This window comes from Tubulanus polymorphus, chromosome 8 (assembly GCF_964204645.1).
Source record: "Tubulanus polymorphus chromosome 8, tnTubPoly1.2, whole genome shotgun sequence".
In the NCBI taxonomy this organism is placed as follows: domain Eukaryota; kingdom Metazoa; phylum Nemertea; class Palaeonemertea; order Tubulaniformes; family Tubulanidae; genus Tubulanus; species Tubulanus polymorphus.
In genome coordinates, this window is record NC_134032.1 from 11,399,437 (window position 1) to 11,964,664 (window position 565,228).

The following is a 565,228-nucleotide window of genomic DNA, read 5'->3' on the forward strand; positions in this document are numbered from 1 at the left end:
GCTTACGCGGCTTTTTACCGGTTATTACAGAATCTACAACAGAATTGGAACATCAAGAATCAACTAGATTTGGTAAAAACCTATACAGTAGTACAAAATTCCCAACTCCACATTTCCGGACTCCAACTCCAATTCCCAACTCCACATTACTCCACATCATCCGATTTTCAAATGACGCCCAGGGCCCAGTTTTGTGCGGTCGTGACTTGAGACCAGAATTGAGCACGAAAAGGTAAAACCCTTGTGATTAGAGATTCATCAACAACTCCTTTCTCGTATAAATCTTTCTCTTTTCATTCTTCAAATTGGCTAAATTTCTAGGCAATGCAAATGACAAAACATAAATATTCTTACGTAAGCTTTATTGACAAAATGGTTTATTTTCAAGCCGTTTTACTAAGACATGCTCCCCATGATATATACAATGAACAAAAATACATACATGTACATATAGAAAATAAAACTTCCATAGATATAACTAGCGCTTGGGACCCGGTCTTGCATTTGGACATTAGGTATAAACAATATCTTAAAAGGGTTCAAAGGCCGTTATAAATTGATCTGACATCGGTCCAAATCGAAGTTCGGATGCGCCCGTTTGATATGATTGGTTAAACTATACCTTCTGACTATAAGACTTCGGGCAGACGACGCATCTAAACGGTCGTTCTCCGGTGTGGACGACGAGATGTCGATTCAACTTCGACGGGGTTCGGAAACTTTTGAAGCAGAACTGACACGAATAGCCGTTGGGCAAATGCGGAGCGGTCTCGAGGAGTCGAGCTCTGGGTCGCTGCTCTACATGTCCTGCTGGTTGGTAGGAACTCCGATGCAGCACCTTAACGGAGTCTTGGCGGCGAGATTTGCAGCGGCCTGCACGTTGCAAAATAGTAACACCGTCGCAAATATACTATACGATGTTACATATCCTACGTCGGAACAAAGAGCATGTTTTTGTCTGACTGGCAATGTGTACACGATGTGTGCTGGTACGCACACTGATTGCATATGAATCAGTTTCCAAGGTGGGAGTTTGCGAGAAAGACGGAAGAGCATTTAGTTGCTATATTTAAAATAAAAGGATTTTTAAGGGATGGTTAGCGTAGTCCGGGAGGTAGTAGAATGGTAGTAGCAGGGATTGAACATACCAAATAGGGTAAGGTTAGAAGCGGGTGAGGTCATGGTTTAGGAATTTGAAAAAAATGTACAAATTCCCATATAAGTCTAAGGTTTTTGCGTTAGAGGAAGAGAAATCAGAAAGAAATGTAACAACAAGAAAAGAAAATAAGGAAATCATTCCAGATAGAAGTGCTAGTATTTAATAATCTACTCTTGAGGAAGAGGCAGATCAGCGAAAAGAACCAGGTACATAGAAGATCCAGCGGTACAACATTAGTGAGAACAACGATAGATGACACAACGAGTGGTGGAGGTCTTCGTGAGACCAACAACTGGAGGAGAATTGAATAACAATTGGTTTTTTTTACAGATTGTTAAGTGCCATTACAGTGGAGATTGTATAGTCGCATTACAGTAGGAGCTACGGATAAATGACGACGTAAACTTGACGTACAAAATACAAAATACAATTTACAAAATCAGAAACATTTTTCTTCTGAACAGACATCTTTCCGATGAATCATCAAAAATGAAAGTTGTTACCCGTGAACACCATTTGAATCGCTGCTCTGTCGTCTTGAACAGCGACACTTACTCCAAAAATTTTTGAATATTCTTATCGCTTCGGCCCTAAATCTGTCGTTAGTCCCGCAATATACGAAATAATTGACGCTCGAATCTAACGGGGTCATCACGTCAGACCCAAAAGATGATATACGGATTAGTGTATTCCGAACTTCATTGCCAACCGGCTTCGGTACACCTAAGTCAAATAGCATAACTCCATAAACCCAAAGCGAAGAAGGAAACTCTAAAATGATGAATAAAATGACAATAGCGAGCGCCATTTTAGTCGCTTTTCGGTCGAGATTGCTTAACTTCGAATCTTGGGTGCCAAGATTTTGTCTATTTTTACCAATTCGTTTCAGCAAATATATTAGAACGACATTGAGGGTTATAAGCAATAGAATCGGTATCAGACTCGTCAAAAGTGTCGTTAAAATCAGTTCTCCCCAATAATGAAGACCGAACTGAATATCTGTTAATCCCCTTCGGGCCAGTATTGGAACGTAAAATTTTGTACATGTATCAAACCAATAGAGTAAATGGCTTATATTCACAAAATAAGGAAGACCGAAGAAAGCGAAGAAAATGTATTGCAAGCAAACGCATATCAATAAGCGTCGTTTGGTGATGTGAGCCTGCGCGAACAGCGGGAAACTAAGACTTATAACCCGCTCCGTCGCTATCATAACCGTTATCCAGTTCCTCGTCAATTTCGTAGACCGGTTTAGGATAAACATACCAAAATACATCCAATAAAACCCGATAAAACTTGAATCATAATGAACCTCGGCGCGTTGAATTGAAACCCCGTAAACTAATATATTCAGCCACGGACGCAGGACGTCGCGAAAGAATTTGACAGTGAGATAAGAAATATCAGCGACGGCCAAAGCTTCGAGCAGAAAGAGCGACCGGTGCTGCGACGATTGTCGTTTCAGGATCACGATACTGAGACTGTTGAAGAAAATACCGAACGTTATCGACATGGGTAGAAATGTGACTTGCTGTATGAATACACTTGTAAACTCGAAGTTTTTCGCCGCACTTTGATTCATTTTTCGACATTGCGTATCAGGTGCCGCATTAGAAAATATGCATTACCGTTACGAATTTGATATATACCACGAATCAGCGGTTCGGTTAGTCTGAACACCAGACCCTGTACGAGTTCTCCTACACGTTAGGAACAACTGCTGTGGATACTATACAGTTCGGATCTTCGATTGAAAAACTGATTATCTAAACGCGCGTCTAAAATTCCGATGCATTATCCGTTTCTCTAATGCTGTTTTTTTTAAATATTAAGTTAGTACATTATTTTTGATGTACCGGACTGCCTGAAAAGTAAATATATACATATACATACGCACCACGCGTCATGTGTATTCAAGCCGGAAACATGAATAGATATGAACGTGCGTATCTAACAGGTTATAATTAGCGAGACTAAAAACTTTCCGCATATGTAATTCAAATATGTCATTCAATCAGTTGAAGCCGTTCAGTTTTTGTGATTTGATTGATGTTTTTGCGTATTCTGTCTTTGTTTAGTTGAACCGGAGAACCGAAACTTCCGATTTTATGTACTTCGATTTCAACGACTGCTGTGGATACTATACAGTTCGGATCTTAGATTGAAAAACTGATTATCTAAACGCGCGTCTAAAATTCCGATGCATTATCCGTTCCCCTACTGCTGTTTTTAATATTAAGTTAGTACATTATTGTTGATGTACCGGACTGTCTGAAAAGTAAATATATACATATACATACGCACCACGCGTCATGTGTATTCAAGCCGGAAACATGAATAGATATGAACGTGCGTATCTAACAGGTTATAATTGCCAGGACTCAAAAAAACTTTTTCCGCACATTATTAATGCATTCATTATTAAAATATGTCATTCAATCAGTTGAAACCCGTTTGTCGACCTTCCTTTCATAAAACCATGTTAACCGTTGAACAGGATTCTAAATTCCCCTCATTTTCATAGCATGGTGGGGATGTTATAGCAGACGTACATTCGATCGTGGTCGACACAGACAAGATCAAGAATACGAACAAGACTGTGCAGAAAACCCGTTATCGCTGCTTTGCAGCTATATTAAAAATCTATTTTTCAATCAGTTGAAACCGTTCAGTATTGTGATTTGATTGATTGATGTCAGTAGGGCCTACGTACGTTTTTGCGTCTTCTGTCTTTGTTTACATGAACCAATTATGTACTTAGATTTCATTTGCATGAACTGTTTAAAGACAAACACGAACAACTTGGTTTTCAATCTTATTTATTACATAAATCTTACATCTTTTACTTGCAGGAGAAACAAACGAACAGATCGCTGTTGTATACAATGCCATTAGTCGTCTTCGTAGAAAACTGATATAATGTCAGTTTTCGCAAAAGGTTAGTGCCGCAAGGCTTCGTCGGCAAACCTGCGCTGAACTTGCGCACCCGGGCGAGTGTCTAGTGTGGCAGGGCTTCGTGCCGTGGCTGAGTTTAGTGATGCCATCAGGTTCGAATCCCGAGGACGGAGGATGGTCTGGGTATGATCTGCGGGGTGAAAAAAAAACTTTATTGAAAAATAAATTCTGATGATATCGATGATGATCCGTGTCAACTAACATCGAATCTAGAAATCAAATGTGTTTGGGTCGACGTTATGAATGCGCTTCATGTGCTGTTTGCAGTTATATTTCAGATTAAAACGTTGCTCGCACATCGGACATTTAATCGGTTTTTCGCCGGTGTGAATTCGCTCGTGTATCGCCAAATTTACGCTAGTTTTCATCCTTTTACCGCAAAACTGACATTTAAACGGTCGTTCATCTAAATGAACTAGATTCATGTGCTGTTTACAATGTGATTTCAGCGCGAAACATTTCTCACAAGTCGGGCATTTAAATGGTCGTTCATCGGTATGAACCAGTTTCATGTGCCGTTTACGGTTCGATTTCTGAGTAAAACATTGCTCGCACATTAAACATTTAAACGGTTTATCCCCGGTGTGAATTCGCTCGTGTTGTTTACATAATGCGGGAATATTAAACCATTTATCACAAAACTGACATTTGTATTTTTTACTATTGCCAGCCTTGAATTTCTCAGATGATACATGGCTATTCGGGCAAACATTGTGAACCTGCTTCATGTGCCGGTCACAGCTCGACTTCACCATGAAACATTGCTCGCACGTCAGACATTTAAACGGTTTTTTGCCGGTACTACCAGGCTCAATGTTACCCCCTTTACATCCTGTTGCTATTTTCAATCGACCTTGAGCATTGACCTTACCAGCGGGAAGACGACTCAGTTCAACAGACGGCAGTAATTCATTCGGCACGTCGTATCCGACACCTACAAAGAAACATTAGAATCAAATTTAAGCCTCATCTTCACAATTCCGCCTCTGAATCCATTGAGAATTGAACAACTGGTGGAATAATAAAGGGTAACAGAGATTGAAGACAAATATCATCCTGAAGAAACTAATTCGTTCCTTACGAAGTTATGATGGACTGTGGCAATCGAGGATTCCACTTGTGGCAAGCGAAGATCCACCTGTTCGCTAGTGCGCATTCAGACAATTCCCAAATTTCTCCTCAGATTCAATTAAAATCTATCCATAATTTCTCATATTCTATGAATGGTGATTAATAAAATTCACGCTATATATCAACCTAAAGATCATCTGAGTTTATCAAGAGTAATGATTTGCCAAATTTCTGATGAGGGATGCTAAATATCTAGATAAAAGTTCATTCATCGAAAATGAACTAGACTTTGACGGGGTTGTCGCACTGATACACACGTCATCCTGGTGGGATGTCTAGCTGGTGGCACAGGAGTCCTCATTAACGGTTTTCTTTCTGATTAAAATATTGCTCAGAAATCGACTAGTGAATCGGTTTTTCATATGCACGAACTATCAAAAGACTAACACGAAAAACTTGGTTTTCAATCTTATTTATTTGGATAAATCTTACATCTTATACTCGAAGGAATAACATATGAACAGATCGCTGTTGCATTAGTCATCTTCGTAGAAAAGTGATATAATGTCAGTTTTCTTTCCAGCTAAAATGTTCCCCATTCCAACAAACTAACGAATTCGCGACAAAAATCTGTGCGAAAAATACATTTAAAAAAATTAAATTTTGGAAGCATTTTTTTCATCAAAAGGAAGGACTAAGAGTAAAAATAAAGACGATGTTTGTCCAAACTGATTGCAAAAGAAGCCCGACACTAGCACGAGTGCGTAGCTAATGACGTCATCTACGAGATTATGTCATTATTAGCCAATCAGAAATCCCGTTTTATATTTGCCAGGCTTTCTCCGTTATCCGTGAAATTGTGCAATCATAATAATAATCAGCGCGACTATACAACAGGCAATCTGGATTGGTGCCGCATGTACTTGCGCACCCGGTCTAGTGTGGCAGAGCTTCGTGCCGTGGCTGAGTTATAAGCGATGCCATCAGGTTCGAATCCCTGCTGATGGTGTTGAGTATGATCTGCAAGGTATAAAAACCTTTACTGAAAAATCAAATCTGATGATAACAATGATGATCCGTTTTAAGTAACATCAAATTTAGAAATCAAACGTGTTTGGGTCGACGTCATGAATGCGTTTCATGTGCTGTTTACGGTTATATTTCACATTAAAACACTCCTCGCACATCGGACATTTAAACGGTTTTTCGCCGGTGTGAATTCGCTCGTGTACCTCCAAATTTACCCTAGTTTTCATCCTTTTACCGCAAAACTGACATTTAAACGGTCGTTCATCTGAATGAACCAGTTTCACGTGCTGTTTACACTGTGATTTCAGCGCGAAACATTTCCCACACACCTCACATTTAAACGGTTTTTCATCGGTATGAACCAGTTTCATGTGCACTTTACAGTTAGATTTCCACGTAAAACACGACTCGCACATTGGACATTTGAACGGTTTTTCGCCGGTGTGAATTCGCTCGTGTCGTTTAATGTCTGAGAGAAAAGTAAACCCTTGATCGCAAAAACGGCATTTAAACGGTCGTTCATCGGTATGAACCAGTCTCATGTGCGTTTTACGGTTTGATTTCTGAGTAAAACGTTGCTCGCACATCTGACATTTAAACGGTTTATCACCGGTGTGAATTCGCTCGTGTGTTTTACGTGATGCGGGAAAACTAAACCACTTATCGCAAAACCGACATTTGTACTTTTTACTATAGCGAGCCTTGACCTTCTCAGATGAAACATGGCTATTCGGGCAAACATTATGAACCTGTTTCATGTGCCGGTCACAGCTTGATTTTACCATAAAACGTTTCTGACATGTCGGACATTTGAATGGTTTTTTGCAGTTACTTCCAGGGTCAATGTTACCCCCTTTACATCTTGTTGCTATTTTCAATCGACCTTGAGCATCAAACTTTCCAGCGGGCAGACGACTCAGTTCAACAGACGGCAGTAATTCATATGGCACGACGTATCCGACACCTACAAAGAGTCATTAGAATCAAATTTAAGGTTCATCTTCACAATTCCGCGTCTGAATCCAGTGAGAATTGAACGACTGGTGAAATAATAAACAGAGCTTGAAGACAAATATCATCCTGAAGAAACTAATTCGTTCCTTACGAAGTTATGATGGTGTTTCACGTGCAATGAGGACTCGTTCGACTGTGGCAATCGAGGATTCCACTTGTGGCAAGCAAACATCCACCTGTTCGTTAGTGTGCATTCAGACAACAATTCCCGAATTTCTCCTCAGATTCAATTAACTCTATCCATAATTTCTCATATTCTATGAATGGTGATTAATAAAATTCATGCTATATATGAACCTAAAGATCATCTGAGTTTATCGAGAAGAGTGATTTGCCTAATTTCGGATGGAGGCTAAAAATCTAGATAAAAGTTCATTCACTGAAAATGAACTAGATTTTGACAGGTTGTGACACTGATACACACGTTATCAAGTGGGAGAGCTGGTGGCACGGAGTCCTCATTAACGGTTTTCATTCTGATTGAAATATTGCTCACACTTCGAATGTTAAAATGGTTTTTCATTTGCGTGAACTATCAAAGACAAACCCGGAGGTAATTTTGGTTTTCAATTAATTTATTTCTTATTCATTTCTTATTTATTTGATTAATCTTACATCTTATATTCGCTTTTGTGACATATTAACAATTAACCATCTTCATAGAAAAACGATAAGTTTATATAAGTATAATTACAAAATATGATATCTTGATATAAGTTTCCATGAGTATATACATGACCGGATATACTGGTAGCCCGATGTGGCTGAAACCCTAAAATAGGGCAGTGTAACCGTTAAAAAAGGAGTAGATGATAAAAAGAATAAGGTGATAGATGACGAAATGAAGCTTACACTTATGCTGAATGATAGCAAGTCTGCGTATATGGCCAAAATAACAGAAATTTATAAGAAATTAATGTAAAATAATGTGTTATTAATGATTATAGGGAATCAGCTTGATTGGATGTATCGGCATAGAAATAAGTTAACACGAATGGAAGGTTAATTTTCTAAACTGTTATCTGGGTTGGGGAGTTCTTTATGTCATCACAGCTGTTCTACCAGACTGTTGGTATTTTACCTAAGAAGGATCCGGAAAGAGGTATGAGGTGCAAGTCTAGGGTGATTTTTACATCGGGTATTGTAATCATGATAGGCTGCATTTTTCTCAAAGATGTTCAGGATGGGGGATGGGAGGTCTGTCTTACAAAATTTGTATCCAGATTAAATCAATTCAGGGTTTACAAGATCATCGAAAAAAATCTTACATCTCATACTGGCTTTTGTAACGTACTATCAATTAATCATCTCCATAGAAAAATTATTTGAAAAAAGTTTTCCAGCCACTTCTTTTGAATCCAATACTGAAATACTAAAATTTCTCTAAAACTTTGCGGAAAGAAAACAATAGTGTTTCAGATCTATAAAATTACTCATGAACCCTGTATATAATACATTGTATCAACTTTATAAGTTAACTGAATTATTTTCCGATCTATAGAATCCAAGTCTGTTTAAACTTAAACCTAACTTGAACCGAACATTCTACAAAACCTCACATAGGCTAACTAAAACTCCTTTTGACATTCAATCAACTTTTCAAAAATCTGATGCCTTCCGGTCGGAATCATGAATCCATTTGAACCACAGTCAACCCCCGATATACCGACACCCCGCCTACCGCCAGGTTTTCCCAATGTTCATCTCTATACAAATTCATAGTATAACACCCTTACCGCCGAAATCGTTCAGTACCGATGTGGGCGGTATATCGGGGGTCGACTGTAGTTTCAAGCGTTCTTCTGTTACAGTTTCCTTACAGTCAGAACTGTTTTTGGTTTTTCATTGGTTTGTATCAGCATGTGTTAGGTGTGATCTGATATATAAGGAAAAACCTTTCACTAAAATTCAACTTCGATGATAACTAACGACGATGATCAACTTCAACTAACATTAAATTAAGAAATCGAATGTTTGGCTCATGAATGCTTTTCATGTGTTGTTTACAGTTATATTTTCGATTGAATTGATCGAACATTTAAACGGTTTTTCGCCGGTGTGCACGCGCTCGTGTCGCTTCAAATGGTAACTAGTTTTCATCCATTTATCGCAAACATTTGAACGGTCGTTCATCGGAATGAACTTGTCTAATGTGCACTGTACAGGATCCTTTCCGACTAAAGCGTTGCCCGCACGTCGGACATTTAAACGGTTTTTCACCGGTGTGAATTTGCTCGTGTTGCTTCAATTGGGTGCGATTTTTTATCCGTTTAGTGCAAAATTGACATCTAAACGGTCTTTCATTGGAGTGAACTTCTTTTATGTGCGTTTGACATGTTGATTTCTGCGTAAAACGTTGCTCGCGCGTCGGACATTTAAACGGTTTTTCGCCGGTGTGAATTCGCTCGTGTACCTTCAAACCGTAGCGAGTTTTCATCCATTTATAGCAAAACTGACATTTAAATGGTCTTTCATCGGTATGAACAAGTTTCATGTGCATGTTACAGTTCGATTTCCGAGTGAAAGCTTTCTTGCATATCGGACATTTGAACGGTTTTTTGCCGGAGTGAGTTCGCTCGTGTATATTCAAATAGTTGCGAGTTTTTAACCGTTTATCGCAAAACCGACATTTAAACAGTCTTTCATCCGTATGAACACGTTTAAAATGCACCTCACGGCTTCTTTTGAGCCTAAAACATTTCTCACATGTCGGACATTTAAACGGTTTTTCACTGGTGTGTGTTCGCTCACGCCGTGTACAATCTGCAGTCATCAACGCGTTAGACTTAGATCTATAGGCGGCTTCACTAGAACTAACAGGTTCGATGTTAACCTTTTCACATCCTGTCGCTATTCTAAATCGACCTTGAGCATTGTCCTTTCCAATTGGCAGACGACTCAGTTCAACCGACGGCAATAACTTGCGCGGCACGTCGTATCCGACACCTACAAAGAGTTGTAAGAGAATCCAGATTTTAATTTATGGCGCATCAACATTTCAAACATCGTATTTCGAGGTTGAATGAACAAAGCTGAAACAACGAAATAGATTCATGATCGGAGAATAAAATCAATAGATGCTACTCGTGAAAACCGTCTGCTAGTTTGTGAAATCAGTCTGCTAGTTAGTGAAATCAGTCTGCTAGCTTGTGAAATCAGTCTGCTAGTTTATGAAATCAATCTGCTAGTTTATGAAATCAGTCTGCTAGTTTATGAAATCAGTCTGCTGGTTTGTGAAATCAGCTTGCTAGTTTATGAAATCAGTCTGCTAGTTTGTGAAATCAGTCTGCTAGTTTGTGAAATCAGTCAGCTAGTTTGTGAAATCAGTCTGCTAGTTTGTGGAATCAGTCTGCTAGTTTGTGAAATCAGTCCGCTAGATTGTGAAATCAGTCTGCTAGTTTATGAAATCAATCTGCTAGTTTATGAAATCAGTCTGCTAGTTTATGAAATCAGTCTGCTGGTTTGTGAAATCAGTCTGCTAGTTTGTGAAATCAGTCTGCTAGTTTGTGAAATCAGTCTGCTAGCTTGTGAAATCAGTCTGCTAGTTTATGAAATCAATCTGCTAGTTTATGAAATCAGTCTGCTAGTTTATGAAATCAGTCTGCTGGTTTGTGAAATCAGCTTGCTAGTTTATGAAATCAGTCTGCTAGTTTGTGAAATCAGTCTGCTAGTTTGTGAAATCAGTCAGCTAGTTTGTGAAATCAGTCTGCTAGTTTGTGGAATCAGTCTGCTAGTTTGTGAAATCAGTCTGCTAGTTTATGGAATCAGTCTGCTAGTTTATGGAATCAGCCTGCTAGTTTGTGAAATCAGTCTGCTAGTTCATGGAATCAGCCTGCTAGTTTATGGAATCAGCCTGCTAGTTTGTGAAATCAGCCTGCTAGTTTGTGAAATCAGTCCGCTAGATTGTGAAATCAGTCTACTAGTTTATGGAATCAGTCTGCTAGTTTATGGAATCAGCCTGCTAGATTGTGAAATCAGTCTGCTAGTTTGTGAATCAGTCCGCTAGTTTCCAAGTTCCTGAATCGCGAATGTTTCCATGTTGAAGTTATGACGACATTTTAGGCGACATTTACAATGAGCTTTCTGCGTGAATCTCAAATCGCAATTGGACATTTAAACGGACGTTCGCCGGTGTGCACGCATTCGTGTCGCGTTAAATCAATAAATCCTTTGAACAGCTTCCCACAAAACTGACATCTATGTTTCATGGTTGTGTCACCAGGTGGGGTATTTCCGTACTCAATGTAGAGATATATTTGCCAGTTCCGTCGATTTTGGTTTTTCGTTGTGACGCGGTATTTTTACGGCTGACAGTCAACCATTTAGTACCAGAAATCGTCGGTTCCCTGGGCTCATCGGTGAAAGCGCCACCTGGAAAGAGCCATGAGAACCGATGATATGCGTGCGTTTAGATAATGACGTTACGTACGAAAGGGGGTCAGAACAAATTTCCGAGGACACAAACTAGAGCGGCGTTTAAACGACTTAAACCTAAAAATGTCGGTTTGAAGAGAAAAACTAGATATTCCGCATCCTTGGAAAAACAACAATGACGAGACCTAGAAAAATCCTGTTCCTCGCAGCTGACATCAAATATAATGGAGAGTCATGGAATATTAACAGTTGCTAAAAAGGGTCACCTGAAATACAAACATTTATGGGCCTGGTTCCACAACAGGACTTAAGATCTAAAATTGAGGTTTGAGACTCTTTGAATCAAACTCAATCTTGTTCTGATATCACATCATCACTGTGGAACCAGCTCCGCAGTAAGTTCCTTTATAAAGTATGTTTGTTCTGGTACGCTCACTTTTCCTTAACGCCTGCAAAATTGATTTTTCCCCAGTTCCCGCGCTCTAACATAGCTGAGGTTCATGCATACTTTATTAAACTAGGGTTCCAGGAACTTGGAAAGTGGTTTGACATCAGAAAATGTCAATATTCAACACCCCTCAGTGAACTGACATGCGTGCTGTGTCCGGTTTAAAAGTTGTCGCCGAAATCCAGACTATTGAGGCGAATTTCTAGTTGTAGTCGAACAGGGAGATCGAATTGAAATAAATTTTCAATGATTTCAAATTCAAAATCAAGTGACAACTTTAGAACGATGGCCTTAAATCTATGTCTAATACTGTTAGGTTAGGTAGATGATAAGCCTAGCCTAGTTGCAACCATATATTGTTGATAATGGATCGCTCACATCAAAGTGTATGACAGTGATTGAGAACTAGCTGCTCAAAAGTAGAACAGGGGCAACTGGCTGGAACTGGAGATAGATGGACGTTAACCAGTCGTAACCTAGCTCTCATTGACACATTCAAGCAATTGATTGTATCCAGCCAGTTGCTCTTGTGCGTCAAAAACTGCCCGGCAACAAGTTGTCTCCGACCAATCTCAGTGTTGATGTAGGCTAGGCTTTAAATTAACCGTCTTATATCAATCAGATATTTTTCAAAAATCAAAACGGAATATAACTCTTATTTTTCAGCTCTCAAAAACCACAGAAATTCTTTCTTCAATTAACAAGGCAAAACTGTACGGGTGGCAAAAGATTTGAGACTTTTGTTTTTTGAGTGGAATGCGCAAAATGTGGTGTTTAAAAACTGGACAAGTGAATTGATAGAATGGCTGTTAACACCTACCTGACTGATCAAAATCTCCACTTGTTCCCGGTTGTGGATCGTGCTGTTGTTGTTGCACGATCTGTTGAGTTGAATAATTTTCATCATCGTCGCTTCCTGACGATATTTCAACCGGTTCTATTTTCATCAGTACATTCTTAACATCACCGTTACCTTGGTGATGTGATTGTTCGAATGGAAGCGTATTGATATCAGCGGTATTCGTATCAGTTAATTGTTCACTGTATTTGAGTTCGACTTTTTCAGGATTGGTGGCGCCACTAAAAAGTTCTAATTGTTCAAATGACGGAGAAGAACCTACGATCGATTCTAATTGTTCTAACTTGTAATCGCAGCTAGAGACCGCCGGGGGCGGGGGTATCGATAATCCACTTTCACTCGACTGTTCAACGTTAGTCTCATTTCTAATTGTTGATGCTTTGTCAGCGTTTGAATCATCAGGAATCGTAGAATCATCCGATTCCTCCTCGGCATTTTTAATTCTTTTTAAAGTTGATTCGATTTCGGCGCTCGATAATATTTCACAACTGTTTGAATTAAGAACTGAGAAATTGACGGTTTCTGCCGATGCTGAGCTGACCGGAGCTGTTGCCACCAATGACACAACATTCTCAGATTCATTCAATTGTTGCTGCGATGCAATATCAGTTACCGATGGTTTCAAGCCGATTCCTGATTGTAACGATATTATCGGTGATTCACCACCAGGTGGAGCTGGTTTAACGGGTGTTGTTTGCGTAATAGGCTGGGTTGGTGTTTTCTGTTGTTGAAACTGAATATCAAGATTATGAACACTATTAGCCGGTGATATTTGACGGACTCCGGATTGGTTTCCCATATTCATAGGAGGAATGTTGATAGCCGGTGAAACGTGTTGAGGAGGTAAACCTCGTCCTCTTCCGCGACCTCCTCGATTGGGCGTCATTCTCTGTTGAGCTGGTAACAGACCGATCGGTTGCTGCCCGACAGCCGTCATTGTTTGTGATTGAACTCGTTGCTGTGGTAACGTCCCCTGTATAGCTGCACCTCCTCTCCGACGTTTCACAGCTTTTAAAACGTTCTGAGCGACAGTTTTTGTTCTGCTTTGAACTTCAAATCGTCTTTGTTTTCCGGTTTTTGATTGATTCGTACCGATGTACATAACACCTCCATCTCCGGACATTTGATCTAGGCCAATTTGTCCTCTTTTCTGATCTGAACACAAAAAGTATATATTTACAGGGAATAAACCAATATTTAGACAATTTTAACCCTTTACTATTCCGATAGTGCCTTAGTGAGTTTTATTAGTTAATATAAGATTAAGCCAATCTAATCACTGAATTTGAGGATATAGTTTTTAAAGACGAACCTTTAGTTTGACGTCGAGACATCCATCTAAACCAGGTATTATCATCAGCATCAATAACTAATTCATCTAACCAATCCATGTGTCGACGCAGACATTTTTTAAATGCATCCTCACGTACGTGCACCTCGACACCTTCCAACAGCAACATTTTAACGTCACTTCTCTAACTATCTATCTTACTCCTGAAAAATTAGAAATATTTTTGAGTTCAGTGGCCTAACTGCAGTAACAGTCACTTCTACTGTGTCGTGCTGGTATTATTATATAATAGAGTGAATGTAGTGAATGCGTCTCAGGGTTTTTTCGGGGAGTTCGTTTTTGGGAAGAGAGGGTATCTGAGGGTTCCTCCCCCAGGAAATTTCGCGCAAGCAGGCGCGTTCTAGTGCAATCTGAGGCGGATAGGTAGACTGGTTTTACCATTTACTTTGCATTGTGCGATTTTATTTTGCTAATCTAGCAAATACGGACCAAGTGCCGAAGTGTGAAAATTTGAAGTGGATATTTAACCATTTACTACCGCTATTTTACCGTACATTATTACTATATATATATAGTATTTAACTAATAATAAAAGTAACAATAAAATCATTATATTGGGTTTAGGATCAGGGTTTCGATAGGTTTAGTGTCGAGAGGGCGAGAAGAGAAACCAGAGGGTTCCGTTTTACCCCTAGGGATAGGATTAGGGTAAGATGAGTATCTATAGTTAGATAAAACATTCGATTGGTTTTCAGCGAGCTCGGTGGTCTAATGGTATAACGCTGCGCTAGTAATTTACTGGCCCGGGTTCGAGTCTCGCTCTATCCGCTCTAACTCTGTTCTCCACACTTTCCTAGAATTTTCTAAGTCGTGCACCTCTGTGCGCATGCGCTGCGTAAATAAGCCAATCAGCGACAATGTACAGTAAAATAGCGGAAATACTCAGCTGTATGCGGTAAAATATCCACTGTGTTGAAAACTCAAATCGGATTCGTTCGAACTACCGAACCCCCGCCCTAGGGACGCCCATGTGATGCATAATCATAAGAACACCTTAACTGAACTGCAGTCGCTCGGACACTAAACTAAAGATTAATTAATTGAATTGAATTAGCAATACCAAAATATCGTGGATCGTTAATTCTCCCCTCAGGGAAATATCACTCTGCGTCAGTAATAATACCTACGTACCGATTCCGAGTTATATTCATCAATTCACAGGCTCAATTAAGCGTGAAAACGGCGTTGAAACGAGGCAGACCCTTTGATTTTCGATCTCTCAGCTGTGTTCAGCGGGCACCAGTCTTAGAAGATGGCGCCAACGTACGGTAGAGCGAAGTCGATTCAACTCAAATGTCCTTTATTTTAATCTAAATTTCGATATTTATCTACGGTCCCATGCCCATCTTCACCCGTCAAGGGATTCGAACCCACTACGCTAAAGCTGTTCGCCGAACCCCTTGACCTCACGAGTCGTTGGAGTCGTTACTAGCCGACCAGAATCCGGTCGTACCAATCACAGCGCTTGTTACAAACGACTTTAGGCTTAGTCTATTGGTTTTCCCGTTAAATAGACCAATCAGCGAACGTTTTACTGAACAAGGAAGTATTTCGCAAATCGATATGTGACGTCATGCGCAACAGCGCCAGTAATGAAATCACGCTTCGTGAGGCCAGGGGGCTGGTGGAAGCGAGTTCGGGAGTAATACCTGACCCCTGGCAAGCGAGGATGTCCCATGCCCCACTCGGCCGGCGGGTCTGGAATAAAAACTGATTTAGGTCCGAAGCTGCCAGTAGTCCCTTCTGGTCGTAGTAAAACTTTTATCGGTTATGTACCACCAAAACTGACTGAGCTAGGCCATCTGGTATGCTCTCGAGTCAAGTTGAAATAGATATTAGACATTAGTCGAATGGCCAAATTATGTAACATAACAATCAAGATTCTCGGGAAACTTTTCTTGTAAATCGATATTTCCACGAAACGTGTTCATAGTCATGATTTAGATAGAGAAAAAAGAAGAAGAATCACAGAACGGAACTTGTCCCTGTCAATATTTTCGGCGTCAAGAGAGGAAACCTTGTTAAAACGCCGTAGAAATTCTTACATATCCATCTATTCCAATATATATTGTTTATATATCTCTGAATAACAGGCACACATTGGTGTGGACAAATATCTGGTCTCAGCTGCAAATTTGATTGAAAAAGGTCAGTTTTTTACCGGTCAAAAAGAATGCACAATATGTGTTACTCACGATTACTGTATTAACGACGAACTTAACGATGTATATGTAATTTGTATTTACCCATCTGTATTCGTAGGTAATGTTTCACGGAAAAAAATATGTTTAAAAAAAACTTATTTCACATATGGAAACAAAAAGCGTCGTAAGCATGGGTGTCGATTTTATTTTGCTCATTTAACAAATGCAGACCATGTGTGTCGCCGGTCACCGACGTTTGAAAATTAAAGAACCCCCCCCCCCTCGTTAGGTTAAATGAATAATCCAATAGGGCTGGATTCGGGAAAACAAGATCCAAGCGACGTAAAGCCAAAACAAACAAACAAACAAACAAACAGCATTTGGAGGACTGCTAGACATGATTTTTGTTTTTTCAATCTAATATATTATATTCTACAATAAAAGAATTTAAAATATCGAATTATACAATTTGATTCCAACTCAAGATTTTACCTGATCTTGATTTAGATTATTAACATAAAAGCAGAACATAAGAGAACCGATGAATAATCATTATCAGAGGTACATCAAATTTAGAAATCAAACGTTTGGCTGAAAATCATGAATGTGTTTCATGTTTTTTTTTGCAATTTCCTTTCTGAGTGAAACGTTTCTCGCCATATCGAACATTTAAACAGTTTTGCTGCAAATGGTCGTGAGTTTTCATCAGTTTTTCACAAAACTGACATTTAAACGGTCGTTCCTCGGCATGAAAACGTTTCTCATGCAATGTACAATCTGATATCCGATTAAAACATTTGAACTAGTTTCAAGCACTCATCGATTACAGTTTCCTTACAGTTGGAACTGTTTGAATGGTATGAATAAATGTATATAATACATTTTATCGACTTCATAAGTTAACCCAATTATCTTTTCAACCTATAAATAATTCAAGTCTGTTTGAACTTAAACCTAACCTCAACCTAACATTCTACAAAACAAACCGCACGTAACTCAAACTCCTTTTGACATTCAATCGAGTTTTCAAATATCTGATGCGTTCCGGTCGAGATCATGAATCCATTTGTTTCAAGCACTCATCGATTACAGTTTCCGTACAGTCGGAAGTGTTTGGATGGTTTTTCTCTGGTTTGTATCAGCATGTTATAACCAAGCACGCTAAAATTCAACTTTGGTGACAGCTACCGACGATGATCAACTTCAACTAAAATTTAATCTAGAAGTCGAATGAGTTTCATTGGTGATGTACATATTTCATGTGCTTATTACAGCTTGATGTCTGCGAAAATGTTTCTCCCATATAGAATATTTAAACGGTTTTTCGCATAGTGTGTGAATTCGCTCGGGTTGTTTCAAATGGAAACTAGTTTTCATTCGTTTATCGCAAAACTGACATTTAAACGGTCGTTCAACGGTAAGAACCTGTTTCAAGTGAATGTACCAGCATGATTTCCAATGCAAAACATCGCTCACACTTTGAACCTTTTAACAGTTTTTCGACGGTGTGTTGGGTCAATTCGGCTCGACCACTTAATTTTTTATCGCAAAATTTACACTTAACGGTTGTTCATCGTTATGAACACGTTTCATGTGCGCTTTACAGTTTCCTTTCACCGCAAAACATCGCCCACACTTTGAACACTTAAACGGTTTTTCGCCGGTGTGAATTCGCTCGTGTCGTTTAATGTCTGTGAGAGAAGTAAACCCTTGATCACAAAACTGACATTTAAACGGTCGTTCATCGGTATGAACCATTTTCATGTGGTGTTTACATTTTGATTTATGCCTAAAACATCGCTCACACTTTGAACATTTAAACGGTTTTTCGCCGGTGTGAATTCGCTCATGTAGTTTCAAATTTAAACTAGTTTTCATCCTTTTATCGCAAAACTGACATTTAGATGGTCGTTCATCGGTATGAACCCGTTTCATGTGCGTTTTAAGGTTCGATTTCTGAGTAAAACATTTCTCACACTTTGAACATTTAAACGGTTTTTCGCCGGTGTGAATTCGCTCGTGTATTTTACGTAATGCGGGAATATTAAACCATTTATCGCAAAACTGACATTTGTACTTGACCTTGTACTTGCCAGCCTTGACCTTCTCAGATGACACATGGCTTTTCGGGCAAACATCATGAACCTGTTTCATGTGCCCGTCACAGCTTGATTTTACCGTGAAACATTTCTTGCACGTTAGACGTTTAAACGGTCTTTTGCCGGTACTTCCAGGGCCATTGTTATCCCATTCAAATCCTGTTGCTATTTTCAATCGACCTTCAGCATCAACTTCTCCAGCTGGCAGACGACTCAGTTCAACAGACGGCAACAATTCACGCGGCACGTCGTATCCGACACCTACAAAGAGTCATTAGAATCAAATTTAAGCCTCATCTTCACAATTCCGCCTCTGAATCCTGTGAGAATTGAACAATTGGTGAAATGATAAAAGGTAACAGAGATTGAAGACAAATATCATCCTGAAAGAAACTAATTCGTTCCTTACGAAGTTATGATGGTGTTTCACGTGCAATGAGGACTCGTTCGACTGTGGCAATCGAGGATTCCACTCGTGATAAGCGAAGATCCACCTGTTCGCTAGTGTGCATTCAGACAACAATTCCCGAATTTCTTCTCAATTAAAATCAATTCAATTCAATTAAAATCTACCCATAATTTCTCATATTATGGGTAAATAATATGATTAGTGGTGAAATGAACTAGATTTTGACAGGGTTGTTGCAATGACACCCACGTTATCTAGTGGGAGAGCTGGTGGCACGGAGTCCTTATTAACGGTTTTCTTTCTGACTGAAATATTGCTCACACTTTGAATGTTAAAATGGTTTTTCATTTGCATGAACTGTCAAAGACAAACACAAAGATAATTTTGGTTTTCAATTTATTTCTTGTTTATTTCTTATTATTCTATTTTTTTTTCTTATTTACTTGATAAATCTTACATCTCATCGCTTTTGTAACGTACTATCAATTAATCATCTCCATAGAAAAATTATTTAAAAAAAGTTTTCCAGCCACTTATTTTGAATCCAATACTGAAATACTTAAAATAACTCTCAAACTTTGCAGAAAAAAACTGCGGTGTTTCATATCTATAAATTACAGTGAACCCCAGATAAACCTCATCCCATTTACCGCCACCCCCGCCTACCACCAGGTTTTCCTAAATTGCATTTTTATACAAATACAACATTAAATAAAACACCCCCGATATACCACCATACTCTCTACACAGGTAAAATCATTCTGCACCGATGTGGGCGGTATATCGGGGGCTGACTGTATTCTTAAACCCTGTATATAATAAATTTTATTAACTTCATAAGTTAACCCAATTATCTTTTCAACCTATAAATAATTCAAGTCTGTTTAAACTTAAACCTAACCTCAACCTAACATTCTACAAAACAAACAGCACGTAACTCAAAGTCCTTTTGACATTCGACTTTTCAAAAATCTGATGCGTTCCGGTCGAGATCATAAATCCATTTGTTTCAAGCACTTATCGATTACAGTTTCATTACAGTCCGAAGTGTTTGAATGGTTTTTCACTGGTTTGATGACAACTAACGACGATGATCAACTTCAACTAAAATTTGACCTAGAAATCGAATGAGTTTGGATCGTTATGAATACATTTCATGTGCTGTTAACCATTATATATCCGATTGAATTGATCGGAAATTTGAACGGTCTTTCATTGGTGATGTACATATTTCATGTGCTTTTTACAGTTTGATGTCTGCGAAAAATGTTTCTCGCATATCGGACATTTAAACGGTTTTTCGCCGGTGTGAATTCGCTCGTGCTGCTGCAAAGTAAAGATAGTTTGCATCCGTTTGTCGCAGAACTGACATTTGAATGGTCGTTCATCGGAATGAACAGTTTTCATATGCCGTTCACAGTTCCCTTTCTGATTAAAACGTAGCCCGCACATTAAACATTCAAACGGTGTTTCACCGGTGTGAATTCGCTCGTGTTGTTTACATAATGCGGAATTATTAAACCATCTATCGCAAAAGTGACATTTGTACTTTTTACTATAGCCAGCTTTGACCTTCTCAGATGACACATGGCTATTTGAGCAAACATTATGAACTTGTTTCATATGCCGGTCACAGCTTGATTTCCACGTAAAACATCGCTCACACTTTGAACATTTTAACGGTTTTTCGCTGGTGTGAATTCGCTCGTGTTGTTTCAAATCTAAACTAGTTATCATTCGTTTATCGCAAAACTGGCATTTAAACGGTCGTTCATTGGTATGAACCTGTTTCATGTGAATGTAACGGTTTGATGACTGCGAAAAATGTTTCTCGCATATCGAACATTTAAACGGTTTTTCGCCAGTGTGAGTTCGCTCGTGTGTTTTACGTGATGTGGGAAAACGAAACCATTTATCGCAAAACTGGCATTTAAACGGTCGTTTAAACGGTCGTTTAACGGTATGAACCTGTTTCATGTGAAGGTTACAGCTTGATGACTGCGAAAAATGTTTCTCGCATATTGAACATTTAAACGGTTTTTCGCCGGTGTGAATTCGCTCGTGTGTTTTACGAAATGCGGGAAAACGAAACCATTTATCGCAAAACTGACATTTGTACTTTTTACTATGGCCAGTCTTGAATTTCTCAGATGGAACATGGCTATTCAGGCAAACATTATGAACAAGTTTCATGTGCCAGTCACAGCTTGATTTTACTTGGAAACGTTTCTCGCACGTCAGACATTTAAACGGTTTTTGGCCGGTACTTCCAGGGTCAATGTTACCCCCTTTACACCCTGTTGCTATTTTCAATCGACCTTGAGCATCGACCATTCCAGCGGGCAGACGACTCAGTTCAACAGACGGCAGTAATTCATTCGGCACAACGTATCCGACACCTACAAAGAGTCATTAGAATCAAATTTAAGCCTCATCTTCACAATTCCGCCTCTGAATCCATTGAGAATTGGACAACTGGTGAAATAATAAACAGAGCTTGAAGACAAATATCATCCTGAAGAAACTAGTTCGTTCCTTACGAAGTTATGATGGTGTTTCACGTGCAATGAGGACTCGTTCGACTGTGGCAATCGAGGATTCCACTCGTGGCAAGCGAACATCCACCTGTTCGCTAGTGTGCATTCAGACAACAATTACCGAATTTCTTCTCAATCAAAATCAATTCAATTCAATAAAAATCTACCCATGATTTCTCAAATTATGGGTAGATAATATGATTAGTGGTGATTCTAATATATGGTGATTAGTGAAATTCACGCTATATATGAACCTAAAGATCATCTGAGTTTATCAAGAGGAGTGATTAATTTGCCTAATTTCTGATGATGGGGGCTAAAAATCTAGATAAAAGTTAATTCACCGAAAATGAACTAGATTTTGACAGGGTTGTCGCACTGACACCCACGTCATCTAGTGGGAGAGCTGGCGGCACAGAGTCCTCATTAATGGTTTTCTTTTTGACTGAAATTATGCTCACACTTTGAATGTTAATGGTTTTTCATTTGCATGAACTGTCAAAGACAAACACAGAGATAATTTTAGTTTTCAATTTATTTCTTCATTATTTCTTATTATCTTATTTTTTTCTTATTTATTTGATATATCTTACATCTTATACTCGCTTTTGTAACGTATTATCAATTAATCATCTCCGTAGAAAAATGATTTAAAAAAGTTTTCCAGCCACTTATTTTGAATCCAATTCTGAAATACTTAAAATAACTCTCAGATAAACCGTCATCCCATTTACCGCCACCCCCGCCTACCACCAGGTTTTCTTAATATGCATTTTTATACAAATACAACATAATAAAACACCCCCGATATACCACCATACTCTCTACACAGGTAAAATCATTCTGCACCGATGTGGGCGGTATATCGGGGGCTGACTGTACTTTTAAACCCTGTATATAATACATTTTATCAACTTCATAAGTTAACCCAATTATCTTTTCAACCTATAAATAATTCAAGTCTGTTTAAACTTAACCCTAACCTCAACCTAACATTCTACAAAACAAACCGCACGTAACTCAAACTCCTTTTGACATTCAATCGACTTTTCAAAAATCTGATGCGTTCCGGTCGAGATCATGAATCCACTTGTATCAAGCACTCATCGATTACAGTTTCCTTATAGTCTGAACTGTTTGAATGGTTTTTCACTGGTTTGTATCAGCATGTTATAACCAAGCACGTTAAAATTCAACTTCGATGATAACTAACGACGATGATCAACTTCAAATAGAATTTAATCTAGAAATCGAATGAGTTTTGGTCGTTATGAATACGTTTCATGTGCTGTTAACCATTATATATCCGATGGAATTGATCGGACATTTAAACATTAAACGGTCTTTCATTGGTGATGTACATATTTCATGTGCCTTTTACCGCTTGATGTCCATGTAAAATGTTTCTCGCATATCGAACATTTAGACGGTTTTTCGCCGGTTTGAATTCGCTCGTGTTGTTTCAAATGGAATCTAGTTTTCATTCCTTTATCGCAAAACTGACATTTAAACGGTCGTTCATCTAAATGAACCTGTTTCATGTGTTGTTGACAGCTTGACGTCTGCGTAAAACGTTGCTCGCACATTGGACATTTAAATCGTTTTTACACCGGTGTGAATTCGCTCGTGTTGTTTCAATTGGGAACTAGTTTTCATTCCTTTATCGCAAAACTGACATTTAAACGGTCGTTCATTGGAATGAACCCGTTTCATGTGCGCTTGACAATGTGATTTCAGCACGAAACATTTCTCACACGTCGGGCATTTAAACGGTCGCTCATCGGTATGAGAACGTTTCATGTGAATGTTACGGGTTGAAATCTGCGTAAAATGTTTCTCGCATATTGAACATTTAAACGGTTTTTCGCCTGTGTGAATTCGCTCGTGTTGTTTCAAATAGAAACTAGTTTTCATTCGTTTATCGCAAAACTGACATTTAAACGGTCGTTCATCGGTATGAACCCGTTCAATGTGCCGTTTACAGCTTGTTTTCCACAAAAAACATTTCTCACACTTTGAACATTTAAACGGTTTTTCGCCGGTGTGAATTCGTTCGTGTAGTTTCAAATGGTAACTAGTTTGCATTCCTTTATCGCAAAACTGACATTTAAACGGTCGTTTAAACGGTTGTTTAACGGTATGAACCTGTTTCATGTGAAGGTTACAGTGTGATGACTGCGAAAAATGTTTCTCGCATATTGAACATTTAAACGGGTTTTCGCCGGTGTGAATTCGCTCGTGTATTTTACGTAATGCGGGAAAACGAAACCATTTATCGCAAAACTGACATTTGCACTTTTTACTATTGCCAGCCTTGAATTTCTCAGATGGAACATGGCTATTCAGGCAAACATTATGAACAAGTTTCATGTGCCAGTCACAGCTTGATTTTACTGTGAAACGTTTCTCGCACGTCAGACATTTAAACGGTTTTTGGCCTGTACTTCCAGGACGAATGTTACCCCCTTTACACCCTGTTGCTATTTTCAATCGACCTTGAGCATCGACCCTTCCAGCGGGCAGACGACTCAGTTCAACAGACGGCAGTAATTCATTCGGCACAACGTATCCGACACCTACAAAGAGTCATTAGAATCAAATTTAAGCCTCATCTTCACAATTCCGCCTCTGAATCGATTGAGAATTGAACAACTGGTGAAATAATAAAGGGTAACAGAGATTGAAGACAAATATCATCCTGAAGAAACTAATTCATTCCTTACGAAGTTATGATGGTTTTTCACGTGCAATGAGGACTTGTTCGATTGTGGCAATCGAGGATTCCACCAGGTTCGCAACAATTCCCGGATTTTTTCTCAAGATTCAATAAAATCTACCCATTATTTCTCATATTCTTTGAATGGTGATTAGTAAAATTCACTCTATATATGAACCTAAAGATCATCTGAGTTTATCGAGAGGAGTGATTAATTTGCCTAATTTCTGATGAGGGAGGCTAAAAATCTAGATATCTTGTTCATTTTCAATGAACTAGATTTTAACAGGTTGTGACACTGACGCGGATGGTTGAAATCATTTTCGGCTTAAATTTATCGCCAGTTTTAGGACCTTAATGAATTTCACGAAACCATGATCCTTAAAATGAGTCAATTGGTTAATTCTATTCGTAAATCAATTTACTACATTTGGCTACATTTCCTGAAGATTTCTGGCTCGATTCAACGTAAATATGGACAGAAAACGTATTTTCATACGGAATTTTACTACCGCATTCACTCAACGACTCAGATCAATGACAACGACAGCAGATTATACGTAATTTAAGGTGAGAATCCGTAAACCAGGGAATGTTTCATATGATTTCTTTATAATATTAGTACATGTGGTGGCAAATGAGTACTCGGTGAAGCAATGATCATTGTTGGCTAGCTACTTTACCTAGCTATTTTGGGGGGATACACCTAGAATAGGCACTAAATGTAGTGAATAGAGACAGTGGAAAGCCTAAGTTGTTAGTAAGGGGCTGGTTTACACTTATGTGTACGACTATTTATTTCGATTACTTTCTTTCCAGCTATTATTCGTGGAATGAACTGGTCACTACGGTCCTCAATTCCTTTTCCAACTCTTGCAGCTGGTGGGAAATAAATTTAAACCACAGTGTGCAAGTGTACATTCTAAATCAAGCTTTTTCGTCATTGTCGTAACTTAAGCGCAACTGTCTCAGATGCTGTAAGTACTTGACGTTTTATGCAATTGTTATTTTTTCAGTTGCCATGTTTACAATATTTGGATAAGTAATCAGTTATTTTACTTTCTTTCACTCCTCTATGATATTATATAACCGAGTAATTATTACATTTCATTTCTTGATTACAGGTGGAAAGAGGTCAGATGGCATGAAAATCGACTGTAGCTGACTAATTGGTGCGATTAGATCAGGCGTTGATGTTTCAAAAGGTGTAGCCAAAAAGCTTGTATCATCAGGGGGTAGACAAATATCCGAAGATAAATGAAAACTTCACCTCGTTGATCATCAGTTGATTTTGCTGTAATTTTTTCGCCTGGATAAATCAACATGTCAGTCAGTTCAAAATCTGTGTTCAGTAGAATTCCTTTCAATAAAATGAAAACTTAATTGACTTATTTTTATGTATTCAAGATTGAAATTGAATGGATCTTAAAACCAGAGAAAGCATTTTTCAGAAATTTAAATAAAGGTCCAATGGCCCTGTGGCTCACCATTAAATCATTGAGTGCAAATATTGTCAAAAATATTATACTAAATATGAATCAATTTGGATTAGAAAAGTATGACAATTTATGCGCCTGCAGATGTGTGAGAGTGCTGTGTATACTATAATTGCCTATATATAGACTCGCTCAGGTGCTTACTAACACACCACAAACTGTAACCTATATTCGCACACACACGGCTGACAGCTGACGCGCCGGCTGACAGCTGACTTGCGTATATACAAATGTACTAGCGACGCAGTATTAGATTGACCGCAATTTCACAAGTCAGAATCCATCCATCGACAAAATGTAAATAATACAAACATCAGACTTTTTTCTAGAAATCAAAACAAATACAATAAGATGCGCGCCATTTTGTTTTCGGTTTCACATTAGGCTTTCCCAATGACATCAGAAACGGCAAAATTCCCGGAATGTCCCGTATATCCCACAAACAGCCAATCACATTCATTGTAGCTCGGGTTACAAGGTCAACTCAAATAAATAGAAGCGAGGAAATTTAGGGGGTTTATACAGTGAGGGCCTGTAGGTCGAAAAGTACATTGAGATCAGTCGAACTAAAAACGGCAACACTTCCAGGAAGGATTGAACTTTTACATATTTCAATTGCAAGCATGCAAATTGTCATATGTAAAAACGTGCCATTACTTAGTGCTAAAAAGCAGGGTTTTTGCGTGTTTTTCAAGAATAAGTCCCCTAAAAATAACTCGATCACTATGAAATTTTTGTGGGCTCGAGAACTCATTAAGCCAAACCATGACACCAAAAATATACACTATTGGTTCAACAGCCTATATATGTTTGTGCCTTGTTGACACACCGGTACTCTATTCATTTTCAATGAAAACTGCTTCATCAGACCGTTTGCATAGGCAAACCTACGGTTCGCCAAAAATCCAAGACTTATAATCAAATTCTGTGAAGTCAGTTAAGGTCTTTTGCTTGAATCAAGCCGAGGGCTCAGATGGCTAAAATTCAACTCCTCAATGTCCTAGGACTCCTAAGCAAAAGGACTCCTAAGCAAGATGACCTGCCAAATCAAATGTAAATTAAGAAAGAAAACAACACAATTGATCAGTCAATGACTTGCGTCTTCAAAAAAATTTTCCCGGAAATATTTCTTTTTCTGGCCACCACCTGCCTCGACACGCGACATTCAAGTTGATACAACTGCCGGCACCGGGGGACCATATCTTCGGTATCCTCAAAGCCATTTTGATTAGACTTGGTACATAAGTACTTTTTACATGGTAGCCCTTTTGGATCCACATAATCCAGCATATTGTTGACCCAGGTTGCGCTTCTTGGAAATAGTCCTATGTTACGGACGGATTTGAATAATTTCGATGAAATCTTTTTTACGCTTCCCGTTGCAACATATGAACCAGTTAGGCAGAAACCCGTTATCGATGCTATGCAGCTATATTTTATTTCTTATTATTTTATTACTGGCTTTTGTAACGTACTATCAATTAATCATCTCCATAGAAAAAAATGATTTTAAAAAAGTTTTCCAGCCACTTATTTTGAATCTAATACTGAAATACTAAAATTACTCTCAAACTTTGCGGAAAGAAAACAATGGTGTTTCAGATCTAAAAAATTACTCTTGAACCCTGTGTAGCCTAGTATATTAATTAAGTACGTTAGTTTCAGTAGAGGAAGGACCACTCAGTATTTCGTTTCAGTTATCCCTTGGTGGTTTAAATTAGACTTTCAGGATGTAGTGATACATTTCAAATTCTCATCAGCAGTTCAAAATACTGAGAAATGGATTTGTCATTAGCAATAACCTTATCATTTTTGATAAGCCATGTGCCTCCAGATTGCATCTGCCCACATTTAAAACTTTAAAATATTAAGATTCATCAGACTATAGTAAACTTCAATTATCAACTTTATCAGGTGCAGTTGGTGGGAGTGTTGTAATGTTTATTTTCAATTAAGAATAGTTTTCAAAGGTTTAATTCTATATTTTGGATGGTACTATTTTTCCTGAGTAGTTTCAGGAACGGGGGGGTAATTTAGATTGGAATTTCCTGTTGTTGAATTTTAGTCAGGGAGAAGAAAAAGGGATCTCATGATCGAGAGGAGGGCAGTTATTGTCCTCTCTTTTATAAGTTTATTCTTTATTAAAAACCAACAAGGTTTCTAATTTTATGAAAGCTTTAGCTCTCGCAGTGGATCTGGAAAAAAATTAGCAATTGCTCATCGCTGATTTTTGAGTAATTAAGGAGTTACTGCTGATTTAACTTTTGTGGAAGCGTAATTTTTACGGACGATACAAATATTGAAGTGCAATTTGTTCGATCAGGAACAGAAGTTTTACTATTTGTGAATTACAAATAAAACAGAGTACTGCAGCTTGCGGAACTTTTGTATTAATTTTTTCTTTGCAAGAAGAATATAAAATATAATCGAGAATATAATCGAAAGTATTCAAACGGATTGATTTACCGGAAATTATGGTGACATTCCGGAATTGGATTTAAAGCTACTTTTATTTTGGCGACGTATGTGGATTGGTGAGCGATGTGGTTTGGTTTATTTCATGTGTATTGGCTGTTGAGAATGATTCGGTAACTTTGTAATGCAGATGGAAAATTGGAAAGTGAATTTATTGTGTTAAGTGAAAAAACAAACTGACTGACATTATCGAATAATTTGAATGAAGTGGCTGTAAAGAAACTGTGTAAATTAACACTAATTGGACATTAAGTTATCGTTGATTCGTGTAAGTTCGGAATGGACAACCAAAAAAGCAGGTCGTATGATAAAATCTTTTTAGGAAAACTATTTAATACATATTCAGTTCAGTCCTAGTATTTCTCTCTGACATTTGTTCCAAAACCCACCGTGGCGACTTTGGTTTTCTGGTAATTCAGTGTAGCAAGTGGGTATTTTACACCTGTAATCCATTGTATCAACTTAAGTTAACCGAATTATCTTTTCGATCTATAGAATCCAAGTGTGTAAAAACTCAAACCTAACTCCAAAAAATTCTACAAAACAAACTACACGTAACTAAAACACCTTCTGACATTCAATCGACTTTTCAAAAATCTGATGCGTTCCAGTTGAGATCATGAATCCATTTGAACTACAGTCCACCCCCGATATACCGACACCCCGCCTACCACCAGGTTTTCCCGATGTTCATCTCCATACAAATTCATAGTAAAACACCCTTACCGCCGAAATCGTACTGCACCGATGTGGGCGGTATATCGGGGATCGACTGTAGCTTCAAGATTCTTCTGTTAAAGTTTCCTTACAGTCGGAACTGTTTTGGTTTTTTACTAGTTTGTATCAGCATGTGTTTATCAGATCAGATGCCGGTGGCAATAAATACGAGACTTTGTTTTACGAATGCGCAAAATGAGGTTTTTAAAAATGGAGCCTAAATAAATCGATAATTGAATAAACAAAATGGCTGTTCAAACCAGCATTTTGAATGCGCAAAATGTAGTTTTTAAGACTCGCCAAATGATTAGATGAAATCAGTGTTAATGCCTACCTGACTGAAAAAAATCTCCACTTGTTCCCGGTTGTCGATCGTGTTGTTGTTGTACAATTGGTTGAGTTGAATAATCTTCATCATCGTCGCTTCCTGACGATATTTCAACCGGTTCTATTTTCATCGGTCCATTTTTAACGCTGTCGTAACCTTGGTGATGATGTGATTGTTGGAATGGAAGCGTATTGATATCAGCGGTATTTGTATCAGTTAATTGTTCACTGTTTTCAAGTTCCACTTTTTCGGGATTGGCGGCGCCACTAAATAGTTCTAATTGTTCAAACGACGGAGCGGAATTGACGATCGATTCTAATTGTTCTAACCCGTTATTGCAGTTGGAGACAGCCAGGAGCGGGGTCGTCGATAATCCATCGTTTAATTGTTCACTGTATTTTCGTTCGATGTTTTCGCCAACAGTGGCGCTGCTAGATATTTGTAACTGTTCAAACGACGGAGCGGAATTTACGATTGATTCTAATTGTTCTAATGTGTTATCGCAGCTGGAGACCGCCAGTGGCAGGGGTGTCCATAATCCACTTTCCCTCGGCAGTTCCACGTAAATTTCTTTTTCATTTGCTGACGACACATTGTCCTGTGAATTGGCAGGAATCGTAGAATCATCCGATTCCTCAACAGCATTTTTAATACTTTCTAAAGTTGATTCAATTTCGGCGCTCGATACAATTTCACAACCATTTGAATCTAGAACTGTGAAGTTGACGGTTTCCACCGATGCTGAGCTGACCGGAGCTGTTGCTATGGATGACACAACATTCTCAGATTCATTCAATTGTTGCTGTGATGCAATATCAGTTACCAATGGTTTCAAGCCGATTCCTGATTGTAACGATATTATCGGTGATTCACCACCAGGTGGAGCTGGTTTAACAGGTGTTGTTTGCGTGATAGGCTGGGTTGGCGTTTTCTGTTGTTGAAACTGATTATTAAGATTATGATCACTACCAGCCAGTGATATATGACGGACTCCGGATTGGTTTCCCATATTCATAGGAGGAATGTCGATAGCCATTAAAACGTGACGAGGAGGTAAACCTCGTCCTCTTCCTCTTCCGCGACCTCCTCGATTGGGCGTCATTCTCTGTTGAGCTGGTAACAGACCGATCGGTTGCTGCCCGACAGCCGTCATTGTTTGTGATTGTTGAACTCGTTGCTGCGGTAGCGCCCCCTGTACAGCTGCACCTCCTCTGCTACTTTTCACAGCTTTTAAAACATTCTGAGCGACAGTTTTTGTTCTGCTTTGAACTTCAAATCGTCTTTTTTGTCCGGTTTTTGATTGATTTGTGCCGATGTACATAACATCTCCATCTCCGGACCTTTGATTCATTTGTCCTCCCGTCTGATCTGAATACAAAAAGGGAACAAACCAGACAATTTTAACCCTTTACTATTCTGAAACTGCCTTCAGTGAGTTTTATTAGTTAATATAAGATTTAACCAATTCAATCGCTGAATTTGAGGATTGAGATTTTGAAGACAAACCATTAGTTTGACGTCGAGACATCCATCTAAACCAGGTATTATCATCAGCATCAATAACTAATTCATCTAACCAATCCATGTGTCGACGCAGACAATTTTTAAATGCATCCTCGCGTACGTGCACCTCAACACCTTCCAACAGCAACATTTTAACGTCAGTTCTCTTACTAAACTTCAACTGAAAATAGAAAACATTTTTGAGTTCGGCGGTCTTACTGCAGTTAAGGTCACCTTTCTACAGTGTGGTGCTAGTATCTGGATCAGCACCCGCCCCGAGTTTAAGGGTCGCCCGGAGTTTTTTAAATATTTTATATATAAAATATAAACTACCGCAGTAATTGTAAATATATGTATCTAAATCAAAGGTCGAGAAAAAACAAGGTGCCCATGGGCACGGTCGAGAAAAAACAAGGTGCCCATGGGCATGGTTAGATTCAACGCAGAAATTAGTGAATTGAAGAATTTAATCATATCTCTCATAATAGACCATACATTGGTTTTAGTAAGGCGCTCTATCAGCTTATACTTGATGAGAAGGAAATGCATGTTATAAAAGTGAAAGGTAATTAGATTTTAAATGACAAAGAGTTGTTTATACAAGGAAGAGAAGGTAAATACATAATACATTTTAAGTAGGCCTAATAGATTTTGAAATGAAATACATATAATCAAAATAAATTATAAGCCTCCTGATAAATCATAAGGTTTCGTTAAATCAAAAGCATCTCGGATGTTATATTTATATTTTTGTTGCTGAAGCTGAAATCAGAAGCTGTAGCGGGAGATGAGAAAGTATTCTAAGTTCCATACAGGATTTTCAAGATTCAAAGCCAAGACCTAAGGCAAAAAATTGATACCTTGACCCTCCACTCTTTGCCGAGCTTAATAGTTGACTCAGTCGACCACCTATCTATCCCTGTACATTACTTCTTTAAACTATGATCAACGCATAATCTATGATAATTATTTCAAGTACTAATAAATATAAAGATATATTCTTTATGTACTAGAAGTACTAAAGACATTATGACACAGGAGGGTATTATTTGAAATGTCTTTTATTGATATTGTTTCATAAATTCATATTCATATGGAAATTGAAGTCTCAGAAATAATTTGGAACCTTTATTATCTTTTAATTTATTCATATATTCATCATGAATTCAGTAGGTATAGTTCGATTTGCTTCCAGAGATTTTTGCATAGATTTTTTATCTTCGTTATAAAATAACACTAAAAACCCATATTGTTATTCCAAAATGTCTACCCGACAACATAGCTAGATAACATAATTCTGATTCTCTAATTTTCGAATCATGTAAATTTGCACAATCATCTATAATACAGTGTTTTCAATAAGAGCCAGGTCCCAGGTCCCAGACCTGTCTGTCATTTGTAAAGGACCCGCCTGTTTTTTCAAACCAGCTTTCGTTTCAGGGACAGTGACATATTATGGGACCCCCCTGTTTTTCAAAGGGACCTGGCTTGTTAATTTCTTATTGAAAACACTGTAATATATAATGTATCAGATCCTTTATAAACATCTAGTGCAATATACAATATACAATATACAATATAAAATATACAATATACAATATACATATATATGCACACACATACATATGCTGTTGAAGCCTCAGTATAATAGCTACCAAATTTCAGGACGCCTTGTATGAAATCGCTACAAAGATGTTTCTAACATAAATTTACCTCTCAAACTGAAAACGCCGGATTATATCACGAAATGCGAGTGTTGACTAAAACCTGTGCATGCACGCGTGTATATGAAACTTCCAGTTATTCACTCAACACCATCGTCCATTGTCATGATGGTAACATATGGTTCGATCCTTAATCATTCTAACAATAACTCGATAATTACGTGTAAGCGTGAGTCAGATGTTTTCATGTACAGGCAATATCACAGAGAAATTATCAGGCTGCTGTTGCTGTTATTCTATTCGATAACTTTGTGAATTTTTCAGCTTTTGCTAACTGTTTATCATACAATTTCATATCTAGTTTATTTCCTTTATGTCTATTTTGTAATTCTGATAATGTTTGAATATTTTTCTAATTACATATTGTTTTTATTTCAGTTTCTTCTTTTATTGATGATAACGGAATAACTTGATCCAACTCCCAATATTCTCCACGATTCTCAAATTTCAAGTTATCATCGAACTGATATTCTATCCATGCTTTAAAAAATTCTATTGCGCATCCTAAATATTTCGAAAATAGAGAATGTTTTGTGCGTTTGAAACCCTCGATCATCAAAATCGGTGAAGGATTTCGTGTCGAACTCGAAAACGTTTTAAATTTCGAAATCGGCAAAAACTGGCGTTATAGCATTTTCGACCCAGGCGATTTTGGGCCCTAATTTCACATTCACGAACTATTCATTGGAAGTTAACGGGATTAGTTTGGTTAGAAGCAGGAAGCTATAAGAAGCTTTCATAATCTATCATGCCTGGATGGATTATCGAAATTGAATGAGAAATAACGAGGTAGTAAGGGACTGAAGTTGAGTAGTGTGTGAACGTCGTAAGCCCTCTTGTTATTTTATAGGCATTATTGGATTAACAGATTATCGTTTTTACGATTACCTACAACTCTGATACGAACCCCTGTGTTTTATATGGCCTTACCAGTCCATGAACACTTCAACTGCAGTCGCTCGGACTAGGCCTAAATAAGATTAATTGTCAATTGAATTGAATTAATGCCGAAATGAAATTGGCAAAATATCGTATCGTTAATTCTCCTTAAAGGAGAATATCAGGGAAATCTCACTCTGCATCGTCAATAATACCGACTTACCGGTTACGAGTTATAGTCATCAATTCACAAGCTTAATTAAGCGTGAAAACGGCGTTGAACCGAGACAGTCCAATTCGTTTTTCCACCCTTTCTCAGTTCTGTACGGCACCAGTCTGCAGATGGCGCCAACGTACGGTAGAGCATAGTCAATTCAACTCAAATGCCCTTTATTTCAATTTCAATTTCGATATTTATGGTACGATAACCACACTCAAACGTGGTGAACAGATCAATAAGATGAAAACCCACCATGTACAAATTAAAGCAATTTTAAAATCGAGAATTTATTTATTCAAATAATCTAATATATTAATTACACGACGTTTTGATCTCACCCTAGAGATCACCGACGAACTAAACACAGGGGTGTAGCCCTGTTTTTCTCGGCGTTTTTCTGTATATATATATATACAGATGAGAACCTGTATATCCTCTGTATATATACAGAGGAGAACAGGTTAATTGAGTAGATTAGTGAGTAAGTAATAAGTGTTTGGCAAGGCATGAAGTAATATACTTAGAAAGCGCTTGGACTGGACTGCTAGACTGCAAGAGGTACATCAAATTTAGAAATCAAACGTGGATGAAAATCATGAATGTTTCATGTTTTTTTTTGCAATTTCCTTTCTGAGTGAAGTGTTTCTCGCATATCGCACATTTAAACAGTTTTGCTTCAAATGGTCGTGAGTTTTCATCCGTTTTTCACAAAACTGACATTTAAACGGTCGTTCCTCGGCATGAAAACGTTTCTCATGCAATGAATCTGATATCCGATTAAAACATTTCTCGCACGTCGGACATTTACATGATGCATGAATAGATATGAACGCACGTATCAAACAGGTTATAATTAGCGAGACTCAAAACTGTCAACATATGTAATTAAAATCTGTACTGTCTTTCAATCAGTTGAAGCCGTTCAGTTTTTGTGATTTGATTGATGTTTTTGCATTTTTTGTCTTTGTTTACGTGAACTGGGGAACCGAAACTTCCAATTTTTTTGTACTTCGATTTCAACGAAATCATTCTGTAATTCCGACCGCCGATGATCACACAACTATATCTCTACTTCGACCATTTCCGATTTCAAAACATTACACTCCTTGCTTTCCTCCCGGCAGGTTCAGTGCGCTTGTACGGGAAACCAAATCGAAACGATTCAAACCCAATCTACCAATAAAGAAAAAGAAACAGGGACGGTACCTGTTTTAAGACCAATAAAACCCGAATTTGATAATGATTCTGTTCTATATGAATGACCCTACACTACTGGGCTCCGCTCAATTCGGATCAAATTAACTCGGATCAGTTCAGTTCGTTGAAATATTTTTGCCAAATTGGTGAAACTTTATATGAGATACAGTGTTTATAACATTCAACTCAGATATCATTGAGGTCGGAACAAATTTTTACGTCCATCATGCTCTAATCATCTTAGTGGAGGCTTGCTGAAAAAGCGCATCTATATTAGATACCAATTTTGTTGATAAGTATACAAGTATTACTGCGATAAAGGCATTTTACTCGAGTGCCCGTCCTCCACCCCTAGCCTTATTAAAAGAAAATTCTTCATGAAGATAAAAGGCTAACGCGGCTTCATACCGGTTATTACAGAATCTACAACAGAATTGAAACATCAAGAATCACCTAAATTTGGTATAAACCTATACAGTCGTACAAAATTCCCAACTCCACATTACTGAAAGAACTGAACTAAAATTCATAATCGTTTTTTTAATTCAAATTAATGCTGGAATATCTGTTCTGGTCGGAATTATGAAAACTTTTCACGCACAGATGGCACCACTAGTGCTACCCTGTTGCACGTTAACTCTTTCATATCGGGTTGCTACATTAAATCGACCTTGAGCAGTAATCGTCCCGTTGGACAGCTGACTAATGGCGACTTGAATAGAGAACCTGCAACATGGATAGCGATATTCTGAGAATTCAGATTTTATCACTTTTCATGAATCATTTTCAATGAAATTCTTTCATTTTCAAAGACGATGTTTGTCCAAACTGATTCCAAAAGAAGCTGAACACAAGCCTAAATGCGCAGCTAATGACATCACCTACGATATAATGTCATTATTAGCCAATCAGAAATCCCGTTTTATATTCGCCAGGCTTTCTCCGTTATCCGTGAAATTTTGCAATCATAATAATAATCAGCGCGACTATACAACAGGCAATCTGGATTAGTGCCGCATGTACTTGCGCACCCGGTCCAGCTAGTGTCTAGTCTGGCAGGGCTTCGCGCCGTGGCTGAGTTCAGCGATGCCATCAGGTTCGAATCCCTACTGAGGGACGATGGTGTTGAGTATGATATGCAGGGTAAAAAAAAAACCTTTACTGAAAAATCAAATCTGATGATAACAATGATGATCCGTTTTAACTAACATCAAATTTAGAAATCAAACGTGTTTGGGTCGACGTTATGAATGCGTTTCATGTGCTGTTTACGGTTATATTTCACATTAAAACATCTCGCACATCGGACATTTAAACTGTCGTTCATCGGTATGAACAAGTCAGGGCCGGCGGAAGGTATAAACTATTGGTACGGCCACCCCAAACCGTACCTAATAGGCAGAAGCGAGTAGCGCGCTCTGGTTCGTCGCAATTAATAACTGCGCGGAAAATTTTGAAAAATTTACTTATGATACACATCATGGAGCATTTCAGAATGCATTTTAATAGTCAATTTTGCCGGTTCGTTTCCACCAAGCTCCAATAGCGGTGTCCCGTGCACCGAAAATATTCGAGGTCAAAATTTGCTGGTTCTATAGCCACACACCAAGAAATTGTCATGGCCGCCATCGACATTGTGGCGATTTGTTGGGGAGATACTTGAAGGTAGTTAAAATTAGAAGGTTGCTAAACTGGATTTAGAAATCTATAGACACAAAACCGGTTTTTTAATATCGCGATGAATCAATGTACAAGATTGGGATATGCAAACTTGAAAATATCGTAAACAGGATTATCTTGAGCTGCTATATTATGGAATTACTACATGTTTATAATATCAGAAATATACCAATTAAAACTTGTGAAACTATGAAACACACATTTACTATCAGTCGACGAGAGATAACTGTAAATTACTCAGACTACTGAATGATACCACCAATGACCAAAGTTATTTTCATGTGCGGTTTTAAGTTCGATTTCTGAGTAAAACGTTGCTCGCACATCGGACATTTAAACGGTTTTTCGCCGGTGTGAATTCGCTCGTGTTGTTTACGTAATGCGGGAATATTAACTGTGAAACGTTGCTCACACGTCGGACATATAAACGTATTTTGCCAGTACTTCCAGGGCCAATGTTACCCCCTTTACATCCTATTGCTGTTTTCAATCGACCTTGAGCATCGACTTATCCAGCGGACAGACGACTCAGTTCAACAGATGGTAATAATTCAAACGGCGCGTCGTATCTGACACCTACAGAGTCATTAGAATCAATTTAAGCTACATCTTCACAATTCCGCCTCTGAATCCAGTGAGAATTGAATAATTGGTGAAAAAATTTAGGGAAATAGAGATTAGAAGAAGACAAACATCATCCTTATGAAAGACTGAAGGAACTAATTCATTCCTTAAGTTATGAATGATGGCGTTTCATGCGATTGAAATATTCCCAACGCTTCGAATGTTAAAATGGTTTTTCATTTTACATGAACTGTCAAAGACAAACACAGAGATAATTTTGGTTTTTCAATCTTATTTATTACATAAATCTTACATCTAATACTCGCTTATTTAACGTATTATCAAATTGCAGCTCCTGAACTCCATGAAACGACAGGCAATTATTGCACAGTGCGCACATCTTCACCAAAAAAAAGATTTTTAAATGTTTTGCAGCCTCTTATTTTGAATCCAATACTGAAATACTAAAAATAATTCTCAAACTTTGCGGAAAAAAACTGCGGTGTTTCAGATCTATAAATTACAGTGAACCCCAGATAAACCGTCATCCCATTTACCGCCACCCCCGCCTGCCGCCAGGTTTTCTTAATATGCATTTTTATACATATACAACATAATAAAACACCCCCGATATACCGCCATACTCTCTATACCGCTAAAATCATTCTGCACCGATGTGGGCGGTATATCGGGGGGGGGGGGGGCTGACTGTACTCTTAAACCCTGTATATAATACATTTTATCAACTTCATAAGTTAACCCAATTATCTTTTCAACCTATAAATAATTCAAGTCTGTTTAAACTTAAACCTAACCTCAACCTAACATTCTACAAAACAAACTGCACGTAACTCAAACTCCTTTTGACATTCAATCGAGTTTTCAAATATCTGATGCGTTCCGGTCGAGATCATGAATCCATTTGTTTCAAGCACTCATCGATTACAGTTTCATTACAGTCGGAAGAGTTTTTTGGTTTTTCACTGGTTTGTACCAACATGTTATAACCAAGCACGCGCCAAAAATTTAACTTTGATGATAACTAATGACGATGACATGATCGAATGTGTTTGGGTTGTTATGAATACGTTTCATGTGCTGTTAACCATTATATATCCGATTGAATTGATCGGACATTTAAACTGTCTTTCATTGGTGATGTACATATTTCATGTGCTTTTTACAGTTTGTTGCCTGCGAAAAATGTTTCTCGCATATCGGACATTTAAACGGTTTTTCGCCGGTGTGAATTCGCTCGTGTTGTTTCAAATAGGAACTAGTTTTCATTCGTTTATCGCAAAACTGACATTTAAATGGTCGTTCACCGGTATGAACACGTTTCATGTGAAGGTTACACTGTGATTGCACTGCGAAACATTTCTCACACGTCGGACATTTAAACGGTTTTTCGCCGGTGTGAATTCGCTCGTGCTGCTGCAAAGTAAAGAGAGTTTTCATTCGTTTATCGCAAAACTGACATTTAAACGGTCGTTCATCAGAATGAACCAGTTTCATGTGCCGTTTACACTCTGATTGCACTGCGAAACATTTCTCACACGTCGGGCATTTAAACGGTCGTTCATTGGTATGAACTAATTTCATGTGAAGGTTACAGTGTGATGCCTGCGAAAAATGTTTCTCGCATATTGAACATTTAAACGGTTTTTCGCCGGTGTGAATTCGCTCGTGTCGTTTCAAATCTAAACGAGTTTTCATTCGTTTATCGCAAAACTGACATTTAAATGGTCGTTCATCGGTATGAACCAATTTCATGTGAAGGTTACAGCTTGATGACTGCGAAAAATGTTTCTCGCATATTGAACATTTAAACGGTTTTTTGCCGGTGTGAATTCGCTCGTGTGTTTTACGTGATGTGGGAAAACGAAACCATTTATCGCAAAAATGGCATTTAAACGGTCGTTTAAACGGTCGTTTAACGGTATGAACCTGTTTCATGTGAATGTTACGGTTTGATGACTGCGAAAAATGTTTCTCGCATATTGAACATTTAAACGGTTTTTCGCCGGTGTGAATTCGCTCGTGTGTTTTACGTGATGCGGGAAAACGAAACCATTTATCGCAAAACTGACATTTGTACTTTTTACTATCGCCAGCCTTGAATTTCTCAGATGAAACATGGCTATTCAGGCAAACGTTATGAACAAGTTTCAAGTGCCAGTCACAGCTTGATTTTACTGTGAAACGTTTCTCGCACGTCGGACATTTAAACGGTTTTTGGCTGGTACTTCCAGGGTCAATGTTACCCCCTTTACATCCTGTTGCTATTTTCAATCGACCTTGAGCATCGACCGTTCCAGCGGGCAGACGACTCAGTTCAACAGACGGCAGTAATTCATTCGGTACGACGTATCCGACACCTACAAAGAGTCATTAGAATCAAATTTAAGCCTCATCTTCACAATTCCGCCTCTGAATCGATTGAGAATTGAATGTTAAAATGGTTTTTCATTTGCATGAACTGTCAAAGACAAACACAGAGATAATTTTGGTTTTCAATCTATTTCTTGTTTATTTATTATTTTATTTCTATTCTTATTTATTTGATAAATCTAACATCTCATACTGGCTTTTGTAACGTACTATCAATTAATCATCTCCATAGAAAAATGATTTAAAAAAAGTTTCCCAGCCACTTATTTTGAATCTAATACTAAAATACTAAAATTACTCTCAAACTTTGCGGATAGAAAACAGCTGTGTTTCAGATCTAAAAAATTACTCTTAAAAACTCAATCCTAACTTCAAAAAATTCTACAAAACAAACCTCACGTAACTAAAACACCTTCTGACATTCAATCGACTTTTCAAAAATCTGATGCGTTCCGGTCGAGATCATGAATCCATTTGAACTACAGTCAACCCCCGATATACCGACACCCCGCCTACCGCCAGGTTTTCCCAATGTTCATCTCTATACAAATTCATAGTAAAACACCCTTACCGCCGAAATCGTTCTGCACCGATTTGGGCGGTATGTCGGGGGTCGACTGTAGCTTCAAGCATTCTTCTGTTACAGTTTCCTTACAGTCGGAACTGTTTTGGTTTTTCACTGGTTTGTATCAGCACGCGTTTATCAGATCACATGCTGATTTTAGTAAATTAGATTTTTTTCAATGCTCAGTAAATTAGATTTTAGTAAATTTTAGTAAGTTTTTTTTTTCATACATGAAAAACTCTTGAGGCGAATTTTTAGTTGTAGTCGAACAGCGAGATCAAATTGAAATAAATTTTCAATGATTTCAAATTCAAAATCAAAATCAAGTGACAACTTTAAAACAATGGCCTTGAATCGAAGTTAGATCCTATAATAACCGACTTGTCGCGCATGCGCATTGACTGTCTGGACTTAAAGTGTAATCGTAATGTTTTCACACAGCGCTAGCGTTGCTAGCTTCCGGAACCACAGATTTTATAACTACATGACGTAGCCTTAGCCTAAGCTACCTTATAGAAATGAACCCTAAACCCTACCCTACCGCCAACCCTAAATCATGTTGATGATAATCCTTCTGATCATCATATCTAGTTTCATCGGTTGGAATATCTGCCATTTTGTGTACGACTCGGTTATAGGATCTAACATTTACCGTCTAATATTCATCCAATATTTTTCAAAAATTGAAACGGAATTTAACTAGAATGTCGCTGAAGACGACTGATGCCCCCACATCAGATGAAACGCCTGAGAGTAAAGTACACCTTGAGGATATCCGTATATTGAATTGTATATGAAGCCGCAAAATAGAGTAAAGTAACTCAATAGGAATAGGCGAATAGTGAACGAATAACTGATCAGCAAAAATAGAGTTAAGTAACTCAACAGGAATAGTTTGAATAAGGAAATACTCCCTGAGTTAATGTACAGAGCATTCGTTGTTTGACAATTCTGGAAATATGCAACCATTAAAATTATTGAAGGCATATCATATAGTCACTAACATTAATGCTTGCCTGTAAACTTGATCAGGACTTATATCAGTTACCCACTTCTTCGACCTGTGACATTGAACTTTGACCTACACTACTCAAATTGAATCAGTTAGGCCTACTTATAGTCACATGATTAATTCATTAATTATTTTACATAGTAATCGTAAACATTCAATGAATTAGAGCCCGGAAATGAAAATTCAACTAGGGGTCCAGGGACACCATGCCCATTTGGGAAGTGGTTCCAAATGCTCAACAATCTAACAATTTCAATATTCAACGCCCCCTGGTGACCATATACAGAATCCAATGCCCTTGAAACTCACCACAATCATAGAACATGTCAGCAGCTACGATTTTGTAATTGATTGTGATAACAAAATATGCCTCGTTACCACTTTAATATTGAAATACTAAGTTATTCTACTATTCAACGCCCCCTGGTGACCATATTCAAAACCCAATGACCTTGAAACTCACCACAATCATAGAGCATGAACTATAACTTTGTAATTGATCATGGTAGCAAAATATGCCTAGGTACCAATATAATAAGTGAATACTAAGTTATTCTACTATTCAACACCCCCTGGTGACCATATAGAAAAACTAATGGCCTTAAAACTTGCCATAATCATAGATGACGTCATGAGCTACAACTTTGCAATTGACTGTGGTTACAAAATATGCATTGATACGAATATAATATAGAAATACTAAGATATTGCATTATTCAACGCCCCCTGGTGGCCATATACAAAAACCAATGACCTTGAAACTCACCACAATCATAGAACACGTTATGAGCTACAACTTTCTAAATGATTGTGGTAACAAAATACGCTTAGGTATCAATATAATGTGGAAAAACTTTTTCCCACTTACGAATAAGTACTGCTGACACCAAGATGGCCGCCAATTGCGTCATAATTGGCTGATGAAAAATACCTGTCTCAGGTATAAAACATCCCTATCCAAAGAATACCCATCACAAATTGCAATGAGAAATGATAAACCAGTAAGAAGCTACAGGACTCAGAATTTGGGCCAAAATTTACATTTTTGGGGACTAAAAAAGGTCAAAGGACGGCCATCTTGAGTCCGATCGACCCAATTTTTGTTATGCTGATGGGCCCTGGGGGAATTCACATATATCCGAAAGATAAAGGTAATTGATCAAAGCTTCTTCAAAATTTCCCTCAAAAAGTTAAAAAATGTGTATCTAGGGGTCCAGGGACACCATGCCCACTTGGGAAGTGGTTTCAAATGCTCAAAAATCTAACAATTTCAACATTCAACGTCCCCTGGTGACCATTTACAAAAACCAATGACCTTGAAACTCGTCACAATCATAGAACATGTCAGCAGCTACGATTTTGTAATTGATTGTGATAACAAAATATGCCTCGTTACCAATTTGATATGGAAATACTAAGTCATTCTACTATTCAACGCCCCCTGGTGACCATATTCAAAACCCAATGACCTCAAAACTCACCACAATCATAGAACATGTCATGAACTACAACTTTGCAATTGATCATGGTAACAAAATATGCCTAGGTACCAATATAATAAGGAAATACTAAGTTATTCTACTATTCAACGCCCCCTGGTGACCATAAAGAAAAACTTATGTCCTTAAAACTCGAAACAATCATACATGATGCCATGAGCTACAACTTTCCAATTGATTGTGGTTACAAAATATGCATAGGTACGAATATAATAAAGAAATGCTGAGATATTGTATTATTCAACGCCCCCTGATGGCCATATACGAAATCCAATTACCTTGAAACTCACCACAATCATAGAACACGTTATGAGCTACAACTTTCTTATTAATTGTGGTAGCAAAATATGCTTAGGTATCAATATAATGTGGAAAAACTTTTTCCCACTTACGAATGAGTACTGGTGACACCAAGATGGCCGCCAATTGCGTCATAATTGGCTGATGAAAAATACCTGTCTCAGGTATAAAACATCCCTTTCCAAAGAGTACCCATCACAAATTGCAATGAGAAATGGTAAACCAGTAGGAAGCTACAGGACTCGTAATTCGGGCCAAAATTAACATTTTTGGGCACTAAAAAGGTCATAGGACGGCCATCTTAAGTCCGATCGACCCAATTTTTGTTATGCTGATGGGCCCTGGGGGGATTCATATATATCCGAAAGATCAAGGTAATTGATCAAAGCGTCAAATTTCCCTCAATAAGTTCAAAAATGTGTAAAAAGTGCTGATTTTGGCGAACAACAATGGCTGCCAGTCGGCCATCTTGATTCTGATAGGGCCAGTTTTTGGGCTGAAGATATGTCTAGGGTAGATACATGTGTAACCCAAATATCAAGACATTACCTTGAAGCGTCTTCAAAACTTCCCAAAATAACTGGATTCCGTCTACGGACGGACGAACGACGGACGAAAAGTGAACGCAATAGCCCGCTGGGACTAAGGTCCCAAGTGGGCTAAAAACAACTTCTGTTGACCTTGACCTTTGACCTACAGGACCCAACATCTAATCAGTTATCTATTTGCTCTAGGACAATCCATCAATTTAATTTCACCAAGTTATCTTAAACCATTTATGAGTTATAGCCCGAAAATGAAAATAGCAAAATAACTTCTGGTGACCTTGACCTTAGACCTACAGGACCCGATATGTAAGCAGTCACTGAAGGTCTCTAGGGTAACCCATCCATAAAATTTCAGCAAGTTATCTTAAATCGTTCATGAGTTAGAGCCCTGAAATTAGACGGACTGATGACGAAATGAATATAGTATGCCCCTCTCCCACAACGTGTTGTGGGGGCAAATTTATTTTTCAGCTTTCAAAAACCCCAGAAATTCTTTATTCAATTAACAAGGGAAAACTGAACGGATGGCAATAAATGCGAGACTTAGTTTTACGAATGCGCAAAATGAGGTTTTTAAAACTGGAGCCTAAATAAATCGATAATTGAATAAACAAAATGGCTGTTCAAACCAGCATTTTGAATGCGCAAAATGTAGTTTTTAAGACTCGTCAAATGAACAGATGAAATCAGTGTTAACGCCTACCTGACTGATCAAAATCTCCACTTGTTCCCGGTTGTCGATCATGTTGTTGTTGTTGTTGTACAATTGGTTGAGTTGAATAATCTTCATCATCGTCGCTTCCTGACGATATTTCAACCGGTTCTATTTTCGTAAGTTTATTTTTAACACCTTCTCCATAACCTTGGTGATGATGCGATTGTTGGAACGGAAGCGTATTGATATCAGCAGTATTCGTATCAGTTAATTGTTCACTGTATTTTAGTTCCACTTTTTCGGGATTGACGACGCCACTTAAAAGTTCAAATTGTTCAAACGACGGAGCTGAATTTACGATCGATTCTAATTGTTCTAACCCGTTATTGCAGCTGGAGACCGCCGGGGGCGGGGGTGTGGATAATCCACTTTCACTCGGCTGTTCCACGTAAGTTTCATTTGTCGATGTCGCATCAACGTTTAATTGTTCATTGTATTTTAGTTCGATGTTTTCGCCAACAGTGGCGCTGCTAGATATTTCTAATTGTTCGGACGTCGGAGCGGAATTTACGATCGATTCTAATCGTTCTAAGGTGTTATCGCAGCTGGAGACTGCCAGGGGCAGGGGTGTCCGTAATCCACTTTCACTCGGCAGTTCCACGTAAATTTCATTTTCATTTGCTGACGACACGTTGTCCTTTGAATTGTCAGGAATCGTAGAATCATCCGATTCCTCAGCAGCATTTTTAATACTTTCTAAAGTTGATTCGATTTCAGCGCTCGATAAAATTTCACAACCATTTGAATCTAGAACTGTGAAATTGACGGTTTCCACCGATGCTGAGCTGACCGGAGCTGTTGCTATGGACGACACAACATTCTCAGATTCATTCAATTGTTGCTGCGATGCAACATTAGTTACCAATGGTTTCAAGCCGATTCCTGATTGTAACGATATTATCGTTGACTCACCACCAGGTGGAGCTGGTTTAACAGGTGTTATTTGTTTAATAGGCTGGGTTGGCGTTTTCTGTTGTTGAAACTGATTAAGATTACGATCACTACCAGCCGGTGATATATGACGGACTCCAGATTGGTTTCCCATATTCATAGGAGGAATGTCGATAGCCATTAAAACATGACGAGGAGGTAAACCTCGTCCTCTTCCTCTTCCGCGACCTCCTCGATTGAGCGTCATTCTCTGTTGAGTTGGTAACAGACCGATTGGTTGCTGCCCGACAGCCGTCATTGTTTGTGATTGAACTCGTTGCTGCGGTAACGTCCCCTGTACAGCTGCACCTGTTCTGCTACTTTGCACAGCTTTTAAAACATTCTGAGGGACGGTTCTAGTTCTTTGAACTTCAAATCGTCTTTTTTGTCCGGTTTTTGATTGATTCGTGCCGATGTACATAACATCTCCATCTCCGGACATTTGATTCATTTGTCCTCCCGTCTGACCTGAATACAAAAAGTATATATTTACAGAGAATAAACCAATATTTAGAAAATTTTAACCCTTTACTATTCCGAAACCGGCTTAGTGAGTTTGATTAGTTAATATAAGATTTAATCAATTCAATCGCTGAATTTGAGGGTTGAGATTTTAAAAAGAAACCTTTAGTTTGGCGTCGAGACATCCATCTAAACCAGGTATTATCATCAGCATCAATAACTAATTCATCTAAGCAATCCATGTGTCGACGCAGACAACTTTTAAATGCATCCTCGCGTACGTGCACCTCGACACCTTCCAACAGCAACATTTTAACGTCAGTTCTTATACTAAACTTCAACGGAAAATAGAAAACATTTTTGAGTTCGGTGGTCTTACTGCAGTTAAGGTCACCTTTCTACAGTGTGGTGCTAGTATCTGGATCAGCACCCGCCCCGAGTTTAACGGGCGCCTGGTGTTTTTTAAATATTTTATATATAAAATATAAACGTATCTAAATCAAAGGTCGAGAAATCACAAGGTGCCCATGGGCACTGTTAGATTCAGCGCAGAAGTTGGTGAATTGAAGGAGTTAATCATATCCCTCATAATAGACCATACATTGGTTTTAGTAAGGCGTTCTATCAGCTTTTACTTGACGAGAAGGAAATGCATGTTATAAAAGTAAAAGGTAATTAGTTTTTAAGTGACAAACAGTTGTTTATACAAGGAAGAGGAGGTAAATACGTAACACATTTTAAGTAGGCCTAATAGATTTTGAAATGAAATACATATAATCAAAATAAATTATAAGCCTCCTAATAAATCATAAGGTTTTGTTAAATCAAAAGCATCTCGGATGTTATATTTATATTTTTGTTGCTGAAGCTGAAATCAAATCTAGCTGTATCGGGAGATGAGAAAGTATTCTAAGTTCCATACAGGATTTTCAAGATTCAAAGCCATGACCTAAGGCAAAAAATTGATACCTTGACCCTCCATTCTTTGCCGATCTTAATAGTTGACTCAGTCGTCCACCTATCTATCCCTGTACATTACTTATTTAAACCATGATCAATGATGTATCAAAAACGTTTTATTTGACGCATAATCTATGATACGGTAATAATTTCAAGTACTAATAAATATAAAGATATATTCTTTATTTTACTAGAAGTACTAAAGACATAAAGACACAGGAGGGTATTATTTGAAATATCTTTTATTGATATTGTTTCATAAATTCATATTCATATGGAAATTGAAGTCTCAGAAATAATTTGGAACCTTTATTATCTTTTAATTTATTCATATATTCATCATGAATTCAGTAGGTATAGTTTGATTTTCTTCCAGAGATTTTTGCATAGATTTTTTATCTTCGTTATAAAATAACACTAAAAACCCATATTGTTATTCCAAAATGTCTACCCGACAACATAGCTAGATAACATAATTCTGATTCTCTAATTTTCGAATCATGTAAATTTGCACAATCATCTATAATACAGTGTTTTCAATAAGAGCCAGGTCCCAGGTCCCAGACCTGTCTGTCATTTGTAAAGGACCCGCCTGTTTTTTCAAACCAGCTTTCGTTTCAGGGACAGTGACATATTATGGGACCCTCCTGTTTTTCAAAGGGACCTGGCTTGTTAATTTCTTATTGAAAACACTGTAATATATAATGTATCAGATCCTTTATAAATATCTAGTGCAATATACAATATACAATATACATATACATATATATGCACACACATACATATGCTGTTGAAGCCTCAGTATAATAGCTACCAAATTTCAGGACGCCTTGTATGAAATCGCTACAAAGATGTTTCTAACATAAATTTACCTCTCAAACTGAAAAAGCTGAATTATATCACGAAATGCGAGTGTTGACTAAATCCTGTGCATGCACGCGTGTATATGAAACTTCCAGTTATTCACTCAACACCATCGTCCATTGTCATGATGGTAACATATGGTTCGATCCTTAATCATTCTAACAATAACTCGATAATTACGTGTAAGCGTGAGTCAGATGTTTTCATGTACAGGCAATATCACAGAGAAATTATCAGGCTGCTGTTGCTGTTATTCTATTCGATAACTTTGTGAATTTTTCAGCTTTTGCTAACTGTTTATCATACAATTTCATATCTAGTTTATTTCCTTTATGTCTATTTTGTAATTCTGATAATGTTTGAATATTTTTCTAATTACATATTGTTTTTATTTCAGTTTCTTCTTTTATTGATGATAACGGAATAACTTGATCCAACTCCCAATATTCTCCACGATTCTCAAATTTCAAGTTATCATCGAACTGATATTCATGCTTTAAAAAATTCTATTGCGCATCCTAAATATTTCGAAAATAGAGAATGTTTTGTGCGTTTGAAACCCTCGATCATCAAAATCGGTGAAGGATTTCGTGTCGAACTCGAAAACGTTTTAAATTTCGAAATCGGCAAAAACTGGCGTTATAGCATTTTCGACCCAGGCGATTTTGGGCCCTAATTTCACATTCACGAACTATTCATTGGAAGTTAACGGGATTAGTTTGGTTAGAAGCAGGAAGCTATAAGAAGCTTTCATAATCTATCATGCCTGGATGGATTATCGAAATTGAATGAGAAATAACGAGGTAGTAAGCGACTGAAGTTGAGTAGTGTGTGAACGTCGTAAGCCCTCTTGTTATTTTATAGGCATTGGATTAACAGATTATCGTTTTTACGATTACCTACAACTCTGATACGAACCCCTGTGTTTTATATGGCCTTACCAGTCCATGAACACTTCAACTGCAGTCGCTCGGACTAGGCCTAAATAAGATTAATTGTCAATTGAATTGAATTAATGCCGAAATGAAATTGGCAAAATATCGTATCGTTAATTCTCCTTAAAGGAGAATATCAGGGAAATCTCACTCTGCATCGTCAATAATACCGACTTACCGGTTACGAGTTATAGTCATCAACTCACAAGCTTAATTAAGCGTGAAAACGGCGTTGAACCGAGACAGTCCAATTCGTTTTTCCACCCTTTCTCAGTTCTGTACGGCACCAGTCTGCAGATGGCGCCAACGTACGGTAGAGCATAGTCAATTCAACTCAAATGCCCTTTATTTCAATTTCAATTTCGATATTTATGGTACGATAACCACACTCAAACGTGGTGAACAGATCAATAAGATGAAAACCCACTATGTACAAATTAAAGCAATTTTAAAATCGAGAATTTATTTATTCAAATAATCTAATATATTAATTACACGACGTTTTGATCTCACCCTAGAGATCACCGACGAACTAAACACAGGGGTGTAGCCCTGTTTTTCTCGGCGTTTTTCTGTATATATATACAGATGAGAACCTGTATATCCTCTGTATATATACAGAGGAGAACAGGTTAATTGAGTAGATTAGTGAGTAAGTAATAAGTGTTTGGCAAGGCATGAAGTAATATACTTAGAAAGCGCTTGGACTGGACTGCTAGACTGCAAGAGGTACATCAAATTTAGAAATCAAACGTGTTTGGCTGAAAATCATGAATGTTTCATGTTTTTTTTGCAATTTCCTTTCTGAGTGAAGTGTTTCTCGCATATCGCACATTTAAACAGTTTTGCTTCAAATGGTCGTGAGTTTTCATCCGTTTTTCACAAAACTGACATTTAAACGGTCGTTCTTCGGCATGAAAACGTTTCTCATGCAATGAATCTGATATCCGATTAAAACATTTCTCGCACGTCGGACATTTACATGATGCATGAATAGATATGAACGCACGTATCAAACAGGTTATAATTAGCGAGACTCAAAACTGTCAACATATGTAATTAAAATCTGTACTGTCTTTCAATCAGTTGAAGCCGTTCAGTTTTTGTGATTTGATTGATGTTTTTGCATTTTTTGTCTTTGTTTACGTGAACTGGGGAAGCGAAACTTCCAATTTTTTTGTACTTCGATTTCAACGAAATCATTCTGTAATTCCGACCGCCGATGATCACACAACTATATCTCTACTTCGACCATTTCCGATTTCAAAACATTACACTCCTTGCTTTCCTCCCGGCAGGTTCAGTGCGCTTGTACGGGAAACCAAATCTAAACGATTCAAACCCATTCTACCAATAAAGAAAAAGAAACAGGGACGGTACCTGTTTTAAGACCAATAAAACCCGAATTTGATAATGATTCTGTTCTATATGAATGACCCTACACTACTGGGCTCCGCTCAATTCGGATCAAATTAACTCGGATCAGTTCAGTTCGTTGAAATATTTTTGCCAAATTGGTGACACTTTATATGAGATACAGTGTTAATAACATTCAACTCAGATATCATTGAGGTCGGAACAAATTTTTACGTCCATCATGCTCTAATCATCTTAGTGGAGGCTTGCTGAAAAAGCGCATCTATATTAGATACCAATTTTGTTGATAAGTATACAAGTATTACTGCGATAAAGGCATTTTACTCGAGTGCCCGTCCTCCACCCCTAGCCTTAGAAAATTCTTCATGAAGATAAAAGGCTAACGCGGCTTCATACCGGTTATTACAGAATCTACAACAGAATTGAAACATCAAGAATCACCTAAATTTGGTATAAACCTATACAGTCGTACAAAATTCCCAACTCCACATTACTGAAAGAACTGAACTAAAATTCATAATCGTTTTTTTAATTCAAATTAATGCTGGAATATCTGTTCTGGTCGGAATTATGAAAACTTTTCACGCACAGATGGCACCACTAGTGCTACCCTGTTGCACGTTAACTCTTTCATATCGGGTTGCTACATTAAATCGACCTTGAGCAGTAATCGTCCCGTTGGACAGCTGACTAATGGCAACTTGAATAGAGAACCTGCAACATGGATAGCGATATTCTGAGGATTCAGATTTTATCACTTTTCATGAATCATTTTCAATGAAATTCTTTCATTTTCAAAGACGATGTTTGTCCAAACTGATTCCAAAAGAAGCTGAACACAAGCCTAAATGCGCAGCTAATGACATCACCTACGATATAATGTCATTATTAGCCAATCAGAAATCCCGTTTTATATTCGCCAGGCTTTCTCCGTTATCCGTGAAATTTTGCAATCATAATAATAATCAGCGCGACTATACAACAGGCAATCTGGATTAGTGCCGCATGTACTTGCGCACCCGGTCTAGCTAGTGTCTAGTCTGGCAGGGCTTCGCGCCGTGGCTGAGTTCAGCGATGCCATCAGGTTCGAATCCCTACTGAGGGACGATGGTGTTGAGTATGATATGCAGGGTAAAAAAAAACCTTTACTGAAAAATCAAATCTGATGATAACAATGATGATCCGTTTTAACTAACATCAAATTTAGAAATCAAACGTGTTTGGGTCGACGTTATGAATGCGTTTCATGTGCTGTTTACGGTTATATTTCACATTAAAACATCTCGCACATCGGACATTTAAACTGTCGTTCATCGGTATGAACAAGTCAGGGCCGGCGGAAGGTATAAACTATTGGTACGGCCACCCCAAACCGTACCTAATAGGCAGAAGCGAGTAGCGCACTCTGGTTCGTCGCAATTAATAACTGCGCGGAAAATTTTGAAAAATTTACTTATGATACACATCATGGAGCATTTCAGAATGCATTTTAATAGTCAATTTTGCCGGTTCGTTTCCACCAAGCTCCAATAGCGGTGTCCCGTGCACCGAAAATATTCGAGGTCAAAATTTGCTGGTTCTTTAGCCACACATCAAAGAATTGTCATGGCCGCCATCGACATTGTGGCGATTTGTTGGGGAGATACTTGAAGGTAGTTAAAATTGGAAGGTTGCTAAACTGGATTTAGAAATCTATAGACACAAAACCGGTTTTTTAATATCGCGATGAATCAATGTACAAGACTGGGATATGCAAACTTGAAAATATCGTAAACAGGATTATCTTGAGCTGCTATATTATGGAATTACTACATGTTTATAATATCAGAAATACACCAATTAAAACTTGTGAAACTATGAAACACACATTTACTATCAGTCGACGAGAGATAACTGTAAATTACTCAGACTACTGAATGATACCACCAATGACCTAAGTTATTTTCATGTGCGGTTTTAAGTTCGATTTCTGAGTAAAACGTTGCTCGCACATCGGACATTTAAACGGTTTTTCGCCGGTGTGAATTCGCTCGTGTTGTTTACGTAATGCGGGAATATTAAACCATTTATCGCAAAACTGACATTTGTAATTTTTACTATGGCCAGCATTGACCTTCTCAGATGAAACATGGCTATTCGGGCAAACTTTATGAACCTGTTTCATGTGCCAGTCACAGCTTGATTTTACTGTATAACGTTGCTCACACGTCGGACATATAAACGTATTTTGCCAGTACTTCCAGGGCCAATGTTACCCCCTTTACATCCTATTGCTGTTTTCAATCGACCTTGAGCATCGACTTATCCAGCGGACAGACGACTCAGTTCAACAGATGGTAATAATTCAAACGGCGCGTCGTATCTGACACCTACAGAGTCATTAGAATCAAATTTAAGCTACATCTTCACAATTCCGCCTCTGAATCCAGTGAGAATTGAACAATTGGTGAAAAAATTTAGGGAAATAGAGATTAGAAGAAGACAAACATCATCCTTATGAAAGACTGAAGGAACTAATTCATTCCTTAAGTTATGAATGATGGCGTTTCATGCGATTGAAATATTCCCAACGCTTCGAATGTTAAAATGGTTTTTCATTTTACATGAACTGTCAAAGACAAACACAGAGATAATTTTGGTTTTTCAATCTTATTTATTACATAAATCTTACATCTAATACTCGCTTATTTAACGTATTATCAAATTGCAGCTCCTGAACTCCATGAAACGACAGGCAATTATTGCACAGTGCGCACATCTTCACAGAAAAAAAGATTTTTAAATGTTTTGCAGCCTCTTATTTTGAATCCAATACTGAAATACTTAAAATAATTCTCAAACTTTGCGGAAAAAAACTGCAGTGTTTCAGATCTATAAATTACAGAGAACCCCAGATAAACCGTCATCCCATTTACCGCCACCCCCGCCTGCCACCAGGTTTTCTTAGTATGCATTTTTATACATATACAACATAATAAAACACCCCCGATATACCGCCATACTCTCTATACCGCTAAAATCATTCTGCACCGATGTGGGCGGTATATCGGGGGGGGGGGGGGCTGACTGTACTCTTAAACCCTGTATATAATACATTGTATCAACTTCATAAGTTAACCCAATTATCTTTTCAACCTATAAATAATTCAAGTCTGTTTAAACTTAAACCTAACCTCAACCTAACATTCTACAAAACAAACTGCACGTAACTCAAACTCCTTTAGACATTCAATCGAGTTTTCAAATATCTGATGCGTTCCGGTCGAGATCATGAATCCATTTGTTTCAAGCACTCATCGATTACAGTTTCATTACAGTCGGAAGAGTTTTTTGGTTTTTCACTGGTTTGTATCAACATGTTATAACCAAGCACGCGCCAAAAATTTAACTTAGATGATAACTAATGACGATGACATGATCGAATGTGTTTGGGTTGTTATGAATACGTTTCATGTGCTGTTAACCATTATATATCCGATTGAATCTATTGGACATTTAAACGTTAAACTGTCTTTCATTGGTGATGTACATATTTCATGTGCTTTTTACAGCCTGATGTCTGCGTAAAATGTTTCTCGCATATCGGACATTTAAACGGTTTTCGCCGGTGTGAATTCGCTCATGTTGTTTCAAAAGGTAATTAGTTTTCATTCGTTTATCGCAAAACTGACATTTAAACGGTCGTTCACCGGTATGAACACGTTTCATGTGAAGGTTACACTGTGATTGCACTGCGAAACATTTCTCACACGTCGGACATTTAAACGGTTTTTCGCCAGTGTGAATTCGCTCGTGTTGTTTTAAATAGGAACTAGTTTTCATTCGTTTATCGCAAAACCGACATTTAAACGGTCGTTCATCGGAATGAACCAGTTTCATGTGCGCTTGACAACGTGATTTCAGCACGAAACATTTCTCACAAGTCGGGCATTTAAACGGTCGTTCATCGGTATGAACCCGTTTCATGTGCTGTTTACAGCTTGTTTTCCACGAAAAACATTTCTCGCACATCGGACATTTAAACAGTTTTTCACCGGTGTGAATTCGCTCGTGTTGTTTCAAATAGGAACTAGTTTTCATTCGTTTATCGCAAAACCGACATTTAAACGGTCGTTCATCGGTATGAACCCGTTTCATGTGCTTTTTACAGCTTGTTTTCCACGTAAAACATTTCTCGCACATCGGACATTTAAACGGTTTTTCACCGGTGTGCATGTGCTCGTGTAGTTTCAAATAGAAACTAGTTTTCATTCCTTTATCGCAGAACTGACATTTAAACGGTCGTTCATCGGAATGAACCTGTTTCATGTGAACGTCACGGTGTGACGTCTGCTTAAAATGTTTCTCGCAAATCGAACATTTAAATCGTTTTTCGCCGGTGTGAATTCGCTCGTGTTGTTTCAATTGGGAACTAGTTTTCATTCCATTATCGCAAAACTGACATTTAAACGGTCGTTCATCGGTATGAACCCGTTTCATGTGCGCTTGACAATGTGATTTCAGCGCAAAACATTTCTCACACGTCGGGCATTTAAATGGTCGTTCATTGGTATGAACCAATTTCATGTGATTTTTACAGGTTGATGACTGCGAAAAATGTTTCTCGCATATTGAACATTTAAACGGTTTTTCGCCGGTGTGAATTCGCTCGTGTAGTTTCAAATGGGACCTAGTTATCATTCGTTTATCGCAAAACTGGCATTTAAACGGTCGTTCATCGGAATGAACCAGTTTCACGTGCTGTTTACAATGTGCTTTCAGCACGAAACATTTCTCACACGTCGGGCATTTAAATGGTCGTTCCTCTGTATGAACCAGTTTCATGTGAAGGTTACAGCTTGCTGACCTCGAAAAATGTTTCTCGCATATTGAACATTTAAACGGTTTTTCGCCTGTGTGAATTCGCTCGTGTAGTTTCAAATGGGACCTAGTTATCATTCGTTTATCGCAAAACTGGCATTTAAACGGTCGTTCGTCGGAATGAACCAGTTTCACGTGCTGTTTACATTGTGCTTTCAGCACGAAACATTTCTCACACGTCGGGCATTTAAATGGTCGTTCCTCTGTATGAACCAGTTTCATGTGAAGGTTACAGCTTGCTGACCTCGAAAAATGTTTCTCGCATATTGAACATTTAAACGGTTTTTCGCCGGTGTGAATTCGCTCGTGTCGGGTCATATCATTGTGATATTTCATTCGTTTATCGCAAAACTGGCATTTAAACGGTCGTTCATCGGAATGAACCAGTTTCACGTGCTGTTTACAATGTGCTTTCAGCACGAAACATTTCTCACACGTCGGGCATTTAAATGGTCGTTCCTCTGTATGAACCAGTTTGATGTGAAGGTTACAGCTTGCTGACCTCGAAAAATGTTTCTCGCATATTGAACATTTAAACGGTTTTTCGCCGGTGTGAATTCGCTCGTGTCGTTTAATGTCTGAGAGAAAATTAAACCCTTGATCGCAAAACTGGCATTTAAACGGTCGTTCATCGGTATGAACCTGTTTCATGTGAATGTTACGGTTTGATGACCTCGAAAAATGTTTCTCGCATATTGAACATTTAAACGGTTTTTCGCCGGTGTGAATTCGCTCGTGTAGTTTCAAATGGGACCTAGTTATCATTCGTTTATCGCAAAACTGGCATTTAAACGGTCGTTCATCGGTATGAACCTGTTTCATGTGAATGTTACGGTTTGATGACCTCGAAAAATGTTTCTCGCATATTGAACATTTAAACGGTTTTTCGCTGGTGTGAATTCGCTCGTGTGTTTTACGTAATGTGGGAAAACGAAACCATTTATCGCAAAACTGACATTTGTACTTTTTACTATTGCCAGCCTTGAATTTCTCAGATGAAACATGGCTATTCAGGCAAACATTATGAACAAGTTTCATGTGCCAGTCACAGCTTGATTTTACTGTGAAACGTTTCTCGCACGTCGGACATTTAAACGGTTTTTGGCCGGTACTTCCAGGGTCAATATTACCCCCTTTACATCCTGTTGCTATTTTCAATCGACCTTGAGCATCGACCGTTCCAGCGGGCAGACGACTCAGTTCAACAGACAGCAGTAATTCATTCGGTACGACGTATCCGACACCTACAAAGAGTCATTAGAATCAAATTTAAGCCTCATCTTCACAATTCCGCCTCTGAATCGATTGAGAATTGAATGTTAAAATGGTTTTTCATTTGCATGAACTGTCAAATACAAACACAGAGATAATTTTGGTTTTCAATCTATTTCTTGTTTATTTATTATTTTATTTCTATTCTTATTTATTTGATAAATCTAACATCTCATACTGGCTTTTGTAACGTACTATCAATTAATCATCTCCATAGAAAAATTATTTTAAAAAAAGTTTCCCAGCCACTTATTTTGAATCTAATACTAAAAAACTAAAATTACTCTCAAACTCTGCGGATAGAAAACAGCTGTGTTTCAGATCTAAAAAATTACTCTTAAAAACTCAAACCTAACTTCAAACTAGAAAGAAACTTTAAAAGAGGACGTTCATTTGTGAAACGCATGTAGACCCAGACATCTCCCACATTGATAGGAAAATTTGAATACCAGCTATTCAAGTGTCATCCTACTGTGTAATTCAAAAATTATTCTTTGGGATTCAAAAATCGAGGAATCAACCATAAATTCTGCCATAAGTTTTACATTTATTCAAAAAATTGAGTAGGAGGCCGGTGAAGGTTTTAACGTTGAGACTGAATGCAAGTGGATTTAGGGGTTGGACTAGTCCTAGCCTTCAGAATTTGAATGTGCCCGCCAAAAAGTATTAGAATAGATTTTCTAAGCAAAAATAAATCCAAATGGCATAAAATACCCCTTTTGGTCCTATATATTCGGAGGGCCAAAGGAACCCCACCAATGTTTGCCTTGCACTTAGATAACCATAAAATAAAAGTAGTCAGGAAGTATTAATGGCAAGAAAACTTATGAGTAAAATATTTATTAAACACATTTTATAACAGGATATGATCTGTAGTCAAATGTGTGTCTGCCAGATGATGTTTCTTCTAGGCTGTTTATATCCTAAAAATAAAAAAAACCAAAAACAACGATAATAGATATTTCAATACATGTCCCCTGGACAAGAATTATTTCAGAGAGAGTCTATAACACGTAAATACTTGATTGTACAATCTAATGGCATAGCAGTTGGCTCCAGTTGAAAAATCATCGGACAAAAGAAAAAATCAAAAAAGTTTTGGCGCCAAAAAATCTAATTTGTTGTCAGGTTTGTTTACACATGTGCGCGATGCACGTGGTTATATCATTGTTTACATCTGACGTCATCGGCAGATCGCAAGCCCCGCCCCACGTGTCAATCAAATGGCTCATAGGCAAAATGTTAAAAGAACCCTACTAAAAAAACTATGCAGTGTAACAATCCGGGATTTTGGTACAGAATCCGACGCCAAATACCTTTCTCTTAAAGGTTTTTTGGTGTATATCGGATAAATAATGATTATGATATTCACTTCATAAAATTTGAAGTGGATTGCTTCTGATTCATGGCAGCTGTATTTAGTCACGTAGGTCAAACTGACAGCATGTGTGTGCGTGTCGAGCGGACCATTGCGTTATTTTCAATGCTGCGAACGTCTCTAGATTCTCACTGGGCCTCTGTGCGCTCACAAAGAATTAAGTTAAGTCACCATATGTTGACACTCACCTTTAAAGAGACTTCGTACGGTCCTCTAAAGTTAACATCCACGATACAACGATTTTAAAAATGGCACTTCTGTCGATCACTATATTCTCTACGTCATAAGCAACACGTGATGTGTGATGTCACATAAACGGCGTGAAGAGCATTTTTTCAAGAGGGCACAGCAAAAACTAACCAACTATTTTCAACCAAATTCAATCCCAACTTGAAGACACCATTTCTGATGCGGAATTTGAGGAAATCTCTAACTAACTGACTTTAAAACGACCTTAAACGTCTGTCAACCAAATCGGAAGTGCGTCATCAACCGGCAAACTGATCACATAAGGACGTTCGTCTAACGAACGTCCTAAAAATTCTACAAAACAAACCTCACGTAACTAAAACACCTTCTGACATTCAATCGACTTTTCAAAAATCTGATGCGTTCCGGTTGAGATCATGAATCCATTTGAACTACAGTCAACCCCCGATATACCGACGCCCCGCCTACCACCAGGTTTTCCCAATGTTCATCTCTATACAAATTCATAGTTAAACACCCTTACCGCCGAAATCGTTCTGCACCGATGTGGGAACTGTTGTCGGAACTGTTTTTTGTGTTTATCAGATCACATGCTGATTTTAGTAAATAAGATTTTTTTCGATGCTCAGTAAATTAGATTTTAGTAAATTTTAGTAAGTTTTTTTTTCATATATGAAAAACTCTTGAGGCGAATTTTTAGTTGTAGTCGAACAGCGAGATCAAATTGAGATAAATTTTCAATGATTTCAAATTCAAAATCAAAATCAAGTGACAACTTTAAAACAATGGCCTTGAATCGAAGTTAGATCCTATAATAACCGACTTGTCGCGCATGCGCATTGACTGTCTGGACTTAAAGTGTAATCGTAATGTTTTCACACAGCGCTAGCGTTGCTAGCTTCCGGAACCACAGATTTTATAACTACATGACGTAGCCTTAGCCTAAGCTACCTTATAGGCCTAGTAATGAACCCTAAACCCTACCCTACCACCAACCCTAAATCATGTTGATGCTAATCCTTCTGATCATCATATCTAGTTTCATCGGTTGGAGAATCTGCCATTTTGTGTACGACTCGGTTATAGGATCTAACATTTACCGTCTAATATTCATCCAATATTTTTCAAAAATTGAAACGGAATTTGACGCTTAACTAGAATGTCGCTGAACACGACTGATGCCCCCACATCAGGTGAAACGCCTGAGAGTAAAGTACACCTTGAGGATATCCGTATATTGAATTGTATATGAAGCCACAAAAATAGAGTAAAGTAACTCAATAGGAATAGGCGAATAGTGAACGAATATTTGATCAGCAAAAATAGAGTTAAGTTACTCAACAGGAATAGTTTGAATAAGGAAATACTCCCTGAGTTAATGTACAGAGCATTCGTTGTTTGACAATTCTGGAAATATGCAACCATTAAGATTATTGAAGGCATATCATATAGTCACTAACATTAATGCTTGCCTGTAAACTCGATCAGGACTTATATCAGTTACCCACTTCTTCGACCTGTGACATTAAACTTTGACCTACTCTACTCAAAATTGAATCAGTTAGGCCTACTTATAGTCACATGATTAATTCATTAATTATTTTACATAGTAATCGTAAACAATCAATGAATTAGAGCCCGGAAATGACAATTCAAAAACAACTTCTGTTGACCTTGACCTTTGACCTACAGGACCCAACATCTAATCAGTTATCTATTTGCTCTAGGACAATCCATCAATTTAATTTCACCAAGTTATCTTAAACCATTCATGAGTTATAGCCCGAAAATGAAAATAGCAAAATAACTTCTGGTGACCTTGACCTTAGATCTACAGGACCCGATATGTAAGCAGTCACTGAAGGTCTCTAGGGTAACCCATCCATAAAATTTCAGCAAGTTATCTTAAATCGTTCATGAGTTAGAGCCCGGAAATTAAAAACAGACAGACTGACGACGAAGTGAATATAGTATGCCCGTCTCCCACAACGCGTTGTGGGGGCATAAAAATTCAGGGAGGAAAGTCACCATAGAAGAAAAATCCGGAAAATGAACATTTATTCATCTGCCCCACCTTGCGAGCGCCGAAGGCGCGAAGCAACCCTTAAGCCGCGGACACACTGGGCGATTTCGTCGGCCGACGAAATCGCCCAGGCCGCCGATTTTATGACCGATTTGATCGCCGACAGACCCAGACACACTGGGCGATTTCGTCGGCTGACGAAATCGGCGAACAGCGCCGCTTATTTTGAAACGACCAGCTGCTAGCGCCACCTTTAATAAATCAAGAGCCGTGATTGGCTGGTTAATACGGCGCTCGAGGCGACTGATCGTCGTACCCGGACACACAGGGCGATTCTGTCGCCGGCGACGAAATCGCCGGCGACAGAATCCAACATATTGGATTCAGGCCATTTCGTCGGCCGACTAAATCGCCGAAGGCGATTGCCCGGACACACTGGGCGATTTCGTCGCTTCTTCGGGCGACGAAATCGGGCGACGAAATTTCCCAGTGTGTCCAGGCCTTTAGGGGGTTTGGGGGGCCTCCCCTAAGAAAACTTTTGAAATTACAAGCGTTTTCCGAGCACTAGAGCGATCTTGAACCCATGAACGATCACCATATTTTGAAAGTAATGTCCATTTCCAATGCGGCACATCCACATTTCACTAACAATCAGCATCTCAAGCAGTAGAGGTCGAACCCCTAAATAAGAGAACATTGTGCATTGCGCACCGCGCTTCCCGAATGACTGTATTGAGTATAGACACTCGAGACACGACGACCCTTTGTTTTCTCACTATACATACTCATAATAGTGGCTATAAATAGACGTAGCCTACACGTCGTACAAATGAGGTCACGTCACATAGGTGCACGGCTATCACCGAAAGATCGATAATCGTAACAGAAGGAAATTATACACTTGTTAAACGTCAGTAATAGAATCTAACTGTAAAACGAAATAAATGTTGTCCGATCTGCGGCGCTTTTACAGCCACCGGTACCAACAAACTTTCGAATAAACCCTAACACCCCCCTCACATTTTCCCATCGTTTTTAAGCTTTTCAGAAAAATGACCCTGGACTTAAAAAATCCGAAATTCTGGATAAATCCGGAAAACTTTCCTCCCTGTAAATTTATTTTTCAGCTTTCAAAAACCTCAGAAATTCTTTATTCAATTAACAAGGGAAAACTGAACGGATGGCAATAAACGCGAGACTTTGTTTTACGAATGCGCAAAATGAGGTTTTAAAAAATGGAGCCTAAATAAATCGATAATTGAATAAACAAAATGGCTGTTCAAACCAGCATTTTGAATGCGCAAAATGTAGTTTTTAAGACTCGCCAAATGAATAGATGAAATCAGTGTTAACGCCTACCTGACTGATCAAAATCTCCACTTGTTCCCGGTTGTCGATCATGTTGTTGTTGTTGTTGTTGTTGTTGTTGTACAATTGGTTGAGTTGAATAATCTTCATCATCGTCGCTTCCAGAAGATATTTCAACCAGTTCTATTTTCGTAAGTTTATTTCTAACACCTTCTCTGCAACCTTGGTGATGATGCGATTGTTTGAATGGAAGCGTATTGATATCAGCAGTAATTGAATCAATTAATTGTTCACGGTATTCAAGTTCCACTTTTTCGGGATTGGCGGCGCCACTAAAAAGTTCAAATTGTTCAAACAACGGAGAGGAACTTACGATCAATTCTAATTGTTCTAACGCGTTATCGCAGCTGGAGACCGCTGGGGGCGGGGCCGTCGATAATCCACTTTCACTCGGCTGTTCCACGTAAGTTTCATTTTTATTTGTCGATGTCGCGTCAACGTTTAATTGTTCACTGCATTTTAGTTCCATTTTTTCATAACTGATGGCGCCATTAAATAGTTCTAATTGTTCAAACGACGGAGATGAACCTACAATTGGTTCTAATTGTTCTAACTTATCGCAGCTAGAGACCGCCGGGGGCAGGGGTGTCGATAATCCACTTTCGCTCGACTGTTCCACGTAAGTTTCATTTTTATTTGTTGATGTAGCGTCAACGTTCAATTGTTCACTGTATTTTAGTTCGATGTTTTCGCCACCAGTGGCACTGCTAGACATTTGTAACTGTTCAGACGGAGCTGAATTTACGATCGATTCTAATTGTTCTAAGGCGTTATCGCAGCTGGAGACTGCCGGGGGCGGGGCCGTCGATAATCCACTTTCACTCAACTGTTCCACGCAAGTTTCATTTTTATTCGTCGATGTCGCGTCAACGTTTAATTGTTCACTGTATTTTAGTTCAATTTTTTCATAACTGGTGGCGCCACTAAATAGTTCTAATTGTTCAAACGACAGAGATGAACCTACAATTGGTTCTAATTGTTCTAACTTGATATTGCAGCTATTTAATTGTTGCTGCAATGCAACATTAGTTACCAATGGTTTCAAGCCGATTCCCGATTGTAACGATATTATCGGTGATTCACCACCAGGTGGAGCTGGTTTAACGGGTGTTGTTTGTGTAATAGGACGCTGTGATGTCCTCTGTTGTTGAAACTGCATATTAAGATTACGAACACTATTAGCCCGTGATATTTGACGGATTCCGGATTGGTTTCCCATATTCATAGGAGGAATGTTCATAGCCGGTGAAACGTGTTGAGGAGGTAAACCTCGTCCTCTTCCGCGACCTCCTCGATTGGGCGTCATTCTCTGTTGAGCTGGTAACAGACCGATCGGTTGCTGCCCGACAGTCGTCATTGTTTGTGATTGAACTCGTTGCTGCGGTAGCGCCCCCTGTACAGCTGCACTTCCTCTCCGACGTCTCACAGCTTTTAAAACATTCTGAGCGACAGTTTTTGTTCTACTTTGAACTTCAAATCGTCTTTTTTGTCTGGTTTTTGATTGATTCGTGCCGATGTACATAACATCTCCATCTCCGGACATTTGATTCATTTGTCCTCCCGTCTGACCTGAATACAAAAAGTATATATTTACAGAGAATAAACCAATATTTAGACAATTTTAACCCTTTACTATTCCGAAACTGCCTTAGTGATTAGATAATATCAGATTTAACCAATTCAATCGCTGAATTTGAGAATTGAGATTTTAAAGACGAACCTTTAGTTTGACGTTGAAACATCCATCTAAACCAGGTATTATCATCAGCATCAATAACTAATTCATCTAACCAATCCATGTGTCGACGCAGACAACTTTTGAATGCATCCTCGTGTACGTGCACCTTCCAGCACTTTCCAGCAGCAACATTTTAACATCAATTCTCTTAATAAACTACAACTGTAAATAGAAAATATTTTTGAGTTTGGTGGTCTTACTGCAGCTGAGGTCACCTTTCTACAGTGTGGTGCTAGTATCTGCATCATAGGGAAATAATGTCTATGTTAGGTTAGGTAGGGGCACACGAGCGTATTTTTTCGCCCGATCGCGGCGAATTTGTAAATCGCCCGAAAAAAATGCTCGTGTGGCCACTCACGGTGACTACGATTTTGTCAATGATTTTGACGATTTTGAAATGAAAAACATATAATCAAAATAAATTATAAGCCTCCTAATAAATCATAACGTTTTGTTTAATCAAAAGCATCTCGGATCATATCTATATTTTTGTTGCTGAAGCTGAAATCTAATCAAGCTGTATCGGGAGATGAGAAAGTATTCTAAGTTCCATACAAACTCTGTCAGAATTTTCAGGATTCAAAGCCACGACCTAAGGCAAAAAAATTGATACCTTGACCCTCCACTCTTTGCCGAGCTTAAAAGTTGACTCAGTTGACCACCTATCTATCCCTGTACATTACTTCTTTAAACCATGATCAATGAAATTTTACCATAACAGACCCGGCAAGTATAGAAATGAACCGATTACAAAGTTTATAACATTTTACAACTCGAAAGTTTCTGTGCGGTCGGGTTAGCAACAAGTTCGACATTTAAATGAATTATCTATCTATTCTTACACTATGGTAGATCAGTTCGATATTAAAATTCTAATTGAATCTATTCAAATTCTATTCACTCAAATGTTTAATAAGGATCAAATAGATTCAACAATAAAATTAATCATCTAACTAGCTAGTATCATTCTAGTATTATTTTACTAGAATATATATAGACCTAGATATAATATTAACAATATATTTATAAAATTTTCTAAAATATATTGTTAATATTATGTGTATTAATTTCAAATGATACGTATTATGATAAGTATCAAAAACGTATTATTTAATGCATAATCTATGATAATTATTTCAAGTACTAATAAATATAAAGATATATTCTTTATGTACTAGAAGTACTAAAGACATAAAGACACAGGAGGGTATTATTTGAAATATTTTATATTGATATTATTTCATAAATTCATATTCATATGGAAATTGAAGTCTCAGAAATAATTTGGAACCTTTATTTTCTTTTAATTTATTCATATATTCATCATGAATTCAGTAGGTATAGTTTGATTTTCTTCCAGAGATTTTTGCATAGATTTTTTATCCTTGTTATATAATAAATAAAAATCCTATATTCTCTCTAAAATCTTTCATAATTGAATTATATTTTTGATTTAAAAGCCGTACTGTTGTTCCAAAATGTCTACCCGACAACGTATATGTATATTGTACATGTATATGTACATGTATATATGTGTGTATGTATGTGTATACATACGTACATATCTTGTTGAAGCCACAGTATAATAGCTACCAAATTTCAGGACGTCATGTATGAAATCGCTACCAAGATGTTTATAAAATAAATTTACCTCTCAAACTGACAAAGCTGAATTATATCACGAAATGCGAGTGTTGACTAAATCCTGTGCATGCACGCGTGTATATGAAACTTCCAGTTATTCACTCAACACCATCGTCCATTGTCATGATGGTAACATATGGTTCGATCCTTAATCATTCTAACAATAACTCGATAATTACGTGTAAGCGTGAGTCAGATGTTTTCATGTACAGGCAATATCACAGAGAAATTATCAGGCTGCTGTTGCTGTTATTCTATTCGATAACTCAGTGAATTTTTCAGCTTTTGCTAACTGTTTATCACATACAATTTCATATCTTGGACATCCTAAATATTTCGAAAAAAAAGAGAATGTTTTGCGCGTTTGAAACCCTCGATCAACAAAATCGGTGAAGGATTTCCCGTCAAACTCGACAACGTTTTAAATTTCGAAATCGGCAAAAACCGGCGTTATAGCATTTTCGGTCCAGGCGATTTTGGCCCTAATTTCGCGTTCAAACACATATAATATAATTCACGAACTATTCAACGCAACTATTCATTGGAAGTTAACGGGATTAGTTTCGTTAGAAGCAGGAAGCTATAAGTAGCTTCCATAATCTACCATGCCTGGATGGATTATCGAAATTGGATGAGAAATAACGAGGTAGTAAGCGACCGAAGTTGAGTAGTGTGTGAACGTCATTAGCTCCGTTCTTGTTAGGGTTTTCTGTTACATCACAGAAAACCCTATTGAGATTCGCATGTTTCTTATTAGGGTTTCTGCTGCCTTCGCAGAAACCCTATTGTATTCCTATATTCGTTAGCTCCCTTGTTGTTATTTTAGGCTATATAAACTATAGTCTGAATACCAGTCGTTGATGTATCACATAGAGGTTAACTCCTGTTAATTGCAATGCAACAACTGATTTTAATGTCATATCATACCTTTGTACTAAAATAAATTAATTAGTTACCTTGTTGACTTTGAAAACGTGTTTTATAATAGCATTTTTGTTGATTTAAATCGCGAATGAGTGAATTTATTGATTTGAATTGATTGCCACAATCGGGATTTCCAATACAGACTTAATTAATAAAATGTGCAAATTCAATATGTCTCTCAAAAATTACTCTAAATGTTAATTGTTGTTGATAAACGCATAAATTTTGGTCAATTTTAACCTTAAGAATTTGAAACAAGAATAATATCTGCATTGGCATCAATGTCAGTCCAAGTTCAAGTCCGAATCCGTAATTTACACTCCCCTGATGCACCACGAAAAACCGCCATATTTGTTATGTTGCTTCACTTCAACTATTTTTTGAGGCGACTAGTCAAAAGTTTGAGCTACTACGATCGTCAAAAGCTACATAGGATTACCAATTTATGCACAAACAATAGTTAACTTCCGTCTGATTACAGAAAAGTCAGTTTGAGGTAAGTTGATGGTGTTTTAAGGGGTGAAATAGACGCTCTAAATCTCGTCCCTCAAAATGAGGGACGAAAATTAACCTTATATGAGCACCTTATATGAGCACTTGCCCTAGACGTTGTTTGGGAACAACGCGGGGCTAGGTACTAGACTATATAAACTAGTGGATATTTTGCCAATGCGGCATATTTTAGTAAAAACGCTAATTTGCCAATGGCTTTATACAATAGGATATAGTAATAAAATAAGACAATAAAATCATTATATTGGGTGTAGGGTTAGGGTTTCGATAGGGTTAGGGTCTAGAGGGTCCAGAGGGTTAGGTTTAGGGTGAGGATTAGGGTCTGTTTTTATCCCTAGGGATAGGGTTAGGTAAAGGTGAGGCTATATGTGTAGTGAAAATTACATGTGGTTTTGAGTGAGCCTGGTGGTCTAGTGGGAATATGTTACGCTAGTAATCTGCTGGTCCGGGTTCGAATCCTCTGTTCTCCACACTTTCCTTGAATTTTCGCACCTCTGTACGCATGCGCGGCGTCAATTAGCCAATCAAAACCCACCACTGGCAAAATAGCGTTAACAGGAATAATACCGCATTGGCAAAATATCTACTGCCTAAAAACTATAGACATTGGATTAACGGATTATCGTTTTTACGATTACCTACTACAACTCTGGGTTAAGTGCAGATCCGCACCTCTCGTGATTGACACAATCTGCTGAATGACAGAATCCAGGCTAAAATCTTTCTAGTGAAGATATCTTAAATTAACCAATGGCAATGTACTGAATTGCTGAATTTTGAATCTGAAACATCCAATCCAATTGACCAATTAATGTAATTGGAATTGAATTTGCAATGCCGATATCGTAGATCGTTAAGTCTCCTAACGGGAGAATATCAGTAATACCGACGTACCTGGTACCAATTACGAGTTATATTCATCAATTCAAAAGCTTAATTAAGCATGAAAACGGCGTTGAAACGTGGCAGCCTCATTCGATTTTCGCTTTCTCAATTGTGCACAGCACCAGTCTTTGTAGATGGCGCCAACGTACGGTAGAGCACAGTCCATTCAAGTCAAATGTCCTTTATTCAATTTTGATATATATAAATATCGAAATTGAAATAATTATTTCACGAAAGAGCAGCCGAAGCAAATTACATAAGACAACTACGGAAAGTTGATTCTTACGCACGATCTAGCAATCTCATCAAATTTCCCCGACTTTTCCCTGAATTTCTTTCACAAAATTCCGTGACAATTCAAGGAAAAGACTCATTATCCCTCACTTTTAGTTACTGATAAGTCACCGCGCTGGGCACCGTGCGATTTTATCAAAATACAACAATACATGTTATAAAAATCGAATGTGTTCAGGTCAAAATTATGAACCGTTTTCATGTGCCGTTAGCCTTTAATTTTCTGCTAAAACGTTGGTGTTCACCCATGACTGGGAATTTTAGATGCGCAACTCGGATGACTCCAAGGTTCAACCGACATCGCCACAGCGCATCCAATAGTCGATTTGGAGATACCACACTGGTTCGATTACAGTGAAATTGCCATCAGAATCCGGATTCTAATTATCATTTTATGATAACAGAATCGAGCATCGTTTACGTACCACATTCAAAAGACAGAACAAGACTCCGTCAGAATCCCACTTGAAAGAGTGCAAGACTCGGTTAAAAACACATGAAAATCTCTCAGTTTTTATTTCAATATACATGTACAGTAGTTATTTAGACTTATGAGTTCCAATCATTTTGAATCGAATATAATCATAGGATATAATATTTCACGATAAGAAAATTGATGACATCAAATTTATGCATTTCGAGTACAATTCAGTTTTTCGCCGGTGTGAATTCGCTCGTGATACTCACGACTAGCAGGATAAGGAAACCATTTATCACAAAACCGACATTTGTACTTCTTAGAAACAACAGCCTTGACCTTCCCAATGTTATGAATCAGTCTTTCATGCCGACTAATGCTTGATTTCAGCGTAAAACGTTTCTCGCACATCGGACATTTGAACGGTTCTACACCAGTGTGAACTCGCCCGTGTTCCTTCAAATGGAGACGAGTTTTCATCCGCTCATCACGAAACCGACATTCAAGGTCGTTCATTGTAATGAGCCCGTTTCATGTGCAAGTTACAGGATCCTCTCCTGAGTGAAACGTTGATCACACATTTGAACGGTTTTTCAAACGGTGTGAATTCGCTCATGGACCTTCAAATCTGAGCGATATTTCCTTCGTTTATCGCAAAACTGACAATGAAACGGTCGTTCATTTGTACATCGAAGAACACGTTTCATATGCCGATCAAGGTTCAGCGAGAAATGTATCCCGCACGTCGGTTTTTCGCCGATGTGAATTCGCTCGTGTTGTTTAACATCTGCAGCTGAATTGAACCTGTCATCGCAAAACTGATATCTAAAAAGGTTTTTCATCGATATGAACGCGTTTCATGCGCACATCACATTGTGAAGTGAAACGACGCTCGCAAATCGGACATTTGAACGGTTTTCACTGGTGTAAGTTCGCTCATGGCGTTTGAAACATTTAGATATTTCATTCTCGTTTATCGCAAAACTGATATTTATCGTTCATCGGTATGAACCAGTTTCATGTGCGTTTTTCGGGTCGATTCCGAGCAAAACATTTCTCACACATCGGACATTTCTCATGTGCTCTTTACAATGTGATTTCCTTTCGAAGCCTCGTCCGCACGTTGGACATTTAAACGGTTTTTCGCCGGTGTGAATTTGCTCGTGTCGGGTCAAATGTTGGCGACATTTCAATCGTTGATCGCAAAAATGACATTTCAAAAGTCGTTCAGGATGAACCCGTTTCATGTGCAGCGTTAAGTTCGATTTTAGCACAAAACACGATTCACACTTCAGACATTTAAACGGTCGTTCATCAGAATGAACGTGTTTCTCGTGGCGTTTACAGGCTTCTTTCAGCGTGAAACATTTCTTGCACATTGGACATTCAAACGGTTTTTCATTGTTATGAATCAGTTTCATGTGCCGATTACAGTTTCCTTTTTGATTGAAACACAACTCGCACCTCAGACATTTAAACGGTTTTTGGCCGGTGTGAATTTGCTCGTGTTGTTTCAAATGGCGACTAGTTTTCAAACGTTTATCGCAAAATTGGCATTTAAACGGTCGTTCATCGGTATGAACCAGTCTCATGTGCCCTATACACTGTTTTTTCAGTGTGAAACCTCTCTTGCACATCGGACATTTAAACGATTTTTCACCGGTGTGCTCATGTTCCTTAAGATTGGCGCTAGTTTTGAAACGTTTATCGCAAAACTGACACTGAAATGGTCGTATATTTGTATGAACACGTTTCATATGCCGATTACAGGTCGCTTTCTGCATGAAACGTTTCTCGCACGTCGGGCATTTAAACGGTTTTTCACTGGTGTGTGTTCGCTCATGTTGTGTATGATCTGCGGTCATCGTCGAGTCAGACCCAGATCGATAGATGACTCCACTAGTACTAACAGGGTTGATGTCAACCCCTTTACACCCTGTAGCTACTTTCATTCGACCTTGAGCATTGACCTTTCCAGCGGGCAGATGACTCAGGTCAACAGACGGCAGTAATTCACACGGCACATCGTATACGACACCTACAAAAGAAGGGAGAGAATCCAGATTTTAATTAATGATGGCACATCAACATTTCCGTCACCACAGTTCGGACCAGTTAGAATTCAACAAATGGCAAAATTAAGGGTATCCGATTTAGGATTCGGACACTGTCCCTTCAAAAGGTTGAAGAAATTACAATATTCCAACCAATAGTTGAACTTGAATATATCGCATTTGCGATTTTATCCTCAAAATACAACAATAAAGTTCTAAAAATGTGTCTAGGTAAAAAAACGAACCATTTTCATGGTTTACTTCCTGCGTTAACATTGTTCGGCCGCACACCGGACATTTAACGGTTTTCACGAGCACTCATGTCGTATAACAATCTCTACGGTTTTTGTCCATGCAACCTCGACGTAATCAGTCTCCAAAGCTACGAAGTCACCATCCCCGACATATTCCGCTTATTTTCGATCTGTGTCACCATCAATTTCAGGTTGCCACGTCAGTCCAATTAAAAAAAAACCATTGAAATAGCCACCAGAATCTGGATTTCAATTTTCCATCTACTGATCACAGAATTAAGCATCGTTTACATGCCGCATTTAAAAGGCAGAAATAAGACTCCAGATATCTCTGTCAGTGTAAGCATTCCGCTTGGAGGAGTGCAAGAGTCAGTTAAAAACACAAGAAAATCTTTTAGTTTTCAATTTAATATATAATATTCTACAAGAATTTAAAACATCGAATTATACATTTTGATCCCAAGTAGAGACTTTACCTTATCTTAATTTGATAATTAACAAAAGAGCAGAACGTAAGATAACCGATGACCAATCATTATCCGAGGTACATCAAATTTACAAATCAAATGTATTTGGCTGAAAATAATGAATGCGTTTCATGTGCTGTTTGCAATTTCCTTTCTTATTGAAACGTCGCTTGCACATCGGACATTTGAACGGTTTTTCGCCGGTGTGAATTCGCTCGTGTTGTTTCAAATGGTCGTGAGTTTTCGTCTGTTTCTCGCAAAACTGACATTTAAACGGTCGTTCAATGAGATGAATCCGTTTCATGCGCAGCATTTCAGATTGGTTAAGATTGGTTTCAGCGCGAAACATGATTCATGCATCGGAAATTTAAATGGTCGGACGTTCATTTGTATGAACACCTTTTATATGCCGATTACAGTTCTATGACTGCGTGAAACATTTCTCGCATGTCGGACATATAAACGGTTTTTCACCGGTGCACACTTGCTCCGTGTCGTTTAATATCTGCAGCGGTAATGAACCTGTCATCGTGAAACGGACATTTAAACGGTTTTCATTGATATGAACCAGTTTCATGGGCGCGTCACTTTGTGATTTAACTGTGAAACAATGCTTGCACATCGGACATTTGAATGGTTTTGGTGTGTATGTGCTCGTGACGTTTCAAATCTTTAACGGTCGTTCATCGGCATTAATCGGTCTCATGTGCTGTTTACAGTTCTTTTTCAGCGTGAAACCTCTCTTGCGCGTCAGACATTTAAACGGTTTTTCACCGGTGCGAATTTTCGCTCATGTTCCTTAAGATGGGCGCGAGTTTTCAAACGTTTATCGCAAAACTGGCATTTAAACGGTCGTTCATCGGGATGAACATGTTTCAAGTGCGCGTAACTGTGTGATTTCTGTTTGAAATGTAGCTCGCACATCGGACATTTAAACGGTTTTTTCGCCGGTGTGAATTCGCTCATGTTCCTTAAGATGGGCGCGAGTTTTGAAACGTTTATCGCAAAACTGGTATTTAAACGGTCGTACATCGGTATGAAACAGTCTCATGTGCTGTTTACAGTACCTTTTCAGCGTGAAACCTTTCTTGCATGTCAGACATTTAAACGATTTTTCACTGGTGTGTATTAGCTCGTGTCCCTTGAGATTGGCGCGAGTTTTAAAACGTTTATCGCAAAACTGACACTGTAATGGTCGTATATTTGTATGAAAACGTTTCATATGCCGATTACAGTTCACTTTGTGCATGAAACGTTTCTCACACGTCGGACATTTAAACGGTTTTTCACTTGTTAGTATTCTGTTGTGTTCAGCGCGATCCGTATTCATCAACTGTTTAGACTTATGTTTATAGGTGGCTCCACTAGCACTACCAGGCTCGATGTCAACCCCTTCAAATCCTGTTGTGATATTAAATCGACCTTGACCATTGAACTTTCCAGGGGGCAGACGACTCAGTTCAACAGACGGTTGTAGCTCACGCGTTAGTTGTATCCGACACCTACAAAGAGTTGTGAGAGAATCCAAATTTTAATTTAGCTTACCATCATTTCATATATTTCCACCACCGCAATTCGGACTAGTTACATTACAATTCAACAACTTGCAAAATTTCGGGTTGGACACTGTCCCTACTACTCAATAGAAACTAAATTCAGTGTAAACTAGAATTTATTTCTTGTTCCTTTTATCATCAAAATAGAAAACACCGTTCCAAAAATAAAATATGTCCAGGACAAAATTATGAACTGTTTACACAAAATCGGCATCTCATTTTTGTGGATTTGTCTCCATGGATTTGTCATTATTGGACGCAGTGATATTTGCCTGTTACGCCGCTATTGGTTTTTCCTTGCGACACAGTATTTTTACGTTTGATGACCAGACACCGCATCTAAGAAGTGGTCAGTTCCCATGGTCCATCGGTGAAAGCACCACCTGCAAAGACCCACAAGAACTGACGATGTCGACGATTCGACGAAGGGGGCGTTTCATCAACTTGAACACGAAATGCCGGTTCGATGAGAAAAACAAGATATTTCGCATCCTTGGAAAAAACGATGAGACCTAGAAAACTCATATAAAGTAATCGGTTGCACAGGAAGGTTATAAAGTGCGTTTGTTCTAGTACTCAACTTTCCTTGACGAGAACAAAAAACTGGGTAACGAAAATTCCACAACATTTATCAAATATCGAGACGATAAGTCAATATTTTTCTCAAAAACCATTTTCTATCTACAAACGAAGACCGATGACACTGAGATGACTGCTGATTGCATCACGCCGCTTGACTGATGGAAAAACCTCTTCCCAAAGTATACCCATCAGAAATTTCAATGAAAAATGGCATACTATTTGGAAGCTGCAGCTCTCGGAATTCAGGGCAAGAATTACCTTTTCAGGCACAAAATAGGTCACCCACAGCTCTTGTGTGTCTAATCGACCCAATTGTACTCATGCTGATGTGCTATAGGGGTTTAAAAACATACGTGAAAGATCAAAATATTGATTGAAGCGTCTTAAAAATCAAAACTTCAAGAATACGTAAAAACATTGAAACCATTCTTCGAAACTTCCAGATATAACTGGATTCCATATACTGATGAAAAGTGAACGCAATTGCCGGCAGCTACTAAAAGTCCCAAGTGGGCTAAAAACCCTAAATTCTTCATACAATGAACAAACTGGACCAGGGGCAAACTTATTAAGATGCTTGCTTTTTCAACAAATTTGGTCTTTAAAACTCAACCATATATGAATAGGTAAGATCACTGTTCTCACCTACCTGTACGAATAACACTGTCAGCGGTTCCCGGTTGTGTATCATGTTGTTGTTGTTGTACGATCTGTTGAGTTGAATAATCTACGTCATCGTCGCTTCCTGAAGATATTTCAATCGGTTCAATCATAACGCCTACGACTTTTCTGTTACCTCGGTAACGATGCGATCGTTTGAACGGATGCGTATTGGTATCTGCGGTATTTGTATCAGTTAATTGCTCACTGTATTTTAGTACGACTTTTTCGCCACCGGTGGCGCCGCTGAACAGTTCTAATCGTTTGAATGACACAGATGAACTTACGATCGATTCTAATTGTTCTAACGCGTTATTGCAGCTGGAGACCGCCGGGGGCGGGGGTGTCGATAATCCACTTTCACTCGGCTGTTCGATATAAGTCTTGATTCGTCGATGCTTCGTCAACATTTGAATCGTCGGGAATCGTAGAATCGTTCGATTCGTCCTCGGCATTTTTAATACTTTCTAAAGTTGATTTGCTTTCGGCGCTCAATAAAATTTCACAACCATTTGAATCTAGAACTGAGAAATTGACGGTTTCCGCCGATGCTGAGCTGACCGGAGCTGTTGCCGTCGACGACACAACATTCTCCGATTCATTCAATTGTTGCTGCGATACATCGGTAACCGATGGTTTCAAGTCGATTCCTGAGAGTAACGAAATTTTAAATTCACCACCAAGTGGAGCTAATTCAACAGGTGTTGTACCGCTTTGAACTTCAAATTGTCTTTTTTGTCTGGTTTTTGGTTGATTCGCATCGGGCGTTTCGCTTCCATCTCCGGACATTTGTATTTGTCCATGTCTCTGACCTGATTACAAAAAATGTATATTCACAGGGAATTTACCAATATTTAGACAACTTTAGCCCTTTACTTTTCCTAAAGTCGCTTATCAATGAGTGTTTACACCGGAAGATGTCTTTCCATAAGTTAATTAGTAAATATAAGATTTAACTAATTTTCAATTGCCTAAGGCTCCTCAAATTAGTATTACCACCAGATGTTGTATTCCAATACCACCTGTACCCCATTTTTCTATTTATGAATCAATTTGTTTTTGTTACGAATCCCTTTCATCCTGACTTCTATTTGAAGCCCAAAACCAATGAATTTGAGGTAAGATTTTTTTAAGGACAAACCTTTAGTTTGACGTCGAGACATCCATCTAAACCAGGTATTATCATCGGCATCAATAACTAATTCATCTAACCAATCCATGTGTCGACGCAGACAACTTTTGAAAGCATCGTCACGTACGTGCACCTCGACACCTTCCAACAGCAACATTTCAACGTCACTTCCCTAGCTCAATCTATCTTCTCGGTTTCAGAAATTGAAAGTAGGGCACCTAAAAACGTCTGGCATTCACATTTGACTATAGCTAGTTACCTAATCGTTGGTGGTAAGCTTTTAATGTGGTTTGTGAAAATATCCGATCGTGAAACTAAACCACAGACAGGTTACTGACTAATTTAACTACTACCATTGTATCGCCACATCTTTGTTTGTTTGTAGAACAAAATTGTAGAGTTGAGTAGCAAGTGATGTATTTTGTAGGTAGGGGAAGCCTAAATAAATATGCTATATTTCATTTCATCTCGGTTCATCTCGGCAAAATACGTCATCTCGGTAATAAGGATGACCCCTGATATGAGCCACAGGGACTTGTCACAGTTGATATTGAATGAATAAAACCAATATCAATGACCAGATCCACTATCCCTGTATAATATAAAAATGTTATCTTATTATACAGTTGCAGGAATACTGGTACCCCCATCGGCCCATCATTCGTCTTATCCATATTATCAATATCAATCGTGACAAGTCCCTGTGATACGAGCCCCTGTGGTTTAAATCAAATTCTTCATACATTAGGTGGGTAAAAGTGCATATCCGCACCTCTACGCGTAAACGGTTCAATCAATTACGTTCAATATCATTGTTTCAGATTCAAAATGTCATCAGCAATTCAGTACATTGCCAGGCATTCCTTTACTTTCGCACCGCACTATGTTCCACTCTGTCTACGTCCTTCAAACTTATGTCACTGGTGTATTTTTGTATGAGGAATCTTATGGTGAAGTCCGTTTTTTAATATCTCCAACAGAAAATAAAATTCGCTTTTTTATAAAAAATTTAGATTTTTAATCGAGGTCGAATCCTAGCCGTGCTCGTGCAGGTCTCAGAAATCACCGGTCCCCAGAATTACGAGCTCAGCGGAGTTGACTGTAATGCCAAACCAAACTATCATTATTCCGGATGCTGGAGATGTAATTAGTCGGTTATTCGTTATAGTTTAGCGTTCCAATAAAGGCCCCACACTAAACCAGATAGGCCTATCAAACCTGGCCAAAACTACTGAAATTCATTTGTTGTGTTTTTATTGTTTGTGGAATAGCTACAGAATTCTGGTGCATACGATGCTCGCTTTCCTATATAGAACATACAAAAGTGCCCTTTTTATAATTTAAGAACACCCGTTTCAAAAATCCTGGCTACGGGCTTGTTTATGAAGGGTTAATTAAGATTTCAATAGAAAATAATAGTAATAATAAATAGTACTTGAATTCAATTTTCCCACCCTTCAGGACCCAGAATGCCATGGGACAAAGATTAACATTTCTAATGAGCAGTTCCAAGATGCATGGAATCGACTTCGGTCGGGCACCGGCGGCGTGCATTATGGGAGGGTATGTGCAGCTGAAAAATAGCGCTATTTTTCAGATTTCCGCTATGATTATCAGGTTCCCACTGTAGCACGTATTCACTCTTCGTTTAATGAAAAAAGAGAAATACCTTTCGGACCTAAGAAGGACCTTGATTACAGGACCTTGTGGGTGCTGATTATTTCTACGAGCATGTGCTGCTAGAAGGGTTTTCTAAATCAGGGAAAATCTTCCAGTCCAAAAACAACGAATTGATATCCAGGGAGGTTAAAAATGGAACTGGTTCCCGATTAATTACGAGATTATTTACAAACGTTTATCACCATTGTTCAAGTAGGTTTTGCTTCCAGACGGGATCCGCATGATAACAACGAAAACTAAATTTGATTAAATTAATTCACGATTTTATTTCAAACGAAAAAAATATATCCTTAGAAGTGAATGAAAATACGAAAAAACACGGGATAATAATTTTTTAGCAAATGTGAATCGAGTTTTTAGATAGATTTGAATCGAGTGTTGCCGAATCCAGTGATTACTTCATGGTGGTCAGGTCAGGTTTTTCAGAATGTTGTTTTCAAAATAATGATAGAATAGAATTACGTATTTTCAATGAGGTTACCTCTATTTTAGAGAGTCCATGCTGGAATTAACTATCTTTAAATAGAATGAATACAACGAGACAAATACAACTGTCTCGTTGTATTTATTCTACACCGGGGTCCGGTCCAGTTCCACAGTTCTGATTTAAGATTTCACTCCGAGTTAGCTCATCGAAAATGAGCTAACTTTAACTCAGAGCTCAATCTCACTCACAATTACAGTGGAACTGGGTCCAGCTGGTTAACACGGCTACTCTACGAAAGTTTGAGGCCATCATCAAAGTCCAAAGTTGACCTCTTCGATATCTTTTTTTAATCAAAACATATTCTTTTATACAAGAAAATACCCATGTTTTCCGACCATGTGAGTTTTCAATTCCACTTTCTGTTTGTATCGTTTGGGGCAGAGATGACAGGCGTACGGGCGCTCGCCAGTATGTACGCGGATGTGAGTTTGACAAGCGCTTCTCGATGGGAATCCTTTGTTACATAAGCTACACTTGTAAGGTCTGGGCGGACGCGGATACAGATGCGATAATGTATTATCCCAAATAACTTCTGGTCTGTTGCCTTCACCTGCAAAATTCCGGAAAAAAATGTTTCAATTCTTTTCATATTTCATCAATGGAAATCCAGTTCGTTCTGTTCATACATATCGAGTATTGTACCTTCAAAGAAAGTCGGGGAATAAAGTTGCGCACTTACGTAAGAATTTTAAGTTATAGACTCATCAAAACATATATACGTGCAGAAACTATATAAGGGGTGGGGGTGGTACCCTCGGGTGCCAACTGAAGCCTGCCTCTTTTCGCCAAAATCCCAGTGTCAAAAATAAGATATGAAATGTTCCTTTGATCCTCAACCTCAACAACATGAGAGAATCCTCATTCCAGCAGCCAAAAATTAGTAGAACAACCCATCAACAATTTATGATTTTTTCATAGGAAAAATATCTTTATTTTCAAATATTACACTAAAATACATGTACAATTCATTTACACGTGTCATTTACAACGAACCACATAAATAGGTATTGATTTCTTAAGTTCCATGATTCCAAGTGTTAAAAGTCAAAAATATTTGACAATCACTGGCAAAGATTCTGAAACCATTTGAAATCTCACATTAAATCACAGAAACTGGAAAATGATGATAAAGAATCGAATGTCTGAAATAGGGGGAGGGTGCAGGTCCAGGTCCAGGCTTAAGAACGATACCTGCATAGGTTTTGTTTCCATTACAACCCTTATAACAAAAGCGTATGAATGATTCTAACATTTCTTCGCCACAAGGAACATTTACCAATTGATATTCATTAACATGTATGTATAAATCCCATACAGGGATCAGTTGCTCAAAATATCATAGTTTCAATGATTTTTTTCATTGTCACTACGTTAACTATCCACTGGTTAAATCTAACCAACTTTTGAGCAATTGGCCCCAGGTTATTACAATTTTTACGTGAAAATAAACTAATGAAATACATCTATTATCAACTAAATAGCATCAATTCAGGTACGCACATACAAATTAAAGCTTAAAGTAGTTCTAGAATCTAAAAATGAAATTTATGTCACATCATGGCTAAGGGTTTCTTAAGATGATTGGAAAAAAATAAGCGAAAAAAAACATATTTTTAAAGAGTTAGAGAGCTTTTTCTACTATAGCCTGAATCAAAACAAGAATGAGAAATGACATACACGAAAACACGTAACAGTTGGAATGAAAAGCCAAAAACCCTTGGGCCATTTATCGAAGAATCTTCTCGTTTAAGAAAAACTTATCTTAAAAATAATTCTAATCTAAAATCGTTAAATCTAACAGTAGACAAATCTAAAAAATAAATTGCTTGTCATTGATTTTTTATAACAAATGTCTGGAATACAACTGGCAAACGTTGGAACATCTTTATAGCTTTAAAGTTCGAGATACAACACGAAGATTCTAATCAATCGGGACGCAACTCGCGATGTTGTGTTTAGCTTTCAGATGTCGATTTAAGCTACCCTTTTGCGAGAACGCAATCTGACAAATCGGGCAGGCGTGAGGCTTCCGTCCGGTGTGAACATTCAAATGAATCTTCAGAGCAGACGGATTTTGACAATCTTTCAAACAAACTTGACACGTTCGCGACCAATCGTCTTTTTGCGGCGTCGCTCTCAATTTCGGAGACGCGGCCGTTTTCAAGCCTGCGCTTGTATAGTGAGCTCGTTGCCGCGGGGACCAGTTCACACCTGGAAAACCCGAATAACATGAACATTTATTTCGAAAATCATATTTCTATCATGCCATGCTCCATATTTCCATTCGGTTAGGTAAAGTAATTTTGGGAAAACATCTAAAAAGCTTAACCATTGAAACAGTTTTCACAGTTTTGGTACACCTATCTTAGCTATTTTAGTTGTGGTAGTCAATTCATAATTTGGTATAGAACTAGGTCTCTAGGTACACCTAGCTCACTTGGAAAGTGGTCTGAAATGTTCAACAATCTGACAATTCCAAAATTGAATGCTCCTGGTGAACACGACTTTGAAACTCGCCAAAATCATAGAACATCATTAGCTTCAACTTTGCAATGAAATGTGGTGAAAATATGCATAGATCTCGAATATATATATATTAGGTAAAATGATCATTCAACACCCCCTAGTGAGCATATGCAGAAGCCAATAACCGTGAAAACAACTCATACTCTGGGTAATCCAAATGCCATGTTAGATGTGTCCGATGACAGTGCTAACAATATCATCAAATATCAAGACTTTAAGGTGGACATTCTTATTTCCAACAGACCCAATTTTTCTTGTGATACTAGGTGGACATATACCGAGCAATTGATGAAAATGTCTCTAAATTTCCTCCTGCAAAATATGCATAAGTGCATCTCAAAACGTATCAAAAACTTCCCAAGAAAACTAGATTTTCAGACAGGAGCCGCACGATAGACTAAGAGTAAACGCAATCGCCTGCTGGGACTGAAGTACTAAGTGGGCTGACCATTTGTCAATTATTTCCAGTAATCTCTTGTTGCTAGAAAGAAAAATCTAGATTCACATGAAAGGTGACATAAACCCAAAACGGTAGCTTAGAATCAAAGAACGACAGCAAATGTTCCCTCTACTGAATGTTGTGAACTTTTTTCATGTGAATGTTCAAATGTCCGGATTGTGTAAAACGTTTTTTGCACACGGTGCAAATGTAAGGTTTTAACCCGATGTGAACGGTTTTCACATGACTGTTTAAATTTCCGAGTTGCGTAAAACTTCTCTTGCAGACGTTACAAACGTGAGGTTTCAATCCCATGTGAACGGTTTCCAGGTGAACTTTTAAATGTCCGATTCGCTGAAAACCCTTTTTGCACATGGTACAAACGTGAGGTTTTAAGCCGGCGCGGATGTTCAAATGCACATCATGGTTGAATCTGTCATGAAGAAGCTGCTCCGATTGATAACTTTCAGCAGATTTTCCAGGAGGTGTAAACTCCTCTGCAGTCGGAGTTGCTCCTATGTCTAAACTGATTTCGTCCTGCTCTTGAAACCGCGGTGACCATTTCACACCTGGAAAATCCGAATTACGTCAAAATTATAGTGAATTGTGTTGATGAATTTATTTTCACTGCGTCACCTTCACCAAAATTCTTATAGTCAGATTTATAAAGTCATTGAAGTGAACAAATACGTTCGATACTTAGGCTATATGCTGATTTTGGTCTGCATGTTTTTATCAACCTAGATCCCAAAAGATGGTGCCATTAAAGTATCCGGCCGAGTGACTGAAAGTCCAGTACACTCAAAATCTACTGGAATAATGGAATCAATAGCTAAACTCAAACTTTTGTGATATTGAAACATTGTATACATTGTAAATCCAGGTTGAATTGTTGAACAGGATTCATGTGCGCAATTTAAGGTTAGCTCTCAGATTAAAACATTGCTCGCACATCGGACCTTTAAAAGGTTTAATGTTTTGATCCTGTGTAATTATTAGCCTGTGATGCCTACAATCAATGGAGACGAAAATGCGTTATCACCAAACCTACATTTATGTTTTCTGCTATCACCACCGGTGATGCCGCAAGTCATCAGAGTAGATTATAGGTGTCACCACCAATACTAGGAAATCAACACCTTATATCTGGTCGCTATTCTAAATCGACCGTTCCAGATGACTTCGTACAAAAAGCGGCTGTAGTTCAAACAGTATGTCGTATCCAACACCACAGAGTTACATGAGAGAATCCAGTTTTTTAATCAGTCAGTACTTTCGAATTTGTTATCCAACGACCAGCGACATTTACGGTAACCAAGATGAAGACACATACTATCACCTAAAAAGGTTGAAGAAATTAATATTCCATTCCAGACTTAAATTATGATATTTCCATCTGAAAATGGAATATATTCGGGTCAATATTATGAATGCGTTTCATGTGCTTTACACAGTTTGATTTCAGATTACATCGCAGCCCACATATCGGACATTTAAACGGTTTTTCGCCGGTGTGAATTCGTTCGTGTCGCGTCAATTCGGCACGAAAATGAAATCCTTTATCGCAAAACTGACATTTATGCGTTTTACTATCGCTGCTGTTGGCGCCAGTGGCTAACTTGAATCGACCTTGGCCATCGACCATCCCGGATGGCAGGCGGAGTCCACCAGCCAACAGTGGTTCAAATGGTAACTTGTCTCGGAAACCTGCAAAGAATCCAGATTTTACAATTTTCAATATATGATAATGAAATCAAGCAGATGGTTGTAACCTGTCACTGTCAGTATTCCTGGTGGAGAACATAAAGGAAATTAAAAAAAACACAAAGAAAATCTTCATTTTCAATCTTTTATTCTATGTCTAAAACATGAAAATGAAATTAACACATTGCTACTGACAAAAACAGTAGAGCTTAAATAAAAAATCTTCCTTTGCATTTTACGAATCGAACTACCGAGATTACTCTCCAACTTTGTACATGCATTTGTTCCAAAATTTAAGATTTAACAAGATCCTGATTTTGATTTGTTTCTTACAATTCAATATCTTCAGAAAATGAAACTACTATGAATACAGTACATCGACAAAAAATAACGTTTTAGGAAACTTTTTTCCATCCGATGAACTAACGAACCATTGAAACATCAAAACAAGAAATGTGTTCATGTTAAAGTTATGATTAAAGTTGTAAAAGTTTCATATACAATAATACAATCATCGTTCCCACTTAAGACATTTGAATGATTTTAGCCCATGTGAAGTTGCATTTTGAATGTGCAGATTACAAAAAAAAACAATATTTGCAAAGACTGAACTGATGCTTACGATGCTTATTGTAATCGCCATCTACCTTATCCTGGCCAACTGATTTTGCCATCTCTGATGAGTTCTGTCAAATGTCAAAACCAGGATTTCACACACACACACACACACACACACAAGTCCGGTCAGATTTTAGAACTATTTATGAATCTTTTAACGTAAACATTTCCGTATCGATATTGTGAATGCGCTGTAAATGTAGTTTACGATTTGATTTCCGATTGAAACGTCGCTCGCACATCGGACATTTAAACGGTTGTTCGCCAGTATGTACAAGTATGTGCCGATTCAAATCTCTGGACGACATAAAACGTTTTTCGCAATAACCGCACGGGTGTTTCCGACGCTTTTCGTTATCTACGGGTTTTCCCCCCGGGATCGATAGATTCTGCCGATAATTGATCGCATTGTAAGTGTGGTATTCAGGATTCCACGACAGTCCGGACCCAACACCTGCAAGTAGCCATCAGAATTCAAATTTTATAATTACATATTACCATATTATGGAGACCGTTGCAGAGCCGTTCATGATCCAAAACTGAACCAACAACATCACTCTCAAACCTTGAACCTTGTCACAATTTTGCCCATGCCCTCTTGAAAAATAACAGCAATTTTCTCAGGGCAACATTCTTTTCCATTATGTCACTTTAATATCAGAGTCTAGCTTTTGATTTTAATTACATGTTCATTTAGTCTTATGAATTCTAATATTTCCAAATACTTATGATCATCGAATATATAATCTAACGATAAAAGATATCAAAACATCAAATTACACAGTTCAGTTCATCGAATGCTGATATCTTCCTAGTAACAAATGGAGTAAAACATTAGAAAACCAATGATGGTCTATTTTAACTTAACAATCTAGAAACTGAATGGTCGAAATTATCTATGCGTTTGATGTGCCATTTACAATTGGCTTCCAGCGGGAAATATTGGACAATTAAACAGTTTATAGCCCAAATTGTTTGTGGCAATATAAATGTGTAGATGACAAAATGCCCTTTTTTATCAAAACTGAACTGATGCGTACGGCGCTTATTGCGGCCAACTGACATATTGCCATCTCTGATGAATTCCGTCCGATGTCAAATCCAGGATTACACACACAAGTCCGGTCATATTTCAGAACTATCTATGAATCTTTTAACGTAAACATGTCCATGTTGATATTGTGAATGCGCTGTAAATGTAGTTTCCGACTTGATTTCTGATTGAAACGTTTCTCGCACATCGGACATTTAAACGGTTTTTCGCCGGTGTGAATTCGTTCGTGCCGGTTTAAATCTCTGGATGACAAAAAACGTTTTTCGCAATAGCTGCACAGATGTTTCCGACGCTTTTCGTCATCTACGGGTTTAGCCCTCGGAGCTGATAAATTCTGCTGATAATTGATCGCGTTGTAAGTGTGGTATTCGGGATTCCACGACAGTCCAGACCCAACACCTGCAAATAGCCATCAGAATCCTATTTTATAACCACATATTACTACATTATGGAGACCGTTGCAGAGACCGTTCATGAGTCCAAAACTGAACCACCAACATCACTCTCAAACCTTGGACCTTAGGGCCATTTCGGACTTTGACCGAACTCTGGAGAATAACAATATTATTTTCTCATGTCCAACCTTATTCCACACTTAATACAATAGCTTCCAGTCCCAGGGGTCGATCCAAGAGCACAAGGAGCATGCATGCGCCTTGTCAGAATTTTCCCCATGCCCTCACGAAAAATAACAGCAATTTTTTCAGGGCAACATTATTTCTCATTATGAATGTGTCTGGAAATTGCATTATAAAATTCACTGAAATACAAAGCTTTCCAAACGCCCATTTTGGCTTTGCTCACTATGCGTAGATAATTAAGCACTTTTTAAGAGTTTGCCCGTTTTAAACTCTGTCGCTGCGGACCATCAGTTTCTCCTCGAAGGACTCGGTGAAAAATCACAAGACAATCTTAGTTTTCAATTTTACATATATTTATCTAGTCCTTTGAATTCTACTATTTCCAAAGATTTATGACTATCGAATACATTATCTTATGACCAAAGATATCAAAACATCAAATTACACAGTTCAGTTCATCTAATTCCAATATATTCCTAGTAACAGTCGACATTGGAACATTATATAACAAATGATGGTCCATTCTAACGAACATCCAATCTTCTAGAAACTGAATGTGCTGGGGTCGAAATTATAAATGCGTTTCATGTGTCGTTTACAATTTGCTTTCAGCGGGAAACGTAGCTTGCACACCGGGCATTCGAACGGTTTTTCGCCGGTGTGAATTCGCTTGTGACGCTTCAATTCAGCCGGATAATTAAACCCTTTACCACAAAACTGACAACTATATCTCTTACTTTCAGCGCCGGCAGCAACAACGCCAGCCCTGGATCCACAGGTGGCGCCACTCGTGCCGGATTCAGCATTAACCCCTTCATAGCTGGTCGCTACATTGAATCGACCTCGTGCATTGGTCATCCCCGAGGAGAGAACGTCTCGTCCAACTGACGGCAACTTGTGTCTACGACCTGCAAAGAGCCGTGAGAACCCAGGTTTTAGAACTCCGTGTATGTTTGTATGTATGAATAGATATTCCCAAGAAAAACTGTCACTGTCTCAGTGTTCAAACTATCAATTATCGGAGTGGAGTCCCCAAAGAACTGCATGAAGAAACTCTGTCCCTGTCTCAGTATTCAAACTATCAATTGTCGGGGTGGAGTCCTCAAAGAACTGCATAAAGAGAAACTCTGTCACCGTATCAATATTCAAATCATCAGTTAGTTAACTGTGGTGGAGAGTTCGGAGAAGAATCGCAGAAAGAATCTTCATCAAATCACGATTCAAAGTAGGTATGACTTGTTGGAGGAGAGCTTTGAGAAAAACAGTATCAAGACCTCATACTTTGTATAAAAATGCTAGAAAAAACAATTTCGGTTATGAATCTTATATTTATTCATCTATTGTAATATATATCTAAATATCGCTCGAATAACATGAACACAATGCAGTCGATAAATAATTAGAATTTACAACATAACTCCCGAACTTTATGAGCGGTTCTAACTTAAATTCAATCTATAAGTAAAAAAAGTCGTACAAAATTCCTCCAAATTCCATTTCACCAAATAAACTTAACACTCCTTTCTCGATATTCGAAGAAGCGTTTGAATATGAATTTGTTCAATACTGAATTATAAACGTATTTAATGCGATTTGCAATTTATAGTCAAATTAAAGTGGAACCTCGATACAAGGAACTCGGATAGAAATGATTCATCGGATAAAAAAAATATATAGAATTTCGTCCCGAGTAAGAAAATTTAATCAAACATCACTCTCAAACCTTGGACCTTAGGGCCATTTCGGACTTTGACAAAACTCTGGAGAAAAACAATATTATTTTCTCATGTCCAACCTTATTCCACACTTAAATAGAATAGCTTCCAGTCCCAGGGGTCGATCCAAGAGCACAAGGAGCATGCATGCGCCCTTGTCAGAATTTTCCCTATGCCCTCACGAAAAATAACAGCAATTTTTTCAGGGCAACATTATTACTCTTTATGAATGTGTCTGGAAATTGCATCATAAAATTCACTGAAATACAAAGCTTTCCAAATGCCCATTTTGGCTTTGCTCACTATTTGCGTAGATATTAAAGCACTTTTAAGAGTTTGCCCTTTTTAAACTCTGTCACTGCGGACCATCAGTTTCTCCTCAAAGGACTCTGTGAAAACACAAGACAATCTTAGTTTTCAATTTTACATATATTTATCTAGTCCTTTGAATTCTAATATTTCCAAAGATTTATGACTATCGAATACATTATCTTATGACCAAAGATATCAAAACATCAAATTACACAGTTCAGTTCATCTAACTCCGATATATTCCTAGCAACAGTCGACATTGGAACATTAGATAACAAATGATGGTCCATTCTAACGAACATCCAATCTTCTAGAAACTGAATTTGCTGGGGTCTAAATTATGAATGCGTTTCATGTGTCGTTTACAATTTGCTTTCAGCGGGAAACGTAGCTCGCACATCGGACATTTAAACGGTTTTTCGCCGGTGTGAATTCGCTCGTGTCGTTTAATGTCTGAGAGAAAAGTAAACCCTCGATCGCAAAAACGGCATTTAAACGGTCGTTCATTGGTATGAACCATTTTCATGTGCGATTTACGGTTTGATTTCTGAGTAAAACGTAGCTTGCACATCGGACATTTAAACGGTTTTTCGCCGGTGTGAATTCGCTTGTGACGCTTCAATCCGGTCGGATAATTAAACCTTTTACCGCAAAACTGACAACTATGTCTCTTACTTTCACCACCGGCAGCAACGACACCAGCCCTGGATCCACAGATGGTGCCACTCGTGCCGGATTCAGCTTTAACCCCTTCATACCCCGTCGCTACATTGAATCGACCTCGAGTGCTGGTCATCCCCGAGGAGAGAACGCCTCGTCCAACTGACGGCAACTTGTGTCGACGACCTGCAAAGAGTCGTGAGAACCCAGATTTTAGAACTCTGTGTATATATGTATGAATAGATATTCCCAAGGAAAACTGTCACTGTTCTGTCACTGTGTCAGTATTAAAACTATCAATTATCGGAGTGGAGTCCTCAAAGAACTGCATTAAGAGAAACTCTGTCACGGTCCCAGTATTCAAACTATCAATTATCGAAGTGGAGTACTCAAAGAACTGCATAAAGAGAAATTCTGTCACCGTCTCCGTATTCAAATCATCAGTTAGTTAACTGAGGTGGAAAGTTCGGAGAAGAATCGCAGAAAGAATCTCCATCCAATCACGATTCAAAGTAGGTATGACTTGTCGGAGAGCTTCGAGAAAAACAGTATCCAGACCTCATACTTTGTATAAAAATGCTAGAAAAAACAATTTCGGTTATGAATCTTATATTCATCTAGTCTAATATAAATCTAAATATCGCTTGAATAACATGAACACAATGCAGCCGATAAATAATTAGAATTTACAACATAACTCCCGAACTCTACGAGCGGTTCTAACTTAAATTCAATCTAAAAGTAAAAACAGTCGTACAAAATTCCTCCAAATTCCATTTCACCAAATAAACTTAACACTCCTTTCTCGATATTCAAACAAGCGTTTAAATATGAATGTGTTCTGTTCTGAATTATAAACGTATTTAATGCGATGTGCAATTCATGGTCAAATTAACCTCGATACAAGGAACTCGGATAGAAATGATTCATCGGATAAAACAAATATAGAATTTCGTCCCGAGTAAGAAAATTTAATCAATTTCATACTGGATATAAACGAACTATCGGCGAGAACGAACAGATTTTCTGGTCCGGTGAAGTTCGTTGTAACGAGATTTAACTGCATAACAAAACCGACATTCAAAAGGATTTTCGTTGTCATGAACCTGTGTGAAATTGAAATTTATTTTCATTAAAATGTTACATCATTAGACGATATAACTAGTATGATTAAACGAAGAAAAATGTAACAGGATAATGGGGTTTCATGTATTGTTTTAGATATATGTCTGTGTAAAACATTGCTCGTGTACATTTAAATGGTTTTTCACAAGTTCGTATACGCTCATGTTCCATATAATATATTCCATATAATATGTATCATTCTACATAATTTGATGTATCATTCTGCATAATTTGATGTATCATTCTACATAATTTGATGTATCATTCTACATAATTTGATGTATCATTCTACATAATTTGATGTATCATTCTATATAATTTGATGTATCATTCTATATAATTTGATGTATCATTCTATATAATTTGATGTATCATGTTCCTACCGCAGGAAATAAGTACCGGTAAGTAAATAACCACCAATACTTAAGTAAATAACGAATGACAATCCATTTCAAACCTAGAAGTCGAAAGTGTTTGGGTCGAAGTTATGAACGCGTTTCATGTGGCCTTTACGGTTTGATTTCTGCGTGAAACGTAACTCGCACATCGGACATTTGAACGGTTTTTCGCCGGTGTGCACGCGTTCGTGACGCTTCAATTCGGTGGGCGAATTAAACCTTTTGTCGCAAAACTGACATTTATATTTCTTGGGACTGCCGCCGGTGGCGCCATCTGCCAGCAGTTTCGGTTTCGATTCATCCGGTTCCATTTTAACCCTTTCGTATCCGGGCGCTACATTGAATCGACCACGAGCGTTGACCTTTGCGCATGGCAGACGGTATCGTCCAACATTCGGCTGCGGTTCCCATGGCGTCCCGCGTCGGAAACCTGCAAAGAGCCACGAGAACCATAACGTTACTAATCGCGACAATGTGGGAAAAAATTTATGAAGATACCGATTGTCGAGGGCGAACGATCTACGGAAAAAATGATTCAAACGATCGAAAAGTATGAAGAATTAAAAAGCCATCAAAAATCTTTGGACAAAACAAAAATTAAGAAAAAAAAAACATTTTGATTTATTTCTATAAAATTTATTTCCAAACCATTAACTAAAATAAATATAAACATGTTTTGACACACGATAAGAACATGAATTAATAATTTATTTATTTTTAGCGTCGCTTACTCCTGCTGTACGAGGGTGGAACATCTCTTTAATTCAATCTGGTTCAATTTTACCGAAACCGTGAACTTTTTCGACGTGCGTTTTCAGGTGAAATTTATGAGAGAACAATCTGTTACAGATGGGACACGCGAACGGACGTTCACCGGTATGTACGCGCTCGTGACGAACCAAACCCGACGGTTTCAAAAACCGTTTATTACAAATCCGACACCGATGTTTATTTTTATTCATCGGGTTCTTCGAACAATAGTCCGGACCGGCCATGCGCGAATCGCGTGAGCGCTCCGCGCGGTTCTTAGAACCCGACGGAGTCATCGTCGGAGTCACCGGTAACCATAGCGCAGTCGTAGCAACCGTCGCCATTGTCGCGTCGTCGAACTGTTCCCATGGCAATAGAGGTGGCACGGCGATTCGGCTACCTGCAAAAAGCCATGAGAACCTTCGTTATAATTTCAATAATGACTAATAGATGGCGTCCGAGTCTCATAACGATCAATCTTTATCTTTCAGCGAGAATAATTCCGTATTGAATTTATGAACTCGTATCAGGTGACGTTTTCGGTCGCATTTCGTTTTGAAGAAATATTCGCACATGGGGCATTTAAACGGTCGGTTACCGGTGTGAACGCGCTCATGTCGCGTCACTTTAGACAAACACGTAAAACGCTTATCGCAAAACTGACACTGGAACGGTTTATCGCCCACGTCGCCGTGGTTATGGTTATTACGCTGATATCCGTATTGATACGCCGATTGTTGCCATGGTAACGATGGCTGTTGAAGCGTGTCATCAGCCATTGTTGTCAATGACGACTGAAGTGGTTGAATCCACAAAGCTGGAAGAATGAAATAGATTTATGATTAGAGAATAAAATTTCGTCTTTTTGTAACCTGCCCCAAAAATTGTCTGAATTGTTTCTATCTACTTAGTTTGTGAAATCAGTCCAATCAGTCTGCTAGTTTATGAAATCAGTCCGCTAGTTTGTGGAATCAGTCTGCTAGTTTATGAAATCAGTCTGCTAGTTTGTGAAATCAGTCGCCTAGTTTGTGAAATCAGTCTGCTAGTTGGTGAAATCAGTATGCTAGTTTATGAAATCAGTCTGCTAGTTTGAGAAATCAGTCTGCTAGTTTGTGGAATCAGTCCGCTAGTTTGTGGAATCAGTCTGCTAGTTTATGAAATCAATCCACTAGTTTGTCCGCTAGTTTCCGAGTTCCTGAATCGCGAATGTTTCCATGTTGAAATTATGACGCCGTTCCAGGTGACCTTTACGATGAGCTTTCTGCGTGAATCTCAAATCACACATGATTTAAACGGACGTTCGCCGGTATGAACACGTTCGTGTCGCGCTAAATCGATAAATCCACGGAACTGCTTCTCGCAAAAACGACAGATCTATATTTCTCGGATTTGTCACCAGGTGGAGCTGCTTTCGCTCGACTCGGAGCAGTGATATTTTCCTGATCCGCTGATGTTCGTTTTTCTTTACAATATCGGGTATTCATTGATTTCAGCGTTGACGATCACCGCCATATTTGAGAAACGGCTCATAGCAATGACGACTCGTAAGAAAGTAAACAAGGGCTGCTTTTGATCTGCTTAAATCTTAAATCCCTCGAAACAACAATGACAACTATTAGACCGGAAAATTGGAGCAAAATTGCAACAAATAGGAACACAGATAATCAAATAATGCAACTAGGGGTCCAGGGAGACCATGCCCACTTTCAAAGTGGCTTGAATTGCCCGACGATTGGACCATTTCAATACTCAACGCCCCCTGGCGAACATTTACTGAAACCAATGACCTTGAAATTCACCATGATTATAGAACACGTGATGAGCTACAATTTTTGCAATTAATCGTTGCAACGATATATGCCTTGGTACCAATACAAAATGGAGTCTGACAGTAATTCCACTATTCAATACCCCGTGGTGACTACATAGAGAAAAACTAATGACCTTGATACTCGCCCCAATTGATCGAAGCGTCTTTAAAATTTCCATGGAAAACTTTTAAAATGTGTGAAAACAATGGCCGCCAGTCAAGGATCTCGATTCTAATCAGCTGGGCTATTGGGCTGAATATGTGTCTAGCGGAAATAAAAACAAAATATCAAGACAATCTATAGAGCTTCTTCAAAACTTCCCAAAATAACCCATCAACGGACAGCCTATGAAAAGTAGACGCAATAGCTTGCAGGAACTCGAGTCCCTGATTTTACTACTAGAACAGTGACACCGACCTATGCACCGACTATTGTTTTGGGACTGCTAGTATCATCAGGGTCACAAGAAATAAATACAGTTGATAAGGCACATCTGAAATATATGATACATAATTGCGGTCTCTGTACCATGATTCATGATCAGAAATCTAGACTTTGGTAGCCACCAGGCAGCCATCTTTGATTTTTCTTGGTGAATATATCATAGGTGCATAACTACAACTGCATGCTCAATGTGCGTCACCAAGTTTCATCAGAATAAAAAAAAAAGAAAATTGACTAAAAAGATGTCAAAATGGCAGCCATCTTTTAATATTTTTCTTTTAAATTATTCGTAGGTGCACAACTAAATGGTTAAGACCAGGCGTACTCTGCACGAGATTAACAACGCATAGGCCTATGGATAGGCAGATGTCTGAATCTAGCATATGCTCTTCCTTCATTGCGGAGGGTATAATAATAATAATTGAACTCAGCTAAACCTGGTCTGATACCAAGTCACGCCTGTGGAGTCACACCAGCTCCTATTAGGTCAGAAGGTATAGAGAAGGTATACACTGGTACAAGGCTCAGTTCGACAGTCCTTCTTTCAGATAGAATTCAAATCCTTTGAGACCAAATGAAGTCCATCATCGACGACTTGCGAGTTTAAACAATATAGGCATATCGAAAACTTTCAGCTGTCGAACTGAAACCTACGATGTAAAGTATGTATTTTCATGCAGTAACAAGGTACGATACTGAATTCTCTATTTCATCTCAAAATCAATTCGAAATAAATTTGTTCACTTAAATCAATTAGAAATGTCTCATTTTTGAAGTCCCAAAAGTATTTATTAAATATCATTATTCAATAGCATATCAGGAAGATCAAATTGTTTGAAAATGCTCATGACCAGTTTAAATGAAATTTCATGAACCTTGTTTACTGCATGGGACGAGCTACAAAAACCACAGATCCGCAAACTTAATCGTCAGATATTCTTATTTCTAAAATCAACAGGAAATTTAATCAGTCAACCTTTTAATAGCCAAAAACCAGAACAGCCTCCAAAAATCTTAATTCAATAATCATCGTTAAACTGGACCAACATAATTCGATTAAGATGCTTGCTTTTTGAATGCGCAAAATGTGTTTTTAAGACTCGCCACTTGAATAAATAGGATCGCTGTTAACACCTACCTGATTGATCAAAAGCTCCACTTGTTCCCGGTTGTGGATCATGTTGTTGTTGAACGATTGGTTGAGTTGAATAATCTTCATCATCTTCGCTTCCTGACGATATTTCAACCGGTTCTATTTTCATCGGTTCATTTTTAATGCTGCCGTAACCTTGGTGATGATGTGATTGTTGAAACGGAAGTGTATCGACATCAGCGGTATTCGTATCAGTTAATTTTTCGCTGTATTTTAGTTCGATGTTTTCACCACTGGTGGCGCCACTAGACATTTCCAATTGTCCGAGGGATGGAGCGGAACTCACTATCGATTCTAATTGTTCTAATGCGTTATCGCAGCTGGAGACCGCCGGGGGCGGGGGTGTCGATAATCCACTTTCACTCGGCTGTTCGACGTTAGTTCTATTTGTTGATGTCGCGTCAACGTTTGAATCGTCAGGAATCGTAGAATTATCTGATTCCTCTTCGGCGTTTTTAATACTTTCTAAAGTTGATTCGATTTCGGCGCTCGATAAAATTTCACATCCGGTCGAATCTAGAACTGAAAAATTGACGGTTTCTGCCGATGCTGAGCTGACCGGAGCTGTTGCCGTCGACGACACAACATTTTCAGATTCATTCAATTGTTGCTGCGATACGACATTGGTAACCGATGGTTTCAAGTCCATTCCCGATTGTAACAATGTTCTCGGTGATTCACCACCAGGTGGAGCTGGTTTAACGGGTGTTGTTTGTCTAAAAGGACGAGGTGGCGTCCTCTGTTGTTGAAACTGCGTATTAAGATTGCGAACACTATTAGCCGGTGATATTTGACGGACTCCGGATTGGTTTCCCATATTCATAGGAGGAATGTTCATAGCCGGTGAAACGTGACGAGGAGGTAAACCTCGTCCTCTTCCTCTTCCGCGACCTCCTCGATTGGGCGTCATCCTCTGTTGAGCTGGTAACAGACCGACCGGTTGCTGCCCGACAGCCATCATTGTCTGTGATTGTTGAACTCGTTGCTGCGGTAGCGCCCCCGGTACGGCTGCACCTCCTCTCCGACGTTTCACAGCTTTTAATACGTTCTGAGCGACAGTTTTTGTTCTGCTCTGAACTTCAAATCGTCTTTTTTGTCCGGTTTTTGATTGATTCGAGCCGATGTACATAACACCTCCATCTCCGGACATTTGGTGTATTTGTCCTCTTCTCTGACCTGCATTGAGACAATTAATTATTTACAGTTACAATCAAATCCCTTTCATCCTACCATTTCTTATCTTTAAAAGGCCCAAAATCGATGAATTAGAGGTAATAATTATAAAGACGAACCTTTAGTTTGACGTCGAGACATCCATCTAAACCAGGTATTATCATCAGCATCAATAACTAATTCATCTAACCAATCCATGTGTCGACGCAGACAACTTTTAAATGCATCCTCGCGTACGTGCACCTCGACTCCTTCCAACAGCAACATTTTAACGTCACTTCTCTAACTATCTAACTTCTAAAATTCAACAAATTAAATTTTTTTGAATTCCACGAAAAATTTTGAATACTGGTATATCATTTTCTAAGGCCATGTTCCAACAGTTCATACAAGCCAAAATACTAGCTGTATAATTTCTTTTTCAGAAGTTACCCAAATCCTGACCCTAACTATTCATCCAAGCTTGCCCTAATGGCAATATCAAGGGGCATTGTTAAGTGTATGCTTTCAATCGCACAGCTTGAATTTGGAGTATTCTTCTATTCTGCTAGGGGCAGCTGATATGTTACAAGTGAGGCTGATTTTCAGAGGGGTGGATGTAAAAATAAAAGGGGACGGCGGCCATCCCTCTTAAACCTGTTGTCGGATTCACTCAAAAACCCTTTTCATCTGTTTCATACTGTATTATTATGATTGGCCAAAGAATGTTCATTTACTCCAGTGGAACCAGAGAAAAGAATCATATGTATTTTTTTTTCAGCTGCAGATTTGCTCTAGCAAAACATTGCATCTGATTGGCTAAAATAAATACACTGGTAGCCGAGTGGCAACCTGTCCGCCCAAGAAATTTGGGCCGTTTTGGAAACCAACGGTGGAAGAGCAACCAGGGTTAGTGTATATTTAAGCTTCGGCAGGAGGACAGTCTAATGGTTCAGAAGAGTAATATTTACAAAACTTAGAAAGTTTATATTGATTAATGATTGATTTTTCAGATCAATTCATCGCATCTAAACCAACAAAATTATTGTTGTGAAATATAGCTCTAAAGCCTCTCTTGACTCAAATTTAGTCTTTAGTTTGGTGTAGGTTAACTGGAGGTACTAAGTACCCCAAAATACAGTAATACAATAGGCCAATACAATAATAATAGGGCCTACATATCGGTCATCCTTATTACCGAGATGACGTATTTTACCGAGATGAAATTAAATATAACATATTTATTTGTTCCATATCGATTTTAACACTTGAAATCATATTATATTAGTAATAAATGCCTGCTGGAGTCATATTTTACATATTTACATATACATGAAATCTGGCATGGCTGATAAAATGGCCAGTCATCCTCTGAAAGGGTTAACCTTTTACTTATATTTGGTTAAAATCAAGCAGTGAAAATCGGTTTGAATGAGTTCTCCTCATAGTGACAACACTGACGTACCGATTACGAGTACTATTCATCAATTTACAAGCTTAATTAAGCGTGCAAACGGCGTTGAAGCGAGGTCTGCCCAACCCGTCGACTTTTCACTTTTCAGGAGCGGCTACCAGTCTATCATATAGATGACGCCACAGTACGGACTAGCGCACCTGTTTTAACGCCGGACTCGCTAGCCGCCGCCGGTCTTCTGCGAAACCTTCAACGACAAAATTGTCTAGCTATAGTTAAAGTTATCAACCCCTAATAACCACATTTGAAAACGATTTCTCCCTGGTCTGTCCACTGCCGCTTCTGCCAGCCAGGCCGGGGAGGTGCCAGTGCTTCCAAGGTTCAAGCAGGGGGCAGTCTCGAGGTGCACACATCCAAATAGGGCGCTCTGGGGGTTCTCCCCAAGAAAATCTTTTAAAATTAGACGTGCGGGGACGCGTTCTGGGCACGATCAGAGTCCGGAACCAGAGTCCATTCCATTCAAAACGACCCGCGGCAAACGCACTGAACCGGCCGGCGATGAACGATACAGGACTGCCGCCGTAAAAATCGCTGGTAATTGTAAACGACGACATAAGCTAACGTATTCTCAGGGATTTTTCACATGCTTATCTTCCGTTCTCACGAAAACGCCAGTCCATAAAAAAAATCAACGAGGACTTTAGAGGGCCCACGTGCCCCCGTGCACCTCCCGGATCCGCCGTTGTCAAGTTCAAGTTCTACGACGATTTGCCGCTGCTTAACCATGACTTGGATCTACGAGCAATAATTGCTCGATCAGCTGGATTATGTAATGGCCGCAGCTGAGCACTCGATTTTTATCGCAATTTCTCTCATTCCACAATGATCAGCTCTTTCTCATATCATTCTCCGGGGCCACTCCTAGACCACACGCAGCTTTTTAGCTACGTAATTCGTTTATCGTTCATTTGACCGCCACAGCCTTGATTATGAATGAATAGAACGTAAATGAACACTTTCTGACGATAAATTTGCTATTTTAGAATCAACTGAAATGCCGGCGGGGATGCGGAAAAAAACTTTTAGCCTAATTTTTGCAATGCTTCATTAAACACAACGACTAGCAGCAAAGTACGTTTTTTGTATAACATTCTCTCATTAGAATAACGTAAACATAGCTAAGTTGCATGCCTCAATCGCCTCGCTGAGTCCAGCTCCTCCTAGTCGCCTGTCGTACCCGCCGAGGCGTTAGTAGGATACACTTAATGACTCTTAATTGTGAACTTCATCCAGACTCTATCGTAGGAGGGCAATAAATCCATATTTATGGGCCATGGGCCGGACAGTGGTCCAATTAGGGCCCAAGCCGTGATAAGTTCACATTCGTAAAAATTTTGACCTTGTGGCCGGGAATAGTCTGGCCGGCCGGCTTGAATCACGCGTCAGGTAGAGGTACTGAACTGTAAAAACACTAATCTGTTAATCTACTAATGTCTATAGTAAATACAAAATAACTTATTTTATATACATTATAGAAATTGGATTAATAGATTATCGTTTTTTCATTAATGTTTTTACATTTATCTAGACTCTGATACGAGCCCGTGACCATGAGATTGTTGTTCCGAACTGATTCCTACTGCGGCAAGTGAGTCTATGAGACTGGTTCCCGGGTAATTATCATAGAGCGTCTCTATCAAGAGTGAAGGGTTGTGGCTTTGTCCTGGGCCGTTTTTCGAGCCTCATTTAACTCGATCTCGAGTAAACTTAGGTAAGTTGATTGCTCAGTCGTCTGTAGAATATTGTCAAGTTTATTCATGTGAGTTTTGGTGATTTAAAAGCGCTTTTCTGACCAGTGTAGAATCATAGATGCGACGGGTGCGAAATCTTCCAGATTCGCAACAAAATGGCGACACTTAGTTCTCCCGACCTAGTTTAAGCTAAATCCAATCGTTTAATTATGGCGTCCAGCCACAGGGGCTTGTAAACTGGATCTCGCGAGGATGGCGCTAAATTTAAACAGCAAATAAATTCAAAATATCACAGAAATACCTTGTGTTGATGTTGTTTATTTATCCAATAAACAATTGGCTGTTATGGATCAGTATTAGGCCAAATAAAAAAAATTAGTTGTTTATAGTCCTCGTCCTTTTTTTCAAAAAGTTGGGTCGGCCGGGAGGGTTTATTTTTTATTTTAGATCGAGTGTTGTAAATGCGACGATTGATAAAATAAAGCATGTTTTCCATCGACTGGAAGTGTGGCGCCACAAGCAATACAAATACAATTCAATTCATAGAACTTTATTAACTTAGATTTTAAAATCGCTCTAAATATGCTCCACAACCGGAAATCCACGCTGTGTACGCTCCATAATCGAATATTGACTTCAATTTGTTATCCAGTGAACGTACTTCGTCGATCAATAAATTGTTTTGTTTGCTGCTATACTGTCCTACAATCGACATGAAACGGTAGCTATGGCAAATATTTTCGATTGGAACCAAAATAGAACACAATAAAAAAAAAAAAATTGGGTCGAGTATTTTTCGTAGGGTCGGGCGGGGACGATAAACAACTAATTTTTTTTATTTGGCCTTAGCGGGCGCGACGCCTTACTTTATTAAAATAACAAGGGATGAAACGGCTTCGCTTTTGCCTGTGACCGTATTGATGCGACGGAAACCACTGTGCATGCGCAGCAACTTTCCGAAAGGTTAAGATCAGTTCAAGTTCAATTGAAATTCTCGAAAACCTCTGTCAAGCCAAGGCAATCACATTTCTGAGGAAAGTATCAATTTTTAAATTGATGTAGAAAAACTATAATGTGTAGTTTGATTGACAGCTCACTAGCACTCGGAAAGTTGCCGCGCATGCGCAGTGGTTTCCGCCGCATCAGGCTTCCATACCGTCAATAACATAAAAAATTTCCTAGTTTTGTAAAATACATGCGTTTGTTGATGGGCTTGGGTTGGGTTTTAACTGCAGTTTAGGTCACTGTGAGGCGCTAGTGTTATTAAAGAATAGTGTTATGGTTAGATTAAATACAAAACCTAAATTATTCTTTATTACCAGTAATCATTTTCCTGATTGACCTTATATAAAATCAATGAACAATATCCAAAACAATTTAAGTGCAAAGGATAAGGACTTAAGAGGTGGTTATGGAGGTTTGTCGAGGAGATCGAAGAGGTTTGGGCGTAGGCTACTGGTAGGGTTGGTCTAAGGCGTGATACAACACTTCAGCCCAGCCCTTTTCAGAACTTCTTGTACAATTTTGAAAAACTACTGAAATTATGAATTTTTTCAATTTTCTGAAGGTAGATCGATAATTGATTGACGTCAAAATGTTGCTGTTGGAAGGTGTCGAGGTGCACGTACGCGAGGATGCATTTAAAAGTTGTCTGCGTCGACACATGGATTGGTTAGATGAATTAGTTATTGATGCTGATGATAATACCTGGTTTAGATGGATGTCTAGACGTCAAACTAAAGGTTCGTCTTTAAAATCTCAATCCTCAAATTCAGTGATTTTTGGCCTTATAGAACTGTCAATGTATTTAGAAATGGAAGGGGTATAAATGGAACTGGTGTACTAAACCAGGTGATAGGATGCTTAGAAAAATTTAAGGGGTAACAATTGGCTTAGTTTAGGTATATATAGACCTATTAGTTATTGAGGGTCAGAAATATGAAATATTAAGTGACTCTAAAGTAGTTTAATCATTGTTAAGTTCCCTGTCAATATTTGTTTTCTTTGTATTCAGGTCAGAGAAGAGGACAAATGAATCAAATGTCCGGAGATGGAGGTGTTATGTACATCGGAACAAATCAATCAAAAACTGGACAAAAAAGACGATTTGAAGTTCAAAGCAGAACAAAAACTGTCGCTCAGAACGTATTAAAAGCCGTGAAACGTCGGAGAGGAGGTGCAGCTGTACCGGGGACGTTACCACAGCAACGAGTTCAATCACAAACAATGACGGCTGTCGGGCAGCAACCGATCGGTCTGTTACCAGCTCAACAGAGAATGACGCCCAATCGAGGAGGTCGCGGAAGAGGAAGAGGACGAGGTTTACCTCCTCGTCATGTTTCACCAGCTATGAACATTCCTCCCATGAATATGGGAAACCAATCCGGAGTCCGTCAAATATCACCGGCTAATAGTGTTCGTAATCTCAATACTCAGTTTCAACAACAGAGGACGCCACCTCGTCCTATTACACAGACAACACCCATTAAACCAGCTCCACCTGGTGGTGAATCACCGAGAATATCGTTACAATCAGGAATAGACTTGAAACCATCGGTTACCAACGTCGTATCGCAGCAACAATTGAATGAATCTGAGAATGTTGTGTCATCGACGGCAACAGCTCCGGTCAGCTCAGCATCGGCAGAAACTGTCAATTTCTCAGTTCTAGATTCGACAGGATGTGAAATATTATCGAGTGCCGAAATTGAATCGACTTTAGAAAGTATTAAAAATGCTGAGGAGGAATCGAATGATTCTACGATTCCCGACGATTCAAATGTTGACGCGGCCTCGACGAATCAAAATGAAACTAACACCGAACAGCCGAGTGAAAGTGGATTATCGACACCCCCGCCCCCGGCGGTCTCCAGCTGCGATAACGCATTAGAACAATTAGAATCAATCGTAAGTTCCGCTCCATCGTTCGATCAATTAGAACTGTCTAGCAGCGCCACCTGTGGCGAAAACATCGAACTAAAATATAGCGAGCAATTAACTGATACAAACACTGCCAATATCAATACGCTTCCATTCCAACAATCGCATCATCACCAAGGTTACGGCAGCGTTAAAAATGAACCGATGAAAATAGAACCGGTTGAAATATCGTCAGGAAGCGACGATGATGAAGATTATTCAACTCAACAAATCATGCAGCAACAACATGATCCACAACCGGGAACGAGTGGCGGCTTTAATCATTCTGGTAGGTGTTAACTGCCATTTTGTTTATTCAATTATTTATTCATTTAGGGTCAAGTTTTAAAAACCACATTTTGCAAATTCAAAAAAACCACTCATTTGCCATCAATCCAGTTTTGCTTGGTTAATTGAACAAAAAATTTAGGCCCTTGTTTTTTTTTCAAGTTTTTTTTTTGGTGCTGAGAAATAGAATTCTAATTCCGTATTGATTTTTAAAAAAGAGGAAATAAAGGTAGCTTTGAGTTACATCGCTAGTTATATTTTGCGGATCTGTGGTTTTTGTAGCTCGTCCCATGCAGTAAACAAGGTCTCATGAAATATGTTAAGTTATCAGGTCGCAGAGTGAATGAATGAGTAACCTTCATCGGAATTATAGCGAATGTCAAATATTAGGAAGATTTAATCCTGTGTATGAACTTAAGGCCCTAGTGTCCGTAGGGTAAATCCCATTACGGTTAAAGTTTAGGATGAATCATAGGGCTTGAACTTTTGTGCTTATAGTTAAGGTCTATAGACTAGATTTGAATTCAGTCTCTTGACTGCGCGAAGTTGGAACCAGATTCACATTGATCTTGAGTATTTTACTAAAATTGTTAGGGTTCAGATTTAGCAGGATTTGATTTCAGACACTAATGGTTGAAGGCACCACACAGCGCGGGTCCAGCTCTCACCCGAGCTTGTGCCAACCATGAAAAAAGATTGTGCGTTTCGCAAACTTCTTAGACAGCAGGCCGGGATTTGCAAATTTATTTATCGTTTAATTCAGGAAGAACAAATTTATTTATCGTTTAATTCTGACAAAAATTTCAAGCATATGATAACGATGCACGATTTTCATATAAAAGAATAACAGCTGTTGTCGATTGTAGATTTATGATACGTAGTCAACGAAAGCCGTCATGCCCTGAGTTCATTGCGCTCCGTGGCGCGTTCGCCGCCTTGCGGTGATACAGTGCTGCCCCCTGGTAGCACGGGGCTATTGAATAGTCGGCGTCATATCATGAATGATAAGCGAGCATTCGGAATGAAGCGGAGTGGGTTGGTACTGTAGAGCTAGTTACATAGTCAGCTTTTGCTTGCAATTTGAACCAACGAGCATTGGGAATGAAACAGAGAGCATGCCGACATTGCCAGCCAATCAGGAACTGTGTCGTTCCCGCGTGCCAGACTTCAAATATCTTAACAGTGAATAAGAGGTATTAGCTTCAAATATACTCATAGTGGCGCTGGCTGAACTACCCAATAACTCCTATAGTAGCCAGCAACTGCGTTAAAACTCATATCATAACATAGTTGGAGGAAATAGGACAAGTCGAGGTTGATACCGCTCTCATTTCTTTGCCGTTAAGAAAGAATTCCCCGTCGCGTGGGAAGAATATCAGAGCGTTAGGAAGAGTAGGAACTAGATGAAATTTAGAAATATCAGTTTGAATACGAACAGTATCGGCCGCTCTACTCTATTACTGCATTGTTTATACTCAAAGATTTGAATCTTATTTGCGGGGGGGGGGGGGGGGTAAGGAGTTTTCTAAGTAAGTAATATCAGACCTTGTTTCTGCATGAAATATTTTACGATTCGAGGAGGCTCGTGTTCGAAAGTTGTCCCTTCCTCCGTGAGTTTTGAATCCAATTTGAAATCGTTGAAAAATTATTTCAATTCGATCTCCCTGTTAAACGACATCTAGAAATTCGCCTCGAGAGTTTGAATTTTTGCGACAGCTTTTGAACCGGACCCAGCACGCATGTCATAGGTTGATTAGTCAGAATTACAGTCGGTACATATCCGGGCTATTGTAGAGACGAAAGATTTGAAAATTAACAAGTTTTACTTAGAAAAAAAAGTAATTTTGCTTGAAATTGATATTGTTGTCTGGTACTCAGCGATTGAGGATGTATCAGAATCTGACGCAGTCTCTGGTAGATGGGTCAGAAGTACAATTGACGACTATTTTGACTTCGAACCTGTGACAAGCGTGCGCGTTATATATGCACTACCTAGTGACTAAATAAGGTTCGCACGGAACCCAGTTCTGCAATAGTGTGAGTTAGAGAATTTTGTTGAATAATTGAAGTGAACTGATTCTAAATTGGGAGTAGTTGCATTCGAACTGGCGATATTGCGGAACTGGGTCCTGATGAGAATCTCTGTACGCATTAGTTTGATGCTTGCTATAATTCCGAAGCGACAGTAGACTCGTTTTGTTTGAGGCTAGTCTCGAGAAATTCTTTCCGGTTTAACGGGGAAAAAACTAGTTTGAGAAATTCTGTCTTTGAGATGAATATGTACATTGTTAATCCGGTGATACCAGTGTACTACCGATCCATCTCTCACTCAATGGAATTCCAATTATTAGGGAAATATGAACTGTTCAATCTGGGCTTCGGAAACGGGTAAAATTATACCTTCGGGGAACTAGGCGACTATAGAGTCTACTGTCAAACCTTGTAGCAAGCTTTTGCGAAATACATGTTCTGTTTATTTCTTGAATGCTATGTTCGCTGAAAATGAGAAACTTTCTGAAACTTGAGTGACTTAAACGCTATCGCGAAATACTTCGCCGATTCTTGAATCGTATCTCTCGCAATTGAAGCGAAAGATGAAAGATCAACATAGATCATTCTTTGAAGACGAGTACTGATTTAGAGAGACTCATTTTGTTGTGAACCGGTATTACGCTCTTTTATGAAGTATGTTTGAACCTCAGATATGTTAGAGGGCGGGGCGGGGGAAATTGGCAGTTCGCAAATTTAGCAAGTCTTGGAAAATTTAGCGTACCGGAACAAACACACTTTATAAAGAGATCTTACTTGCGGAGCTGGTTCTACAGTCATGACTTGTTATCAGACAAAGTTAAGATCGAGTTTGATAAGAGTTTCAAGCCTCAATTTTTAGATCATGAGTCCTGTAGTGGAACCAGGCCCATAAATGTTTGTATTTCAGGCGACCCTTAAGCAACTGTATATATTCCATGACTCACCGTTATATTTGATGTCAGCTGCGAGGAACAGGATTTTTCTAGGTCTCGTCATTTTCCCCAGGATACGGAATCTTATTTTTTTCTTCTGACCGTCATTTCACGTTCAAGTCAATTAAACGCCGCTTAAGTTTTAAGTCCTCGGGAAATTTGTTCTGACCCCCTTTCGTACGTAACGTCATTATTTAAACGCACGCATATCATCGGTTCTCATGGCTCTTTCCAGGTGGCGCTTTCACCGACGAGCCATGGGAACCAACCACTTCCGGAATGCGGTGGCCGATCGTCAACCGTAAAAATACTGCGTCGCAACGAAAACCCAACATCGACGGATCACGGAGATATTACTCTGCGCCCAGTATGTCAATAACAGCTCCACCTGTGGACAAATCCAAGAAATATAAATGTCGTTTTTGCGAAAAGCAGTTCCGAGGATTTATCGATTTAACGCGACACGAACGCGTGCACACCGGCGAACGTCCGTTTAAATGTCCGATGTGCGATTTGAGATTCACGCAGAAAGCTCATCGTAAAGGTCATCTAGAACGTCGTCATAACTTCAACATGGAAACATTCGCGATTCAGGAACTCGGAAACTAGCAGACTGATTCCACAAACTAGCAGACTGATTTCATAAACTAGCAGATTGATTTCACAAGCTAGCAGACTGATTTCACAAACTAGCAAATTGATTTCACAAACTAGCAGACTGATTGAACTGATTTCATAAACTAGCAGACTGATTGGACTGATTTCATAAACTAGCGGACTGATTCCATAAACTAGCGGACTGATTCCATAAACTAGCAGACTGATTTCACAATCTAGCAGAAACATTTTTGACATTTTGGGGTTAAAAACACAATTTTGCTCTCTAATCATAAATCTATTTCGTTCTTCCAGCTTTGTGGATTCAACCACTTCAGTCGTCATTGACAACAATGGCTGATGACACGCTTCAACAGCCATCGTTACCATGGCAACAATCGACGTATCAATACGGATATCAGCGTAATAACCGTAACCACGGCGATGTGGGCGATAAACCGTTTCAGTGTCAGTTTTGCGATAAGCGTTTCACGTGTTTGTCTAAAGTGACGCGACACGAGCGCGTTCACACCGGTAACCGACCGTTTAAATGCCCCATGTGCGAATATTTCTTTAAAACGAAATGCGACCGAAAACGTCACCTGATACGAGTTCATAAATTCAATACGGAATTATTCTCGCTGAAAGATAAAGATTGATCGTTGTTAGACTCGGACGCCATCTATTAGTCATAACTGAAATTATAACGAAGGTTCTCATGGCTTTTTGCAGGTAGCCGAATCGCCGTGCCACATCTATTGCCATGGGAACCGTCTGAGGAGGCGACAATGGCGACGGTTGCTACGACTGCGCTATGGTTACCGGTGATTCCGACGATGACTCCGCCGGGTTCTAAGGACCGCGCGGCGCGTTTAGGCGATTCGCGCACGGCCGGTCCGGACTATTGTTCGAAGAACCCGATGAATAAAAATAAACATCGGTGTCGGATTTGTAATAAACGGTTTTTGAAACCGTCGGGTTTGGTTCGTCACGAGCGCGTACATACCGGTGAACGTCCCTTCGCGTGTCCCATCTGTAACAGATTGTTCTCTCAAAAATTTAACCTGAAAACGCACGTGGAAAAAGTTCACGGTTTCGGTAAAATTTAACCAGATTGAATGAAGAGATGTTTCACCCTCTCATACAACAGGAGTAAGCAACGCTAACAATAAATAGATTATTAATTCAAGTTCTTCGTAATATGCCAAAACTTGTTTATTTATTCTAGTTAATGATTTGGAAATAAATTTTATAGCATGAGTCGAAAATATATCTTTGTTTTACACATATTTATTTTTGTCCAAAGATTTTCGATATTCTTCGACTTTCAATTTCATTATAGATGATCTACTTGATTTTTCTGGTCGCTCGTCTTGGAATGAGTATATACCTATTTTTTGGCGCATTTATTTATTAGTTACTGTAGTAACTCTTGCCGACATTTGTTACTGCTACAGTTAGTAACGCTATGGTTCTCGTGGCTCTTTGCAGGTTTCCGCCGCGAGACGCCATGGGAACCGCAGCCGACCGTCGTCCAACTGGGCGGCTTGACGTACGGACTTCTGACGGGTGGCGCCATCGGCGGGGAAAGTAAGAAATACAGGTGTCAGTTTTGCGATAAAGGATTTTCGTCGCCCGCCGAGTTGACGCGACACGAGCGAATTCACACCGGCGAAAAACCGTTCGAATGCCCAACGTGCAAGCTACGTTTCAACCAGAAAGGAAATTGCAAAAAGCACATGAAACGCGTTCATAACTTCGACCCAAACGCATTCGATTTCTAGATACGATAAATCGCCGATAATCGGACAATCATTGTTTATCCTATTTTCATCCTTGTTATTATCGGAATGGTTTTAAAAATCTCGAGACTGTCGCATTCGAAATGCATGATTCGATGTTATCAGTTTTCTTAATGCAAAATATTGTTATGTCCTATGATTGTATTCACACTGATTAGAATTCACCATTAATTTTACACCAGTTGTTCGAATTCCCGCTGGTTCAAACAGTCGCGTCGGAAACATATATGAAATGTTGTTGACATGCCTTGAATTAATATCTATCATCCATCAAAAACAGACTATAGTTTTCTTATCTTCAATTTTAGGGAGTAATTTTGGTATTTTAGTTTTCGACGCGGAAGAGTGGCCAAAAAGGTTGTTTTCTAAAAATGCCTTTCTACCTAGACGAGCTATGATGACCGAGCCTTTTGTTCAGAAGCTGCGATCTGTTCATATGTTACTCAAGCGGTTGTAAGATTAATCTAATGAACAGGATTAAAAATGAAGATTTCCTTCGCGTTTGTCTTTAAAAAAATTGTACGAATGAGAAACTATTTTTAACATTCAATGTGCGAGTTATATATCAATCAGAAAAGAAACCATTAATGGCATATGAAACACCATCTTCGCTTCCCTGGCCGCAGACTACTTTCTTATACATCGCCCAATATTTTGAGCGGCAACCAGTCTATAAATCTAGCCAATCAGCTGCATTGTTTTTCACGGGCAGATTCGCTGTATCAATGCAACGCATCCGATTGGCTAGATGTATCGACTGGTGGGCGCTGAGCGGCAACCTTTCCGCCCAAGAAATCTATGGCATGGATTCAGAGGCTGAATTGTGTAGATGTAGCTTAAACCGGATTCTCACGACTCTTTGTAGGTGTCGGATACCACGTGCCGTATGGATCACTGCAATTTGTTGAACAGCGCCATCTACCGTCGTGGGATACCGTGCCTCAATATCGATGGCCCGTACACGGCGACGACGTCGCGGGAACGCGTCTAAGCGGCGACACCTATGCAACGCGGTCAAAACCGCCGCCGTCGACCGGTGGCGATGGTGATCAAAAACACCGATGCGAACGCTGCGGCAAAGGGTTTAAGCACCTTTGGCATTTGACGCGACACGCGCTCGTTCACACCGGTGAGAAACCGTTCACGTGTCCGATGTGCGAGCAATGTTTCAATCGCAAGTCGAGTTGTATGAGACACATGAAACACGTTCATAAATTTGACCGAAATCGATTCGATTTATGAAAAGGAGATATTCTAGATTCAACGTCGACGGGAATGCACGCGCGACGCGCGCGTTATTCCAGCCGTTTCGACCGTTCGAATGGACGATGTTTGTCATCTAAATGCGGCATTCATCCTTCGCCGGGTTTTGGTTCTCGATGGCAGGCGGCGCTGAAATGTATGATCGGGGAGATACGATGCGAAAAATGCTGATGTGCCATAAATCTTAACTGGATTCTCTAATGACTCTTTGTAAGTGTCGGATACCATGACATGCCGCCTGAACTGATGCTGTCCGTTGAACTGAGTCTTATGCCCGCTGGAAAGGTCGATAGTCCTAGGAGATCAACGAAGTGACCACCGAGCGAAGTGAAAAAGCATAAATGTCAGTTTTGCAGTAAAGGATTTCTCGCCCAACTTGACCAAATGCTACACGAGCGAAACTCAGTGTTGAGAGTGATATTGTGGTTTATGTTACTACCGATGTCAAGTGAGTTTTTCTATGTGAGGTTTTCTGCCGAGACTGGTTATTGTGTTCATGTTTTTAAAGAGATGTTGACTAATATAATAATTGACGAATAGATAAGATTCATAACCAAATTTGTTTTTATGGTGTTTTTATTTTTCCAATAAGTTTAAAATTTTCCAGTCAGAATCCTGACAGTGACAGAATTTGTTGCTGCAGTTCTCCGAGCTCTCCTAGCCTGACAATTGATAGTTGAAGTCCTGACAGTGATGGGGTTTGTTTTCAGTTGTTTCTCTTAGTTGAGCATTCCTTCCTGATATTCCTGACAGAGACCAACTTGATTCTGTAATTCTTTGACCTCTTCTAGCCTCTTCTCTGGACTGTGACCGAATTTCTTTGAAAAGATACTTCAAAAGTGCTAAAATCTGGACTCTCATGTTTAGGTTTCCTACTCGAGATGCCATTAGTTGGACTAGGCTTTCAGTGCTGTGGGCTTACAGACACAAGTGCGTATATGCCCTTGCCCATATGGAATCAAACCAAAACGCCCTTATTTGGAATCAGCGCCCTGCCCTATTTTAATGCTAGATGAAGCACTGCTTAGATTCCCCTCTTTCAGCCCTTCGCCTCAAAAATTTATAATTTGAATCCTGGCAGGATTTCTTGGGAATTTCCATTCGTAGATAGTTCTAAAATTTCGATTCTCATGTTGCAGGTTCCCTACACAAGACCCCGTTGACCTGGGGACCGAACAATGCAATAACTGAATATGAAGGGGTTTACGTTCAACCGGGTAGTAGTTCTAGCGGCGCCGTCTGGGAAACGAAATCTTTACCGAAGGCTAGTGGCGCCGCCGGTGGTGATAACAAGAAACATAACTGTCGATATTGCGATAAAGGATTCGCCCACCTGTGGCATTTGACGGCGCACGAGCGAATTCACACCGGCGAAAAACCGTTTAAATGTCCCATGTGCGAACAACGTTTCAATCAGAAATCAAGCTGTAATCGTCACATGAAAACCGTTCATAACTTCGACCCTCACGCGTTCAACGTTTTGATGGAGATGTCATAGTTTCGATTACGACCGAAACGTAATTCGTTGTTTCGACGTTTCAGTTTAGTGTATTCGGTAATGCTGAGTTGCGAGGAGTTGCGTACTACTGAACGGGTTCATATTTTTTCGAATTCAGTGGATTCTCAATGTTCGTTACAATCATACAGTTTTAGAGTTACATTGTAGATGTGATCCGGTGAAAACCATGTACAAGAAAGAGCCTCTTTTTTTCATTCATAAGATTTTATGATAAGACTAATTATTTGTGAGTTGCAGCGTGTTTCATGTTATTCAAGCTATGTGAAAATATAGCCTATAAAATTGGTGGAATAAATACAAGATTCGTAACTAAAACTGTTTTTGTAGTGTTTTTACAAAGTCTGGGCTATTGATGCAGTTGATACAATACAGTTCTTCTCAGAATTCCTCACCTGATACTTGGAATCTGGCAATGACTGAGAGTTTCTTTTTGTTGCTCTTCTCCAAGCTCTGCACCCTAGACAATTAATAGTTTGAATCCTGACTGATAAATTTCTGCGGGTCTTCTCTGAGGTCGCCACCCCTGACGATTGATAGTTTGACTCCTGACAGGGACAGAGACTTTTTTATGGGGAGAATCTAATCATAGATAATTATAAAATCTGGATTCTCATGACTCTTTGCAGGTCTCCGACACGAGTTCTCATCAGTTGGACTAAGCCTGCTCTCCGCGGGGATGACCGAAACCGCTCGAAACCGATTCGATGTAGCGAACGGATACGAAGGGGTTAATTTCGAATCGAGTAGTACTAGTGGCGCCATCCGTGGATCAAGGTCGAACGCGATGACCGGTGGTGCCATCAGTGGCGATAACAAGAAACATAAATGTCAGTTTTGCGGTAAAGGGTTTAATTATCCGGCTGAATTGACGCGGCACAAGCGAATTCACACCGGTGAAAAACCGTTCGAATGCCCGGTGTGCAAGCTACGTTTCAATTGGAAGTCGAGTTGCGATAGACACACGAAGCACGTTCATAATTTCGACTCGAATGCGAACAATTTTTAGACGGAAATAATTGAAGATAGTTAAGTTAGTTCGACTTTTCAAAGGGACGGTATTCATCTCCAATCTCTGACGCTATGAACTCATTCTCCGGTCGTTAGATTCCTCGTCGACCCACACCGACCGAACCTATCTCCAGAAAATGAAATGTGTTGATGTGCCATAAATTAAAACCTGGATTCTCATGGCTCTTTGCAGGTGTCCGATGCAAGTTGTCATGGGAACCGGTGCCGATCGTCGGACTAAGCCGTCTACCGTCGTGGAAGGTCAAGGCTAAAGGGCGATCAAAAGACGCGACCGAACGAGAAGGTATGGACGTTGAACCGGATCAGACTAGTAGCGACACGTCCGGGTCGATATCTACGCCGTCGACCGGTGGCGCCACCGGTGCCGAGGGTAAGAAACACCGTTGTCGGTTTTGCGATAAAGCGTTCAGCGAACGCGGGAATATGGTGCAACACGAGCGAATTCACACCGGCGAACGACCGTTCGAATGTCCGATGTGCGAGCTACGTTTCACACAGAAATCGAACCTCAAAACGCACATGAGACGCATCCACAACTTCGACCGGAGCAGTTTGACCGTAACATTGTCAGGGATGGTCGACGCCGGGAACGAAGACGACGCTGACGTGACGCCGCGCGGCCAATCAATCGCTAGCGGTGCTGGCGCCGCCACCGGTGGCGCCGGCAAGAAAAACAAATGTCAGTTCTGCGACAAAGGGTTCAAGTCTCGTTTGGAATTGGCACGACACGAGCGCGTGCACACCGGCGAAAAGCCGTTCCAGTGTCCGATGTGCGAGTTGTGTTTCAACCAGAAAGGAAACTGTCACCGACACATGAAGGTCGTTCATAACTTCGACGTGAACGCATGCGATTTTTAGATGCGTCGTGGAAAAACATCTAGGTGTTCGAAAATTTTTCGACGGAACTGAACGGTTTCTTTAGCCGTTCAAGAGAACGGTCTTCCTCATCTTCTTTGGTCTCTGAAGCCGTTACATTCGTCGGTTTTTTAAATTGTCGCTGAAATCGACGACGGAATATCGTGTAATCATGAACAAAAAATATGAAATGCCCTAATGTGAAATGAGACTTAGATTTTAAACCAGATTCTCTTAACGACTCTTTGCAGGTGTCGGATACGACGTGCCGCGTGAATTGTTGCCGTCCGTTAGATTAAGCCGTCTGCCGACCGCTACGATCGACGCCAGCGTTTGCTTAAACGTCGGGACCGGATACGAAGGGGATGACGCGAAACCGGGCGGTTCTAGCGGAGACCCGGATGGGTCGAAGTCGAAACCGACGACGGAAACCAGCGCCTCGGGTGGCGTAATGAAACAATGCGAATGTCACTTGCGCCGTAACGGATTTAGTCGCGCCGTGTTAAACGCGCGACACAAGCGAAAACGCGCCCGCGAAAAGCTTTTCAAATGTCGGACATGCGAGTTAACTTTTATCGATTTATCGAACCTTAATCGGCACGTGAAACAGATTCATACCGACGAAAAACCGTTTACGTGTCGGTTTTGCGACAAAAGGTTCATCTTTCCCAACCAATTGACGCAACACGAGCTGATGCACTCGGGCAAAAAACCGTTCAAATGTCCGATGTGCGAGAAATATTTCACGCAGACGTCGACGCGTAATCGACACGTGAAACAGATTCACACCGACGACGAACAGCCATTCGCGTGTCGGTTCTGCGATAAAGCGTTCAACGCTCGCGCCGATCGTAATCGACACGAGCGAATTCACACCGTCGAAAAACCGTTGGCGTGTCGGTTCTGCGATAAAGCGTTCAATAATCGCGGCGATTGTAATCGACACGAGCGAATTTACACCGGCGAAAAACCGTTTAAATGTCCGACGTGTGAGAAATGTTTTGTGCTGAAATCACATTGTCAACAGCACGTTAAAATGGTTCATATCAACGAACGAGCGTTCGCGTGTATGTTCTGTGATAAAGCGTTCAATACTCGCGCCGATTGTAATCGACACGAGCGAATTCACACCGGCGAAAAACCGTTCGAATGTCCGACGTGCAAGAAACGTTTCAATCTGAAGGATAACCGTAATCGGCATTTGAAAAGAATTCATAACAGTGAAAACCCGTCTTAATGTTCGACGCGCGAGCTACATTTCACACAGAAATCGAACCTCAAAACGCGCATTAGACGCATCCACAACATCGTCCAGAGCAGTTTGACCGTAACATTGTCCCGGGTGGTCGACGCCGGGCACGAAGACGACGCTGACGTGACGCCGCGCCGCCAATCGATCGCTAGCGGTGTCTCCACCGGTGGTGTCGGCAAGAAAAACAAATGTCAGTTCTGCGACAAAGGGTTCAAGTCTCGTTTGGAATTGGTACGTCACGAGCGCGTGCACACCGGCGAAAAGCCGTTCCAGTGTCCGATGTGCGAGTTGTGTTTCAAACAGAAAGGAAACTGTCACCGACACATGAAGGTCGTTCATAACTTCGACGTGAACGCGTGCGATTTTTAGACGCGTCGTGGAAAAACATCTAGGTGTTCGAATATTTTCGACAGAACTGAACGGTTCTCTCAGCCGTTCAAGGGAACGGTCTTCCTCGTCTTCTTTGGTCTCTGAAGCCGTTACATTCGTCGGTTTTTTAAATTGTCGCTGAAATCGACGACGGAATATCGTGTAATCATGAACAAAAAATGTGAAATGCCCTAATGTGAAATGAGACTTTTATATGAGAATTTTGTATGAGAAAATGAGAATTTTAAACCGGATTCTCTTAACGACTCTTTGCAGGTGTCGGATATGACGTGCCGCGTGAATTGTTGCCGTCCGTTAGATTAAGCCGTCTGCCGTCCGCGACGATCGACGCCCGTGTTTGGTTAAACGTCGGGACCGGATACGAAGGGGATGACGCGAAACCGGGCGGTTCTAGCGGAGACCCGGATGGGTCGAAGTCGAAACCGACGACGGAAACCAGCGCCTCTGGTGGCGTAATGAAACAGCGTGAATGCCAGTTGCGTCGTAAAGGATTTAGTCACGTTGCGTTTAATGTGCGTCACAAGCGAAAACGCGCCCGCGATAAGCTTTTCAAATGTCAGGTATGCGAGTTAACTTTTACCGATTTATCGAACCTTAATCGGCACATGAAACAGATTCATACCAACGAAAAACCGTTTACGTGTCGGTTTTGCGACAAAAGGTTCATCTTTCCCAACCAATTGACGCGACACGAGCTGATGCACTCTGGCGAAAAACCGTTCAAATGTCCGATGTGCGAGAAATATTTCACGCAGACGTCGACGCGTAATCGGCACGTGAAACGGATTCACACCGACGACGAACGACCGTTCGCGTGTCGGTTCTGCGATAAAGCGTTCAACGCTCGCGCCGATCGTAATCGACACGAGCGAATTCACACCGGCGAAAAACCGTTCGAATGTCCGACGTGCGAGAAACGTTTCAATCTGAAGGAGAATCGTAATCGGCATTTGAAAACAGTTCATAACGGTGAAAAACCGTTTTAATGTACGACGCACGAGCTACGTTTTAAGCGGGAATGGAATGGTAAACGGTTCATCAATGAAAGACCGGTTTAATGTCGAGTCGCGTTTCAAGCTCGAATTTCAGGGTAAAAAATACGTGAAAGGCGTTCATAACTTGGACGAGAACAGTTCAGTTATTTCAAAATTGTACGCGTTGGCTAGGTTCGGTAATGTGAAGTTAGGAGGAATTAACATGTACGTGTAATACCTTCTCCTTTTCTTTTCAAAGATAATTGAAATAGTTGTTTTAAGATGGAACTGAATACGATCTTCGAGAGGTGTATATTGTACGTTTGCTAGGACTGCAAAACACCAATTTTTCTTTTTTAAATTTTCTACTTGATTGTCAGCAGCACTGTATTTGTGTTCAAGTGGTGCATATGCATATGCATATGCATATACATATATATATTAGAATAGCTGAATAAATATCCGATCTAAATTGATCATCCTCAATCTCAGATCAAAATTGTTTCAGTGTCTTAATTTTTGATCGAGTCTTTGCGAGACCTCCATCCCCCTCTACGACAGACATCAAGACATGAAGCTGCTTCATTACTTCAAACCCGAACGTAATTGACGAAAATTTCACATATGGAATACGGGAGGAAATGTTCATTACGGCCTTTGATTGGAGAGCATGTGTCATCAATCTTTCTCCTGCTAAAATTGTTACAAAATCAGGACTTAAATCTTGATTCTCTCAAAACTCTTTGCAGGTGTCGGATACGACGTGCCGCGTGAATTATTGCCGTCCGTTAGACTCGATCGTCTGCCATCGGGGAAGGTCGATGCTCAAGGTCGGTCGTATTTAGCTCCTAGTGAAGGGGTTAACGCGAAACCCGGTTGTTCAAGTGGTGACGCAGATGGATCAGAGTCTAAACCGACGACTCGTGGCACCATTCACACCGATGTAAAACCGTTTACATGTCCGATGTGCGAGCAGCGTTTTATGCGTATGTCAAATCGTACCCGGCACATGAAACGGTTTCATAGCAAGGAAAAACCGCACGTGTGCCAGTTTTGCCATAAAGGGTTCATTTTTCTCCGCCAATTGCAGCGGCACGGGCAAATACACGCCGGCGTAAAACTATTCAAATGTCCGATTTGCGATCAGGGTTTCAGTCAGAAAGTAAACCGTAAACGACACATCGAAACAGTTCATAACAACGTAAAACCGTTTAAATGTCCGACGTGCAAGCGGCGATTTACGCAGAAATGGAATTGCGAAGCGCACATGAGTAGAGTTCATTACGACACCAAACCGTTTAAATGTCCGATGTGCAGGTTAGGTTTTAACCAGAAATCCGGCCGTAACTGGCACATGAGGACGTTTCATAAGAATGAAAAACCGTTCGAATGTCCGATTTGCAAGGTATGGTATAAGCTGAAATCGAGCTGTAGACGGCACATGCGAATGGCTCATCAAGGAACGACCCGTTAGATGCGCGATGAGCAGGTTGCGTTTTTAGTCGAGGTCTGACTGACCGTCAGAATCATGAAGAAACGCGTTCATAAATTCCAATGAATATTGTAATATCGAAAAAGGAGTTTAAGTTCGATAAAGTTTATATATGGTAGAATAGATATAGTTTATGTGGTAAAATAGAGTATAACTATAAATAATAAATAAGTAAATTTGAGTAAATTGTTTTTAAGTTGTTACTAGATACACTGTTTGAGAGTATAATCATAGAATTGACCAGTAAAATACTGAGGATTTTTCTTACTGAGGATGTGATCATTACTTGTCAGCCATAATGTGTTCGTGTACAGGCAATATAGAGATATACAGTTACATAGGTGAATAAATTCTCGATTAATGATGAAAATTGTTTTTATGATCATTTAAAGAAGTCCGGGCACTGAATACGGTTCTGAGCTCTCCATTAACTTCTCAATTGCAGCATTCTCCCTCGGCAGGGATTCGAACCTTTGATGGCACACTGGACCGAGTGCCCAGGTCTATCGCGCCGAAAAATTGCGGCGAAAATCAGTTTGCTCGTTGAGACGAATTTCACAGAAGTGCCAATCGACGATTTGAATCCAGGTTGTGACAGATTTTCACATTTAGAAAGATTCGTTGACAATGCTCATGACTATGACTTCTGACGCGCGTTGATGAGGGCTCAACTATTGACGATCTGGTGCCATTTTGGATACAGAGGATGAACGTTAAACTCTGTAGTCTAGCGGTGACACTTATTGAGCAATATCTAAAACTGATGACTGTTTCCACCATCAATGATGACAGTAGAAAACATGTCACTTGTTTAATGATACAGGTCAAATGAGGATGCGGCTATGAAAGAATGACTGGGAGACCATTTAATTGTTGATGCGCGGTGACAGATTTTTGACAGTAATTAACCTGTGATAGACACATGTTTCTGGTTCATCAATTTAAACCCCAAACAGAATTCACCAGAATATCGAATTTTGAGTACTGAAAGGAATATTAGTAAATTCCACCCTTCGAAAAAATGCTGATGTGCCTTAAATGAATTAACTGGATTCTCATGGCTCTTTGCAGGTGTCGGATGCAAGTTGCCATGGGAACCACAGCCCAATGTTGGACGCTGCTTTCAGTCCGCTGATAGGAGCCAGGCTCAAGGTCGATTCATGGTAGCACACGAATATCAAGGGGTTAACGTAGGCATGGGTAGTACTAGCGGCGCCACTGGTCAACCACTATCTCAAGCGATAGCTGGCGGCACGGCGAGTGCCGATATAAAAAAATATAAATGCCAGTTTTGCGGTAAAGGGTTTAGCCAGAACGGAAATCTGAAGCAACACGAGCGAATTCACACCGGCGAAAAACCGTTCAAATGTCCGATGTGCGAGCTACGTTTCACGCAGAAATCGAACCGTAAAGGTCACATGAAACGCGTTCATAACTTCGATCAGAATACATTCGATTTCTGAATATCAGTTTGGACATCCAAAAAGATCGTGAGTTAAAGATTAATGGTTTAGACGACGTTAGGGAATTAGATAGAAAGAATGGAAAGTGTTATACAGTTTTTACATTATTCCTCTTCATATGTGACCAGTATGTTTTATATTTTTTATTCTGTACATTCTAAGAAGCTGAATTGACTACTGGATTTGAGACTAACATTGTTAAGTTCGTTTTGACTGGTAATGTGCGGGTAAAGAGTCGTTCCTAGATTGATTATTTGTCGGCCCTGATGTGTTCATGTTGTTCAAGCATGCGTTCAAGAATTTTAATGATGTGTATCCAAGGTATAAATAGATATAAGATTCATAAACGAAAATTGTCTTAACTTTGTGTCTCAAACAGTTGGAACCTTGACAGTGATAGAGTTTCTTGATGCAGTTCTTTGAGGACTCCACCCCGACTATTGATAGTTTGAATACTGAGACAGTGATAGAGTTTCTTCATGCAGATCTTTTAGGACTCCACTCCGACAATCGATAGTTTGAATCCTGACAGTGACATAGTTTCTTTATGCAGTTCTTTGAGGACTCTGTCGCGACAATTGATAGTTTGAATCCTGACAATGACTGAATTTCTTTCTGCTGTTTTTCCCTGAGTTCTTGAACCCAGGCTTTTTTATGAAGGGACAGTATTCGTCAACTATTGATTGCTTATACCCTAAAATATCACCAGTTGCTATATTCTCGCTAGGATGAATTGTGTAAAGAGAACGACATAAAATGCATGGAAAACATAAAATGAAATTAGAAATTAAAATCTGGATTCTCGCGGCTCTTTGCAGGTCTCTCGTGCGAGGTACCGTGTGCCATGTCTGTTGGACGACGCCGCCAATCGGCTGTTAAGGTCGATGCTCAAGGTCGATTGGAAGTTGAAACGGCTTGTACTAGTGGCGCCGCCGATGCGAAAAGCGATAAATTCAAATGTCGATATTGCGATAGAGGATTTGCGTTTCGCGCGATCTGGATCCGACACGAGCGTACGCACACCGGCGAAAAACCGTTCAAATGCGCGATATGCGATCAACGTTTCAATCTGAAGGGAAACCGTAAATTGCACGTGGAACGCGTTCATTCCGATGAAAAACCGTTCAAGTGTCCGATGTGCGAGAAATGTTTCAATCGTAAAGGCAACCGCAAACGTCACATCGAATGCGTTCATAACTTCAACCCGAATGCGTTCGGTTTTTGAATTCTAGATTGAATATCGACTGGCGTAGACAATATCGTCTTTTAACTCGGTTCTCCAACCCGAATGATGACAGTAACAGATTTCCTTTCAGTGGTTCTTCTCAGAGCTCTGAACTGCTTCTCATAGTTTGAAGCTTATAGTCGTAGGATTTTTTGGAATTTGTAGTGGAACATCATTGACCCCACCTTTTCAAGGGGCGTTATTCGTCTTTGCGCACTGGTACCCTAATATTCACCAGTTGTCAAATTGTCACTGAATTATGTTATAAAATGCTCATGTACTCATGTACCATGAATTTAAATCTGGATTCTCACAACTCTTTGTAGGTTCTGAGCGCGAGGTGCCATGGCAACCAGCGCCACCTGTTGAACGCCGCTGTCAATCGACTCGAGGTCGATTGAAAGGGGCCGATGTCGAACCGGTTGGTACTAGTGGCGCCACCGACGTGGACGGCAGATTCAAATGCGAATATTGCGATAGGACGTTTATTTTTCGCGCGATCTGGATCCGTCACGAACGCGTGCACACCGGCGAAAAACCGTTCAAATGCGCGACGTGTGGGCAACGTTTCGCGCAGAAATCCAGCCGCGACCGGCATACGAAATCGGTTCACAACGTCGACCCGAATAGTAACCTGTCATTAAGGAGAGCGGAGGCTCGTCGATGTCGGTTTTGCGATCGAGCGTTCAATTTTCCCGCGGAGCGTAAACGTCACGAGCGAATTCACACCGGCGAAAAACCGTTTAAATGTCCGACGTGCGAACAGCCTTTTTCGCAGAAATCGAGCGTTATAAGACACATGAAAGGCACGCAGAAATGCAACTTGGATACATGCGATGTTTTTGATTATTGATATTTTCTGAAATGGTCGTTTTAAGTTGAGATTATTCTTCAAGTCGAAAGCATTTATGATTGATTATATGTCGGCTGTGTGTTTGTGTTATTCAAGCAATGTAACAATATTAGAATGGATGTTTGGATTAAATGCTGATATCATCACCTTTGTGGTCTTTTAACTCAAAACACCAGTCTTGACAGAGGCCCTTCTCATTCTCAGGTTCTCTGAGCTCTCCAACCCTAACAATTGATACGTTTGAATATTGACAGAGACCAACTTCATTTTGAGGTTCTCCTCTGAGGTCCAACCTTGACAAATTGATATAGTTTGAATCCTGACTGAGACCAACTTCATTCCGTGGTTCTTCTCTGAGCTCTTCAACCCCTGACGATTGATATAGTTTGAATGTTAATGGCGATTCTATAGCTAGCCCCTTGGACTTAGACGACGTGGGCGCTCAATCGTATGATCACAAAAATACTAACTAAAATCTGGATTCTGATGGCTATTTGCAGGTGCTGCGACCGGACTGCTGTGGAATCCCGGATTCGACGCTCACGCCGACGTCATCAGAAGTCGACAACCTTTCCTGGGATTACGCAGAAAGCCGGTCGATCACGATACGCGTCGCAAACACGCGTGCAGCTATTGCGAAAAACGTTTCCTATCGTCGGGCGATTTGAAACGACACGAGCGAATTCACACCGGGGAAAAACCGTTCGAATGTCCGATGTGCGAGCAACGTTTCACGCAGAAAGTCACGCGTAAATTACATCTGCAACGCGTTCATAATATCAACATGGAATTATTCACGCTGAAAGACTTATTCACGCTGAAAGACTCGTGAAAAAAAAACGACGCGAATCAAGTTTTCGATTGATGGCGGATTTGAAAAGGTCTCGAGTCCACAGGTTCCACGCGTAGAAATCAAGATATCCATTGAATGAGTTACTTTTGGGAAATTTTCAATCGAAACAGCATTTAAAACCTTTAGTAGTTAAAACCTATTTTTCCCAGCTTACTATTCATTGACAAAAAATATTTCTATCATCCAGATTTATGACACCAAAAAAAATCTAAAAACAAATTATTTTAGAATTATGACTTGTTGAATTTTTCTATCGACCGACAAGAAACTGTTTTTAATTTTCTGTCGAAAATTTATGTTGATGTGAAATCTTAACCTTCAAGTTTACTGATGATGGTTCTCATGGCTTTTTACAGGTGGGTACTTCCCCGCGCCGACACACGCGTTGCCATGGGAACCAGAATTCTACATCGGCGACGGTAACTACGACGACGGCGGCGACGGTAACTACGGAGCTGCGCAACAATCGACGTCGCCGACGACGATGAGTTTACGTCGGAATTACGAGTGTCAACACTGCCTGCGGCGGTTCATGTGTCGACGCGATCTGACGCGACACGAACGCGTTCACACCGGCGAACGTCCGTTCAAGTGCCCGATCTGTACGAGGTCGTTCGTGCAAAAGGTCCATCGCAAAAGTCACCTGCGTAAAGTTCATCAGTTCGACCTCGATTTACTCAACGATAAATAGATGTCAGGTCGTGACTGTTGTAGGTCGAATATCTCATTGAATGTCAGACGTTTGAGGTCGGATATCTCAATGAATGTCGGACGTTTGAGGTCGGATATCTCAATGAATGTCGGACATTTGAGGTTGGATATCTCAATGGATTCGTAATGATGACTCGATCCTTCGATTCTAGTTGCCGGCTGATTTTTTATTTTGATTGTCGTCAGTCTAGAAATGCTACGTACTCGTGTGCTCGTAGTGATGATATTGTACTTGGGAATATGGTACTCATTTTTGAGAGAAATTCAGTTACTTTTGCCGTTTGACAAAAATCGACTCTCGGAGTAAAACTTATTATTAAGTTATTGTGTTGACAGTTGACACCCCCCTCCCACTTTTAACCCCATAATCAGATTCAATTTTAAGAACAGGTTATACCCTTTCATCCCTGTTGCTATGGTTATAATCTCGTCGTCCTGATCGAGGTCATGTACTCGTCCCGGTTTTGGGTTAAAATCGATTTCGTTAATAGATTATGTAATCATCGTTTTTAGTAATCTAAAATAAAGTCGAATTTTATCGATTAATTCTCAAGCGTTTTCGCCTCGATTATTTGTAGGTTTCGCCGCCGGTGAGCACGTTCATCTACACGAGTTGTTGGCAGCACCGCCTACCGGACAGCGGTCGTCGGACGGCCGGACGACGGGATCGAAGGAGCATCGGTGTCGATTTTGCGGTAAACGGTTCACAGCGCCGTCGTTGCTCACGCGACACGAGAGGACGCACACCGGCGAGAAACGGTTTAAGTGCCCGTTGTGCGCGCGTCCGTTTTCGCAGAAAGCGCATTGTAAAGATCATCTGAGACGCGTGCATCGATTTACGATGAATGTTCTTAGCGATTTAGGAGGATATATGTGAAACGGACTATAAACAGCGGCTTCCGGTGATATTCTGTACCAGACAGTGGACTACGACCCTTAATCAATGCGGTAGACTCTACCTCCCTCGGATTTATGCATTTGCGGACGGAATCTTCGACATTTTCCTCTCAATTCATACAACAGAGACCTAAAGTCACTTCGTCTGCCTGAAAATTCACTTACCTTCTTTGTAAATCTATGTGTAATAATTGGTCCTGCAAAATCCGAAGCAAGCCGTGACTTCTGTGATAAAGTTTACCGAATGTAGTGAATTTAGTAGTCAAGGGCCGGTTCCATAGACGGCTTAGACTTAAGACCAGTATAAGACAAACTTAGTTCTATAGCCAATCTAACAACTTAAGACCAGTCTTAAGGTTTAAGACCAGTTTTGGTCTTAGGTCTTGACTATGGAACTGGCCCCAAGAGTTTGTCGGGTTAATGACCTGATTTCGTCCATGTTATGCTGTGTGGTGCCGGTTGGATTTGATTGGACTGAGAGTACTTGTCCCAGATACACGTTTAAATCCTCACTCATTTTCAAAAAAGGTTGTTCCGTATTCATCAAATGCTGACTGAATAATGCCATATTGAGCCCAGTTAACGGATTCATAAACTTGGTTCGTTCAAACTTCGTATACCTAATTCAGAGTTGCCAACTATTTCTGATTTTCGGTATTTGTTACTGTTTTGAGGAATACTGATTTCATTTATTTGATGTGTACAGAAATATGAAAGATGTTACTGAGGGTCTTACTGTTGATTAGTGATTAATTCAAGCATTTCCCTTCATGTTTCGATGAAATGTTACGGAAAAAGTATCAATTCGTTGCTGATAGCACTTTTCAGAGGTTGGCAGCTCTGCTAATTAAGCAAATACCGAGTCTAACCATTCATAGGTGGATTTACGATAATATATTCTTCAGCGTCAAATAGCATTTGAAATAAGAAAGTGAGATCCCTATATATTCAAGTATGTGCTTACATGGTATGGTGGCATATGTAATTGTTAATTGTAATCACTGTAAATGAAAATTTCAATTCAATTTGAAATAAAGGCATTTTTTCCGATAAATACTCAAGAGTTCTTGCCTCCATTATTTGTAGGTTTTGCCGGTGAGCAGTTGGCAGCGCCACCTACGGGACGACGTCAATTATCGGACAGCCGTACGGGAACGAAGAAACACGCGTGTAGATTTTGTAGCAAATGCTTTCGGGCTCCGTCGCTGCTCGCGCGACACGTCAGGTCGCACACCGGCGAAAAACAGTTTAAATGTCCGTTGTGCGCGCGTCCGTTCGCTCACAAGTCGCACTGTAAAGACCATCTTAAACGCGTGCACGGTTTCGATGTAGACGTCCTTAAAGATCTACGAGGATATCTATAAAAAACAATTCGAAGTTTTCTCGTAGAAATCTACGCCGATTGCCAATAGACCGGTACCTGAATCAGTAAAGAAGTCGCTTTAAGTGTAGGATTTTATACTGAGTTTGAGAAGCAGACTCTGTCTCCTATTTCTTTGATGTCTGTATCCGTAGTTGGGAAAGGAGATGACTATATCAGATCTGTGCTGGAGTAGCAATCTGTTGTTGGAAATAATTGGTAGTCCTAGTTTTTCGAGGTTCTAGCCTGGATTAAGTGAATACATGTACAAAATGAACGGGGCCGAATTGACCCATGCATTTTGATACAATACCGTTTGTACTACTCTGAAGATCTAAGGCAGGTTCTTGCTGTAGTCCCAAAGCATAAGCCTGGCAACTGTAGCCAAGCAACTCTACCAAAGTGATTTCGCCATTGTTATCGGAGATGCCCTGTTCGATATGTTCGCTAATGATTCGTCGCTTATTTTTAGGTGGTGCCCCGGTTACTGGACAACAGCTCTCCGGCGACGGACTTTATCCGACTGTTCGGTCATCGAGGACGACCGCGACGACGACCTCGTTTCGCGTGAAAAAACACGAATGTCGATATTGCCCGAAACGCTTTATGACTCCCTTCTTGGTCAAACGACATGAATGTACCCACACCGGATACCGGCCGTACTATTGCCCTGTTTGTATGCGCGCGTTCACGCAGAAGGTCAGCATCAAACGCCATTTGTTCAATGTGCACGGACTGAACGAGCTGAAACATTTCCACGATTTCGGACTCCGTTGAAAAACGCTTCGCGGCAAAATATGAACAGCGAAAAATGCTTTTTTCGTATAATTGATATGACTTTGAACAATCTTAATTTCACCGTGACAATCTGACATCTGGTTTGTCATCATTTTTTCACTTGATGTATTCAAATGGACTGCGAGTTTTATTCGGTTTCACGAGGATTATGAGAGGCGAGGCTTCACAGATGGTTTTGACGTTATCTTTAGCGACAGTTGCTACTGGAGGCATAACGTTAGGTGCGAATTTTCCTCGATTCAGTTTCAAAATCGTGAGTTAGATTTACCTCTGCGGTGAAATTATTTTGTAAGGAACTCGTCTGAATTATAGATTTTAAGATCTGAACCTACAATTCAGAAACTGGGAGTTGTGAAATTTTGAGAATTCGGGAAATATTTGAACTCCTGAATCTATGATGTTATGATGTAACTATTACTCAAAACTCTTTGTCACAAAAAAAGAATTATTTTTTGTAACCAGTTTCCTAATCGGCATTTTGCAGGTTATCCGACTTACGACCCGCTTGCTGCGCAATTCGGGACTGGTGGCGCCGTCTACGATCATCAGCGACAGTACGTTAACCTGCCGGTGAGCGACGCCGCCAAACGCGTAGATTTCTCGGATTTGCTTCCGTCTGCCGAGAAGAAGCCTCACGTCTGTTCGATTTGCGGCAAGAACTTCGCATATTTGTCGCTGTTGAAGGCTCACTTACGCAGCCACACCGGCGAGAAACCGTTCGAATGTCGCATCTGCACACAGGCATTCTCGATGAAGGGCAATCTGATGGCGCACATGAAAAGCAAACACAATATCGATAAAACGATCATCAAAGAGTTGTTTCGGCAGACGGCGCGTAGTATGGACCCGTAACACGAAAACATCTCGAATAGAAACTGACAATCCAACAGAGTAAGGATTGAGAGACAATGGTAGAGCTGAATGTTTTTGACTTTTTTGAGTTTCTTAAGTAGTTGTTTAAACCGAATGCATGCGAAATGGACCTTTACCGGGAACGAAACTGGAGCGGGAATGAAATAGAAATCGAAGTGGAATTCAAACTTTTCAACGGCAACTTTTCAACGGATTGTTAACCCGCTTCTACTGGCATATCACAGGACCTGGTCGAAGAATTTCCTCATTTTTTTTCTAAATCTTTAGATGCCCTGCGTCAATTCGAAATTAGACTCACTGAATTCAGTTCCACAGTTGTGAATCAAATTTGACTGAAGTTTATTTACGTAAGACCCCCTCCCCAAAATCTATTTTAGAACCCCAGCTATATCTTAAAGCCCTTATTTTAACAAAAGCATATTTGTTGGATTTTGAGGACCACTCATTTCTAACTAGAGTTGAAGTTTTCTAACACAATTTTTGTGCAATTTTGCAGGTTCGCACCGGTTCTTCCCTGGTATGCCAGTAGGTGGCGGTAGCGCGCCGATGTATCATCATCAACAACAACAACAGCAAATGTTTTATCAATCGAAACCGATAACTGCAGGTAGGGGGCGCCCTCGCGGAAGCAGGGGTGGACGAGGTCGACCAGTATCGCGTTCTGTCGGCGAGATGGCGCCGCCGTTTCAGCAGCAGCAGCAGCAGCAGGCGCCTCAACCCAGTGGCGGCGGGAGTCGAATTTTATACGACGAGGAATCGGGCGAGAAACGCTACGTTTGTTCGTCGTGCGGCAAATCGTACGCGTCGAAGTCGGCGTTGGCAATTCACAATCGTACGCACTCCGGCGAGAAACCGTTCAACTGTCGCATCTGTCAACAGGCGTTCCGTCAGAAGGGGCACCTGATGTCGCACCTGAAACGCATTCACAACATCGACCAGTCGTTCATCGACGAGTTGTCTCCGCTTAAATCGAGACCGAAAACCGAACCGGCTGATTAGAGCACCCACGTCGACAGTAATTCCCGATGATTTCATCGATTTTTCCGAAAACATGCGACTTTAATGATTATTGAACGTATTCATCGAATGCGCTTATTGCTGATTTGATTGATTTATCGCGCAGGTCGGGCTTATTACGCGGAGGCCGTCTAGATCTTAGTTCATTATCGAAAAGATCACGGTCAAATCATTTATGTAACGTGTTTCATTAATCAAGATGTCTTGGATCTATTCACCTGTACTTAAATGTTTTAATGTTCGCTGAAATGTTTGTATACTTAACCTGTACATTAGAGGCTACACTTATTTGGATACTGTACGCTACGAGCAATTATCGCAACGTTGAAATAATTGCTCGTAGCTGTATGTTTGGGGCTTCATGTATTTGGCCGTGTACATTACTGTTGATGAATTATGTCAATATCTACGTAAACCATGTATCATGTTTATTTGCGTTGTACGGTCGGATGATTCTTTAGATATTTTAATTTGTGTTGAATTATACTCGAGTTTAACGAACATGTATATAATCAGTGTATGCAGAGTCAAAGCCGCTTAATCCGGATTTTGGTCTTATCCGGGCAATATTTGTACTCCATTTGTTCACTTATATGCAAGAAAATAGCTTAATCGGGATTTACTGTAAACCGGATGAATATTCTAGGTCCCAAATGATCTGAATTAAGCGGATTCTACTGCGTCAGCTTTTTGATTTTTGGGATAGTTAGATAACTACTCCCTCAAAAGTAGTTCTAATTTGAGTCTTAGTTCCGCGGTAATGTGGGTTTAATTTGACTATGGATGCAATTCCGAAGTTGTTCTAGGTTTAAGTTTTCCGGATCCAGTGTCACAGTCCCGTGAATTTGATTCGACTGGACCCAGTTCCACAGTTGTTTACATTTGATAACTTCTGCAACCGGTTCCACAGTTATGTGGGTTTAATCCCAGTATGGATCCAATTCCACAGTTGTGTATGTTTGATTATTGAATTGATTCTTTATCAAGGATATGTTCTGATTGACCAATCTGTCTGCTTACTCATTCTATGTTACTCGCATTTCTATACATAATTGTTTTATGTAATAAAAACAATTTCAAATTGAATTCTCAAAGTCTTTATTGTACTGTTTTGTCGAGGGAGGAAGTTTTTTCGAATTCGTCACGCACTTGTATGTTTCTAAAGGATTTAACCTTCACAATTCAGGAGTCTTCTGGTTCATAGTATCGGAACAGGGAACCTGGACAATACAACGGTTTTGATTTAGAATTCTCGAGGAGCCCCGACTATTTCTACTGAAAATGACAAGACTGACTGAAAGCTATATATGCTTAAGGAACATTTTCAAATCGGAATCCGAGTAGAACTATGAGGGGCCAAATATTTCGTGACATTATTCATCGAATGAAATTTCCAAGATTGATTTTTAAAGTCAGAAAAAAATCGTTTGCAATTTCAGAGCCCGATTGCTGCAAAATTTGCCACAATTTCAGGATTTTCTGTTTTCAGACCGATGAATGTAGGTACCGGATGGAAAAGGGTTAACTTCATTGAAAATAATATTCAGTGTTGTGCATTTTACAGGTGGCGTTTTCCTCAGTGAACTGTACCGCAGAAGCGTTAGCAGAGGCAGTCGGAGCGGCCCTTCCCGTCAGTTAGAAATGGAATATCCACCGGTGGCCCATCAGCAGTTTGCGAGTCAACGACATCGATGCGCCATTTGCGATAAAGGATTCGCGTCCGCTTTGTTGTTGAGGATACATCACCGGTCGCACACCGGCGAAAAACCGCACGTCTGCGCCGTGTGCAAAAAGCGTTTCACGCAAATCGGAAATTTAAACGTTCATTTAAAACGCGTTCATAACATTCGCTACTGCGTCGCGGCGGACGAACCAGAGTGAAACGTCGTTAATATATCGGCTCGAAGGGATTGGTTTTTTTCTTCGTCCGTGTTGATAGTATTTTCGTGATTGTTAGGGGATTTCTGCTGTTATCTTTGCTTCGCTTTTCTCACTAGAAACATCGGACATATCCTCGCTAGAAAAATTGAAATCTGCCTTGTAACGCGGTTTTTTAAACGAATTTTGCGAGGCAACATTTTGCGTTATACCTAACCGAAACATAACATATATATGTAGATAAACACTAACTATAATTTTGACGTAATTCGAAATTTTCCAGATGCGAGGTGGTCACCGTGGCAACAAACGTACGAAAAAACCAGAATGCAAACTGCAGTATCTGCAACTACGAGGAAATCGACGCCCGCCAAAAACGATTGGTCGCGCCAGTGTCAGATTTGTTTGAAAGTTTGTCGCAACCGCTACGATCTGGACGCGCATTTGAACGTGCACACCGGCCGGAAGCCTCACATCTGCCCGATCTGCCGAAACGGTTTCACGCAAGTCGGAAGTTTGAACGTTCACCTGAAGACGGTTCACTCCGGATCTAAGCCTCACGTTTGCCCCGTGTGCCAAAAATCTTTCTCGAAGATCGGAAATTTAAAGGATCACCTGATTCGTCTTCACAACATCTACGAAGACGCAGTCGCCGAAGGACCTGACTGAAAACCAAATCGAACCTGAAATTTGTGTTTTCTTTGAAAATTGTCGATTACTGTTCAATTTTCGGTGTCCTTTTGTTGTCAAGTTTAGTTCATTCAGACATAATTTCTATAGAAACCTTAACGTCGAAATTTTGTTTCGATGCAATTTTCTGAGAGGCGCCATTCTGTTTGAAGTAATCCTGACGTAACTTTTTTATCATGACAATAATTCGAACAATAATTCTGATGTAATTCGGAATTTTCCAGGTGCGAATTGGTCACGATGGCAACAAGCGTACGAGGAAAGCAGCTGCGCGCAGACGGCCGGGTCGCCGAGGAAACGGACAGACGACCAAAATGATTGGTCTCGGCGGTGTCAAATTTGCTTGAAGTATTTCCGTAGCCGCTACGATTTGGACGTTCATTTGAACGTGCACACCGGCCGGCGACCGCACATCTGCCCGATTTGTAATAAAGGTTTCACGCAAGTCGGAAATTTAAACAAGCATTTGAAACGCGTTCATAACGTTCTCTCGTGCGTCGCGGCAGACCGACCGAAATGATCATCCTTTTCCCTAAATGTTGCGGAAATATAACAGGAATATTTTGGGTTTTTTTTTAAATGAAACTATTATTTTTTTGTGTGTTACGCGTTGGAGAAAATATCCAGACTGAAATTAGCATGTACAAGTATATTATCTTTTTAGTGGAAATAAATATAGACTTTTTTCGTGAACGTGGTTTTCTTGAATTTCAGAGTTCTTGTTCGAGGTTTTTGCAAGACTTTATTAACTTACTTGACTATAGGAAATTGGTTGAAAATGACAAATGAGCAGAGACAAGATCAGAAAAAATTAACACAAGCATTAATTTTGACGTTGGTCGGATTTTCCAAAATATGAAATGGTCGCGGCAGCTACTAGTGCGAGAAAATCAACAAGTTATAGACAAAATCTAAAATTCTAGGAAACCTACACCTGTGAGGATAGGTAAATCAACACTTCCAAGGAAATCGAAATCTACATCTACGAGGATGTATGTACACTAGCTGAGACCGATCAGTCGCGCCAGTGCCCTGGACCTCGCATTTCTACCATCTGTAAAAGAGGTTTTTAACGAGTCCCACATTTAAACCTTCACAAGAAAACAGTACATAGCCATCCTCCCCTGGCAGGTTGCCTCGGTAAGGTCGTGCCGTGGTTGAGTCGATGCCATCAGGTTTGAATCCCTACCGTGGGAGGATGTTCATAGCGGATTCCTTGAGCTAGAAGTTTATTCGACATTTCGACTATATTCTAATATTCAGCATTAGAAACACAAAAATGCCGCCGTGTACAACTTCTACTTCTATGTACTTTTAGGCAAAGTTCATAGCGGATTAACACTAATGTTTGTACCACATATAAACACTCACCTGAAAACTGTTCATACTGCAAAACTCACAAGTTTGCAAGAGAAACGTCTTACTCAATCCCCCGAAGTTTTAAAAAGTTCACCGGGACTCGGTTCACATGCGATTAAAACGTGTGTAGCATTTGCAAAAAAGGTTCCGGGCAATCGAACAGTTTAAAAACTCGCGTGGAAACTGTTCTCCACACTATGTGAAAAACCTCATATTTGTACCGTGTGCAAAAAGGTTTTACGCAAGTTGCAAGTTTCAGCATTTAAACAGTCACGTGAAACGATTTCATAGCAGTCGCTTATTTCTCTATCTTCAATTTTGAACACTAGTGCGGTTCTCTAAAAATCTTCAAATGTTTATGATGAACTGATGTGATATAGGACCGGAGTTTTCTTTTGAATCCAGTTTCTTTTCTTCTTTTTATCAACAAGGAGCAATTCCTGGTCCAAATTCACTGCTGACCTGTTTCATTTAGCGCGATGACAAAGGGATTTGAGATGAAGTTTCCGTGAACACTGGATCCGGGAAACTTTAACTAGAACAACTTTGGAACAACTTTTAACTAGAACAACTTAGACCGTTGAGCACACATGTATTGACAATTTTTGTTAATGGTTGTTTTTGTATTTGTTTTATTTGACATTTATAGAAATCATGCCGTGGTTTTCGCATGATTTTATAAATCTGACAATGAAAAGGCAAAAAGGTAGAACGTGACAGAAATAACATAAACATAATTCTTATTCGGATTTTCCAGGTGTCGAATGGTCGTCGGGGCGACAAGCGCAGGATACGAGCGGCGTACAAACGGAGACGCCGTCTTCGTTGCTGAGGAAATCCGCGCGCGCCAAGAAACCTACGTGGAAGTCTACAGCCGCGGCGATAACAACACTGGCGACGACGAGATCATCGCCTCTGAAGAGAGATCGGTCGTTCAAGTGCCCTGCGACGAAATCGACGCCTTTGACGAAAGAGAAGCCGTTCAAGTGTCGGGTTTGCGCGAAAACGTTCGAGCGACGCCGCGATCGCGACGTTCATTTCAACGTTCACACCATCGAGAAACCGCACGTGTGCAACATGTGCAAAAAGCGTTTCATGAGCGTCCCGTGTCTGGAACTTCATCTGGATACCGCGCACAGCCAGTTAAAACCGCACGTTTGCCCCGATTGCAAGAAAAGTTTCACCACGGCTGGAAATCTAAAGGTTCACCGCAAAACGGTGCACACCGGCGAAAAGCCGTTCACCTGCCCCGTGTGCGAGAAGAGTTTCTCACTGGCCGGGAATTTGCACGTCCACGTGGGAACCGTTCACTGCGGGTCGAAAGCTCACGTTTGCCCGGCTTGCCATAATCGTTTTTCGACACAGGGTAATCTGAAAATTCACATGGAGACCGTTCACCTGGGAGTCAAACCTCACGTTTGCGCCGTTTGCACGAAATGTTTTTCGCGAATGGGAGCTTTGAACAACCACCTGAAACGCGTTCACAACATTAAGTAACTCGCGGAAATCGTAAATTTGAACAACGCCCACTTCGAAAACTGCGTTTACTACATTCACTGAAACTATGTCAAGGCAGCTATTTAGACGCTGATACCAGCCGGACGCCGCCGGTTTTCCGTTTGCAAAGCGAACAATTTCAACGAACATTCGCGTCAGAGGGCTTTCACAAAGGATTACTTAAATGCACACATCAAAAAATTTAAAACAACTCCGCGAGCTACATTCTCGATGACTTAAAGCCTCCTAAAAACCAGCGAATACACTTAATAAACTCTACTTTGATCGGAAAAACAGATAAAACAGATCAAAGTGAAATATTCCATTTATGTAGAATTACTGTATATATCAGTTTTTCTTAGATGCATTTAGACATCGTGAATTTAAACACCGAGTCAAATTTAGTGCACTGAGCGTATATATGCTTTGAAAGCTTTGTAAAATGGATCTAAATTTCAAAAGCCTTGGTTTTGAAGATATAGTGGCCGATGAAAAATAGTAGGACGTGACTATTTGATCAGGAAAAAACTATAACTTTGCTGTAATTCGGATTTTCCAGGTTTGAACTGGTCGCCGTGGCAACAGGCGCAGGACGAAAGCATTTCCGAAATGGCGCCAGCGACATCGACGAAAACGCCACGAAAAGAAGACTGGTCGCGTCAGTGTCAGATTTGTGCGAAAGTTTGTCGCAATCGCTACGACCTGAAAGTTCATTTGAACGTTCACACCGGCCGGAAGCCGCACGTTTGCCCGATCTGTCGGATGGGGTTCTCGCAAAAGGGAAACTTGAATCGGCATCTGAGAAATAAACACCATATTGCGAGTTGCGTCCCGATCGATTAGAATCACGATACTAGCGTTATCCCCAAAACTTGTAGGGTTCATGAGCTATGATCAACTAAGAATCTCTAATACGGTTACGAACTGTGGCGCAATTGATCGAAAAACTTTTCCCGCGTATTGCTCTTTTGAAAATAAAAATATTATCAAAGTCAAATTTTGGTAATAACTCGTAAGATTTCAACCAGCGCAATGGAAGTACCTTCAAGTTGAAGGCTCTTTCGTTTCAATTGTTAGGTTTTTTCTCGATTTCAGGAGTCTTGCCCAAAATGATATATCCCCGCCGTAACCCGATGGAAATAGGGAACGGAGCATGGCATGATAAGAAATTTGAATTGAGAAATAATTTTCACGTAATTCGGATTTTCAGGTGTTAACTGGTCCCCGCAGCAACGAGCTGGTGATAATAGCGGCGGGGCAAAGTCGGCGACGCCGCGCAAAGACGATTGGTCGCGAACTTGTCAAGTTTGTTTGAAAGTTTGTAGAACTCCGTCCGCTCTGAAGACTCATTTGAACGTTCACACAGGACGGAGGCCTCACGCCTGCCCCATTTGTCGGATGCCGTTCTCGCAAAAGGGTAGCTTGAATCGACATCTGAAAGCTCAACACCACATCGTCCCATGATTAGAACTCCTCTCACGTCGTACATGTAACTCCTGATCGCTGTTGTAGCCCTGCAAATATTCTAACGCTTGCGAGTCTAGCTTTCTTATCTACGGAAAATGAGAAACGGTCAATTAGATTTTTAGATTCGTCTTTTTCAATCACTTTTTCTTTAACGAGAAGATTCTTCTGTTGGAAGCATGAATTTCTTTATGACATCATAATGTCCACACGTTCTTTGCTTCATTTCAACTGTGGCCAGTTTTTATTAGTTTTTCAGGAACGCATTTATCAATACTATTTTCATATCCTGTATCTTGTGTATAACCTATTTCATACTAACTTCGCTCACTTTTAAGTTACTGTAAATTTGATATGCATGTATTCGGTTTTTGATTCACACATTTATAGTTTTTTTATGTTGAAATCTTTAAAACGTATTTGTGAATTTTTAAAATATTTTAAGAATTGTATTGGAAACTTAAAAAATGCTGGTACAAATCCACAGCCTCGACCGTGCACCCTACTCAGACAGTTGATAGCGCTATTCTTCCATGATCATCCCGACTTCACACTACATAATTTCCAATTCTGAAGGGGCAGGGTCCTGGCTGCAGATTGTCTGAAGGGGTAGTTCCAGGCGGCAGATTGTCTGAAGGAGTAGTTCCAGGCTGCTAGTGTTTGATACCAGCATGAAATTGAGTTTTTTAATTTGAATTTGTACATATTTACCTTCGATGTTGAAGATAAAATTTAGTGAAAAATTCACCCAAAAGAATTCTACTGTGTCTATCTTAGGTGTAGGTGATTGTAATATAATCTTTTGAATCTATTTGATAATGAAATAAACTTGAGTTTGATAAGCGAAAACAATCGAGTTGATGACGTCATTTTTTTGGGAAAGGTCTCTCCATTGGAAATCATTCGCAATTGATAAAATATTGACAAAATATGTGAAGGAATCATCCCTCAGGTCTTGGAAGGTGACAGACTGCAGGTTACAATTGTACGGTATCAGAAGTTAAAAAAATCGATGGTGGTAAGGTTTTATAATCGGATGGGCTTATACCAACCCGATCTTGAAACTAAACCGCAGATAGGTTACTGACTAGTGTAGACGGAGCTTATAAAATGGTGAAATATCAATTTTTAGGGAGAAGGACAATCCCCTTATTGCAGACTAATGCTCCTACCTGGAAAACTTGCGAAGGAATGCTTATTGCGCAATCTCGAGAGTTTTCAATATGGTTTTTTCGTTGATTTTTCAGAATGGATAGCAACTGCGCATATGGGTGTTGGCGGTGGTAACAATAGTGCGATCGATACGGAATCCTACAACACTCGAGACAGTATCGGTGGTATTTTTCCGCAGATGAGATTTTTCGAAGGGAACAATGCCGCAGCAGTAACGGGTACCAAATCTCACGCCAATCACAGCGGCGCGGGTAGTAGTCTGGCGTTACCGCACGTTTGTCAAGTTTGCGCCAAGCGGTTCATAACGCCGAGTAAACTAAAAGTGCACATGCACGTACACACCGGTTCGAAACCGTACGTCTGCCCGACCTGTAACAGACGATTCACACAGACCAGTAATCTGTACAGTCACATGAGAAAGTTTCACCAAAGAGTTTGATAAGACTTCACGTAATAGAGAAAACGACTGCACTTAGCTTTATAGTATGTGGATTTTTATTCTTCGTGGTTTTTGTCTCATTTGAAAGAATGTTTTCCTGTTTCATGCATTCTCCTTTAGAAACACCTTCTTCACAACATTTTACCGAGGGTCTAGCTTTGAAGTACATGGTTTTGAATTTTTCTGAATTTCTTTTGACGGTTTCGGTCCATAACATTTGATGGAATATCTTATTTCGTTATAGGCTTTTCATTTTTCACACACCTCCTTCTCAGCATTTTAACGAGTGTCTAGCATTGTAGTTGGTAGAGATTTTTGTCCATTAATGGAACATCTGTACAGTAGATTCCTGCTAACTTGAGACTGGTAGTTGAACAAAAATTGAACGCGACCGACCAATATTTTTACAAGCGAAAATAATTCGTAGTCCTTAAGATATTTGCACTTAGTAACTTTTCTAGGCTAGAATTCTAACCGTTTTTCCCGTGGATTTTTCCAGGTGCTGCCATCGTCACCCTTGAACACCCCCTGCAGATGTACATGCCGACTACCAGCACCACCAAGTATCAGCGACAACAACAACGATTTAATCATTCGATAACCATGCCAACAACGGCAACAACAGGAGGAGATGTTGCCATTCCGCCGCCTCAAATTTGCTACAAGTGCGAAATTTGCTCGATGTCGTTCGATATGCCGAGTACTTATAAAGTTCACATGCGCGTTCACACAGGACTTAAACCGTTCAGTTGCCAGATTTGTCGCAAGTCGTTTTCGCAGCGAGGAAATTTAAATGTTCATTTGAAAACCGTTCATCGCATGTTACCCGGATGAGATACGTACCATACTTGTTTTCCGTGCCGGACTTATAAGAGGAAGATTTATGCGGGCCATGCCTCTGACCTCGCTCATCAGGATGTATATATTTTAATTTGCTTCATGGCTTCGGTCGCGAGAGCCATCGTATATCTATCTTGTTTCGCTCTCAACCTCTGTAGAACCGTGTCCTGCGAATTTTTAGCCAACTATAAACCCTGAACTCGGCATCCAGCTCCACTGTTCTGACTTATGATTTGACTGGAATTTTGTTGATAATGTTTTTAGCGATATACTCGTAAAGAATCATGGTTTAAAAATGACAATAAAGGATCGTGTTATGATTGTTTGGAAATGTGCTTGGTAAAAATGGACCCAAAAACATCCAGATCCTTTCATTTGACCGACTAATACAATTACACAAACTATTTGGGTCTTTTCAGGTCGGACCCATGGAACGTTTGGATTTAGCGGCAACATGGTAGAATTTCAGAACCCGTTCGACGCGCTGTCCATCGCGAATTCTCAACGGGCGATATCGACGATGCCGAAACCTGGTGGTAAGCGAGCGAAGAAACCACCAACCGAATTCAGACGAGGATCGAATTTCCGAGGTCGCGGAGCCGCTGCCACGGTGGTGACAGGCTCGGCGTCGGGCCCGCCGCAGCCAAAACTGATTACGAAAACGTACCAGTGCCCGTATTGTAATCGGTTGGATAGTAGTAAAGCGATGATGAATCGACACATTCGATGCCACACGGGCGAAAAACCGTTCGCGTGTCCGGACTGCAGCTCCAGATTCAGACAGTCGAGTCATATGTACCAGCATATGAGGCGAATTCACGGATATACGAACCAACCAAAGAATGGATAAACGAAACATATTTAACTTGAACTGTTATTGACTAAATCACCTTGTGAAATTCTATCCTTGATGTTATTTTCCAACCACTGAATTTGGAATCGTAGGACAATAATGAAACCGTCAAGTATTTAGATTCTACTGTTAACTCTTGTTCGAAGTTACGTAGAAGATTATGACAAAGTTATATCTTATCTTCTTGGACATTATTGTTTTAAGTAATTGTGCTACGACAGATTAGTTTCAAAAAACATATTTTGTAATGTTTCCATGTGACGATTTTGGACAGTGGGGAGTGAGTTTCTTTGGTCCTGGATCCCCTGATGTTGAAGAGCATGCGACCGTATCTGACCTTGTATATCCTCATCAAGTTCTCCTTGTCCATGCATCCCTTCCGATCTATCTGAATCATTTCTGACCGCTAGACCTTCCACTTCTGCCTACCCTGAGATTTTCACCCTTGGCTTCTGATTTCATTCATGTTTTCAGTTGTTGTGTTGATGTTAAAGACATTACTGGCCACGGTTCAATAACTTATTTCTCTGAAATCTATTTGCAGATGGCGCCACGGTCGTAAACGCTGCAAATCTCGAATTGCGTCTGCTATCCGAACCTCTCGTCGACGGCACCCACCTATCCGATGTGCCTCATGCTGTCGAATGTGAGGTTTGGAAAAATACCAAACGCTGCCCTATCTGTGGAATATATCTGCAAGCTTACTGCTATTTCGTCGCCCACATGCGAACCCACACGGGCGAGAAACCATTCGCTTGCAACATTTGCTCGAAACGCTTCGCCCGCCTAAGTAATCTATATGCCCACACCCGCCGTGTTCATCATATCGAACCGTTACGCCAAAACACAGGACTCGGTGCCTATAAACCCTGAAGCCCTATACCCAGTGTGTATAGAACCTTAACGATCGGACCCAGTTTTCAAACAGTAACCTCTGAACCTAGCTTAACTCATTTGTCATTTAACAATGTAGCACCCTTCACAAAACTATTGGACCCAGTGTCAGTTTGTAGAACCTGATTGGACCGAGTTGAACCTGGAAATAAAACTATAGACTGTGATGCTTAGATTGGGCTAAGATCTTGTATTGACTGGAGTCGTTTTATTACCGAAGTGAACTCGAAAAACTGGTTTTTGGTGTAAACCAGGGTCTGGATAAAAAGTTGTATTTTCATCAAGTATATAATGTATAGTATGTTTCGATCCCAGATTCTTTGTTTCCAAGATGATTATCATCAATATTTCTTGGCACTGGCCAAGATAGATACGTAGAGGGATAGACTTTTGTTTCCCTGTAAATTTTTGGTTTTCTTTTTGTCGAGCATCTTTATGAGTTACGTGTAATTATGTTAGCCAGTTCAACAGTTGAGTTAAAATGAGTTCAAATATTGTTAACCTTTGACGCAAAATCGTGGAACCGGGTCCTGCGTATATAAACTGATTTTGTGAGTTATGATAGAATTTGAAATTCAATCGAGTTATTGTTCTATTATTTGTGTTGGTCTTATGTGAAAACGTTGATGTACAGTTTGTAATTGTTCAATTCGATGCCTCTAAAAATGGCTTATCGTAAATGACACGAGCGAATGAATTGTTTCTTTGCTAAAGTTTTGAAAATAAAGAGTTTTTCATATGAAAATCATACATTTTCTTTCTTGTTCTATTTATTTCTTGCTGCTAGAATGAGGATTATTTTCTCTCGCTGATATTGAGGCTGAGGATTGAAGGAACAATTATGTCTGACTTTTAACTAGGATTTTGTCGACTAGAGCTTCCATTAGTTCCAGAGGGTACCACCATCTTAAAGGGGTTATGCGTATGTGGCGGCCAGATGACGTGCTGTGACGTCATGTGCATATCATCCATTCCGACTGATGGATTTCCTTCGGCTTCTGAAGAAGGACCAAACGTCCCTTCGCCCGACTTCTTTGAATGTCCAATTATCTATATTTATGTAGCATCTTGTAACAGCGTTTTCTGTTGATGAAAAAGAATTTATACATTTTTCCGCAATTTTGCAGGTGAAGGCTGCAGTCCAGTTGGTAGATGGAGAAATACAGTCAAACGAACGCGTCCGCCCAGACCTTACAAGTGTAGCTTATGTAACAAAGGATTCCCGTCGAGAAGCGCTTGTCAAACTCACATCCGCGTACATACTGGCGAGCGCCCGTACGCCTGTCATCTCTGCCCCAAACGATACAAACAGAAAGTCGATTTGAAAACTCACATGGCCGGAAAACATGATTATTTCCTTCTGTAAAGAGACAAGATTAGAAACTGGCGAGGGATTTATTTGGGACGTTAGTGGCCTCGTGTGAGGCCGGACTTCTTAACTTGAACTTGAACTTGAAGATGTTTAAGGCCCTAACGGGTCTGTTCGTCATTCCGATTTTTGTAGCTTCATTGATTTTATGCGGCATGCGTGGCTCTAAATGTTTGTGGCAAACTTATATAACTAGTGCATAAGTTTAGGTCTGGCAGATTGGAACGTAGACACTTGCCAGGTCCTTCCAATGTATGTCGAATCTAGCCTTGAAGCAAAGTGTATTGCGCTTACGTGAGCTCGTGGCCTCACGCGAAGCTGGATCTAGAGCCAGTTTATTCCTTTTGTCGATTTTCATTCATTTATCTATATAAACAGTTTATGCGTCGCGAGTTTCATCAACGGACCGGTCGTGCCTCTTTCCCCTCTCTAGCTGTGAATCGTTCTCAAACGGCGGATTTTGCTGCGGACCCTGTACTGTTTACTAGGTGGTCTCCAGTTCCATTATCACCAATACATTAACATTAAGCAATATTAACCAGTTTTTACTTTATCGTGTAATTGCAGATATGTTCGGGCCGCTGCAAATCTCACCGCCGAACACCGCTCGACACTTCGACCCCGCACAGATGCTGGATCGGAGTTCATACCAACCAGGAGGACATGTAGAGCGGCGACCCGGAGCTCGGCTCCTCGAGACCGCTCCGCAATTACCCAACGGCTATTCGTGTCAGTTCTGCTTCAAAAGTTTCCGAACTCCGTCGAAGTTGAATCGACATCTCGTCGTCCACACCGGAGAACGACCGTTTAGATGTGTCGTCTGTCCGAAGTCTTATAGTCAGAAGGTTCATTTAACTAATCATATCAAACGGGCGCATCCGAACTTCGATTTGGACCGATGTCAAATCAATTTTTAACGCTTTGGACGAGTTTTTTTTCTTGAATCAGTACATGTATGTCCTTTTGTTCAATTTATATATCATGAAGCATGTCTTAGTAATACGGCTTGAAAATAAACAGTTTTTATAATTAAATCGATCAAATGAATTTTGAATTATTTTGTGGTTTTGCACTGGCTTTAAAAAACATGCACAGGCTACCCAATCTGAGATCTGCGACCTTGTATCTGCCGAACATCCAAGAAAGGAGCCGATGAATCGTTAATACCAAGGAATTTACCTTTTTGTGCCCAATTCTGGTATCCAGTCACGACTGCACAAGTGAGCAGTCATTACAAACAAGTTGGGGTCCGGGGTGAATCGAGATATTTTCATTCAACAATCTTGAAACACTTCATAATTTGTAAATATCCAGTCACCCCCTAAAACCGTTAATTTCAATCGTTATCATTTCAGAAAATGACAGAAATATGTTCTACCGGCACCTCAATATCTCGTCTAAACTGGAACAAAATTCGTCTACACACCTCTTAACAGGTGGTGTCGACGACAGACCGACAGGAAGTGGACCGCCTATGTATTCTTGCGCGGTGTGTGGAAAACAGTTCACCGCCCCGGCTCGAGTCAGACGACACATGGTAGTACACACGGGAGAAAGGGCATTTAAATGTTTGATTTGTCAGAAATCCTACACCCAGAAAGCAACGTTAACTAGTCATATGAGAAGAATACACCAACTTGTAAATTTCCAATTCAGTGATCAAATTTAGTAAATCTCTTTAATCACCTTGATCATCCATTTGATATATTTCCTCAATATTTTTCCTACAGGTGTCCTACGCCATTCTCTCTAGGTTACCACCACTCTGAACGGAATTCCGTATATTATTTCTAAGCTACGTACATAGGTGTTCATTTTAATTGTTTTGAAATTCGATCCTAACGCCAAGATTCTCTCTAGGTTACCACCACTCTGGAACAGAATTCTAACATTTTCAGAAATCTAAAATTTTCGTAGTTGTCATTTAAACAATGTATTTGATGATGTGACGATGTTCTTGGATTTGCATGTAGAATAAATAAATTATAAGTTCAAGCGTTGTAACTTTTTAATTTGTTCGGTTGATGCTGAATGGAGGATGAAGTATGCCTTAGGTTCCAGCCCAGTCCCCGTGCATGCTAAGTGGAGCGAAGGGTATTGATTCTGGGCCAGGGGCGGATCCAGGGGGATGGGTAGACAGTATTGGAAGGAAATTTAAGGGCACCTTTCTGATCTTAGGGCACACCCAGTATCCAGGTCAATGCGAGCGCCGAAGGTGCAAAGTCCTTAGAGGGGGTCTGGAAAATTTTTGAAAATATGGTACCATTTAAAGGCTTTTAGAGGGCTTCTAGAGGCTAACAGAGCAATCCAGAATAAACGAATTCGAGACAAGATTTCAACAGATGTAGATAAAAAATGAAGCTGGCGAACCCATGAAAGAATGGTTGTCGCCAACTTCGCCTAGTGCCCCTATAATCTTTAAAAGTGCTCCTTAACAATTATACAGAATACGGCTAAGTGCCCCTTCATTGTTAACAATCGGCAAAAATTGCCTCGTCTTCACATTTATCTTTATGTCGTGTGCCATTTTCCAAACCAAAAGTGCCCCTAAAATTTTAAAAATTAGGCAAAAAAGTGCACTTTTCTTCAACATTTTCCGCGTATAGTGCCCTCTTCTAAAGTACGAGTGCCCCTTTAGCCCTCCCTGAAAAGGCAAGGACAAGGTGCCCTCATCTAAAGCATGAGTGCCCCTTGCAAAAGGAAAGTGCCCTTTTTAATTTATCATGATTAAAGGCTTTACAAATATGATTATCTCTCCTCACTTTCTCGGCAGCAGTATATACCGATTAATTTTATAATTATGCCCGGATTACGGACACGGAATTAGCGGTTGCTGAAATAATGCCGTCAAAAATATTGCGGGTGAAATTTCGAAGGGCACTTAAAAATTCTAGACCGTATTGTGCAATACGGCTAATACGGTCTGGATCCGCCCCTGTGGGCGGTTTTGGATGCCGATCGGTGGATAAAAAAGGAAGCACCTCAGATTCGAATGACAATGCTGAGGTAGTTATAGAAGTGGTCCGGATCCTGCCTTATACAGGCCCACAGTCATTCTGTGATGACAGTTCTGTCACTCGCGTTGTCCTTTTTTCAAACAAACACTACCCAATGGGGATATTGTTTCCCCCATAGAAAGAGTACTTGCACCGCGATAGTACAAATTTGTTGAGACTTATCTTCCATAGAATTGTTAACACCGGGGCTTTGATTGAATTGCGCAATCCAATCATTTTCTGCTTCATCATTATATTCCATGTACATGTACTTTGGCTGGCAAATTTTTGAAGGCTTAATGCTGGTGAATCACATTATGAAAATTGAATGCGGACCCGTTTAAATGTAGTCGGTAACCTGACTGTGGTTTAGTTTCACGATCGGATATTTTCACAAACCACAAACGATTGCTATAAGCCCATCCGATTATAAAAAGCTTAAACGATTAGGTAACCAGTAACTAGTTTAAATGAAGCCCTCGGGCTTAGCCGACTCTGCTTAGTTTATTTCATCATTGTTTTGTTTCAACCACGAGGATTTCGTCGAATAGTGCGCTTAATAAAGCGTTTTAGTGATTAATTTAGTACGATACGATATTCGCGGCCCTCTCCGCGACGGCCACTGATTCCCCGGCTCGTATCCTCATGGACAGACTGACCCTGTACGCATGATTTGATACCGCCATACTCTGACCAAAATCAAAAATTGGGATAAGTAAATTGGAACATCAAGAAACGAAATTCTAATATGAACTTTCCTAAATTTACATGATGATGTACCGTTTAATCTCCAGTTGAGTATCAAAATTAAAGAAAATAATTTGTTTTTTTTAAATTATGAGTGGTAAGCATGAAGTTTTTGGCAGAATTTCAGAGGATCGGTGCTCCAAGTAATTAAAAATGCCTCATATGTCTCCCCTCAATTGAATCGAGGAGTTTTTTTTAATGAAAATCTGTCTATTGACGGGATTCTGTGATAACAGTATGAATGATGAATAATCGTGAATGCATGGTATTAGTGGGTTTTCCCCCAATGACTCAAATAGACCGCTTTCCTCGTGCATGTGAGGTAGTTATCTCGGGGTGCATGAACTGTCCGTGACTAAAAAAACTAATTTCATTAGTAAATGTTTACGCGGTTTCTATGATAGGAAGACCTGTGTTGGTGTGAATCTTTAACTGGAAGTGCTATCGGTCGGTATAATTTATAAATTATTCTAGAATTTAAGAAAAAAAACAGGCGGATGCTTATAAATTCGGAAGTAGCTGTTGGGAATCAAGTAATTTATTTCATGGCCTTATTAAAGTTCCTCCACTATATTGTTCAGCTGACTACTGGCGCGTATTCAACCCGGCGGTGGAACCTCATAATGTAAATCCATTCAACAATAGAGACACAATTGGGGGTTTTCAGAGTTGTTGATATCATTCTGACACGCGCTATTGAATACGTCACCGGCTGACCACGGTGTACACAAGCATAGACCATTCACCTCAGCTTACTCACACTGTGAACATGCTACCGTGGATTCTCCTCCTGGCGATTTTCGCTGCGCTCCCGCTCCTGCTCCTGTTCCTGCTTCCTGAGGAATGACGTCTTTATGTTTTATGTGTTACTGTTTGTCTCTGTGCTGTCCTGTACTGTTCTGTGTTAATTAATCCGTTCTATTTTTCAGCAATTAACCCGTTTTGTTTTTCAGGGCCGATTTCTCTGTCGAATTTCAACGTTTGGTGGAACAAAACTAATGTCCGAAAGCGTCAGCTCTCCTTCGCCGGTCATGTGTCGAGGATGTCAGACAAAGAGTCGGTCAGGAAATTCTGCCCTCTACACGCCCTCATACGGAACACGAAAACCAGGATGACGAGGCCTCACTGCCCCCACCTATCTACATAGTGTGCTGAGTGATGTCAATGACGGGCATATCTGCGGGATTGCGCGGGATACAAATGGAGCGGTTATACTGGATTGTCACGCCACTAGCATTCATTGGTCCTTGTGACCGCCCGGATGAGGGATGATTCTACTGTCACGCCCTTTGTTTCTGGTATTCTGAGTCGGCTGAGGGATGATTCTACTGTCACGCCCTTTGATTTCTAGTTTGAGTGCTAGTTTTCATTGTGTCCTTGTGACAACCCCGGTCAGTGGATGAAGTCTCTTGTCGGCTTGTGAGTGCTAGTTTCATTGTGTCCTTGTGACAACCTCGGTCAGTGGATGAAGTCTCTTGTCACGCTTTTGAGTGCTAGTTGAGATCCTGAATCTCGCCCGGTCAAGCTGGTTGTACTGCGCTATTTGTGTTTCGAGCAATTTTACAGGTGTGTCAGTTACTGACGTCGCCCAGTACATCCTGCAGTTAGATGGGGAATGTGAGGCGTTGTCATTCTGGTTTTCGCGTTCTGTGTGAGGGCGTGTAGAGGGCAGTATATTCCTGGCTGGCTCATTGTCTGGTGTTCTCGGCATTTGACCGACGACAGAGAGCTGAAAAGCTTTCAGACATTAGTTTTGTTCCGTACCAGGTTTTCATCGCTCTTCTCTTTTTTTCCTTTCAGGACTCCCAAGATGAAGAAGAAGATGCTGAAGGTGACTACAACGAAGACGATGCCAAAAAAGAACACTGAACTCAGCAATATTGAAAGTTAAGTTGATACACATGTAAATTACGATGCGTGATACGGAAAGGATTGTGTAACTACAGAATATCGTTCTTTTACTCATTTCAGGTTAATCCGGAAAGGCCCATCTAAAGTCTGCCCACCAGAAGTGCCCACAAAAGACTCCACCTTGAAGTACCACCAAACACCGAAAGACCTGTCGCAACCAAACCTGGCAGTCTTGCATGGCTCATCCTGCATGGCAACAGGAATACATACATACATAAAGCTAAGTTGATTTTTCATATCTGGGGTAGAATGATTAGGCGCTGGTCAAGCTCATCATCTCCGCTCTACTTTATTGAGGCTCTGTGGCCGGTAGTAAATTGAAATATAGCTAGCCAATGATTGCTTGAATATTTACAATATTAGACGAAATGATTGAGTGAGGTCCCTTAAATATTCTTTGGTCTGATAATTATAATGTAGATTGGTCAGTTATTGATTAAAAGATTTTGTAAGTACGTACAATTAAGGGAAATTCAATATCTTATGTGACATTTGAAATTATTCGAATGTACCGTAGATATTTCAGCCCTCATATGACTATTGTTTAACTGACAATCAAGATCTAGGCAGGACAATTTCTACTAAAAGATATATCAATTAAACTTTATCGTTGGTTGATAGATTTTTCTTTACAAATAATATATTGATAAATTTATTAAGATTGAGGCCATACTTTACAATATATACTGTGTGCTGCCTCACACATAACAGTTATGAATTTCATTAGATAGTGTCTAGGGCTCTACCGAGGTCTGGTGTCATATTGGGAAAACTATGGACTACAGGTCTTTATGAAACAGTGATTTGGTCTCAACACTTTGATAAATCCAGAATAAACCAAAGCTTTAATTGATTTAATTCATTCCTGAAACACTGCGTCTTGTTTTGGGCGACGCATGATAATTGTTGTTTGACTGACAATTAGCATACAGCCAAGAAAAATGGCTTAGATATTCACAATTGAGATGAATTCAATATTTGATGTTAGATCAAAAACTTTTTATATCATAAATATTTATTGAAATATAGCTGAAATATATAATATATTTGAGCACATCTATAAGTGAATCAGTCTCATTGACTGATCAGTTCTGTATCGCCAACTGCCGCGCTTACGACGACTAGCCATGCTTTTCATTATTGGCAAAATTTACTCAAACCTAACTGATTCAATTAATATCTAAAAGCCATACTGTGTGTCAAGTGACGCATATTAGATATAGTTTAATTGAAAATTAGAATCTAAGATGAATTACTCATTAACGTATTACTTAGATCGATTAAGGTTAATTCAATTGTTATGTGAAATTATTTCTAATTCCATGGACATTTAAAATGTAGCTGATACATGTGTATCTGAGCACATTTATTTATCTGTATCTAAGTGAACCTATGGTGTCTTCACACAGCTGTATTAGTTTTGATACATATTGCCAAAATCATTTAACGCAGATTTACTTCCGATCGAATCTGTGCACAAATACATTTCTGGATTTGGAAGGGGGAATATTTCAATTTCACTGTGTATGTCAGATTGAAAGCCTTATTCTGACAGGATATCCTAAACTTAGGTCTTATTCCTCTTGCTAATAGCTCTCTTTTACTAACCCCTCTCCTTCGAACTATTTTGTAGCATCATGACTCGCACCGCACCAGGGTGGTCCGGTCATAACAAGGTCTTTTGGTCCTTATACACAGTGTACTATATAAGGGAAATAAAGATTATATAGCCATTCGGCTAAGGGAATTTCTAATTTACCACTAAAAATATGCTTTTTTATCTTTAATTTCTGATGAATTCAAATAGTAACGAATTCGCCACATCTGAAATTCTACTCATGTAGATTTTCAGGCTCCATATAAATATTGTTCAACTGACAATTAAAATATAGCTAGTATGATTACTAATTAATGGTTCGCTTAGATACCTAGAATTTAATTAAATTTAATTCAATGTAATGAATATAAGTGAAACAAAATTGCACAGTGGATGAGACGACTGTATCGCGCAATGTCATCTGCGTCTAACTGGGCCACATGTGTGTGTGTGGGATCTGTTGAATCAGTTAGGTTCTGGGGGATTCTGGGTTAGTTAAGCTAGGTATCAAAAGCTCTGATGCAAAATTAGCAGTTCAAATAGTGATTAATTCAAATTCGTACCGGATCTGAAATTCTTCTCGTGTAGAAATTTCAAGCCCCATATAAAATATTGTCCGAGACAATTTCAATTATAGCTAGGACATTATCAATTAACTTATAGATTAGGTATCTAATTCAGCATCTTCATATAAGGTAAAAGTGCTCAAATCTAAACCATAGGGGTTGATATGTATAATTCAATATTGGTTGATATATAAAGAATACTGGGTATGTTTTAACTCTGTCTCTTGTGCGTGGGATTTATTGAATCTTTAAGGCTTTGCAGAATTCTGGATTTGTCGAGTTGTGGGAATGATTCGAGGTTTCTTAAATCTGTAGAACCATGTTACTTATAGGATCAGTGTGCACAATGCTGGCAGCGCACTCACTCTTCAGTTAGTTATATTATCATAATTACAAAATCATTGTATATATAAGGAGCAATATTTAGAATTAATGAAATGGATTAGAATACCATTCACTGGGTACAGATGTCGCCATCTGTGGGTAGAAAACATCTCTTAAGTTTATTAACTGACGACGAAGTAAATTTGATAATACGAACATGGTTTAGCTGACAATCGAAATATATATAGGCCAATATTACTAGCAGGTTTGCACTGTATGATGGGCCTGGGTTTCAATAAAAGACACCTCAAGAATTTCAAGAAGATAGAAGAGAAAACAGTTCAAAAACGATTTGATAAGATTGATTATGCATTACTAAATTTGTTTTAACTCTGGTATTCCTAGAGATGACTATAGATGCTTTAGTTGAATTGTTGTTAAACTATAATAATCAACCATTGCTTAGATATTTAGAATATCGATGAATTACTATATGAGTTTCATAAATATCATTTAAGACTATTATTAAAATCTACGTATCGATCCACGTTGCTGATCTTATATATGAATTGACATGATAATTATGATCAGTGATATTCCAAAGGATTTTCTGCTCAAAAGGTTCTGCTCTTTTCTTCAGCTTGCCGTTTCAGACTGATTGGAAGATAGTTTGAATGAACCGGAATCGAATTTCCCAATTATGTACTTCGATTTCAGACATACTCGAGAAAAACTACAATAAACTTTAAAAAATTAGACAAATTTAAACGGTGAAAATGACAAAAAATTAAAGTTAGACAAAATTCTCCCTCCTTGTAAACTTTCGGACTAGTTACATGAAAAAAAGACCAAATATTGTAAAATATAGTTATTTCCAAAGTCTCGATGTATTAAATTAGGCAGAAAAAAATAGATAAAATTATTCAACCTTGTAAACTTTCGGACTAGTTACATGAAAAAAAGACCAAATATTGTAAAATATAGTTATTTCCTAAATCTCGATGTATTAAATTAGGCAGAAAAAATAGATAAAATTATTCAACCTTGTAAACTTTCGGACTAGTTACATGAAAAAAAGACCAAATATTGTGAAATATAGTTATTTCCAAAATCTTGATGTATTAAATAAGGCAGAAAAAAATAGATAAAATTATTCAACCTTGTAAACTTTCGGACTAGTTACATGAAAACAAGACCAAATATTGTAAAATATAGTTATTTCCAAAATCTCGATGTATTAAATTAGGCAGAAAAAAGTTAACCCCAATCAGTCACTTAATATGTGCTTCGACTATTTAAACGGTGAAAACGACCAAAAAAATTGAAGTTAGACAAAATTATTAAACATTGTAAACTTTCGGACTAGTTACATTAAAAAAAGACCAAATATTGTAAAATTATCTTCAACAATATAGTTATTTCCAAAATCAGAATTAGGCAGAATAAAAGATTGTTTGAATGAACCGGAACCGAATTACCAATTATGTTCTTGGACTTTAAAAAAAGATCTGTAAAAACGACCGCCGATCACGCAACTATATCTGTACTTCGATTTCCGATTTTGAAAAAAACCGCCGTATCGCTCCCGCCAGGTGTGGTAGGTTTGTAAGGGACACCAACTCGAAAAGTCAAACGAGAGCTTGAGGTCAACAACTCATCAAAAATCTGCCAATTAGAGAAAACAGTGCACAGAAACCAACCGACTTAGGAGATCCTCGTCGATGATGAAACCAGCATTCATAAAAGGTAACTTGATATACATGGAGTTATTACGATGATTTCTAAATGTCGTGATTACAGGATATATTTATTTACTCATTGCAGCTAAGTTTCAACTATAAGAAAGAGACCAGCTTAAAATCAACTACTCATCTGAAATCTACGGATTTGAACAACCCACAGAAGAATCAAACTCATTAGATGGAAATTACCGGTATATAGAAATTTCAAGCCTCATATGAATATCATTTGATAAGTGATTATCATCGAAATCTATTTACCTGTCCACATGGCTGATCTTAGAACTTTTATCTTTACTAGTCTTGCACCTTGGAGTAATAAATTTTTCAAATGATTACTCCAAGCTTAAACATAAATGAACTAGTCCTACTACTGCAATTATTTATTGGGGTTTAAATCGGCAATTGACGTCAATGAACCTAATTCTGATTTTGAAAATAACTATATTAACTAAGTGAAAAACACGGTGGCTTGTAATTTGAAATGACATGTAAGTTATGATAAATCTGTCTAAAATGTTTTGATTTCTTCACTTTGTTTCAGTCAAACTACGTCCCGGAAATAATGGCCTGAAGAAGACACAAGTAGACAAATACCCATTGACCCATTTGCTGATGAAAACTGCAGAAGCCCAGATGAGAAGTTTAGGAGCCAGCGACGGATTAATCACTCAACGATGGAATCTTCTACAATCGGTGGTTGATTTCTATAAAACATTTTATCAGGAGCAGCAGAGATGATAGTGTATCTTATAAACACTGATTCGCGCAGCAAAGACAATGGATTATCTTATAAAATCTGATTCAGGATAAAAACCGAAGCAGCAAAGACAATGGTTTATCTCATGAACACTGAGATCTAGCAGCGGCAAAGACCTCTGTAGTAAAGTATTGATTTTTTTACTAATATCACCCTTTTTCAGACCAGTCTGATAGGTAACATAGTTTAAAAAATTTACCTGATTGCGTGGAATGGAGTATGAAAATAGTTGTTGAGTCGAATATTGAAAATAGTTAGATAATTAGTTAGATAATTAGGTTCCTTTGGCCTGAGAAAGTATTAAAACTATTTTATAATGAGTTTGTAAAACGATGTGTCATGTGTTTTGCAATGGGACAGAAATATCCTTCTTAGAGTCTAATAAAAGCTAAGCTCCATTAATTCACGATATTGGTCTTCGATCTTAGGTTGATAGATAAGTCGAGTTGGTTAGTCACTAGGAGTAAATGGTCGCGTCGAGCGCCTAGTTTTGAGTCGTTGGTCTGTTGAGTTAACGCCTAAACTGAGATATAGTTTCAACATGATATTGTAAGTTTTATTGTGCTTACCATAGTTAAACAGAGTCAACACAGTGGCTTTGCCTTGTAGATATCACATGGTTAGGAAACATAGAACATAACGTTCTATGTACAAATAAAAAGTATTTGCAGAATTGTAGATGTACTAATTTGACGGCATTGATATTTTCGAAGGCCCGGTTAACCAATTTGAGAAATGAATCATATATGTCGATTTTCACATGGAGTTTTAATTTTGAGCCTCCATCAATCTGTTCGATGCTACGTATTTGAAAGCAAAAGCTTTATCTAAAAAGGAGACCATTATTTACATTTGAGAGGTAAAGTTAAAGTTATAGCTAGGACTAATTTTGAACGTTTTAACATTGTTTATAGCTGTTTGAACTTCTTTTATTGTAATGGTTTATCGAACAACCTTCCCTAAGTATAGCGAAAACCCGATATCTTTTCTGTTGTTGTTTTTAGCATTCTATCAACTCAGTTATTGTAATAAACAAAACAAATAACTATAAACCTTAACTAAATCGAATAACTGATATGATAGAATGCTTTGAATAACTGTGATGAAAGATCGACCCGTCCTTAGAACTAGCTGCGCTCAATCACTGCTGTGACTGTTTATTGTTATACTTGGGTAGACTTACCTAAAATCATGTACATACATTTGACTTTTTAGAAAGAATTTAAAACACCTATAAACTTAAGTTATTGATGTTATCGATTACTTACCGATTGTATAATTATGTTGATGTTTTCGAAACTGGAAGAAAAAACGTCAGAATAGTTAGTATTTAATGCCAAGGTGCTTTAAAATTTTTAAGTCGGGGCAAAGTTGGCAAAATTCTAGTTTTCAAGTGAAAGTAATGTTTACGAAAAAGAAATTAAGAATGATAAATTGATACTCCAAGATTTCTGGAGTGAATCAGTATATTTCATCTCTAGTTTTAACGCTTTATGTTATTGTAATACAGTTCACGTGTTTGTAAATTAGGAACTTACATGATGATTCCTCGATTAAGATATTATTGTTGTGTGAATAAAACAATGTACATTTTCATCATTCATGTTGAACCTTTTCAGTTGTTAAGTTTTATAGCAACAATTTCACTTTGGTGCTTATCAGTCGTTCATAAAATACTGATTTAATTAAGGCCCTGTTGAAAATAGAGGATAACTTGTGGATGCAGTGCTAATTGGTCAATCGTCCAAGCTTTGTTTTGATTATCGGTTTAACCGCGTCTGTGTGGGGCCTGTAATGTCTGGACAAGAAGAATTTCCTTTATAATAGTTTGCAGGGTTTGATCTAAGGAATAAATGCCATTCGACCGCAGGGCAAGCATTTGTAATATCGCTTGCCCCCTCAACGTGCCCTACATGAGCAGTCCGATTGTGACATAATCATCCCTTGCATCGAGTGGGATAAAAGCTTTGAGATATAGAATTACACAAGCCCGGTGGATGAGCGATAATGATAACCTACTTGCCCTAATGAAAATATACATGTCCCGGGCAATTGAACTAGTGCTTAGATCAGACCCTGCTTTATTTCAAATGTAACATTTGTGAAATAAGCTAGTTGATAATGTTTGAAGAAATCTCTTAAAGACAAGGAAAATTTGGCAATGTTTTTAAATAACTCATTAAAAAAAACGACATACATGTTCGTCATTCATGTTAAACTTTTCAATTGTTCAGTTACGTGTATTGCAACTTTTTCACTGTGGTGCTTTTCAGTGGTTCATAAAATACTATTTTTATTAAGGTCCTTATGGAAAATGGAGGAGCAAAATAGAGGAGCATTCTCTTGATTAATGAGGATATATGAACAGTATTAATCAGTAAATTGTGCTAGCTATATATGGACTCTAAAACCATGGCTTAAATATGTCTATATGGGTCCTGAAATATCTGCACGAGAAGCACCTCAAAAAATTATTGAATCTAACTTAATTGTAGATATCTAAGCAATAAGTTATTACATGTAGTAATTGACCTAGCTGTGTTAAAATTGACAGTTGAACAATATTTATAAACTCGACTTATCTTGCTGAATGCATAGAAGAGAATGCCTCCAAAATACTTTGCATTAGGCCTAAATGTAACATTTGAGAAAATAACCAATTTGATCACGTCTGAAAATCTCTTAAAGACAAGGCAAAGGTGGCAAAACTCTAGTTATCTTTTAAAATAATGTTATCGAAAATTAAACCAAAGACTGTTTAAAATCAAAAACGAAATGTTCATGTCAATTGTTCTTAAAACGCTGAATTAAGGTCGTATCGATTCTAGTTGAGCTTTTTCTTGATAATTAAATGTCATTTGAAAAGTTGACACGGTAGATTCATATTTCATGAAATATAACCAAGTGTCGGTTATATTGACCTCATGAATTGTCAAATTCATAATCTTAGACTTTCAGACTAGTCCAATTTTCTGTGTTTTATGGATAAAAGTTTATAATTCTTTGTGTATTTTTGTTATTTTCCTATTGATGCAAATTGTATAAAATCAGTAGTAGTGGAGATGTATTGTATATTAAAACTTCGGAATACTTTACATGTTACTTTTGTGGTATAGAGTTATTACAATTTCATTCATAGTAATAGAAATAAAATTACTATTAAAATTTGAGAAAATAAGCTAAAAGTTAATAATATGATATGTGAAAATAAAATGATGTAAAAATGTAAATCAGATTGATTACTTAATCCTACGCTTTCCAGAGTATTTGGCCAGGTTTATCTCTGGTTTTAGTGCGGGGAGCCATGGACTCGAGATTCCATGGTTGTAGGCCATAGACGTTTCTGTTTTAGAGTCTATGGTTGGACCATGGATGTATAAACTCTAGTTTATAGTTTATACATCCTTGGTTGGACTGTTTTTGAAATACAGTCCACGTGTTTGAGGAGCTTACGTTATAATTCCTCGAGCACAAACCTGGCATTTTGTATGATTGTTGTACACTGTATGAGAATAAATATGATTGAAATTCTTTATCTGTTTAGCTACTCTGTCTGAACTTTGTTAGTTCACCAGTCAGTGGTTTTTTGTTATCTTGCAATCCACCTCTTTTTTCAAACCAATATTCCCACCAACATTGTGCGGAGACGAGGATGTCCGGAAAACATGATAATCGAATATTGGCAATACAGCTTACCACTTCAACCCGGGCACACTAACACTTGTTGACCGGTTAGAAGCGAGTGTTGAGCTGCCGAAGAGTTATTACGAAATTAGCAATCTTTTTGATTGTCACTAAAGCCATCAGGGGCGGATCCAGACCGTATTGCCCAATACATTGTTCGTACGGTCTAAAATTTAAGTGCCCTTCGGCAATATTTTGTGACGGCATATATATTTCACCACCCGCTAATTTGATATTTCCACTGATGATCGGTTTGATTTTTATATACAGAAGCAGAGTCCTGAATAGTTAACTTTGCCTTTAAAAGTGGCACCCAGTATCCTTCTTTTGGTGTTAACATTACATGATTAATTACATGAGATATGTGTTTCTCTTGTAATAATCATTGTTTTTATTTTCTTCATGCTTTCGGTAAATGTAGCCGATGACCTCCTGATCGCCTCTAAGGTTCGAACCCAGTAATTACTGATACTGATTCAGAGTGGTCCTGATGCTGAATGGAGGATGTACATGGGTATCCCGGGTTCGAACCCAGTAATTACTGATACTGATTCAGAGTTGTCCTGATGCTGAATAAAGGATGTACAGGGTGTCCAGACCGTACAGTGCTGCCGCTATGCTCATCGTTAGCGGGATTTTCATACACTAACTAAAGTCAACTCTGGCATTCGACGTGCTGTCCAGTTATACTCCGTGACCTTAGCTTGCCAGAGTTGACTAACGTTAGTGTATAAAAATCCCGCTAACGATGAGCGTAGAGACAGCACCGTACGGTAAAATGTTGATATCTTAACAAAAGTAATTACTGATAACTGATTCAGGACACCCCTGTACATCCTCTATATATTCAGCATCAGGACCACTCTGAATCAGCATCAGTAATTACTGGGTTCGAACCCGGGATACCCATGTACATCCTCCATTCAGCATCAGGACCACTCTGAATCAGTATCAGTAATTACTGGGTTTGAACCTGGGACACCCCTGTACATTCTCTATTCAGCATCAGGACCACTCTGAATCAGTATCAGCAATAATTACTGGGTTTGAACGAGTGGCCCTGATGCTTAATGGAGGATGTACCGGGGTGTCCCGGGTTCGAACCCAGTAATTACTGATGCTGATTCAGAGTGGTCCTGATGCTGAAATAGAGGATGTACACGGGTGTCCTGATGGCGAATCCTTTCTAGTTTGACACCGTAACGTGGTACATGTATATCGTTCTCATATTCGAGAAGCATGAATTGGTCAGTGGTGGTCATTGATGGTCAATTTATGAATTCTCAATATTTATGGCGAATCCTTTCCGAGTTTGACACCATAACGCGGTATATAGTTTTCAAATTCAAGGAGTTTGAATTTGTCAGTGGTGGTCAGTGATGGTCAGTTTAGGAATTTGCAATGATTCTTCAGTAGTTTGAAAACAAACATGACTTGAAAAATTTCCGAAATTCGAAGTCAAGTGGTCAGACTCGGGGATATCTCAATTGGTCAGTTTCTGACCATCATGGTGTCACCATTGTGGTCTATAGCTCAAATGAAACATGTGGAACCGACGAATGGGCCCAAAAGCGTAAGTCATTTCCTGAGTTATGTGATCCAAAAATGCCCTAACTGGGAAAGGCAGTCTCTCAATTGGACGAAACCAAATCGGACAGGACAAGGATTTGGATATTCTCGGAGCTACCCCTGATTGTCAATTCAATTCAATTCAGAGACTATTCCCGCTCTCGAGAACAGCTGTAGTAGAGTTACAGATTTGGGCTGCCTCGTTCAAAGCCGTTTTCACGCTTATTTAAGCGTGCGAATTGATGAATTCGACTCGTAATTGGTATGTCAGTGTTTACGCTTGGAGGGAAACTCATTCAAACCGGTTGTCACTTGTAATTGTAAATTTAACGTTGTGTTTTATACCTACCTGATGCCTGATGATGGCTGCCAAATCTGAAATTTGTTTTCTACATGCCCTAATTGTGATTTTGTCTATAGACTATAGCTCATCAGATTGGTTCCGATATTGCGTGCTGCATTATTGCACAAACGTACTGGACATTACATCTAGAACTAAGCTTACAATCCCTCCAGGCTCCAAACCCTCAAATTCAACTGCGGCGCTTGATCAGTTGATTGACCAACTTCCTCAGTTCCTCAATAATGATCGTGAACACGTAAACTTCAATTAAATTCTCCCATCATGTCAAGTGATACCACATAGCCTTACCAGCTTACTGCTTTATTTTATACATTAGAAATTATCATTAAAGGATTGAACAATATCACTACCCATGATTAATTCAGGAAATGATTGATTGTAAAGGGGTTTCGGGTTTCTAGCATTCTAGCATTATAATCTAGGTACCCGGTATAGGATGGTCTGAATACCAGATGATTGTTGGGAACAATGTCAAGGGACTAGGAATAACGCTAATAGTTAGGATTTTTGTGTACAAGGGGTTTAAGAACTTTTGAAAAGATCGAACTCAAAAATATTTTCAATTTTCAGAAGTTAGATTGATAGAGAAGTGACATTAAAATGTTGCTGTTGGAAGGTGTCGAGGTACACGTACGCGAGGATGCATTTAAAAGTTGTCTGCGTCGACACATGGATTGGTTAGATGAATTAGTTATTGATGCTGATGATAATACCTGGTTTAGATGGATGTCACGACGTCAAACTAAAGGTTTGTCCTTAAAAATCCTACCACAAATTCAGGAAGCAGTTTGATTTGTTAAATCTTGATAAGGTCCCTATGAATATTTGATGGAAAATTCAGATATACTACGATATTACAACATCAGGTGGCTATTCTAATTTTGAGGGAGCCCTGTCTCATCAAATTGTTGTAAAGCTTAAAATTGGATAAATCTTATATTTACTAAAGAAAAGAAACCTAAAGTGATTAAACTCACTGAAGTGACATTCATAAAAGTAAAGAGTTAAAGTTGTCTAAATTTTTGTAAGTTCCTGTAAATATATAACTTTTAATATTCAGATCAAAGAAGAGGACAAATGAATCAAATGTCCGGAGATGGAGGTGTTATGTACATCGGGACGAGTCAATCAAAAACCGGACAAAAAAGACGATTTGAAGTTCAAAGCAGAACCAGAACCATCGCTCAGAATGTTTTAAAAGCTGTGAAACGTCGGAGAGGAAGTGCAGCTGTACAGGGGGCGCTACCGCAGCAACGAGTTCAATCACAAACTATGACAGCTGTCGGGCAGCAACCGATCGGTCTGTTACCGGAAACCATCAATTCTAGACGTAGTTCCACTGCAGTTCTAGACTCGACTGGATGTGAAATTTTATCAAGCGTAGAAATTGAATCAACTTCAGAAAGTATTAAAAAAGCTGACGATGAATCAGATGATTCTACGAATCTCAATGATTCAAATGTTGATGCAGCATCAATGAATCAAAATGAACCTAATGTTGAACAGTCAAGTGAAAGTGGATTATCGACGACCCCGCCCCCGGCAGTCTCCAGCTGGGATAACACGTTAGAACAATTAGAATCGATTATAGGTTCATCTCCGTCGTTCGAACAATTAGAACTGTTTAGCGGCGCCACCAATGGAGAAAAAGTGGATCTGAAATGCATTAAGAATGAATCGATAAAAATAGAACCGGTTGAAATATTGTCAGGAAGCGACGACGATGAAGGTGATTCTTCTCAACCGATCGTACAACGACAACAACATGAACCACAACCGGGAACGAGTAGCAGTGTTAATCATACAGGTAGGTGTTAACAGCCATTTTATTTATTCGATTATCTATTCGTACAGGGTCGACTTTTTAAAAACCACATTTTGGGCATTCAAAAAATATTAGTCTTGATTCATTTGCCAAATAGTCAGTTTGAAGGTTTTAGGTATTTTAAAAGTTATGGCCGCTGAAAAATGAATGGTTAAATTCCGTTTTGATTATATCCGATGATTAGTGGATTTTGCAAGTTGTTTTTGTGGATCTGTGGTTTTTTGAAGCTCGTCGCATGCTGTGTAAACAAGGTCTATGAAATTTCGATTTAAAGCTGTCATTAAGTAAAAGTTTGCGGAGCCGAAAGGAATGAATGACTCATCAGAATTATCGCAAATAGCAAATGTTTTCGAAAATTTTATCCTTCGACTCCCAATTTAGAATAAATTGATTCGGTAGTAGTTAAAACGAGGTTCGACTGTAACTTAGTAAAGCCCTGAACACACTAACGATTTTCGCTGCAAATTTATCGCACAGCACGGACTTGACACACTATGCGATCAGCCATTAGCGACCTCATGCAAATCAACTAAATCAAATAATCTTTATTGATCACTTGATACAAAGCTCATCATTGATTGGTTCGATTTCGAGTCCTTCGTTTCCTTCCAATCGTTAACGTCACAAACGGATCTACACACAAGTTTTTTCTGCCCTGCAGATCATACCCAGCATACGTGGTGAAAAAAACCATTCAAACGGTTTCATCTTTAAGGAAAAAACAAACAGTACATTGGCATGAAATGGGCTCCAATGGATTCATGATTTTGACCATGAGACATCGGACTCCGTAGATTGAATATAAAAAAGGATTTTTAGTCGCATGGGTCGACATGAGTCATAACGGTTGGCTGAATTGTGTAGATGTAGCTTAAACTGGATTCCCTCGACTCTTTGTAGGTGTCGGATATGACGAATACAACGTGCCGTGTGAATTATTGCCGTCCGTTGAACTGAAACGTCTGCCCGCTGGAAAGGTCGATGCCCAAGGTCGATTTAAGATAGCGACGGGATATAAAAGGGGCTAACGTGGACCCTGATGGTACTAGTGGAGCCTCCTATGGCTCTAAGTCTGACTCGTTGATGACCGCAGATCGTACACAACATGAGCGAACACACACCAGTGAAAAACCGTTTAAATGTGTGACGTGCGAGAAACGTTTTACGCAGAAATCAAGCAAGAAGGTCAAGGCTGTTGTTTGTAAGAAGTACAAATGTCGGTTTTGTGATAAATGGTTTCCTTCTACTACTAGTTGTGATTATCACGAGCGAATTCACACCGGCGAAAAACTGTTTAAATGTCCGACGTGCGAGCAACGTTTTACTCAGAAAGCGAACTGTGAACGGCACATGAAACTGATTCATACCGACGAACGACCGTTCAAATGTCAGTTTTGGGGTAAATGTGTTCCTTATCCTGCTATTCGTGAGTATCACGAGCGAATTCACGCCGGCAAAAAACCGTTTAAATGTCGGCTGTGCGGGCGACGATTTACGCTGAAAGCACACTGTAAAAAAAACATGAATCGCTTGCACAACGGTGACCTCGATGCATTTGATTAAATTTCATGTTTTTTTGGAATGTATCATAATCGGAGTTAATTTTCCTGCAGAGGGATCATTCATTTATTACGTACGCATAAAATTTGAATTTTTCAACCCCCCTCCCCCTCTGTACGCAAAATGGCCATTTTTTCATATACAGTAAGCATTACTGTACGCAATTGCACTGACCCCTCCCCCCTCCCTTGATGCGTACGTAATAAATGAATGACCCCAGATCATTCATTCCCCGACACGAGCACCGGTGAGAAACAATTCAAATGGTTCTGAGAAAAGCGAACTGTAGGCCTACATGAAACGGGTTCAAATGGATTAGTGACTTTTATATAGTAGATTGAATATGGAAAATCAGTTTAATTTTTCTTTTTTGTAAAATGAAGTTAGGAGCTATGTAAAACTTCTGAAGAGGGTTTTTTTTTGTTTCGAAGGTAATTGTGTTGACTGTTTAAGTTGGTACTAAATGCAATGTTTGAAAGTAATATTATAGATCTGACGAGTAAAAACACCATTCTCTGTGTTTGTCTATGACGGTTGGTACCGAAGAAAAATTATCTTTTGTCGGAAGTGTGAGCAATGTTTTAATCAATCAGAAAGGAAAAGGTTATTGCATGTGAAACACCATAATAACTTGTTTATCTTTAAACTGAAATATAGAAACCCAAGACAAAATGGCGAACATTTTATTCAATTAGGTATCGTACGTTTGCTTATAATTTGTTCGTTGACACGAATATAAGCGAGTAGGCTATTCAATTCAGTTGCAATTCTGAACTAGCAAGTATGACGATACCAATGACAGGGTTCGTAGTGGGTCTTCTAAGTCGGTATTTAAGAAAAAAATCATAGCCAGTATTTTTTTTTATTTCTAGAAAAAAAGTCCGTATATGTTTGTATATTTTTGACATTTTGTGGATGGAGATATTCTGACTTGTGCAATTACGGCCAATCTAATACTGCGTCGCTAGTACATTTGTATAAACGCGCGTCAGCAGTCAGCCGGGGTAATCCTAAACACCGACCAAAACCGTCCAATACCACCTAAAACCGTCCAATACCGACCAAAACCGCCTGATACCGACCAAAAGCCGTCCAATACCGACCAAAAGCTGCCAAACACCGACCAAAATCCTCCCAACCGAAGATTTTCATTCCCAAAGCCGAATAAATATCAAGAATTAAAACTCGAATCGAATTTTGAAATTTTTATTGACAGCCGATCAAAATACAATCTACAAAATACACAATTAGACTTTATACATTAAGCACATTTGATTTTAGTCTTCTAGCGTCAGTCGATCGTTCTGCATGGGTGTTCCTAGACGGCTCTCAACGGTCCTCAACCTGCTGAAATGACATAAAATGAAACCGAGTTATTTAAGGGTTGTCAAATAATAAACACAGCATTGAATAAACCTTGAACGGTTTAACAAAGTTGTACCTATTCAAAATTGAACTGTGGTCGCTCAGTGATCGAAGTGACACGCATAGCTTTGTTTTGAGAATTATCTGTGCGATTAGTTCAAAATTCTTTTGGTCGGTATCAGACGATGTCGGGTATCATTTTACTCGTCTTAGTTTTGGTCGGTATCATATTCTACTTTTGGTGGTTGTTACAATTTTGGTCGGTACTAATTTTACTTTTGGTCGGTGTTGGACGGCTTTTGGTCGGTATTGGACGGTTTCAGGCGGTATTGGACGGTTTTGGAAAGGTTGATGCTCAAGGTCGATTGAAAATAGCTACTGGAATGCAAAGGGGTTAACATCAAACCTGGTAGTACTATTTGCGCCACCTATGGATATAAGTCTACACAGTTGACTGCAGATTGTACACAACACAAGCGAAAACACACCAATGAAAAACTGTTTGAATGTCTGACATGTGAGAAATGTTTCATGGTGAAGTCAAGCTTTGACCGGCATATGAAACAGGTTCATGACGTTTGCCCGAATAGCCATGTCTCTTCTGAGAAGGTCAAGGCTGGTGATATTAAAAAGTACAAATGTCAGTTTTGTGATAAAAGGTTCAGTTTTTCTGCAACTTGTAAACGTCACGAGCGAATTCACACCGGCGAAAAACCGTTTAAATGTCCGATTTGCAAGCTGCATTTTAATCAGGAATCAAACAGTAAACGGCATATAAAACGGGCCCATTATGTTGGCCCTAACAGCCATTCGTCATCCGAGGCTGGTGATATGAAGCCGTACAAATGTCAGTTTTGCAATAAAGGGTTTTATTACTATAACGATCGTGTAGGACACGAGCGAATTCACACCGGTGAAAAACCGTTTAAATGTCCGGTGTGTGAGAAATGTTTCACACAGAAATCGTACCGTAAACAGCACATGAAACTGGTTCATTTAGATAAACGTTTAGGTGTCAGTTTTGCGATAAACGGTTGAAAACTCTCTTCTGTCCGAAGAAACACGAGCGAATTCACACAGGTGAAAAACCCTTTAAATGTGCGATATGCAATAAACGGATGAATACTCTTTACCATTGTAAACAACACGAGCGATTACACACCGGCCAAAAACCGTTTAAAAGCAGTGAATTTCTAGATTTTATGATTGTCGAAGCGGATCATCATCATCAGGAATTCATTTTTCAGTGAAAGTTTTTGTTCACCCTGCAGATGCCCCAACATGCGCGAATAAACGCCGGTGAAAAACTATTCAAAAAGGGTTTGATTGTGATGAAACTATAAACAAAAAGTACATGAAATGGGTTCAAATGGATTCTTGATTTCGACAGGAAGACATTCGACTTTTATGTACATGTAGTAGATTGAATGCCAAGATGCGGTTTGAGTTATGAGGTTTTTTTTCATAAAACGAAGTTAGGAGCTATGTGCTACTTCAAAAGAGGTTTTTTCTTGTCAAAGTTGATTGAGTTGGTGCTAGCCAAAATACAATTTTTGAGGGTGATATTGTAGATTTGACGGGTGAAACACTATGGTTTTCTTTCTTCAAAGTTTGAGAGTAATTTTGATGTTTCAGTTTTGGACTCGTAAAGTGGCTCCAAAGTATCTCTTAAAAGAAATGCTTTTCTATATGAAGTTTAGCAAAATGACCGGGCCTTTTGTTCAGAAGCTGCAATCTGTTCATATGTTACTTGAGCGCATAAAAGATGTAAGATTTATTCAAAAAGTAAGATTGAAAACCAGGAATTTCTTTGTGTTTGTCTTCGGCAGTTAATACAAAAGAAAAAATATTTATTTTTCGATGTGTTAGAAAGATAGAAACTGTTAATTGCACATGACACACATTCGTATCTTTGAACAGAGTTTGATCTTGAAGCCAAGTCTTCAATCTTTGATACCCTCAGCTTTTTAACCAGTTGTTCAATTCTCACTGGATTTAGAGGCTGAATTGTGTAGATGTAGCTTAAATTTGATTCTTGCAACTTTTGTAGGTGTCGGATTCGACGTGCCGTGTCAACTACTGCCATCTGTTGAACTGAGTCGTCTGCCCGCTGGAAAGGTCGATGCTCAAGGTCGATTGAAAAAAGCTACTGGATGTAAAGGGATTGACTTGGACCCTGGCAGTACTAGCGACGCCACCTATGGATCTAAGTCTAAACAGTTGGCTGATGGATGCACACAAAACAAGCAAAAACACACAAATGAAAAACTGTTTAAATGTCAGACTTGCGAGAAATGTTTCATGGTGAAATCTTGCTATGACCGGCATATGAAACAGGTTCATGACGTTTGCCCGAATAGCCATGTCTCCTCTGGGAAGGTCAAGGCTGGTGATAGTAAAAAGTACAAATGTCAGTTTTGCGATAAAAGGTTTAATTCTCCTGCAGTTGTTAAACAACACGAGCGAATTCACACCGGCGAAAAACCGTTTGAATGTACGATGTGCGAGCAACGTTTTACTCAGAAATCAAACCATAAACGGCATGTAATGCGGGCCCACCATGTTGGCCTGAACAGCCATTTGTCATCCGGAAAGAACGGGGCTGGTGATATTAAGCCGTATAAATGTCAGTTTTGCAAGAAAGGGTTTTATTCTACTAATGATCGTGATCGTCATGAGCGAATTCACACCGGTGAGAGACCGTTTAAATGTCCGACATGCGAGCAACGTTTCAAACAGAAATCACACATTAAACAGCACATGAAACAGGTTCATTCCGATGAACGACCGTTTAAATGTCAGTTTTGCGATAAACGCGCTAAAAACTCCTACAATTTGAAGCAACACGAGCGATTACACACCGGCGATAAACCGTTTAAATGTCCGACGTGCGATAAACGGACGAATACTCTCTCCCATTTGAAGCTACACGAGCGACAGCACACAGGCGAAAAACCATTTGCATGTTCTATGTGCAACCTACGTTTTGCACAGAAATCCAACCACGCAGCACATGTGAAACGCATGCATAACGCCGACCCAAACGCAATGAATTTCTAGATTTGATGTTATTTGAAGCGGATCATCATCAGAAATTAATTTTTCAGGGAAGGTTTTACTCACCCGGCAGATTGCTTAATACAAGCGAATATACGCCGGTGAAAGACAATTCAAAACGGTTCTGATTGTGAGGAAACTATAAACAAACAGTACATGAAACGGGTTCAAATTGATGCTTGATATCGACATCATCAAGGAAGACATCTGACTTCTATGCAGTAGATTGAATGTTAAAATGCAGTCTTAGTTATGAGGTTTTTTCATAAAATGAAGTTAGGAGCTATGCACTACTTCAGAGGAGGTTTTTTCTTGTCAAAGTTGAGTTGATGCTAGCCTAATACAATGTTTGAGGGTAGGCCTAATATAGATTTGATGGGTAAAAACACTTTGGGTTTCTGTCTTCATAGTTAGAGAGTTATTTTAATATTTCAGTTTTGGACTCGAAAATATAGTTAAGTGGCTCGAAAGGTATTTCTAAAAAAATGCTTTGAGTGAAAAGTTGAGTGAAAATGACTGGGCGTTTTGTTCAGAAGCTGCAATCTGTTCATAATGTTACTTGAGTGAGGATAAGATGTAAGATTTCAAAGTTTGAGAGTAATTTTGCTATTTCAGTTTTGGACTCGTAAAGTGGCTTGAAAGTGTTTTCTAAGAATAAAAATTGTTTTTCTATAAAGTTGAGCAAAAGTGACTGGGTGTTTTTTCAGAAGCTACAATGTGTTTTTATGTTACTTGAGCGAGTATCGAAAAGGTACTTTATTGGATTTCGCGGAAGGAATTACAACTTATGGTTGCAGGGCCAATACCCCGGTATGTAACTTTCCCTAGATTTTACAGTGAACAAATGCCAGTAAAATTTATCGTAGTTTACCATTTGTCTTCAGCAGTCTCAAACGAAGATTCCAAATTGTTTTGTTCGTATCTCTGTTGTAAAAAGTTTTTGTGCCTTATACTGGGGTACACAAATCTATCGGCTGATAACCTGTATCATTTGTTCTTTTGTCCCGATTATTTCTGATAGTGGAGATGCCTAACTTAATCAATATTTATGAGTCAATGGTAGGGTCTGAATGACCATCTTAAATTATCTGATTATCAGGTTCCAAAAAGTCTGGCATACAAGCGGTGTGGATTCTGTTTTGAATGGTGAACAGTGAGTTTTTTACTTAAGATTCTCTGCTGAAACTAATCAGTTGTCCTAGGTGGCAGTGTTTTTGTAATTTTAGTTATGTATTAATTGTATTTAGTTATGTATTATAAGAATAGATGAATTCACACATGATTCTCAACCCGAATTGTTTTGTGGTATTCCGAATTGTTTTGTGGTGTATTTACTAAGTACATGTAGTAGGTTTTCCAGCCAAAATCTGGATAGTGACAGATTTCCTTTCTGCGGTTCTTCTTTGACCTCTCTTAGCCTGGCAATTGATTTTTTCGAACCCTGACAGTGAAATAATTTCTTTGTAAAGTTTCATGAGTAGTGTTAAAATCTGGACTCATGTTGCAGGTTCCCTACTTGTGATGCTGTCTCAAATTTATCTATGGTAGCTATTTTAGCCTAGGCTCAAATTCATGGGCTCAAGAGTTCTCCACCCCAACAATTGATAATTTGAATCTTGACAGGATTTTCTCAGAATGTCCAGACTGTAGTTCTAAAATTTTGGTTCTCATGTTGAAGTTAAAAAAGTGCTGATGCGTCGTGAATTAAAAACTGGATTCTCTAATGACTCTTTGTAGGTGTCGGATACGACGACGTGCCGCCTGAACTGATGCCATCCGTTGAACTGAGTCGTCTGCCCTCCGGCAAGGTCGATGGTCGAAGTCGATTTATGAAGCAACTGCCGATCGAAATACAACAGCATAAATGTCAGTTTTGCAGTAAAGGATTTTTTACCCAACGTGATCAGATGCAACACGAGCGAATTCACACCGGCGAAAAACCGTTTAAATGTCCGATGTGCGAGTTGTGTTTCAATCAAAAAGGAAACTGTAATCGGCACATGAAACTGGTTCATAACAATGAAAAACCGTTTAAATGTTCGACGTGTGAGCGATGTTTCAGTCGGAAACATGACTGTAAGCGGCACATGAAACAGGTTCATTCCGACGAATGACCACCGTTTCAATATCGGTTTTACGATAAACGGATGAAATGTCGCGAGGATTTTAAACGCCGACACGAACGAATTCACACTGGAAAAAAACGTTTGAATATCCGATGTAGGAATTACGTTTTAGGCAGAAATTCACGTGTAAAGAGCGCATGAAACGCACTCATAACATGGACCCTAACTCGAGCTTCGATGTAATTTGATATGGATCGTCTTTGCTTGTTGATAATGATAATAATAATAATAATGATAATAATTCTACTCGTCGTTCGATTATCAAGTTAAAAATCGAATGTTTTCAAAGTATTTCGAATATCGAAAATTAGTTTTACACGTATCTAAAAAGTTTTCATGCCATGCCATATACCGGGGTAGTGTCATCTGGATAAATTTCCTCTTCCCATTTTCCAACGACCGCTATGAACCCTGTACTACATCAGGCTGGTTTCTGACTTAACACATCCAACAGTTATCTGTAGAAGTCTGTATAAGTTGTATCAGTGCTGAGGAAGAGTTAAATGGCTCGACAAATCGGAGGGCGGCGCAGGGGCTGATCAAGGATTTTCGGCTCAAGTATAAAATATGGAAAAGTAGTCCAATGGCCTTTTTACGTTACGTATCAATACGCACAATGCTAAGCAAAGATCTGCCAATCTTAACATTCCTGACATACGACAATCCGACATACCGGCAATCTGACACACCGGCACTCCCGACATACCGGCAATCTGACACACTGGCACTCCCGACATTCTGACACTCCCGACACCGGCAATCCGACACTCCCGACAAAGTGGCACTCCGGCAATGCAGCAGACCTACATACAGACATTCCAGTCCAGTTGTTTTGAGAATATATATTTGTAAGGCTGGGGCGTTCGGTTCCTAATAGTCCCCTGTAGAGAGATGCTGGGATCACGGGGCGTTCGGTTCCAATAAATCCCCTGTGTAAAGAGATACTGGGATCGTGGGACGTTTGGTTCCTAATTGCGGTGGAATCCCGCATCTTGAAACTCATCGAAATGTAAATCGAAGTGCCATGACATGTTCGGTCCCTGGAGGGTGAAAATATTAAGATTCAAGTACATTTATTTTCAATTCAAATCTTAAAAGGTCATAAAACATTGAATCTCAGTGACGATGTACTAGAATACCTGAAAGAATAAAGATTATTTGAGTTGAATCGACTGTGCTCTACCGGACGTTGGCGCCATCTACAAAGACTGGTGCCCGTTCTGAGAGGCCTGCTGTGAAAGGAGCAAGCAAGGAAGCGAACGGGGCTGCCTCGGTTCAACGCCGTTTTCACGCTTAATTAAGCTTTTGAATTGACGAATACAGCTCGTAATCGGTACGTCAGTGTTGTCACTATAAGGGGAACTCGTTCAAACCTATTTTCTCTGCATGATTTGTAAATGAAACGATGTTCTATACTTGCAATTGTTGACCCCAATGGCAATTTGTTCTCCCCGCATTACAAAGGAACAGGAAGTGACGATATCGGTCGGGGATATTTCAGATCTCTCAGCTTTACCCTTTCCGGTGATTTCTGGGCCATGTTTTCTAGCCCTTTATTGGCTTATCTAATACTACGCATGCGCACTGAGTTGTGTGACTAAGAAAATTTGAGAATTTGGTAGAAGATCGAGAGAAAATTGAGCGAATATAGACCGAGATTCGAACCCGGGTTAGCAGATTGCTAGCGCAGCATCTATACCACTAGATTACCGTCCATGGACTCACAAACCCGGTGGTAAATTTAAACTACAAATATAAAGCTAACCCTAACCCTATATAATCCTAATCCTAACCCTCTGCTGGACCCTTCTCTCACCCTCTTGAGGCATTTTCTCGCTTTTAAACGGAACATTAACCCTTGATTAGTACAGCATATCGAATATAGAGCGCAGCACAATCGATCAACGCTTGGTTATTGGAAAAATACCTAGCTCCAAAAAGGTGAAACAGAGATCTGAAATATCCTAAACCGACGATATCTTGCCAAATTTTTTTGAATTTTACCAGTTTTTCTTCCCTCTTGTAAGTATAAAGCTGGTTGGTTTTTCGGTCTAACTGCAGCCGATGTGTCCGTAAATGTAGCTTTAGGTCGAGTTTGCGCTGATGGGAATTCACAGCGTAACGCCCCTCCAAGTGTCAATTTTAATCCTGAAATATAAGGAGCGCCCATAATTTTAATTGTAGATGTCTTTTTTGGAAACATTGACACTGTTTTAGCCCCATTAAAGATTTTAACTGGCAATAAAATTGATTTTTGAAAATTCCCGATGCCTCTTCAGGATTGCAGTGACGTCATCTGTTCCGATATTTGCGGTTAGATTTAAGCATTACGGAGATAGGAGCGTTTCCAGCCTTTCTGTATAGCATAGTTAGACGAGGGGTGCGCATTGGATCATGGGTAAAACAGTTGCATCATGGATAATTAAGATGGCAACCCCGTTGTTGTTTTTATCGTAGATTACGATTAATTTTATCATTTTTAACACCAACAAGGTCAAAGCCCATATTCAAGTGCCTGTGAACACAATCACTATTTAAGCGCTACTTGATCTTTTAACTGTATCGCTTCCAAAAATGATTAATTTTGGAAAACGATTTTAAGTGGTCTTTGATAACAGCTACCGGAATGATGATTTTGTTGTTGTTCTAGAATTAGGGATATTAACTCTTACAGTTAGGATTTGTATGTGCAAAAGGGATTTTTTTACTTCCAAAGACTAAACTAAATTTCTTCAATTTTCAGAAGTTAGATAGATAGAGAAGTGACGTTAAAATGTTGCTGTTGGATGGTGTTGAGGTGCACGTACGCGAGGATGTATTTAAAAGTTGTCTGCGTCGACACTTGGATTGGTTAGATGAATTAGTTATTGATGCTGATGATAATACCTGGTTTAGATGGATGTCTCGACGTCGAACTAAAGGTTCGTCTTTAAAAACTCTATCCTCAAATTCATCGATTTTGGGCCTTGAATACAAGTTAGATTTGCTAAATCTTAAAGAATTCCTTATGAATATTGATTTAGAAATAGAAAAATGGGGTATTGGAATATTTCATCAGGTGGCAGTAATCAATTCATGGGAAAAGACATGCAAAAGATTGTAGCGGTTAAAATTGGCTAAATCTTATATTTACTAAGAGAAGAGATAGTAGTTATTCAACTGAGACTTTTGGAAAAGTAATGGATTGAGGTGGGTTATCCAAATTTTTGTAAGGTCACTGTAAATATATAACTTTATGTATTCAGATCAGAGAAGAGGACAAATGAATCAAATGTCCGGAGATGGAGGTGTTATGTACATCGGAACAAATCAATCAAAAACTGGACAAAAAAGACGATTTGAAGTTCAAAGCAGAACGAGAACCGTCGCTCAGAATGTTTTAAAAGCTGTGAAACGTCGGAGAGGAAGTGCAGCTGCACAGGGGACGTTACCGCAGCAACGAGTTCAACAATCGCAAACAATGACGACTGTCGGGCAGCAACCGATCGGTCTGTTACCAGCTCAACAGAGAATGACGCCCAATCGAGGAGGTCGCGGAAGAGGAAGAGGACGAGGTCTACCTCCTCGTCATGTTTCACCGGCTTTGAACATTCCTTCTGCAAATATGGAAAGTCAATCCGGAGTCCGTCAAATATCACCAGCTAATAGTTTTCGCCATCTTGATTCTCAGTTTCAACAACAGAGGACGCCACCACGTTCAAGTACACAGACAACACCCGTTAAACCAGCTCCACCTGGTGGTGAATCGCCAAGAATATCGTTACAATCAGGAATAGACTTGAAACCATCAGTTACAGATGTATCGCAGCAACAATTGAATGAATCTGAGAATGTTGTGTCGTCGATGGCAACAGCTCCGGTCAGCTCGGCGTCGGCGGAAACCGTCAATTTCTCAGTTCTAGATGCGTCTGGATGTGAAATTTTATTGAACTCCGAAATCGAATCAACTTTAGAAAGTATTAAAAATGCGGAGGAGGAATCGGACGATTCTATGATTCCTGATGATTCAAACGTTGATGCATCATCGGCATATAAAAATGAAACTAACGTTGAACAGCCGAGTGAAAGTGGATTATCGACACCCCCGCCCCCGGCGATCTCCAGCTGCGATAACGCATTAGAACAATTAGAATCGATAGTGAGTTCGGCTCCATCCTTCGGACAATTAGAAATATCTAGTAGCGCCATTGGTGGTGAAAACATTGAACTAAAATACAGCGACCAATTAACTGATACAAATACCGCTGATATCAATACGCTTCCGGTCCAACAATCTCATCATCACCAAGGTTACGAAGAAAACGTACGTGTTAAAAATGAACCGATAAAAATAGAACCGGTTGAAATATCCTCAGGAAGCGACGATGATGAAGATTATTCAACTCAACAGATCATACAACAACAACAACATGATCCACAACCGGGAACAAGTGGAGCTTTTGATCAGTCAGGTAGGTGTTAACTGCAATTTTATCTATCCTATCTATACAGGGTCGAGTTTCAAACACCAGATTTTGCGCATCCAAAAAGCTAGTGTAAAAATCGTCTTGATGTCAGTTCAGTTTTGCCATGAGCATTGAATTTCGAAGGTTGTTTGGGTTTTGGACGATAAGAAAATAAGAGATTTGAATTTGCTTTTGGTTTTAGAAGTAAAAATAACTGACGAATATTAAACAGCGAGTTTTTTGATTGCGGAACTGTATTCTTGAGCTCGTCCCATGCAGCACGAATGAGGTCTACGATTCTAAACCAATCATTGATTTATGAGATCAGGAGAAAATTGGCTAACAGTTACTCAGTTCTTTTGTTCTAATAGAAATTCCGTTGTAAACAATTGTAGTTGCCTCTTCAGACATTTTATGCATGAAATTTGCACTTCCTAATTTTGGCCCACTTTGGGCGAAGCACCAGCTGATATTTGCATTTACTTTTCATCCATGTCTCTCTAAACAGAATCGGGTTTGATTTTGAAGTTTTGAAGTTCTACTTCGATGTATACTCTCCTCGATTGACGGTTCGTAGCCTAAAAATTGACCCGAACAGAATGGAAATGATTAACTTGTGGCCCCGTGTCGGTTGTTGCAAAATCTGCGCTATTGCGCGTTAAAGTTTTCATGGGAAATCCTGAAGATTGCAACCCCCTTAAAATCGGATCATCCAGTTTTTCCCCACAATGAGGAGTTCAATGTATTGTATTGAAATAGATTCAATTTGTCCCACAGTTAATTGCAAGATTGTAGCTCATGACAAATGTTTCAATTCTCCTCTGTGCTTGAAGACTTTCGCCGGGGGGGGGGGGGGGGCATTGAAATCGTCAGATTGTCCGGTATTTCACCAGGTGGCATGTTGTCCCTGGGCCCTGGCTTGGAATGGTATTGAAATTGAAGTTTGGCATTCAGTTTCAAACCATTTCCTGCATAGAAATGCTTTGTATTGTAGGATTAGATTTACAGCGAGTTGTCCGTGGTTTGATTTAACTCAATAGTTGGCGATAATTAAACCGAGCTGGTTCCACTCAATGACTCAATATCAGACGCGGCATTTTGATCATGAGTCCTGCAGTGGAACTGGGTCGGCAAATGCTTTTTTTTCAGGCGACCCTTTTACACTGTATTATAACCTCGCTATCCTGATACCTAATTGATCTGCTGCAATTTTCTGGTCTAGTTGATGGGGATATTTTCAGAGGATTCTTGTACTGATACTTCGGATTCGAGCCACATGATGAGTCACGCCACCTCTGTTCGTGACCGTTAGACATTTTTCCGCCCTCGTTATCTAAACGCATGCATGTCATCGGTTCTCGTGGCTCTTTGCAGGTGGCGCTTTCTCAGATGAGCCATCATTGCCATGGGAACCGATGCCTTCGCGAACTAGGCGGCCGAACGTCAGTCGTAAAAATACCGCATCACGACGAAAAACCAACATCAACGGATCAGGGAAATATCCCTCTGCATCCAGTATTACAACAGGAGCCCCACCTGGTGGCAAATTCATGAAATTCACATGCCAATTTTGCGGGAAACCGTTCAAAGGATTTATTGATTTAGCGCGACACGAACGCGTTCATACCGGTGAACGTCCGTTTAAATGTCCGATGTGCGATTTGAGATTCACGCAGAAATCTCATCGTAAACGTCACCTGGAACGGCTTCATAACTTCAACATGGAAACATTCGCGATTCAGGAACTCGGAAACTAGCGGACTGATTCCATAAACTAGCTGACTGATTTTACAAACTAGCAGACTGATTCCATAAACTAGCAGACTGATTCCATAAACTAGCGGACTGATTCCATAAACTAGCAGACTGATTCCATAAACTAGCGGACTGATTCCACAATGACAAAATTATTCTCGCTGAAAGATAAAGATTGATCGTTGTGAGACTCGGACGCCATCTATTAGTCATTACTGAAATTATAACAACGGTTCTCATGGCTTTTTGCAGGTAGCCGAATCGCTGTGCCACCTCTATTGCCATGGGAACCGTTCGACGACGTGACAATGGCGACGGTTGCTACGACTGCGCTATGGTTACCGGTAACTCCGACGATGACTCCGCCGCGTTTTAAGGACCATGCGGCGCGTTCACGCGATTCGCGCACGGCCGGTCCGGACTATTGTTCGAAGAACCCGTTGAATAAAAATAAACATCGGTGTCGGATTTGTAATAAACGGTTTTTGAAACCGTCGGGTTTGGTTCGTCACGAGCGCGTACATACCGGTGAACGTCCGTTCGCGTGTCCCATCTGTAACAGATTGTTCTCTCATAAATTTCACCTGAAAACGCACGTCGAAAAAGTTCACGGTTTCGGTAAAATTGAACCAGATTGAATTAAAGAGACGTTCCACCCTCGTACAGCAGGAGTAAGCAACGTTAACATTTTAATAAATTATTGATTCATGTCTTGTAGTGTGTCAAAACATGTTTATTTTTATTCTAGTTGAGTTGATTTGGAAATGAATTCTATAGAAATTTGTCTAGATGTTTGTGTATTATGTTTAATTCGCAATTCTGTTACTGTATTTGTTATGAGAATTAAGCCCGGGTAGAATCTTGAAACGTTTCGAACCGTGGAATGCATGATTCGATGTTGCAGATTCTCCCGATTGCGAAATGTCATAACTTACAATTATGAATATTTACAATAATTAGACTTGGTATGACTAAATAAAAATATATTTAACTGAATTGTAAGATTGTCTTGTACTTTTTCGCCGAGTCTCGCTGTCCTCAAAGCTGAATACAGGTGGTCGTAGTGACGGAGTTTATTTCTGACTAGAACGCTGCATGTAAATTGGGATAATCGATTCTGTATGAGGAAAATTAAAATGCCGATTCTGATGGCTATTTGCAGGTTTTATGATCGGACCGGCGTGGCACCTCGGAATTGACGCCTACCGTCGGATCGGAAATGGGCGGGCGGCACCGAGAATGTCGATGACGGTCGCGCGCGAAATGGTTAATAACGACGTACGCCGTAGACACGAGTGCGGTTTTTGCGAAAAACGTTTTCTGTCGACCGGCGATTTGAATCGACACAAGCGAATTCACACCGGCGAAAAACCGTTTAATTGTCCGATATGCAAGCGTCGTTTCAAGCTGAAGGGGCACCTTAAAACACACATGAAACGCGTTCATAACATTGAACAGAACAAATTGAATTTTTAAGGTTTTTAATATCCAAAAAAGTGAAGATGGTACCGAGTACTGCTTGTTGATTCGAAGTTTGCGAGAAATGTTTCCGCGTATAGACTTGTTTAGTGGTCGGGATGTCTTGTTCTTAAGAGCGCCTTTCGGTAAGGGCCGTGCATTTTGTCAGTAGCAATGTGTTTATGTGTTACCAGTAAAGCCTTGTGTTAAATAAATACGATTAAAACACAAAAGATTTGCTTTGCGTTTGTTTTTGCCATTCTCCACCTGCAAGACTGTCGGGGGTTTCTTTCCGCCCTTTAGCAGGTTACACATGCATCTGGGGCCGGTTGCTCAAAAGTTGGTTAGAGTTAACCAGTGGATAGTTGATATGGTGACAATTGAAATTTCATTGTTACTATGGTATTTAACGACTTGTTATCATTAACCAACCTTTGAGCAACTGGCCCCTGCTCTTTTTTGCTTGTTTTTGTCGTCGTTATTAAATACTTTGCTTTGTCTTTTTATGTTGTTGTTCTGCATATGGAGTGCTGACTGGGCATGAATCGACTTTAAGGTCTCTGAATAGGTAACCCCGGCTCTAGTTTTGCAATCGTAGAAAATAAAATTCGCATTCCGATGGCTATTTGCAGGATTTGTGATCGGACCGCCGCGGCATATCGGAATCGACGCCTACAGTCAGATCGGAATTGGGCAGAATTTGTCGGGGAGGGCAACGCCAGTTGCCCGGGAAACTGCTGATAAGGATAAGCGTCGAAAGCACGTGTGCAGTTTTTGTGGAAAGCATTTTCGATATACCAGCAATTTGAAGCGCCACGAGCGAATTCACACTGGCGAAAAACCATTCGAATGTCCGACGTGCGCGAAACATTTTCTGTTGACCGGAGATTTGAATCGACACATGCGAATTCATACGGGCGAAAAACCGTTCAAGTGTCCGATATGCAAGCGACGTTTCAAGCTGAAAGGGCACCGTAAAACACACATGAAACACGTTCATAAGGTCAACCAGAATGAATTGAATATTTAGATGCTGGTTTTCGATATCGAAAAAGTTGGTAATTGAGTAAATTGTTAAAGATGGTACTGAGTACAGCTTGATGATACGAACTTTGTGAGAAATGTCTCCGCGTGTAGACTCATTAAGTGGTCTATTCTTATTTTATTCTTTATTCGGTTAAGATAAGTTTTACTGATCGTGCATTTTGTCAGTAGCAATGTGTTTGTGTTACCAGTGTATAAGATTAAAGATTTATGTTAAATAAATACGATTGAAAGACGAAAGATTTGCTTTGCGTTTGTTTTTGCCGTTCTCCACCTGCAAGACTGTTGGGGGGTTTCTTTCCGCCCTTTAGCAGGTAACACATACATCTGCTCTTTTTTGCTTGTTTTTGTCGTCGTTATTAAATACTTTGCTTTGTCTTTTTATGTTGTTGTTCTGCATATGGAGTGCTGACTGGGCATGAATCGGCTTTAAGGTCTCGGAACAGGTAACCCCGGCTCTAGTTTTGCAATCGTAGAAATTAAAATTCGCATTCCGATGGCTATTTGCAGGATTTGTGATCGGACCGGTGCGGCATATCGGAATCGACGTCTACAGTCAGATTGGAAGTGGGCAGAATTTGTCGGGGAGGGCAACTCCAGTTGCCCAGGAAACCGCTGATAAGGATAAGCGTCGAAAACACGCGTGTAGTTTTTGTGGAAAGCGTTTTTCATGGACCAGCAATTTAAATCGGCACGAGCGAATTCACACCGGCGAAAAACCGCATAAATGTCCGATATGCGAGAAACGTTTCACTGTGAAATCACACTGCAACATACACGTAAAGCAGGTTCATAACGAAAAACCGTTTGAATGTCCGTTTTGCGATAATAGGTTTGATACTCCGGCTGATCGTAAACGACACAAGATAATTCACACCGGCGAAAATCCTTGCAAATGTTCTCCTACTTGTGAGAGATGTTTTGCTGAGACAGGACAGCATGATACGAACATGCTTGCGGATCATGGAAAACCGTTTAAATGTCGGTTTTGCGATAAAGGGTTTAATTCTGCTCATGGAGTTAAACGACACGCGCGAATTCACACCAGCGGAAAACCGTTTAAATGTTCGATGTGCGACCAACGTTTCGCACAGAGATCACATTGTAAACAGCATATCAAATATGTTCATACCGATGAACGGCCGTTTGAATGTCAGTTTTGCGATAAAAGGTTTAATACTACCGCTGATTGCGATCGACACGAGCGCGTGCACACCGGCGAAAAACCGTTTAAATGTCCGACGTGCGATCAACGTTTCAGTCAGAGTGGATCCTGTAACTTGCACATTAAACGGGCTCATTACAATGAACGACCTTGAATGTCGGTTTTGCGATGAACGGATGAGAACTCGTGTCCATTAGGAGGAACACGAGTGCGAATTCACACCGGTGTAGAATCGTTTGTGTTTGTGTTATCGGTGAAAAGGCCGGTTTCCATCGACATCTCTTGCAGCATTCTGACGATGTCCCGTGCATGTATCGACGTTCTCAAAATCGAACCAACCGCGCAATGATTTCATCCTCGACTAGCAGGATACCCGTCTCGGATTGGTCGGTTGATAGGGAGACATTAACGTATCAGCGCTACAGCAATAAGAAAAATAGGTCATGAACTTCCTTAATCATAGGATATCTACCGGTAGGCTAGTTCGCTAATTTCCTCACAGAGGGAGATATTTTCCAAAATGGCTGATGATGATTCTCCTTTCTACAAAACATCCACTGCTTTGTTTATGAAATTGTATGAAATTTATCGTAAAAAGGAGATAATAAAAGAAATATTATTATTATTATTATTATTGTATTAGAAGTTGAATCTTTGAATGGCATGAAGGGAGGAGTTTGAATCAGACTAGTTTAGCTTGCATAGCACAATGAACAGTTACTGGTAGTGTCATGTACCATTTAGTGAGTGCTGGATCCAGTTCCACAGTTGTGACTATAGAGTTAACTGTGAGTTAGAATTAGTTAATTTTCAATGTTTTAACTCTGAGTAAATTCTTAACTCAGAACTCATTAATGACCGCAATATTGTCACATCAACACGAAAAACGCCGCACCCGGGAATACTGACTGAGTTTCTTCTTGCGTCATGAACAGGTCACGGCGGGTACCTGCACTATTTTGTAATCATTAAAATGAAAATCTAAAGTCCGGTTTCTGGTGGCTATTTGCAGGTTTTGTGATCGGACCGGTGTGGCATATCGGAATGGACGCTTACAGTCAGATCGGAAATGAGCTGAATTTGTCGGGTACCGCAACGCCTGTTGCCAAGGAAACCGCTGATAAGGATAAGCGTCGAAAACACGCGTGCAGTTTTTGTGGAAAGCATTTTTCTTCGACCGGAGATTTATCTCGGCACAAGCGAATTCACACCGGCGAAAAACTGTATAAATGTCTGACGTGCGAGAAATGTTTTGCCGAGACAGGACAGCGGGATACGCACGTGCAAGAGGATCATATCAGTGAAAAACAGTTTAAATGTCAGTTTTGCAACAAAGGGTTTGATTCTTCGCAAGGAGTTAAACAACACGAGCGAACGCACACCGACGGAAAACCGTTCGAATGTCCGATGTGTGAGGAACGTTTCACACAGATATCACACCGCAATCAGCACATGAGATGGTTTCATACCGATGAACGACCGTTTGAATGTCGGTTTTGCGATAAACGGATGAAAACCCTCCACAATTTGAAGCGACACGAGCGAATTCACACCGGCGAAAAACCGTTTAAATGTCCGATGTGCGATCTGCGTTTCAGTCAGAAAGGATCCTGTACAGTGCATGTACAACTTGTACATACCGATGAACGACCTGTGAATGTCAGTTCTGCGATAAACGAATGAAAACTCTCTACAATTTAAAGGAACACAAGCGAATTAAAAGGGTTTATAAGTCTGATGTGCGAGAAATATTTCATGCTGATATAACACCTTAAGCGGCATGCGTTCATAACATTGACGCGTCATGAACTGTCGTATTTCTATACGACAAAAAGATGTTCATAATGCTTAACTATTAAAACGGGGTTCAATTTGCTAAAATGAAGTTTGAGAGAATATCCGACTTATTTTTCATATGCAGATAATTGAGTTTTGGTCTTTTTTGAAGTTGTTCCTTCTGGAATGATTCTACAAAGATGAGTAAAACTCACCGTGTCACTCTTCGTCGGCATCAATTTGTTCATATATTAAAACTAGTTGAATAAATAAGACCAAAAATTCACTAAAAGACTGATAAGACTTTTGATAAGACTGATAACCAATATTTGCTTCGTGTTTGTTTATGTCGTTCTCCATCAAGAATAATAATAATAATAATTAATAATAATAATAATAATAATTTATTGAGCCTAAAATCCATATAAAATATGCTCATTGGCTTTACAATATAAAGACACAATTTAAACATAAAGATAGAAAAAACAATTTACATCATTAGTTAAAAGCTTTAGTGAACAAATGGGTTTTAAGTTGCGATTTAAAAACATCAGTAGAAGGACTAGATTTACTTGCATCTGGTAAGGAGTTCCAAAGTAGTGGGGCGGAGTAAGAAATGGCCCTGTGACCCGCAGAGACTAGATTGACACGAGGGATGACTAGAAGTGATTGACTGTTTGATCTTAACACTCTAGAGGATGCCTTGTATTGCACTAATGATTTCAAATATTGTGGGGCCTGACCATTCAAGGATTTATAAGTAAGGATCAAGATTTTAGATTGGATGCGGTATTTGATTGGAAGCCAATGCAGATCGTGTAGAATCGGTGTTATGCGACAAAATTTTGAGTTTCGAGTCCGGATCCGGGCTGCAGAATTTTAAACACGTTGTAATTTATCTAAAATGTATGAATACTGACTGACTTGAGTTCTTCCTATCCTTGAACAGGTCACACACATACCGGGTACCTGCTCTATTTTGTAATCATAAAATGAAAACTAAAATCCGGATTCTGATGGCTATTTGCAGGTTTTGAGATCGGACCGGCGTGGCATCTCGGAATGGACGCTTACCGTTACTACGGAAGTGGGCAGAACTTGTCGGCGATGGCGACGTCATTTGCCCCGGAAACCGTAGATCTGGATAAGCGTCGAAAACACGCGTGCAGTTTCTGCGGAAAGCGGTTTTCGAAAGCGGGAGATCTAAATCGCCACAAACGAATTCACACCGGTGAAAAACCGTTTAAATGTCCGATGTGCGAGCAACGTTTCAGTCGGAAATATCACTGTAAAAATCACCTGAAACGTGTTCACAACACGTTCGTCTGAATATAGAGAAAAAGGAGTTTCTTTTGGTGAAGGATGATTCAGTTTATTGTTTATATTGGGACTGAATACAGAATTTTAGAGTAATTATTCGTAGTTTCCTGATGAATTCGAAAGTATTGTTGGTATTTCAGTTTTGGACCTTTTTCCTTAGAAGGCTTTTCTATAAAGACAAGTGAAATTGACGAGGCGTTTTTGACGGTAGCAATATGTGTTCATCTGTTACTGAAGTGATGTAAAAGATATAAGACTTATGATAATATCGCGAAAAACTTGATTTTCCCTTTTAGTGTTATCTTTGTTGTTCCGTATCAGAACTGACAGTAACTCAGTTTCGTCCTGCGTCTTGAACAGGTTACCGTTATGCATACCTGCTCTAATCATGAAATGACGAACTAAAGTCTGGATTCTGATGGCTATTTGCAGGTTTTGTGATCGGACCGGCGCGGCATATCGATATGGACACTTACAGTCAAATCGGAAATGAGCAGAATTTGTCGCGGAAGGCGTCCCTTGTTGCCGTGGAAAACACAGATCGGGATAAGCGTCGAAAATACGCGTGCAGTATTTGTGGACAGCGATTTTTGAAAGCGGAATATTTAAATCGGCACGAGCGAATTCACACCGGCGAAAAACCGTTTAAATGTCCGACGTGCGAGAAATGTTTCCTGACGGAAGTACAGTGTGATAAACACATGATACGCATTCATACCAACAAAGGACGATTCAAATGTCAGTTTTGCGATAAAAGGTTTAAATTTCGTGCAGAAGTTAAAATACACGAGCGAATTCACACCGGCGAAAAACCGTTTAAATGTCCGACGTGCGAGCTGCGTTTTGCGATGAAATCGAACTATAACCGGCACATGAAACGCGTTCATATCAATGAAAAACCGCTGAAATGTCGGTTTTGCGATAAAAGATTTAATATATCTTCAGATTGCAAACAACACGAACGAACACACGCCGGCGCAAAATCTTTCAAATGTCCGACGTGTGAGAAATGTTTCAGGCTGAAATCTTATCTCAACAAGCACATAAACCGCGCTCATAACTATTAACTGAGTAAAAAGTGTTCAATCATCAGTTACGCGGTAATGATTCTAATTTCGAAGGTTGTGTGATTGGCACGAGCGAAAAAACCTTTTAAATATCCGATGTGCGAAGAGTAATTTCATAAGTACTTTTTTCTATTCAAAGATTATTTAGTTAATTGCTCATGTTGGGACTAAATACAGAATTAGTGAGTAATATGTCTATTTTCTTCAAGGTTTTGTTAAAGTTAAGTTTATTGCTCCACATTTAACTCATTGCACAGAGCATAATGTTCTCAGTTTTGGACTTATGGAAGTTTTTCCTTAGAATGCTTATCTATAAAGACAAGTGAAATTGACGAGGCGTTTTTGACGGTAGCAATATGTGTTCATCTGTTACTGGAGTGATGTATAAGGTGTAAGACTTATGATAATATCTGGAACGCATTCATACCAACAAAGAACGATTCAAATGTCAGTTTTGCGATAAAAGGTATAAATTTCGTGCCGAAGTTAAAATACATGAGCGAATTCACACCGGCGAAAAACCGTTTAAATGTTCGATGTGCGAAGAAAACGTTTTGCGCGGACATCAAATCGTAATACGCACATGAAACGCGTTCATATCAATGAAAAAGAGTTTAAATGTCGAGTTTGTGATAAAAGGTTTAATACTCCTGCAGATTGCAAACAACGCGAGCGAATTCACACCGGCTTAAAACCGTATAAATGTCCGACGTGCGAGAAATGTTTCACGCAGAGATGGACTCGTAAAAAGCACATGAAACGCATTCATAATAACTAACTGAGAAAAAAAGTGTTTCAGTGTCGGTTTCGCGATAATGATTTCAATTCCGAAGGGTGTGCAAATAACGCAAAAAAAGCGTTTAATCCTCGATGTGTGAGCGATGTTTCAATCGGAATTATTAACTGCAGGGCACATGAAACAACTTCATAACGCGTTTTAACTTTTAACTACTATTCGTTTGCAATATAGGAAAGGAGTTTCATTTGGTAAATTGGAAGAAAAGGAGTAATTTCATGCTTCTTTCTACTTTTCTATTGAAAGATAATTGATTATACTGTATATGTTGGTACTTTGATGCAGAATTTGAATTTGTATTTGTATTTACTTCAAGGTTTGAGAGTATTATGTTCTCGGGATTTCAGTTTTAGACTTACGAAAGTTTATCATTAGAATACCGGTACGAGTAACAATAAGCCAGTGTTTGGTTTAGAAGATGTCAATCTGTTCATATGTTGCTGGAATGATGTGATTTTTGTGTAAGATATTTTTCAACTTGTTTAAATAAATAACATTTTAATAAAATTTACTTTCTTTGTGTTGGTTTTTGTCGTTCTCCATTAGGAATACTGATTGTGACTTCCTGCATTTTGACATATAGGTACCTGCTCTAATTTTGTAATCATTAAAATAAAAATCTAAAGTCCGGATTCTGGTGGCTATTTGCAGGTTTCGTGATCGGACCGGCGTGGCATCTCTGAATGGACGCCTACCGTCAGATCGGAAATGAGTTGAATTTTTCGGGGAAAGCAACGCCAGTTGCCCCGGAAGCCGTAGATCAGGACAAGCGTCGGAAACACGCGTGCAGTTTTTGCGGAAAGCGGTTTTCGAAAGCGGGGGATTTAAATCGGCACGAGCGAATTCACACCGGCGTAAAACCGTATAAATGTCCGCTGTGTGAGCTATGTTTCATTCGGAGAGATCGCTGTAAAGTCACCTGAAACGTGTTCATAACGCGTTCGTCTGAATATATACATGTGCTAAAGGAGTTTCTTTAGGTGAAGTAATGAGTAATTTCATAGTACGTGCGCACTGCTCCTGGTCTATCCGAAGATAATTCAGTTTATTGTTCATATCGGGACTGAATACAGAACTCGACAGTCAGTATGCGTATTTTCCTCATGAATTTGAAAGTAATGTCGGTATTTCAGTTTTAGACTTTTGGAAGTTTTTCCTTCGAATGCTTTTCTACAAGGATTAGTAAAACTGACCGGGCGTTTTTGACGGTTGCAATGTGTTCATTCATGTTTTACTGGAGCGATTAGACTTGTTATGATAATATCGCGAAAAAATGAGATTTTCGTTGTGTTGTCTTTGTCATTCCCCACCTGGAATAATGACGATAACTGAGATTCTTCCTGCTCTAATCATAAAATGACAAACTAAAGTCTGGATTCTGATGGCTATTTGCAGGTTTTGTGATCGGACCGGCGCGGCATATCGATATGGACACTTACAGTCAAATCGGAAATGAGCAATATTCTGCGGCGAAGGCGATGTCAGAAACCATGGAAACCGTAGATCAGTTTAACCGTCGGAAAAACACGTGCAGTTTTTGTGGAAAGCAGTTTTTAAAAGCAGCACGATTAAATCAGCACAAGCGAATTCACACCGGCGAAAAACCGTTTGAATGTCCAATGTGCGAGAAACGTTTCAGTCGGAAAGGATCCTGCACAGCTCACATGAAACGTGTTCATTCCGATGAACGACCGTTTAAATGTCGGTTTTGTGATAAACGAATGAAAGGTCAGAGTGAACTGACGGTACACGAGCGAATTCACACCGGTGAAAAACCGTTTAAATGTTCGATGTGCGAGAAACGTTTCAATCATGGATCAGACTGTAAACGGCACATGGGAGTGTTTCATACTAATGAAACAACTTTTTAAATGTCCGATTTGCAAAAAAATCTTTCACTGTAAAAGCAGAATGTAATAAACACATGAAACGCATTCACGTCAATCAAAAAATGTTTACATGCCAGTTTTATGATAAAAGGTTCATTTCTCCTGCGGATTACAAACAACACGAGCAAATTCACACCGGCGAAAAACAGTTTAAATGTCCGACGTTCGAGAAACGTTTCACGCTGAAATAATCCTGTTTCTTCCTGTGTCCTGAACAGGACACACATACCAGGTACCTGCGCTAATTTTGTAATCATTAAAATGTTCGGATTCTGATGGCTATTTGCAGGTTTCGTGATCGGATTGGCGTGGCATCTCGGAATGGATGCTTACCGTCCGATCGGAAGTGGGTAGAATTTGTCAGGGATAGTGACATCAGTTGCCCCGGTAACCACTGTAAGGATAAGCGTCGAAAACACGCGTGCGGTTTTTGTGAAAAGCGATTTTCAAAAGTGGGGGATTCGAATCAGCAAATTGGTTGAAAATGATTTTAGCTCTGCATTGGTGTTGATCCCTATAATGCGCCTCTTTTAAAAGAAAAATTACCGTTTTGGGACACCTAAACAGAAAATCAAACGATATCTACCAATCAAATAAATAACAGGGTCAATCCCTATTTTTAAGATAAAAAAAAAGCATCCTCTTTCTCGACGAGACCCCGGATCCGCCTGGTGGTGTATATAGGCTTCATCAGATTCACCTGATTCATCTAGCAGTGGACGCTCGTGTTTCAAATAGAATAGTTAGCCATTAAAGTGCTTTACTCCTCCCGTAGTTTAATTTATTCCTTTGCCTTGAACTGGTCACACAATATTGTATCAAAGGATAACTAAAGTGTAGATTCTGATGGCTATTTGCAGGTTTCGTGGTCGGACCGGCGCGGCGTATCGGAATCGACGCTTTCAGTCAGATCGGAGTCAATTCTGCGGAGATGGCCTCACCTGAAACCACAGATCAGGATAATTTTCAGAAAAACGAGTGTAGAATTCGTGGAGAGCACTTTGTCGAAACGGGAGATCTAAATCGGCATGAACTAAGACCGTTTAAATGTTCGACGTGTGAGCTATGTTTTGTACAGGAATCGCATTATAAACAGCACATGAAACTGGTTCATTCCGACGAACGACCGTTTAAATGTCAGTTTTGCGATAAACGATTGAAAACTAATTACCATTTGAAACAACACGAGCGAATTCACACCGGCGAAAAACCTTTTAAATGTCCGCTGTGCCAGCTACGTTTCAAACAGAAATCACACAGTAACGTGCACATGAAACAGGCTCATTCCGATGAACGACCGTTTAAATGTCGGTTTTGTGATAAAAGAATGAAAGCTAGTTTCCATTTGAAACAACACGAGCGAATTCACACCGGCGAAAAACCGTTTAAATGTCCGATGTGCGAGTTGCGTTTTGCGATCAAACCTCACTATAATCGGCACATGAAACGCGTTCATATCGATGAAAAACCGTTTAAATGTCAGTTTTGCGATAAAAGATTTAATATAACTTCAGATTGCAAACAACACGAGCGAATACATGCCGGGGCAAAATCGTTCAAATGTCCGACGTGTGAGAAAAATTTCACCCTGAAATCTTATCTCAACAAGCACATAAACCGCGCTCATTACTATTAACTGAGTAAAAAGTGTTCAATCATCAGTTTCGCGGTAATGATTCTAATTTCGTAGGTTGTGTGATTGGCACGAGCGAAAAAACCTTTTAAATATCCGATGTGCGAAGAGTAATTTCATAAGTACTTTTTTCTATTCAAAGATAATTTAGTTAATTGCTCATGTTGGGACTAAATACGGAATTAGTGAGTAATATTTGTATTTTCTTCAAGGTTTTGAGCGTAAAGTTTTCAGTATTTCAGCATTGGACTTATGGAAGTTTTTCCTTAGAATGCTTTCCTATAAAGACAAGTGAAATTGACGAGGCGTTTTTGACAGTAGCAATATGTGTTCATCTGTTACTGGAGTGATGTATAAGGTGTAAGACTTATGATAATATTGCGAAAAACTTGATTTTCCCTTTTAGTGTTATCTTTGTTGTTCCGTATCAGAACTGACAGTAACTCAGTTTCGTCCTGCGTCTTGAACAGGTTACCGTTATGCATACCTGCTCTAATCATGAAATGACGAACTAAAGTCTGGATTCTGATGGCTATTTGCAGGTTTTGTGATCGGACCGGCGCGGCATATCGATATGGACACTTACAGTCAAATCGGAAATGAGCAGTATTCTGCGGCGAAGGCGATGTCAGAAACCATGGAAACCGTAGATCAGTTTAACCGTCGGAAAAATACGTGCAGTTTTTGCGGAAAGCAGTTTTTAAAAGCAGCACGATTAAATGAGCACAAGCGAATTCACACCGGCGAAAAACCGTTTGAATGTCCAATGTGCGAGAAACGTTTCAGTCAGAAAGGATATTGCACAGCTCACATGAAACGTGTTCATTCCGATGAACGACCGTTTAAATGTCGGTTTTGTGATAAACGAATGAAAACTAGTTTCCATTTAAAGGAACACGAGCGAATTCACACCGGCGAAAAACCGTTTAAATGTTCGATGTGCGAGAAACGTTTCAATTATAGATCAGACTGTAAACGGCACATGGGAGTGTTTCATACTAATGAAACAACCGTTTAAATGTCCGATTTGCAAAAAAATCTTTCACTGTGAAGGCAAAATGTAATAAACGCATTCACATCAATCAAAAAATGTTTACATGCCAGTTTTATGATAAAAGGTTCATTTCTCCTGCGGATTGCAAACAACACGAGCGAAATCACACCGGCAAAAAACAGTTAAAATGTCCGACGCGCGAGAAACGTTTCACGCTGAAATCAACATGTCAAACGCACATAAAAGAAGTTCATACCGATGAAAGACCGTTTAAATGTCAATTTTGCGCTAAACGAATGAAAACTTGGAACCAATTGAAGGTACATGAGCGAATTCACACCGGCGAAAAACCGTTTAAATGTCCGATGTTCGAGAAACGTTTCACGCTGAAAGGATCCTGTTTCTTCGTGTGTCGTGAACAGGACACACATACCAGGTACCTGCGCTAATTTTGTAATCATTAAAATGTCCGGATTCTGATGGCTATTTGTAGGTTTCGTGATCGGATTGGCGTGGCATCTCGGAATGGATGCTTACCGTCCGATCGGAAGTGGGCAGAATTTGTCAGGGATAGCGACATCAGTTGCCCCGGTAACCACTGTTAAGGATAAGCGTCGAAAACACGCGTGCGGTTTTTGTGAAAAGCGATTTTCAAAAGTGGGGGATTCGAATCAGCAGATTGGTTGAAAATGATATTAGCTCTGCATTGGTGTTGATCCCTATAATGCGCCTATTTTTAAAAAAAAAGTACCCTTTTGGGACACCAAAACAAAATCAAACGAAATCTACCAATCAAATAAATAACAGGGTCAATCCCTATTTTAAGATAAAAAAAAGCATCCTCTTTCTCGACGAGACCCCGGATCCGCCCCGGTGGTGTACATAGGCTTCATCAGATTCACCTGACTCATCTAGCAGTGGACGCTCGTGTTTCAAATAGAATAGTTAACCGTTAAAGTGCTATACTCCTCCCGTAGTTTTATTTATTCCTTTGCCTTGAACTGGTCACACAATATTGTATCAAAGGAAAACTAAAGTGTGGATTCTGATGGCTATTTGCAGGTTTCGTGGTCGGACCGGCGCGGCGTATCGAAATCGACGCTTTCAGTCAGATCGGAGTCAATTCTGCGGAGATGGCCTCACCAGAAGCCACAGATCAGGATAACTTTCAGAAAAAGGAGTGTAGAATTCGTGGAGAGCATTTTGTCGAAACGGGAGATCTAAATCGGCATGAACGAAGACCGTTTAAATGTTCGACGTGTGAGCTATGTTTTGTACAGGAATCGCATTATAAACAGCACATGAAACAGGTTCATTCCGACGAACGACCGTTTAAATGTCAGTTTTGCGATAAAAGCATGCAAGCTCTCTATAATTTGAAACGACACGAGCTAATTCACACCGGCGAAAGACCGTTTGAATGTCCCATGTGCGAGAAACGTTTCGCGCTGAAATCAAATTGCAAACAACACGTGAAACAGGTTCATGCCGATAAACTACTGTTTAAATGTCCGACGTGCGAGGAATGTTTCGCGCTGAAATCACATTGTGACTCGCACGTGAAACGCGTTCATTTCGATAAAAAACCGTACAAATGTCAGTTTTGTGGTTACAGGTTTGATAGCCGTAAAGATTGTGAACGTCACGAGCGAATTCACACCGGCGAAAAACCGTTTAAATGTCCCACATGCGAGAAATGTTTCGCGCTGAAATCACATTGTCAAGCGCACCTGAAACTGGTTCATTCCGACGAACGACCGTTTAAATGTCAGTTCTGCGATAAAGGAATGAAATCTAGTTTCCATTTGAAACAACACGAGCGAATTCACACCGGCGAAAAACCGTTTAAATGTCCGATGTGCGAGCGACGTTCCATGACAAAATCGAATTATAACCGGCACATGAGACTGGTTCATAACGTTGACCCGAATAGCCTCGTGTCATCCGGGAAAGCCGGTGACTGTAAGATTTACAATTAATATCAGTTTTGCGATAAAGGGTTTTAATTCTCATGCTCGTGTTAAATGACATGAGCGAACACACGCCAGTGAAAAACCGTGTGTCCACCGGCGAAAAACCGTTTAAATGTTCGATTTGCGAGAAACATTTTACGCAGACATCAAGCTGTTACCTTCACATGAAACAGGTTCATACCGATGAACGACCGTTTAAATGTCAGTTTTGCACTAAACAGATGAAAACTCGCGACCATTTGAAACAACACGAGCGAATTCACACCGGCGAAAAACCGTTTAAATGTCCGACATGCGAGAAACGTTTTATTCGGAAAGATTACTGTAAAGATCACGTGAAACGCGTTCATAACACGTTCGATTCTTAAATACTAAAGTTTGAATATAGAAATGAAAACTCATTTGGAATTCCCTAGTACTGTTTAGTTATTTTCTACTATCCAAAAAGATAATTCAGTTATTGTTTATGATGGGACCGGATATATTATATTATATTATTATATATAATCAGATGTATTTATATTTTGTCTTATTATGGTACGAGAATAATGTTCTTGGTATTTCAGTTTTGGACTAGGCGTTTTGTTTGGAAGCAGCATATATTACGTTGCTAGAATGATGTGATTTTTGTGTAAGATATGATTATATCTGTTTAATAAATAAGAGTGAAAATGATGACTTTCTTCGTGTTGGTTTTTGTCGTTTCCCGTCAGGAATACTGACAGTGACTTGAGTATCATCCTGCATTTTGAACAGGTCGCACATACCGGGTACCTGCTCTAATTTTGTTATCATAAAATGAAAACTAAAATCCGGATTCTGATGGCTATTTGCAGGTTTCGTGATCGGACCGGCGTGGCATCTGGGAATGGACGCTTACCGTCAGATCGGGAATGAGCGGAATTCGTCGCGGATGAAAACTGTAGGTCGCCGTAAGCGTCGAAAACCCGAGTGCAGTTTTTGTGGAAAGCGATTTTTGAAATCGGGGGATTTGAATCGGCACGAGCGAATTCACACCGGCGAAAAACCGTTTCAATGTCCGACGTGCGGGCAACGTTTCAGTCGGAAATACCACTGTGAACGGCACATGCAAGTGGTTCATTCCGATGAAAAACTATTCAAATGTCAGTTGCGACGAAAGGTTTGATTCTTCGATAAATTGAAACGACACGAGCGAATTCACACCGGCGAAATACCGTTTCAATGTCCGATGTGCGAGCAACGTTTCACGCAGATATCGAGCCGTAAAACGCACATTAAACGCTTTCACACCAACGAAATCAGAAATCACAATGTCAACAGCACATGAAACGCGTTCATAACAAGTTCGGTTTTAAATTCTAGTTTTGATTAAGTAAATAAGTTTCATTTGGTTTCAAATTGAACTTTAAGTGTAATCATAGTAATGTACTTCTTATTTTTCTATCCAAAGATAATTCACTGTATGGTTTATGATGGAACTGAATACAGAATCCGAGAGTTATGTCATATTTTCCAAGTTTGGCTCGACCAAGCCCGAACCAATCTTTAGCACGGCACAAAATATTTCACAGAAAAGCGGTATCCAGTTCCACAGTTGTGAATTAGATAGAGTTAACTTTGAGTTGAAATTAATTCATTTTCAAACTCAGATGCAAATCTTAACTCGGAACTGTGGAGCTGGAGCCTGCACATTAAGATGACAAGAAAGTTTGAATTGCTACTGGTTCCGTGTCAGTTTTGCGACGACGCGGCGTTTATTACTGCTGCAGATTGTAAACAACCCGAGCGAATTCACACCGACGAAAAACCGTTTAAATGTCCGACGTGCGAGTTACGTTTTGGACAGAGATCAAACTGTAACTGCCACATAAAACGCGTTTATAACAAGCTAGATGCTTAGCGCTGTTTTGACCTAAATTCAGCAGAGCTGATGGGTTGGGGAAACGCCCATATTTCATAAATGGCTCTAGTCCTAGTTTTTATCGGATTTACCTAAAACTTGGTACCAATGATCTGAGGGCTAGATCTAAAATACATCTTGATGTTCTATGTTAAACTTGTTTAGATAGAAAAGAAAATTGCTAACACTGTCCATGTTGTGACGATAAAAAGAGAATCCCAAACTGATATAACGAAAGATGAAGTTCGAAAAGTTGCCTTTAAGCTAAATAATGTTTTATTAATTCGACGTTTCGACATTAACCTTCGAATCAATGAATCATTAGCTTTATAAAAACTTTTCGGACTTCAATTTTCGTTATCACTGTGGGGTTCTCTATCTATTTAAAAAAATTGCGTTTAGTATATAATGAAAGGAATGATTTCATAGTGGATGCGTTATATTACTTCTCGTGAGTCATTTGTTTATATGTGGGACTCGGATTCATGATTCGAGAGTAAAATTGTATTTTCTTGAAAATTCACATGAGTAATGTTGCCGTATTTCAGTTTTGGACTCTCGAAAGTTTTTCCTTGTACAGCTTTTCTACGGGTAAAATTGACCGGGCGTTTCGTCGGTATCAATCTGTTCATTATCTTACTCGAGCGATGTACAAGACCTGTTTAATAAATAAGATTGAAAAAGAAGATTTTCTTTATCTGTTGTTTTTGTCGTTCCCCATCAGGAATACTGACGGTAACTGAATTTCTTCCTTTTTTGAACAGATCACGCATACCCGCTCTAATTTTGTAATCATTAAAATGAAAACTAAAATTCGGATTCTGATGGCTATTTGCAGGTTTTGTGATCGGACCGGTGTGGCATCTCGGAATGGACGCGTACAGTCAGATCGGAATCGAGCAGAATTTATCGGCGATGGCGATGGCGACGGCGGTTTCCCTGGAAACATTCGGCGAACAGGATAAACATCGTAAACAGTGCAGTTTTTGTGGCAAGCAATTTATGAAAGTGGGAGATTTAAATCGGCACCGACGAATTCACACCGGCGAAAAACCGTTTAAATGCCCGATGTGCGAGCGGTGTTTTACGCTGAAAGCGCAGTGTAACATGCACATGAAACGCGTTCACATCAACGAAAAACCGTTTAAATGTCAGTTTTGCGACGAAGGTTTCGATTCCCCCGCGGATCTTACGCAACACGAGCGAATTCACACGGGCGAAAAACCGTTCAAATGCCCGATGTGCGATCTGCGTTTCATGCAGATATCGACGCGCAATCGGCACATGAAAAGCGTCCATACCGACGCGAAACCGTTCAAGTGTCCGTTTTGCGAGGAAGGGTTCGCTTCCCCTGCGGATTGTAAACAACACGAACACGTACACACGGGCGAAAAACCGTTTAAATGTCCGATATGCGGGCAACGTTTCAATCGGAAGTATCACTGTCAAAAGCACATGAAACGCGTTCATGACGTGTTCGATTCTAGTTTCGATGTTCAAAAGGATCATTAGGCAAAAATGATACCTTGTTTCTCCGTCTGCTTGCCTTTAAGTTGACCCGGCTGGCTGCACATCTACCCACTGTACATACTTTTTTTAAACTTTTTTAAAATCATGATCAATCTGACCATAACAGGTCTTGCAGCTATAAAAATTAACAGATTACAAATTTTTCGGAGTTTACATAATGCCCAGGGTGCTGCGTTGAAAATAAGGTATCCACCTTGTCATACTTTTTTTCAACATTAGTTTATTGTTTGCTTAGAAGTTTAAGAATCTCTTGTAGTACTGTACTTATTGCTGAAAATATTGAATACAGTGAACCGCCCCTAACTCGGACGAACTGGGACTGGTAAAGTTATTCCGGATTAACTGAAAAATTTGATAGATATCAAATCAGAAAATGGTTTAATTTTTGTCTCTAGTCAGACGAAAGCCTTGAGTTGCCAACCATGTTCGAGTAAGGTGAGGTTTACCTGGCAAGGTTTGGGAGTGACACACGTTTTTGTACCTCAATGAGTTATACTGACCTGACCGATGCCACGATGTGTTCAGATGTGTTCATTTCATTTAAAAGAAAGTATTGATGTTTAGCTAGAGTAGATGAAGAATAAATATGATATCTCAATATCAAGATTGTTTTTGTGGTGTTTTAATTAATTCTCCAGCTCGCGATACTGACTGAGCGTCTTTCTGGGCATGAATAGCATTTTTCGTAGTTGTAAGGAGAATGCCTAGCTCAATGGCAATTAACAAACGGACAACGATGCAGAATATTGAATAACGGCTTTATTCTTAGTCCAAAGTCAGATATCCAAACTCGGTCGCCAATTTCTGTCCGTTCAGAATTACGATACAGATCACACGTACTACACAAGAGCGGATCCAAGGTTCTTTGAAGGGGTGTGACTGGAAATTGAAAAGGAAGATTTGGCAATGCGATGGCCGCCAGCAACGCATCGAAAATCGAAGAACAAAAAATGATTTTTTGGCCATTTGGATTTTGTTCTTTAATGTCTATCAAAAATTTTCTTTACGAAACAAATTTTTCAGACTTTTTTTGGAAGCCACATGATATAATTAATCATTAATGTTTCGATATCTTTGTCTAGTTAGATCCGTCATTCCTATAGTTTTCATTATACTCGATAACGCATGTAATCATAGAATTAAATTTGAATTTAAAATCTGCATTTCTGATGGCTATTTGCAGGTGTTGTGTCCGGACTGACGCGGAATCCTGAATTCGGCGCTTACAACGCAGTCCGTAAGTTATCGGTTCCTAGAGCGAAGAAACCCGTAGATCGCGAAAGGCGTCGGAAACATCTGTGCAGTTATTGCGATAAACGGTTTTTGTCGTGCAGAGATTTAAACCGCCACGAACTGATTCACACCGGCGAAAAACCGTTTAAATGTCCGATGTGCGAGAAACATTTCAATCAGAAATCAAATCGGAAACTACATTTACAGCGCATTCACAATATCAACATGGACATGTTTACGTTAAAAGATTCGTAGACGGTTCTAAATTCTGCTATTTGCATGATCTCTGGCGAGACTGGTGTGGAAGAATCATGAATTCGACATATGGCAGAATTCGTCGTTAGCGCCGGCGACGTCAGTTCGAACCGTAACTCGTGAACACCGGTCCGGTGCGATGAAGACTCGTTCGATTGTGGCAATCGAGGATTTCACTTGTGGCAAGCGAGGATTCACCAGGTTCGCTAGTGTGACAACAACTCCCGGATTTCTTCTCATATTCAATTTAAGTCTATCCATAATTTCTCGAATTCTTTATATGGTGATCAGTAAAAACCACCTTAAATATGCACCTTAAGATCATCTGAGTTTATCAAGAGGAGTGATTTGCCTAATTTCTGATAAGGGAAGCTAAAAATCTAGATGAAAGTTCATTGAAAATGAACTAGATTTTGACGGGGTTGTCGCACTGTTACGCACGCCATCTAGCGGGATAGCTCGAAGTCCTCATAACTGCGAAAAACGCTTTTTACGAGCGATTCGATGCAACACGAGCGAATTCACACCAGCGAAAAACCGTTTAAATGTCAGTTTTGCGATGGAAGGTTTTATTCTATCGGAGATTGTAAGCAGCACGAACGAACGCGCATCGTTGTAGAAATACCGTTTAAGTATCCGATGTGCGAGCAACGTTTCACACTGATATCAAACTGTAACCGGCACGTTAACATGTTTCATGACAAACCGTTTAAATGTTCGATGTGCGAGGAATTAACGTTTTACGCAGAAATCTCACCGTAATCAGCAAATGAAACTTGTTCATCGCGTCAATGAAAAACCATCTAAATGACTCGGATTGTGATGTAAACAGCGCGCGAATACATCACTGAGACGCATCGAAATGCCATTTTGCGATAGAATTTCGCAGATTTTTGCGCCCAATTTACGCGACATGAACGAATATACTGTGGCGAAAAACCGTTCCCCCAAATATCTGATGTGCGAAGTTTCAATCAGAAATCCTACCCGAAACATCATTTACATTCGCATTCGCAATATTAACATGGAAATGTTAATCTTTTGGTGAACCCCACCAGGTACATTAAGAGTGAATAGTTCTAAAATCTGAATTCTGATGGCTATTTGCAGGAGCTGTAACCGGACTGGCGTGGAATCGCAGATTTGCCATTCGGCAGAATTCACCAGATGTGGCGATGGCAGTTGGCCAGAGAACCGTGGACCACGACGACGAAAAACGCCGTAAACATCCGTGCGGTTTTTGCGAAAAACGTTTTTTGTCGCCCGCGCATCGTAATCGGCACGAACGACTTCACACGGGCTTACAACCATTTCAATGTCCGATGTGCGAGCGACGTTTCAATTGTAAATCGAACTATAATCGACACATGAAACAGGTCCATAACTTCGACCTGAACACATTTTATTTCTAGTTTTAAAGTTCGAACGTTTCGTTCAATGGATGGAAAAAAGTTTTCTAAAGGCTAGAAAACTATACATCGTTGCTCCTAATCGGCTGCGTCATTTTCGAATTTGTAATCAGTTAATTTCTATAGTTGCCAGATATGTTATGGTTAGCTTGATCGCGATTTAAAAAAAAGTAATGTACAGGGTAGATCGGCAGCTGGCCGGGTCAACTTTTAAACTCAGCAGTAATGAGAAACAAGGCATGATTTTTTCAACCAGAAGGTTTAATTTATTTCTTCCGCATTCATGGTTTCATTTGATGAATGATATTGGAATCAAATCAGGATTTGGTTAAATCTTCAGTTTGAAACTACAATAATGATGAGTAATTAATGTTTAAAGAAAGTTTTTCTACTGCTGTGAGTTTTTACCGGTTACATTATTTTCTTCTTTTAGACATATTGAATAAAGTATTGATAACTTAAGATTTTCTTGTGTTTTTCCTCGGCGTTCACCATCTGGAACACTTGATAGTGAATGAGATTTCAAGTCTTGAACAGGTCACAAACCACCTGCTTGATTTTGTTTTCATCAGAATGACAATATTAAGGAATCTCATGACAATGTGCAAGATTCCGACACAAGTTGCCGTGGGAAACCACTGGTGGCTGGTGACTGGTGGCTGGAATCCGCCTGCCACCTGGGATGATCAATTGCCAAGGTTAATTCATTTACTGGAGTTAAACAAGATGATATTCGGTTGCAATATACGTATCCGGACTAAAATTTGAATCAGCGACTGCATGGTCACAAACACTGGTGGTGAACCGATCGTAAGAAACGCAAATGTCAGCGTTCGTCACTCTATCCTGAATAATTGACTTCAGTGAGACAAGCTGATGATTCAATTTATTCTTGATATTTTTTTTTAAATGTTTGGGGGATATACAGTATAGGATCTTTTGGCACCTTTACGATTCGTCCAACTCGACGAGTGAAATCCGAGTTTGATCTTATACATGTATATCTCACAAAACGTATTTTTAAAACATCCGCGTTGAGCGGTTATCTGAATTGATCGGATCCAATTTGGGCGGATTCTACTGCGCGTACTGTTTCATTCTCCAGAACGGACACACAATAATTCTGAATTGTTTCATCGTTAAATTTTCGTTTGACGAGCGATTCGTTATGATATGGGTTGGAAAACATCCAGGCGTAGGCCTTTTAGTGTTGACAGTTTTTTTTTAAATGATGGTTGGGTTTCTTACCGCAAATTGCGGTGTACTAGCAAAATCCATCACTGATTTATACACCGTACTTCGGTGTAGACGCACTGAAAGGGTTCATGGGGTTTTTTCGCAAGACTTTATGAACCAGGCTATAATAAATTAATCCTCTATCTGAATACAACAATCAATGAATTGCTTTGTCACATTTTGTTATTTATTAGCGAATTGGAATACAATGAATGTCTTTTCTTTAGAAAACCATTTGCGCATGTTTCAGTCATGTTCCACCTCTTAAGACATTTGTCAGACTAACATGTATGCAGGACTTCGCCTTAGACAATTCTAAATGAATATAAAATACAAAGCAATGAATTTTTCGATGAATTTTTATCAGTTTTAAAAAACTGAAAAATCAAGGTTCGGTAAACATGACGAAGTGGAAGTAAAATTAGATAAATCAACATAAAAACAATCATTTTGACGTAATTCGGATTTTGCAGGTGTGAAATGGTCGCCGCGGTTTCAAGTGCAGGAGGAAATCAGTTTAATCACAAGAGCAACTCTAACTGCTGCGAAATCGACATCCACAAACAAATCAACGCCTGCAAATGAATCTACAATTCAGAGGAAATCCTCACCAGTGAGGACATCTTCACCTGAAAGAAACGATCAGTCACTTCTTCACGACCAATTCAATTGATCATTTGAACATATACAACGGATTAAAACCCTACGTTTGCACCGCGTGTAAAAAAGGCTTTACGCAAATCCAAAGTTTAAATCGTCACCTGAAATCCGTTCACATGGGATTAAAACCTTACGTTTGTACCGTGTGCAAAAAAGGTTTTACACAAGCCGGACATTTAAACACTCACCTGAAAACCGTTCACACCGGTTTAAAACCTCACATTTGTACCGTTTGCAAAAAAGGTTTTACGCAAGTTGCAAGTTTGAATGTTCACGTGAAAACTGTTCACATGGGAATAAAACCTCACGTGTGTACCGTGTGCAAAAAAGGTTTCACGCAGGTCGGAAGTTTAAATCATCACCTGAAAACCGTCCACAACATTTTGTAATACGGACTGAAAATCGATTTCTTGAATATACAGTAAACTTCAAGATTAAAAGATTAAAAATGACTCATTTATTTCTCTATTATCTATATACTGTTGGTCTCATATGGAATTCTTAATTGTTCAATTCGATGCTTGTAAAAATTACCTATTGTAAATGTGACACGTGTGAATGAACTGGATAATCGTGCTAAAGTTTCGGAAACGTGGAACAGATTTTCATACCAAAATCAAACATTGTTGATGCATCGTTATCTAGCAGTTGGAAGGAGAATTGATTTATTCAAAAAGGTAACGGCAAACATAACGCCTATTCATAGGATATAAGCTTCGTAAAACAAATTACGGCAGTTTTATTGTTTCGGTATTGGTAATATTTTAGGTGATGTCCGGCACGCCACCAGTTGTGTTAAATCATAACCATCAAGTGCTGCCCCTATATACGAGATTGACGGTAAACATAGGAACTAACTCGAAATCATATCATTCCTACTGTTGCATGCGAGTAATAAATTAGTTTCGATATTCGCCAACGATATTTTTAGGGGCAGCACTGGACGGTTACGATTTCGCACCTGATGCAAACTGAGAAACGCTGATTGAATCAACTTGAATCTCGGTGCAGCGCCGTTTTCACGCTTGAAAAAGCTTTTGAGTTAGTATGTCAGTATTCTGTCTATGAGGGAAACCTGGCTAATTTCAATTCCCCGATTGTCAGTCAAAAACGACGTCATTTGGCTGACTTTACTCCACCACCAGGCTCTGCCTGGTCCACGTACCACACCACACACGCCATCATGGTACACGTCACACACATGCACTGGGCTGATGAAATTTACCTTAATCACGATAAACAATCACCGGTCCCCATCTTAACATCGATCATGTCCCTGTTTTATACATGATGATCCAACGCTTTGTCCACACAGGGCTTGTATTTGAAGTTTGGCGGGGCCTGGGGCAAGAAATTTTAAAATTTTGAAGCATTTTAGATGCATTTCAAGCCAATGTTGGTGAATATTTCATAAGAAAGTCACTAAGTCATGAAATCTAATTACTTTTCTTCTGAAGTAGTGGAACTCTGGATCTTCAGGGGCGGACCCAGGGGGATGGGTAGACAGTATTGGAAGGAAATTTAAGGGCACCTTTCTGATCTTAGGGCACACCCAGTATCCAGGTCAATGCGAGCGCCGAAGGCGCGAAGTCCTTAGAGGGGGGTCTGGGTTTTCAAAATTTTGAAAATATGGTACCATATAAAGGCTTTTAGAGGGCTTCTAGAGGCTAGCAGAGCAATCCAGAATAAACGAATTCGAGACAAGATTTCAACAGATGCGGATAAAAAATGAAGCTGGCGAACCCATGAAAGAATGGTTGTCGCCAACTTCGCCTAGTGCCCCTATAATCTTTAAAAGTGCCCCTTAACAATTATACAGAATACGGCTAAGTGCCCCTTCATTGTTAACAATCGGCAAAAATTGCCTCGTCTTCACATTTATCCTTATGTCGTGTGCCATCTTCCAAACCAAAAGAGCCCCTAAAATTTTAAAAATTAGGCAAAAAAGTGCCCTTTTCTTCAACATTTTCCGCGTATAGTGCCCTCTTCTAAAGTACGAGTGCCCCTTTAGCCCTCCCTGAAAAGGCAAGGACAAGGTGCCCTCATCTAAAGCATGAGTGCCCCTTGCAAAAGGAAAGTGCCCTTTTTAATTTATCATGATTAAAGGCTTTACAAATATGATTATCTCTCCTCACTTTCTCGGCAGCGGTATATACCGATTAATTTTATAATTATGCCCGGATTACGGACACGGAATTAGCGGTTGCTGAAATAATGCCGTCAAAAATATTGCCGGTGAAATTTCGAAGGGCACTTAAAAATTCTAGACCGTATTGGGCAATACGGCTAATACGGTCTGAATCCGCCCCTGATCTTGTGGGGAGGTGCGCTCGGATCCAACACGCCTCCCCTGGGTACGGGCCAGTTATCAAAGCCCATATTCAAGTGCATGTGTCCACAACATCATGCGGAACCACCTTGTACAGCAGCCGGGCCTGTTTTTATAACTCATCCCTAGATTAAACCTTTGTACATCAGCGCATGCCAGGGTTTCAAGGAATGAAGGAAGTGCAGCCAGGGTTAGGCCTTGTGTAGGGGGAGTCAATGAAACCCTGGCAAATGAGAATGCCTTCAAAATACAGGACCCTAATGCAACTCCATTGAATGTGGGTTTTGTACGCACCCTTGATTAAAAGCCTGGGCCCGGTTTTATAGACTGATATAACCTTTAACCTGGGGGCTAACTCAATTGATAATGAATTGAGTTAGCCCCTGGGTCATAGGTAACACCAGTCTTTAAAACTGGCCCCTGAAGATTAAGGCATTGTTCAAGGAATACAAACCCTAAAAGTAAGGTACCTGTGTGCAAGGGATTCTAAAACTCCCAAAGACTAAACTAAATTTCTTCAATTTTCAGAAGTTATATAGATAGAGAAGTGATGTTAAAATGTTGCTGTTGGAAGGTGTCGAGGTGCACGTATGCGAGGATGCATTTAAAAGTTGTCTGCGTCAACACATGGATTGGTTAGATGAATTAGTTATTGATGCTGATGATAGTACCTGGTTTAGATGGATGTCTCGACGTCAAACTAAAGGTTCGTCTTTAAGAATTAGACCTCAAATTCAACAATTCTGGTCATAAGGGGAAATGGTAGGATGGAAGGGGTTAAATTAGGGAGCGTTCACAGATTAGTACCTCAAAATTGCCCGTTTTTCTGACCCTCCTACCCCCTTGTACCACCTTTGTACCAAATTCACTGACCCCTCTTAAGTACGTACCATGGCAACCGTGACCGCCCCCAATTATATTGATACCAAGCACACAGAACAAAATTCCAATATGAAGAAATGACACAATAAAAGAATTAAGCAAGTATTGTTGTTTATTGATTTTATAGATACCTGGTAGTAAAAGCCGCGATAAAACACCAGTGGTATCGTCTATTTTCATTTGAGTTTGGTGCATAAAGTACATACCAAGATTGATTAATACCCCCTCCCTCAAAGTACGTACCTTTTTTGCTGACCCCCTTCCCCATCTACCACTTTGTACCAAAATTCAGTAACCGCCTCCCCCAATAGAAGTACGTAATTCATGAAGACTCCCTTATGAGGTAGGGCTATTGGGTTACTAAAACAGGTGAACCCTTGAAATGTGGGATAAAAATTGGCTAAATCTTGCATGTTAACTAATGAAATTATACCTTCTGAAACAATAGACCTGAATGATAAAGGACTCTTTGAAATGTAAACTAGGTTGAATTAGTCTAAATATTGATTAGTTCCCTTAAGACATTTTGTTATCTATTGTGTTTGCAGATCAGAGCCTTCAAACTCATCAAACGTCCGGAGATGGAAGCGAAACGCTCGATGCCAATCAACCAAAAACTGGACAAAAAAGACGATTTGAAGTTCAAAGCCGAACAAGAACTGTCGCTCAGAACGTTTTAAAAGCTGTGAAATGTGGCAGAAGAGGTGCAGCTGTACCGGGGGCGTTACCGCAGCAACGAGGTTCAACAATCACAAACGGTGACGGCCAGCAGTGGTAATCTTGATACTCAGTTTCAACAACAGAGGACGCCACTGCGTACTAGCCAATTAACAGGTGTTAAACCAGCTCCACCTGGTGGTGAATCACCCAGAATATGGTTACAATTGGAAATCGACTTGAAACCATCGGTTACCAACGTTGTATCCCAGCGACAATTGAATGAATCAGAGAATGTGTCGTCAACAGCTACGGTCAGCTCGGCATCGGCGGAAACCGTCAATTTCTCAGTTCTAGATTTAAATGGTTATGAAATATCATCAAGCGCCGAAATCGAATCAACTTTAGAAAGTATCAGAAATGCAGGGGAGGAATCAGACGATTCTACGATTCCTGACGATTCAAACGTTCGCGTTGACGTGCCATCGACAAATAGAAATGAAACTATCCCCGAACAGTCGAGTGAAAGTGGATTATCGACACCCCCACCCCCGGCGATCTCCTGCTGCGAATACGCATTAGAAAAAATAAAATTGATCGTAAGTTCAGCTCCGTCGTTCGATCAGTTAGAAATATCTAGCAGCGCCACTGGTGGCGAAAACATCGAACTAAAATATAGTGAACAATTAACTGATACGAATACCGCTGATATCAATACACTTCCGTTCCAACAATCGCATCATCACCTAGGTAACGGAGAAGGTGTTAAAAAAAAACTGATGAAAATTGAAATGGTTGAAATATCGTCAGGAAGCAACGATGATGATGATTATTCAACTCAACAGATCATACGACAACAACATGATCCACAACCGGGAACAAGTGGCAGTTTTAATCAATCAGGTAGGTGTTAACAGTGATTTTATCTATTCACTCATTTTAAAAACTACATTTTTTCAAAAAGCAAACGTCTAAGTTGGCCATCAGTCCAATTTTGTCGTGTGTTAATAAAATTCTGAATTTTGGAGGTTTTTCAAGTTTTTGGTGCTGAAAAGTATGAGTTATATTCCATTTTGATATTTGAAAAAGAAAAAATATCCAATGATTATTCGTCATTGCAGTTCTTATTTTTGCGGATCTCTGGTTTTTGTAGCTCGTCCCATGCGGTTTACGAGTTCTACAAAATTTGATTTAATAAACCAATCATGAATATATTAGAGAAATAGGTATCTTTTCATCAGAGTTATGGCCATATCAAACAATTTTGGCAGCCTGAAATTTAATTTTCTTGCACGCATAGTTGCTCAGTACTAAAATCGTAAATATTTTTCAAAGCTGGGACAACATTCAATATTCTAGCATTAAAAAAGAAAATTTATTAATTTGGTTACAAAGTCAATCATAGTTAATCAGTTTAACCAATAATGTACAGGATTTTTAACAGGACTTTCATTCGGAACTGGGTGGCAGATAAAAGTCGCTTGCCAATTTTGGTTTCTGAGAAAAGTTTTTTTTTGGCGTACCGGTACTGGTGTAACAGTCGTGACTCAATATCAGATGCAACGATTTGATTCTTGAAGCTCATAAACCCGAGAGCTTTGATCATGAGTCCTGCAGTGGAGCTGGGTCCACAATTGTTTTTATTTCAGGCGACTCATGGCACTGTGGTTATAACCTGGCTATCCATTATATGTTTCATCGATGTTGGTTGCAATTTTTTGGTCTAGTTGATGGGTTTTTTCAAGGATGAGGAATATCTCTCTTTCTCACCCTGTAGGTCCATGGTCAGGGTCCCAGATGGCCATTTTGTATTTTTCATTTGTTGGCTACAACTTACGAATAAAGGGCTGAATTCAAACCCAAGAACATGTCTATGACATACTTTTGAGCCCAAATGTACTTTATCAGTTTTGGACAAGGAAGTTTTTTTTATCAAAACGCTTTTCTGTAAAGATTTTTTCTGATCAGTGTTTAGTCAGGAGCAATCTGGTGTTACGCATGTATAAGATTTACATAATATCAAAAATACATGTATTTTTGATAATATTGAAAACCATGATTTTTATATGTATTTTCTTCGTTGTTTTCTAAGGCGGAAGATTGACTGTGATAGAGTCTATTTCTGCATAGAACAGTTCATATGAATGAGGATGTTTAATTCGGTAATCATCAGATGAAAATTAAAATCTTGATTCTGGTGGCTACTTGCAGGTTTTGTGATCGGACCGGCGCGGCATGTCGAAAAGGACCGTGAGATTGAAAACGAGCAGAATTTGTCAGGGATGGTGATGTCAGTTCCTCCGGAAACAGTAGATCACAATGTACATCGAAAACACCAGTGCAGTTTTTGCGAAAAGCGGTTTTTTTCATTCAGAGATTTAAATCGGAACTTATTCACACCGGCGAAAAACCGTTTAAATGTCCGATATGCGAGCAACTTTTTAAAGATAAATCAGACTATCAACGGCACATGAAATGGGTTCATATCTACCCGTGTGTTAGACCGTTTAAATGTCGGTATTGCCAAAATGGGTTTAAATCTCCTGGAGAACTTGGACAACACGAACGAATTCACACCGGTGAAAAGCCGTATAAATGTCCGATGTGCGCGCTACGTTTCAATTGGAAATTACACCGTAATTTGCACGTGGAAGCGGTTCATAACAATAAAAAACCGTTAAAATGTCCGATATGCGAGAAATGTTTCAATCAGAAACATCACTATAGAAATCACATGAAACGCGTTCATAACGCCTGAATATCAAAAAGGAGTTTCGTCTCGTAAGATGTTAGGAGGAATTTCCATAATACTTCTTTTCTGTACAAAGATAATTGAGATATTGTTGATGATGGGACTTAAAAACAGAATTTGAGAGTACATGTACATGTAATATCATATTTTCTTAAAAGTTATGCAATGTTCCATGAAATACGTTCAATTTTTGAAAGTTTTTCCTTAGATTTGTTTAGAAGCAATACGTTTATGTTACCGGAGAGATGTTCACGTATATGATATAAGACGTGTTTAATAAATGAGATTTAAAAAAAACAAGCTTTTATTTGTGTGTTTGTCTTTGTCGTTCCCTGGAATACTGACTGTGACTGAGCTTTCAAGTCTTGAACAGGTCACACGCGCCTGCCATGCTCTTCTATAATCATAAAGAAGAAACTAGAGAATGGATTCTGATGGCTAGTTGCGGGTTTCGGACCGGTGTGGCATCTCGAATTGGACAGTTACTGTCGGATTGGAATCGAGCTGAATTTTTCTGGTATGGCGACTTCGGTTGATAGCATCGAGACCTCTAACCGGCGGGGTACGAATCCTTGCCACACTAGCCCGTTACACGCGCAGATGCCATTATCAGCATATCAAAAATCCCGTTTATTTTAGTCATGGAATTTCCAGTTATAGTTTACCCGTGAAATTTGTCTCGGCGATTATACAACGAGCATTCTAATTGGCTGCTGCCGAGGGATGATGTCTATGTCTATTGAACACTTCATATGGCCAATGGATGGGAAAGAGTTTTTCCAAAATAATTCACCGCACAGAACTCCCGATCTACCGCCCACAGGTGCAGAACGATTTTGGCGCGGTATAGAGAGTATGGCGGTATATTGGGGTGTACCATTTAAATGCGTGAAACTTCATAACAGCTGTTACTAATTTTGTCTTTTGTCTGAGTTATTTATTGCTTAAAATCCTCAGGGTTCAAGTAATTTCGCGCCAAAGTGGTTCTGGAGCAGTGTGCGTTGGTCTGTCGGCAACAGCTGAAGTATTCTTTGAACATGTTATTACCATAACGCGGTTAAACTATGCAATGAATCGCGAGATCGAAAAGTCTTCTGAAATTATCAAAACGCTAAAATTGATTAGAAATCCAAATTTTCGGTCTTTCACTAAAAAGCATAATCGAGAATAACTCAGTACTGGTACAAAATCTCACATGTCACAGTATATATGATTCGTAATTGTGGGAAATATATTTTTACGTGTAATTACCATGTTTTGACCATATGTATACTCTTAGTGTAGATGCGTCGCAGAAAGTAGAACATGTGCGACTCATTGCGACCGAGGTTGCTGGCAGTCGCAACCCGTCGCTGGCAGTCGCAAGGTAGCTTAAGTCGGCGGGTCGTTGTGACGTGATCGTCGCTGGCGGTCGCAGTGAGTCGCAAGCCGACGCCGCAAGGCCGACCTACGCCCGCCTTTAGTTATCCTGCTGAAATAGTAAAGACTTATTCTACGGACGGTCCAAGTTACAACGCAGCCCACACATAGAATAGAATGGTCGCCGCGGTTTCAAGTGCAGGACGAAATCAATTTAAACACAAGAGCAACTCTTGACTGCTGGGAAATCAGATTTGTTGTTTCGGTATCGGTTTCAAGAATTGTTCCGATTGCAAAAACCTCAGGCGGTGTCCGGCCCGCAACCAGTTGTGTTAGATTTTGCCCGTTTAGTGCTGCCCGTGAATACAACATTAGCGGTAAACACCCGAACTAACTCAAATACACACAATCTTTACTGTGGCATGCGAGTAATCAATTAGTTCGGACATTCGCCGTCAACGATATGTATAGGGGCAGCACTTGACGGTTACGATGCGCACAAGTTGCCCGCCATGATGCGAAACTTCTGATGATAGTTTGCAAGTTTGCTTTCCTCTGGATTTGTAACCGAGAAACGTCGAACAAGTGATTGAATCATCTTGAATCTCGGTTCAGCGCTATTTTACGCATAATAAAGCTTTTGACTCGGTATGTCTGTATTCTGACTGCGAGGGAAACCACAGGGGCTTATCACAATAAATAGTTTGATTGATGGAGTATGATGATAAATGATCAGATGTCGATGGTATCATCCATCCTCCATCAAATTGTGACAAGCCCCTGTGACTGTGAGGGAAACTCCTTTAAACACGGCTAATTTTTCTTCATTCCATAGTATCCATAGTAGATCATGTAGATAGCGGATGAGTTATTCTGCCGGCGTAAGTTACTCTCTGTCTGGCCCTGATTAACACCACAGATCCACCTCACACACAGGAGCCTAGCTAGCAATCCCAATAACCCACGGTCCTGAGTTTTGCCTCTTCATAAAACCTCGTTTTCTCCTCGAAGCTTGCCGCCTACGCCGACCTGAGCGGCAACCAACAAAAAAAAATCATGGCCTGTTTAGACTAAAAATGAAGCTGAAGGAGGAAGTGTAGGTTGAACGGGCTAGTATAGAGCCCAACGCACACGCCACCGAAAAAACATTTTTTCCTCGTAAAAAAAAGTTTCCATGTTTTTAGCCCACTTGGGACTTTAGTCCCAGCGGGCTATTGCGTTCACTTTTCGTCCGTCTGTTCGTCTGTCCGTAGATGGAATCCAGTTATTTTGGGAAGTTTTGAAGACACTTCAAGGTAATGTCTTGATATTTGGGTTACACATGTATCTACCCTAGACATATCTTCAGCCCAAAAACTGGCCCTGTCAGAATCAAGATGGCCGACTGGCAGCCATTGTTGTTCAACAAAATCTGCACTTTTTACACATTTTTGAACTTTTTGAGGGACATTTTGAAGACGCTTTGATCAATTACCTTGATCTTTCGGATATATGTGAACCCCCCCAGGGCCCATCAACATAACAAAAATTGGGTCGGTCGGACTCAAGATGGCCGTCCTATGACCTTTTTAGTGCCCAAAAATGTTAATTTTGGCCCAAATTCTGAGTCCTGTAGCTTCCTACTGGTTTGCCATTTCTCATTGCAATTTGTGATGGGTATTCTTTGGAAAGGGATGTTTTATACCTGAGACAGGTATTTTTCATCAGCCATTTATGACGCAATTGGCGGCCATCTTGGTGTCAGCAGTACTCATTCGTAAGTGGGAAAAAGTTTTTCCACATTATATTGATACCTAAGCGTATTTTGCTACCACAATCAATAAGAAAGTTGTAGCTCATAACGTGTTCTATGATTGTGGTGAGTTTCAAGGTAATAGGATTTCGTATGTGGCCAACAGGGGGCGTTGAATTATACAATATCTTAGCATTTCTTTATTATATTCGTATCAATGCATATTTTGTAACCACAATCAAAAGTTGTAGCTCATGACATCATCTATGATTGTTGCGAGTTTTAAGGACATAAGTTTTTCTATATGGTCACCAGGGGGCGTTGAATAGTAGAATAACTTAGTATTTCCTTATTATATTGGTACCTAGGCATATTTTGTTACCATGATCAATTGCAAAGTTGTAGTTCGTGACATATTCTATGATTGTGGTGAGTTTTGAGGTCATTGGGTTTTGAATATGGTCACCAGGGGGCGTTGAATAGTAGAATGGCTTAGTATTTCCATATTAAATTGGTAACGAGGCATATTTTGTTATCACAATCAATTACAAAATCGTAGCTGCTAACATGTTCTATGATTGTGGTGAGTTTCAAGGTCATTGGATTCTGTATATGGTCACCAGGGGGCGTTGAATATTGAAATTGTTAGATTGTTGAGCATTTGAAACCACTTCCCAAGTGGGCATGGTGTCCCTGGACCCCCTAGTTTGTTATGCCGTGTGCGGGGGAGGCAAAACACAAAAGCCAAACTGAAAAAACATTTGCATTGGGCTTAACCAAGGGTTGGAATCAAAATTAAACAAAATAGTCCTAGCGGTCTTTCAGCAGTCCTTCAAATTTAGTGTCCAGAGGCTTAGCGTCAGGTTTATTAGATTTAAAGTTAAGGGTTAAGTTATGCATCATTCATGATAGGGTGCTATAAAGTGAAAAAAGTATGGCGCAAAAGAAGCAGGTTGGCTCAGGTGGTAACTACGCTTGCATGTTCTAGCCCCATAATGGATTATGCACCCGAGTGCGAGAGATTTTAGAACTTCAAAAAGCTTAACTCAATTCTTTCAATTTTCAGAAGTAAGAGAAGTGATGTCAAAATGTTGCTGTTGGAAGGTGTCGAGGTGCACGTACGCGAGGATGCATTTAAAAGTTGTCTGCGTCGACACATGGATTGGTTAGATGAATTAGTTATTGATGCTGATGATAATACCTGGTTTAGATGGATGTCTCAACGTCAAACTAAAGGTTTGTCTTTAGGAACAAGACCTCAAATTCAACAATTTTGGTCGTAAAGGGAAATGGTAGGATGGAAGGGGTTAAATTATGAGGCAGGGCTACTGGGTTACTAAACCAGGTGAACTCTTGAATAAATGTGGGATGAAAATTGGCTAAATCTTGCATATTAACTAATGAAATTATACCTTCTGAAACCATAGAACTGAATGATTAAGGACTTAAAGATGTAAACTAGGTTGAATTAGTCTAAATACTGATAAGTTCCCTTAAGACATTTTGTTATCTATTGTGTTTGCAGATCAGAGCCTTCAAACTCATCAAATGTCCGGAGATGGAAGCGAAACGCTCGATGCCAATCAACCAAAAACGGGACAAAAAAGACGATTTGAAGTTCAAAGCCGAACAAGAACTGTCGCTCAGAACGTTTTAAAAGCTGTGAAATGTGGCAGAAGAGGTGCAGCTGTACCGGGGGCGTTACCGCAGCAACGAGTTCAACAATCGCAAACAGTGACGGCCGGCAGTAGTAATTTTAATACTCAGTTTCAACAACAGAGGACGCCATCACGTACTAGACAATTAACGCGTGTCAAACCAGCTCCATCTGGTGGTGAATCACCCAGAATATTGTTACAATCGGAAATCAACTTGAAACCATCGGTTACCAACGTCGTATCGCAGCAACAATTGAATGAATCGGAGAATGTTGTGTCATCCATAGCAACAGCTCCGGTCAGCTCAGAATCAGCGGAAACCGTCAATTTCACGGTTCTAGATTCAAACGGTTGTGAAATTTTATCAAGCGTTGATATTGAATCAACTTTAGAAAGTATTAAGAATGCAGAGGAGGAATCGGATGATTCTATGATTCCGGATGATTCAAACGATGCAGCATCGACGAATAAAAATGAAACTAACGTCGAACAGCCGAGTGGAAGTGGATTATCGACACCCCCGCTCCCGGCAGTATCCAGCTGCGATTACAAGTTAGAACAATTAGAATCGATCGTAAGTTCATCTCCGTCGTTTGAACAATTTGAACTATTTAGTGGCGCCGCCAATCCCGAAAAAGTGGAACTAAAATACAGTGAACAATTAACTGATACGAATGCCGCTGATATCAATACGCTTCCGGTCCAACAATCACATCATCACCAAGGTTATGGCAGCATTAAAAATGAACCAATGAAAATAGAACCGGTTGAAATATCGTCAGGAAGCGACAATGACGAAGATTATTCAACTCAACAGATCGTACAACAACAACATGATCCACAACCGGGAACAAGTGGAGCTTTTGATCAGTCAGGTAGGTGTTAACAGTGATATTATCTACTCACTTGACTAGTTTTAAAAACCACATTTGTTCAAAAAGCAAGCATCTCGATTAGTTTGCCATCAATCCAGTTTTACTTTGAAAGTTGTTTGCATTTTTTTGGCGAGTTGAATTTCTTTTTGATTTTGAAAAAATATCCATCAATTGTTTGACATTACAAGTTGTTTTTAATTTTTGTGGATCTGTGGTTTTTAGAAGTTCGTCTAGCAGCAGGCAGTAAACAAGATTTAAATTGAATAGATAATTTTGTAATTTTTCATCAGTGTTTTTGTTCGTTGTCAATCAATTTTGGCTGCCTGATTATTAATACTTCAGTCAAAATTGTAAATTGAAACCTTTTTAAATTGAAAAACTAGGCCAAAAAATGTTTTTCAAAGCTGGGACCACTAATGTTTTTATTTCAGGCAACCTTTTAAGTAACTGTATTTATGTTACATGACTATCCTTATATTTGACTCCTGCTGCAAATAACTGGTCTAATTGATGGGTTTTTCGAAGGATTTGGAATATCCTCTTTTTCTCATCAAACTTTTTGTTCAGGTTTTATCCGCTTGAAAGTGTCCCTTGTTCGTGTCTTTGAGGCATTTTTCTGCCTCCCCCTTTCGCACGAAACGTCATTATTTGAACGCTCGCGTATCATCGGTTCTCATGGCTCTTTGCAGGTGGCGCTTTCACCGATAAGCCATGGGAACCGACCGCTTCCAGAATGCGGTGGCCGATCATCAACCGTAAAAATACCGCGTCACAACAAAAAGCCAAGTGGATCGGGAAATATCACCTTGCATTCGGTACTGCAAAAGTAGCTCGGCCTAGTGGCAAATCCAAAAAATATAAATGTCGGTTTTGGGAGATACATTTTTAAGGATTCATCGCTTGCACACCGGTGAACGCCCGTTTAAATGTCTGATGTGCAAGTTGAGATTCACGAAATTATTCTCCTCAAACGAAAAGGATTGATTGTCATGAGACTCGGATGCCATCTATTAATCATTACTGAAATTATAACGAAGGCTCTCGTGGCTCTTTACAGATAGCCGGGTCTCCGCATCACCTCCATGGGAACCGCTGCAATATGAAGGAGTTACAATCGAAGGGAGTCTTTCTCGTAGCAACGGCTTCAGGTCTAAGTCTCAGTCGAAACCGATGACTGGTGGCGCCACCGGTGGTGATAGTATGAAATATAAATGTCAGCTTTGCCGTAAGGGATTTATTCGACCGTCAGATCGTACGCAACACGAGCGAATTCACATCGGTTACAAACCGTTTAAATGTCCTACATGCGAACGAGGATTCAAGCGGAAAGCTCACTGTGACCTGCACATCAAACGCATTCATACCAACGACAGACCGTTTAAATGTCAGTTTTGCGAAAAAGCGTACGCTTCAATCGGAGAAAAAAACCAACACGTGCGAATACACGCTGGTGGCGAAACGCTGTTCTAATGTCCGACGTGCGGGAAATGTTTCAATAAGAAAGGAAACTGTAAATCGCACATGGCACGCGTTCATACTGATAAAAATACGTTTAAATGTTAAGCCTAGTCTACATCGACACTCGATTGGAGACAACTAGTTGCCGGGCAGTTGTCGGCGCATGAGAGGAACTAGCTGGACTCAGTTCCACAGTCGTGAGTTAGAGTTAACTTGGAGTTAAAGTAAGTTCATTTTCAATGAGTTAACCCAGAGTCAAATCTTAACTCAGAACTGTGGAACTGGGCCCTGGATACAATCAGTCGCTTGAATTTATCGACGTATGCTGCTAGCTAACGACCAGTTGCAGCCGGATCAAATTGTAAATGACTCATGAAACGTTTCATATGTTTCATTTGGTTAAATGGAGATGTTCAGTAATTTCGTAGTTCTGCTTCATAGATGAGTTTTTATGCCCTGGTACCAAAACTGTGGAGGTATTTTCTGACATATACAAATAAATGATTGACTACAATTAAACTGTAAGTAAGTGGTTATATTTTGGGTTCTTAAAGCCTAGCCTACATTGACACTGCGATTGGAGACAACTAGTTGCCGGGCAGTTTTCGGCCCATGAGAGCAACTGGCTGGATACAATCAGTTGCTTGAATTTGTCGATGTTAGCGAGCTTATGACTGGTTAGCGTCCATCTATCTCCAGTTCCACCCAGTTGCTCATGTTCTATTTTTTGACGCCTTATAAAACGTTACCATTATGAAACCTAAACAATGCTAACCATTCAGCGTCATTTTACAAACGACAGCCGTAAATCGATGTGCAAAACGTCACAGGTTTATGTGTACACAAACAAGCTATCTGGCAAAATATTATTGACATAGATGTAGGATGGCTTCCTGTGATTATATAATGACCTATATTTGAACGTCGAAATGTTATATTGCATTGAATATCATTAGAAGACGTATTGTAATAGTAAAGGATGTATGATTATATCAGAAGCGGCAGGCATAAATAGAAATGATAAGTAAATCGGATTATTCGGTTAAATGGCGGATGTATACACGATGCGGAAGTCTGATATAAAAGTCAGACCCTGACGTGGGCATGCCGGTGGAATGACGAAGCTATCTACGATGTGTGTAGGGCAAGCGTGAATTTCATCAGCGGCTACAAGCGGTCAATATGAAAATGTGTAAACATATAATTTCAATATTCAAACGTTTTAGAAAATATGTTTGATATTAGGAGTATGCAAGTTTCGTGAAATTAGCATTTTATAATAGCATAGCTGTCATATACGGCTCCGTGTCCTCTGATGGCATGTGTATTAGGTGACAATTCAATTCAATTCTTTATTGATCCTTATTACATTGAAATTCCGGGATAAAATTCCCAAATTCAATAAATACAAATTTTAAAATAAATTAATACAACATACATGACACATGGGTAATTCATACAGAACAACATAAGCATGTTATTTTAAATGACAATGTCTACTTCAACCCACCCAGACTCAAGACTCTAGGATATCGAGTGACAGCCAAACCCGTGGCCCGGGCCGGCTGGCTAGGCCACACGATATGCTCGAAGTCATGATGAAGCAGACATCAGAAGAGCTCTTTCTTCATCCATGGAGGCAATGAAGTTGCAAACCAGCTTAGAGGCATAAGTAAATGAAGTCGGTCGCAAGTTCGCAATCTATTATTGAGAATTTTCAATAAAAAAATTTAAACCACTACTAGAGTCGAAGACCTGTATCATCTACCCAATCGCCAAATCTCATCATTCCCCAAATTTCTTAAAACTTCGATTTCAAATTTGCAATTCCACATTAGCTAAGCCCAGAAATTCTACATTTTTTCCCCAGGCGTCAAATAATTTTCTAAAATTAATTTTCTTGTTTCGATGTGCGCAAGGTACTCGCTCACTAGCAACTAGTTGTCTCCTGTCGCTTTGTCGTTGTATGCTTAGCTTTAAGGTTCACGATCAAGGTCCCTGAGAGCCAGTTTTCTTGGCTGTAACTCGCAAATGGCAGTCTGATTCCAAGAACATCTTTCACACTTATGAGCCGAAATTCATTTCAGTTTTGCAATCGGTAAATGCGTAGGTAGTTTTTACGATGAAAACGCTTTTCGGTAAAGATGAGTTTTTCCGACCAGTGTTTTGTCAGTAGCAATTTGTTACTCGAGAAAATATATTAAGACATCAGAATCTAAGATTGAGAACCAAGACGGACAATACTGACTATAGAGTTTATCTCTGCGTAGAGCGATGCGTATTAATCGGGATGCTCAAATTCTGTATGATAAGATGAAAATTAAAATCTAGACTCTGATGGCTATTTGCAGGTTTTGAGATCGGACCGGCGCGGCATCTCGGAAAGGACGCATACAATCAAATGGGGAATGAGCAGAATATGTCGGGGACGGCGACGTCAGTTCCGGTTCCGGAAACGGTAGATCACCAGCGCAGTACTCGCGAAAGACAGTGTTTGGCATCCAAAGATTTAAATTGGCACAATCGACGAATTCACACCGATGAAAAACCGTTCAAACGTCCGACGTGTGAGCAACGTTTCAATGACGAATCAAGCTGCAGACGACACAGGAAATCATTTCATATCGATGAAAAACTGTTTAAGTGTCAGTTTTGCGATAAAAGCTTCGGTACTCGCGCGCAATTTATAAAACACAAGCGAATTCACACCGGCGAAAAACCGTATAAATGTCGTAAGTGCGAGCTACGATTCACGCAGAAAGGGAACTGTAAACAGCACATGCTGGCGGTTCATAAGAATGAAAAACTGTTCGAATGTTCGACGTGCGGGCGACGTTTCAATCGAAAATATCACTGTAAACAGCATATTGAACGCGTACATAACAACTCAATATCAATATCAAAGAAGACTTTCATTTTGTAAAATAAAGTTAGGGAATAATTCCATGGTACACTTATTTTGCCACGAGCGAATTCCCCTCAGTGGGTATAGCACCTAGCCCCCTCCCCTTCCCCATGGTATAAATACCCCCCGGTAAATGCCCAAAAGGGTAAACGCCGGCCCCAGGTAAAAATCGCCCAAGTTCAGTTCTTCAAACTAAAGTATGAAAACCTAAATGAAAATACCATATTTATTTAGACTGTGATTATGCTTTTCATTGAAATTCGTCTTGTGGTGACATATCATTGAAATATCTGTTTTTTGTTGTAATGGAAGCAAATCGTGCAGGTTCCAATGTATTCACAGTATTTTGGAGCCGGTCCACAAGAACCTTAGTGTCTTATGTACCAAAGTACACTAGGGACCAGTTTTTGAGACTGATATTATCTTTAACCCGGGGATAACTCGATTCATTTTCAATTTAGGTAACCCCTGGGTTAAAGTTGATACCAGTCTATATAACCGGCGCTAGGATCATAGAGCAGTGGAGATCACTGCGGGAACTACCACTTGCAGTACTGAGTGAATTCCACTTTTGAATTGAAATCATTACATTTTCAATATTGTTATTTCTCTATATATCAGCTCCTGTATTGTATGGAATATTTAATGCTTCAATTCGATGGCTGTAAAATTATCGCAAAAAATTACACGTGTGAATGAATTGTTTCTTCGGTGAAGTTTAGAAAATAAAGCTTTTCTGTTTCATGAATAGTTGATGCGTTGTTCCATTCATTTTTGGCAGCTGAAATGACGACGTGATTCAAAAAGGTCCCGGCAACATAGTTAGAAAATATATGGTTTTGTCAAATAAACTTTCACTTTTATTACAACTCGAACCTATGGAAACCCTGAAGTGACGACATCTTGAGTTCATTAGTGAGTTAACAAAATACAAAAAAATTCAACAATGCGGACCCAGCGGGTACCCAAAAAAATGGTGCCTGGAAACTGTAAAACGGCTTATTCACCAAAAACCTTAGTGTCTAATGTACTACAGACTAAACGGATCGTAGAGCGGAGATCACGGCAGGATCAACAACCACTTTCAACAAGACTGAGTCAATTTTGGGATAGATGATTTTATTTTCGCACAGAATTGACGAGACACTATAGTGAACACTAAACATTGTAATCTGAAATAGGAAGCACATGAAACGAATACCAAATATTTTATCCGACTTTTAAACGGAAACATTTTAATCTATGGAACGGAACATGTATTGATTTCAACTTCTTGTAGAATCTCTGATATACCCTAAAATTCGCCATTGAAAATGCTGATGTAGAATTCTCACGACTCTTTGTAGATGTTGGATATGGGGTAGGCCTACCATATGACTTACTGCCGATTGGTACGCCGAGTCGTCGTCTTCCCGGGAACATCGATGCCCATGAACAATCATGTGAAGGTTCTGATATCGAACCAGGTAATGTACTTAGGTCTATTTTAATTTGTCTGGGGTCAATTTTTCTAGGATTTTGCTTAATTTTTTTTTTCTAGGATTTTGCTTAATTTTTTGAATGCGCACCTCAAATTGGTCACGACCAGTAAAACTGCGCATTCCAAATGAACCATTGTGGTATTGAAAAATTTATAAATTTTTCCATTTTTCTGTGAATTTTTTAGATGTCTCGCAGAAGAAATTCAGACCCACGAAGAATTCTACACCTGCAAAAAATGATCCAGCTTTAAGCGACCCAATCAACCGCGATGGTCCAACCCGATTAAAACCACACGTTTGTACCGAGTGCAAAAAAGGTTTTGGGCACTTGGGCAGTTTAAATCGTCACCGAAAAACTGTTCACATGGGAGTTAAACACGTTTGTACCGTGTGCAAAAAAAGTTTTACACAATCTGGATGGTTAAATGTTCACATGAAAACTGTTCACATGGGATTGAAACCTCATGTTTGTACCGTGTGCAAAAAAGGTTTCACACAAACCGGATGTTTAAATGTTCACATGAAAACCATTCACATGGGATTGAAACCTTATGTTTGTGCCTTGTGCAAAAAAAGTTTCAAGCAGGCTGCACATTTAAGAAATCACCTAATTACCATTCACAAGATTTCGAGTGGGTTGTGAATTCAAATGTTCACATGAAAACCCTTCACAATATTCAGCAATAGTGACTTACACGTTGATTCCTTAAGGAGAAAATTGCTGTGATTTTTAGCTGCGCTGTAACTGAAAATAGACAGAGCTGTAAGGTTGGGGGATGAGCCAACGTCGTCCATCCTTCTGCCAGTCGTCCGGCATCAACTTGTCACATTTTTCTGCGTAACCGTATAAAGATTATGCTAGTCAGGGAATATGTTGAAAACTTTCGAATGACTTCTGGAAACTTACTTCGAAATGTTTACATTTGATACTTAAGAGAACTGAGTGCGTTTACATGACCTCATGTTCCTCTTGTTAATCCTATTAATTACAGTGGGACCTTGTCATAATGAACTCGGATACAACGATACATCGCATTAGTATTGAAATTCGTCCAAATGAGAAAATTCGATTAATTTCATACTGGTTAAATGCACTATTGGGTTAACGAACATATTTTCTGGTCCTGTGAAGTTCGCTGTAACGAGGTTCCATTACCTTTCTGTAATTCAAACTTCTGAGAGTAAGACTCTGTCTACTGTCATATCAATAATGGTTATTTGTTGATAGCGTTTATGCGGGTTTTTTAATGAAAAAGTTGTAATAAACTGTATAGTATGTATTGATCTTGAAAAATGTGTCTTGGTAAAGTATCATTGAAGCGTCAGTATCTTTCTGTGTAAAATTTGTAATGGAAAAAATCTCTGCAGTCTGAACCTGCAGCCCGGTCAGAGATTTGATGCTTTATCAAGATTCTTCACTAGTTTCTGTTGCGAGACATAGATAGTTTGTACGTGTAGCTTACTTCCATATTCTAAAGAGGAATATCGTAGTATTGGTAGATCTTAATGAGATACATGTAGCCTATTTAACAGTTGAGTTAAAATCATTTTATTTTCATCAAATATCATTGACTGTTCAACTCACAATGCTGGAACCGGGTACATAGGGTGAGTTTTGATAATACAGAATTCATTTAACCTATTTCTCTATTTTAACTCTGTTAGATGTATTTTTGTAATATATACATTTCTTAATTGTTGAATTCTATGCCTAAAAATGACACATGTAAATGAAATGTTTTTCAACGACGAGCTTTGAAAATATGGTTTTTATGATTCCATCAATTGTTGATGTATTTTTCTATTTATTTCACGCTGCTGGAAATGAGGATCATTGTCTCTAGCTTATGATCAAAGGAATGATTATCTCCAACCAAACATGGGATTTTGATGACAGGCTTTCATTGGTTCCTGAGCGGGGTACCGCCATCCCGGCATTCCATTCCATTCAGGTTGATCTCTGTCAATCAGTTGTCTCTTCTGATCTTTGGAAAATATCTGAAAGATTAACGTTACCGCGATACTAGCTACCCGACCTGTCGAGCTCTTACGTCAATTTCTATTTTAAATGGACGGACATTTGGTAGCGTCAAAGCTTCAATTAAACTCAGAATTTCCCCTATTGGTGTCCAGTCATTGAGTAATTCAAAGAAGGTAGCGGTGAAATATAGCGGGTGTTTCAAAATATCATAAACAAACTGGCATATTTGTACTGTTTGTTTGCAAAAACTATGATTTGCTGTTTCGATATCGGTGTTTCAAGAATTGTTCAATTGAAAAAACCTCAGTCGGTGTCCGGCCCGCTACCAGTTGTGTGAAATATTGCCAGTCAAGTGCTGCCCCTTTATACAACATTAGCGCAAAACATAAGAACTAACTAGAATAAAAAAGTTCCTACTGTGGCATGCGAATAAATAATTAGTTCCTATATTTGCCGTCAACGATATTTTTAGCGGCAGCACTTGACGGTTGATATTTCGACCACGTTGCCCGCGACGCCGAAACTTTTGATTCCATTTAAGCTTCTTGCTTTTCACTGAGGCGAGGAGAAACGCCATACAAGTTATTGAATCAATTTGAATCTTGCTTCAGCAACGTGTTCACGAAATAACCTTTATGTTAATCGGTAAGTCCGACTGGGCTCTATCCATCGGAGGGAAACGGAAAGCCTCTAGGTAATTAATAAACTTTTTTAAAGGTAGCAGCCTCTACTCTAGTCTACTCTAAGTGCTGGAGATAATTTAAAAATTTTGAAAAATTCCACCCTCGTGTGTTGAATAACGGGAATACCACTATACTAGTGCGTCTACTACACTGCGGCGCGGTGTATCATTAGTTACTACTACTGTTTGACAGGTGCTGCCATCTTTCAATAGAGATAAAAACTAATTATATCAATACACCGCAGTGCAATGTACTATCAAAATCCATAATCATCATACACCGCACCGCCGTGTAGACGCACTGAAAGGGTTAAGGGATAATCAATCTAACAGCAAGATTCCTGAATGTAAGGGATTTTAGTTCCAAAGACTGAAATGAATTTCTTCAATTTTCAGAAAGGTAACGTCAAAATGTTGCTGTTGGAAGGTGTCGAGGTGCACGTACGCGAGGATGCATTTAAAAGTTGTCTGCGTCGACACATGGATTGGTTAGATGAATTAGTTATTGATGCTGATGATAATACCTGGTTTAGATGGATGTCTCGACGTCAAACTAAAGGTTTGTCTCCAAAAATATTACCTCAAAATTTATCACTTTTGATCCCTGGAAGGATGATTGGTTAAATCTTAAGAACGCTCTTTAATGGGACTGCGGGGTATCGGGTTACTTTGAAACTACACCAGGTAGAATTATTCATGGAATCCTTAAAAAGGTGGTAGGGGTAGAAACTGGCATAAATCTTGCATGTTAACTATTGAAAGCGTAGCATCGGAAATAATAGAACTAAGTGATAATAATAGATTCATTGAAATGTGAAGGGTTAAAGTTGTCTAGATATTGATACGTTCCCTGTAGAGGTTTTGTTATCTATTGTGTTTGCAGATCAGAGAAGAGAACCTCAAATACATCAAATGTCCGGAGATGGAAACGCGATTCACATCGACGAGAATCAACCAAAAACCCGACAAAAAAGACAATTTGAAGTTCAAAGTAACGTTTTAAAAGCTGCGAAACGTCACAGAGGAGCAGCAGCTGTACTGGGGACGTTACCGCAACAACAACAATCACAAACAATGACCGCCAGCAGTGGTAATCTCGATACTCGGTTTCAACAACAGAGGACGCCACTGTTTACTAGGAAAACATCAACCGTTGAACCAGCTCCATCTGGTGTTGAATCACCGATAATATTGTTACAATCGGCAACGGACTTGAAACCATCGGTTACCAATGTCGTATCGCAGCAACAATTGAATGGATCGGAGAATGTTGTGTCATCGACGGCAACGGCTCCGGTCATTTCCGCTCCACCATTCAAACAATTAGAACTGGCTAACAGCGCCGCCAGTGGTGAAAAAGTGGAAAAATATAGCGAACAATTAAGAGCTACAAATACTGCTACGCTTCCATTTCAACAATCACATGATAACCAAGGTTACGGCAGCGTTAAAAAGGAACCGATAAAAATTGAACCGATTGAAACATCGTCAGGAAGCGACGATGATGAAGATTATTCAACTCAACAGATCGTACAACAACAACAACAACAACAACAACAACAACATGATCCACAACCGGGAACCAGTGGAGCTTTTGATCAATCAGGTAGGTGTAAACAGCCATTTTAACTATTCACTTGTCAAGTTTTCGAAAACCACATGTTCAAAAAAGCATCGGCTTGCCATTAATACAGTTTTGCAATCCAGTTTGACCATGTTCATTGAATTCTGAATTTTGAAGGTTGTTTGAGTTATATTTCCTATTTTTTGAAATAAAAGTATCTGACTTTCATTTAACATCGACGGATAATTTCTTTTGTGGATCTGTGGTTTTCGGGGGCACATCCACGTTGATCACTAGATCCCAGTGTTACGCATGCAGGACAAGCTGCTGTATTGCCAAATGGACTAGTTCTATTGGTTTCCTGGTTAGCACGCTTGCTTTCTACGTACGAGACCCAGGTTCAATCCCCGGTGAGAGTGTGTGTTTTCACTGTCACGTTTCTTAGTTGTTATACTGTATTGGTGAACAGAACATCCTCTGGTAAACACTAATCTCGGCAAACACAAATCTTGAAGATTTTAAGCGTTTTTAAATGTTCCAGCTAATTTTAGCGAATATTTCATATAACTAAGTCACTTGAAATTTTCTTTGACAAAATGTAGTGGAAATAGTCGCTAATCTCGATTTATGAACTGAGGGTTTTTACGTACTGGTAATGGTATGTAGGCCTACCTACTTCGTGCACTGGTTCCACAGGCTAGGCTTTATCAGACTAGGGGATTTTGATTTTTGAAGTCAAGAGTTTTGAGTGCTGCAGTGGAGCTGGGCTGACAAGTGTTTTTATTTTCACCAAATTGTTAAATTCTCTAAAAAATATCCAAATAATCAGAAATATATTTTAAAAAATACTGATGTGCCATGAATTGAAAACTTGGTTCGATTGTATAAGTGCTGAAGGTCAACTTATACTGACGATAAGCAGTGATGCTAGAAAACACAAATGTCGATATTGCGATATGATATTTGACCGGTTTGATCGAAAATTGAAGCGACACGAGCGAATTCACACCGGCGAAGTGGTGTTTAAATGTCCGACGTGCGAGAAATGTTTCGTACAGTTCGCAGGCTGTAAACAGCACATAGAAGCGGTTCATTGCGATGAATCCAATGACAAACCGTTGATATGTTCGATGTGCACGAAACGTTTTTCGAAGAACTCATGCCGCAATCGGCACATAAAATGCGTTCATACCGAGGAACAATTTAAACCGTTTAAATGCGAGTCGTGCGACAGGGAGATAGATTGTCACGAGGAATGGGCGCGACACGAGTTGACGCACTTCCAGGGTGGAAAACCGTTCGAATGCGCGATGTGCAAGGAACGTTTTCCGCATAAATCAATGCGTAAACTCCACATGAAACGCTCTCATAACAGTAAAAAACTGTTGAAATGTCTGATTTGTGGCGAAGACATGAAATCTCGAGATGAATTGAAGAAACACGAGATATTACACTTGCGTGTTAGACTATTCAAATGTTTCACGTGCGAGCAACGTTTTCCGTGTGAACGTGCGCGCCAAGTCCACACGGAAAGCATTCATATAATCGAAACTGAATCAATTCCTAGATTTGATGTTATTTGAAATGGATCATCCTTGGTTATTTAATTTTCTAGGCCTACTTCACATTCCATTTTTAGTTATTTCAGAATCAAACTCGTTCAATTAGTAATTTTGATATAAAAAGGGAGTTTTAGAAAGGAATTTCATAGTACTCCTGTATATAGTAAATATTTTTCTTTTCTAAGATGATTGAGTTTCTTGAATTCTTTTTAGTAGGTACATGTACCAATGACAGTGTTTGAGAGTAATATTGTGGCGAAAATGGACCCTGTTTCTGTTTAATACCTCTGGTTCATTTTTGTTTCTGCACCTCATCCTTTCCTCCGATATCTCCGAGTGGGGCGTATTTATTTGTATATGTATCTGTTTTCGATGGTTTAAATTTGTAGTCTAAAAATTTGGACACTGTAAAGGTTTTCGGGCGTCTCGTTACGGTCTATTCGCGTTCGGGTTGGGGTTTGGATCGGTTTCTGTCGGGAAATAGCACGATCACATCTTTTTATTCAGCTTTTATCGTAAATTCGCGCTATAACATTCAAGTTACTTACCTGTAGTCTATTCTTTTGATATCGTTTTTTACTTTAGAACTGCCGTTTGGTAATGTCATAATCCTATTTTCATCATATTTACATAGTTTGATTTGTTTTCTTCGGTTTCCAGGCGGCTTACTATTCTTGCGCGCGTACATCAAACTCGGGTTTGATATTCGAATTTCGTTTTTATCCTCTTTAATGTATTCTTTTGGTATTTTTTAGCGCGTGTATTGACTATATTTAATTTCTGGGAGCATTAATCTTCCTGTTAACTATTTTATTCGCGTTCTATTTAGTGCGCGCTCTTGGCCTACTTCGCGCGTAGTGATATCACTACTGGCCAATGAGCGCACTCGGATTCCTATAAAAGGCGGGTCGTTCGAGCGTGTCGGGCATTCCGATCTTTAGTATCATTACGCGTCACACGCAGAATTCCGACTTCACTATTGACTTTGCTATCGAGAACATAAATTATATATAAGACGTAAGAGATTGATCCTTCCTATCTCGCCTTCGGGTTGGATATGATCATCTTGTCCAACCCGAAGGAAGCAAATTATTTATTCGCGTTAACTTACGTACGATCGTCTGGCCGAGTTTGATTTTCGGCCGAGTTTGATTTTTCGGCCGAGTTTGATGTCGCCGTTTATGACTATCTTCTAGTTAAACTTTTACCGGCCGACTGAGAGCGTCACCGATCAAGATATTTCGTCGAGCAAGCTTGTGTACATATTCGTTATCTACCCGCCGGGTGCTTCGATTTTTAAATTATTTTCTTGCCGATTTGATTCGCTCTCGGTCGGGTGATTTAAATGTAAATAAATGTATATATATATAACATATTCCGAGCGATGATTTGAGATCGTCGTTAGCACCTTTCGAGTCTCATACTGTACGCCCGAATGAGACATGCATTTTTGACGCGACCACGACGCGAGAATTTTTCGAGACGCGCCGCGAACTAAGAGAATTTAAAGATATGCTGTTAATTTTATTGACTAAGTTACATTAAATTTGAGAGTCCACGGGCTCTTATCTTATGACGATTTATATAAGTCTTATATCTTCGTCTTTTCTGAACGAGGAGAGGAGTTCCGCCGCTATTTTTCACCTCAGTGCCAATCTATTATTATTCGTCTTTATGAGAGGACCAGTTCGATCAGGGACGTGTCAGCAGTAGTTAGATGGAGACCATCAATCGAGGATCTGAACCCTCAGTCCTTTATTGACTGATGGCCTTCATCCGGGGGTAGTCATGACAGAGGGTCATACGTAGAGAACGGTAGATGTTGGGGAGAACTAGGTTCGAACCCGAGCGAAATCCTGGCCAGGTAGTCGCCTACTTGGATGCTGAGCCCTGATCATGGAATGAGAAGGATAGATATTTATTTGACGATAATTTAGATAAGAATTAATATCTTTTCCCTGAGGAGGAATTACTTCCCCCAATATTTTCGTATAACCCGATTATATTGTTTCAGGGCGAACCCTAGTAGCAAACGCCTATTTTACTTATCCAACCCTATAAAGAAACACGCTACCCAGGAGAGAAACGCTACAATATTGTAGATTCTTGTTTTTGACAAGTCAGTATAGAACTGAAATATTTTCTACATATAATCTATTTCCCACAAAGTCTAGTTATATGTTGGCGGCAATGTTTAGTTCATGTTATTTGAGCCGTGTTAATATATGTTTTCGAATATATGAATAGATGTAACATTCATAACCAAAATTGTCTTTGTAGAGTCTCCTTTAACTAAGTCTTTGTGGGTGGTCCTTTTTCTGAGCTCTCTATCCCTGGTTGATGGCTTGAATCGTTAGAAAGAGTTTATTCTTGGAAATGTCGATTGTCATGCTGTAGGTTTCCTCCAGCACTTTAGGATAAAAATTATGAAAGGAATAAGTTTATTATATTGAATTGCTATCGAGGGACATGGAACCTTGACCGACAAATGTTCTTGCGAAAAAAAAAGATTTACGAAATTATTCTCCCCGCAAACGAAAAGGATTGATTGTTGTTGTTAGACTCGGACGCCATCTATTAGTCATTACTGAAATTATAACGAAGGTTCTCATGGCTTTTTGTGGGTGGCCGAATCACCGTGCCACCTCTATTGCCATGGGAACCGCTTCAATATGAAGGAGTTACCATTGAAGCAAGTTGTACTAACAAGTACTGACTTACTGGATCCAAGTGGACCAATGACTGGTGGCGCCACCGTGGTGATAGTTTGAAATATGAATGCCAGTTCTGCCGTAAAGGATTTATTCGACCTTCAGATCGTACGTGACACGAGCGAATTCACACCAGTTACGAACCGTTATAATGTCCGACATGCGAGCAACAATTCAAGCGGAAATCCCCCATTAAACTTCAAGATCCTATTGTTGGCTTAGAAATGTTTCTATCGACTGGCTCCAAAATACCTGCAAGACCTTTTATCACCTTACTCCCCGACTAGAATATTACGTTCAGCAGATGATCTTTTGCTTACTCAACCCCTCAGTCGCTGCTCCACGTTTGTGGAACAACCTTCCTCGCCATGTAAGAGCGGCTTCGAGAATCTCTGTCTTCAAGAGAAGCCTCAAAACACATTTGTTTTCACCACATTAGATTTATTCAGTAATAAAGTGTCATTGATCACTTAAGTGGATTCTGGCACTTAAAATACCATAATGATAATAATAATAATAATAATAATAATAATAATAATAATAATAATAATAATAATAAACTGCACATGAAATTTGTTTGGTAAAGTGGAGCAAATAACAAGAAGATATTTTTCAACCGATGAAACTAGATATGATGATCAGAAGGATTAGCATCAACATGATTTAGGGTTGGTGGTAGGGTAGGGTTTAGGGTTCATTACTATAAGGTAGCTTAGGCTAAGGCTACATGTAGTTAAAAAATCTGTGGTTCCGGAAGCTGTGTGAAAACGTTACGCTTACACTCTTAAGTTCAGACAGTCATTGCGCATGCGCGACAAGTCGGTTATTATAGGATCTAACTTCTACCATATTAGACATCAATTCAAGGCCATTGTTTTAAAGTTGTCTTTTGATTTTGAACTTGAAATCATTGAAAATTTATTTAAATTCGATCCCCCTGTTCGACTACAACTAAAATTCGCCTCTAGAATTTGAATTTCTGCGACAACTTTTGAACCGGAACCAGCAGGCATTTCATCGTCGGATCAGGGAATTATCACTCTGCATCAAGTATGGCAATACCAGCCCCACCTGGTGACACAACCATGAAACATAGATGTCGGTTTTTTAGGATGCAGTTCCGAGGATTATTGATTTAACACAACAGGAACGCGTGCACACCGGCGAACGTCCGTTTAAATGTCCGATTGTGATGTGCGATTCATGCGGAAAGCTCATCGTAAAGGCCATCTGAAACGTCGTCATAATTTCAACATGGAAACATTCGCGATTCAGGAACTCGGAAACTAGCAGACTGATTTCACAAACTAGCATACTGATTCCACAAACTAGCAGACTGATTCCACAAACTAGCAGACTGATTCCACAAACTATCAGACTGATTCCACAAACTAGCATCTACTGATTTTATTCGCCAATCATGTATCTATTTCATTGTTTCAGCTTTGTTGATTTAACCACAAAGTATGATGTTTGAAATGTTGATGTGCCATAAATTAAAATCTGGATTCTCTTACGACTCTTTATAGGTGTCGGATACGACGTGCCGCGCGAATTATTACCTTCTGTTGAACTGAGTCGTCTGCCGATTGGAAAGGCCGACGCTCAAGGTCGATTTAGAGTAATGACAGGATGTGAAAAGTTGAACATCAAACCTGGTAGTACTAGTGGAGCCACCTATAGATCTAAGCCTAACACGTTGATGACTGCAGATTGTACACGGCGTGAGCGAACACACACCAGTGAAAAACCGTTTAAATGTCCGACTTGTGAGAAATGTTTCGCGCTGAAATCACAGTGTAAACAGCACATGAAACTGGTTCATACAGATGAACGACCGTTTAAATGTCAGCTTTGCGATAAAAAGTTTTATTCGGCTACAGATCATAAACGACACGAGCGCGTGCACACCGGCGAAAAACCGTTCCAGTGTCCGATGTGCGAGAAACGTTTTGCACGGACATCAAATCGTAATAAGCACATGAAACGGGTTCATGCCGATGAAAAAGAGTTTAAATGTCAGGTTTGTGATAAAAGGTTCATTACTCCTGCAGATTGCAAACAACACGAGCGAATTCACACCAGCGAAAAACCGTTTAAATGTCCGACGTGCGAGAAATGTTTCACAAGAAAAGATAGCTGTAAAAATCACATGAAACACATTCATAATGACACGTTCGATTCCAGATCTGACGTTCAAAATGATCATTAATCCATTTTACGTTAACTCGGACAAAATCGGACTGGCGAAGTTATTTCGAATGAAGCAAGATTTTTGATAGAAAATTGGAAAATAATTTTGTTTTTGTCAGAGTTGGTCCAAATTAAGAGTAGGTGAGTAAATTGACATGGTTCCCACAGTATAAAAGTACAGGGAATTTTGATATAATGATTCCCAGTTTTGAAATATTTGGGAATTTGAAGAATTTTCCTCAAATCATAGAAATAGTTGGGAAGTTCATTTACATTTCACGTATTGCATTTGCCAAGGGCAACTTTCTTCAGTGATTTCCCTCGAGAATCACCTTTATCAACCAGTCACCATTAAAATGTTTACTGTAGCATAATGTATCTGTTCATTTCCATTTGGGAAAATTGGAAAAATCACCCGTGAAATACTTGGGAAAACCCTGGGAAATTTTAATTCATATTACTGTGGGAACCATAAGTTGAAGTCATCCGTCCATATTTTATTATGACCAGCCTTTGCGCTTTTAATATTTGACTCATTGAAGATACAAATTTGTGGAAGTGGATTCTGATGGTGAAATATGTTCATTTTTTACTCGAATTTACATCAATGAAAAATTAGTATCACATCTTACAAAAAACAAAGCTGAGCTTTACTGAATACAACTCATTGAATAATTATTGTGTAGCAGATCATGGACTTGCTGTTGTGTTATGCTTTCATCCCATATTGCCACTCGAAACAGAATATTTTTATAAGACTAGACAAATATGATACCTCGTTTCTCCTGATAGGCCGGGTCATTTTTGTAAACTGCAATAAAAATGGTAATAAATCAGTTCATTTCTATAATAGCCGGGTGTTAGCTTGATCATGATTTTTTAGAAAGAAGTAATGTACATGTGTGTGGGTTTCAATGTATTTGAGGTTCCAAGAGTCAAATAAATCCTAAATTAAAATCTGGATTCTCACTACTCTTTGTAGGTGTCGGAGACAACGTACCCCGTGAACCACTGCCGTCTGTTAGATTAAGCGGTCTGCCGTCACAGGAGGTCAGCACTGAAGGTCAATTAATACCGATGAAGAGTAGTGGGCACAACTCTGAAAAATTGACGGGTAATGAACCGATACAAACCGGCAAAAAACAGTTTAAATGTCCGAAGTGCGAGCAATGTTTCGGGCAGTCTAAAAGCTGTAAACAGTACTTGGAAGATACTCATGAAAGACCACTTAAATGTTCGATGTGCGAGAGGCGTTTTCTAACCAGCTCAAAGCGTAGTAAGCACATGAAAAGCGATCATAGGAATGAAAAATTTAAATCATTTAAATGTGAGGTTTGCGATGAAGAGATTACAACTCGCACGAATTGGGAGCAACACGAGCGTAAACACGTGGGCATATATCCGTTTAAATGTCTGATGTGCGAGCAATGTTTCACCCAGTGTAAAAGCTATAAACAGCACATGAAAATGGTTCATCCCGATGAAAACTATGAAGAACCATTTAAATGTCCGATGTGCGAGGATTATTTTTCAAAGCGCTCAAGGCGTAATAAGCACATGAAACGCGTTCATACGAATGAAAACTTTAAACCATTTAAATGTAAGTTTTGCGATAAAGAAATAGAATGTTGCGAGAAATGGGAGCCACACGAGCGCAAACACCTGGGTGAAAATCCGTTTAAATGTCCCAGGTGCGAGAAATGTTTTCCGGATAGATCAGCGTGTAAACGACACGTGAAAACTGTTCATATAAAACCATTCAAATGTCAGTTTTGCGAAAAAGAGATAAAATCTCACGAGGAATTGGAGAAACACGAGCGATTGCACGTGCACGCCAAACTGTTCCAATGTTTGATGTGCGAGCAACGTTTTACGCATAAACGTAGCCGCAAATTCCACATGAAAAGCATTCATAAAATCGAACCAAACACAAGCAATGACTAGATTCGATGTTTAGTTGAAATGGCTCATCAGCGATTAACACGACATTCGATTTTAAAGTTATTTCAAAATCGAATGTGTTCAAGTAGTAATTTCGAGGTAATATAAAAAGGGAGTTTAAGTTAGGAATTTCATGTTAACCACTTCTGAAATTTTCTTTTCAAGGATGATTTTTTTAATCGTTGGTACAAAAAAACAATTTTTGAGAGTAATGCGTAGATTCTTGTTTTTGAGCTGTAAAGAACTGAGAAGAGTTTTTTTCTGCATAATAATCTTATTTTTTGTGAATACTTGTTATTTGACGGTAAAATTGTGTTCATGTTATTCAAGAGACGTAACGATAGAATAAATAAATAGATATTAGATTCATAACCAAATTTCGATTGTTTATTTTTTTTGTGAGCTCTCCATTCCTGATTGATACAGTAGACTCCGCCTAACTCGGTTCTATTTGGTCCATAATTTTTTTACCGAGTTAACCGAATACTGACTTAGAGATCGGGGAATTATAGGATTTTTATGTCAGGGATCAGAAAATATGTATGGAATTTCACCGACGCAGCTTGTTTACCAAGTAGGGCGGAATCTACTGTAATTTGAATCCTTAATAGTTTCTTGGGAATGTCTGTGTATCCCTAGAAACCTGTCTATTCCTAGAAGTATATGTATTCCTAGACACCGTGTGTTTTCCTAGAAACCTGTGTCACCTTCCTAGCTGTGCTTTCTAGCTGATAGACATATTTTCCTGCCAGTTTCACTCTAAACATATTTTACGATTAATTAATATGCAACAGATATTTGATTATAATTTCGTAACAATAAAACTTTCCCAGTAAAGCGTGTTAAACACTGGTGTTTATGAAAAATAATAATCATATTTTAATCTAAGTCGAGAACTCATGGCAGCATTAGGCCGGTGCGTTGATTTATTATTCAATTTGAAAGTTACTGAACGTAAACACATTTTCGTGATGTAAAAAGTAATTTTGCGGGCAGATTTTACGAGATTCAACTATTTAAACTGAAGATGGAATTCATCATGTCCCAAATAATTTCCCGTCACTTGCTGCCCCTATATACAACGATAGCGGCGAACAAGGGAACTAAATCGAATCGAGACAATTCCTACTGTGGCATGCGAATAATAAATTAGTTCGCATATTCGTCGTCAACGATAGGAGCAGCACTGGACGGTTAAAATTTCGCACATGTAAGGCCTACACAAGAAATCTTTTTGACGAGTTGCTTGCTTTCCACTGGATTTGTAAAATGTAACCGAGAAACGCGATACGATCGAATCAAATCTCTGTTCAGCTTTTATAGCCACACAGGGGTTCGTATCAGAGTTGTAGGTAATGTAAAAACGATAATCTGTTAATCCAATGTATATAGTATATATTATGTTAAAATAACAAGGGGGCTAACGACGCTCACACTACTCAACTTCAACTATTTTATATATACTATATACATTGGATTAACAGATAATCGTTTTTACATTACCTACAACTCTGATACGAGCCCCTGTGTTTATAGCACGACGATAAGTCTTGAATCCGAGTAAAAACATTCATTAAAAAAGGGACACTATGCAGTCCTACAGTACCAGTACACCGCTACGCTACAAGTACTGTACTGACACTGTACAACCACAGGGACTTGTCACAATTGATAGTGAATGAATAAAACCAATATCAATGACCAGGTCCACTATCCCTGTATAATATAAAAAGTCTTCTAGGTTGTATTAAAGCTTATTTCATGTGAATCGGTTGAGCATTTTTGGAATTACAGTCGATTGAAGTGGAGAAGTCATTGTCAGATTGAAAATTTGTTGCCACCCTTGTTATTTTATTATACAGTTGCAGGGATACTGGTACCCCCATCATTGGTCTCATCCATTATCAATCGTGACAAGTCCCTGTGTGTACAACCCAACCAGTGTTAACATTTTCCTGTCTGGAAGACAGATTGTTATATTTTGAGTAGGCATAATCAGTGCACTCTCCACTCTCAGATGTGCTGGTGAGCAGAGGTTCATTCTCTGTTCATTAACAAAACTATCATTCTCTGCTCTGGTGAATACAAGTTTTTGTTGTCGGACCCTGCTTTAAAGAACAAGTTCATGATTCCAACAAGTATAAAAAATCCGATAAAATAGGAATCTTTTAGGGTAGACTAGAGCATTTGTAATAAAATGATTATTTAGGCCTACTGGGAACAATATATTTTGATAAGTAGGGCTGATTAAAGAGATATCAAAAATGGTCATCGGTATTTAACAGTATTGTTTTCCAAAATAGTTAATAAAGGTTATTGTGGGTTTTAAAGTGATATGTAAGCTTAATCCTTCTGCATCTACCTCGCATCATTCTGAAGATTGACGGTGCAACTGAAGATCTAGGCATTGTACTAGAATTAGAAAGTGAAGATTTATGTGCCAGGGGTGGATCTAGAGGCAGACAATGACAGGAGCACAGAATTAAAAAAAGGGCAATTCATTAGAAAAAGCACTATTCATGACAGGTGAGCGCCGAAGGCGCGAAGCGTTCGCGGGGGGTCTGGGAGACTTCCCCCAGAAAATTTTTGAATTTCAGCCCATTTTAATGCAATTTCCAGGCACCTGAGACACAAAAATGACATTCTGCAACAATGATGGGAATTTATTAATATGGGAACAATGAGGAAAATGAAATTAATATGGAAAAAATTTTTTCGCACTTTTTCAAAAAGGGCACTCAGAATTTGCGACAGGAGCATGGCTCCGCGTGCTCCCGTCTAGATCCGCCCCTGTGTGCAAGGAATTTTATATCTTCCAAAGCCTAAACTAAATTTCTTCAATTTTCAGAAGTTAGATAGGATTGATAGAGAAGTGACATTAAGATGTTGCTGTTGGAAGGTGTTGAGGTGCACGTACCCGAGGATGCATTTAAAAGTTGTTTGCGTCGACACATGGATTGGTTAGATGAATTAGTTATTGATGCTGATGATAATACCTGGTTAAGATGGATGTCTCAACGTCAAACTAAAGGTTCGTCTTCAAAAATATTTCTTCAAAATTTTCATCCATAAAGAGAAATGGTACGGTAGGATGGATGGGGTTAAATTGGCTAAATCGTAATCATTTTGTTTAAGAATGGATGGGGTATAATTGGTTAACTTTGCAACTACAGGTGGTTTGACTTATCCCCTTAAGTAAAACCCTTAAAAAATTGTGGGGTAGAAATTGACTTAATCTTGCATGTTAACTGATGAAAAGATACCTTTGAAATAATCGAATGGAGTGAGTAAAGATTCTTTGAAATGTAACTGGGTACTATAGGCAGTACCGTCGATTAAAAAAGAACATGAAACTGGACCCCTCAAATATTTAAGAATTACCCTTAAATACCCTCAAATTTTGAGATGACTGACCTGTAGGAACCCCGGTAAAAGTTAAAAATATATTGATAAGTTCCCTTTAGTCATTTTGTTATTTGTATATGCAGGTCAGAGAAGAGAACCTCATATACATTTGATGTCTGAAGATGGAAACACAATGTACAAGGACGCTAATCGACAAAAAAGACATTTTGAAGTACAAAGCCAAATGATAACCGTTGATCAGCAAGTTTCTAATGCCGCGAAACGTCACAGAACAGGTGCAGCTGTACCGGGGACGTTACCGCAGCAACGAGTTCAACAATCACTATCAATGACCGCCAGCAGTAGTAATCTCGATACTCAGTTTCAACAACAGAGGACGCCACTGTTTACTAGACAAACATCAACCGTTGAACCAGCTCCATCTGGTTGTGAATCGCTCAGAATATCGGTACCATCAGGAATGGACTTGAAACCATCGGTTACCAACGTCGCATCGCAGCAACATTTGAATGATTCGCAGAATGTTGTGTCGTCAATGGCAACAGCTCCGGTCAGTTGCGTTCCATCGTTCGAACAATTAGAACTGTTCAACAGCGCCACCAGTGGTGCAAATATGGAACTTAAATACAGCGAACAATTATCTGATACAAATACCACTGATATCAATAGACTTCCAATCCAACAATCTCATCATCACCTGGGTAACGGAGAAATCATAGGCGTTAAAAGTGAATCCATTAAAATAGAACCGGTTGAAATATTATCAGGAAGTGACAATGATGAAGATTATTCAACTCAACAGATCATACAACAACAACATGATCCACAACCGGGAACCAGTGACACTGTTAATCATACAGGTAGGTGTGGAAAGCAATTTTTATCAATCTGATTATCATTTTTCAAAAAGCAAGCATCTTAATAAGCGTTCGAGTTTTGCCATATTAATTGAATTCAGAATTTTTGAGGTTTTTGTTTTATTGGTTTTTTGCATCATGAAAGAGTTCGTGTTAAATATCCTTTTTGTTGATTTCGAAAGAAAAATATCTGATGATTATTTGACATCAAAAGATAATTTTTTACCGATCTGAGGTTTTTGTTGCTCGTCCGATGCAGTAAACCACCTCTCAGTCTGATTGGAACACCCCAAAATCGTAGAATGCCCAAACTGAAGCCTTGCCACTGGAGGCAATCTTAGTGTCATACCCATAATATTGTATGATCAGAAATATGTAAAGACTGCCGATGTGCCATAAATTAAAATCTTGATTCTCTCATCACTCTTTGTAGGTGTCCGAGACAACATGCCCTGTGTACAACAGCCGTCTGTTAGATTAAGCGGTCTGCCGTCCCAGGAGGTCAGCACTGAAGATCGATTGATACCGATGAAGAGTAGTGAGTACAACTCTGGAAAATTGGCGGGTAATGAACCAATGCAAACAGGCAAAAGACAGTTTAAATGTCGGGGATACTCATGTATCTCATGATAGATACTCATGAAAAAATTGTGGGGTAGAAATTTGCTTAATCTTGTTAACTGATGAAAAGATACCTTTGAAATAATCAAATGGAGTGAGTAAAGATTCTTTGAAATGTAACTGCGTACTATAGGGAGTACCATGGGTTAAAAAAAACATGAAACTTGACCCCCTCAAATATATAAGAATTACCTTTAAATACCCTCAAATTACCCTCAAATTTTGAGATGACTGACCTGTAGGAATCCCAGTTAAAGTTGAAAATATATTGATAAGTTCCCTTTAGTCATTTTGTTATTTGTATATGCAGGTCAGAGAAGAGAACCTCATATACATTTGATGTCTGAAGATGGAAACACAATGTACAAGGACGCTAATCGACAAAAAAGACATTTTGAAGTACAAAGCCAAATGATAACCGTTGATCAGCAAGTTTCTAATGCCGCGAAACGTCACAGAACAGGTGCAGCTGTACCGGGGACGTTACCGCAGCAACGAGTTCAACAATCACTATCAATGACCGCCAGCAGTAGTAATCTCGATACTCAGTTTCAACAACAGAGGACGCCACTGTTTACTAGACAAACATCAACCGTTGAACCAGCTCCATCTGGTGGTGAATCGCTGAGAATATCGTTACCATCAGGAATGGACTTGAAACCATCGGTTACCAACGTCGCATCGCAGCAACATTTGAATGATTCGCAGAATGTTGTGTCGTCAATGGCCTCAGCTCCGGTCAGTTGTGTTCCATCGTTCGAACAATTAGAACTGTTTAACAGCGCCACCAGTGGTGCAAATATGGAACTTAGATACAGCGAACAATTAACTGATACAAATACCGCTGATATCAATAGACTTCCAATCCAACAATCTCATCATCACCTGGGTAACGGAGAAATCATAGGCGTCAAAGGTGAACCCATAAAAATAGAACCGGTTGAAGTGTTATCAGGAAGCGACGATGATGAAGATTATTCAACTCAGCAGATCATGCAGCAACAACATGATCCACAACCGGGAACGAGTGACACTCTTAATCATTCAGGTAGGTGTGGAAAGCAGTTTTTGGTAAAAGTGCACATCCGCAACTCTCGGCGTAGATGGTTCAATCAATTACATTAAATATCATTGTTTCAGATTCAAAATGTCATCAGCATTTCAGTACATTGCGATTGCTATTGGTTAAGTTTTAAGATATCTTCACTAGAAAGATTTTAGCCTGGATTCTGTCATTCAGTAGATTGTGTCAATCACGAGGTGCAGATCTGCACTTTTACTCAATTGTTATCAATCTAATTATCAATTTTTTAAAAAGCAAGCATCTTAAATAGCGTACGAGTTTTGCCATATTTATTGAATTCAGAACTTTTGGGGTTTTGGTGTCATGAAAGACTTTGTGGTAAATTTCCTTTTTGTCGATTTTGAAAGAAAAATATCTGATGATTATTTGACATCAAATGATAATTTTTTACCGATCTGTGGTTTTTGTTGCTCGTCCAATGCAGTAAACAGCGTCTCAGTCTGATTGGAACACCCCAAAATTGTAGAATGCCCAAACTGAAGCCTTGCCACCGGAGGCAATTTTAGTGTCATGCCCAAAATATTGTATGACCAGAAATATGTAAAGACTGCCGATGTGCCATAAATTAAAATCTGGATTCTCTCACTACTCTTTGTAGATGTCGAAAACGAACCACTGCCGTCGGTTAGATTAAGCGGTCTGCCGTCCCAGGAGGTCAGCGCTGAAGGTCGATTAATACCGATGAAGAGTAGTGAGCACAACTCTGAAAAATTGACAGGTAATGAGCCGATACAAACCGGCAAAAAACAGTTTAAATGTCCGAAGTGCGAGTGATGTTTCGCGCAGTCTAAAAGCTGTAAACAGCACTTAGAATGTACTCATGTATCTGATGATACTCATGGAAGATACTCATGAAAAAATTGTGGGGTAGAAATTGGCTTAATCTTGCAGGTTAACTGATGAAAAGATACCTTTGAAATAATCAAATGGAGTGAGTAAAGATTCTTCGAAATGTAACTGTGTACTATAGGGAGTACCGTGGGTGAAAAAAAAGTGAAACTCGACCCCAATATTTAAGAATTACCCTTAAATACCCTCAAAATTACCCTCAAATTTTGAGATGACTGACCTGTAGGAACCCCGGTTAAAGTTAAAAATATGTTGATAAGTTTCCTTTAGCCATTTTGTTATTTGTATATGCAGGTCAGAAAAAAGAACCTGCAAATATGGAACTTAAATACAGCGAACAATTAACTGATACAAATACCGCTGATATCAATAGACTTCCAATCCAACAATCTCATCATCACCTAGGTAACGGAGAAATCATTGGCGTTAAAAGTGAACCCATAAAAATAGAACCGGTTGAAATATTATCAGGAATTGACGATGGAAGAGATTATTCAACTCAACAGATTGTACAACAACATGATCCACAACCGGGAACGAGTGACACTGTTAATCATACAGGTAGGTGTGGAAAGCAATTTTTATCAATCTAATTATCATTTTTCAAAAAGCAAGCAACTTAATAAGCGTTCGAGTTTTGCCATATTAATTGAATTCAGAATTTGTGAGGTTTTTGTTTTATTGGTTTTTGTGTCATGAAAGATTTTGTGTTAAATTTCCTTTTTGTCGATTTTGAAAGAAAAATTATCTGATGATTATTTGACATCAAAAGATAATTCTCTACCGATCAGGACCCAGTTCCACAGTTGTGAGTTAGAGTTAACTCTGAGTTAAAGTTAGTTCATTTTCAATGTTTTAACCAAGGGTCAAATCTTAACTCATAACTGTGGAACTGAACCCTGTGGTTTTTGTTGCTCGTCCAATGCAGTAAACAGCCTCTCAGTCTGATTGGAACACCCCAAAATTGTAGAATGCCCAAACTGAAGCCTTGCCACTGGAGGCAATTTTGGTGTCATACCCAAAATATTGTATGATCAGAAATATGTAAAGACTGCCGATGTGCCATAAATTAAAATCTGGATTCTCTCACGACTCTTTGTAGGTGTCCGAGACAACATGCCCTGTGAACCACTGCCGTCGGTTAGATTAAGCAGTCTGCCGTCCCAGGAGGTCAGCACTGAAGGTCGATTAATACCGATGAAGAGTAGTGGGCACAACTCTGAAAAATTTACGGGTAATGAGCCGATACAAACCAGCGAAAAACAGTTTAAATGTCCGAAGTGCGAGCGATGTTTTGCGCAGTCTAAAAGCTGTAAACAGCACTTGGAAGATACTCATGAAAAACCATTTAAATGTCCGATGTGCGATCATCATTTTTCAAAGTGCTCAAAGCGTAATAAGCACAGGAAACGTGTTCATACGAATGAAAAATTTAAACCATTTAAATGTAAGTTTTGCGATAAAGTAATAGAATGTTGCGAGAAATGGGAGCCACACGAGCGTAAACATCTGGGCGAAAATCCGTTTAAATGTCGCAGGTGCGAGAAATGTTTTCCGGATGTATGGGCGCGTAAACGACACGTGAAAACCGTTCATAAAAAATCATTCAAATGTCAGTTTTGCGAAAAAGAGATAAAATCTCACGAGGAATTGAAGAAACACGAGCGATTGCACGTGCACGCCAAACTGTTCCAATGTTTGATGTGCGAGCAACGTTTTACGCATAAACGTAGTCGCAAATTCCATATGAAAAGCATTCATAAAATCGATGCAAACACAATCAATGTCTAGATGAATCAATGTGAAATGGCTAGTCAAAATGGCTCGTCGGGGATTAACACAACATTTTCAAGTTATTTCAAAATCGAATGTATTCAAGTAGTAATTTTAAAAAAAGAAGTTTTAGTTAGAAAGTTACCACTTCTGAAATTCTCTTTTCAAGGATAATTTTTTTTCAATCGTACAAAATACGGTATTTGAGAGTAATGTCATATATTCTTGTTTTTGACCTGTAAAGAACTGAGAAGAGTTTTTTTCCGCATGATAACCTTTTTTTTCGTGATGAATAGTTATTTGTCGGCTGCAACGTGTTCATATTATTCAAGAGATGTTAAGATGGGATAAATAGATATTCGATTCATAACCAAATTTTGATTGTTTATTGTTTTTGTGAGCTCTCTATTCCTGATCGATACAGTTGACTCCGTTCGCCTAACTTGGTTCTATTTGGTCCTGGATTGTTTGACTGAGTTAACCGAAAACTGACTCAGAGATCGGGTTATTTTAGGATTTTTACGCCAGGGATCAGAAAGAAGTACGGTATGGAATTTCACCGATGCAGCTGGTTTGCCAAGTAGGGCGGAGTTTACGGTAGTTTGAACACTTGGAGTTTCTGGGAGATTTCTGTGTTCTCACTAGAAACCTGTGAATTCGAAAGTTCCTGAATTTCCAATTCGAAAGTTCCTGAACTTAAACACACTTTCATGATGTAAAAAGTACTATACATTGAGACAAAGATTCAACCATATACTTCTACATTTAAACTAGAGATGGAATTTATCATGTTCCAAATAATTTCCGGTCATGTGCTGCCCCTATATACAACAATAGCGGCGAATACAGAAACTAACTCGAATGGAGACTATTCCTACTGTGGCATGCGAGTAAGATATTAGTTCGCATATTCGCCGTCAACGATATGTATAGGGGCAGCACTGGACGGTTACGATTCGCACAGGTTAGGGCTACAAGATATTTTTGACGAGTTGCTCGCTTTTCACTGGATTTGTAAAACGTAACCGAGAAACGCGATACGAGTGATTGCATCGAATTAAATCTCAGTTCAGCTTTTATCAGCTTATAGCATGATGATATAAGTCTTGAGTCTGAGTAAAAAAGTCCTTGATAGTCATTTAAAAAGAAACACTATCATAGTCACAAAGTCGAAGTCAACACCTATAATATGAACTCTTCCACTGCCGCACTGCCACTGTCAGTCCTCTGTAGCTTAGATCATCCATTATACCTGGTACTAACCAGGGATACTGGATGATCTAAGCTACAGTTCACCCCCAAACTTCAAATGCGAGCCCCTGTGACTGTGTCCTACCTTGCTCCTAATTTTTACTGTCTAGAAGACAGATTGTTATATTGGTTATATTTTGAGTAGGCATAATCAGTGCACTCCCCACTCAGATGTGTTGGTGAGCAGAGGTTCATTAACTCTGTTCATTAACAAAACTCTAGCATTCTCTGATGAATTGAATACAATTTTTTGTCGTCGGACCCATTGCATTGCTATTTAGTTCATAATTCACCAAGAACCTTAGTGTCTGATGTACGACATGTTGGTTACATTAGGATAGAGTGACGGAGATCACTGGTGGAGACAACCGCTGCCAGTGCTGGGTGAAATAATTTCAAGTATGAAAAATCAGCTTGTTAAATAGATCCTTCTGCCTGTGCCTCACTTCATTCTGAGGATTGATGGTGCAACTGAAGATCTAGGCATCGTACTAGAATTAGAAAGATACAGTGAGGATTTGTATGTGGGATTATAGAACTTCTAAAGACTAAACGAAATTTCTTCAATTTTCAGAAGGTAGATTGATAGAGAAGTGAGTGACGTTAAAATGTTGCTGTTGGAAGGTGTCGAGGTGCATGTACGCGAGGATGCATTTAAAAATTGTCTGCGTCGACACATGGATTGGTTAGATGAATTAGTTATTGATGCTGATGATAATACCTGGCTTAGATGGACGTCTCGACGACAAACAAAAGGTTCGTCCCGAAAGAACTCGCCTTAAATTCATTTTTTCTGGGTTTTGGAGAAATGATAGGGTGGCAGGCTAAATTGGCTAAATCTTAAAAAGGTCCTTGAAAATATTTTATCTACAAATGGAAGGATTTGAATACTTTGATAATGCACCAGTTGCTTTGATTCATTTGTCGAAATCTTTGAATAATTGTAGCTGGGTAAAAAATGACTAAATCTTGTTAGTCAACTACCTGGTAATGAAAATATACCTTCTGAAATAATACTGAGTGATTAAGAACAATCAGAAATCAATTTACAAAGTGCACATTAAGAAATAAAGGGTTCAAGTTGTGTCTGAATATTGATAAGTTACCGGTAGATGTGATTATTGTTTATGCAGATCAGAGAACAGAACAAGATATAACAATAGATCAAATGTCTGGAGATGGAAGCGAAACACCCGCTGCAAGTCAACCAAAAACCAGACAAAAAAGACGATTTGAAGTTCAAAGTCGAACAAAAACTGTTGCTCAGAACGTTTTAAAAACTGTGAGACGTCGTAGAGGAGGTGCAGCTGTACCGGGGGCGTTACCGCAGCAACGAGTCCAATCACAAACATTGACGGACAGCAGTGGTAATCTTAATACTCAGTTTCAACAACAGAGGACGCCACTGTGTACTAGACAAACATCACCCACTGAACCAGATCCACCTGGTGGTAAATCACCGAGAATATCGTTACAATCAGAAATAAACTTGATACCATCGGTTACCAACGTTGAATCGCAGCAACAATTGAATGAATCAGAAAATGTTGTCTCGTCGACAGAGACACCTGCGGAACAATTAGATTTGACCGGTCCAGAAATCTTGTCAAGCGCCGAAATTGAATCTACTTTAGACAGTATTAACAACGCACAGGTAGAATCTGACAATCCTACGATTCCCAACAATTCAATTGACTACGGTCAACACCAGACGACATCGCCACGTATTAAACAAAAATCACCCGTAAAACTGGCTCCACCTGTTGCTGAGTTGCCAAAGATATTGTTACGATCTGGAATCAACTTGAAACCGTCGAGTACGTACATCGTATCGCAGAAACAATTGAATAAATCGGAAAGTGTGTCGTCGCCGGCAACAGCTCCGGTCAGCTCAGCATCGGCGGAATCTCTCGATTTCTCAGGTTTTGGTTTGACTGTTTGTGAAATTTTATCGTGCACCGAAATTGAATCAACTTTAAAAAGTATCGAAAATGCTGCGAAGGAATCAGACATTTCTACAGTCCCAAACGATGCAAACGTTGATGCAGCATCGACGAATAAAAATCAGACTAACGTTGAACAGCCCAGTGAAAGTGGATTATCGACACCACCGCCCCCGGCGGTCTCCAGCTGCGATAATACGTTAGAACAATTAGAATCGGTCGTAAATTCCGCTCCGTCGTTCGAACAATTAGAAATGTCTAGCAGCGCCACCGGTGGCGAAAACATCGAACCAAAATATAGCGAACAATTAAATGATACGAATACCGCTGATATCAATACGCTTCCGGTCCAACAATCACGTCATCACCAAGGTCACGGAGAAGTCGGCGACGTTAAAAATGAACCGATGAAAATTGACCCAGTTGAAATATCCTCAGGAAGCGACGATGATGAAGATTATTCAACTCAACAGATCGTACAACAACAACATGATCCACAACCGGGAACAAGTGGCAGTTTTAATCATTCAGGTAGGTGTTCACTGCAATTTTATCCATGAAATATCTCTAAACCAGTAAATTGTTGCTCATTTGGGGATTTTGCATTCGCTCTTCATCAGTTCGTCTGTCCGTGGACAGAAAGCAGTTATTATGGAAAGTTTTGAAGTCGCTTCAAATAGGTTGTCTTATATCATATAATTGATGCTGATATTTATCTTAATGATATTTGGTTTTGACCAGAAAAACCAAAAACTCGAAAAACTGATTGATCGAGGCTAATAGGATTGATGCGAGATTAAGTGATATTACAGCGACAATACATGTATCTTTGATAACAGAATATGAATATGAATTTATTTTCACTACAAATAACAATTATATACAATACAAAGATTACGTTAGATCACATTTACATACACTGTACATTGAATGTGAAGGACACACCAAGAGCCGTAAGGCTGTTTAATATCGTGGATTAGATTTATCCAGTCGCAGCGTGTGTGTCTTAGTCCGTGTCAACGTGTGTGTCTTTTAGTGTGTCCAGTATTAAGTGTGGGTATCTATAGGGCCTACAAAAGGAATTCCATTAGCTATACTAGGTTGTATCTTGAGTGGTGATATTGAAAGGGTTAATGAATTAGTTTTCTAGGTTAAGAATATGTTGGCTAGTGTTCGTATTATACGGCAACAAGATTTCATTTAGTCGATCATCGAAATCTTAAATCGTCGTGTCTCCTGGTTTGTATTTAAAGATTCTAATCGAAAAGAAGATGACGTCGGTGACGCGGTTGAGGATGAAAGTGAGGATGATTACGTTCCCGATGAAGTTAGTGCCAGCGATCGTGAAAACGACACCGACGCCAAAAGCGAAGCGATCCCTGTCGTCAGGAGCCGAGTCAATCGTCGGAATAATAATCGGCGGAATAACACGAATCATAATACAGCGAATATGGAAAATGATGAACAGATGAAGGCCTTTAAGTTGAGACTTAAATTGCAGACACGTAACGGTGAGTTTAGCTTCTTTGTGGCCAACATTTATGTGGCCAATAATTATTGCCCTTCTTGTCGGGTGCTACCCCTCAATATAAGCTCTGGATCCGCCTCTGAACAAACTATGATGTTGCATGCGTAATCTCCATAGAATGAACATGTATTTGTGTTAACATGATTCTATTTCTCTGTTTTCTCTCCTTACTATAGTCACCATACCATTATACCCTCAGTTGGACAACGGCGCCAGGTGTTATAGCAAGTTGGATTACTGCCTTTTCTGTGGCTGGTCGTTCACATCGAAAATATCTGCTCATCTTAGAAATATGCATTTCGATGAGCCACAAGTGCAAAAGGCACTATCGCTTCCTTTCAAAGAGAGGAACCTCGCGTTTCTTAAAATGCAAAATGAGGGAAATTTCATGCACAACGTTAAGGTAAATAAAAACAGTTGAAAAGTAGTCTTGTAGTTCATGGCATATTCTATGTTTGTGGTTATAACTTATAAGGTCATTTGTTTTTGTGAAGAGGTATTGTAAAGTGTAGTTGTCTCTCTTCCTGAACGCTTATGGCAAATATTGGCGTCTCATGTTGGTGCTGAAATGCATGTAGAATTGAAACTAACGCCACAAGACTTGAAAAGTTGTAATAATCATTTTTTGAAAAAAAATAGAATCTCTTGCAAACATTTTTGTTGCTGATTTTAGGTTATCGAAGCCGGAGAAGGGGAACTGGTGATTGCCAGGCGCCCGACCCACGATGAACGCACAGCTGCCGATTATCTCCCGTGTAAATTCTGTATGGCGTTCTACGTAAGAGCCGCCTTGTGCATACACGTGCCGAGGTGTGCCATGAAACCGTCCAACGCCGAATGTTCGAATTATTTGCGTAATGGAATGCGCATGTTGATGCCATATCTAAAAGTCAGTGAAAAGATGCAACGTCAGGACATAGTAGTTTACAGCCGGGAAAAAGGTACACTATCAGTCAAGGAATTGAATACATATAGTATTACTGCAGGGGCGATATAGGAAAATCGAAAGGCCGGATTCCAGAAGATAAGAAAAGGCACATCTCAGATAAAACAGCCATTAATGAGATCACTCCCTCGGTATTAGATATTTCTCGAAAGATATACCCAAAAATATACCCATTTATGGAAGAAACAAGTGCAAAATTTAGAGGTTTTCATGACCTTCGTTGTAACAAAAAGGGCAATTTCTATCGAAAGGCAGGTATCGCGACCCTATGACCTATCCCTTAGTGACCAACCCGAGAGTGACATTTTACCCTCTTCAGGCATAGCGCAAGTGATTAAATTTTCATATCATACTGGTATTTATATAAAATAAGACAAAGCTAATTGCAAACATATATATTTCATTTTATATAAATACCAGTATGATATGAAAATTTAATTACTTGCGCTATGCCTGAAGAGGGGATAATGTAGCTCCTGAAAACGTTTGCTAGAATAAATTGATATACTCATTAGAAAATGAGATTTGTACTGTTTTTGCTTCTATGGATTTTCAACTATTTGAACTCTCTACCAAAGATTTATTCGATATCAATCTCGTGTTTTATCTTTTCAGTAAAATGTGTCCATCGAAAAAAGGTCCGTCACGCGATGTTGAGAAGAAAAATCCTGCGACGAAGATGGACGCAAATGGAAAACGACGCGTTCTGTCGAATTCTCAAAGATAAAATTCAAAATCAAACGATGCCCTCATTCGAAACGTTGAATAGCGTCGCCAAGGCGATCGGTGGTTCTAGGACTATAGCGCAAATTCGAACGAAACTGCACAATGTTATATCCGGGAAGTTAAAACTGTAGTCACAAAAAGGTATAGTAGACAGTATGTTACCAGTAACTGGGTTCGCACTAGTCCTGAATCCAGCAGATGTTTATGGAAATAAGTAACCACAGTTTCGGGACTTTAGTATCTGGTCTAAAGCGATGAAAAAGGTATGGAGTTTCAGAGATGTGGTACCTTTTCAGTATACAGTCAACTGCCGGTTGTCTGCCCTCCATTTATCCACCACTCCCCAGGCGCGTTGGAAGTTATTTTTGATTAGTGTTTATGACTTTGTTAACTACGATATTTTGTTAGTGATTTTATGTTTGTTATTTCAATCATCATGCATTTATTGTCGCGTACGGAATATATAGACGTCCGATGCGCGAGTAATGTTTCAATCTGAAAGAAAGGCGTAGGTTGCGCGCGTGAAACGCGTTCGAACCAAATGAGAAACCGTTGAATCGTTCAAGCTGTTAGTGACCTTTTAATCATGAAGAAAACTGTAAATGGCACAAATCACTGGTTCATAAAGATGATAAACCATGATTATGAAGCCAAGGTATGAGTAAAGTTTCATACTCGAAAGCGAATTATAAACTGTACACTTAACACTTTCGTGATTTTCGATTTTCATTCCAGAGATAATTGAGTTAATTGGTTATGATCCGACTAGATATAGAACTTGAGAGTAATCTTGTAGATTTAGCCAGTAAAACACCAATACCATGAATTGCGAGGCCTGTAAAAGTGGTTAATTGTTAATATGTTATGAAAGGATTGTTTTTGCTGAAGTTTTGAAAATAAAGAATAAAAAGCATTATATTCTATGTTCTAAAGTTCTATTTATTTTCGGCTGCTGAATTTGGGAATAATTTCTCTCGTTGATTTCGAGGATCGGGAAATGTATCTCCTTGACTGATCTTGATCTTGACTCTATCTCGCTGCCGATGCGTTGACAAATTCCTGGACTAAATGATTGTGTTATTTTGTTAAGTGCTGGCAATGTGATCAAAATAAATTTCATTTCAAATCCTAAAACTCCTCATATGACCTTAAAACGTAAGTCTCATTGATAGGGGATGAGCGTGAAAATCGGGTATAACTTTAGAACAACCCGCGTGTAGACGGGGTAAATTTGTTGGAATAAAGGACATTTGAGTTTGGTTGGCGGCACTCAACCGTACCGTGGCGACATCTACGATTAGACTGGTATCGCTCTTCTTGGTTAGAAGCTGAATGGGGCTAGCCCCACTTCAACGCCGTTTTCACGCTCAATTAAGCTTGCGAATTGATGATTTCAACTCGTAATCGGTACGTCAGTGTTGTCACTATAAGATGAACCGATTTAAATCTATTTTCACTGCTTGACTTGTAAATAAAACGATGTCATTAAACCACCCAGGAAGAAATTGAATGTAAAAAACAAGTGCTGCCATCTACCGTTGGCGTTGGCTTACCTTGAATTATTTAAAAATGTAATCTAGTAAAAGAAAGGCAAACTTTCGGTAATCTTGCCCCTTAGTTTAATGCATCGAACATTGATCCCTGCACTGTAGGCCTGTCATTGCATTATTGGTATGATCAATTCCATCAATCCAATGATTGATGGATCAACTATATATAGAAACACTCACAAACATAAACAGCAACAAACAGATGAACCTTTTCTTTATTCAATTACACCACAGTAAGTGCATTATTAGGGAATTGCCTGCTGCACCTGTGACTGGTTGGGCAGGGTCCAACTGGATAAGGGTAACACATTCCTCTGTTGATGTGTGACTTACATGAATCGGGGTGTTAGTAGTAAATTCCAGCGCTGCACCTGGATTTCAACCAAGTCCATGGTTCTAATGCTAATTTACTAATCACTGGCACTAGTGACCAGTTATTGTTTGAAAGTTCTCTAATTGATGCTAATACTGCAATAGATTCTTATTAAACTCATTGCCATGATTTCCAAGTATGGTTATTCCACCAATTCATTCAGTGAATTGAAATAAGATGATTATTTTGTGGGAATTATATCTTAGACAATACGCTCTATTTCACAAATCATAAATTAATGATGTAAAGATATTTTGAAATGATCTTAAGTGTTTTCTATGCTATTGTTTCCAAAAATTGGTAAATTTAGGAAAATGGTTTTTGGGGTAAATAAGGGGTATTGAAATAGTAGGGATCCCCTGGCTATGAGGCATTGTTCTAGAAACATTAGGAAATTAAGTTAGAATTTGTGTTTCTCTTCTGATTTTAGGAACTTTTTATAAAACTGAACTCAAAGTTTCTGAAAGAATATTTTCAAATTCAATTTTTCAGAAGTTAGATAGAGAAGTGACGTCAAAATGTTGCTGTTGGAAGGTGTCGAGGTGCACGTACGCGAGGATGCATTTAAAAGTTGTCTGCGTCGACACATGGATTGGTTAGATGAATTAGTTATTGATGCTGATGATAATACCTGGTTTAGATGGATGTCTCGACGTCAAACTAAAGGTTCGTCCTTAAAAAATCCTTCCTCAAGTTCATATCAATTTCAGGTGCTCTAATGTTGAAAAGTTCTCGGTTACTAAATCATTGTCTTAATGCAGGTCAGAGAAGAGGACAAATACATCAAATGTCAGGAGATGGAAACGCAATGTACATCGGCACAAATCAATCAAAAACCGGACAAAAAAGACGATTTGAAGTTCAAAGCAGAACAAAAACCGTCGCTCAGAATGTATTAAAAGCTGTGAAACGTCGGAGAGGAGGTGCAGCTGTACAGGGGGCGCTACCGCAGCAACGAGTTCAATCACAAACAATGACGGCTGTCGGGCAGCAACCGATCGGTCTGTTACCAGCTCAACAGAGAATGACGCCCAATCGAGGAGGTCGCGGAAGAGGAAGAGGACGAGGTTTACCTCCTCGTCACGTTTCACCGGCTATGAACATTCCTCCTATGAATATGGGAAACCAACCCGGAGTCCATCAAATATCACCGGCTAATAGTGTTCGCAATCTTAATACGCAATTTCACCAACAACAACAGAGGACGCCACCTCGTCTTATTACACAGACAACACCCATTAAACCAGCTCCACCTGGTGGTGAATCGCCGAGAACACCGTTACAGTCGGGAATGGACTTGAAACCATCGGTTACCGACATCGTATCGCAGCAACAGTTAAATGTTGTGTCGTCGACGGCAACAGCTCCGGTCAGCTCGGCGTCAGCGGAAGCCGTCAATTTCTCCATTTTAGATTCGACCGGATGTGAAATTTTATCGAGTGCCGAAATCGAATCAACTTTAGAAAGTATTAAAAACGCCGAAGAGGAATCAGATGATTCTACGATTCCCGATGATTCAAATGTCGATGCAGTATCGACGAATAAAAACGAAACTAACGTTGAACAGCCGAGTGAAAGTGGATTATCGACACCCCCGCCCCCGGCTGTCTCCAGCTGCGATAACACGTTAGAACAATTAGAATCGATTGTAAATTCCGCTCCGTCATTCGAACAATTAGAAATGTCTAGCGGCGCCACCGGTGGCGAAAATATGGAGATTAAATACAATGAACAATTAACTGATTCTGCTGCCGATATCAACATGCTTCCATTACAACTACAACCGTCGCATCACCAAGGTTACGGCAGCGTTAAGAATGAACCGATGAAAATAGAACCGGTTGAAATATCGTCAGGAAGCGACGATGATGAAGATTATTCAACTCAACAAATCATGCAGCAACAACATGATCCACAACCGGGAACGAGTGGCGGCTTTAATCATTCAGGTAGGTGTTAACTGCCATATTATCTTCAATTATGCATTCATCTAGGGTCGATTTTTTTCAAAAACCACTCAGCTCTTTCAAATAAATAGCGCCTTCAATTCTTTAAGCCCTGCCTCCGAGTCTCCAGTTTATTTCGAATTTTGATTTAATGAGGTGTGGGAGCTAATCATATCTACTGACTCAAGTTGCGCTGATGCATTCAGTCTAAGTATGGACTTAGTGGGTTTAGACCAGACTTAAGTAGGCGCTAAGAAAAATTTGGCGCAGTTTTTATAGCCCTCTCAATAATTTCGTTTAAGTTGGTGGGCTGCCCTGTGTAATGATGTGGTTCTTGAAATTTTGACCCCGCGTAGAATCAAGGTCCCGCAAACAACGAAGAAAAATTTTGGAATCATGTAAAAAAGTAATCTTTGCAATTATTGTTCTTTTTCAAAGTTCAACGGTACCTTGATTTTGCGTTGCGTAGTACGATAGATAATCTTGAAAATGTTGAAATTTTCCATGACCGAATGAAAAATTAATTACTTTTGAATGATTGATCGGTATTTCAAGGCCGAATCCAAATAACCAGTTGAAATAAAAAATCCCTGAAAATGTTCCGCTTCATGAAGATTTCAACGTTATTTTTTGAATTCAAGTTTGCTTAAATGTTGACAGTAAGTAGCCTTAGGTAAATATTCATAGGATTGAAAAATACGGCTTTTGATGAAATACGTAATCAGTTCGTGTCCTGAAAGTTCATTGGTCGCTTAGAATAGTTCGAATGTGAGCCAATCAGTACGCGGTTTACGGACGAAAACCGTGTCCGATGGTTACCTAGATTATGGCGTATTATACGGACCAATCAGAGAGCGTTAAACGGAATATTTCGGTTGTTAGTGAAGTCTGATTTTATTGACATGTTGGTTAGACTAGATGCACCGATCACTAGTCAGGTTTTTACGGTAAATGTGTAGAGGCGCGTTGCGGATGAACCAGTCGAGCGTAACATTTAAAGCATTGATCAATGGAGGGAACCAAGATGAACCAATGGTGAACCAATGGCTTATACCGGCGTAGAGAACCTTGAAAAAATCTAATGTAACGGCGAGGACTGCTTTCTAATACTGGATAACTGAACATTGTCAACAATGCGACCTGTTATCTCGCTTGATACCGGATGCGCCGGGTTTATTCTATTCATCGTCAAATTTCAGCTATTTGTCAACGATTTCTCAGTGACTCGCGGTCGATCAACCATTAAACACTGCCTACCCTTCTTTCGAGTTTATCTTAGTTTCGTATCTTACTTTCCCTGTCAACAGCTGCGGGAGGAACGCGCGAAAAGCGTTTTGAATAGGCGTCCTCTCCTCGATCGATGAGCTTCTAGTCATTTTGAAGTAATTTAACTTAAGTCAGGAAGAACTGTAGGAATATTTCTGTGGCCAATATTGTCCCTGACGCGACGAAATTCCTCTTCGAGATTCTTAAATTTAGTTCTCATCGCTTTTTGCAGGTTTGTTTCTCGCGACCGCGTTGTTCAATCCTCCGTCAGCCGAACTCGCGCCCGTCGGACAACATTCTCACAACGTCGATGGCGCCACTGCGTCGTCCCCTACGAGTCGAGGCGGCGTTACGAAATGGAAGCATAAATGTCGTTTTTGCGATCGCGTTTGCGGCAGTAAATCGGATATCGCTCGACACGAGCGTATTCACACCGGCGAGCGACCGTTTCCGTGTCCGATGTGTAGCATGAGTTTTACTCTGAAAGGAAATCGTCGTCAGCACATGGAACGTATTCATAACTATAACAAAGCGTTCTTCAATGATATTTAATGATGTTCCGACGATCCTACCGGTGTCAAAAGCGAGGATCCACCAGGTGTCGTTATATTGTGCTGCATTCGTAGATTACTGCGGTATTTGACGATTCCACTTGTGGCAAGTGATGATCCACCAGGTGTCGCTAGTGTGCAGTAGTCATAGATAACTGCAGCGTTCGGGAATTCCATTTGGGGCAAGTTAACATCCACCAGCAGGTGTGCTAGTGTGCGGTAGGACAATTCAATTACTATGGCAAGTGAACATCCACCAGGTGTTCTATTGTGATATAGGATTACGCAAATGCTGTGGCAAGTGAGGATCCACCAGGTGTCGCTCTGTTGTGCAGGAGTTTATATTTAGCTTGAGGATTAAAGTATGATTAGATGTCACCTCGCTCCCAAACTAGATGTTTTCATTTCGTGTTGGAAAGACTTAAGATTGTTTCTATGTTCAATACGCTATACATTTAGGGGCAGACCTTCTTAAATCGTCGACATCAAACTTTTCTACTTCTAAATGTTGGAATCACTGATCGACATCAGTTAAAAGCAGTTTTTTACCAACTTGACAGTTATTATCGGTTGTGTTTATAGCTTCAAAATTTTAAATACATCGCTTTTTTAATAAACAGTGGTTTTGACATAGAAAACTTACTTTCGTTTATATTTCTGTTTCGACATCAGAATCTCGAGGGTTTGAATTGGGCGCGGAACCCCGTCCGATATCCGACCTATTCTTAAATTCAGTTCTCATCGCTTTTTGCAGGTTTGTTTTACGCCACTGCGTCGTTCGATTATGGCGCGTCTGCCGAACTCGCGACGGGCAGACGACGTTCTCGCGTAAGTGGTGGCGCCGCTGTTGACGACGACACAAGCGAACCGACGAAATGGAAGCATAAATGTCGTTTTTGCGATAAACTCTGCAGCAGTAACGCGGATGTCGTTCGACACGAGCGTATTCACACCGGCGAACGACCGTTTCCCTGTCCGATGTGTAGCATGAGTTTTAATTTGAAAGGAAATCGTCGTCAGCACATGCAACGAATGCATAACTATAACAAAGCTTTATTCAGTGATATTTAACACAGTTCTGAATCGCACGGCGGTGTTCAGCGGTGGTGTGGCGCGGAGGCATCGAAACAGAGGTTTTTTCGTTTTGATTCGTAAATCGGCGCCCAGTTTTCTAAATCAATTATATCATTGGAAATGATCTTATTTCAACCCGGAATTAGATCGTACTGGACTCGGTTTAAAAAAAAAATTTCCAACGGTTGAATGAAAATTTGTCGGTGGTGGTTGAAAAACTGAAATCATTTCTAATCCTCGGTTCTCATGGCTCTTCGTTGTAGGTGGCCTGGATTTCGGACATTGCGGTGATGCGTTGCCATGGGAACGCAGGATTACCGAACACGACGGAGCCGGGATGTTTATATCGCCCGACGACGAAATCCGACCGACGCTGCCGACGAGAACGAGCGCCTGGGCGTCGCGCGCGCGCGATAAGAAGTGTCGATTTTGCGACAAGTGTTTCCCGTCGCCGACGGAGACGCGGCGTCACGAGCGCGTGCACACCGGCGAACGTCCGTTTCGATGCCCGATGTGCGAGAAGTGTTTCAAACATAAGTACGATCGCAAGAAACATCTTCGCGCCCTTCACAACTTCGATGAAAACGCGTGGGACAAAAGCTTAACTCTGATATAGTCTCAGGCAGGGGGCGTGTACGTCGTTCGGAACTGTGTTCGAAAAGTCCGAGATACATTTGAAATATTTCACGGTGGTTAAACATATCAGTTATCGGTTGCAGAATGGATAGTTTATAGAATAGAGGTTTCCGGGTCCTGATTTGACTATGTAGTGCCTTCTTCTGGCTGAATTTTGCAAAAATATGTCGCATTTCTATCTAAACTTTTTGTTTAGTGGTTATTTTCTTATTTTTTTATTAAAGAAAGACTCTCTAAAGAGCATTAATTAATTAATTTAAGGCAGTAATGATTGTTTTTTTGTTTTAGCTGCCTGTTTATGTAAATCAAGGGCAACTTCTGAAAATTCGGGTTTCGTAATGCATTCGCTGCGAAAATCGAGATATCTCGAGTTTCACGGTTCAACCCCTGACAACCCTGCCTCCCTACCTCCACCCCCTACCCCATGTTTACTACTTACAATATTTAACTCTTACTGATATAAGTTTCCCTTGGCATTTTGCAGGTGAACTGAACCTAATGCCGAGGGAAATCTTCCAATACGACCTAAACTACCGACATTTGTTATACTCGGTCAACGCGAGCCTACCGTCGCCACCTGGCGGTAGTTATCATCATCACCATCATCATCACCAGAAAGCGATGACTAGATGGCGCTCTTTGCCGTTGAAATACGACTGTCAGATATGTTTGAAAAAGTTTCGAACGCCGACGTTGTTGAAACGGCACATTCGCGTGCACACGGGCGAAAAGCCTCACCGATGTCAGGTGTGCGGGGAGGGCTTCGCCGAGCCGGCTAATTACAATCGGCACGTACGTAGAAAACATCCGCCATGGGGCAGTTAAAATATCGGTGAGGAGGGATGCACAGTACTGTTCTCCATACGCTGTCTGCAGTTTTTTAAGAAATCTTAATTCAATTCTTATGTTTATGATATGTCGTGGCTGCTGAAGTAGCGAGGCTTTCGATCCCTCGGAAAAAATACTGAAACTTAAGCTTAATTTAAGTGTCATTTTGCACATTAGCTCAATATATTTCAAAGCATTATCAGCATTGATAGAATATTGACATCCACGCCGGACGGGGCAGCAGATATTTCATAAGGGGTGGCTGTGAAAATGAAAGGGCTGGCCGACCTTCTAAAACCTGGAAAACATAGGAAAGGTTTGTGGAATTGTCAGGGGCAGTTGAAAACGTCAATGAATGCAGATTCCATCAGGGTATATGGGAACAGGATATGAAAGGGTTAAAATTCAATAAGCATGCTATTTGAGACACAATCTGTAAATGGTCTATTATATTAATGCAGAATTTAAGAACACTCTTGATATTTTGTCAACTGTCAGTTATTTGTTGTTCGAGGCTGAAAAATGTGATACCTTGTTTCTCCTAATCGGCTGGGCCACTTTTCCATAGTGCAATAAAATTTGTTATCAGTTCATTTCAATAGCTGCCAGGTGTTATGGTTAGATTGGTCATGATTCTTAAAAAGTTATGTACAGGATATATATGCAGCCAGCCGGGTCAACTTTTAAGCTCGGCAGAAATCATGAGAAACAAGGTATCAATTTTGTTATCCTTATATACGTATTATGAATACGTTTATGTTTATCTTAAAGAACAAAGTATAAATGAATAAAGTTATATTTAATAATCATAGAAATTATCGTTGTTGATTATTATTCTTTTTAATGCTCCGTAGACGGATTTAACGACGCAAAATGTTGTTTTTCATCGTAAATTCATGAATTTCAAGAGAACCACGGGATTGTGTGCGGGACTGGCCTGACCGGTGAGAACCATCAAGGGACTGACTGTATGACTAATGCCTCGTAAACCAATTGAACACTGAAATATTTGCCTCAATTCTTGTTGCAACAATATTATCCCAGTTACCATGACTACACATGTAATGGACGAATTGTAATTGAGTTTTCCCATTACAATTTTGTAGGTGAAATCAAGTCCGGTGGCTCCACCTATTGGTCATCGTCTACATACGCGAATCGAGGAGGCTTTCGGTCGCCGCGTCAGAGTAACAGGGAATATCGCCCCGGCCAGGGGGGTGGTGGCGCTAGCGCAGCCGGAGCGGACGATCTGAGACGACATCAGTGCGAAATTTGCGATAAACGATTCGCGTCGGCTTCGTTGTTGAAGATTCATCATCGCGTTCACACCGGCGAAAAACCGTACGTCTGCGCCGTCTGCCAGAAACGATTCACTCAAATCGGCAGCTTAAACGTTCACTTGAGAAAAGTGCACAACATACTGTACTGCGTGTCTGCGGACGGAGCTCGGAAATAGGAACTTAACATCTCAATCAGACGGATCCCAGAAATAGGAACTTAATGTCTCAATCAGACAGAATCTGGAAGTATGAACTTTCCATCTCTATCAGACAGAAACCTGTGATAGGAGGTCGCTGCCCGACTAGCAGCTATCTCCCCATCTAGTCAACAAACCCTTTCAGAAATGATACTCTCTACAGGTCATCGGACATGAGACCCCCTACCAGTATTAATGCGCCCCAACTGGTCGGATGAACGTAGTGCACGTGATAGGAATAATATTCGAAGTGGAGTCGAAGCGCTGTTTCCAATCTGATGAGAATTTAAAAATTGACATGACCATATGTTAGAAAATATCTGAATGAAATGGACTCATGATTTAGGAGATCGCATGACTTCAAATTGATATTCAAATTTATCAAATATTTGAAATAATTTCGAAATGTTATCCCAGTTTCCCATTGCATTTTGCAGGTGCGTCGTGGGAAACTGGAGGTTACCGGAGAATGCCGCCGCGGAATCCGTTGTCTGCCGCGAGGAACGTGCAACAACGACGACCGCCGTACGTCGTCGCCGTCACTAGGCAACCGCAGCCGTTGGCGACGGTGAAAAGCGACGTACCGCGGCCGCATCAGTGCGACGCGTGCTACAAGGCGTTCACGTCGCGAACGAATCTGGAAATACACAAACGCGTTCACACGGGCGTTCGTCCGCACGTCTGCCCGGTGTGCAAGAAACGATTCACGCAGAAAGGAAATTTGAAAACGCATTTGCGCACGGTGCACAACATACTGAACTGTGTAGCCGCGGACGGCTCCGATAATGCGAACGTTCCCTGAAAATCATTTAAAAAAAAAATGGGCAACAGAGAAAACACTTCGATCGATAAACTGAGTGAACAAATCAGAAATTGTTTAACCCTTTCAGTGCGTCTACACCGCAGTGCGGTGTATGAATCGGTGATGTATTTTGCTAGTACACCGCACTGTGGTGTATTGATGTAATTAGTAATTAGTTTATATATCTATTGAAAGATGGCAGTACCTGTCAAACATAGTTAAATACTAGTAACTAATGATACACCGCGCCGCGGTGTAGATGCACTATAGTGGTATTCCCGTTATTCAGCACACTAGGGTGGAATTTTTTTTAATTTTCAAATTATCTCCAGCACTATAGGGTATTGATTAGTCAGCACTGAAGGGGTTAAAAATGTTTTGGATTGTCAAAATTGTACTGAACCAGAAAATGGTTTTTACGAAACTTTTAGTTGAAAAATATTGACCTTTAAGTTATCAGTGTAGCGAATCAGAAAGATTGGTTTCGAAGAGAAATGATCTCATTATTATTATTATCAAAAACATTGATCAAAGATTTTTTTAACTTTTGTTGAAATGTTTTGTCAGAATCAGAAAATGGTTGCAAGAAAACATTTTGTTGAAAGTTCTCTTCTTATTTACCTTTAATGAACAGCCCCAAGGTTTGGAATCGTCAATTAATTTCATCGTTCGAACGCCCTGGTTTCTTGTGCGTTTAATATTAATATCTCTTAATATAATATTAACATAAATATCATTATTTACTTCAAAATTACGAGTCATTTCGGGTACCAGTTAGTTAGGGTACCAGAAGGTGTATGTTTGCATTTATAGCTTTATTTTTACTCAATTGACTAGATACAGAAATTGCATATATGTACTTAATGTTTTGACGCATGCATTAGAGTATACTTGTATATGGTAGTTCTATTAGAATGAAATATATCAACTGTATGTTAAAAACAGAATTAGTTGAAATTTTTGAACGACGCATTATCAGAGCTGCCAACTGTTACTGATTTCAGTTATTTTTTACTATTTTCATCTAGAAACACTGATTTGTTTGTTTGATATCTACAGAAATGTGACAGATGCTGCTACACAGGAGCGTCCTGCCGTCGATTACCGATAAATTTGAACTTTTTTTTCGTATTTCGATGAAATGTTCCTGAAAAGAAAATCAATACATTGTTGAATGCACGTTACTGAGGTTGGCAGCCCTGAATTCTATGAAATTCGATTTGATCGTATCGAATTTATGTGCGGTGGCTATTAGCTAAAGAAAAATGATACCTTATTGCTCCTAATCGGTTGGGTCAGTTTTGTAGACCGCAATAAAATTTGTAATCAGTTCATTTCCTTAGCTGTCAGGTCTGTTATGGTTAGCCGGATTTCTAAAATAAAAAGTAATGTTCGGGGTAGATAGGCTGCCGGCCAGGTCAACTTAAAGGCAAGCAGATGGAGAAACAAGGGACCTATTTTTCTAGCCTTAACACATTCGCCGCTTGCTTGACAATACAGTGGCGCCCCCAAGTGCTGCATGAATTCGCTGTTAGATAGGCTCAAACAGCCATTTTGGCAGCTACAACTTTTAACACGATGACATCTATCAGGACTTAAGATATTTTTCAACAAAATCGGTGATGATTTATACCAAAAATATGCCAACAAATCATTTATTTTGAATCGTCATTATCTTCCAGGTGGCATTTTCAACAATGATGACCTGCCATTAGGCATCAAAGATTTTCCGGGACAGTTCGGTGGAACGTTTCCTTCGACTATGACGTCCGTCGCTAGCGCAAGCGGCCATCAACGACGGAGGAAATCGTCGTATCCGGGAATGGGCAGAAATCGTTCGGCTGGATTCGCTGCGAGTCGTTCCTCTGACGCCGGTGCCGCGGCCGGCGGCAGTTCGATCGAATTGATGGTGAAAGGAATTTGTCCGATTTGTAAGAAAGATTTTCGCTGTCGCTCAGCGCTGGAGAAACATATGCGCGTTCATACCGGCGACAACCCGTTCGCTTGCGACGTTTGCGGCCGCACGTTCAATCAGAAAGGATCGTTGAACAGGCATCGGAAATTCGTTCATCAACTGATCTAGTCACTTCGCAGCCCTAAATGATGTAGTGACTTATCTTAAAACTCTTACTATACAGGACAATTGAACATGACTTTCGATCGATAAGGATAGACTTATACCAAGAATGAGATAGTGACAGCATGCGTTTTTTCGGTGTTTGGTGTGGTGGAAGTTTCATTTATTAACTATTTTATGTCTACGTTGAAAACTGTATGATTTATACCGGTTGTTAGATAATCAATCTGCTGATGGTCGTCACATGTACGCTGATTAGAAATCCGTCTGCTCACGTCGCGATTCTAAACAATTATCAACCAGTTATTTTCAATCGTCGTTATTTTCCAGGTGGCGCACTCGGCAATGTCGACATGGTATTTGGCGCGATGGATCTCCCTGGACAGTTCGGAATGTACACGAATCCAAATCTGGAAATTACCCGTAGCGGTCGTGGTGGTCACCAACGAAGGCAGTCGTCAATGTTGCCGGGGACTGGCAGACGTCGCCAGGCGGTTGTCACGGGAAACAGTCCGCTCGCCGCAGCTGGTGCCAGTTCGATCGATTTGATGGTGAAAGGAATTTGCCCGATCTGTAAAAAAGATTTCGGTTTTCGCTCGGCTCTGGAGAAGCACATGCGGGTCCACACCGGCGACAACCCGTTCGCTTGCGAAGTTTGCGGCCGCACGTTCAATCAGAAGGGGTCGTTGAGACGGCATGAAAAAAATGTCCATCGTATTGTGAATTAGCCTCTAGGTGGCACTACAGCAGTCTGAATACCAGACTATGTACGGATAGATACTAGACTAGCACTGCGGAGATCTACATAGCCACTAGATCGCGATGTGGTTGGCTATTGAGCATTCCATAGGGGCTGGCATGATCCATTTGTTGATCAGTTTTTTATGTGGGCTCTTAACTGAAAAATGAAATTTATGTTGACTTCTCTTTCAATGCCCCAAAGGGTTTCATTGTAAATATTTTAGTGACAATTTATTTGGTGCCATTTTGACTTTTGAACAATAATGCTTGATAGCGATGAAGTTTTAGAGTTTACCCATGTGTATAATGTCTGTCAGTGGTGTAGTAGACTTTATTGCTTGAATTATTTCAAATGAAATAAACCAATTTATGTGTCGAATTATTGCAGGTGTTGATGATGAAAACTTTGTATTGTCTCCAACGACAACACCGGCAATGGCAGACGGACATATGATACCAAACCTGTCCCAAATCGTCGTTAACCGGTCCAATTACAACCCGGCAGTTTGGATGAAGGATTATTCCGTTCCGAAGCGGTCATTTACATCAGCGCTGCAAGTACGACCTCCATGTGGCAGTATAAGAACGGAAGAACCCATTGCGACTGCATCTACACCTCATTCGAAGGTCGTTACATTGCATAAATGTCTCGTTTGCGCGAAGTGTTTCCAGACAAAATCTAAGTATAAACGTCACTCCATGATACACACCGGCGAACAACCGTTTCAATGTCAGTTCTGCCAACGATTGTTCAATCAGAGATCATCGCTCATGCGTCACATGACCAGTATCCACGGTTGTGTGGAATAGAGAGATTTGTCTGCTAGCTGAGCGTGGCTGGATATACAAACGGCATATACAGCATGAAAATCCGTTTTCACATTTATTAGATCATTGGTGGCGTGGAATGAAAGTCCGTCTGCTCATGTTGCATTGTCTGCTCGTGTTTTGAAATATGCGTCGTAGCTCGGAATACGAAGTTGTGGTTTAAAACCACATTCAGTGACAGTTTACGTTTATTTCAGTCTATAGAACCGGGTCCAAATATTTAGGATTATCCCATTGTTACAGCGTCTAAAAAATCCCGACTGTGGTTTGGTTCGCGCTCTCATTATTGGTTTTTCTTTTGAACTTCGCGGGTTTATTGGAATATTCTAATATCGACTATTCTATACCTATTCATTGAAAACTGTCTACGCTGGTGTTAGTCCGTCTGCTGATAATCATCACACATACGTGTACACATGATGAAAATCCGTCAGCACACGTCGACATTTCGTATTAACATATTTCACTAAGTTATTTTAAACCGTAATTATTTTCCAGGTGGCGTCCCCGACAATGATGACCTGGTATTTAACGCAATGGATATCCAAGGACAGTTCGTAATGTACGCTGACCCGAATCTGGAAATATCTGCGAGCGGCCGTGGTGGTCACCAACGAAGGAAATCCTCGTTGCCGGGTGCTGGAAAACGTCGTCGTGCGGGAGTCACGGGAAACAGTCCGCTCGCCGCAGCTGGTGCCAGTTCGATCGATATGATGGTGAAAGGAATTTGCCCGATTTGTAAAAAAGATTTCGGTTTTCGCTCGGCTCTGGAGGTACACATGCGGGTTCACACCGGCGACAACCCGTTCTCCTGTGAAGTGTGCGGTCGCTCGTTCAATCAGAAGAGTTCGTTGAAACGACATAAAAGGAACATCCATCATATGAATTAGAAGCAGGCGCCAATCTGTATTTATAATGAAGCCACTAGATGGCGACGTGGTGGTCTACAGAACCCTGAACCCTGTGGCAAAGCATTTTCATCCGGTTCAGTTGATCTGCGTACTGTGGATTTTTTTACAGAAAGCAGAAATTCATGTCAACTCAACTGAATATGTTTAGAAGATTCTGTTATAACGATGATACCTGATAGCGAAAATGTTTTAGAGTTAGCAAAGTTGTTTTGGGTCGGCGGTGTTGAAGAGTTTCTAGCTGAAATCTCAATTTCCTGAAAATATAATAAACTGTTTTATGTGTCGAATTATTGCAGGTGTTGATGTTGATGAAAACGTTGTATTGTTTCCGACGACAACATCGGCAGTGGCAGACGGACAGATGATACCGAACCAGTCTGAAATCTCCGTTAACCAGTTCGCTTACAACCCTGCCTTTTGGCTGAAGGATTATTCCGTTCCGAAACGGTCATCCACATTGTTGCAACAAGAACGACCTCCGGGTGGCGGCGTTAGAACAGAAGAACGCATTGCAGCACCATCTAAACCTCGGTCGAAGGTTGTTACGTTGCATAAGTGTCTCGTTTGCGCGAAGTGTTTTCAGACGAAATCTTCGTATAAACGTCACTCAATGATACACACAGGCGAACAACCGTTTCAATGTCAATTCTGCCAACGATTATTCAACCAGAGATCGTCGCTCATGCGTCACATGACCAGTATCCACGGTTGCGTGGAATAGAGATCGATGATATTCTGAAGGTACTCGATTTTTTGTTCGGATACTAGAGAAATTGAAATGAAACTATCGCGACAAGTTGCGAGAAATTTCCGATCCCACCATCGGAAGAAGTTTACTTCAATTCTTTCCTGCATTTAGAAACTGAAATCAAGGGCAAACTGGGATACAAAACTAGGACGTAGGACACTGACCATGGAAGATCTATCTAGGGAAGATACACTTAAGAATTGTGTAAATCGAGTCTTGAAGATCCGTCTGCTAGCTACGCGGCTGAATATACTAATGGTCATGCAGTTTAAGAATCCATTTTCAGATTTTCTATATATCGGAAGGTATTTGTGCGGTATTAAAGTCAGTCTGCTTGCGTTGCGTCGTCTGCCGATGTTGTGAAATATGCGTGGTAGTTCAGAATATACATAGTGCTGGATTTAATCGGTTCTGTGACAGGAACACCCAGTCTATGATAACGTTAGGTGGCCCATGTTTAGGATTATCTACGAAAACCAGGCCCTGGTTTGGTTGGCACTCGTTTGTACAATTGTTACTAACTTTCATGACGCAATGATATTTTTCAGGCTTGTTCATTCATCCGACTCCTCAGTGGGATCAAGGGAATATCGGTAGCCACCAGGGGGCGCACGTGTGTCAGATCTGCGGCAAACAATTCCAGAATTCAACGTTGGTAAAACGTCACCAGGTCGTGCACACTGGTGAACGACCTTATCATTGTTTGATCTGTCAGAAAAGTTACTCGTTGAAACACAATTTATCGCGACATATGAAAATGGTTCATAAACTGGCTACTTATAGCTTCATGAATTGAAAAATCAATTATTCGATTAACCCTTTCAGTGCGCCTACATGTCTGTTGAAAGATAGCAGCACCTGTCAAACAGTGCAATGTTAGTAACTATAACTGTAGACCACACGGCAGTGACGACGCAATATAAGTGGAATGTCCAATATTCAACACACGGGTGGAATATTTTAACATTTTCAAGTTGTCTTCAGCACATTTGACAAATAAATTAGTTGGCACTGAAAGGTTTGAGAGTTAAATTGTAATTAGATTAATTTGAATTCTGATTATTAATGAATATGTGTGGAACCTGTAATTAATTAAAATTATATTTAGGATGAATTTGTTAGTTCATTATGATTGAATGGTAGATCAACTTACAAATTCATCCCAGACTAAGATATTGATTTGGGGTTTTTAATTTTTTACCTAAATTATTGAATAACCTGTTAAACTCATAATTAAGAGAGCTCGTACAAGTCTGAAAATTAATTAGTAATTAATTGTATAATGTTCAATTACTCTTAAGCTTGGAATAGTTATGAATTAATGTGGTCAGGAAAATTAGTTTCTTGTGGTTTTAGTATTGTAGGTACTGTAATTGGGCTAGTATTTGTATGGGATCATTCATTTATTACGTAATAAATAAATGATCCCTATACTTTCAATTCTGCTTTTGTGATTATAAGTTCATACCTCATTTGTGGAGATCTGGATATTTGTGCCAGCAGGAAAAACCAATGACTGCAAAAATAGTGCAAACGCTAAATAGAATTTCTACTTATGTACTCTTCAAGTCAAGTAACTAGTCAAGATTTACTTATATTCTGAAAGAAACATGTGTACACTGGCAACTTGAGAATTAGAAATTGCTGGTGTCAAATTAAAGTAAAAGATTGTACCATGTTAGATTCATAAATAATGTTTCATTCAATAAAGTTGTCTCATATTTCTGTAGGAAAAAAAAAGATAAGAAATCTAAGCGAAATAAGAAAGTTTATTATATTTATAGTAATCAGATTAATTTCATCCACGTATGTGCCATCCTACATGTATGTGAATTGAAATAAATGGGAATCTTTGCTCTTAAGTTTCAAGTGTTGTGTCTTTGTATTTTCAAAAAGGTATTGCTTGAAATCTAAACCCCAAAACCCCAGAGGCGGTTTTATCAACTATAATCTGGAGATAAACTCAATTGTAAATACATTTTGAGTTAGCCCCTGGGTTAAAGATTATACCAGTCTATGAAAAAAATTCAGGCCCAGGGTTACGTGGTAAATGGAGGAACCAGTGGAATGGAATGTACTGGCGTTTGAATTATAGAAAAACGGAAAGATGGAGAAAGATAATGAAATTACAGCAATTGACCCGGCCCGCGAATTACCATTAATCGGTTGCAGCACCGTAGCGTGCTGACATCTAGCGACTTTCCGGTGTACTAATCGATACAACTGACCAAAAACAGGATCATTTATACAATAAAAACATACGATTGAATATGAAAATATTAAAAAGAGAAAATTAGATACTTACTATCCAAAACTTCAGATATTAGAGTTACAATAAAGTTTAATTTTCCAATTACAACACAACATACCGTAACGTGCTGCCACACAGCGGCGGTCTATTTACATTATGAAATAAGTACGCCCACATACAGCGATGACGAAATAGATATAAAATCTATTAAAAACCTACCATAATTAAATATAAAACAAAGATATATATCATTGTAAAAAAATAGTTAATATGAAATTAATCTGATAAATTTTAGATCGTTATTAGTTCGGATCTCGTCATTTGAATCGGGGACTATATTGTCTGCGGCGGCTCGTTGACGTCATAGGTATATATAGCCAGGTCGCGGGGTGGTCTGGTCTCTTCGTCGCGTTAAAGCATCAACCTCTAGGTATACACTACACGTGTTGGTTGTGAGAAAGACGTCTGTTCGGTAAACGTCTGCCACCACGCCGCACTCAAAATAAACAAAAAACTAAAAAAAAATCTAAAAAACTTTATTTACAAAAAAAACTAGACGCGAAAACGTGTTCGGTAAAGTAGTAAATTAGGGAATATTCTGTTACGATATAAAAAGCTGAGAACGAGAAAGTCGCCATTTTGTTTTCTGAGATCTACACTTACAAGTAAAAACAAGCTACTACAAGATGAATTCAGCAGCTCCGAGTCACCCGATGGCGTCTCTATACGTCGGAGATCTACACGCCGACGTCACCGAAGCTATGTTGTTCGAAAAGTTCTCGACCGCCGGACCGGTGCTGTCGATTCGCGTATGTCGCGATATCGTAACCCGTCGATCGCTCGGTTACGCCTACGTCAACTTTCAACAGCCCGCCGACGGTAAGTAGCTACCGATTGATTGTATTTTTATGGCTATTTTGACGTAAATTTGAATTTCAGGCGCGTCGTGAATTCGAACATATGTTCACACGATCAGCGGCTTTTATCGCATGCGTTCATGGTTTACGGTTTGTAGGGTTAACTGCTGTTGAGATGTCGTGGAATCTAATTGAATTTATTTTCCCCGCACTTGGCGATCGTGATTGACTTTTTCTGGAGTAAGAAATTTGAATGTCAAGCGAGTTCATCATTACGTTTGTTTACAGACAGCTGGTCAACCCTACATCAAGGATTAATGATCAAATTTTGACATATGCTTACTTGGCGGATTTAACATGTTGTAATCGTAGTTAAAACACTATTTACCCTTCCTAAGTTGGGGGTAGGTCGTCGGGGGTTCTGGTATTGGCATTGGCACCTTAGCTTCTGCTATAAATGCTCCATCATTCTGTTTCGATGCCCGGGGCTCAGTTTCGCAAATAAGTAATAAACTCAGATTTTTGATGTAATTGCCCATTGGTTACTTCGTGTTTTCTATGTGGACAACAAACTTAACCGTTTTGGGCCTAAATTTTTTTGTGAAACTGGGCCCAGTTTTGATAGATAAGGAGGACAGATGATCAACGTGGCTGAGACTTTGCCGAAGTATATATATAAGTCTATAAAAATGGGTCCAGGCCTGGTCTTGAAGGACGAATGTCACCAGTATTCAGTTTTCAATATGGGCGTCGTAACTGTAAATTTCTCATTGATTCTGTATTTACAGCCGAGCGTGCTCTCGACACGATGAACTTCGACCCGATCAAGGGTAAACCGTGCCGTATAATGTGGTCTCAACGTGATCCGTCTCTGCGTAAATCCGGCGTCGGTAATATCTTCATCAAGAACCTTGACCGCAGCATTGATAACAAAGCTTTATACGACACATTCTCTGCATTTGGCAATATCCTCTCTTGTAAGGTATGTACAGAAACGTTTTCGATGCCGAAATACTTTTTTTTTCTCCACAATATTTGTAAAACAAATATTCATAGAATCGGATGGATTATACGCTTTGGGGCATCTCGAGTTTTGCCTTATAACCGGTAAGCTTAATGGCTGCCTAAAACCATCAACTTAGAACCACTAGACTCCAGTGTTTTCGATAAGAAATTAACAAGCCAGGTCCCTTTGAAAAACAGGATGGTCCCATAATATGTCACTCCCTGAAACGAAAGCTGCTTTAGAAACGACAGACGGGTCTTGGACCTTCGACCTGGCTCTAATTGAAAACACTGGACTCTGGAACACTGAATCTCTATATGGATGATAAAATTCCGAGTTGAAAGGTTCGATTCAAAATGTTTTACCTTTGGTTAAGTTCCTTTGGTTAAGTTTCTTTTTAACCAAGATCTTGAGGGATTGCTTCATCCTGTAGAGCGTTTGCTTCTTCGACAGCTGCTGCAATGTTACACTTGAATACAGCTCTTAAAAAAGCCCTGCGTTTGAGAACAATCAGATTCATTCTGCAGCCCTCAACTGATATCTGCCTAAAGTTTGACTTGAGAATGTCAAATGACCCGCTGATTTCTTATTATTTTCAGATTGCATGTGACGAGACGTGTAACCCGAAAGGGTTCGGATTTGTGCATTTCGAAACGGAAGAAGCGTCGCGCAACGCTATCGAGAAAGTGAACGGCATGTTGTTGAACGGCAAGAAGGTCTACGTCGGACACTTCGTGTCGCGTAAAGAACGTCTCGAGATGATCGGCGACAAGGCGAAAAAATTCAACAACGTCTACGTGAAACATTTCCCGGAAGATACGAGCGACGACCAACTCGGCGAGATGTTCTCGAAATACGGAAAGATCACAAGCGCGAAGGTACGACTAACGGCCCTTCCTGATTATCTCCTTTTCGGGGTTGATGTCAATCAGTGGAATTCATACAAATTCCAAAATTCTTACAAATGCAATACAAAGTTAACTATCCTGGAGGTGGGTTAGGTAGATATCAACATCTTAGTTCTTACTTAATACTGAAGTTGGAAAAACGTGTGGTAGTCTCTCCCTTGCAAGGTTTAGCCCCGACCCTGCCCCCAGTAGTGGAATGATGACATGATAGGCCGAGGTTTAGGGTCCTGTTATTCCTGTACCCGTATTATCGGGAGCAGTCGTAGTGACGGGATTCAATGCTCGAAATTCTTGAAGCGATCTTTCTATATCACTGACCACTCGAGAAATTAGTGAATTTCCGCTTGGATATTGGATTGGCAGAACTAAGAGTTGAACATAACGTTGTTAAAAGCTGTTAGAATAGTTGAAATAGATAGAACATTAGTGGCTTTAAATGGGGTCACGAAATTAACATTTTTTCAGATGCAAGTTAGATGCAATGACTATAGGTCAATAGTATTTAATATGCGTTTCATGGATTGAGATGTTTGCATAAATCTGTAATTCACTGTTAAATTACAAGATCCCATAATAATTACTCCTTCACTGATCTGGTTGGTGAGTTGGGTTAAACGATATTGTATTGGATGAAGTACTTTCTTATCAATGAGATTTTCCATTTTGTAGGTAATGCGAGATGGAGACAAATCAAAGTGTTTCGGATTCGTAGCGTTTGAGGACCCGGAGGCAGCAGAGGGCGCCGTCGAGGCGATGCACGGTCAGGACGTCGGCACGGCGAAACCGCTGTATGTGCAGCGGGCGCAGAAGAAAATCGAGCGCATGTCCGAATTGAAAGACCGATTCGAAAAGATTAAAATGGAACGCATCAAATCGTACGAGGGCGTGAATTTATACGTGAAAAATCTGGATGACGGAATCGACGACGAACGATTGAGGAAGGAGTTCCAACCGTACGGAAATATCACCAGCGCCAAGGTAAAGAACCGTCTTACGTACCAAGATTCATTTTTGGGGCGTTATTATGGGGGGAGATTTGATCAGGATGTTCAGGAATTTTCTCAACATTAAAAAAGGTCAGGGAATTTTGTAAAAAGCTAAAAATCAGGTTTTACCAGTGACAGATATATCAAAGTCTGGGTTAACTACGTACATGTCCTGGAATTCAAGAGGTTTCTGTGCTTCCTTAGACACCAATGTACACCCTGGAATTTCTGTGCCATTTATCAGAAAAGTTCCTCCTAAATACATTGGAAAATTAAGTCGTCCGATTCGTAATGGAGTGCGGTTTTACATTGTCTAAAGATCTCAATATTTGACTTCACTCTGAGCATGGATGTACATCCAATTTGTTTCTGGTGTCAAAATTGTCCTTGTGATGCAGCTTGGCTTATATTAATGGATCAAAATCTAAAGTGAAATTACAGGTTAATTTTTAGGGAGTTTCTTAAGCAAACTCTTGGATGAGACATTAGTTGAGTTATTAAAACGTATTTTTGATCGTTTTTATTCAAAGGGAATTGTTGCGTGATTTTTGTAGGTTATGCGTGACGAGAAAGCTGCCTCGAAGGGATTCGGATTCGTGTGTTTCAGTTCTCCGGAGGAAGCGACGAAAGCCGTCACCGAGATGAACGGTCGTATCATCGTAGCGAAACCTCTCTACGTCGCTCTCGCTCAGCGTAAAGAAGCTCGCAAAGCGCAGCTGGCGTCGCAGTATCTGCAGAGATTGGCTAGCATGAGAATGCAGGTATGTGTCTCTTTGATGTTCACTTGTCGGTAAGATTGAATATACAGTTGAGTGCTATGGAATTACCCTGGTATATAATATGGTTGGTCTACGTGACTGATATTGCGGCAAATGCATTGCAAAAACGCGCCCTTATGGGCCTCCATATAGTGGAAAGTACTTCTTTCCGAGTCAAAATGTCCTTCTTTTGGGTCTTAAATTGTCGAAAAGTCCTTCTTTGTACTCCTTTTTACCCTTGCCTTACCACTGGAAACCCTGTTTATTGATATAGCGCGTCCTTCCTAGTTAATTGACTGCTCGGACAATGTTTCTTCCATCCCAGTTCTATGTCTCACTTTAATACTGCCCTTATCTCCTCCCACTCTCTTACCCCTTATTATGGTACGGCTCTTCACCAGCTCCCTTCGCTTTGCACTGTACCCCTGGCCCATGTTATCCTAACTGACCGCGTTTCCCTAATCCGACTTCGATTACTAAGTTTGGTATCGTAAATCATTATGAATGATGATATATTATCGACGGGCGGGCTGAAAAAAACAATGCTGATAGTCGATATCTATCTGACATGAAAAGTGAAAAATACTCATTAATTATTTACGACGAACTATCCCCTTCCTGCCTACACTGTCGGTCACTATCTACTTTCAATGAAATCTTTTAAATTATTGCCTGTCTCCTCAAATTAAATGATGAATGATGATACAATAACGACGGGCGGACTGAAAAACAATGCTGACTGTCGTAATCTAATCTGACATCTTAAAAGACATTAACATCGGGTGATTCTGTTAGTATCAGTCATCAGATGTTTCCGGATCGGAAAGGATTCCGCTAGCTGTCAGATAATTTTAACTCGTAACGACTATAGAACTTGATCGGAAAATGATCTTTGTTAAGAAATCCCATGTTGCAATTATGTTTTCTGAATTGTAGAATCAACAGTTGGGACAGATATTCCAACCAGGCGCCACCGGTTACTTCATGCCGACAGTTCCTCAGGCTCAGAGGGGATATTATACGCCGCAGATGGCTCAGATGAGACCGGCTCAGCCGAGATGGCAGACAGCTACTCAAATGAGACCTCAACAGGCTACAGGTTAGTTCAGATAACTAAATTCACCGTGTCCGAGTACGGCTATTCAAATATTACATCGAATTAATGATTCTTGGTTATTCGCCGGTGTAGGTTTCCAAGCAATGCCCGGAAGTCAAGTTCGTCAGGTCCGACCGACTCAACCATCAGCGATGCAACGCACAGCAGCCAATGCTCGCCCGATCACCGGGCAACAGCCGCAACAGAGATCGGCAATGCCCGGACCAACACAGGTTCGACCTCAGTCTCAGCTCGTACAGCCGAGACCGCCGTTCAAATATACGCAGGCCGTACGCAACCCGCAGGCACCAGGAATGGATCCTAATATCCCGCAGAGGGTAAGTTTTAATCAGTGTAGTGAATTACATATTTATAGCATGATGATACACAATCGACGGGCGGGCTAAGAGTTTCTACTGCTGAATGTCGATTTTCTGACTTGATGTCGAATATTTTCATTGAATTACTGTCCTTTCGGATTTTTTTTTTTGTGGAATCTCATGATTTTTCTGCTATTGCAGGTTTTGCAACAGGCCGTGCACGTACAGGGCCAGGAGCCTCTGACCACCTCGAAACTCGCATCTGCCCCGCCTCAGGAACAAAAACAGATGTTGGGCGAACGTTTGTTCCCGATGATTCAGAAGATGTACCCGGATTTGGCTGGTAAGATCACCGGTATGTTGCTGGAGATCGACAACGCCGAGTTGTTGCACATGTTGGAATCGGAGGTTTCTCTGAAAGCCAAGGTATGTGGGATTTCTTAGTCAGCGTCTTGATTGACCAGAACTTGGGTACCTTTAGGGTGGCCATTGACCTGGAAAATTGGGGAATCAGAAAACTAAAATTTTGTTAAGAATAAGAAAACTGGGAAATGTGGATAATCTCGTGGTGAAAAGTGGCCACCCGGTTATAAATCAGAACATTTCCATATCAAACTCGAACACGCTCCGAGGCCCTCATTCTGAAAAAAGATATTTTGCAAATGTCATGCCACTCCTAATTTTGCATAATGGCCACTACAGCCAAACTATATATTTTAGTCATCACATTTTGAATTAAGTTCCAAATACCTGAGCGTGCAGAATAGTTATTTGTCTTAAAAGAAATGATCTACCCAGTTACGATGACTCTAATATCGGGCATATTTCATTAATTGAATTTTGTTTTGATTTACAGGTCGAAGAAGCCGTTGCCGTGTTGCAGGCTCACCAGGCTAAAGAAGTCCCCGGCGATAAGTAAAAACCGGATTGGCAGCTGTAGACGAGACCATGGACGGCGTATCGTACCTCGGTCTCTTAAAAATCGCCGGAATATTCGCGTTCGAAAAATACTACTTTCCTCTCGGTGTTAGCAATTTTTTTTCTTAAGCGTAAAATTATTAGTTATATCTATTATTATTATTATTACTACTAGTGCAAATACTATGAAAAAAAACCCATAAAAATAGCAAAAAATTATGAAAAAAATGAATAACCTCGACGTTACACAAAAAAAATGAAACAGGAACCCGCGCGTGTCTTAAACGATATCGATGAAAATGATATATATGATAAAATACGCCGCCTACTGGCGGGCGTTCGAACCTAGAAGTTTATATACCGAAAAAAAAATATACCGACAACAGAGCTGCTTTTCAGTGGCTGTAACCATAGCGACGACCTAGTTATCGATGTGTTATGCGCGTTGAATGCGTTCGTCTCGTGAAATTAACGACGAAATTCGTCAGTCCGGCTGATTGGCCGCTGCCGCGAGCGTTCAGCGCTGTAATTGTTATCGATAACGTATTTTAAAATACCGTACTTGAGTGCGTGTCCGATGAATAGTGTATACCGAAAAAAAAAAATGAACATTTATTACCGGCATAAAAACCCCATAAAAATCGTAAAAAATGATATATTTATTAATCCTCAAAAAATCCATCTGCGAACGATATATTATTATGTTCAGCTAAACCTTCTTATAGTTGTTAGTTACGCGATCGGCCGCCAGGTGGCGCGCGCCGACTCGCTTTAGTTGTTTTTAGTCGCCTCCCCGTCGGTTGCGGTCGCAGCGTGAAAAGAAAAAATTATATTACTCGACCGCGGCTGAGGGTGGGCGGTGATTTCTTGTTGAAAAATAATTCTTATAAAACTTTAAAAATAGCGATTTTTATCGGCCGTAACCATGGCGAGGACGGGATGATACTCTCGAGCGGCATTGTTGGAGGTCGCCGTCGGCTTGCGGTCGTTTATTACGAGCGACGTTTAGATGATTTTAGTTTGCGAGGTCGCGTCGCAAGAGATTTTCGCCCCCTGAAATCCCGCCCGCCTGCGCTTCGAAACTGGGAAATATTTTTTATGGAAAAGGAGATCTCGTGCGGGGCCAGGAAAGGGGCGAAAAATCTTGTGCGCGCTTCTCAAAAAAAAAAAAGATTTGATCGACGAACATAGTAATATCGAAAACGACGATTTTCTACCGAATCCGGGCGATATTTTTCATTCGTCGTAAGGAATAAAATTTAGTTATTTTCATTGTTCCGGAGCTCGGGAGTCTACAGTCTATATCCTATATGTACATTAATGAAGGGTCCTTCGAAAACCTGGAAATGCTGAAAAAACGATAATTGAAACTTTTGATTGTAACGAATATCGTCTCCTCGCGCACGCACCGCCCAGCCGGACACGTGCCCGCTGGAATTTATTTAAACGAAGCGGAAGCGTAAATTAAAACGTTTTAACTTCACACGCTGCACGCCCGTGCGCCAAATTTTTGCCACAGATGACGAACTGTTACGACGACAGTGGCTTACAAAGCGGCTGCTGCGTAACTCGACCGTGATGTTCATTAAATCTGATCGCGAATTCGTCGCGCCCGCCTGCCGCCTCGAAACGCTAGCCCGTGTAGCCCGCGGTTGAAATAGGTGTCGGACATGAAACTTGCCTTAGAATATACACATTCTCAACCGGCGCGGCCATTTTAAGAATATCGGGCGGGTGTCGATCGTACTGCGTGTATATCAGAAATCGGCTCATACAGATAATTTTTAAACATTTTTGCAGTCAACGTAACTGATGAATGGGGTTTTACATGTGTATTCTATATAAATATAAACACCGCCGTTTAGAGATACGTGCGATATCTCTGCCTTCGAATAACGGAGACGAAAATATCGACGAGGTCTTCGGTGGTTTGATTTGATCGTTGAAACGGTTTCATTTAAATAGAAAAAAAAGGGACTGTTGTGTTATTTATAACTTGCGAAATGACTGATTTAGAGGGCGCTACCAGTCTTTATCTGTATCGAGGAAGAAATGAGTATTATTTCCTCGTAGGCTAATCTAAAAAAAATTTCTTTCGATCTTCAAAATATTTGGTAAAACGTTTTTTTATATTTAAAAAACACTGGCGTTTGTTAAGTTAGCTTTTTTTTTTTAAAGTAATTTCTCTATTGATACGAATCTGATATATGTGTAATTTTTGTAGTACGCGCCCGTGCACGTATTTTCATAAAAAGCGAAGTGTCATTTTTTGCAACCGAAAAAGGCATTTAACAAAGAAAAAAATCGAAGATTGTTGAATTTATAGTTAAAAAACGAGAAAAATTGTCTTATATATATACGGAAAAAAATCTACGTTAACGAGTACAAAATGTTTATTGATCGAATTTACTAATTGACGAATGACCCGAAGAACTTTTGTAAATGTTTTATTGTAAGATCGACAATTTTATGAATAATATTCTAATTTATGAGGGTTGCCATTTGGCCTTGTATGTGTATTAATATGTCGACTGCATCGCGCACTCCTTTCTCATATTGTGTTATTTTCGGGTATTTTAAATGTTTCCGGAGACGCTAGCAAACTGCCGTTAGTCAGCGCCCTCTTGTCTTTTCTCTTGAGTTATAATCTTATATTCTTCTTTAAATGAATAAAAAAAATCCTGTTTCAATTTAAAAATATGATCCTGAGTCTTTGTTTTGTTATGTATGGCCTCAATTAGGGAATTATACGATTAAGATTGATGCAAAATTACTTCGTTCTTCGAAAAAACGACACTGATTATGCTACGTACAATACTGAAGGCTGACTTCCGACGTGATCGCCATCTATTGGAATTTCCATGAACTAACGACTTCAGCTGGGCTTCACTCGTCCGATTCACAGACACTTAAGGCGGCAATTATCAAATGTCTAATTGGCCTAAGCATTCTTCCTTTCATACCAATACGTTCTCTAGAACCTATCTTTGCTGCCAAATTACATCATTAGCTAGCTGTGTACCAGTCACAGGTGCTCGTATCGGAGAGTAGGTAAGTAAAAGCGATATTCTGTTAATCCAATGTAAAATATTTTATATATACTACAACATTGGATTAACAGATTATCGTTTTTTACGTTACCTGCAACTCTAATTCGAGCCCCCGTGGTACCAGTCTAGCTGTATGTTAAAAAGTAAAATATGAACTCGATGAACTTCACCAATGAAAACGAGAAAGGGGAAAACCCAGCAAGCAGTACGGGGTAGCCTACACGTTTTCCCAGACATAATCGTCGAACTAATTGATGGCTCAAAAGTGGTGAGTGACGAAGGAATCTATTGACGGGTGTAGCACATAGGGTCAAAGGGAGCACCTTTTACAAATACAATGGTTTTTCTGGGTACTTTTTCCACCCACAAGGCACAAGAAGAATATGACAGCCATTCTGCAAGTTCTTTGACTTACGTTACAAGTGTAAGATAATATTTTTGTTAAGTGTCTCTCAAGTGTCTAGAAATTGTATGAAAATGCATTGATGAAATTTCAAAATTTTCCACTGACCCTTTTTTGACTGGGTTACTGGTCATATTCAATACAGTCACTTGACCGTGATCAAATTCGTGCATTAACACCGTACTGACTACCGTGGTTGTCCTCAAATTGCAGAAATATTAAAAACATTTTTTGACTCGCATTTTTTAGCGGAACTCAAGAGATGTTCGGCGACAAGGCGAAAAAATTCAACAACGTCTACGTGAAACATTTCCCGGAAGATACGAGTGACGACCAACTCGGCGAGATGTTCTCGAAATACGGAAAGATCACAAGCGCCAAGGTACGAGTAACGGCCCTTCCTGATTATCTCCTTTTCAGGGTTGATGTCAGTCAGTGGAATTCATACGAATTCCAAAATTCTTACAAATTCAATACAAAGTTAACTATCCTGGAGGTGGGTTAGGTAGATGTCAACCCCAGAATTAGTTAAAATGAGTTGGTTTATATCAACATCTTGGTTCTTACTTACTACTGAAGTTGGAAAAATGGTAGTCTCTCCCTTGCAAGGTTTAGACCCGACCCTGCCCCCAGTAGTGGAATGATGACATGATAGGCCGAGGTTTAGGGTCCTGTTATTCCTGTACCCGTATTATCGGGAGCAGTCATTCAATGCTCGAAATTCTTGAAGCGATTTTTCTATATCACTGACCACTCAAAAAATTAGAAAATTTCCACTTTAAAATCGGATTGGCAGAATTCTTAGATTACTGCTTCAAAGAATTGAATATAACGTTGTTTATAAAAGCTGTTAGAATAGTTGAAATAGATAGAACATTAGTGGCTTAAAATGGGGTCATAAAATTAACTTTTTTTTCATAGTACATGTAATTTGTAATAAAATCCCTGGCTTCATTTAGCATATGTTAGATGCAATGCATATAGGCCCATCAGTAGGTCAATAGTGTATAATATGCGTTTCATAGATTGAAATGTTTTGCATAAATCTGTTATTCATTGTAAAATAACAAGATCCCATAATAATTACCCCTGCTCTGATACTGATCTGATTTATGAGTTGGTTTAAAGGATTTTGTATTGGATGAAGTTCTTTTCAATGAGATTTTCCATTTTGTAGGTAATGCGAGATGGAGACAAATCAAAGTGTTTCGGATTCGTAGAGTTTGAGGACCCAGAGGCAGCAGAGGGCGCCGTCGAGGCGATGCACGGTCAGGACGTCGGCATGGCGAAACCGCTGTACGTGCAGCGAGCGCAGAAGAAAATCGAGCGCATGTCCGAATTGAAAGACCGATTCGAGAAGATTAAAATGGAACGCATCAAATCGTACGAGGGCGTGAATTTATACGTGAAAAATCTGGACGACGGAATCGACGATGAACGATTGAGGAAGGAGTTCCAACCGTACGGAAATATCACCAGCGCCAAGGTAAAGAAGAGTTTTACGAACTGAAATTATCATGAGCGGATGAAAATTTGGTTGGATGAATAACTAAAGCGGGCCGCACACTAGAGCCAAAGCCGCTGCAACAAGTACGCCGCGGCAAGTTATCAGCAGTATTAACGCCGAAAACCTGCACACTAGCAACAACGACACATCTTTAAGTGCTGCATCTGCCACTATAGTAGGTCAAGTGGCCAATTAATCAATATGATCTCGACGCATGCACATTGAAACTGAATCGGGCCGAATCCTGCGGCAATACACTCGGGGGTACTTGCCGTGCCACGTCAAAAACATCAAACATGTTAGATGTCGGCGTCAAAGCCGCAAGCTGCAAAAAAGCCTGAAAATTGCCCTCGCACACTCGGTGATTTTGACGCCGGCGTCGTTGTTGCCGCTAGTGTGCGGGGGGCTTAAAGCCTCGATCGCACCGCCCACCCGATACTAAACAATGGCCAAACAAAGCGAAGTAGGTCATTTCTGGTACCTGCTGCAATTCAAAAGTTCATTTGTCCTGTGCTAAATTTGGCATTTCCAACATTTTTTTCCCGGGCCGAATAGGCTCGGGGCCCATTTGGCACCCGTGTGAACAGTTTTCCTGCGCCAAATTTGGCACGGGCCAAATTTAAACGCTCGTGTGATCGTGACTTATGATATCATACAGTCAAATAGGCTTAATTAATTCGGATCCGTTCGATCAGATTTCACGTACAGTCGACCTATGCTGACATATATGATGTTTTGTTTAAATTTCTCGTAGAATTCCATTGGACCAGAACGATCCGAAGTGACCAGGTTCTACTCAGGGGCGTATCCAGCCTACCGCTTGAGCGGTACTCACATTTCTATGAAGTGCCCTCCAAACTATTTTACAAATTCTGGTCATCCTTCCCCTGGCAGGGATTCGAACCTGATGGCAACAAGATTGCCAGGGTACGAATCCCAATCCTGCTACACTGGACCGAGTGTGTAGCTACATGCACAGCTTAGAAGATGTCATTATTAGCCAATCAGAAATCCTGTTTTATTTTAGCCCGGGTTTTCCCATTTATAGTTCTACCGTGAAATTTACCTCAGCGATTATACAACGAGCAATATGATTGTGCCGCAATTTTTCGTGCAGCAAAGCTGCGCATGTACCTGCGCACCTGGTCTAGTGTGGCAGGGGTTTGTGCCGTGGCTGAGTGTAGCGATGCCATCAGGTTCGAATCCCTGCCGATGGAGGATGGTTGTGGTAAAGGTGATTAAAATGGTAGATTTGAATAATCGGAAATTATAAACCTATTTCTTTTATGAATGATCCTTCATCAAAATGCCATTGGTTCAAAGTTGAACATTTTTGGATGGATGCATAGATGGATTTGTTGCCCCAAATGTGCTCAGAGCGTATCTCCGAGCCCTAAAAATTCTACATTTCTTATGAGATAGTTGCCCTTCCACATTTGAGCAGTACTCAGAAACCTAGGCTAGATCCGCGCCAGCTACTGACCTCGGTTAATCTGTATCGCTCAGAACACCCTACGACATTGTTTTCATCACTTTACAGTTGATTATATTCTTTTTCACTATTTATATATACTCCTACGCGGCAGTTCTGGCTATGAATTCCTTCAATCTATTTTCTGACCTACCCTTTTCAGGAGGAGTGGCATTAGAAAAGTTCACCTTCAATGAAATTCACTTTTGGAAACGTTTAATATGTATCTATTCCACGTTATAATCGTGCAGCATTTCATTCTAAAACAGCCAGTATCAACAACAATTTTAAATCGGAACTGATAAGCATGTGATAAGTCGACCAACTCAAAACATTACTGGCTGGCTTGTTCCCACTACTAGTTACTATAGTTCCATGTAAGAGTGAATAATATTTTCCAAAGTTACTCTTATGAATTGAAGATATTAGCATTGGATATCTTGTTGCACCCAAGAGTGAATATTTTGTCAGGATAATTTACATATGAGCGCTTCCGAAATGCAGGTCATCTTGCAGTCATTCTTCTAGCTCCCGGGCAATCATGAAGATTCTCTTATGCGATGTATGTTGATCATATATAATACTTGTCTTAAAGAATTAAGAGTTTAGATATTTTCACCCCATAGGTCGCAAGAACGCATATCCAGCCTTTTAAATTTTCCAGATTTGTACTGTAAATCCTCCTGAAAACATTGGTAAATCAAATCGTCCAATTTGGAATGTGATGTGGTTTTAGTTTGTCTCATTGCAGTTTTCAAGATAAACTAGGCTTTTTTGGCAAACCGTCGATGCAGTAGAGCTTGTTTGTTTGTCTTTTTTTATTGAAAGGTAATTTTGCAGTTAATTTATATAGGTTATGCGTGACAAGGAAGGTGTCTCGAAAGGATTCGGATTCGTGTGTTTCAGTTCTCCGGAGGAAGCGACGGAAGCGATCACCAAGATGAACGGTCGTATCGTCGTAAGGAAACCTCTCTACGTCGCTCTCGGTCAGCGTAAAGAAGCTCGCAAACCGCAGCTGGCGTCGCAGTATCAACAGAGATTGGCTAGCATGAGAATGCAGGTATGTGTCTCTTGATGATATAGCGCGTCCTTCCTAGTTAGCTAACAACATAGACAGACAGTGCTTGCTTCTTCCTGCCATCTTTTCTCAAGTTAATGTTGTCCTTTTATCCTCTCACCCCCCTCCCCTACCCATTGTGGTTTGCCTCTTCCCCAAACTCACTATGCTTTGCCTCCTAACCTTATCTTGCCCCGTCCCTTCTTGTTTTGTCTCCTTTCCTGTCCCTCTATCTTTCGTCTTTCTTTCCTCACTTCCTCTTGGATTTATTAATTTTTTTATCATGGTTGATTTTGAATGATGATTTAGTTTTAGGGACAGAAAAAATAATTGCTGACTATCAACATTTAATTGGACATCTTAACAAATATTGAGATTTGCAGATTTTTTCACAAAGGATTTGACCCTTGACCCTCGATTGAAAAATGAATTACCTTTTTTTCAAGTCAAATCTAAAAATTTCGAGTCAAATCTAACAACTGCAGAACTGGACCCACCGGGTATAAATCTTTGTTATAAGAAGATCTGATGCTGCAATGTGAATGATTTTTGATTTGTAGAATCAACAGTTGGGACAGATATTCCAACCAGGCGCCACCGGTTACTTCATGCCGACAGTTCCTCAGGCTCAGAGGGGATATTATACGCCGCAGATGGCTCAGATGAGACCGGCTCAGCCGAGATGGCAGACAGCTGCTCAAATGAGACCTCAACAAGCTACAGGTTAGTTCGGATAACTAGATTCATCGTGTCGCAGTACGGCTATTCAACTATTACATAGAATTAATGATTCTTGATTATTCGCCGGTGTAGGTTTCCTAGCGATGCCCGGAAGTCAAATTCGTCAGGCCCGACCGACTCAACCATCAGCGATGCAACGCACGGCGGCCAACGCTCGCCCGATCACCGAGCAACAGCCGAAACAGAGAGATGCCATGATCAGACCGACGCAGGACGAGGAACCGGACGAGGAACTTCTGACGACCTCGAAACTCGCGGCCTGCCCCGCCTCAAAATTTTAGCTCATGGCATGTTCTATGATTGAAGTGAGATTCAAGGTCATTGGTTTCAGTATATGTTCACCAGGGGGGCGTTGAATATTGAAATTGTCAGATTGTTGAGCATTTCAGACCACTTCCCAAGTGGGCATGGCATCCCTCGACCCTAGTTAAGAAATATTAATTTCGGCAAAAAAGTGCGGCCTTGGGGTTCCGACGTCCCTGGGTAACAACATTATATTATAAAACCACAATCAATTGCAATATATTTTCTATGGTTGTGGTGAGTTCCAAGATCATTGATTTGTTTATTCGTTTAAACACTAAAGGGTGTTCAATACTGAACCTGTCAGTTGTCTTTATGTATTTAACCAAGGACCTATAGACATGCTGTTCCTGGACCTCATATAGTGATAGTTCCGATTTGTATTCCAATTCTCTACCAGTAACTCATCCCTGATGGTCCTTGGGATACATAAAATGACTGATGCGAAACTTTGCATTTCCTATTGGTCAATGATTTGAATTTCATTTTGATTTACAGGTTGAGGTAATTCTAACTACGTTGCAAGCTCACCAGGCTAAAGAAACCTCCAGCGATGATTGAAAGCCAGATTGGCGGTTGGAGGCGAGACCGTTCAAGTTCAATCAGTACAGAGGATACGATCAAAATTTAAGTCATGTGATTCATCCCCAAAAACAATTGGAGATCATATCGGATCATATCAAAATCATTTGGAGATAGTAAAATGATATCAGGTTTATCCTAATAGGCCGGGTCACATAAAATGCAATAAAATCAGTTGTAACCAGTTAATTTCTATAGCTGCTGGATCTGTCATGGTTAAATTGATCATGATTTGAAAAATGTTATGTATAGGGTAGATAGGTGGTTGGTTGAATCAAATTTTAGATTTTAAGCTAGTCAGAAATCAGAAACAAGGTATAAACTTTTTTAGCCTAATTATAGAAATAAGCTAGAGGATGTATGATAAAGGATTTATGTGTGTAGATTGTTTGCCTGATGATTATGATATATGATGTTATGAATAAATGAATAAGAAAATCCTCTTTCAATTAAGAAATGATCGTAGTTTTCATTTTTCATGGCATTTGAGGTTTCATTTCACAGGACAGCTCTGTTTCATACCGGTTCTTCTAGGGGTTTGAGGGATCGAACTTTTCCCAAGAAAGTTTTGAAGAAGACCTATTTAGAATGAATTACTAATCTGACTTTGGCCACAATGGAATATACGCTTGTCGGTTTAGCGGGCGACCGTAACAGATGACAACACTTTCACAAAATAGCACTTCGAATGTTGTTGGCAGGGGCGGATCTAGGGAAATTTATGAGACTTGTTAAAGTCCAATATTTCAACAATGACATATACATGTAATTGCGTTTATGGAGATCAAAGTGTCCTTTTTGGACTTGACAAGTTCTCCAAAATAAGTCCCTTTGTATAGGATTACACTTGCCCAATATTCCAAACCGTTGTAACCGGATGCATTAATGATATATCTAATTATAAACTTGATGTTCAAAAAAGCTTTAGCCAATATGCTATGATCGCCATCTATTGGAATTTCGCTGAACTGACTAGTTTGCACTTATTATGTCTCGCATTTCTGTTGAATATGTTGAAATCACGTTCGCCATCTAGTGGGTACATGTTATGCTACCGCGTAGCGTCCTATATCGCCTAGATGGCGAGTGTGTTTTTCAAAAAATGATAAAAAAGAACAGGACAGAGTAAGACCAGTTTAGTTCGTGCAGCGAAATTCCAATAGATGGCGCTAAAATCGGAATATTCATGCACACGGTCAGCATATCAGTTCTACCTACGAGCAATTATCTTAATTACTCGTAGGTTCTACATCATCTGTTTTCACAACATCTAGATCACTGAGACAGTAACTACACGAAAAGAGATATATTTTCCAATAAAACAACTTTTTGTTTGATGTTTTAAAGCCATTCACAAACCATATAACCCATCAGTTTAATAGGTGACGTTTTTATCAGTTTTATAGGTGACAATTTCTGTCTCAAGATCTCAAACCGTACTCCCATCAGTTGACATTTTCGTCACTTGAAACAGATTAGCCCTTTCTCGGTCAAGCTTTCGGACAAGTAAAAGAAAAACATTTCTGAGTTTGAGGGTTTGAATAACTGGAATATATACTGGAATTCCGGATTCCTGAATATAAGGATTATCTGAATGCTGTGCTTATACTTTTTTCTTTTTGCGAAGTTTTTATGATTTAACATGTCCAAATGTGCGCTGGTTAGTCGATTCGCATCGATAATTACATCTGAGAACTCTGACCTTTTTCGCGTAGATGAAAGAAAAATTATAATCAAAGTCTACACTACTATGCGTCTGCGTACTGCGTCTGGTCTAACCACCTGCGACTGGATACTGAAATTTTACGTACCGGTACCAACACTCTCCGATAAGGTTTTTTTTTAATTACTTGGAGCAATAAAACAAGAGGGCTAAGGGGGAAAATAAGAATTTAATTTTGTATAATAGGTGTTTGAAATGGAAGGGAACAGGAAAAATTAGAAATAAAAATCTTTTTATCATTTGAGTATTTTTCACATAACACTTGTGAAGGACTGCAGAAAAAACGAGAGGAATGGAAATAGTGGTGAATTTTATTCAAATGATGGGAGAAATGACAAAAAAACCTAATTTTTTTTGCAAATCATAAGATTGAAAATTGAGATATTTTTTACATTTTTTTTTTACTTTTACAATTAAGATACTAGATTGAAAATCAAGACGGACATAACAAAAATTCTTCATTGAAAATTTGCGATGAAAACACAAATGACTACAAATAAATTATTTTACTTTTTTAATTTGATGATTTTCGCAGTATTCTCGGAGGCGGATTCGTACTAAATGTAATTGAAAAAGGCCTAATACTTGTAGGAAAACTACCTAATGCGACATCCAATAAACGAAGAACGAAACTTTGGACTGGTAAATATAAACAAACACATATTCACAAAAGAGGTTACATCCCTCAATGTTATAACAACATTTGAAACCTTGCTTTGGTGTTCGTACTTCATTAATTTCATCCCCTTCAATGCTATAAGACATCTACTGACAGCATTAGGCGATGTTAATATGAAGACAACACTCACGACCATAGTTATCATCCTCAATGCCTGATTGCTGGATTGCTCTTTCGAGCCCGCGAGTTTTGATTCGTGTTTGCGAGTAACAACTTTGTACAATATCAAGAGAGATAGGGTTATTATGGCAAACAGGGGAATAACGCTATCGAAAGTTAAGGCATGAAACTTTCGTATTTGATTAGTATTTGGTGTATGTTTGAAAACATACCTCGGCTGACCGTACGGGCATGTATATTCACTTTTCACGTAACCCATCTGGAAAAACCGAAAGAAGTTTAGAAGAAAAATTGATAAGCTCAGCAGACATGCCATGATCCATGTTCTACGGATTGTAAGCCACGATAATGAGCTCAGTGGAAAAAATACATTGATCATCCTTATGAATGAAATATAAACCACAGTCCAAATTGAATTCATCTGGATGGATGTAGTAGGAACGATTGTAACTAAAAGCATCAATGGCATTCTTTCTTTAGATTCAACATAAAAAGCTCCATTTCCCATGATAATGTAAGCCACTAAATATCGAATTCCTCCTTTGGTCAGCTTCGCTATCAGCGCAAGACAGTCAATTCCTGTATAGTACCGTAGAGTAACGAGAGAAACTGAATTCGATTTTCTCGCCATTCGAGTGAAAACGATTGTTGATGTAACTCCAGCGATAAGTGACAAAACTAGTAACGGTGTGCGTACATACACCGTCACCCAAAGCGATTCTGTTTGTTTCGCGCACGTTACGTTTCGAACCATCATTTTAGAACTGACAGTGCTGGTCGTCGGATCGAACAGAACTGCAGCAGCGGAATAATAATGATTATAGCTTTATATTCGACTCATGATTCCCCTGAGTTCATAACATGTAGTTATGGAAGTTACATCTGAGTTTGGTTACGGTGTAATAAACGTCATCGGGATGTCAGTCGATAGAACATTTTATCTATTCCTTACCGAGGTTCCCATCTCAGATGTGTGTAAAAGAACGAAAGAGAGCAAGTGATATACACGTCCACTTGATTAAGAGTGACGGATGAGAGGGAGAGTGAAACATAGTACATGTGCGTATATAGTTACTGATAAGACACTGGCCAGTTCGGCACTGATAAAAATTCAAGTACCTAAGGACTGACCAGTGTTCTGTTGAAAATATCAAAGTAATTAGTTACTACACATATATATATATATATATATATATATATATATATATATATATATATATATATATATATATATATATATATATATATATATATATATATATATATATATATATATATATATATATATATATATATATATATATATATATATATATATATATATATATATATATATATATATATATATATATATATATATATATATATATATATATATATATATATATATATATATATATATATATATATATATATATATATATATATATATATATATATATAATAATGATATTAATCATAATAGTAATTGTTATATTCTTCTCTGTATCAGTACTGGGTTCATTATGGTCGAGAGAACACCAAAAACACCGGAAACTGAACACCATAATTCCGGAAAGTTGTCATTTAACAAAACTTCTGTGGGTGTGGATGAACAGGGGTATACCAGGTTGAAATCCAGCCATATTTGGTGTGGATGGCGACCAGGGGTGTTTCAGATCTATTGTAACCGATTCTGAGCGATCTGAATGCTAAAGTTGGTGAGTGATCGACGCTGGGTAGTTTTGAGAAAAGTGAGACAGTCGAATCCTAGCTAGAGAAACGGAATTTGATTTCTTGGCCATTCGAGTGAAAATGACAGTCGATATTACTCCAGAGAGATAATTGAAAATACTTTCAAAATTCAAGAACTTTATATAGAAAATATACGTAAACGCCGCTCGAGATTCGCCACGGTACAACCCTGCCACACACTAGCCCGGTGGGCAGGAATGCGCAGCTTAGATGATGTCATAAATAATGTCTTAGACGATGTCATTATTAACCGAGAAAGTGCCCAGAACGCGTCTCCGCGCATCTAATTTAAAAAAAATTTCTGGGGTTGGACCCGCAGACCCCCCTATTTGGATTTGTGCACCCCCTCCATGGAATCCTGGATCCGCCGCTGCGTCCCGTGCATTTTCATTGATATCACTTTACTCTCGTGCGACAATTCTAACCACGTCGTGTTTTGGGTATGATACGTAAAAGTATACGCCCCTGTAACTGCAGAAAAAAAATAAATGCTGGGTGCCCCATTTACAAAGCGCACTAATTAGGCGGAACAGTTTATTTTGGAAACTCCAGAAAGAAATATTTTCCCGTAACAAGGTTTTTTTTATCCAACACGAATTACATTATTTCGTATATCTCTCGACTTGACCTGTGTGTGATTTCCAGCCTGTCCGATTACTGCAAGATTTCAGATGCTGATTAATGAAAATTTGATGTCCTCAATTTTGACATCCTCCCGAAATGAAAATAAACAGTATGTTAAGTGTATCTATGAATTGAAAACATATTCAAATTAATCGTCAATCGATTGATTTGGCAACGTAATCATTTTCGTAACGTATTTGAACTTATTTAGAAACGGCTGAATCATAAAAATTCCACGCCAGAAATCCGTCAAACTGGTATCAGAGAATATAACAGTCGTTTCTAAATAAGTTCAAATACGTTACGTAAATAATTACGTTGCCTAATTAATTTATTTAAGAGTAATTTGAATATGTTTTGGATTCATAGATCCATTTAACACACTGTATTTTATGATTTCGGGAGGTATTTGTAATTTTCTCTAAGGTCTAAAGGGTATTTCGATGCCCTGCCCCCTCTGTTGGATTTTCACTGAACTAAAATCATAATAGATCCTTTGTAAAGAATTCATATAGATTTTCATATAGTATTATGGAGGTGAGAGTAGAGAATGCTACTGCGGCAGTCGATGGATTCTTTCTCTGGCAGTCGAGGGTTCAGTAAATATGATGTAAATGTGTAATACTTAAATGCTTTTAGAAATATTTGTTAAATAAATTATCGATAAGTAAAAAATTTCGTAATTTTTCTGTCATATGCTAAACAATTAGGAGTGTCCCGAGTTCGAATCTGCAAATTTCCTGCAAATTTCCGTGGATCATTATCAGTAGACCGGGCTATAACCCCAGACACCTCATCATTTATTCAACAGCAGGACTCGCAGAATCAAACCAGGGGCTGTGTATAAATTTCATACCAGGTGTTTTGATACCGATTCAGAGAGTCCCGACATTCAGGGTTCGAACCTGGCCTGTCGATTCAAAACCAACTGCGAATCAGTACTAAAATAGACTGCGTTTGTAGATGAACATATCATCACCTATTCAGCATTCAGGTCACTAAGAATGATTTTAGCTGCAAACGCGGTTTATTCTGATACTGATTCACAGTTGCCCAGATGATGAATAGAGAATTAAGACAGGGATGTTTGGTGCAGAGGTACTGCGTCTGATCTGTGCTGATGCTGAACAGACGTCGAATTCGTCATTTCTTCCGTATGAAAATGTATATAGCATTTACACAAAGGATTTATTGTGAATTTAGTGCAGTGAAAATCCGACAGAGGGAGTAGAGCATCGAAATACACTTTAGACGCCAGATAAAAATACAAAACCTCCCGAAATGAGCATAAACAGTGTTTTAAGTGCATCTATGAATTGAAAACATATTCAAATTACTCTTCAATCAATTAATTTGGCAACGTAATTATTTTTCGTAACGTATTTGAACTTATTTAGAAACGACTGAATTGTAGGAATTCCACGTCAGAAACCCGTCAAACTGATATCAGAGAATATAGCGGTCGTTTCTAAATAAGTTCAAATACGTAACGTAAATAATTACGTTGCCTAATTAATTAATTTAAGAGTAATTTGAATATGTTTTGGATTCATAGATCCATTTAACACACTGTATTTTATGATTTCGGGATTTCGGTTTTTGTAATTTTCTCTCTAAGATCTTTAGTAATTTAGTGTTCTGGGATATTCTTGAATATCATTCTCTGCCCTGAGAATGGATACAAGTATTAACTTGGTAATTTTGAAACTAGATGAAGAAATATTTCTTTAGCATAATTTCTTCATAATTTTCATCCAGCGCATATTTCCTTATTTCATGTGCTAGTTGGTTTGGTGAAAATTAGCTAAGACAAATATATAGATAGTCAGTTGGGGCAGATAAAAAGAGGGCGCAGTATTTGTTTTTTTTTTTGTTGCAAACAAAGCACGCGAGAAAATCAAGATGGTGGAAGAATTAAAGTCAGATTTCAGCAAGAAAAAATATTGTTTTGTATAGTTCTATTCGGATAGTCGGGACATTCATAATAAAAGTTTCCTTTGATAATTAATGATTATTATTATCATCTACCTGTCGCGACCTGCCCGCTTACCTCCCGGCTGAGATGATTCCTAAATTCAAGCCTGTATAATTCCTTGAAACCAATATTTTCTTACAAGCGAAACTGTAGAACCTGGGCAGCAGTACAAAATGTATTTATAAAGCCTAACCAGGCCTACAAATTATTCTAAAGCCTTTACAAACAGATTATTTTAGACACCTTGGGGGACGAACTGAGGGGTCAATCAAAATCAAGACACTTGAACTCTATGTGTATCGGGGTCATGTAAACTCCCAGACAATTTGGCAGAAATCCGAGTTTTATTAGTAATAGTAAACGCCATGATACGTAATAGTAAAACAGTCATACAGTGGAACCTCGTTAAAACGAACTCGGATACAACGATTCATCCGATATAAAAAATAGAGGATTTGATAAATGTCGTACTGGATACAACCTTGGAGTAATCATTGAAGATTACTCCATGATTTAACGAACTATCGGTTATAACGAACATATTTTCTGGTCCCGTGAAGTTCGCTGTAACGAGGTTAGTAACTAAAACTTTCTGCAATAATGGTTTATGGTAAACTGCTTTTTTATAAAGTGCCCCTATTTCAATTTGAACCACTGTAGATTGAAAAGCTCGGCGAACAGCGGTTCGATATTCTTTGTGTCGTTCGTCGCCAAAACGCGCCGATGATGTTCCTTGATACACTGCAGATTACAAAGTTCCATCATTAGATGTGGAAAGAGCACTCTTTGCGATGAATGCTTAGTTTTTACGTATCGATTCAGCAAGCCGGCGTACTTCTCCGCGTAGGCGAATATCGCGTCACTGCAACCTAACGCGTGGATCCCCGGGCACGCCGTAAACAGTGAAATCGTAGCCAAAAGATAAATAACGTTATTGTCTCGCCGTACGAGCCCATTGAGACTTTTTACAAGTTTCGAGTACGCGGCGTACAACGCGAACAGAGGTTGTCCAGATTCGTGAATCGAAGAGTTCTGTTCGAGCCACAGCCACAAGTAACTTCCGCTTCTGGCGCTGAACGACGGAACGGATAATAACACTAAGATCTCGATGACGGAATTTTTGAGCAGTTCGATTTGAACGCGGATTTCAAGGCTCCAAAAATCGTCGATTCCTTTAGTTACTTTGATAAGATTATGCACGGATTTGTCAGCCATGACTGCCAGGGACGCGTTAGTATCTGACTGGTTGTTGTTGTTGTTGTTGTTGTAGATATTTGTATAGGCGGCGTTTAATCCGGTTATCAGCGTCCGGTCCTCATTTGAAAGAACATCAACCGGATCGATATTATTTTTCCAGTAACCTGTATTCAGACGCTGTTGACTCAACAACTTACCACGTTGTCGACCGTTACCTGAAAATTAATTCAGATATTATGTTATACCAGTCAACCTGCAGCAAAGAACCCAGGAGCGGATTAAGTAGGTCCGGACCTGCCTTCCCATTGAGGTTGCCCCTTTCTTTTTTCAAAGATAGTTAAAACCTGCACATTTGACCCTCAGCCTTCGGATTTGCATATTTTCGGATTCATTTCTTAAAAAGTATCTACCACCAAGACCACCATGTTGTCTAACAATATATTCGTCCCAAGAATGTGCAATCACTTTTCGAATATATATCCCTCGTACGAACATCAAGTTTCGTGCATATCCCCATCATTCAACATGGCGGCCATTATTTGATGTGCTTTCGTGGCCGATGACCTCCATTTTCGATAGGAGTGGACATCTTACCTGCCCAAACCTTCAAATTAAGTATCGAAAAAAATACAGTAAGAATTTTGAGAAGCTGTATCGATATCGCGCAAACAAGAAAATTCGATTGGCTGCCATGGTGCCATATGATGAATTTTACAATGCGTTTTTTTGCACAGAGCATCGCCCGGTAGTTCATGCGTTTTACAACTCGTCTCATATCGTCATATAGATGGTTTTTTTTTCGTTCAATACCGCAGCATGTGTGTCAATAAACTCCTACTTCACGCGCACTAATGCGCCATAGTTCTGTTCGAGTTAATGGAAAGCTGAATCTATATGGACGCATTTTCTATCCATAGAATGTAATTCGTCTCTGAGCTAATAGTGCGTAGGCCTGGGTCTGAACGTGGAGTAATCAGACTGAAGATGATTACATGTTCGAAATTATTGCGTTTTCATCTTTGAATGGATGTAATCATTTGACTGGAGAGAACTCCCCTATATTCATTCGCGAATCATTACTTCGAGGTTTCGATCCATATTGTTTTGTGATGGCCTGAACCTGGCACCACGCACACTCGACTCTCGACAATCGACCGGTTTTTGATTGTCCAGTCACTTCACCTTTTTAAGTCGAAATGAATCAGAGTCAAAACACCAAAGGTAGATTTTAATGATCAGCATACGTAGGCCTTACTATCAAGAGGTGATCGCCCTCTACGCGGGCCACCTGCGTTCAGTCACAACAATACAGCGTTGAGCAGTTGCCTGAATAAGGGGACATTCAACCCTTCTTATTGATTTCTATCTAACCCAGACGTAGAGGGGCATCGATCGCGCTTTGAACTGAATTAAAACAACTACGTAGCCGATCGAATAGTTCTTTGTAGGCTAACTAGTTTATTTTGACGCACGAGCTTTCTTTAACTTAAACCATGCGTATATAGGTCAGATCTTTTGGGACGAAGAAAAGTCATCCAACTTAGAAAAAGTCCCGACTTTGAAGAAGTCGGATTTCCGACCTTTTCCGAAAACTACGGCTTGAGAATTAATTTCTGTAAACGGAACAATTGAATCAACATCTATTCAAGAAATGATTTTAAAACGCTTAAATTTCGGGTGTATTTTTCTTTTCGATTCCAAGCCAGGAACTGCTAAGGGCCGAAACAGAAAAGAATTCAAACTGCAACTGTGGAAGAAAATAGCCCTCCGACTTTCGGTGAGGGATTTTAACTGAATTTTTTTTATTAGGGGCCAAAAAGACAACTGCGAGGTAGGCGAGTTTCCGACTCTGAATCCGACTTTGGATTATGAATTTCTTTGAAAAAGAGAAGGAAAAATCGGGGCCATCAGTATTCATCCGATTACGCAAAGTTTACTGCAGCCTCATCATGAAATCGCCATGCCGAATGCTCACTCAAAGCTCATGGCTCAAAAGCTAATAACCAGTGCATGTCATGTAACTGCACATTTAGGGCGCTATTCAGACAGGTTTCGTCATAGGGTTTCGAGCCGTGGCTGAATATAGCGATGCCATCACGTTCGAATCTCTGCCGAGGGAGGATGGGTTTTACTTACGGAATACCAAATTTTTATCCATGCCGGCCCGGAAACATTTCATCAAGCGACATTTTTTGCAGTAGATCCGCGATACCTTGTTCACATCGCAGTGGCCCTTACATCGGCTTTTTAAAACCTGAAAATGTAGCAATGATTTGTACCGTTTAAACACTCTTATACCTAATTCAAAGAGTAATGACCAACAATATGCCGGTCATCATATCAGGTTGGAATCCCATGAAATTTAAAACCTCATGTCTAAAGAGACATATTTCATTCAACCAACTTATAAACTTTAAACATCAGCGTGGTACCAGCACGATTTAACAAAAAAAAGATCACTTAGAGTTTGGCAGTGGTAAGTGTTGAAAGGGTAGAGATGTTACTAGACCGAAGATTTATAGGTCTAGCTTATACTGGTTGAATAGGGTTCTTACGCTAATTCTAGCGGGCAAAATTTAAATTCAAGTTTTATGTTTTAAGATCTATTCATATAGCATGCATGGAACTTAGCGATTACCTATAACATCTATATTTCAATGGCCGGATTTATAAGTTCTGAGATCGAGATTTCCCTTGTACATACGATGTTAATATTTCAAAGAAATAGCATATTTCCCTATTAAAACACCGTCTGCAGCGTCTTAGCGAGAGTCAATGATAATCGAATTCAAATCCCTGCAACGGAGGAACGTGGTGGCAGCAAAGTCTCACGATGTAACGGATTTGCCTATGCGATATGCAAATCAGGCAGAGACCTCCCGTGATAATGAAACTGATTATCATGAATTAAAAAGGCTTACCCTAAACGCCATACGGCGAAAGAATGCTTTGCACGATTCACACGAAACTACTCCAAAATTACAACCAATCGCTTTATCCCCGCATACTCGGCATACTTTTCTGTTGACATCGATTAAGTATGGCATCAATGACCTCACAATGGCAGATGTTCTCGGTACCGATTTCTTTTTCATGTCGTCTGAAATACCATTCCGAAACAGATAGAGCTCTGCCAGGACCAGTTTTTGACGAGAAGTTAGGGAAATTTAATCTATCCGGGTGGATACCATGGCACGGTAACTACTTTGTTAGGGATCCCCACAGATACACCTCATCGGAGATGGCCTGTTTCTTAGGCATCCAGCCACTGACTAAACGCAATAGGGACTGCAGATATTCCACCGAGAGCGATTTCAGAATTAGGAAGAAAATCAGGGTCGGATCCAGGGGAGCCCCTGAGTTGCGATCTCTCTACTTGTAGAACTTTTTAGAGTACCGGTATTTTAGTTATATTTGTGTATAGAATGCTGGGGAGTTTATTAGTTAAGTATACTTTTTATATTCCATGATTCTAGGAGCAGAGGAGACACAATCGGCTAAATCAGAGTTATCGTAGCGATATCGACTAACTAAATCGTTTCAGCCACTCAAGCTTCCAGCCTTGCAAACAGTTGGCTCGGGCTACCCATAAGGGCCGGACCCCTCGTGACGAGTTAAGTCGAAGAGATTTCCTGATAGTAATGTTTGTAGGAAAAAGGCTTATGATACTTCCGGGAACGGAGCGGAACAAAAAGAACATGAGACCGTATACCGCGTATACTTGTCTTAAATGATTCGGTTCATTTCGTTCCTTTTCGTTCCTTTCCATTCCTGGAAGTATGATAAGCCATGAAAAAATGTACACGTACCTTTATTTAAATTCTCTGTAGACATAGAGAAGTCAATCGGCAATTCTTGATTAATACTGTTCATTCTCTATCGCTCATAAGTTATAGAATGTACGTAAATATATATTTCCAATAGTTACATGTCAATCTTCTCCTGGTAACGTCAATTCCACCACTGATAAATATCGCATCCGTTTAGATATTTTGCGACTGTTTTCTGAGCTGAATGATCGATCGGTCAGTGTACCCGGTAGATGTGTTTGTATATTATGCGAGACCCATCATTTGCCAAATGCATGCTGCGAACGGTACCGGTACAGGTCGCGTGAACCGGTGAACGACCGGAAGGAATTTATGTCGCAGTAATAGAGAAAAACACCTGTGGTATCGATCATGAGGGTTTGGTTTGATGTGATTATTAATGCGATTAATCCCTTTTAAAATATATATGCAACGCTGGGATTCTTATTCTCTGAATGAAATAAGTAAATTTATTGGTCATTAGAACAGATGCTACATTTTTATCTTAGCCAGGATAAGCGTTATTATTACGCCATGGTCAGTTTCAGCTGTCGCCAGTCAAACTAAAACTCTGCCTATAGTGTTAAATCGGCCCCAATAAGAGATTAAGAAATTCAAGTAAGATAGAAAATAGGAAAAAACAATTCTATATTTACAAAAATAGTGAATACATACAAAAACACCGGCATTTACATTAAATAAACATAGTGATCACGCGTGGGAGTTTGTACGAACACCCTCGGTATGTTAGATTTCGAACTATAGTCAGATCGGAGTTGAAACGATGATGTTAAAGAATTCAAGCTTATTACATTATATTTGCACCTGAGCATAATTTCAGTAATAGTGTCTCGGCGACATATGATTTCCAGGGGACAAAAAACATCTATCTACTATATTCTGCGAGATCACCATCTTTTTTTATTGTCACACAGCAGCTTGGGTTCTTCATCAAAGCTGCATCGTCCCAAGGGGTGGACACCATCTAATTGCTGTTGGCTGACCGTTGTAGTGGGTATAGTATAATGTTTACGATTTTTCATATGACGGGTATCTAACTATAAATCTCCTTGTTTCTAATTAAAAAAGCTTTAGCCAAATATACTTTGATCGCCATCTATTGGAATTTCACTGAACTGACCAGATCGCTCTCATTATCTCTCTCGCTTTATTATATTCTTTAAAAATGTTGAAATCACATTCGCCATCTAGTAGGAAGATGCAATACTACAGCGCAGCATCTGAAATAACCTTCAGATGGCGAGTGCGTTTTTAACGAATAAAAAAAAGCGCGAAAACACTATGAACATATTAGTAAGTTCAGCGAAATTACAATAGATGGCGTTCGAATCACCGTTATCAGCATCGTCTTAAACCATTGACTAAAAACGATCTAGCAGCATTTCTTTCTATCCTCTGTTCAACAACATCTAGACCGCCGAGACCGTAACAGCACAAAGAACGATACTTTTTCTAATAAATAAAATATTTATTTGATATTTTTAAAGCCATTCACATTATGCACATACGTAGTGTCTGTTAACTATTATAATATTCAATATATACTATTTTACAAGTGTCAATTATTAAGGATTATAATATATATTTATCATACATGCAATGACCCAACTCCGACGCAATATGAGACATACAACAAATAAATGAATCGATAATAAATAAACATGAAGCACAAACGCAATTAAACATTCTTCTGACATAACATTGAAATACAATTTTCACCTGTTTTAAGAAGTCCACCACTAAATCTGCCTTAAGTCTAAAAGTCGGTTAAAGTAGATTAGCTATAAAACGAAAATGGGATCAGTCGGGTCTTAAATCTTATCCTTGATTTGACGCTTATATTTGACCATGGTTTAACATCTGGGGCCAGTTTGACAGTCCAAAAGTGGACTAAAGTCTTTAGACTCATCTTTAATTATGAGGTTGGCGAAGTTAAGGTGGTTTTAGACTGGTCTTAACAGCATAAGAAGTGTGAAACTGGCCCGTCGAACAGTTTAACTTGAAATTTGACTCAGGGGTTGTTAAAATGGTAACTCAGAGTCAAATTTTAACGAGCACTGAGAACTGGGTCCTGACCCTTGCACTACGGTGTTGAAACTAGTTCATTCCTCATTATTCAACCAGCCTAGAATTGATTTTTAATCCTAACAATGGAACCGGGGGTCCTCGATTAGCAAGTAGATAAAATAAATTATTACGTAAAACAAACTGAAGGCAAAGTAAGACAGGGAAATGACAGCAGACACACAGACGAGTGACAGGAGGGAGAACGACCATTAATTGAAAGGGCGGAGCTTGAGAGACAGATGAGTGACAGGCGGAAGGAGCGAAATCATCTACGTAATTTTTTCATCATAGTCATCGTTTTTCTCATCATTGGCGGAACGACTTTCTTTCTAGGTTCCTCTGAAAAACAGTTTAAAAGAAGAGTTCAGATTAATTAAGGACACGTCCAACTGAGGGGGGGGCGGAGCGGGAGCATTCGAAAAGTTATAGAACCATAAATCTCCCATGTTCCTGCCAAATATAAAAACCCCCTCTTACCCAATGTTTAAACGCCCCCAAATATGCAATCTTTTTGGAAAGATCAATTCAATACACCAAATCATTGAAAATGTCATAGGGAGTTTATGGATGCAGCCATGTTATCAGGAAGGATTTGGGCCTATGGATCAAAACATCCAAGAGAGTTCAAAACAGCAGCACTGTTTTCTTCACAGGTCTACTTGATGATAATGTCATAGGGGGTTTATGGAGAGAGCTATTATTGGAAGTGGTTTTAGTTAGTATACCTTGATTTAACTCCTTTTTAACTACAAATGTTTTATAAATACAAAAAAATTAAAATGAGCCAGCCAGGAGGCTGCACTCGAGGAAGTGGAGCCCTGATGTCCCAGAGAAAAAAAAAATGAATTAGAAATGATTCAAGAACGATAATGATGATGATGAGAGTGATGATATTAACAATGAGCAAGTGAAAAGGATGAAGATGATAATAATTACCGCGTATTCTGACCGACCCGCCGGTTACCCCAGACGACGACGCCGATATCGCCGCTCTCATTGATTCCGTCGTGCCCGGTCGTTTAAAACTCGCTAACTCCGGGTTGCCGCCGCGACTCGACAGTTTATTCAACGGGTTCAGTTTATTCGACTGCGCTGGTCCGGCCGTACCGAACTTCATCTGTCGACGACGTACGTCTCGCGGCGCCTTGGCGACCGTATCCACGTACGCAAGTTTCGTTTTACGTTCTGCAACCAGAAAATATACAACGCACAGTAAATCAAGTGTAAATCCCGTCGGTGTTATTCAGAGGGAAACGTTGGGTCCACTTTTATTCTCTTTTTCAAATAAATCTACGTCAGTAAGTCGGATTTCTTTATTTCGTAAACTCACCTAGGCCTACTTAAGTCATAATATTCTTAAGGAACGGTTCAAACAATAAAAGATTTAATCAAGTTATTCAATCATTAGCAATAAAGCCATGAACATGCCATGATATTCCACTAATTATTGACGCAGATCTAAATTGGATCTATGACTTTAGGTCGAAATGCGTGTAGTGCTCACTTCCGAAAGATTGGTGCAAAGATTGAGCGGTTTTTTTAAGCTGTCATTTTCATTCGAAAGATTGATAATCTGACCTTTTCGAAAGTTGGAAAAATCTTCCAAAACATCCAACTTACACATAGGCTTTATTGTATTCGAAAATTGTTTCATTCTTTTTATGAGGGGGGGGGTTTATGTGGACCACCGTTGGTTGAATTTAGTTTTACCTGGTGCCGCTTTTTTGACCATCGCTCTGCTGATATTTGCCGTCAACGATTTTAATTTCGCTTCGCGTTCGTCGTGAAGACGCTGAAAAGTATCGAAACAAAAAATGTTTTTCAAATTAGTCTTTCTACAAAAACGAAACCAGCAGAGGTTGAATTAGTGAAAGCTGGAAAATGAGAAAACCAAACCCCGGGCCTAAGGAAATGTTCAATTTCATTCCGAAGATAGGTTTTTCTTCCAATTCAAGGGTACCAGGGGTCAGTTTTACCCCCATTGGTCTCCAAACCTTCTCTGGTTTGGTGACCTAGCCGTCCAACTCTAATCCTAATCCTGATTAAATGATTTTAATATTTCGAGGCGATACTCACCAGGTAAAGTTCCCGCCAACTTTCCATTTCGTCCGGTTTGTAATTTCGGAAATCGCGTTGACAATGAATTTCCCACAGATCGCTCGATTCAGATATAAAAACCTACACAGAAAATTAACAACATTTCGTAGATAAAATCATCGGCTACACCAGAAAAATGGCTTCAAGTGAAAAAGTCTGGCTGAAGAATTTAATCATCAACCTGGGCCCCCTTCGGTTATCTGAGTTAGTCGACTATAATCGAACTAAACGAAACCGAATGTCCATTAGTCGGAACTATACTCCGGAAATAGTCCGAAAATCAAGCGCATTCGGTTATTAGTCACCGACCACTAGTCGACTAGATACGAAAACCGAATTTGGCCCTGGACTCAAGTTCATAGTTCTTGGTTAAGTTTGATTCAAAGGTCAAGATAAGTTAATTTCCAATATTTTCTATTTGATCTTAAAATAGGGATTGACCCTGTTATCTATTTGATTGGTAGATTTCGTCAGTATCCGTTGCAAACCCACCACACCTACAAGGAGCGAAACGGGGGGTTTGAAACATTTCAACTCAAGCGTCAAATCTTAACTGTAGAACTGGATCCAAACTGAACAACAAATGATTGATACTCACAGGATTATATTCCTCGATATTATACAGTTGTAGAGGAGTACATCTCTCTAACACCGGACACAGAATCTCATAAGGCACTCCACCGACGTAACCTAGCTCTAAAAATATATCAGACACAATCGCAGTTAATCTGGATACATTAAAATACACAGGACTCGAGTTCCATAGATCCGACTCGGCTAAAGTTGAGAGTTTTCAACGTTTTAACTCCGAATTCAAATTCTAACCGACAAGGTGGCCACTCGCCAACAATTTTGCCTGAGATTTCCCCGATTTTCCCATGTATAAAATGGAAAATTCCCTGGGGAATTTCTTGGTTCAAAATGTTACAATTTATTCGTTTTTTTATGAATTGCGCATTTAAAAAGGAATGCTTTGATCCATAACATATCCAAATTTCCGAAGTTTTCCAGGTATTTTTTTTGCAAAATTTGTCAAATTCCCTGATTTATTGATTCCCCAACTTTTCCAGGTCAGTGATCACCCTGACCAAGATCAAGAAACCCAGAGCCCGAATTTTGTGCTTTTTTGGTATCGTATGAAGCTTCTTACCTTCGACGTTGTCAGATAAAACACGGATACAAGCTTGAAACAGCGTGGGTACTTCTGAAAAACGAACGGAAACATTTTCAAATGATTTTCTCTCCAAAATAGAATGATAAAAGAGCTATTTTCGACCGGGGATTTCGTACCGGTTAAATAGACCTGTTTTCTTCCAGCGTAGACTTGAGTGCGGTTGTGCTTCTTCGTTCCGATTGCCATATTCAACGCATGTTCTTCAGCTACAGGACATTAAAACAATTCTTTTAAGAAAATCAAAAATTTACCACACATGCTGGTTTGAGTTTCACAAAAGGTTCAACTCATTTCTTCATTAATTCAGTTCCTATTAAATCAATTGAGGGGTTATACACAATATTTATAGTGACCACTAGGGGGTGATGGTAGTGAGGCACCAAAATTGTCAAGTTGGCAACAATGGTTTTTGAAGACCCCAGATACCCTAGCAACTCAAAATAAGTGTTGCCAAAAATTAACATGAAGTGTAAGTCAAACGGGTTTGGCTATTACCATCATACTTTTTGTAGGGATCCTCAGAAACCGCAGATAATTGTATTTGAATTAATTCGACAATAACTTACCAATTTGATGTTTCGAAGGTCCTTCCATTCCCGGGAATCTGATCGGTTTATAATCCGGACTAGTTACCGGTAGCTCCCCCAATATGTCAGATTCAGAAATATTCAACTGTAACGAAAAATTCGTTTTTTAAAAACTGGGCTCGGGTTTAGGGTTTATCCCGAGGGATAACTTTGCTTACCAGCCTCGAAAACTTGGAGCAAGTCAAAGATTTACCCTTCCCTAACTTTTTTTAAATATTTACAAAACTAGATTCAGGTTAAGCGTTTACATCCCGGGATAACTCTTTTAGCTCCGAAAAAAGGCACGAATTCTATTTCGAAACTGACCTGTTTCGTCGGAGATGGAATACTAAAAGCGGTTAAAGTCGATTTTCGCTTTTTCACTTTATGCTCGCGATCGTTGCTATCACTCGACGCGGCGGCTGCTGATACCGGGGGCGAGGACGATTTCGTCGTTGTAGGCGGCGCCGCGCCCGATTTTTTCTTCTTCGACGAAATTGCCGGCATATCGTAATTGAGAAAATCCATAAAAGTTCGACCGCCGTCGTCGTCGTTATCGGTCGTCGGTTTCAAAAAGTCGGCGCTTTCTTCCAGTTTTCGTTTTTTTCGCTCGCCGTGCGAGTCTTTGGAACTACTTTTCGACTTATCGGTCGATTTATGCTTATCCCTGGAAGACTTATCGGTCGACAGTTTATCGTTGTTACGTTTTTCAGAAGTTTTCGACGAAGATGACAAATGACTAGATGATGACTTTTCTTTGCGACTAGAATTAGACTTATCGGTTTTGTCTTTACTACGATTACTCTTATCCTTATCGGAACTATTTTTTCCCTGACTAGAAGATCTATTACTAACGCTAGGTTTATCCGAATGTTTGTTGATACGGCGTTCGCCGTTGCTAGTCTTTCTATCTCGATCGTCGGTAATTTTCGAGTCCGTTTTATTTTCGCGATGTTTATTGCTGCCGTGCGAAGATTTTTTATTTTCGAGACTTTTCGAGCTCGTCGACGACGAATGTTCGCGACGATCCGACGACGATGAAATCTTTTGTTTTCGATTCTCCGATTCTCGATCGTCGTTCTTCGCCTCCTTTCCGTCGTCCTCCTCGGCGGTAGTCGATTCCTCGGCGCGCGCGATCTCCTTCCATTTTCGTATGATCGACTTCGCTTTAGAGCCGACCTCGCCGGCGTATTTTCGAAACGCGTTCACCGTCAAACCCACTTTCGTACTCTGGCAAAAATAATCAGAATCAATAATCAGCATTTCATCTTAATACATCGAGTCAAGAAGAAAACACAATATCCATGTATGATGTATATAAACATTATTGTAACGGTTTTTACAGCGTCAATAAACTACTGATCAGGCTCTACATGAATGATACACCGAATAAACGCGAGAAATCCCACAATAAATACAGCCAAAACAAGAAACTTGAATAGAAGAGCACTGTTTTCAGTAAGAAATTAACAAGCCAGGTCCCTTCGAAAAACAGGAGGGTCCCATAATATGTCACAGTCCCTGAAACGAAAGCTGGTTTGAAAAAACAGGTGGGTCCTTAAAAAACGACAGACGGGTCTGGGACCTGGCTCTTATTGAAAACACTGAAGAGTATATATATTTGCGCAATGTTACGGCTAAACACTATTAGCCATCATCAGGCCCACATCATCACCATCATCAAATATACACTCTTCTATTCAAGTTTCTTGTTTTGGCTGTATTCATTGTGGGATTTCTAGCGTTTATCCGGTGTATCATTCACGTAGAGCCTGATCAGTAGTTTATTGACGCTGTAAAAACCGTTACAATAATGTTTGTACACATCGATACCTAGTACACGTTATTCAAGGGGGTTCTGTGTGAGTCGATGCACACTATACATCATCAATATTGGCGTTTCAAAATTATGCGATGAATTTTCATTTTATTTTTGATAAATCTAAACAATTGCTTTTTGCGAGGATGAGCACTAGGTCATCAATACGTCGGGCTAGACTGGTTGCCGGTCAATTCAATTCAATTATTGAATCCAAAATAAGTTCATCGATCCTTTATATGACTGATTGATATTTCAGTATTATTCACTGTTGAAAATATAAAGGCGGGCATAGGTCGGCCTTGCGACGGCTTGTGACTCACTACGACCGCCAGCGACGATCGCGTCGCAACGATCAACCGACCAACGATCTACCTTACGACTGCCAGCGACGGGTTGCGACTGCCAGCGACGCCAGTCGCAATGAGTTGCACACGTTCAACTTTCTGCGACGCGACGCGACCGTCGCAACCGACCTGGCAGCAACTAGTCGCACACAGTCGCTGACAACCGCATCGCAACCGACTTGCGCGGCCACTTGTGACACAACGCGGCGATCGCGTCGCATCGCAAGGCCGACCTACGCCCGGCTTTACCCGTAATGTTTCCAATGAATTTCAAGTTACTTTCGTCCTCGAGCCCTCTATCGAAAGATGGCAGCACTGTTCAAACGTGTTGAAATATAAGTTACTATTGATACACCGCAGCGTGGTGTAAACAAGAATATATATATGTCCGTAGACAACTGGATGGAATTTTCCCAAAATTACAAGTCACCGGGAAAGATTCTACGAAAAGTAATACGCACCTGAAGTAGTTCCACACATATCGGTACACGATCTAACTTGCCGAGAACCTTCAACAGCTGAAAAAATTCGAAAACAATTCTTAAGAAAAGCCCAAAAATGTATTGAGGCCTACTCCATAGAAACATTCTTCTCTTTTGGGACAAAGCTTGTTTAGTTGATGTCGAAAGCGATGGAAGAATTGGGGCTGACAGTGTAGAGTAGTCAAACTGAAGAACAGAGCGTCAGAAAAATTACTGAGCTCTTTCTTAAACTCCCCGACTTTCAAAAAAGATTCAGAATTTCGATACCCTGCGACTGTATGTGTATATCGTAGGGCAAAATCAGTCTCTCATAAGGCAGGGACTCGTCACACATAGCCTGTCTGTTGTGTACAGTGCCTATGGACTGGATCATAGGCACTTGAATATGGGCTTTGATAATGGATAAATATTTGATAATTCACCAGCGATACATTAATCCTACTTCGATAGATCCGCCATGTTTTATAATAAATTTACCCATGATGCAACGCGCGACTGTCGTTTAGCTATACTATACAGAAAGGCTGGAAACGATCCTATCTCCGTAATGCTTAAATCTACCCGCAGTTATCGGGACAGATGACGTCACAGCAATCCCGAAGAGGCATCGCGAATTTTCAAAAATCAATTTTGTTGCCATTTAAAATCTTTAATGGAGCTAAAACAGTGTCAATGTTTCCAAAAAAATCATCTGCAATTGAAATTATGGGCGCTCCTTATATATCAGGATTAAAATTGACACTAAGGACTAAATCTGCTCGCTAAATTCGCCTTGGTGTGGTGGTACGGTGGTGGTGAGCATGCAGGGAACTTCAACTGTTCATTCAAGCTCTCTCTCTCGGCTGGACTACAAATACAATACACCACAGGCACAACCAGGACAAAAAAACATTTAAAGTTCGGTACATTCTAAAACGAAAGAGACCTCTTACAATCACGGATACCTGAGACTCGTCCTGTTGCAGCCTTTCATCGGTTAAAAGTTCTATTAGAAACAAAATCTTCTCCTCGGCCGCGTCCATCTTGGCTCGTCATCAGCGAAACGGGATTTCCCAGGATTAACAGTGGACATCACTATGACGTCATTAGCGGGGATTTCGCTTTTATAGAATTTATCGCATACAATTTCAATACATCATTGTTTTTAAGTATAATCGAATGACAAAAATTATTAATTACAAATGAAAGCACAAATTTGTCATGTCTATCGCATTCTATCAACTGCTGTTTTTGATTAATGGGGCAGCACCTGACGGGCTTGCTGTGTGCTGTGAAAACATTCGGCGTTGAATCTCTGGCCTAAATCTATTTTCATCCTGATTAGAAACATCATAAAATTCTAAACCAAAATTACGTCGTTGTGTATCTCGATCCTATAACGTCATTAGCGGAATTGCCATAATAATTCCGATATAAACCGTCTATTTTCATGGTGGCAGCACCTGACGGGATGTTTACGATGTCTGACTGTTGCGGATTGACAAGTAAGATGTTTGTAAATTATAGGCCTCGTATTGAGTGAATCTTCTGTTAATCCTCATCAAAATCTTGTATAAAATAAAAGCAATAAGAAAATCATATTCCTTAATTTCTATATGTTTCTATTTTTTATATACAGGTTCAAACAGAGGAACAGGTAATGGCTCAAGCCCCACCTGCCAGCGTGGAATGGAGTCTATTCGACAGTTCAGGTCCGCAGTTAGCATTTCACGTTGGCGCCGTGATAGCAGGCGCCTTTTACGTACATGGTGGAATCTCAGTTGCGGGCAGTACCCAACCTCTAAATTTGCTCTACAAATTCACGCCGGCTATCACCACTGGCGTTGACGATGCCAACAATGGAAACACGGGCGGAGTCTGGACCGAACTAACGGCAGCGAATTCGCCCCATCTCAGTCATCACGCGTGTCTCGGCATCACCGACCGGTATCTGGTCGTAATCGGAGGCTGGACGGGCAAACAGCGTTGCAGCGACGTTTTCATATTCGACACGCGCGCGAAGGAATGGTCGAAACCGGAATGCACCGGTTTCCCGTCGGGCGCTGGTTTGAGTTCGCACACGGCGACCGAACTCGCGAACGGCGACATTCTAATCATCGGACGCGAAGGTAGTCTACGAACTCAGCGTCGGTCGGGAAACGCATTTATTTTACGCGGCAGCGTCGATTTACGCAGATTTTGCTATACGGATTTCCCGATAGCGGTCGCGTCGCGGTCCGGACACACGACGGTTGCGGTCCGGTCGAAAATCGTCATAATCGGCGGCCGGGACGATCGTCTAATCGAGCAACACGCGGTTAAACCGGTTTACCACAAAACCGAGAGCGTAAAACCCATCCGTTCCGGATCGAACAGCGATCTGGTGACTTCGCTCGTCGCGAAAACGAACGCGTTAAAACCGCTGTCGAAAATACCGTCCGGACGCAAGAATCACATCAGTATCCGCGGCGACGGCGGAATATTAATCCACGGCGGTGAAACATTCAACGGCCGCGCGCGAGAACCGGTCGCACGAATGTACCTCGTGAAACTGTCGCCGCCAACGACGTTTTATGATTTAGGCGCGAGTAAAATCGGGCGCGCCGGTCACGTCGCCGTAACGACCACCGATCCTAACGACGTTTATATCCACGGAGGTTTAGGGCCTCGCAATAAAGTGACTCGGGAAATGTTTAAACTCGCTTCGACTTTTTAATCGATCGTCCGTCGACGAAATTAGTTTTTAATCGATTTCGATTCTATTTTTGTACGAAATAAAGTTTGTAAATTCTTTCTCGGAAAAGCCAACTCGAGCTCAGTTGTCGTTGTGGCGATGCTTTTTCTTGTGTTTGTGTTTGCCGTGGTGGCGATGGCGTCTGCTGCCGCTCGGACTACGCGACCTACGCTCCGAGCGGCGGTCTCGACTACGCGACCTCGAGCGACGACCTCGACTTCGCGACCTCGAGCGACGATCTCGACTACGTGACCTTGACCTTTTACTGAAAACAAACGGAAATGATTTTCACCACTGATCTAAAAATTCCTGAAAAATCGATCTTCCTTAGATAGAAGGAAATTTTGACAATATTTACTTTCTGCTGCTGTGTTTGTGCAACTCTTCACGGTGCCTACGTCTCGCGTCATCCTCCTCTAAGGACTCCGATTTTACTTCTTCTTTTTCATCGGCAGGTGGCGCCAATATCTCCATTTGATTGGCCAACACTTCACGGATAATCTGTCAAATAGAAGTCGACATAATTACCCTAAACCTCAACTACCAATTCGAGATCTTCTTCTTGCTACACACTGGTGGAATCTTGTTAACTTCTTGGGCAAAATATCGATTTCCCTGGTCCCCAACTGCAACATCAAATCCCCATCCCCACCAGTAAAAGCAGTGTTCCCCATATGAGAAGATAAAGAGTAACGCAGAATGTAGAGTTTCTGATCTGGCAAAACCAATAAATTCTCTCCAAAGCACAAGAATGCCAATACCAAGGGAGAAAGAGCAGGATGTTACATAGAACTCAAATCAAAGTTGATTTCTATGGTTATTATTACAATGAACTGCAGCGAAAAAAAATATGCAATATATTGTCGGGGGCACAGGATAATCCGAGGCAATTGTCTCTGGTTGAACAGTCTACTGTTGTTAAGAGAAGGCTTACCTCGGTGTAAGATTTCTGAGTGATGTGAACGTTTTTTGCACGGTAAGTTTGTCGTCGACGTTTCGAATCTCGTTCCATTTGTCGTTTTTCTGATTCCGATTGCGGTTCTGTAACAATTCAATGCGGAGATAAATATAGCAGAATCAAATGATATTGGACCCAGTTGTGACATCCTTGGACAAGAGGTTACTATGCTAGACTACGCCTAAACATCAGGACCCAGTTCCACAGTTGTGAGTTAGAGTTAAAATTAGTTCATTTTCAATGAGTTAACTCAGGGTCAAATCTTAACTCCGAACTGTGGAACTGGACCCAGGGGCCAGTTGCTCAAAAGTTGGTTAAAGATAACCAGTGGATAAATACCATAGTAACGATGAACTTTCAATTGTCACAATGTCAACAATCCACTGGTTAACTCGAACCAACCTTTGAGCAACTGGCCCCCGATACTTAAGTTCTTGGTGAAGGGGGATTGAAAATGAAATACCGTAGATCTCCCCTGCGTACTTTACGACCAAATATTCTTTCAGGATCCAGTTATTACAAAGTTCCAAGTCCAAATCTAACTGCGAGTAAATCGAACACTTGATTCGAACTCCTGGACCCACAGTTATTGGTTAGTGTCAAATACAGTTTATTTCTAATGTTTTAAATTCAAATCTTAACCGAGAACCGCTTTCGGATTTCATTGCGCACCATCAGATTACGTACACTTACCTGTTTGAGTTCGTTTTAAGATCTGTTTCGCCGTCAGCGATAAAGACTCGTCGATTTCAACGCGCGCAATTTTATCCTCGTATAACGATAGAACGTATCCATCGATGATCGACTTTTCGGCAGCCGTCAAATTATTCAAATCTACAGAAGGCTCAGCTAGAGAGAGAGAACATTCAATTTGTCGTCATGAAATATCAGTCAAGGAAGCGACCAGTTTGCAAAAATTGTTAGTTTATCTTGAAAAGTATCCTTTTTAGGACTGCTACATTTAACAACAAAATTTCAAAATTCTTGTTATACTGAACCTGTCAGTCAACATTCTTTTCAAATTTTCAAATGAAAGCAAATTCCATATTTCAATTCTTAAAACGTTTGTCACCGAATTTTAATCTATGTGAATAAAAATTCGCCATTACCTGGAAGTTTTTGATTCTGCCAAGCATCTGATAACAGTTGCCTTATTTTTTCATCATCTGAAAAATGAAAATGACTTTGTCTTATACTAATCCAATTGAACTGTGGACCCCAGAGAGTTCCTACAACAATTGCCCTTTCACAAGTCAAGTGCACATTTTTTCTTCTAAAAAAGATGAAATTTTTTTTGAGAGTGAAATTCAACTCAAAACAGGTACAGAAATGACTCAATCATTTGAAATGATTGAAATGATTGTGAAGTCATTTTCACACTCAATTTCTTAATGAGTTTATTTGGTCAAATCATTTCGTCAACCAATTTTTTCAGTAACATTTCATTGAAATATGAAAGAAAATGTTCAAATTAATCAGTAATCAACAGTAGGACCCTCAGTAACATCTTCCATATTTCTGTACGCATCAAACAAATCAAATCAGTATTTCTCATTATACAATAGTAACAAATACTGAAAATCAGGAACAGTTGGCAGCTTTGATCAACCAGGAACTGTTGAAAGACTTTGTTCTTTAATTCTGATTTTACAAAAAATTCTTACCCAACTTTATGGAATCGTTCTCGTAATATGGCTGAACTTCTAGTAGTTTTTTCTAAAAAGTTGAAGAATGAAATCTTGTGAAGGCGAGAAAAATTTTTTTTAAATTCTTTCTTTTGTGTTTTGTATTTACCGCTTCGTCCCTCGTAATTCGAAATTTTTGAACCAACGAACACATATCCGAATGTCGTTCGACCTTGTCGATCGGTATCCGATTGTGGACGGTTGGATTCACGCGGCAAACCCCCATCTCAACAGCGGGAGTCTGAAAAATAAAACCCACGCAACTCTTCAATATCTTATCAAATTGTGAACCAGTTATCACCAGCCGTCCCTCATTTTTAGGGCCTATCAAACTTGATCCTCAAAATTAAGAACATTTTGTACCACACAGTCACAGTCAGACAAATATATATATATATATTTTTGCGACCAACAAAACTTGCGGGGATTTTCGTTTTGATATTTTGGGCCGTAAATCGTATCTAAAAAGACTTCTTTTTTGACCAGAGAGACTTCGCTTACATTTTCGATCAAATCCTGTGTCAAATTGAGACGTTTAGAAATAGCCTCAAGTTTTTCTCGAGTTGACACAATGAATTCTGACAATTCTGAAATCATTGTTTCCCTTTTCCCGGCGAGATTTCCTGAAATATCAGAGTTTTCTGGCGAACTTGTTTCTTGCATTTTGCTTTTTCGGCCTGGGAGGGACAACCGTTAAATATGGAAAGCTGCTTCAACCCGGCTCGCATGCCACAGTAAGAGTATCAACCTGTGGCATGTGATCAATAGATTAGTTCATTTATTTACCGCCAATGGTTTATATAGGAGCAGCACGTAACGGTTCACTATAAAGGCAGCTGCTACCGCGATAAAAAAACATAATTGATTCACAACTATACTTGATTTTCGAATTTCAGACTCAGAAACCCTTGTTTCGCTCCCGGCAGGTGTGATGGGCTGTAGGGGTCACAAAATTAAAACGAATCAAACGAAATCTACCAATCGAAAATAGATGCGAAAAGGGTAACAACTTACATTTGTGCATCTCGACTCTCATTTGGTCGTCGAATATTCCATAAAAGCCATTTAAACAAACTAAAAGGTTTGAGTAGACCCGGATAGACGTATTATCGAGTTTATACGTCCATGAGCAGACCAAGTAATTCGGTGGTCATTAACTTGTCTGAGGTTTAGTTTCACGAACGGATATTTTCCCCGGGCACAACTCGTTCGATTATGATAGCTTAGCATCAACGAACGATAAGATAACTAACTAGTAATTTGGTTACCTAATTACTTGTTAGTTACTAGTAATTTGGTAGCCCTACAAAAACTAAAAAAAGGACCATTTACAGGTCACACTTTATGTTTATACGGGTGTCCCACTGTCAGTGCGTCCTGGAATAAAGGAATTTCTAGATCGATTTTACCACGTAATGGAAGATGCAACGAATTGAAACAAAAGAAAAACGCTACACGCTTGAAATGACGACATGAGATACAGAGAAACGGAAATACCCAATTAACGAAGCAATGGGGAGTGTAGAGCCACACTCTATAGTGGGAAAATGATTCAAACCGTCTACGCGAACTGAGTGATGATAAAACACCTGCCCGTCGAGAATTTTTGATTCAAATGTTTTTGTCTATGTTGGTCGACTCGAAAATACCCAATTCAAAACAACGGGGGGTAAAATAGCCACATTCAGACGTGGAGAAAAGTGATTAAAACCTACAAATCGAGACAAAACACCTGCCCTTCGTCGTGACTTCTTGATTCATATAATGTGTACGTTTCTCTTCAGAATGTGTTTTTCTGATAGAGGAACAGTTTTAGCAACCCATTCATTCACATTTTCTGTGACTATCTCGCAATGAAATTTCAACAGGATACAGTTCCACGGTTAAATTTGGAATCTTGAGCTAAAACATTGAAAATGAACTGGTTAGAACTCAGGGCGTTAACTCTAACTCACATCTGTGGAACGTCGGGCCCCTGATTTTCGGTATTCTTATTGCGTCGCTCTTTGTCTCTATAGTCTATTCTGTCCAAGAAGCCACAGCAGCCTCACGAAGTTACAAAAATTTCATTCTAACAACGAAAAAGTCATAATTCTAACAAAGAAGAACAAAGCTAATTTTGCCGGTGATCAAAACCGTCTCTCTTTCTCTCTCTAAAACAAACTGGGACAAAGAAAGCTAAATTCGATATCGTCTGCTCCCGGGCTGGATACAAAGAACATCCAACACGCGGGAACATGTAGCATATTGACGCGCGTACACAAACTCTGACTCAAACTTCCAGACCTTTTAAAACAAAGACCTTTGTGCGTGTCCATATTTCACAATAACACAAAGAAAAGTTCACATGTAACTAAACTGTCCGTTCGCCGCCTCCTGTGTAAAAAGTTCATCATCTGTGAAACAAAGAGCGCCGCTTACCTGCGCGGTCTGCAAAAGGATAAATAATTACCGGCTTTTACCTCGATGTTGCCGGAATAAAAAAGTGATCAATTCGCAAGTTGTATATTTAACTATTTTTTCTCACGTTTGGTACGGAAAACAGGCGTAATTAATTACTTTCTCAAATAATCGGTTGAAAGTTAGGAAAGAATGATTTCAACGGTTTCAATTTTTGGGATGGTTTGGGTGACTTTTTTTCGTTTTAGAATTCGTTGGTCCCAGCGAGTTGGTCTGGTTCGAGAGGGCACTCTTCATAAGTGTTTTGATAATCCAGACAACTGGCATGGATACCGTCGTAACAATACCGAACATCATAAAATTGTTATCTAACTGTGAACAAACTTTCAAACTCCGTTTAGAACTGAATAGATAGTTTATAAATAAAATGAAGTTTCTATCTGCGAACTTTGTTTCCATGTCGACATCATCGACACGAATTCGATTTATGTAAAAGAATGCCGGTTAATAACAAAGGCAGACGTTATCACCGGGCGCCTCCATCAGCGTCAACAAAGATGTTCAAGGTACCACGTGTATTTTCCATCCTGTCCTTTGTCCGTGGCGCGACGTCTGACACGTGCATCCGACTCGCGCGCGTGTCCAATTTTTATGAATGAACCACGATTTCCCGCTTCCTACGAAGCCAATAGCAATACGGAGAGTGCTTAAAGCCGATTGGCTGAGCGGGCGGCACTTCATTTGTTTACAATAGCCGTATATGGCACACGCGTGTAATCACTGAGGAATTCCAGTGACGTATATCATGCGTCATCATGTCGGTGGGTAGCTGATAAATTGAAACCCGCACCACTGAAGCGCTGATCCCAATTCAGTGTGTATTTTAGATGACGCAATATAAAAAGCCACCGGTATAGTTTCCTTTTTTTGGAAAATCCAGACTGTTGACAGGATGAATTAGCGTTGCGCAAAAATAATCAATAGTTAAGTAGAGCTTTATATAGAAAATTGAATAACATTGCAGAATGGTTCACACCACCCCAATTGCAAAAATCGTGCCCTGCCCCTAGGCCTGTGCTTTTCACTTCTTATTTCGTTAGTCTTAATTGAATGCGCTGGAATGTGTAACCAATTCCAACTACAGAGTCACGCGCACAGACATATTTTAGTGAACATGCAGAGACAAAAAGCCGTGGGAACCGTGACCTTCCACCGCTGCGACTGGATTAGTACAAGCCTAAAAATTAGTAGTTTGCTCTGGATTTGAGCGACATATTTAATATGGATCGTTAAAAAGCAGAATAATTTATAGCCATATTGTCCGCCATAATTATAAACGACGCAATAACGCGCAGCGCTGCTCAGATCGAAGTCGCGCTGTGAACTCTTCGGCAGATAAGATTAGGGCGAATTGCGCATCTTTTCCAAACGGCGTCCTAGATATATCGAATTTGACCGACTTATTACACGTAACTTCGCATAAAACTTTGAATTTCAGGTACTGGAATTTTATTCTACTAATCCCGTAATTTTTCAGTCTCGTCACGTCCATTGCGTGCTCGAACAACGAATAATCATCGTTTCGCTTGAAAATTTCCCGTTTTACTTCGCGTTCATTCACCGATGACGCAATACCCAAACGGTTTTACGCTCATATTCACGCGCCACGGAAAATATCAACTGAGCACCCAACGAAATGCAAACATAAATTACCAAATGCTTCCAATACTAAAATTCTAGCTTTAATTTCTCGAAAAACTTTCGATGATTAGAGTTTAGATATGTCAGTGAAATCAAAAAATATTTTTAAACGACGAACTGCGAAATTTGTGATTCGCCCGTCGCGTATTAATCTCTCACTGTGGGTAATCCGGAAATGAATTGAATTGAATTGGTTTTTATTGACGACCTAGCTCTCCGCTTACGATTTCACACGTCATAGAAATTACACACGATGATGACGGTGAGTTGGAATGGTTCCGTTGCTAGAGCTGGTGGATTTTAAGAGCAGGGCGGCTAGCTGAGGTGGACAGGAGGCCCTTCCCGGTGAAGTCAGCAGTGTGTGGATAAGCTCGAAACGGTTTTCATTTTTTTTTGTTGGGACAGAGGATTTAGGCGGTCAGTTACTTTGTGTAGCCGTCGACCTGTAGTAAAAACTCTTCAGTTTTTTTCAGGATTAAGTAATTCGTAACTGAAAAATTATTCATCACCTGTGACCTGGTGCAATCGTGTTTCATCATTCGATGTTAATATTTTTGATTTATTAGCCCCGCATTTCATCATTTTCTCCGTGTAGAAAACTAGGAGATTGACTGATTTTTTTGGGCGATTTGAAATCGACAAATTTCTTCGTGGAATTCGCGACTGTTAGAAGAAAAGCTGGGCTTTCTCGTATTAGTATTTTGAAGGAACGATTGAAAAGCTGGAATCCTCGGATTAATCGTTGAGGATATGAGTATTTAGAGGAGCTGAAAAAATCTTTTGTATTTATTTATCTGTGATAACCCTTACTACAAAACCTGCCATTTATTTTATTCCGTGGGGAATAAGATAAAACGAAATAAACAAAAAAAAAAACAAACGGACTCAAGGACTCGCGACGAATTCGTAATCCGCGTAAATGAATATCCCGAGACCTCGACCGCGGCCGTTAGTGATACCTTCGCCGCAGCAAAATGGCCCCCATCATCGTAAGCAAGTCGAAACGGACCAGCAATCGGCGAATTTCGGTAATCTAAGTCCGGACTTACAACCGAATAGTCCGCCGGCGTTTCCCGTCGAAGATCCAGCCCGGACCGTGCTAAAAATCGGGCGGTATTTGTTACAAAAACAATACGACGGAACGAATTCGTACACAGCTGTGAATATCGAAACACAACTGGAATACGTCTGCAAGGTACGTTTAAAAACATTTTTTCTTTTTTTTTTAGGGACAAACTTTTTCGCAAAAGAACTGATTAAGGTTGTGTCTTTTGTTTGAATGCTGTTCAACTAGAAATTATGAATTATGGTCTTTTCGATGGTCATTACATTGCATAAGGTCTAATAATCATTCTAGCTTTGAAGTGGGACCTCGTTTTTGGCTGAGTTCCATGGACGATTGTTACCTGTCGTTACGAAACCAGGTCCAGGTTAAGGATCTATCCTGCTAACAGATTACCAGTCTCATTTTTTAGGCCTAAACCTTTACTTCAAAACTCTTTATGTAACATCGATATGTGAAAATAGGTTCAGGTTAAATATTCAAAACTCGGGGGGGGGGATTATTCAAGCACCCTTTAGGCTATAGGGGTATGAAAACTGGTGTCATCTTTGAGCCATGGTCGATTACGTAACTGATCCTACCCCGAGCCCAGACCTATAAAACCCACACACAAATTTTTTAAACGAGCGTGAATTTACATTACGGTGTGTTGTAATCCTATCGAAACCATATGTCGCTATAGCAATCATCATCGCTGATGAAACGATGACTAATCGAGATAATTCATCATCAAATTTAAATCTTTCTGAATAACCTACGCAGCCAGAACTTACGCAATCCAGCGTTTAAAATCCTCAATTTTTTTTTCATCGTACATTTCCGTGATTTCTGGAACATTTCCGAAAAATTCACAACGACGCGTAATAAAATTGCTGAGTTGTGATGTTAAATGGTTTTTTTAAAAATATTAAACGGCGTCGTTGTACTGTGAAGTACCTCGATATCATCGGTTTTCTGGTTATTTTTAGCGCGATTGTAAATCTGGCAACTCCCTTTTCTTCGTCAGCAGATGCTCTTTGTTTTATCATCTGTCATCGTCGTCATTGTCGTCGAAACCGTTGCCAATAGATACTTATTTAAATCTTATATATGTACTAGAGTTGTACTGTCACACCTAAATATTTCTTGAAGACTTGTTGGTTTCTATAGACGGAATTGACTAGAGATTTGATTCGGTCGAAGAAAATCCATACAATATTATGAAGGAAAACTATGAATGTAGTGATGACGTTCTGACCAAATTCAATGAACGATTTACAAAAAGAAAATTTTCGTTGTTTTTTTCTTCGTGATTTTATGTCGTATTCCCGAATTCTTAAGACTTTTTGTTCGACATGAAATTCGGCTCGGTTAAACGACAAATTGATTGAAATTGTGGTTTTTTTTTAAATATCAACGTAATTTTAACATACCTTCACCCTTTTCCGATCATCGTAGACTTAAGATAAAGCTTAAAAACCATGAAACTGGACCCTGGGGGCAGCGTGTGCCACGTGCGCAGATATTTTATACTTACACTTATTACTTGTTTAGCTGATAAGGCGGGTCTTATCACTTTTCGGCAAATAAAAAGGCGATTCCCTGTTCCAAGGGTTGGGGAACGTTTTTCAAATCTGTTTTCGAAATAGTGTCAAAGAATGTATTATGTGCCCCATTTCTATACTAGATTGACTCAGTGTCTCAAGAGGCGCACTGAAATTATGCACTTAGCCTACCTGAAAATCAGGAAAAAGTCTGTGGATTTTCTTTTCTTTAAAAAAGTCGGGGAATTTTGTTTAAAAAAAAAAATGAAAAACAGGATATTTATTGACATTGTTAGATCAGGCATAAAATCAAACAGTTTCCGTCTATGTCTTACATGTTTGACTGCGTTAATTGATTGAATTCTTAGCAGATCAAGTCAGGGAAAACAGTTTATAAGTCAGGGAATAGTCGGGCGGCAAGTCAAGGAAAGAAACGAGTCAAATTTAAGCCTAAAGTGGCCTGCCCTGTTATGACTATGTCATTCGTCATTACACGTACCACATGTGTTAGTAAAACGGATAAGTTCGGGCAGAATGGAAATTCCCAGTTTATGCCCGAACAAGAGATCTTACTGAAAATGAGTCAAACCAAATAAAAAGCGTGAACTCAAATTTCGAATTCCCCGGACCTGTTTTGAGTCATAATGCGTAGTTACGCCGTAGCCCGGCCGGCGAGTAGTATATTGAATAATAAATTAAAAAGTGGTTTTTGTTTGTTGTTATCAGAAGTTTTTTCATTATTCATTCATTTGAGATTTGTGAATTTCTTTTTGTGTTTCTGATCCGGGCCCGGGTTGAGTCATGATTCTGTCTGGTGTGTGCCGCCATGCAGGTAGTAGTTCAGTACTACTGTATAATCTGTATTGTACTGTGTGACTATGCCGAGTCCATTGACAAAGCCTTAGTTACCATTGACACAAATTCCGGAACCCACCCAGAATGTGTGCACCCGTAACAAACAATGCGACTTGTCGGTAACTGTTGATCACCACGGCGACCTGGTGGCCTCTGTGAGTGAGGCATGGTTGCTTTCCCTATAGATACACGAATCTGACGTTCCTCCCACCCTGACCTGACCCTGTCCAGTTATCTAGATACATGTTTATTGCTATTGTAAACTAAGATCTATAGTTGCAACTTTTTTTTGATAGTAGAAGTTCGTCTTAGTTACTAATCATAATTTTATTGAATCACTGAAGTTGAGAATGAGGTAGTCACTAGTTAGTAATCATAATTTTACTGACGCGCTGAAGTCATTGAGAATGAGAAAATCGTCACTGTGACTTAATCTGAATCCTTGAGGTCATTGAGAATAAGACAATAATAAGATTATTCGGCATGTATGAATCTGTAGGTCCTGGAACCAACCCCTTCAGACATTCACTACCCACTACTGTATTAACTACGATAGTGACATTTGGACGATCAGTTTTTGAAAGTGAGCTGGTGTCTAATGTCTGGCAGTCGGTCAGTTAGTCGGTCAGCCCGGCACGGTTCTAAGTCAAGATTTGAAAAATGAACTGATTTTAGCTCTGTACTCACAACTGTTGAACTTGATCGTGGGGTGTTATTTTTCAATGATGCAGTGAAGTCTAGATTACGATCGAAACCAGTAAAACTTGTCGACGTTTAGTTTAGTACTCGATCAGATGTTGTTATTTTCAATCGATCGTCAAATGTTCAGTTCAGTCTTCAGGCTTCTCGTTGAAAAGTCGGTTAAGTATCGTTTAAAAATTCCCGATGGTATTGTGAAATCGAACAGATTTTCCCTCGTATCGTCGGGACTCGGTGTTCTCCACAACAGCCGCCTCTTTCATTTTTCACATCCACCCCTTATAAAATACCTTCTGTCCCAACCAAAGTGGATATCGATATTCTATCAATGCTGGTAATTACTTTGAAATATATTGAGCTAATGTGAAAAAAGAAGATTTCACCAAAATTAAGCTTATATTTTCTGTATTTTTAGTGGGGGGTCGAAAGCCTTGCTATCCTTCAGCAGCCACGATATGTCATACACTGAACAATGAATGCAGCGCCTTTAAAATTCCAGCATATGAAATAGGTCCCTATGACTCCTTGATTCCTTGAAAACTTCTAAGACCTTCTCACTGGAATGATGTAGTGATCGAAGAGGGTTATACAGGGACGGGGCAAGTTTGACACCCCCCCCCCCAAAAAAAAGTTCGCAACAAGATTTATTAATGTTTTGTGCGTTTTGCAGGTGATAAGCGTTGAACGATATCGCGATGTGTTGTCGGCGTACTGGCGCATCGACTACCACGACAACATCAACGACATCGTCGAGATCATCGTCGGCGAGACGAACGCGTACGTCGTGTTCGAGCGGTCGTACGGCGACCTGCACTCGTACGTGCGCGACCGGCGTCGGCTGAAAGAGGACGAGGTCAGTCGGCTGTTCGGTCAGATCGCCGCGGCGGTCGCGTGCTGCCACGACAACGGCATCGTGCTGCGCGATTTGAAACTCAGGAAATTCGTCTTCAAAGATAAGGAAAAGTAAGTTTCACGAATTTTGTTAATTCTGCCCTAAATCCCCACCGCCCCATTTTGACCCCGGGATCGAAGGAGCCAGAGTTGTCGCTCTCTATTTCAGGTTCTGGGGTCAGTTGCTCAAAACTTGGTTAGAGTTAGTTGGTGGACATATTCTATTGTTACAATGCAATTTCAGTTGTTACTGTGTCAACTATCCGCTGGTAAACTTAAACCTATTTTCGAGCAACTGAACTCTGGTCTTTCAGTCCATGGTTCATAGGTTTGGATCCTGGTTGTGATGGTCTTTCATTGTTCTCTCATCAATCCAGGGTTGATGTGTTTGAATCCTGATGGTAGCAGTCAGTCAGTCTTTCACTGGTCTCTCATCAATCCAGGGTTCATGCGTTTGAATCCTGATGGTAGCACAGTTCCTTCACCGGCAGCCTCGCCTCTACCCCAGGAGAGGAGAGTTAACCGACACAAACGTCATCGATAAAAAACTGATTTTAACTCTGCATACTGACACACAACTGTTGTACCTGATCGTAGGGTTTTATATTCAACGCTGTTAAGTGCGATCAAAACCAGTAAAACGAAGCCGTTTATTATCCAATCATTCAATCAGTTCGGCCTCGTCCTCATTCGTACTTCAGATCAGATGGTTTTTTTTCCCAATCGATTATCAAAGGTTCACAGTTCAGTCGGTCGGCTTCTCATCGAAAAGTCGGTCGAGTATTATTTAAAAACCTCTCTGATGATATTGTGAAATATATCGGTTTTTCCTCTCGTATGGATGGGACTATGTATGTAATCAGGATGGGGGGTTAGATAAATAAATAGCTTGTGTCTGTAGATATAAATAGATGTTTATGTTGTAAAAATGAGGAAGTTGATTATTATATGACTCAATATTTATAGAATGAGTTTGAAGGGATTAATGGAGGGGAGAGGTGAGAGCAGGGAATCATAGTGATAGTGTCGAGGGAGAAAAGGGGAGGATGGGCAGGAGGAAATCATGGTGATAGGACTCGAGGGGCTGAGGGAGGAAGGTACATATTGACAGGAAGAGAGGAAGAGCTGGGAATGGTAGTGATGATGGGAGAGCAGGAAGAGAAGGAGAATGAGAGGGAGAGCGGTGAATAGTTATGATAGAAGAGAAGATGAAAAGGATAATGAGAGCGGGATAGCAGATATAGGAGGGAGGAGGAAGAGAAGGAGAATGGGAGGGAGGGCGGTGAATAGCAGTGATAGAAGAGAGGATGAAAAGGAGAATGAGAGCGGGGAATGGCAGAGAGAGGAGGAAGAGAAGGAGAATGGGATGGAGAGCGGGGAATAGCAGTTATGGGAGAGAGAGATTTATGAATGTGTACAGGATATCCTGAACATTAATGGTTATTTTGAACCAGGATTTGATGCGGGGATAGAACAATAAGTGCCGCAGCATGGTTCATCCATTCAGTTCTTATCATTGATAGAAATGGTAATCAGTAAAATGAATCACTCGTTGTAAAAATTGATCTACTTTTGTCGTTGAAAACCGAACTGAACTGGATGAATTTCTATCAAAAATGACTCGCGATGGAGGATGGCCAGTCTTTAGATTAAACTCTCCATTGTTTTCGTACCGAAGTTGAGAAACTTTCTCGGTTTATAAAGCGCTTGAATCTTGAATCAGTTCGTGCTGTAGAATTTAGCCAATGATGTCATGAAGCGATCCTTTAGGAATGTGAGCTGCCTCCAGTCGGCGTGGGAATCCGATTCTGTAGAGGAAGTGGTCAACCACTGTAGCTGCAACCGGTTGAGAGTCTGGACGAGGTTATTTCCGTCTCGTTGCGCATGCAGGTATTGCCACATATCCTCATCAACAACTATTACCTCCCGGAAATCCTAATGCAGTTAGATAGCAGAAGACATCACGTCACTGTGGTATCTGCGGTTTACCAGCTATTGCTCAATGTTACTTATGAAAATAATGTTTACTGATGCAACTCCTCTCTGTCGGGTTTTTCGTTCGTCTGAGATGAGGTTATAATCGAAACCGGAATCTATACGTCCCAGACAGAAATTTCCGGCCAACAACGCGAACTGAGATTTTCCCCCGACCTCACAGTTGATTTGTTTTTAGAATCATGAATTGTTTATCTAATTCTTAGAGAATTCGCAATACTAAAAGCTTAGCTAATGTTCATCCGTTACACCATCCAACAACCCCCCCCCCCCCCCACTGGTTGGGGTAGGTTTGTAAGGCACCCCAAAAAAAATCAAACGAAGTATCAAATAAGTAACAGGGGGAATCCCTATTTTAAGTTTAGAAAAATGGTCATCAGTTGACGATCGCAGCATTTGGAGTCACCTTTTCTCAAGTGGGTGGCTCCGGTTGGACTCGGTTTCGGCTTCGGCTTAGAAAGTCCATCGTTTAGCTACTAATCGTTTCTGGTCAAACGAAAGTTGTGGCTCTTCGAAATTGGAGGGCGTCTTCTCATGTGAGAACGTCGAAAATATTCGGAATCGGAGCCCATAAACATACTGCTGGGCCCTAGAATGTATCTGGTAGAATATTGGGAAAGGATCGATATCTAACTTAATTTTCTCTGGTTTAATGAAAATGAAAGCGCGACGCTCTTCAAGATTGTGGGACCCTTTTTTCAATTAAGGCCGACAAACGGTTTACTATAAACTATAGCAGCTGTAGAAATATCCGTTGTATGCGGGAACAAAAAATCGATATCTAACATAATTTCACCGAGTTGTTGCAAAATTTCAGAACGGCCGTTTATCGGAATGAATGTCAAACGTTCCTCGATTGAATTACACGAATAACAATGCCGCATAATGTCGACACTTTATGAATGAAAATATTTACACTGCGGGCGCCGAGCACGCGCGCGCGCGCGATATTTCGCAATCGAAATTCCGATATCGTTGACATTTTTCATGAATCGACGACGATCTGAACTGGCGTGACCTCCCCATTCTCCCAGCGCGCGGGAATCTATTTTACTGTCACGAGGTGGAAATGGCTGCGGTTTCCGATGTTGTTGCTCAATTCTTTACGACCGGGTCCCGGATCGACTCCGGTGCACTTCGACGAACTTGCGATCTGTTTATGTCGTCGTATAGGATATTATTATTATTATTATGACTCGGGTTTTGGGATTGGCCCTGCTCGCCGGAACTCAATACAAAGCAGATAAATTTTATTTTTCAAGCCTAGACCTGGACCTGCATTTGAAATTTAAAGTTTTTCATTTGAAAATGAAAGTTATCATTTAACTTTGTCTGATGAATTTGGCGGTAGTACAGAAGGAACGGGCCCCGTCCCTGATGACATCGTTTGGTATCGCTGGATAAGTCATTGCATTGTCGTATATGACATGGTTGCGAGCGCTATTCAAGTCAATTACTTTAGTAGGAGTCATTGTTGTAGATTTTTGAGTCATATTATGACTAGATAAGGGATAGTTAAGGTCTTAGGGAGTCATAATTACAGATTTTGGACTCGACAGTGCCAATGGATGGTATAGTTTGGAGTTTAGGAGTCATGATAATGACGGATTGATTCTATAATTATGGCTACAATTAGAACGTTTTGTTTCCCAGCTCCGCACGTGTCGTAAACCTATTTGTGAACTCGCGTTATTTTAGACTGGTTTAACCCGTCGTGTTGACCAGTCCATGACATATGTACATGCGTAGACATTTTGGTCAGAGTCCAAACTTGCCTGGTTTTTATAGACGACTCGATCGATCGGGTTCACAAGTTGAAATGCGAACTGACGGATGACACATGTGAGGTTTAAATCTCCTCCCAGTCGGAGTCAAATTCAGTTTAGTTCGTGACTATGTAACACGATGTGGGAGTTGTATGTTTATGAGGCAAAACTGTAGAACTGCATTTGGTGTTTAGTGACAACGAAATCATAGGATTTGGTTGTTTTTCTGGGCGAAGGGTCGGGTTTAAGGGAGTTTGTGAAATGAAGTGTTGGGTCTTGATACGTCTAATTGGTAGTCTAGGATTGTCAGGGGCAAATTCAGGAGGACTCGTGTGAGACTTGTACAATGTCATCGCCATAGAACCGCTGTTAGTCCCAAAAGCGCTATTTTGGAGAAGTGACAAGTTCTTCCAAAATTGGCCTCTGGGTCCGGCCCCTGATTTCACTGGTTGCGTAACAAGAAACTTTATTCCCACCGTATTGTCCCGATCTCGTCGACCCCAAATTTAAAAATACCAGAGCGCCGATAAAAACCCGGATTCGACCAATCGCTGATCGTCGTTCGACGCCGTACGGAATTCCGATATTGTGCAATATGGTCGTCGTTGCGTCGAGCCTCTCTTCTAATGTTTGTATTGTTTATTTACGGCGATAAAAACTACGAAACAAACGCCAGGAATTTTCCCACACGTCACGTTAACGACACCGCCGATCTTCTCTAGGCCATTGTTAGATTTTTGCGCCACTTGAAATTCTTACAAAATGTTTTTCCTAGTGATTGATTGATACTGCGACTTTGACAGTTGAATATTCCGAGCTCTTTGATGAAGGATTCCTAGAAGGCAGGGTCCGAGGGAAATTCGAGGCCACTGAAATCAAAGCAGCCCAAGGCCGGCGTGGTGAATCGGACGATGGCAGAGACTATTTTTACAAAAAAAACTCTGTTTTAGAAATACTTGAGTCCTGATGCAAAGTTTCGTGAATAGATTTGTTGGATTTATGTTTATTTTTTCAAATCTTGTCAATAATGGGACAAACTGGTGACGCAGATGGCCCTGAGACATTCAGATCCGATGAGGAATTATGTGCTGCACATTCCAACAGGCAGAACATGTCAACTTTATGTGGAAAAATACTTGTTTGTCAATCCGTAGACTGTTTACTCGATAATGATTTTATTCTGAAATCTCCACTGTATTTGACCCTACTATTCATAGATAGGTCTTTCCGAACATACAAGAGAAGGCATTAGGCCGCGATTTTGTAATAATTTCCATTTGAAACAATGGAATTCAGACATTCCGTTTCGGCAGACGTTGCTGCTACACTCGTAGAAATTCCTGTGATTTTCCCTGCGACTGAGTGTCGTGTCGTGTCGTGTCGCAAGACTTAGAACCGCTGAACTTTGAAACGAACCATTCTTAACAAGCCTCTCTGACCCGGTACACACGTTAGTCCGTTCCTAGAAATAGTTTGTAATAAACGGCGCCTCGAACGTAATTTGTTTTTCCGGGTTATTTTTGAAACAATTTAACAGCGGCGAGGTTGTTGCGCAATTTTCTCGGATCTGGCGCCGTAGCGAGAGTTCGCGAACTCGGGACGAGCTGAAAACAACTTGGTAAGATTTACCGAGAAAAACGAAACGCTTATTACGCGATGACGTCAATGAGAACTGAACCTTCAGTATAGTCATCGTTCTTTGTTCGCAATCAGTTTTACGCGCGTCGAATAAATTGCTTTTGTTGCCGTTTTTGTTGTTGTTGTTGAATAAATATTTCGAGATCTCGAGAGAGATATAGAAATGTCATCAGTTTCTCTACGTATTTGAATTTATTCGATATTTGACTATGTATTCGTATGCAAACGCAATAGGGGTCGTTTGGAGTTCAAATTGTAACGTAGAGAAGGTTTAAAACTTGATTTTTCCGAAATTTGTGTGATCAATATCTTAAAGGAGAAAATTTAATATTTGATACAGGGAACTTGTAACTTTTTCAGTTTTTTTTTAAAGTAAGGAATATTTTCTTGAGAAATTATTGTAGGATCAGTTCACGTGGGTTCGGCCTATATCTCTCTTAAGAGTCCATTCCCGCTTCCACTCTCTCATTGGCGCCAATGACCACACATTCCATTCAGGTTCATATTCCTATGTCCATTCTCTCTAGCTGTCCACTCCCTCAGTATCCACTTCCTGGCCCAGTATATGATTCATGTTTAGGATCTTTCTCAGATTAAGGTACGCTCCCTCTTTCGCTCGGGTTTCCATTCCCGCCTAAAGAGCCACTCCCTGATCCGCACCCACTCAACGCCCGCCCACCCACTCCCTCTCCGGGGTATTGACGTATTTTAATCTATCGATCAGCGATGAGTGATAATTATGGTTATGATGATCATGTGTTCCTCGACAGTACTACTGCAGTACGCGTTGTCGCAGTAAAGTACTGTAGAGTGCTGTAAAATGCTCTCATCTGCTCGCAGCCCTGGAGGAGACACATCTGTGTGTGTGTGTGTGTGTAACATGTGACTCACTCACTGTTGATCAGAACCCTGGTTTAATATTCATCGATCTCGACAATTTGTTCATTATTTCGCAATTTTTATTTTCCTAAGATAAACATTGATAGAACAGATCGGTGCTGATGGCTGCGCACTTCTGGTTTGAGATGAAAAAAAAATTTCTTTTTTTTCGGTGACTGGGATGCGGCAGTGGGGCAATGATACGGGCAATAAGTAAGGGTTGGAGAATAGAGCGGGCCAGGGTTTGTCAGTTGCGGACAGTAGATGACCGTTAAGGGGCCAGGGTTCGTTAACCGATAAGGGGTACAGATAATGATTGAAAGCAAATGCTTGGGAGGTAAGAGGTAAGTGATTGGCCTAATTATTCCTCCCTGCCATACGCCCAGGCTAAGGGCAAACGGGGTTCATCTTTTCGAATCCCCCTGGAAAGTGCTTTTGAAGATATATGGAAAGGCTCTTAAAAGTGTATGCCTTAACCTTGCTACCTAACCCTGAAAACATGTTAGATTGAAGTGAGGTGTAGGATATGTAGGATACCAGGGGTATAAAGGGTCGTAGGGTATGGGATGTTAGTTGGTTATCCTTGTGAGGTCAATGAATCAAACAGGTGTTATCGGGTTATTCATTCCAATCCCAGCTTGTGCTCTCCATAACTGGGGGATAAGAGGAGGATTGCATAATCATGATTCATTCTTGTACTCCCCCATCAGCATCAGCAGCGGCAACATAGATCCAGTTACCATGGCGACTAGAGATACACTGATAAATCACTATTCTCAACATTAATTGATGAATAAGATACTGGTGGAAGTGATAAGACTTACCACTGTATGACTTATCACTTCATTAGATGGAAATAGTCATTCCGTGCAGCAAGTCAACCAGTCATTACTTCATGGTATAGTTAATCAACTTGGAGTCCTTTGATAGGAGTCCATCAGTTGGAAGTCTTTTGTCCTAGAGTCGTTTAATCGAAGTCAATCAGTCTGAAGTCATTCATTTTTGAAATAATTGATTTAGTCCGGAATAGATAAGTCTTGACTTGTCTAAAAACCAATATCAGTTGGCTGTTGGGCCACCGTGGATATCATATCGGTTTTCAATTTGTGCTTCGTTTCGATTTGAAAGTTGACATTTCGGCGACGAAAATTAATTGATTATTTCCCTAATTTGCCACATAGGAATTTCTAGTTGCAATTCATGATCCCGACCTTATATTAAACACAACCATCTGTTGAACGAAGTATAATAGTTATATGGCCGATCCCTGAGTTGGACAGCTGGGTTTCATAATGCATCTGTCCCGCTATAGCAACCTTGCTTAATACTATAGTATCCACAGTGGCAGCGACTTGCCCCTATTGTCCGGAGATGTTAACCTTAAAAATGCCCAGGGGGTTCGACACCATCCACACAAGGCCTCACTGGCAATAGGATTGAGGACTCTTGATGAATTTTAAAAGGTGATTTAATTGCGTTGAAGGGTGGATAAAAATTCTCAAAAACTAGGACCGCATGATGTCTTATAATGACGGTATTATTATTGTGGGATTCGTACCCGTGGCAACCAGGTGTTCGGACGGTTTGTTTATATCGGAATAATTAGGTCATCTGGGACTCTCTTATGGGCAGCTGTCTGGCCAACGGGCCACGTGCCCTCAATCAAATTCCCTAAATCCAACCATGTTTGCTAAAAATAGTTGTTTAAAAACATCTGTGCACGTTCCCAACTCAAAGAGTGATCGAGATTAGAGTCTACCGCTAGAGACAAAGCTACTAACCCTATAGTTACCAACCTGGTTTTGTAGACCAGGACCCAATTCCATAGTTGTGAGATAAAGTTGTACATTTTAGGACAAAACTGGTAGTTACAATGCTTTGTGATATCTACGATAAGGTTGTTGATGCTTCTTCTCGGGTATCCAGTCCAGGGGCCCCCTAGCTCGAGATTTTTGCCGCGACTGCAGACGAGGGACCTATTTTCGAGGAAATTTTCGATATTGTGTTGAATGAATTTATGACCGGGCGTGAGAATCAACATGGACCCCGGGAGGAAATGGGTAATAATAGTCAGGATGAAGTAAATGACCTATATTGTTATTTCCTAGTATTCAAAGACAGGAAGTTATAGGCCTAACTTCCTTGTTATTATTCCATATTTGTGTTTGTTGTCTGTTGTGTGGATTGCCATCCTGCGTTCATGATTTTGTGGTATACCTTTGAAGAAAAATGCTCTGCAAACAAAAAGACAATAGGCAATATCTATCCTCGCCCACAGTTGAGTGGAAGTGACGCTTCAATTCGAAATTATTTACTTCTTCGAAATGACTTCCTTTTAATTATAGAAGTATTTTAAGGGAGGGCTGGGGAGGGGGAGGGAAAGTGAGAGAGGGAGAGAAGAGGGAGAATAGGGCGAGAGGATGTTTGCGCGGAAATACGAATTTTAAGAAATGAATCGCGATTTGTGTGTCAATTGGCGCGCACCTCGTCGCCGGCTCTCAGCATCGCGGCCATCTTCATCATCCTGGACCATAGTAGACTGGGATGAGTTGCATTTTTCAAGAGAAGCATCCATCATCATCGTCGAGTCGTCACCTGGCCGGTTAAAACACTCAACACAATAGTACCTATACGGGTAGCACCCCCAGATGGTCTAAGTATTGTAACTAGATGGCCTACATTTTTAAACAATATTAGTGAATATTGTGGCGCCGGGTGTCCTGCCCTCGGCCGGGATTCGACTTATTCGAACTATAATCGATTCAAACAATGTCTAATTTGGCTAGTAGGTTAGTTTTAAGTTAGAATGAAATCATTTTCAATAGGGGTTTCAATAGGGATCTAGGGAAATTGCTGATGACAGGGGTCCAGACCCTCTGAGACCACCCTCTCCCTAAACCCGACCCTGTCAAAGTTTTAATCAGGAATAGGGTACTACTGGCTGTTGGAGCCGGTTGACAGTCCGGGGACCAGATGCACGGGACCAATCTTAGTTCTATAGTCGATCTTACAACTTAGGGGGATCATTCAGAGCCCATTTATATGTAACGGGCAGTGTTCCATAGTCATCACTTACGTCCAAAATGGTCTTAAAAATGAAGATCTTAAGTCACGTCTATAGAGTTGAGATCTGAGACTGAAGGCTTGTCTAAGCTATGCCTATAGTAATGCACATAGACTTGGCGTGTGAGAACCCACAATCAAGAGAAGCAAATCAAATCTCACGCTCTCAAACGTTTCCATCGAGAAAGGAGACAATTGATAGTTTTTTGACAATCTCTATAATTTCTGGTCTTTATAGTAACTCTTGACCGAGCAAATGGAAAGTTCAAGCGAATACGAGGCCGTCGTCGAATCGAATTCTGCCCTAAAAAGAATCGAGTTAATCGATTCTTTTTGTGATCGGTCGGCCTATATCATCGCGTACCGAGCAACTGGGGGTCAAACATGACGTATAGGCCTATTTCGAATCCGGTTTATTTTCGGCCGCGATCCATTGTTGCGCGTATTGTCGTCGCTATAGCGATCATTTTTTTATAGCCATTGTCCGATGATGAAATAGTCATCGCCGTCGACGACCGCGTCGCCGGAGAAAAAAATTTTCGTAACCGCGTCGGCAACAAAGAAAAGACTTCGAGACCGTGACTTCGGCGCAACGAGAACGACGATTTAAAAAAAGATACGAATCGTGGAAAATGGGCTGGAAATAGATAAAATTGATAAAGGGCGACATCATGCGCGCGAGCCGTGTTAGAAATATTATTTTGTAAATCGTAATGACTGTTTCTTCATATGCAGTTAACCCCGTCTGACTCGGGACCACAAATCGGGAACCGCAGCAAAATTGGTCCGACTGTAGTGAAAGACCGAGTTGAAGATCGGATAATATAAATTAAGAAGTCTGAATGTGATTTCCCTTTTGTCTGAGTTTGTTGGTTAGGATTAGAGTTAAGGGTTAGGGGACCAAAGTTGGAGAGTTGGGATCCAGGACCCATTTCCACAGTTGTGAGTTAAGATTTGACTCTGTGGAGTTAACTCTAACTCATGACTGTGGAACGGGATTCAGTTGTGAGTTCGAGTTGACTCTTGAGTAAGAAAAACGTTCATTTTCAATGTTTTAACTCTCAGTCAAATCTTAACTCGGAACTGGGGCCCTTGCTTAGTATTCATAGATCCGAAGGTATCAGGGTTATATTCATCCCCCGTATTTTAAAATCACCATTGATTGTATATTTGTTGTGCACTATCCGGCGCTATTCCTACGCGATATGCGTACAGTTGTCATAGAGATGACTCGAAGGACCTGTTGTGGGTTTGCGGTCTGAGTGGTGCTCGTACCAGAAATTCCTGCGGTTTTCATTCATAATATCCGTTCATTCAATCTCTTCACTTTCCTCTCATTAAAAGCAGCGTCGGCGATGCCATCTGGTGGGTTTTAGCTGAACTATCGTATTTTGACAATTTCAAAATCTCCTCTAGTGACAGTAAACTAATAACGATAATATGTCTTTTCGCTAATACCCCCTCTGAAAGTAATCGATAACTTTTTTAAAGAACTATCTTTTGCTATCAATCCAACAGCCATCTTTTTGTGAGGTTCAATCGCTAGGCCATAATTGATGATGTCATAGGGTGATATATAGTGACATGCTTCTGTTCTACATACGGTCAATTTGATGATGCCATAGGGGGATTTACGTGGCCGGCCTTCTTTCCTGACAGGTTTTATACAATGATGTCATAGGGGGATTTATGGAGATGGCCTTCTTTCCTGTCATGTTTATAGATACGATGATGTCATAGGGGGATTTATGGAGATGGCCATCTATTCTGAAAGGTTTATGGAAAAGGTCGTTTGGTTCGATGATGTCATAGGGGGATTTATGGAACTAGAAGTCAATTGACGAACGCACAAGTTATAGTAGTGCCTCTCTATTCCCTTGGAATTACTTTTTTATCTAAACGTAGCTTTTGAACTTGGATATCGTTGAATTCCATTCGGTAAACCGCGTCGACGGCGACGACCAAGCCGACTGATGACATCATCAGCCGAGATGACGGGGGTGTCGTTGCTAGGCAGCCGCTGATCGGGGCGGCGCGTGCACTACCTGGGAGTTCGATAAGGCGCCGTGAAAAAAAAAAATAGAACCAGCGACAAACGGCAACAGCATCCGTCTAAGTGCGCGGCGGCGGCGGATTAAGAATCGCGTTCACCGTCGTCGACAGCGACGACGAGGATCGAATGACGTCAATACGGCGAGAAAGATACATCGTTCAGTTTTAAAAATAACTCGTTATTCTGAGAAACTTCGCGCGTCTCGAGTCTTCTCAATCGCGGCTCCGGTTACTGTTCGTCGCGTTAGGTGCAAAATATCGAATATCGGAAATCTTTCGATGAACGGTTGAAAAAAACGGTTGAATTTGAATCCGACGTTGCACATTTTCGATCGTCCAAGACATATCGAGTCAAGGGGATATTCATCGATGAAGTCCCTCTGGGTTCGATCCTCGGGGGATTTCTGTCTTAATACAGCCACTAAGAGTGTTAGAAAGTCGTCACTCTTTGGTCACAGTTTGTATCGATTTGAATATTCATCAGATGAGTTCATCGTAGATGGTTTAAAACAGTTGCGTCTAAAACAAGAAAGTTACCGAACAGGACCATCGGTTCAATTGTCTTCAAAATCAATCATAGCTTGAAGCTATGTTTTTAAGTGAAACTGAGATTGTATTAAAGTTGTCACTCTGGTCACAGTTTGTATCGATCTAAATATTCTTCAGACCGAGTTCATCGTTGATGATTAAAATCAGTTTTGTTTCAATAAGATAGCTACCAGCATCGTCGCCTTCAAAAAGAATCGGCGTAAAGCCATGTTTAAAAAGTCATCACTCGGTCGTAGTTTGTATCGATGTGAATATTCTTCATCGGTTCAATTGTCCTGTAAATTGATTCACAGCGCGAAGCTGCGTTTTTTGTTTTTCGCGCATGTGTCCAAAAAGGGTTCGGATATAAGGGTTGTTCCCGGAGAACTTGGTTACCGGGTGCGGTATATATTAATTATTACGGCAATACGGTATTGAATTGTCGCGTTTAGTATCCGTTGAATGCTATACCTGTTGCTACCATGGTTACGCGCATGTATCGCGCCGGGTTCTGAGTATTGAGTCATTCAACGGCGCATCGCGCGAGGAGTGCTGGGTCGCGGATTAAACCATCCTCTCCCCGCTGCGGCTCCGGATTATCCTTTACATCATCCGGGCGTGTAATTGTCACCACCGAGCGTGCGAGACAGCTGTAAAAACGTATACGTAAAATATATATATATATATATATATATATATATAATATAATTATGTGTGACACAATTGCGTCATTGAGTCATTGAACACTCCTGTATTGATTTCATATCATAGTAACAATAGTTCCTATCAGTTAATCCGTCTGCGTTGTCCATATGCTAGAATTCTGAAGGGGCTGCGTTTGTTGTTATGATATTGTGGCTGCTGAAGTATAGCAAGGCTTTCGATCCGCCCTAAAAATACAGAAAATATAAGCTTAATTTTTGTGTAATCTGTTTACATTAGCTCAACATATTTCAAAGCTTTGATCGAATATTGGCATCGACTCCGGTAGGGGCCGCGGATATTTCATAAGGGGTGGATGTAAAAATGGAAGGGGTGGCCACCCCTCTAAAACCGGTTGTGGAGAACGAATTACAGAAAACAGTATCGATGTTAAATGTGCCTTCTGTCTCTTTGGGGCTAGAAATGAATCCTGAAACAGGCCCCACGTAGGTTTACTTTCTATTGCGTTACGTAATGTTCAGAGTCTAACATTATTGATCGTACAGGGGTGTCATAAAGAATATCCAAATCATCGCATACACTGCCGTCCGTACCCATGTGGCTCCTTAATCAGTTTTGATGTCATTCGGAGGCATGTTTTCCCTCTACACAATGATTCGATCCAGGAGGACATGGGTTCGGCTCTGGCAACATTCCATCATGGAAACTTCGTGTCTAGATTTGTGAATCGAATTAATGAATGAACGCTGTGGGAGAGTGAGGTGAGAAATGTTAATGCGCACTCTCTCTCTCTCATTCAGCTGGTTGAGTCATCCTGGATTCATTCAACTGACTCTTTCGGGCGAGAGCGAGAAAAAATATGATAGGAATTTCTATTTCCAGCTCGAAGTTCGTGCTATTTATAACCTCTATGTTTATAAACCATTCATGAAGCAACAGGTAGTCGCGGTGTGCGGAGTATTTAAACAAGGGGATGTTCTAAGCCCCTGAACGTTTTCGTTCCTGCAGTTGTTGTTCTAGTATCGGCCCAGAGGGTATGGGCTCCTGGCTGTTGGTGCTTTCGTCTTGTGAATGTTTTTCTGCGGTTCTCGATGGTTCTATATTATTGCATATGAAACAAGGGCGCGATCTTAGCCCCTGAAAGTTTTTGGCTACATGCGGTTGCAACTCTCTGACTGGCCTAGACATTCTTAAAGCTAGGCAACTTTGAATCCTTATTCCCGAATGTTAAAAAGGAGAAGTTCTCAACTTAGATGTTGTAGCAGGCAGTCACTAGTCCTGCATGCTTTACCACCCATACCACCCCACCATCCCTGATGTTTTCTACCGGTGGCAGCGTACTTTATGAAAAACTTCTCCGATATTTTCTCGTATAATAAGCTCTACATAGATAAGACAACATATTTCTCAGCGCGCTGGATCCGTCTTTCATTGTCAGAGATAAATGTTTGCGTAGATGAATACAGTTCAGTCTGTCTGCCGGATGAAGAGGTCAAGGGAGGTTAGACCAAAAACTCTCCCGCTCCAGGGTCGTAAGCCGAATCCAGGATTACGATTGAATTGAACCGGCTTGAACTGAATGGATCGATGATAGTCGAAAAGACCGGGGAATTCGCGAATGACGAAATCGGCGGCGATAATTTATGAATTAACGAGTCACATGAATGAAATTATATAGCTCCCGAAGAAGAATGAGACGACAGGAACGCGTGGAATTTCGAGTTGTATCCGGGATCATCGGTAGTAACAATAGCGCGAGAGAGACATCGCGCCGAGAAAAAGCGCCGAAATAAATTTGGCCGCAGTTCAACTCGATGTCACAAGCGACCCGAACCGTCGACGCTGTCGCGTGAGACAGCGATTATTGGCTATAATTCAAAATAGGAATGTTTAAACACACGAGACATCTGTATTGAATGTTCGAGCTTCGAATTTACCTGTGCGTACACGACGGGTCCATCCCGGGTATCTGGGTACTCCGTGAAAAAACCCTGGAGGTTTTCTATGTCTCGCTCGAATTTAGATTATTGCGTATTAATGTCCTTTCTCTAAATATCTTCTCAGAGCATGTGCTGTCTTGGGCCCCCTCACACCACCATTCTTCTATAAGATTTATTTAGCAAATTTGTTCCAGAATGGCCCCCCTTAGCCCGACATGGCTTTCACTATTGCTTAGAAGTCTTCCACCTTAGTCTAAAGCCCTAAAATTCCTTCTACGAGTAGCTAACCCCTCATTGCACCATCTGCTGCCCTAGGAGCGTTTTGAAAATGCTGGACCCTGGACGCGTGGGCAGACGGACAGGACGAGGGCAGACGCACGTAATAATTCTACAGCGAGTGGCGTGATCTCTCTCTCAGCTCTCTCTCGCTCGTCGATTCTGATTAAAAAACAGTCGTTCGTTCGTTCCTGTTTGTTCTGTATTGTAAGTGCGCAGTATGTCTGCACGAGATTTAAATGTCAAGGTCGTCGTACTGCGGTGGTATGCATTAATCAGGTCAGTTATTGTCGACGCTGTTTTCGAAGCGGTTATCGATTTATAACGGGAACGAATAAAAATGATGTTTTATTATATTATTTTCGCAGTCTGCGGGTTGTAAACGTTAGTCCGGTGTTTTCGATTAATGAGGAATCGGGGAATCTGTGCGAGGGTAAAATTGAAAAAAAAACGAGGGCAGTAGGGTAAGGCCGGAAACTAGAAATCTTCGATGAGAAATGGATGGTTTTTTGGAACCGAGAGGGAGGTATGAAGATAGGCGAGGGGAGAGGAGGGTGAGGATTGGAGAGAAAAGGAGTGTTGAGGGGTAGTGGGAGGAGTGCTTAATAAATGACCTCACCGTATTTTGACTCAATGACTCATTTCATACCGAATAAGGACATTAGAATAATTGCAGCGTAACAGGACATTGTACAGCGGTGAATGAGTGACCAGTAACAGGGATTGACCGCTGAGAGTGACCGGTATGAACAGGGATTGACCGGTACCGTCTGTACTAATTGTGACTCAATTTGTACTGAGTAATATACGCGTCGTAGGCTCTTGAACTATCAGCTGATATCGATTTATACGGGCCACGAATAATAATAATAAACTCGATTCTTAATAATTACTAATAATCAGTCGACGGGTTCGAGAGGGTTGTTTTCGTCTGAAAGGAATTAATTCTCGGAATACAACCATGACGACGATGACGGCGGGAATGGCGGCAGCTGAGCGCGGATCATAGGTTTTAATCTCGCAAGGGGAGAAGACAGCTGGGGTCGCGCGAGACGCCGATCGATCATAGGGTTGTAGGTGGTTGAACAGCTTGAGAAAAATTTTTTAAAAATTGTTTTGATTTGATTGGAATTCAGGGTTTGGGACCATCGCCATGCTATAACAGCATACCTGCAACTCCTTGATTCATTAAAAACCCCTTCTAAACAGAAAATGCTTTTGAAGATGCTTGAAACCCCTTTGATTTGAGCAAAATGCCTGAAACTCCTTCAAAACTAATTAAAATTCATGAATAGGCAATTCGATACTTTAGAAGTCATGCCTAAATCAGTACAGTTGGGACCAGGATCTTTTCGTTACCCTATTAATTATAGTTACCGAGTTTAGTTAGAATCAAGGATAAAAATTTGTTCATAAAACCGCCGAATAAATGGTTTATCGAGATTCGTTAACAGTACCGGTTCAGTAGGAGTCTTCAGTCTTTGGGATATGAAAATGATGCAGACACTTCACCGAAATTTGAAATTTTGTCTTTTGAAAACTCCTTGAAAACTGCATACATCCAGGAATGACTAATATGTAGGGAGTCTGTATAAGTTTACAGATGGGTCTTCAGTTTTCAAATTGTCTTAAGAACTAGGATCTCAACAAGTCGAGGGACTGATTCTCCGTCTACGTAATGATTCGATCAAGGAGGACATGGTTTCGGCTCTGGCGACATTCCATCATGGAATGAACGCCGTGGGAGAGCGAGGTCGAGCGGCTGATTCTGAAGCTGTGACTTCGCACCACTACAACAGAGGGTTTTTAAAGGTGTTGGGATCGACGTGTACTGGGACACGAGCCAAGTCTGTCATAATACATCGGTATAAAACGTACAGTAAACTGTATGTACGGGTTTTATAGTGTGGAGGCCTAATGGGAACTGTGCCAGATAGACGCTAACTATTACTGAAAAAGGTTATATACTACAAAATGGTCGCCCGCGTATAAAATGATACTCAGAGTTAATGGTAATGAAGTAAAACGCGCAAACTGGGACCGGCAAAATTGTTCCAAGGCAAGCGAAGTTCGAGTCAAGGATAGGAAAATCATTTTGCCAAAAGTCCAAGTTGGCCGTGTCCAAGTAAAGCGAGGTTTACTGAAGTAACCTGAAGGGGGGTTGTTATCTTGGGGGACAGGAATTGACTATGGTGGGGAGAGGGGGGATTATATAAGCACATACATCTACTGTCCTCGTTGAGGTGATGTTCATTTTGTAACTTATAGTTATTCCACCTGCTTCCCTTACCAGCCTTACCAATAACGGTATGATTCACGTCGTTTTATTCAACTCCTCGCCTACCGACATCAGTGTTATTGTATTCTATCACGTGAATAATGTACGCCGCTCTTTTCTTTAGTTTTATCGCCGGCCGATTTTGAATAGAGAAAGTATTGAATAATTCATGCGTTTTACGTTGAACTGAGACTCGCCGCAAATAATGAATGCGAGATTGAAGTAAACTCGCTAAACTGAATTAATGAAGAAATTTGAATTGAGGAGTTGAATCTTTTTTTTAAAAATGAAACCGGGCCCTGGAGCGCACAACTGTACGCTCTTTCTTTGAAATACGTGGTTATATCTTCAGTTGGGAGCGGCCTCTATTGGTGAAAGTTCAACATCTCGATTAAAGACCGGTCTGTCCATTGCTTGGCTCGGTCGCGACGGTATTTTAGGCATCGATTCGAATAATTGGGCACGGCGACACCGGTTATCCCACCAGATGGCGTGACGGTCTTACGTCGTCAAAATAAGTTCATTTCTGTAATATATCAATTTTTTAGGCTCCAAAATCCCTGAATTACTCACTGGACCTACCCTTAGTGATCGGAATACCCTGGTAGTAGTCATTGATAGTTGATTTACCATACAGAAACGTTTAATTCGATTTTAACTGAATAAATTGAATCCGGAAGACTACTACTACACCTGGTGGATCCTGGCTCACCATTGGTGGAATCGTCGATCGGCACTGTAGCGTTGGGCATTCCGCATTGCAATTCCTTTTATAAATTAGCGTTGAGTAATCGCGTGATAGTGAGAATGAGAGAGAGGGGAGAGAGTGGTGAATCGGGTGCCTCGAGATTTTGACTCAACTCGCAAATATTTCATTACTAAAGCAAACAATTTATGATCGAAGGAATCTGCGGAATGAATCAACTCGCGTGGCGGCCGAGAGCTTTGAAGATGATCCAGTCGTCTCGATTTCATAAATATTCTTAGAGCAGTGCTTGCTGGGTTCATGTGTAGACAATATCTGTTCGGGAGAAGGGGTGGAGGGAGAACGTTCTTCAAGAGAACTAGTTCTAAAATGTGTGTTCTTAAAAAACTAGCTCCTTCCGAGAGAACCAATTCATACAACTAGCTTTCTTTAGAGTGAACCAATGCTGCTTATGTTCAAAGGAACCTTGATATCTCTTTCTGTTCGGTAGAACCAACTGACTAATCACAATGATTGTTTATGACTAAATCTTACTGTACGCTGTAGTGTAGTGATTCACGATACACTCCGACGGAGGTTTTTATGATTATGCTAAAATCCGGGAATCGTTCGACTCATACAGGATTCAATGATTCATTCCTGTGGCGTTCCTACTCCGTCTCTCCGCCTCTCCCAATCTCTGCTTTCCTTTTCCTCTCAGATCCCTGGTGGTCATGTTGAAATTTAAGATTCAGGGCCGGATTTACGGTCTGATTTTGGGTGCACCCTCCAAAATAGGACATATCATATAATCAATAGGGCACCCCTGAAGAAAGTTCGTTCCAAAATATTAAATCATTTTTGAAAATACAGAGAAGAAACTTATGAATTTCAGATTTTAGGTATCAGTTTTATATCTTTTATTTACCGGTGACATTTCAGGGCTACTTGACATGTTTAGGGGGTGGGGTATGCATCCCCTGCACAGTACCCTTGCATCCACCCCTGACTGATTGGTCTTATGTTTTCTACTAATTATATATTATGCCAGGCTCTCCAACCTTCGATAAAACGAATCTAACATCAGTATTTTCTTCCGTATCGTTTCAGAACTCAACTAAAACTGGAAAGTTTAGAGGACGTGTGCGTTCTGGAGGACGAGAACAACGACTGTCTGGTGGAGAAACACGGCTGTCCGGCGTACGTCAGCCCCGAGATACTGCACATGAATAAAAACTATTCGGGAAAGTCGGCGGATATTTGGAGTCTGGGCGTGATGCTTTACACGATGCTCGTCGGACGTTACCCGTTCCACGACAACGAGCCGTCGATTTTGTTCTCGAAAATCCGCCGCGGCCACTACACGATTCCGGACACGCTGTCATCGCGTGCCAAGTGTCTCATCCGCAGCCTGCTGCGCCGCGAGCCGACCGAACGTTTAACCGGCGACCAAATCGCTGTTCACCCGTGGTTCACGAGTCGCATCGTGACGCGCGGCGGCGGCGCCACCGGCGGCGCGTCGAGTCGCGGCGAACGACTCGATTCCGATCAGACCGTGCCGGACGTCGAAACGAACGAATCGGATTGTTTCATGTTCACGTAACCCATGTGTAACTTAGTTTTTCTCGTTGTTATTTTTGCGGAATTCGAGCGTCGTGCGACGACGACAACGACGAACTCCGTCTGCTCACACCGGTTCAACCTCTTCACGCGGCACCTGTTGCCTTCGTTAAAATTCGCGAAACGACATAAATTTATGCTAATTTCTAGAGTCTTATTCGCATAATTTCGAGGTCGGAAAATATGATTTCGATTCAGGTATTCTTAGAATAGTGCGTCGGAAAAAATGTTAAAGAAAATTGCGATTGGAAGTTTGGCTTGATTTTTGAAAGAAATTTTAGAAATGACAGTAACTGGAGTTAAGCAGACGGGGTTTAGTAACCGGAGTTTAGCAGATGGGGGTGTCTATGTTTGTGGTAGGGGTAGTTCGGATTGCTCCTTGTGGCTAAATGTTTGGTTTTTCTATCTCAAAAAACTCTCTCTCTCTAGAACTCTTTCTGACACATGAACACCTACAAACGAACACTCACACACTAAAACACACACACACACTCGCCACTCCTATGATTGTTAAAATAATTAGACAAATTTTATACATGTTGAAAATTCAGTCGCGTATTGAAATTATATATATACATACATATATATATACATACATAAATATAGATATGAATATAGATATGAATATGAATATATTTATCTCGTTAACTACTTGTTAATTAGAATAGAAGATTAATGAAAGGATGATTGTGATTCCCGTTTGTGCCGCTAGGCGGCGCATGTGGGGTATTTGTTATCGCTGGTTCTAGTAGTATTGTGTGTAAAAACAGACGAACTTGAGAAATTTCTGAGAAATTTGAATAATTGTAAATTTTTTCTGAGAGAGGTATATATCGATGGGGCCGGGGCTGTTTCATTTTTATTTCATTTTTTTTTTGCATCGATCGATTGATTGAAAATATTCCGCGAAAAAGAAAGGAAGAGAATTTCGTTATGCGAAGTTATTTATTTTTTTGTTGGAAGAGAAAAAAACGAAAGTTACACATGGGTTGCGGGAAAACGGTACGTGTATCTATGTGAATGCATTAGACTCACCGGAGTTTACTCCTTCGGGCTCACCAGCGAGGGCACGCAGCACCTGACAAGTGTTGCATTCACCTACCAGTGTAGATTGCGGGGGTTACACGTGAAAGACCTGTTCGGGTTCGCTAAAGCATCTGAGATGTTGTACTCAATTGCCAGGGTTGACTTCAGGCCAGTTTCGTAGTCGCGACACGAGTACATTTTGAAAGCGGTCGAAAATCTTAAGACCGGTCTTGAGATGCTCGATTGGCTTCAGAAGTAACATCGCCTTAACTGAACTGGTCTAAAGTTGTAATTCCCGCTCTTTTTCAGGCTTCCCCGCCGGGCTTAACTTCACTGCATCTGAGATGTCGCATGCGCCTGCGTAATTAGGCTCGCCTGCCAGGGCAGGCTCACATCATAGCATCTGAGATGTTGTCGCGTCACTTGCCGGGGTCGACTCTCGATATCGGGACAGCGCCACCTGCATTCGTTTAGTGCTCATTTAGTGCTCACCTACCGGTATAACAACATCCATAAAGCAAAACCCGTTAAATTCTAAGGCAGCAAAAACGATAATTAAAAGATTATATTATAATTATTGTGTATAAAAAAAATGAAGGTCATAGCATAAAATATGTATATTTGAGGTTTAATGAGGGAGCGCCATCTGGTGGTGTTGAAAATGACAGGCGTCTAGTTACTATTATTATGAAGAAGATTTGAAGCATTGTTTGTGGTGAACTGTCCATATGTCTGTCTGTCTGTCTGTTTATTCTTGTTTGTAAATAATGAAAAACCTTTTTGTGATATTTTTAACCGCTCCCGTTTCGGATGGATTTCGTGTCTTCCCGACCGTACGATGGTGGCGACCCCTGGTGTCAGTTCTATGCATAAGAAAGTTTCGATGAGATTTCTCCAAAAAAACGAAAAAGTGCGCACAATACGGATTTAATTCTAAGGGGGCGCCATCTAGCGGTCGGGACACGTTCGTTCGCGCGTATGGGTGAGCGGTTATTATGAATATTAGTCAGCGTTTAGTTCAGCAACTCGACAACAGGTGGCATTGCTAATGAATTTCGCCCGTTGCTGGATCGTATATCGCCATTGTTCAGGGTTGTCGGAGTCGGCGCGACCGCCGTTGATTCGCGGCCGGAGGCGACGACAATTTTTGTTTATATTGTTGAAAAATTTCTGATTGAAGCAAGTTCGCAGTTATTATCGAAAAAAAACAACGCGAAAACAAACGCGTTGAATTCGAAAAGAAATTCCTGAAAATCTTATTTTAACGTTTGAATTTTTTTCTGAAATTGAAAAAAAACTTAATTCCTGAAAAAGTTACATCGTAATTTTGCGTTAAAAACGAAACGATTTCGCTGAAAAATGATAAATTTTCTAGGTTTTTTTTTTTCTCATTTTTCTCTGTTTTTGATTATCGTTCAGAGACGAAGGCGAGAAAATGAAAAATGAACGATTTGCCTGATTATCGATTATTATTGTTTATCTTATCACGAAACTGTGCTGAAAAATTACACGCAAATGGAACACTACGCATTTTTGTCATTGTCGCCGTTGTTGTCACCGCGGTAACAACAACGGCGACGTCGTGACGGAATTAACTGAAAATAACAACTATACTTTATTTACATATTTTTTCGTTTATCAAGAGAGACCGCGTTCGTTCTTGCGCGATCGACTTCAATTTGCGGTTTCGACGACGGAATAGCTTTCATTTTTACGGCGCGCGTCGGAATCAATTTCGCGTTTAACGAGAATAGAATCGATATTTTTGAAGCGATTTAAAAAAAATTCCGCCGCGACAAAATCCGAGATTTTTATTTGCGTTATCGCCGCATGAAGTTCGCGCGCGCCGTGCGTTTAAGAAATATTCCTCGCTTGCCAGTGGTGTGGTTGAAAGAAAACGTCTTTTTTGTACGTTAAGGACTGATAACAAGAAAAAGATCTCTTCAAATTTATTTTTGTGGGCAGCAAAAAAGGCATCAGTTGATATTTTAATGCTGTATATTATTGTAGCGTGTGGGTAAAATGCCATCATTACCCCGCGATAGTGAGGAAGTGTGTTGACATCTAGAGAAATCAAGTCATTGTATTAAACTGAAAAAATAGTTATGAAGCAGGACTCAATTCTGTAGCTCTTGAGTTGAAATTTGATTCGGCTTTCAATGTCGGAAACAATCTGTATCCAGTTCCACAGTTCTGAGTTGAATTTGACTCCTAGAGTTAAAACATCGAAAATGAACTGATTTTAACTCGGAATTAACCCTAACTCATAACTGTGGTGGAACTGGGTCTTGATTGTTACGAACTAGAATCGAACTTAACTTTAAGCCCAACTTACACGGCACAGGGAAACATGGAAACTTGGAACACGAAAAATGAAAAATCTGTGACGCATTGTTTCTCAAAACATGACAACGTTGAACGTTCGGAAACATGTTTCTGTGTTCTGTTTCCATGTTTCCGCGCATTGTGTCTGTTGGGCTTTAAGAATTATGGAACTGGGTCCTGGATGCTAGAATCGATGAAATAATGTGTGAATGATGTTCAGATGCTCGTATATCAGCTCTACGACTAAAATATTGTCTGTTGAAAATAGTCTAGACTCTCGTTCCGCAGTTGTGCGGTTTGATTTGATCGAATCTTCTAAAAGTGTTAATTAGCGTTAATTAAATTCAGAATATTCCGCTCAGAATCCATTTCCACATGTGATCGCGTTATTTGACTCTAGAAGAGAATTTAATGCGATCCCTGTGTAACTGGGTTCTGTATTTTAAACTGTATTCTTCCGGTTATAAAAACGTTTGTTTACACCACAGGTTGTTACGTCTGCCTGGTTACTATGACGACTGCCTATATCCGGCCGTTCGAGTTTCCGGCTGCAGACGCAATCGCTGTTACTACGGTAACTGAAAACACGGTCTTACTTACACGCACGTTTTGACACCGAATACCGACTTCAATTGTTGGGAATTTGAATTTTGTGGTCTGCAGCACTGCATGATTTGAATTCACGATAGCGAAGTTCAGTCATCGTCCTGGAAGGAAAATACTTTGATATCAAATATATTTTTTCATCTCACTCAAATTCAAAATACATTCATTTGCCATTTTGCATTCATTTTCACGAAACACGACGACATTGGAGACACTTACCATCTGTGAAATTCGAAAAAACATCAAGCACATTTAGTTCCACGCGACAAGCAAATTCGTAATTGGTATTCATTGTATGTTTGTGTTGAATAAATTCATATATAATGAATACCCCACTCCCCCTCCCTCTAGTACAAACAACTTACGCAATATAAACAAAATTTTCACTTTAAGTTCAGTACATATGCGTTAAAAGGTCGGTAAATATGTGTTATTCATCGCGGCGTTCTTTAGAGTAGCGATATAATCTAACCGTTAACTAACGAGTCTTACTCTTAATCGTGTAACAGTCTTAATCTCCAGCCTGGAACTGCCCCTTCAGATTCTAAATTGTCAAGTCTGAATGATCACTTTTTGACGATATGTCCGCCCGGTGTTTGTAGTCCATTTATGATTGAAAATAGGGCCAATTGCCTTAAGGTTGATTTAAGATAACCGGCGGATAAATACCGTTGTAACGATGAACTTTTAATCGTCACTATACGAACTATCCACTGGTGAACTTGAACCAACTTTTGAGCAACTGGCACCTGGACGATCACAAATTGGATGAACGATACCCGTGTACCTTATGTTCGAGGTCTAGGCTGCTGATTGATTGATAACCTACAAAAGACAAATGCTTTTCGTGAAATGGGACCCGGTTCGCTTAGGATATCGGTAATTTTGTATCGCGCACTCTTTCGTTCTCTGCCGATATTTTCCGCTGTGGTAAAATAGATTTTAACGTATAACGATATGATATAATTCTCTTAAAAAAAATATGGTAGATAAATGAAAAAAAAAACCCTCGATAAATAAGTAAATAAAAGGCAAATATGTTGTTAAATCTTCCTTTAAAATTGTTCATCAATCAGTTGTGTAAAACTAAATAGATTGTAAATAAATATAATCTCCTTGAAAATGATTAGTAAGTTTGTTTTTTTTTGTTTTCATTTGGTGAAGGATTCAAAACATTCTCGGACTATGATGAGGACTCGAGTCGAAAGCAATCAAGACTAGTTTAGAGTCTTTGTAGTGTACCCGTATATGAAACACCAATCTTCAATATTGTTGGTGTTTTAATACAGTAAAAGTCACCTTACGGCCAAATCGGACGTACTTATGACTAACTCCGGCAAAAAGGAAATTTTCTGACCTAACGCATTTTCCTATCCTTAACTCGGACTTCGCTCAACTCGGACTAATTCTGCAAGTCCCAGTTCATCCGAGTAAGGTAAAGTTTACTGTATGCTTGGGACTCTTTTTCAGCGTGATTAATTGTACAGCCCCCTATGAAAAAATATCGCCCAAGTGTGATGCAAGTGATAGGTGCTCGCTATTGGAGGCAAGTTGTGTCACGATGACCATCACCCTACCAAATTCTAAGGCACCCAAGAGAAAATCTTCCCCTGCGGCTGACTGGATAGGGAAAACAGGGAATTTGGACCTCAGAAATGGTAGGTTGCTGTACTTCACTTGACTGAATTGAGGGATTCCAAGGAACATGAACCTCCTGTCTTCATGTTGGAGCCTTCATTTGCATAAGTTTTCAGGGCTGCCAACGTCTGATAAGTGCCATCGGTAACAAGTTGAATATTTTCCAGGAACATTTTCTTGAGGTATGAAGGAAATTGTTCAAACTAATCATTAATTAATTAATCATTAATCAACAGCAAGACCCTAAAATGATACCTTGTTTCTCCGCAGCGGCCGGGTCATTTTTGTAAAATATGATAAAATTTATAAACAGTTCATTTCTATAGCGGCCGGGTCTGTTATGGTGAAATTGATCACGATTTTAAAAAACGTAATGTATAGGGTAGATAGGCGGCCGGCCGGGTCAACATTTAAGCTCAGCAGAGCGGAGAAACAGGGTATCAATTTTTTTGGCCTAACACATGTTTCATTTCTTATTCAACTGATCAAATCAGTATCTCTCGAGACGAAGACTGAAAATCAGGAACAGTTGGCAGCTCTGTGAGTTTCCTGGAAAAGCCGTCTTAATTTGTCTGAATGATCCAACAACTGTTACCTGGTGAAAATGACGAATTGAAAACCATATCTCTCGAAAGAACACTGGACTAATGTCATCTTAGTTGGATCATTAATTCAAAGATCAAACGCTGAGCCCTTTACTTTCCTCTGAAATCCATTAAAACACAAAAGAAAAACGTCCATTTTAAGGAGATTGCATTTATTTTATTATTAATTATTGCTATGAAAATATAAAAGAGGTTTACACGAAAAACCATCTGCTGTTAAAGAGTTTGAAATATTACTTTCACATTTTGACACAAGATGGCAGCACTACCTAGCGCATGAACACGTTTCCAACACTTTGCAATATTGCACAAGACTAAATCATATGAACGCATATTGACGTATGGATAATTTTTCCAAGTTATAACAATCCTTCTCGGCTGTTCGTTGATCTAATCAATCTTTTCACTATTTGCCGGTCGTTTTCGACGGATTCCGGCTTGTCGATTTTTAGCCTCGATATATTTACGCAACTCGCGGTTTTCGACCAGATCGCCGGTCGCTATCGGTTTCGTATTTATACATCCGCTCACCGGACATCTGAAATAGGAGAAATGTTTATATGTTTATTCCAAACAAAAGAAGGCCGCGATGACTTAAACAATTCAGTGAAATTATTATTAGCTGCTTATGTCACTAATTCAGTAGAATTATGATTAGTTGCTAACCCTCTCATTCTTGATGACTTCAAGGATTCAGCAAAATTATGATTAGCTACCGAAGATGACTTCTCATTTTCGATGATTCAGTAAATTTATGATAAGTTGCTTATCCTCCCATTCTCCATGACTAAGGATTTAGTAAAATTATGATCAGTTATTATTAAACATACTTTGCATTCGCTCCACGTTTTTTCAAGTAATCTTCGATTCCCAGACGATCGTAATTATGTCCGCAGATCTTATTTCGGACAGGGTTCGTCATCTCGAGACCGGTGTACGGACATTTCGTGTGAACTTGTTTCTGAGTACAGATCAAATCCTCGTCTCCGCTCAGTTCCGTTTCCTGCGTCGGTCCGCCGATCGCGAGCATTTCTGAAATCGGAAAAACGAGGGAACATTCTTAGCCGACGCAGACACCAAGTCCACCCGGACCCGGTCCCTACAGATCAGTCAATCCTCGATATAAGGAGTTTTCCAGGAGAAAATTTCAAATTTCAAGGAAGTGTCTGCATCACTCATATTTAAATTACCGTAGGCCTACATCTACGGTGTAGACTCCTCCTAAATCGGTACTGTTCACCTCAGTAAACAATTTACTTATTTTATTTAAACAAGTTATTTGGTTGTTTTGTAATCATATTTCTTACCAAACTTGGTTTGTTATTTGGTAGCCGCCTAATTGAGTTAAAACAACTCCTGGTTTTAGGTGAAATCTAATAAAAAATCTCTTAATTGCCTATTTCTCAAAATTGAAGGGGTTTTAAACGAGTCTTAAGCATTTTGCTCAAATCAAAGGAGTTTCAAGCACCTTTCAAAGCATTTTCCATTTAGAGGGATATTTAAAGAAATCAAGGATTTTTGGAGACCTCGATGGAGCCACCCACTTAAAAGAGAAGGATACCTTGATTACGTAAATCACCGATTTTCTGTTGCAGTTCTAAATATCGTTCGTGTTGTTGAAGTTTCGCGTCTGAATTGTGTTGACAAATAATCTCCATTTGCTCGTCGAGAAGAGTATCAACAGCAGGCCACGCGTCATCAATTCCAATTTCGGCAATCTATAAATCAGATGATTTACTTTTGAAATGTTTGCTCTGGATCTACCACAGTTTTGCAAGTTTCATTCGACTCTGGACGTAGTTCCACAGCTGTGTGGATTTCATTCGATTCTGGTCCCAGTTCCACGATTGTGTGGGTTCAATTTGACTCTGTACCTGATACTCAGATCCACAGTTGTGTGGATTTTATTTGATTTTGTCCCAGTTCCACGGTTGTGTGGATTTTATTTGATTCTGGTCCCAGTTCCACAATTGTGTGGGTTGTATTTGACTCTGTACCTGATACCCAGATCCACAGTTGTGTGGGCGTAATTCGATTTTGGACCTAGTTCCTCAGTTGCATGGGTTTAATTCGACTTCCCCAGTCTGTTCCGCAGTTGTGTGGGTTTGATTTGACTACCGATCCTATTCTACCATTTGTTGTACAACCTACCTTTGCTTTCGTACTTTGAACTACTTCCTTGTACTGCATCAAATCACGTTCCATCTTCGTGTAACTTAACATGATTTCCTTCAGATTCTTTACCTGAGCCCCGTCCTCTATAGCGGTTAGAAAACATTCCAATCAGTTTCAATGAAACTAACAGCAAAGGGAGTTGAAGCGATTGAGAGGGAAGTGAGAGCGGGAGAGGAGAAACAAAAAGAGCGGACCCTCTTAGGATGTATTCTAAAAGAGGGTCTATTTTCAATGTATTGAAAAGGTACCGGTAGTACATGATTTCCTTCAGATTCTTTATCTGAGCCCTGTCCTCTATAGCGGTTAGAAAACATTCTAATCAGTTTCAATGAAACTAACATCGAAAGGAGTTGACGCGATTGAGAGGGAAGTGAGAGCGGGGGAGGAGAAACAAAAAGAGCGGACCCTCTTAGGATGTATTCTAAAAGAGGGTCTATTTTCAATGTATTGAAAAGGTACCGGTAGTACATGATTTCCTTCAGATTCTTTATCTGAGCCCTGTCCTCTATAGCGGTTAGAAAACATTCCAATCAGTTTCAATGAAACTAACAGCAAAGGGAGTTGAAGCGATTGAGAGGGAAGTGAGAGCGGGAGAGGAGAAACAAAAAGAGCGGACCCTCTTAGGATATATTCTAAAAGAGGGTCTCTTTTCAATGTATTGAAAAGGTACCGGTAGTACATGATTTCCTTCAGATTCTTTATCTGAGCCCTGTCCTCTATAGCGGTTAGAAAACATTCCAATCAGTTTCAATGAAACTAACAGCAAAGGGAGTTGAAGCGATTGAGAGGGAAGTGAGAGCGGGAGAGGAGAAACAAAAAGAGCGGACCCTCTTAGGATATATTCTAAAAGAGGGTCTCTTTTCAATGTATTGAAAAGGTACCGGTAGTAGGGACTCAAAGAAAGCTGAGTGAGAGAAATCAGAAAAAAAGAAAGAGCCGAATGTATTTGGATCATATATAGGCTTAATGGCAGAAGGAAAGGTGTACATGTTAAACCAAGCCTTTGATTTGGTTGCTACTACTGCAATGGGGCGCCACTCCGTCACTTACCGTCCTCATATTCTAACATATCGGTCGCGATATCGACGGTCGTTTCCATCCCGGCGCTGATGTATTCTTTCACTTTATCTAAAGTGTTCAGAGCTTGATCGACCAAGTTGAAATTACTGGACGTCGGCATTTTCACGGGTGTCACTTATATATCGAAATGATCTAAGACGAATAACAAACTATAAAGAGACAGGAATTGTCAATGTCATCAACCAAGAGAAGAAATGAACAAGAAGGCAAGTACAGGCCTAGACTTAGACTAAAAAGATCTCCCTCAGTCTTACGAATATTGTAAATTACGTTTAGCGATCATGGACGATACAGTAGTACTAGTAGTAGAGGGTAAAAGTGCAGATCCGCACCTCTCGTGGTTGACGCAATCTCCTGAATGACAGAATCCAGGCTAAAATCTTTCTACTCTCTAGTGAAGATATCCTAGAATTAGCCAATGGCAATGTACTGAATTGCTGATGACATTTTGAATCTGAAACAATGATATTTCATGTAGGCCCTAATTGATTGAACCGTTTATGCGGAGGAGAGGTGCGGATCTGCACTCCAATTGAGTTGTCTGTTTGAATTCCGAATAAATATCAGCGGATTAATTCGATACTTACAGCAATTAATGTCTTTTCTTTGGTCTTTAGCTGGTTACCGGTAGACTGACCGGTCTCTATCTTCAATACGGGATATCGACAAATTCAAGTTCTTGAATTACACGTTTGATGGCGTTAGTCAGAACCGGAAATTCGAACCTAAATCCTCCATGCTCTAGTTCATTTGCAACGAAAATCTCTAGCTTCAAGTTTTCAATGAGCGATATTTTACTTACTATATATCGTCACGCATAATCCTTCAAACATGTTATCCTACCGCTACGTTGGATATGATAAAACTCACTACAAAGGCTAGAAATCCCTATAAGTGTCCTAAAATTATCAAAAAACATTTTGCAACGGCTGAAGATGTAAAGACTGGTTGCCAGGTATCACACGGTGGCAGCACTTGACGGCCCAATTTCGATTGTTGGTTCGAGTCCTGGTACTTTTCATATTTTTATTATGAATCTACGGGTGTAGTCCTTCTAACATCAATTTTATTTCGTAATATTATTTCATATTTATCAGTGTAGCCTGCAATGAATTCACCTTAGAGTCTTGAACTCAACAACAAAGTGATGACACCCGGCACCAGTCATTACTTCCGTTAGCGGCTTCGAGCGTCATCGCTAAATTTGTGATTTTTGGTAGTTTTTTGACATTTCTAGTGATCTTTAGCATTCGAAGTGAGGTCTTATCGAATTCAACACATTGTCAGGATATCATACTTAAAGGATTTTGTGTGCCTATGTATAGTAAGTAAAATATCGCTAATTAAAAACTTGAAACGAGAGATTTTGAAGATAGAGACCGGTAACCAGTCTACGGGTCTCTAACTGAAAGTAGACACCGGAGACCAGTCTAAATGACAAGCGACACCGCCAATGACACGGAAATTGCCGAGGCTCGGCGCGACGCGAATGATTCCCGAATATTTCCGATGACGGAAGTTGTCGAGCGATATTGGTGGATTCCGGACATTCCCGATGATGTGCAATGAAGCTTGTCGTGTCACAAATTCAATCTCACAATACCGACACAAACTAACTTGCGCAAACTAAATTACGGGCCCGTAAAATATTTCGCCGAAGGCGTTCGAAGGCCACATCCGAACCCGAGAAAAACCTCTAAACCCTCAAAAAAATTTTTTTTAAAGTAAAAAGTTCCCAAAATGTCCGATAGAGGGATGACTGAATATTTATATATTTATAATATCTAACATGGCGATTTGGAGCGTAGACACCGAATAAAATCACGATATTCTAGGCGCAAATTCACACCGAAATGGATATAAAATGATCTAAAAAACGCACTCGAACGAAACTGTGATCAATTCGGATTACCGGGATTAATTTAACGGATTACCGTCGAGGATTAAGATCGCAAAATGACGGAGAAAGTGAAGGTAGCTGTGCGCGTACGTCCCCTCAACCGAAGGGGTAAGTAAGCGAATCGGAATTATTGATCCTAATAAATATCAAAACTGATATCAGTGATTTTGATTTATTTCCCCATTATCATGACATTATTAGAAAACGGTTTCTTTTAAAATTATTCCCCAATTTCTGCCATATTTTGACGAGAGACAAAAATGTCTTGTCTGTCATTTTTTTGACAGACAAGACAATTTTGACATCTGTCAAATTGCTGCCCAAACTTACACTCCCGTTTGAAATTATTCGGGTTCTTTTAAAACTGGATCTGTTACCAGTTGGTGATTTAAGTATTCTTGTTACATTTCCCATAACAATTTTTAATTCTGGCTTCTCTAATATTTCTAATTAATTGCAAGTTCTTTTGGGCGCCATATGAATGAATCAGCCAAAGGCACTGTATTTCCTGGGTGTCTGAAACTTTTCAAAACAAAAAGACGCCTGCTTACTTAGAAAAAAGGCCAACAATTTAATCAGCCACGAATTCATTATTTAATTAATAACTTCAAAATTAACTGCAATTCTTATTGGGCTATTCATTATTATTAAGCCTAAACTTTTTTTTTTCAAATGAAATCTTTCAGAAATCGACCTCGGTACGAAAGTGATAGTCGACATGGAACCGACGCAAACTGTCTTATTTCACCCGAGTCAAGCCATCACACCCATCATCAAAGACAGGTAAGAATTGAAAATTATTGATTATCGAGATTATTTATGAAGAGTGCTTTTTTGTTTGAATTTGTTTAAGATTCATCGGTTTTTGAATTAATTGTGCAGATATTGCTTTATTTTCATAGAACTATTTATGATACATGTACAAGCATAAAACTAAGCATTTCTGTATGTATATCACAGAAATAACACTCTAATTACGCAATTACGCAATTAGGCCCTATAGTCTATGATGGACAGCTCAAGAAGCCTAAAGTAACTAGATACCGGCATTCTTACCATAAGTTGCGAGATTTCAGAAAATATTCTTATAGAATGAGGCACGAGGCTTTAGCCTAATTTTTTTAAAAGAAAAAAAGAATTTACCGTGAAAGTTATCCTGTAGGCGCCTACCCGACAGTGCCCTGGCCAAATTCAGCTGAATTTTCTTAAGGCCCTATTTTATTAAGTCTTCATAGTCTTACGACCAGTGTTCACAGTTCATTACCGAAAATCACTTTTTCACAATTTCTCAGAACAAAGATTCTCTTTATGTTCAATGTGTATTAAAAACCGCGATTGAAAAATTTAATCCTTAAAAATCTTAAAAAAGATACATTTCAGAACATTTTAGTTTAATGAATGAGAACGTCAACTATCATCATTTTTGCGATTTTTGCGCATTTGAGTAATTCTTAGGTGATCAATTTTCTCTTATATTCAAACTATGAAGCTAAATTTTTTTTAATCGAACTTGAAGTTCGTGTTGAAAAAATTCTTTATTGAGAGCCCTGATTTGATTAAACCCACTTTAAAAGGCTCATAAAACTTCTAAGGTGTACATTAAAAAAGAATCGTACAATACATACTAAATTGAATAGGCCTATGTTTGTAATTCTTTTGAGTGGTCGGTTTTGATTTGGTATGTATTTCAAACGCTCGTCAAACCGTTGATGGACATCAAAAAAGATTCTATTCTACGCTATACATTACATACGTTACTGCTAATTCTTTTTGAGAGCTCTATTCTGATTTAATACTGCCTATGCCTTTTTCCAAAAGGCTCATCAAACTAATGGGCATCAAAAAAATTTCTATAGGGCCTACATTACGTAAACGTAACTGCTAATTCTTTTGGGAGGCCTGTTTTCACTTGTTAGCTAATAATCCTCGATTGACACGCGATATTACCTCAATTTAGGCTAAATACGCCGACGACTGACGAACCATACATAAATCTAGCCTACATACTACTAATTACATCGTTTTATGCAGAATGTTATTATTTTTGTCCCTCTCCACGGGAAATACATATATATATATATATATATATATATATATATATATATATATATATATATATATATATATATATATATATATATATATATATATATACATATATATACATATATATATATATATATATATATATATATATATATATATATATATATATACACGTATTTATATTTGTATTAATTATTATGATGATTATTTGTGGCTGTGCGTGTGCCAACGCAACGCTGCTGCGTCATGCTCATCGTCATGGCTATTTAATGAGCAGTTCACTTAATTAGGCCCTATACGAGCGTAAAGCCCGATGTATATGGCGTAGGGAAATGTGGAAACGCAGAATCAAATAAGTTTGATAATAATAGTAGAAAATTTGTATAGGGCGATAATTCCGTGCAAAAAAAAAGTAAAATTCAAATGCGCCTGGGTAACGTCAAGGTATGTATGGAATAGTTGAGTTTTGATCATGGATTTGAATTCATTCAGCGTAAAATTGAGAGCAGTGGGTGTAGAGATCACGGTATTCCATGGTATTTGATCATTTATTTGATCATCATGGAAACTATGTTTCGCGAAGCAATGTTTCTCTGGGAACACTCGGAAACATGTTTCTGTTTCCTGTTTCTTCTGCGTTTCCCTGCATCATGCGCATTCGCGCGATGCGTGGTTTGGGAAACAATGTTTCCCAGATGAAACAGGCGTTTGTTTCCGGCGTCGTGTGCGTTGGGCTTAGAATCGATGCGAATTCTGAATCGCGCGCGCACGCGTGCGTGCTCGGTCTGAACAGGTGATTTTGATAAGAAACTTAATAAAATCTATGAAACCGAATTTTCGAAAAATTAAGTTGAAACTCGTAGAATATGCAAAATTCTATCAAAAGTCGATGGAAGATTTTCGTTTTTGAAGACTGGTTACTTCGTTTGCCTTTGAAAATCATCAAAGGTTCCCATTCCACCTGGCACAGTGGAAGCTCGTTTATAATGAGCAGGAAACGGGGTCCGGAAAATCTGTTCTTCGTTGGAAGCGTTTTCTCTCAATTCCTCGGATTATGGATTTTTTTCAAGAAAGCAATAAATTAGAAGGTCGAACGGAAAAAATTACCGAAATAGAAAACAATTTTTTGCTCATTTAGAATAGAAAAGAACAGGAAAACAGATACCTTAAAAATGTCTTATAGCTGTAGATTGTTTCAATTCAATATGAAATTGATTAAATCGTCGTACGATGAAATCCTAAGTTTGTTCAGATGAATTAGGCCTATTATTTCTGGGCTATTTCTGTTTTCCTTACGATAAGGCTTCATTGTACTGTCGGTTATTTTAAGGATAATAAGTATCGTCGTGATAACATAAATTTCCTGTTACATCTTCAATTTACGTCGAAAAGTTTTACGATTATTTTTTTTCGCAGTTGATTTTCTATGTCGCTAATTTATCGCGATATTTCAGCGAAATAACGGTTAAATTTAGCTGTAAAATCAGGAACAAAGGCGAAAAATGTATTTTTAGTTTTTCTACGAAATGAAATTGAAACTTCCATTGATAATACTCTTTACGTCCGTAATTTAATATCTAATTTTAGCTTGTCGTTTAGATTAATTTTTTTCCATTTATTCTAAGAATGGAAATTGTTTGTAACATGAAAGAATTTTTTACAGGCTCATTTAAACGCCAGTCATTCGAAAAAATTGAAAATCCAGTATTCAAATTCATCGGTTTTTCGAAATCGTTCGGGAAAAATGTTTCATTTTAGATGGCGATCTCAGTATTTTGCTGTACGATTATTATGAAATATCGAATTTCAAATCGATCTTTTCGATTTGAGATTTTAAAATCTTCCTACTTCATTATCCGGTGAGGTTTTGGTATCCTATTTAAGTTGAAGAGAGTTAAGTAAGTTAAACAGATAGTTGAAAACCATTAGAAAATTGACTACGCTGAACGTGTCATAAGATCCTCTTTGTATCCCACCCCCAGTTCCTTACTGTTTCCATTATTCCAATTAAGAAAGTTGATACCGTTGATGTCCTGATTTTATCTCCCATCCAACTAGGCTATGTTCCTTCATTTGTCAGCGTTTTCATGACATTTTCTGCTCGGAGATATTCCTCCATCGCGGCGGTGGTTTTTCTGTGACATCAAACAAATATACAGGTCTTCAAGTAACGCATTTACAGAAAGGCTGCGCGGGGATAAATCTCCCTTCAAACGGAAAAATATCTCTGAAAGGCCTAATATGTAGATACTTTGAGCCCGAGAAAGGTTTTTACCAGATCACAGAGCTGTGGCAGGTTGATCGTAGAAAAATGAACGTTTTCTCTTATAGGACTATACCTTAAAGTGCTGTAGAGATACTTAGAACTTCGTCTAGATTTTTTTTTTTTCATGAAAAATTGATTTAAAAATCGATGGATTTGTCCTCGTTTATTCCAATATATATATATATATTTTCCTTGAATTCCAATATATGCATATATATATATATATATATATATATATATATATATATATATATATATATATATATATATATATATATATATATATATATATATATATTGGGACGAGTTTATGTACAACAAGGGTTTCAAAATAGAAACCTTTCCTTGTCGTTGTGTTGTGTTCCGTTTCTAATTTTACGAACCGATAAATTTTAGTTTTGACGAGTCTTGATAATTTCGTAACGCGGTCACGACCGACTACGAATCGCGCGGGGTCGAGGCAATCGACGTCGCTACACGGAATAAAACCGATCGAATCGGAATCGTCGACGGAGTGCAACGAAATGATCTCGACGTCCGCGCCGCGCCGAGGTTCCGAGAAAAGTCGTCCGCCTAATTTCGAATAAAACTGAGCGACGGGTTTGATTTTTCGACTCGTGCCGATAATTTCTCGAGATCTCCGCCACCCGTCGGCGGCTCGTGATTTCTCTATAATTTCTTCGTCGTTGGAAACGAGGATTTTTTTCGGCCCGCGGCTGCGTTTGAATATTAAATTTCTCCGTTTTCCGTCGCGTTTGAAAATTCGCTTTGTTCCTCGACGCGAACAAGACGATATTTGTGGGAAGCAGGGAAAGAAAAGAGGGGGATGGATAGGAAATAGAGGGAGAGTGAGAGGGAGAGGAAATAGAGGGAGATGGAGGGAGGGTGAGAGGGAGAGGAAAGAAAAGAGAGGGAGAAGGAGAGGGAGAGTGCGAGGGAGAGGAAATAGAGAGAGAGTGAGAGGAAATAGAGGGAGAGGGAGGGAGGGTGAGAGGGAGAGGGAGGGAGGGTGAGAGGGAGAGGGAGAGTGCGATGGAGAGGAAATAGAGGGAGAGTGAGAGGGAGAGGAAAGAAAGGAAAGAGAGGGAGGGAGGGTGAGACAGTGAAAGGGAGGAGGAGAGAGGTTATATACAGATATGAGAAAGGTTAGGAGGTAGGGAATGAGAGGAGAGAGGTCAAGAGACAGATATGTAGAGAGGGAGAGGGGTTTGTAGAAGAGAGGTCAAGAGACAGATTTGAGCGAAGTTTAGGAGAAAGGGCGAAGGGAAAGATGAGATATGGTTGCGAGAAAGCGATATTGAGGATGAGGGTGGTGTAGAACTGAGAGAGAGAGGAGAGACAGACAGAGAGCTGACTGCAAACACCGCTGCACTCATCTCTGAGCTGACACTATCCGCTCGTGACATCACTTAACACTGTGTAGCTATTGACTACCAATAATGTCAATGTTTCTACGCGGACTGCAACGAGCGGGAACCCGACAATCGGTGCCGCTCTCATCAACACCTTCTCAGAATCCCGGTGAAACTATAACGCGTTCAATTGCACCTCGCCGATATTTCGATCCCTTTTTATGCTACAGTAACTTAGGGACATGCAGCTCAGAATTTATGCACCAGCTCTGCTGGTGAAATTTTATTCTAATCCGTGGTTGTTGCTTTTCTTACTGTATCCCAAAGCGAAACAATTCCAAAAATCCTGGTATCTAGTGAAAATGCAGATGAATTGGTGAAAAAAGTGTGAAATCTGATTTAAGAATTGAGATCGTGAAAATGTAAAAATGTAAGATGATGTGAAAGTGACAATTCCAAGTTAAAGAAAGACGAGGCAAAAGACTCCGGCTTGAGAAAACATTACGAGATCGACATCCTGTCATGACACATCCCACCTACTTCCTGCATGGTGTAGGCCTATCTCCAATTGAGAAAATTGATACCAGTTATATTTCATCTCTACGAATCCAGTCTGCCATTCAATGATATTCTCGCCTTTACTTGTCACAGCATCATTTTGATGTGAACACGTGCTCTAATTAGGCACAGGCCAAACTCGGCTCGCGTCTGATCCGGGCCGGTTTGCCCGGGGCCGGTTTGCCCGGGTCGGATCGATTCCCTGCGCGATCGCGGCTATGGTACGGTGGTAATTTAGGTGATCGCACTTAACCGGTAACCGTGCAATGAATAATTCATAACACCTGAGGCGGCAGTGCAGTCTGAGAGTGAGTATTGAGAGACCCAGGCACGATGATGAGTCAAATAGCAAAAAATATACATTTTCACCCTCTTACAGTTAATAGTAGTTAATTACATCATAGCCTAGGTAATATCTATTTAAATCTCTGCGTCTCGAAGAGGAGGAGCTGGATTATTATATTCATTGGGAAAATGTTGTGATTTTCACTGTTTTACTAGATACCAGTTCGGTGCCGGCTGCTCTCGGCCAGAACTGGTTCGTTTTCATATAACCAAACACTGTGTGGCCATGTTGAGATGATGATATAAAAATCCCGCATAAAGGATAAAAAACAGTTCGAAAATAGTGTCCTTGAGCTAATTTGTATTCCATGTTTCATTTCATCTTCTTGGGTATTATACAGGACCGTGTACCCTGCCCCTTGGATCCGACCCTGAATTCTTTCAAACAAATCATAGCTGAAAACTTCCTACAGGCCTGTCGGAAGCAAATCTATATAAGTAGGGCCCAGCCCCCATATTTCCCCGAAATTTGCCCTTAAATGCCCGAAATTATGATATTCAGGATTTTCACATTTTTCCCAAAAAAACTATCGTACGCAAACTCTTGGAAATAACAAGATTTTAAAAAAACACCAGGATTTATTTTGTGTCGAGGAGAATCCCAATATCAATATTGGGTGGGCCCGGGCCCCCAAGGTCGCACCCACTCCGTCGGCCCTGTCCTATGTTACAGGCGTAGGGTTTAATCTCAGATATCCTATTTGAAATGATGAAATAGACTGAAGTACTGTAGAAAAGTGTATGGTTTTATACAGGAGGGCAAGGGGACATGATTCGAATATAAATATTCTAGTTACTCAGAGATGAATTCTTGCATACGGCGTAATCGCGCACGTACACGCAGTACCGGTCAGCGTTATCATCCATTACTGTCGGGGTTCGTCCCGTCCCGTTGGTCCCGCGAGCCCCATTTTATGCGATGGTGATAAATTCTATAAACGACTCGACTCGTTAACAATGGTAGTCATCGCTTTATATATTTATATTCTAATGTATACTTAACTTACTAATGGCATCTGATCAAGTTGATTTTCATTCTAGACCAGTCTGCCAACTTGACAGGCCCAGTCTATACTCGTTTTGGTTATATGGCCAATCTCAAGAGTTACTAAGACCAGACTAAACTAATTTTGTTTCTAAGCCAATCTATCAATTGATTGTTAGATTGGCTTAGAAAGACCAGTCTAAGCTCATTTTTGTTCTATAGTCAATTGAACATAACTTAAGGCCATTCCCAACTCATTTCGGTTCTATGCCAATATAAAAACTTTAGACTAGTCTAAGCTCATTTTTGTTGTATATTGCCAATCTGATTACTTAAGACCAGACTAAATCCAATTTGGTTCTAGAGCCAATGGAACAACTTAAGACCTTGCACTGAAGTCAGAACTGGTGCCAGGTGATTGCGAGTTTAACGGAGGAATTGACTATGAAACAAGAGTTGTGTTAATTTCCTGGTTTCCTTGGAGAGAGAATTTATCAAATATCTCATCAGAGGATCAGTACATACGGCACGGCGCAGCGCGGCGCGGCGTAAATATTGAAATATTTGAAGTATTTATTGAAAATCTACGCAGCGATATCGATCTACCTCGGATCAAAGCCACGATCCGAGTCCGTCCGACAGACGCGCGATATTACCAATCAGATCGGTTCCAATAGCGTTACCGCGCGATCGGTGTTTTCTGATCGGTAATGATGTAACATTCCGGGGTTTGCGCCGTGTTACTCCGTCGTGTAACGGGTCGACTGTAGATAATTATATCGGTGTTACTCTTATCGGTAACATCGAGGAATAATTGATCATTGACGCCTATTCTTCCCGTTCTCCTTCGCGCCAATTGGTCTCTTTAGAAGTCCTACCCCCTTCATTCTTCTCTCCATTCCTCTACCTTAAGCGCAACCCCTCCCGTTTCCCCATTCTCACTTTACATTCATCCATTCATCCTTTCCCTTCCATTGTCTCTACATACCCCTATGTCATCCACAACACTATCCCCCATCCGTATTTGAATCCAAGTCCATAGATTATGATTTGATTTGATATTCTATCCCTCTAATTTATTTGATTTATTTGATTTTGATTCGTTATGAAATCAAAACGGGGGTTTAGATTAATATCAAAGAATCTACTTCTGCAGTGTTCTCGGTATGCTGGAATTTTAAGGGGCTGCATTCATGAGAATGTGGCTGCTGAAGCAGCAAGGCTTTCGAGCCTCACAAAACACTAAAAAAATTAAGCTCAATTTTGATGAAATCTTCTATTTATTCCATTAGCTCAATATATTTCGCAGCAATTATCGGCATTGATAGAATATTGATATCCACTCTGGTAAGGGCAGCAGATTTTCTATAAGGGGTGGCTGATTTTCAGAGGAGCAGATATAAAAATGAAAGGTGTGGCCGCCCCTCTAACCCCTGTTATGGAGAACACTACTACTCTGGGACTCCATATTTTCATCGTTAGTTCAGGATTTTACTGTCACAAACAGATTCACTTGGACCATGGACTCTTCATTTTAGAGTCCATGCTTGGACTGACAGGTATAAAATGTGCTTGCTGCCTTGCTGTGTGAAATCATTGAATGTGTAATTTAATTCAACTGCTACTGATAAAAATAAAATACTGTTTATTACAGCAGTTTAGCCCCTATATATATATATATATATATATATATATATATATATATATATATATATATATATATACATGTCAACAGTTTTATCAACATAACTTACTATTCATTCATACAATAATCTTATCAGTTCAATTGTATTAGTAAGCTCTTATCTACATGTTATTTATAAGTCCGTAGGTAAGCCCCTACCTGAATCAAGGTTGAATTAACCGTAACTGCGTATTAGAATTTCAACAATTTCAACACGGCAAAACCATGTGGATTACCCGAGGGTTTTATAAGTGGTTGATACCATGCCCCCCCCCCCCCAAAAAAAAGATGGGCACATCAGGCTATGATTGCTCATCATGTGGTTAATTAATTCTGTTCAGATCTGACTTATGATTAACCCAATTTTATCCAAAAATACCGAGATACTCTCAAAATCGGTATCATTTCTAGTTCATTTTCGACTAAACTACTACATGAATTTTGATGCCAAACGATTGCAGCTATAGATTATGGCAAAACATCGCAAAGACTCTGAATTTTTTGGTATGCTTATAGATTAAGGTAACTCGATTATCGTTGAGACTACTGATATCAGCAGATAGTTTTTGATCTGACTAGGTGGGGGGGGGGGGCTCGGGTAGGGGGTGTGGTCTGATACGCGACCCTGCAACAGTGAGTATAATAACAGCAGTGGAGAGACATGTATATTGGCGTTATTTTTTTGTGGCGTGATAACTTGATTCTATTGTAACTCAACGTCATGTGTGTGAGTGAGTATGTCTGAGCCGTTGTGAATATTTAAATCGGAAAAAAAAATCCTACATTATTGAAATTGTATAACGCTCTATGAAATTGAATGAGCGACGATGAAAATCTTTTTTGATTTTTCTGATCTTTACGCGTGGGGCGTATGACGGTGAGGACTTCATTACACCGGTGACACAAATCGGCTTCGGCGTTTGCTGTCCGCGGGGATCTCTGTCGCACTTGGGCCTCATTAAAGTTTTCTCTGCTGCCTGGATTTAAAATTTATCCCGAGGGATAACTCTTATTATACCCAGTTTATAAAACCCTGCTTCAAGTTAATTCATTCCTAGCAATAACTTCGATACTGAAGTATATGGAATCAAGGCCTATGATTGGGGTTAGGTTAAACGAATTTATTCATATGGCCCTTTTCAAGATAGGCCCCTTATATTAAATCTTAAAATTTAACATCCACAAAATTCATACAGAGTATTCAAAAACAAAAATAATAAACCAAGATTCATTGTGTAAAAAAAAATTCCAGACTCCTCGAATTGTCGGCTGGTAACCACTTATAGCTTCTCGACGTCACCCGTTCCCATGACGATCGACGGCGTTTATTTCATAACGACTGCCATTGTTGAACGACATTTAAAATTCGTATTCGGCGTCGTCGTCACGCGCAAACAAAACCTATACCGGATGTTTTACGGAAGATTTCGAGAGCTCTTCAAAAAGCTACTCGATCAATTTAATGCACCCGCGACCCCCGCGGGGTCTCCACTCAATTCGTTAGATATCTCTTTAAGCGGATTCGAGTAGATTTTTTTTTATTCAAACGATGCTGAATGATGATTTCAGAGCTGGTAGGAATAGGTTCGACGATCTGTATTCAAGTCTGAACTACACGACGGAGATTCGTGTTCTCGGGTAAATCGTCGTTCCAGTCATCGGAACCCACACAACTTACTGCGGAACTGAATTCAGAGTCGAGAGTCAAACCCACACAACTGTGGAACCGGGTTCTCAGTCAAATTGAACCCACACAACTGTGGAACCGGGTTCTCAGTCAAATTGAACCCACACAACTGTGGAACCGGGTTCTCAGTCAAATTAAACCCACACAGCTATGGAACTGACTCGTGGCCAAACTACACAACCAACCGTGGAACTAGGGGCCAAATTAAACCCACACAAGCGTGGAACTGGGCACAGAGTGAAATCAGTCATACACGAACTATGAAGCTGGGTCCAAAGTTGAGAAATAACTGTGGAACCTGGTTCAGAGTTGAATTAAACTGACCCAACCGTGGAACTGGATTCAGAGTAGAATTAAACCCACACAACTGGAACTGGGTCCAGAATCAAATAAAACCTGCATGACTGTGGAACTATGTTCAGTGGCATTATACTTCTTTCATGGCAAACTCAAATTGAGTAATTGAGGGAAAATAAGGGGTTAAACCTTCAACAGGCATAATGTTGTAATTGATTATGAATCGTTTGGTAGTAAACATATTTTCGATATTTTCTAGACCCGTCTCTCTCTCTGACGTGTTCCATTCCCGTTCGTGGAAATGTAATCTTTCGTAGCAGTATTAGATCGAGATGAAAGGCTCCCCGCGCGCGCTCACTCTCTCTATATCCCGAGGGACGCCATTAAAAGGAAATTATTCTTCTCGAAAATCCATTCCGTCGCTTGCCCCGCGCCTGTGTCACGTACAGACGTTTCGCGCGTCGACCTTCGGGGGGGTCCGTTTCTCCGCGTTCTGACCTTGAGGGTATCCATTACGAGGAATTGATCTGTTCAATCTGCGAAGATATATATATATATATATATATATATATATATATATATATATATATATATATATATATATATATATATATATATATATATATATATATATATATATATATATATATTCTGCGTGCTGGTCTTTGATTGAAACCAATATACATGTACTCATCAAACATTCTGATGCACTTATACACCAAGACCGATGGTATAAGCTATTGGCGGCTTCGAGGGTCCAGCTTCCTCTCCCTCTCTCACCATTTCCCTCTTGTCTCATCATCTCTATTTCTCGAATGTAGGGGTGTAAATCCCCCAACCCCCCAAATTGTGCTTGTGGGAATTTTATTGCGGGGATTTTTACCTCGTGAGATTTTTACCATGGGGGGGATTTTACCTTCTCTCTCCTCTTCTCTCATGTCCTTTTCTCTTCTCACCCTCCCTCTGGTATCTCTCTTCTTCTCCTCTTCTTTTGTTTCCCTCTCTGCCTTACCCTTTCTCCATTCTCCGCCGCGCCCCTCTTACCCTCTCTATTTCACCCTCTGCCTCTATGGGCCTATATCTCTTTTCTTTACCCTGCTCTCTCCCTTCCTTCCCTTTACTCCATTACCTCCCTTCCACTCCGCGCGTATCTAATCTTCAAACCTCATGTATCTATAATCTTGCTTATTAATCTATATTAGTGGATGTCTTACATAATCATTGACCAGTAGTGATCAGGATGGTTTAGTGCTGTAGATGTATCTATCTGTGTATAAATGATGTAATCTGTGCGTCAGTAACAGGATGACAAGTTGTATATAGTAATCATAATAACTCACAGTGTATCTCATCTCTTACCATCAGTTCATATACAATATCTGTCTGTTCATCTATATCAATAACAAGGTATATTACCTATCTATAGATAGTATGTGAGGCATAGTATAGCGGTCCAGTGGTTTTGGAAAGATCACTGGACTGTCATCGATGCAAGGTTCATGCGTTTGAATCCTGGTGGTTTTAGCAGTCAAGCAGTCATTCAGTCTTTCACTGGTCTCCCTTCACAGGATTCATGTGTTTGAGTCCTGGCAATAGCAGTCAGTCAGTCTTTCACTGGTCTCTCATCAATCCATCGGGTTCAAATCCTTTGTTTGAATCCTGGTGATAGCAATCAGTCAGTCTTTCACTGGTCTCTCGTCAATCCATAGGGTTCAAATCCTTTGTTTGAATCCTGGTGGTTGCAGTCAGTTAGTCTTTCACTTGTCTCTCATCAATTCAGGGTTCATGTGTTTGGATCCTGGTTGTGATGGTCTTTCACTGGTCTCTCATCAATCCATAGGGATCAAATCCTGTGTTTGAGTCCTGGCGATAGCAGTCAGTCAGTCTTTCACTGGTCTCTCATCAATCCATAGGGTTCAAATCCTGTGTTTGAATCCTGGTGGTAGCAGTGTTTTTGTTTTCACTCAGATCTGCGGAACTTGATAGGTCAGAATTTCTTTTCTTTTTCCTTTTGCCATGTAATATAGTCTCCGTTCTCAGGGTTTAGCGTTAACAGCATTGTAAGAATATTACCTTGTCGACTGATAAACCCTGATAAGATTATCGTAAGACCTCGCAGCTTGACGGGATAAGTTTTACCTCTTTCAGCTGGTGAGTTCACTCGAAGATTTCTGGCTAATATTACTCTCGCGCGCCTCGAAGCAACTCTCCACCATCAGATGCTACCAGTAAAACGGATTATCCCCGGAATATAATTAGCCCCTTATTATCGGCGTTGGAGATAATCCGGGCTTAACATAATCCGTCAGAATGTAACAGAACGTTTGAAGGCGGCCAATACGTACAATGATGCTGGTTGATAAGGTTAAATACCACAATACGAAAAGAAAGACAATTTCGAAAAAATGTTTCCTCGAGCAATTAGTTTGTCTTCACATTTCGACTACTTTAACTAATATTCATCTTCAGGAATACTATTCTGAAGTACAGTATTCCTGAAGATGACTATTAGTTAATGTAGTCGGAACGTCAAAACTCTAGCACAATAAAACCTTTTACCTATTCGGTGCTAACTAATTGATACATGAAAGTGCTGGAGATAATTTGGAAGTGTTTAAAAACTCCTTGCTAGTGTGTTGAATAACAGGCATGCTGCTTAGGGTTAAGGATTCGTCTTTCTTTTCTAATCATGGGATTTATCCTGTTCCTCCTCGGGTATTATCATTTCAACATGGACGGAATGTGTCCTCAAGATGAAGTCGGCGAAATTTGAAAGAAACTTCAGAGTAAACTTCAAACTCACGACTGAAGGAACTGGATTCAGAGTTAACTCAAGACTGGATTCAGGAACTGGATTCAGAGTTAACTCTAACCTCACGACTGAAAGGACTGGACTCAGAGTTAACTCAACTCAAGACTGGATTCAGGAACTGGATTCTCTTAACTTCTCTAAACTTACAACTGAAGTAACTGAGTTCAGAGTTAACTCTAAACTTGCGACTGAAGGATCTGAGTTCCAGGATGAAGTCATAACGCAGGGTTGTGTCGTCACTCCATTAGTGAAAGTCTGCTCAGGAACTCGTATCGACAATTGACATGACAGAAAATCGTTTTTCGTTCCAACGACCTTTGTTGTCGTTGTCGTTTTTTGTCCTGCACGTTTTTTTTCCCAGTCGTTGAAAAATCGCCTGATTTTATAATCGTTCGATTGTCACCGTCGCAGCTGACGAACGCCCGATGGTTGCCACCGGCGATGACGGCTATTGTTACGTGTCTAGTCCAATGTGTGTATATATGTGTATATTAGGTAAATAGGGAAATATGGAGTTATTGTTTTATTGAACTGACGGCGATATATAGATTACAGCTGCTGGTGGGTAATGATGGGTTAAAAAGGTCATGGTTCCAGGTTCTATGTAATATTCAGGATTTTCAGGTATTAGGCATCACACGAGCGTTTTTGGCTCGTGCCAAATTACGCATGGAACAACCGTTCATACGGGTGCCAATGGGCACCGAATAGACCCGTGCTTGTTTGGCCCCGGTCAAATTTGGTCCAAGCAAAAACGTAAAATATTCAAATGATCGCGTGTGGGTTACAACTGGTCCTTCCTTTTTTTTAGCATTTTTTAGTATCGAGTGAGTGGTTTGAATGTGAATGCGCTCTCTAATTAGGCATGGGCCATATTCGACCCAGACCTGATCTGGCCCAAAATTGGCCCTGGACGTATCATCTGTGTGCTGGATCGCGGCTTAGACGCCAGCTAGGTAAAGTTATCAAATCCTGATTTTCACCTCTGATTTTCCTCGGTTCTTAGTCGGTTTCAAACTTATCATCTATTCTCCACGTTTTATCGGCTATTCTACTAAACTGTCTGGATTCTGTATTCAGCCGAGCTGAGCTCTCTCTTATCTCCGGTCCGGTTTATCAGTTACTTATCATCGATGAGTACGGTCGAGTGAACCGATGTAGAGGATGAATGTATCATCCGACTGTAATCTCCCATCAGTCGGTTACAACAGTTCCTTAATTACTACACTGTCTATAGATAATCTCTGAGATTCAGTAAGGAGGGTCGGTCGGTCGAGACGAAAGGCTCGTTTATTTCAGTGAGGTTGCGGTCAGGGTCCGAGTCCAGTTTTACAACGAGGATTAACTCTTCAGTTAATTCACAGTTTATTCTAAATCGATTTCAGGAGTTAATCCTTTTTGCAGAAGTGCACCTACTGCCTTGAAGGGCCTGTTTTATTTAGTTTATTTAAGGTCGCGGACCGGCTAGCCATGCTGTGCCAAGAATAGTTGTAATATTTTACACAATAAGGCACTTAAACAGACCTACACTTACTATATAGAGGACTACTGTAAATGTGTAGACAGAATCGAATTCCTCTTAATTTCTATTCAAACAAGTCTCATTCGTTACTTCCAGAAATAGTGTTCAGAATACTCTATGAATCACTGAGTCATTATTTTCGTTACACCAAATTCTAATATACGTTGATCATATCGTGGGCCACTTGCAGCTCCACGGTTCCGGGTTCTCATATAGTCCGGGGAACGGGGTGTTAGATCCTGTATTAACGTTGAAAGATTTAGGAGTAATTGCTATCTGTGACATTGTTCATGGAGGATCCTCTATGTTTTTTCCATTGGTCATTATTTCCTTTCAGTCACTTGTTCCTCTTTGCCTCTCTCTCTCCCTATCTCTCACCGGTCTTCTCTCTCTCTCTCTCTCTCTCTCTCTCTCTCTCTCTCTCTCTCTCTCTCTCTCTCTCTCTCTCTCTCTCCCTATCTCTCACCGGTCTTCTCTCTCTCTCTCTCTCTCTCTCTCTCTCTCTCTCTCTCTCTCTCTCTCTCTCTCTCTCTCTCTCTCTCTCTCTCTCTCTCTCTCTCTCCCTATCTCTCACCGGTCTTCTCTCTCTCTCTCTCTCTCTCTCTCTCTCTCTCTCTCTCTCTCTCTCTCTCTCTCTCTCTCTCTCTCTCTCTCTCTCTCTCTCTCTCTCTCTCTCTCTCTCTCCCTATCTCTCACCGGTCTTCTCTCTCTCTCTCTCTCTCTCTCTCTCTCTCTCTCTCTCTCTCTCTCTCTCTCTCTCTCTCTCTCTCTCCCTCCCTCTCTCTCTCTCTCTCTTGTAACCCGATCTCCTCTTCCATCTCGTCTTCTACATCTCCATATCTCTTAACCTGTGCTTATACTCTTTCATCTCTTCCTCGCCAATTTTCCTCTTTCCTCGCCTTTTCCCTCTCTTCCTGCCTTTGTCTCCTTCCACTCCCCATCTCTCCTTCCATCCCTTATTTCTTCTCCCTCCCTTCCTCTTCTCTCTCTCCTGCCTCTTTCTCCTCTCCTCTTTCTCATCAATGCCTCACTGACTGACACTGGTAAAGCAGATTTTGCGACATATAAACAAACAGTTCGTCCTCGTTTCACGTTAGCGCGCGGGTACGCACACACCCGCGTCACACACCCGCCTCAGTCTATCGAGAGTTTTTCCTTCAGTTGCCGCCGCTGTCACCGCTGTTGCGTTCATTCATTTGGAAAATTGTGGTAACCATGGTAACGATAAATCTTATCATTTTTATCGAGGATAAAAATGACGATTGAGCCTCGAGAACGCGTATAGAGCAGCGCGGTACTGTAACATCAACATCAGCTGCAGTGGAGAGCTGCATGTGTGCCTGTGCTAGTGACATAGTCGTTGCTTTATTGAAGCACTGTGTGTTTGAATTAATCAACCAATGCGTTATAGTGATTGTTATAGACAGGGGCTGGTGAGGGGGGCTGGTGAGGGGGGGATTGTATAGAAGAGAGAGGGAGAGTATTGATCGGTTGTGGGGTTAGGTATTGATGGAGAAAGAGAATGAGAGGAAAAAGTGAGACTCGTTCAATTTGCGCTCAAATATAATTTTGATTTGCGTTGTGGATCGTCTCTCTCCGTGGGAAGGGACGTCATATTTCATCATTACGCCGATCGTCGTTCCGTCTTATCCCGTCTATCTCTATCTCTATGGCCATGATGATGATGATGATGCTGATGATGATGTCACAGAAAACCCCGTTATCCGTGGACCGAATGATCTTGTCTATCATTTCGTCGTCGTCATGGATACGTCTCGTATATAGCATTAACAATTGTCATCTACGTATGTTAGAAATATTTCGAAATCATATCGAGTAGCAGTTTTTTATAAATTCAATTCGCTATTTTTTTCGAAAATTTAGAATTGATAATGTTTGTTATGCGTAATTGATTCTTCGCATTTAATTCATAAAAAATCTCGAAATCATGGCATCTTCAGTTAGGGGTTATTTCCGTTTCAATTACCCCATTTTTATAAATTCAATTCACTATTTTCGAAAAAATTTAGAATTAATAATGTTTGTTATGCGTAACTGATTCTTTGCATTTAATTCATAAAAAATCTCGAAATCATGGCATCTTCGGTTAGGGGTTATTTCCGTTTCAATTACCCCATTCTATCGAAACATTGGAATTGTGAATGCGATATCGGATGCGGAATTGCTGTGAACAAATAAAATCACTTTGACCTGAAAATTGTAATTAGCTGAATCGTTTGATGCATATATTATTGATGATTGAGGTAACTGGTTCACTGGTGTACTTTATAACTCAGAATTCTATTGTAAGCAGACATTTTAATTAACATAATGAACGTATATGCGTATAGATGTATACATGTGGAAGTTATGCTAATTGCGAATAGTTGAGTTGTTTAATTAGCTATTTGTTAATGAATGAACAGTACTGTGCAGGGAGAGAGAGAGAGGGAGAGAGTACTGTTTGTTGGCTATCGCCAATGTTCCCGTGAACCTCCTTCTTGCCTGACATGCCCAAACTGAGTAGCCGTATCTTAACCATTTCGATACTGACAGGGTGCAGCAGTCCGGGACTTAACAATAATCTTAAAAGGTAGACAGTAAGAAAATAAAGTTGTACAATGGATAGACCCATAGCCAAGACAGATGGACAGGCAACGATTGTAGATGACATCAATGGACAGACCCACAGCCTAGAGTATCGTTTGTTCCAAGGTGGCAGCCTTTTCAACTGTAGAAAAGGTATTAGGTTCTAGAGTGTGTGGGGTTAGGTTTTATAGGGTCAGGGGCTAGGGGGTAAAGTTAAATGTACCAAAAGGTTAAGATCTAAAAGGGTAGGGTTAGGTTTTATAGGGTCAGGGGCCAGAGGGTTATGGTATAGGCCTATAAAAGGTCAAGAGGGTTAAGGTCTAGAGGGTTAGGAGTGTTGGATAGGTTTAGGGTTAGGTTATAGCACTCCGGTGCTTGCGTATTCATAATCCAAAGGGTTAGGGTTAGGTTGAGTGTTGGATAGGTTTAGGGTTAGGTTATAGCACTCCGGTGCTTGCGTATTCATAATCCAAATTTTCATGATTATGACTGTAGAATTTGTTCTAAGTACATAACAGCGTATTCGTCTTTGAACTGACTGATGATGACCTACGGCCAGGGCAGACGCACAGACAGCCAAGGTATACGGACAACCTGAACAGCCTTAATGAACAGCTTAAATCTACTCATACCGTTGCCACATCAAACCCGAGTTAGAGAACTAACAATCTATAGCTGTTAACGAGTCCTGATTTTAATCAGTTGTTCATTTAGAATTCTCAGTAATTGACTTGACGTCACTGCCACACTCGTTCGGCGTCTGCTCCGCCATCATGCAATTATTATACAATTATTATTTGCGGAAGGTAAAGACATCCCTGAGAGAATAGCTATATCTCACGATATCGCGTGAAACACGACCACACAGTTTTCGATCATCGATATAAAACCGAAATGAATTCATATTCGGAACTCGATGGTAGAATAACCACATTCAGACGTGGAGAACAACGGATAATAAAATAAGAACCCACTATGTGTAGAATTCAAAAGATCAAAATCGAATTTTAAATATGAAGACTTTAAATCAAAATAGATGTTTTCGAATCGCCGTGTATTTTAATGTTAATGTGGGTTTTTAAAGGTATTATCTTAACTTGCTGTTGGCCGCGGTTGGTTCTATGGGCTAGGGTTGTTAGTGGGTGGACAGTTACGAGTATTGGCTTATCGCTTATCGTCATCAATGTTTCAATAATGTCATCTAATAAACAAGACTTGAATTCATGAATTCATGAATTCATGAATTTCTGCCCACACACACCCAATCATTATCAGGTCATTAACGCTATATTTGGTGGTGTTTTATTAGTTCATACGGATTGTGATTAGTGGAATAGTGAAGTGTGATGTAGTTGTTTTCAGGTTTTATTTGAAGAGGGGAGGGGGGTTAATTGTGACGTTGATACCGGTAGACGTCACCATCCTTGGATAAAATCTGTGATGAAATCAAAATTTGGGCGTAGGTCGGCCTTGTGACTCGCGACCGTCAAAAGTTGGGCGTAGGTCAGTTGCGACTGTGAGTGATGCTCATTCGTTCCTTCACTCATTCATTCCTTCATTCCTTTGTTCATTCCTTAATTCACTTGTTCATTCCTTAATTCATTCCCTCATTCATTCATTTATTCATTCATTGTTCATTCATTTCCTCATTCATTCAATCATTCACTTGTTTATTCATTCCTTCATTAATTCCTTCATTCACTTGTTCATTCATTCCTTCATTAATTCCTTCATTCACTTGTTCATTCATTCTCTCATTCATTTAATAATTCACTTCGTTTATGCATTCCTTCATTCATTCCCTCATTCGATCATTCATTCATTCATTCATTCATTCATTCATTCCCTCATTCGATCATTCATTCATTCCTTCATTCGTTCCCTCATTCGATCATTCATTCATTCATTCATTCCATTCAATCCCTCATGTTTTTCCCATCTATTTCATTCATCGATTTTTTTTCTACCGAACTTCGAAAATATTTTTAGCAATTACGATGACGATGAAGAGAAATGTGTTTATTTTTAGTCAATGGTTTCTGCGTTCACCGTGTGTAAAACCTCGAGGGCGATAAACATGTTAAACATGGATTTCGCCGCCAAGTTTTCCCCTCACCCACTCATCCATTCATAAGGTATAATCGTTACAGAGAGTAGTACTGTAACCGTTTCAGAAAAAAAATATCAGCAGATAAAATTGCTGCTTCTTTTATCGTACACTAACCGTAACTTAGACCTGAAGAGTTTTTTTTTCCTTTTTTAACTAAAATGGGATTTATATATTGTTTGGGTGGATCTAGGGAGTGGATTGGGTATGGCCACTGCCCTAAAAAATTTGTAATTCATTGAATTTTCATTCATAATCTTAATTGATAGTGGTAATTGACATTTATATAGCGCAGGTGTCCTGACCAGAGTCAGCTCAGATGCGCTCCAAATTTGGTATTATTACCCCAGCCTATAACTCTAACCATGTATCACTGATATGTCCCTTGGGAGAAGTAACATCTGAGCAGCTATTAGGCATTTAGGAGTCATCTATCAGACCAGGTACCCATTTTCTCCAGGGCCCAGTTTCACGAAAAAGTTCAAGCCTAAAACGGTTTAGTTTGAATTATTGTCCTCATTTAAAACATATAATAACCGATAGCAATTACACCAAAAAATTGAGTTCAACTTTTTTGTGAAACTGAACCCAGGGCCCTGTTTCATAGACTGAGTATCAAAGTTATCCCTAGGGATAAATCCTCAATCTGGGTGACAACCACCATGGTATCAATGAGAAACTATGGATATTACTGACGAATTTCAAAATGTTTCCAGGGACATTTCTCCTCCATATCTATGAAACCCAGCCCACGGTGGTAATTCTATAGATTATGATGAATAAAAACTGCGAAATTGCTTCTCTCTAAAATCTACTGTATTCACATTTTTACATATTAGCCACGTCCTAAGAAAGATCCTGGTTCGACCTTCGTATCATTTATAGTAAAACCATGATTAAACCATCTCTTAGAGTCCATGGTAAAACTCGCTTAGAATAGTGAGAACCATCATTTATGTTGATGACTTATCCAAATGATGACTTAGTAAGTTGCATCAGTGATAGAAATTGGTACTGAAAATAGTGACGAATTTATGTGACGACTTAACTGAGTTTGACTGTACAGGTGTAAATGAATTAGATAGAAAATTGATTGATTCCAATATCTCATTTGTTTCATCAGCCATGATATATTTTATTTTATAAAATAGCCATTATATGTTTTATATATATCACCATATATAGTTAAATATAGTACTGTTTTAAAAGACCTATAAAGCCTGAATGTTACACACATGTTGGTTTAAAGTCGAAATGATGGAAACATAACCAAGAAAACAAACTCAGCATATCAGCAGTTTTCAGGGCAAAACAATATATCGATATACTCAGTTTAACAGACCTACCCGATTTCTCACCTTTGTTTAAGACCCGGCTGTCTGAGGTGTCGATTTTATAATATAACAAATACTAGATCTAAAACAAACGCTACAATCAGCTGGTGTTTAAAAAACCTTTTAGTTCCATTCCCGTTGCACCTGTATCGGTAAGTGAGGGTGGGAGCGAGAGGGGGAGTGATGAACGTTCGTTCCTGCTGTCTGATTATTTCAACTTGTTAGTTCACAGTTTGCAGGTGTTTGTGTTCGAAGCACTTGAAACGAGAAGTTCATTCTGAAGTTGGATACCTTCATGTCTGCGATACGCGTCGATACTGTGAGATCGTCTTTCACGCAGTAACATCAATCATTTGAATTGATTCAGGAGTTTAATGAACTAATTAGGCTTTTGGTTAAAAGTATGATACCCCCATTTTTGCCCTGTTTCTTAACTACGCTTAACAATGTAACATTTCTTTGCAAATATAGCGATTAAAACAGTATTTTTGTAGTGTACTCTTTAGTAAGCTTTTCGTGAAGAAATAAACTGGTATAGGCTGATCGAGAATTTTGATCTAAAGTGGAATTTTACTCGGCAATCGTAGAACTTAGTTAGGGCGACTCTGAATTATAGCATTTGTAATGTCAATCCATCTATTTGACTCTGTGATCCAGGTACAAGTTTTTCAGGTTTTACACTTTCCAACACTCAGAAACTGGTTCCTGACTTCAGGCGACAAATTCGACCTTATGCGAGGATCCCCAAATTTTGTGGCTTGGGTATGACTGCGTATTAGTCTTTCAGGACTGAACGTCCCCAAGATCTAATTGTTTTGAGTTGGATATGTAAACTTAGTTCAAATTGTGGATCTTGGTCCAGAGTCTAATTAAGACAGGCCTATTTTAACGCACAGAAGGAACTGGATCTTGAAACATTTATTCGTTAAGTTGGATCTTGGCGCTAGCCAGTAATGGACCTCGTTAGGCCCCCAAATTTTTACAAATACCAAGTATCGGCCCATAATTGTAGAACTGGATCTTGGAAAACATTGCCTGCTGAAATTGGACCACGCTCCACGGTGCTGTGAGTTAAACTAAACTGTGAATTTAGAATTATCTTAATCGTTCAGAACTGTAGAGCCGGGTTCGTGGTTTCCGGATTGAGCCAGTCGCCCGAGGACTGTTTGCATGTTTTCCCCTAGGATTATTTTCATGTCTGATATTATGCAGCTATAAACGTGTATTAATCCCTGAACTCAGAGCTGCGGAAATAAAACAGATTCCTCTCCCGATGTTATATTATGATATCAATTTATCAGACATATTTCTACCACCTATGAAAACATCGCTTACGTGCATCAAATACTGAGAGGTGCTGTGTGAGGGGGAGAGTTACTGCGTGAGGGGGAGGGGAGTTGCGGTGAGGGGATAAACTGTGAAATCAGTCCAACAGTGCAAAGATTATACCAAAATTAAGCTTAAATTTTCTTAATTTTTTGCGGGATTGAACCACGATATGTTGTACACTTAACAATGAATAAAGCCCCTTTAAAATTCTAGCATATGAAGAACACTGAATGGTTGTTAGAATGCCCTCAGAGCTGTGTGCCCTAAAGATCCGTTTCTTGGTTCAGTTTTATAGACAAGGGGCCAGCTCCATAGTCATGGCTTTGACTGAAAACCAGTCGAAGATTATCTTAGTTCCGGAGCCAACCTTACAACTTAAAGACTATTCTTCAGATTTACGACCACTTAAGTCTCCAATATGAAACTGACCTTCTGCTGGGTCCAGCTCCGGTCTTTGGCTGGACTTGAGACTTGTAACAGCTAGAACCAGGTATTTCAACCAGGTTTTTCATTCATAACCTGGTGGTTAAGGCAATCGTTAATCAATGGGGCCCAGGTTTTAAAAACTATTTCTAACTTTACCCCGGGGGTTGACACTCAATTCATCTTTATTTGTGTTAACGCACATGTTAAAGTCGATACCAGTCTATAAAACCAGGCCCGGGGTTACAGCTTAATAAACTGGTATTAACTCAAACAACACTCAATTCATCTCTATTTGAGTTAACCCACAGGCTTAAGTCGATACCAGTTTATAAAACCAGGCCCGGGGTTACAGGCAAAACATGTCTATAGAACCGGCCCTACTTATAGGGTATATACACGTGTATATATGTATATAGGGTGTATTTTGATTCAGTTTAATCCTGTTGCTAGTGAATGAATGCCATATTTAACCTAATTTTTCTCTGGCGGCGGTCGGTCGGATTAGAATATTTTAGAATGTAACAGATTTTAGATGACAGAACCCCCTCTCCTCCCTGTTAGACTGGATGGTTTCAAATTCCAAATAATTCAACTACGCAGTTGAAATGAAAATGAAATGATTGATAATGAATTGAATTCAATTCCGAAGTCAAAACAAAAAAGGCGCAGATCTAGGGTCCGATTCAGGAAGGGGTGCACGTAGGGTGTATTGTATAATCAAAACGGCCCCTGAAATAAAAACTCATTCCAAAACATTAACTCATTCATGGAAATACAGAGAACAAACTTATGAATTTAAACTTTTTTCAGGTATATCAGTTTAACATATTTCATCTTGCTATTAAAACTATGGGCACATTGACTTTTTTTTGGGTGGGGGGGAGGTTGCACCCCTGCTTCCCTTGGATCCGCCCTTGTAACTAGTGCCGCCTATTAATGTAAGAACGATTTTACGCTCAAATTCCGATATAAATACGTATTGATTTGATAATGTTATAAGTTGTGTATGGTTAATGTGTAATGTGTCAAATGAAGTGAAGAGCTGAAACACGTTCATATTTACTCAGCATATTCATTGCGTATTGATCTGTCTCAACGGGAGGGCCATCTCCCCTCACTCATCTTTTGTACTCTCCGTCGGCACGGGGGTCATCGATCCCACTCATCTCTACTCTCTCTGTCGGCAGGAGGGTCATCTCACTTATCTCTACCCTCCCTGTCAGCAGCAGCGCCATCTCTCCTCCCTCCCTGTCGGCAAGAGGGTCACACTATACTGCCATCTTCCTTTCCCCCCTCCTCCGTAGTGTCTGAAGAGGAAAGTCACTCTAAACTATCATCTCTCCCCTCTCATCTCTACCCTCCTTCTGAACAGTGGGTCACACAAAAATGTATGTCTCTTTGCTCCCACTCCCTATCCTCTCCCAATGATAAGGGTCACATGAAACTCATTCTCCCCTTCTCAAATCTCACTCTCCCTCTCAACAGTGGGGGTGGGGGGTTCACAAAATCTATTATCTTTCCTTCACCCTCTCCTCTCTAAACGCGTGGATCATGTACGAACTTAAATCAATATCTATGAACTTCATTTACGAACTATGAACTTGCCTCCATTAATGTCGTAGTAAACCGACACGATTTGTCAACTCGGCGTCGATGAAGTGGAAATGAATGTTGAAACCGTGCCGGGGTCGCTGGGTCCTGTACGCTGTTTCACGCTGTCATAAAATAAATCACGATCAAGTTTGACGAGGCCATAAAAGCGTAGTTCATAGACGTAGAAATATGTTGAGAGTTCCATCATCTTGGGCCCCGAACGTATTCGCCTAATAATACGTTAGGATTTCTGTCCACGATGCATGCATTTTCATATTCTCAGCTGATTTTAAGGACTCTTAATTCTTCAAGATAACCCCAGAAATACCCCCCCCCCCCGTTAGTTTCATGTCTACAGCACTCGCATTCCTTATATTTTACGTCTCCATAACAATTGTGATGGTTTAATTCAAAGATCCAACTCCAGTCCCACAGATACTGGTTACGCATTAGTTGAAAATGAACTAATTTGACTCGAGAATTGATTCTTAACTTTGCCCGATTGAACCGAGAGTTGATTCTGATCTCAGTCGGGGCTGCTGCGATATAGATGTCGTCCGTCTGCTCTCACTCGACGTTAAACTAATGACATCTATTAGACAAAACAAACACTAAACCGTCGACGGTACTCTCGGGGTTGACGAAGCCGACTATACCGAGTATGTGATTGAGAGCGAGGAGTCCGCGCGTGCCCGGGGGTACTTCACATAGAGCTCGCTGACACATCAGTGATAGAGTCGCTGAGGATGAAAGCGACGATATTGAGGAAAATGAGAAGGAATAAATATATATATATATATTATTACATCTGATATGAATTGGCTCGTGGCCAATTATGGCTTGTTGTCCCAGCTTTGCGCAGAGTACAAGTGGTTGTGTGTATATATATATCGCTCTGTAGTCGTCTCCCCGGAGGTTGTGGGGGCGACGAGACTTTTGAGATAAACATACTGGCTATATTATACCATCGCTCTCTTTTTTCGCCCGAGATCGTTGTTTGTTGAAGCAAGCAATTTGTCTTTAGTTTCGATGATTTTTGATGATCATGTTACTCTACAGGATCCAGACTTAGATTTCCGATCGATCGAAGCTCATTTCGGCTCGATACAGCCGACTGCGCTACCTAAGGTTTATGTCCACCATCTTGGAAGTCCAACCGGGGCGCTGGGTTCGACGGTTCATAAGGAAATCCGTTGAATCTCAAGATTTCGAAGCCCTTTAAAACGCAGTTTTTGATTTGTTATCAGAATTATTGTAAATGGTACATCATAATTTTACGTATGGCTAATTTTTCTTCTCTTTCTATATTTTGCAGTGATAATCCGCCGTCGAGCCATGCCGGAAATAAGAGAGCGCCGAAGGTAAGATTTCATTTGAAAGTGGTTTATCCTTTCAATGCCTCAGGTAGAACGTTTAGACAATCTAGACCGGTCTTATTTAATGCTTAAATTGTGAAACTTGGCTAAGTTGCACAGCTAAAGTCAATCTGACAATTTAAGACCAGTCTAAGTCATCTGGGGCCAGTTGCACAGTTGTGACTTAAGTCAAAAAGTGGTCTTAAATCTTAAGACCAGTCTTAAGTTGTTAGATTGGCTATAGAACTAAGTTGGTCTTAGACTGGTCTTAAGTCTAAGCCATGACTATGCAACCGGCCCCTGGGCCCAGACTAGTCATGGCTTAGACTTAAGACCAATTTGCAACCATCTTAGTTCTATAACCTATCTAACAACTTAAGACGAGTCTTAAGGTTTAAGACCATTTCTGGACTTAAGTCTCAACTGAGGAACTAGCCCCCTGATTCTGATAGCCATTTTCATAACTTCAGACCATAAGACCAGTCTAAGGCGGTTTAGATTCAGCCAATCTGACAACTTAAGACCAAAAGCCGGCATCTCTAGAATTTGTAGCCAGTTTGACAGCTTAAGACCAGTCAAAGCTGGGTTCGAATACCCGATCTGACAACTTAACTCTAGGTTCTATAGCCAGTCTGATTACTTAAGACCAGTCTAAGCTTGTTTGAATTCTAGTTCTCGGCCATCTCACTTCCGAAGCCTATCAGAAACTTAAGACTTAGGCCAAAATTAAGAGTGGTCTTAAGGTTAAAGACCATTTTTGGACTGAAGTCGTGACTAAATTTGGACCTCGGGCTCGAAAATGAGATGGGATATCCGGGTCTGGGCTGTCCGTTGTAAGGTATTGTATAGTGCGTCTGCTTTGAGCCCCGGAAAGATATAAATAGATGTAGTCAATATGCCACTGATATTCACTTCTATATAACAAGATGAATGGAACTCACAAATTTTCTCCGTGCGACGCCCGTCCTACAGTTAATCAATTGAGTTTACTGTTTCTTACCCGTAATCGATTTCCTTCCTCTTCGCTCTATCCTCCTCTTCTTCGCGGCTTTCTCCTCTAACGTCGTTGTCGTCTCTCGTTGCCAGAAACGTTTTAAACGGCGTCGTGATTTATGACGTTCGGTTTTTGACATCTTCGATCTTTGCTTTCGGTTTAGTTATCTCCGTGCTTTCCCTTCTTACCCTCTCACACCCTCTACCTTATCCCCTCATCTACCCCTCGCCCTTCCATTCTTATCTTAATCCCCTTCCCTCCCTCTTCCCCATCTAACTCATCTACATCAATACCCCCATTGCCTCCCTTTCCTTACACTTAGAGTTTAGTTATCTCCCTGCTTCCCTTCTCTCACCCCTTCTACCTTATCCCATTCACCCCTCTATTCCGATCCCCTCTCCTCCCTCATCTCCATCTAACTCATCTAGCTCTACGTCAATATCCCCATTCCTTCCCTCTCTTTCGAGTTTAGTTATCTCCCTAATCCCACTCTCAACCCTCCATTCTTATTTCTTCCCCTCCCTATTCACACCAATACACTCTCATTTTCTCCCTCTCCCTTTCAAGTTTAGTTAGGCCCTAATCCCTTCCCCTCCCCTCTACTCTCCTTTTTCTCTGGCTTTACGTTTAGTTATCTCCTTGCACCCCTTCTCCTCATCCCTTCTACCCTCATTTGTCTCCCACCCTCCATTCTTTTCTCCTCTTAGTTCCTCTAGCTTCGAGTTCTTCCCCTCTCCCCTCATCTATCTCTCCCACACCGATACCGTGTCTCTATCCCTCGCTCTCTATTCCTGTTTGAGCTATCTCGCCGAGGATCGCGACCGATCGTTTGAGATATCGATCGCTGAATTATTCGATCAATCATTATTCGATAGCGAGAGCCGTTTGATACGAAGACGTTTCTTAAACCGACGCGAAGGTTTCATCTTTAATCCACCGCCACATTAACCTCCCCCCCCGCTCTCCTATAGCTGTCTTTCAAACATAAAGATCGTAATCTTTCGCTTAACCTTTCCTGAACTTAAAGCACGATTTATTTTCTCTTGCCCTTAGAGCACCGCACCGGCTACATGGGTCCTAATCTTCCCACCAGAATCTTGGATCTAGTTCTGCAGTTCCCTCGTTAAAATACGATTTCTGTCCCTGTCTATCAGTCATATATCTCATTGATGTTAGAATTTGGCCCTATAAAGAGTTAAGACATCCGAAATGTGTTGATTCTAACTGTGAAATTTTGATTTGGATCTTCCAAGGCCAGTTTCGAAGTCGTTGCTTTGACTTTAGACCAGTCTTTTACCATTTTAGTTCTATAGCCAATCTCACAACTTAGGACGAGTCTCAGCTCATTTCGGTTCTACAGCCAATCTAAGAACTTAAGATCAGTCCAAGTTCATATTGATTCTCTAGCCAATCGCACTACTTAAGATCAGTCTAAGCTCATTTTGGTTCTTAGCTAATCTAATAACTTAAGACCTGTCGAAACTCATGTCAGTTCTATAACCAATCTGATAAGTAAAGGCCAGTTTTATACAATTTAAGACCACTTTTATGGAATTTGCCGAAGGGTTGACCCGAACCGTAGCGCCCATCCAACCACGTCGATTCTCTATATAAGATTAGGCCGAAACGAATTTGTAGACAATCATAGATCTGAAGTCAAGGTATCGCGTTTAGCCTCGGGTCGATTGCGAGGGTAAGAAGAGAAACCGCTCGACGAAAATCACATTTAATACGGACTTTTCATCTGCTCGCGTAAACACACGCCGACCGGGGAGAGGAAGTTATCATCATTGTCGTCATCGTCGTCGTCGACGGCAACGACGAGGTATATCGCCGACGGCGACCGTTAGGTTAGCAGACGGAAAAATGGCCGCACGACGCGGAAGCGATCGTAACGACGGCGAAAACCACAAACGGAAATGAGTAGTGGTTATTTTCGTTGAATTATTCAATATTCGATGTTTTTATTATGAGTGGGCGACCGATCGGTCTTTACCGAACTTAGAGGCAAACGTTCTTTGAAAAATCTGGCGGTTATTACCATGGTAACGATGATCATATAGGCCTATATATACGAGCGTGTGGTCGTCCGAGTCTTGGTCAGACTTTCTAGAGAAAAGTAGCTATAAGCCCCTTCCCAGAAGTGATAACTGCTTCCCCGAATAATACCCAACCTGACGTGACAAATTACCAAGAAAGTGACTTGGTATATATAGAACGTTCCTTGGAAAGATGGCTGCCTTCATCAGTCTCCCTATGACATCATCAAAAATGACGGAAGATAGCAGTTTGACCTATAGAATCTATTGACCCTTTAAAGAACGGATGCCTTCGTAAATCTCCTTATGACATCACCAAAAGTGATCGTGAGAGTGAATTGATTTTTTTCCTCAAAAAGACGGATGCCTTCCTAAAATCAATTATGTCTTCATCTCCCTATGACATCATCAGAAATGATCAAGAAAGAGAATTGATCTATAATTGAACCATGAATAGATGAATAAACCTGTTCCATAAAAGGAGAGCTGCTTCCATGAATCTCCCTATGACATCATCAAAAATGACGAAGGTAGCGGTTTGATCTATAGAATCTATCGACCCTTAAAAAGATGGATGCCTTCATGAATCTCCCTATGACATCAGAAAAGACCAAGAAATCAAATTGATGTTTACTATTTTAAATCTCCCTATGACATCATAAAAAATGGCGAAGATAGTTAATTGATTTTCTTTCTCAAAAAGATGGATGCCTTCATGAATCTCCCTTTGACATCATCAGAAATGATCAAGAGAATTGATCTGTATAGTTTCTTCCACGAAAGGATGGCTTTCAATAAAACACCCTATGCAGTAATCTAATCTTGTGGTAGCAAACAAAGGGTTAAAGATTCACCCTCTTATGTTGATACCTCCGCCTATATGAAACCGGTCTCTGACCACACGTTGTAAAACTGGTCCCTGATTTGTTGCTTATCGGAAATATTCGTTTCATCAGTTAAAATCACTCAACCCGAATAGAAAATATTGATAAGCGTTGAACTTACCCCGGTTTTACCCTCTAAATATTATCATCTTATCGCTATTGAGAGATAAGCGTGTACACTGGCTTACAGTGAGAAGAACGTTTCAATTTCCGATTTCAATTTCGTCGAGCATCAAACGTTTTAAAGCGAATGAATATCGATGTATCGCAATCCCTTTTACGCTTTCAAATATCAATTTAATCTTGTCGGAAAATCGAAATTTCAAATATTTCGAGTGTAGGATTAGGAGAGAGAGAGAGAGGGAGCGAAGTTGGTCGATTATCTCCAAGCTTTGATCATCGTTTGCTTTTAATTTTTTACGAAAACAGTGAACTTTCTAAATTTTGTCAAATAGAAATATCTGGATATTTTTTTGATCTTAAAATAGGGATTGTCCCTGTTATTTATTTGGTTGGTAAATTTCGTTTGATTTTCTGATTGAGTGTCCGTTACAGACCCACCACACCTGCTGGGAGCGAAACAGGGGGTTTGATTTTGAAATCGGAAATTGAAGTACGGATATAGTTGTGTGATCGGCGGTCGAGTTTACATATTTTCTGGATATCTGAAAATCTGGATATTAGAAGTATGGATTGATTTATCTGAATTAAGATTTAACTCTGAGTTAAATCATTGAAAATGAACTAACTTTAACTCAGAGTTAACTCTAACTCACAACTGTCGAACTGGGCCCTGAACTGTTAATTGAACCTCGAAAACCCTTAAAAACCCTTAAATCTTCGGCTTTTCTCATTCTTATGAAGTAAGGCTTTTTTTTTTTTTAATTTGATGATAGATCAGTCGCGAATAACTTCAGAACAAATGAAAAAGGATGTAGACTTTTCAAATTCTTTTATCCCTCCTCCCCTGGAAATGAATTAGCTAAATATCCATCATCGGAGTTTAAAGAGGCCGTAGAAATATATGACCATCAACGAGGCCGATGTGCTAGACATACATTGACACGCCGGAAATGAGTTTGTCACTCGCGAACAAATCTGATCAATCACTGGGAATTTATATAACACAAGTTTTCTGTTCAGAAGCACATTTTCATCGAAATTACTTTAAGAATTCTTTCCCCACTCCCCCCTAAGCCGATGGTAAAGGTAAAAAATATAAGTATAAAAAATTTGTTCCCACTTTGAAAATGTCGCTGTACAAAAAATTTTGCATCCAAGTTATCTAAAAGCAGGCCTTATTAGATTTTGCTGGTGGTATAGGTAGAAAACATGTTTTTGAAAAACAAGTTTTCTTCCTGGTATTGAGGCGATAAAAACCATCCTCCGAGTTATCTAAAGAAGTCCTTATTAGTCTTCTCTTGCGGTATACCTAGGTGAAAAATATTTTTTTCTATTATGCAAAACAAGTTTTCCTCCTGGTAATTTAGCTATAAAAATCTGTCCTTTGAGTTATCTAAAAAAAATATCCATTGTGGCTGGCTCCAAATATCGGAGCCATCCCTTACTCTACCAGGTAGCTCTGGGCTTGCTCAACATTAGTAGACAATACCCATCACGATCATTTCTCAGGATTTTATTTTAATCTTTTGAACAGAATTCTGAAAATAGTCGGGTTTTAAACTTATCATCTGTTCTCCACATCAGAATGTGGCTATTCTACCATTCTCAGGATCTAGGATTTCTTAGGATAGGAAAAATTGATCAGAGACTTTTCTACCATAATCAAAACGTTTAATTATCTATTTGAAAAAAGTAGTCTGAGCCGAGTTTCATAAAAAGGTTTAACTCTTTAAATCGATTTAAATTCATCATTAATTCCGTTTATCTTAAATCAATATAGTCCTTAATCGTTTTTGTGAAACTGGGCCCAGCTTCAATGATAACCTGTTACGTATTCGCAGTGAAGAGATTTTTTGTTCGAAAATGTAAATATCTATTTACACGTAATAAACGTTGCGATATCGCGATAGTGATAATTAGTAGCGATCACACTGACAGTATTACGATTGCGTAACGACCGATAATCCTTCTGCTCGAGCGCGTGCGTACGTCTGCTGGTCGTCATGGCGACAAGACGGCATAAGTAAATTTGCATGCCCGCGAGCTTTTCGTTCCTCGTCGATGTCGAAAATTGTGTTTTCGTTTTTTTTTCCCGCCGGTTCGTTCGTTTGTCGGTTATTATTATTTTTACGGTCGTCATCGTCGTCGTCGTCGGCGGCAACGATAGCGTACGGACGGCAATCTTCCGTTTTGAAGACGGCACGACGCTCGTTCCCCGGGTGCAACACGGATTCCTCGTTAGCGCCACCTGGATTTTCGCGTCTACCTCGATCGTCGCGCGTCGGTGCGATGATTTATCGCCGTGGTAACCGGCTCAGGAATTAATTACGCCCTTATCTCCGTTATCCACAAATTCTTCGTGTTTTTTTTTTATTTGGGATCGAACGCAAAAAACGTCGTCGTAAAATTAATGAATTACTCGTAATGCGAAGTACGTGACGAACCGACACGTCTTACGCCCGCCGAGACGATCTTCATTCTAGATTGCGAAGATTTTAGATAATTATTCATAGGCTTTATTCCCGAAAGCAAAGTAAACAAAAAAAAAAACAGACTTGATCGTATTCGTAAAGGACTGTCCTAGGAATGCGCCTTCTTTTCAAATTGTAGATATGATATATAGACTATGAATATAAGTCCTGGGGCCGGTTACACAATCGTGACTTAAGTCAAAAAGTGGTCTTAAATCTTAAGACCAGTCTTAAGTTGTTAGATTGGCTATAGAACTAAGTTGGTCTTAGACTGGTATTAAGTCTAAGCCATGACTATGCGACCGGCCCCTGGGGCCAGTTGCACAGTTGTGACTTATGTTCAAAAGTGTCCTTAAATCTGTAAGACTGGTCTTAAGTTAATTAGATAAAAACCCACTATGTACAAATTAAAAGAATTTCAAAATCGAGAATTTATTTGTTCAAAAAATCTAAAATGAAAAACACAACGTTCCGATCTCAGCCTAGAGATCATCGTTCTCCACGTTTCAGTGATGATATTGTACTATATGGTCTCAAGTTGTTAGATTGGCTATAGAAAGAAGTTGGTCTTACTGTCTGTCACACCTACTCTCCGTGCGACTTTTTTGTCCTTAATTTCGCATCAATTTGTTCAGTGAGGAATTTGCATTCAGAAATAAACAACAATTTTCACTTAAGTTGTTTTTGTTTTCATTTATCAGCGATAGTTTACTCAGCATACGCTCGCGTAATGCTGAAAAACCCACTCCGCGGACGCTCGGAAACGTTACAGTGACGTCATCACCTGCTCATTAGCATATCAAAATACAGTAGGTGGCGCCACGTGACGGGCCATAAAAGCCGTTTTTCAGCATTACGCGAGCGTATGCTGGGTAAACTATCGCTGATAGATGAAAACACAAACAAATTTATGCCAGTTCATGTTTTATTTCTGAATGCAAATTCCTTACTGAACAAATTGATGCATAATATTTACAGATCAACCGATTATTAACGCAATTACGGATCATAACGTCGCACGAAGAGCAGGTGTGACAGACAGTAGACTGTCCTAAAGTCTAAGCCCTGACTACGCAACCGGCCCCTGACTTTTCTCCGCAGTTGAGACTTTTGTCTGATTTTGTCCTATCCTCCAGTAATATCCCATTAGTAGAGGTTCCTGGTGTGACTTAACAACCCCCTACTACATTCTATCATATAGAGTAATTAAATGTAACACCTGAAAACGGAGTGCTAGAATATACGTATATACTCATCAGAAAATGAGCTTTGTACTGTTTTCCTCTGTTGTAACTGTTCTGTCATTTCGAAACAAACTCTGGAGATTTGTGTGGATGGATTCTACCTGAAGCATTGAGAAAAAAAATGATACCAATTGTTTAAATTGATATCATGGGTTTTTATCGTAACCATAAAAAAACAGAGCTGACTACAACAAATTCTACCAGAAAAACCTGGACGGAATTTGGATCATGCTATTGACCGCGTGTTTCTTTATCAGTGTGAGTCAATGAAAAATGAATGAATTAGAAATTTCCCCGATTCATGTGGGTCACAGTGTGATCACAGGGAAAACTCAGGGGATTTGTAAATGGGCGGAAAGTGGCGGCACCCTGCATGAGTGAAGTAAAAAACAGACTTTTCGACCACCAGTTGCTCCGTTACTTTGAACACAGACATGAATAAAAAATCCTTGAATTTGATTATTGAAATAATTTCAAATTTTTTATTGTTTCAGATTTTTGCATTTGACCACTGTTTCTGGTCGATGGAAGACAACAATCCTAAATTCTCAAGTAAGTTACCCCACCCCCTCCCCATAAAATTACTAAGTTACACTTCCTATGTAAACCAAAAATTCATACCACATGATGATATAATGCTGTGATGTATGTGTATAAAAACCTACAATATAACTGAACAATCAATTGAAAAATCTGTTTCACTGACGTTGCAGTAGATTACTACAATCAATCTTCTGCGGATATTATTAATTTTTTTTTTCAAATCAGTCTCATTAGATGGATAGAAGTGATTTATCCGAATAATGACAGTTAAACGGATTTTTTTTTTTTAGTTGTCGTTCAATATTGATTTTGTGGGTTGTTAAAACCGCGTCGATTTCAAATGTCTTCTTTCCGGTTTTAAATCTTGAGATCATTTCTTATTGATATATTTTTCAGGTCAAGAACAAGTATTCGACTGTTTGGGGCAGGATATTCTGGAGCGGGCGTTCGAGGGCTACAACGCTTGTATATTCGCATACGGCCAAACTGGTAAGCGGGCGGCAGAGCCCATCTAGATTTAAATTCGTCCAGCCCCTTTCAACCACCAGCTAAATCGATTTGGTCTTACCAAAAATTCATATGAATTTTTGGTCTTACTCATGTAAATTAAGGCATTTTTCAGAACAAATTACAAGTTTTTAAAACCCCAATGATCTACAAACAGATTACGAATATAAATAATGAAAATTTGAAAATCTGGAAAAATGACGTGAAAAATTTGGAAAAATCCAGGGTCCAGTTCCACAGGTTTGCAGTTAAGATTTGACACTGAGTTAACTCATTGAAAATGAACTAATTTTAACTCAGAGTTAACTCTAACTCACAACTGTGGAACTGGGTCCTGGGGGCCAATTGGTTAGAGGTAACTGGGACCAGTTGTTCGAAAAGTTGGTTATAGATAACCGGCGTATAAATACCCTAGTAAAAATGAACTTTCAATAGTCACTATGTCAACTATCCACTGGTTAACTCAAACCAACTTATGAGCAACTGCTGCCCCTGGATCCAGTTCCACAGTTATGAGTTAGAGTTAAAATTAGTTCATTTTCAACGAGTTAACTCAAGAGTCAAATCTTACCTCACAAGTGTGGAACTGGGTCCAGGCGTATAAATACCATAGTGAAAATTTTAATTGCGTTGTAACCGCAACATTTGTTAAGCTGTTGAGCATCTTTCAAGCGCCAATTATGAGGATGTGAAAACATTTGAAATTTCCAGAGTTCATCAAGAATCCGACCCCTGTCCCCCCCCCCTAGGGCGTAAAAAAGATGTATTTTGAGGAATTTTTTTTTTTTTATGACTAGGTTCCGGTAAGTCGTATACGATGATGGGTTCACAGCAATCTCGCGGAATCATTCCGCGACTTTGCGACACGCTGTTCGAACGAATCATGGAAGAATCGAAAGAACACGTTTCAAGCAAAGTCGAAGTCAGCTACATGGAAATCTATAACGAAAAGGTGCACGACCTTCTCGATCCGAAAGGGTAAGAATTTGCCGTTCGGTAGTCCCGCGCCAACTTTCTACTTAACTCAAAAAGGTTGGGATAATACTGTTCTGCAGGGTGCGGTTCCACAGTTCCGATTTAAGATTTCACTCTTGGGTTAGCTCATTGAAAATGAACTAACTTTAACTCAAGAGTTTACTCTTAACTCACAACTGTGGAATTGGGTCCAGGTCCTATTTCATCTTGATACAAAAAAATGGATAGACTGTGATAGACTGTTACTCATCTCACTGTTAAACAGTCTAAAACGAGGCCCACTTGCGCGAAAAATTCAGATTTTTGGTTTTATTGCTCCAACTGTTGTTGTTGTCTTACCGATTCAAGCTTAAACTTTCATGAAACCATACCCCTGTCCTAGGTCGACTGATAAAGTGAAGATTAACTCAAAAATGTCGATATCAACTGAAATTATGAAGAAATTAGGTCTCGTAAAGAAATAGATAAGTAAATACATTGAGCCTATCAACACCAAAGTGGTGCTAAACCGCTCTAGGCAGATCGGTTTTAAAGATAACTCAAAAAATTCCATACGTCTTTCCCTTCTTATCAGAACAAATGAAATGTTATGAAAGTTGAGAGTTCTCTCTGATAAAACTGGTTTATTTCTCACGTCTGTCTGTTTATTCTTTCAGGGGTCGACAGAATCTTCGCGTACGTGAACACAATATACTCGGGCCTTACGTAGATGGACTGTCTCAATTAGTGGTAGAATCATACGAGGTTTGTTTTATACCCCTTAAACTGAGGGTCCTAACACAGTCCCCTAGACCTGAGAACACTTACTCTCCCCTTAAATTGGATTACAAATCCTTACACTGTCCCCAAAAACTTAGAACAGTTATTAGAACAGCTCTTTAACTGGTGAACCCTTTCACAATCCCCTAAAACTCAGAACGCTTTGAGCCTGAGAATAACTTAGTGTTCCTAACAATTCCGTTAAACCTCGAGTTCCCAAAAACCTGAGTACACTCTTCAGTGTTCTTTACCATCCCCTAAAACCTAAGACCCTATGTACATTAAACCATGGAACCCTGTTCATTGTCTGTAACAGTTCCATTAAACCCGTGAGTGACCCTTCAGTCCACTAAAAACTGTAGAACCTAGGATATTTTGTAGATCACACAGGGCATCAGTATGTTTGCTCTATTGGTTTAGTTACCAATCATCACTGAAGGTGGCAGCAGCTCCTTGTTAAGATAGTTAAGCAATAACTGTTTGGATGCAGGGCCAGTTCCACAATTCTCAAGTTAAAATCAATCGCAATTCTCACCTTCTAAACCTCCCAACTTGTATCCCGATATTTGTTATTGAATATAACCTACAGTACTGTTAATTTTGAATATAACTGACTGCATTGTTGTTTATATTTCGTTGGTAGGATATAGAAACGTTGATGGTAGAAGGTAATAAATCGCGTACGGTCGCCGCGACGAACATGAACAGTGAAAGCAGTCGTTCACACGCTGTATTTAACATTATACTAACACAAACTATGGTGGATGTCACAACCGGGGTAAGTAATCGAGACCCACGCCCCCTTACCTATGCCATATGAACCTCAACGCACGCGGCAAGGATAAAGCCGTTTATTCCCCATGAAAAACGTATCCGATGCATTTTGTTATGCCATGTGCGTTGAGGTCGAAACAGAAAATGCCGAACATAAAAACGTTACTGCTTGATTCGCGGAAAATGCCTTGTGACGCTGAAAACATTTTTTTGTCCCGTATGTGTTGGATGTTCGTAGATCATGTTCAACATCTACGGCTGAATAACCAATCAGGGAGCATCAGTGCATCACATGAAATGAGAGAAAATTTGATATGAATAACTGAGTGTATTGTTGCACCATAGATTCAATGGTACAAGAACCATTTTTTCTACGCGGTTTTGTTATGCCGTGTGTGTTGAACATTTTATCGTTTGCGGTAAAACTTTTGCTAAAGTCATGTTTTCTGTTTTGATGCACCAAATGTTTTGTTGTGTGCATTTGGCTTTATTGAAGCCGCTGAAATAGATACATTTACGTGTGGTCATTCGATCCATCTACTGGTATGTGACCGTCAGAGGCATCGCATTTGTGATGATTCAGCCATGTTTTAAGTGAAACTAGGAGTGTTTGAAAGTTGTCACTCGGTCAGAGTTTGTATCGATGTTAATATTCTTCAGACTGAGTTCATCGTAGATGATTAAAATCAATTGTGTTTTAAACAAGAAAGTAATGCAGTATCATTGGTTCAATTATGTTTAGAATTGATCACAGCATTTGGCCAAATTTTGGTTCTTGCACATGTATCCAATGGCTTGCTCCAAATATCCAAATAAAGGCATACGGAGTCATCCTTTACTGTATCATTGTAGCTCTGGGCTTGCTCAGCGTTGGTTGAGAATATCCATCATGGAAATTTGGTCCGAGTTTCTCGAATAGAAGAATTTCTCAAGAATGATAGAATAATTGATAACATATTTTTTTACCATAATCAAAACATTGAAGAATTTATTTACATATCAAAAAGTCAGCATCAATTTATATAATAACTTGTTACGCGCTCACGATAAAGAGATTTATCGCTCGAAAATTTACACACCAATTTTACACATATCAAACAAACGTTGCAATATCGCGATAGTGATGAAAAATCTTATTTACAATATATTACAATGACATTTTAATTTTGCACTAGTTTCAAATCTATCTGACTCAGTCTGAATCTCTGTAAATATGCAAACCAACTTATTTACAATTTAGAAAATCGTTTTTCTCAAGTTCTAGACGCAGAGTGTAGATGGCAGTACTGGCAAGCTATTCTCCATCTTCTTGTACTTTCTGCAAAGTGGATTTAACTACATTAAAAAGTATATTTAGATATTACGTACCTAAGCTGAAAATTCTGGCAAGCTTGGCCATCCAATCACAGCCCCCTGTGACACAACAATCACAGGTCAGAGGTAGTCGGGCCGCTTATTTGAACTATTTTTCCTATGTCTACCTCTTATGCAAACTCTACTCCAATTGAACATAATAAATACATTTTCCTTACGTCGGTCGCACAAGGCTAAAATATAGCTAAGATATCGAGGAAAATGTGGCAAAAATAACCTATTTACAATGTATTGTCTTGTATTATAACTAAGCTCATTGCTCTCAATAGATAAATATTTGTTGAATACCGGGTATGTTTTTTATTTTACACAATGTACACTTGTCTACTGTTCACTTTTCTCTCACATCCATATAGGCGTCACGCTCACGGATCTTGATATTAATTAGTTATCCACTCGTAATCAGCCACTTCAACAACAGCAATTGATAGAAACAGTGAATTCAGTTCCACAGTATGTTCGACTCTACAGACTAATGCTGTACAGACTAATTAACCCGCTGTGACATCTCAAATTTTCACATTTAAGAAAGTTGAAGGCGAGGTGTAGGTCGACCTTGCGACTGCGCGAGACTTGTTTCTCTGCAACTACCGGCAGCAATCCTGTCGCGAAGAACCACCAACCTATGTGCTGTTGCAACGAACAGGGATGTGCTGCCAGTGACATTTCTATACACTCTTGCTCCTGACAATGATATGATGCCATTTCCAGTGACATCTTCTACCTTCTGCGATGTGCCTGTCTCACTATTGCTGCCACATGCGACCAGTTGCGACCAGTTCTTACGAACCATCTTTAGTCGACCTACACCTGCCTTTACCAATAATCATTTTGGGGCAGTTGCTCAAAAGTTGGTTTAAGCTAACCGGTGGGTGAATACTGTAGTAACAATGGACTTTAAATCATCGCTACGTCAACTATCCAGTAGCTTACTCTTACCAACCTTTGAGCTGCTCGCGTCAACTGAACCTATTCGCGATGAATTTTATTAAACTATTAAGATGATAGTTAAATCATAATCTGGTATGAACGATGCCTTCCTCCTCCGATATATAAACCGTTTTACCGTTTACTGTTTTCGTTAGATCCGGCTGCTCGGTCGATCCGTTCTTGCTATGTCCGTTCGACGACGTCGTTTTATCCAGTTTACCGTTCGATTTTGTATTTCCGTTCTCGCCGGCGCCGTCTCGAGGTTCGATTTTAACGAAGTGTTTCAGGAAGACGTCTCCCTCGCCGTGTTCCTTGACGCGTCGGTCGGCGACGTAGTCTTTGATTTTACACCCGATACAGATCAGCGGTCCGATTATAATCCAGAATCCGACGATCGAACAAACGACGATCGCCGCGATGAAGCCTCGACTCGCTCCGGCGACAACCGTCGAATTACGCAATACAGTGTTATTGGTCGCTGTGTCGCTGGTTATTGTCGGACTGGTTGCCATTTTAGTGGTTATTGTCGGACTGGTTACCGTGTCAGTGCTTGTCGGACTGGTTGCCATGATATCAGATTTTGTACTTGTTCCAATGGTACTACTATCAGTAACTAAGATATCGTTTGTCGGGTTCGCCCTGGTATCATTAGTTGCTATTGCGTCCGGTATTGTTGATCTGGTTGGTATGGAACCATTGGTTGCCCTAGTGTCCAATATTGTAGGACTGGTTGTTCCATTAGTTGCCATACTGTCCAGTGTTGTAGGACTTTCGGCCGTTGTACTATTGGTTACCGCCATTTTAACGGTTCCGGAAACATTAGTCACGTTGGTTCTAGTAGATGCCGTATTATCCATTGTTGTAGAACTGGTTGCTACGGTACTATTAGCTTCGGTGGTATCAGTTGATGGGCTCATTACGGTCTCATTAATTGCTGTAGTATTTGATATTGCAGTACTGGATGCAATGGCAATATTGGTTGGTATGGTATCTGGAATTGTAGGACTTGTTGCTATGGTACTATTGATTACCACGGTATCTGGCATCTTAGTACCAGTTGTTACAGTCATATCAGGTGGGGTGGATCTAGTCGGATTCGAGACAGGTTTTTTCGTAATTTCGGTGACGTTCCTCAAATAAGTATTATACACATGTTCAGTTTGATTCAGCGTTTCACCGCTAGACGGAGCCGCCGTTGTTGTTATGGTTAGATTTTGGGTCAACGCTTGTTTTCGATCGGTGTTAATTATCGAATTATCGGTTTGTTCTTCTGCAGCAACGGTAGTTATTGGACGTGCTGTAACGTTAGTAGCTAATTGCGTAGTAGCGATATTTGTCGAGGTCGCGATATTTTCAGATTCGCCGCCGTCCTCATCCGATGATGATATATTTACCGTCGCCGCGAGACCGCTCCCGACGTCGTCATCAGTTTCATCGATCGATCTGACTTTAACGAATTCGTCCGATCCGCTGCCGCCGTTTGTTTTTTCGACACTTTCTATTTCTTCCATCAGGGGGGCGTTCATTACTTTCTCCTCTGTACTGCGTTTCCATCGGCTAGTTCGTACTTTCTCCACCAGGGGGATATTCATCATTTTCTCTGTATTGCGCTTCTGTCTGCTTGTTGCAATTTCCACCACTAGAGGTATAACACTCTTCTGAGCGCTCACTTTCCGTTTGCTAATTCCGACTTTCTCCACCAGGTGTAGATGTTCCTTTTGCACGTTTCTATTCAGCCCACTCGTTCCGATTTCCTCCACCAGGGGGACACTGTCTACAATCGTCTCGCTACCCGACTTCGCTAAATTAGATTTGACGTCGGCGTTTTGTTTGTTGCGATTATTTTTCTTCGCCTCAGCACGACGCGAGGAATTCACCCGTCTGTCCTTTAATCTCTGCTCCGGTGTCTGCTCCAGTTTCTCCTCCGACCGACTGCCACCGTCTTCGCGATAATACGTCTTATCGTTCGGAATTCTCGGTAACCGGTCGATATTTTTCGCGACGTCGCGGATGTTTGCCGTGTCTGATGAAATTCCGGCCTCGTTCGTTCGCCGCCGCCGCGATCTACGGATACGATCCGGTTTCGCAATCTTTCTACCCGCATCGGATGTCCAGCGATCGTCTAACTGACCGCCGGTCACTTTAAGACCTCCACTCAGGTTGACCTCTCGTTTTTCATCTGTCGTTATAAACTTATCGGTTGATTTTACTGGCGAACGTAGATAAGACTTGGGCACTTGATACTGACCGCGGTTATCGATGGTAGCCAACTGACCGCTGTCCATGAACGAGTGTTTGCTGTCCGCTATCGATTGACCGCTGTCCACTGCTGACAAGCCATTGTCCTTTATAAACTTTTCGCTGTCCGTTACTAATTGGCCCATGTCCACTACCAACTGACCCCTGTCCACTACTGACTGATCACTGTCCTCTATTGGCTGACCACTGTCCACTACTGACTGACCGATTAAGATATAGCCGATTTCCTCTAGTTTATTGGCCATACGATTAAACGAACTCAATGCCTGCAGAAACTTCAACACCGACGGATTAAACCTGGCTCTACTCCTCGGCGAATGTTTGACAGAATCATAAACACGTTTAAAATCGTTCGAGTCTTCGTTTGCGTTATTCCAATTAGCGTTAATTGATTTCCGATCGAAGTTTCGTTTGAATGCGGCTTCGATATTCATTTGTTTTACGGAATCGCGATTGTTTGTTAACAATGCGCCGCTGATGGTGTTTGTATCAGCGGTATCTCGGGGAAGCGATGAACTCCGGGCCGAGTCGATCTCGTCTCTGGTTACGGGAAATGAAATCGTTAGTTCGACGACGCACAGTAATAAGATCGTCAGCAGATACCAGTTCGTAAAGGTCGTCGACATTTTAGCATCCGTTCTTTCTGAAAATAGACGAAATTCGTGTGAAATTTTGTTCGCGTTTTAACCAAGTACTTAAAGAACTAAGTCTGATGGTGTAGAGCTTATAGTTCAGTTCCTGAATCCAGAAAAAATTGAGAATTGTTGAGTTGATTGGGAGGGGTTTGATTGAAAAAGAAGACAGGGGAGAGATGAGATGAGATTCAAAACAGTGACTCATGGAGAGATGACAGAGAGAGAGAGAGGGGTTAGGGAGTAGGGTTAGGTAGGCGCGAAGGAGTCGGCGTTCACCATACGCTGGAATTTTCAAGGGGCTGCATTCATTGTTAAGCGTGCGTCATCGGGCTGCTTAAGTAACTAGGCTTTCAATCCCGCCAAAAAATACAGAAACTTGATTTCAGTTTCGCTTCTTTTTCTAGTAGGGGCAGCAGATATTCTATAAGGGGTGGCTGATTTTCAAAAGGGTGGTGTAAAAATGAAAAGGGTGGCTGCCCCTCTGAACGCCGGAAGTTCATTGCGTAATGCAGCCATCATCAGAAATCAACACGGTACAACACATAAATATATAAAGCGGTAATTTATAAATAGGTACATAAAAGAGCCGGAAAGAGAGAGGAGAGATTTGATCAATTTAGGTGATTAGGTGACATTCATCCAAAAAATATAAGGCTGTGGGAAAATAAACGAATAATAAATGATTATTGATGTAGGTAGACTATCTGTACGTACTGACAATAAATGTTTCACCAGATTATCACAGGTTATTTAAGTTTGAGTTGTTTAAACTTATGAAACGAAAACCTTTCAGTACGAGATGGATTCGCGGGGATTCCCTGTTCAATCATAAGGGTTTCTACCGAAAAACTTTCAAAATCCAGTCCAGATTATCACAGGTTATTTTAGTTTGAGTTGTTTAAACTTATGAAATGAAAACCTTTCAGTATAAGATGGATTCGCGGGGATTCCCTGTTCAATCATAAGGGTTTCTACCCAAAACCTTTCAAAATCCAGTCCAGATTATCACAGGTTATTTAAGTTTGAGTTGTTTAAACTTATGAAATGAAAACCTTTCAGTATAAGATGGATTCGCGGGGATTCCCTGTTCAATCATATAGGTTTCTACCCAAAACCTTTCAAAATCCAGTTCTACAGTTGTGAGTTAAGGTAATTGAAAATGGACCAAGGCGTGTTAAGAATAACCCCAGACTCTAGGGCTCAACGATCCTGGATTCCGTCAGGGGTTATTTGAGTTATCCTCATTATACTACAGTGCCAAAATGTGATAATCTGGTGAAACATTTATTGTCAGTGCGTACAGATAGTCTACCCACATCAATAATCATTCAAATCTCCATCCCCGAAGACAAAGAGGAGAGGTTGTAAATCCTGAATCTAGGATTATGTAACTGCACTGGGCGTACAGATGTTCATAGCAGTTGCGTCATTACTGTAACAATCCATACATGGTATCAGTATGTGGTGTCTATATCTGTATCCTATCCCAGCCAATTAGTATCAGACTCTTGAGAAATGTCAGATTCTGCAATGTTAGAATTAAGGATTCTTGATATCCGGTTTATGCAGATGCCAGGCTTCCTTGTAAAGTTTTGATTGACTCCTCAATCCGTGGAACTGGGTTCAGAACCAATATTCGCCACACTTTATCTTTAAACGTAGAGACCGCCAATTAGCAGAAGTTGTCGACCACAAATTTCCTATTTTCCGCAGAAAACCCTTGACTTGAATTTCGAGTCCTTTTTTATTTCTCGTAAAAATACTCCCCGGTACTGGATTTATTTGTTTTAATTAGCAGCAGGTGCTGATGACCCGGGACACAGGTGCGCGGAAACCCACCTCACTTTATTTTGTTTACTCAGAATGCGTCTTTGAAATGAGGATTAGTCAGAATTGTAAACGGCGCCTGTGAATCACGACTTCAAAAACACCGATCATTTTTCATCATGAATTAGAAAAAAAACACTTTAAAAAGATTTTTACATCTTTTGCACTCCTAGGTTTGACTTTTTGAGATTCGACATTCAATAACTTCAACAACACTTCAGTAAAGTTATGTTTGAAATTATGATGAGTTACGGATGATGACCTTATAATCGATGACTTCACTGATTCAGTAAAATTATGATGAGTTAACTGATGATGACCTTCTCATTATCAATGAGTATCACAATTCAATAAAATTATGATTAGTTACTGATGACGACCTTCTCATTCTCAATGACTTCAATGGTTCAGTATAATTATGATTAGCTACTAAATGATGACCTTCTCATTCTTGGCGACTCCAAAATTATGATAAGATACTAATGAACGACCATTTCATTCTAAATTCAGTTAGATTATGATTAAAAAGATTTTGATTAGTTACTGATGACGACCAGCTGAACGCGGGTTCGCCTAGAAACCACTGCGGATGCAGAAAATTCCTCAAATTCCCACGGGATTCGCAGTTTTTACCCCCATTTTTTTTCCACTTGATGTTCGATAGCGTTTATTTATTGTGTTAATATTTTCATAACCCAGCCACACATCTCTCTTCTCATTTATTGTAAATCTCAGTTATTAGTTGTCAGACATACAAACGTACGTACGTATCATCATTGCCTGCTTATGGCGAGAAGTTCAGATCGGTTCAGACCTCATGAGAAGTTGACCCGAAGTCTGCGCTTTTGCGAGGCACTTATATTATTATTATGAATGAGTTGAAGATATCATAGACATCGTAGGTTTAAAAACGAGTCCCGTAAAGATAGGGGAAGAGCGGAGAAGGGTGTGGAACAAAGACAACCATCTGTAGATGTTCATGAGAGAATACTGTTGCGAAATCTAGACCATTTCCCTCACTCTGCCATGACACAGTTTCAAAATAAACTTTCATCTTAAAAATCAAAAAAAGATTAAAAATTGATATTGATCCATATATGCACAGTCGCGCGCTTACGTATTTTTAATATATTCGTACATGTGGTTGTTTAGACGTACGTCGCGCTGCGGCAGTGAGAGAGCTGGGAGAGGTGATACGACTGGGGGCCAATTTTTATTCAACGTTAAACACTCTTGAGCTGTGCCAGAACTAAACCCTATCCCTAATTCTTTGCATATATGAAATTATAAATCATTTCTTGCGGTTTATTTTGAGAACATTTCTCGCGATACGGCGTGATACGAAATGTTACATAGACAATGAAAACAGTTCGTATTATTTCAAGTTTGTGTCATACATCAAGTATTTCCTGGCCCTGAGGGCCATGTTTGAAATCAGTACAGTGAGGGCGAGGAACAGAGCGGGCCTAGAATAAAAATCAAATTTCTCCCAATAAATTTCTTCAGATGATGTGTTAAATGATGTTGAGAATAAACGAATTATTCGACGAATATAGACGGCCCATATTGGCCTTACCACTGAGGTATCCAGAGAACTAGAAAGTATGTGATATTGTCATCAACTCAATTAGAAATGAACAACAGTTTTAATCACTTGGAGTTGCTACATTTTTGCGGTTGCGAAGTAAACAACAGTTAATTGCTATTTTTATTTCGAATTTCGGCGTTAGCCGGCAGAAGGCAGGATGTGTAGGTGGATTAAAGGGAATATAGAATTAACCCTTCCAGTGCGGTGTATGAATCGGTGATGGATTTTGCGAGTACACCGCACTGCGGTGTATTGATTTAATTAGTAATTAGTAATTATCTCTCTTGAAAAATGGCTGCACCTGTCAAACATAGTGAAATATTAGAAAACTAACGATACACTGCGCCGCTGTGTAGACGCACTATAGTGGTATTCGCGTTATTAAACACACTAAGGTGGAATTTTTCAAAATTTTCAAATTATCTTCAGCACTATAGGGTATTGATTAGTCAGCACTGAAAGGGTTAACTCGGTGATGATGAGGACCAAGCTGTCATGTATATACTGTCTAGTCAAGTGTAAATCACTAAAAACTTGTTGGTCGCTCAACTGCCAATCGGAAACATACATTTCAAGCATAAGCAAATTTCAGTGAATTTTGTCTCGAATAGATGAAGAAGTCGCACGTATGGTAGAATTTATACGAATGAAATCACGATGTTTCAGCTATTGCTACCATCAATTAGACTGACCAGGAACAGCTCAAATGTCGAGTCGAGAATCAGGGAAAAGATTTCGATTAGATCGGTACCCAGTAAAGAGGTGATTCCTCCGCCGAATTCTTCACCTCACCTTTCTACCCGTGGGACCTCGTTACAGCGGGGACCAGAAAATCTGTTTCGTTAAAACGAGGTTTGACTGTTGTAGTACATTTTCAGTTGCGCTTAAAAAAAAGCTGATCCAAGGAGTAATTGGCGTCTCTCCAAATCATACAAACAAGTGAATATATCTGGAGCATCAAAAGATACAAAGATTAATTTTGTTAACATTTTTCTCGTAAAGGTTTACGAAAAGCAAGGCCACGTGCGGATTGATATTTTTGTTTTTGCGATGCCCTCCTTATTGTGTTTAGGTTTTGGCTAAGATCTGTCTCGATATTTCGTTTGAAAATGTCGCCCACCCATTCTATCGTAAAGGACCCCCAGTTCTACGGTATTAGGTACAAAAATCGTTACCTCGCTGAACCATATCTAGAGCCCAGTTCTACAGTTATGAAAAAATATGCAAACCTTACCAAACCACGATTTAGAACCCAGCAGTTCTACAGTTAGGTACAAAAAACCTAAACCGTACCAAACCAAATCTAGAACCCAGTTCTACACTTTCGTACAAAAATTCAAGCCTTACCAAAACAACTGAAGAACCCAGTTTAGTACGGCTGTTGTTCCAAGTGAACTTTCTGTCTTAAGTGAAATTATTTTGTAATTTCTTACGTGTACGAACCCAGTTCTACCGTTCTAGGTATAAAAATTAAAACCCCACCAAACCAATTCTAGATCAGAGTTCTACAGTTACGTAGAAAAATCTAAACCGACTCTAGAAACCCAGTTCTGCCAATAAAGTTGTGACGTCTACCAACGCTATTCCGGTTCATAGGCGCAAAAATTCCAATTTTTACGGACAGAACGCGATTTTTTCCTTCAGTTCCGGGGAAGAAAGATTTTTGAGAGCTGTACATAGCGATGCCCCCTGCTGGTTACTGATTACGTTAATTCTTACAGCAACTGAGCGATAAAAACTAAAAAACTAACGTATCAAGGTTAATACCTCGCCGGCAGCCACTGCGAGGGGCCTCATACTTAAAACACTTGACCAAAATCCTCCTTTTTTACTCGCGCAGCGGAGTTTTAGTAATTATATCAACTTGTCTAATTGTGATGCTATTATTGTAACATATTGTGCGAATTCATTGTAGACTGTTCGATGATTTGTTTTGACTGGGTCGGATCATTGAGACCTGATATTTATATCATTTGGCCTCCCTATCTTCCTCCTCTAACCTCCCTCTCTCCTCCCCTCCTTCCTGCCCACTCTTTTTTCCTGTCTTCATCCAGGGAGGTCACCTTGCTTCATCTAACTGCCTTTCCTTCATTTCCCCATTATGTCTCCATCTCCTATCTAGGCCCATATGCAGCTTTTTTTGGGAGGGTGAATATAGGTCAGGTGGGTTATCATTTGCCGGAGTGAAGCTTTTTTGGTGGGTTCGGTAGCCTCAAAAAGAAAATTCTTAAAATTTGGAACGTTAAAGATGCATTTCTCAGCTAATTTAAGAAATGTTGTAAGTAAAAAACAAACGCCGCACTGTGCAGGACAATCAGTGATGGTAAAATCTGTAGTCTGAACATTTGTTTTTTATATGATATGGCAGGATTTTGGGCGGGATGCATTCCCCTGGGCATGAGCCTGCTGTCCTCACTCGCACCTAACCTCTTCATTTTAAGACTTTTTAAGACTTTTATCTCCCTCTTTCCTATGTCTCCACCCATTTCTCATTCATGTAACACAAATTCAGCTAATTTGCTGCTATAAACACATAGACCTTTACCGTCAATTGCATGTGATGAGATACAATCAGATAATTCAAACAAAGACCAGTCAATCATAACTCGTGAACAGATAGAGGGGCTAAAAGTCTAACAAATCATGCCCACTACAAATGTATAAACCGCAATTATTCGAATCACCGGTGAAATTATCAGGATGTTTTCGCAGCAATTAGAAGCGTCGATTTCGGCGTTATTTTCGCGTCTAGGATTTGTTTTAGGTGTCCTCATCTAAAACAGCCGACGAGCGGGTTTCACCCGGCGGGCGTCGGTGCGCGCGTACCATTTCCTGGAATATTAATCGACCTGATTTCGTAGTGGAGAATGAGTGGAGAATGAGGCGAGCGCGAATGGTATTTCCTCATTAATTCACAGTTATATAAATAATCGTATGAAACCCTTTCTGTAAAAAGAGCGACTCGCGCAGGCGCGGAAGGAAATCTAACCTCACGCGCTGTGGGGAAAATATGACATTTCAAATTCGCTTCTACTTCTACGGAAACGTATTTTTGTATATTTCCGAAACTCTCTCGTATCTTATGAGTTCACACGAAAAAAAGATAATATTTTTGTTAATTCTTTTAATTGGTTCAAGCGACGAAGCGCTTCTACTTAGTCGGCCGAAATCCAAAATCGAGAAAAATATGACATCGTGAATTCATATGCGCGGGCTTTTGGCGAGAGTTGGGAAAAAAATTTTTTTGTTTGTTTTAAAAATCAAAAGAAGTTTTTCATTACCCCGCCCCTAATAAATCTGCCATACAACAGCAATTTCAGGTTTTAGATTTTTTTACATGAACTGAACTACTTTTCCACGTTTTTAGCTGTTGTTGAAATGAAAATCATCTCGAGTGTCGAACATTGACTCTATTTGCTATTCGAGCAAACAAATACTTCTTGATCCCCTTACCCCCCAATAGAGATGGACAAAGAATTTTCAGTCCAGTTCAAAGGAGGAGGGGGGTTGCTTATTGCTTATTTATCAGTCCCGTACTGGTTAGGATTATCACATCTGTCGTGAGATAAGGATAAACTCTGGTTGACTGGTAAATGGGTTTATCAGCGCGATAACGAAAACAATTTATCCAAAACCATCGCAACAAGTGAAAAATATCGACAATCAGAGTTAGAGTTGAAAAGTATTCGATTACTGTCGGTGTGCCCCTGAAATCACCTCTGGAGTCATCAGTCACCTCATTAAACCGGAGATGATAGTCGAAAATAAATTCGTAAAGATTTTTGTTATCAGCGATATTGATACTGGTTATAAAATCAGTGACAAGGAAGAAAGATTGTTGATTTGCGTAGAGCGGCGTGTGGATTTATGAAGTGTTTAGATTAAGATGCACTTTGAAAGTACATTTGAACTGCGGTAATCAGAACCCTCATTACACGAGCACGCGATCATTTTTGGCAGGGGCCAAATTTGGCCTGGAACAACTGTTCACACGGGTGCCGAATAGACCCCCTGCAAATTTGGCCCGACCCAAATTTTAGCTCCAGTCAAATGATTGCAGGGTCCAGTTCCGCAGTTCCGAGTTAACTCATTGAAAATGAACTAACTTTAACTCGAGAGTTAACTGTAACTCACAACTGTGGAACTGCGTCCTCCGGGGGGTATAGAGCGGTGTGATAAGCCCTATATATAGACTGTAGCTATGTACGGTTGGTTACTGATGCAGACTTTGAGTATGTGAAAATGTAGGTCTCTCATGTCGTATTATGGTCTCGATACAACAGCCATTACGGCGAGAGAGAAGCGCAAAAAATGTTCTCTCCGCGCGTTGTTGTCGGCGGAGAAAAAAAATCGAATCACAATCTGTAATCATTAATGAATTCTGTACGTCAGAATTTCTATTGTTGTTGATTTCGGTGTAGATGATTAGTTTTCATATGCGCTGGCTGTATATAGAATGGAACAGTAGATATATCTCTAAATTACTGGTATCAATTAATTTTCTGAATTTTTTTAATTAAGGCTTGGCTTTATGATAATAGACCAGATCTGGTTCTACAGTTCGGCATTCATATTTGAATATCTATGTACAAATATCTCTAAATTTCTGGTATTAATTCATTTTCGGATTTTTTTCAATCGAAACTCAGTTTTATGACAGTTGATCGGACCCTGGTCCTAAGTTCGGCGTTAGAATTTGAATGTTCGTACAAATTATAATTCAGAGTTGATTATAACTTACGATGTATGGAATTTGGCCCAAAATTCGACTAAAGTTTTGTTTATAATTAGATTCTAAGAGTTCAGATATTTGAAGAATAACTTTTCAATTCTATGGAGTCGATTCTTACGACTGCGGCCCCGGGTCCAGGGTTATTAAGCGATTAGTAGGCCCTGATTTCATAAAAATAAATTACAAACTCAACTGGCTTCTAGCCCAGGTTCGAGGTATAATTTCTCCATCTCAATCTAGTCTTGAGATTTAAAAAAAAAAAATTGAGAATAGCTAGAAGAAAGTATTCGTAAAAAGTTCTACCTACCTAATAAACTAATGATTCGATGATTAAAGTTTTGTCTTTGTTTCCGAGCTTTCCTTCGATGACGGTAATACGATAGATTACGAAACAATTTTATCCGATCCTCGAAAAACTTTCTCTAAACTTTCGAATCATCTCAATATGAGGATATAGATCCTACTTCTGCTGTCGTCCTATGCGACTGGCTGTGACTGGCTGGCTTCGGTGAAAATATCTCGGGAAGAAATATTTGTGAACTATTTAGTGAAACCCCGCTGCTGACAAAAGGGATATCTGCGATTTACAGAGTGTGTTCTGTGATTCTGAGCACTGACACACACGCCGTACCAGTACTGGTTTACGCTATAGTAGGTGGGCCGGCTACATTTACGTATCTACCAATCATATCGTTCCTTTCGTCGGGCCTGCTGATGTCTCACCGATGTCTATAGAAATATGCGATTTCCTGAAAATCCTAGAATTCGTTCCTAGAATTTTGATTAGTAATTATAAGCCAGGAATTAGGTCATAACGGACGTGAGAATTGCGATCCAGTTCCGGCAGTTGGGTGTTAAGTTTAACTCTTTAGTGTTAAATAAGTAAATTTTGGCGGCACAGAGTCATGTTTAACTGATAATGTGGCACCAATTCTGCAGTACCCTTAAATTTTTTTGTCTTGAAATATGGATTGTCCCTGTAATTTATTTGGTCGGAAGATTTTGTCCGATTTGTTTCGATTCGATGTCCCTTACAAACCCCACACCTGCCAGCAATGAAAAAGGGGGGTTGGATTTTGAAGGCAGAAATCGAAGGCCAGTCACAGTTGTGTGATAATCCGTCCAGAAATCACTGGCCCCAAAAAATAATGAGGTAAAAACGCACCATATACAGATTAAAAGTTCTAAGATCGAGAATTTATTCAATCAAAAATTCAAAAATAGATATTTTCGTGTCTTTTTAATGAATTTTTGATCAATTTAAAACTTCTAATCTGTATATAGTTCGTTTTAATCTTATTATTTGTTAGGACCAGTCATTTCACCAGTCAGGTGATAACTCTATGTAAGACAATGGAATTCATTTCACATTCTGTTGCAATGGTTCTAAGATCTTTGTTTGAATAATTCAGCTTGAAGGCATTCGGGGGGGGGGGGGGAGGGGCGGAGTTGGTCTACTGCACTAAGATTATATCTTTAGAACAGTAGGCCCTTATTTTGTATTTGTTTATTTATGAATGTCGTTGTCATTGTTTTGCCGCCATTTTTTTTAAGCTTCTACGCGCGTACAGAAAAATTCTTCGTAGAAATATGGCCATCCGTGCTGATGGCTTTTGACCGCATTGGATGAGAAAAATGGGGTTATCACCGGTTTATCAGTGGTTTACCCGGGCTAATCGCTTGTGTGACTGGTTAATTAGGGTTATCAGGTGTGCGCTGTGGAGGTCAGGTGGCCTTCGTCAGAAAAAATTCTCTTCTCGGAGAATAATTCAAATTGACGCATCATGCCGATGGAGGGTTGGAATAGAAAGAATTTTATGTGAAATGCTGAATTTGTGATTTACCAAAAAAAAAGTGATAAGAAAAATTTCGAAAAATTATTTTCATATTTCGGACTTCAAACTGAAAAAAAACTGAAAACTGAAAAATTAAAATTGATCATCAGAGGAAATTTCACTTTTGAGATCTTTGATCGGTAACTTCACACTTGATAGGTGTTAGATGTTTGTTCGATCATTTAGTTAATACCTTTATTAAATTTTCGTTTTTCACGTGTAATTTCAGGTGACCGGTGAAAAAGTGAGTAAAATGAGTCTGGTTGATTTGGCCGGCAGCGAACGTGCTCAGAAAACGGGTGCAGTCGGAGAAAGATTAAAGGAAGGAAGCAACATCAACAAGTAAGTTGATCGGAAATTTTACTGATGATTCCCACGCTAAGGGACATGTATGTCCATTTGATATTCAATTGCATATTCTAACTTATAGGTAATTTTCCCCTCAATGTCTTCAGGGCCCAGTTTCACAAAAAGGTTTAACTCTTAAATCGATTTAATTTCTTCATTAATACAGTTCATCTTAAATCGATTTAGGCCTTAATCCTTTTTGTGAAACTGGGCCCAGCTTCAATGATAACTCAAACAAAATTGCAATATATACATGTATTTTTGAATTGCTTACGCTAGAATTTTTTCGTGCAGGTCATTGACGACTCTGGGTCTGGTTATTTCATCATTAGCTGATCAGGCGGCCGGCAAAAGCAAGAATAAGTTCGTACCTTACAGAGATTCCGTACTGACCTGGCTTTTAAAGGTAACGAAAAAAATCTAGGTGCAAATTTTTCATCTAGAGCAGGGCTGTACCTAGCGTAATGTGGACGGGGCAGAGAAATCCGAAAAAGGGCAGTACCGAAGTCAAAAACAGATATAACGATTCTGCTTATACGGCCTGTTAGGCTCGTAACAAAATGCTTGTTAGTCCCAAGTGAAAGTAAGATTCTTCATTGAACTTCTATTGGATATAACAATAATGTTAGGAGAAAAGCTCTTTCCAAAATTTCTGGGGGCAACTACCCCCTCCCCCGCTATGTACGGCCCTGTCTCGTGATCGCAAACATTTTTTCGAATGCAACGTGTTTGATAGGATGATTTGAATTCAACTGTTAGCATTGTTGTCGTTTATGCAGGATAATCTGGGCGGTAACAGTAAAACGGTGATGGTCGCCACGTTGAGTCCGGCTGCCGATAATTACGAGGAGACGCTGTCGACGTTGAGGTACGCCGACCGCGCGAAACGTATCGTCAACCACGCCGTCGTCAACGAGGATCCGAACGCGAGGATTATCAGAGAACTTCGCGAGGAGGTTGAGGAACTGAAAACACAGTTGAATATGGCACAGGTATGATAATAGAGGGCGCTTGTAGTGGGTTAGTTTATTGCGAATGATAATAGATGGCACTTGTCGGGGTCAGTCCAGAATGCTTCTTGAATATCTACTTGAATCTGGTTTTATGGACTAGTTTTAACTTTTAACTTGCCTCAGGGGTTAAACTTTAAAAGTCTTAAGATTTACACCCCAAGATACTTTGTTGGGTCGTGCAGGGGTAACATTAAGAAAATTGAAAAATGAACCTAATTTTTTGATTCTAGAACAAAGTCAGCGATGAGCCGGCCTGCATCGAAGAGAGATTAGAAGAGTCGGAAAAACTATTCAAAGATATGACGAAAACTTGGGAAGAAAAGCTGCAAGAAACGGAGCGAATTCATCAGGTAAATATCGAACATCAGGAACCAGTGCGACAGTTGTCTAGTTGAAGTATTTGAACCTAAAGTTGAAAAATTAATTCATTGCCAAGTTTTTCCACCATAGCGGTCGAATTCATTACCCTCTGACCTGAGAGCTGCACCAGGATGTAACAACTTTCTGAGAAGCCTTAAAGACCTTTCTATTCAATAGAGCCCACCAGCACTTCTGAAGTGAAACAGGCGCTCTATAAAAAAAAAACAATTTTGTGTGATCAAGTTAACTATATACAGTTTTGGTATAGATGGCGCCTGGGTGGTTTACATTCGATCTGTCCATTCACCATCTATCAACACCGGTGCCATCTGGCTATAACCGGATGAACTAAAACCTCGCTGATTGTAGTCACGTTAAATGCGAATAAATGCATAATTGGAAAAAGTTGACTAAGAGGCGTTGAGGGTAGAGGAGGTGATGGGGTCTCGCCGGAATTAGTGAGTCACCCCGTCGTCTAGTAAGCCTGTTGACATTATTCGCGAAACATTGATTTATTCTCTAGATGTATTAATTCAACGAATGCTCCCGACGACGGCGTCTGCTGTCGTCTGTTCATGTGTCGCGAGCGTTTTCCGAAACGGCTTCCTCGGAAGTCAATGGCCGAGCGCGGAAAAAACTTGTAACCGTTAATGAGAAAATCATATAGATATTATCATTACAATCGATTCATTCAGTTCGTGTGAATTGAGATTATTTTATCGACGGAGACACACTCTCCCGTCCCACGCGCACCCCGTTTCTATCTGCGGTTCATGATAATCAATTGTAGCTAGTCTGTGTACCGATTTTAGATTGATTGGCGCTCGGGTTCCAAAATAGAAGAGATTTCAATTGAAATTTTTGGTTTAGTCGCTATTGGTGAATTCGTGTTTTCAATGAGGACAACAATTCTACCTTAACCTTTTTAGGCATACACCTTTTCATGAAACCAGACCCTGGAGGAAATTTTCATTCTTCTGAAAACGATCATCTTCCTGTCTTGTGGTTCAGACATTTTTGTGATTATTTGTGATATACACTACAGCAAATCCCTTTTCATAAAATTTTACAGCTAATTTTACAATTTAAGTTCCGCAGTTCCGTTGTTTGCAGTTGTTCTAGCAGGGTTAAAATGTGAAATATGAAACTGTTAAAGATATGAAAATGTTTAACGGAATTACGAAAGATGTTACCGAAGGTTTTACCGTTGATTACTGATTATTTGAACTTTTTTCTTTCACATTTCAAAGAAATATTACCAAAAAATTCAACATGTTGCTGATAGCACTTTTCAAAGCCTTGACTCTAAAATCAAATTGAAGTTCTATGACATTGATTGAGTTGGTTTTCGATCATCGTTCCCTCCTACCACCCGCGGACTTTCTAAAATGAATCCTCACTTAAACGAGAAATATAGAATTCTTGCCGCACGCAGGATTGATATAATATATCTATCGGGTTATTTTTGTTGAAACTCGCTCAACCGGTAAAAGGACACCGAAAACCAATCAAACGTTCGCTCTCAAGTATTTTACCGTCATCGTTTTCACCTGCTGTTTTACCGGTTGCCAGGGCGATGACAGCCCCTTGTCGCCAATGGTTACAGCAGCGCCAGACGATCGGGGAAAACGTGAAAATGAACTTTTTAATTTTCATTTGAGGGTACATTGTGATAGTACGTGTAGAATGGGTAACGGCTTAGAACATAATGGGCCTATTCTAAGACAATATGGTTCTTTAATCAATCTGACAACTTAATACCAGTCTAAGCTCATTTTGGTTCTATAACCAATCTAACAACTGAAGACCACTCTAGATCACTATCTAGATCAATCTAAAAACTAGGTCTAAACCAATTTTGGTTCTTTAATTAATCTAATAATGTAAGACTAGTCCAATTTTGGTTCTACAATCATTTTAACAACTTAAGACCAGTCTAATCCTATGTTAGCTGATCTACCAACTTAAGACCGATGCCAACTCATTTTCATTCTGAAATCAATCTTCAATCCTGAGACCACTCTTTTACAAAATTTACAACAATCTTACAATGCAACTGTAGGTCCCTGAGGTGCGAGGCAATTCTCTTAATTAAAGAAAACGTTTAGGAACTTCCGGGGTAATCAAGGAAAATGGTTACTAGATGACATATATTTGTTGTTTTTGCGTTTCAGGACCGACACGCTTCGTTGGAAAAGATGGGAATTTCCGTTCAAACTTCGGGAATCAAAGTCGAACACGGTCGATATTTCCTCGTGAATTTAAACTCCGACCCGTCACTCAACGAATTACTCGTCTATTATCTGAAGGTAGGAAACGCTTATTTTTCCGATGTACGTCGTCAAAATTAGTTCATTTTCAACGGGCAACTGCGGTTTACCAGTTATTTCGCCACTAGATGGCGTGATGAGCACTCAGCCTTACATCGTCAACATCTGTTCATCATCAATGAACTGAATTTTTAGTCTTCCGAATAAATACATTCTGATCTGTCTCCTGAGCGCCTAGTAGCTGCTCAGATATTACTTCTTCCCAGGGAGAGATGACTGATACATGGTTAGATTTTTAGGCTAGGAGTAATGATACCAATTAAACGGAAAGCGCTGTTGAACATTTGATTACTATTACTTTTACATTATTAGAGGACCAGCCAGATATACTTTATTACATAATTTTTATACATAATTCATTTTTCTACTCAATTCATGAAAATGATATCTACTACTGCATAGAAAAATTAATTCGAATTGATTTATCTAAGAGGAATGTCCATTTGATTTTAACTGACAGCAGCGTTGGACATTCCCTAATCACTTTTTCATCCAAGATTTTTAGCCTCCCGCATGAAAGATTCTAAAAATCTACATCGTATCTGTTTAATGTAGAGGTCGCTGTTTAAATGCTTTTTTGGCCCCAGCCTTTCCAGACGAGGCTTTTCCCTGTTAAAACCCATCCCTGATTCGATCCTGTTGTTCCCGTAAAAATCTGCGTCATATTTTCTCGGAAAATCAATGCGAACTTTCGAAATTCGAGCCTGTTTTTTAAATTCGCGTCTCGATGAAAATTTAATTAATCTCAAATTCAAAGATGAACCTCCTCGCGAACGAGAAATACTTCAATCCGATCCGAGCTGCCGTTAGCAACGGTCGCCGAGCGATCAACAATCGACAACAAAGCTTTTCGTATTATCGTCGCGGTAACTAACGAACCAGAAATCGAATCGCTCTTTAATCGTCGCGCGATTATATTGAATTTCGCGTCTTTAAAGAGAAAATTCCTGCGCAAAAACAAAACGTCGAGCAGAAGATTATTATGGCGGAAGAGTTTTTCTTCCGCATAGCTGCTGGAGATATTCATTGAGCCCTTTCTTTGAAGTAATTTTAGTGTAATTCTTAAAACCATTCATGGCGAATCCTCTATTGCCGCAGTAGTTGATTGTCCTATTGGGCACTAGCGCTCCAAGTAGAACCTCACTTGCCACAGTTGGAATCCTGTTTTTCCATGTTATTTGATAACCAACTGCATACTAGCGCACCTGGTGGATCATCACTTACCACAGGCGGAATCCTCTTTTGTCACAGTTAATATCCTACTGTACACTAGCAACACCTGGTGGATCCTCACTTGCCACAAGTGGAATACTCTATTGCCACAGTAGTTGATGTCCATACTAGCGCACCTGGTGGATCATCACTTACCACGGGTGGAATCCTCTTTTGTCACAGTAGTTGATATCCTACTGTACCCTAGCGACATATGGTGGATCCTCATTTGCCACAAGTGGAATCCTCTATTGCCACAGTAGTAGCGACACCCGGTGGATCCTCACTCATTAGAAGTGGAATCCTCTATTGCCACATTAGAAGCGACACCTGATGGATCATCACTTACCACGGGTGGAATCCTCTTTTATCACAGTAGTTATGATATCCTACTGCACACTAGTGATACCTGGTGGATCCTCACTTGCCACAAGTGGAATCATCTACGATTACGATTACGATTACGATTACGATTACGATTTTATTTACACTCCAACCATTTCCATGGTATATGGAGGAAAACTATTACACATGTATATACAAATATTTACAAGTAGCGACACCTGGTGAATCGTCACTCATTAGAAGTGGTATCGTCTGTTATTGCTGCAGCTTCTTGCACCGACTCCCCTCGCATCCGATTCAAACATTAGTCACCGTTTTCTCCTAAGCGAATATGATTTTCCGATGCGGCGATAATGAATAAGCAAACAATATTCTGAAGCATGATTTCCTTTTTTTGCGCTCTCCTACACCTCTACCTCTTTACTCACTCCCGTTTAATGACTTGAGTACATTTTATCCGTCACCGAGCTGGGGGGAACGAGCGTGACGAGTTTATATGTTGTCCCCTGTTTGACCTGAGGTCGAACGCAACTCGCGAGTCATCGACTCACTTCGGATATCAATGACTCTCAGCTGCCCTCCGAACTACGACAATATGGATCTACCTCGCGAAGGCTGGGGCTTTCAGCGCATTAATAGCAGTGTCTGCGTTACTGCTCAGAAAAATTCGATATTTCTTAATCTGCCTCTCTGTCTCTCTCACTCTGCTTTCCAACTCTGTAAAGATCAGAAGATTTTGTCCGAATTGTCGTTCAACATGTGGTGAAGTTCTCTTGAATTCGGAGTTAGGTGAAATGAAATCTGAAACAAAATCTGTCGCTAATTGACTCCGATGCTGGACATTATTGGATTGAGAGAGAGAGCTTTGCTTCAATGGGAGACCGACGTCAGACTTTGGGGGCGGGGGGGGGTGGCAGTTGCTCAAAAGTTGGTTAAAGATAACCGGCGGATAAATACCATAGGCATAGTAACAATGAACTTTTAATTGTCACTATGTCAACTATCACCTGGACAACTCTAACCATCTTTTGAGCAACCGCCTTTTTGATGATTTTTTCATCGCCGTAGTTACTAGCCCAACCGATGCGCAACCCAACCGATTGTTGTACCGAACTCGCACGATAATTTCCTATTAAATCGTCGGTCGATATTTTCGAGGTGAAGAGCGATCGAATTTCGAGATTTTCGTTCGATTATTTTCGTATCGTGTGTCTCGATATCGTTTCGCGTGCGTCAGCGTGTATTGTCACGCGAAATTGCTCAATTTCCGACGCGTCGTTCTCGAGGCGTTCTCTCTCCCGAGAGGAGGGCTCGCATCGCGCCCTTGCTTCACGCCGTCGATTATTACCTATTAACTCGCCGAGGTAAATCTAATATTGAATTTTATGCGGCGCGCGATGCTCTTTTTCGCTGTCCCGGTGGAGACAGCGCTGAACTTAACAACTAATCATCTTAGCTTATCATCGTTTTTTAAAAGGATTTTTGATCGCCTTGACATTTTTTTTCTCAAAATTTGGGACGTTGTCCGAATGAAGCCGAACTTTGGCTTAAACAGATACACGCAAAAAAGCTGGCTCCTAGAATATCTAAATTGCAGGCTTTCTTAAGTGGGTGGGTCCTGGGGGACCCAATACGGCTGACTCATAGAACATCCAAATCCAAGCTGTCTTTAGCGGATGGCTCCAGTTGGTTTTTACGTCTCTGTTTTGCTGATTGAATGCAATATGGATGACATGCAAGATATCACGTTCGGGGACACAAAGGGTGGCTCCAGTTGGACTAAAATTCAGTGCAACAAGTTTTCTTGTACAGATCCAATAGGGTGGCTTCTAGAATATCCCAATCCCAGCTTTTCTCTAGTGGTTGGACCCGGCTGGTTTTCATGTTTCTGTTTTCTAGATTGAATCCGATATGGATGACTGCAACGATATCGCGTTTTGAGACGCAAAAGGGTGGCTCCGGTTGGATTTCGTTCCGGCGTTCAAAACATCGAAATCTTTCGATATCGTTTCGTCGTCGTGCGAGTTATTGTGTAAACGACGGTAACCATAGCGACCGAACGGGAGTTTTCGATGTTTGAGAGATAAACGACGAGATAAAACGTTCTCATTTCATATAAACGTCGTTCGCTCTCGCTCGGGGATCAACAGTTCGTCGGCCGTTCGACGCCGCAGACGATCACGAATTCATATCGCGCCGGATGCGATATATCGCGCGCGCGTGTATTCGCATTGTTGTCGTCGTGTACCGGCGTAACTTGTTTATCATTGCGGGTCGTCGATGTGGAAACAGGATCGCGTCATCCACGCGTGGAACCGATTCGTCATCATCGTCTCTTATCGACGGATTTTCTATGGATTCTAGATTTTCCGACAACTTCGTTCGTTCGTCGCGATGAATCTTTCGTTGTCGCTTGAAATGTTTTCGCCGAAAAAAATCGTCGTCTTCGGCGAGCGGGTCGTTGAGTACGCGAAAACTCGTGGAACCTGGTAAAAAAATGGATCGTCTTGTGGAGACTCGATTTATTCGATTCTGGAGATCGCGTTTCTAGATCCTCCATTGTTTATATCATACGTCACTTAACCCTTTCAGTGCTGACTAATTAATACCCTATAGTGCTGAAGATAATTTTAAAATTTTGAAAAATTCCACTGTAGTGTGTTGAATAACGGGAATAGCACTTTAGTGCGTCTACACCCTGGCGCGGTGTATCGTTAGTTACTAATATTTCACTGTTTGACAGGTGCTGCCATCTTTCAAGAGAGATAATTAGTAATTGCTAATTCAATCAATACACCGCAGTGCGGTGTACTAGCAAAATCCATCACTGATTCGTACACCGCACTGTGGTGTAGACGCACTGAAAGGGTTAAGTTTCATATCTCGGTTTGCCTTTTTCAAGAAAGCGCGGTGAAATGAGAACTGAAATGAGCGTAGTCTCATCGCGGAATCAGCAATTTCTTGTACCCTGTCGTTGGGAAAGATTCATTTCTATTTTCGATATACCGACAAAAAGTCTAGTACCCTCAGGATACTATCCAAACTGAGCCCAGTTCGACAGTTGTGAGTTAGGATTCAACTCTGAGTTAACTCATTCTTAATTGGACAGATTCTAACTGACGAGTTAACTCTTAATTCACAGCTGTGGAACTAGATCCTGGTATGTATGGGATTTGAGGGGGTTAAATCCAGGGCAGAGAAACCAGAGAGCGTGAGAGAGAGGAACAAGGTCTGTTGACAAAAATCTCAGTGCAGGTCACCAAATCCGAAGTCTAGGGATTTCTATGCGTTAAGGTATAGCAGGGCCAAGCTCACGATCAAGGCTTAGATTTAAAAACATCTTCGTCCCATAGTCAATTTACAAAATTTGATGGTTTAAGTTCATTTTGAAACAAGTCAAAAAACAACTGAGCAACTGATGGTAGGGCCCAGTTTCGCATAACGGACTAACTCCTAAAACTGAAAGAAGAGATCGAATCGATTTAAGAGACTGTGGATGAACATATCGGTCTTTGACTGGTCATCAAGCGCGGGATTGCGGAAGTTCTGAATAATAATTATGATAATAATTGTCATTTATATAGCGCAGGTATCCAAACTAGAGTCTGCTCAAATGTTTTGAAACTATTGGCGGCAGACTTCTCGCTGATCCGCGAGGGCGTGCGCGCGTGTCAATCATTTTCTCCTGAAACCGAATCCGTAATATTTTTTCAGTTTCAATCGCCGGCGACGACGACTTCGTGACATGATGATTTGCCGGTTTTCGCAGTCGCGCACTGTTATGAGTTTAATTCCGTTAAAAGCTTCCCGCGTGTTCGTTCGTTCGTTCGTTCGTTTGTCCTTCTACGACTTCGCAATCGGTTAAAATGCGTCTGCCGGCGTTCTCTCGGACTCATCATCGCTTCAGACGATTTTGCCGATTATTTTTTACGGCTCCGTCGTCTCCGTCGAGAGGGAGAAATTTTTCTTCGTGAAGTTTTTTAATTAAATTTACTGTCGCTGCGACGCGGTGCTCGCCCGACCCGGTCGCGTCACGGACGACGAGAGGCTATTGTGCGCCTACAGAGAAATCGATAATCGTTTTATCAAATCTCACCGGTTTTAATCGGTAACAATGTATACTCGCTTCCTCGCTCAAACTTGGAAAAAAAAACAAATTTCCAAAAAATTGATTCTTGCTGTTCGTACATTCGAAGTAAGCTTTAATCAAAGTTTTTGCTGTTTTTTTCTAAGCATTTAACTGAAATCAATTTTTTTACTCTCAGTAGAATCTAATCCACGACTGTGGAATTGGGTCCAGGATCCAGTTCCGCAGTTTAGGCGGATTCATCTACTACAAGTTAAAATAACTAACTCGAAAAGAAGAAATCTAGACAATTGGTCTATAAGTGTATACATTTCGAAGGAAATTTCAATGGTAAATTTTTATCCAGTTTTTGGCTAGTTTTCTGACTGAAATCATCGATTTCTTTTACTGTCAGATATTCAAATTTAACACACAAAATGTGGAACTCTGGTCATAGCTCTAGGAGTCAAAATAATTTCATTTCTGACAGTTGGTGTCAAATTGCTGATGGTTCCAGAAACTTTCTTAAAACTACCAGTAAAATATTTATGCCCCACTTGAAGTGTTTTATGTAGAAAAGGATGCAAAGTTGTGGACAAACATCTGTAATGGGCACTTGCAGCTATCATTCCTGTCATAATGCCCTTTTCTAATGAATTTGCCCCTGGATCTGCCCGTGGGCCCTGTTTTAAAGACTGGTATTACCTTTAACCCGTGGGCTAACTCAATTGATAATGAATCGAGTTAACCCCCCCCCTCCCCCCGGATTAAAGTAATACCAGTCTATAAAACCGGGCGGTGAATTATAGTCAAGAACTGGATACGGGACCCTGTTCTGAATCCCCAAATCGTGATACTTGATCTTGTTTACTGAGTTTAGATTCTAAGAATACTAAGCCTCGCCGAGATGCTAATCTTCGATACTGGATTCCGGACGCTGGAGTTGTTTTCGTTTTTCAGAGTTGATGAATGAGTTGCATATGATTAACTCATTGTCAACTCGTGTCATGAATTTAACCCTCGCCCGCAACGTAATGAAATCAATCACGCCTCTATCCCCCCCCCTCCTGCTGCCTGTTGCCTGCCTGCCTGTCTCCAACTCACTGACCACCACTGACTTCATCTGTTATCGAAAATTAACTTGTCTTATCCAAGGTTTACCCATGACTTATCAGTTGATTAGATAATTTCCCTGCAGGATAAGAGTGGTAACCGTTTGTCTGCGGCGAGAGTCTGCCTGTGTTGACGCAGGTCTAAATGCTAAGGACGATGCGTAGACACAGCCTACACAGTCAACGCTTAGATTTAAGACCAGTCTAACAACAAAAGCAATCTAACAACAATTTAGTAACATTTTTGGACTGACTGCTTTAGACTGATCCTATTTTGTTTTGACTTTTAATGCCCCAGTTCGATATTATAAAATTTGTAAACTTGTCTTGAATTGGTGTTAGGCTGGTCTTAAGTTTTTAGATCGACTTTAGAACAAAAACGAGCCAACGCTGTTCGTAAGTTGATTGATTAGAAATGGAAGCAAAATTGGAAATCGGAGCTGGGACTGGTCGTCTTAGGTTGCTGGACTGATCTAGAACTTTAGTTGTTATCTTGGCTATAGAGCTAATGTAACGTCATAGTAGGTCATATTGAACATCAATGGGATACGGGCACCACCAGATGGCGCAACAAAACACGGGGTCATTCGCAGTGAAATTCAGTTCATTTTCAATGAAATTTGAGTTCAATTTTCAGGCTTCCAAATATGAAAATTATCAAATGAGTCGATAGATAGATATAGGATCCGCTTTCTCACTCTGGGTGTATATGGTATCGATTTCACTGAAAATTGATTTAAAATAATGAGAAAAGTTGATTCTAATTTAATTGAAATGTAGAAAGAATTGAAGCTCGGTAACCCAGTGCCACTAGGGATCCTGGTGGATTATCGCTGAATCTTTGCTTGCCACTTTAGCATTGCCGGTATCCCAATTGTTCTCCAAACGCAAGCCCAGCTACCAGAAGTTAAGACACAGCAAGCCCAGCTAACAGAAGTTAAAAAATGGCAAGCCCAGCTAACAGAAGTTGAAAAATGGCAAGCCCAGCTAACAGAAGTTAAAAAACGGCAAGCCCAGCTCACAGAAGTTAAAAAATGGCAAGCCCAGCTAACAGAAGTTGAAAAATGGCAAGCCCAGCTAACAGTGGTTGAAAAATGCCAAGACCAGCTAACGGAAGCTAAAAAATGTATTTATATATAGTCAATAAGCTTGACATCTGTGCATATAACCACTATACAACCAAAATGAGCTGTAGCAATATAGTTGTCGGAAGAAATATCAAAGATCATGGGGTTGATGGTCTCTAAACCCGACCGATCCCGAGTGAGATCTCGTCGAGAAACTCCTCTATAAAGAGAAGATCCTCGCGTAAAATAAGCGGATGTTTATTTTGCCTGCCGGCGAAGATATGATGATATTCGCCCAAGGGGCTTCGAATTATTTTATCACCTGCCAAAATATGTTACGAGTAATCCGATAGTTAATCTAAATATTAAAGCGTAAATTAATCCCGTACATAACGGTTAATCCCCCCTCTACCCCTTACAGTAATCTCTCCAGCGCGTTCGCTCGTCGCTGTAATCCCGTTCTTTCTCTCTCCCGGCGTAAGACGCTAGCCGTACGCTGATGGATGGATTCCTCACTCGCCGCAGATCAATCTCTCATGCGCGAAATCATATTTTTCGTATATATATGCGCTTGTATTTTTTCACGCCTCGGATGTTCGCAGTCTGTGGTTTTGCTTACGAGATTGGCTTGTTATTGTGTGGCTAATCTGTTTGTCTCTCGTCCAACTGGAAGTCCATCTGTAATTTTTGAGCTAGGTTTTGGGCTTAGAGTGAGTAAACCCGGCTTGACAGTTAATGTACCTTTGATTGGACCCAGTTCTACATTTGTGTGTCATTCAATTTGATTCTGAACCTCCTCCATAGTTACGTGGTTCGACTCTGGACCCATTTTACAATTGCCCGTACACCGGTGGAGTGTCTCTGCCTTAATCAGGTGTGTTGTAGTCAATGGTCAAGAGCTCCCAAACCTCTATCTCCGATCGCTACTATGGAACTGGACGCAGATCCACAATTGTGTGGGTTCGATTTAACTCTGGACCCAGGACTCGGTTCGGCTGTTGTGAGTTAACATTTGACTCAACAGTTAACACAATGAAAATGAACTAGTTTTAACTCACAAATATGGAACTGGACCCAGGTTATGTAGGTTTGATTTAAGTCTGGACCCAGTTCCACAGCTGTATGGGTTTAATTTGACTCTATTTACCAGTTCCACAGTTATGTGGGTATAATTTGCCCTTGGAACCAGTTAACAGTTGTATGGGTTTGATTTAACTCTGGACCCAGTTCCACAGATATATGGGTTTGATGATTATTAATAGTTATCATTAGAATCTGGGGTGGGGGTCAATCTCAACTGTAGAACTGAATTGAAGACTTTTCGATATCGATACGCGGATATGCTCCACTAGTGTCAGCGCTGACTGCGCAGCGAGAGGAGTGCGTGTACTGACGGTTGCAGCAGCAGCGTTGAAGTTGCAGCATTTACCAATCAGTATCTGACAAACTATCGCACGCTGCTGACGCACCTCGACAACATGGATATCACATAATACTCGTAATTCACGCGTTTCTCACTAGGTGGCATCGTTCACGACGCTATAGACAAACTAGTCTAAACCCCTCGGTTTAGGTAATTTCGTCAATCTACCAGAAAAAAACTAAATTTAAATGATTTTGTTTCTGGACACGGGGTAGGCTAGTATTTTTGAAGTTTTGTTTCGAAGAGGCGATTACTAAATTTTTGATTAGCGGATTTTTTTTTTTAATCGAACTTTTAAAAGAATCTAATTCGACATTTTCACCGGATATGAATGATCAGTATTTCTCGCGGATTATTATCGATACATTTCACTGATAAAAAGATTTTTGATATTTCGATATTTGGAATTATCCTCGTCGGGATTATGTTAACATGCGGATTTAGTTTCTGTCATCAAAACTCTAAAACAAAGGTACGTTCGACTGCATTCTTTCACGCTCTATTCCTTTAAACACTGACTTTACAGTCAAAACACTCCGTGAATTAGGTACCGCTATGGACTCCGGAGTCATACTAAGCCTACCGCTATCAAAATGACTTCGTCGATATATGGGGCAAAAAATTGAGGTCTTTTTAAAACGCATCCCTTGTTTTCGTGGTTGCACAGTCAACCCGTTTAAGCCATCATATCTGGGCCGATCATTATGCTGACAACTTGTATCCGAATGACAATTTACACTTGTAAGATTGAATTGGTGATATACGCGAATTGCGACTTAAAAATATCGACGACTATAAACGATGCAACGACTTATCCGATTATGACTTGAACTGTATTCTGGTGAAATTCATATTCTAGAGTAAATATCAAAGTATGAATCTAATCTATATCAGTCTCATTGGAATCTTTCTGGATCTATGTGCCTCTTGGGAGTCTTATTCGGTCTCATTCAGTATCAGTCAGTCCTCTATTCCTCACTTGGACGTTTAAGAAAGTCTCACCGAGCCTTGGGAGTCTTGTTTGGTCTCATTGAGTCACAGTCAATACTCTATTCCTCACATGGACCTTTGAGAGAGTCTCCCTGAGTCTCAGTCAGTCCTCTATTCCTCACATGGACCTTTGAGAGAGTCTCCCTGAGTCTCAGTCAGTCCTCTATTCCTCACATGGACGTTTGAGAGAGTCTCCCTGAGTCTCAGTCAGTCCCTTATTCCTCACATGGACCTTTGAGAGAGTCTCCCTGAGTCTCAATCAGTCCTCTATTCCTCACATGGACCTTTGAGAGAGTCTCCCTGAGTCTCAGTCAGTCCTCTATTCCTCACATGGACCTTTGAGAGAGTCTCCCTGAGTCTCAGTCAGTCCCCTATTCCTCACATGGACCTTTGAGAGAGTCTCCCTGAGTCTCAGTCAGTCCCCTATTCCTCACATGGACTTTTGAGAGAGTCTCCCTGAGTCTCAGTCAGTCTTCTATTCCTCACATGGACCTTTGAGAGAGTCTCCCTGAGTCTCGGTCAGTCCGCCATTTCTCCACGAGGACTTTTGAGAGAGTCTCCCTGAGTCTCAGTCAGTCTTCTATTCCTCACATGGACCGTTGAGAGAGTCTCCCTGAGTCTCAGTCAGTCCTCTATTCCTCACATGGACCTTTGAGAGAGTCTCCCTGAGTCTCAGTCAGTCCTCTATTCCTCACATGGACCTTTGAGAGAGTCTCCCTGAGTCTCGGTCAGTCCTCCATTTCTCTACGTGGACTTTTGAGAGAGTCTCACTGAGCCTTATTTGGTCTCATTGAGTCGTATTTAGTTACAATCCGTCCTCTTTTCGTCACTAGGACATTTTAGTTCTATCTGCGTGGTGTGTGTATTTCACTGGCCCGCTGCTCCGTGCTGTATATGGTAGAGTATATATTTACGAGTGGCGTCTGAAAGTCCGTCATTAATTCTACATAAATGACTGTTGATCGCTATCAGTTACACTCATCTCTGTCTCTCCCTCTCTCTCACTCTCTCTCTCTCTCTCTCTCTTCATCCTCTCATCCTATTCCTACTGTACATCGTATAAAGCGACGACGACTTCTAAACTCGCAACAGAAATCGATTCATAAGAAATAGAAGAAGATTCGACGGTGCTGTGCACGCGCGATTTATTTATTCGTATTCGGAAATTATTTCGAGAAAAATATCGTTTTTTTTAAACGATTTTTCCCTCGCTCCCCTAAACTTCTCTAAACCTGGCCCCGTTAACAGTCAGTCTCTCCCCGTTAACAGTCAATTCCTGAAGCTGCTCAATATTCCAGCTATTCTCACCCCTTTTCTACTCTCTCCTCTTTCTCTTCCTCTTGCTGCCATTCTCAACCCCTTTCTACTCTCTCCTTCCCCTTCTCATCTGCCTTTTGTCCTCACTCTCACCCCCTTTCTATTCTCTTCTTCCCCTTCTCTTCCTCCTTTTGTCCTCATTCTCACTTTCTCCTCTTGCACTTCTTTCACTCCCACCCTCTCTATCACCTCCACATAGACTCACCAAATTCTCATTCAGTATTTAATCAACAATTCTTTAAGCTAGCGACGGAGAAAGCGAAAGAAAGGAGACGGGGGAGGGATATAGGGAGTGTTTTCGCTGATCGTCAGTTCAGCTCGGTACTCGGGGCTCGGCGTCGCGCTCGGTGTCGCGGCTGCGTCTCTCGGCGTTTCACTCATCAACGTCGTCGTCGCTGCGCGTTTACTCATCGCGTTACGTTCAAACAAAACCGTCGTCGTCGTCGTCGTTTCACCGGAGGCGCGTCGTGAATACGGTAACAACCCGTAGCAATCCGTGCGAACGCGCGCGATGAAGATGGCGCTTGTTAAAAGTTTGATGAGTCGCGCTGATCACTGACCCTTTCGTTCCGCGTCTGCTCAGTCGATTCGTCTATTGCGTCTGCCCGCGCGCGCGCATTAGTTATTTATACTCTTATACGGTTTGTGCTCCGATTGCGTTAGGAAAAATGTCTAACAACGATTTTTGAACGGGATTGGAAGTGAGCGGAGGTGTCAGGGTTAAAGGAGGGCATGTGATGTTGGGGTTGTGTTGCCTCAAGAGATCATCACACAAGCCCATGCTGCCTTTAGATTGTTGCTTAGTGCTTTTTCAAGCCATGGAATCTTAGGTCCACGGTCAAGTTTAACTTTCAGCTTGAGGGATGAACCAGCCTATAACCCTAGAATCCTGCCTTGGACTGAACCAACCTGAAACCCTAGAATCTTGCCTTGGACTGAACCAACCTATAACCCTAGAATCCTGCCTTGGACTGAACCAACCTATAACCCTAGAATCCTGCCTTGGACTGAACCAACCTATAACCCTAGAATCCTGCCTTGGACTGAACCAACCTATAACCCTAGAATCTTTACTTGATCTAGACCAACCTGAAACCCTCAGAATCATGCATCGGATTGGCCAAACTTGCCTCCCCCAATCCTTATATGGAATATTCTCATACCTATAGCCACTACAGTAACCACTTTAGTGACCACTGGTCAAACGTTGAAATATACCAATATATTCAGTGTTTACATTGCTATCGAAAACCATTTGAGAAATTCAGATTTACAGAATACAGATTTCATTCAAAATTGAATCATGGAATTGTATACTAGAACTGAACCTTCAACCCCCTCTCTCCCGTTACAATAGCAATACAAAATGAGAACCATTTTCCAAGTTGAAACAACTCTTCGCTTGGTGATTAAATCTTCAGATAAGTGGTTGATATTTTCTCGGCGCGGTTCTTCGAGAACCGTTCGCCGAGTGTCTCGTCGATCTGCGTCGAGAGATGTTTTTCTCGTTAAAAACAATCTCCGCGCGCGCGCGAAGTCGGTTTACGTTTGTTTTCCGCGGTTGAAGAGGCACTCGTCGAAGAGACCGAACACGCACGCGGTCGCGCGGAGAACGACCTTCATCTAAAGCGGAGCCGCGCACGGCGCGATAACGGGGACGGTAATGATTTTTTTGCGCGCGAATCAAATTACCGGGGATCTCTCGGACGTCGTTGGAATTACGCGGCCGGTTCACGCGAAATTCGTTTTTCCTACGAATTACGATCGATCTCATTGTCGGCGCGAAATTGTCATTTCGTCGGGAAGTAATCGAAGGTGATGATTGGACGATGGTTCGCTAGTTTATATGTAGGGGGCGCCGCGTAGAACGCGTTCGAATTCCGTACGTCGGGGAAGCATCAGAAGGAGTACGTTTTTAGAATACTTAAGACCAGTTATAAGATCACCTTAGACTTAGTTCTGTTGCCAATCTAACAACTTGAGGCCGATAAGATTTAACGCCACTTTTTCTAACGACTATGCCCAGAAATGTTTTTTATGGTAGTCTGCAGAAGATATGAAGTCTGTCTTCATCATCGTTATGATTCAGCCATGTTTTGTAGTGAAACTAAGAGTGTTTGAAAGTTGTCACTCAGTCGCAGTTTGTTTGTATCGATGTGAATATTCTTCAGACCGAGTTCGTCAATTGTGTTTTAACGCTGTATATCGTCGCTTCAATTGTTTTCAAAATGACTCATAGAGTGAAGCCTTTGTTTTTAAGTGAAACTAAGAGTGTTTGGAAGTCGTTACGGTTTGTATCGATGTGAATATTCTTCAGAAGGAGTTCGTTATCAGCCATTGTTCAAACATGAAAGTTACGCCGTATCGTCGCTTGAATATTTCATTTTCAAAATAAGAAATAATCATAGCGCGAAGATATGTTTTGGTTTTCAAGCAACAGTGGGTGGTTTTGAAAATATCCAAATCATGGCATTCTTAAATAATGATGATAATAATAGTGTAATTTATACAGGTATCCCGAACCGAGTCTAGTTCAAATGCACTCAAAACTTGGCACCTTACCCCCAGTCTATTACTCATTTCCATGTATCAGTCATCTCTCCCTGGGGAGAAGTAACATCCGAGCAGCTACTTGGCGCTCAGGAGTCATCTATCAGACCAGGTACCCATTTACTTCTGGGTGGACGAGGTAATGAGGATAAGGGTCTTGCCCGAGGACACTAAGGGAATGTACGGGGTTTGAACCCGCGACCTGGCTCCCGGAATCGAACGCTCTAACCACTCGCCCGACACAGTACCCGGTCATCTGGGAGCTCTGCCTCTAGTAGGAAGTTCTGAGTCGACTAGCTCGAGGCATCTGCTCAGAAGAGTACAATAACTACACTCAGATGTGGTGAACTGATGATAAGATAAAAAACCCATTTCGTACAAATTAAAAGAATTTCAAACCCGAGAATTTATTTTTTCAAAAAATTCAAAATACACGACATTTCGATCTCACACCTGACGATGATCTCTTGGGTGAGATCGAAACATCGTGTCTTTTGAATTTCTGGAAAATTCTTCTAATTTGTACATAGTGGGTTTTTAGCTTTTCATCTGCTCAGAATTTTCATTGATTGCGTTTCTGGTTGTCTGTCGACGATGCCGCCGGTGTATAGTTCATCCTATTACAACTGCTTTGCACTACACGCGAATACGTATTGATAGTTTTTTTTTCGAAAGAGAGAGCGTAATTAGTTATTCGCGGTTTAAAGATTTATATCTCGTCCGGATCAAGCCGCCAGATCTAATACCGTCTCCTCGGAGAGTTGAATTTATTATCGTAATCCGCTAGGGATTAATTGGATTAAAATTCCTTCGTCGCTGAATCATAGCTGCTGTTTTTCGTCACGGAATTTATCGCTTGAATGGAAGAACCGCCGAAATAGAAACTCCGTCACTGTCGGGTTTCAAACTATCTTGATATTGTCGGTAGTGAAGAGCACAAGAGAAGAACCTAACAAAGAAACTCTGTCACAGTCAGGATTCAAACCATGAAATATTGTCAGGGTTGAAGACCTCAGGAGAAGAACCACAGAACCAATACCAACCACCAATATTGTTAGGGGTGGAGAGCTCAGACTCACTGAATCGAAACAAACTGTCACTGTCAGGATTCAAACTATCAACATTGTCAGGGTTGGATTGCTTGAACCACAGAACGAAGTTAGTCTCTGTCAGGATTCAAACTTATCAATATTGTCAGGGTTGGATTGCTTGAACCACAGAACGAAGTTGGTCTCTGTCAGGATTCAAACTATCAATATTGTCAGGGTTGTATTGCTTGAACCACAGAATGAAGTTGGTCTCTGTCAGGATTCAAACTTATCAATATTGTCAGGGTTGGATTGCTTGAACCACAGAATGAAGTTGGTCTCTGTCAGGATTCAAACTATCAATATTGTTATGGGTGGAGAGCTCAGACTCACTGAATCGAAACAAACTCAGTCACTGTCAGGATTCAAACTATCAATTTTGTCAGGGTTGGATTGCTTGAAGCTCAGAATGAAGTTGGTCTCTATCTCAACATTTTTGGGGTTTGAGAGCTCAGAGTGAACCTCTATAACAACATCCACCATATCATTGACCGGCATGTGTCATACATGTATCTGGGATCAATTTGCCGGTAAGAAGAGGAACAGATTTGTCACCGCCACTACGGCTATAGATTTTAAGTATCGGATTTCTGAACTCGACCGTCGAGTGATGTTGAAATCTTGATATCCCTGATGTTAGTATTTCATATTTTCTACCGATATCTCGCGCACGCGGTAAACGTCGCATTTTCTCGAGCGATATCTATTTCTCATAGATAGAGATATATCAGTTTTCGATAAAACTTGTAGAACTCGACGTGGAATTTCATCCGCGGTTTATCGTTTTTCGTAATCTGCATTATGTATAGATTAACTATATCGAGGATCGCGACTCGTTTTCACTGGTCTCTTAAAACAGTACATCGGGTTAAAGATGTGGTCGCTAAACCTAGCTCACAGGGTTTAACTTAAGATTGTCGTGGCTTAAACTTACGACCAGTCGAGACATCTTAGTAACAACTTAAGATCAGTTTTAAGATTTGAGACCACTTTTGAACCTAAGTCTCAACTTGTAGGACCTGGCCCCTGTGAAGTTAAAGGTAAAACTGGTTGTAAGACCTGGCCCCTGTGCAGTTAAAGATAACATACCTGGTAAAACCTGGTCTCTGTGAGGTTAAAGGTAAAACTGGTTGTAAGTCCTGGCCCCTTTGAGGTTAAAGGTAACATTGGTTGTAAAACCAGGCCTCTGTGAGGTTAAAGGTAACATTGGTTGTAAAACCAGGCCTCTGTGAGGTTAAAGGTAACATTGGTTGTAAAACCTGGCCCCTGTGAGGTTAAAGGTAACATTGGTTGTAAAACCAGGCCTCTGTGAGGTTAAAGGCGAAACTGATAAAAACTATGATGATGTTCTCAGTCGATGCTGTGAGTGTTTTATCCAGAATATCCCCCTGCAGCATCCCAGTTACATCTAAATCATCGCATTCTGCATTATCCATCTGTTTAATTTGTGATCCATCCAGAAGCGGGGATCAGTTCCCGCGGACAGTTCGACGACTCACTGGCGACGTTCGCGACGCGGCAACAAACAAACTCGTTATCTCCGCAGTAACCGGTATAATAGGTCACACGGAGGTTCAACTCGCGTGAGCGCCGGAGTAAATCGCGCGGAAAATTATCCGAGTCGTCGGAGAAAATAATCGTAAAATAAATCGCTCGGTTCGATTGAGTCGAACGTGGCGTGTCGTGTCCTCGCATGCCGCAGGTGGTTTTTAGTAGACTCGCCTGCCAGGGCTGCTACTAGTTTGAAGCGATACATGGGCAATTCATCTAAAAGCGATCACATGGAGATGAGTTGGATCGAGTCAAATAGACACGCACGAGGCCTGGGTCAGATTTGGCCCTTGGTTGATATAGGAGAGCAAAAATTTGATACAGGCCTGGTGCGATGTTTTTGGTTCGGCCAAATTTGGCATGGGACCCATTAAGCACCGTTGTGAACGGTTGGCCTGGGCCTAATCTGGCCTAGGCATAATTTGGCCCAGTTGAAACTTTTGCGTGACCATGGCTTTATGATTAACTACCGGGTATATGTCAATAATGCTGAGAATGACCCTTTAACTTCTTGAAAAACTATCAGGAATTTTCTCCCGGAATATTTCGTATCGAATTGAGACGCCGGATCATTTTCTATTTGTCCGAGGGTTGATTATTATTTCATAGCCGGCATTCGTTCTTGGAATTTTTTCACCGTACCTACGCGATTAATAATTCTAGACAGCACTTTTTTTGCGCCGGTGTTTTTTCTCGGGGTCCCCTGTCATCGCCGGTTCGGATGTTCTCAAATTGGCTCCGGTCGCCGGAGAATCCTCGACCGGAACGGAATGAGAAACGTATCATGCATGTATCTCTTTTATTCTGCTATCTTCATTGTCTCCAAGGATATTAACTCAATATAGATATATACATTGCGCAAAGCGGAGATATATTTGTATATGTCGTAAGTTCAATTGGCCATCAGCTAGAACTGTGGCAGTCCAGGATTCCATTTCTGGCGAAAAAGTGAGGGTCCACCTGATGTGCTAGACTGTGCAGTAGGACATCAACAACTGCGGTAGAAGAGGGTTCCACTGGTGGCAAGTGAGGATCCACCAGGGTGCTAGTGTGTAGTAGAACATCAACTACTGCAGCAATAGAGGATTCCACTTGTGGCAAGTGAGGATCAACCAGGTGCGCTAGTGTGTAGTAGGACGTCAACTACTGCAGCAATAAAGGATTCCACTTGTGGCAAATGAGGATCCACCAGGGTGCTAGTGTGTAGTAGAACATCAACTACTGCAGCAATAGAGGATTCCACTTGTGGCAAGTGAGGATCCACCAGGTGTGCTAATGTGTAGTAGGACGTCAACTACTGCAGCAATAAAGGATTCCACTTGTGGCAAGTGAGGATCCACCAGGGGCGCTAGTGTGCAGTAGGACATCCCAATGTAACTAGTGAGGATGGGCCAGGTATGCAGTTCGACACCCATTGTTTGTTAGTTACGCCATCTAGTGGGTGAACAAGCTTAAAATTTGAATGACAAGAAAACTTTCCTCAATCTGCCCTGTCTGTCGGTGTCCTGTCTCTAGGGTGCTGCATTAACTGTGTCATCACAGGTTGGTTACTCAATCGTGTTGCTATAGAGACTCGTTGTGTGAATCGATTTAATGACGTTGACGCCGATTGTTCGCAACAATCAAATTGACCGCATTACCGTGGCAACCGGTTACCGGTTCGTACAATAGCCAGTAATCAGTGACGAAACATCCGATCAGATGGATCGATGGAGGACTGGCTGATGAAGCCGGAAGGGACGATTAGATGGATCAACTACTGACGAACAGGTTGAGCCAAAAGGGACTGGCAGACTGGCTTAAAACTGATCAGCAGACTGACCTAGAACTGACCAGTTTCGTGACGGAACTGTCCAACAGACTGATATAGAACTGACCAGCAGATTGGCATAGAACTGATCAGCAGACTGACCGAGAACTGACCAGCAGACTGACATAGAATTGACCAGCAGACTCAACTAGAACTGACCAGCAGATTGACCTTGAAATGACCAGCAGACCGACTTCGAACTCATCAGTAGATGGAGCTAAAACTGACCAGCAGACTGACCTAGAACTGACCAGCAGACTGACCTCGAATTCATCAGTGGATGACCAGCATATTGACAGACGACTGGTAGCAGACAGACTCATGAGGTGAATAGACACCTCGATTTCTCCGAGGATCGAATGTTGTGACGCTCTGAACCGATACAACAAATATTGGCATTGCGAAAAAAAACCAGCGAGCAGCGTCAACAATCATCGCCACGATGACCAGAATGAGAAATATTTCCCCGATCGACGTTATTTACGGATCGGATGGGTTTTTTTTTGTTGTTGTTTTTTATCGAAAAATTGCGCGCGGAGAATTAATAATTCACCGACAGTAACAACAGTAGGAATATCCATCATTCTACTCTCCTTCTCTATCTTGACTTTTCCTATCGCTCTATCCATCTGCTCCCTTTGTCTCGCGTACTTCCCCCTTTTTCTCATCTTTCCCCGTCTCTTTTTACCTCCTGACCTATATCCACTCCCTGTCACCTTTATCAGTCTGTTTCAGCTTGCCCCATTGTCGCGCCATATTCTCCCGCTCTCTTTTCTCTCGAAATAACGAACAATTGAGCCTATTATCCTTGCTATGTGAGATTTCCAGCGAACGGACACAATTGCCCCTCCCTCCCTATTCCACCCTCCCCCTTCCCCCCTGGTCGTTTCATTTACATCTTTATATACACGAATATATAGCGTCTGATTGTAATCGCTGCCGGAACAAAGAGACATATACACTTCATACATAGAAACTACGGGCTAAGTAGGCAAAAAAAAAGCGAGCGCGCAACAACGGCGTTGACTGAAATGGTTGTTGACAGCGCTGATAATTTCTAAATGGACCCCGAAACTCGTAGACGAACTAGAAATCGCTTTCCGACACGGGCGCGGCGTAAACATACGTGACATCGGCGCGAATGGCGATCGCGAGGAAGACTTTGCTTCGCACCGGGCGGTGGTGGTTTATACCGGTGAAAAATTGTGAAGAAATCGACATCTGCTTGAAAAGTTATGAAAAAAAAAAATAAAGATTTGAAAAATTGGGGAAAAATCATTGAAATGTAGGAAAAATTTGTTGTTGAATATTTAAATCGCCTTTTTATATACCGTGGAGCTGAGAATTTATGCACAAGCTGTGTAGATGTTTAAGCAATTTTTTGTTTTACTTGTGATCGGTAACTGCTTATGTTATTGTTACTTGATGTCTGAAAAATGTGAAAAATTATGTTAAAAAAATGTTATATCGATAAAAATGTGAATATTCCATCAATCTGACAGTGAATAGTTGAGACGTATCAAAGTCTCTATAAAATAGGGCTTACGAACGAACAACGTTTTCAAAATTACGATCAGTTTTTCATTCTATTCTTTCGCGTAATTACAATCGACAATTCCGAATTTCAATCTCGACCGTTGAACCGTGCGGCTTTACACGGATCATCGACGACGAACTGACGTGTTTCGAATTCGCGAATTTCACGGCAACGACGAGATTTGTCGCACACGTCGAAAGACGACGACGACATTGTCACAGATTGATGTAACCGTAGGATTAGTTACACAACGCGGCGCGCGGTTCCGCGCTACATCATATCTTAAAAACGATAACATCTTCACCCGAGATGAAGTCATCGTCGTCGTCTTCGTCGCGTCGGGGATGCTGAGCGTGGTTACCGATGCTGAAATGATGAATTCGCCGCGCGTAACGTTAAAATAACCCGGCTACCGATCGGGCCGCCGATCACAGGCCGCCAATCGCACGCGTTACTGATCGATTCAGATAACCGGAGATGACGGTGATCGATGCGATACCCCGCCTCTTAAAACATGGCCGCTTCCATAAATTCCCCTATGACAAATTGAGATGCGACGATACAGAGACTATTCCGAAAAAGATGTCCGTCTCCGTAAATCCTCCTATGATGTCATCAAATTGATGCGGGAATTAAGACCTTTCCAAAAAGATGGCTGCTTCCACAGATTCCCCTATGACGATTTGGCGCGGAGACTACACGGTGATACAGAGACTATTCCAGAAACAATGTCCGCCTCCGTAAATCCCCCTATGATGTCATCAAATTGATGCGAAAAAATGAAACGATGACTGCTCCTATGAATCTCTTTCTATTCAAATCACACACAGACATGGTGTGTTCTATAATTAAGGACAGATTCTGCAGTTTTCGGGTTTTCTGGTTTTCTTTTTGGTTGATCTCGATTCTGTCCACGCTAAAATGGAACGGACCGATTTAGAACAAATTTCGCGCTAATGCGAATGCTTTGTGCGTTGTAAATTTGATCGGACTAAATTTAGAAGTAGTTTTTCTGACCGAGATGTTGTTGTTAAGAGCGATTTAGCGCGGGGGCGACGCACTCGGTGGCAGCGTCGCTGAGTCTAAAGACAGCACCGAGATAACCCCTAAAACCATCAACGAATGAACAATTCCCTGAGCAGCGAGACCGACGAGCGAGTCACAGAGAGAGCTGGAAAGAGAGGCGTGGAGTACGTTTAATGATACGTAGTAAAAACCAGTAACGACCGACCGCGGCGCGCGTGAACATAAATGATATTTATTTGCGTATTACGGCGCTGAATTTTACGACGTATTCTTCGAGGTTTAGAGATTTCTTCGATTTCGTTAGCGGATATTTTACGTCTCGCTCGAACGCGTCGTAAATACCCTACCACCCCTACCACCCCAACCCTCCACCCGTCCCCCGGTTCTCGTTATGGGTACGAATCTGCCTCTGCCGGAGAGGAATTTGATTCCATAATCGAGAAGAGTCGGTCGGTTTGATTCTGTAGACTGAAAATTTGTTCATTTTTGATGTTAGATTGATGTGAAAAACGGAGGTCTGCTTGACAAATTGTGAAGGAAGTGTAAACAATTTGAAAAATCTGTGAAAAATTCTAGATAAGTGTGTATACAAAAATATTTTGACCCCCTTTCTATGAGATGAAACCATGAAATTGAAAAGAATTTTTGTGCAAGCTGTGTTAAAGTACGAGAATTGCCTGGATCCTGAGTTCAGGAGTTACATATGAGTTTGATTGAAGATAGTTCTTCGAGTCTTATGGAGTCTTAAGACTTTCCATTTCTACTGAAAAGTTTAAAGGAATGGAACAAAAGGCGTTCGACTTTCAGAAGAATGGTGCAATTTTAAGAAAGATGTTTTTTCCAGCGGAAGATGAATAGCCGGGGTTGCCGCGTACTTTTCCCATCGCACGCCGTTAATAGGGATAAAGCGTTTCTGTTGCGTTCTTCATCAGAGCGAAGCTTTGAAGGGATACGCAATCCTCCTCCTCTCTGACAGCGGTGTAATATATCAATACGCCTCCTCGCCTGCCAGTGACTGCTTCAGTTCACCACGAGTTCAGCTGCAGCTCAATAAAAACACCTGAGTGAGAAAAATTACTTTCTGTCACTGACTAGAATTCCAATAGCTCTCTTAGAGATGACTTAATCGTACTAGTAGAATTCTACCTGAGTTCGGTTGTATACTGGGTAGAGTTTGTGAAATACAGTAGACTCTGTCTCTTACTGCGGTTAAATTCTACCCCGAGTTGAAGTAAAATACTGAGTAAGAGTTTGTGAAATACAGTTGACTCTGTGTATCTTATTGCGGTAATGTTGAAAAAATTCTAAACAAATTCTAGTTGTGACTGGTAAAATTCTACCCCAACTTGGTTTCAAATAATGAGTAGAGTAAAGGGTTTTTGAAATACAGTAGACCCAGTCTCTTACTGCGGTAAAGTTGTGACTGGTAAAATTCTACCCCGAGTTGGTGTCAAATACTGAGTACGAGTTTGTGAAATACAGCCGTCTCTGTCTCTCACTGTGGTTTAGTTGAGAGTGGTGAAATTCTACCCTAAGTTGGTGTCAAATGCTGAGTACAAGTTTGAGAAACATAGTAGACTCTGTGACGAGAGAAATCCCACAATAACGAAGCCAAGATTGAAAAATTCTATAACAGAATGATTGTATTTGAGCAGCGACGTTTTGGCTAACAACTGTTAGCCATCATCAGTACGCCTGATGATGGCTAACAGTTGTTAGCCGAAACGTCGCTCCTCAAATACAATCATCCTGATAAGAATTTTTCAATCTTGGCTTCGTTATTGTGGGATTTCTCTCGTCATCATCATACACGGATATTGTGTATCTTCTTGTCTAAGTAGACACTGTCTCTTACTGCAGTAAATTTGAGACTGGTGGTAAAGTTGAGACTGGTGGTAAAGTTGAGACTGGTGGTAAAGTTGAGACGAGTTGGTGTCAAATATTGAGTGAAAGTTTGAAATACAGTAGACTCTCCCTCATACTGTGGCAAAGTTCAGAATGTACAATTCTACTACGAGATGATGCCAAATACCGTGCCAGAGTTAGGGAAATACATTAATAGACTTGGAAATAAAGATGAGACCTGTAACCGTTTTTGTATTCTAGTCACATTAGTTTGATTTGTTCTGGGGACGAGATAATTACTGTGTAAATACACTATTGTTTATTGTCTATCACTGATTGATGATAATTTGTTGAGTAAATATCGGAAAATGTGACGAGCGAGAGAAAGTGTTGAATATAGAGTTGTGTTCAGAGCACTGGACGTTATAGATAGGGTTTAGTGATAGAAATGGATATATAAGAGAGATGAGAGATGGGAGAGTGCCGGAAAAGGAAGATAGAAAAGGAGAGAGAACGGAAGGGGTATTCGAACTTCGCCTGATGAAAAATGCCGATTACATAAAACATAATACATAACATTCCTAGAATTCGTGAGATGATTTAATGTTTTATTTGACTTAGTAAATAGTAAAACTGCATCGTACCAGGAATTCTAGGTATACTATGCGATATGCTTTATGCATTCAGCGATTTTCACTAGGCGAGGTACGAATACCCAGAAGGGAAGGTGGTGCACTGGGGGCCAAAGGATGGGAGCGAGGGATTGAGTGATAGTGGGCAGAGAAGAGTAGAAAGGCGAGGACACGGGGAAAACTGAGCAAGAGAGGGATAGGGTTGAGACTGAGGGAGAAAGAAGGGTGCAATAGAAAGAAACAGAGCAAAAGGGAAAGAGAGAGGCGGGTGAGTTGATGGAAGAATAAGGAAGTAGAAGTTGTCGGAGAGTAGAAGGAGAATAGAAAGAAGAGTGCGATAGAAAGAAAGAGTAAGAGCAAGAGGGTAAGACTAGGAAAGACAGGGAAGGAGTAAGAGTGAAAGGGAAAGAGTAAGAACAAGAGAGAGAGAGAGAGAGAGAGAGGGAGTAAGAGGAGAGGGAAAGGGAAAGATAGCAAAGGGCGGATGAAAGGGAGAGAACAGAAACGAGAAAGAGCTTATAGAAGATGAGAGAGAGCATAATGATGATTGAAAACAATCAAGTTGATTAGGTATATCTATAGTGTTTAGGGTGGAGTCAAGTTAGTCTCGGGTTCTCATCTTTTATTTCACGGTTTCTCGTTGTTGTTCGAAGGATTATTTTGTCGGTGTCGTTGACGACGCTTTTATGTAATAACCGTTGTTTGACCTGCGCGATTGTGCGCGCGGATTTCTGCGTTTTATATCTGAAATTTATCGCCACGGTTTTAACTCGGCGTCCATTATCGCCGAGCGGAGACGATTTATTGTCACACGCCTCTCCCGACCTCTTAATAGTATCGCACGATTTATTGAACCAGGTCCTCGGATATGAAGATGACACAGTCTGTATATCATGAAACCAGTCCCCTGGGGCATGTTTAAGTATTATTGATATAGCCCAGGGCTCAGTTTCACGAAAAAGTTTACCTCAAATTTTTGGTGTAATTTCCATTGGTTACTTCATATTTTCAATGAGGACAACAATTCAAACTTAACTGATTTAAGCTTAAACTTTTTCTTGAAATCAGACCCGGACGATGAATCTGAGCCTTGGAGTATTCGACTTATATCTAAGCCGACATCGCACAGCGAAGATTTGGTCCAGGTCAAAGTGATACTAAATGCAATGCTCAAACAAAGCGTAGTGAGTCACTTCCGGAACCACGTGCAACTTCAAACGCAACAATTTGACAATTTGACCCATGCTAAAATTTGGCCTGGTCCAAAGTTTTCGGTCAGGCCAAACAGGCACAGGCCCATTTGGCACCCGGGTGTGAACAGTTGTTCCGGGCCAAAATGGCTCGTGAGAATCAATCTGAGCCACGGGTATTCAAGTGATATCTAGCCTATATATAATAACTGTGGCTAGGGGGCTTAAAAAATATCTATCACATCCAGCCCGAGGTATTTCATCGGAGAAATAGCGTGTAACACACATCTATATAGATCTAATGAGGTATGATGGTTTTTCTGATCGCGTCGTGCGCCGTGTGACAGGAAGGAAGTCGGTTCGTTTTTTTATATACGAACACGTGACTCGGTTGCCGTGTTACCGGAAGGATGCGCATTGTTGTCGTCGTCGCCGTCGACGGCGCGATTAGGCCATTGTTGACATCGTCGCGACGACCGCGTAACGGTTTATATAATTGCGAAATCGGCGACGTCGTCACGAACCGTCGGGCGACGCACGCGATCCTCGTCGCGTTACGGGAAATGAGCTCGATCGGGGTCCGCGGCTGTAGTCGGCGTTTCTTCATTAGTCTGAACCCGAGACAGCGAGGTCGCTGACCCTGAAAAAACTCTCGGAATCAGAAATAATGTCCAAGAAAAAATCTGCGAAAACACGATGATTTTGTTAAGGGGGGTGAAGTGGCCACGCTGTTAGACCACAGTTTTCATTTTCAGTATTTATGTTCTGATCAGGCCTACACATATTTAGTGGAGGGGGATACAAGGGGATAAATACAATACATGTGCTTACTTTAACAGCGCTAATGTTTCTTGGATGTGTGATGAATTCGAATGGATTTTATTTTGATTACCCATCACGAGGTGGACTGTAAAATGTTTCCCTTCATCCTCGTAAAACCGCTGCCCTGTGAAATCCTCGATCCACCCCCCCCCCCTGAAACTTAGTATCGAATAGAAAACTGTAAGCACATAAAATGAACTCATTCCCACAAACCTACGGGTAACCAATCAGCTTGTGCATTGAGATCACATGATTTAGAAATGCGACCGCTGATGAGAATGTGGTTCCATTGATGGAATTATTTTTTTTCTCGTTTTTGTCTCCGGGGCGGATCACATTGTCGTGGGTGTCCTCGACCGCTTAAGTCCGGTCGTGGTCTCGCCTCGGGTACTGATGTCACGCGATAGTTCCCGCGGTCGACGGCTTTGATATCGCGGCCACGACGACGCGGGACGTCGCAAAAATTTCGCGCTTTACGAGACGACGATGGGGAAAAAAACGCGAAAGAAAATGAAAATGACGGATAATTGTAACCGTCGGGCGAGAGAGGGAGAGACCGCCGCGTGATTGGATAAGTTACAAACCGACGAGTAATTTACTCGTGAGTTACACGCGAGTAATTATCCATCGACGAGTAATTAGATGAAGTTCGTTAACCGACGCTTGCGTGCCAGGGGTCATTCAATTCGGCTGACCGGCCAGTTCTGTAATTCGATGGCTATAAGATTACCCATCTCATTTGATTACTGACTCATTAAAAGTTCGTCCTCGCTCAGCTGGGGAGATTCACAGTGATAGATCAATAGATAGGTGATATATTGGGGGGGCAGCCTGATGGTTCCTGACTTGCCAGGAGCCTATATTGCTGCAGTAGTTGATGTCCTACTGCACACTAGCGACACCTAGTAGATCCTCACTTGCCACAAATGGATCACCTATTACCACAGTAGACTACTAAGTAAGGATCCTCACTTGTCACGAGTGGAATCCTCTTGTCGCATTAGTTGATGTCCTAATGCTCACTAGCGACACCTGGTGGATCCTCACTTGCCACAAGTGGAATCCTCCATTACCACAGTAATTGATGGCCTACTACTGCACACTAGCACACCTGGTGGATCCTCATCGCAGTAGTTGCCACAGTTAGAATCCTCTATTGTCGCAGTAGCTTTTCCTAATGCACATAAGCGACACCTAGTGGATCTTCACTTACCACGCTGCCGCAGAAGCTTCTTCAGTTCTGGTTCGCGTTTGAATCGCAAACTGAGCACCGATGGCTCTTTTCCTCGAAAATTCTTAGAAAAACCGACGAGACAAACTGAACAAGAAAGACTTCACGAGAGAGAGATTTCTCATTGAGAAATGAAGAGCCCTTCTGTACGCCGATAACGAGCGGGTTGTTATTATTATAACGATGAGAAAAACTAACTAATGAAACTTCGCACAGACTATATGTCGGTTGCCACGACGATAACCGTCGCTGCTCAGTTTAAATTTCGGTTTTATTAAATTCGTTAAGTGGCACGTTTAACGACAGCAGACGGATTGTAATTAATTTGATTTTTACCGCGTTTGGGCGAAGACGATCAATAATATCGTTATAGTGTGATTATGATTGCCATTTAATGATGTCTCAGTAATTAATTTCTAGTAACTGGGGGAGTAGAGGGAGAGGGGAGGGGGGGTAATGACTCAGCCAGTCGCATGAACTATAGTGCGACTGGTGGGAAACTTCTCTTTGGTCCATATATGAGATATCCTAGCTATTCGACCAATCAGTAATGGTCTTCTTTATTTTTGTTGAATATCTCTGATTGGTTCATATATGAGGTATCCTGGCTATTCGGCCAATCAGTAATGGTCTTCTATATTTTTCTTTAAAGAGCTCTGATTGGTTCATATTATGAGTTATCCCAGCCATTCAGCCAGTCATTAATGGTCTTCTATATTTTTGTTAAAAGACCTCTGATTGGTCCTTTTACGAGATACCCTAAGAAATTGACCAATCAAATGTAAGAATTGTTCTCGACTCTCAGCCCAAAACTCCTGAAACTTTCAGCACGTGCAAAATCACCTCGAAATGGCTGGAGATATGTCAGAACGACCCCTACGGCTAAACAGTAGCACCCCCTGGTGTTTATAATTGACTACGCTCCTTCACGGCTCATACGTCATTACGGTAGCGCCCCCTAGGACCGTGTGATTACGCGGTGAACGAGCGTCGCACTCTGTTTATCGGTAATTGTTCGGGATATTTTCGTCTCCCGTTGGCTGCAATTACCGATCGTCGACGACGCGCGATTACTTATACCAGACACAATTTAGTTGTCTTCGTTTTCCCGCGACGATAATTTCGACGTCGTCGCCGTGACGACTTCCAACCCGCGCCGCGATCTCTCGATCGCGCGTTCGCCGATTTCCGTAATTCGAAATAAACGGCGAATTTTCAAATTGTTAAATCATCGAGGGAATCTGACGGGTTTTATTGCGGCGCCTCGCGCGTTCTGTGCTGTCTGTTCGCGTCTGTGGAACACCGAACCCCCCGGAGTGTGAAATAATAAGTTGTTAGAAGTTTTAAAACGGCACGCAGAAATTGAAGCGCACCTTCCCCTCAAGATTTCCTGGTTTGCGTTAAGAAAAATTGCCGCTTCAAGAAAGATTTATCTCTTTGCCGAGTGACTTGCCTGCTCTTACCCCTTAACGAACATCCCTTTATGCCTCTTCCTATCAAAAGCTATGAGGCTTCTTTCTTGTTGCCCTTTAAAAAACCAGGGTACTTGGCAGAGTTACCGTCATATTTCCCCCCCTCTAAGAAATAAATGCAAGAAAGCAAACCTGTGAATTCGATTTTGCTCCCAACCTCTAGCTACCCCCATGGTGATTGAATCAAGCTGCAATCTGCAATGGTTTTTAAACCTGGGGTAAATTTGGCCCATGCTGGCGAGGCCCAGACTAACTCTTCACACCAGTGTCCGATGCGTCCGTGCCTGTTTAAAACAGCCTAAATTTGGCCAAACAAAAACGCAGGACCAGGCCCGACCCAAATTTTTTACGTCGGTCCAATTTTTCCGCGTGCATGAATGCTAACTGGTTTTTGAAGCGACTCGGCTCACTTGTCACGGCATCATTCTGGTAAATATTCTGTAACGAGTGAGTGGTTTACATGCGATCACACGGCCCGTCACCAGACGTTAGAGACAGTACTTGTTGTTATCGTTTTGACAAGAATTGCTAAACTCAGCGATGAATCACCAAAACAAAGACTCACACAGCTAAAAAGCTGTACTTGTAAATGTATGAACACGTTCTCCTACTAAGCACGAGCCAAATATGAGGCTGGTCTGATCCGGGCTGGTTTGACCCACACAACCCCCTTCCCCAACGCGTGATCGTGGCTATGAAACCCGGTTATCATATAGAGTATAGCAGGCCCCTGGTTCTACAGTTTTAATCCGAGGATGATGATACTGTCGATTTCGTTTTTTTTTAAAGCCTCGAATATCTAGAAAATTAACAACTAATCACGCGTGCATTTCTGTAACGACTCGTATTGTTGGCGCGTCATCGTCTTTGAAGTCGTCGGCACGGCGACCGACGAGTCGAGAAATAATTAATATCTCGAGCGTTTTCCCATTCTATGGCGCGTTCCGTTAAAAACGGGGGGGGGGAATCGTGACGCGAATTTAGTGAGCGTTGGGATGAAATGTTGCTCGTCGCGAGCATCCGCCAAGCTGTCGCAGTTCGAAAATATTTCATCAGCGTCTGTGTCCCCTTCCTTCGATTCGACCCTATACATCCCGACGTTAAAAATAACTAATCTAATTAATTGATAGTTTGAAACTGGAGATATTTTATCATGGTATTGGATCCAGAGTACGCGTCACTACCCAAAAGGCACTTCGATGCCTTGAAATGTAAAAGGTGTATTCCCGTACCGAGTGGCCCATTTTGAAGAACTTGTCACATCCCAAAAGGGCACATTGATGTCCACTAACGCAATATTAGGTTTACTAGAGCCCTGAAATAAACCAATTATCTTTCGTTGACAAAATGAAAAAGGGCACCCAAAAAAATTTGATGGACTTGTACAAGTATCATAAGTCCCCCTGGATCCGCCCCTGATCTATAAGCCAGCCCCTGATATGCAGCTTTCTTCAGCTGAAGAGTCTCCTTGAACTTTACTTTATTTCAAAGTGTCCACTGCTTTCTAATAGTCACCTTCAGGGTCCAGTTCCATGGTGACGGCTTAGACTTAGAACGCACCAAAGACCATTGTTGTTCTATAGACAATTAAGACCAATCTTAGACTTGAGTCCACTCTCCGCTATGGAACTGGTCTCAGGAATACTTGTTGGTTATTTTTGACTTTAGAGTTTAAGTTCTTTTCATTTGGGTGAAATTTCAACCGAAGAACTGTTGTGGAATTAGCTCCTCATCGATCGAACTAGATCCTACACGTCAACTTTGGTCGTTATGTTACGGTTTCCCGGCGCTGACCAGTGCAGTCGTTACCGAGATCGTGGTCAACAGAGCGTATAACCGTCGCCACGGCGATCGTCGCGAGAAAAAAATCTATCCAATATCTCGCTTTGTCGAAACGAAGTGCGAGATTTTTTGCGCTGTACGCTTACACGGTTTCATCTTTCTATCTCGAGACCAAAGATAGATTCTTTTTCCGCGTATGGAGATTTTTCCGTGCTGTTGGCAGATAGCTGCTGCTGCTGCTGCTGCTGCTACTGCTGGTGCTGGTGTTACTATCAACACGCGGTTTATTACTATCGAAAAAACCAATACCCGATAACCCTTCACCCAAAACTGCCGGAGAGTCCCCTGCAGCCTGTTTCACTAAAAACTCTCAATAATTAATGAAGGAATTAAATCGATTTTGAGTTGTGTTTTGTTTTTATGAATCCAGGTCCGATATTCCAGGGGAAAAACTGTTAATGAAAACTCGAATGCCGCTTTTAATAAGTAACAGCGAGACCTGAATTCGTGGAAAAATTATTTCTAAAGAGTATCACACAAACCTGCAATGAAAAAACCAAAAGTTTTGAAACTAATACATTTCATATCACTCCTTTTTTCATCGAAAACTGAAAATTTGGATAAATTTTCAAATGATTTCAATCGCTTTTTTTTCCGCATTGTCGGTTTGACATTTCTTTATTTGCAAATTTCTACCCCTTTATGACTAAAGGTTTAGATGTGTATATATATATTTAAAACGATTGTTTACATTCGTATATTTTAGGATCATACCCTCGTCGGACGGCCAGATGCCCCGACCGAACAGGATATACAACTGTCTGGACTCGGCATTATGCCGGAACACTGCATCGTTGATGTGGAAAACTCGGAAGTATTCGTGACACCCTTCGAGAATGCCAGGTACGTTGAAAAAAATATCATCCTTAATGAAAATTCATTTCCATGTCAAACTAAAATGAACTTAGAATAGGCTTTAGTTGAGGCTTTAGGACCAAAATGAGCTTAAACTGCTCTTCTGAAGTTGCTAGACTGGGGCCGTTTGCAGTCATGGACTAGATTTAGACCAGTCTCAAACAATGTACTATGGCCAATCTAACAACTAACATCTAACATCTAACTTTGAGACCACTTTTGGACTTCAGTCATAACTCAGCAACTGGATTTGGTCTAAAATTTTAACGAGCTTAGGCTGGTCTTAAGTTGTAAGATTGGTTATAGAACCAAGATGAGCTTAGACTGGTTTTGAGTTGTTAGATTGCATAGAACCGTAATAACCTTAAACTTGTCTTAGAATATCCAAAACTTGTAAATGTACTAATCCTTCGTCTATCAAAATATCAAGAATTATAGGCTTAAATCTAAGGTCTAGATGAGCCAAATCAGTTTTAGAACCAAACTGAACCACTGGTTACACCAATCTGGGCTTTGAAACTGGGCCTAGGATTAAGATTCTCAGCGAATTATTAAAAAATCTATTTGTATTTTTCTTGTAGGACGTGTGTGAACGGTTCTAGCATAAATAGTAAAACTAAAGTGAAACATGGCGACCGAATTATTTGGGGAAACAATCACTTTTTCCGCATAAACTGCCCGAACGCGAACAGTAAGTTAAAAAACAGCTCCCTCTACCGACCGAATCAGGAACTATGAATTGAGAGTGTATTCTAATAAAGACCTATGATCCCGGACGTCTGTCAATCAGAATCGGAAATGGAAAGCTATATCTAAACTGTAGAACTGGTGTATCTAGGAGCAGTTCCATAGTAGTTGGATTAGAATAACTCTAATTCCGATTAGACCAAGGAAGGGCTGATCGTGTTGTGTAACATTAGATTTTCGATGAAAAACAGCAGATTAGAAAAATTACTATGTTCTTTTTGTATCATGGTTGACTGATTATTTATGTTTATTTCGATATCGTCTCAGGTCCGTCTGCCGAACAGCCCGAGCAGAAGGTCGACTATGATTTCGCTCAGCAGGAATTGTTGATGAATGAGATGCCGAATGATCCGATACAAGAAGCGATACAAGCAATAGAACAACAGCACGAGGATGATAAACAAGGTAAATATCGGCTGTAAGAGCCTCATCCGACATAGCTAAAATCACCTTAGATCTAAGTAGGGCAGGGAAAATTCAACTGTCTGTCCAATTGAGTTTCTATAACCCAGTGTTTTCAATAAGAAATTAACAAGCCAGGTCCCTTTGAAAAACAGGAGGGTCCCATAATATGTCACAGCCCCTGAAACGAAAGCTTGTTTGAAGTAACAGGCGGGTCCTATACAAATGACAGACGGGTCTGGGACCTGAGACCTGGCTCTTATTGAAAACACTGTAAACCAGTTTCATTTGAAGGATGTTAACTAAATTAAGTACGCACAAGCTAGGACCTGATTTTAAAGTTGAAATAGTTCTGTAGAAGTAGAGCCTAGGGTTAAAGTTAAAAGCCTCTATACTGAAAGTTAAAATTTGGGGCTAGGCTCATAACTTGTAATAAGAATTTTGAAATGATTGAATTAAGCCATGGGTTGAAGTGAAAACTGGTCTACAAAGTTACAGACCTATCAATTTTAAGTAGTTATCGAAATGAAAAATGATTTTTTAACAAATTTTTTTCTGCGTATTTTTCACGCATGCAGAGGCTTTGGAGAAACAGAGACAAATGTACGAACGTCAGATGCAGATGTTACGAATACAGCTGATGTCGCCGAGTACGCCGTCTCAACCCTTCGTACCATTCCCGCCTTTTGACTTCTCGAAGATGACGTCACCCGGCTCGAAGATACACCAACAATGGGCACAAGAAAGGTCAGTATGCCGGATGATGAAAACCCCACCAGTTGCTTGCCAGCTCAGGCTGGATGAAAGATTGGTTGTACAAACCAGAACCGAGATTTCCAATTATTTACTATTTACTTTGATTTAAGCAAAGATTATTTGACCGACCATCCTTACCTTGATTTTGGATTTAAAAATCAAACCCCCTGTTTCGTTCCCGGCAGGTGTGGTGAGTTTGTGAGGGATGAAGCAAGTAGCTATTCTTTAAGACATTTTTCATCCCGAGATCAAATCATTCATTATTATTTTTGATGTTTTTAGGGATAAGTTATTCAAGCAGAGTTTAGCTAAACTGCGAGAGGAGGTTTTGAAAGCGAATTGTTTGGTGCGAGAAGCGAACGTACTCGCTCAGGAGATGGGAAAACGTACGGAATTCTCGGTTACCCTACAAATCCCCGCCGCGAACCTGTCTCCCAATAGAAAGGTAAGATACATCTAGAAATCTTGTGAAATTGATTAACCAGTGGGTACCAACACTCCGACTTATGGTACTGACTCCTCTGAGACATGTCGCCGTACCTGGGCCCATTTGCACAGTTGTCCAAAAGTGGTCTCAATTGATGATTGATTGGTCTTAAGTTGTTGGATTGACTATATGGAATGGGCTTAGACTGTTCTTAAATCTAAGCCCTGGATCTAGTAGGTAGAGTGAATTATAATACTCAAGTACCCTGCAGGAAATTTTATTGACATATTTTAGCGCTCCATATTTCAGTGCTCGAAACATTTTTGAGATAACTTTGTAAGTTATTAATTAAGGGTTTCAGAGTTTAAAAGATTGGAAATGAAGCTACTGGACCCTTTGGCCTGAATCCCCAGTTATAAGTCAGAGATTTTGACTTCATCACAGCTTTCAACCGTGGAACTGGATGCTGGATTCTTATCATGGATCACTTAGATCTTTGTTCTATTTTTCTGTTCTGTAGCGTGGGGCGTTCATGAGCGAACCGGCGATTCTCGTCAAGCGTAAAGACCGCGTCAATCAGGTCTGGTCGATGGAGAAATTCGAAAATAAGATCATCGACATGCGCGAGATGTACGAGGAAAGGAAGGAGAAAGGATTACCGATGATGGTAGAGGAAATTGAGCCCGAACCTATTGTTGATACTTCGGTGTTGTATTGGGTTTGTTTTGCTTTAGTTGCCTCTTTATTTCGCCGATACAGTAAACCTTTGATCATGAACTCGTGGAGCCGATTTTCTGAATCAGGTTCCAAATTCAAACTTAACCATGACTACTATTTTGAGAATAGTTTCTTCTCTTTTTAAGGGCTCAACCACTCCCAAAAATATCAAAACATTCTCTAAGTCAGAACGATTTCTAGCCCATAGCCCCGATTTCTAGTCAATAAAACTACTGTGTCTTATATCAGATTATCTTCATTTTTGGGGAGAAATATTAAAATTATATCAGGTGATACTAGGTGGTCTAGACTACAAATTTTCCTCTCAAAATTCTCCCGAGTTGAAGAATGGTTTACTGTACGAAACGATGCATTGCTGCTTAGAACTAATTTGAACTTTGACGCTAGGTCCAACATAGCGGTAATGCCGAATATTGGAATTTTCACTTTTTGCAAATCCATTAACCCTTTCAGTGCTGACTAATTAATACCCTATAGTGCTGGAGAAAATTTGAAAATTCTAAAAAATTCCACCCTAGTGTGTTGAACAATGGGAATACCACTATAGTGCGTCTACACCGCAGTGCGGTGTATCGTTACTAGTATTTCACTATGTTTGACACTTTCTGCCATTTTTCACTAGAGATAATTACAAATTACTAATTACATCAATACACCGCAGTGCGGTGTACTAGCAAAATCATCACTGATTTATACACCGCACTGCGGTGTAGACACACTGAAAGGGTTAAATGTTGTCTAAAATGTATTAAATCTTGAAAATTCCAGTTCTCAATTCAGTCATGCTATTTCATTAGAGTTTGGATGACATTTTCATTTCATTTGTATCCATTTGCATATTAATTTCACTAGGTAGTGAAATGGTAGTATCATTGAATATGAATATTTTAAATTTCATCATCTTATGCCCTTTTGGAAGCAAAATTTAGAATTTTTACTAGATTCAGCTTTTTGTAGACGGCATGCTCTCTTGATGTTTGCACGCGAATACATGAAATTTACACTTCACAATAGATGTTTTTTAGTCGCTACGTTTTAGATTCGATAAACTGCTATTTCTTTTGTGTTGTGGGAAAAATAAATTTCGCAATACTTACGAAAAGTTAAATTCACGAAATGAACCATGCAAAGTATCTGTGGAAAATCTATGTTGAGAATTTCAAGTTTAGATTGTAGCGATACATCACTAATTTTTGATGTAGCAGATTTAAACCTAGAGCGCCTATAGTAGAAAATCAGCTACAGCAACAATGACAGCTAATTTGGATAGATGGCGTATGGGTGTAGACTGCCGATATCAAATATGATAGATACATAGAGAGTTTTATCGATAAATACAAGTATCGATTGAAATCTTACCACCGAGGGGGGTAGCCCCTTGCAAGGATCAAACGCCAGTCCTAGCTTGTATCTGATCTGCTACTACGGGCTTACTAGGTCAACTCCCTATGCTTTTGCTGAAAGAAAATTAACTTAATTCTGAACAAGTTCTATTGTTAAGTGCGCCATCTAGTGGGATAGCCTTTTGCAGCAGGGGGTCCTCATTGATTCGATTCGTGTTATTGAATACGTTGATTTATATTTGTTTCTATATTCAGCTTTTTGTAGGCGGCATGCTTTCTTGATATTTGCACGAGAATATTCAAAGTTCACCCCACTTTGTAATAGTTGTTTTTAGTCTTTAGTCGTTATTTGTTAAAGATTCTATGAAACTGTAAATTTCTCGTAAACTCATGACCTTAACTCTGAGTGTATAGTGAAAAATGTTGAGAATTTAATTGATTAATTTTTGATGTGGGAGACTTAAATCCAGATAAAAGTTAATTGAAAAATGAATAGGTTCTGTTGTTATAGGCACCATCTAGTGGGATAACTGGTGCAGCAGGGGGTCTTCATTGATTCACTTCGAGTTATTGAAAAATATTGATTTATATTTTCAGGATTCCGGACCGCCGATGAAGGGCGACCCGTTCTACGAATCGCAGGAGAATCACAACCTGATCGGCGTCGCGAACGTTTTCCTCGAGGCGTTGTTCTTCGACGTGAAATTAGACTATCAAATACCGATAATCAGTCAACAGGGCGAGGTCGCCGGTCGACTGCACGTCGAGCTCAGCCGAGTCGAGGGCTCGTTCCCGATGGATCGCGTCGGCGGTGAATCGGAGACGAACGGCGATTCGGTCAGTCGGAACAGTCTCGACGAAATCGCCGATTCCGAACAGAATACGAGCGCGGCTAATAATCATATCGTCTGCCGGGTAAGTTTGAATTTCGAAAAAAAATCTGGTACCCGTAATCGGGCTAGACTCTGACTTGGAAATCAGGGGAAACTCAGTCAATCAGAAAAATCTAGAAAAAATTAAAAATCTAGAAAAATGACGGAAAAACTCAGGAAATTTTACCAAAAAAAAACTTGGAAAGCCTGTGAAATTTGGATAATGTTATTGACCGCACGTTTCTTTATGTGATTCATAAAAAAATGAATAAATTGTAATATTTTAAACCAAGAAATTCCTCTGATAATTTTGTTCTGCAACATGAAAAAATCCGGCAAAACTCTGAGAACTTGTAAATTTTTGGAAAGTGACCACCCTGCAGTAACATTTGAATCAAAAGTTCAGCTTTTATCAGACTCGGAAGTTTTGATAAAGAATTTCATATTTCACAGGTGTCGATAAAAGAAGCAAAGGGTTTACCGCCGGCGTTGTCGAATTTCGTCTTCTGTCACTACACGTTCTGGGGTCACGGGGAGCCGATAGTCGTCGCTCCGTACATCGACCCGAACTGTCCCTCGTCCGGACGACCGCTCAACGATTCGTTCAAACACAACAGCGTCTCGTTTAAATTCGACCACGAACAGGTAACGAAATCTATTGCGGCTGTCCGCTTAACCCTTTCAGTGCATCTACACCGCAGTGCAGTGTATAAATCAATGTTGGATTTTGCTAGTACACCACACTGCGGTGTATTGATGTAATTAGTAATTAGTAATTATCTCTCTTGAAAAATGGCAGCATCTGTCAAACATAGTGAAATATTTGTAACTAACGATACACCGCGCCGCGGTGTAGACGCACTATAGTGGTATTCCCGTTATTCAACACACTACAGTGGAATTTTTCAAAATTTTCAAATTATCTTCAGCACTATAGGGTATTATTAAGTCAGCACTGAAAGAGTTAATGACAGGTGTCAAAATCAAGTTAAATCTCCCGGGACAAAAAAAGTTGCGCAATTGTGTTGTAAATTTCTTCTTTCAGGATTTTAAAGTTTCCGTGAATGAAGAGTTTATCGAACACGCTACCGAGGGGGCGCTGTCGATCGAAGTTTGGGGTCATCGCAGTTCCGGGTTCTCGCCGCAAGCCGGATTCGAACTGGAGAACGTGCAGGCGAAATCTAGATCACTCCTCGACAGGTTGGCAAAAACTCAAAACTCATAGAATTATCTTCTAGATACTTCGTTCCGGATAAGATGGCTGCCTCTATGAATCCCCCTATGATATCATTGAATCACTTGAAAGCAATTTGAGGCCATTTGGGAAAGATGGTTATCTATTAATCTCCCTATGACATCATTAAACTCTTTAAAAGAAATAATGCTCCCCTTCGTAAATCACCTTATGACATCAGTAAATTGCCTAAATCATACTTTTAAAGGCCCAGTTTTATAGACAGGTATCATCTCTACCCGGGAGGTTAACTCATTTGAAAATTAACTGAGTTAGCCCCCATGGGTTGTCTCTAAAACCAGGCCCAGCTGATAATATCATTGAACTAAAGCTCATGAGTGTTTAGAAATTCTCGAAAGCATAATTTCTGAAATTCTCTGTCTGATTTTTCTAGATGGGGCGAACTGATTCGTAAACTAGAAATGTGGGTCGAAATACACGAACTGAACGACCAGGGTGAATACCAACCGGTCGAGGTCATTCCGAAAACCGAGGCTCTGACGGGCGGCGTTTATCAACTACGCCAGGGTCACAGCAGACGGATCCTCGTACGGGTGTCGCCCGTTCAGAATTCGGGCACGTTGCCGATCATTTGCGAGACGATAACGTCCATATCGGTCGGCGCGATCCTCACGAGGAACAAACTGCAGAAAGCGCTCGACAGTTACCAGGAGGAGGATTTGAGGAAGGTGCAGGTGAAGTGGTCGGAGGCGTTGATGAAACGACGCGAATACCTCGACGAACAAATACAGAAAATCATCAATAAACCAGGTGAAATAATATCTCCCCCTATGACGTCATCAAATACCCAGACATTGGAATTCAAGAAAAGATTGCTGTTTTCATAAGATCCCTCGATGGTATCATCCAATAATGAAGAGGGTTAAATCTATAGAGCAGTATAGAAAAATGGCTTCCATAAACCTCCTTATGACATCATCAAATTGCTTTGAGTAATTTGATCACGAAATCCATCTAGAAAATATGAATCCTTCATATAAATCCTTCTATAACATTACCTAAAAAGATTCATGAATTGACTCAAAGAACTGTTATGAATATGTTGGTTGATTATGTTTTTCTTCGACGTAGATAAAACTGACGCAGACGCCGAACGAGAAAGAAGTTTGATCGATCAGTGGGTTTGCTTGACCGAGGAACGTAACGCTGTACTAGTACCCGCTGCTGGCAGTGGGATACCCGGAGCTTTAGCTGACTGGTAAATATATACTCCCTGTTCCTCGAGCCAGTAAGCTCTCAAACGTTGTCTAAAGTTTACCTGTGGGTTACCATTGATGAAACACTCGGGAGTCCGAGATGTAATGATGTCGGATGATATAGAAATCTCGAGCTAAGAATGAAAAAAAGAGTCTGAAATGTTTACTTTAGTTATAAGTTTATTCAATGTTGCGACTATATCTGAATAGTCATCTTCTATCCCAGAAACTTTTGGAGTCTTCTTCGATTCTCAGTGTGGCATTCATACTAACCAGCGAATAATCGACATAGTGGCAATTAGAATCTGAATAAATTAACCACCCTTTGAGCAACTGAAAGAGCTAGCCATTATAGCATGGAATGAAGAAAAGTGTTGGAACTAGGTCCTGTGATTCGTGGTTTTAAATGTTTTCATTCTATCTTAACAGGAGTCCTCCTCTGGGCATGGAGCAGCATATGCCAGTTTTGTTCTTAGATCTCAATGGTAAGGGTAAAGAAAGAATTGATTCAGTTAAATGACAAAGAGCTGTTCAGCGTTCCTCGGTGAAAATTTTCTACATATTCATTTCCTATATTTTACTATAGCTGATGATATGACGACCCCGAATGCTAAAGAAGGCCTGCAAGCAGCTGGCATCGACTCGACGCTTCCGAAAGAATACGGTGCCAAATTCTTTAATTTACCCATCGTCAAATACTGCGAAAAAGATGTAAGTCTTGTAACCCGATTTTCGGAAAATTATTTTCCCTATTCTGTTGTTGTCAAAGTTGAATCGATTGATGAAATGAACTAATTATGACTCAATCTGGGACTCGAGCCACATTTGCACTACATTTTTTGGGACATTTTAGATATAGTCTATTCCATTTTAAAACGGACCAGTGTTCACGCAAGTGATAATTCCGTTCTTTGATAACAAATGACTTAAAGACGTATATGATTGCATAACTTTGATTTGGTCCGTTCTAATTGGTCCATTTTAGGTGTGGGCCAAATTAGAACAGACTAACTATCCATAGTGTGAACGCGGCTTCAGTTGTTAGTTCAATTTGAATCCACAGTCTGTGCTGGATTTGGGTCGAGATTAACGAATATCTTTCTCAATATCCCTCTGATGAGTAAAATCCCACAATAAATGAATTGATCTAAAAACTTTATTTGAAGTATTAGAAATATTTCTTCAGTCTAGTAGCAACCACCTGAAATATTTCTAATATTTAAAATAAACATTTTAGATCTATTCATTTATTGTGGGATTTCATCGCGGATATCGTGATCCACAACTGTAAATTCATCGATATTCCTCCATCCGTCTGCTTCAGGTTTGCGCGGTCGCGTCGTGGGATAGTTCGATTCACGACTCGAGCAGTCTGAATCGTTTGACGCCGTCGAACGAACGAGTCTACATGATCGTCAAGGCGGTCGTACGTCTGAGTCACCCGGCGTCGATGGAACTGGTCGTGCGTAAACGAGTCGGTTTGAACATCTACAAGAAACAAGCGCTGATGGAAAAACTGAAGAAACGCATCAGCAAAGCGGTACGTATCGTAAACTCACTCGCCGCAGTCGCTATCGTTTCGTGTACTTGCAGCATATGTTTGAATAGTTTTATATACGCAGGTATCAATCTGCTGCCCGAGCCCCATCAGATATTTGATACCTTCACACCATTCTTCCTATCGTTGATTGTCCTCACTTCACTTGCGTTTGGTGGCCAGTTGCTCAAAAGTTGGTTAAAGATAACCGGCGAATAAATACCGTAGTAATAATAAACTTTCATTTGTCACTATGTCAACTGGTCAACTGGTGTCGACTGGTTAACTCTAACCAGCTTTCGAGCGACTGGCCCCAGTGGACTTTATCTGAGACGTTTTCAAGTGAGAATGAACTACAAACACCAGACATCAGACATTTCATCAGCACACTTTTATAAGTAATCGTCCACTCTTCACATGTGATCAGTACTTCACCTGAGACATTTTCAATTGTAAATGAACTACAAACACCAGATATTAGACATTTTATCAGCACACTATCAAAAACTAACCGTTCACACCTCGCACTACAGATGGTGAATGTCTGAAGGGCTTCCATTAGGCTGCAGATTGATGTCTAATGAGGGCATGGGTTCCACCAGGCTGCATATTGATACCTGTGTTCAGCCAGATGCTTACTATGACGAAAATTCTCGAAAATCTTTCATACGAGCCTCGTTTTAGTTTTCATATTTCGTTCGTGTTGTCATTTTTTTAGGTTCAAATGTCTGAGCTAACCATGCATTATATGGGTGGTCTATCGTCTGTAAGTTATCTCAAGGTCACACAGGGGAGGTCGCTTGCTGTCCGACCGTATATATATATATATATCTGCATATGAATAACCTATTTACTTGCTATAAAAGATGGCTACTTTCACGAAACCCCATATGATGTCATAGATGATTTTATGTAGCTACGTGAGTTAATCCCCGGCCTATGATGCTATGATGTCATCAAATTTGGCTGCTTTCATGGGGTCCTCTGTTTTGAAATGTATATCTAGAAACTTAGCTGCCAACTGTTACTGATTTTCAGTAATGGGAAATACTGATTTGATTTTTTGATGCATACAGAGATTGGCTATGAAAGATGAGTCGAGAAGATACTCAATATCCGTGTAAGATGATCGTTTCTTTGCTATTTCGATAAGAAAGATGTTACTGAGGGTCTTACCGTTGATTACTGTTTAATTTGAACATTTTCTTTCATACTTCAATGAAATGTTATTGAAAAAATATTCAACTTGCTACTGATAGCACTTTTCAGAGGTTGGCAGCGTTCAGAGGTTGGCAGCCTTATGTAGTAAAATTATGTCATTTGAAGATTGATGTAGGTTCTGTTAATGACGTAAAAAGAGGTTTCTATAGAAGTGTAGCCATCTTTTCACAACAAGAAAAATGCATTAACATATTATTTCTTTGCCATTTCTCTTTCACGTAGAATCTAAAAACCATGTCTTTTCATGGCGAAAAATCCCTCCTTATCGGCTTAGATACTAATCATAGAAATACTAAAAACCCTTTTAAGGCATGTGTGTCGTGTGTGCGTACTACATCTTCTTTAGGGGTTAATTAAAAAAATAATCTTTCAGGAAATGTAGATTTTCTCTCGCGTTGAAGATCGTATTGTTGTTTAAGAGGCTTTTCTATCGCGTGCTTGGTTTTGGTTCACTTTGACGACGCGTTGGTCTGAAGCGCGGCATTTTCTCGTGGTTTTCTGACTTCCAGAAGATTAACGAACTAACACTTACTGAACTCTTTTTCTTCATTCTTTCATATCTTCTTCAGTCTTTTTGCGAACGCGTAACACAGTTTGCTGTATTTTATATTAACATTTGCGCCAACAAATTTTCATAACTGGCTTTTTGGGGTGTTGGTCTTTCTACCTCTTCTGAATAAATAAATCTTGACTGCTATGACGAAATTTTTTGGGGGTTTTCTATTTATGATTGTTTTGTATTTTCAGGATGTGTTGATGTCAACGGGCGTCACATACGAAGTTGTCTCAAACATACCCAAAGTAAGTTACCTTCCTATCCTCCCCCTCAGCAAAATGTAATCTATTGTCTATTACAGAGTTTTGCCCTTGGGTTTAAAGTCCCTTACGGCATGAAGATTGATTTAGATGATAAAACTGATCCGCAGGGGTTGAAGTTAAAACTGGTCTATAAAACCACCCTGGGTTTAAGTTGAAACTGTTCTTTTGAATTTGCCCCTTTTTTTAATGTTAAAACCGACCTGATTTGTATAGGAAATTTTCCAGGCCCCTCATTGTATCTCCGATGAAGAGAACTTTTCTCAAAATCATGACTAAATTTTTCGCGTATTTCTCACAGGCGTCTGAAGATTTAGAGGATCGCGAGTCATTGGCTCAAATGGCGGCCAATCAGAACGAAGCTCAGATAACGGCTGACGGAGAAACGTACATCGAGAAGTATATCAAAGGCGTGTCGGCCGTCGAGAGCATTCTTACCCTCGATAAACTGAGACAGGTAATAATTTACCCCTCTTATCAATCAAAGTCTTACCCTTATCATGGAATGAAATTCATGAATTATCATTGTTATCATTTTCACCATACCCAGGTAATATTCGTTTGAATCGGGGCCCAGTTACCTAGTAGTGAGGTTTGACTCAATGGTGGAAATAAGTTCATTTTCAATTTTTTTTTGGAAATTTTAAGTGGCAGCCCTAGATCTGTAGTAAAAGAAAAGCATTGACATTTCAGTCGAAATAAGTTCATATTTCCAATGTTCATGATTTAACCGACAAACACAATTTGCATCAAGAATTATGAGAATCATTCATTGTCAAAGAATTTAACTCCAGGGTCGAGTTTCACAAAAAGGATTAAGGCCTAAATCGATTTAAGATAAACTGAATTGATGAAGAAATTAAATCGATTTAGGAGTTAAACCTTTTTGTGAAACTGGGCCCAGAGTCAATTTTCAACTCGGTTCTATTCAACTTATTGAACTGGTGCCAGATTCATAAATCTTACTAACATCTTTCAATTCTATTCATCAACATATTTTCAGTCTTTGAGGCACTTTTCCTGAATAAACCTTTCTAGATACTTTATTGATCAACTGTGAAATGTATTTATTCCATATTGTAGGAGGTTGCTATCAAGGAGTTGTTGTCGGCGCAGGGTCGACCTCTACGGAAAACTTCAAGCGTTCCGAACATACACGGGGTACGTACCTTCAAAGATACTCGTTATTCTATAAAACGTAGGAATTCCGCATCTATCCACAGTTGTGGACCCGATTTCACAGAAAAGTCATGCTCTTGATATCCAATCTAGGAGTTTATGACTTCTTTGTGAAAATGGGGCCTGGGTTAAAAAATGTGAGTCACCCAGATCCAGTTCCACAGTCATAGGAATTTATTCAGACTTAAATCAGTTGATTTCGAATTCTTTAATTCTGAGTTAAATCTTATGTTTTCGAACTGTTTAACTGTGTCCGGATTGCCAAGAACCTGTGGAAGCCGATCCAGGACCCAGTTCCACAGTTTGTGGGTAAGATTTAACTCTTTTAGATACGAAATCAGTTCATTTCCGATTACTTGAACTCTAAAAGAATCGTATCTTAACCCACAACTGCGGAACCGGGTCCAGGATGCTGATTCTTATGTCTCGTATTTTAACTAAACCGCAACACGAATGTTTCAAACATTTCTAGCATGAGTCACATACGTATGATTAATGTGCGTTCGTCGCTCACAAATTCTTCGTAATTTATTTTTCGCTCGATGCATGAACAAAAAATACTCAACTCACTTTTAGTCTAACAACTGCAGTTTTTGCCTGAAATTTTCTTCGAACAAAATATCTATATTTGTTACTAAAATCAACTTCGTTTACTGCCAAGCCCATCTATGTGATCGTCAGAGACATTTGTTGTGGTTTAAGCCATGTTTTAAGGGTGGAACTAGCAGTGTTTGGAAGTCGTCACTCGGTCACAGTTTGTATCGATGTGAATTTTCTTCGGACAGAGTTCATCGTAGGTGATTAAAATCAGTTCGGATTAAACAAGAAAGTTACCGAGTATCATTGGTTCAACTGTCTTCAAAATTAATCATGACAAAAGCCATGTTTAAAAAGTTGTCACAGTTTGTATCGATGCGAATATTCTTCAGACAGAGTTCATCGTAGATGATTAAAATCCACATTTTAATGGAAAAAGTTGCAAAGCATCATCGGTTCGATTGTCTTAATTAACGATAGTGTGAAGATATGTTTAGCTCTTTCGCTCATGTTTCCAATTCCAAGAATATCCAAATTACATTTGGAGCCATCCCTTTCTCCAGTGGATGGCTCCAAATGAGCTTGATTTTGGCTTCAGCTAAGAATGCCCATCGTGGCCCATCTGATTTGTGAACGAAAGATTCAGCCATTTTGTGACATTTACAATTTTGCCCGCTGGGTGGCGTGACCAAGGAGGTTCGCTGTAATAATATATTGTTTCCTGTTTTGCCCACTAGGCGGCGTCGATGCCCAATATTTCGTACGGACTTTATCGCAATAATAGCGTCATGAACGTAGGTATATCCTACCTGGTGATATTTTTCAAAACCCAAAAATATATTCATTAAGATTTTACCACCGGTAACGGGTTTTATCGTTTTTACCTTCCAAAAATTTTATTTCTGTAAAAACATTAATCGTTCTTGGTTCCAGAGTTGTTTTTTGAAATTTACTCCGGAGTCAATAAGAGTGATTATTTTTAAGTAGTCTACTCAAGAGTCATATTAGATTCACAACTCTGTAACTGGGTCCTGTAAGATTTATTTTTTTCTTAAAGAAAATCACTCCACCACGGCAAATCATGCTGGTAAAATTATTGAATTTCAAAGAAAAAAAATTGTTAATTTTTCCAAATTCGAATTCTATTCAGAGCCTGGCTTTGCAGACAGGTTTTACCTCAAACCTAGGCTACAGCCAATCATCAATCAATGAGTGACACCCCCCCCCCCGTTTCAAATTAAACCGGTTCTATGAAACCTTGGATAAAAGTTTATTAAGGTTTATAAACCTTGCCCTTGAAATTGAAACCCTCGGAACTTAACCTGAAATCATCAGTTGATTAATAATCTTTAAAAATTCAACATATTTTAAATTCTTTGTTAAACTAAATGAATAGAATTCTGAAATCTTCGGAGAAATTGTCTGTTAATTGGGGAGCAGACAAACTGCTTGGGTTTAGATTTGATTATTCATCATTCGGTTTGCACTCTTTTATCGCAGTTGAAGGTCGCATGGAGAAATGGGATTTTCATTTTAGCTCCGTAAACACCGAATTAGTTTCCTGAGTAATTCACGATGTTTCATTGAAAAATTTTCCATTTGTAGATGCTCCGTTCTGATTCGTATTGTCGCGGTCTAGACGAACAGGTAATGTTTCAAACCACCACCAGGGGGCGTCGGTCTGTGTGCAAACTTCTACTGCTTTTAGTGTTTAGAATACTGTTTTAAACTCACTTTCCTAAAAAAAAACAGTCGAAATAATTTCTGAGAAGTTTTGTAATTTGTCTTAACTCGAAGCATGTTTTTCTCTGTTTATGGTCAAAATCTTGTTGCACTGAAGCACGAAACTCAGCTTGATGTCGTTTTTTACTAACTGAAAAAAAAAAGAATCGAATTTTACATGAAATTTAGGCTGAACGTTAAAATCAATATTCGTCGGACATTGTTCAGATATTTAAGATACGCATTATAAATATCTAGATTTATCGTTTACAGTTGAGATCGGAAAGCGTCGCGGACCTATCCCGATCCGACATAGGCGGCGCCAACGGACATCGGCGATCGTCGTCGAACGAACTGAAAGAAGACATCGACAAAGCAGTGAATCCGGCGTTGATTAATCTCGGTAAGCTCGGGGGGTTACCCGCATTCTCATCGCGAGGGTATCGCCATCGATACAGTCATATAATCATTGTTCCACGCTTCACTATTCTATGATAATATATACACCACGATTACGTGTCGAAAACTTTAAATGTGTTTCACCTTGCACTGAAATGGCTGCCTGCATAAATCCCCCTATGATGTCATCGAATATTACTATTTAATGATCGATGAACTGAAGTGTACCATTTCTCAAAGTATTCAACGTAGAAGTCATGGCGATGATGTCATAGGTGGATATATGATGGCAGACATCTTTTTCGGGGAAACTTCTATACCGCGTATAGGGGCGAAAAAGTGTATACGCGGGAAATGGGCCTGTCATTAATTGGAGAAACGGGCTATAGGTGGAGTCGATAGTTACTACCGTCTCAGGAAAGATCATGTAACTGTTATGGTAGCCGCTGGTCAAGTCGGATCGTTTTGACTTCTTTTGACTTTTACGGGCAATATCTGGGATGGGTATTTAGCTGATCCTGATTTTCAGTATTTTGTCACGATTTTGTCCTGAAAATACTGATTTGACGCATACAGAAATATGAAAGATGTTATTGACGGTCTTACCATTTGACCATTTTATTTCATACTTCAGTTAAATAAATGTTCCTTAAAAAATATTCAACTTGTTGCTGTTAGAACGTTGACCATTACAGAGCTGCCAATCTTTGAAAACTTTTCTGACATTGGCGGCCCTGTTACGGTTTATCTCTTTAAGTCTAGTGGTTAGTTAGTCAGATCCGACTTGAGTCTTTTGTAGTTTTTGCTTCGTAATGACGATTTAACGACAGGCTTTTTATCGAGGAGGCGCCTCGGGCCTGTCTGTCTGCAACAATACGGGAGTAGTGAACTGAAATCCTCACCTCTCTCTCTCCTCTCTCTCTCTCTCTCTTTCTCTTCTCTCAACTTGCCGCTGCTGAATCAATATTACAAATATATACATATATATATATATATATATACATATAACCGATACTTGAGTTAATTTTTCACGCTAATATTTTTGATTTCTCGTCAGCTCACTAGATGTCTCTGCTTGTCTTTCAGCGCGCCCTACGTTCTTGAATCTGAGATCCAACACATACACCAACTCCAAAAGTATGTCTGTCTATCACTAGGTGTCTCCACTGTCCATACATACATCACTGTATCCACATTTCACTAGCATCTCCCCCACCTCCCCTTACCCCCTTAAAGCTCCTAAGGCCCTTCATTATCATTTCATATACCCACCCCCTAAACGCGACCTCCCCATAAAATTGTTAGCTTCATCAATTCACTTTTAGTCATATTTTTTCAGAAGTAAACCAAATTCATATACATGTATCAGGAATTTTTGCGAAATTTATTTTCAAAAATTTCCGCCATAAAATGAACAGTGAAAATTTGTCAAAAGCAATTTTTGAAAATTTGTCAGAAAAAATTTTTAGATTTTGATCCTCTATGAATCAACGATTGGATTCAAGTTATTTCGAAAATTCATTATAAAGTGTGTGCGGAAATGAATCTAGAAATGAATTCGGAAGAAAAGAAACTTAGAAATTTCTAGAAGAAAATTAGTTTTTAGTGTTAGACTAGACAGACTTACAACTAGCGCCCCCACACAGCAACGATGTGAAATGCATGTGACACGACTTTGATATTTAATATCTCTATATTTTAAAAAGTTTTTTTGAAGCATGTAAAATTCTTACCAGTTTATCATATTTTTCTATATTCAACATATCTTTATACATGTCAATTATTCTTGTATATGACAAGAAAAGTATATGGCAGAAAATTGTAATTATTGTTCGAAAAATTGATTATTTTTTCAATAAAATTCAACTGAATCCAAATTGAATCAAATTAAACCAACACAACTGTGGAATTGGATCCAGAGTCAAATAAAACCCACACAATTGTGGAGCTGGATTCAGATTCAAATTTAACCCACACAAGTAGAACTGGATTTCAGAGTCGAATTAAACCCACACAACTGTGCAACTGGATTCAGAGTCAGATTAAATCCATACAACTGTGGAACTGGGTGCTTTGGAGATAAAAAATATGTTTACAATTTTTTGCCTATTTTATATCCATCTATATTTTTATCTTTATATGATATATTGTTTCTTTCAGAAATGATTTATTTCTATTTCCTTTTTATTATTCTCTTTATTTTCTCTGAATATGCCATATATATACATTTACATATTATGTACTTTTTCTCTAAATTTTTAGCAAGTTTGTATTTTTGCCTGGAATGAATGAGCATGTATTTTCTCTACTGTTATAGGACTGGGTCCTAGGGATGAATCTTTACCTGAGCCCAGTTTTATAGACTGGGTTTCTAAGTTATCTCTCTGAATAAATCTTTAAGTTGGTCCAAGTTTCAAAGACTAAGTATCCAAGTTATCCCTAGAATCTTTAACTTGCTCCGAGTTTTAATGACCGGTTAGTAAAGTTATCCCTTGGGATAGATCTTCAACTGGGGCCCGGTCTTATACACTGGATATCGAAGTTATTCTTGGAATAAATCTTTAACTTGGATCCTGTTTAAAGACTGGGTATCAAAGTCAATCCTAGGGATAAATCTTTAACTTGGACCAGGTTACTTAGACTGGGTATCAAAGCTATCGCTACTACAACAACTAATTTTATGATGACAACTAGCCGATGATATCTCAGATCCTTCAAACCATGAGTCCTCCGCAAGATCACCGAAAATGTTCAATGTATCGACCCGAATGTTAATTATGATTATTCTAATTATTACAATTTTTATTATTATTATTATTATTATTGTGATGATTTATTTTAATATGTTATGTTGTGAGAGGCACGGTGTTTTCAACCAACCCCCGAAATCGTATGTTTTCTAATAGTTTTTGTCATGTTTTTGTCCGAGATATTAGTGGTATGATATACAACGACCCAAAAACATTCGCTAACCTGAGTTTGAGTGGCTGTAATTCATGTGTATTAAATCTTTCGAATGTGTTTGTTAATTGCAGCCTCACCGAAGAATACGATCAGTCCTCAACCGACCAAATTCGTGAAACCGATGAGGACTTTACTGGAAGAGCAGCACGTCAGAGAAACGAAACCTTTATTACGTCATGAGGAATCCGATGTATGTATGCCTCCTCACTGCATCAGTCCCTCCCTCTACTCTCTCTCTCTCTCTCTCCCTTTCTCCCTACTCTCCCTCCCTCCCTCCCCTCTCCCTTTCTCCCTACTCTCCCTCTCTCTCCCTCCCCTCCCTCTCTCCCTTTCTCCCTACTCTCCCTCTACTCCCTCCCTCTACTCCCTCCCTCCCTCCCTCTACTCCCTCCCTCCCTCCCTCCCTTAGTTCCGTGCTTAACGACATATTTGTAGAGGAGCTGTGTGAACCTGAGCCAGTTGCTCAGCCATAGCTATATGAAGCTATGATTAAAGACCAGTCTAAGACCATCTGAATTAATGCAAATCTTACAACTTGAGACCAGTCTTAAGATTTATGACCAACCTGAGCCCTGGTGTCGAATCAGTGAAAAGCAAAGACATATAGTTTTAAGGTTAACTACATTATGAGCTTTCGCTAGTAGCTTCAGAGTAGCTTCATCATTTAGCTTATTTACCTAATGAAGCTACTATACATTAGTAGCGAAAGCCTGTTCTCTTAGATGAATCTAGTTAACCTTGAAAGTAAAAGAACTATTTGTCTTCACATGTTACTGTTTCATTGCTTTATCTCCACTCTCAATCTCTCGTCTCTTTCTGTCTCCTGCATCTCTTTTCCACCTTCTCTACTCTCCTCGCGAACTCTTCCTTCCCTACTTTATCATTTCCGCCCCTCCCCCGACCCCTCATCCTTCAATCACACTCATCATTCTTAGGAAAATTTTGATTATCATATGTTTTCTATTTCACAGTCGGCAGACGAATTCGATTCCCCGAAACATCTGCCGAAGAAACACACCAGTCAACTGAACGCGCTCAGCTCCGACGACGAATTCCAAGAATTTGAAACCTATCGCCCGGAAGAGCCGCCGTCGGGGGACAGGGAAGATGCCTCCGTTCACCAGACGGGGGCGCCACAATCGTCAAAACTGACTAGCGACTCGCGCGCCGATAGCATGACACATTCCTCGACGACGGAAAGCCTGAACGATATACAAGCCGCGAAAAGTTTCACGCCGAGCATGACCTCGAGCGGCTACGGTTCGCAAGCCGTCTCCACGTTGACCTTGAGCTCGGAGGATTCGGGCAGTATACGAAGTATGAGCGTTGAAGAAACGCCCGAACTAGAGGCGACGTCTGGCAGCGGTGCCGGCGAGAAATCGCCGAACATTCCCGAACAACAACAGACGGAGCAGCAGCGGCGCGGCGACGTCGTCAACGACAACGCAAATTCCTCGGAGAAAACGCCCGTCGCGAATCTGATCAACCTCGAGCTCGATTCGCCGCGCGAAACGGTGTCGCCGAACGACGTTATTAGTCCGACGATTAAAGATCTGCAAGAGATCGATTTCAGTTGCAACAGCGTCGGTGCCGAAGAGAAGAAGTTAGAAACGGCGACCGGAGGTCAAGTTACCGGAGAAACAGGCGTGGGGAGACAGAATGTCGGAGAAGCTGGAATGGTGAGACAGAATGCTCCGATCAGACAGACGATTGTGAAAGATGCGAATGGAAACGACGAAATGGTTGATGTTTACAGCGAAAGCGCGATGGACGAATTGGAGAGGTTGGCTCCGGATGAACCACAAACAGCGGCACCGCCTAAGACAGACGACACTATCGTCGAAGGCAACGAGCTTCCGGAATCGACGGAATCGATCGATTCAGTCGTCGTGAACGAATCGAAATTGGTGGCGGCGTCTGTTGTGGTCGCCCAGCAGCCGGCGACTCATAATGTCGTCATCGATGCGTCGCGGAGGCACTCGACGACTGACGCGGTCGTGCGTCGCGCCAAGAAAGACGGTAAGACGCGCGCCGAAGTTCGCAAGTCGTTGAATCTCGACCCGCGTTTGGCGAACGCTCGCAAACAGGAAGTGTGGGAGAAACGTCAAAGCATGCCGGAGAATAAACTGACGAAGTTGGCCGCGTCGGCGACGCAGAAATCCGGGCAGCGATCGTCGCCGCTGACGGCGTCCCGATCCGGGGATAGTCTGTCAGTCAAACAGAAGAAGGCGGAGTTAGAAGGAGCGATTGATGGGGATATGAATAATTCTAGTCAGCATTCATTGGATAGTTTGGATTCCGAACGGAAATCGGAAACGCACGAAGGTTACATATCAGGTGAGTAAACCAAACTCAGATCCTCACTTGCCACAAGTGGAATCATCTATTATCACAGTAGTTGATGTCCTATTGCACACTAGAGACACCTGGTGGATCATCACTTGCTACAGCTGGAATCCTCAAATATCACAGTAGTTGATGTCCTACTGCACACTAGAGACACCTGGTGGATCATCACTTGCTACAGCTGGAATCCTCAAATATCACAGTAGTTGATGTCCTATTGCACACTAGAGACACCTGGTGGATCATCACTTGCTACAGCTGGAATCCTCAAATATCACAGTAGTTGATGTCCTACTGCACACTAGAGACACCTGGTGGATCATCACTTGCTACAGCTGGAATCCTCAAATATCACAGTAGTTGATGTCCTATTGCTCACTAGAGACACCTGGTGGATCATCACTTGCTACAGCTGGAATCCTCAAATATCACAGTAGTTGATGTCCTATTGCACACTAGAGACACCTGGTGGATCATCACTTGCTACAGCTGGAATCCTCAAATATCACAGTAGTTGATGTCCTATTGCACACTAGAGACACCTGGTGGATCATCACTTGCTACAGCTGGAATCCTCAAATATCACAGTAGTTGATGTCCTACTGCACACTAGAGACACCTGGTGGATCATCACTTGCTACAGCTGGAATCCTCAAATATCACAGTAGTTGATGTCCTATTGCACACTAGAGACACCTGGTGGATCATCACTTGCTACAGCTGGAATCCTCAAATATCACAGTAGTTGATGTCCTACTGCACACTAGAGACACCTGGTGGATCATCACTTGCTACAGCTGGAATCCTCAAATATCACAGTAGTTGATGTCCTATTGCACACTAGAGACACCTGGTGGATCCTCACTCGCCACAAGTAGAATCTTCTAAAGCCACTATAGTTGATGTCCACGTCTCACTAGCATACCTGGTGGATCCTCACTTGCCACAAGTGGAATCCTCTCATACCCCAGTAGTTGATATCCTACTGCACGCTAGCTCACCTGGTGGATCCTCACTTGCCACAAGTGGAATCCTCTCATACCCCAGTAGTTGATGTCCTACTGCACGCTAGCTCACCTGGTGGATCCTCACTTGCCACAAGTGGAATCCTCTCATACCCCAGTAGTTGATGTCCTACTGCACACTAGCTCACCTGGTGGATCCTCACAAATAGAATCCAAACTCTCATATTCATACGTTTCACATGTATTTTTTCACTGCAGATGGAGATGATTCGATGAGCATGTGTTCATTCGGTAGCCGTGCTGACCTTGACCGTCTGCACAATACTCCGATACCGTCGTGGATACAGGTCGGAGAGAGTGTACTTGTTACTTCCTCCGACGGAGGACCGATGAAAACTGGAGTCGTTAAGTTTCTCGGAATGACAGAATTCGCGGCCGGTCAGTGGGTTGGGTTAGAACTCGATCAACGTGAAGGTAAAATTTTTTTCCTAGTCTTTTGACCTATTTTGCAGACCCTATTTGTTAAATCTTCAGTTTTGAGTGAGCTCATTGGTGAAAATCAAAATGCTCAATAAACTAGCAGTTCAGGTCAACAATTGAGTTAGCTCTAAACCAGTTTCAAATTTAAACCTGTAACTCCTGAATCAATTAAGATAAACCGATTCGATGATCAAATTAACAGTAAATAATTGAGTTAATCCTTTTTGTGAAAACGCAGGATTTAAGTTTATAGAATCACTACCTTAGGTTTACTGAATTGTTGAATAATTATTATAAATAATTCAAATATGAATCACTGTTTACGAAAAAATTTAGCAGACTTGGAGGTAATTTTTCAAAAATAAAAAATGTTATTACATATTTTCTGAATAATTCCAGGTAAAAACGATGGTTCTGTGAAGGGAGTTCGTTATTTCAAATGTCGATCGCGTCACGGAATTTTCGTACGTCACGACAAACTGATCATGGATAAAAAACGTCGCCGCTCAAAAGCCTCGCAACAATCGTCGTCGGGGTCAACGCTACGCCGTAGCAACCCGAATCTGAGCGGTTCGACCCAACGTTTAAACGATTCGGGGAGCATCAAACGAAACGGCGGTAAAAAGAAGTAAATGGAAAAAAAGTGTTTTTAAAATTCTTTCTTTAATCGGAGCGTAATGTAATAACGATTATGATAATACTCGGACTGGTTACCGCGCCGCGATGGGATTAGTGTAGATTCGGACATGTTGCCGCGTCGGGCAGGCGGAAGCGTACGCAACAGAGTGATAGGTTCAGAAACAGCAGGAATTATAGCGTTTAGCAAAAACAGTGTTAACCCTTTCAGTGCTGGCTAATCAATACCCTATAGTGCTGGAGATAATTTGAAATATCTGAAAAATTCCACCCTAGCGTGTTGAATAATGGGAATACCACTATAGTGCGTCTACACCGTGGCGCGGTGTATCGTTAGTTACTAGTATTTCATTATGTTTGACAGGTGCTGCCATCTTTCAATAGAGATAAAAACTAATTACTAATTACACCAATACACCGCAATATGGTGTACTAGCAAAATCCATCACCGATTCATACACCGCACTGCGGTGTAGATGCACTGAAAGGGTTAATGTCGAATTTGAATGTAGTTTCAATCTGTAAATGGACTGAAACGAAACGAAGCGTAAAAGAGACCTTGGTTTTCTGTTTGCGGTCGTTATTTTTTTCGAAATTCGCAGGAAGGTAGCTTGCATTACCTCCTACTTTAGTGTCAGTGTTCTCATTGGAGGCTTTGTGCACAGGGTGTAACTCTGTCGCCCCCTTGTGGCCCGGAGCTGAAACAGTTGATCAGGGTTTCTTTTGACGCACTGAAATCTGCGATGAACAGATCGTCATTCGTAATACCGTCATAACGAACCGAACGGACATAATCTCTGGCATCTGTCGACTTGTTCCTGTGTTGAGTAACTATAGCGACCGTTGTGATTTGCGGTCAACGTAGCAACGATTGTGATAATCGATTAGTTTCGTGCGATGGATTGACGCGTGTAGTCCACTAAGTAACTGCCAGATTTTTATATTCGTAGCTCTATAGCCCGATAGAGATTTTACTTCCAGACCGAGAGACACATTCTCGCGTCAGTGAAATTGTTTGTCTTGTATTGGCTTGAAATTGATGTAGATGATTCAGCAGTATGATATACATAAAAATATAATGTGTAAATTATTTTAAATTGTGATATATTAAATTCATTCATTAATTAAGGGTACAAATTGTTTTTGCATTGTAAGATTTGTTTAGTAGCAGTTGCTGTGAACTCGATATTCATCAATGCCAAAGCCTGTAAATGTATTTCGTGCTCGAAGCAAATTATTGCCGAGTCAGAGCACAGTGCTCACTATGTTCAGTGAAGAGGTCAGTGCCCAGCACTGAGCTCAGTCCGGAGGACATTGCCCTGCGCATATTGCGTAGAGTAAGTAACTAGGAAAAGGGTTTCAAGATAATTCTAAGCTTATTTCTTATTGAAGCTGAAACCCTTTGAATCTTGAAGATGATTTTCTATAAAGCGTTTTCGTAACTGAGCAACGTGCTGAGCCAAACCTGACTGACCGTATTCGTCTGAACGCTCTGTCATATTCAAAAAAGGTATCAATTTTCTAATCCAGGGCTCCAGTTTTTGTAGACGTGGTAAAGAATTCAAAACTTCCGTTTGAAGGTTCCTTGCCAACAGCTCAGAGCATTATATGAAAACCGGGTTGATTGAATTCTATACCCAGTCTATACGACTGTCCCTGGGCCTTGTCTGAGTGTAAATATTGTGAAATTATGTAAATATTTGCTTGGAAAAATTAATTTATTTGTATGAAAAAAAAGTATTGATGTTATATATATATAAATATATATATAGATACCGGTATATGTTTTAACCTATCATATCTTATGAATTAAATTTGACTCTGGAGTCGAACTGGTTCATTTTTCAAAAGATTATTTTTAAACGAAGAAAATCAAATTTTAACCGTTTGTGTCGAGCAACCGGCTCGTGAATTTTAAGGGGTGAAAACGGTTTCGTCATTGTAATACTGGTAACCCCGGTTCAACCACGCGGTGAAACTGGTTCATTTCCGACTTGAAATGTCTACTGTCAACTCGATTTAGGCTCATGAATCGCAAGACTGAAATCATAGTTTAAAGCAAACATCTAAAATACGAAAGTTAATCATTGGTCTAAGATCGATTTATTCTGAGATAGAATAATTCTGAGAATTCTAAGTCTCCAGCGGATAAAGCTTAGCTTACGCTTCAAGCGATTTCCCATGGCCCATTTTTGGTGTGCTTTTCAGCAGTGTTTCTCTTCGAAAAAGCTGCTTTCGAGATGTTTTTATCTGTAGAAATTATTGGGTCATCAGAACACCGGAGAAGCCGCAACTGAAATGCAAAACAGCCGAGGAGACACGGTTGAGCCCATGGCTATATTTTAATAGCTAAGGTCAGTCCTATACTTTAGAATAATTCATAGATATTTATGCAGGCTCCTGGACCTTTGTTTCTAAATCTAAAATATTTTGAATCTTAAGCTTGAAAATGGTAATGTTTTACGACAAATGGATATTCACTCAGTCTACTGGAGTCTGGACATTAACTTTCGAAAGTTGAGGGGAATCCGTGCAAAATATGCTTAGATTTAGAGAAATATTTTATAGTAATATACATATACAACTATATATATATATATGTATATATAATACATTGTATAATTAAATAAATGTTGTACATTGGACAAATCTAGGCTTTTAATGAAATTATCTTCGGTAATCGGACAAATCATAGTGAATTATTCAAGTATTATGGGGCGCCTTTCATTAAACTTTTCGCAGCAACTCGGGCTGGTTTTATAGACCAGTTATAACTTAATTCCTAGAACACAGGCTTAGATTTAAGAACATTCACTGCCTTATTTTTATGCTGTAACTAATCAAACGACTTGAGGCCAGTCTAGGATTTGAAAGTTTGGATTTGGTTGATTGGATAACCCTTTTCAATAACCTTATCTAGAATAAACCTTTTAACTTTAAGTTTAAACTGTTCTATAAAACTGGGGAAGCTCAGTTTTAGATGAATTTGCCATTTGTGGAGAGTACAAAAGTGAAAATCATCAATTTGTTCAAGTTGAATAAAACGAAATATAATCAAATTAACATTTTGAATTTTTATTGAATATGTATATAGTGTTATTAGTATTGAATAGCAGTGCCGGTATTTGTGATGCTAATTTACTAATTTCAGTAATTAAATTAATTATAAATGATTAGTAATTAATATATATATATACACTCAATTAATTGAAGATTTCAATTTTTAATATAATTTTATTTATTTATTCATCAAGCAAAAGTGGAACGTACTTTGTTGAACAATTATGGACATGCCGGGGGGGGGGGGGGATAAAGTTTCACGAAGAGGTTCGACTCCTTGATCGATCCAGACAGCTATGTAGGATATTAGATCAATTAAACCTTTCAGTGTGTGTCTACACTGCGGTGCAGTGTATCGATAGTTACTAATATTTCACTTACCTTTGACGGGTGGTGCCATCTTTCAGTAGAGACAAAAACTAATTACATCAGTACATTGCGATCTGGTGTCTGCTAGCAAATTCTATTACCGACTTATACACTGCAGTGCGGTGTAGACACACTGTATGGGTTGAGATAAATCGTTTCGTGAAATTGAATCCACTGTGCTCTAAATCGAATTGATGTTTCTGGTCTTTATTTTTTGTTTATCGTTGATGTTTGTGGCTTATATTTAGTTTCTCGATATGAATACATATTATATATGTACCTCGGAAAAACAAATACCCGAAAATATAATATAATTATTACGATTAATATGATTACTGATATTGAATATAATCTTTCCGTGTATAAAAAAGGCTTTTTGTAGATAATTAAGTGGACAGTGAATTGATTGATAAAGAGTTTGACCGATTTTGGAGCGTGTGGTTTTGAAGGGTGATTTAAGCACTTGTTTCGAAAGGCCTGTGTAGAGAATAGAGGAATTATCAATTTCAGGCAAATTCTAAATGAATTCTATGAATTGGCCAACTGATCGAAGCATTTCAAACCAGGGCTGGATTTCGCAATGAATTAAGTTCATTAACTTCTGAATCACTGAATAAATTTGTAAATTGAAAACAGTTCAACATTTTGAGGAATCGGCCCAGAACATTCCAGATTCGTTGTGTCTCAGTCTCGAGTGTTTGAATGAGTAGGGGTGGAACCAAAGAGAAATCATTATTCAAATTGAATGTATGTAAATGTCACTGAACCCTTGTAAAATACGAAAATGTATTCCATCATGATAAACAATTCAACAATAAAAAAACTTGTTTTGTCAAAACATTGCTTCTTTCCTCATCTTTTTCTTCTTCCCTCTTTGTTTGTCTATTCAGAAATCTGTGGGCCCTAAACCTGATGATTTATTTCACCAAGAACCTTAGTGTCTGATGTACCACAGGTGGTTACACAAGATCGTAGAGCAACGTAGATACACTGTGGAGACAGCCACACTGCCAGCGCTGGGTGAAATGATTTATATGAAGTATGTGTTAATTAAGATATATTATAATTGTTTCATAGAGCTCTGAGTTCTATGATTATATGAAATAAAAACAGCTACACAGTTTTCACTCCTACCAAATTGAGCAGTAGACACACTCGCCATCTATTAGAATTTTACGGAACTAACTGTTTTTCCGATAAATCTTAAAGTCATTCACACAAGTGCAGCCGTATGCACATCCGCCATCTACGAGATGGAACAAACACTACTCGATTCTAGATCTTCGGAAATGAAAATGTTTAGTTTAGTATTTCAAATAAATCTATGCATACACGTTCAAATTACATCTTAATATGTTGGTTAGGCAACGTAATTATGTGTCTAACGTTTCTGAGCGACTGTTTAATTCCAAAATCACAGAAGTTCCATTGAAATGTTATCAGAAAATGGGACAGTCGTTTCTTATTAAGTTCAGAAACGTTGAACTAATAATTACGTTGCCTAATTAATTGATTTACGAATGGTTTGAAAGTGTTTTGAATATATAGACGTGTCTAAAACACTGTATATTTTCATTTCGGGAGATTTTTGTAATTGTATCTGTCCTCTAAAGGGTATTTCGATGCTTCACCCCCTCTCTTGGATTTTCGCTGAACTAAACTCACAATAGACGCTTTGTGTAGATTCGACATATAGTTTCAATACATGTATAAATGGCCGGTTCAAATGATTAATTCAATGTCTGTTCATTACCACTACGACTCAGAATCAGTATCTAGAATCAGGCAAGAACAATATTTCAATATAAGGTACCGGTTTGAATAAAACGATTTTACCATACGGTATTTTGGGTTTGTATTCTAAACAGGTTTTAAGGTTTTTTGCAAATGTTTGATCTACACAGCCTAGGGAAGAATGAACTGAACCTCCCAGCATGAGTGTAGTTGCCGTAGAAACTGATCATAAGAGGGTAAACAGGGGTGTCCCAGATTCGAATCCAGTCTAAGGTGTTGAGCCACTAATTTAACTGCTCGTGAAACAGTGGTGAATCCTGTTTGCAGCAGCAGTGTCCCATGTTCATAACCGGTCTATTTTCTAATGATGCTGAGTGGCATGAGGTGATTTCATTAATGGTATCGGTTCAAAGTACCCTGTTGTCCACATGTGGAATAACATTAGTTCACAGAAATCACGCTAGGGGACCGTATGGTGCTGCCACAATCATGCCAGTGTTGTTTCTAAGAACTAATGAATTTTCGCGCGTTTTAGGTGGCAGCACTATACGGTACCCTAGCGTGATTTCTGTGAACTAATGTTATACCGCGGGCTGGAAGTGCCGGATGGCGTAAGATGAACAGCAATCTAATGAAAACCTGCCCTGTTGAAGTCACTGTCAATCATTTGATGATGACCACTGGAATTCGATCCAGTTGATGGTCGATCGTGTGCGTAATTGCCCACGTTATTATATTAGTTCATAGAAATAACGCTAGGGGACCGTTTGGTGCTGCCACCAGCATGCCAGTGTTGTTTCTAAGAACTAATGAATTTCCGCGCGCTCTAGGTGGCAGCACTATACGGTACCCTAGCGTGATTTTAGTAAACTAATTTTACATTGCGGGCTAGATAGTTTAAAATGAATGACGATTTAACAGCGTCGTACACTATAAATGAAAACATCATTTTTCTGAAATTGAAATTACTGTCTTTGGTCGAATTTAGTCATGAACATATTTAGGATACCACTATCTGTCTGAACGGCATTATCTTTCTGAACGGCATCATGGTCAAGAGACCAGTTTTTAAAACCACTCTGAACAAATCCCGGGCCAGTTTCGAACCCGGGCAGCCTGCATATCTTCTATTTTGCCACGGGACCACTGAGAATCACTACTGAATTTCGGTTACGGACTGCCCAGTGACAGTTAAATTTTTGCCTTGTCTAATTTTATTTCATTTAATTAGAAACGACTGTCCAATCTCAGAATCGGTAAATTTACGTGATCAGAAAATGTCCAGTCGTTTCTAATCAAGTTCAGAAACGTTAGATGTACAACTACGTTGCCTAATTAATTAATTTACGAGTAATTTGAATATGTTTCGAATTCAAAGTTGAATTTGAAATACTCTATATTTTCATATCGGGAGGATTTTGTCATATTCTCTGGGGTCTGAATGAAGTTTTAATGCTTTACGCCCTCTGTTGGATTTTCTCTGAACTAAAATCATAATTGATCCTTTGTATAGAATTCATACTATTTTCATATAGTAATATGAAGGTGATCTGAGAATGCTACTGTGTGTGCTACTGTAGTCGAGGGACTCTTTCTCTGGCAGTCGATGGTTCGAGGGTTCGATAAAGGTATGCCAATGTATATGAAATATTCTTCAATGATATCAATATCAAGGAAGCAATTTATTTTATTCACTGAAACAATAAGTTTAAGAAATTTGTAATTTGTTCGTTTTTTGCCTGTAAATAATTAGAAGCGTCCTAGATTCGAACCCAAAAGGTATGACTATGTATATTCAATGGTTTGATATCTAAAGCAATTAATTTTATACGTTAAAACAATGGTTTTTGTAATATTTCATATATAAACAAACAATGAGTCAAAAAAATTGTAATTGGTTCGTTTTTTGTCTGTAAATAAGGGTGACAAAGGGTTCAAACGCTGAAGTTTCAAACGCATTAATTTTCTTACTGACCGATATGATACGTAGAAGATAAACCGAGTCCTAAGTTCGACCCGATTTATTTGACTGATTTCTAGTTTTCCAGATGATGGATAGAGAATAAACAGAGATGTTTGGTCCAGTGATGCTGATTCTGATTTCTGCTAATGTTGAACAGACGTTGAATTGATATTTTATACATGCATTGAAAATGTATATCGAATCTGCACAAAGGATCTATTGTGAGTTTAGTTCAGTAAAAATCCAACAGAGGGGTACAACATCAAAATGCTCTAAGGACCCAACAGAACATCAGAAATACCTCCCGAAATAAAAATATACAGTATTTTGAATCCATCTATGAATTCAAAACATTTTCAAATTAATCGTAAATTGATTAATTCGGCAACGTAATTATTTACGTAACGTATTTGAACTTATTTAGAAACGACCGCTATATTCTCTGATATCAGTTTGACGGATTTCTGGTGTGGAAATCTCTGTGATTCAGTCGTTTCTAAATAAATTCAAAAACGTTACTAAAATAGTTACGTTGCCAAATTAATTAATTCATGAGTAATTTGAACATGTTTTGAATTCATAGATGCACTTAAAACAATGTATATTATGATTTCGGAAGGTTTTTATGATATTATTTGGGATCCAAAGGATATTTCGATGCTCTACGCCCTCTGTCGGATTTTCACTGAACTAAAATCACAATAGATCCTTTGTAAAGAATTCCTACATATGTCATATATTGATATGTAGGTGAGCTGAGAATGCTACTGTGGCAGTCGAAGGATTCTTTCTCTGGCAGTCGAGGTTTCGATGGTTCGATAAAGGTATGCCAATGTATATGAAGTATTCTTCAATGAAATATCTAGAAAGCAATTAAATTCATCCATTAAAACAATGGTTTTTGTAGTATTTCACAAATAAACAAGAAATTAGTAAAAAAAATGTGTCATTTGTTCGTTTTTTTGCCTGTAAATGATTAGAAGTGTCCTAGATTCGAACCCAACCTGGCACCTACTTATTCTCTAATCAGCATTAGGACTCTTAGGACTACATGGGATCAGTAACAAAGATTCAAACGCTGAAGTTTCAAACGCACTAATTTTCTTACTGACCGATATGATACGTAGAAGATAAACCGAGTCCTAAATTCGACCCGATTTATTTGACTGATTTCCAGTTTTCCACTATTTCCGACTATTAGAGAATAAAGAGATATGTTTATTCCAGTGATACTGATTCTGAGTTCGGCTGATCCTGAACAGACGTTGAATTAATATTTCATACAACTATTGAAAATCTATATCGAATCTACACAAAGAATCTATTGTGAGTTTAGTTCAGTGAAAATCCAACAGAGGGGGTACAGCATCGAAATACTCTAAGGACCCCAAAGAACCTCAGAAGTCCCTCCCGAAATGAAAATATACAGTATTTTGAATCCATCTATGAATTGAGAATATATTCAAATTACTCGTGAATTAATTAATTAGGCAACGTAATTATTTGTCTAACGTATTTGAACTTAATTAGAAACGACTGTTATATTCTCTGATTACCAGTTTGACGGATTTTTGGCGTGGAATTTCTATGGTTCAGTCGTTTCTAAATAAGTTCAAATAAGTTACGAAAATAATTACGTTGTCAAATTGATTAATTTACGAGTAATTTGAATATGTTTTGAATTCACAGTTGAATTTGAAATATCATATATTATGATTTCGGGTGGTTTTTGTGATATTTTTGGGGATCTAAAGGATATTTCGATGCTCTACCCCTTCTGTCGGACTGAACTAAAATCACAATAGATCTTTTATAAAGAATTCATACATATTTTCATATATTGATATGTAGGTGAGCTGAGAATGCTACTGTGGCAGTCGAAGGATTCTTCGATAATTAAAGGTATGCTGATGTATTTGAAATATTTTTCAATGAAATATCTAGAAAGCAATTTTATTCACAATGGATTTGTAATATTTCATCAATAAACAAACAATAAGTCAAAACAAATTCGTAATTGGTTCGTTTTACGCCTGTTAATAATCAGAGGTGTCCTAGATTCGAACCTTACCTGGGGCACCCCTACTTATTTTATAATCAGCATTAGGATTCTTTTGATCAGTTACAAAGGGTCGCTGAAGGTTCAAACGAACTGATTCTATGATATGATACATAGAAGATAAACCGAGTCCTAATTTCGGCCCGACTTATGTGACTGATTTCCAGTTACTCAGATGATGAATAGAGAATAAATAGAGTATGTTGGGTCCAGCGATTCTGAGTTCGGCTGATGCTGAACAGACGTTGAATTTATATTTCATAGATGCATTGAAAATCTATATCGAATCTGCACAAAGGATCTATTGTGAGTTTAGTTCAGTGAAAATCCAACAGAGGGGGTACAGCATCGAAATACTCTAAGGACCCAAAAGAACATCAGAAATACCTCCCGAAATAAAAATATACAGTACTTTGAATCCATCTATGTATTGAAAACATGTTCAAAAAACTCGTAAATTAATTGATTAGGCAACGTAATTATTTTGGTAACGTATTTGAACTTATTTAGAAACGACCGCTGTTATTCTCTGATATCAGTTTGACGGATTTCTACGTGGAATTTCTATGATTCAGTCGTTTCTAAATAAGTTCAAAAACGTTGATAAAATGATTACGTTGTCAAATTAACTAAATTACGAGTAATTTGAATATGATTTGAATTCAAATATGCATTCAAAACACTATATATTATGATTTCGGGAGGTTTTTGTGATATTATTTGGGATCGAAAGGATGTTTCGATGCTCTATGCCCTCTGTCGGAATTTCACTGAACTAATATCACAATAGATCCTTTGTAAAGAATTCATTCTATTTTCATATAGTAATATGAATGTACACTGAGAATGCTACTGTCGCAGTAGTGAAATCTATATTCTATGAACAACTGAATTGAAAAAGTACGACAGTGAAATTGCTGAAGTCCTGGATCACTATCGTCGCCTGGCGTCCGTGTTTTGCGAAATGAGGAGGTAACGAGGATACAAAAAGACTTTGTTGCCGCAGGTCCTATTTCCAGGATTGTTTAAGGGCAGTTCTTATACTTATTTGGAATTAATTGCCATATTTCCTTAACAAAAAAGCATGAAAGTGAATATAGATTCGAAAGTTGTAATTGAAAGTGAGTCATCCTTGAATCCAAGTCAAAATTGGTTATTGACTATTTGACCGAATTCCTACAGCAGATTTTCATGCAGAAATATTTACGAATTTCTCGTCCCAGTAAGAGATATATGTAGAAATTAGTGACATAGTTACACACTTGAAACTGAATAAATATGTCGAATAGATAATTTCTCTGTTCTATTGAGACTGGTAAGTAAGGTGTAATCGCAGGTGGAAGCGTGAAAATTGCAAATGCGAGTGAAACTGTTACGAGCATTATTGTTGAACGTTTTGATCTTGTAGTTTTCTGATCAGACGAAACCATTTTTGAAGCTCTGAATAACTGAACTATGATAACAGAATTTGATGTTACGATTAGAATTAATGGTAGAACATAAGAGTAGATGACAAATATGGTGAAATATGATATTTGGTCAAGTAATTCGTAGTAACATCCGAATAACTGGTCGGGAAAATAGATCGACAAAGCAGGTGTGAGATATAGAAACATTATATTCACTGCGATGATTATGAATATAGTAAATCTAGCGAATCTCGGTGTACATATCAAACGAGATGTGAACGGAAAGAGCACAACTGCCACACGTTCTAGAGATATAGCAACAATAAACCATGAACTATCGATGATCGCAAGCCCCATTGTAAAGTCATAGATTTGACAACCGATCTGTGAATTCATCATGGATATAGGACCGCCGTCTAGATGCGAGAGAACAAACTGTAAAACGGGCATCAGCGTACAATTGATGCAGAACATAGAATCACTGAGAGATAAAATGATAAGATAGTTCGCGTAAGATAAACTGCGAAATCTACGACTTATCATTGTCAGGAAAGTAGCTGAATTCCCGAAGGCTCCTAACAGGAACAACGTAGGCAGTATGACCAGTGATACAGTGCGGTAGATTCCGGATCTGTTAACCACAGACATGAGAATGATGTAACTGTTGTACGTTCCACCAATCAGCATCTCGGTAGAATTCATGATATATACGATGATAAGGTGAATGACTGTTGATAGATTGCTTCAATAGACCAACACGAATTAAAGTCGTGTCTTAGCTCGCAATTTATTATTGTTCGCATTTAATGAAAAATCAATTCTCAGAAAGCTTACATAATGCATTCACATTTTGTGCTATTTTATTAGTTAATGATTGTGTACAATATCGATTATACATAATTTAATCAAAAGTAGATTGTCGTTCAAGAATTCATTCTAAATAGTAGAATGTATTATAGTAAAATACAGGAAAATCTCAGGAAAATATAGCATAAGTTCATCATTCAACGAAAAAATGCGACGGTCTGTAGAATTTCTCAATACAAGTATTCACATGTTAACACAAAAACCTACATTGCGATTATAACCAATATCTAAACACCAGGGGCCAGTTTTATAGACTGGCATTACCTTTAACCCAGGGGGGTTAGTTTAACTCAACTGATAATGAATTGAGTTGGCCCCCGGGTTAAAGATAATACATGTCTATAAAACCAGGCCTGCTTATCCATCGTTAAATTGTTTCGATACATTGATTAAATGATTATGGTATTTTACTCAGAAATGTATGCACAACCTGCCACAGTGACAGTTGAATAATCAGACTTAGGTACCGCACGAAATGCCTTCACTGCCTTATAAATGATAATTATGCCAATTCAGCAAAGAAAATGTTACATCATTTTATTTGAAAATGTAAACTTCTAAATGAGAATGATGATAAATTTTGTCATTTAGAACAACTGCTACCGTCTGGCATACAGCTTATTCCGAACTTAGAGAGCGGCGGGAGATTAGTGCCACAAACTCATTATTCATAATTAATACGTCTAGGTTATCTGTAGATAGATGACAATGACACGTACAGTTAAACTGAACTGACGTAAAACACCAGATCAGACAAATGCGTGTACATGTATGTATATGTTAGAATTTCAAATTCAATTTATTTCAATTTATTTCACAGAAAAGCAGAACATTAAGATTACAAGAAAGTTAAACAATTCAAAAAGATAGGGAAAAAATATAAAATATAAACTTACAAGTATCGTATAGCGTGCTTTACCATGTGGGCATCGCAAAGCCTTGTAGGCCGCTAGCGCAGGCACCCGATGAAAGAGAGTGAAAAAAAGAAAGAAGGAGAAGACAGAGAGAAAGATGAGAAACAGATGAGGAGCTCGTACTAGAGAAATGACAAGAAAAGTAGATCGGTGTAGGAAATACAGTAATAATAATGTTGTATTGGCAAATTTGGAACAATTGTGACAATTTGAGTTTCCGCAGATTACATTTGTATTGTATTTCAAGGTGAGATAGGAGTTTAGATGGTTTTAAGCGAAGACGATAAACAGGTTAATGACTAAAACAGTAAGTTATTAAAATTTGAATTCTATATGTTCCTCCACATGTGTATAAATATGCGGCTGGATTATACTCATGTCTGACGCAACGTGGATGATAAATTATTACGAAAATCTTCAAAGCTGCTTATGTGCAAATTATCAGTTCATCACAATGTATATATAACGATGGATTTTTGCCTTTGAGTCAATTGTTGTAAATCTCTTTAACAACGCGCGCACAAAATCTGAGGTAAGTGAAGCTTTCGCAGGGATCAGGTGCCTGGGTAGATACCGGGATTGAAAAAGGTATGTAGTGAGACTCGCTTATGCAGGATTTTGCGAGTTTTCCATCAGACATGGATTCGCATAAGGCAGTGTCTTGACGTCGAATGCTTGCCTGATGGAGGGATTAACAAAGCTGCGAGTTCGTACCATAGATAGAGATTCGCCATCCATTACATGTTCGAATTACAGATATCGCGACTAACGTCATGGTTGTTTTCTAAGGTTGTTTTCTGTCTTCTTAACGGTCATCATTCAATCAATAAGCATAATTTCAGCTTTTCGTTTCTTTATTTTCTCGTGTCTTTCGTTTCTGCTTAAAAGCATTATGATCAATTCTTCTTCGCAGGAGACAAAGAAAGATATTGAGTTCTTCAATTCATAGATCTGTCCGAGTAATGGGAAATAAGTTCAATTATCGAAATCATACTTTCAGAATATGTATAAGACTCTGTTCATCGCATTGGCCATGTTCATGATTATTGGAGCCATTGCGGCAGAAGGTAATTTTTCGTTCAACGAAATCCTCTTACTTCTTTTCAGGAATTATTTAGAACTAATTCTTATGACTTTTGCAGAAGTTGAGGTTGAAAAGAGAGGACTTTCTTGCACATGTCATCTAAAGAAGGGAACGCTTTGGGTGATTGGTGGACCGAGTGGACCACACAGCGGCTGTTGCAAAGGGGCTATTAGCAGGTGCTGTCCTAATTAACGTTCATCCGATGCTTTTATCCATTTCTATTATGCACTGCATTGTATAATTTGGCGCAAGCTTGAAATATAGTAAAAATGATCTGATCATAAGAATGTCTGTAATGTATTTTTCTGATGTTTTGTATCAAGACAGGAATGCATAAGTCGACAAAAAACCCACAATAAAAAAGAAAAAACTATCTGATAGTTTGACGTTTCGACTCAAATCTATGAGCCATTTTCAAAAACTGTAAAAATTGAGTTGAAACGTCAAACTATCAGAGAGTTTTTCTTTTTTTATTGTGTTGTTTGTCGACTAATTGATATTGAACAGCCACTTGTCTATGGAAACCAACAGGAATGCATGTATAACCTACAGGCAGCTAAATAACGCCAGACAAACCCGTCGCAGATTCACCAATCACCTGGAATTGTCGAACTTCTGAAGAGGTTGGCCAAGAGTGCAGATTGATACGTTTACATTATTTCGGCAGTCGAGATGTGATTCGTGTTCAATAAAACAAAAATAAAATCTACACAACTCATTAGCAGTAATTTATTCCTAATACCATATTATAACTTGACACAATGAATGGACAAACAACCAAATCACAATATACAGACAAATTACGTCATACCAATGCAAGTAAAATGGATCGAAAGGTGTAGTCGAAAAATATAGCTTCAATCCACGCTTCTTATTTTCATAATAAATTGAAATGGAAATACCGTACATGAAAACATTAGACACAGCCGAAAATATCTCAATCGTTTTTGTAAACTATGGAAATGAGAACTGAAATCTGGCGGGATTTATCTGAACTAGGATAGAATCCAAAATCACAGGATATCCCTTGTTCGGTATTCAGACCAATCATAATCACTAAACATAATTACCAATAGTAATAATCATAATCACTAGACTGGGTTCGAACCCGTGACTGCCTTTGTACAGTAGCTGGACAACTCAGAAGAGGTAGCAATATACTGGGTTCGAATCGACACCCCAGTTCATATACACCATTAACAGAGCCTGGCCAAAAACTTCGACTGCCCATAGAAACAATCCCTCGACTGCCGCAGTAGCATTCTCAGTTCCTCTTCATATTACTTTATTATCAATTCTTTACCAAGGATCTATTGTGATTTTAGTTCAGCGAAAATTCAACAGAGGGAGCTAAACATCGAAATACGCTTTAGACCCCACAGAAAATGAGAAAATCCTCCCGAAATCAAATTATACAATGTTTCGAACACATCTCTAAATTCAAAACATATTCAAATTACTCGTAAATTAGTTAATTAAGCAACGTAATTATTTTTCTAACGTTATTGAACGTATCTAGAAACGACCGTGTTTTTTCTCCTCTGATACCGATTGAACGAGTCTCTAGCGGAACCAGTCGTTTCTAAATAAGTTCAATAACGTTGGACAATAGTAATTAAGTGTGAATCCCAGGAGCTACGTGAGCATGCAGAGTTTGAATTTGGAGTGATATTGTGATTTGGACAGATATTCTTCGTAAATATTGTTATTCTCTTTATCATATTCGACTACGTACGTACTATCAGCTTCTAAACGCAAAATCAAAGACTGACAGATATATAGCAATCTAGTTAGCAGTCGAATAAAACACTGTATTCCGTGTTCGTAGATGAACGAAGAAGTCCCATAATACAATTTCATATAGAATTTATTAACAGGTTACAGCTGCTGGTGTGGTTGCTATTTACTAACAATGTGCGTAATCACGGGTCCAATTGCAAGGAATTCTCAACGGGTGTTCCTATTTTTAGTGGAAAGTTACCCTTATTTGGAATTATTGTCATGAATTATTTTACAAATTTGTGTGAAGTGAACCATCCTTGAAATAAAACCGTTATTTGCCTGACTTTTACGGCAAATTTTCATGCAGAAATATTCAAGAATTTCCCGACCCAATAAAAGATATATATAGAAATTAGTGACATAGTTACACACTTTAAACTGAATAAATATGTCATATAGAAAATCTCTCTGTTCTATTGAGACTGGTAAGTAAGGTGAAATCGCGGGTGGAAGTGTGAAAATTGCAAATGTGAGTGAAACTGTTACGAGCATTATTGTTATACGTTTTGATTTTGTAGTTTTCTGATCAGACGAAACCATTTTCGAACTTCTGAATAACTGAACTATTATTAGAGAATTTGATATTATTATCAAAGTTAATGGTAGAATATAAGAGTGGATAACAAATATAGTGAAATATGATATTTGGTCAAGTAATTCGTAGTAACATCCGAATATCTGGTCGGGAAAAAATATTGTAGCATTTTATTAGAAAATGAAAGCTATTACATGGACTGTGTGATAATGCACCATGTTTCGGGGCTATTCCGATAACTGAGAATGATGATAAATCATGTCGTATTCAAAACAACAGCTTATCTGTCTGGCATGCAGCTTATTGCGAACTTATTGCGGTGGGGATTAGTGCCTAGAAAGTTCCGCCGCAAACTCATCATTCAAAAATAAATATGTCTAGGATATTCATTTTATTTGTTGATGACACGAACAAAACTGAACGAATCAATTTTATTTCGTCATCAAAATTCAATTTTACATGCATACAAATGCATGTATATAGCCTAGATTAGAATTTCAATACGTTTCAATTTCAATTCATTTCACAGAAAAGTAGAACATTAAGATTACAAGAAAGTTAAACAATTCAGAAAAGAGGAAGAGAGAAAAAAATATAAATTTACAAATATTGTATAGCGTGCTTTTCCATGTTGGCCTTGCAAAGCCTTGTAGGCCGCATGCGCAGGCACCCAAACGTTTCTCAGAAAACGTTTTTCGTAAAACGTTTTGCCCGCAAAGGATAAAACTTTCGACGGACGCGAGACGAAAAACGACTACACAAAACGTTTTTTCGCAAATCAAGCAGTGCATGTTTCGCGAAAAACGTTTTTTTGGACGGCATTTTTTCCGGTACGGATGGAAATTCAAAATTTATAGATTTCAAATAAAATACAATACGTAAGGCGAGTAAATAAAAAGACGCCCGTCCAGATTTCTACTCCGAACAAACTTACAGAAGAGTCTTAGAGGCATATGACCTCTAACTTTTTCCAATACGTATAACTTCCCACCTCTCTCAGCCGCGTTGTTATTGAATCGAACGAGGTAGTTTAAATCCTTATCAAATCTTACTCATTTTGTAGGTTGATAAGGATTTAACGGCCGTAACCGTTTTCCGTACCCGTCATCTTTGGTACAGTTTTATCACATAAAAGATCGGGAAAATGCCGTTTTCACACTCACAACACGTTTTTAGTACGGTAATGATACATTGGCACGGCTGTTGGGTCCCATTGGACTGTACCGTAAATGAGCCGAAATTTTGCGTTGGCAAATTGGCAGTTGAATTGGCAAATTGGGATCAATTGTAACAGTTTGGGTTGCCGCAGATTGTGTTTGTATTGTATTCGGAGGATGATGGTATTTAAGGGAAGATACACAGGTAAATGACTAAAACTGTAAGTAATCAAAATTTGAAATCCATACGTTACTCGACCCCTGCGCTCCTCACCAAATTTCCTGAACACTTTTCAAGTTCGACGTGTGTAGAAATGTGCAGCTGGATTATACGTATGTCTGACGCAACGTGGACGATAATTTATTACGAAAATCTTCAAAGCTGCTTATGTGCAAATTATCAGTTTATCACAATGTATATATAACGATGGATTTCTACCTTTAAGTCAATTGTTATAGATCTCGTTAACAACGCGCGCACAAAATCTGAGGTAAGTGAAGCTTTCGCGGGGATCAGGTGGGTAGATACTGGCATTGAAAAAGGTATGTAGTGAGACTCGCATATGGAGGATTTTGCAAGTTTTCCATCAGACATGGATTCGCACAAGGCAGTGTCATTCTGTCGAATCCTTGCCTGATGAAGGATATGTTCGTACCATAGATAGAGATTCGCCATCCATTACAGGTTCGAATTACAGATATCGCGACTAACGTCATGGTTGTTTTCTAACGTTATTTTCTGTCTTCTTAACGGTCATCATTCAATCAATAAGCATAATTTCAGCTTTTCGTTTCTTTATTTTCTCGTATCTTTTGTTTCTGCTTAAAAGCATTATGATCAATTCTTCTTCGCAACAGACAAAGAAAGATATTGAGTTTTTCAATTCATAGATCTGTCCGAGAAATGGGAAATAAGTTCAATTATCGAAATCATTTTCAGAATATGTATAAGACTCTGTTCATCGCCTTGGCTTTGTTCATGATCATTGGAGCCATTGCGGCAGAAGGTAATTTTTCGTTCAACGAAATCCTCTAACTTCTTTTCGGGACTAACTACACGAGGGAACTATTTATATGACTTTTTATGACTTTTGCAGAAGTTGAGGTTGAAAAGAGAGGAATTCCTTGCTCATGTCATGGAAGGTCGGGAACCCTTTGGTTCATTGGTGGACCAAGATATGGCTGTTGCAAAACGTTTGCTTCCAAATGCTGTCCTCACTAACGTATATCTGATGCTTTATCCATTTCTATAATGCACTGCATTGTATAACTGGGCACAAGCTCGAAATATAGTAAAAATGATCTGATCATAATAATAACTGTCAGTAATGTGTTTTTCTGGAGTTTTGTATCATTAAAGGAATGCATGTATAAACTACAGGCGGCTAAATAACGCCGAATAAAAACCCATCGCACATTCACCAATCACCTGGAATTGTCGAACTTCTGAAGAGGTGGGCCAAGAGTGCAGATTGATACGTTTACATTATTTCGACAGTCGATTCGGGTTCAATGAAACAAAATAAAATCTACACAATTCATTAGCAATGATTTATTCCTAATATCATATTATAACTTGACACAATGAATGGACAAACAACATCCAAATCACAAATTACGTGTTCTTATTCCAACTTCTGGCGGCGTGCAGAAAAGTCTTCTTCATCATGAACTTGTAAAAATTATTTCTGGTTGGTCAATGCTAGAGTAAAGCCCGATTAAGTTGGAGCATGGATGTGAAAATCCGATTCGACGTTGAGATGTGCAATCTCTGAGCACATTTGAGCATTAATTCTTTATATTTCTATCCATTTACAAAATATGGCATTTTGACCTGTTAAAGGAAACATCGTTCAAATCGACAATTTGTATTACTATTACCGGAATACTAACATTATTAGTATTGATTGTAATTGATATTAGCCCGTAATAACATATATAATCCCGGATAAAAGTCAAATCCACTCATCGGTAATGACTTCGAAATTCGGGAGTCGTTGTCCTAATGTAGACTAGCCCACTTGGTGGATCCTCGCTTGCCACAAAGAGGCTCATCGATTGTCAAGGCCAAACTTTGGTTTATATTTTTCTAGCCATATTGGGCATTTCATTGGATACCACACTGCACTACGTAAAATTTATCATCAGAACCGCAGAGTGTTGCAGTCGTATTCGAATATTTATTTCGCCATAATCTATTCGTACGCAATCTTATTTGCATGATTATAGCCTTTTTTCGTATTGGACGCACCAGAAATTGCGTACGTTCTTGTTTATACTACAAGCGATCTACTGACGCAGTTACCGCATCAAATAAGTAAATAGCTGATCCTTACTGTGGGCGTCCTGATAATGACAAACAGCGCTTTTAATTTTTTTGACGCCCTATAAAACGTTACCATTATGAAACCTAAACAATGTTAACCATTCAGCGTCATTTTACAAACGACAGCCGTAAATCGATGTGCAAAACGTCACAGGTCTATGTGTACACAATCAAGCTATTTGGCAAAATATTATTTACATAGACATAGAGTGGCTTCCTGTAATTATATAATGACCTATATTTGAACGTTGAAATGTTATATTGCATTGAATATCATTAGAAGACGCATTGTAATAGTAAAGGATTTTGATTATATCAGAAGCGGCAGGCATAAATCGAAATGATAAGTGAATCGGATTATTCGGTTAAATGGCGGATGTATACACGATGCGGGAGTCTGATATAAAAGTCAAACCCTGACGCTGGGATGCTGGTGGAATGACGAAGCTATCTACGATGGGTGTAGGGCCGGCGTGAATGATATCAGCGGCTACAGGCGGTCAATTGTGTAAACATATAATTTCAATATCCAAATGTTTTAGAAAATATGTTCGATATTAGGGGTATGCAGGTTTAGTGAGATTAGCAATTTATAATAGCATAGCTGTCAAATACGGCTCCGCGTCCTCTGATGGCATGTGTATTAGGTGACAATTCAATTCAATTCTTTATTGATCCTTATTACATTGAAATTCCGGGATAAAATTCCAAAATTCAATGAATACAAATTTTTAAATAAGAAAATACAACATACATGACACACGGGTAATTCATACAGAATAACATAAACATGTTATTTTAATTAAATGACAATGTCTACTTCAATCCAGACTCAAGACTCAAGGATATCGAGTAACAGCCAAATCCGTGGCCTGGGCCCGGGGACCGTGCCGGCTGGCTAGGCCACACGATATGCTCGAAGTCATGATGAAGCAGACATCAGAAGAGCTCTTTCTTCAACGATGGAGGCAATAAAGTTGCAGACCAGCTTAGAGGCATAAGTAAATGAAGTCGGTCGCAAGTTCGCGATCAATTATTGAGAATTTTCAATAAAAAAAATTAAACCACTACTTGAGTCGAAGACCTGTATCATCTACTCAATCGCCAAATCTCATAATTCCCCAAATTTCTTACAACTTCGATTTCAAATTTGCAATTCCACATTAGCTTATCCCAGAAATTCTACATTTTTTTTTCGCAGGCGTCGAATAATTTTTTAAAATTAATTTTCTTGTTCATATATATCGCGTATTTGAAGTCATTTCGCGAAGAACTGATTCGCATCGTATTATCTATCAGCAGCGGGATTCGAACCTAATTGTGTGTGACACTTTCTTCACAAAGGAAATCATAGTCTAGGTAACGTGGTTGCAAAATTATGTTCGAAAATGCCGTTTTCAGTAACGGCGGAAGCGGCCATTTTGCAAAACCGCCCAAATAATAAGTCTTTGATAATTATCTTCCTATCACCCATGGTAACCTTATGCCAATGAGGACCTAGCATGACCTGATGTCAACACCATATTTTGAGCATTTTGGTTGACGTCTGTGATATCATGCACGGATCGAAAGGTGTAGTCGAAAAATATTGCATCCACAATTCTTATTTTCATAATAAATTGAAATGGAAATACCGTACACGAAAACATAATACACAGCCGAAAATATCGTTTTCGTAAACTATGGAATTGAGAACTATCTGGTGGGATTTATCTAAACTAAGATAGAATCCAAATCACAGGATATCCCTTGTTCGGTATTCAGACCAATCAGAATCACTAACCATAGATCGGGTTCGAGCCCGTGACTGAATCCGGTCTATTGATTTCTGGCTTAATTAAAAGAACCAATTACAAAAACCATTGTTTTATTAATCATTGATCAAACTTCGACTGCCCAAAGAAACAATCCCTCGACTGCCGCAGTAGCATTCTCAGTTCTCCTTCATATTACTTTATGAAAATATGAATTCTTTACCAAGGATCTATTGTGATTTTAGTTCAGCGAAAATTCAACAGAAGGAGTTAAACATCGAAATACGCTTTAGACCCAAGAGAAAACGAGGAATCCTCCCGAAATCAAGTTATACAATGTTTCGAACACATCTCTAAATTCAAAACATATTCAAATTACTCATAAATTAGTTAATTAAGCAACGTAATTATTTTTCTAACGTTATTCAACGTATCTAGAAAAGACCGTGTTTTTTCTCCTCTGATACCGATTGAACGAGTCTCTAGCGGAACCAGTCGTTTCTAAATAAGTTCAATAACGTTAGACGATAATTAAGTGTGAATCACAGGAGCTACGTGAGCATGAGTTTGAATGTGATACTGTGATTTGGACAGATACTCTTCGTAAATATTCTTATTCTCTTTATCATATTCGACTACGTACTATCAGCTTCTAAACGCAAAATCAAATGCCGACAGATATATAGCAATCTAGTTAGCAGTCGAATAAAACACTCTAATCCGTGTCCGTAGATGAACGCAGTCCCATAATACAATTTCATATAGAATTTATTAACAGGTTACAGCTGCTGGTGTGGTTGCTATTTACTAACAATGTGCGTAATCACGGGTCCAATTGCAAGGAATTTTCAACGGGTATTCCTATTTTTAGTGGAAAATAACCCTTATTTGGAATTATTGTCTTAATTATTTTACAAAGTTGTGTTAATTGAACCATCCTTGAAATAAAACCGTTATTTGACTGACTTTTCTACGGCGGATTTTCATGCAGAAATATTCAAGAATTTCCCGACCCAATAAAAGATATATATAGAAATTAGTGACATAGTGTCACACTTGAAACTGAATTAATATGTCATATAGAAAATGTCTCTGCTCTATTGAGACTGGTAAGTAAGGTGTAATCGCAGGTGGAAGTGTGAAAATTGCAAATGCGAGTGAAACTGTTACGAGCATTATTGTTGAACGTTTTGATTTTGTAGTTTTCTGATCAAACGAAACCATTTTCGAACTTCTGAATAACTGAATTATTATCAGAGAATTTGATATTATTATCAAAGTTAATGGTAGAATATAAGAGTGGATGACAAATATAGTGAAATATGATATTTGATCAAGTAATTCGTAGTAACATCCGAATAACTGGTGGGAAAAAAAATATTGTAGCATTTTATTTGAAAATGAAAACTATTACATGGACTGTGTGATAATGCACCTTGTTTTCGGGGCTATTCCGATAACTGAGAATGATGATAAATGGTGTCGTATTTAAAACAACAGCTTATCTGTCTGGCATGCAGCTTATCCGAACTAAGAGCGGTGGGGATTAGTGCGTAGAATGTTCGTTATCACGGGTCCAATTGCAAGGAATTTTCAACGGGTGTTCCTATTTTTAGTGGGAAATTACCCTTATTTGGAATTTTTGTCATAAATTATTTTACAAAGTTGTGTGAAGTGAACCATCCTTGAAATAAAACCGTTATTTGACTGACTTTTTACGGCAAATTTTCATGCAGAAATATTCACGAATTTCCCGACCCAATAAAAGATATATATAGAAATTAGTGACATAGTTACATACTTGAAACTTAATAGATATGTCATATAGAAAATGTCTCTGTTCTATTGAGACTGGTAAGTAAGGTGTAATCGCAGGTGGAAGTGTGCAAATTGTAAATGCGAGTGAAACCGTTACGAGCATTATTGTTGTACGTAATTTACAAATATTGTATAGCGTGCTTTTCCATGTGGCCTTGCAAAGCCTTGTAGGCCGCTAGCGCAGGCACCCAAACGTTTTTCAGAAAAAGTTTTTCGTAAAACGTTTTGCCTGCAAAGGACAAAACTTTCGACGGACACGAGACGAAAAACGACTACACAAAACGTTTTTCGCAAATCGAGCAGTGCATGTTTCGCGAAAAACGTTTTTATGGACGGCATTTTGTCCGGTACGGATGGAAATTCAAAATTTATAGATTTCAGATGAAGTACATGCAATACGTAAGGTGAGTAAATAAGAAGACGCCCGTTGAACCGAACGAGGTAGATTAAATCCTTATCAAATTTTACTCATTTTGTAGGCAAATTGGGATCAATTGTAACAGTTTGGGTTGCCGCAGATTATGTTTGTATTGCATTCGGAAGATGATGGTGTTTAAGAGAAGATACACAGGTAAATGACTAAAACTGTAAGTAATCAAAATTTGAATTCCATACGTTAATCGACCCTGCGCTCCTCACCAAATTTCCTGAACGCTTTTCATTAGGTCCCACGTGTGTATAAATATGCAGCTGGATTATACTTATGTCTGACGCAACGTGGATGATAATTTATTACGAAAATCTTCAAAGCTGCTTATGTGCAAATAATCAGTTTATCACAATGTATATATAACGATGGATTTTTGCCTTTAAGTCAATATTGTTGTAAAACGCGCGCACAAAATCTGAGGTAAGTTTTCGTGGGCATCGTTGGTAGACGGGATTGAAGAAGGCTTGTAGGTTCATAACTGAATAAGTAACACTCGCTTATGGGAGACTGTTATCCATCAGACATGGATTCGCACAAGGCAGTGTCATCATGTCGAATGCTTGCTTGGTGGAGGATAAGTTCGTACCATAGATAGAGATTCGCCATCCATTACAGGTTCGAATTGCAGATATCGCGACTAACATCATGGTTGTTTCCCGTCTTCTTAATGGTCATCATTCAATCAATAAGCATAATTTCAGCTTTTCGTTTCTTTATTTTCTCTTGTCTTTTGTTTCTGCTTAAAAGCATTATGATCAATTCTTCTTCGCAACAGACAAAGAAAGATATTGAGTGCTTCAATTCATAGATCTGTCCGAGAAATGGGAAATAAGTTCAATTATCGAAATCATACTTTCAGAATATGTATAAGACTCTGTTCATCGCCTTGGCCTTGTTCATGATCATTGGAGCCATTGCGGCAGAAGGTAATTTTTCGTTCAACGAAATCCTCTTACTTCTTTTCAGGACTAACTACACGAGGGAACTACTTAAAACTCTTAAATTCTTATGACTTTTGCAGAAGTTGAGGTTGAAAAGAGAGGACTTCCTTGCATGTGTCGTGGAAAGAAGGGAACCTTTTGGGTGGTTGGTGGACCAACAAGTGGCTGTTGCCGAATGCTCTATACCAGATGCTGTCCTAACTAACGTATATCTGGTGCTTTATCCATTTCTATAATGCACTGCATTGCATAACTGGGCACAAGCTCGAAATATAGTAAAAATGATCTGATCATAATAATAACTGTCTGTAATGTGTTTTTCTGGAGTTTTGTGTCAAGAAAGGAATGCATTTGTAAACTACAGGCGGCTAAATAACGCCAAACAAAAACCCGTCGCACATTCACCAATCACCTGGAATCGTCGAACTTCTGAAGAGGTTGGCCAAGACTGCAGATTGATACGTTTACATTATTTCGCCAGTCGATTCGGGTTCAGTGAAACAAAATAAAATCTACACAATTCATTAGCAGTAATTTATTCCTAGTATCATATTATAACTTGACACAATGAATGGACAAACAACATCCAAATCACAAATTACGCGTTCTTATTCCAACTTCTGGCGGCGTGGAGAAAAGTCTTCTTCGTCATGGATTTGACTTTGATCAGGGATATATATATATATATATATCCCTGATCAAAGTCAAATCCACTCATCGATAATGACTTTGAAATTCGGGAGTCGTTGTCCGAATGTATATAGCTATTTTCGTATTGAACGCACCAGAAATTGCGTACGTTCTTGTTTATACTACAAGCGATCTACTGACGCAGTTACCGCATCAAATAACTACATGGCTGATCCTTACTGTAGGTGTCCTGATTATGACAAAGAGCGCTATTAATTTTTTCATATATACCGCGAATTTGAAGTCATTTCGCGAAGAACTGATTCGCATCGTATTATCTATCAGCAGCGGGATTCGAACCTAATCGTGTGTAGATTTGTGTCTTCACAAAGGAAATCATAGTCTAGGAATCCTTGAAATAAACGGTAAAGGCTCCGAACACGAGCCGAAAACTGCGTACGCAAAATTCGCTCGTGTGCGGGGCCCTTATTTGACTGACTTGTTGCAGCGAATTTTCATGCAGAAATATTCACGAATCTCTCGTCCCAGTAAGAGATATATGTAGAAATTAGTGACATAGTTACACACTTGAAACTGAAGAAATAAGTCGAATAGAAAATCTCTGTTCCGGGGAGATTGGTAAGTATGTAGCAATAGTGGATGGAAGTGTGAAAATTGCAAATGCGAGTGAAACTGTTACGAGCATTATTGTTGTACGTTTTGATTTTGTAGTTTTCTGATCTGACGAAACCATTTTCGAACCTCTGAATAACTGAACTACTATCAAAGAATTTGATGTTATTATCAAAGTTAATGGTAGAATATAAGAGTGGATGACAAATATAGTGAAATATGATATTTGGTCGAGTAATTCGTAGTAACACCCGAAACACCCGAGTCGGGTAAATGAATGGACAAAATCGGTGAGAAGTATAGAAACGTTACATTCACTGCAATGATTATGAATATAGTTAATCTAGCGAATCTCGGTGTACATATCAAACGAGATGTGAACGGGAAGAGAACAACTGCCGCACGTTCTAGAGATATAGCAACGATAAACCACGAACTATTGATGATTGTAAGCCCCATTGTAAATTCATAAATTTGACAACTGGTTAATGATTTCATGATGAATATGGGACCGACGCCTGGATGCAAGAGAACAAACTCTAAAACGGGCATCAGCGTACAATTGATGCAGAACATAGAATCACTGATAGACAAAACGATCAGATAGTTCGCGTAAGATAAACTGCGAAATCTACGACTTCATTCTCTATCATTATCAAGAAAGTAGCTGAATTCCCGATGGCGCCTAAAACGAACATGACAGGCAGAATAAACAGTGACACAGAGCGGTAGATTCCGGACCTGTACATTACAGACCTAAGAATGGTGTAACTGTTGTACGTTCGACCAATCTGCATCTCGGTTGAATTCATAATCAACGATGATTAGTGTGAATGACTGTGGTCTGATTCTATCAATATAGACTGACACAATGTCTATTGCAGCTCACAATTTATTGTCCGTATCGAATGAAAAATCAATTCTCTAAATCTAACATCATACAGATTTTTGAAAGTTTCTCATTGTGTGGAATATACCAGGTAGATATAACTTACTAAATCCAAAAGAGATATTTGTTGATATAGAATTCATATTCTAAATAGTATAAATAGCATTAGCTTCATCGTTCAACGACAGAATAGTTCTCATGGGCGGGTTCTTTACAAGTACAGATATCTTCCATTTTCCATCAAAGCTGTAATAATCATTTTGAATTTGGCTCCATAATTGAACACCACTCATATTTGTAGCTGATGCAACCATGAGTCATATATTCAGGCCATCTCCTTAATGATGAAATAAGTTGTCAAAGTTGTGGAAATAATTACTTGAAATTGGAATGCCGGCACATAATACATTAATTCCCGCAAAACAATAGAAAGATTTTGTATTCAATGAACCGGTCAGTGCTTGTTTAAAAGTTCATCTTAATTTCGGTAAATCTTTATACTTGTAGTCAGCTGATGATCAATTGAGAGTTTTACTGGTATGAACAAGAACTGACACACAATTGCTATTTAAATACATTTGCCAATTCGTTCAAACCAAAATAACCTCAGACTTCTGTTACAAACCTAATTTAACAAATAGTCGCAGAACAAGTCAAAAGCATCCTCGGAATAAAGGAGATCGATTTTTTTATAATGACGGCGATTGTTAGGGGATGGATGCAGGCAACAAATTGACAGACAACTGCATACAAATCCTCGATATTGCCTCCCGCCAACACAAACCCTTGGTCGCAGGCCACTTCTTTGGTCTATACAGTGGAACCTCGTTAAAGAATTACGTTTAAAGTAAAAAAATTTGATGGTTTCACGCTGGATATAACCTTGCAGTAATCATTCCAAATGATACTCCCACGAACTATCGGTAGTAAGAAACGTATTTTTGGTCACGTGAAAGAGGATCCACTATACAGTGCCAAAGATTTTTTAGGTAGACAGTAGTGTTAACCGAATCAAATTGGTCGTATCGATATTCACATATCGGATTGGGCAAACACATAGACTGGTGGCCGCCAAGTGAGAAAAGAAACGAAACCGCGTGGTTGTGGTATATGCGGGCCAGGGCAATGCTCGATTGCCGCCGTGGAAAGCGTAATACGTTTGTACGAGCACCGGCGGGAACAACTCTGGCAAGCGAGTAATGCTATGTATAGATCAAGAACCAGGGGAAAGTTACTCAAAAGCAAGCCGATTAAGTCATCCTCGCCTAACATGGATAGCCTGTGGCAGGCAATCAAACCCTGGCAAGCGAGGATGGTTAAGATTAATCGGTTGATAAAAACCACAGCAGCAATGAACAAAATGTGGTTTTAATACTGCAACTATGTCAACTATCAAATAGTTAACTCTAAAACCATCTTAGAATAACTGGCCCCTGTTCATGTTAAACGTTTGTTGGGGTTAAGTTGAATTAAAAATGGAGATCGAGTGGCTGAATCCATATGGATTCCACAAAACAAATAAGCAACAACACGAGAAAAATGTATTTATTGTTACAAATTTGATACACAGGGCTGCCAAACTCTGAAATTGAAAACAATAAAATTAATCAGCAAGAGCCTCAGTAACATCTTTCATATTACTGTATGCATAACAGAAATCAAATCAGTATTTCTTGTTACATGTACAGAATAAGTAATAAATACTGAACATCAGGAAAAGTTGGCAGCTCTGGATACAAATACACAGTCAAACCCGATATAACAACCCCCTAATTAACTGCCATCCCACCTTATGATAAGGGTTTCTTGCTAACGGAACATCCGGAGCCTATCTTCAAAGTCCGTTATAATGCCTTCCTAAAGCCTAGCGCACATCGACACTGCGATTGGAGACAACTAGTTGCAAGGCAGTTTTCGGCGCATGAGAGGAACTGGCTGGATACGATCAGTTGCTTGAATGTGTCGATGTGAGCGAGCTTACGATTGGTAAGCGTCGATCTATCTCCAGTTCCAGCCAGTTGCCCATGTTATACTTTTGAGCAACTGGTTGTACTCAATCGCAGTCATATCCGTCGATGTGCGCGCTCTGGATCTCGACGATCGACACGCGCCATGCAGTTGCTGCAACTGACCGGTTGTATAGATTTCGATGTGCGCGGGGTAATCGTTCGGTAGCAACTAGTTGTCTCCAATCGCAGTGTCGATGTGCGCTAGGCTTAATGCCCCTGCTCACATTTTTCAGAGAACCTATTTGCGTAATCTAACTCTAGTGGAAATAACACCAAAAATTCGCTATAATGCTATTTCTTTCATCCTCAGTCCCAATAGTGGCATTATAAGGGACTTTTACTGTACTCCCTTTTACTACCAAAATCCTAAATTAGCCTTGTGGGTGGAATGTTAGTATATGTGTTGCATTTCCAGTCAGTTTGTATCTCATGGTTTCTGGGTTTCTCAGTCACAGCTAATATTCTACACCAGGCGTTCCTAAAATTAGATACAGCGTTCAATGAAAAAATCAGCTGATGGTTGTAATTCAAGGGCTACAGGTGGCGCTGTGGTAGAGTTTGGAGCGTTCTACTTGAAGGCAGCTAGCGAAGTAGGAACTTGGGGAAGGGGATCTTGGAACTAGAGCAGTCACTATCAAAATCCTGCAAGTCCTTATAATTGTATTATCAATGACAACCACCTTTTGACTACATATGTTTGAAAAGAGTTGCAATTGAGAATAAGTTGGAGTAGTTAGAATTGAGAGGTAGATTGGTGCAGGGTTAGTATTTAAGCTTCGGATATAAGAAGATATTTTATCGCAAGGTGGCTGCTACTGATATGTAGAATTGGTCACTCGTGACTGTCCTTGGAATCATAAGGTTGTATGGTAGGTGGAGCAGTGACGAAGGTGGAAAAGAATTTTGGGTGGAATTGAAGTGAGGACGTAAGTTTGAAGCAAGGTTCGGGTAAAATTTTGGAGGAGAGAGCTGAAGATGTCGATAGTGGCTCAGGGGTGTATATGAAAAAGTTTTAGACAAAACAGGGAATGTGTTAGGATCAGCCTATGGGGCATTAGATTATGGAAATTGTCGTGCAATGAAATCCACAAACGTTTCAATGGGCTGAAATTGGGGTGATATGACGTGTTACTGGGGTCATTGATTAAATACTCCAATTGCTGAGAAATGCATTCTCCTGACAGTTGAATAATACATGTATCACTAATGTGATTATAATCACTGCACAAAAAACACCAGCAACTTTGTTCGTCAACAGATGCCACAAAGTCGCTATCTAAGCATTGATATAGTCAAAATCTTTCGGGAATGTCAAATCCGTTACCAGTGCACTCTTCAAGAGCCGTCTAGGTACAGACCACTAGTTTCGATAAATTAGGCAACTTCATTAGGCATAACCATGAGGACAAAATCGGTAATTACAAGTTATATGTAATCATCAGATACAATACGTATCACACATTTCAAGCATGTATCGCTGGATCAAGGAGAAAACAGTTTTATTGGTGCTTTGTGTTAAAGATCCGCCTCTGGATAAGAAATCATCATTCTATTTGAATTGGGTCGTGCGCACATATAGAACTGTAACAATCTACTCATCCCCTAGTATGTGACTCTCAATTTTGTTTAACATTCCGTGCCCATCACTTACGAGAATACCATCTCAAAATGATTAGAGAAGTCAAAGGTATTCGTTCTTGGTATATCCTATAGAGCTGCCTAGAAGGCTATTTGTACTGTTCACCAAAACAGATAACAGTGGTGATTGTACACAATAAATCAATTGAAAATCTGGCAATATTTCAATTCAACAACTTAAAAATCAAAACGAGTCATGATGCATCAGTTACACAGATGTTTGAGCGTTCATTCCGAAATACTCAAATATTTCAACCACTAATTCATTCATTCTAATATAAGAATCCACCCCCAAAATTCCTAAAATGCAAAATTCCTCGTCTAAGCTTAACTCATTCCAGTGGTTTATGAAGACGACCGACACCTCTTCTTTCTGTTTTTTTATTTCGCCCGTGAATTATGCTTAAACATGTTCGAGGTGATTTTTTCAAACTGTTTTAAGGTGCGTCCCCACAGACAACTGAGGCTAGGATAGAAATGCCCGTATCTCTTGATGCACATGACTACCCTATCGAGGTAGTGATCATACACACGATACTCTCGGGCCCCAGAGTCCGCGGTTCAGTAAAGGAGCGTCCGATGCACTGATGCTATCGTCCTCCCCGGGCGGCCTTTCGCCATCCCTGTCACCGAGCATATTCACTTTAAAGGCTACCACCCCCTTACCATCACCGCTAATTTTCTTCCCGCCGTCTCGCAACCACAGAAACGAGTTTAACTCAGAAAAGGAAGAACCCGAATGGATTCAATTGGATTCAATATACGCGTGGTCAGGTTTGGGTTCAAATCCCAAGGCACCGTGCACGATGTATTCATAATGTGACCATTTTGTCACCTACCGTCGCTGATTCGGAATAAGTTCCCAAAGTAAGATTGAAAATAAACCAGCGATTTAAAGAATTTCGAAATTAACGACTAAAATATTCAAGTATTCTGCATCCAATGAAAGTAAACATAAATTTAAAATTTTGAGTTACAATGAAACCATGCTATAACGAACTTATAGAATCTACAGTACGAGATAATGAGAAATCATCAATTTTGAACCAAGTCAGAATATTCGTAATGAAATAATACTTAGGATACAATTATCAGATTTTCAGGTGCTCGAGTAGATTCGTTATAGTGAGGTTCCACTGTAAGAAGTTAAAGTTTGGAAATGTCGAGCTATTTGACAACCACACATTGAATGTATTTTCAGAATTCACTCAAATACTGCATGTAAAAGCTGGTCGACAACTGGTCAAACCGTTTTCTCCTTGGCAATGACTGAAGCCAGTTGACAACTTGTCAAATTGTTGTCTCTATGGCAATGACTGAAAACTGGATCGACAACTGGTCAAAACGTTGTCTCCAAAGCCTTGACTGAAAATTGGTCAAATGGTCAAGTTCTTGTTTCGACGGCCTTGACTGAAAACTGGTCGACAACTAGTCAAATTGTTGTCTCCATAATTGATGTCTCACCGAAAACAAGTTAACACAAAGCAATAATTAAACTATTTTCTCCCTGATCCAGCGATACTTGAATGGGCTGTGTTTCACATTGTATCTGATGATTACCTAATTCTATAATAACAGATTTTGTCCTCATGGTTATGCCTAATGAAGTCGTTGAAATCATCAAATCTAATGATTCTGTATACTTGAACAGCTCTTGATGAGTGCACTGGTTAAAGTTTTAAGACATCTGAAAAATATACTTATCATAGTTTTAATTCTGATAAACAAGAATATTGACTATCTATGCATAAATTAAGATCTACCAGTATGTCATTGTGCAGTAGACGATACTTCCACAATTGTTTCTTTTACTTTAGTGGTATTATTCAACTGATAAGGAGAATCTGTCTATTTGCTGGTGTAATAATCAACTACTCAGTTACACATCATCACCTTCATTTCAGCCGATCAAAACTTTCACTGATTTCATTGAACAAAGCTTTCAATAATCTATCGCTGCATGAGCTAAATCCTAAAACATTCTAAATTTAAAAAAAGATAAAAGTAGAGTTTCTAGTCATTTAGAGAGAAATGGGGAATAATGGCAAATCAATAATAAATCAATTAATACGTATCTTATCTACCGGGGGTATTCATTGATTCATATCGTCTGTTGCTGCTCCTGTCTAACCGCTCCCATGCTGCTCCTGACTGACTGCTCCAACAACGTTGCTGAAATTTCAATATAAATCATATCAATCATGTTCTTTGTTTTGAAATGCTATGAAATATTATCAATTACATATAAAATGTTTTGGGGTTCAGGGGAGCGTGTTTCATGAATTTTCTCGGACTAATGAATCTCATTTGCTTATGGGTGGGTGAAGATGGAGGGTGCGTCTAGGGGGACTCGACATTTCACTGTGCAAACAACATATCAAATGCAACTTTTGATTTATTTTTTACCTGAATGTCATGTGTTTGTATCCCGCCATTCTACTTGATGATAAACACGCGGTTGAACGAAAATAACGCGGTTTCTTCTGAAATGAAAAACAAATGGAAATTCATCATGAAATACGCTGATGAAATCGTGTTCCATATACAATACATACCACTTATATCCTCAACCAAGAGTTATATGTTTGGGTCTTCTGAACAGATTCTTCAACATGAAGGAAAACAAATCATAAAATTGTTTATGATGAAATAGATACTGATTACGATATATTATGTATCTCAATACAAACCACTTATCTGTAGCTGAATGGACTGTGGAGTTCAGTTTAAACCAGCTATTCCTTCCCTCATTCATTCCTTAATAATCGAACTGAAATGAAAACAACAGATTCTATGCAATCTATTCATATCAGATTCCTCTGCAGGTAATTATGAGTAAAATTGTCTCCATGCATACCAGTAATCGACGGTTGAGTTGAAATATGATTCAGCCACAGGTCCACCTCCTAACATACTGAAAACAACATGGAAAATGATTAATAATTATGAAGCCAGTGTTTCTAATCATTTGAATTCGTCTTGTACATACCGGTTCGTCTGTAGGTGGTTCGACCATCGACCTGTTCAGGTGTAGGGTTCATTCCCTTATCAATTTCTACAATCTGAAGAAGGAAAAACTAAAGAGGAAAATTTACTAATTACAAGAATGCAGTTGTTATTAATTGGATCTGGCTCCATACACAACACATATTGCTCATCTGTAGCTAGCTACAGATGAGTATTACATGTTGTATATGAAAGGAGTTGTACGTACTGTTCAGGTTTCAGCTCACTCCAGGACAGGTCTGTTCCTTACAGTCAAACAACCTTACAGCAACTAATTATCATGGACACTGAAATTAAATAAAAATACGTATGAAGGCATATGAACTAAGTGGCAGACAAATGGAAAGTTGCAATCTATTTTCAGTATAGGACTTGTGTAAGATTGTAAGTGGAGAAGTTTCACTCGTTTCAGTCTAATTGAGTGGTGACTGATGAACACGTAACACCGATTTGTCTTCACAAGTCATTCGATCAGTTATTCCTCAGTTTGAAGAATGTTTGCTCTCTCATCTTCATTACCAATGAGAAACATTCCCATCCGTGTTACTACAACATCGTAGCATTTCCATTTATTCAATCATAGAGGGAATTTGTGGTATGAGGTTTGGGCATGGAATTGGGTAGGGTATGGTGTGCTCGAAACTTAGTGTAGGATATGATAATGTGGTGAGGTAAGGTCAGGTTGTATGATGCAGGGTTGTTTGATATGGTAGGATTAGATGGTGAGTTTGATATAGAACTGGTCGAGGTGGGTGTATGTGTTAGTGTACGATGAATAGTTAGGGAGGTGTAAGATAACGGAGAAAGGTAGGTGGTAGGGCGGTACAGGCATGATGCTGGTATGGTTTGTATAAGGTAGGGCGCGGTGTACGGGACAAGAATTGGGTAAGGTATGTTAGAGCAATGGCAGAGGATAAGTTACAGAATGTGGGGGTAGGGTATTCTGGGGTTGTTGAGGTTGGGGTGAATTCGGTAGAAATGGTCCGGCTGGGCGGTCTCTGTAGAAGGTTGGTAGTGTAGTTAGGGAGGTACACGGCGAGATGCAGGGGGTGGGACTAGGACAGTACAGGTGTGATGAGTGATAGGCGTGATAGGGACAGAGGGAATGGCCTCCTCACCACCTCCTGGCCTTCTCCGGTTATCTCGACGCGCCTGATCCCCTCACAAAACAATTCATTATTATGTTACAGCTATTTACACTTGGAATTTTCCATCAAAACCGCGATAGACAATAATTACTGGCTGTCGATACAAATACGCCATTTCTCACATGATTTAGAAAATTACGAAAAATCATATTGACATCTACTTGAACATATTCCATAATGAAATAGCATCATTACGACTTGTTCGAGGAATAGAAATGAATTCTTCATTCACAAGTAGCAGTGGAAGGAGCTATGGATGCAATGTCTGAAACCATTGAGATAAAGCATAAAGTAAGGATTGAGATATCTGGATACTAGTTCTACCTGTTCATGTCTGCCTCCCTTCAAACCATTCCTTCATTCCACAAAATACTAGATGATACCTCGAAGATACTGAACGTTCAAACATAGACAAATAAGTAAAAATTTTTTCCATCATTCTTTCTATCAAGTAAAAGATTCGAAGCAATTATCTTCTGATTGGAAAATGTTCTGATTAACAAATCTCTGTTATAGTTTTTACCCTAATACAAGTCTTGGAAACAGCAAGTCGGAGAAATAGGACCCGGAACCCCTAGATTTTCTGTAACACATTTCTTATTTCTATCACTTAACACACCCAGTGATACATGAAACACAACTTCTCTTCTCACTCTCTCTCTCATTTGCCATTTTTTCTTTTTTTTCAGCGAACATTTCTAAGCACATGAGGTAGGAGGAGCAGACCAATGTCTGCCCGATAAGCCAGCACGGGACTACCCCTTCGGACCCCACTTTGGTGCTTCAACTTTTTATGAGTCGAGGTAGGAATAAACCACTGCCTACCCGCTAGGCGGACAAGGGAATAAACCTTCGAATTGCTCTCGGACCCCACTCTTTTTATGTTCTTTTTTGTAATGGCTTGCTCGCTCGCTCTCCTTACTCTCCTCACTATGCATCAGTATCACCTGGCATAAGTGAATAAATAAGATATTAAGCAAATTGAACTGGGTTAGAATCCATCTCACCAATTGCTTTTATATTTTACAAGTAGTAGGGTTCACTATAGCCAATCAGAATATTAACCATTAATTGCTGACATCTTTTTATTTGCAGCGTCATTCTTTCCATGAAACTAGTTTCAATTGCAAAATGAGTTGATGTATTCACTCTTCAAGAGCATCATCTCGATGTATCTCGTGTAGAAATTTCGGAATTAGTGAAGGAAGAAGGTGCTCAAGGTAAGGCTAGGCACAACATATACAAATGTACATAATACAACATGTCTCATTTTTTTCATCATTCCCGCCTAAGTTTGGATTTTATTGTACATTTGAAAGCCGGAATGCAATCGCCAGCTCCAACTTGAAATCCTTAAATATCCGTACACTTCACGCGTCAAAGGGTAACAATAGTCGAAAATGTTACACCTGATATTAACCAAACCAAATAACAAAACTGTTAATTTGGACTAGCGAGTTAAACATCTTTGTGAAACAAATTTGAGGGCTGGCACGATTAGTCCGACTACCGGTAACTTCGCTTATCAAATTTCGTGTTAAGGTCGATTTTCAAAAATTCCCGACGATTTAAGATTTAGATACCGACCTTAAGTACTACGCAAGAAATATTCGCGTCGATCTACATTGCTGAACTGATCGATATGATCAGTGCGCCATCTGCAGGCATTTTAACGAAATCAATCAATCATCACGATTTTCGAGGTCAAATGAAGGCAAGAAATCTATTAATTCTATAATAATTCATTATCCACATTTCAGAAGCTGTGAAATTACTTCTCTGCGCATCAACATTTTCTGTTTCCGCTGAATCACGAGCTTTCAGAATTTAGTTCTGCTTCGAGTATCGTCTGCACGAGCGACCAATATGAAATTTGTTCTGCCAGCCTTGACCATTTCTCCCCTTTCCCATTTACCTTACCCCAACATCACTCCTGTACTGTTCTATCGGCACCCGTGTCAACACGTCCAGACATACACACTGACAAATAAGCCAGAAAACAAAATTTCTTTCTGGAGAGTTTTCATCAAGTTGGGAGGGGTTGATGGATCAGTATCTATAAAATCGGCTGACAAAGTCCGTCATATTATTCTTCAGTATTTTTCAATTATAAAGCGAAGTCTTTCCGATAAGACTCGAATGATGGATAGTTTATCAAAAGCGTATCTGCCTCACCATCACGAGGCTCAATTTAAACGTTTGCAGATACGATATCTTCACGTAATGCTAGATCCTTCGTTATCAGAGTATCAAAGTTTGATATATCAGAGTTTGCTTTTGATGATGTTTCCTATCAAGAAAAGACAGGAAAGAATCGAATTAAACTTCTAAATGGTGAAATCATTTTCTTGTAACATGTCGCGATAGCTTCATTTCATGTTCGAGTATCCCAACAAAAACTGACTGACCATTCGATAAAAATGGGTAAGTGCCAAAATCAAGCTCTGCATCGTTCAAAGCACAGAGGCCTTCTACCCGCCATGGAGGCATTTCAGCGCTCAACAATTCATTCATTTCAAAAGATGCCATGGGAAATCATGTAAAATGATGTAGCATCAGGGTTCAAAAATACAACAGTTCGAAGCTGCGTCGAAACAATCCTTAGCGGGAATTTCGCGAAAAATATTTGAAAAGATTTTTCTCCATATTCTGTTAACAGACGGGTTCAAAATGGCTCCTAGGAATAGTTGTCAAAAAGCCCACGTTCTCGATTTAAAACTGTTACCAATAATGAACGGAGCAACGTCATTCATATTTCCCGGAAAATTTCCTGAAAAAAATTGTTCCCATCTCCAAGACGAGAAATCTTCCAGAATCTATTTGCGTAAATATGTCTGGACCTGTGACCGACCGTAACATCACACCGTGTACCTACCAAACTACACTACCCAATGTAACCTTCCAACAGTAAACCACGTGCAAGTAGATAATTCAGCACTGGAACAGATTTTCTATATGACTTTAGGAAAGTTCGAATTTTCAGTCGTTCAATGGGAAAACTGTTCAGACTTTTACCGTAATCAGTCTTATGACCTTCTAGGTGGACTAAAAGTTGCAATCAGAGACAACTGGTGGCAAACGACTTACACATGATTCACTGTCTCGCGCAACCCGACCATCCATGTTCTCACTAAACTCGTCAACTAGGGGTACAGCGATGCCATACCCACTTGGAAAGAAGTTTGAAATGCTCGACAATCTGGTAATTTCAATATTCAATGCCGCCCGGGTGAAAATATGACAGAAATATTAATGGAAATACTATGTAATTTCAACATTCAACGCCCTCTGGCGATTGTTTATAGAAAACAATGACCTAGGAACATCGCTACAATCGTAGAACATGGCATTAAAACCAACGTCTACTGTCTGTCACACCTGCTCTCCGTGCGACGTTTTGGTCCGTAATTTCGTTAATAATCGGTTCATCTCTAAATATTATGCATCAATTTTGTTCAGTAAGGAATTTGCATTCAGAAATAAATCATGAAGTGACATAGATTTGTTTGTATTTTCATCTGTCAGCGGTAGTTTGCCTAGCATACGCTCACGAAATGCTGAAAAATGGCTTTTATGGCCCTTCACGTGGCGCCACCTACTGTATTTTGATATGCTAATGAGCAGGTTTTGATGTCACTGTAACGTTTCCGAGCGTCCGCGGAGCGGATTTTTCAGCATTACGCGAGCGTATGCTGAGTAAACTATTGTTCATAAATGAAAACAAAAACAACTTTAGTAAAAATTGTTGTTCATTTCTGAATGCAAGTTCCTCACTGAACAAATTGTATTTTCATCTATCAGCGATAGTTTACCCAGCATACGCTCGTGTAATGCCGAAAAATGGCTTTTATGGCCCATCACGTGGCGCCACCTACTGTATTTTGATAGGCTAATGAGCAGGTGACGACGTCACTGTAACGTTTCCGAGCGTCCGCGGAGCGGATTTTTCAGCATTACGCGAGCGTATGCTGAGTAAACTATCGCTCATTAATGAAAACAAAAACAACTTTAGTAAAAATTGTTTTTTATTTCTGAATGCAAATTCCTCACTGAACAAATTGATGCATAATAAAGGTAAATAAACTGTTTATTACGGACCAAAACGTCGCACAGAGAGCAGGTGTGACAGACAGTAGATATGAACACGAACTGATGAAACTAAGATGGCTGCATCAAAACTGACTGATCCAAAAACATGTCTGCTAATATGTTAAAGATCTTTTCCAGTATTGTGTAAAATTTCATTAATATTATCACAAATCGTTAAGCCAGCGGCCTAAGAATTCATAACTAAAATAACCGGTTGCACAAAGAGGACAAGCGTCTTGTTTTTCAATTGACCTAATTTTTCTTGGTGCAGCTAGGCCTAAGGGGGATACAACCAAACTTCAGGACAATGGGATACAAACAACACCAGATGGCGCAACAAAACACCGGGTTATTCGTAGCGAAAATCAGTTCATTTCTAATGAAATTTGAACTTTTTTTGGTTTTTTAGACTTCCAAATGCTAAAATTATCAAACGAGTCGTTGGATAGATATGAGATTCCCTTTCTCAATCTGAGTGTATGGTATTGATTTCATTGAAAATTAATTTATCAATTTGAAAAGTTGACTTGAATTATTTGAAATGTATAGATGAAATTGAAGCTCGGTAACCCAGTAACCACTAGCGATCCTGGTGGATAATCGCTGAATCCTCACTTCCCTCAGTGGCATCGCAGGTATCCAATTGATGACTAAGCATCTTCAAAGTTTTCCCATGAAGACTTCCAAAATGTGTAAAAAGTGCCGATTGCCGAACAACGAGCCTGAAGTTGGCCACCTTGATTCAAACCGGGTAGGGTAGGTAGGCCTATATATAAACCAAATATATCACAAACATCTATAAAAGCATGTTGAATACTTCCGAAAGAATCTGGATTCTGTCTTCGGACGTACAAATGGACGATTGATGTATGGAACGCGATAAATGAAAATAATGAGCGTTGTACCCTCGTTTGCTTTTTGCAACGTAATCACGTCCCGACATTAGAGACATATATTCTTACAGCGGCATATCTTAATGTAACGACGTACATGTACCTCCAAGTCCTGACACAACGATGAATTTAGTTTTATCTGAAGTTATTTCTGAAAATCACCACCAGGTGGCAGTGCCAGATGATCATTGAATATAGTAATTTCTATTTGTGAAAGAATGAAAAAAAAGTTTTTGAATTGAGAATTTGTTCTCCCAATTCAAAACGCAGTATCTACAATTAATTACATAAACGGTAATTAAAGCTTTTAAAACTTAATAAACTGGGCTCACGCTTATATACATAATCTACTATTTACAATACATATTTACAATACATATACTACTGGAGGGATTTATATACATCTAGACCTATTTTGATAAATTTAGCCAAATTTAAAGTTGGACTTCTTAATACGTCATCTAAGTTCCGAAAGGTATTCATGCCGAAGAAGTCTTCACGGAATTCCGTAAGCAAATTACAATCGAAAATAGAATGTAGTTCGTCTCCTAAAACATCTGGTGGTGAATTTCAGAAATAACTAATGTCATCGCAATATTCATCATTACGTCCAGACGTGGAAGAACGTCGTCACAAAATACATTGTTGTAAAAATATATGTCGTCGCAAATTCTAATGTTGGGCCGCGAACGGGTTGCGAAAAACGTACGTCGATGCAGGGCTCATATTATTTTCATTTATCGCGTTCACTTTGGATGAGAAAATCATCGTTTGAAATATGACACCTTAGTGAAAACATGGATAAATTCAGCCGAATTCTCACGCCAACTTCGACAACACCAAAATACCCTACCCCGACATTATCCAAACCTACCCTATGCCATTACTCTAACATGCCTTACCCTATCCTTAACACCGTACACCACCTCCTACCTTACACAAACCATACCACCGTCGCAGCTGTACCAGCCCTACCAGCAACCTTTCAATCCGTTATCATACACCCTCCAAACATATGCACCGTACACTAACACATACATCGCATACCCCTGACCAGTTCTATATCAAACTCATCATCGAATCCAACTACATCAAACAACCCTGCATCATCCAACCCGACCTTACCTGATCACATTATTATATCCTACACTAAGTATCAACTACACCATACCCTACCCAATTCCATACCCAAACCTCAAATACAAATTCCCTGTATGATTGAATAAATAGAAATGTTACGACGTTGTAGTTTACGCGGATGGGAATATTTCTCATTGCTAATGAAGATGAGAGAGCAAACATTCTTCAAACTGAGGAATAATTGATCGAATGACTCGTGAAGACAAATCGGTGTTACGTGTTCATCAGTCATAACTCAATTACACTGAAACAACGAGTGAAACTTCTCCACTTATAATCTTTACACAGATCCTACACTGAAAACAGTTTGCAACTTCTAATCTTATAATTCAAATGCTACTTATCTAGTCTCTTCTGTGATCCATTCAGCTGCTTCTTCATGGCTCCCTATCCTGCCCGACTACAACGCAACTGTGATGCTCCTGCTGCTCCTGTGCAACTATGATGATGCTGCTGCACTACTCCTATGCAACTATGATGCTCCTGTGCAACCATGATGCTCCTGCGCTACTCCTATAATGCTCCTGCAATAATCCTATGATACTCCTATGTTGTTGCTCTATCATGCAAGCTTGTTTCTTGTATACAATGACAGGAATTACGCCTGAAAAAGAGGAAATAATTTGATATTGTTATCCTGTTCAATGTACCTGGGCAGACATGACAAGAGGAGCGCATGAAAATATCATTATGTTGTACCGTTTAAAACAGGCAAATATCCAATGGCATCGAGATTGCCACGGTACGAAACCCTGCCACTCTAGACCAAGTACGCAGCTTAGATGATGTCATTATTAGCCAATCAGATATCCTGTTTTATTATAGCCCGGGTTTTCCCATTTATAGTTCTTCCTTGAAATTTACCTCAGTAATTATATAACGGGCAATCTGATTGGTGCCGCAAGTTTTCATGCGGCAAAGCTGCACATGTACCTGCGCACCAGGTCTAGTGTGGCAGGGGTTCTCGCTGTGGCTGAGTGTAGCGATGCTATCAGGTTTGAATCCCTGTCGAGGGAGGATGCGACTGCAGCGGCAAAAGCCGCGATATAATTTACTGAATTACGTTTTTTTTCCTATGAATATCATGTATATGTATGACGAACATGTAAATTCACCACGGCAATATTAGAACCTGTCAAAAATCTGCGATTGGCCGCGGCAATCAAAAATTGCTTCCAACACACCTGAAATATCAACTGAAAAATTAACTGTTTTCTTAATAGGGTGCAGGACAAAGGCAACAGGAGTCTGCTTGCACTCTGCCATTCTGTCATTGTCCACCACTGTGACCACCTTTTGAGCAACTGGCTCCAGGACTAATCTAAGGACTAATCAATTCAATATTTCATGATGAATTGCGTTGTGCTCTCAACATTGTTCACTAATAATAATATTAAACCTTGTTTGTAAAATAAAAAAAAACTCTCACCCAATAATCAATGGATATTGATGTCTATATTCAGTATCTGGGGCCCTGTCTGTATCTTTACTGTAAAAGCTACGCATTTCCGTTCCTGAATCATGAATCGAATGTGCAGCCTTCAGACGTCCTGGACTGCTGGTGTCGTCACCTAAAAAATGCAACAGACATTCTTCAGTGCCGTAAGATTAGTCAATTCAGTGGTACCTATTTAAAGAAGGGCTTTTCCAAGATACAGTTGACAGTGCCTGGGTACCAGCCGGCCAAGGCCCAACCCTGAGCTCCGTCTCCGAGGTCGTGGCAGGTGTCGCTGCTCACCGGACCGTGACGACGCACATGTGAAGTAGATTCATGTTCAGATTTCGTACATTCATTTCAGCTGGGTCTCTCATTAGGTTTAGGCCTGGAGTTTATTGTGCCGCAGACTCGGGAATAAATATCGAACCCCTAAGAAGATATCAAGAGATTGATGCCGGAAAAATTCCACTTACCAGACCTGATGATTTTAATATGGCGGGGCTTGACTCCACACCGGAAGTGAGTACGCGTAATTTCTCGCGCCGCATGCTGCTTTTGTTTAAATTATGATACGTCAAAATTAGAGTTCAATTTAGTATTTACTCTAATTTTCAGTATCCTATTTTTTGTTTAAATAGGTTTGTGAATGCAAAGCATTCCTCACTTGCCAGGGTGTAGAAGGCTACCCAAACATGGCATCCGACTATCAGCTCCGAAACTAGTCCAAACTCCGACTGGCGACGCGATTTGTACTCTCAAGGTCGTCGACTCATAGAAATTCAAATTTTGGAATTTTTCACGAAATAAATTTTTCTGATGTTAGAAATCAAGTGAATTCGATGCTTTCAAATCTCGGGTCTATCGGATAAATGAATATGAATGAAATGACGTCGCCCTCCTGCCCCTCAGCATCTGAAAATATTCCACTCAATTCGACACCGGGGTTCCAATCGACGCCGACTTGTCATAAATTCAATCAGGCCAGTCTACTCCATTTCCGTAATAATTTCTACGAAGTTGTCGAAGAATTGAAGCTCAGAAGGGTAAGAAAAAACAGGGATGACAGTCGATGAGAATGGAACCAGTTGTCATATCCAGATGCGGATCCGGACTATAGCACATGCAGCACTAGTTAGTAACCTAAATCGTTGGTTGGTGGTAAGCTTTTGATAATCAATCGGATGGGCTTATACCAACCCAATGGGCTTATGTGGTTTGTGAAAATATCCAATCCTGAAACTTTACTGGTTACTGACTAATGCAGCACGTGCGGTAGTCGCAATTTTCAAATGCCCTTGAAAGATTTTCGGGAAAAAAGTAAATAAAAGGGCACACAATTTGTGCGCCATAAGATATAATTGCCTTTCTGTACTAGGACTAAAGCAAAATGTAAATGAAAATAAATGGCCCAAAATAAAAAATGGCAATCTAAGGCATTTTCCTTTACTTAAAAGGGCACTATTCTAAAAGAGACATTTCGCCAAAATCTAAAAAAGGTAAAGTAAATTGAATGTGAAGGCAAATTTAGTGGCATGACAGCAATAAAGGGCACTCAAACTCAAACTCGCTCGCTGGGCATTAATACCGGCCATTTTCAAAAAAGTTGGTGCCCTTTTTTCACTGTGCTGTAGTCACCGAATGGCCCTGGATCCGCACCTGATGTATCTCTGTTGTGGGTGGGACTTAGACTTCTAATCTATTTGGCCCACAGGGGCTCGTATCAGAGTTGTAGGTAATGTTAAAACAATAATCTGTTAATCCTGTGATTTGGCCTCTGGTGGTTCATGAAAATATCCGATTGCTAATTGAAACCACACGACAGAGACGAGACAGGTTACTGACTTATGCCTTGGGTTGTGGTCAAGAACTCAACAAAATTCCTGTCTATGAAGTAATTTAACACTGATTAGATTTGTCAGACAGCAGTGGCCAGAGGGAGAGGCGATAATAGACTAATATTTTTTATTCATATTTAGGACCAAGATGTAGAAAATGAAGGAAAAATACAGAAATTGCTTCATGAGCAGGACGTTTTACACCAAAAATGGGTCAGTGATTTTGTATGTCATCGGGGCCAGTATCTAGCTACTGAGGATCCCATACATCATATTCAGACTAGGGGTAGGACATGTCAGGGGTCCTTTTTAACTTCCCCGTAAGGTAGTTCTTTGAAGTATTGGGCATTCTCTACCAAAAAACTTATTTTATTCGTAAAAAATATTTTTGGTCGGCCTCTGAATAACACATCTCTTGTTCTTGAAATAAACTAAAACTTAATTGCTCTGTTACGATTATCAAATACCGCGGTAGATGGACGAATGTAACAGTACACGCTACTTGAAAGAGGAACAACGCCACCTAGTTGAGAAAACTAAGAAACATTATGATGATCAGATTCGACAAGTTCTGGATGAACAGGTTCGAAAAAATTGACATTTTCAATAATCTGTTTTCAGTAAAATCGATTCTTGTATGGGTAAAATTGTTTCTCTTCTGATAATTTTGAAACCTTTCCATATTTTTAGGGTAAAAAAAGTGTCGGCATTGAGATCAAAGATAAAGAAATACAACTTTTGAAAAATGAAGTTCGTTCGTTACAGGTAAGCTATTGAATGGATATTTTACCTAGATTTAGGTATAGGTTGACCATAAATATTTAATTTTTAGGATCAAAATCGGGTTTAGCTGTATTTGAATTCAAGGTCAAAATCTAACTTGCACATTTGTTATATGCAAGTTAGATATATAAAACTTGATATATATAAGTTAGATATATATATAGTTGCATATATAAAATTTTGAAAATGAACTTCAATTTTGAAATGCAAACCCGGGTCTAAGCCGATATTTTTGGGTTCTTTAAGGACCAATTTTAAATGACTTAAATGATATCTTTGAAAGTAGTGATTGTTCAACATTTCATATTTGATAAACTTAGAAAGTGAATTTCGATTTTCTATCGAGTTTCAAATTCTTGAAAACAAATTTCAGTTGACCAAATACAACTTGGAGAAGAACGTCACCGATCTGGAGCGCCGCGTGAACTTCCAGAGTACGATGAAGGACGCCACCTATCAGCAGTTATCGAAATTCGAAACGTCGCTCGCGTCGACGAAGTTGAAATTCGTGTCCGTTTGCGACGTACAGGGAAAACTAGAGAGAAATGGTAAGAGACATAATACAGGTATAAATTGGTAGCCTGGGCGAACTTCTCCTTTCATAGTCAACTAGTCATCTTGGAACTAATAACTGAATGCAAGTTCGGTTGTAACGCATTTCAGAGCTATCTTGGAACTAGGTTTGAACTACAGCGCCCGTAGTTATTCCCCTGGGCCCGGTCTCATAGACTGAGTATCAAAGTTATCCCTAGGGGTAAATCCTCAATATGGGTGACAGCCACCATAGTAACAATGAGAAACCATGGTTATAACTGACAAATTTCAAAATATTCCCATGGACTATCTTTCTTCCACCTCTATGAAACCCAGCCCTGGTGAATATTTCTGGACTATAGTACTGACTAACTGACATTCGGTTTCACTTAGTTTAAAAACAGTCGACTAACTCCGATAACCAAAGTTCGTCCTGGACAAGGCACCCTTTCAGAATGTGGAGCCGGTACCCCCTTTGAGTCTATGACCTGGCATCCCCTTTTAGATTTTGGTCCCCTCACCCCCTCAAGAGTCAGAGCCTGGTAGCCCGGCTCACACAATTAGTTGCCAGGACCAAGCAATGCAGGCATCAACCATTGAAGTGTGAACGTTCAGTTTTGAAAACAATGCTGAAATATTGTCTAATGTCTGACATTTGTAGTTCATCTTCAATCAAAAATGTCCTGAACGCGTCATGTGAAGTGTGGAAGATAGAATGTTGGATGAAATGCCTTAGAGGTTTTGGCTGTCCATATCTTTCGATGAAAATTTGAATACTTTTGGAACAACTTTCTGATAAAAAATAAAAATAGTTTTTATTTCGTGTATATTTAACACTTGTGTGTACGTATTATATAAATACATTCATAGTATACAAACTTTTTTGGTAGTGTAGAGAACGACGATATATATTTATAGATTGCGTGGCATCTAAACAACATTCGTGTCGTTGAATATAAAAATGTTGTATGTTATATAAGAATTTAAAAATGTCCTCAAAATTAAATTTTTCTAATTTGATCCCCCGCTAAATATGCTCATCTGCGCAGCAGCCCAACGATTCGGCCTCGTGATTACAACAATCCCACGCGAACGCCACCTTCAGGAGTTTACCGGTACTGCTGTACTTTTCGATCTTCTTCTTCGCCTTCGGATGGTACCGACATGCCCTCTTGTGGTTGTCTTGTAAACGATACAGGCGCTGGCAACGTAGACATCGCGACACGGCCGTTTTCGCGGGTGGGAATCTCGCCGCTGAATTCCCCGCTGCTCCAGCGCCACCTACTGGCGAAATCGCCGACGCCATCAAACTCAGTAAATTATTCGAATTTGCCGTTATTAACCGTGCGTCTGTCGATTGCGTTAATCGCGAGTCGATCACCGGCGGTGGTTTTTTCGACTTGGACTTTTCGTAAATTTTCCGCCGCGTTTTAGCTGCGACGCCATCGCGCGCGGTCGCGTCGTTCAAAAACATCATCTGCCCGATCGGGTTATTCTGGTTGCCGTACGTCCCGTAGTGGTACATGTGCTTCAGTGTTTTAATGTACGCTTTGAATTTTTCGCACTCTTTCGTTTTTTCGCGCAACGACTCCTCGAATTGTTGCAGTTGAAGGTGAAGGTCGCGTATCGTCTGCTCCTGAAAGCGCGAGTGTTCGAGATTTTTCAGCGGTTGGATTTCGGCGATCAGTCGCACGGGTCGGTCGCCGCCGGTCTTGTCGCTCGTGCGAAAACCGGTTAACGCGTATTGCGGAGACGTCGTCTGCCCCTCTTTGTTCTCGTCGTCGTCATCATCATCGTCGGCAACTCCTGTCATTACAACGCGAGAATCGTTGGTCACCGCGCTGATATCGTGCACGACGACGACGTTCTGATTCGCGTTGCTATCTACGACGCGATTTTTCGACGGAGCAGTTTTTCGAACTACGATTCTCATATTATCGACATTTTTCGCCTGTTTTTTCTGTCGTCGCGGCGACCGGACGGCGTCGTCCTCATCGACGGGCGCTTGCCCGATTTTCCGAACGCTCAACAACGGCGGGCTGTACGTGCCCTCGCTTTCCAGAGGCAGCGGCTCGATCGGCGACGGCGCTGCGTTTCTCTTCCTAGACGGCGCCGCCGGTGTCGTTTCGACGTCGACCCCCTCCAGATCTTTGATCGCGAGATCTTTGTCTTTCAACTCGCGTTGCAGTTCGAGAATTTCCTGTTCGAGATTTTCGAATTTGCCGTGAATCGCGTCGGACAGGCAGCCGTACGACGCCAGTTCATCGTCGGTGAATCCCAACGCGAGAATACACTGATTCCTCTCTTCCATCACGTAGCGAATCGTGTCGCACGATTCCTGCACGGCCTGCTCGAGATTCGCGACGATCGCCGATTCGTCCTCGTTGATTTCGTCGCGGTTTTTCGTTTTGGTCGCGTAGCCGCACGCGTGCAGGAACTCGGCGAGCGTCTCGCTCGCGTTTAAAACGCGTTCGCCGTCCGTCAGTTTGGTTTTTCGTTGCCGGTCCATTTCTTTCAACGTCGCGTCGAGTTTTTTCTTCCAGCTCGAGCGTTCGGCGGTTAACAGCTCGATCACGCGCTCCTCGGCCAACGCCAAACGCTGCGATTCCGTTCGGTCGACGCTCAACTGGATTTGCTCGTCGACGAAATTACGCGCCAGGTTTCGGATGTCGACGTCGACGGTCCTGGTCGCGGTCCGTGGACTGGCGACGTTCGCGCGGACTGCGACTCCGTGGGTCTTCAGGTTGTTCATGTTTCGTGGCGCCACTTTTTGTTCGGCCAACATCTTTAAATCGTTCTGAAAAGAATGAAAGATGATGAAATACTTAAGATGATGGTAATCATAATTTTTATTTCGCCATCGATTAAATTTAGGTTACAAAAAGTATATCATAGAAATAGAAAATTGATGAAAGTTCGATCAGAAAGGGCGAACTTTCGTGGTGAGCCGATTAGAAGCTGAAGCTGATAATCCAACGCGCCATTGTTTGCATGATATCACTGTTTCGGCCATCTTGGAACTAGGTCGGAACTAATACAGCGATCGTGCTTATGTGGATTCTTCAAATATCTTACCCCCCATGGTGGTACCTGCTTGTCAGGGGTTTTTGGTGTACCTGTGTTATCCTTGACATGTTATCCCTTTTCATTTAAACACCCCTCTGCCCATTTTCCTAGATCAGCCACTGTTATGTACTAGGTATGTTATAACAAATGGAAGGGTTAGTGATGGTATGATATACCCTCGTCAGTCAGGGTGATGTTAGATTTCGTAGCTAGTCAACTTGTTGTCGGAGCACATAACCGAACGCACTTTAGTTTGGTTTTACGCATTTCACAGTGTCGGTCATTTTGAATCTTTTAGGTCTGAACTACTGTGACTGCGCTCAGTCGCGTGGACGACTATTTTCGGACTGTTGCTCTGACTTACTGAAATTGCGGTTTCCCGAAGACACAACTAACTCCGATAACCAAGTTCACCAAGGTTATACAATCAATATATAGGCATTCATTAGATAATTATGAATATGATCTGATAGATAATAACGAATAATTATAAGCCTAATAGGGAATGCTAAGCATCAATGATTATATTCTTGATCGAAAAATCTTCTGACGATTAGTTCGTTATATCCGGCAAAAGATTAATCATACGTTCCTACAATTATTGAATTTCTTAGATCTGTATAATTCTTCGTATTTGCGAATTTCATTCGTAGATTTCTTAAAACGGTGAAAAGCATTAATCAAAAAGAGCCCTCAAGTCGGATTAGGATTTTGTAATTGCGCTTAATCCCCCGAAAAACGCATTTGAAGACACACGTCTTCATAAGGGCATTAAGACAGATTTATTTGTAGGTATTTAAGGGGTATGCCTTCTAATTCTAGGGCTATTATGTTTGACTGCGCTAGTCTGAATCGGTCATTACAGACATATTAATCGCCACAATAGCCATATACACCGGTATATATTCTTTATAACGGTTATTCATTTTATTCGACAGTCCGACTCCGGAGTCAGGTGTCCACGAGATAGTACTTGACTCTCAATATTTCAGCTCAGTGAAGCTCAGATTTTTAAGATCGGAATTCATTTCCTTAACTATATATTGGAACTAAAGATTTAAATTTTTTTAAAAATTTTGGTCGAGCTCTACTGTGGTTATGTCGATTTAGAAAATGGCCTCAAATGAGTATTAACTTAGATTGATTGTAAGTTTTCAGTACCCGAAATTAGTTTAAACTCACCTCCATTGGTGATAGAACCAAAACTGGGCCCAATAGTTCAGTTATGACTTCAGGCCTTAAGTGGTCTCAAATTATAATAGTCTTTTTATAGATTTGCTATCACATCAAAATGCTCGTAGACTTTTGTCTTAAATCAAAACAATGACCGTGCAACTGTCCCCTGGTCTCGAATCTGAGCCTGAAATGCGCAACCGACCTCAAGAATCCTAAATTCACCCGATGACCTTATATAATTTTAATATCTATGAATCTGCGGTTTATGGTAATTGCCCCGTAGCCCGGCGGCCGAGACTCCGACACGAGACAAAAATGTAAATCAATTATTAACTGAATGTGAGTACAGCGCGATAAACTCGTATTCACTCAGTATTATCAGCCTTAAAGCAGAAATATTTTGTCCCGACCCAAATCATTAAAAATTCATTCTTAGTACATGTATTCAGTTCATCCTTAGGTTCAACAGTTTCGGAGTCTAGTTTCACAGCTATGATGCTAGGCAGGCCCATAGCCGGGGGAGGGGGGTGCGTCGGGTGTGAAAGAGAAGGTCCCCAATTTTACCAAATAAGAAAAAGTGCGACTTCACAGTGACTTGTAAAGTAATCATATGTCATTTTCATATTTTATATTCAGTGTTTTGATGTTTTCTGATCAGAGTACCGGATATTGACACCAAATGAGAGCTGACCTTGCATCAAAACTCCTATCATTCGCAGCTTGGCTTAACTGATGCGGTTTTGGTCCACTTGTAGTTTATATCGCGCCCCCCTCGGGGGCCTTGGCTACGGGCACTTGTTTTCGATTTTCAAATACTTAGTGTGTATGGCTAGGACTTTGTGATGCGTGGCGAATGATGACTAATGTCTAAGTCCCGCAATCAAAATACGATATGTCGATATTTTAACTTTATAAATTTACATAACTTGTGCGGATGAAAAATTCGCAGCAACAGTATTCTAATAGTCAGATGTTTGCGTTTGCTTTCAATTTGTGGGAAAGGTTTTGAATATTTTATTTCGCCTGAACAGAAAACAATGTTTAAAACAATGAATCATGTTCATGGTTTCTTTGTTTGCACTCTCAGCACAGACCGGTGGTGGTGAGACCGACCGTCGATTTTAGTTTTAACTATTTATCGTCGATCGTTAAATTTGATTTATGATCCTATCGACTGGTTTTACGGCGCAATAAACACCGGGCTGTGATTTCATTATTAAAACTCTTTGTCTCACTCTCTCTGCCCTTCACTTTTTCCCTCGGTTTCCACATCTCTACCCGAGTCGCCAGTTTCTTAATGCCCTACGCTTAGAACACTGGGAAACACAGAAAGCGGAGATACAGAAGATACAGAAACATGTCTAAGCGGTTCCCTGTATTGTGTGTGTTAACACCAAATGCGAAACATGGTTTCAGGGAGAAAAAATTTTTCCAAAATAAAACATGTTTGATTCTGGCATTTCCCCGAGTTTCTCTGTCTCCCGCTCTCACTACCCCCTCTCACTACCCCCTCTCACTATCCCCTCTCACTATCCCCTCTCACTACCCCCTCTCACTACCCCTTCTCACTATCCCCTCTCACTATCCCCTCTCACTACCCCCTCTCACTATCCCCTCTCACTATCCCCTCTCACTATCCCCTCTCACTATCCCCTCTCACTATCCCTGCTCTGTCTCTCATTCTCCCCTCTTTCTCCCTTTCCTCACTGCCTTACACCTCTCTGTCGCGGGTCGTATGGGAATCTAATATCGTCATACACCTGTTAAATTGTTTCAGGTATTTGTCATTAGGTCACACACGAGGCAGGACGTGAAGCATTTAATGAGTGATACAACACAGTGAAATTACTCAACGCTGTTAACTACTTGTCCATTACCGCTAGTTCTACGGTTCCACAATCGTAGGTTCAGTTTAACTCTATCATGTTGATCGCACCATCGCACGGAGACGATTTGGCCTGGGCCAAATTGGCAAACTCGGTCAAATTTAGCCCGTGCTTTTTAGAGATTAGAGATGTGCCTAACACATGTAAACCAATCATTATAAAACGATGCATAAACAAAGCGAGGTGGGTCATTTCCGGTACCAGTTGCAATTTGAACGCAATCATTTGTCCTGTGCTAAAATTGGGCTCAGGCCTGGTCCCCAGGTTTTGGTCGGGCCAAATTTGGCACCGGTGCGATCGCAGTGCGAACTGGGGTTATTTGGAGAGGAGCCAACTCCGTATCAAATCGAAGTGAAGAAACACCGAAAAAATGCTTCATTTTCTATTCAAACATCGCAACAATTAATTACTTTCGAGGATAAAATGACGCGCCGAGAAAACCTTGAAAATGAAAAGAACTCACACGAACGTACCTGCGGAATTGTTGATCAATCTGGTTCTGGTGAATCCTTGTTTCAGTGATTGATAATCCACATTTTCCCGTTTAAAAGGGTTCCCTGCAAGCGAATGTGTGTGTGGAAACACCTGTACTGCTAACACACTTAATAGGTGTATGAATAGAAACACTGCTCTCACCTGCACACGCTAATAGGGACTGTCTCATAGAAAATCATCGCCGTTTCTAAACTCATCTAAAAAGGCCTCATTTAGAAATATTTAGAATCTGATAACCACTGTTTTCATTTTGATGATTTGTGGTGTCGATGGCTCGATCATTCTCGGTTTTGGTCATGATTTTACTTCACAAAAAACAATTTGTGTCTTGAGTTTATTTGTTAGTTTTCTAGTATATTTTTCGATTCGAGAGTGAAATTTAGTAGATTCCGGTAGGACTAATGCAAAACTAACTTGGTTTCTGGTTACTCATCAATCAAATTTATACTCGAGTTAAGAAGTCGATTTTCGATCACCTCTGTGGGGCCAGTTCCGTAGTCGAGACTTGATAAGCCCGACAGTGGTCTTAAGACACTGGTTTAAGTTATTAGATTGCCTATAGAATTGAGATGGTCTTAGATTAGTTTTAAGTCTAAGCCATGAGTAAGGAACCGCTGGGTTATTAATGCAGTTGTCAAAAGTTTCCCTTGACTCCTGTCAAAGTTTTTGATTGTGACTCCAAAAATTGATGGATTTTTGATTGATTTAATTTCCCGGTTTGTCATGAATTTTTGATTGCATTTACTGTGAGGGAGTACATACTCTATATTTGATGATGGCAACACCCTTACCGCCGACCCCTACCCTAAATGACTCCCTAGTTAATCCCTATCGTGATAACACAGCGACACGCAATAGCAGACGGAGCGATGCTGAAATATTGATTTGCCATCAATTGATTTTCAGTTGATCACACAATGAATTGATAGATAAATATTGATAGGCAGTAAACTCTGCCGGTCACAATAGTAAAATTGATTTCGAAACACGGCGTACTTTACATTTAGATTTCCTACAGGACGGCCAGTTCCTTAGGGAATAAAAGCCATTTTATTGCTTGATTTTACGAGGCCAGAGAGAAAGTTTTCTTGTATCGACCAATTTGAAAAAAGTCTCGAGTCAGCTCTACATTTGTTTGTTTATCTAGCTTTAGGTTGTTGTTGGGATCTTCGTTTCCTAAGACTAAATCTAATTGATTATTTATTTAACCTCACGACAGGACCACTGCCTTTGAAGTGTTGCCCGCACACAGTAAAGCAGCCAGCAGGACTCGGGGCGGCTTGAGCGGCCAATGTTCAAGAACTTGTTACATCCAAGATCGGCACTTTGATGTCCAAAATGGCAATGTTAGAAAAAGGGTACTAATTTTTATGGACTTGTACAAGTCTCTCTAGTCCCCCAAACTCTGCAGCAGCATCACTCCTTATCCCTCATAGACTCGACTTTGAACTGCCACTAACTTCTTGTAATAAAATCAGTCTTTCCGATTAGAGATTCTGAATTGCTATTTGAATCAGATCCAAAGTTGCATCTGGGGTCTATAAAATCTGAAAACTGAAATTCCGGCTACTGACCGGCGTTTAGGGGGGGGGGGGTTGAACAGGGTTTTGAGAATTTCCCTGACGAAGTTTCAAAACAAACCTTTCATAATTCATTCGATTCTAATGATATAAATGCACCTGTCCTAGTTACATACATGTCACGACTAAAGCTAGGCCCCCTAACTGTGCCGAACTCTCCTGTGGAGTTGTTTTCTTTGAACGACAGACGAATTACATATTTTTCTAAAGGTTCTAATTATTGACATAAAATAACCAGTTTTTAAAGAGATCTGAAGGAATTCCTAATGGGGTTCCGCTTTGAAGATATATGCACTAACTTGAATAACAACTCTATGGAAAATTTCACCAGTTTCAACTTAACCATAGGTGACAGAGTCTACTGTATTTCTCAAAATCTTACTCAGTATTTGACACCGACTCGGGGTAGAATTTTACCAGTTTCAACTTTACCACAGTAAGAGACAGAGTCTACTGTATTTCTCAAACTCTTACTCAGTATTTGACACCGACTCGGGGTAGAATTTTACCAGTTTCAACTTTACCACAGTAAGAGACAGAGTCTACTGTATTTCTCAAAATCTTACTTGGTATTTGACACCAACTTGGGGTAGAATTTTACCAGTTTCAACTTTACCACAGTAAGAGAGAGAGTCTACTGCATTTCTCAAAATCTTACACGGTATTTGACACCAACTTGGGGTAGAATTTTACCAGTTTCAACTTTACCACAGTAAGAGAGAGAGTCTACTGTATTTCTCAAACTCCTACTCAGTATTTGACACCGACTCGGGGTAGAATTTTACCAGTCTGAGCTGTACTGCAGTAAGAGACAGATTCCTACTGTATTTCTCAAAAATCTTACTCAGTATTTGACCCCGACGTGGGTAAAATTTAAACTCCCAACTTTACCACAGTAAGAAATAGAGTCAAGTGTATGTCTCAAACACTTATTCTTTGTTTGACAGATACAATAATAGTTTTTAATTTGATCAAGTAATGGTTGTAAGGTTGTTTACCCAGCAATCAAAATCTAGGAAACGCTTCACTCTACAATTAGGATTAAAGAATTTAACTCTTCAGTGATTTGACCAAATACAAAAGTTGAATTAATTTTGCCATCTGAAATGTTGACAAACAACAAACCATTTCAGTGACTAATCCTGCCAAATAAGCCACAGTAAACCATTTTTAGAGATTGCTTCTAAAAATCTGGGGAGAGTAAGATATTCTTGGAGCTGATACCTCACAATCCGGGGACAGTTAACTATTTTCAGGGATTGCTCCTGAAAATCAAGGCACAGTGAACCCTTTTCAGAGACTGCTTCTGACAATCAGGGGAAATCAAACTATTTTCAGAGACTGTTCTGAACAATAAGGGGATAGTAAACCATTTTCAGAGACTGTTCCTAACAATCGGGGCACAGTAAACTATTTCAGACATGGTTAACCATTTTCCTGATAATCAGTGGACATTAAACCTCTATACCCAGACACTGTTCCTGACAATCAGCAGATAATAGACAAATTTGGTTGCTGAATAGATGTATGGAACCATACGTTGCACCAGATTTGACTCATAAAGAGTTAAACTGTCATCACCCGTAAAAGACCGACAGTATTGAATACTCAATGAAAATCTGTTACACTGATGTTTCAGAGATTTATTTGAAGTAGACCTCTACAGATGAGTTTAAAATGTTAAATTTTCAATATTCGTCAGTCTTTTATATAAATAGACACTGTCACTAGTTGGCAACACCTGATTATTCCACCAATTTTTCTCAATCTAATGAACAGTTTTATGTACACTTTTTTCAGTTGAAGAAGCGGTAAAACTTATGAAAAAGCTGTCGTACATCAACGAACACCAGAAGTGCACGGCAACGGCGCTGAGGAGCGAGGTCGCGTACCTTAAACAGCAGATAACCGGCCTCAAGGTCAAATTAGAAATTGCCCCGACCGACGTCGTCATAGCGATGGCCGATAAAGACACGAAGATAAGAAGCCTTGAAAATCGTGTAAAAACGGTAAAACAGGGACTTTTCCTATGAATTAGGCCACATAAAGAAATACCCTAGTTTCTCATCAGACTTTTTTCCAAAATGTGACGAGGGCGGGCAAATTTTGTTTTTATTGCTTTTTTTTAAATAAAAAAATTGAAATAAAAAGCTCAACCTGAGACTTACAGAATATACGCGGGAGGGAAGTTTTTTTTACCAATGCCAAACAAATACCAGTAATGCAAGTAAAACATATGCACAAACTTTATTTAAAATTAAGTAGCCACCAAAAACCTATAAAAACAAACTATATCGACTCATTTAATCGAAACTGAGACGATCATTTTCGCTATTTTCGCGCTTCCTCGAAATGAAGTAAAAGGAAACGAACCTGGCGCTGTTTTTGTCACCGTAAATGTGGATATTACCAGTACGTCAAGGATGAGCATAAAAACGCCTGTAGGAAATCACCATCGTACCACTATACAGCTATGCGGGCGAGCGGGTTTTTAATTTTATCTAAAAAGAGACAACTGATGCTTTGCCAATGCGGGCATTTGTTTTTTTAATTTCAATTAGGGACTTTCTTGAGAAACTAGGGTATTTCTTTGTGTGGCCTAATAGACCAATGAAGGGCGTGCGGCCAGGGGTTTGTGTTGGTGGGAGGCAATTGAGGATGGGGGGGGGGTAAGAGACAATCCACATCACAATCACCATCATCCTTATGAAAAACTGATCTCCAATATTCCGAGGATGCTCTTGTGCCGCGACTACTCGGTAATTTAGGTTTGTAACAGACATCTGAGGTTATTTTGAACGAATTGGCAAATTGTTTTGAAAGCAGAAATTATTTGTCAATTGATTTTGTTCATTCCAGTAAAACTGATCTGATTTGTTTAAGCGGGATTGTTCATACAATTAATAGATAGATTTTGTATGAAAAAAAGAAACAATTGCCTAGGATTTGTAGGATCATTAAGATTTTGAAAACTACCTACGGGCGTACATGCACGGTCCCCGCTCCGAAATGTCTTTCAATCCAGTTCAGATAATTGCTCGTAGCTCAATCGTAGCCCGTTGACAGTTCGAGGAAATTTTTATGAATGGTTAACGCTCGAAAATAACATCTTTGCCCGGAGCAGTCCGAGGAAGTTCATGTAATTGCTCGTAGGATTGAGCTAGTGTTACACACTTATATCGAGACATAATGATCAAAACCGACAACTTATTTCATCATTGAGGAGATGCTCTGAATATATATCTCATGTTTGCATCAGCTACAAGTTCAAATGTCAAGAGCCAAATTCTATATGATTGTATAAATGAAAAATGGAAGTATATTAGTACGGCGCTTGTTAAACAAGCCGCTCTTGAGAACTCATGATTAGACCAGTTTGTTGTGCTCTAGTATATTTTCCTTGTAGACATTTTCCAACCTGTACAAACACGTGTATCCGTTTAGAATGAATTCTTTAATGCATAGGCCTATCTATTCTTGATTTAGTAAGTTACATCTATATATTCTACACAATGAGAGACTTTCACAAAATCTGGATTATGTTATTATTAGATTTATGAGAATTGATTTTTGGTTTGATGCGAACAATAAATTGTTGTTAGCTGAAATAAGTGAGACATAATTTGTAAATGAGGCTTAACTTGTATCAGTCTATTGAATCAGTTATTCGCACTTATCCTCGCGTATTATGAATTCAACTGAGATGCGGATTGGTCGAACCTACAACAGTTACACCATTCTCAGGTCTGTAATGAACAGATTTGGAAGCTACCGCACTGTATCACTGGTCATGCTGCCTACATTGTTTCTGTTAGGAGCCTTTGGAAATTCAGCTACTTTCCTCGTAATGATAAGTCGTAGATTTCGCAGTTTATCTTACGCGAACTATCTTATCATTTTGTCTATCAGTGATTCTATGTTCTGCCTTAATTCTACGCTGATGCCCGTTTTACAGTTCGTTCTTTCGCATCCAGGCGTCGGGCCTATATTCATCATGAAATCATTAACCAGTTGTCAAATTTATGAATTTACAATGGGGCTTACAATCATCAATAGTTCGTGGTTTATCGTTGTAATATCTCTAGAACGTGCGGCAGTTGTTCTCTTCCCATTCACATCTCGTTTGATATGCACACCGAGATTCGCCAGATTTACTATATTCATTATCATTGCAGTGAATGTAACGTTTCTATACTTCTCACCGATTTTGTCGATACATTTTCCCGACCGGTTTTTCGGATGTTACTACAAATTACTCGACCAAATATCATATTTCACTATATTTGTCATCCACTCTTATATTCTACCATTAACTTTGATAATAACATCAAATTCTCTGATAATAATTCAGTTATTCAGAGGTTCGAAAATGGTTTCGTCAGATCAGAAAACTACAAAATCAAAACGTACAACAATAATGCTCGTAACAGTTTCACTCGCATTTGCAATTTTCACACTTCCGACCTCTATTACTACATATTTACCAGTCACCCCGGATCAGAGAAATTTTCTATATGACATATTTATTCAGTTTCAAGTGTGTAACTATGTCACTAATTTCTACATATATCTCTTACTGGGACGAGAAATTCGTGAATATTTCTGCATGAAAATTCGCTGTAACCAGTCAGTCAAATAACCGTTCAATTTCGAGGATGGTTCACTTCACACAACTTGGGAAAATATAACAATTAATTCCAAATAAGGGTATGTAGTTTTCCACTAGCTCCCGTTGAAAGTTCCTGGCAATTGGACCTGTGATTAGGGGCATTGTTAGTGAATAGCCACCACACCTACCACTGTAACCTGTAACAAAGTTGACGAATTCTATCGTATAAAATTCTATTAGGCCACACAAACAAATACCCTATACACACAAAGAAATACCCTAGTTTCTCATCAGTTAAAATAAAAAGCTAAACCTGAGACTTATAGAACAGACGCGGGAGGAAAGGTTTTTTTTACCAATGCCAAACAAATACCAGTAATGCAAATAAAACATATGCAAAAAAAACTTTATTTTGAATTAAGTAGCCCCCCAAAACCTATAAAAACAGACTATATTGACTCATTTAATGGAAACTGAGACGATCATTTTCGCACTTCCTCAAAATGAAGTAAAAGGAAACGAACCTGGCGCTGTTTTTTTTTTTACCGTAAATGTGGATTACCAGTACGTGGAGTATGAGCATATAAATGCCCACAGGAAAAAAAGCCACTTTCGTACACTATACATCCATACGGGCGAGCGGGTTTTAATTTTCATTAAAGAAAAAGACGATTGATGCTTTGCCGATGTGGGCGAGCGCATTATTTGTCATTTTAATTTTTATTAGGGACTTTTTTCATGACGCGGGTGGCATCTGACTTTCTTGAGAAACTTGGGTATTTCTTTGTGTGGCCTGAAAGAAAATTCTTAGAAATTTAAAGACATTCAATGAAAAATATTTTTAAGAGTGTTTTTCGCTTTTAGTTAGAGGAAAGAAAGGCTTCATTAGAGGAAAGAGTTCAACAAATGAATTTACAGAAAAAAGTAAGATTCACTATGTAGCTTATAATGACTAGAGATTTCAAAACCATTCACTATTATATATGGAATTTGAGGAGGCTTGAAATTCTGGGACGCCTGAAAATTTTTGGAATTTCCTCATGGCTGCCCCTCGCAGACCCCATTATCTTTCATCAATGTTTCATCAGTGTAATCATTGCAATATTCACCCTAATCTGGGTTAAATCCCTAATTTTTATATCCTCTCTCCTTATTTTGAGTTGACATGCCCTGGATCCAAACCCGAGATTTAAGATTGGCTAAACCCAACTTGGTGAATGGTCTAAAATAACAATTTTTGGTTAATGTGAATTGTTTTTAAAGGATTTGTTGAATTCTCTGGATGGTTCGCACCGGGTTATAGCCGACCACGTCTCCTGCAACGAGAAACAGAGGAACGAAATCGATAAACTATCCATCGAGAGCGCTGGGTTTAAAACTCACATCGATGAGCTTAGTCGGGGTCTGGATACAAAGACTAAACAACTACAAGAACAAGAGGATCTACACGAAGAGGCCTTGATCAACTGGAATCAGAAGGTAAAGATTTGTAATTTATTCAAATTTCGGTCAGTCTGATCATCTAGAGTCAATTTATAGTTAACTGGACCCAATTCCAAAGATGGGGGTTAGAATTTTACTCTGAGTTTTTAATAACTGTAAATCTAACAGGCAACTGTGGAACTGGGTCCAGGAGTTGAAACCATATTAAATAAGAATGAATTGACTCCAAGCAAAGGAATCAGAGTCAAAGTCAATTTTAGAACTCTGTGATTCCTGATTGTTCTATAGGAAAAAGATGCACAGGTGAAGTTTGACGAGTTTAACGTTGAATTGGATGACCTTCGCAAAGAATTCAGTAACCTTGAACAGGTCCGTTTCAAATTAACTGAAAATAATTCACAGTTACAACTAAATCTACAGAAATACAAGGTTTGTAAAGTCCTCTGAAGAATTGTTTTCTCGAAAGAAAATGACTCCCAAATTCGTTAGAAATCATTGTCATCATTTTTAAGGACCTGTTGAATTGTGAAAAACGTGAGAACCAAGTTCAGACTGATTACGTGACTGTGGTTGCTATTGAGGTGCAGACGGATAGTGACTGGTTGGAATCTGTTTGTCGCATGACTAGAGAACTTGAAGAAAGTCAGAATAAAGGTAGCAATGTCTTTGGGGAATGGATTCTTGAATTTGGGAACAAATTCATCCAAGACTTATCCCATGAGAATAAAGCCAAAACTAAAGGGGCCAAGCTTAAGGATTTATCTCTCAGGATTTCAACTTGGATACCCAGACTATAAAACCTGGCCAATAGAAGGATTCATCTGTAAGGATCAATTTGACACCTAGTCGTTAAAAGCTGACCCAGATAAAAGATTTAAAGCTAAAGACTCTAGACGAATCCCCCAAGGATTAATGAAAAAAGAACTTTCATTTTTCATGGGGTATAGAGTTTGTGTTATTGGTATCTTTTTCATTTAAAATGTTCGGTTTTTTTTTTTTTTTCATTTATAGTGAAAGCATTGCTGAATAAAGTTGAGAATTATGAAGATCTAGTAGCGGACAGCGAAAAATTGACGAAACAGTTACAAGATCTAAACAAATCTTGTGAACCTCCTCCTGAACCAGTTCATACTACTACAAATTCAACACAAACTGAATCCAATTCTGAGAAAATTCTACCCCAAATCTATGAAAATACATTGAAAGCTTTGAAAAATCCTTCTGCAAATAGTTCTTTAGTAAGATCTGAAAATGATAGATCTCTTCCTGAAAAGATTTGTAGTTCATCTTCAATTGATGTCCAACTTTCTGATCTTGCCTCCATTCCTTCGATCAAATCTGGGACTGATTCAAACTTTCCAGATTTCAATATGGATGTCCAACCTTCTGCCGTTACCTCTGCTTCTTTGAACAATTCTAGAATTGGTTCTAATGCATCTGATTTTCCAAATTCTATTTCATCTTCATCTGATGTTGGCCAACCTTCTCACCTGGGTTGTACTTTGTTATCAAAATCTGAAATTCCGTCCGAGCAACTTCCAGGCCAAATCTCCAATCCATCTTTGATGGAAACTGGCCAAACCTCTGACGAGGACTGTTCTGCAACAAAATCTAACACTGGGTCCAATCAACTGCCAGACCAAGTCTCAAATTTGTCTTTGATGGAAGGTCAACAATCTCCTGATCTATTCACCACCAATAGTCATCTGGCTGTGAAAGTTCATATAAACGAGTCTGATGATAAATCTGCAGAACCTCTAAATGAATCCCATCATAATTCATTTAATGGTCTTAGTTCAGGTCAAACTGAAGTCACTGAAACTTTTGACATCCCTGAGACTCCTCCTGAAGTCACAAAGACTGTTGTACACTCTGATAATGCAATATTGTCTGATGTTGAAATCGCCAAAGTCTCTTTGCTATCGCCAACTAAGGACGTAGCTTCTAGCAATAACATCGTTGAAGAAGTTTCCATAAAGGAAAAACTTAATGTCAACAATATTCAGGTTAAAAATCCAAGAATTGTAGCTGATTCTGATTCTAAATCTGATAAAGAATCCTGCACTAGGGATTGTCTCAGCTTCTCACCCCAGAACAGAAACGAATCCTCTGTGAATTCTTTTGATTGTGGTAGCAATTTCTCTGGCATTTCTACGACTTGGAAGGGACCGAATGAATGTTTTACCAAAACTCCAGTTCAAAATGATCCTAGCATTACAACAACTTTGATAGGACCTGGAGTTTCTTCAGTTACAAATGATTGTACCATTTCAACACCTCAAAATGTACTTCACAATTTTCCCATTTCTTCCTTGGTTCCGGACAAACTCTACCATTTTGCTAGTATTTCTTCGAATGAATGCAGCATTTCTTCCGAGATTCCCACAACTTCGTTAGACATGCTTCCTAATATATCTGAAGAATATAAAGCTAAAAGCAACTTGAACTTCGATTTAACCGATAGCAAAATTGTTGAAAATACCGTTGCTAGCACAGAGGTTCTCGAAGAAGGACCTGTTTGTCCTAAGTCTAGATCTTCCTCAAGTTCTAAATATCCAAGCAGATCAGAGTTTGATACCGCTAATTGTGAAAAAGGTTGCAATTCAAACGTCGAAAATCAATCCGCTCCTAATTTGAAGTTGGACATGCGCAAAATTGGAAATTCTTCGGAAATACCAACTTGCAGTAAAGGTTTAGAGTCACAAATCTCGGGGAAACCTGATTCGAAGCCCTCATGCGTGGAGAAGATCTTCGTACGCGAGCAGCCGATATTGTTATCCAATCTTACAACGGGGATCGGTGCCAAACCGTCTGCTCTTGGAACAGCAGCGCCCTCTATGGCGAAGATACAGCGAGACGTTATAGCATCATTTCTCAATAAAATCGCTCCGTCTTACGATGGGCGTGGAGATGAACCGGCTAGACTCAACACCACTGGTAGAATAAATCGTGATTTCAACTTAAGAAACCTTTTCTTTTCAAAAATGGAAAGTCTTTTGAATATTCCTTTTCGTTGTAGGTGCCGGGAAGGTGAAACAAGATAGACCACGTTTGACGTCAGATGTAATGTTCTTTAAAAACGAAAATCTGAATATTGTTTCAGCAAATGACGCAGTGGGCAGGAATTCAAATGTACGACCAGAAAGACCAGGTTTTGTTAAACCTATAGGGCTAAGAAAAATTATAACTAGTTATTGATGATGATTTTCTCATTCTCGATAACTCAAACAATTAGGTAAAACTATGAATTCGGAATTTACTTTCAGAGAAAACGTCAATTTGTACCTCCAACTGGGAACAATCCGGGAATTTTGAATGGTAAACGTTTTAACTAAAAAAATAAGTTAATTTTCAACCAAAAAATTGACAACCTGCAATATTTGTCTGTGAAACTGAATTTCAGATGATGCGATCAGTAAAACAAGGGTTAATTCCGAGAAAAAAGTGCGCTTTAGTCCTTGCAACGATACTCAATCTAAAGCACAGGTGAGAAAAATGAAAACATCGACTGGAATAATGAGTCTGACATGTTTCCTTGAGCTAGTAGTTTATTCATATTTATTCTACAAATATTATTTGATAAGCTATAAAAGCAATATTTCATTCATAAAGTGGGATTTTCATGTTATCATTTTAATCTGGAGAGAGTGTATGTATAAGCAATGGTCATAACATCAGTGGCGTTGGAAGCGCAGCGGCCATAGCCATGGCAATAATTTTACTGAATGAAGTTTTTTTTCTTTGAATACCACGTTTTTGAAGAAATTAAGTACCAGTTAATGCGCCGCGGCAATATTTAGAACCTGTCCAAAATCAGCATCTGGCCGTGGCAATCAAAAATTGCTTCCAATGCCCCTGCATTAACCAGTTGACTGCAAGGGCTTTTCCTGGGGAGGGCGTGAAAGCTGAGATTAGCCGAATTAGAAGATTCTTTGGTGTCCCAGAGAGTTCCGTCTGAAAAGAGAAACAAGGTAACAATTTCTTTAGCCTAAATGTTTGATTTTGACTTATTAATTCACTTCAGCGGAAACAGTTTACTGGGGACGATTCATTGTTTTCGGATGATGATTTCAACAACAACTGAGTGCCATAGCGACGACAATGAGTAAACATTGAAGCCATAGATGATCTTATGCTTGTTGTGAAAATTACTACAGTCAACCCTTCCGATATAGCGCCCACATCAGCAATTAAGGGTTTTGGTAAAATAGAAAGTGGTGGTGTATTAGGGATTAGTTGTAATTATAGTAAACTCTGCCTATAGTGGTAGCTAAATGTTACTGGCCAAATTTACTGACAATTTATTGATAAAACAGCTGTATGCATAGATTTTCAATTTTTTTCACATTGGCAAACGGTAGGGACAGAAAATTACTGATTTAAACGGATTACAGAATCGACCAGTACCATTTTGGGTGGAGTCTACTCATGTTCGAAAGCAAAATACAGATGCTCTTTTCTCAGAAAAAATGGGGTTTGGGGTTTATCAGGTGTTGTCTACCAGGGGTTGATTGTAATTCTAATTATGTGATAAAGAAGAGAATTTTACCTCATGTGCAATTTTGTTTTGTTTATTCTTAAATGATGTTTAAGCTTTGATTTCGATTTTGTTCATCAATTGTTAACATTTTTTGTTAATTTTTCAATAAAATTAAATTTTGGCAATGGCTATATTCTATTGTTGATTTCTTATTGATCATTTTATTGAAAAAAGAACCAGCAACTGCCAGATGGGATAGACCCAGCCTATTGATGCTGATGCTGAATGGTGATAAACAATAGGAGTCCCAGCCTAATCTGCTGATTGCGATAGGTATTTTCAGGACGAAGAGAAGATAGGATATCCTGGGTCCAAAGCCAAATAATCTGGATGCTGAAAAGGAGACTAATGACAATTCCGATGTGTACGCCATCTATTGGAATTTCGATGAACTGTCTAGTTGAATTCTCACTGCCCTGTCTATTGATAATTATTCCGCTTAGTGACCTGGATGCTGAGTAGAGGATAGACGCTGGCGGCCAAGTTCCAGACCCTTATGTAAATGATTCTGAGTGGTCTGGATGCTGGACAGGGGCGTCCCAGGTTCGAACTCCGTCTATTGTTAGTCATTATGAATAGTTTGGATGATGCAAAAGGGATGTCCCGAAGTGTGGATTCATTTCCAATCCCTTGCAGAATGTTAAGTTCACTTAATTCTCAACAGAGGAATCCATTCCCGTTTGTGTACCGATGTATTAGAAATGCTATCAAAATCAACATAAAAGATTTATTGTGATTTTAGTTCACTGAAAATCCGATAGATGGCGACTATCAATTGAAAATCCCTTTAGACACCAATCAGAATCCTCAAAACCCCCCGAAATGAAAAATAAACATTGTCTAACATGCATTTATGAATTCAAAAACATTTCAAATTACATGTAATTTAGTTAGTTAGGCAACGTAATTATTTGTCCATCGTTATTGACCTTATCTAAAAACGACCGTATACTTTGAATGAAAGAATTCAGAGCCTCTGGGGTCTAAATGGCATTTCGATGCTTTACCCCTTCTGGTGGATTTTCAATGAACTAAAATCATAATAGCTCCTTTGTATGGAATTCATACTGTTTTTAGAGTAATATGAACGTACACTGAGAATATTACTGTGGCAGTCGATGGATTCCATCTCTGGCAGTCGAGTGTTTGGTAAGAGCTCACGGAGACAAAATTAGTTTTCAAAATTAAATACTGTTTTGAGATGCTTACTTCTATCTATCTATCGCCTAAGTAAACCGTTCAGTTGTTTTTGAAAAAATATTTCTTTTTCAGAAATCTGCTTTTGGGTAAAATGTATGATGGTGAGCCAAGTCAAGTCGTCTTGTTATTTGGTTTTGAAAGCATTCAAAAAACCCTATTGTCAATTCACCATGAGCTGCATTAGAACGTCTGGTTGCAGAAAAAAAAGATTCAATTTCATAGCTCTATATTTCACACACATAAAGCTTTTAGCAGATGAAATAGATAAAATCGCCAAGTTAAGAATTACGGATTAAAGTAACGATAGCTTTCAGCAGACTTAATGGCGATCAATCAGTCGATTGCGTTAAGACTATACAGTTTGGTAATTGCGGACGTGAAGTTTATTCATAGGAAGCGATACCCGACGGCATTCATAGCGGGTACAGGCGCCAATATGGTTCTAGTCGCTCTGTTCGGTTTAGTCGGCAATGCGTTGATCATGATGCTGATGTTGACGCCTAAATTCCGTAAACGATACTACGGTAATTTGTTTCTGATTCTCGCCGCATCCGACAGTAGTTTGATATGTATCTATCTATTGATCCATCTCAATGCAGTTTATCACCACGTGAACGGAACTATTTTGATTAACATACGTCGCAGCGATTCCGTTTGTAAATTAGTATCACTGATCTATGCAGTTCTGGTGTCATCGGGACCGAACCTTCTTAGCCTATTGTCTCTGGAACGAGCCTGCATCGTACGGTTCCCGTTTCAAGGACCTCGATTCTGGAATTCGAACACGGCCAGACTTATTTCTGCGGTATATGTTTTTGCTATGGTCAGCATTCCTTCATCTGAAGCGAGCGATGTGCTGTACATAAACGGAACCGGATGCGTCCACACAACCGACCAAACCGTAAATAAAGCACTTCAAATTGTATGTATTTTATTCATACCGTGTTCGGCGATTATAATCTCCACGACGTTGATAGTTGTAACTTTAATGTTCAATCGTTTGAAGAAAATCCATTCGTCCGCATCAGTATCTCTAATGGTGGCCACTACGTGCGTACTGTACCTACTGTTAAGTCTGCCGGCCAATATCATTTGGATGAGGTCTTGGATCGATTCGAACGTCACACAATCGCAGATCGCATTCAAAATAGCCGACACGATTTATAGTTGGAATTGGGCGGTGAATTTCTACATCTATGTACTGACGGGTAGAGAAATACGCGAGACGTTATGGCGTTATTTACCTCGCTTCCGAAAAAAATTACAAAAACCTTAAAGGCCGACGAGCACTGTAAAAGACCAATCAATGTCAAAGATGGCAGTGTCCATGAAGCCATGGTACAGTAAAGAGCTTCAAGGCCGTCGGAAGGAGATGGGCCGTGGTGTCCAGGGCCAACCAACTTTTTGGGGTGCCAAAGTTTTTTTTCATCGAAACCATGACCTTTTGCTCTTCCGACGGGCCTGAGCTCCAATGGCTGGAACTGGTTGGTTTTTCCCCTATTTTCCCCCAGTCAATTCGGATCCTTCTTCTTGTCAGACACATTTAGTGTTTATACGTAATACATTCATTTCTGCATTCGGAAATATGTTTAGGCTCACGCCTATGAGATTATGAGCTATTTAGTAGGTATTTTCGTCAGAAGTTTAATCTTTGAATGGCATGAAGGGAGGAATTTGAATCAGACTAGTTTAGCTTGCATAGCACAATGAACAGTTACGGTAGCGTCATGTACCATTTAGTGCGTGCTGGAGCCAGTTCCACAGTGTTGTGACTAGATTAACTGTGGGTTAGAATTAGTTCATTTTCAATGTTTTAACTCTGAGTCAAATCTTAACTCAGAACTGTGGAACCGGGCCCTGATGACTAAATCATTATTCATTATTCTCTCTAAATCAGATTTGGCAAACAATGGACTTAAATCATTATGAAAAAAACACTGTGGTGATGATGGCTAAACAATCATCCTTTACATTCTCTAAATAGAAATATCTATATGGAAATAGAATAGTGATAAAACGATGGTGGTGGAGCGACAATCAATCCTTCATAGGCTGAAACATGGGTACAATTATCATACAAAAACCAATGCAATTTTCGAATTCATAAAATTGACGATTTCGGTGTGTGCGAATATGACGTTGTTGATCAAGAATGTCTTTATGTCTCAACAAAACCTTATGTTAATTATTCTTAGCCGCCTGGATGCTGCACTGGGGTATCCCAGGTTCGAATCCAGTATAGTGTTCCCGATTCAGAGCGGTCTGTACTATGCTGTACAAGGGAGTCACAAGTTCGAACCTGACTTTTTTTAGTGATTCTGAATGGTTAGGATGATGCAAAAGAGATGTCCTGAAGTTTAGATTCATTTCCACTCCGTTCCTGAGGGTTAAGTTCCCAGTTTAGATTCCCACCGGAGGGGACCATTCACACCGATGTATTAGAATTGCTATCGAGATCAACATAAAAGGTCTATTGTGATTTTAGTTCACTAAAAATCCGATAGATGGCGACTATAAATTGAAAACCCCTTTAGACACCAATCAGAATCTTCAAAACCCCCGAAATTAAAATAAACATTGTCTAACATACTTTTATGAATTCAAAAACATTTCAAATTACTTGTAATTTAGTTAATTAAGCAACGTAATTATTTGTCTAACGTTATTGACCTTATCTAGAAACGACTGTATACTTTGAATTAAGAATTCAGCCAGAGACTCGTTTACTTGTATCAGGGAAAACAGTCGTTTCTTTATAAGTTCAATAACTTTAGACAAATAATTACGTTGTCAAATTAATTGTTTTACGAGTAATTTGAATATGTTTTGAATTCATAAACATATCTAAAACACTGCATATTGTCATTTCGGGAGGTTTTTGTAATTTTCTCTGGGGTCTAAAGGGCGTTTCGATGCTTTACCCCCTCTGTTGGATTTTCACTGAACTAAAATCACAATAGATCTTTTGTAAAGAATTCATATAGATTTCCATAGAGTAATAAGATATAAGATACTATTGTGGCAGTCGAAGGATTCCTTCTCTAGCAGTTTATTCCCGGGATATTTTCTTTTTTTCTTACGAAACCTCAATCGAATTTCACCATAATGGTTCGTTCAGAGGCCAGTCTCGATTACATTATTTGATCTCATTTTTTTGGCCAAAGCGAACTCTGTGGCCAGTGGTTTCAGCTGAGTGTCTTGTAAGAGTTCAAGGAGATAAGATTAGTTCTCGAAATTAAATGCTGTTGTGAGATGCTTTTTCTATCTATCTATCTATCGTATTATAATAAAGTAATAAACCTTTCAGTGGTTTTTGAAAAAATATTTCTTTCTTAAATCTGCTTTTGAGTAAAATATATGATGATGAGCCAAGTCGTCTTGCTATTTGGTTTTCAAAGCATTCAAAACCCTATTGTCATTTTAACATGTGCTGCATAGAGCGTCTGGTTGCAGAAAAAAGATTAAATTGAAATTCCAAAGCTCTATATTCCACATACATAGATAAAGCTTTTAGCATTGGAAGAAATAAATAAATTCGCTGCTAAGTTAAGAATTACGGATTAAAGTAACGATTGCTTTCAGCAGACTTAATGGCGATCAATCAGTCGATGGCGTTAAGACTATACAGTCTGGTAATTGCGGACGTGAAGTTTATTCATAGGAAGCGATATCCGACGGCATTCATAGTGGGTACAGGCGCCAATATGGTTCTGGTCGCTCTGTTCGGTTTAGTCGGCAATGCGTTGATCATGATGCTGATGTTGACGCCTAAATTCCGTAAACGATACTACGGTAATTTGTTTATGATTCTCGCCGCATCAGACAGTAGTTTGATATGTATCTATTTATTGATCCATCTCAATGCAGTTTATCACCACGTGAACGGAACTATTTTGATTAACATACGTCGCAGCGATTCCGTTTGTAAACTAGTATCATTGATCTATGCAGTTCTGACGTCATCGGGACCGAACCTTCTTAGTCTATTGTCTCTGGAACGAGCCTGCATCGTACGGTTCCCGTTCCAAGGACCTCGATTCTGGAATTCAAATACAGCCAGACTTACTTCTGCGGTATACGTTTTCGCAATGGTCAGCATTCATTCATCTGACGCGAGCGATGTGCTGTACATAAACGGAACCGGATGCGTCCACACAACCGACCAAACCGTAAATAAAGCACTTCAAATTGTTTGTATTTTATTCATACCGTGTTCGGCGATTATAATCTCCACGACGCTGATAGTTGTAACTTTAATGTTCAATCGTTTGGAGAAAATCCATTCGTCTTCATCAGTATCAATGATGGTGGTCACTACGTGCGTACTGTACCTACTGTTAAGTCTCCCGGCCAATATCATTTGGATGAGGTCTTGGATCGATCCAAACGTTTCTCAATCGCAGATCGCATTCAAAATAGCCGACACGATTTATAGTTGGAATTGGGCGGTGAATTTCTACATCTATGTACTGACGGGTAGAGAAATACGCGAGACGTTACGGCGTTATTTACCTCGCTTCCGAAAAAAATTACAATAACCTTAAAGGCCGACGAGCACTGTAAAAGACCAATCAATGTCAAAGATGGCAGTGACCATGAAGCCATGGTACAGTAAAGAGCTTCAAGGCCGTCAGAAGGAGATGGGCCGTGGTGTCCAGGGCCAACCAACTTTTTGGGGTGCCAAAGTTGTTTTTCATCGAAACCACGAAAAACCTTCCCAGAACCCCTTCATGTTTTAGATTTTGGGTCGGCCCATGACCTTTTGCTCTTCCTACGGGCCTGAGCTCCAATGGCTGGAACTGGTTGGTTTTTCCCCTATTTCCCCCAGTCGATTCGGATCCTTCTTGTTGTTAGACACATTTAGTGTTTATACGTAATACATTCATTTCTGCATTCGGAAATATGTTTAGGCTCACGCCTATGAGATTATGAGCTATTTAGTAGGTATTTTCGTCAGAAGTTTAATCTTTGAATGGCATGAAGGGAGGAATTTGAATCAGACTAGTTTAGCTTGCATAGCACAATGAACAGTTACGGTAGCGTCATGTACCATTTAGTGCGTGCTGGAGCCAGTTCCACAGTGTTGTGACTAGATTAACTGTGGGTTAGAATTAGTTCATTTTCAATGTTTTAACTCTGAGTCAAATCTTAACTCAGAACTGTGGAACCGGGCCCTGATGACTAAATCATTATTCATTATTCTCTCTAAATCAGATTTGGCAAACAATGGACTTAAATCATTATGAAAAAAACACTGTGGTGATGATGGCTAAACAATCATCCTTTACATTCTCTAAATAGAAATATCTATATGGAAATAGAATAGTGATAAAATGATGGTGGTGGAGCGACGATCAATCCTTCATAGGCTGAAACAAGGAAATACAATTATCATACAAAAACCAATGCAATTTTCGAATTCATAAAATTGACGATTTCGGTGTGTGCGAATATGACGTTGTTGATCAAGAATGTCTTTATGTCTCAACAAAACCTTATGTTAATTATTCTTAGCCGCCTGGATGCTGCACTGGGGTATCCCAGGTTCGAACCCAGTATAGTGTTCCCGATTCAGAGCGGTCTGTACTATGCTGTACAAGGGAGTCACAGGTTCGAACCTGACTTTTTTTAGTGATTCTGAATGGTTAGGATGATGCAAAAGAGATGTCCTGAAGTTTAGATTCATTTCCACTCCGTTCCTGAGGGTTAAGTTCCCAGTTTAGATTCCCACCGGAGGGGCCCGATGTATTAGAATTGCTATCGAGATCAACATAAAAGGTCTATTGTGATTTTAGTTCACTAAAAATCCGATAGATGGCGACTATCAATTGAAAACCCCTTTAGACACCAGTCAGAATCTTCAAAACCCCCGAAATTAAAATAAACATTGTCTAACATATTTTTATGAATTCAAAAACATTTCAAATTACTTGTAATTTAGTTAATTAAGCAACGTAATTATTTGTCTAACGTTATTGACCTTATCTAGAAACGACTGTATACTTTGAATTAAGAATTCAGCCAGAGACTCGTTTACTTGTATCAGGGAAAACAGTCGTTTCTTTATAAGTTCAATAACTTTAGACAAATAATTACGTTGTCAAATTAATTGTTTTACGAGTAATTTGAATATGTTTTGAATTCATAAACATATCTAAAACACTGCATATTGTCATTTCGGGAGGTTTTTGTAATTTTCTCTGGGGTCTAAAGGGCGTTTCGATGCTTTACCCCCTCTGTTGGATTTTCACTGAACTAAAATCACAATAGATCTTTTGTAAAGAATTCATATAGATATCCATAGAGTCATATTATACTACTGTGGCAGTCGAAGGATTACTTCTCTAGCAGCTGAGTGTTTGATAAGAGTTCACGGAGATAAAATTAGTTCTCGAAATTAAATGCTGTTTTAGATGCTTTTTTTCTATCTGTCTATCGCCTTATGATAAAGTAATAAACCTTTCAGTGGTTTTTGAAAAAAATATGTCTTTCTTAAATCTGCTTTTGAGTAAAATGTATGATAGTGAGCCAAGTCGTCTTGTTATTTGGTTTTCAAAGCATTCAAAACCCTATTGTCATTTTAACATGTGCTGCATAGAGCGTCTGGTTGCAGAAAAAAGATTAAATTGAAATTCCAAAGCTCTATATTCCACATACATAGATAAAGCTTTTAGCAATGGAAGAAATAGATACAGCCGCTGCTAAGTTAAGAATTACGGATTAAAGTAACGATAGCTATCAGCAGACTTAATGGCGATCAATCAGTCGATTGCGTTAAGACTATACAGTCTGGTAATTGCGGACGTGAAGTTTATTCATAGGAAGCGATACCCGACGGCATTCATAGCGGGTACAGGCGCCAATATGGTTCTGGTCGCTCTGTTCGGTTTGGTCGGCAATACGTTGATCATGATGCTGATGTTGACGCCTAAATTCCGTAAACGATACTACGGTAATTTGTTTCTGATTCTCGCCGCATCCGACAGTAGTTTGATATGTATCTATTTATTAATCCATCTCAATGCAGTTTATCACCACGTGAACGGAACTATTTTGATTGACATACACCGCAGCGATTCCGTTTGTAAATTAGTATCACTGATCTATGCAGTTCTGACGTCATCGGGACCGAACTTTCTTAGTCTTTTGTCTCTGGAACGAGCCTGCATCGTACGGTTCCCGTTCCAAGGACCTCGATTCTGGAATTCGAACACGGCCAAATTTATTTCTGCGGTATACGTTTTCGCAATGGTCAGCATTCCTTCATCTGACGCGAGCGATGTGCTGTACATAAACGGAACCGGATGCGTCCACACAACCGACCAAACCGTAAATAAAGCACTTCAAATTGTATGTATTTTATTCATACCGTGTTCGGCGATTATAATCTCCACGACGTTGATAGTTGTAACTTTAATGTTCAATCGTTTGAAGAAAATCCATTCGTCCGCATCAGTATCTCTAATGGTGGCCACTACGTGCGTACTGTACCTACTGTTAAGTCTGCCGGCCAATATCATTTGGATGAGGTCTTGGATCGATCCGAACGTCTCACAATCGCAGATCGCATTCAAAATAGCCGACACGATTTATGTTTGGAATTGGGCGGTGAATTTCTACATCTATGTACTGACGGGTAGAGAAATACGCGAGACGTTACGGCGTTATTTACAAAAACCTTAAAGGCCGACGAGCACTGATGTAGAAAGCCCAATCAATGTCAAAGATGGCAGTGTCCATGAAGCCACGGTACAGTAAAGAGCTTCAAGGCCGTCGGAAGGAGATGGGCCGTGGTGTCCAGGGCCAACCAACTTTTTGGGGTGCCAAAGTTGTTTTTCATCGAAACCACGAAAAACCTTCCCAGAACCCCTTCATGTTTTAGATTTTGGGTCGGCCCATGACCTTTTGCTCTTCCGACGGGCCTGAGCTCCAATGGCTGGAACTGGTTGGTTTTTCCCCTATTTTCCCCCAGTCGATTCGGATCCTGCTTTTTCTCAGACACATATAGTGTTTATACGTAATACATTCATTTCTACAATCGGAAATATGTTTAGGCTCACACCTCTGAGATTATGAGCTATTTAGTAGATATTTTCGTCAGAAGTTGAATCTTTGAATGGCATGAGGGAGGAGTTTGAATCAGACTAGTTTTGCTTGCATAGCACAATGAACAGTTACCGGTAGTGTCATGTACCATTTGGTGAGTGCTGGATCCAGTTCCACAGTTGTGACTAGAGTTAACTATGAGTTAGAATTAGTTCATTTTCAATGTTTTAACTCTGAGTCAAATCTTAACTCAGAACTGTGGAACCGGGCCCTGATGACTAAATCATTATTCATTATTCTCTCTAAATCAGATCTGGCAAACAATGAGCTTAAATTATTATGAAAAACACGATGTGATGATAGCGAAACAATCATCCTTTACATTCTCTAAATAGAAATATCTATATGGAAATAGAATAGTGATAAAATGATGGTGGCGGAGCGACAATCGATCCTTTATAGGCTGAAACGAGGAAATAAAATTGTCATACAAAAACCAATGAAATTTTCGAATTCATAAAATTGACGATATCGGTCTGTGTGAATATGGCGTTGTTGATCAATAAAAACAAAAAATAAAAAGACAAAACAAAACAACAGCAAAACAACAACAAAAACCATTTAAAACCTGATCTATACATATTTTCTATGTAATGATTTGTATAAAATCTCCACCCGATGGTGGTGCTGCTGAAGCGGCTTCAAAATTTATACTTAGGAAATAAACTACCAATTCAGCAAAATGATAAACGAAAGATAAAAAGTTTGTTTGTTTATATCAGCCCGAATGCGGGCCATTGCTCAAAACAAGGAAGACTAAAGCTGCGATATAACCAGGTATATATATATATTCAGGATATTAACTATTGTCAGTTTGTAATTAGTTGTATCCGCCTTGATGTCGCCCATAGACTTCTGACGTGGGTAGAGAGGCAATGACGAGAGGGAAAAAAGGAAATGAAATTACCACCAAAAACCCGGATTTCGTTATTGCATATTGTTTAGAATATTCATTTATCAGTTTTATTTATAAGTTTAGTTTGTCAGAGAGCATCCTGGTGGGGAGACAGGTGATCTCATCATGAAGCAAGTTCAGATTTAAACAAGGAAGTGAAATTATTATAAAAAAATCAAACCAACGCAGTTTACTAATATTCATAATATTGATTCTATCGGTCTGTGTAAATATGGAGTCGTTGATGAAGAGTTTGTTTCTGGTCGCTGTATTTTCATACAATCTAGGTAAATCTCTAGGTGAGCGCGCAAAAAATATCAATATAAATGAAGAAATCCCACACTTCGAATTTAAAATTATACGATCAAATTTATCATTATGAAACTACAAAGTTTCGGCTGTTGACTAACAGCCATCATCAGGTGGAATGATGATGGCTGTTAGTCAACAGCCGAAACGTTGTGGTTTCATAATAATAAATTTGATCGTATAATTTTAAATTCGAACGGTGGGATTTCTTCATTTATCTACAGTATACACGGATTATAGTGTTTATGCGACAACTAATATCAATATTACTTAACATTTTGTTGATTTAGATGAATTTTAGGAAAACTTCCAAACGAAACTGTTCGATCAGTGCTGTCGCGCAGGTGCTGATCTGGGGAACTCTATATTGAAAAATTGTCTCAAACCGTGCAATTTTACCTCATTTAACAGCCAGTATGACGCGTTGTTCCGGGACCCTAGCTAGGAATTTTCAAAGACAGCTGTGTATATAAAAAAGGAATACATCTCTAAAAAGAAAATGAACTTCTTGAGCCTAACAACCAAAAACCTAGCTTCGAACCCGGGCCTTCCGGCGTATTAGTCGAGCATGCTAACCGCTAGACCGTCATGATCATGGAATTTGTATGTGTGTCTGGTCAGTCTCGTGACTATTTAGCTGTGGTGACCAGTCAGGTGTGATGACTGGTGGCCAGTCAGGTGTGGTGACTGGTGACCAGTCAGGTGTAGTGACTATTCACTAACAAATATCATTTCTCTGATTACAATAGTTTCTAATCAGAACCTATCATCAAGCTAATCAGACCCATTTCACAAGGCAATTATCAATTCCGTGTTAAGTAGCAGTTTTATATAAGTTCACAGATGCGGGTAAATCTTCAGTATTTACTTGTATACTACAGTATCGGGAGACGTTATCGACTCGACCTGTAGTAGAACACCTAGAGTACAGAATGGCACATCGGGCATCATCACAAGCCCTAAACATCCGAACAACTACGATGATAACCTGGTCTGTTACTGGTTAATTCGTACGCCCGAATACACGGTAAATATACAAATATTTGTGAAATGTTGGTCTTAAAAATCATTTCGTCGGGTTTTCTTTACTAACTCGTAGGGCTAAGATAAGTTTTGATTTAAAACCAGGGGCCAGTTGCCAGTCGTGACCTAAGTCCAAAAGCGGTCTTAAATCTTAAGACTGGTCTTAAGTTGTTAGATTGGCTATAGAACTAATTTTCAACATTAAGTCTAAGCTATGACTATGCAACCGGCCCCTGGGTTTAGTTCAATTGATTATTCTGGGTTAAAGTTGAGAACGGATCTTTTCAAACGGGTCCTGAACTCTGTAACCAACACGATTTGCTCGCTTAAGAATTACAATTAGATTCTAAAAAACATACATTTTTTGCAGATGGTTGAAATATCATTTTACTCGAATTTTCGTATAGAGTCCACGAGTAGAGGTGGTTGTTTCGACTCGATATCGATACAAACCGGAAAAGGTAAAAATCTAAACACTGTTCATCACGCGAATGATTTTATTTACGACTTTAGTCTTTTAAGATATATTTCTTCATCAGCGAGTATATCAAATATTGCGGTTTGACTGCTCCTGATGATGGATGTATTTTTACGGATCCAGCTAGAAATTCTTAATTGATTTGTGTGTTTATCTTTACAGCATTTGGTGCTGAATATTGCGGCAGTACAGCGCCTACTAAACGTTACTATTCCGGTTATTACGTGGGCATCCAGTTTGTATCAAATGGCGCTAAAAGCTATCGAGGGTTTAAACTTTATTGGCGGTTATTAAAAGGTAGCTTATATAGTGAGAAGTTGATCATAGAATTCACAGGATCATGGGATCACAGATTACATAAAAACAATTCTATATATCTATTTATAGTTGATTCATCATGCAGTAAAACACCTATAATACAGAATGATACATCAGGCATCATCACGAGTGCAAATTATCCGGGCTACTATTTTAACAATTTGAACTGTAGCTGGTTGATTATAGCACCCGAAAATATGGTAAATGCGTGTGAGATGTTGGACTTAAAAAAAATGATGTTGTCGGTTTTCTGCACTATAGCGCAGGAGTTCATCTGACCTGTGTAAACTGATCCTGCACTCCCGTAGACAACGCGATTGTTCAGTTTTTGAATAATAATTCGATTCCTAAAATTTTTTGCAGATGGTTGAAATATCATTTGACTCGCATTTTAGTATTGAGTCCACAGTACGCGGTAATTGCTCGGACGCGTTGACGATAAAAAGCGAAACCGGTAAAAATCGAAACTGTCTTCACAACGATTTTCATGATTCAAATGGTTTTATCAGATTTATTCTTTTATCAGGGAGTAATCGATATTGTGGTGTGGCTGCTCCCCGCAAACGAGTCCACGCTGGAAATGTGACAATCCAGTTCACATCAGGCAAATATAGAAACAAAGCCGGGTTCAAACTGTTTTGGCAGTTTGTACAAATCAAAGGTGCTTAACAATAAAATTTGTTGAAAATGAAATATATGAACTGAAGTCTTAAATTTGAAATTGTTGGGTATAGTTTAGTTTCATTATATACTATATTTCAGATTCATATACGAACAGTGTTTGGCCAGCAGTTGGGATCGGTTTACTACTCGCAACAGGCGTTACCATATCTACCATCCTCGTGCTCAGACGCCGCAGGAACCTGAGAAACAGAAAATCTGGTTTGTTAGCTATCATTTTACCTGAAACGGGGAAGAGTGGAAGGGGTATAGGGCCCCATAATTGTGTCGAATAAGATTTGATAACGGCGGTGTACTGAGTCTACCAGAATATAATTTGACCGATGATTTCGGGAACAGGGAGTTCTAGTTTGAATCAGTGATATCTTATCTCACGTTTATCTAATCATTGCATAGGTAACAACAAGACGACCGATCCCGGGGATTTTATCTACCTCCAGGTTTGTAAATATAAATACATTTCCATTGTTTTCAATTTTTGATTTGTGAATATTTTTGTACATTGTTTACCGAATTATTTTTAGCCTACACCCGTTGGTGGTGATGACAGAATTTACACTACTCAGGGTACTGTCTACGAAGACATAGAAGACGGAGAGGTCTACGATAATGTAAATATCGTAGATGTTGTTAATGTCGCTGATATCAGGAACGTTACAGAAGATGACTACATTGTCGCAGATGTCAGAAAACCTCCAGAAGATGAATACGTTTTCGCAGATGCCAAGAACCCTCCAGAAGATACCTACATCATCTCAAACCCTCCAGAAGTTACCTACGCTGTCGCAGATGCCAGGAACCCTCCAGAGGATGAGTATGTTTTCGCAGATGCCAGGAACCCTCCAGAAGATGAATACGTTTTTGCAGGTGTCAAGAACCCTCCAGAAGATGAGTACGTTTTCGCAGATGCCAGGAACCCTCCAGAAGATGAGTACGTTTTCGCAGATGCCAGGAACGCTCCCGAAGATGAGTACGTTTTTGCAGGTGTCAAGAACCCTTCAGAAGATGAGTACATTTTCGCAGATGTCAGGAACCTACCAGAAGATGATTACATTGTCGCAGGCTCTGATGTCCTCGCCCACCAGATCACTATGTCCCGTATATAGATCTATTTTCATCGTGTAAATTATAAAGCATTTCTATATTGTATAAACTAACAATAACAAATAAAAGAGAAATATACTAACTTAAATACCGAATTTGAATATAACAATTACAGTTGTTTTGTTCTATCTACTTTTTGTCGTTTTGGGGCCAATTGTCACTATATCAACTGTCCACCGGTTTACTTTAACCATCAACTCCAGAGTCCGTGGTCTGACCAATGTTTGAGCACCTGGGCTATGGTTTTTGATGCACTGGGCACTGGCCAAGTCCATATTTGCCGCAATCGTGGGCGGTGCGTTTATTCATCTCTTATTCATGCGCTAAACACGTACATACTTACATTATAGTTCACTGAAAATCCGATAGATGGCGACAATCAATCTAAACCTTTTTAGACCATTAAGAGAATGTTTAAAATCTCCCGAAATCAAGATGAATATATCAACGAATTGAAAATATGTTACTCGTAAATTAGTTAATGAGTCAACGTAATTATTCATCTAACGTGATTGAAATTATTCATGACTGTATACTTTAGTCATGGATCCCAAAATTACCCGATTGAGCTGGTATCAGCGAAATAACAGTCGTTTCCTAATAAGTGCAATAACGTTAGACAAATAATAACGTCGCCTAATTAATGAATTTACGAGTAATTTGAATATGTTTTGAATGGATAAAGGTATCTGAAACACTAGATACTTTCATTTCGGGAGGTTTTCCTCATTTACTTTTGTATTTAAAGGGTATCATTTCGATGTCTTATCCCCTCTGTTGGATTTCCAGTGATGGAATTCATATAGATTTTTCGTATGAACTGCGACTCCTATTGATTAGGGTGCGAAACGGTTAGCCTAGTATTAGGTTCGGAAACGGCCTGTAAGCACTGATTTGGAGTGATATGGATAATGGACGGGTGTGCAAGGTTCGAATACGTTCTATGATAATGAAAATCGAGCATGACAATTCAATGGTGTACCCGTGATAGAAATAAAATCAAAGCAAAATTTATTTGATCCGTTTGATCGAATTACGAACAGTTGGTCATTCTGAGTCTAATTCCTTCAAAGTGCTGTCCATTAATTGCAGCTCGGTCTCCTGGTCATACTTATCCCTAACCGACAACCGATTCCGGTCTAGGGGGCGCTGCAGTGTAGTACTTGTTGATTGCGGGTGAATGATTGGACTTCCGCTCGATGGTGGCGTCGCTGGCGGCTCACGTTCAAACTTAAGCCGGCGTCGAGGAGTTTGTGGAGTAGAATCACGTGACTCCGCGCTATAATGTTTGCGATGGTTTTCCACAGACGCTTCCAGGGTGGGGAATGCCCCAGACGAGTGAGCTGCCGGTGCGCGACCCAATTTGCGCATTACCACGATGTAAAACTTCGGACAGAACTTGATCCCGGTTAACGTTAGTTGCGTTATGGCTAACGTAAGCGTTAGTATAACTATTCGCGTGTTGACCGTTTCAACAATGAAGTAAATAGGCGTTACCGTCGCCGTAATTAACAGATATATATAACACGAAGCGTTGACGTACGGTAACTGAGAGGAAGTGACGTCACCGATCGTCTGCGTCGATTTTTCTGTGAAATAAGAGGCCAACATGACGACACTCATCGAATAGGAAAACGCTATCAGTTCGAAAAGGTGAAACGGGTCGTCGCAAAATCGCAAGGTCAAGGTCGTTTTCGGAATGTCGTAGAGCTTGATGCCCGATTTGTCGACGTAAGTGCTCGCTAGGTGGAGCGCTGCGCCGACGGCTGAGAGCGCATGTGTGAATAAAATCGGCGCGAAAAACTCGGCGCCACGTGCGTTGCAAAAATGGCGTAGCAGTCGCCTAGCAACGAACCGTTTAACTTGAAACGTCTGCGCGAGGAGCATGACGGGATGGACGGTGAACGTGAATTGAAATAGGAACGGTATCACCCGGCAGATGGGGCCGTCTGGTGGTAGTAGATACAACAACGGATAACAATAACCGAAAGCAGTCAAATAGACGAACGTGAATTTCAACTGTATCGATTTGATAGTCGGTAAATTCCGGAAAATTCCGATCGTCACGAGTATGATGAGCAAACTCAGATAACCGATGATGACGATGATAAGAATGACGATGTTTAGAGGACAGAGTTTACCGATTGTGATATCAGTGTTTGGTCTACACCAGGTCTGGTTATCACTGGGGTAGGTGTGCTCCGGGCAATACGTGCATTCGACGGACATTGACATATTGGACACGTGACCCTCGGCACATGGGCGACACCCCCAGCAGCATTCAGACGGACTGGGCAGCACTTCCTCACCTGGCGGACAGTAATCACTACATATTGATACTGGAACTGTGTTATCTGGAAAAGATCGATCATACACATTGATTAGGCTCATGATGAACAGTTCGTTTATTCCTGCAAACCGTCTATAGTTTTAAACCCTATTTTGAAACAATATTCCATAGCCGGTTTCATAGTCATGGCTTAGGCTTAAGACCTGTCTAAGGCCATCTTAGTTCTATAGCCGATCTTATATTTAACTAAATACTCATCTTTAGATTTGAGACAACTTTCTACTTAAGTCCCAACTATGGAATTGGCCTCATACCATTTAAGGCTACCGTTACGCCATCTATACATTCTTAACCCTTTGTTATATACTTTGAGACCCGATCTCTATCTCTATGACTACCCCGTCGCTTGCGCCATCTATACCTACCTACACTGTTCCACTGTATTTTACTTTCGTCGAACTTCAGCGATGATCCACCATCATCTTGCAAACTCCAATTCCCGATCATAGCGAATTCCAACAGACCCGTGACGGCATTCTTTTGCACGTTCAGTATTTCGTATTCCGCCCGCTGGAGGTCGCCGCCAGGCCGGAAATTGATTGTTATACCGCCGAATCCTGGGAAGTCGGCTTTTGCAACGAACGGTAAAATGTCTCTATGTGTCAACAAACCGAGTTCGTGTTTGTGCCAAAGTTGTCTGTCGTTCAGGGCCATTATGAGAGCGGTGAGGAGAACCATTAGCGCATTGGCTGCATTTATGGGGGCTAACAGGACTCGAGTTTTATCTACGAGGTCCTCCAGTTTCAGCTCTTCCGAACAATTAGCCACGAAACCGTGCTCGGTGAAATTACACTTCCGGTGTATACCGACCGGAAGCGATCGCTTACGCCAATGCAAACGTTCGAATACGTACTGGCGCAACCAAGGATTGCCGTTGATCGCTTGACGTATAGTGCGGTCTTGCAAGAACTGTAGAAAGTCGTTGTCCCTGTACATCGGTAGACCGACCCCGATTATGCCCTGAACAACGCTTGCTTCCATTTCTAGCACGTTGGCGTTCGAGGCCCACGACTCGCAAGCTATCCAAGTGATACCTATTGGAACGTGAGGAAAAAAATACAAATTAGACAAGTCTATCAAAGTTATTTCTTTTACAAAATTAACTTTCTATCTTCTGTCTTCTTTTTGAATATTGTAGAAACCACTTTAAGTGCACACATCCCACCAACTAGTGTTGATGAAGAGTGAATCCGGGAACACTGACCTATCATGGAGCTTCACCGGGGTCAAATACCCATGAAATACCATAAATACCCATCACATCAAAAAAGTTATTATTTGTACATGTATAAATCTAAAAAAGGGGCAGTAGCATTGCTTTCGGGAGTATTGTTAGAAGATTCGACTTTCGTTGTGAGTCAGGAAAAGAGCGATGGTTAACATGATTCGAATGCGGTGTCCTTGACGAATAAAATGAATTCAACGGGACTTGAACCCACCACCTATCGTTTATGAGTCAAACACTCTATCCCCCAGGCTACGGAGACCTGACAGGTGTAATGGTGACAGGGTTTTTGTTGATCCGTGATAAATCAACACGATCATATAAGATTCGCAATTGTCTCTTCAAAATTGACGCCCGTATTGATCGGAATGTTCAAAATACATCATTTTACTTACGGCGAAGATTTTGTCTGGACGCTTCGGCCAGTATCTGTTCGGCATGTTGCCAGTACATGAACAGTACGACGACCTTGACATTGTCGTCTTGTTTAAGGTGGGCGACGATCTTGCGCACTTGAGATTCCGCCTCCGGCGAGCGAGGGTTGTAAATCTCATCTCTGGCAAGACAAATCTCGCGTGTTTTCAGCTCCCGTTGCAGAGTAGCGATACCTGAAATCGTAAATCAAACATGAATAAAAATGAAGAAAAAGGTGAACACAAATACATTCGCTTTGTTTAAGTCTCGGCTGGTAAGAAAGCTACTGAAGAAGCCAACGCAATAACATAGAGACCAGTCTACGCTCGTGAGAACCAGACTAAGCTCAATTTGGTTACATTGCCAATCGAAAAAGTTCAAACCATAGTCATTTGTCCAAACCCGATCTAACAATTTCAGAAAGAGTTTTTTTGAGTATCAAAGTATTTAAGGGCTAATTTCCTGAAAAACCTGAACTTGTCGACCTAAAAAAAGAATTGCACTAGCAAACGTTGCGCAAATTACTAATGGGTTGGAATTGTTATTTCGAAAGCGGAAAGTAAACTTACAGTCTACTGTATACACACATAAAGTATACCAAATAAATATTACCTGAAGGGCGTGTTGAGAGGGAGTGTTGAAAGTACCCTCTTTAGGACCAACCGATAAATTCATTTATCTCGATTGTTTTGTTCTAATGGAACAAAGGGTTTATTTTGTTATCGAAATATTTGCGGTTTAAAAAAATGTTTGATATACGAAAAATACATAAGTATGTTTATCAGAAAAAGCCTGGCATCTGTGGTTTTTGCGGTAAAAGAAATGAGATAAAAGTTCGTGATAAAAACGAACAATGCGAATTTTCCAGCAGGCGATAGGGCGGTGGGCAATCTTCCAATTTATAATCGGGGTACAATCATGTGGGGCAGTTTCCGACTGACTGAAAGGCAATTCTTTATATTTAGAAAATGTATTTTTCTGAGGGTGATGGGCAGCACATTCCGTTTGTTTATGCCGAGAAAAATCTTCGAGAAGAGATTTCAAGGAAACTTCTTCTGGTCAAAAGCCCTTCTACTAAACGAGATGGCACCCAAGAAGTGCCCTGACTCTTTTGTGCTGAGCCGGCCATCTTTAGGTAGGGAATTTTTAAAACCGCTGTTGTAAGTATAGTTTTAAAAGATAACTCGTTAAGTGGAGAAAGACAGACTTATCGTGATGCATATCCCTGCGGTACTAGAGACACTTATGATAAATGGCAATACAGCAGGAAAGCAGGTAAGTGCGAGAGAGAGAGAGGAGAAGAGTGGGAGAGCAGCTGATAAACCTGTCTATAGGTCAATGACCTTGACATTCACTTGAGCATGTTTGAACGAAAGAAAATGTTCGTCTACTACTGAATAATCATTTTGCTCTTATCACAGTCCAAAGTCAAATTCAATCCGCAATCTTTTTAAGTAAAAAAGATATTTTGGAACTCCGAGTTCTTACAAGGACGTTGAGTCAAGGTTGATACGGTTGAATAATTCATTGTAGCAGATGTTGCATTGTGATAATTAAAAGTAAATTGTTTAGACAGAAAAAAATGCGAAGCACGGTAGAGCGATGGGATGGATGCATTTATAACCACAAATTGTGCCACACGCATGTTGAATATCCGGAGTGTCTATTCATGATCGAATGTCTACTAGCGCACCTGGTGGATCATCACTTGCTGCAAGTGGAATCCTGTCGTTGTAGTTGATATTAGGATTAGGATTAGGATTAGGATTTTATTTACACTCCAACCATTTCTATGGTACATGGAGGGAGACTTATACAAAGTATACAATATTTACAATTAACAGAAAGTATAAACTTGTTTTGATAAAATATAACAAAGTTATTAACAATATATACATACACTATTTACAACATACTAATTATTGGAGGGATTTATATACATCTAAGCCTTTTTTAATGAATTTTGCAAGGTGGATTGTAGGATTTCTTAGAATATCAAGATTGCCAAAAGAGTTCAGATTCAGAATATCCTACTGCACACTAGTGACACCTGGTGAATCCCACATATCACAAGATTAATCCCCTGTTGCCACAGTTGCACTCCCCGAAGCCAATTCTTTATTGATGAATGATTGGCAAATATGGTACTGTATTTGTTCTCCGCAAAAGTGCTGCTGTGCTATTTTTTCGCTAAATGCAAACACAATAAATCGATTAATGTTAAAGGGTCGTCTGTTATCTGTAAGTGACGTATAAATCGGGTTCTGACGGCTATAAATCGCAGGTTGTACATGTACCATCATTAGGGAAGCACTAAATCTAGTGAATATAATTGCATTGGCACATTTACATGTTAAGAATAAATTTCATCATTAAGATACCCTGGCCTATCTCGGGATTTCTAGTCAAAGCCAAGAACTGACGATGAAAAACCAATCCACCTGAACTGCTGAAGTTTATCTTTCCGTTCAAACGAACCGTTCACACAGTTTACACGGTTACAAGTATTTTTGTATGCGTTTCTCAAACCTAAGGATTATAAGTTGTGTGTAGTAAGTAACGAGCTTAAGTATTTCTCCTCTAAAATACCAGAACTAGTTTACTATCTTTCCGTGGTTTGTTGGAGAACATTTCTATGAACCACTCTACCGTAGGGCGAATTTATCTCATTTTTACAAATCTCAAGATCTTTTCGCTTAAATTCGAAAACACGATTATCCGATGATTAATGGCCATCTCTCCAATTGACGTAAAATGCGGTATTTCATTCAAAAAGATTCGTATTTTTCACACAAAGCGCGGCGTGTGTAAAAATTGTTCCTCTTACTCAAATATAAGGAGAATCGTGAAGGGTTTTTGAAAATGTAGAACAGAGACACCAAGTACGCACTTGATAAGTTAAATGGATTTCTGAAAGTCCATTTATCATAGTTATGTGGCTTTTAGAATGACATTTTGACAGCTTGCAATATCAGTGAGTTTTGAAATTTTCCGGAACTAGTGAAATACAATAAACGATGTAATTAAAAAAGTCGAAGTTGTTATATTTTGGCTTTATCGGGAAAATGTTTCGCGTGCATTAGCAAAACGTTTGCTACATCAAAACAGAAAAACACGTTTTTTCACAAAACGTTTTGAGTATCAGTTATACGTTCTGGGGAATATTCTACTCAGAATTCTATAACAGAAAATTTAAAAAAAGACCAATTCAGAAATACTTTTCGATCAGTCTCATCTCGAAAACTTCGAAATTTAATATCTAGGTTTCAATCTAGTTATTTCTGATTTGTGTGTGACGGGCTTCGCTATGAAGGGGTTAATGAAATACTTACCCTCTCTACTGTATTCTAAATCCGTTGCTATGGTGGACACGTAATTCCATTTGAAGCGTTCGATAATTTCCGCCATCGCCCGGGCCTGATTGTCGTCGGCCGGAATCGTTCGGAAGAACGACGAATATTTCCGATCGCTGAGCAGCACCCTGGTGGAGAAATAGCTAACTAATGGAATATTGTATATAGCGAATAGGCCGGCAACCGCCGCGCTTATAAAACTTGACGAAGGACCTACTAATCCTACGATTGGTTTATTCAAACACGGCTCTAACGTTTTTTTCTGTTTCCTATATCTCCTCCTAGAGCTCGTGGTTCCGTTCGTCTCGCTGTAATTCCCGTAAATTGGCGCCGAAGTCGTCATTTCCGATTTCGGTGACACGCTAGGTGGCGCCATGGTTGCTTTCTCCCATCGATCCTCGCGAGAACAATATGGCCGACCGTTCACGAGGCGACCTTGAACTTCGGGCATTTTGAATTTCGTTTGATTGAACGTACAATAACATTTATTCGTTTTCGGATGGCCGCAAACTTTTTTTGCTTCGTCGGCGATTTCAGCCCATTTTTCGATATCGTTAACGAATCCGACCGCTTGGTGCATGGCGGTGGGCACGTGCATGCACGTGTCCCGAAAATCGTAACCGATCCGAATTTTACGCCGACTTCGTCTGAAAAGCCGTTCCGAACGCTCGTTAAATTTATCGATTATGTAAATCATCGCCTCGACCGAAATGATATGCGACAGCGCCAACTGGCGGCAAACATTCGACCGCTCATAAACGTCCGACATCATCCTGTTGTGTATGGGCAGTAGGCCACCGATTACATAGTCGCCATCTTTGTAAACTCGCGTGTGCTTTCCGTTAGCCACCGCTGACCGGAAGCAGGCGCACGCAACAATGAACGTCAACGCCGAATGCACCGTTACCATGGTAAAAACGGTCGTTAATATTCGAACTATCCAATTGCGAGCATTCTCCGCCCAATTACGTTATCCATGTATGTACGTAAACACAAGAGCGGCAAAGGTCTTCATAACAGTAACGTGCCTATATAGCGTGGAAACTGAGTCACCTCATATACTCACTTTTAACAAGACTTATATTTCGGTAGCTTATCTAATCCAGTTGCAATTGCATCGAGATGAAAAAAAAATATACGTAAACCTAGCTCTATTTAATAGTCGCTTGTGTTCTGCAGTTGTCAAAACAGACAGCGATGCGGGTACAGTTTCATCCGCTCTTCCTGCTCCCCAATCCTTCCTACCTTCCATCCACGCTCACATTATTACTATGAAACATGCGGTTGTTTTGATTCATCGAACAGGATGGGTTATCGGTATCCTCCGTATTACAGTGCTGTATGGTGTAAATATTTAAATAACGCCAGGGGAAGCCAACAGTTACAAATTCCATCCGTATTAACCGGCATGGAATTCTTTTTCTAATTGAAAATGACGAATTCCATATATCATGCTACTGGAGGGCTCAAATAATAGCACTTCAAACCTTAATGAAATCCTGTGGTTGTTGGTATTCTAAAAGCACAGCTCTTGAACTATAGGACACGTATTCATCGTAGAAAATGACCTATTGCGTGCTTGGTGTATTAATTACCCCGATAATTGTATAATTGCCCTAAAATACTTGTCTCGACTTTTTAGCATCGTGGTGATAGCTGGCATATTTTGTATATATGCTTACTGAAACAACAAACATACCAATGTCAAGGACATGTAACATTTGGTAAGTTGAAAGTTCGGCAGATGGCGCAAGGGTAGCAAAGATGCCGTCATCACTAAAGCAGAAAGTGTTAATATATTTTGACTGGTAAACTTATATGAAAATTTCGATGTTCGAATATAATAAATTATGAATGTAATCAATTTGAGAATATACGTTGATTTGATGAATTGAGAAGTCCCGTAATAGAATTTTTGAATAAAGCCTCAGACGGATGGCGTTGTGGACGGTACGTTGGGCGTCTGGCAAATGAAATGTATTTCTCTGTTGCAATCGCCAACGCCCCACTGAACAGAAGTCGTATTCTGCGTTATCGCTTTGTAATAAACACAGCCGTCACGTGGTTCGCCGGCCGACAAATTCAAGTCGTACTCGATCAACCGTCTCGTGCTGCCATCTTTATTCACCCAGAACAACTGTCCGTCTATTCGTTTGGCACTGATGAAGAAATCAGCTGAAATATATAGATATGACAGATTGTATCACAACGGGTTGAATTTCCGTGCATCTAATTTGGAATAATTACGCGCAAGGCGAACTTGAGAATGGCTGGCGGGCAAATTCTGGGCCATTCTTTTTAATTCAAGATAGAGACCGGCAACCAGTCTAGATGAACTCTAGTGCCACTTACTGAAAAGCTTTATGAACTGCATAGGTAAATGAATGACCACCAACCATCTTAACCCCTAATTGCAACAACACGAAGCACCATACAACTTGCGCAGTGCCGCACCAGCATTGCTCAGTTGAAAGGTTCTAAATTCATACGTATATATACAAAACAAGGCTAACTTGGTTCACACTCGCACTACCAAGCGGATCCCTGATTGCCACAGTAGCTTCGATAATAAATTCAAATGAAATTCTTTTAACAATATTTTCCTCACCTTCGTATTCATTTTCCCAATCAATAACGCCCAATCCAGTAGCCATATATCGTGCGATTATATTATTGTCTTCGAGTGTCGGGGGTTGCGCAAGTATTGCTTCGTGATAGCAGTAATGCTGTAGCGCCTCCTGGAATGTTCTACGATCTCTAGCCATTCGGTAACACAACGAACTGTTTTCTGGACACATGGGGAAATACGTCCAATCATGAACCTCTTCTGTATAACAGTATTACAAGCATAACATGATATATTAAGTCAAGTCCCAGTTCAGTTGCGGAGCAGTCAAAAAGCGTTCTTCAATCTTTACGATTGGTTGTTACCTTTACCTTTTGTTGTTAGACTGTGTATCATAGAACTAAAATGACCTTAGCGTCATTACTGAGCAACCGCCCCTGGGAGGGGGGTAAGAATTATATTTGCCACATGTTCTGCTATTAAATTCAATTCTATTGAGTTTGAGATATTCTGTGTAGTTTTATATTTGATCTTTCGTAAAAACATTGAATTTCAAGATGCAAATTGTTCAAAAATGAACTGATTTCTACAGGGAGTAAAACATATCTTAATTGAACTGCGTCCAGTATTGAAATTATAGGTTCACGTCCAAACTCACCGGAAGAAGAGAAATAAATGAATCTTGCTTCCTCCGCATGGGGGCGCTCCGAGCTCGATCTTGGTATCTGGCAGCTTCCGTCCTGATTGACAGAAAATTTCGAACAATTCGGTTTAGTCGCTGCTAAGCACATGCGTGCGCAACTGATCGACGGATAGGTGTATTTCAAATCCGCTAGGGGTCGCTCGTGCGACTGTTTGTAAACGTACAGTCGTCCTTGACACGCGGCCAACAGAATCGACGTCATAACCGGTAATACGATGAACGAAGCCATAGTTTCCGGTATAATCTCACCCGATACTTAACACGATATCACGCTACAGCGCGCACCGGAAGTTATATGAGAAAACCAATAGAATATGGAGAATATAGTTCCAAAATTGCGATCGTGCAAACTCTTAGATTGAGATTCAGAACAGTCCTACCTAGCTTCCGTCCCTTCTCTCTTTTTCTCTCTTTTTCGGGCCGAAAAGGCTAAACAGCATCTTGTAGACTTATAGACTGATTTTGATAAGTTACAGGTTGTGGCCGTCCTCGATCAATTTCTACCCCTTTTACTGTAATATATACCCTTCGGGTCAGTTTAAACTATAATTTTTTTTCCGATTTACTCGTTGCTTTCAGACTCGTTCGCTATCCGATGTAATGTTGATTTCCACTGAATGAGTTTTAAGTTTGCACTACATGTATATTGTACACGAAAACAGTATTCAAAACCAATAAGTTTGAATATTTCATTAATGATCGCAAAGTGAAGTGTGCAGTTGAATTCGATCGACAACCACTCTCCTCTCTGTTTACTGGAAGATAACCTTTTACCGTTTTTAGTGTAGGCTATTTAGTACATCTTGATTAAATTCGGTACCTATTTCCGTTTCTAATCTAATCCACTGTGAACGAGTTACTTGAGACATTACCCTTCTTTCTTAACATAAACGTTAATCCATTGAAAGTAGTAGTAACTACCTAACGCCATCTATTGAGAACTATCATTAGTAACACCAGATGGCGCTTTCGTAGAACGTATTGATAACGATATCTCATCGAATACGTACCCGGACTATTTTCAGATCAACGAAAACTTTAATAAGTCTTTGACAACTGTTTTGAACCGAATTCAGAACGCTTTTGAAACTATTTCCTTTCGATCCGAAATCGTTCAGGATATCAAGCCCGATTCAAATACGCGCCCGTGTTTTCAGAAATCCAATCTCGGAATCAATAAATCCGAATTCTCGAATGCTCTGGTACGCGCCGAAGATAAAATCAGCATCCATGACGGCTGCGGAATCCGAGGCGAAAGAAACCATTTCATAACTTTCATCTCTCAATTTCTATACGGCTCAGCGCCTCCTGTGAGCGGATATGACGTCACAGCCGTTAACTCACGAAGTACCTGACTCGCTTTGACGTCGCGAAATTTCCGCATTTCCGCCGAAGTATATCGTATTTTTACGGTAAAATCGATGCGAAACACGTTTAGCCAACAAAGCTCGGCTACAGAGTAGAATTTATTGTTATTAACTACACCTCGCGATAAAACTTATACCTGAGGAATAATAATGTCTTTTCGTAAGTAATCACATCGTTATTTCGCGGTGTAGATATTAAACGATCGTTTTATTCGGTGGAAAGCTCTGTTTATCCCCAATTAACTATCAAATAATGATGCTATTTTATAGACTACAAGGTCGAATTGGGTTTAGTCCGTCTGGATAACGAGCAATCATCTCAACGATAATCGGGGACCAGGACACTTGGACAAAGAAGACAACCAGGGTCCAAACGAAATGGAAGGACACTTTTCGGATTAAGTAGCCACGATGAGCAAGTTGAGGATGAATGGCAAATATGCCAGATTGTGACAATCACTGTAATGCTATGGACAACTTAAATTGCAAGGCCGGGCCGAAACCCTCCTAGATCCACCCATGCCCAAAAAGGTCAAATTATATACAAGAATAAACAACTGTTAGATATATGATATGATTTATTTGCATGCAAGATCGCTACATTTAGTTTAAATATAGATACAGAGTTTAAGTAAAACAATGAACCCAATAAATTATGCGAGGAATTACTCGAGAAGCCACTCTTACATACACACAGAAACGCTGATTCACATTCATTCCTTACCAAACAAAACTAATACATGTACATGTACATAGAAAATCGTTAGAATATATACAGATGAATAACACGGAATGTTTCAATGCATAATGAAATATGTTTTAATGCAGAATAAGAAAGCATCAGTCTAAACAGAGTTTTACATCGATAACTGACAAATAAAAACACGATTTATCTTTCTGCGAGTTCGATATAATGGAAAAAACTTGATGAAACTTGGATATGAATAAAATTAAGGAAAAAGCTGTAAATTCTAATTGTGAAAGACCATCGAATCAACACCATGGATGACCTCGAAAAACTGGCCTCAAAAATTTTGAAAGCGCTATTCAATAATGGGAATTCATACCAAAACAACATACGACATTAACATCGAGGAATAAAAATTATGTAAGTTTTGCGAAAGGCAAACGCAGTAAAGTCGTAATTGGTGACCGTCACTGCTATGCTGATATGAGATGTATTGTTAATGCGATTATGTTACTTCTGGTTTTGCATGGTTTAGCTATTTTTTAGCAGGTTTGGTCTCAGTAGTTGTAGTCGGGTCTGACGTAACAGGAATAGGTGGTGGTGGTATCAACATTGGTGGATCCGTTGGTTGGGGCCTGTACATTCCGCTACCTACCGCCGTCCTAACACCACTGGTAGTTGTGGGAGGGTCTGCAACTGGCGGCATAGGTGGTATTAACATTGGTGGATCGGTTGGTCGGGGCCTGTACATTCCTTTACCTACCGCCGTCCTAACAGTAGTCGTTGTGGGCTGCGGCGAATGGTTTTCTGGAAAATGTCAATGAGGCCTAATATAGACCTGCACTTAATTTGAATGAATGGAGTTAAACCACTCAAAATAATCGACTTTTTGAGTACCGTCTCCTAATCAATTTAATTCATCGATTGCATTGTTGTACCGGTACCGCATTGAATTCCTATAGTGCCCTTTTCATTGTGGGATTACTCATTTATTACGTATGCATAGAATTAGAGATTTTCAACCGCCTGTGTGCAAAACCAGCCATTTTTTCATAATATATTAAGCATTAGGCTACAGTACGCGATTACTCTTGCCCATCCCCCTCCTACTCTGACCGATAAATGTACGCCAAACTGGTAGTATTATTACCCTCCCCCTCAACCTATAACTCTTAACCATGTATCAGTCATCTTGGTGTAATATCTATGAGAATGCTTCGAATCCGAAGGGTAATTTCAAAATATTTGGATTAATTGTCTCGATGTTCGCTTAAATGAGTCACTATAACTCATCACATTTGAAATAAAACTTTAGGTAAATTTATGTTTTTCATAACTTAACACCAAAGCTATATTTCCCAGGAAAGAAGCTAATATGTTCAAATCCAAGAAATTTGACAAAATGGAGGATTTTCTCTCTCATTCAACTGGACTTAAGGAGTCTTTTTGCCAATCCATCTAATTGGTACAGAACTGGAAATATATCGGATATTCAGTTGTTGTCCGCGATTTTTGGCATTCTGTTAAGACATAAATGAGGTATGTACCCCAAAAAGTAAGCAAAATATCCCAGAAAAACAGGTCTCATCAATTAATAAATAGACATTAGACCATTGTGGATTTTGTTTAGAGTCTAGTGCGAGTCGGGTTGCCAACTCCATGCGCGCCTTTCGTGCACTGGATCTCATCAAAATGGCGATTCAAGATGGCTGCTTCGATATGAAAATGTGTATAAATGAGTAACTTTGAACTACACATAAAACTTACCATTGATGAATAAGACTTGGTTTGGTGGTATTTTGGTTGAAACCACCACCGCCATTTGTTTCGAATCGAAAATGTCGCATCGTTTTTCGTCCTCCGCATATTTGAATCCACCGCAAGCATTGTTGGCCGTATCCATGCAACGAACCGCGCAGCCAATCAACGATACGCTTTTCGAACCGTTATCAATCTTCGCAGGGGTCGTTGCTTGCATATTTCCTCCAGGGATTTTCTTGAATAGGAAATTTTGACTTTCGATTCCCGGCATCAGCGATGACGTCAAAAGCAACAAACACCAGCAGACGATCAACATAAGCACTGACGTCATTTTTTTGTGTATATACTAGTCCTGCGCGAGTAAATTTTCCGCAAGGAAAAGTGAAGCCAAGCCGGACTATCATATATCCTGTAGTGAGGATGTGCCTTCTCGCTTTAATGATCGGAAGTTCGAATGACAGAAAAAACCGATATAAAGTTTGAGAACGCTACGCAGCAGCCACCTCTTGTTTGAAGTGTGGTTCATGAATAGATTATTAGCTACGTGTAAGAGTCCCGTGCGGTTTTTCTTCCAATAAAATCGAATTTGACAAATGAGACAAAAATCATCGAATATTCGAAGGTTAATACCGATTGGCACAATATTTCATTCCAGTCCATCGCCATACGTAACCACATATTTTTGCTGCAGTAACAAATGTTTTTCAATAGTTTTTAGATTTGACATACAAGTAGTTTTGAAGCCGTTAAAAAACTAGTTAATATCGCAAATACAGCGGTGCAGAAGATCTATGTCGAAATAAAGTTTTGAATCCAGGATTCTAAAATTCTTAATCGGTACCGGTATATTCACAGATATAGTAGAGATTTTCTTCGTTTGTTCCTGTGTCCCAATCACCTGATGCCTTCATAATAGCAGGCTTGTTGTCGAATAATCGATCTTTATTTGAGCTAGCAGGCTCGTAGCGTACTGGTGAATCGTCAGATAACCACCACCACCACCCTTCGTAATAATCGGACCCCAAGTACACAGATTCGGCTAAACAAAAACAAAAAGATAAGTTTGTAAATAAGAGCGGACACATTTCAATGGCAATAGAGGATCTACCAGGTGTGGGTGTGCTGTAGGACATCGAATTGGTAATGTTAGTTGCATAACCTAATATGTGCCCCTATCCTCCTAATGAGGCTGGCTCCCAACACGAATGAAGAATATTTTGAGGTGAGAGAGAGGGTGGTAAAAGTATTATTCAATGAAGATAATCTCGATTCAAGAGAACTAGAGGAACGTAGGCCTAGTAGGGTTCGAACATCACGCTTACCATTCAGTCCGCGCTGGCTGAATTGATTCAGAACGAAGTCCCGAAGTTTGGAATTTTCCTCGATTGTTTTGGGTTCCGCCAATTTACCACCTTTTGATTTACAATTGCTTTCTGCTTCGTAGGACGTAGCCATATCCCTACTTAGCTCATATTTGGTATTCCCTCCGTTTTGCGGTTGTGAGGTGGCTCGAGAAGTGTTACATTCTATTGAAGCAAATGAAAATGAATTCAATTTATATAGGCCTATATGCCTTATGAGAATTTTGAATATAAGCTAATGAATAAATCGCACCAGGTGCGCTAAATGTTCAGTTTCCAAATGCGACGTTTACGTTCTCTAAACTTACCTTTCGATTTGGATACTTTGATAAACACAACCTGATTCGTCGAAGTTTTAGGTGATGATTTTTTCGAACGAATTGCTTGTCTCAAATTGAGAATGTCACACTGTTCTCCCTCGCGCGTATATTTGAATCCATGACAAGCATTGTTGGTTGCCTCTACGCAACGAACGGCGCAACCAATCAAAGATGAACTTTTAAAACCGCTGCCAATCAACGCCGGTATAGAATTGGTGTAGAATTTTTTGAATTCGAAGTTCCGAACTTCGATTGCACGAGTCGATGACGTCACAAAACAGCAGACGACCAAAGCAATAACTGACGACATCATTGCAATGATGTTAATTTTTCTGAACTAATGAATTTCAAAAAATTAACAAAAATATCTTGAATACATAAGCCTAATCCTTTGCCTTTTTGCTGCGGAGAGTTTTGTCGGTTGACATGTCGTTTAATTCTGATTGCCGAATGTAAAACATTTCATCGAGCACAGTGTTTGACAACACTTGCTGAAAATATGAATTGCATCATTTCGGATACGGGGAGCTCAGGTACCATTAGCTCAAATGACGTTTTCCATCGCCGAAACTCGATTGGAGTTGACCTATTTCCGTTTTTGCTGAAGTCGTCAAAATATTCCGGTGCCAATATTTCCATACCCTAGGTGTCAAGTTTAAAATGGTCTTTAGGATTTCATCGATCTGCAGTACCGGAAGTGCCCGCGGCATGAGCACGGGTGAAATTTGAAACCATCAATTTGGCGCGCTTGCCTCGAAGCGGAAGGGGAGTGGGACACAAACTATACCTGGACTGTTCCTGCCAGCCCTGCTAAGTGAGTGCTCATAAAATACTAGGCAACGTCCATTAGTTACTTAAAGTGGGTATCATATGAAGCGCAAGTATTATTATTGAGGAAAGCGAACGGAAGTATGGATCACTGATGATGAACCCTGGAAAGCGAGTACAAGGAACGACTTCCAGATGATATGTAAACCTTGTCTAAATACTCGGTTTATCACTCGTGCATGAACGTTATCATTTTTCTGATTTCTAACGTATTCCCTTATACGCCTTAGTCGGACTTCGCTTACCTCGGACCGATTTCACCGGTCCCAGTTTGTCTTCAGTTAAGCGAGCTTTACTGTATCATGGTTGAACAGGCACTGGCAAGTGGTGGTTTCGCAGGTAAGCGCGCGCGCGCTAGCCGACACCTGTAAGCGAGTATTTGCAGCTGTCCCGTTTTTGAGTGTTTGCATATAAAGATTTTTATTATTTTATCTGACGCGCTGATAAAATGAAGCGATAGTGCATTAAGCATATCAAATATACGTATACCGAAAACTTAAACGTATAGGATTTACTAAAAATAACCCCATCCTAGTTCTGCCATAACGAAGTAAGTTTTTGTTGCAGCTTTCTGCAATCACGTATTGACGTATCACGTATTAATCATATAACTTAATTACAAAATACATAGGCCTAGCTATATGATTTATATCATATGTATGTATGTGGTCGAAGTATAGTCGGGCTCGGTAGAATTCTACCTCGGCTAGTTACATACTGAGTAAGGGTTGAGAGGGAGAGGGAGAGGGAGAGGGAGAGGGAGAGGGAGAGGGAGAGGGAGAGGGAGAGGGAGAGGGAGAGGGAGAGGGAGAGGGAGAGGGAGAGGGAGAGGGAGAGGGAGAGGGAGAGGGAGAGGGAGAGGGAGAGGGAGAGGGAGAGGGAGAGGGAGAGGGAGAGGGAGAGGGAGAGGGAGAGGGAGAGGGAGAGGGAGAGGGAGAGGGAGAGGGAGAGGGAGAGGGAGAGAGAGATGATAGACTTTGCGTGTCTCTTATTCGGTGGGGACTGGTAGAATTATACCTGAGTCGCTGTCAAATACTGAATAAGAGTAGAAATACAGTAGACTCTGTCTTTTACTGCGGTCGAGTTGAGACCAGTAAAATTCTACCCCGAGTTGCTGTCAAATACTGAGTAAGAATTTGTGAAATACAGTAGACTCTGTCTCTTACTGCGGTCAAGTTGAGACAGGAGACTCACAAAGCGGTAAAGTTGAGACTGGTAAAATTCTACCTGAATTGGGGTCGAATAGTGAGTAAGAGTTTGAGAAATACAAACTCTGTCTTTTGGCAAAATTCTACCTCGACTTTGTTTCCAGTACTGAGTAAAACATCTGAGTAATACGAAAGACTCTGGAGTTTGAGAAATGATAGGAGTAAAACATAGATTGATGCTTCATATTGTCAATTCATCGATTAATCGTTATCGTTAGTTTTTAACTGTGACTGAGTCAATAGAGATTGATCGCAGGAGAAGAGCTATGAATATCAATAAAGGAGACGGTTTAATTAAACAGATGTGCCGAGAACAATTTACCAGCTATACACAGCGAATATACGATCTTAACGCAGATGCGACGTACAAGGGTGGCTCCGTATGGAATTATGGGTGGCTCCGTATTGAATTCGATCTTCAATTTCTTAAACGATTGCAATTTAAAAGAGATCGCGTACTTCTGATTGTATAATTGAAAATGAAATGCCAGATATTAGACATTATCATTGTTGCAGCCGAAAAAAATTAGAAATTAACCCAATCAGAAAAAAGCAATTGTCACCTGTCCAACGATATATAACTTAAGTTTTTGCGGAAAAATGGGAGATGGATGACGATTAATCGCGCTAAAGATTTTAGTGTAAAAAATGTTAGAATCTGTTCTACGATGCGGGAACTGCAGGACTGAAGGCGTGGTTCCGGGTTCCAGATCGATGGCTTAGGGGAGCGGTGTGGGTGATGTGTGAATTTTATGATAACCACCCGCATAAATCAGAACAGGGAGGCGGGAGTGAACCTCCCTGATCAGAACAAGAAAACTAACTTGAAAGATTATGGACGCCTTGAAAAAAAGTGCATATATTGCTAAATGCAGTTGACAATGAATAACAGGATCGATAACATTTTGGGATTTGAATATACCGATTATTATCCTCTCAAAAATGATCATCAAAATTTATCAAATATAACATAAGAGTTATGAAATGCATTCAATTAGAAAACAAACACAAACATTCAAAAATTTCAACTGTTATTTGAAACGCCAATATTGATGACGTAGTGCACATCTACTTGCACAGAACCCCTTACATAACGGGTACGGTATCAATGTATATAAACGTTATTTTAACGACTTTTACGGCGTCAAAAAGGCATATTTCACCCAGAAAAACGAACATGTCACTATAAGCCTCGTAGAAAATAGTCGATTATAAAACGAACAAATAGCAGCTAATATTCCGCGGCAGCTGTGTGGGTAGATATAGTACTGCAGGGAACTATAATATAGAACCTATATATCTGCTGTCTCTTTCTAAACGGCTGTTACCGCCAGCTCTCTGATTGCAGACGACCAGCAATATCAACATATTCTGCTTCAGTGCATTTTCGGAATAATTCGTTTTCCAGATCGCGTAAGTAACAAAACAGCTCTATTCTATTCAGAGATATCCACTACTAACAACATTGTCCTCCATATTTGGAGGGAGGCTCGGATTTGGCAGATGGTTCAAACCGTGGTCGCAATATGTGCGTTCGTAAGGCCGAAAAACACTTTTCACATCCTTAGAATTTCATACCATCTTTACCTGACCCTAAACCCTACATGATCGTAGAGGTACACAAAGTGTTGTCATAATAATATTCATGAAAGTAAATTCGATGAGGCCAAAATATTATCGGTATCCAAAATTGTCGTTAGCCAATGTTTTTCTCAAATTGTGAGATTTCACAGTTAAATATTGAATTTGCTTTTGGGAAAAATTGTCCGATATCCACCGGCGTGCTTTTTAAATACCATGTTGTTTTTCGTCTGGGTCACGTGATCTTCACCGGAAGTGAATACAGGCGGTATTATTGCGCCCACGTGGTCTATCGAAAGCCATTCATTACTTATTTATTGTTTTGCGGTAATGTAAATTGGAAATGAACTGACTCGGCGCCAGTGCGCTATATTGCACGTTTTAATTCTAATATTAATCACGTACGCGCTTGTTAATGTAAACTGTAGAACCACTTCCAGCTTAGTACATTTCAATTAGACTGATCAAATAAGGAGGTTCGTTCCCGGCGCCGGATGGGAGGTTGCGTAGGGTTAAATTCATTATTTGCTAAAGAAAATGTACGTTACATTAATGTTTCAGTGACTTTGTTATATGAAATATTGGCTGGCTGGAAATGCATACACATAAAATGCTTCAAATTTTCTTGAGGGAGGCACCCCAAACCCGTCCGCAGGGATCGCCACACCTATGCTATGGCACTCACTTTTCTAAATTTGTACCTTCCTAGAGGCTGCGTAAAGGGCTGAGGTTCGTTTTTTAAAGGCAACAGGCCTTTTGTCGTTTCGGAACGAGGTATGATGTACGATGTTAGCGCTTCAATTTTTAGTTGGGAGTTTTGAATGAATATTGATTACTAATTTTCTCAATAGCCTAATTCTTAAATCGTACTCGAGACCCTAGAACTGGGTCTAGGATTATTGATAGGGTTACCGGTTTAGGAACCGGGATGGGCCTCGTTGGAACTGGCGGTCATATTCACGGTTGCCAAACCTCCAGCTTTCGGGTATGTTCCTCGAAAAAAACATGGCCGACACGGGAAGAAATCGATTATTTCATATGAGCCGTTATAGACACAGCAATTCTCTCTCTCTCCCTCTCTGTCTGTCTCTCTCTGGACAAAAGATGAAGAACGAATACATGTAACAACTGACAGATGTCTAAAGCATATATACCATAACAGACGAAATCACATCCTGTCTACAAATCAATTAGCACGCACCTGTTTCATCGTCAGCGGATCGATATCGAGCACCTGTTTCCATTTGGCGAACTATTTTTACACGCGATCGGTTTTATGCAAATTAACTCTACTCGCGTTCAAAATGGGCCGCAGTGATTAGACGCAATTTTCATTTTCCAGATTTTTCAACGATTTCTTTCAATGCTGATAATACAGGTGCAATAAGTGCTTAAAGATGCTGATTTTTCGCGAATGACCAAAAATTTTATCGAAATGTCATAAAATTAAATTATTCGTTTTCAATTTTGAAATCTTACATTTATCGTACGTATAAACCTTTACTTGCAAACAAATATCAAACCAAAAATTGTATCCTAAACGAAGACTTTAGCGAGGGCAAATCCGTGTTTAAAAATTGATCCGTTATTAAAAACTAGTGTTACAACAAATTATGTAAAAAACGGCGTTAGATTTCAAAATTAGCAAATGCGCCTCGTATTTCTAATGTTCTCATCATGTGTGCCTGGATAGGACGAGTGTACAAGGTCTACATTTTCATATGTAGCTATATCGCGTATGCTAATTTTCAACCGGCTGAAATATTTCCAGCAATGAAATGATCGATAATAATAACTGAAATTGAAATTTGAAATTCAATGAGATGCTTATCAACGACTCAAACGAGTAAATTAGAAAATAATCCCCCATTTTAGTCAATCTGACTGATTTGATGTTTTTTTATTCGGCCCTAGCAGGTGTTTTCGCAATTTCAAATTCAGATTACTTTTTGCACAATTTGAGTGGGCATTGGAGGACGTTTTATGGGAAAATCATGGCGAGGACGGCTTAAATTGTTACTACGTGTGTATATAAATATATGATCATGAAAGTAACAGAGGTTTAACTAACGGCTGTATCCTTGGGTATTGAACAAACAAGAGTTATATAGATTGTGAAATAGAATCCGAGTGACATATGGCGACAATCTAACTATCTGGTAACCATCATACTCGACCGGACAGCTAAAGTATTTCGAATAAACGTGTACAAGCCTTAGGTCAACGTCAATGCCTAGGTATAGCTAATTTACAGAATGTTTCAGTATGTCGGCGTCTCTTAACCCTTGCTTAATTTTCATCTATTTAAGCTTCCCCTACTGATCTGACTTACTTGATAGATCTATTATCCTTGGTTTCAGTATGGCTGCCAGATCATATATACTATGACATCAATAAATCTTGTTTTCAAGACCCGCGCTTTGAGAAAAAATGACCACCTCCATAAATCCCCCGATGAGGATTACTTATAGTAGTAATTTCATCTAGATGCCTATGAAATGAATTATATTCAAGTATTTTCAAATTTGTATTTTTCAGCGGAAATTTAGCATCAATTTCGTAGAATAGAATGGTCATAAATACAAAACTGTGAGTAACATTTCAAAACAAAATTCCTCTTCTCTACTAGCGCAATCGTCACTGAAAAAGCTTTGAAAGCTATATTCAAGCGAAAAAAACAAAATCTTACAAATCTCCAACACAATACAAGTTTTTGGATCGATGCATCCCTTATGTTAGGGGTAGTTTACGCAGGCAATTTTGTTTATTCATTTTCATTCATCACCTTTGACCCTTCCCGTAATAAACAAATAGATCACAACTGTGATCATCACGGATGAATAATTGGGATTGACACGACGCGCCAAATTATTTCTTCCTTAATGTCTTTAAATACGCCTATTTGACATTAAGGCGGCCATCTTGAATCGTGAGACTTAAGGAAAGATGTTAACTAAGCAAACCATTTTGCCCGAGTCTCGCGCTTCACTGAAAAAAATCCAAGATGGCTGCTTTATTGTGAAATACACTGTATACATTATATTGTGTATCTATAAGAAGTTTATTCCATTTTCTAACCGACGGTCGTTTTTTCTAACCCGCAGTCGTAGATCGGTCGTCGGCTGACTATTATGCAGAGTGGTAGGTCACGTGACCAGAACCTATCAGAAAGCAGCGACGATAACGTCTGGTCACACGAGGTCATTTTTCCCATCACACAATATTCTTACTGATTTAACAAACCATCATAATAAAGTCAACTGCTCTTCCTGTTGCTGGTCTAAAACTTATTCACTTTCCTCGCTGGAGATCCTCCATTCCCTCAAGACTACAAACACGATACCGTTGAAGTCCTTGCTTACGTCATCACAGTAAAAACTCTGATCCGTTATCTCGCTGTAATAATGGAATTGGTATTTTAAAGAATCGTATTTTCATTCAATTTGTATTAGAGTTGGCAATTAGTTCTCAGAAATTAAGTTCTCTTATGTGACACTATTACAAGGATGTCGTTAGCTTGGACTTTCAATGTATTTCTCATACTATTCCTCGGTGTATCTCATGTGTCCGCGCGCAGGAGGCAGAATTTCCATTTTCTCGTACTTTCCTTCGTTATCTAATGTCGGTAAAATCTTCCAAAATAAATTCAACTGTCCGATCAATTTTCAAGATCTGGTGGAGTCTCGCATACATTTTTTCATCTGATGATTTTTGAAATTCTTTCCGCGAAAATGATGTATTTTGTGAAGATTTGGGGAAATATTGATGCCATATTTTATGATTTCTATTTCACAGGTCAGGGGTAGGTCTAGAAACGCGGCTAGAAGGTTGAAACATTCATCGAGTGAAACACTAGACGACGAGGTGTTTGCCGTCGAAGAATCGAACCCGGGACGCCCGCCTCCGCAACGTCAATTATCAATCGAAGATCGGTTGCGAGAAATCGAAAATCGATTGTCGTCGATCGAAACCACTTCGAAATCGAAAACCGAATCGATACCGGAAGCGGAACTAGCCGATTTGTGCGAATTAATCCGCGGCACCGGTGCTGATCTGAACAGTGAGCAGGCGCAGGAACCAGCAGGGTTGACAGGTGTTCCTAGCGACCACAGCTACGATTCTGGACATCAAACCACGAAATTGAAATCGCGGCCAACAATAGCAACATCTGGAGACCTTTCACGAATCGATTTGTCAAATTCGTCTGTCATAAATTCGATCGATAATCCAAACGACAACCAACTGACAGATAGGCAACATGTTGATGATACAATCGACCATTATTCGGCAACGTTGCCAGCGTACAGCCAGGACTGTATCCACCGAACTGACTACCAGGCGAGATCTGTGGCTACCGTATCAAACGGTAGTAACGGGTTCGAATTTAACGGCTTGAAACTGGATAGTAATAGCGAACACGACGATTGTACCGGACAACAATCGCAACCGTTAGGATCTAAATTCAAAAATATCAACGACGATAACAATGATAATATCGAAAATGAAGGTATTGTTAACGCTGAGTGCGAGGAAACGTCGCGCGATTCGAAAATAACGGATCAGGAGATTTTAAACAATCTGAATACGGCGACATCTGTTTCTAGTTTAGATCCTGCTGATAAATGTTCGAATTCAATAGGAGACGAGCAACTAGAAAACGATAGTTTAGCAGCGGTAGATAGCGGAGAGGTTAATACAAGTAGTGAAAGCGACGTTGTCGATACCAGTTCAGCTGAACACAAACTAGAGGATACCCACTATACGGACGATTCTTTAGAAAACTCCGAAAGCGACGATAGCAAGAAAATAAATCTCGACGACGAATTGATCGGGATCGAAACGGATAAAAAATCATCGGATAATCCAGTTGAAATTATTACCGCACTAGAAAATCCGGTAGGTGATAATCTGACCACTGACTCTGAGCTACCGCCAGAAGTAGATTCGGTCGTTGAGAATAAGGTGATAGTTGAGAATTCTAGCCTTGACGAGCCAGCAATAGTTACAGAGGAAGCGAACAACAGTGAAATTGGCCCCGTCGATGACAACGACAAAAGCAGCGGCGAGAAACCGGAAGTAATTGGAATCGATTTGGAATCAGTCGAGGAAAGTTTTGAAGTATCCACTGACAAGCTGTCGATTGGGAACGAAGAATTAAAATCGAAGTCTACGGATGATACGGTTATTATCGATGAAAGTGCTGAAGTAGAAAATCCGGAATTCGATGAACAGGCTCTAAAACAAGACAGTGATGACCTGGAACCGCCGATAGATGGCGTCCCAGTAGATACTGTACTTAACATCGTCGAAAAACACGCAGAGACGATCGATAAAAGTAACAACGAAGTAGCCGGTGATATAAATCTAGGAGTTAAGGAGCCGATAGAAACTATCGACGAAGGAGCACTAGAAAAAAACGTTATCGAAAATCTATCAATCGAAGGCGCGGGTGAAAAGGAGGAAGGAGAACTTGAGGAAAAAGTTTTAGAGTTACGCGAAGACCTTCAGAACGAAGGTGAAAATAGCGAACAAACTGGTGGAAATCTTGGAAACGACGAAAATCGGGTAGACGATTTACTCAACGAGTTTGCACAGCGGAATCTTGATTTAGGAGTCGAAAAAGAAGGTTTTGCTCTCGAGGAGGAAATCGATGCCAATGATAGAGTAACGACTAATGATAATTCGGATGAGTTGAACGTCTTCCAAGAAGATCCGGAAAACGAAGACGAGTTTTTTGTCGTACATTACACGGAGAACTCCAAAGATATTCCCGTATCGGATAAGATCAAAGGCGTCAAGTCGAAGATCGTCAAACCGATATTACCTAAACTGAATAAAGTATCCGCGACACGTCTGAATAAGGCTAAAAAGGAAGAAACAGAAGATAGTCCCGCTTCAGTTGAACAGGAAGAGAAGGGTAGTAAAGTCAAAAATTATACCAGTGGTAAAAAGAAAAAGGCGACTCTTTCGGAAACGTTTAGATCATCGGGAGGTGGAACTAAAGACTTGTCGAAGAAAGACCCAGTCGCAGACAGGAAAGCAAGTTCATTGGTAGGTAAGAAGATACCTACGATTAAAAAACCAACAACAATAACAAAAGATAAAGATAAAGATAAGCGAGCGAAGTCGCTAAATAGAGAAGCGGCTAACAAAGAGTTAAACAAACCTCGTGCTAAGTCTTCGAATAGAGCAGAAAAAGCTGCACCCGTTACTAAAGCAACCCCGCAGGACGCGAGTAACGGCAATCTTCGAGTTGGGAGATCTAGAAAGAAAGAGACAGTTGCTAAGAACCAACAGGATAAGTCTAATAACATCAAGACCAAATCTGTTAAGATAATGGATGATCTGTCAGGTGTGGAGACTGATATACTTCGCGTTCAGGCCAATGCGCTAGAGGATATGTTCAGAAGTCAAGCTGCAGAACCAGACAAAGAAATAATAACAGATATCAAATTACCTAGCGATGGCCCCTCGATGGATAGTTTAGATTTGTTAGATGCCGAGCGCGCCCCCTGGGAAGATTCGACAGCTTCCGGGCGCAATAGTCTAGCTGCAGATGGCGCTAGTCACTCGGAGAGTTCTAGTCTGACTGGTGAACCCGTCACTAATCAAAACGGGCGGAAATCCTCGTCAGACGACGGGCAACCCCAGACGACCGATGCTGCAAGGCAACGAAGCAGTAGCATTCCTAAACCGACCTTCAAATCTAAACTGCCTTCGCCAACCTCTAAACTTCCCGCACCCATTCTGAACCGCAGTCCATTGCAAAGTCGGAATCAGTCGATTGATGAAGGAACGGAGGTGAATGGGAATGGAGGTTCCGATCCGGACAGACGAAAAAGTCTTCGTGATTCTAACAGCCCGGACGCCACTAAATCACCCCCTATATTAAAGTCAGGGTTCGGCGACCTCGGGGAAATTAGGGGGTACGGTTCGGCGGCGAAACAATGGGACAACGTGTCCATAATGTCAACCGCAACCGCCGGGTATCCGAGGGAGACGGTAAAATCGCGCATGCGCAGCGAAAAAATATTGTCGAAAACGATGAGAGCCAACGAGCCGGCGACAGACGAATACCTGACCCCGATGCAACGAAAAGAACAACTGATCAAAGACCTGAAATCCGAGGTGAAAGAGATGCATAAATCGAACGAAGAGAAAATGTTGGAGATAGCGAATTTCACGTGCTATATGAACGCGAGAATTGACGAGATTACGCGAGACAAAGATACGACGATCGGTCATTTAGAGACGAGTCTATCGGAAACTCAGAAGAACTACGAGTCGATGTCGAACGCCTATAAAGACAGTCTAACGATCATGAGCGAACTGGAAAAAACAGTCAACGATCTTAAGGTAATTAATCATAATTAATCATAGAATTGATACTTATTGATTAAGATGCACTCGAATCAATCAAGATAAATGCATTCGATGCAGTTATCAATAAGTTTTTATGTTAAAAATGAGTATGCAAATGCGCATACTCATTTGTGTAAAACAAAAACATGGCGGAAGCCGTCTAAAAGTGTGCTGTTTGCATTACTAAAAATGGCGGCACATTGAACTGGTCCAGGAGGCATGTTTCTTGCATAGGTCTAAAAACAAAAAGTAAACTCAGGATGTAGGCAAATCCAATGCGATTTGTAAAATGTTTAACCAAGAAAAGCGATATTTGAGATATTTCAGTCCAAATTCTGCTCATTCGAGAGATCAAATCTGAAATAAGTGATGTACCGAATGTGGTCAGATCATGACTTCTAACATTGAAATAGATTCATGCAAACGTGTAAAAACTATACGTGGTATCTAATTTGATATGTTGTTTTTAGATTCTATAATCATGTACTATAGGTAGGAGGGCCGAGCTGATAATATATTGATTAATCAAAACCATATTCAAATTGTATATAGACAAACATATAACATACATTGACGTTCGGGCTTCATTCATATACTAAGTAGTGTGCTGTTGCCATATGTTACGCCGAGATCGATAGTCACATTTCAACTGTTGTGTCATCGAGGTATGATTTTACAAAATGATTATCCAAAAATAATTTGTATCGTATACATCATTAAGTCCTATCTCGCTGTTTTTCTTGCTTTGTCAGAAATGCCTTAGTTCTATCTACGAGCAATTATCTAACTTAGAAGATTGCTCGTAGGTTCTATATGCCGCGTGGTGTATTGCGTCACACTTGTTTATAACGCGTCATATTGCGTCATATTGGGCACAGTCAACCTTCAGTGAGCCGCTTGCGCCTGATGCCCAATATGACGCATTGTGATGTCAGGCGCGTTACCTCTGAACAGACTATTTTCGGGGAGTGCTTTAAGGTTGACTTTGATTTTCGGTTTTGACACGTGTTACTGCCATAAAACAAATAGACTTTGCCATTAAAAATAACCTTGTTTACTAGAATGTGTCACCCAGTACATAGTTACGTGGCAATAAAATACTAACCGATAGTCGAGAGACTTCTATAGTTACGAGTATGATAAAACGTGAAATTAACTATCAAATCCCGATCAACAACTGTTGAGTTTAACATGTAGACAGTTAACTATCATCTGTCATTATTTTTCCTAGGATGAAATGGAACGGCGAGAAGAAAACCACCAAGAGATGTATTTGAATATGTACATCAAAGGACAAGAAACGGCTAAGTTTGAACGACAGGATGAGGTTCGTCTAGCAGATTTTATAGAATTCGTTTATTTTAAAATTCAAATTTCAACTCACAACTGATGGTCCTGTTTTTCCTCGTTTGCAATGACACTAAGCATGTATCAGTTGTAAGAATTAATCACCGATTGATTAAATTAAGCATATATTTCTAAATTTCAGATTGAGAAGATAGCTAAAGACGATCCGGATACCGTAACTAGGGACGAGTTGTTGGAGAAACTAAAATCTACCGAGTTGGAGTTGGAGCATTGGAGGAGCTTGAAACGTAAAGAAATGTACGAAGAGGCTGAATTACCAGATACGGAGGCCGCCGCGACCTTGAGATTCATGAAAGACTCGATGTTTCACTATTTAACCGATAGCAAGGACCTCGAACGCGAGTGCCACCTACGGGCGATGGTGAACATTTTTAAGTATTCAACCGTTCAAATGCGCAGCGTCGAAAAAGCGCTGAAAGAAAAAAAGAAAAAGGGCAAAACATAAATATCCGAAAAAATTGGAGCAAAATAAGACTCAAGTATTTTTTAGATTGTCGATAATGCCGTGCCACGGGCCTTAACGGTTTTGGTCCGAAAAAACAATCAGAAGAGGTTGTATAGCGGCCATCTTAGATTTGTTTACTGTGCTAAACGTGACTGTACATACAAGGAACATCGTTTAACGCGTGTGGAATATTCTGTCAAGAAAAAAAACTCATCTCAAGACTTCTATCGGATTTTACAGTTTAAAAATGGTGGTTGTTGAACTTTAAGTTTTTGATATTTTATTGTTTGTTGCGTCGATAGATGGCCCTAGTGTTTCAAATGTAGTTCAAATAGTGGCCGCATGGTGGCTTTAACGATGTAGACATGCGAAGGTTGGTCAAGGGGCAAAATCCAAAAATATGTAAAATGGGAATTATGTAATCTAGTGCTTCTTCCCATCGTGTGGTGGCACTAGGAGTGTTACTGCGGGATGATGGGTAAGGGATGAATGCAATTGGGAATTTCACCAATTTTTGGTAAATTCTTATCAAGGAATTCAACTCTCAGATAGTAAGCACTATCAAACAGTGAAGACAACGAAGGGATTGAACTACATGCATGCAGCCGCTTCAATAAGTTTAGTTCCATATTCATATAGGTATCACTGTGTGTATGTCGGGTTTACCCCTGGGCCGTGGTTAACATTGTGTGCCAGATACTTAAATACTATTCTTACAATTACATTTCGACACTTTCCACAATACCTATGGTTCTCTGGGTAAGATGCAGTTGTTGTACACATTCGAATGACAGCAAGCCCCACCTCAACCTTAGTGTCGAAATAGCCTATAAGATCAAGGTTATTACAAATCGATGTGTTTTTCTTACGTCAATCAAGACTGGTTGCTTAATATCTGTCGTTCCTGTCATTACTGAGAATTTAGGAAATGTCAGAATTCAAACAATCAAGCTAGAAGATACAAGGAGTATGCTGTACCTTTTTTTCAAGTGACTTAATCGTAAAAAGCTGTCCAACCAAACTAGTCCGGTCAATCATTGTTTTTAAACGGTTTACTCTTTTTCGATCCTCTCTGGGCGGTGAGGGTGAAGAATCAAAAGATACATAAATATATAAATAAATTATGCTCAAGTGCTTTTATTTACAAGTTTTATTATTCTCTATCAAAACTATACGGTTTATTCCTATTGGACACTTAAACATTTTACTTTTTGTGTCAAAAAATCTTTTCTTTCGCAACGATGTCTATACTACGATATATTATATTGTCTTTTGTTCGCTAAATAAAAATATATTTCTCGAAGATAAAATTTGAAGAAGCGTTATTTCTTAAGCCTTCTCAAGTCAGGATGCCGAGCTTTGCTTCGGTAAATCGACTGGGATCAGTGTTGAAAGATTTGCGGTTCTTGTGGCCATTGATGTAAATGTTGATTAATGGCAATGATATTTTTTGTATGAACAATATGATATTCATTTCGTCTCATTCATAGTTTGCCGGGCCCAAATAGTTCGCATATTCGCCGTCAATGGTTTGTATAGGGGCAGCACGTAACGATAGATATCTAACGCCGCTCCATAATCTTTCTGCGGCATGCGAGTAATAAGTTAGTTCGCATAATCATCGTCGCTGACGTAGGGGCAGCACGTTACGGCTGAGATTTTATTAAAACCCTTTGAGGATTATCTCATATTTAGACACAACAATTTATGGCGAACAGTAGGACCTTCTCAAGGCGAATAAAACAGATTCTTTGTGATCAACACCTTCAAAATACCGTTTCCACAATAGATGCTGGCCCGACATACATTAATACATAATTAATACATTAGACAATACAAAAATGATATCAAATTAGAAAGATATATTAGTGAACATGGTGAAGCAAGGCAACAATATCAAATAGGACTAAGTGTAGGCTATATTGATTCGTACACTTCAGGGCAAGTGGAATTCCAGGTGTTTTCCAGGTGAAAAGTGAAAAATTCCAGGAGTCACGTCAAGCAAAACGTTGGTAACATACTAGGCCTATCTATAGCCGCGATCACGCAAGCGTTTTTGGCCCTGTATGACCCGTGCCAAATTTGTACCGGAACAACTGTTCGCATGGGTAACAAATGGACCCGAGCTTGTTCGGCCAAAAATTTCAGACCAGGCTCAAGCCAAATTTAAGCACAGGACAAATGATTGCATTTGAATTGCAACTCGTACCGGGAATGATCCACTTCGCTTTGTTTGAACATTGTTTAGTACCGAGTGAGTGGTTTGTGATGGCGCTCTCTAATTAGGCACGGGCCAGATTGGGCTCGAGCCTGATCCGGGCCAAATCGTCTCTGTGTGATAGAGAGGCTATATTGATTCTGGTCTTGAAATATAACCGTCACTTGCAATGTCACCATATACAAAATCAGGTATCCCTGTTTATGGTTTTTCATTAACTGGGCTGTGTTGCCCAACCTCAATCGGACAAGCTGACCCAACATGCGCGCTTTGTTTCTAATAATACAACTTACGGTAAATGATAAAAGCTGCGCCAAAAAATATTTGAAGTGAACTTACTTTTAACGAAGGTTTATTGACGCCTTGGTGAAACATAATACATAATGCCTGATATCCTTAACAATGAGTAATATAATATCGTATTGATAAAGTTATTTTGAATTTCCGTACATCGACAATTGAATTGAATATACCGGCAACCAGTCTAACCAGGCCCGGATATTGATGTAAGGTGTTCATCCATTCATAATTCATTTTTGAATATTTTTTCAAAATTTATTGAATCGAAAATGTGAGTCGCGAAATTCATTCAATTTCGAAAAACGCCAAAATTTACGACATATTCATAATTGTTATTTTGAAACGCCAATCTTGATGACGTAGTGCACATCAACTCCACAGCGCTGTGCACATCGCCACAGTACCCCTTAGATAACGCATAGTAGTTATCTGTGTATAAAAACATTTCTGTAACGGTTTTACGGCGTCAAAAAAAGTTTTTTTCTGCTCAAAATGACGTTGACCACTGTCGAAAACTAACTTTTTTTTAACAAATGAGAAATTGACTTAATCTCTTTCCATTGCAGGTGTAAAGAGGAAGGTTATTGAGCGAAATATTCACTTCCCAAATTTACATTTGAAAAGTTTTCGAGTTTCTTGGCGGAAATTCGTACTTAAAATGAAGTAAAAAACGCCATTGAAAGTAGAATTGATGGCGTTGGAATATTCATTCGTCACGTATTGAAGCGCCCATATCTGCGACCAGCGGGCCGGGTCGGATTCCCTGTTTAGATTCATCAGGTGTGGAAATCGCTCCACGGTATTGATCACCATTTGCGGAAGGCTGCTGCAGATGAAAAAAATGGCGGCCGCCACGATCATAACCGTGCTCTGGATATCGATTGATTTTTTACCAGAAGCCGTTCCCACTTCAGCTGACTGTTTACTGGAATACGTTATCAATCTATACAGGAGAAGTGACGTGCAGATCGCAATTCCGATTGACGGTATATACAAATGCATCATATCAACGACAAAACGCAGGTTTTTACCCTTGTATATCCGTTTCTTTTTTTGAAGGGTCAAACCTTTGTAACAAGGGTCCGTCGTTGGTACACGCACGAACACTAGGGTCGCATAGAAAATGTGAAACACCGCAAAAATTACGAAAGTAACTATCGCGAAAATCGAGCATTGCTTGATTTTCCAGTATTTCCGCGTCCATAAAGGAGCGTAGATATGCACGAGACGATCGAAAGACACCATCAGCGTGAGCAGATTCCGCCACCGCCAAAACAGCTGCAAGAAGTTATTGCTAATGACGTACATCGCGAACGAGCCATCGTCAAAATACGTTTTCAGAACTATCTCGGGATTGTAGTAGATGAACTTCACCAGGATAACGCCGTCATGGTACATGAACGTGGCAATGCAAATTCCTATGTCGGATATCGACAGGATGAACAGGGTGTAAAATGCGGACGAGTTGTTTCGTTTGTACAATCGATGCAAAACTATCGCGCAAGTTAAATTCAGAGCCAATCCTACCAATCCTATCGGACCAATCATGTACAAGTAATGAAACTGCTTCGTGTAGAAGTGCGGCCCCCGATGACATACCTGGCTTACGTTCACATGCGTGGAAGACATTTTCGCAATATCTCCCACCTAGCAGTTAGATGTATGAGGTTGGAACGAACTTTTGCCCTATACCCCATAATTACGACCGCTGGAAAACCTCGACTATGCCGTATGATTTATGCCCGTCTATTAGTGCCTCGAAGCCATTTTCATTCCTGCGTAGTAAATTATCATTTGCAAAGCACATATCTCCGATATTTTTTAACACGAAATCAAACCGAAGGAAAATATTACGAAACAACAGGCTTCTCGATAGTCGCTGATTCGGGTCAAGTTTAGATCGAATATTGGCACCAATTTCTAATACGAAATACCGTCCTCGCTGTTTTGTTCTTGCATTTTATAATATTTACATCATTGTGACGATATAAATTTACATGTACATATTTCATAACCTATTGTATGAATATATAATGTAAAAACAATCGCAGTGAATAAAGTTATCAATTAAATTTTCATTAAATCCAACAGCCGAATTCGCACGACGTCAACCAGAATCGCGTATCCGTATAAAATCCTTAGCGGGTACAAAAACGCGACCGATACGAGGAATTCGAAACAAGCTACGAATTCGCAGACGAAATAAAATAATAAACGTTTCATGTATAACTTTCGATCCTAAAATATAAAAATCGATTCTTTTCTAAGGTGACGTGAAATACACCGATTAAGGCTGGTTTTCACAAGCGGTTCCCAGCTAGCGTTTCTTTGCAGCTTTTCTGGCCACGTGAAAAAAAAACAACATTTTCAGTTCTTACGTGTAAGTTTCATACGTCGATTTCAACTTGGTTCGAAAAAGGACGCATTTGTTTCCGTAACTGAGTCGATAGAAAAAAACCTGATATTGGTGTTAAAATGACCAGTACATCTTAGGCAGATGAACTAAAAGTAGTATAGTGTATTGGTGGGTCAACGAAAGTCTTCTTTCATTCGCATTGAATCAGAGAAAAGCGACCCCATCTTTAAGAATAAAGAATAGAATAAAGTCATGGCAATAAAAGACGCCCACAGTCATTCTCAAAAATAGAAATAACTCGTACATTGCACGTTCGTGTTTCGAACAAGAATGTAACGGAACGCGACCTTGATGACGAAAACTCGATGTAGTTATCGAAAAAAAATATCCGCGTTACGGGTTTTGAAATATTTATTTCCTCGTATCTGAAAATTGGGCCTATTTTCCATTGTAATTGTTTCCGTAACAGATCGATACCATGGTTACGACAATCGACCGGCAAACAGCTCGATACCGAACAGATATTGTTAACTAACATAGTAACGTGAGTCAAAATATTATTGGCGAATTGGATTGCTTCTGTTCTGTAGCTTTGACAAACCATAGAACATTTGAAACTTGCATGGAGCCCGTTCTACTGAGCGCGAAGTGATCAGTTTTTGGAAGTGTGCTGATAAAATGTCTAATATCTGGTGTTTGTAGTTCATTTTCAATCAAAAATGTCTCAGGTGAAGTCCTAATTAAACAAAAACGCGTGTTGGTGGCCATCACAAATTGGTATCGAATGTCTTGACCGGCGCGGGGATGCTAAGAAAAACAATGCGTGAATCTTAGCTTTGAATGCAAATTTTTCTCTTTAACTAAAGAAAATGGAAATGCGAAATCTACATGTATAAATGAGTTTGCGTTAGTTTTCTAGTGTTTCTTTTCACTGGTTTTCTTGTCGTGCCAATCCCCTCTCCGACTCTACAAAAATGAGTTCTTACGAATTTTCTAAAAACGAAAAAAAATTATTCATTTACATCGAACATATCCTCACCTTCGATAGATTTCCGGTATCCGCGGCCTCGAATTCGGTTGCTCCATCAGCCAGTGACGTCACTTCTGGCCAGATTCAATAAACGAATAAACTTACCACTCGTAATCCCGTTTGGTGCAATTCGCTTCTTGAACGATTAATTGAACTTACGTACCACAGCGGAACTTCGTTGTACAACGAACTTCAGAGGACCAGAAAATATTTGTTGTAACCGATAGTTCGTTATATCCAGTATGAAATTATTCGGATTTTCATAGGAACGAGATTCTAGGTTTGTTCCAGGTTTGTTATTACAGGGTTCCGAAGCAACCTAGTTACCGATCAGGGTGGATCCAGCTGGAGGTTGTGAACCCCATCAGCCAGTGCATCGAGAAAAGTACCTTCCTATCCAAAGCTAGAGGGAAAATATCTAAAAAGTAAACCTTTTCTAGCCTCAATTCACCAAGAATTACTTTTAATAAGCGAGGTTTGTTAGTTTCGGGGAATGTTTTATTATCAATTAATTCTATCAAAAAAGTATCAACACACGCATGAAACTGTTTTTGAAATATAAGACGTAAATTCTATTAGTCGTCAAGTATATTTTTGCTTTCTATAAAACACTGCCTCTATTCATAACTCATCAATACACCTCGGGATGCGTCATAGGGAGCCAAATTCTATATCAAGTTTCGCATGAATCATTTCACTAAATTCGCGGATCCTACCTGCTGTATGATTTGGTGAGTCCCACCATAGCTTCGCCAAGCGAGACACCAAATGCTGGTCTAGATGGTAGAAGTTATGATACAAAATATATGAATACTATAACTTACTCGGTAGTTTGATGCACCGAGCTTGTATTTGGCACCATCCACAGGAGGAAGTACAGGTCCGAGTGAAATACTTTATCTTTGCATATTCGTATGAAGTACCCCACCTAAAAAAGTTTCAACCACGGAATATCATGTTCAAAATTACTCTAGGGATCATTCATTTATTACGTACGCATAAAATTTGAATTTTTCAACCCCCCCCCCCCCCCTGTACGCAAAATCGGCCATTTTTTTCATATACATTAAGCATTACAGTACGCAATTGCACTGACCCCTCCCCCCTCCCTTGATGCGTACGTAATAAATGAATGACCCCCTACACTGTAATCCACCCTGTTTCGCAAAATTGAACTGAATTGAAGAAATCTGAGAGTTGATCTTTGTGAAACTGGACCCCCACTTCCGAAGTCTGAATTGAATTATCAAATTAAATCGAATTAGATTATGAATTGATAATTGGGCCATGAAGAGACTTACCAAGCATAGAGTGAACAGAAAACCACGGCCCATCCAGGTCGGCACTTGACTGATGGGTTTTTTCGATAACCGCCCTTTTGCGACACTGTCGAAAACTCTCGCTCTGGAGTTATTTGTGTACACTTGATAACTGCCTGTTACAAAGAAAAACAACTTGAAAAGCGAACTTTTTTCATAAAGAAATGGGATTTTATAAACGTGTATTATAACTTTAAAACAATATATTCAAACAATTGATCACACGACATTTTAGATTCTAAAACCAGAACGTGTAAACATGTTGAGACGGAAACAAGAACTCGCACATGACGCTGGTATAAGCATGGAAACAGGAGACAGAAAAATGTAACCAATCGTTCCCCCGTATCGTGTGTGTTTACGAAACGCTAGATCTACGCAACTATGGCAATGCGAGGATTCACCGAGGTCGGTCTTCTGTGTTCAATCAACTTAAATTCTCAGTCTTATTTGATTATCAATCAAATCGAACACAGATACGAAAATACACTCATATCATTTTGGAGGTGATTGTTTCGTAACATTTGATTCGGGAGTCATAGTTGACTGAAATTGAAAATCTCGGACTGTTAGTCACGACATCTGGTGTCATAGCTGATGTTAATTTCCCCCGATTATCTGCTAGTGTCACATGACCTACCCGATTATTAGTTCCCCACTTGCCGTTAAAGACCACACAACTTGAGTGACCGGAAAGGCTTAATCTGATACCGCTGCACCTGTTCGAGCACCCGCAGCCGACTATCACCTGACCATTCAGGCATTTCACAGAACTGTGCTCTCTATGTTTCTTTAATGAGGGTTTTCCTCGATAAACAGTGATGTTCCAACCTGTTAAAATGACATATCAAATCAATGAGGTCAAGCGGGTTTACAGGTTCCAGCCTCAATAGGCCTACTGCATGAATAACGATCCATCGTCTTCTTAGCCTGAATGAATGAATCCTGAACGCTAGTTCTGCCACTCGACCAGCAATAGGTGGATAGGCCTACCTAGTAATTCCTGAGCCCTGGATGAAATATAGGATTCAAAATTTAGTCTAATTGGTAGAAAAGGGTATAATCGCATCAGAGAGTCTGGCGTTAATTTGTCTTAAAGCTCTAATTCCATACTCGTGTATATTGTCTCCCATAAGTATTCGGCCAGTTTTTCTAAGTTCACAGTTTGAATAAACGCAAGGTTATTTAGTTCATTTTGATAGAATTGTTGAATTGAATCCGAAACGATTTTAACTGATTTTTCAGAGCTGTGAAACGCGGGCACGAGTTGTGTAGATTAATCTTTAACTCGTTTGAAACTTCGACTAGATTTAAACTTATGCGTATATGAAACCTGGGCCGAGTCGCAGTTGCGAGTTCGACCCAATCTGAACGTTTGACAGAACGCATTGGATAAACTATTTTAAAATGTTGCGAAAACTTACCTGTTAAATCAGCAGTCACCCATAAGCCCTTCTCAAATACTCCCTCCAAACTCAATACCGAGACGATCAACCAGTGAAAATAAAACACGCGAATAAACAACGCCAGCGAATATAACTGCCTCATACTTTCACTTTAGTTGATTTTTCTAAGAATGGTTGGACGTTTTTTTAGACATAACTCGGTCAATTTGGGAGTTTATTCTAGTAATAGGTTTTAAACTGATCAGAACATCGAGACCTGCTTCGGGATGGCATATCGATTTCAAAGAAACACTACTGTTCATCGAAAGATCGCCAAAAGTCAATATTGAATCAGAATGACTTTCATAAAAATGCCAACTAAGGTTACTTCAACGATGGTCACCATTAAGCGATGGAGAACCAAGTTATTTTTTTCTAGAACGGTAGACAATTTCAAACTCTTCTACACCCTATAAGGAATGTCGAACATTTTTGAAGCGAAAGAAATCTGATGATTAAAAGGTGACATTTCTCTGCCATTTCACCGAATTCTGTGCTGACTTCATTACACTGATTACAACAATCCGTCAAGACAGCGCAAAACTGTTTACATCCTGCTTGCTATGATACACCACCTTTTCGATCAGTTTAAGACTAATTTCAGATACGTATGTAACTACTTCCGAAATTGACCACGTTATGACAAAAAAAGATCATAAGGTAGAAACAGCTCTTACACAGCACGAACAAGTATCGCACATCTATAATGGAACACGATCACTGCTAAACTAATAGTCGACGACAACGTGAATTACTTTCGACATCTATCGAGTTTTTGTCGACAAAAACATCAACGTTACAGGTTTTTTTATTCATTCTCGTGTTTAGAAAATTGAGCCGATAGTTTTTACTTTTTCATGTTTTATGACGACTGTAACCATAGTTACATTGAAACCCAGCAAAAGCCCGATACCACACGGGTATTGGCACAGCTTATATTTTTTGGATATGCCAAAACTGTTGCCTGGTATTAAATGCTTTTTTCCTTCTTCACTGAAGCCAGAACCATCGCTCAAACATGCTGAAGCCTGGACCTGCACCTCTTCAGACAATCTGCAGTCTGGACCTGCGCCTCTCGGACATGCTGTAGCCTGGAACCACCCATTAGACATTCTGTACTAGCCTTGACCTGCACCTCCCAGACATTCTACAGTCTAAACTTGCACCTCTCGATACTCCAGTTCTGGGCCTGCACCTCTCAGACATTCTGCAGTCTGGACACCCAGGGCGGATTTAGACCGTGTCGACCGTGTCGCCCGACATGGTCGGAATTTTAAAGTGCCTTTTTATTTTTTCTCTGTATCAAAATCTGCCGTTGTAACCACCTGAGATACACAGTAGATATTTTTCCTAAATATATAATCTATGATTCTTGACTAAATGCCTCTCAGAGATGCTCAGGAAGCTCTAAAATGAAAGTAAAATTTCAAAAATTTTGGTGATATGCCTTTCCGCCCTAAATTAAGATGCCCTTTATATATATGCCCTTTTTATTGGTCGACATGGTCACAACATGCCCCTGGATCCAGCCTGGGACCACCTGCACCTCCCGGACATGCTGTAGCAGGGAACCACCCCTCAGACATTCTGCGGTCTGGACCTGCACCTCTCGACACTGCGGTCTGGACCTGCACCTCTCAGACATTCTACAGTCTGGACCTGCACCTCTCAGACATTCTGCAGTCTTGACCTTCACCTCTCAGACATTCCGCAGTCTGGACCTGCACCTCTCAGATATTCAACAGTCTTGACCTGCACCTCTCAGACATTCTGCAGTCTGGACCTGCATCTCTCAGATATTCAACAGTCTTGACCTGCACCTCTCAGATATTCTGCAGTCTGGACCTGCATCTCTCAGACATTCTGCAGTCTGGACCTGCACCTCTCAGACATTCTGCAGTCTGGACCTGCACCTCTCAGACATTCTACAGTCTGGACCTGCACAATGAGAATTCCACCAGTTTGTTCGGACCTGGCGTAGCGAAATAAGAGAAAAAGAAAAATTGGATTTCAAAACCTATTATAGCACAACCGTTCTGATCAGTTTAAGACATATTCATGGAATATAGGCCTATAACTCCAAAAATTTACCGAGTTATGACCAAAAACGTTGAATCGTTCTCCGAAATAGAAACAACTCGACACGAATATAATCGTATTAATGCAACACGACCAATCCTTAACTAATATTCTACAACATTTATTATTCTACAACGTTTATTTATTTCAAAAATTATCGATTTTTCGTCGACAAAATTATCCGCTTCAGATGTAATGATATATTAATTTCCAAATATCTGATAAATTGAGCCAATAATTGCAGTTGTCCGTGTTCGGGGCCGAGTGTAACCAAGGTAACAACGAACAGCCGATAAGTATTCGCAACTATTATGTTTGTGTGTGATGCCAAACAATTAAAGGCATGGTTTTTGGTGTTTTTTTCTGAACTGTAGCCTTCACTTTCCGCACATTATGAAGCCTGGACTTGTACCTCTCGGATATAATAACAATCTCATATTTTCACCTAAAAACAACTTAACTTTCAGGACGGCTACTTAAAACAGAAATTTCTAACGAGTTGTTATGTACTCAGTAGTATGTATAGTGGGTCCACTTAAATACAGAATTGACATTTCAATATTCTGCCTGCACTGGGCCCGATCAATTATTTATGCCAGTAGCACTGCTATCTCATACTGGTATTAATGATTCATCTAGCCCAGATGAAAGATATGCCTAACTCGCCATTTTTCTGGAGATGAATTACTTTTCCTTATTCATTGTAGGCCGGATCCTACAAACTTCACAAAAACATTACAAATTTAAACGCATTTAGAAACTTTGATTTATAGAAAAAAAACGAAATTTCCAACTAGAAAATTTTTACGGGAGTGGGTTTATAGAAAGCGCTCCTGTATTGTAACAGATTTGAAAATATCTATACAGCTGTTGTTTTTTTTCAATATCTTGGGTGGTTTTAAAGAGGAAGAAGCCAAGAATCAAATCAATACTTAGAAGACATACACAGAAACTGTTTGATTTTACAACCGATCTAATAATCTCAATAAACTTCCCTGAATTATGGCCCTGGATTTTCAGGGGTTTTTTTTAAA

The 565,228-nt window shown here is 39.8% G+C and overlaps 34 protein-coding genes, 2 long non-coding RNA genes and 2 pseudogenes across 55 annotated transcripts; 25 read left to right on the top strand and 13 right to left on the bottom strand.

Moving 5' to 3' along the window:
- Positions 1–616: 616 nt before the first annotated feature.
- LOC141910362 (uncharacterized) lies at positions 617–15,495 on the bottom strand. Its single transcript, XM_074801096.1, has 9 exons — positions 15,392–15,495; positions 14,222–14,403; positions 12,871–14,064; positions 9,387–10,174; positions 9,273–9,304; positions 6,296–6,904; positions 5,799–5,815; positions 4,342–5,048; positions 617–910 (listed from the first exon to the last, which is right to left on the bottom strand). The coding sequence occupies exons 2-9, from the start codon at positions 14,367–14,369 to the stop codon at positions 617–619; spliced, it is 3,789 nt and encodes a 1,262-aa protein (XP_074657197.1). The 5' UTR covers positions 14,370–14,403; positions 15,392–15,495.
- Positions 15,496–17,043: 1,548 nt separating this feature from the next.
- LOC141910363 (uncharacterized) lies at positions 17,044–21,936 on the bottom strand. The gene is given in 2 exon segments (XM_074801097.1): positions 17,044–18,764; positions 20,082–21,936. Coding segments are annotated over 2 exon segments (1,992 nt in total). The 5' UTR covers positions 21,247–21,936; the 3' UTR covers positions 17,044–17,937.
- Positions 21,937–22,048: 112 nt separating this feature from the next.
- On the bottom strand, positions 22,049–33,616 carry LOC141909520 (uncharacterized; annotated as a pseudogene).
- Positions 33,617–37,223: 3,607 nt separating this feature from the next.
- LOC141909516 (uncharacterized) lies at positions 37,224–66,439 on the bottom strand. 3 transcript variants are annotated; one of them, XM_074799947.1, is made up of 5 exons: positions 66,331–66,439; positions 62,338–62,517; positions 60,609–62,186; positions 43,967–45,376; positions 37,224–39,326 (listed from the first exon to the last, which is right to left on the bottom strand). In XM_074799947.1, exons 2-5 carry the CDS (start codon positions 62,414–62,416, stop codon positions 38,098–38,100), a joined length of 4,296 nt encoding a protein of 1,431 aa, XP_074656048.1. In that variant the 5' UTR covers positions 62,417–62,517; positions 66,331–66,439; the 3' UTR covers positions 37,224–38,097. The 3 variants fall into 3 exon arrangements, with proteins under 3 accessions (XP_074656048.1, XP_074656046.1, XP_074656049.1); XM_074799945.1 differs by lacking the exon at positions 66,331–66,439 and adding an exon at positions 64,007–64,068; XM_074799948.1 differs by lacking the exons at positions 37,224–39,326; positions 43,967–45,376; positions 66,331–66,439 and adding exons at positions 52,140–55,610; positions 64,007–64,068.
- A 1,110-nt stretch (positions 66,440–67,549) lies between these two features.
- Positions 67,550–93,915, bottom strand: LOC141910365 (uncharacterized). Its single transcript, XM_074801098.1, has 15 exons — positions 93,813–93,915; positions 92,488–92,665; positions 91,181–92,371; positions 88,262–88,604; positions 87,822–88,207; positions 87,101–87,467; positions 86,502–86,620; positions 85,221–85,700; positions 83,565–83,735; positions 82,403–82,645; positions 81,392–81,487; positions 80,350–80,397; positions 79,072–79,238; positions 69,929–70,070; positions 67,550–68,864 (listed from the first exon to the last, which is right to left on the bottom strand). The coding sequence occupies exons 2-15, from the start codon at positions 92,633–92,635 to the stop codon at positions 68,032–68,034; spliced, it is 4,734 nt and encodes a 1,577-aa protein (XP_074657199.1). The 5' UTR covers positions 92,636–92,665; positions 93,813–93,915; the 3' UTR covers positions 67,550–68,031.
- LOC141909919 (uncharacterized) lies at positions 69,974–72,719 on the bottom strand (annotated as a pseudogene).
- LOC141909545 (uncharacterized) lies at positions 72,647–73,930 on the bottom strand. 2 transcript variants are annotated; one of them, XR_012619755.1, is made up of 3 exons: positions 73,748–73,930; positions 72,894–73,418; positions 72,647–72,691 (listed from the first exon to the last, which is right to left on the bottom strand). XR_012619755.1 is itself a non-coding variant. In XM_074799992.1 (2 exons), the coding sequence occupies exons 1-2, from the start codon at positions 73,893–73,895 to the stop codon at positions 72,967–72,969; spliced, it is 600 nt and encodes a 199-aa protein (XP_074656093.1). In that variant the 5' UTR covers positions 73,896–73,930; the 3' UTR covers positions 72,857–72,966. The 2 variants fall into 2 exon arrangements, 1 of the variants encoding a protein (XP_074656093.1); XM_074799992.1 differs by lacking the exon at positions 72,647–72,691 and having other exon boundaries at positions 72,857–73,418.
- Positions 93,916–95,449: 1,534 nt separating the features above from the next.
- Positions 95,450–183,061, top strand: LOC141910366 (uncharacterized). Its single transcript, XM_074801099.1, has 19 exons — positions 95,450–95,532; positions 97,080–97,254; positions 97,527–98,720; positions 135,929–136,219; positions 154,546–154,869; positions 158,419–159,413; positions 161,159–161,521; positions 164,310–164,472; positions 164,797–166,002; positions 167,371–167,679; positions 168,250–168,328; positions 169,080–169,130; positions 169,975–170,147; positions 170,902–171,496; positions 172,570–173,050; positions 177,961–178,192; positions 179,433–179,878; positions 180,627–180,887; positions 182,204–183,061. Exons 2-19 carry the CDS (start codon positions 97,107–97,109, stop codon positions 182,870–182,872), a joined length of 7,980 nt encoding a protein of 2,659 aa, XP_074657200.1. The 5' UTR covers positions 95,450–95,532; positions 97,080–97,106; the 3' UTR covers positions 182,873–183,061.
- Positions 107,877–118,509, top strand: LOC141909527 (uncharacterized). Its single transcript, XM_074799968.1, has 9 exons — positions 107,877–108,411; positions 109,352–109,916; positions 110,208–110,280; positions 111,438–111,441; positions 114,145–114,236; positions 115,294–115,440; positions 116,000–116,342; positions 117,073–117,149; positions 117,802–118,509. The coding sequence occupies exons 1-9, from the start codon at positions 108,022–108,024 to the stop codon at positions 117,938–117,940; spliced, it is 1,830 nt and encodes a 609-aa protein (XP_074656069.1). The 5' UTR covers positions 107,877–108,021; the 3' UTR covers positions 117,941–118,509.
- Positions 120,700–125,016, top strand: LOC141909920 (uncharacterized). Its single transcript, XM_074800602.1, has 5 exons — positions 120,700–120,989; positions 121,108–121,236; positions 121,500–121,805; positions 122,646–122,885; positions 124,470–125,016. Exons 1-5 carry the CDS (start codon positions 120,824–120,826, stop codon positions 124,784–124,786), a joined length of 1,158 nt encoding a protein of 385 aa, XP_074656703.1. The 5' UTR covers positions 120,700–120,823; the 3' UTR covers positions 124,787–125,016.
- Positions 127,487–128,487, top strand: LOC141909925 (uncharacterized). Its single transcript, XM_074800605.1, has 2 exons — positions 127,487–127,538; positions 127,590–128,487. The coding sequence occupies exons 1-2, from the start codon at positions 127,487–127,489 to the stop codon at positions 128,327–128,329; spliced, it is 792 nt and encodes a 263-aa protein (XP_074656706.1). The 3' UTR covers positions 128,330–128,487.
- Positions 128,939–134,694, top strand: LOC141909928 (zinc finger protein 711-like). The gene is made up of 6 exons (XM_074800608.1): positions 128,939–129,086; positions 129,540–129,746; positions 131,041–131,399; positions 132,569–132,584; positions 132,665–132,781; positions 133,643–134,694. Exons 1-6 carry the CDS (start codon positions 128,939–128,941, stop codon positions 133,969–133,971), a joined length of 1,176 nt encoding a protein of 391 aa, XP_074656709.1. The 3' UTR covers positions 133,972–134,694.
- LOC141909538 (uncharacterized) lies at positions 151,401–154,606 on the top strand. The gene is made up of 4 exons (XM_074799982.1): positions 151,401–151,516; positions 152,189–152,366; positions 152,679–153,425; positions 154,344–154,606. Exons 2-4 carry the CDS (start codon positions 152,219–152,221, stop codon positions 154,469–154,471), a joined length of 1,023 nt encoding a protein of 340 aa, XP_074656083.1. The 5' UTR covers positions 151,401–151,516; positions 152,189–152,218; the 3' UTR covers positions 154,472–154,606.
- LOC141909929 (uncharacterized) lies at positions 156,554–157,709 on the top strand. The gene is made up of 4 exons (XM_074800609.1): positions 156,554–156,586; positions 156,744–157,078; positions 157,202–157,358; positions 157,427–157,709. Exons 1-4 carry the CDS (start codon positions 156,554–156,556, stop codon positions 157,616–157,618), a joined length of 717 nt encoding a protein of 238 aa, XP_074656710.1. The 3' UTR covers positions 157,619–157,709.
- LOC141909931 (uncharacterized) lies at positions 173,395–176,156 on the top strand. The gene is made up of 3 exons (XM_074800610.1): positions 173,395–173,398; positions 174,225–174,450; positions 175,086–176,156. The coding sequence occupies exons 1-3, from the start codon at positions 173,395–173,397 to the stop codon at positions 175,579–175,581; spliced, it is 726 nt and encodes a 241-aa protein (XP_074656711.1). The 3' UTR covers positions 175,582–176,156.
- Positions 182,905–191,460, top strand: LOC141910367 (uncharacterized). Its single transcript, XM_074801100.1, has 9 exons — positions 182,905–183,221; positions 183,623–183,636; positions 183,703–184,007; positions 184,299–184,308; positions 184,471–184,672; positions 185,732–186,192; positions 187,615–187,710; positions 188,278–188,327; positions 191,224–191,460. Exons 1-9 carry the CDS (start codon positions 182,905–182,907, stop codon positions 191,458–191,460), a joined length of 1,692 nt encoding a protein of 563 aa, XP_074657201.1.
- Positions 191,461–199,561: 8,101 nt separating this feature from the next.
- On the top strand, positions 199,562–207,696 carry LOC141910368 (uncharacterized). The gene is made up of 5 exons (XM_074801102.1): positions 199,562–199,698; positions 201,849–202,018; positions 202,308–203,315; positions 204,373–204,749; positions 207,121–207,696. Exons 2-5 carry the CDS (start codon positions 201,871–201,873, stop codon positions 207,694–207,696), a joined length of 2,109 nt encoding a protein of 702 aa, XP_074657203.1. The 5' UTR covers positions 199,562–199,698; positions 201,849–201,870.
- Positions 207,697–211,657: 3,961 nt separating this feature from the next.
- LOC141909526 (uncharacterized) lies at positions 211,658–222,122 on the top strand. 2 transcript variants are annotated; one of them, XM_074799965.1, is made up of 4 exons: positions 211,658–211,834; positions 212,219–212,381; positions 212,706–213,428; positions 220,835–222,122. In XM_074799965.1, the coding sequence occupies exons 2-4, from the start codon at positions 212,234–212,236 to the stop codon at positions 221,794–221,796; spliced, it is 1,833 nt and encodes a 610-aa protein (XP_074656066.1). In that variant the 5' UTR covers positions 211,658–211,834; positions 212,219–212,233; the 3' UTR covers positions 221,797–222,122. The 2 variants fall into 2 exon arrangements, with proteins under 2 accessions (XP_074656066.1, XP_074656067.1); XM_074799966.1 differs by having other exon boundaries at positions 211,658–211,785.
- Positions 214,343–219,871, top strand: LOC141909932 (zinc finger Y-chromosomal protein 1-like). Its single transcript, XM_074800611.1, has 2 exons — positions 214,343–214,895; positions 219,189–219,871. Exons 1-2 carry the CDS (start codon positions 214,343–214,345, stop codon positions 219,869–219,871), a joined length of 1,236 nt encoding a protein of 411 aa, XP_074656712.1.
- An 849-nt stretch (positions 222,123–222,971) lies between the features above and the next one.
- Positions 222,972–230,718, top strand: LOC141909519 (uncharacterized). 5 transcript variants are annotated; one of them, XM_074799954.1, is made up of 8 exons: positions 222,972–223,003; positions 224,642–224,824; positions 225,282–226,019; positions 226,450–226,581; positions 226,948–227,685; positions 228,320–228,439; positions 228,865–229,131; positions 229,673–230,718. In XM_074799954.1, exons 2-8 carry the CDS (start codon positions 224,677–224,679, stop codon positions 230,359–230,361), a joined length of 2,832 nt encoding a protein of 943 aa, XP_074656055.1. In that variant the 5' UTR covers positions 222,972–223,003; positions 224,642–224,676; the 3' UTR covers positions 230,362–230,718. The 5 variants fall into 5 exon arrangements, with proteins under 5 accessions (XP_074656055.1, XP_074656054.1, XP_074656058.1 ...); XM_074799953.1 differs by lacking the exon at positions 222,972–223,003 and adding an exon at positions 223,007–223,064; XM_074799957.1 differs by lacking the exon at positions 222,972–223,003 and adding an exon at positions 223,007–223,064 and having other exon boundaries at positions 228,976–229,131.
- A 1,013-nt stretch (positions 230,719–231,731) lies between these two features.
- LOC141909522 (uncharacterized) lies at positions 231,732–237,604 on the top strand. Of its 3 annotated transcripts, XR_012619753.1 has the most exons (8): positions 231,732–231,993; positions 232,169–232,350; positions 232,728–234,068; positions 234,791–235,048; positions 235,242–235,468; positions 235,739–236,006; positions 236,627–237,392; positions 237,473–237,602. XR_012619753.1 is itself a non-coding variant. In XM_074799960.1 (7 exons), the coding sequence occupies exons 2-7, from the start codon at positions 232,203–232,205 to the stop codon at positions 236,866–236,868; spliced, it is 2,484 nt and encodes an 827-aa protein (XP_074656061.1). In that variant the 5' UTR covers positions 231,732–231,993; positions 232,169–232,202; the 3' UTR covers positions 236,869–237,604. The 3 variants fall into 3 exon arrangements, 2 of the variants coding, with proteins under 2 accessions (XP_074656061.1, XP_074656062.1); XM_074799960.1 differs by having other exon boundaries at positions 236,627–237,604; XM_074799961.1 differs by lacking the exon at positions 231,732–231,993 and having other exon boundaries at positions 232,066–232,350; positions 236,627–237,604.
- A 439-nt stretch (positions 237,605–238,043) lies between these two features.
- On the top strand, positions 238,044–254,358 carry LOC141910369 (uncharacterized). Its single transcript, XM_074801103.1, has 13 exons — positions 238,044–238,144; positions 239,153–239,326; positions 239,422–240,609; positions 243,761–244,028; positions 244,814–244,929; positions 246,068–246,415; positions 246,876–247,169; positions 249,211–249,321; positions 249,648–249,999; positions 250,871–250,880; positions 251,660–251,756; positions 252,094–252,495; positions 253,091–254,358. Exons 2-13 carry the CDS (start codon positions 239,179–239,181, stop codon positions 253,339–253,341), a joined length of 3,585 nt encoding a protein of 1,194 aa, XP_074657204.1. The 5' UTR covers positions 238,044–238,144; positions 239,153–239,178; the 3' UTR covers positions 253,342–254,358.
- Positions 254,359–255,189: 831 nt separating this feature from the next.
- Positions 255,190–264,345, top strand: LOC141909525 (polyadenylate-binding protein 1-A-like). Its single transcript, XM_074799964.1, has 9 exons — positions 255,190–255,675; positions 256,442–256,635; positions 257,259–257,537; positions 258,237–258,545; positions 259,108–259,314; positions 260,248–260,410; positions 260,501–260,745; positions 260,929–261,153; positions 261,584–264,345. The coding sequence occupies exons 1-9, from the start codon at positions 255,483–255,485 to the stop codon at positions 261,644–261,646; spliced, it is 1,878 nt and encodes a 625-aa protein (XP_074656065.1). The 5' UTR covers positions 255,190–255,482; the 3' UTR covers positions 261,647–264,345.
- A 409-nt stretch (positions 264,346–264,754) lies between these two features.
- Positions 264,755–271,216, top strand: LOC141909536 (polyadenylate-binding protein 4-like). Of its 2 annotated transcripts, none has more exons than XM_074799979.1 (7): positions 264,755–264,963; positions 265,348–265,480; positions 266,276–266,584; positions 268,930–269,136; positions 269,694–269,856; positions 269,947–270,179; positions 270,676–271,216. In XM_074799979.1, the coding sequence occupies exons 1-6, from the start codon at positions 264,950–264,952 to the stop codon at positions 270,153–270,155; spliced, it is 1,035 nt and encodes a 344-aa protein (XP_074656080.1). In that variant the 5' UTR covers positions 264,755–264,949; the 3' UTR covers positions 270,156–270,179; positions 270,676–271,216. The 2 variants fall into 2 exon arrangements, with proteins under 2 accessions (XP_074656080.1, XP_074656081.1); XM_074799980.1 differs by lacking the exon at positions 264,755–264,963 and adding an exon at positions 264,977–265,119.
- Positions 271,217–278,250: 7,034 nt separating this feature from the next.
- LOC141910370 (nuclear receptor subfamily 1 group I member 3-like) lies at positions 278,251–282,684 on the bottom strand. The gene is made up of 6 exons (XM_074801104.1): positions 282,621–282,684; positions 281,733–281,911; positions 280,948–281,065; positions 280,369–280,424; positions 279,406–279,415; positions 278,251–279,026 (listed from the first exon to the last, which is right to left on the bottom strand). The coding sequence occupies exons 1-6, from the start codon at positions 282,682–282,684 to the stop codon at positions 278,251–278,253; spliced, it is 1,203 nt and encodes a 400-aa protein (XP_074657205.1).
- A 1,449-nt stretch (positions 282,685–284,133) lies between these two features.
- Positions 284,134–292,341, bottom strand: LOC141909523 (elongin-A-like). 2 transcript variants are annotated; one of them, XM_074799963.1, is made up of 11 exons: positions 292,138–292,341; positions 291,173–291,229; positions 288,873–289,775; positions 288,546–288,651; positions 288,096–288,185; positions 287,956–288,009; positions 287,404–287,501; positions 286,785–286,886; positions 286,419–286,500; positions 285,645–285,893; positions 284,134–285,047 (listed from the first exon to the last, which is right to left on the bottom strand). In XM_074799963.1, exons 1-11 carry the CDS (start codon positions 292,213–292,215, stop codon positions 284,974–284,976), a joined length of 1,893 nt encoding a protein of 630 aa, XP_074656064.1. In that variant the 5' UTR covers positions 292,216–292,341; the 3' UTR covers positions 284,134–284,973. The 2 variants fall into 2 exon arrangements, with proteins under 2 accessions (XP_074656064.1, XP_074656063.1); XM_074799962.1 differs by having other exon boundaries at positions 292,126–292,341.
- Positions 292,342–292,832: 491 nt separating this feature from the next.
- Positions 292,833–293,888, top strand: LOC141909535 (kelch domain-containing protein 9-like). Its single transcript, XM_074799978.1, has one exon. The coding sequence runs from the start codon at positions 292,833–292,835 to the stop codon at positions 293,886–293,888; it is 1,056 nt and encodes a 351-aa protein (XP_074656079.1).
- Positions 293,889–293,967: 79 nt separating this feature from the next.
- On the bottom strand, positions 293,968–297,229 carry LOC141909540 (U11/U12 small nuclear ribonucleoprotein 48 kDa protein-like). Its single transcript, XM_074799983.1, has 8 exons — positions 297,051–297,229; positions 296,659–296,790; positions 296,529–296,580; positions 295,974–296,030; positions 295,558–295,713; positions 294,841–294,947; positions 294,265–294,407; positions 293,968–294,171 (listed from the first exon to the last, which is right to left on the bottom strand). The coding sequence occupies exons 1-8, from the start codon at positions 297,210–297,212 to the stop codon at positions 293,988–293,990; spliced, it is 993 nt and encodes a 330-aa protein (XP_074656084.1). The 5' UTR covers positions 297,213–297,229; the 3' UTR covers positions 293,968–293,987.
- A 3,665-nt stretch (positions 297,230–300,894) lies between these two features.
- On the top strand, positions 300,895–330,136 carry LOC141909534 (tribbles homolog 2-like). Its single transcript, XM_074799977.1, has 3 exons — positions 300,895–301,845; positions 305,461–305,753; positions 324,555–330,136. Exons 1-3 carry the CDS (start codon positions 301,570–301,572, stop codon positions 325,045–325,047), a joined length of 1,062 nt encoding a protein of 353 aa, XP_074656078.1. The 5' UTR covers positions 300,895–301,569; the 3' UTR covers positions 325,048–330,136.
- A 1,281-nt stretch (positions 330,137–331,417) lies between these two features.
- On the bottom strand, positions 331,418–335,239 carry LOC141909544 (E3 SUMO-protein ligase NSE2-like). Of its 2 annotated transcripts, none has more exons than XM_074799989.1 (6): positions 335,107–335,239; positions 334,490–334,668; positions 333,416–333,522; positions 332,826–332,982; positions 332,095–332,296; positions 331,418–331,802 (listed from the first exon to the last, which is right to left on the bottom strand). In XM_074799989.1, exons 2-6 carry the CDS (start codon positions 334,617–334,619, stop codon positions 331,655–331,657), a joined length of 744 nt encoding a protein of 247 aa, XP_074656090.1. In that variant the 5' UTR covers positions 334,620–334,668; positions 335,107–335,239; the 3' UTR covers positions 331,418–331,654. The 2 variants fall into 2 exon arrangements, with proteins under 2 accessions (XP_074656090.1, XP_074656092.1); XM_074799991.1 differs by having other exon boundaries at positions 334,490–334,651; positions 335,107–335,215.
- Positions 335,240–336,315: 1,076 nt separating this feature from the next.
- Positions 336,316–447,987, top strand: LOC141909515 (kinesin-like protein KIF13A). Of its 4 annotated transcripts, XM_074799941.1 has the most exons (38): positions 336,316–336,527; positions 337,106–337,202; positions 362,667–362,712; positions 370,956–371,013; positions 371,401–371,493; positions 372,309–372,489; positions 373,143–373,230; positions 373,889–374,023; positions 389,429–389,541; positions 389,842–389,953; positions 390,327–390,539; positions 390,791–390,910; positions 393,095–393,229; positions 424,085–424,221; positions 424,815–424,924; positions 425,248–425,385; positions 425,961–426,129; positions 426,421–426,583; positions 427,086–427,283; positions 429,244–429,561; positions 429,972–430,163; positions 430,564–430,718; positions 431,147–431,523; positions 431,845–431,971; positions 432,399–432,454; positions 432,556–432,680; positions 433,294–433,509; positions 434,225–434,272; positions 435,475–435,528; positions 435,845–436,000; positions 436,627–436,704; positions 437,997–438,053; positions 438,865–438,906; positions 439,255–439,384; positions 442,416–442,534; positions 443,316–444,681; positions 445,914–446,129; positions 446,535–447,987. In XM_074799941.1, exons 1-38 carry the CDS (start codon positions 336,476–336,478, stop codon positions 446,765–446,767), a joined length of 6,423 nt encoding a protein of 2,140 aa, XP_074656042.1. In that variant the 5' UTR covers positions 336,316–336,475; the 3' UTR covers positions 446,768–447,987. The 4 variants fall into 4 exon arrangements, with proteins under 4 accessions (XP_074656042.1, XP_074656044.1, XP_074656043.1 ...); XM_074799943.1 differs by lacking the exon at positions 437,997–438,053; XM_074799942.1 differs by lacking the exon at positions 434,225–434,272.
- On the bottom strand, positions 376,407–379,208 carry LOC141909933 (uncharacterized). The gene has a single exon (XM_074800612.1). The coding sequence runs from the start codon at positions 379,206–379,208 to the stop codon at positions 376,407–376,409; it is 2,802 nt and encodes a 933-aa protein (XP_074656713.1).
- Positions 447,988–464,118: 16,131 nt separating the features above from the next.
- On the top strand, positions 464,119–465,023 carry LOC141909551 (uncharacterized). Its single transcript, XR_012619756.1, has 3 exons — positions 464,119–464,195; positions 464,645–464,711; positions 464,802–465,023. It is a non-coding gene; the product is annotated as an uncharacterized LOC141909551 (long non-coding RNA).
- A 5,406-nt stretch (positions 465,024–470,429) lies between these two features.
- On the top strand, positions 470,430–471,099 carry LOC141909552 (uncharacterized). Its single transcript, XR_012619757.1, has 3 exons — positions 470,430–470,452; positions 470,892–470,958; positions 471,054–471,099. It is a non-coding gene; the product is annotated as an uncharacterized LOC141909552 (long non-coding RNA).
- Positions 471,100–508,139: 37,040 nt separating this feature from the next.
- LOC141909543 (uncharacterized) lies at positions 508,140–510,394 on the top strand. The gene is made up of 5 exons (XM_074799988.1): positions 508,140–508,830; positions 508,913–509,025; positions 509,160–509,211; positions 509,297–509,379; positions 509,918–510,394. Exons 1-5 carry the CDS (start codon positions 508,293–508,295, stop codon positions 509,975–509,977), a joined length of 846 nt encoding a protein of 281 aa, XP_074656089.1. The 5' UTR covers positions 508,140–508,292; the 3' UTR covers positions 509,978–510,394.
- LOC141909518 (extracellular calcium-sensing receptor-like) lies at positions 509,511–533,145 on the bottom strand. 3 transcript variants are annotated; one of them, XM_074799952.1, is made up of 5 exons: positions 531,869–533,145; positions 528,518–528,730; positions 527,263–527,931; positions 526,857–526,901; positions 509,511–509,847 (listed from the first exon to the last, which is right to left on the bottom strand). In XM_074799952.1, exons 1-5 carry the CDS (start codon positions 532,797–532,799, stop codon positions 509,690–509,692), a joined length of 2,016 nt encoding a protein of 671 aa, XP_074656053.1. In that variant the 5' UTR covers positions 532,800–533,145; the 3' UTR covers positions 509,511–509,689. The 3 variants fall into 3 exon arrangements, with proteins under 3 accessions (XP_074656053.1, XP_074656052.1, XP_074656051.1); XM_074799951.1 differs by having other exon boundaries at positions 526,689–526,901; XM_074799950.1 differs by lacking the exon at positions 509,511–509,847 and having other exon boundaries at positions 525,527–526,901.
- LOC141909528 (neuropilin-1-like) lies at positions 520,864–524,635 on the top strand. Of its 2 annotated transcripts, none has more exons than XM_074799970.1 (10): positions 520,864–520,921; positions 521,825–521,970; positions 522,337–522,427; positions 522,607–522,741; positions 522,832–522,962; positions 523,126–523,216; positions 523,289–523,423; positions 523,525–523,644; positions 523,840–523,883; positions 523,968–524,635. In XM_074799970.1, exons 1-10 carry the CDS (start codon positions 520,867–520,869, stop codon positions 524,547–524,549), a joined length of 1,530 nt encoding a protein of 509 aa, XP_074656071.1. In that variant the 5' UTR covers positions 520,864–520,866; the 3' UTR covers positions 524,550–524,635. The 2 variants fall into 2 exon arrangements, with proteins under 2 accessions (XP_074656071.1, XP_074656070.1); XM_074799969.1 differs by having other exon boundaries at positions 520,866–520,933.
- An 8,815-nt stretch (positions 533,146–541,960) lies between the features above and the next one.
- On the top strand, positions 541,961–554,721 carry LOC141909517 (uncharacterized). The gene is made up of 6 exons (XM_074799949.1): positions 541,961–542,033; positions 546,811–546,861; positions 547,377–547,472; positions 548,068–551,628; positions 552,866–552,961; positions 553,124–554,721. The coding sequence occupies exons 3-6, from the start codon at positions 547,404–547,406 to the stop codon at positions 553,445–553,447; spliced, it is 4,050 nt and encodes a 1,349-aa protein (XP_074656050.1). The 5' UTR covers positions 541,961–542,033; positions 546,811–546,861; positions 547,377–547,403; the 3' UTR covers positions 553,448–554,721.
- Positions 554,722–565,228: the final 10,507 nt, after the last annotated feature.

Bases quoted from the DNA above. Each gene is read 5' to 3' on its own strand.
- LOC141910367 (XM_074801100.1), top strand. From the start codon at position 182,905: ATGCTCGTGTTAAATGACATGAGCGAACACACGCCAGTGAAAAACCGT. The intron at 184,673-185,731 runs GTGCGAGTTACG...TAAACAGTGCAG, and splicing joins AAACCGTTTAAATGTCCGAC to TTTTTGTGGCAAGCAATTTA. The intron at 186,193-187,614 runs GTCAAAAGCACA...TGTCGTGCAGAG, and splicing joins TTTCAATCGGAAGTATCACT to ATTTAAACCGCCACGAACTG.
- LOC141909525 (XM_074799964.1), top strand. From the start codon at position 255,483: ATGAATTCAGCAGCTCCGAGTCACCCGATGGCGTCTCTATACGTCGGA. The intron at 260,411-260,500 runs GTTAGTTCAGAT...TCGCCGGTGTAG, and splicing joins GAGACCTCAACAGGCTACAG to GTTTCCAAGCAATGCCCGGA. The intron at 260,746-260,928 runs GTAAGTTTTAAT...CTGCTATTGCAG, and splicing joins ATCCTAATATCCCGCAGAGG to GTTTTGCAACAGGCCGTGCA.
- LOC141909920 (XM_074800602.1), top strand. From the start codon at position 120,824: ATGACTCCCTTCTTGGTCAAACGACATGAATGTACCCACACCGGATAC. The intron at 121,237-121,499 runs GTGCGAATTTTC...GGCATTTTGCAG, and splicing joins TACTGGAGGCATAACGTTAG to GTTATCCGACTTACGACCCG. The intron at 122,886-124,469 runs AGAGCACCCACG...TGCATTTTACAG, and splicing joins GAAAACCGAACCGGCTGATT to GTGGCGTTTTCCTCAGTGAA.
- LOC141909932 (XM_074800611.1), top strand. From the start codon at position 214,343: ATGATATTTGACCGGTTTGATCGAAAATTGAAGCGACACGAGCGAATT. The intron at 214,896-219,188 runs GTGCGCGCCAAG...GACTCTTTATAG, and splicing joins GCAACGTTTTCCGTGTGAAC to GTGTCGGATACGACGTGCCG.
- LOC141909544 (XM_074799989.1), bottom strand. From the start codon at position 334,619: ATGCCGACGTCCAGTAATTTCAACTTGGTCGATCAAGCTCTGAACACT. The intron at 333,523-334,489 runs GTAAGTGACGGA...TAACCGCTATAG, and splicing joins TATGTTAGAATATGAGGACG to AGGACGGGGCTCAGGTAAAG. The intron at 332,983-333,415 runs GTAGGTTGTACA...TCTGATTTATAG, and splicing joins TTCAAAGTACGAAAGCAAAG to ATTGCCGAAATTGGAATTGA.
- LOC141910366 (XM_074801099.1), top strand. From the start codon at position 97,107: ATGTTGCTGTTGGAAGGTGTCGAGGTGCACGTACGCGAGGATGCATTT. The intron at 98,721-135,928 runs GTAGGTGTTAAC...GTGTAATTGCAG, and splicing joins TGGCGGCTTTAATCATTCTG to ATATGTTCGGGCCGCTGCAA. The intron at 170,148-170,901 runs CGATATGCAAGC...AACACGCGTGTA, and splicing joins CGAAAAACCGTTCAAGTGTC to GTTTTTGTGGAAAGCGTTTT.
- LOC141909545 (XM_074799992.1), bottom strand. From the start codon at position 73,895: ATGTTGCTGTTGGAAGGTGTCGAGGTGCACGTACGTGACGATGCTTTC. The intron at 73,419-73,747 runs GTTTGTCCTTAA...TTTTGTAATCAG, and splicing joins GTCTCGACGTCAAACTAAAG to GTCAGAGACATGGACAAATA.
- LOC141909535 (XM_074799978.1), top strand. From the start codon at position 292,833: ATGGCTCAAGCCCCACCTGCCAGCGTGGAATGGAGTCTATTCGACAGT.
- LOC141909543 (XM_074799988.1), top strand. From the start codon at position 508,293: ATGCTTCCTAATATATCTGAAGAATATAAAGCTAAAAGCAACTTGAAC. The intron at 508,831-508,912 runs GTAGAATAAATC...TTTTCGTTGTAG, and splicing joins GGCTAGACTCAACACCACTG to GTGCCGGGAAGGTGAAACAA. The intron at 509,026-509,159 runs GTACGACCAGAA...ATTTACTTTCAG, and splicing joins CAGTGGGCAGGAATTCAAAT to AGAAAACGTCAATTTGTACC.
- LOC141910365 (XM_074801098.1), bottom strand. From the start codon at position 92,635: ATGTTGCTGTTGGAAGGAGTCGAGGTGCACGTACGCGAGGATGCATTT. The intron at 80,398-81,391 runs ATTTACAGCGCA...AATTGACGCGAC, and splicing joins GAAATCAAATCGTAAACTAC to ACGAACGAATTCACACCGGC. The intron at 79,239-80,349 runs GGCTGCGATGTA...GTACCATGTGCA, and splicing joins GTTTAAATGTCCGATATGTG to AAAAGGGTTTTCAGCGAATC.
- LOC141909528 (XM_074799969.1), top strand. From the start codon at position 520,867: ATGGAGTCGTTGATGAAGAGTTTGTTTCTGGTCGCTGTATTTTCATAC. The intron at 522,963-523,125 runs GTAAATGCGTGT...AATTTTTTGCAG, and splicing joins TTATAGCACCCGAAAATATG to ATGGTTGAAATATCATTTGA. The intron at 523,424-523,524 runs GTGCTTAACAAT...ACTATATTTCAG, and splicing joins GCAGTTTGTACAAATCAAAG to ATTCATATACGAACAGTGTT.
- LOC141910362 (XM_074801096.1), bottom strand. From the start codon at position 14,369: ATGTTGCTGTTGGAAGGTGTCGAGGTGCACGTACGTGAGGATGCATTT. The intron at 10,175-12,870 runs GTAGGTGTTAAC...AACTCTTTGTAG, and splicing joins TGGAGATTTTGATCAGTCAG to GTGTCGGATACGACGTGCCG. The intron at 911-4,341 runs AACACATTTGAT...AACATCGTATAG, and splicing joins GCATTCATAACGTCGACCCA to TATATTTGCGACGGTGTTAC.
- LOC141909518 (XM_074799950.1), bottom strand. From the start codon at position 532,799: ATGGTAACGGTGCATTCGGCGTTGACGTTCATTGTTGCGTGCGCCTGC. The intron at 527,932-528,517 runs GTAAGTAAAATG...ACGTTCCAATAG, and splicing joins GTCCAGACAAAATCTTCGCC to GTATCACTTGGATAGCTTGC. The intron at 526,902-527,262 runs GTAGGTATAGAT...GATCTTTTCCAG, and splicing joins AATACAGTGGAACAGTGTAG to ATAACACAGTTCCAGTATCA.
- LOC141909519 (XM_074799954.1), top strand. From the start codon at position 224,677: ATGTTGCTGTTGGAAGGTGTTGAGGTGCACGTACCCGAGGATGCATTT. The intron at 224,825-225,281 runs GTTCGTCTTCAA...TTGTATATGCAG, and splicing joins GTCTCAACGTCAAACTAAAG to GTCAGAGAAGAGAACCTCAT. The intron at 226,020-226,449 runs GTAGGTGTGGAA...CACTCTTTGTAG, and splicing joins TGACACTGTTAATCATACAG to GTGTCCGAGACAACATGCCC.
- LOC141910370 (XM_074801104.1), bottom strand. From the start codon at position 282,684: ATGAACAGTATTAATCAAGAATTGCCGATTGACTTCTCTATGTCTACA. The intron at 281,912-282,620 runs GTACGTGTACAT...ATGGTATTTCAG, and splicing joins TACAGAGAATTTAAATAAAG to ACGACATGAAAAAGAAATCG. The intron at 280,425-280,947 runs GTAAGTAAAACC...TTCCGTTTACAG, and splicing joins GGATAAAAATTTGGTATTCC to AAATTAATTCTCAAGCCGTA.
- LOC141909538 (XM_074799982.1), top strand. From the start codon at position 152,219: ATGTTGCTGTTGGAAGGTGTCGAGGTACACGTACGCGAGGATGCATTT. The intron at 152,367-152,678 runs GTTTGTCCTTAA...TTTAATATTCAG, and splicing joins GTCACGACGTCAAACTAAAG to ATCAAAGAAGAGGACAAATG. The intron at 153,426-154,343 runs GTAGGTGTTAAC...GACTCTTTGTAG, and splicing joins TAGCAGTGTTAATCATACAG to GTGTCGGATATGACGAATAC.
- LOC141909527 (XM_074799968.1), top strand. From the start codon at position 108,022: ATGTGCCATAAATTAAAACCTGGATTCTCATGGCTCTTTGCAGGTGTC. The intron at 108,412-109,351 runs ATGAGACGCATC...AATCGGCACGTG, and splicing joins AATCGAACCTCAAAACGCAC to AAACAGATTCATACCGACGA. The intron at 114,237-115,293 runs GCTACGTTTCAC...ATATTGCGATAG, and splicing joins TTCAAATGTCCGATGTGCGA to AGGATTTGCGTTTCGCGCGA.
- LOC141909517 (XM_074799949.1), top strand. From the start codon at position 547,404: ATGCAGAGTGGTAGGTCACGTGACCAGAACCTATCAGAAAGCAGCGAC. The intron at 551,629-552,865 runs GTAATTAATCAT...TATTTTTCCTAG, and splicing joins AAACAGTCAACGATCTTAAG to GATGAAATGGAACGGCGAGA. The intron at 552,962-553,123 runs GTTCGTCTAGCA...TCTAAATTTCAG, and splicing joins AGTTTGAACGACAGGATGAG to ATTGAGAAGATAGCTAAAGA.
- LOC141909931 (XM_074800610.1), top strand. The intron at 174,451-175,085 runs GTGCGAGCAACG...ATACGCGTGCAG, and splicing joins AAACCGTTTAAATGTCCGAT to TATTTGTGGACAGCGATTTT.
- LOC141909933 (XM_074800612.1), bottom strand. From the start codon at position 379,208: ATGTCGACGACCTTTACGAACTGGTATCTGCTGACGATCTTATTACTG.
- LOC141910369 (XM_074801103.1), top strand. From the start codon at position 239,179: ATGTTGCTGTTGGAAGGTGTCGAGGTGCACGTACGCGAGGATGCATTT. The intron at 239,327-239,421 runs GTTCGTCCTTAA...GTCTTAATGCAG, and splicing joins GTCTCGACGTCAAACTAAAG to GTCAGAGAAGAGGACAAATA. The intron at 251,757-252,093 runs ACATCCATCATA...GAATTATTGCAG, and splicing joins GTTGAAACGACATAAAAGGA to GTGTTGATGTTGATGAAAAC.
- LOC141909928 (XM_074800608.1), top strand. From the start codon at position 128,939: ATGGCGCCAGCGACATCGACGAAAACGCCACGAAAAGAAGACTGGTCG. The intron at 129,747-131,040 runs GTAGCTTGAATC...TTGATTTTTCAG, and splicing joins GATGCCGTTCTCGCAAAAGG to AATGGATAGCAACTGCGCAT. The intron at 132,782-133,642 runs GTAAGCGAGCGA...ATCTATTTGCAG, and splicing joins GACGATGCCGAAACCTGGTG to ATGGCGCCACGGTCGTAAAC.
- LOC141910368 (XM_074801102.1), top strand. From the start codon at position 201,871: ATGTTGCTGTTGGAAGGTGTCGAGGTGCACGTACGCGAGGATGCATTT. The intron at 202,019-202,307 runs GTTTGTCTTTAG...TTGTGTTTGCAG, and splicing joins GTCTCAACGTCAAACTAAAG to ATCAGAGCCTTCAAACTCAT. The intron at 203,316-204,372 runs GTAGGTGTTAAC...GGCTCTTTACAG, and splicing joins TGGAGCTTTTGATCAGTCAG to ATAGCCGGGTCTCCGCATCA.
- LOC141909536 (XM_074799979.1), top strand. The intron at 265,481-266,275 runs GTACGAGTAACG...TCCATTTTGTAG, and splicing joins GAAAGATCACAAGCGCCAAG to GTAATGCGAGATGGAGACAA. The intron at 266,585-268,929 runs GTAAAGAAGAGT...TAATTTATATAG, and splicing joins GAAATATCACCAGCGCCAAG to GTTATGCGTGACAAGGAAGG.
- LOC141909540 (XM_074799983.1), bottom strand. From the start codon at position 297,212: ATGCAAGAAACAAGTTCGCCAGAAAACTCTGATATTTCAGGAAATCTC. The intron at 296,581-296,658 runs GTAAATACAAAA...TCAACTTTTTAG, and splicing joins GAATTACGAGGGACGAAGCG to AAAAAACTACTAGAAGTTCA. The intron at 294,948-295,557 runs GTAAGTGTACGT...GAATTGTTACAG, and splicing joins CTTAAAACGAACTCAAACAG to AACCGCAATCGGAATCAGAA.
- LOC141909523 (XM_074799962.1), bottom strand. From the start codon at position 292,215: ATGGACGCGGCCGAGGAGAAGATTTTGTTTCTAATAGAACTTTTAACC. The intron at 285,894-286,418 runs GTAAAACTAAAT...TTCTGGTTGCAG, and splicing joins GGTCAAAAAAGCGGCACCAG to AACGTAAAACGAAACTTGCG. The intron at 285,048-285,644 runs GTAATTATTATC...ACTGTTTTTCAG, and splicing joins CGGGTCGGTCAGAATACGCG to AGGAACCTAGAAAGAAAGTC.
- LOC141909534 (XM_074799977.1), top strand. From the start codon at position 301,570: ATGAATATCCCGAGACCTCGACCGCGGCCGTTAGTGATACCTTCGCCG. The intron at 301,846-305,460 runs GTACGTTTAAAA...TGCGTTTTGCAG, and splicing joins AACTGGAATACGTCTGCAAG to GTGATAAGCGTTGAACGATA. The intron at 305,754-324,554 runs GTAAGTTTCACG...GTATCGTTTCAG, and splicing joins GTCTTCAAAGATAAGGAAAA to AACTCAACTAAAACTGGAAA.
- LOC141909925 (XM_074800605.1), top strand. From the start codon at position 127,487: ATGCCGTGGTTTTCGCATGATTTTATAAATCTGACAATGAAAAGGCAA. The intron at 127,539-127,589 runs GTAGAACGTGAC...CGGATTTTCCAG, and splicing joins GACAATGAAAAGGCAAAAAG to GTGTCGAATGGTCGTCGGGG.
- LOC141909515 (XM_074799941.1), top strand. From the start codon at position 336,476: ATGACGGAGAAAGTGAAGGTAGCTGTGCGCGTACGTCCCCTCAACCGA. The intron at 373,231-373,888 runs GTTTGTTTTATA...TTTCGTTGGTAG, and splicing joins TAGTGGTAGAATCATACGAG to GATATAGAAACGTTGATGGT. The intron at 446,130-446,534 runs GTAAAATTTTTT...GAATAATTCCAG, and splicing joins AGAACTCGATCAACGTGAAG to GTAAAAACGATGGTTCTGTG.
- LOC141909522 (XM_074799960.1), top strand. From the start codon at position 232,203: ATGTTGCTGTTGGAAGGTGTCGAGGTGCATGTACGCGAGGATGCATTT. The intron at 235,049-235,241 runs GTGAGTTTAGCT...TCCTTACTATAG, and splicing joins TAAATTGCAGACACGTAACG to TCACCATACCATTATACCCT. The intron at 236,007-236,626 runs GTACACTATCAG...TTATCTTTTCAG, and splicing joins AGTTTACAGCCGGGAAAAAG to TAAAATGTGTCCATCGAAAA.
- LOC141909516 (XM_074799947.1), bottom strand. From the start codon at position 62,416: ATGGATTGGTTAGATGAATTAGTTATTGATGCTGATGATAATACCTGG. The intron at 62,187-62,337 runs GTTCGTCTTTAA...TTTTGTATTCAG, and splicing joins GTTTCAACGTCAAACTAAAG to GTCAGACGGGAGGACAAATG. The intron at 39,327-43,966 runs GTAGGCGTTAAC...GACTCTTTGTAG, and splicing joins TGGAGATTTTGATCAGTCAG to GTGTCGGATACGTCGTACCG.
- LOC141909526 (XM_074799965.1), top strand. From the start codon at position 212,234: ATGTTGCTGTTGGAAGGTGTCGAGGTGCACGTACGCGAGGATGCATTT. The intron at 212,382-212,705 runs GTTTGTCTCCAA...TTGTGTTTGCAG, and splicing joins GTCTCGACGTCAAACTAAAG to ATCAGAGAAGAGAACCTCAA. The intron at 213,429-220,834 runs GTAGGTGTAAAC...TACTCTTTGTAG, and splicing joins TGGAGCTTTTGATCAATCAG to GTGTCGGAGACAACGTACCC.
- LOC141909929 (XM_074800609.1), top strand. From the start codon at position 156,554: ATGTCGGGTATCATTTTACTCGTCTTAGTTTTG. The intron at 156,587-156,743 runs GTCGGTATCATA...GATTGAAAATAG, and splicing joins TTTTACTCGTCTTAGTTTTG to CTACTGGAATGCAAAGGGGT. The intron at 157,359-157,426 runs GTTCATTTAGAT...TTCTGTCCGAAG, and splicing joins GTAAACAGCACATGAAACTG to AAACACGAGCGAATTCACAC.